Below are 576,716 nucleotides of genomic sequence, written 5' to 3' on the forward strand. Positions count from 1 at the left end.
TAATCACAAGGAAAAGAACAGATCTCGCTTTTCACAGCTTCTGGTTTACTTTCAATACAGTGACACAGTGAGCCTTTTGTTCCTGAAAAGTAGCACCGTATTTAAATACAGTAAATATAACAAAATTGCCTTCTTAAAATTACACAAGAGTTCCTCCAGCCCGGGATGCCCATAATGACCTCAGTGTTGCACGACTAACTTTATGGCTTCAAAAAGGCTCTAAATTAGTTTGGACAGATGGGTTTTATCCCGAGGAAATCAATGAGTTTTTGTGAGTCTGACTTAATTTTTATGCAGCCAGCACTTTGAGATGAAATTAAAATATGTACGAAAAACATATTAAAGTTTCCCTTGGGTCTATAGTTGTTTGTACATTTACAAGGTGTTAAAGAGATGATTTAAAAACTAACTCTATGAGGGATCAAGGCAAGCAGACCATGATTTATGGTCTTTCATGACATTTTTGACACTTTCAGCCTAATGTCTTGTGCCTGTTGAACCACTAATTATCTTTTAATTCATAAGGGCTTCATGGTATTTTATAAGTGTAACATAATATATAGGGTTGGATCACATAGAAAAGCTCAGAGAACATGCTTTACACATTTGGTTGAGTGGGGAACATGTGTAAGCAAATTTGGGCCGAACCTGGTTGAAAAGGCTTCTTCATGATGCTATAAAACTGAATCATTGCTTTTACCTGCCCAGCTCTAGAAAAATCGCAGATTTACTTCCTTAAGTTATATGCAGGGTTAAGGCCGGAGTGGACCAGAAATCATATTTTCTAATACAAACCAAGTGGTTAAGCAGTGCCTGGAATACAGTAGTTGCTCAATAAATATTGATCGAATGAATAAATAATTGAGTGGTAACTGAACCAGGTGTATTTCATTCTAGTTTTTCTCTCTCCTTTCAAATCAGATTATTCAACAAGGTTCATTTAGTGATACAATAAATATTTACCAAGCATCCCCTATGGACCAGGCAATTTCTGGGCACTGGAGGGACAGGAAAGGCATGTCTCCCCAGTGCCCAGCTTACAGGGAGCTCACAGCCTAACAGCACGAAACACCATGTCACAGAAATGCTGCCTCCGAAAGCGTGGCGCGGTCAAAGAAAGTGAAGTTCTGAGACTTGAAGCCAGAGAGACAGGGTGGGTAGAATTATTTTTATTCCCATTTTACAGATGAAGAAACTGAGGCACCAGGACATGATATAGATTTTCTAAAATTATGCAGCTAACTGGTAAGAGCACTATGTTTCAGCTTTGGAAATCTGTCAAGTGAGACAACAATTTGGGAAAAAAATCATAACTGGGAAGACCATGAGCACAAAATGCTTAAGGATTACCCTTGTCTCATGCACAAAGATGAGTTCTTCAAATTATTGCCGGGTCATTGGTCCTGAAATGACTGGGAAATTCATATGTACTTGAGAAATGTAAATGCTAGTCTGCTAAGGAATTCTCCAACTAGCCTCCCCAACTGGGGCACGATGAACAGGAGAGGAGGCCCATCCTATATACATTTTACAGTCATCATCCATTATTCCTTCCATACACTAGCCCTCGGAGGTAAGGATTAATATCTAACCCATATAACAGATGATGAAACTGAGGGACAGAGCTGAGTGGCTGCTACTGGCTGCAAAGCTGGTAAGAGGCTGAGGCTGGCAGGCTGACTGCAAGCCCACATTCTTACCACCACGTGGTACAGTCTTTGATACTCTTCTGAGCGTAGCCGAAGCCGGTGGAGCTTTCGTGGGGCCCAAGAGCTCTCACAAAGAGCAGCAGGGCGTGCTGGCCTCAGGAAGCCACAGCCTAGTGGGCAACGGAAAACATGTGCCTAAGTAGGCACAGGACAGGATGGGTGGTAGACCACGAGACGGGGCAGGTCAAGTGCTGCTGACACTCACAAAAGAGAACATGTCCAGACTGTGGGAGGTGAAAGAGACACAGAGGATATGGATTTATGGAGCTGCGTATCAAGAAGGTGTTTGGATGATAATCATAGGCAGTCAAACTGATAGTGCCTGCTATTTGCCTCATGCACGAGAGTCTGGGGGTGCTACTTCAACTCAAAAGTACCCCAGCCACGCAGGCTTCTCTGACCTCTCTCCTCCGCTTTCCTTGGCATGTAGCTTTTGTGTTGATGGTTGCAGGAGGGCTGCCACACCTCTAGGCCATCACAGTCACATTTCATTCAGGGAGAGGGATGAAGCTGGAAACAAGAGGTACCTGTACCATGAAAGCATCCATTTTACTAACTCATATTTCTTTGGCCCAAACTGTGTCATTTGGCCATGCCCAAGGATGTAGAGGAAAGAAATGAGAAAACTGAAAGTTGATGGACCATTTTAAATCTCCACCCACAGTGTCTGAGGGTTTCAGTTGTCTCCACATTTTTAGCTGGATATACTGAACAAAGCTGAAGTTCCGTTGATAAGGAAGAAGGGAGAAAGAATATGGGATAGGCAATGAGCAATCTTGGCCACATGCCACAAAGGCAAAATAGGAGCAGGACAAGCACACAAAGGAGGAAGTGTATTTCAGGCAGAAACAAAACATGGTAGAAGGGCAGCTGTGTGTAGACAAAAGCTAGAAGTCTAGTTTAGCCAGAGTATAGAGTGTGTGGAACAATTAAATGGGAACTGAGACTGGAAAGGTATATTGAGAAGAAATCACAGACGACCTTGCCTTGATTACCTGCTTGCAAGCTAGATTTTAATCCAAAGGTAACAAGAGTGCACTGACAGTTTTTTGTTATTTTTTTACAACTCTATTGAGATAAAATTGATGTACAACCCACTGACCTATTTAAAATGTACAATTTGCTGAGTGTTTACATATGAATACACCCACGAAATCACCATCACAATCAAGATAACGAATATTTCCATTATCCCTGAACTTTTGTCATGCTCCTTCCTAATCCATCTCTCCTTCCACCCCTGCCTCCCAGCAATCACTGATCAGCTTTCTGTCACTATAGGTGAGTTTGCATCTACTAGAGTTTTTGAGAGTCATCCATATTGCATGAATCAATAGTTTGTTTATGTTTATCACAGGGTATTATTGTTTATCCATTCACCTCTGTTCCTGGACATTTGGATTGATTCCAGTTCCTATTACAAATAAATTTCTGTGAACGTTCATGTGCAAGTCTTTGGGTATACATATACCTTTATGGGTGTGTAGTGGTTTCTTATTGTGGTTTTAATTGGAAATGCCCTAGTAACTAATGATGCGGAGCATCTTTTCATGTGCTCATTGGCCAGTCTTCTATTTTCTTTTATGAAGTATCTGTTTGAACTTTTTGCCCATTTTTAAAAAAATAGCTTGTTTGTCTTCTTATCATTGAGTTGGATGAGTTCTTGATATATTCTGGATACAAGTCCATTGTTTGATATGTGTTGCAAATGTTTTCTGCCAGTTGGTGGCTTGTCTTTTTATTCTTTTAATATCTGTTGAAGAGTGAAAGTTTTTAACTGTTATGAAGTCCATTTTATTAACTTTTTCTTTTATGGTTTGTGTTTCTTGTATTCTAAGACACTCATGTCTACCCCCAAGGTCTCAAAGATTTTTCTCCTGGAAGTTTCACAGTTTTACATTTTGCATTTAGGTCTGTGATCTGCCTTATGTTAATTTTTATATATGGCATGAAATAAGGGTCGATTTTTTTCCCCCAGAGAGATATTCAATGGCTCCAGCATGATTTGTTGAAAACACTTTCCTTTTTCCATTGAATTGCTTTGGAAACTTTGATGAAAATCAATTGGTCATATACGTGTGGTTCTAGCTCTGAAGTCTCTGTTCTGTTTCACTGATCTCTATGTCTATAAATTTGTCAATATCAAACTATCTTGATTACAGTAGATTTGGAGTAACTCTTGAAATCAGATAAAGTCCTCCAAACTGTCTTTAGTTGTTCTAGGTTCTTTGCATTTTCATATAAATTTTAGAATCAGTTTGTCTGTCAATTTCTTTTTTTTTTTTTTAATTTTTTATTTATTTATTTTGGCCACTCCCCATGGCATGTGGGATCTTAATTCCCTGACCAGGGATCAAACCTGGGCCCCCTGCATTGGAAGCATGGAGTCGTAACCACTGGACCGCCATGGACATCCCATGTCAATTTCTATTTTTAAGAGGTCTACTGGAATTTTGATTGAGGTTGTGTTGAATTTACAGATCAATAGAGACTTGTCATCTTAGTAATAGATGTAAAAATCTATGAACTACCTATGAAGGCTCTCTATAATAATAATTATCAATGAATAATAATCTATGAAGTTATCTATGAACATAATCTATTTCTCTATGTAGTTAAGTCTTTACTTCCTCTCAGCAGCATTTTAGTTTTTAGTGTAGAGGTCTTGGACACCTTTCATTAGATTTATTCCTAAGTATGCCATTGTGGACAAATTTTGAGTAATTGAGAATACAGGCTGTATGGGCAGTGGATGATAGAATTAATTAGAGAAAGGTAAGCCCAAAAGCCAGTTAAGAGAATATAGCAATAGTCCAGGTGAAAAGTTTAGCTGAAGGAAAAAATTAGGTGGACATCCAGTGACAATAAACACTGACCTTTATGAAGACTGTGATTTTGGAAGATGGTGGCACATAAGAAATGTCATCTTAGGACTGCCAGGAGGGTGGAGAGCTGACAGTGTACAGAACCCCCAAGTGAAAGACAAAGTTCAGAGTATTGAATATTGTCGACTTCTAAATTTGATCCTGCAGAAATGGGTCTCAATGTGGTCCAAAAAAGTGGTTTCTGGAATGCCTTTACCTCCAAGATGACTTCTAAGCAAAAGGTGGTTCTCTCCCTGTTGAGACTATCGATGACACAACTAGTTCAGGCCATCTGATATTTGAACCGCGAATTTTGGAATTATTGGAAGCCTTGGAGACCACCCAGGCCATGGTTTTCAATTTATGTTTGAGAAATGGAAGCCTTGATCTATGTACATAATCCAATTTTGCATCTAAGAATATGTATATGTACTCATACAGATATTGATATGCATATTCTGAGATGAATATATGTATTAATATGCATATTGATATACATATCCTTAGATGAATATATATATGTACTAACATACAAATTCTTAAATATATTTGTGTATGTCATTTCAGACCATAATCAAGGTTAGCTGAACCAATTCGTGTTTCTAGAAGAAGATGGAAACAGGAAGGTAACCCCTAGTGAGGGAAGAGGAACTAACACTTGTTTAGCTTTTACTGTATGCCAGGCACTGTACTAACTAGTCTTGTGATTATACTAGAGAGTTTAACTGAATAATTATGTGTTTAAAATATTAGGTAGATATTAGTATCCCTTTTTAACAGATGAGGAAACAGGCTTACATAAGTTAAATCACTCCCACAAGGTTCTAGTTAGTGGTAAAGTCAAAGGCAGGTCCTGTGACAGCAAAATCTATGAAAGGCTCCCTCTGCCTTGTTGGAAATGAGAGCTGATGAGAACAGCATGGGAAATCACCACGGCTTTGTATTTTATAACAAAAATCCCAAAGACAAGTTCATCTAGCCAATATCACGCCTAGGGCATTTTTATTTTTATTCACACACATGGAAAAAGATGCAAATGAGTAGCATACCTGCATTTATATTTGATTACTTTCTAGTTAAAGCAAGTTATTAAACTGTTTACTCACATTTATGAGGCCAAGATTTGAATTTTTACGTATTCCAGTTAAACGGAGAACATTTTCCTAACATTGTGAGCTCTGTGACAACGAAGGAGACCTGAGATCACCCGCATTTCTGCAGAGCAGGAGGACAGAGCCTCACACATTCATCTCTGTCAGACTCGGGCAAACTTCTGCTTGGTTCTACGCCACCAGCACAAATACAGGAAGCCTTCCTCCTCTACTTAATACCATAGACAAGCCACGCAGGCTGATGTGTACCACAGGTACAAACTGTCTCTAAAAGGCTGCCATCAAGGTGAAGTGAATTGCCCCCCAAATCAGGAAAGTAACAACATCCTTGGTAGCTATTGTTTATTGAGTCTTTTTATCTATTTGGCACTCTGCTAGGCACTTGACACACAGAATCTATATTTTTTCCTTAAACGAGTCTATTTCCTCTATTGGGAACATTTTTTGCATCCCAGCTGTTTCCCTCAATGCCCCATTCTTCAGGGCTCACTCGCCTCAGGAAGCCTTCCTTGACCTCAGGCTGGGGTAGATCCTTCCTATTTTTCCATAACTGCTCATGAGTTCCCTATTGAAATACTTCCCTGTCCCAACACTCAAATCACTTGCATGTCCACCTGTCTTTAAAGGCCATTCGACTGTAGGCTCTGTGAGATCTGACACCATATCTGTATTACTAAATAATTATTTATAAAAAATACTTTGCCTCCAATGCCTATTTTATGCCCAACCCTGATTATTTGATAGATGCTTAATACTTATTAATTGAAAAGAGTGGGTATGATAAGCATTCCTACTTTATGGATGAAGAAACTGTGTCTCAGCAAAGTTAAATCACCTAAGAAATATTCAGCTGCTAAATGTCAGAGATAGAATTAGAAACAAGTATGTCTAAAAGTTTCTTCAACTATATTGCAGTGCCTCAAGAAATTGTCATGCCTTCTCCTAGGATATAATCTGGCTCCAGCCAAATCTCTCCTTTGATTTTTTTTTTTTTAATTTTTTTCCTGTACTTGTTTCTTTCATGTTTTTCTAGGCAGTATCCAAGAGACTTACCTTTTCTTATCCTCATTCCATTGGAAAACAAACATTGTTCTATTGTTGGCTCCATCTCTCAAAAATCAGAACATTCTGAGCTGGAAGAGATCTTATCCATATGTTCAGTTTCCTGGCTCAGAGGTGAAGGTGTCTTTCCAAAGTTCACCCAGCTCCTTCATAGCAGGGGTAAAACTAGAACCAAGTTTCTTGGTTCTTACATTTTACCATTCTACTTGGTGATCAGCTAGTCTGCTCAGAGCTACAATGAAAGTGTATGTGTGTGTGTGTGTGTGTGTGTGTGTGTGTGTGTGTTACTGCCTGTTGCTCTAAGAAAAGGAACAGTAATGGCAAGTGATGGAGGAGGGGCAGTAAGCTGTCACACAACTGTCTCTTCTCACTCACGTCCATTTCTCACTAGATGGTTCATGGTCGTTGCTTTTATCTCTGTATTTACTCGTTCTATCGCCACCTTGAGGGATGCCTTCCTTTTTCATCTTCTAGTACCTCTTCCAAGCCCTGGTCCAAGTGCACTACACCGTGAAGGCTGTCCTCAGTTGATCCCGTGGGAATGCCTCATTTCCTCACTTGGATTCTGCCTCTACTTGATTTGAAATTCTGTTATCACATGTCTGCCTTATATTGGGGTTACATATCCAAATCTCTCTAACAGCTGTGATCACCTGGAGGACCAGGACTCGTGGTTCACCTCTGGATTGGCCACAGTCCTGTGCACAAAATAGAAGCTGCATCTATGAACGTAATGCAGCTGCCTGCCTGTTGACCGAGGAGACAGTCGCTAGATCTTCCCAACTCTTGTGGGCAGATCTTGAAACAGAATTCAGGACAGATTATGGGAAAGCAAAAGGATGGTTTTTGGAAGATATTTAATTCTAGTTGCTGGAATCACTAGTCCAGGCATTATACTATTGCAAAAGTAATGTATCAAAAGGATAACCAAACCCTAACATGTGAACTTAAAAATGGATTGTGGGAAAAATTCTTTGAAATTCCCTGGTTACTCAGGGTGAGCTTAGCATCTGACCAGCCTCTTCTTCACTCCATCTACTATTTTTGGATGTCAGTCTGTCACTGAGACTTCTAGGTCAGCATTTTCAGTACAAAGACTATGACCTCACTTTTTCTGTATCCACCATGAGGTCTGTGGCAGTCTTGCTGCCAAATCTAGGCTTCTGCAATTCAAAGCAGCAGAACCCAATTGCAGGTTGTACTGCAGTCACTATTCAACTAAATGAAACAGTCCCAGATTCCGAACCAAGATAAAGACATCCAGGGTAGGTACAAATCCTGACAGGAAAGGAAATCTGCTTTTGTGTAGAGGCTATCTTCTCTTAAGAGCCAACAAAATATCTAGAGTTAGTTAATGCTTATTTCTATGGAAATTTTGATAATTTGGTCACTCCACGCACACACCATTCACTCTCAATTCAGTGAGAGATTCTGGGAACACTGAGGCTGGGCAGGATGGAATTATAAAGACTGATCTTATAACCAAGATCAGTGAGCTTCAGAGAGTAAAAATCAAACGAAAAATAATGAGTTTCGGAGAAAGACAAATATTATATGATATCGCTTATATGTGGAATCTTAAAAAAAGGGTACAAATGAACTTATTTACAACACAGAAATAGAGTTACAGATGTAGAAAGCAAACTTACGGTTACCAGGGGGTAAGGGTGGGGGAGGGATAAATTGGGAGATTGGGATTGACATATACATACTACTATATATAAAACAGATAACTAATAAGGACCTACTGTATAGCACAGGGAACTCTACTCAATACTCTGTAATGGCCTATATGGGAAAAGAATCGAAAAAAGAGTAGATATATGTGTATTATAACTGATTCACTTTGCTGTACACCTGAAACTAACACAACATTGTAAATCAACTCTACTCCAATAAAAATTTTTAAAAAAAGAATACGGAAAAAAAAAAGAATGAGTTTGTTTCTGTGTGGGAAGTCAGCCTTCCCACAATCAACAACACTCCATTTTCCCAATCCTCTCTGTTTCCTGCAAAACACATGCACTGGTTTGAAGAACAGTGATTCCTATGCCTTCCTGCCAGCCTTGATGGCACTCAGTCACGCTAGCTTTCTTTCTATTGCTTGAAAATACCATGCTTCTCCCCCTGCCCCAGGGCCTTTGCATGTGCTTCTTTCTCTTCTTGAAATGCTCTTCTTAGCTCGTTCCCTTTCCCAACCTGCATTTCCCTGGTCAATTCTTCCTCATCTATCAGATTTCCCACTCTGTTCACATGTCATATCATTTGTTGGGGGAAATCTTGCCATAACTGTCCCCCACCAATTAGATTCAATCTCCGGGTTGGCCACTCTTGCAGCATCCTCTACTCTTACTGCAGAGCAGTGATCACAGTTATATATTTATTGTTACATATTTACTTAAGTGATTATTTGATTAATGGCTCTCTTCTTCCTGTAGGGTGAGCTCTTTGAGGGCCTGGACTGAGTATGTCTTGCTTAACACTGCTTTGCCCATGCCTAGCACAGTGCCTGGCACACAGTAGGGCCCAACAAATATCTGTTGAATGAAACTTTGAATCATTGCAGAGTGTTGTCATTTATGTGAGGGACCTCTTCAAGAATCAGCTGTGAATCCAGTCCTAAAACCCTACCAGAGAAACACTAATTTACCAGAGCTTGTGCAAATTCACACCCCAAGTCTGGATTTCCCCCAGAATCCCCAAACCCAGCTTGGTGTGCGCTCAGCCTCTCTCATTTCCTTCAGTGAGTTTAAGCCACAGTGTGCTCTGTGGTTTAATTTCCTCTTTTAAAAGCAGGTACTATAACAAAATAGCAAGAGCCATGGCTGGGCTATAGAATACCACACACTCGCCCGCACCATCCTTGGAAGGCTAGCCACAGACATGGTGAGATTATTAACACAATAAGCCATAATTCTGCAAATCTGTACTCAGGGACCTTTTTATTGCCTGGCTGGGGACTATTTAATCTATGGCTTGACTCCTTGATTACTGGATTACTTGTTACTAAGTAACCAGGTAATTGACACATGAACCACAAGGATTTACAAAAGATGGTGTATCCAATATTAATTTTTATGAACTCAGTAAAAATTCTAGTTACATATTTAGAGTTTTAATGAGGTTTATGGCATTTTAATATCCACATTCCATATCATAACTAATTTCCTAACAGGTTTAGATTTTCTCATAATACTGGTTCTAAGAAAGCTTTTTTTTAATTTTTGCATTTATTAATAAGTTTTTTAAAAAACTTCCTGGCACCACATAAGTGATTCTAAAGTTAAAATACCTGAAAATGTTTCTATGAAGCACATGCATATTCTAGGCCTTGCTCTCCTGTGAAATTTTCATTTATGATATGGTGAAAAGAAGAGGTTTAAATGTGGCATTTCAAGACCTGTCTGTAAATTTCTGCTTCACCATCTGCTGTGTGATCTGGCCATACAGTATAATCTCTGAGCCTCCATATCCCTTCAAATGACAAAAATTCCTCAATTTGCAGGGAAATGCTGTAAATTAAATGGAATAATATGTGAAGGAATTTTATAACCTGTAAAATGTCATACAAATGTTTTATTATTAATAATAATATTATGGAAATGTTCTACTATTCTTATTAATACATTCTTACATTTTTTGTCTTTGATCCCCTATATACCATGATTCCAAGAACAGCCTCATAACTACTTTTAATGTAAATGTCAATTTCCTAAAATATGATTTTGTTCAAGTACTGGAGCCCAGTAAGAGGGGAAGTGACAGTCTTAATGGTTCTGACTTCACTATGCTTACACCTAGCCTCGGCAGGTGAATTCTAATCACATTCTCATCACTGGCGCCTCTTCACTTGCCCAGGGTCAGCACAGAGGTGGTGGGCAGCCACTCCAAGGTTGTTCCTTTCCCAATACTGGGAAAAAAACCCTCTGGGGACTCTGCTTAGACCTCCCAGTTCTCCGTAGCCACAAGCCTCCTCTTGCCACTCCATTATTTTTAAAGAGATACAAGGACTCTGTTAGCAGGAATCAAAAAGAAGAAAGCTTGGGGTCTTAAAGGCATCAATTCACCCCAAGCTCATGTTTGTATTGACAAGTTGGATTTTTCACTGGGGTAAGCACCCAACTTCTCATCTTTCCCTCCCTGGAAGGAGGTGGAAGTTTAGCAATGTGACCCTTTGGTATCTACAGTTAATAGCACAATTTTCAGAGGCCTCTTTGCAGGCACTGGCTGACCTGTCTTTCAGCAGGCCGCCTGCTTATGGGATAGCCTACATGGGAAGAGAGACCTATTCATCTTCTGACTCCCCCATGCATTATAAAGAACAAATGAGAGCTAATGTTTGTGTGGCTCATACCTCTTTGTAAGGTAATGTACATTTATTTTATTTAAATCTCTTCTAATAATCCTATAAGAGGATTTTATGATCTAGATGAGAAAACCACGGTCCAGAGAGGTTAAGTGTCTGGCCTGAGTTCACATAGCCAAGTGTGAGAGGAACTAGGGCTTGATAAGGTCCTTAAGGCATTCTTCTTTCCATTCTACATCTTAATCACGCTAACTGCCTGTCCCATTAATTTCAGTTCAGTATCACATTCCTCCCAGACCAAACCCTCTCCATAACCATACACTTAGAATCCTTATTTAACATGAAGCCCTACATAAGAATCATTTAAAATACTTTTTTCTCTTTCCAAATCCAATTGAAAATATCTTGCAAAATCCTGGCTGCTGCTTAAATTTGTTCTGAGCCTTGGCCGTCCTTCCTTTTTCCTCCCTTCTTAGATGACAAAGGAGCTTCGCAGAATAAAGCATTTTTTCTAAATGAGGTAATTCCACCACTGTGATGGCACCTCTACTAAGCAACTCTGCTGCTGAGTTAGATCCTATCGACATTTCACATTCACCTACTCTTTTAGAAGTTTATATAATGCCAGAGTAAAACGTCATCTCTGGAAAAGCTTGGCAGAGAGAAAGGGGTTTTAGGTTAGAAGAGAAAAGTAGAGACAGATTCTTTGAGAGGCATCTCAGTTCTAATAGCGACAATATCATCATGCATCAAGTCAGAGTGGTCTGACTTCGCCACATCGATTCTTAAAAGCTGATTTTAAAAATTACCCAATGAGCAGTGTGTAGGAAGAATACCCTTAAACAGAGCTTTTATGCCAGCGCTTCTCGTTTACTGTGGGGAAAGACATTCTTCCTGGACCTCCCCCTCCAGCTGCTATGCACTATTAATACCATTTGAAGAATGTAGCATATTATGGCATGAAAAGCAGAGGGAAGAGACTGAGGTGCCCCTGATTCACCCTGGCACTTTGCAAAGAATAAGTGTCCACTTCTGAGCAATGCCCTCCTTCCCCAGCGAAGTACTTGGACTTGGAGTCTTCAGTGAAACAGGTTCCCTGGGGGTGGTGGGAGAGAAGATGAACCCCTGAAATATCTTCTGAAGTTCAGGGCCACCGGCGAGCCCAAGTGAGCGTTTCTCATACCATGAGCTGACCTTGCTCTCGAGGGACCCTGCAGGCCCGCCCAGGAGTGTTGGTCCCTACGCCCCTCCAGCGGCCTGAATGACAGATGAGCTAGATAATAGGGAACACGTGTAGGAGTTTTTACAGTTTACAAAGTGCTTTTACATAGTCATTACAAGCAGGGCCTCTCCAGCAGACAGGCCGTCCCCCTCTGATTTTTGAGGCTCCAACTGTATTTTAAAATGTATAAATTCTAAAATAGGTATATAATTATAACATATTTTTACTAGTTACCCTTAATAAATTAGGGCCTTTAACACACACACACACAAACATACACACACCACCACCACCACCATCACCAGTGTAATCATTTCTGATTGTGCTGATGAGAAGATAAATACAGAAATAATAAAAATAATCACTTATAAGGCTTTATAGGCAGTATGGTTCAGTAATGGGGCACACGTTTACAGTCGTAAGCTCACTGGCTTTTTCTTTCCAACTTGTTAGCCTATCTCTGTGACTGTGGGTATAAATTTGAGAATCTTCTAGAATGTGAGGTCACGCACCACCCAATGGTCTCTTTTTCCCACTGTGATAGACCAGTTCCAAGATAGCCATCCTTCAGTGGTACCGGGAGGAACTTCCTGCTCTACTAAACTTCATGGATCCTGTTTCAGGGACACTCTCATGGTCTAATATTCTTAAGTATACAGCCTCATGCTTAGACAGGGAGAAATATTCTCTCAAGCAGCAATCTGATATGAATGGCTTAATAAGCTCTCTGATGGCGTGATAGCCATGAGCAGTGGAAAGACTCAATGTCTAAAGCTGAAAGTCATTTTCAGAGGGATTCTGATACCTTAGCCTTTGGATAACATCTTATATGACTTGATCATAGGATTGTAAGTTGAGAAATCATAGTGGTGACCTCAACTTTCACCTTCTGATAAAATCACCCTTTGGATTTAATCACAATATTGTTGACTGAGGCATCAAATAATCCAAGTAGAGATCAGAGACAATTTTCCCTCTCAAAGACACATACAACTTAATAAATACCCTCTTTAGTGGCTGAGATCAGTTCTCTTTAAAGAGTTAAGAATCCTGGAGACCCCTAGAGAATTCAGACTACTGGTTGTTTTATCAGTTACTATACTTCAGGTGTGAGTCAAAGAAATCTTTTTCTCAAACTACCTTAAGCAAAAAGGAAATTTGTTATCTCATTTAATAGAAAGTCAGGAGGTATAGTGAGCTATAATCAGAGCACAATTAGGGTTCCAGCTCTGTTCTTCAGCTCTTTTCTTGGCACCCCCTTTTCTGTGCCAGCTTTTAATCGGGAGTTAATTCAGCAAGGGTCTTTGGCATTTCTGCACATCTTGCGAGCAGAGGCACTGTCTCTACTCTGGATTATGTTTACAAGGATGTCTGTATAGTAAGTGGCCTTGGGAGACAGAAATAGTGTCCCCCTCTGGAGATGAGGGCAGGCATGTGAATTGTCCATTATAAAAGACATAAGTACCCTAAGCTCAAAATTCCTGGTGTGCACACGTATCCTGTGGCCCTTTCTGCATCACCCTGAAGGAATCCGGCCCAGGGATCAGATCTAAATATGCTGATGCTCGTGCTATTTGCTGTGCCATGAGTATAAAGTCCTTTGTCTCTGAGCCAGGGGACATGCGTTTTCTTCCAGTATCCATGAAGCTATGGCAGTCTAATTTTTTAGCTTGCAAATGTGATAAAATATCAGACCCTTCACAATACACACGTAACCGCATTTTTTTCCAGGTGGATTTTGGCATGGACATAATATGACTGCTATTAGCGCTGGGGCAGCAGACTTTCTTGTGTAAGGTCCATAGGAGAGAGAGGAAATCTTTCCCTTAATTATAGAATATTAGCCCTAGCCTTCATCCTGATTGGGTCAATACAGGTCATGAGCCTGTCCCTGGAACAAAACAGTTACTGGGAGAAATCCGAGTGCTCATTGCTTCAGCCTGGGCTCCTGAGCCAATCACTGGCGAAGTCAGCTTCTCTTGAGTCACCTGGGGTCTGTAGAGACTGAAGAAAATCTGGATTCCATTAGGAAGGAAGAGGGAGTAATAAACGTTGGCAACCAAGAGTCTCCTCTAGAACAGTTGTGTCTGAGCTTCCCATTCTCTCTGTACCTCTGCATTCAAATCGATCTGTTCTTTAGGAAATGTGTCTGTACAACTGTCTCCTACCAACATCACAAAGGGCTCTGCCAGTGGTGCTTTCCAGCTGCTCATATTTCAAGCCAATAGTTATGAGTTTAGGCATTAAGGGATCTGGTTCAGATCATAAATGTTATACAAATCAACCAGTATGGATTAAATGCTGCCACAGTCTATAACTGCTAAACGAGGGTCATGATTTCAGGCTGGTTAATAGACTCTAATACACTAAATGGTTTTATGAAACCCCAGTCCAAAGGCATTCATCATAAGTGTGAAATTTTATTCGGTCTTGTAGAAAAGCAGCAAGTCACAAGTAATTCTGGCTTCTGCGCACAGAAAAGATTGGAACATAGACCGAATGCTGATTTGGGTGATCATGCTTCTGGGGGACAGGGCTACACTGGATTTTGATGGGGCCCAGTTATATCTGAGGGGAGCAGTGCACGTCAGAGATGGGGGTCGTGCTGATGAGTATTACAGTGCTTTACCCACACTGAGGGTCACTGGCCTCTGGACACAGGCCCCGTCTCTGATCCTGAAGCGATGACAAGAATGTACTTCTGGGAGGCTGCTTAGAATCCAGTCCACACATTGGCCTTTGGAGAGAAAATCTGCTCCTACAGGCCCAAGTCCCACTTCAAAGATGGGCCAGTTAACTCGAAAAGACATGCTTTCTGCCACTGGACTGGACTGAAGCTTGAGGATGAACCTCAATGCCTAGAAACACCCCAGCTGTGCCCCCTCGTCTCTACGGAAGCCTGGGAGTGTTACTTCACTTCTCTGAGCTTGTTCTGTCACTGTCCTTAAGAAGATAATTTTATGTATGTCAGAGGCTGCTCTATTCAATATGATAGTGTGTATGAAAACATATCCTAAAATAATGCCTGGCATGTGATAGAGACCCCATAAATGTTAGTTGCTATTTAATTAAACTCAGAAAGTATATTCGTAGGCAAGAGAGTTTTGTAGTCAAAGTCAGTACCCTTTGTTTTCTTAATTTAGATGCTATAAAAACACATACTCTTATCCCTCCCTTCAGAAAGGTTACCTCTTCAAGTTATTTTGTAGCCCTGAAGAATATTTCATCTGTTTTGATATCTGGAAAGTCACTTCATAATTATAATAAATGGATTAAATGTGTCCTACGTGTGGTAGGCAGATTAATGAAACCCCAGAGATATCTATCAATACTTCCTAATCCATGCAATCTGTGAAGATGCCCCTTAATGGCAAAAGGGACTTTACAGATGTGATCAAATTAAAGACCTTGAAATGGGGGGAATAGCCTAGATTATCCAGGTGGACCCAATTCAGTCATATTGGTCTTTAAAATCAGGTATCTCTTCCCAGCTTTGGTCAGAGGGAGACACGATCGTGACAGAATAATCAGAGAGATGCAAGGTTGCTGCTTTGAAGATGGAGGGAGGAGCCACGAGCTAAGGAATGTGGGCAGCCTCTAGAAGCTGGAAAAGGCAAGGAAATGCATTCTCCCCTTGAGGCGACAGAAAAGAATGCAGCTCTGCCAACACCTTCATTTTAGCCCAGTCTCAGACTTCTTACATACAGAACGGTAAGATAATAATTTTATGTTGTTTTAAGCCACTAAACTTGTGGTCATTTGTTACAGCAAAAGAAGGAAACTGATATACTGTGAGACAGGCACAGTTCTAAATGCTTATCACAGTTTGCCTCATGCACTCCTCACAAAAACTCTCTAAGGTTAGTACTATAGAAAATTAATGCTTAGATTAAGCCGCTTGTTCAAGATCTCACAGCTAAAGTCAGGCTTGGACTTAACCCCAAAGCCTGCCAATTTTATTCCACATCGCTGGAGAAAGTTGCAGTCTCTTCCTTATTATCTAAACCCTCACGAACTCAGTAGTTAAAATAATTCAATAAAAAATTACGATTTTCAATAGACTAAATCATGACGTTTCCTCTGGACTGTTGATTGCATTTAACGTGAAAACAACTTATTGGTTCTGCCTGGAGCTATTGGCAATGTTCATCTTCTTTTGGTTCTTACATGAGAGACCTACAGCAGCTCTAGAGAAATTTCTCGAGTCATTGTTGGCCACCTATCTTCACGGGACACTTTCATGGAGAAACTCTCACCTTAAACATAGGGCACAGCTATAAATGGTACTCAGAGCTGTGGTTTCAGCCACCCATCTCAAGACTTGCATATCCAGCGAAGGTTTCTGGGCATATCCACCTCAGCTCCTGTAACTCCTGGGACCATTTAGCAAAACTCCTCCAAGTTCCTAAGGTTCCTAGGCATCCCCAAGCCCTGTAATTTTTTTTTAATATTGTAGTTTTCGTTTTTACTTTTTGTTCCTGACAACTCCATTACTCAGGAAGACTCCCAGCCTTCTCCCTAACCAGACAAAGAGATCCTCTCATCCTATCTCATGTCTCTTCTTTACTGGGAAGCCGTTACCTATGCTCTCATCCATTCAGTTGGAAGTTGACTACTGCTGCCTTTTCCTCTCTTCCCAATTTCTTTTTCTTTCTTTTTTTTTCTTTCGATGCTGAGTTAAAACTCATTTTTAAAAAATCTTGCAACCCTCCCACCTGCTTTTTATTTATTTATTTTCCAAACTAGGCAAGCTTTCTAAGAGTGAGAATGATGGTGAACTGGATAGAACCAAAGACAATGCTGGGCAAACAGTAAAAGATCAGCTCCATACACCTATTCATTATTTTAGGTAGGAACTGACCATGTAGATTAATCATCGTACAATTGCAGAACACTGAAAAAGATCTCAGAGATAATCTAATCCCAAGTCCCTGCTTTAGAGCTGAAGATCTGCTTTAGAGTTGAGGCCCAGCAGCAGATGTGGGATTTGCATGGGAGTCTCCCCTTCCCTCCGCAGGACCCTGCTACTCTATGTGGTTAAAAAATCCCAGTAGCCATGAGGTCAGGCTTGCACACTTCATGCCTTCATCTTCTTAATCACTCTTGAATTTCTGACATCCTCCCTCTCCATCTGCTCGTTCTTCCAGAATTACTGCTTTTTCAGGAGCCCCGGCCCAATTACTCAAGCAAGGCCTGAGTGGGGTTTGGCATATCCTGAGTGAGTTGAGAGTTCCAAAATGTTTGTTTTGTAAAATGGAGACTCCGTTCTACTTCATATCGACTTCCTCACCCATCAATCATGCTTTTTTTCTGGCAACAATGTCACAGGAAGAATGTGATTTGGTCATATGCAGAGGTGATTAAGTCTCTGAACCTCTAGACTTCATTGCGGGGATTTTGCTATGGCAAATGCTTACTCAATGACTAACTCATTTTTTGTTTTTTAACCACTTGAGCCTTGATACCACCAGTGAGCAAAGGCATTGCCCACGTGGGCTGTTGGGCTAAAGTGAAAACATGGAAGAGTGAAAATGGAGGGGAGGAAAGGGAAGGAGAAAGAAAGGGAGAATAAGGGGGAGGACCAAGAGGTGGAGGAAGGTGCAGAAAGATGGAGAAAGAAAAGAATCAGAGAAGGAGAGAGAGGAAAAAAATTGGAAAGGGAGGAGAACAAGAAAGAAGAACGTAAAAGTGATCAGGAAGAAGAGAGCTGTAGAAGAAGGGGGAGAATTGGTGAAGGGAAAAGAGACTGCCATGGTAAGGAAATAAGATTGAAGAAATACAAGGAGAGCCTAAGGGATCCTTCCTCCCAATGCCTACCATCCTTCAGAAGCCATTGAACACAGTCCAGAGTAGTGGAGAAGTAGAGACAGTGCCAGGGAGAACACTGGCCGGATTGGAATTGGGGAATATTGCAAGCAAGTGAGATGACCTGCTATACTGCATCTCTCATAAAAGGAGAGGCCTTGTGACCATTTATAATGACAATAGTTTAAAAAGCAGTCTAAGATTTCTAAAAAATCGAAAAGCAGTTTAAATCACCACAAGTCTCTTGAAAAGATTATAAAAGGGATTAATTGCATTGCATGACATCCACCTAGTAAATCTCCCTCTTCATCCTCCATCTCACCAAATCCCACTTAGAAGGTCTCCTGGTCTCTTTCCTCTGTTCCCTCCAAGTGAGCCTCATTCTCTGACTGTCTGCCTCTCTCTGTACTCTCCTCACCTATCTGGAGCTCCATCTTCTATTATGTAGATCAGTTAACCTCTGGGAGCTTCTTTAAATTATTCCCTGCCCTCCTTCTCCAGGTCCAGATGGGCGCACAAAAAGGTTAGAACCTGAGGAGCTAATGTTGACAACTCCTAGAGGCTGGAGAACAGGGAAGTGGGGAGGTCTGAGAGTTAGTTGAGTGATGGGACAGGACAGCTCAGAGGGTCCGACTGGGGCTTTTTTCTATGGGAACTACAGCGGGAGAGGCCAGTGAACCCTCCACAAACACTGCCAAGGCACCAGGGTCTTTGAGCATTTAGATTTTGGATGCTCACAGCTTTTTTAAAAAGTCTGCAGGACTTCCCTGGTGGCACAATGGTTAAGAATCCGCCTGTCAAGGCAGGGGACACGGGTTCGAGCCCTGGCCCGGGAAGATCCCACATGCCGCGGAGCAACAACTGAGCCTGTGCTCTAGAGCCCGCGTGCCACAACTACTGAAGCCCGCGCGCCTAGAGCCCGTGCTCCACAACAAAAGAAGCCACCACAATGAGAAGCCCACACACCACAACGAAGACCCAACGCAGCCAAAAAAAATAAATAAATTAATGAAAAAAAAAAAAAAAAGTCTGTAATTTGGAGGCTTTTTCTAAATAAACCCAATTCTACTGACTAGACATATATGGAGGGTTTGTCTTTGAACCAAAGTGAGATTTTACCATCCCACCCTCACTCAGCCTCCTCTACCTCACCCTGCCACAAACTCCTTTGGGCTTCATGACTGTAAACAATTTCACTCTGAACGTTAACAGCAAAGCAAAACGCAATAAAGCCTGCAGGAAAGCAGGGGCACGTTAATAAGCCTATCCATTCCCTACTCACCACTAGAGATTTGATATTACCTTTTCACATTCTATGTTGAATGTAACTTCTAGCAAAGATGGACTCCATCGTGTACCAGTCTAGGCCCATAGCACATTTGCTGGCACCCCCAGGACAGTGCTTTTTCCAGCCCACTACGTGATGCATTGGGGCTGCAGGAGAAGGCAGGGGAGGTGAGGGAGTATGTGTCAACTATGGGAGCCAGTAGGAAGCGGTAGGGGCCTGAGAAGTGTCCCCAGGATAGGAAATATTTGCAACCTGTGGGTGACACTAATCTGAACAATATAAGTGCAGTTCCTATATCCTTGGCTGACACCATGAGGTAGACAGCCCATCTAAACTATGTTAAGAACTCCCAAAATATTAACAGGAGTGAGACAGTGAGTGAACGAGTGTGTGTGTGCACGACATACTCACATCGATGGGGGCCAAAAAACTTCAGACCAGGGGGAAGCACAGTTTGTGTGTAGTGGGCGCTTCTCAACTTGAACCTGTCACTTTAAAACCAAACCAACCAAAAGATAGTGAGAAAGCAGACCCACACCTGGATTTGTGTATTTTTTAAGATGCATACGTAAAACCATTTCAGCCAACAATTCCACTTCTAGGAACTCATCCTTCAGATATATTTACAGCTCTAAGCAAAGATTTATGAATAAGACTGTTCATTTTCAGCATTGTATGCCATATGTCCACTTGGTTAAAAACTATCACCTTAAAAAGAGTGAGGAAGTTGCTTGTTCTGATATGGGAACATCACCAAGATCTATTATAAAGTGACAGAACAACATGTACAGTTTGCCTCAATTTATGTACACACACACACACACACACACACACACACACACATTTGCTTGTATATGCAAAGGAAAAAAATTGGAAGGCTGCGAAAGAACCCATGATATGGTACCGAGAAGGGGTGTGGTAGATAAAGGGCCTGGGGAGAGAATGATATAAGCCAGCCTGTGATTGGATGCCCTGCTGTACAGTTCGAATGCACTTTAACCGGGTCCGTATATTACTTATTAGAGAGGCCAAGTTCTCAACACCAGTAGTACTTCAAACGTGCCCCAGACTTACAGACTTAGACAGGAGTCTTCCACTTCTGCCAACCCCCCTGGCTTAAGGAAAGCTCTTTTCACTGGATACATTTTTGGAAACTCTCAAAACTCTTGTTAAAATAATGGCAGAAATGTAGGAGAGGCCGAGGCCAGGGTAGGGGGGCCACTGCCCCAGTTATTTCAGCTGTCCTGCCTGGTTCCGCACGCTCCACTAAGCATGGCGACAATTTGGCCCGGAATAATAGCTGCAGATTCAAGGACGCGTGGGGGGAGGAAGAAAAAGTAAGCTTTGGAGAGCCATTTTCTTCCTACACTGTAAAAACTCAAATGCCAGGGGGCTGAGGGTAGGCAGGGACACAAAACAGCACTTTGTCTTAAATCTTCAGTGCAGTTAAGTTAAGGTTTTCAAGCCTGCACAAACTGTTGATGCCTTTTGAGCCTTTACATTCTGGCACTGAGCGCACGTACTATACAAATGAAAAGAACTGGAGGTTTAATTTAGAATTCGGACAAAAGGCCCAGACACATGTGTCTCTATGAGAATGTTTGGGTTAGGGTGGGGAGGGCAGGGAGTGACAGCAGGTGTCATTAGCCAGCGTGCACAGGCTGCTTTGGGGCTTTGATTGGGGGGACTCGTTCTGACTTTAACAAGTTTGCCAAGAAGACCTTCAGCTGGGCTGCATATGAGGCCCTGCTATCTTTAATATAAATGTAATGTTTTTAAATCCATCGATGGTGTCCTAAACCAGATTTGGTCGTAAGCAGCTGTGCTGAAATTGTAAAATCTCACCCTTGTGTCTGGTTTCACATCTGGTAACTCACAGCTAACAGTTACAACTCTCCAATAGTAATTAAATGTTTTCTTTAAAAGAAAAAACACCCACAATCATATATGGTAGAATGCACTATTAAAGGAGTATTCTGGTTCACGGCAACCACCGCCAGGAAGAATCCAGCGAGAATTTTACAGGTAGTTGGGTACCTTTAGGTACTTTTTCTCAAGGTGTTGATCAAAATAAATACATGTTACAAAAAGCAAAGGCAGTTTGCAAACCGGGTGGAGTTTGCAACTGGGTGGATATTGAGTAACATTAAGGGACCATAATTGCTAGTGAGGAGAATGCCTCCTCTTTGATGTCAACGGTGGCTTTTCTTTTTTGTTTCAGAAAGGAAGAAACTTCAAAAGCCGTAATTTCAGGACAATAAAGTACTCACATTAATATAGCTACCAGCTTTAACTGATCTTGAGCTCAGAAAAAAGTTTCAGGGTGAAAATGCTCTAGGATGAAGGAGAGAGAACTGAAATATTTTTAGATTTCTTTCCATATGCCATTTTAAATATGAATAAATGACACATAGGTCCCTAATATAGTCTTTAGAAGCCCTTGTACATGTCACTGGGTGAAGACAGTTAACTCCTTATATTCTGAAATATATGGTTTTATTTTATCATGTTATTTTAAATTTATGGGTATAGCTTATTGAATGAATGGATTCTCCTAATAGCTTAAAGATTCTATAACTAGCAAGATATAGAAAAGATGCTCTATAAATTAACTATCTTTTCTTTCTCTGCAATTATGTCAGTAAGGTGCGATTTTAATAAGCTATAAAATAGAGACCTGAGTTTTCCAATGCTTTTTGTTTTTAGGATAACATTCTCATTTTACAAGTTTATTTATTTAAGATCTACAAGGATTTCCTATCAATGTTAACACTGTTAATATATTTAAACATTTCTAGTATGTGTGGTTCTATTCATATATCTGGTTCTATTTCTTCCACAATTAGTAATTTTCCTAAACTATAAGATTTTTGAGGGTGAAGTAAAAAGATGCATATAATCCCATTTTATAACAAGAGACAAGCTCAAATGATTCAGAGGGATTGTTACAAAATTGTATTTGAAGGAATAAAATTAAAATTTTTTTTTAGTAATGGAAGATTGTGGTTTTTGTTTGTTTATTGTTTGGATTTTTTTTTTTCTTTTTGGGCACATAGGTTACTTGTATTAGTCTTTAGAAAAGGACTCTATTACTTAAACATCACAAACATAAAGAGAAAAATGCACAAATTGTAATTATCTATGCTTGATGAATTTTTGGAGGTTAACTAACTTTTCCTCACACATTTTAAATAGAGAAGGCAATGTTTTTCAGTGGATTTTTTGAGTTGTGCAATCATCATTCAATGTAGTTTTAGAATCTAATGCTACGCGTTATTAAGAGGAGGAAAGGACAAGAAATGCAAGAACACACCTGAAACAGCGTGAGCTTGCTTCAGTCCTTGGCACTTGCATGGAAGAACTGAGGACCAGACGGGTTCCTTAGAACGGGCTGATATCTCATTAGAAGCCCTGGAATCCTGGCCTGTAGCAGCAGACCTCTGTCTTCACATTCTCTACACTTTCCCTTAGGGATAAGTAATAAGAAGGCCTCCCCTGTAAGCACTCCTGTGATCCCGGAAACCTTGGAAGACAGTAAAGGTAGAATAAGTTTGGAGAGCACAGATCTCAGAAGTCTGCTTTCCGACATGAATGACTGCAGGGAGGTTCATGACTTCAGAATGAAATGAGCAGGGCTGGACAGTCTGAATGAAGCAGGTGACATCTGAATCACCCGGGACTTGGAAAGCCCTGCTCGTAGGGAGCAGCAGGGTGCCAGTCTGCATAGCAGACAAGCAGCTGCCCCTGAGGAGTGGTGCTTCTTCAAGTACCTCCTTTCCTGGGTTCTCTTGCTGCTTCCTCCCACCAAAGTGGGGAGTCGGGGAATGTGCAGCCTCCAGGAGCAATGAGGGGAAGGGGCAATGCAGAGGAGTGAGGGAAAGCAGAAACAATGAAAAGCATTGCTTTTAAAAAAGCTTTTTTTGAGCTATAAAAAAAGCCGGGATACAAAGGCATGCTCACTCAGCCCGCCCCTGGAGAGGGCTTGCTGGGAGAGTCAGGACACTGAATTATGTATCTCCTTCCCCAGCTGCATTTGCTGACATGGTGTGCTGCTGCCCTGCCCTGAAAGCCAAGTACACACTCAGGGTAATTTTGCTCCGATGTATAAACTGCTCTGATCTCCATAATCTTCAGGGTGTGGCACAGACTTAAAAGCCCTAAAAGGTGATTAGAGACAAGGTATTGACCCTTATCCAGGCCACTCAGAGCATCAAGCAGCCCAGCACATCTTCCTCGCTTGTGAGTGATCAGAATAGAAGCCCCCTGCGGGCGCACGGAAGGTAGCGGGGGAGGCGTTGTTGAGAGCTGGCCTGTGATATGAGACTGGCTATTTCCCACTGGGTCAATGACTTTTTCTCTCTCTGAGCCTCCTTCACTCATGTGAAATGGTAGATTTTACCTGGACATTCTATGGCCCCACAGGTCTCAGTGCAAAATGATATGAAAAACCCAGGAATCCAGTCAAAGCTCAGCCACCAAATCAATCCCCTGTCCATTCGGATCCACTGAAATATCACAGACCCATCCGCCCTCCAAAAAGGAAAATACACAGATGGGCCAGGCAACTAGTGGTGTGTGGTTTACAATTCTTTCTGAGATGTTCTGCCTACACCTCCTTTCCGAGAAAGACCAAGAAGAGGAAAGCAGCTCTCCCACTGAGGAGAAGGGACCCCATCCTTTTTTTCACAGATCCTTAACTATGGCTCCATTCAGAACCAGCTGTCCTTTGAACCCTGCGTGGCAAAGACAATTGCCATGGAGTGGTCATTTAATTCTCTCTCCCTCTCTTTCTGATGGCAAACATTAACTGCTGGCTACAGCAGGACCACCTGCAATGTGTTAGTCATTAAAAAGGTCACCATTACTAAACATTTTAAACTGTGAATAGCTTCAGATTAAATTAGGTGTAAAAAAAGTCATTTCCTCTCTGTGATAAACTCAAACACCTGCAGTAGGGCTCATGTTTACCAGGGACATAAAGGGCCTCTCCCGGCTGGCTCACAGACCATTTGGGGGAATAAAAACAAAAGCCCCATTCTATCAGCTATCTCTCTGCCCTTGTAATAGGATTCTCTAAATTCAGTGACTGTGTGCACATCTCCTTGAGATGTGTGAGGATTGCATAGACGGGAATCAAAACCTTCATTTATGTTGGCCTCATGCTAGCTTCTTCAACACGTCCATGTGAATTCCCTTATATGTTTTTCTTTTCATTTCCTCCTGTGTTTTTTACCGCATATTAATCCTTCAGAGTGTTGAGCACCCTTTCCGTCTATCACAATCACCCTGGACTGCTTGATGTTTCCAATCCAGACAAAGGCAGGTAAAGCAGAGTGAGTCTGGATGGCCGGCATTTGGAGAGCATGGACCCTGTGCCGGGCACCGTGCTAGGTGTCAGCGTGCAACCTGCAGATGATCCTCCCAACCTCAGAAAGCCTGTATCACTAGCCCCATTTCACAGGTGAACACACTCGGGCTTTGAGAGGTGAAGTCGCTTGCTTGTGGGAAGCTCATGGCTTCTAAGCGGAAGGTCCAGGAATCATCCTCTCCTGCCACTATGTGGGCTGAGGCCACCATGGTCTCTCGTCTGGTCCATAGCACTACGTTCCCAACTGCTTGCTCTGCTTCCACACTTGCCTGCCCAGTAGCGCTCAGAGTGTGATTTTGAAGGTTTAAATTGGATGACATCACTCCCTGCTGAGAACCCTCCCATGGATTCTCATTGCAGTTAAAATACAATCCAGACTCTTCTATCTGATTTTGCCTCTGACCTCCTCCAGACCGCTTTCCTCTTCTCTCCCCACATTCTGGCCACGCAGGCTTTCTCTCTGTGCCTGTGTACACCACGCCTGTTCCCTCTGCTTGAAAGGCTCTACCCCAAGATGTGTGTATGTCAACGGCTCCTTCTGTTCATGGAGGTAGCGACTGCAATATCACCGCAGCCAGGCCTTCCTCACCATCCAGTCTGGACGATCCTTTATACCCTCTCCGTCACATCACCCTCTTCATCGTCTCTGTAGCTCTCATCGCTGTCTGAGAGCCATGCTTATCGTCCATTCTCCACTAGATTACACATGCCATTGGGGTGGGAACTTTGTCTTGTCCTCTGCTGTGTCCACGAGGCCTGCACAGTACCTGCCTAAGGCTGGTGATTACTGAACAGATGAACCAATGACTCACAGAACTGAACCCTGGAGACTGTGCTCCAAAGCTGGTCTTCCTTCTGCCGTGTAACAGTGATGACTGTTAAGCTAGATGCCTGGTACAGGAGCAGGAACCGCTACTGGCTTCAGAGACCGCCTTCTCACTCTGACCTGTACTTTCATCTCAACATGCTTTCTTTTTCCTTTTCTTTTCTTTCTTTCTTTTTTTTTTTTTTTAATGTATAGGACTCTGTTTTCAGATTTAAAATAACTTTAAACATTGTAATTGGCATTCTGGAGGGGAGCTGGGGGCTAGCTACTTCCATATTCAGTCCTTACACTTGGTGTGTATGTCCCATTTTTATTTCCTCCCTTGTGTCATTTGTATAAAGGTCTATCTTTCCTAATAGACTATAGCTTTCTTTGACAGCATCACCACGTAGCACAGTACTTTGTATCTAGTTAGTATTAAACAGCCTTTGTACAGTAAACTTAAATAGTTTACTATATAATCATTTTGATCTAGAGAGACCAGTTTTCCTATTGTCCCAACATCTCTTTCCCGTGTTTCTTCATAATTCTCTGTTCTTCACCTGTATGTGCTGTAGGGCCATAGTGGACACTCAACAAATGTTTGTTGTAACCAATATGAGGCCTGGCCTGCACACAAATTGTAAAAAAAGCTTGTGAATTGGAGAAGGGGTGTACTGAGTTCTGCATTCTATGACAGTCTTCAGACATGGACGGCACTGTGTCCAGTTAACAAGACACATACACCCCATGAAAATAACTGGGGATTGATAAGATTCGAAGATGAGGAGGAAATGATTCTAGTGATATTTAAAGACAATTTACCTCAATGTTTTTCCTAACAGCTTGGTAGCAATTTTTTTTGTTTGGAAACAACCTGAATTTCCATTAATTCAAAAATAACTGGATAAATGTGTCATATCCCTACTATGGAATATTATTCATTTCTTATAAAGAATGAGCTCTTTACTTATTGACCTAAAAGGATTTCTATGGTATATTGTTAAATGCCAAAAAAAAAAAAAAAAAGTCATCTAGAATACAGTGTGTTATATAGGAGCCTGTTTGTATTTTCAAAAATGTGTTTGTGTGGGCATGGAGAAATGTGTGGAAGGATACACACCAAACTGTAAAAATCTGTCATCATAGTGGGGTGAGAATAGAGGGGTTATGGTAAAAGGGAGTCACTGTCTTTTCCTTTATACATATTTATTCTGCTTCCCTCTTTATAATGAGAATATTGCTTTTGGATAAAAATGTATTAGAAAATAAAGATTAAAATAAAATGCAATGATTTCCTTGGAACAGGGCGTATATAATCCTCAGAGTGTTCAGGGAATAGTGAGTTAAGTTTCTTTCCTTGATCTATGTCCCCTGATGAGCTCATCTCTTGCTCACAAATCCAGTTATCAAGAATAAATGGCAGGCTGCTGGGAATTGACCCTAAGGAAACGGTCCAAGGAGAGAGCTCACAGAAAGCTCTCTCCTTTGGGTTATTCATCACATTGCTATATCGTAGGACCATAATATTAGATACAACATAAGTGCCCTACAATAGGGGAAGAGCTAAATAAATGATGATACGCTCACTTGGAAATATTAGGGACCACTACAACTGAGGCATCAAGCACTTTATAGTTCCCTGGAAAATGCTTATATTACAATGCTAATTGAAAAGCACAGTAAACAAAACTAAATTCTATGAGTACATTTCTATGAAAATGATCAGAAAAAGACAAGGTATAGACACACCCCCCAGACTAAGGTGGCTTACAGTGATACGTAGAAGCAGCCCCCGAAAGCTCAGACACTCAGGTTATTACAGAAATATTAAGCAGTCTCTCTGGGAAAATCACTGGGGGATACCAGTCCTAGAGTTATATGTCTTGCTTAAAATCATTTAAGAGGATGACATTTTGTCCAATATTTTCAAATAGCCTGAGACCATCACCATCTTTTTTTTTTTTTTTCTTTCTACCAAGTACACTACAGGAAAGAGCTGCCTGTATCTCAAGAGATAAGAAAGACAATGGGATGTCTTTTGTTTGTTTTGTAAACTTGGTCAGTGTCTTGTGAGATCTCAGGGAAAATGATTATTAGTCCTAAGCATCACAAGGACATGTTAATTCTAGTTCAATTTGTTGAAAATCCCAAGAGAAAAACCATTTAAGGGCCACAAAAAGAGGTTGGTCTATAGAAAATGGTGAATGTAGCTCTGGGGAGTCAGGAGGTCTTGTATTCATTCATTTGTTCATCCATTTAATCATTCATTCATGTCTGTTACCTGCAAACAGACTTTGGAATGTAAACTTATTAAAGCAACCTGGCCCCTTGCCCTCAGGCAGCTCAAGCTATGGTGGACTTTCCAGGACATAACCAAGTAATTATAGTACAGTGTATTAAGAATGGTGATAAAAAAGAATATTATGGAGTATGAAGGAAGAAAATTTTGGTTCATCTTGAGACAGTAGATTTGCCTTCAAAACCAATATGACCCTTGAATAACTGGGTTCCCGAGTGCTGACTACTAAGAGGCAAGATAGAGCAGTGGTTAAAGCAGGCTCACGTCCCAGCCCCACCAGGAAGTGTGTGACATTGGGCAAGTTATTTAACCTCTACAGAGTGATTCCCTCAACTGTAAAATGAGATAACAACATTACATGCCTCACAAGACAAGTGTTAGAATTCCAGGAGAAGTTGCCCAGGCAGATTAGAGCGTAGCACCTGGCTCATAATTCCAGCTAAAGAAATGATAGCTATATTACTCTGAATAACAACTTCTCGGCCTCAGTTATTTTGGCCAGGACAAGGCAGATGGTATGCTACTGCCGTGGAATATAATTCATTTGCTGCTTCAGGCACTGGATTTTGATCTGCAGGGTGTGGAGCTAGGTTCTTAAGCATTCCAAACTGTTACTATTAATCATTTCCCTTGGAAACATTTCCGGAGCCGGTCTTCCGAGTGAATGCTATCAGTGGCTGTGGCTGTGTGAGCAGAAGGGATCTGACGCATGTGGAAGCCACTCTGCCCTTCCCTGGTGTGGTACAAATTAGAGAGAGCCTGTGAGGCTTCTCTCTGGCTCCCATGGGTCCCCCCAGGGGACAGCATTGTGGTTTGGGTTGTCATCACAACTAACCACTCATTTCTCAACTGACGCCTTGTGTCACTCTGCACATCCCAGCAGGGCTGTGGGAAAGACTCCTGTAGAGCATTAGGAGGCAGGAAGACAGGCTGCACTAGGGGAATGAAGACGGCGGCGCGGCTGGGCTCAGCCGCCGGGCTTGGGAGGATGGAGTAAAGCCAGTCCTGTTGAAACTAGGCACGTAATACACAAAACCAAGATTCCCTCTTTGCTTTCCAGAACGGCATGAAGGTGCTTTGACTTCATTGCATAATCTTGGATGGGACTATATTCCAAAGCAACTACTGAAATCCTATGGTCACCATAGGATCCTATGGCATCGCCCTTGGTAAACAGGGCCATACGTGCACGTAACAGTAACAAAAGCCTATCTTCACTGAGTCCTAAGTTTCTTGTGTGTATTAATGCTTTAATCATATTTCATTATTATGTCCATTTCATAGGTGAGAAAACTGAGATACAGAGAGATGAAGGTATTTATCCCAAGTTTGCACAGCCAGCAAGAGGTAGAACCAGAGTTCAAATCCTGGCAGTGGGAGTTCTGAGCCTGGCGACTTAATCTCCATGCTGCGCTGACTTAAAAAGTGAGCACAGTATCAACGTGATTCCCCAAAGGGCCCCATGAGCCAGCGGAGGTCTTACGTGGAAGACTCTGAAGGCCTGGTTTCAAACAAAAAAGCCTCCCAGAGGGGCCCTATTTAAACTCTTAGCAGTCTTATCTGCAGAGCACGGCCTAGTTTCTTCAGATCAACTCCTTACCAAGCAAAGGGGAGTTAGGATGGTGGGTGGGAAGAGTTTTAACGTTTTTCTCTGAAGAGGGGCATCCCTACAATTCTCGAGAGTGGATGAGAGCCCAGAGAACCAAGACAAAGGCAGTTGGAGTGGAATTAGGGAGAAATAAGGTAGAGAAGAAGGGCAAGAAAGGACTAAAAAGTCTTAATGTGTCTCCACCGCCAATTTGACGAAGGCTGACCCTGCTGATTCAAAAGGTTTGTTCTCAACTCTTCCTGTTCAGAGGAGGTTACTGGCATGTCCTTGATTAGGATATTCTCAAGTTCTACAGTCCAGCAGGTGCCAGAGAGCCCCAGGGGTCATTTGGTTAAAGCCTTGGCGTCAGAGGATTTCAAAGCCAAAAGCCACCCCCAGAAGCATTCGGTCCAGGTCTGCCCAAGCTGATGGGTATTTCCCGGTCACCTAAGTGGCAGCACCGGCCCTGGGTACACGAGTGGCATAAAGACACAGTCTGGGTGGTGCTAGAAGACAAGTAGGAACGGAAGGCTCCAGGGGTCATGGCTACTGGAAGCATTAACATCAGACTCCTCTGGATGGGCCACTCTGGTGAAGAGGTAACCCTTGGGTGGAATGAAGATGGGCCTGGAAAGAAACAAAGAAGAAAATAAGCGAAGATGAATTGAGTGGATGAAGAGGAGACTAGCAAAATAAAGAGAAGAGAGAAGGCCCATGAGTGAGGAGAGAGGAACCTGGCAGGAAGATGGGAATGCAAGAGCCAACCAGAGAAAATCGTCCATGGCTGAGGAACTCGGAGGGGCTGAAACACCTAATAATGACCTTTAGGTTTTTATTGGGTGGTGTTATGGAGATGATCTTCTCCCCCATTTTTCCCCACATATTTTTCTGTCTTGGTAAAATGTGCTATATTCAATGGCATTGTGTAAGTGACGTTTTGGGGAAATCAAGAAAATGGGGCTGAGTCTCTAGGTTGAGTTGGCACAAAATGAAGACTTAGGGAATAGCTATCAGAGAGGAGATGTGAGAGGTTGGGAGGCATCAAGCAGATGCAGAAACTCAGAGTCGGGTCTGACTAGATAAGTTCCCAAGGCAACTCCCTGGAGCAATGAAACCAGCACGACAGAATCCCTCAGAAGGCTTGTTGAGACGCTGCTGGACTCCACGTCCAGGGTCTGACTCAGCTGGTCTGGGGTGGGACCTGAGAGTGTGCCTTTCCAATGCCCTCAGGTGAGCCGATGCTGCGGGCTCACCCTGGAAGAACCTAGAGAGACTTGGAGGGATCCTGAGGTCCTTACTCACTGTGGCTGAGGAAATGAGCCAGTTTTGTCTGAATCTCAAAGGGCAGGATGATTTCTAGGTTATAAAGGAGTAATATACAAAGAGCCACCAGCAAGTTGCCAACAGGTGTCTTGGAAGTTCAAAGAAGGAGAGAATGCACATAACTCCTTTGCATACAGTGCTAAATCAGTATTGCCAGGCTCCCTGTGGGGTTAAGAAGAGTGACAACTTACGGTAAAGGAATCTATTTAGGGGTCAGGAAGCCTAAGTTTGAATCTCGGCTAAGGTTCTTACCATCTGTGTGGCCTTGGGGGGCAATACATTAACCTCTCTGACCCCATTTTCTCTACCTTACCCTGGGGAACTTTTCACTGATTATTGCTGCTGCCACCATGCTGGCTTCCTGGCCCACACATGGACCAAGATTCTTTCCCTGATCCCCTGTAGCTTACCTGACAGGAGAATGGAACACACAGGCAAGCCTTTACCAGAAGGCTTAGTGCCGTAGCTCCCGTTCCCTGGAGCTGGAGTCTGAGATGGAGATCTGCATGCAGGAGGTTGGGAGGCATCTCGTGAACAACACGTGCAAGGGAGTGAGGAAAGCAGAGCTGAGCAGAGGGAGATGTTGAACTGTGATGCAGTCGCAGCAGAGGGTTCAGCCTAACTTCCAGCAAATTCCAGAGCAAGCCTGGCTCTTGCCAGTTGTCTTGGCTGGGGCAAAGGAGCTGCCTCCTTGAACCATGAAGTCTACCCTACATTTCATGACTCTGGGAAGAGGGTTTAACCTTGGGCAAGGTGGTCCTCTTCAGACAAGGGCAATGCCTCAGCTGCAAGCTCTCATGAGAAACCCTCCTGGCAGCTGGGAGAATGAGTGCCTTGGTCCCCAAATGGGAGGCAGGACTGTCCGCGTAATTTGTGGAGGCCCTTGTTCAAAATTATTGAGAATTTCAAGATGGCAACACCATGTACTAAACTGAACTCAGGGCCCTTCTACACGCCGGACCCTGCACAGGTTGTGAACCCAGGAAGCTGGCCTCGATGGAGAATCTGGCAGCACATCACAGTGTCCAGTTGGTGTTGTGGAAAGGAAGTGAACACAGAGAGAAACCTCACACTAGCTCATTGGCTTACAAGATGCACCTCCTCTTCCGATTGGGGTCGTGTACAGGGTGACTCCAACACAGCACTTGTGGCAGAGACTTGTCCTTAAGGCCTCCTCAGGACCCTACAGGCTCTTCAGTGCAGACACAGGAGACCAAGAGGCATTCTCTGGTCTTCTGATTTCCTGGTTGTTGGGCTTTGATTCTCAGTGTCATGACCTTCCTTTCACCTGGGTGAGAGACGATGGGAATGCCCATCCCTTTTTGGAGAAATCAAACCCACCCATGGAGTGGGGCCTCGCCCAACAGGCAGTGACCAAGTAATCATCTTTCTGCCTACATGGAGCAGCTGACACTCCTCCAAGAGGCCCTCAGCAGAGGGGCGGGGTGTCTTTTCTGGACGGCAAGCTCTTCGCTCTTCCCCTGCCCAGGCAAGGCCCAGCCTGCCCAGGCAAGGTTGCCGTGGGCCTCGGTTGCCTGCCTATTTCTCAGCCTCAGAGTCACAGGAGTCCCTTTAAATTAGTGAAAACAAATGTTTCGTTTGATTATTTTTTCATCAGCCAAAGCCCAGGGTTTCTGGACCCTGTCTTTCAGTACTTTCAAATAAAATTTGAGGCAAAGAATAATCCCCTCTACACAGTCTATCGCAGTTTCATTTTCTCTCCCATTTTAAACTGTGTTCTAACCCCAATTCAAGGGCCCCCAGAGCCTATTAAAACTCGTTCAATAAGATGCAGTGTTCGCCACTCACTCTGACACAGGCCTTCTATTCCAGCTCGCAGCCCGTGTTTGCTTTCCTCACTTCTTTCTCCTCTTTATTCTACTTTAGAATGTTGGTGAGTTGGTTGGATTTCTTTTTTATTTTATTTTACCTATTCAATGACTTAAAGTGTTTTATATTTCACTTTAGGCAGTGGATAAAGGCAGCCTTCCTTTGATACCGGTCCTTTTCTGACTCTGGAATGTATCTTTGCTGAGTGTACAAGAGAAGCAAGACTGAGGTTCAGCTCTTTCACACACTCTCACCCCAACCCTCCAAAAGCAAAAGTGAGGGAAATGGGATTGTTCTCTGAATTCTAGCTACCAAAACATTGTATATAATTTGCATTCTGTTGTAGCCACCTATTATATGGTCTATAAGTAACAACCACTTATTGTATAAACTTACAAAATAATTACCCAGGCAACAACCTTCTAAGGGACATGAGTGCGTGCAAATGTATATATATATATATACACACACACACACACACACACACATATATGTATGTATATATGTGTGTATATATATGTGTATGGTGTATATGTATTACATATATAATGTACACTAAGTGATTGTATATGTTGTAATGCATATACATACATTGTATATAACCACTTAGAAGACAGATATATAAGTGAATATATATATTATATATTCATTTACTTTTTAAACAACCTTATGAGGTAGCTATTTTAATTCTATAAATATACAGTAAATAATTATATATATTTTATAATATATGTGCATACATTATATAAAATAACCTTGAAGATATTTATATATATATGGGTTTTCTTGTGTTTGCTTTTCGTTGGTTTTTTTTTTTTTTTTTTTTTTTTGGCTGCGCTGTGTGTCATGCGGGATCTTGGTTCCCCAACCAGGGATCAAACCCACACCCCCTGCAGTGGAAGCACGGAATCTTAACCACCGGACCACCAGGCAAGTCCCTATATATGTATGTATTTTGATGTAATCTTTACAAAAGCCCCGTGAGGTGGCTCTTTTGATTATTCCCATGTTCCAGATGAGAAAACTGAGGCTGTGAGCAAGGTAACCTGCCAAGGTCACTCAGCTGGTAAGAGGCAGAGTGGGATCTGGGCCAGGCAGTCTGGCCCCTAGGTCTGAGCCTTGAAATCCCTCTCAAGGTAAACAGAAAGAGTGGGACCACAGGGACCCTAATCAGCATAAGCTAATCTCTGGGCAGGAAAATATGATTCTGTAAATGCTAATCCAGTTGAGTGCACTGTATCCTGCCTGGAGAGAAACCTAGATCAACAGAAGGAGGTGGCAACTTGGGAAGCAGAAACAAGGAAGCTCAGAAATCTGGAAGCTGCCTGGTGTCTCTAGCTGTCTTCGGGAGAGATGTTGACTCAGAACCCAAACATACAGTCTCTGCTCTCGCTTCCCCATTACAGGGGCTCAGCACGGCTTGGGTGACATCTCCTCACCCTGCCCAGAGTAGCTGCTCGTCGTGCTTCCCAGGAATTCTGATAGTAGGAAGAGGGCTCTAGAAAAGCCTTCTGATTGCTATGGTGCTTAGGATAAGACATTCTCCACTGCGTGCTAAAAAAATTGGCAGGTTAAAAGAAACATATTTTTCATTAGTTTCACTAACATGAGATGGAATCCAAATGTTACATGGGTTGTTGACCCTTTAAGTTGCTGTATCTTCATCGCAACTGCTGAGACTCCCTGGGAGGCACTGGGGACTTAAAGTCTCTCGGCCACTCTTGGTCTATGAACCGTACTCTATTCTAGACCAGGTCACCTCAGTGTGACTATCAGCCTCTTTTTAAATTCCACAAACTTCCAAGTCCTGCAAGCATTCAGGAGACTAGTAGACTTTACGGAATGTGGGAGGACGGAAGAAAATGTATTTATATCACAATAAACCACATTTTGTACTAAACATTAAATATTTTTACTCTTGAAACTTCTAAGCGCCTCCACACTACATTATTTTCACCGGTCACTTCACATCATCTCACCAGCTTCCACATCTCTCTGCTCCCTCCTCAGGAGCACAAGAAGGACCCTCTCCCCAAGTGCAAATTTAAACCCGGCTGCCCTGCTGTTAGCATTGACTCCCGGTAACACACCCATTACCTTTTCTATCCTATTCCAGTTACCAATAATTTTTTCTTTTGCAGATAAATTCAGTTCTCTCCCCCCAAAGAGTTCCAGTTCTACCAAGTTAAGGGCATAAAAGTCTAACTTGTTATAGAGATAATATATTTAAAACAACTCACTGCGGCAGGTTGATATATTTAAAACACTAAGATCTTAAAGACCCTCAAATTATTTTCAGGTGGACTTAGAATGAAATTAAACTTCTTCCCTTGGCCTTCAAGGCTGTGCATGAGCTGACTTCTCCAACCTCACTGGGTTCCACTCTCTTCCCCTCTGGCCCCCATTCTGATCTTCAGGCATCCTGTGCTCTCCCCATCTCAGGGCTCTGCACTTCCTGTTCCCTCTGCCTATACTACTCTTTGCCAGGTCCTCTCCAGCCAGCTCCTTCCATCCTTCAAGACTCAGCTCCATGTCACCTCCTCCGAGACTCCATCCTCTGACTCCATCACTCAAATTAGCTCTGCCCACTCTCACCTGCAGTTATTCTAGCTCCTATCACCTGTTCCTCACATACAGAAAAGATATTATCTATTCGTCCACTTGCCTTATCCCATCTCTCCAACCTTCTGTCTTGTTCACCTCTCTATAACCAGCCTATAAAACAACACCTAGCAGAGTGGGCTCTCCATATTTATTTGCTGGATAAGTGAGTGAATGGAATAAATGGGCAACCAGTAAATGTTTTTTTTCTCCTTTCACATAAGAAATGTGTGAGTGTATGTGTGCATGTGCATGTATGTGTGCACACACCCATAAATAAATACGCACACACATGTATATACGATACAAATATATATACATGTATGTACCTTATTCTTCCACATATATGTATCTCATTATGACTACCTCAGTGATCCCATGAGCAAATATTATTATAATTATCATCATTTTACAGTTAAGAAAACTGAACAAGTAATTGGTTACATTACTAAACCTTCAGGTCACGTAGCTAATTAAGGTATGCGTGCATGTGCACACACGCACACATGCACACACATACACATACACACACACATATCGCTGTGTATCTATGTTCTTGGCACAGAGTAAACTGAAAGATTATTTAGGAAAACCATAATTCCAAAAGATACATGCAACCCAATGTTCACTGCAGCACTATTTACGATAGCCAGGATACGGAAGCAACCTAAATGTCCATCAACAGAGGAATGGATAAAGAAGATGTGGTACATATATACAATGGAATATAACTCAGCCATAAAAAGAAATGAAACTGTGCCATTTGCAGAGATGTAGATGGACCTAGAGACTGTCATACAGAGTGAAGTAGGTCAGAAAGAGAAAAACAAATATTGTGTATTAACGCATACATGTGGAATCTAGAAAAATGGTACAGATGAACCTATTTGCAAAGCAGAAATAGAGACACAGATGTAGACAACAAACGTATGGACACCAAGGGGGGAAAGGGGAGGGTGGGATGAATTGGGAGATTGGGATTGTATACATATATACACTACTATGTATAAAACAGATAACTAATGAGAACCTACTATATAGCACAGGGAACTATACTCAGTGCTCTGTGGTGACCTAAATGAGAAGGAAACACAAAAAAGAGGGGATATATGTATACATACAGCTGATTCACTTTGCTGTACAGCAGAAACTAACACAACATTGTAAAGCAACTGTACTCCAATAAAAATTTAAAGAAAAAACAAAAACAAAACCAAAAAAACCCAGCATATCTTTTTTCAGTTTTCTTTCATTTTTAATTGAAGTATAATGTACATACAGTGAGCGCTCGTATCCTCACGCATTTTACATTCCCACCATCCCCACCCAGATGAAGACAGGGACCATCTCAGCACCCCAGCAGGCTCCCGTCTGCCCCCTCCTTCTCCCCAAAGGTGATGACTATTCTGACCTCTACTAGTTTTGCCTGTTTTCACATTTTATACGAGTAGAATCATACTATGGGTAGTCTTTTTTTGTTTGGCTTATTTCATTTTATATTGTATCTGGAGATTCAGCCAGCAGTAGCTCAATATTTGCATTACTGTGTCGCATTCCATTATGCGAGTAGACCACATTTTATTCATCCAACTGTTGATGGAATTGGTGTCGTTTCTAGCTTGGGACTTTCATACCTACTGTCGCTGTGGATGGTTTTATATGCATCTATTGGTGCTCACACACACTCAATTCTATTGAGAATATACCTAGAAGCGGAACTGCTGAGTCAAAGGTAAAGCATATGTTTGGCTGTAGTACATACTGCTGCAGTGCTTGTATAAAATTACGGTCCAGGCTAGCAGCATATGAGACCCCAGTGTCTCCTTTCACATCTTAATTACATAAGCATTTCAGGGGATTTAAATATTAAGACTAGCTAGCATACGGTGAGATACCCGCTAGAGGGACATCACAGACCTTTCAAATTGAACACACACAAGCCCAAGCCAGCAGATCTGGCTTCGAGTTCAGTGGTGATTTCCCACTGGCTCCCTCCCACTACTGTGACTTTCAGATAGCTAGGGGAGCCCAGAGGAGATGCAAAACAATTGCAGGCTTCATCTGTGTCATGAGGGTGAAACCCATTATTATGAAAAACGTTAACCTTTCCTCTTCTGGGCAAAAATAGCACCAGCTGTTGGGGGATGCCTTGTTTAGAGAACCCTGTGGTTTCAAAAAAAAACTCTTAAAGTTCCAAAGAGAAAAAAAAAACTATTCGTCTGCTCCATAGAACCATTTTTATGTTATATGACCTGCCGATTTGTCAGCTAAATCTGCAAGACAAGACTAGTCATCCTGTAAGAGGTGTCCCATATCAAAGTCAGGTCTCTCTCTTTTTCGTACATAAGAAGAGATGACTTTAAAGCCAGTTGGGAACTCACAGCCTCACGCCCCTCACTATAATTCATGGTTAGGAACATGAGGGACCTGCCTTTTCCTTGCCTCTCTCCAAGAAACTCCACTTTCACACAAGGACAGAGAATAGATCAGCTAAGTAACTTCATTTGGGCAGGTGAGGTGCTCGATTTTCAGCAAAGAAATTCAGGTTAGGGTTGCACGTTTTACCCAATTTGGAGCCTCTTTCTAGCAAGCTGACTTGAAACTTGAACAAGGATAATAACGTTCGATTACCCGCGGTGCTAGTCATTAGTGCTGTCTGTCAAATCTCTCCATCTGTCTCCCTCCAGGCATGTGGGAGGATTGCACTTTCTGGTCCCTCATGTTTGGGTGGGGCGATAGGACTAACTCTGGCCAATGAGTTATGAGTAGAAGTGACATGGGCCCCCATTCATGCTGGAGCTTTAATCTGTGGTCTCAGAGCTTTCAGAGCTCACTCTTAGCCTCTGGATGGTAACAGCAGCTTTCAAAATGGAGGCTGCTCTAACCATGTGGAACAGAGCCTTTGTGGTTTGTGGTCACTGAGACTTTTGTATTATTTGTCACCGCAACATAGCCTCGTCTGTGCTAGTGGATACTCTCTCTCTCTCATTCAGCTTACACCCTTGCTTAAATGTCCTCGCTTACTTCTTTCAATCCCTTTAGAGATTCTAAAATGGGGTTTCTTTCAAACAAGAAGCTCTAACATGGAATGAAAACCATGTCATTCTAAATGTTGTACTTAGTTTGCCATCATTTATTTAATATTTAAACAATAAGTAGTATACATTTGTTAAACAAGCAATCATGTCAGTTAACAGGTAAGGAAATGCAAGAAGGAACTAAAAGGAGATGAAAGGAACACTGCTCATCTGAAGATGCTTGCGGGAAAATGCTGACACAGGGGCTTTCTGGCAAGAGCTGACAAGAGGAAGTGGGGAGCATTTAGAAAGTACAGGATCCGTATTCAGACTCGTCCTACAAGATGATTTCTCACTCACTCACATTAAGGGGGAAAGTAAGAGGGAAGAGGATGAGGAAAGAATGAGTATCCCCCAATGATTCTTTATATACCAGGAAGTCTAGGTACACACAGAACACAGCACAGAACAGAGGTGAAACAACCCATATAGTAGGATTGTTTCATTTCACATCACTTTTGAGGCCAAACAGGGCGGATCTAATTGATTCCTGTTGGGGACGGAAACAGTTTCTATCTTGCTCACTGTTGTAATCTAGGTGCTTAATGTAATACCTGGCATACAGGATGAGTTTGATAAGGGTGGTAAAATGAATGGATACATTAAGGAATTAATGGATGAGCATGGGAAAATGTTGACATTGAAATAGTCCTCATTGCAAGTTGAAAGTCATAATTTTCTCTCTTATTCCAAAACTTTGCGGAACATTCTCCCACGACCATTCTCTCTACTCATCAGCACTGAACAGCAGAGTTGCTCTGAAGTCCTGAGTTTGTGACAGGCCTACCTACCTCAGGGGATGGAGTCAGGTAGCATCCTAACATCTGTTTGCCAAATTTGGAGAAGCACAAACTCAATGGACCGAGTGATGCTGGAGCAGGTGCCCACTGACTGCCGAGAGCCAGGTCCTGCCTTTTCCTTTCCCCCAACACTCGGCATCACAGGAGAGAGGCTGCTTGGGCTCTGCCGCTGCACCTCTCCTTTCTTAGGGTCTTTGTTTCCTCCTCTGTAAAATGAGGTGGCTAGATTAGATCAGGAATTGTGTATGAAGAATCACCAGGAGCTTTTTAAACATGTAGATTCCCAAATGGCACTTCCAGAGTTTCTGATCCTTAAGCTCTGGGGTGGGATCTAGGAACCTATGTCTTAACAAACCTCCCAGACGATCCAGCCATGGTCGATTTCTGAAATTACACTTGGAAATAGAGGATCATTAAGCTGCTTCCAAAGTCCAGCGTTTTTTTAATGGTTCTATCACAGTAATTCCGTAAATATTACATCCTGCCCCAGAAGGTATTTTTAAGTGCTAAATAAATAAGTCGATCTCTGCTGATATGAAATTACTTTGAGTAGCTGAACATCTTCGTCCATAAAAGTAATGCTCCCCACTTCCTCTTAACTCTGCCAGGAAGTTGTGTCAGCCTTTCACCATGAGCATCTTCAGATGAAGCAGTCTTCCTTTCATCTCATTTTAGTTTCTCTTCATGTTCCCTTACCATCAACTTAAAAAGGCTGGCATGGGGATTTTGTTGAGAAAGCCAATTCCTTAAAATTGTTTTGAGGCACAGCCCCAAATTCCTTTGGAGTATTTGCTAAACTCAAAAGCAATATTTTTAGGCTCCTGTCAAGCTCTAAGCTCAAGCACTCAGGGGCTGGGCTTCCAAGAGAGAAAAACCATAGACACAGTTAAGGGGGCTCCCATCTTGCCCAGGAATATATGAGGTCCACGGTATACGTGGCATGGGATAACTCCTTACCCAAACCTGAATAAATCCTAAAGGCTTCCCTAAAAGTTTGTTTTCAGGAAAGGTGGGGGAGGATTTGAGATAGAAGATGTGATTTCGTTCTCTGTCGCAACTTTGCAGGGACCTCCGAAGACTGCAGATTCCTAAAATCCTTTCCAGGGATGCCTTGCTTCCCAGGCGATCTCAAACCATTTTGTCATCCTAGATGTCTTGCTCAGGGAAATCCAGGGTTAACCATGCCAAGAGTCTAGATTTCAATCCTAGAATTCCACTTCCTTGCCTGAGGCTCAAGATGGGAACACTGGGCAGGGTGCCCAGCCCATGGCCCGGAGCAGAAGTGCTGAGCATACAAGATATGCAGCGTGAGGTCAAGCCCCAGCGACATCCGAAATGGACCCTTTTGGAAAGTTTCATGAAATTCATGACCAACTGTCATCAGCCACAAAGTGGGAAGAGGCTGAAATCCTAGAGTCTGCAGCATCCTGTCTTGATAATGGTTCTTTTCTTGGTGACTCACTTAGACTGCCTTCTTCAACCTTCTTTTCCAGCTTGGTTTCATTTTCCTTAATTCAAATATTAGTATTTTGCAGCTGCTTCTACTGTAACAATGACAATAGTTCAATTATGTTCTTGCACATGTCAGGTATAGTATGGTCTAATTTAATCTTCATTACACATCGCCATATTGCAATTATACATGCTATCCAAGTGTTAACACATATTTAAACCTGCTATTCCTTTGTCACTGACTTACAAAGGAGGTACCTGAAAAGAAGCAGATGTCATAATTACACACTTATTCAGCTCATTTTAAAGTAAGTCTCAAAGTAAATTGCAGATGAGCCAGGCATGTCTTGAAATTAATGTAGTAATAGGACACTAATGCTGCGATTCATTATGGTTTGTCAATGTGCCGTACTTCTGGAATGTGCGATAAAATTATATTAATACTCTGTGCTAATGAGATTAATGAATATGAACATGCAGGAGAAGAATGGAGTCCTTTGTTTGGCTATTGAAAAAATAACATATAGGTAATTAAAAAGAATTAATCAAATCATGTACAACCTCATTTATATTAAATTAATTTGTCTGGTTTCATTTCTAATAATTAATCACTTTTTGCAAATTACAAAGCACTTCAGGCGGATGGAAGCACTACTGTAGGAGTTGTGATTCAGAATATTTAGAACGATCAAGGTGGTCCCTGTGGGTTCATATTAATTAAGGTTTAACAGTTTGGAAAATTGTAGCAATATTTTATGATTCATGTAATTAAACTCTGTAACAAAATGTCACAACTGCTAGTTACTTCTGCGCCTGTGATTTATATCTTCCTCCTTTTGGAGAGAAGCAGCAGAAATGAAGTCTTCTGAAACGTGCCGACACAGTCAATGGGAAAACAAGCTGGTGGGTTCAATGCAAACTGAAGCAGTTTGTCTGGGGCACTGGTGCACCCTTGCACTTGCAAATTCCACCCTGGGGTTATGCAAATGAGATTGAGTCATATGATATGACATATGGTGGAAATCTCCGGGGGTCTCTTCTGGCACGTTTGCTTGGATAAAAACTAAAAGGCAAGAGTTGTGTGTGCCTCCTTCCCAAACTGGATTGGGTGCATTACAAACTCCTATTGACTGAGGCAACTCCCAGAAAGAAAGACAGCTGTTACCTTGGACCTAAAAGCATCTGGTTTATATGGCCAGGGTACTTCCTAGAAACCATTTTCCCCAGTCCCCGTTATCCTGGAGAGGGACCGCGATGGGAAGTACCTCCTAGGGACTGTAGTACAGGAAAGCTATCTGTGTGCTTTCTGGCCACGAGTGGCTCTGTTTGCTGGCAGCTGGAGGAGTTGGCGAGAGGGCTGACGAGTATGCCTCACCCAGGACACAGGTCTTACCCCTCACTGTGCACCAGAAGCACCTGGGGATTTTTTTTTTCTCCTAAAATCCATGTGTTGACTTTTTCCCCTTTGTGTCCTCAAACCCACTCCCTGCCCTTCTCATTCTGGCCTGTGTCTAAGGGTGCTGACTTTGATGACTGGGTCTCTCAGCTCCCTTGGCAGCTGGATTATGGCTGGATTTTGCACGGGGGAGGCACCAGCTGGAGACAGAAAGGCAGGAGGGGAAAGAGGTCAGGTGTTTCTTCGCCATGTCTTCCCTGCCTTGGTGCTGTGTCTCTCCTCAAGACTGAGTCCCTTGTGAGTGGCCACGGTCCCCTTGGGCAGCCCATCCTCCAGGGCCCCAGCTCTCACTTGTTCCAGTGACACTAATCCCCGTTCTTCCTTCAGCTCAGCAATGCTAGTGGCTTCTTGCTGTGGCTAGCTTCTGGGTGCTTCACCATCCTTGTCTTTAATCCAGCTCTCTCCTCTATAAGCAACCACTTCATTACAGCGTCTTCATTAAATTATATGATAGTGAATTCATGCCTGGGCCTCACCCCAGAGATTCTGATTCTGTTGGCCTGGGGTGAGGCCCCAGCACCCGTATTTTTTTTTTTTAATCATTCCTGATGATTCCACTGCATAAGGTGGAGAACCCCTGCGTTAGAGAGAAGAGTTGGTATCTCCAAAAGTAGTTTGTACTAACATAATACTTATTATGAGCCAAGTTCTAAGTACTTTAAAAATACTGATGTATTGCATACTCATAACGACTGAAGAGACAAATGTTATTATTATCCCATTTTACAGGTAAAATAGTTGAGGGCTCAGAACAGGAAAGTAACTTGCCAAAGTCATACAGTAAGTAAGTAGTGAAGCTAGAATTTAATCCAGAATCTGTTCTCTGTAACACTACTATATGCTATAATATTGAGTTGTTTCAACTTATTCTAAGGAATGATTTGGAAATGGGGAGAACCTGCTTGTTTATTCACGTTTACCTTCAGTTGTGTATTTGTGCGTTCCTTCCAAAGCATTTTAATGAGCAACTACTTATGTTCCAGGTATTGAGGGGACTACACTCTACTTATCAAGGCTAGGGGAAAAAAAAACAGGTTTATAAATAGGTAAATAAACAAATCTATAAATAGATAAAATTGAAATATGTATGATGAGTTAGGTGTACTGTGTGGAGGGACCTCTGGAGAGTGGAAAATGTATTCCGACCAGGGATATGAAGAAGCCTTCACAGCAAAGGGGACCTTTGAGATGAACCACAAAAGATCGCCATGTAGCTTACTGTCACTTGAGGACAGGAAGGCTCACATGGCAGAGGCTGGGCCTGAAGGGTGACATGATGCTTTAATGGTCACTTATCCCAGTCATTTGGATTTTGAATTTTATCCTTTAAGCACAGAAGAACCAAACTAGTTTTTAAGTGAGGGAAAGGACATGACCACATTGGGGCTTAAGGAGATCCCTTCATCAACACTGTGGAAAGTAGATTGGAACAAGCTTCAAGTAGGCTCCATGACACCCTTTAGGAGACTGTTGAAATTCAGGTGAGAGACGATGAACTCAGAACAAAAGCCTCCACGTTGTGTTGGAAGAGGGTGGCTGTTCCCGAGGAATTCTAAATTCATTGATTTTTGTTCTCTCTGGTCCAGGGCAGAGTCTGGCTACTAAACATAACGTGTGTGGTCTGGTAATGATGCTGACCTGCCCGGTTCTGCCAGGCCCTTCGGGAAGCTCTGGCCCCTCTCAACCCACACTCAAATTGGATTAACTTGGAAATGAGAAAGACCATGCCTTTTTATGCCTGTGAGCGGGTGCTAGGAATTTTGGGACTCCCATGGGAAAGGAACATACACTCCCAATCAGCAGCCATGGTGTTACACGTCTGTAAATAGCACTAATTGGGAACATTTTATTTTGTTTTGTTTTATTTATAGAGTGTACAACCCCATTGTTTCACTCAAGTATAAAATCCATCCAGGGTTCCTTTGTAGGTAATAATTTTATCCAGGCTGTGCCATGGTGGAGGTAATACTAATGGGATGGAGAGTAAAACCCACTCAGAGACAAATGATGATAAAGTGAAATCTTTAAGAAATCGTCAAAAAAAATGAGGCAGGGCCATGTGAGCTGTCTCTCCAAAGTGACAAGGCTAAAGAAGCTGCCAAGCCACCAGCCGGAGGCCCCGAAGCACATTTATGATTTAATTCCCATTTTGACATCAGTCAACACGTATTAATAACTTCAGCCAGAGAAAGTAACGTCCTGGATGTGCTTTCACAGTGACATGCCTGCATCTAGGAGGCAAATTTTTGATTGCCAATTAAATCCCAAATAAGCTCAACCATTTCCACTCATCCCACCCCACAACTTTGCGTTCTATTTCAAACAGCACCGTGGGGTCCACAGTCACAACTTTAGTTTGGTATATTCCCTTAGAAACTGACACCAATTTTATTAACGAAAACCTGGTCTTATGGAATTATAAAATCTGTTAGTCGGAAGTGGAGGGTCTTATAGATTGCAGAGTCTGACCCCCTACCTGAAGCAATGTTCCCTCCTACTCCTCCTGACATGTGGCTGTCCCACTTCAACAATTCAAGTGCTGAGAAGTCCCTTCAACCCAAGAAAGCTTTGTGCTTTGCCAGGGAATCTGTGGGTTTTAAGTCAGAGTTCTAGTTCTATCCCAGATAAATCTATTAAACCTATCTACCTGTCTATGTATCTATTTATCCATCCTAACAGTTTGTGTATGTATATATGTATGTGTGCATATGCATATATACACACACATATATATATATGTTATACTACATATATATATATCCTATACTTACTATCTATCTATCTGTCTATCTATCCATCTATCTATCATCTATATCCTCCCCGGGAACATTTGGCAAAGACTAGAGATATTTTTGGCTGTCACACTGTGGTGCGCTATGGGCATCTAGTGAGTAGAAGTCAGGGATATTGCTAAACATCCTACAGTGCACAGGAGAGCCTCCAATAAAGTCCCCATTACTTGACCCCATATGTCAACAGGGCTGAGGTCGAGAAACCATGACCTATACATACATAGAAAAACATGTGAACACAGACACACACAGTTAGCCCAGGGTCAGCCGCAGTTCCTTTTACCCTGATTGTTAGAAAACTGATGGTTTCCTTAAGCCATTTAGTCTTAGATCTGTCCCTTGGAAAGGTATAGATTAAGCTTAATTCCTCTTCAAATGACAACCCTTCAAATATATGAAGAGAATATATAAGACATCTTCCAAAGTTACAAACTCCCCAAGCCAAGCACCCACAGTTCCTTTCCATATTTCCTGTATGTCAGGGTTTCCAATACACACATTATGATTTTGGTGGAAAATCATAAAATAATAAAAACCACTTAAGCAAATTAAAGGAAAAATGGTGGGGTGGGGGACAGTAGGATGACATGGAATTTGCTGGAAAGACATTGGTGTATCTCAGAATCCAAGGGGACACCAAAACTACCTGGTTTTTGGGAGAGAGAACAAGATAGAGAACTCTAATTTAGAGGAGAGGCTAGGTTTGTCTTTACTAATCATTGAACCCACAAGGTCTAACACAGTGGCTGGAAAGTTGTAGTCACTCAATAACTATGTGGCAGGCTGGCAGGCAGGCAGGAAGGAAGGAAGGAGGGACGGAAGGAAGGAGGGAGGGAGGAAGGGGCCATGAGATGGGAATTTTCATAAAAAGGGAATTGAGGGCAACAGCCAACCTCCAGGAATGTTCTTTGTCCTTTTTAGGAGCCACTGCTCTATGAAAAACAAGGAAACTATAAGCAAAAATAAGCATCCAGCACATGTGTGAAGCACTGACTCCTACTCTTTAGATACATCCTAGCTTCGATTCTTCTGTTTGTGACGCTAAATTTCTTGCTGCCTCTTTAAGCTTACAACATGTTTTGGGGCTTTGCAACATGCAAGTCTGTTATTAGAGATTCTGTTGAATTATTCAGGGCTAAGTCAAGATGCGAAGACACCTTCTTTGAGACAGAAAATTGGCAAACACTCTCTAAGATGCCTTACAGCCAAAAAAAAAAAAAAAAAAAAGCCCACAAATTCTTCTGCAGCTGTTGTATTTACCAAAAATGGATAATGATAAAAAAAATTGTTACCTGCATAAGGATGATATGGCTCTCCAAGAATCTCTTTGGTCTCCAGCGTCAGTATCAGCTTTTGATAGTCACAGCCCCGCAAGAGATGTGCTTACCCTGAGACCCAAGGGGTTAATTCCATCCCGAGAAGCTTCTGAAACACAAATGGGGTAACGCACCGTCAATATCAGAAATCAACATTAAGTGAAAAGATTCCCCTCTCTTTGACTTTCATTATAGGCCCAGGAATATTGAAAACCCGCAATGACTCGGGGGATTGTGTCAAAACACACTTGATACACATCAAAAGGAATTGCATCAGCAGGGCTGAAAGAATCAATTGTCTTCCCTTCCAAAATGCTGACCCAAAAGCTCAGGGCTTCTGCAAAGTGCAGTGAGATTTCCTAGAAAGCTTCTGAATGCAGTCCGGGTGTGGCACTGTGCAACAATTCTCTGCAAAAAGAAAAAGCATCTTGGCAATGCTTAGCAGCCAAGGTGTGTTCTGTACATCAAAAAACTAAGAAAGAAGGTAGGAGAAGGAGATGAAGCGGACTAAAGAAAGCCTAAGGGCTATTGGATACCAAAGGTACGGCCCATGGATGATAAGAGTACATAAAACTTGGGCATTTAAGCCAAGGGTCTGATTTCTAAAAACTGACATAATTTAGTGTCAAGGAATCAAAGTGAGTGTGTCTCTAGCATGTTAACAGTGTAACTTAGCGTCAGTCAAATGTAGGCAGAGTGATACTCTCCTTTCCTGAAGAATTCTGCTTTGGACTAAAGTCCTTCAAGGAATCGTCTATCTAGTCTTCCATTTCACCAGCCCCTATATCAAGTTACCCCACTCCTCCCCCATGATACATGAACTTGAGTTGTGCACTTAAGTTCTGAGAGTTAAGTATCACGCCAACAGTTCATCAACAAGCTGACGTCCACTAGCAACGAGGAGATTTGTAGATTTCCCCTATTGCTACCCCGGCATGGAGGCCTCAGCTAAAGGCTTCAACTGGTGAAGTCTCTATTGAGAATCATTAAATGGTGTTTCTGAAGCTGGTGAAAGATGATCTTTGGCTGTGGTCATGACTACCATTATCCCCCCAAAGCATGCATATGTATACAAATATCTCACACACACAGCACTTTTAATTTACCAATGTCCCTAATTTACCAATGTGCCTGATAGTCAAAAGACACAGCCAATGCAGTGGCCCTGTTGACAATTCAGACTGAGTCCATGAGGAAAGAAATTTTTTGCAAAAAGAAGTTTCTAGAATTGAGTCAGGACTAGCCCCCTACCTCCCATCTAAATTTACTGCACTGGTGCCCCAGATTTAGTAAACAACTCAGTCATCATAAATCAGCTTTAAAACAATGCTGGGGCTGGATTGTCAGTGAGGGGCCACTTTTTCATCTTTTAATCGTGGACAGCATATGAATAAGTGTTGAGATACACAGAATGAGGTGATACCTCAGTAATCTGAGAGTGATTATGCTTATTTTCTTGTTTAGACTCTGAAAACATTTACTGAACACTAAATTTTAACCCATGGCTCTGTTATCTGATACTAATGATAATTTAGTCCATTACAATTTCCTTGGGTTGCATGTAACAGAAAGGCCTATTATATTAGCTTAAACAATACGAAGTTTATGTTTATGTAACAAGAAGCTCAGAGGTAAGCAATCCAGAGCTGGTACCAAGAATCAGTGATGTCATCAGGGATCCACCCAGGCCCTTTCCACCTTCTTGCTTCCATTTTTAGCATATAGCTTTTATCCTCATGCTCACAAAAGAGCTGCTGCATTTCCAGGAATCTTAGCAGCATTCCAGGTGGAAAGAAAAGGAAAGGGCCAAGAGTCAAAGAGGCAAAGGGGCTTGCCTTTTCATTTGGGAAGGGATGCTGTCGCCAAAAACTTCTGCCTGTGTCTCTTTGGCCAGAACGTTTTCACATGACCATCTCTAGCTACAAGGGAAGCAAGAGAAGTCTTTTTTTTTTTTTTTTTTTTTTTTTTTAAATCTGGGACATTGCCATGCTACACAAAATTGGAAGTCTAACAGTGAGAAAGAAATGGAGACGAATTTTTGGTAACCAGCATCAGCTACAGTATTTCATTTTAATGATCTGCTTACTCATTAATACTCCCTATTAGAAGCCCCATGAGGGATAGGACCACATCTGTCTTTTTCATCATTGGATTCCCTGTGTCTTTCACAGTGTATGGCATAGCTCATATTAAAAGAAAGAAGAAAGGACAAAAAAAAAAGGAAGGAAAGGAGAGAGGGAAGAAAAGAGAAAGAGAGGAAGGAGAAAGGGAAGAAAGGAAGTTAGTGGAGGAAGATTAAAGAAAGAGTAAAAGTTAACACAGAAGGGGGAATACATGATTAAATTGAGTGGGCTAACTATAGGCCAAATCCTGCCGACCACCTGATTTTATAAATAAAGTTTTATTGCAACACAGTCACGCCCATTCCTTTAGGTATGGTTTATGGCTGCTTTCCCCCTAACAGCAGAGTGAGCAGTTGTGTGGTCCACCAAACATAAAATTTTTACTATCTGGCCTTTCAGAAAAAGTTTGCAGATCCTTGGACTCAGCGATTGATGATTCCTTAGGCTCCTTAACCGATAAGCCTTACAAAATGTTATTTAAAAATAAATAACACTGCAGCACATGTGATAAGGGACCAGTGGAGTTGAACTCCTGCCCCCGGTGCCCTTTTGCACCCTCCAACCACACTCTCCTTCCACTAGGCTCAGAGGTGCATCTGTCAGGCCCCTTCCTTCATGCTCTAAGGAGCCTCCTACCTCTCCACGCCCCATCTCACAATCTGGCTCCGAAAATAAGATGGCTAAGTATCTCTATGCTTATCATGGCGCTCAGTTAATACTGAGTGAATAAACAGGCCTCGTGGGCACAGTCAGGACAGCAGGAGAAGTGTACGCGGAGGCGCCGGCTGCGGTGCCTGCATTTTCGGCTTGGTTTTGCCTCGGGGAGGGTGAAACGGGTGGCCGACCAGAGCTGGCCCTGCTCCTGGGAGCTTTCCGGTCCCTCTTCTGGGAAGGCTAGAGGGCTCAGCAGCTTACGGGCTGCCAGGGAACTTCTGGGGTGGGGTGGGGGGCGGGGGCAGGCCTTGCTAAGGCTTTCTTCTTCCCACCAAGCTGGGGAAGGCAGGGAGGTGCGCCAAGCAGGCGGTAGGCCCCAAGCCAGGCACCCAGGGCTTTCTAATGACTTTTCCCCTCCTATCAGGGTTCGTAGGACAGTCACCCTGCCCTGGTGGGAACGCTCCCATATGCTCGGCCCCAGCCTCGGCCCCTTCCCTTCCCTTACGTATCCGCCAAACCAAGGCCAGATATTTATTTCCCTTTTCCAGTTTCTTTAAATTTGGACAATTTTTACATCTGAAAACAGATGGTAAGAAGAAACATGGGCGTCACCTCAGAGCAGACCTGAAAGTCTGACTTCCCTGTGGTCCACGTCGCCCTTAACCCCCAACACCTCTCCCCAAAGGGCAAAGGCCGCTCTGAGCAAAATGCCAAACCAGCTCTTTACAAATAAACCTGTGACCAAACTGCAGCCATAAAACTTTGAAAACCACTCAGGTTGAGACATTTGGACTAATTACCAAGAGGCAGCAGCTACGGGGCCCTCTCCTAATGCTGTTTATTACATTCCCTCGTTACAGGGACTCCCTGGGGTTGGTCTCTGAAATAAAGATTTAATTTGAGGGTAAATCAGAACAACAAAAAATGTAGCTCATTGTAAACAATAGTATCCCCAGCCCAGCTGAGCCCATCAATATAAAAACAGAAGTCCTCCTCATCCTCTCCATACTGTAAACACGTTAAATGCTATTTATTGTGACTACATGTGTGTGGCCCGGCATTAGTGAAATTGGGAGCATTTTCGTGACTGAGAGACATAAACATCAAATACTGCTCCCATCATTCTTCCAGTTTCAAAGTTATAAAATCTAAATATTAATTTTAATAGAAAGGTTAGGAAATTGGAAACTGCAGTACCCACTGAAGTCATCAGCTTAACACACAGTTCACAGAGGGAGCGTTCCAAGAAGATTAAGGAGGCAGGTGGGGTCCAGACGTGGTCCATGAAATATGACATGTGTCATAAACAGTGGCTTAGGCCTCACGGCTCCTTACTAACCCCAAGTCCTACCCAGCCAATGTTGTTTGTTTTTTGTGTGTTTTTTTTTTTTAACTCAAGGCAGGATGTACACAGATACAATGAGCAAGAAAGGAGAAACACTTAATCTGCCGCCCACAAGAGAGTCAACTTGACCATCTTTGATCTGGGGTCTGGAGAAGGGGCAGTTTGCTTGTCTGTGACACCCACTATCCCCACACCCATGATGGGCTGGGGCAGGCCTGCTGGGGCAACATTACAATTTTTTGACTCCTCACGTACAAAAAGTCCCAATTCTAGATGAAACCAGGAAGCACGCATCACAGGCTGCTCAACTCCACACTGACTCATGTGGCCCTCTCCATTTACAAGTAAGGACTTTTCGGTCACTTGTCCTCTCCTCTCTGGCTGCAAGGGGCACAGGCTTTGGCAGAAACCACCCATCTGAAGGCCAGTGTCACTGTAGAGAGTTGGTACTTGATAAATATTTCGTTAGTGAATGGATGGATGGATGGAAAACTGAAGTATCGTCTAGTCAAGACGCCTGACTTTTCTCTGGGCCTCCTTTTCCCCACTTATGAAGCGGGGACAATGCTAACAATTGTTCTATAGATCCTCTGGGATTCTTGTGAGGAAGACATTATGTGATTCCTCGAATGGCATTCTGAGAAATGGGTTTAGGGACCACTGGTCCTTGAAATGAAATAGACTCCATTTCTACTACCACTCGGCTGTGGTCTCCCATGGTCAGTTCCACACCAAACCAATGAGCATCCTTCAATAAGTCAGGAAGCAACAACTCTGCCCATCTAAGAAGGATCTCAATCCCAAGTTGCCACAGCATCTCTGGCACTGGGGAGGAGGAGTGGAGTGACGGTTTCTAAGCTCTGAATCCCCACATACCCTACTCTTGCTAGGTGTCTCATCTACAGGATGAAAGAAATGCTGAAACATCCCACGCTGCTTGTAGCCAAATTATTTTCCTCCTGACAAATATCAAACAGAAAAAGAAGATGATTGGCCTCATACTCAATCCCCCACCAATTTGGAATGCGTTATATAAATTTCACACACTCTCAGGTGACGAGGACCTCACTAGCTCCCACCCCTCTTCCCCCCCAAGCACACCACTACCACTCCTAGCATCTCTCTAAGGACTTCCATGGAAGAATAGTTCCATAGGATAATTCTTGCTATAATGACATGAATTCTGTGGTTACATGGTCACATAATACTGAAAATGCTACATTAAACAAAGTTAGACAGATTTTTTTTAACTATAGGACTTTTCAGAGCCTTTGATGTATGTTGGGAATTTCCATTGGTTATGGTATGTGTATTTCCAAATTCATTTGAAGATTGAATCTTTCGTTCTCAGTGTACCTAGAGAAAATTATGTTTCAAAAAACAGCTTGAGAAACTCTGGGGAAAAAATCACTTCCTTTTTTATTTATTTTTTTAAAAGGGTTATTTATTTATTTATTTATTTATTTATGGCTGTGTTGGGTCTTCGTTTCTGTGCGAGGGCTTTCTCTAGTTGTGGCAAACGGGGGCCACTCTTCATCGCGGTGCGCGGGCCTCTCACTATCACGGCCTCTCTTGTTGCGGAGCACAGGCTCCAGACGCGCTGGCTCAGTAATTGTGGCTCACGGGCCCAGTCGCTCCGCGGCATGTGGGATCCTCCCAGACCAGGGCTCGAACCCATGTCCCCTGCATTGGCAGGCGGCGGACTCTCAACCACTGCGCCACCAGGGAAGCCCAAATCACTTCCGTTTTGACAGGTGATTGCCTTAGTTTGCTTTTAAAAGGACTAATCCACATACTTGGAGAAGGGTCCCCCATGCATAGTCTGCTTTTAATCCCAGACCCAGGTTCTTTGGCCTAATGTCTCAGTTTATGGATGTTCATTTGAAGGCTCGAGCGCCCCTGGGGAACTAGTGTAGACAAAGCAAGAGGACACCATTTATTGCCCACACAGAGCACACCTCAACAGCGTCCACCCTGAGGGACTTGCAATTTATATATATGACAAGCTGGCAGCTAACCCCATAAGACAGCGTCTGAACTTGATGAGAGCATTTAACAGAGTATCACTGCCTGAGAATGACTCAGCAGCTCAGAGGAGGGAAGAAAGAGCTAGAACTGGAAAGAGCAGGGATGGTGTTTGGAAGAAAGGGGAAACTAAGGTGGATCTTGACTACCTTGGAGAAGTAGAAAGGACCTGGGCTCATATTTTCAAGGAGAAAAAGAAAAAAGCTACCTTAGCAGTGTCTTAGGTCAGGTTCCCCAAAAGGAGAGGATGAAATACAGATTCTGATGCATAAATTGCATTATGGTATTTCCCCCCTTCAAGGTAAGGGAGCAGGCCTTTCGAACCCCACATCTGTCAATCATTGATTATGGGCTGTCCCTTGAAGTAAGTGGGTAACCTCATGGGCAAGGCAGCTCAGCAGAGGATGGATGCACTGTCCAGATAAAGGGATCTCAGTGGGACCCCCCAACATCTATTATGAATAGCAAAGACAAAAATGTATAAGTGAACATAAGATTTTCATGGAACAATAAGAAAACAGCCTGAGTACAGGAAAAGATTTGAAATGTATCAAATCAGGCATATATAGGGAAGGGAAGGATACATGAATACTGTTCAGAAGCATTTTGTGGGAAGCAACATATGCCCTAAGGTAGAGCCCGCCCCCCCCAATCCTGATATAATATATTTTGAATGTGACCTACTCAGTGATTTGATTGCTTTTTCCCTATATCTGATTTTATTGCTGCCATCCATCTACATTCTACAACAAACACTAACAGAACCTTTCTAGTGTGCTGAGGCTTCAAATAAAAAGCTGCAAGTGCAATTCGTTTTTTCCTTTCTTGCATCTTGTTGGCCTTGGGTAAAATTTTTCCTCTAAAACTCTTCTTTTGGATAAACTAAACGATGGTCCTCAGGGATACAAAAAATAAGACAGATATGGGATATGATAATGTCTAATATTTGCAAGCTGCAAGAGGAAATGAGTCATTTGAATAACATAAACAATGATAATTCAGTTGAATATGACTAAGATGTTAAAAATAAGGTGTGTTTACAAGTGAATAAACTTCCTGATCATACTGCTACACTCCAGAGAGATGGAAAGGGAACAGGCAAAGGTCCTCGGCATCCCATACGTTTCACTCTATTTTCCAGTGGTCAAGTGTGGTCACGGTGGGTTGCTCATGGTGGTCTCTCGTTGCCTTTGATACAAAACTAACGGATATACCCGCTACTGAGGAACGCTCTTGAGAGTCTACGTGATGGCCCCATCTTTGGAGTCCTTTGCCTTTGTTTTCCTGAACATTCCTAAAGTAAAACACTGGAGCTATCCTTTCTCGAGGAACAAAACCTCATTTATATTCATTACCATTTAATTCTCCTTTCCCAGCCCTTCCTCCACTTTTCTTATTGAATCTCAGGACCCTGATAATAACACCCTACTCATCAGATCCTGATAACTGGTTAACGCAAATCTGTAAACGTATTTAAACTCAGATGTTAATGTCCTACAATGGTTAATTTCTCCTACCCAGAAGACACCGATGACTTATCAAGGGTCTTTTTCTCTTGAGCCCCACTGCTGTCTATTATATGAGTAAAGATATTGGAAGAGTATTGGAAAGAGACTTCTGTCCTTCCAGTACTTAGAAAACTTCCTTAATATTGTCTACAGTCCCTTGGTATGCATTCTCAAGAGGCTGGTAAGATTTAAAAACTACTTTTCCAAGACCACCTTACAGTCAGAGCACTCACCGTAATTTGAGTTCTGTCAATGAGATGGATTCTAGGAGATCTGAAAGATAGAAAGTAGACAAAGAAAACTTTCTTTGGCAACATTGGCTGACAACATACAATGGGCATGTGTGTTTGTAGTTGTCCAGTTTTATGATCCATTGTGTGGGAACCATATCTGTGGGTGTGAGACAACTGTAGGGGAAGTGGTGGCAGAAGTAGTTTCCTTTGCTTCCTTTCAAAATACCACTTAAGTAAAAAAAAAAATCAATGGTATTTTCAGTATGTACATATAGTTCAATCAAAGTTAAAATTTTTTAAAAAAATCAATAACAACCCTCTGAGTTCTGAACCACTCAATTTAAAAAATTATTTTGAAGTGCCTAAGTCCCTTTATTAAATATCTCTCTGATTATAATGGCTAGAGTCCTTTCTATTTCCTGCACAGATCTTTCACGGGTACAATAATTTTCTCCTTCACTTCCAAGACCATGCATAGGGGACAGATTTCAGTTTGGTTAAGGGAGTTGCCCAACAATGAAATAGACATACTGATGGCTAGTGAGCTTGCTATCACAGAAGGTGGTTCAAGAAGAGATTGGACAAGCCATAGGAAATGGGTATTGTGAAGAGAATTTGACTACCAGGCAATAGCTTAGGCTCTATAATTTCTACTGTTCTGTATAACTCTGAGATTCTCTGATCTGGGGACAACTGATTCCCTTTGAATGTGGTCCCTGTGAGACTGCTGCAAGAGTAAGACAATCGGCCACTCAAAACAACTCCCAGGCCTCAACAAACATCAAAGGACCCAACAACACACATGTTCAGGTTCCGCAGGCCTTTTGCTGGGACTGAGTTTGAACAAAACATGAGAGAAGGCAAGAATCCCACCAACAACAACCTGTAGACAGAATCTAGAAGAAACTTTCATAGCACAAAGGCAACACAACAGGATTGAAGAACCCAAGGACAGAAAGATTTCTCGTCCCACTTTTGCTGCCTTTCACTGGTTCAGAACTACAAGGACTGTAGTAACCAGAAAACTGCTGTCTCTTTACTTCCGTAAGTATTTCTAGTTGAAACAACTAGGCTTGTGGACTTTTCATCAGCTCTTGTGAATGACTCTCCTTTGATTTCCATTCATAGATTATAACTTCTGGAGAATTCCTGAATATAAAAAGGGATGGAAGACTGGAAATAATACATGAACCCAGGCAGTAGCCATAAGTAAAGAGAAGACAGGACGATCTGTGATGGTAACATCCATGGACCCATCTGCTCAGATCATAGTGCAAGGCATTGAAGGAAGGAAAAGAACCCTGGGAGGCAGAGTCACAACTGATAAAACTCTGCTTGGTAGGGTGCGGGGCGCACATCAACCTACTGTCCAGCTCCAGACCCATAAAAAAACTCAACAAACACTCGTATGAGAAGAAAGCTGGACCAAGGAGAAAGTCCATACACTTTGTTAGATTTCTTTGTATATGAAAAAACATTTTTTTTTTTTGCATTCACTCTGTGCCAGGCACTGTGCTAAGTGCTTTCTACGTATTATCTCATTTAATACTGAAAACAACTCCATTATGTATGTGTATAACTATTCCTGTTGTACAAATGATGAAACTTAAACTAAAGGGTATAATTAACTAGCTCAAAGATACATAGAGAGTAATTGGGAGAGCTAGGATTTGCATGCAGACTGTCAAATATCTGAGTCTGTACTTTTAAGAACTCTGCTCTATTACCTAATTTGTGGTTGACTCCATGGGAAAATTAAAACCTGTGAAATAATGAAGAGAAAATAAAGCTTTGTTATTCTGAAGACCTAAAGGAAAAACAGAATTTTGAAAAGCATTTACTATAAAAACCTTATAACCTTTTAAACCTATTTTCTATTTAGAAGAAAGCCATAAGCCATAGCTTCTTTGAAGGTGAAGTATGAAGTCATAAAGACCAGAACAGGTTAGGATGAAAGGAAAAATTAAAAATAGAGCACCACAAGTTCTCACAAGGGGTAGTGAAGGCAGATCTGGGGCAGCATGAAATACATCAGGGGGGAGAGAATGAAATTGAGAAGCTCTCCTAAAAATGCAAAAGAAAACAACACAGGGATGAAAACGATGTTCAAGATAATAGACGTGGAAAATAAAGAATAGAGATACAAATTTTAAAGTGTTAAAAATCCAAGTCTTCTAAAGGAAGAAATCAAAACAAAACCTACAGACATCCAAGTCTCTGAGCTGATAAAACACAGGCATATTAGAATGGCTCACCAGAGTCCAGCAAAAATCAATGAAAAAGGCCAATAATAAATCTCACCCTAGTGACATTTCCAAATTCTAAGTACAAAGAAAAATACTACAAGTGTCCAAGCAGAAACTTATGAATTCTTCAGAGGAACAAAGTCAGGCTACTCTTAAACTTCTCTGAAACTTTTAAAGTTCAAAAACAACATTACCAAATCTACAGACTTCAGAGAGGAAAAGGTGATAATAACCTGATATTTTTCTACCCACAGAAGTTGTCTTGCTTAGGGGAGGAGGACAAAAAGGTATTCTCAGATATGGAAGAGTTCAGAAAACAAGCCTCTCGTGTGCTCTTCTTGAAAAGACTGTTTGGTGATCTATGACTGGCAGCCACGGAACATATCAAAATGAAGATGGACAAGATGCCCGTAGAGAGATGATAGCAGATGATATTTAGGGAGAGATGACCGGGAGACTTCTCTGTGGAACAGCAACATGAATAGCATCCAAACATCTAGATTTCTGCAGATCATCACCTCCACACACCAGACTCAGTTGAGCTTATCACAATAATGAGCTTCCAAGAACATGGAGGTCTTGGTGCCTCCTCTCACAGTGTTATAGGGATAAAACCTAAAATAAAATTAATTCTCTTTTTAACAGCTTTATTGAGGTATAATTCACATGCCATACAATCTACCTAAAGTGTGCAATTCATTGTCTTTAGTATATTCATAGTTACGTGCAACCATCCCTACAGTCAATTCTAGGATATTTTCATCTCCTTAAAAAGAAACTCTTTACCCGTTAGTTATCAATCTTGTGTTTCCCATCTCTACCCCCAGCCCTAGACAACCACTAATCTACTTTCTTTCCCTATTCTGGACTTCCATATGAATGGAATCGTATAATATGTGGCCTTTTGCGTCTGGCTTCTTTCACTTAGCATAATGTTTTTAAGGTTCAGTCATGCTGTAGCATGTATCAGTACTTCATTCTTTTTTTGTGGCTGAATAATATTCCATTGTATGGATACACCACATTTGTTTATTCACTCTCATCATCAGTTGGTGCGTATTTGGGTTGTTTTCACCTAGAATAAAACAAATTCTTTCTTTTAATTGAAATGTATTTGACATACAATATTATGTTAGTTTCAGGTACACTTCATAGTGGTTGGATATTTGCATGCATTATGAAATGAACACCACCATAAGAAAGTAACCATCTATCCCCATACAAAGTTATTGCAATATTACTGACAATATTCCTTATACTGTATATTACATCCTTGTAACTTGTTTATTTCATAACTGGAGGTTTGTACTGCTTAATCTTCTTCACCTATTTTACCTCTCCCTCTTCCCCTCTCTCCTCTGGCAACCACCCATTTGTTTTCTGTATCTATGGGTTTGTTTGTTTTGTTTTTTATATTCCACATATATGTGAGATCATATGGTATTTGTCTTTCTCTGTGTGACCTACTTAACTTAGCATGATACCCTCTAGATCCATCCATGTTGTCACAAACAGCAAGGTCTCTTTTTTATGGCTGAGTCATATTCCATTCTTTCTTTGTTTGTGTGTGTGTGTGTGTGTGTGTGTGTGTGTGTGTGTGTGTAGATAGATAGGTAGGTAGATAGATAGATACCTCATCTTCTTTATCCATTCATCTATTGATGGACATTTAGGTTGCTTCCATGGGGGTACAGATACCTTTTTGAATTAGTGTTTTTGTTTTCTTCAGGAAAATACCCAAGAGTGAAATTGCTAGCTCATATGGCAGTTCTATTTTTAATTTTTTGAGTAACCTCCATACTGTTTTCCATAGTGGCTGCACGATTTACATTCCCCACAACAGTGTACAAGGGTTCCCTCTTCTCCACATTCTTGCCAACACTTGTTGTTTGTCGTCTTTGGATGATAGCCATTCTGACAGGTGGTATCTTTGTGGTTGTAATTTGCATTTTCCCTGATGAATGGTGATGTTGAGCATCTTTTCATGTGTCTGTTGGCCATTTGTGTGTCTTTGGAAAAATGTCTATTCAGGTCCTCTGCCCATTTTTCATTTGGATTGTTTGTATTTTTGATGTTGAATTGTATGAGTTGCTTGTATATTTGGGATACTAACACCTTATTAGATATATCTTTTACAAATATATTCTCCCATTCAGTAGGTTGCCTTTTTGTTTTGTTGATAGTTTTCTTCACTGTGCAAAATCTTTTTAGTTTGATGTAGTCCTATTTGTTTATTTTTTCTTTCGTTTCCCTTGCCTGAGGAGACAGATCCAAAAAAAAATATTGCTAAGATGGATGCCATAGACCATACTGTCTATGTTTTCTTCTAGGAGTTTTATGGTTTCAGGTCTTACACTTAAAATATGTAGAAATCTGTTGTGTTTCTATACACTAGTAACAAAGTATTAGAAAGGGAAATTAAGAAAGCAATCCTATTCACAGTTGCATCAAAAAGAATAAAATACCTAGGACTGAATCTAAACTAAGAGGTAAAAGATTTACACTCTGAAAACTCTAAGACATTGATGAGAGAAATTGAAGACAACACAAACAAATGGAAAGATATACTGTGCTCATGGATTGGAAGAATTAATATTGTTAAAATGACCATACTACCCAAGGCAATCTAAAGATTCAATGTAATCCCTATCTTCACAGAACTAGAACAAAGAATTCTAAAATTTGTACAGAAACACAAAAGACCCTGGATAGCCAAAGAAATCTTGAGAAAGAACAAAGCTGGAGGTATCAGGCTCCCTGATTTCAAACTATACTATTAATACAAAGCTAGAGTAATCAAAACACTATGGTACTGCCACAAAAACAGACACATAGATCAATGGAACAGAATAGAGAGACCAGAAATAAACTCATGCTTATATGGTCAATTAATCTATGACAAAGGAGGCAAGAATATACAATGGGGGAAAGTCAGCCTCTTCAATAAATGGTGATGGGAAAACTAGACAGCTTCATAGAAAAGGATCAATCTGGACAACTTTCTCAAGCCATATAAGAAATAAACTCAAAATGAATTCAAGAGTTAAATGTGAAACTTGAAACCATAAAATGAATTCTTGAGGAAGTGTTACCATTTATCATGGAAACAACTCTACTTGAATTCGGTATATCCCTTTTGTAGACTCTCTCAGGCAAGGTTAATTATATATGTAAATAAAATATCTTAAAAACAGAGAAAGATACAAAAAATTACTGTGGTTATTTTGGGATTAAAGATAACATATCCTTTCTATGTTTACATATCTTCAACATTTAAAAAAAGGAGATACTCTACGTTAAAGTTTATGTGGAAAGTAAAAGACACATTCTCATGTGTGCAGTCAGTCCTGCTATATTAGTTTTGAAAACATAAGTTTTTTCTAATATGATTGATCTATTAGGCAACAATTTGAACATCATGTGAATTTTGCTTTTGCACAATTTCCTCTGCAAGAAACACTAGGTGAACACAGAAAACTGCACCCTGCTGATGGGAGCCATGTAGGAATACACAAAACACACACTTGCACATACCTCGGACATCTACCAGCTACTTCAATTCATTTTGTGTTATAAGACACAACCATCCACATCAGGTGTTTGAACTTTCCATCAGATTTCAGGTGACCTTCCTTCTACTAATTCACAGAAACTCACAAGCTACAACCCTTCCAACATCCATTTCTACAAGCAAACTCCAGGTCTTTTTCAAGCCAAAGTGCCGTACTTATTGTAGCATTTATGTATTTCTTAGACATTTAACATGTGTAACACTGTGCTACTATTTTTATTAGAGTCCTACATTTTTTACTTTTTAAAAAACATGTTCTCGATGTTTTAGAGCATTGTACCCTTACCCCCATTTCCCCCATAAAGCCTATGGCTTTTATTGTGTGATTTTGCATAGTGTAGTGGTTTTTAGGAACACATATGTTGAATCACAGCAGGACTTACTGTCCATATAATACCTCTGAGAGGCATATAAGAAACTTGTACCTCGGAGAGGCAACTGGAAGTCAGCGATGTGAGGGAAACTTACTTTTCACTGGATTTTCTTTTGCAATGTGTTTTCCAAAAGAAATAGATTTGAGAAATAAAGTAATACTAACCAAATACTGCAACAAAAGAGTCCAGGTTTGAAACTTTCTATTTTCAAGGAAACCTGATTCTGGAATACAGCTAGGCAGGGAATTGGAAGACATATACTGTTCATGATTAAAACTAGAACTCACACAGTCAAGGGTCCTTTCAGTGAGATAAGATTATATGTAAGACTTAGTAAGATACTTGGCACATAGAAAATGCTTAATAAAAGTTAAATGAATGAATAAAAAATGGAATATATGGACAGATGAGCGGGTGGATGATATTTAGGGAAGATGACTCTTTGCAAAGATCCTTAGTGGTCTGAATCCAAATCTTAGATGAACACCAGTATTTCAGTCTGGAACAAGTCAAAGTATCGATGAAAACTAGCCAGGAGTCACTGGGGAAACCTCCCAGTTTTTTTTCTTTCATTGTGCACCAAGGCCTTCTAATTATTGTTGCTATCTCCCGTGCTGTAAAATATTTTATCGGTTGCACCACTTTGCAGCATTTTGTCTAAAGATTTTAACTGTCATAGATGCATCCAACTGTCTGCCAATGTGGAATAATAAATAATTATTATGTGAGTGACTGATTTCCTTTGAAAAAACATGAAAGGCCTCTAAACCTGGAGTTTCCTGCCCCACATAATGTGCGTGAAAGAAATGAGCATCAGTAATCACTGTCAACAGTCTCTTGTAACTAAGAATTGAATCATTTATCTGTCCAGCATGTGTAAATTATCATCATCGTCTATTCCAAGGGAAGGCCTAACGGCAATTTATGTTATAAAAATAATAAGATATGAGGGCTTAATAGAAATCACTTCTTGTTGCTCTACCGGGAAGACCAGTTTCCGGAGCCAGCAAGAATCGCCTTCCCTACAAATTCAGGCATAACTTCCAGCTGTCTATAGTTGACTTTCTTATTTGTATATTTTCCTCTTACCTCCTCAACGAAACTAAGAGCAAAGAGCTTGCTTATCGTATTTATGAGATGACATTTCCCTATCTGTTTCAAGGATATTGCCCTTTATGACCAACAAAGATAATGCCAGGGAGCAAGTGAGTTCTAAGCACTGAATAATTGTAAATGTTCTGACATCCTCTGAAAATATTATCTGGGCTCTAAGTTGCTACATATCCATCATGTCTTCTCCAGGAGAGTTTTTGTTATATGTACTTTGTTTTTTTCCTAAACTAGACTGATTTTAAATTTAAACTTCTACAGCCCTTGGAGTGTGCCAATTTTCTTAGTTACCTTGACCTTGAGGATGTGTAGACACCTTTGGATACCACAAACAAAGGGATCTGGGAAGGGGACACTTATATGTTTGAAAGTGCTTAAGTATGTGGAGTGTATTATTCTTTTTGTTCTTTGGGCTGAGCCTTCAAGGCTTACCACCCTGAGGATATAGTGTCTGTTCTACACAGATGAGAAAACATTCTATTCATTGCTTAATGGAAGAGATTTTTTTACATTCTGTCCTAGGTAAGCTCCCAGTATAAGCTCAGCCATGTCAGCATGTCCAAGGGGGTAGTTGTGTACTGAAACTGGAGGATACAGTCTGGGGGACTGGGGAAGCTCGCGCGCTTCTTGGAAGAATGAAAAGCCATGCTCAAACCATTCTGCTCCTTGTCAGTTCTGAACTGTTTAGGTATTCAAACCAGAAGTATCCTCTTAGCTCAGGAAATTCAAAGACATCTCAGATATGGTCCCTATCCTCAAGAAACTCAGTCTAGTGGGTGACATGGAAATGTGCACAGATAATATTTTCTTCTGGTACAACATTTCTACTTTTAAGATTATTTTCCCACTAATTTGCACATATATGCAGAGTGGTTGCAAAGATAACCCTTGTACCTTTGTTTATTGGCCGTAAAGTGGAAACAACCTAGAAGTCCCCTTATCATGGACTGGCAAATGTATCACATACCATACACTTAGAATACTATGCTGGCCTTAAAAAGAAGGAGGTCATCTGTATATATCAGGTGCAGGACTCCCTCCCCATGAAAAAGGTCATCTTCTCAGTGAGGCCTTTCCTGACCACTCAATTTAACACTGCAACTCCATCTCCCAACATTTCCTATCTCCTGACCCGTCTTTATTTTCTACCATAACACTTAGTACCATCTATCATAATGTATATTATGTTATCTAAGATAATATTTGAAATATATATAAAGTGTACATATAAAAATATATACATTAATACATATGTAATCGTTTTGTTTTGTATTGTTTTGATTCAAAACAATAAGTAGAATAAATCACTGAGGGTAGCAAATATATCTGTTTGTTCAATACTTCATCCCTAGAAGCTAGAACAGTGCCGGCATACTGTAGTCATTCAATAATTTTGGGGTGAGTGGGTGTGCTGAAGTGGAATAATCTTCAAGATATATTTTCAAGATATTATCTTTCAAAATTTCAAGTAACAAGAAAAGCAAAGTGAGGAATTGTGTATAGTATCCTAATTTGTGTACTAGTGTTGTTGATGTTTATGCTTCACAGAGGACCTCTAAAAAGATATGCAAGGGACTGGGAAAAGTGGTCTCCTCTGGGGAGAAGTACCAGGGGATGTGGGGTTAAGAGTGGGAGGAAGACTTAGGTTTTACTGCATATCCTTTAAGAAACTCTGATTTTTTGTTTACTATGTATGCATTTTGCTTTTTAATAAAAGAATGAAATACTGCCATTTGCAGCAATGTGGATGGACCTAGAGAATATTATGCTTAGTGAAATGCTATATGGTATCACTTACATGTGGGACCTAAAAAATAATCCAAATGAATCTATATACAAAACAGAAACAGACTCACAGACATGGAAAATAAACTTGTGGTTACCGAAGGGGAGAGGGAAGGGTGGGGAGGCACAAATTAGGAGTATGGGAGTAACAGATACAAATTACTATATATAAAATAGATAAGCAACAAGGATTTACTATACAGCACAAGGAATAATACCCATTATCTTGGAAGAACCTAAAATTAAATACAATCTACAAAAATACGAAATCACTATGTTGTATACCTGAAACAAATAAAATATTACAAATCAACTGTACTTTAATTAAATTTGTTAAATAAAATTAGTTTCAGAATCATGATTAAAGCTATCAGATGATGACAGTACCATGAGCTTCAAAAGAAGGAAAAACAGGGTAGCAAGACCCAGAGGAGAGCTTGATTAACTCTTCCTTTGAGAGTCAGGAGGGTTGCTCAGAGTGCTGGGGGCGGTTAGTAGATATCGTCAGATATAAAAGAAGTAGAAAAGACACTCCAGCCAGAAGAAGTTACATGAGTGAGATGAAATGGCACAAGAGAGAAAGACTTGTTTGGAGGAGTGGTTTTTATTGTAGACTTAAGGGAATGCTCCAGGGGAATCACTCAATGGGACAAATGCATCATCCCTTCTCTGGAATCAAACATATGGTAAATAAATAGGTCGTTGGATTAAAAATGTAAAAAGTAGGGGAAACAAAAGTTCATCACACTAAGACCTGGGAATCACGGTGATGATCGGTTATAAAAGAAATGAAGTGGGCCTTCATTGTAAGGCATTTGACCAAGTTGCAAATCTTGTAAAGAACTATTTTCTGGTTGTTCCCTTGCAGTAAATCTGGACCCCTTCAGAGGTCTAGCATGGTTGTGTCTTAGACAGATACAGGTAGTGATACCTGGACTATTCACTTAGAGTTTCAAATCTAACTGCCTACAGGGGTTAAGGTGGTGATAACTAAGATGGAAGTAGGCAAGGATAAGAAAGTATCTGGGAATACTGATCACTTCCCTAAAATTATATGTTTTCTTCCATTTTCCATGAAATGCACATATTTTGTCTATATTTTGCTTTCTACTTTTTTGGAGACATGGAGATTTCTCTGCTTTAAAAAAACAAAAACAAAAACAAAAAACCAAGAGTCCACATGCCATGATAAATAAGTTTTCACTCTGACCTCTACTCTGGTTTACTGAGGGCACTGACCAGTCTACTAGAGGATGGCATCTCTTCAACTCTAGCTTGTCACCAGGCAGGATTTCTGACTCAGTGTTGCCAGATTTTCTGAATTTTTAAGAGAAACTAAAAAGTCAAAGTGTTCATTTAAAATCTGCTGCATTAAAAAAATACATTGATGACCAAGTGGAGTTTATCAGGGGATTGCAAAGCTGATTCAATCCTCAAAAATCAATCACTGCAATTTATCACATTATGATTATATCAATAGTGCAGAAAAAGCACCTGACAAAGTTCAGCACCCATTCATAATAAGAACTCTCAGAGAACTAAGAATAGAAGGAAACTTAATAAAGACTATCTACGAAGAAACGTACAGACAACATTATATTGAATGCTTTCTCCATAAGAAATCAGGAACTAGTCAAGAATGTCCACTCCTATTCAGTATCGTTCTAGAAGTCCTAGCAAACTCAATAAGTCTAGAAAAAGATATAAAATGCATTCATATTTGAAAAAAAATCCCTATGTAAAAAATCCCTATGATATTCTACATGGAAAAATCATAGGAATCTACAAAAAAAAAAAGTCCCTAGAACTAATAAGTGAGTTTGTCAAGATGGCAGAGTAAAAGATCAATATACAGAAATCAATTGTATTCCTATATACCAGGAATGAACAAACTATTGTAAATAAAATATTTTAAAACAATACCATTTACAAGAGCTCCCAGAAATGAAATTGTAGATATAAATCTAACAAAAAAAAATGTGCAGGATCTGTATACTGAAACTACATAATGCTGATGCCTGCGATCAGAGAGGACCTAAATAAGCAGAGAGACATACTATGCCCATGGAGTGAAAGAGTCAATATAGTCAACATGTCAATTCTCCCCAAACTGATTAATAAATTTAATGCAATCCCAATCAAAATCCCAGCAGGATTCCCTGTAGATACACGCTAGCTAATTCTAAAATTTATATGAAAAGATAAAGGAACCACAATAGCCAAAACAATTTTGAAAAAGAATAAAGTTGGAGGATGCACACAACCAAATTTTAAGATGTATCAGTAAGCTATAGTAGTCAACACAGTGTGGCATTGGTGAAATGATAGACTCTTAGACCAGTGGAATAGAAGAAAAAAACCCAGAAATTTTCTAGTGCACATAAATATCATCAACTGACTTTTAAATTTTTGACAGCAGTTCAAAAGGAGAAAGGTAGTGGTCTCAACAAACGGCACTGTAAACAAACTGGATCTCCATATGCAAAAGAAAGATAAAATTAACTTGAAATGTATCATAGACCCAAATATAAAACATAATACTATAAAACTCTCAGGAGGAAATACAAAACTAAATCTTCATGACCTAGGGTAAGGCAAAGACTTCTTAGATATGACATCAAAAGCAAAATACAGAAAAGAAAAAATGGTAAATAGAAAAAATGATGGGTCTTTATCAAAATTAAACACTTTTTTCCTTGAAGGACTCAATTAAGAGAATAAAAAGAGAAGCCATAGACTGGGAGAAATTATTTGTAAATCATATATTTAAAGATATTCTTAAAACCCAATAGTAAATAAACAACCAATTAAAAAAAAACCAGACAAAATGTTTGAACAGATACTTCACCAAAGAAGATCTATGATGCCAAGTAAACACAAGATGCTCAAAGTCATTAGTCATTAGGAAAACACACATTAAAATGAGATACTACCACACACCTATTAGAAGGCTTAAAATTTTTAAAATTACTGATAACATCAAGTGTCAATGAGGATGCAGAGAGACAGGAATTCTTATACATTCCTGGAAGGAATACAAAATGGCATAAATACTCTGGAAAACACTCTGGCAGTTCTTTAAAAAGTTAAAAACACACTTACCATAAGACCCAGTGATTTTACTTGTAGATATTTATACTAGAGAAATGGAAACTTATGTTCATACAAAAAACTACACACCGATGTTCATGGGACCATTATTCATAATCATCAAAAATTTGAAAAAGCCGAAATATCCTTCAGTAGATGAACGGATAAACAAATGGTGATACATACATACAATGGAATACTATTCAGAAATAAAAAAGAGCAAATTACCAACACATACAACATGGATGAATCTCAAATGCATTGTGCTAAGTAAAAGAATGTGGTCTCAAAAGGTTATATAACTATATAATTTCATTTATATGACATCCTGGAATAGATAAAACTATAGGAACAGAGGACAGATCAATGGCGGTCAGGGGTTAGGAGCGGGGGCAGGGCTTGATTATGAGGGAGAAACAAGAAGGAATTCTTTGGGATGTTAGGCTTGTTCTGTATCCCATGTGCAGTGGGTACAAGAATTTATGCGTGTGTCAAAACTCATACCAAAAAGAGTGTATAATAGAAAGAGTGAATTGTGCTGTATGTAAATTTAAAATATTAACAAATTATTTTTTAAATAAAGTAGGGAAAAAAGTGAATCAAATTAAACAAACAAAAAATAGATACTTTAGAAGCCAAATGAAACCCCTCTTCAGACCAAATCCTACCCACGAACCCCCAGTTCACAGCTCCTGATTTGGACAAACAGACTGTTCAAGACAGACTGTACTTAAGACTTCATTTGACCCAGCTTCTTAAAATGAGGCTCAGAGAGGGAAAGACAATTGCTAAAGCCACACAGCTAGTCCATGCAGCCCTAGGACTGAAGCCAAGTCGCCTTACTCCTGCCCCTGTCCTTTGATGCAGGTTGTATATAAAGAGTTGCACCTGAATGACCTCGCTCTCAACCACAGATTTTTGAGGAAGAATAGCAGGGGTGAGAAATTAACCTCATGAGAAAAAAGGGCAAACTCCTCAAGGTTCAGCATTTATACGAAGTATATTAAAAATCATGACCTCAACAAATGATTCTAGTGAAAGTCTGGGAACAACAGACCTAGAAGGATTTAACTGTTGAAATAATTCTGTCAAAAAAATTAGCAATATTACAGGGAAAGCTGTGGGCCCTTGACGGGTCCCCAGCAGAGACGTGTCTGCTCAGGGCTGCTATTGATTGTGAAACAATCTTGCACATGATAAATGAGAATGTGCTTAGGAGAGGATTCAGTCACGAGAGCCTCCAGATCAATCAGCTTGTCAACAGGCAGACGAAATTCAATTTTTGTTCTTAGTAAACTCTTATTTGGTGGCAGACCATCGTTTCTGTGGAAACTGCTTCACAAAGGGCGAGGGGCAGGCGTGAGAACATGGAAAAAGATAATCTTTTCACAGCAAGTTAAAAGTGAAGAGTTAGGGGTTTATGACTAAGAGTGAAGAAATGTGATTATGGGGCAGTGGCCACCACAGCCCACCTTCTTTGCCAAAAGGACTAGTTAGAGCCAGCTCTGTGTGTCCTTCTTTATCGTCTGGTGCAACCATCTTGGGAGGAAATTCACTTAGGATGGGACCCCAGGCTTGTACACAAAACCCCATGACCCTATGACACAGCTGAAAGGGGCTTCTATGGAGACCTTCTATTCAATTAGTTTAAACCATATAACACTGCCACTTCAGTAAGTTTTTTTTTTTTTTTAAAAAAAGGTCAAATATTAGTAATTTTTATTCTTATCTTCCTTTGCCATGATACTAGGAATTTTGAGGCACTTTTACTTCTTATACCCTTTTCAAAGTCACCCAAGAAATTAACTTCAGGACAGAGACTAGGGCCTAGGATTCTTGACTTCCAAACCAAAGTAGTCTTGTCCATCATTCTTGGCTGCCTCTTCCCAGAGAGATGTCCCTCCATTTGGCTGTCGGCCCTTGAGTCAACACACGTATACGGAGCACCTACACTGTGCCAGGCAGTGGGCAGTGGTCCCACATTGTTCTTATAGGCTGCTAGGTGACACAGACCTTAAAGAAATGGAAGAATTTATCAAATGATTATGAGTGTACACAGCACTGCAAAGTTGATGTTCAAGAACACTGTGCAAGCTGCACATTACAGGGGACCTCATATAACATGAGGGACAAGCACAGGTCCCTGAGGAAGCTGATCCACCCCTAAAGCTGAGGGATGGAAGAGAGTTAGATGGCAAAGGTGAAATGAGGGAAGGAGGCCAGTGGTGTCTAGAGAGATCATTCCAGAAAAAAAGACCGTGTGCAAAGATGCTGGGGTGGGAGTTGACACAGCTTGTGGGACTCACATGCCGAGAAAGAGGAAACAAGGGGGAAAGGGTTATAAGACAAGATCGGTGAGGAAGGCAGCCCTACATCATGTAGGGTCCTATAGACCTGCTATACCCATAGACTCCTTTTCTGTAAAGCTTAAAGTTTTCGGCACAGATTTTCCTGAGCCTTCTGTTTCATTCAGACACACAAAACCAGAAGAGCAGGGGGGGAGGGAGGGTGAGTAATCTCCTACTATGCTCAGGCCTCCTTCAGAGAGAATCCAGCCCAGATATTCTTTCAAGAGTGTTTCTGAAGTTTTCCTGCTTCAAAACAATTAATACTCAACCACCCAGAGTCTCTATAGACTGGGAGGCCTCAGATTGCTCCCAGGTCCTGCCTCAGTTCTGTCCTGCTGTGTTCCCTGCTCCATCCTCCAAGTGCTCATGATGACCCAGTGGCCCCAGCAGGTCCTCCCAAACTCATGCCATGTTGCCAATGGCCACCCAGTTCAACCCAGGGATTCCAGGCCTACAGAGTCTAAGGGTTCAGGAGGATGTATGTGACTTTGAAAAAATTTATCAAACATTTTCTTCAGCACTCCCATGCAGAGATAGACCATGCTGAGAAAATAAATGCTGAATAAAACGGCTAAATCTTCCTTCAGATCATCAAAAACCCTGATGCCAAAGACTGCGAGCACAGGCTTATACAGTATTCATTATACGTGGGGAAAATAAACGGAACTCTGCCATTACTGAACTTGCAGAAACTAGACATTGACACAAACAATCTTCACTTGTGTGACTTCCTTGAGCCTCACTAAGTGAGAAGGCAGAGAAATGCCATCAAATGAAGAACATGCAACCAACTTACATAATGACGGCCCCTGGATTAAGGCATCTTTTTGATAAGAGTTAAAATTCAAGCTAGCTTTCCCAAAGCCTTTGTAATATTTTCCTCTAGTCAACAGTACAGTACATACATCTTTGGGGCTTCTTTTATTCTTTCCATAAGCTATACTAAAATATCTTCCTTTTTATCTTCCATTCTTTCCAATAAAGTGAACTCTTATATCCTCCCATCCAAAAAGGAATGAACCAGGACTATACTGGTTGGGTCTATTTGAAGAAATGACAGTAAAGAAACAACTTGTCCACTGGATAATTTGAAAAAAGTTAAAGTCATCTGCAATTTTTAATATCACCTATTTTGTGGGGACCTCTCAAGGCTAAAATATGTAGATAAGGAGTTTAGCCATGCAAAGAGACACTCAGTACCACTTACTCCCATCCCTGGGCCTCGTACGTACTTCAGAGTGTCCCCACTCTGGTCTCCTCCAGCCAAAATACCACTGGGCCTAAGGGGATGCACCTGTGCGGAGCTCTGTTTCTTCCCTGGACCACATTCCACAAGCCAGGACCCTGATACCCCAGGATCAATCAGCCCTGGGTCTGCTTCCCAGGCTCTGCTTTTCCGAGGGTGGATGGTATCCTCAGTGTGCATAGCCCCAGGCCTGAGAGGGAGCTATGGGGAGCTTTAAAGAGGGAGAGACAGAAATTAGAGATGAGGCCAGATTGTGCACACTCAAAAGCTGGAGGCTCCCTGCCATGCAGGGAGAAGCTGGAGATGGAGGAGAAGGTGCATAGACTGGGCACCACAGGCAGCGCTAGAGGTTCATTCTCGTGGAAGGGCCACGTTCCACTGCGCAGCTCTGAGGACTCGTGATGTGTATTTGTCAAGGATAGATCATATTGAACAGTTTGTTAGCTTGATTACTAATTTTAAATATTTAAACATATGGCGTATGTGCCTCCTGTGTCTCTTTTCCTGAGCCCCACAAATGTGACAGTTGAGCCTATATCGCTATAATTATAAACTTATATCATCTTCACTTGCCTGCGTTGGGTGGCACAGCTAATCCCAAAGCACTGATAATCCCCAAGCGAGAGTGATTCAAAAGCTTTTCTGTCTGGATTCAGAATTTTGTATTTAAAATTCCATGTATCACTGTGTTTAAATAGAGTATTTAAGTATATAGTATATGTGATATTATATATAGCATATAAATTGTGTGTGTATGTATAAAAGGAAAAACTCTCCGTTTTCCTCTGTTCTCTACTCCCTGAGCACTCACAATACTTCTGGTCACCAAATATGTGGGTCCTTTTCCCCACACCAACCAATTCTCTGACACCAGCAGGGTGTACTGCAATTCAATTCAGTCCTGACACTGTCTACCAGGAGTTAACACAGACCCCACAGGTTAAGGGCTCAGTCCCACAATACTTCCCCCACCTCAGATGCCAATTTCGAGTCCCGGGTTGTCACTTGTATTTCCGACCAATGGACGATGAGTCAGGGATACCCACGACCCACTCTTTGGGTTCAATAATTTGCTAGAATGTTTCACAGAACTCCGGAAAACAGATTATTATAAAGGATATGATAAAGGTAACAGATGAACAGCCAGATGGAGAAGTACATAGAGTGAGGTCTAGAAGGGTCCCAAACACAGTCATTTCTTTCCCCGTGGAGTTGGGATGTGCTACCCTCCTGGCACGTGAATGCATTCACCAGCCCAGAAGTTCTCCAAACTCCACAGCTCAGGGATCTTTATGGAGACTTCATCTCATAGGCATGAGTATTAACTCCATCTCCAGCCCCCTCTCCTCCCCAGAGGCTAGTGGGTGGTGCTAAGAGTTCCGAGCTTCAGACAATTGCTCTGTCTTTCTGGTGAGTAGCCTCCCTCCTGCAGCCATCCAGGAGCCCATTAAGAGTCACCTCACTAGAACCAAAGATTCTCCTGTCGCTCTAGAAATTCCAAGGGATTTAGGAGCTCTGTGTCAGGAACCAAAGTCAGAGACCATGTATCAGAACAAAAGATGCTCCTAACACCTTTATCACACTTAGGAAATTTCGAAGGCTTTAGGAGCTCTGGCTAGAATTGGGATGAACCCCAAAACATATATTTCTTATTATATCATTATATCACAATAGATAAATGATTAAATGGTCTTTGAAAGCCCATCTATGTTCCAAATTATGTTTGCTTCAGAAAAGAGATTACCTTGTGATCACTTGAAGTATGAGAGTCAGGCATGTTAGCAATCAGGAGAAGCAGACACTACACATCACCACCGAAATTCTCTCTGTGGAGGTAATTAGAGCTGGCTCTAATATTATGTATATTTTGGTTTTATTAAGTACCTTGCAGAATGAAATGGCTTGTGTAGGATATCACCAAAAATGTCTAGAGCCACCTGCAGATAAACAAGAAATATCAAACCCCTGAGGTGTCTGGAAAGAAAGATGCCCTGCCTTGTAAGCTGCAGAGCCATGCCTCACACGGAGTTCAGTTCCTCCACTCAAAATCTTCTGGAGCCCTCCCCATTCACTCTCTTCCTCAAAACAAAGGTGGGAGGTACCGAACGGATGGCACAAAGATCAAAAACTACAGGAAACCTTGAACAAACTAAAGACTTCAAGGAAATAGTGCATTCTGCTGCTGTAGTTCTGGAGGAAATAAGAGAAGTATTTCATTTCAGGGCTGTGTTTTAACATGAAAAATGACCCATATTCTTTATCCATTAAACTATTAGTACATCCCAGCATCGTGAGTCTTAATAACATTTCCTTAAATAACTGTGAAGTTCTATTGGTTTTATTTCTTCCAGAAAAAAATTGAAAAGAGGAAAATATAACATATTGGACTCTAAGATCAAGCTAATTAAAATTGTAAATGCCAATAATGATATCTGACATTTCTTTTCAACAATAACCAATTATTGTAAGCACTCCCCCAATAGCTATTAAATCTATCTCTACAAACCTCATTTTTTCACATTTGGAATATCTAACACAGATCATTTGTCCTAGCCCCTTGCATTAGTCTATGTATAAATATATATTCAGGGAATGGTATGGCTTATGTTTTGTCTAATTAGAGTATCACATTCCATGTTGAAAGCAATATTAAGTTACATTTAGGAAAACCAGAATATTATATGTTAAAAACCATAATAAAGCTACACATCTGGTATATTTTAGTTGTGGGATATGTAATATTTCTATCCTTCCCAAATTCTGTCTACTGAAAATCAAAATGAACAACTTTAGGAAGTGTTTCCTTTCTGTTGAAACTTGAAGCCTAAACAGAGAGCTTGGTGAATGGATTAAAATATAGGTGGAAAAATCAAAAGTTATTGGAGCGAGGAGATTAGAGCTTAAGGAAGAAGTGATGTGGTTCTGAAGGGTCAGGGGGCACATCTTGGGATACATGGGGCCTGGAGAAAGTCTACTGAAAACATCCCAGAGGAACAGCCAGCAGCGAGTACAGGATGCTGGAAGGTGAACCGACCTAAAGACATGACCGGGAGGTAGGCTGCAACAGCTCTGCGCTGGAAGTGGGAAGCAGGCTTCCTTCTGGTCCTCGTTGCTTATTCCAGACTCTCACAATCTTGTTGAGTGGGACATACAGTCACCAAGCAAAGGAAGGCTTTCCTTGGTAGAAGGAAGTATGTACCTCTCTACTGGATTGTGTAAAATCTCCAAAATAAATTGGGCAAGGGCCATTCAACAGAACAGGAATATTTCAATATTTCAATATTTGTCACCAAATGGCACTCAAGGAGCAGAGGGACGATGAGGGAGCAACATTTTATGAGTCCAGATTTATTGATAATCTTGAGATGTCTTGTTTATTCATGATGGAAACTTGTGAGAAAGCAACTGTGCTAATTCCCATCTTGCAGATGAGAAAATCGAGGCTTGGGGAGGTCTATGAAATCTTTTCAAGAAAATACATTTAGTAAATGGCAGGAATCCTGCTGCAGGGTCTTTTCACCTAATATTCCCTCTCCCTGGAAGGACAGCTCCTTTTCATGGGTCTGGTTCTGCATCAGAGTCCCTCCCTGTCCATCCCTGCTAAAGTATCTCCCTATGTCCTCTGCCCACAGCCCAGCCGCTCTGCACCACACCCCTGGTCTCCTTCCCTTCTCAGCACTTCTCTCTCTGAATTCTCTTCTGTATGTCCGTGCTTTCTGGTGAATTGTCAGTCAGCTTGACTAGAATGCCAACTCCTTAAGTGTATGTCAGTATCCCCAAGACCTAAATATTGGCTACTCACTCAATATTTATTGAATAAATGAGTGAATGAATGAATGAGAGAAGTTTCTAGCTCAGGTTTATCTAAATCTGAAACCTGAGCTTAATCTACTCCACAAGGCTGGCTCTTTTGACAAGAGCACAGAGGCTTTGAAGTAAGGGATACACTTGGAACAATTGTTGTGACAGCATTCTGGAAGGTTGGTGGGGGGTTATTAGCGCTTTTTCCTTGCCCAGAATTTCTGTTAGTGCCATGTGACCAAAAGAGTCCACTCTGAAAGTCAAGGGAAATTGGGATGATGAAAAAATGTCACCTAGAGTCAAAAATCCCCCAGGAAAGAAGAAAAGGGAAAGAAGAAAAAGAATAAGAACACAAGAAAGCCTCTCTTTGTCCCCATTTAGTTCAGCCAGATAATAGCTAATAATATTTATTTCAATTTTGGGGGCAATTGTTATGTGCCAGTCACAATGCTAAGCCTTTAGGGCATGCATTATCTCATGGACGTGACCATCACAACAACACATCAAAACTGCTACTATTGGAAATGGAAGCTCAAAGACATTAAGCAACTTGGCCAAGGTCATACAGTTACTGAGTAGCTTGCTGAGACTCTAACACAGGTGTGTTGTCTGCAATGCCTATGATGGTCTGAAGTACTGGGAATTCCTCAGATCCATCCTGGTGAGGAGAAGGAGCAGAAAGAGGAGGAGAAGAAGGAGATACTCCAAGTAGAAGACCATGATGGGCAACTTCCCAGGCTAACGAAGATCTTAACAGCACAAGTACTGCTGCATCTAGACGCACTTCTCAGCTGTGCCCAAAACCCATAGTATGGAACTGGTCTACAGAGTCAAAACAGAGAATAGAAGCAGCTGTTAAATATATTTGGCTAGCTCATTCTTAGCTTATTGCTTTCCAAACAGGGGATCCCAACCAAGCTTTTTGTAAATCTTTGGCCATCAACCAAGAATTTTGGTTCTGGCCATTAAAAAGAATTCTTCAGTGACTCCCCCCAGAATAAAGAGGCAGCCCTCAAATTGAATGGATTTCCAGTTCTCTAGTCTGTGTGGAGTGGGACACAATTGAATCTAGGTTTATTGTCTCCCCATGGCTTAGCTGGCCGCACATGTCTCTGGAAATGGTTTTCCCAGAAGCCCAAGGTAAATGGTGCTACGGCCAATCCTTGTGTAATCCCTGTGCCTTCTAGCAGTCCCCCCGAAAATGCACATTTGTCTCATTCATCCTCCACTTCATACCCCTGTGGCCCTACCAGGTGCAGGAACATAACTCATAAGAAATATTAACATTAGCTGTTTATCATGGAGCTTGCAAAACAGAAAAGCAATAAAAGTGCAGGCACACTCACTCAATTACCATTGAAATAGATATCACAAAAATTATTCAGTGTCAGAAATCTAATTTTGTATGATATTTCTATATATTTCCACTGCTAATTTTTCTTCCCTCCAGTATTAGTGAATTAATATGCTTCAAATGCCCCTCTAGCTACCCTGGAAAAAAAAATACTATTTAGTTGAGCTACCCAAATCCATTAGACAAATTTCCTTTACCGCAAAGCATTGATGAATGAAATGTCTCATGCTAATGTAAGAATAATCAATTTAGAATGCTTATGACAATTAACAAAGCTGAAGATACGCCTTGAAGGCTCCATGCTTTGTCAGCCCTGATTTGGATTAAACTTGCACTAATGGGATCATTTTTCTTCCAAAAGGTATTCTTTTTAGGCAGACCTATCAATTAATATGAATTATGCATGTATAAAAGTACTAATGTCATTAATTAGACAAATTAATTTTTATGATGCAGTGGATAGACTAACACTAGATTATATGTGATAACTTCCCCACGGCTCCCGCTGATTTGAAATAAATGAATAGTTTATATTTGTGTGCTTTCCAACGACTCAGTCAGGATTAATCAGTCCAGTCTGTGGGCAGGAGACGGTTGAGATGCTGCATATACTTGATGGTCTTCTCAATCAGAGGGGTCACTCCTGAGACAGCATAGCCCAGATTTCAACAGGGAGAAACTTTGGAATAATCCTACACAGGGTCATGGGGGAAATTAGTAAACTGTAACCATTTGTTCCAGCAAGATTTTATTGATCATCTTTCCCAAATTTACGTGCTGTTGTGCAAGTGGGCTAAGAAACAAATAAAGCTCAGGAGATAAAGAGTAGGGAAAGGGGCATTTTCCAATTGTAGAATTGGCAGGCATAGCTCATTTATGTCAGTCAAATTTGACTGGTACAATATTTACCTTCTAACTCTGGATCTAAGTTACAACTCCTTAATTAGTGTTAGTTACACTCATTCTCAAACCCTTTAAGACTTTGATTTCCTCAAGCCTTGTACGTTATCTGAAGTGTATGACAATGAGGACCATGTGAAGTCCAATATTTGTAAGTGTAAACATCACCTTCTTCATCCATATTGCAAAAGGCTTTTGACTACAACTTAGTGAACACCACTAGGAAAGCAAATCCAAAATTATTTTACTCCTTTTACACTTTTCTACTCTTTTAGTCTTTGTTTTGCAGGAACTTGAAACATGGATCTATTTTAAATTTTGTAACTGGAATGACTGAATTGATGACATATCCTAAAGTCAAACTAGGTCATCCCATCAGGGCAAAGCTAGCAGGAATTAAAGCAAGCTGATGTGACCTAGGTCATGTCTCAAAGTTGGGTACAAGAGGTCAAATGTGCTCTCTTATTCAAGGTTCACATAGTTACTTCTGGGATATGGTAACAGCTCAATAAATGCAGATTGAAAAAAGTGAGTAAAAGTATTCATTTTGCTAAAGACTTGACATGGGTTCTAAAAACAAGGGGCATCACAGACATGCAGAGGACATTTACGCTATATTCTAAGTGTTCTTTGTTACATCAAGGATGGCATGACATGTCCACGGAAAGCAAGCTCTTTAGGACAGAGGGTCCTGGGTTCAAATCATGAATCTACCACATTCGGCTGGGTGACCCTGGGGGTTCAGTGTTGCCTCACTGGGCTGTTGTGAGGCTTCCGTGGTGTGTGATTAGCAATACAATGTAGTACCTGTGAGCCTTCCACAAGAAGAATCAGTGTCTTTACTACTTGGAGCAAGGTACCAAAGGCAATGGCCACTCTTAGGGAAAATGTTGCAATTGCCTATAACTAAATACCTTCTTGGACAAATGCACTGATGAGTAGTAAGATGAACTCAAGCTCCAGGAAGAAGAAGTGGGATGGTATCCTATCCTCTCATTCAATTCTGATCGCATTTTCCTCTTTTTTGGTAAGAGGTAGGTAAGAGAGGAAAGAGTGATTAAGGTAATAGAACCTGGGCCAAACTACCTGCGTTCAAATTTCACTCCCACCATAAAGCAGAAGTGTTAAGCTCGAACAACTTGTTGAACCTCTTGACACTTCCTTTCCTTGTCTGTAAAATGATGATAATGGTAGGGTTAATTCTGAAAAATGGATTAAATGAATTAAAACTTACAAAGTGCTCAAAACAAGGACTGTGACATAATAGATAATAGTACACACACAAGTAATCAATAAATAAAAGAAAATTATTTGGCATCCATTGTGCTCTAGATGCTTTATATGCATTATTTAATTTAAACTTCACTACATCCTTGTGAGGTTTGTATAAATAACCTCATTTTACAGATGAGGAGCTTGAGGCCCAAAGTGTTCATGTTGGTCAGTGTCACTCAACACATAGAAGAGGAAAGATATGAACTCAGAGTCGTCTCAGAAGTTATTGTATAGGACTGGGGAGGGATAGGAAAGTAAAGTCTAGGAGTTACAAGGGGGAAACCTCTTCATATTGGGAATCCTGAACTCAAGGAAAAGGGGAAGGGTACTGGGCAAGAAGGTAAATATTGGGTGGGTAGAATAACAGTAACAGCTACACTTGTCATGAGCTAGGCACACCCCTGTGGGATAGAGAACTATTAATATCTTCATTCTGTAGATTTGTTAACTAATTTATATTAGATCATAGAGCTGACATACAAATACTGGTGTCTCTTACTCCTCAGCTTGTACTATTAACCCCTACACCATAAGGCCTAAAGATTTATAAGTAAATACTGACATACTAACTGGGGACTGCAGATACAGAGCCCTCACCTTCCAGCCATGTGTCTAATCTCCCCACTCTTATTGTTCACTGTGGTCACCAGGACTCTACGATCCTCCCCAATATTTTATGGAGGAGGAGAACCAGCAGTTTGTAGAAGTCAAGCCTGCAACTGTGAAAAGAACCAATCTTGTCTAGACCAGCAAAATGAGGGTAGGTTGTGACCAAGAAGGGCCTCACTTTGTAATATCCATCCAAAAGATTAGCTCCCAGAGGTGAAATGCAATCATCCAAATCATTTTTGAAAACTTCTACACAGTCTATGATGTCAGATACATTTTTCAGAACGTTAAGTTCTTAGAGCAGGTACTTTTATTTTCCTGTCTAGTCATGGTCTTGGTTTAGGGATGGTCATGTTACTCAAAGCAGGCCAATGATACTAAATTCCTGGACTTTGTTGAAATTGGGAACTATAAGGATGATGTAAGCTTGGAGCTGAAGGAGACCACTTCTTTGAGGGGGTCTGCCTGAGAATAAAGCACATAAAAAGGCAGAACTAAAGAGATGGGGGCAAGAGAATAAATTCTCATAACATCATTTAAACCCCAGAACATATCCGTACCTGAAGCCACCTAACCCTGGACTTCTCAGTTATGTGAACAACTGAATTACCATTTTTGTTTACACTAGTTGAAATCAAGTTTCTGTCACTTGCATCTGAGAGAAATGGGAACAATACAGGAAAAAAACCCAGAAACAAACATCAATAATATCAACCAACATCAATGGCTTCTAACAGCAGGGTTTGACATTCACTTGAATTCACTAATTCCCTAAAACATTCCCAGAGGCTCGTTCTTTGGATAAATGTACCTTATAGATTTTATTTTTCCTGAATTCTTGGCTACCAGATCACTTTAGACACAATATTATAAACAATGTTTTAGTAAGATTTGTTAATGTCTCTTTTGGTTGTTCTTGCACAGGAGGTCACATAATTTCTTTATTCAAATGTGGGGTAGGGTTTCCTAGAAGAATAAAATTGCCACTGATCCAGATGGTTTAGTCACAATGGACTAGATCTTCAAAGGAAATGGCTACTTAGGAACCAGTGTCCACTGATGTCTACATTTCTTCCCCCTTCAATAATCAATTAAACTCACGATAGTCTCCACTTTAAAATTAATCTGAATATGAAAATTTTCCTGTGATTCTGAAAAGTGAACAGTAAACATGTTCCATTGACTACTTGAGGGAATCATCAATAAGATCAACAAGGTTTCCTTCAGTCATTCGTTTCATCCTGTCTGAGCAAGTTTTGAGCAATACACTTGTTTCCTTCCTTGTCTCCATGACATCCTGAGGGCATCATCACTTGGCTGTAAGGCAGGCGGACAGCTCTAAAGCCATAAAAGATTTGGATCAACAAGGCCCTTTGGATACAAAGCTCGACCAAGATCCTTTCCATTCTCTGACCATTTTTACTTTCCCTAAAATTTCAAAACAGGGTTGTGGTTAAGACTGTGGTCTTTGGAGTCTTATGACCTGAACAATATCCTTGCTTTATCATTTCTTAGATGCAGGCAAGTCACTTAATCCGCGTATTATCTATACAATGGAGATAGTGATAAGAGAGAGTTAACACATTCATTTGACCAACTTACTGATCATTAACTATCTACTAACAAGCCAGGCACTCTTTTATGTGCCTTGAGACACAAGGAGCAAAAGAGACAAAATTCCTTGCTCTCATGAAGTTGATATTCTAGCCCATCTTGGCATGATATTGAGAGGATTCAATGAAATCATGCCTATAAAATGCTTAGCACTGTGCCTGGCACACAGTAAATGCTCAGGAAGTGTCAGCCTTTGTTGATGTTATTATTGCTAGTTATAGTTAGTTAAGTCCTCATAACTGCTGTGATGAGGATATATTTCTCCCACCTGGCACTGCCTTCTGCTGAAAGCTCAAATTCCCAATTCCCAGGCTGCATCTTTTCAAAAGAGGCTCCAAACCTAAATTTAGTCATTTTTGCCAGAGTCTCTCCAAGCTCCCAGAAGACTTGATGACTCCCTCACTAACTCACTGCAGTGAAAGTTTCCTTCCCCAAAAGCATCCCATTGTGTGTGTGTGTGTGCTCTGCGCAGAAGAAATAGCACAGCATGGGGCGTATCCAAAGGAAAAGGAAGAGTGACATTAACTCAACAAGTGCAAGCACTCCTTGTAGACTAAAGGGAATCACAGGGTTAGAGGAAGCCACATGAGGCTCAGCTCTCACTGCCTTTCTGTCCAAGAGTGTGCTTCCCAGCTAAACACTCACTATGCAAAATCCAGGGATCTCCATGCTGCTCAAGTTGGTGACACGGTGTAGCAACTAGGGTTCTTTGGTTGCAAGCATCAGAAACTAACTCCAGCTGATATAAAGCAAAAAGGGAAATAATTGGTTGACCATGTGGTAGTTCCCACAAACCACAGAAAAGCTGAAGTACTAGGGTAAATATTATACAATGATCCCAGCAGGGATCTGACTAACAAAAGCTAATGAATTGTCTCTTCCAGGAATTCCCTCAAATGGAAATTTTTCTTTTGTTAGTGGTTAGTTTCTTCAATGTCAATTATGGTTGATTCATCCCCCATAACTACTCCAAGTGCAAATGTATAATCTATTGCCCTCAGCACCATCTTCTAGTGTTCACCATTGGGTTTCTCAATGACTGGAAAGAAAGTACGAATGGTTACATCTTTGACTTAGCTTACTCTCATTTCAAGGGAAAAATATGGGCAAAGTTGTTTTGTTTTTGTTTTTGTTTTAAACTGCAACCTGTATCATCCTGGTCAAAACATTAACATGAAAGAGATGTTTCTGGAGGTAAGACTTAGATGGCCCTGATAGTGGAAGGCGGTCTCTAAGCTTTGTGCTCCTTCTGTCTGCTCTTCCAACAGCAACTGGTTCTCAGTGCTCCCCATAAGGAAGAAATGCCATTTTTCCATCAAGCCCTATGGAAATCTGAACCATGGGGACTTAAATTGTTAACCTTTATCCATACTCAACATTTTTTTCTTTTTAATAAACTTTTTATTGAAGTATAACAGAGAAAATAATAAATAAATCATACATGTACAGCTCAATAACCTTTCTCAAAAGGAGCACACCTGTGTGACCACTATTCAGATCAATAAATGAATCATGGTCAGAACCCCAGAAGTCCCCTGTATACCCCTCCAAGTCAAAACTCACCAAAAGCAACCATTTTCTTGACTTCTTACAACACAGATTTATATAATCTGTTTTTAACATGTATAAAGGGAATCACATAACAGGTATTTGTGTGTGCATGTGTGTCTGGCTTTTTTTCATTCAAAATTATGTTTCATCCATAGTTTTCGTCCATGTTTTTGAATGTAGCAAGAATTAGTTCACTTTTCATTGATGTAAAATATCTCATTGTATGAATATACTACAATTTATTTTTCCATTTTACTGTTGGTGGGCATTAAGGTTGTTTCCAATTTCTAACTACTAAGGATGCTGTTATGGACATTCCTATACATGCCTTGTGCACATGTGTATGTGTCTCTGTTAGGTATATACCCAACAGAGGAATTTCTAAATCCTCAGTTAAATGTGTATTCAACTTTAGTAGAGGTCACCAGTTTTCAAAAGTGGTTGCATCAATATACACACCCACCCCAGTGTAGGAAAATATCCATTACTCCACATTTTCATCAACATTTAGCATTTTTAGGCTTCTTAATTTTAGCCATTCTGGTGTATGTAGATATATCTCATTGTGGTTTTAATTTGCATTTCTCTAATGACTAAGGAGGCTGATAGTTTTTAATATGCTTATTGGCCATTTTAATTTCCTCTTTCATAAGGTGCCTATTCAACTTTTTTGCATGTTATATTAAATTCGGTGTATTTTAAATTGTCAGAATAACTTCTTGTTATCCTTTTATTCCTGATATCAGTGATTTGTGATGTGTGTGTGTGTGTTTTGTGGCTCCTCAAGACTACCCTTTTCCATTTATAGATCACAGGCAGAGTAGATTCAGTATAATTCTTAAGGGTCCTAGGATTTTAGGAGTCGTAAATGAGCACTGGCTTCAACTTAAAGTCACCAGCTGCATTAGCCCCTCACAAGAGAGTCAGCCTGTCCTTTAAAGCTTTGAAGCCAGACAATGACTTGTCCTCTCTAGCTATGAAAGTCCTAGATGGCATCTTCTTCTGATATAAGGCTGTTTCATCTACATCAGAAATCTGTTGTCTCGTGTAGCCACCTTCAATAATGATCTTAGCTAAATCTTCTGGATAACTTGCTGCAGCTTCTAACATCAGTACTTGCTGCTTCACCTTGTCCTTTTATGTTATGGAGTTAACTTCTTTCCTTAAACCTCATGAACCAACATCTGCTAGCTTTAAACTTTTCTTCTGCAGCTTCCTCAACTCTCTCAGCCTTCACAGAATTGAAGAGAGTTAGGGTCTTGCACTGGATTAGGCTTTGGCTTAAGAGAATGTTGTGGCTGGTTTGATCTATCCAAATCACTACAACTTTCTTCATAGCAGCAATGAGTCTGTTTTGCTTTCTTATCACTTATGTGTTCACTGGAGTAACACTTTCAATTTCCTTCACGAACTTTTCCTTTGAATTCATGATGTGGCTAACTGTTAGGTAGAAGGGGACTAGCTTCAGGCCTATCTCTGCTTTCAACATGCTTTACTCACTAAGCTTAATCAGTTCTAGCTTTTGATTTAAAGTCAGAGATGTGCAATTCTTTCACTTGAATACTTAGAGGTCATTGTAGGGTTATTAGTTGGCATGATTTCAATATTATTGTGTCTCAGGGAGTAGGGAAGCTTGAGGAGAGGGAGAGAGACCAGGGGAACAGACAGTTGGTTGAGCAGTCAGAACATACACACGGTATTTATCTACACATTATCTTTGATACATGTATTATTTATAAGTGTGCTGCTTAATAGCCAAACATTTGAGAATTTTCTATAATTAAAAAATTAATATCTAGGTTAATTTCACTGTGGTAAAAGAACATACTATAGATACTATCAATCCTTTGAAATTTATTGATATTCACTTTATGGTGTAATATGGGTAAATATTCCATGTCCACCTTAAAAAGAATATGTATTTTTACAGTTCTACAGCTGTGGGTGCAATGTTCTATAACGTCAATTAGGAGAAATAAGTTAATCGTGTAGCTCAGGTCTCCCATGTTATAATTTTTAAGGCTCATTTTCTCAGTGATTGAGAGAGGTATATTAATATCTCCAACTATGCTTCTGGGTTTTTTTTTTAATTTCTACTTTTAGTTATGTTGATATTTGCTTTATATATTCAGAGGCTATGTCTTAGGTACATACAAATTTAGAATTATTCTATCTTCCTGATGTATTTCTCATCTAATATTATGAACTACCCCTCTTTATTATTCATCTTTACTTAAAATCTACTTTTCTGATATTAGTCTATCTACACCACACCAGCTTTTTTTTTTTTTTTTTGTTTGTGTGTTTTTTTGTTGTTTTTTTTTTTTTTTGGGGGGGGGGGTTTTTTTTTTTTTAATTCAAACAGAAAGTCACAAAAATTATAATCATCCTCATCAGTTCACTCAGTCCCATGTAATTAATTTTTTTTTCATCTTGATCTTTTGTTAGCACTTTTATGAATTCATCAGTTTTTCATTAGAGTTCTGAAAATGCTTATTCATTCAGTTCAGCAGTACAGTTACCAGAAACCTGTACTTGTCAGAGTCTTTTCTATGAATTCCTTGAAGATGAACCCCTTTTATAGGAACATATTTGCAAAAGCATCAGAGTACACCCAGAACTGTCTGTAAATGACAAAAGACTTAAAAATGACCACAGTTAAAGATTTGATGAAAGTTCATAATAGTGCAATTGACAAGGAAATTTAGTTATTTCTGAGATATACATTTTAAAGTAATAACTAGAATTATGACTTATAACATTATACCAGAACATACATAAGATTTTTAGAAATTTCACGTAATGTCTGAAACATTTATGTTAACATATTTCCATACAAATAACCCAATGAAAGTTTAGTATTAGTTGTTTTGTTTGTTTTTTTATACTGCAGGTTCTTATTAGTCATCAATTTTATACACATCAGTGTATACATGTCAATCCCAATCGCCCAATTCAGCACACCACCATCCCCACCCCACTGCAGTTTTCCCCCCTTGGTGTCCATATTGTTTAGTGTTTGAATGGTATGTCTTTAATGGTATATTGTTTCACTCTATCTATAAACTTACATTTAAGTTTTGTCTTGAAGCTGCATATAATGAGGTTTTAAATTTTTATTCAATCTTACAATGTTTGTTTTCTAACTGGGACATTTAGTCTGAATAAATTTAATGTAATTACTGACATATGTGTTTATAACTACCATCTTAGTTTTTGTTTTCTATATGTTCCACAGATTTTATGTTCCTTTTTATCTTCTTTCTTGTTTCATTTGGATAAATAAAGTAGTTTGGACTATTCCATTTTCACTCCATTAATTGTTGGTTATATATAATTTCATAGTTCTTTCATTAGTTAAACTAGGTATTATAAAATGGATTCTTGATTTGATAGAGAACAATAAAATTTAGTATTGATACCAACTTCTGATTAACACACAGATCTTAGAAAATTTTAACTGTGTCTTCCATCTCATGACTTTTATATAATCACTATGCATTTTTAATTCTACCTACATTTTTAACCCCACAAGATATTGATACTATTAATTTAGACTACCCACATATTTGTGGGGTTTTTTGTTTGTTTTTCATGCTTTTCTACATTTTTATGTTTCTATCTGACTGAAAATATAACTCCTTCTGTCAACCATTACCATCTTACTATTTCTTTTATTAGAAGTCTGCTGCTGGCTAATTATTTTAGATTTTGTTTGTCTGGAATGTCTTTATTCCACTCTCACTTTGGGAGGATATTTTCACTTAATATAGAATTCTAACTTGACAATTTTTTCTTTTAGCACTTTGGAAATGTCTTCTTTTGTGTTCTGACTTCCATTATTTTTGCTGAAAATTTGCTGTCAGTCTTGTTGTTGCTTCTTTGCAGAATTCTGCCCCTCTCCCAGCTGCTTTTATATTTCTCTTTGTTTTTGGCTTTCAGCAGTTTTGCTACTATGAGCCTAGACTTGTGTTCTGTTTTTATTTATTTTTAATTTTATACTTATCCTGTCTGGGTTTAAATAATCTGTAGCATGATGTTTTCTTCAGTTTGGGAAAATTCTTGGTCATTATCTTTTTAAATATTGCTTTTGTTCCATTCTTTCTCTCCTATTCACTAAAGCTCTGATAACACGTATATTAGATTTTGTATGTGTTACCCATTTTTATTGCTCTCCATGCTTCAGTCTGAATATTTTCTATTGACTTGTTTTCTGTTTCACTAATTCTCTTTTCAGCATGTTTTATCTGCCATTCAACCAATCTATTGGTTCTTAATTTCAATAATTTTTCAGTAACAGAAGTTCCTTTTGATTCTTCTTTTTTATAGATTCCAATTCTGTGATATTCTTCATTTTGTGTAATTTATCAAACATATTAATCACCATAATTTTAAAGTCTGTGTCTTAATACACCAATATCTGGATTGTCTATGGATCTGTGTTATTGTAAGCTTTTTTTTTCTTTTGAATTTTCGTATGTAGTACGGTGTCCTTGCAGCCTGTTAATATTTTATTAAGTGCCACTTACTGTGTATGAAATCTGTTGAGGCTCTGGATGATGTAATCTACATCCAAAGAGGTTCTACTTTGCTTTATCAGGTAGTTAGAACAGAGGTATATCACCTTAGTCCAGTGTAGAATGAAGCACATTTAAACTGAGACATTTCTGAATTGCCCTTATTCCCAGGATGTGGCCATTCAGTGGTACCCATTGAAATCCAGAGATGTTTGCCCAAAGTCCTTCTCTCCCTGGAGGATTCCAAACTCTAATTTTGTCTCCCTGGCACCAGGAGACTGTCAAAAGCTCTGCCCAGTATCTTAGCCTCTGGGCTGCTGATTACAAATTGTCAAATGCCTCAACTGAAAAAGTCATGTGGAATTCTCAATTGATTTCTCTACACTTTCCTCTCTAGGATTCTGCCCTCTTATGAGCTTCCGTGAAAATTCTAAATTCCAATTTTTATCTCCCTAAGCAAAAAATTTTGCTCAGATTCTTCTCGTAGCTGATATTTTCTTAGTTTATATTCTCTTACCTCTTGCTGCTCATGAATCAGCAAGTGCCTCAAGTAGAAAAGTGCTGAAGACCTTGAAGTTTAACTTAATGCATTCCCCTTTTCTCCAGGACCACTCTTATTTACCCTGGTTGCCTCATTAGCTTTCCAATGCCTTCAAATGGAGTTCTAAAACATTTATCCAGCTTTTCTAATTGTTCTCCATGGGTGGCTGGATGTGATACAAGCTAGTCTGAAGGGAAGTTGGTAATAATAATAATCATATATCATAAAAACCTCTAATCTTATTGCAAGTATTACATACTCAAATTTCTACAGAGATTGGGCAGGTAAAATAAATGGGGAAAGTGTGCCAGGGAAGGATGTCAAAGTGCAAACCACATACATACCCTGTCTAACTAGGGAAGTTCTGTGTATTATCCATCATTGGACTTAAGAGTTGAAGCTGGAAATGTAGACATTTATGTATAATCTTCTGTATTTTAAATATTGTCAACTTTAAAAAAGTTTTTCAACCTGGACCTAGCAATTTCTCTCCAGATTACATCTAACCATAAATAGATAGTTTACAAGCTCTTTCAATTTTTATTTTTTTGAAAATCTGTTATTTACTAGACTACATCCACATTTGAATTTATTCAAAGACTATTTTTAAGCACTTATTATTCATAAAAATCTGAGCTGGGTTTAACAGGAAATACATAATTAACAGTTTGTTACTTTTTGGAATTCACCAATAAGTAATGACTTAAAATAATATAATTCAAGAAAAAAATAAGCACTCAGTAGACGATCACAGGTATGAAGTTCAATGGAAATTTGGAGAATAAAAAGATCTCTTCTGGCTGGAGAGCTAGGAAGAGATTGGAAGTGAGTAACACTGTGATAGAACATCAAAAAGGAATGAACTAGGCGAAGGTAGGGAGTCCAAGAGAGAGCAGGTTGCTTTGGGAAATGAGGAATAAAAGAAACTAAAGATGCACTTCTTCACTTCAGGAGGATGACAAACAAATCTGAGTTTGGCCTTGTACTCCAGAGCAAATCAACCTAAGCTTAATTCCTATAAAGAATCATCAGTGTCTTTATCAAAGTATGCGAGAGAACCACCAAAGCACTGCTGCTGGGTCAGTTCCTCAGTCTCATAAACAAGCTCCTGTGTACGTAATTATAACTAATATATGGGAGGAACGGACAGGGATGAACAGATGTTGGAACCAAATGAGGATACACAGAACACACCAGTGTGGTATAAAAACCTGAGTTTATATGGTGCAGCTGGCTGCATTGAATGCTTTTTAAAAATTTATTTACAAAGTGTGGCATCTGGCCTTCTATTGTCAAACCTCAATTTTCTTGCAGATCATTTTCTCCTGATACAAAGGGGCTCTAGCAATGCCGGGTAAGAGACTTCACTAAAACTCTCTGAAAAAGAAAGCCTAGGAATTAGAAAGAAGGGTGACCCAGAGTTCCCATCAGAGCTAAACGGGCTGAGTTTTATTTGTCTACATTTCAAATTTGGGCTCTGTGAGTCTCCTAAAGCTATTGAGAAAGCCAAGGTCTATTTTGCCTGTGTCAGCATGATGCTAGTCAAGCGGGTTAATGGATTTTCCCCCCACTGAGGTGTCCACAGAGGTGGTACTATATAGAGCTAAGCAGGAAGTTACAAGATGTAAGAAAATATATGCCATTAACAAGAGTGAGATCTGACCCAAATATACCTTCAACTCATTCTAAATGAGCCCCTTGGAACCATCCTTCCTCGATCAGTAGTTTTCAAACTGCCTTTGTGAATCCAGGGATTATAGAACCTGCCAGAGAATCACAGAGCTTCTACATCAACACGGCAGCTTTATGGAGGTCATCACCAAGAGTCACAGACTTCCTGTTCTCCAGTGTTTATTTTGCTTTTATGATACCTCGTTTTTAAAAACTTTTTCAGTTTGGAAACCCATGAAACTTCCTTTATCCCCAGCCTCATGATGCTTTGGTGATTGGCTTGAGAAGCAGTAAAGTATCTGGGTTAAAACATAAAACTCTACATATAGGGAGCCTGAGTTCAAATTTTCTACCAAGCTGTGTTGATTAGGGGAATTGTTTAGATTCCCTAAACCTCAGTTTTTTCACCAACACCAGGGACTAACTGAAACAATGTGTAGGAAGCATCTGGCATAGTGCCTGGCACACAGTGTTGACAAAATAATATCTACTATTTTTAATCCTATCTCCTTCTGTGCATCAGCTATGATAGAGTTGTAGCTGTATGCTTGCTTCCATAGCTTATTTATCAAGTTCACTGTTTTATAAAACAATTTTCTTTTAGCAAATTCCTACTCCTGCTCGCAAACTCAAAGTGTTGCCCTTTCTGAGAAGCTCTCCTTGCATTCCCCTACCTTCCTGAGTTCATCAGTTCCTCTGGGTCTCCACGACAGAGCAGGCATATTATGCATATGCGCTTCCCCATCCCAACACCCTCTAAGGGGAGCTTTTCACCCTCCTGCAATTATTAGTGTATATGCACATCTTCCCTCCTTGACACTGAGCTCATCCATCCATCCATCTCTTGCTTTTGAATATCCTGCCCCCTGAGCTGTTTCCAGGGCAAAGTCAGGTTCTAGAAATGCTATAATGTAGACATGGATGGGAACAGTAAGCTCTCAATGAAGTGGAAAGGTCTCTTGCTGCTGCAGACTCACACACTGGACAGAGTTTTATCTTCTCATAGCCCATTCACATATGTTCTCTTAGCTGTGCCTCCTATATAGCTCTCAAAAACAAGACGTGGATTGGAGCAGGCCAATTCCCTATTCCATCCCCTCACCCCACTGGTGCGTGGCATCTGGGGGCCTCCTCAGCTGCCCACAGCATTAAGGAGCTGGACCTCCTGACTGGAAATATTACTTCTCCATAAAGAAAATATTTTTCAAATCAATTAGAAGCTTCTGTGACCTGCAGCAATTTAGGAAATTAGCAAATGCTCCTTGTTCCTCCCACAGGCTATATTTTATTATTGGATTAATGTGCAAAAAGCCCCTATTTTGTAGCACCAAATATTTACTTTGGAGAAGTTATCTGGTTTTATCGTGGATTTGCCTTGTACTGTCAACAAATTACTGCAGTGTGCATAATGAACTATGGAAGTAAAGAAAATATAGACAGGGCTAGAGTCACTTGCAAGCAAATTTTTGCTACTCAGGAGGGGATCAGTGAAGAGTTAACATCCGGTCACCCACTGACTACGTCTTGTGACCTTATCTCATAAAGCATGCAGAAATTTTTATTTTTATTTTAAGCATATGGTCTGCTTTAAGAGTATGGGCCAGATGTCTATTGCCAGAGTTCCATCTGGGGGCTTCGTTCTATATCATAGAGAGCAATCATAACTTCTCCACTAAGCCAGGGAGAACAGTCAAATAACAACAGTGGTGAGGCCATGGGGTGCGGGACCATGGTCGGGACGCTCCTGTGTCTCTACTCAGAAAGCACCTTTCAGGAGCTGCCTACACAGTGCAATCAATTCTCCATTATTGGAAAAAATATTTAGAAGACCAAAGCGTGGTATTGACTCAGTTCTCTTATTGATACCTCCAAGAATATTTGGACAAAAGGAAGAAGCAATCTTCCCTAATAGATGGATACTTGATACCGCGGATACTTGATACTTCTGTACCCACTGCTACCCCATGGTTCTACCCCTGAAATGGGAATCAATGTGAAAACTGTCCATTTGTCCATTCAACATGGCAGCCTTCTTCCTGTGACACAGTGGCTGGTACGGAGACATTCTCTATATTATGTTCTTAGCTTTCTTTTCACGTGTAGAGTAAGGTTTTTGAGAAGTCTGTTGAGTATCTCTCCCAACCCCTACTGCCCCTGACTGCTTTTCTGCTCTGTCATCACATCCTTGTCTAAGCTCATGTTTTACAAAGTGATTGTCCTTTTATTGCCCTCAGCGTGCATCCTTGCGGCTTTCCGTTTTCTACACTGCTTCCAGAGCACTGGTTTTGAAATGCAAGTCTAGTTTTCCTGCTCTGCAGACGAAGACAGTCATCCTTAACCAGGCCTACCAGACCCTGTATGCCAACTACACTGTTCTCTGTTCACCCAACAAGGTCTTCTTCCAGACTCGAGAATGCCTCCTTTTCTTCTGCCACTGAGCCTTTGCCCGTGCTGTGCCTTCTGCCAACCATGCCCTTCCTACTCACACCATGGGACCTAATTAACATCTACTCCCCACCAAGACCAGGTCAAAGTCCCCTCTGCAGCATTTTACCACAGTTGGAATTTTACATTCATGTGGTCATTATTTCCTTAGTGTGTGTCTCTTCTAACACACGAGCTCTGTAAGGACAAGGACTTCATCTTTTCTCTTCCTTCTCATCACTGCATCACCAGGGCAGAGCACAGTGCTTGCCGCATAGTAAGTGCTTAATATGTATGTGTTGGAAAGAATGTATGATCCCCAAATGTGAAGCTGTGAAATAAAAGCAGGTTGCCTTAACTCAAAAAAAAAAACAGAACAAAACAACTTGTATACAGAAGAAAAACAAACAACCATGGTCAATATTATTCCAAGGTAATTCTATTAAAAAGTAATAGATTCTGGTCAAGACACTGCTTATTGCCTTCGGCAGATCTGAGTTGAAGGCTTAATAAAGAAAAATGAGCAGACAGGCCCTGTTTTCTAGTACTTTCCAGTGTGACAATCACACTGACAAGGGTTTAGGACTCATGGAAGCAGTACTCAAATGAGGTACACCTCTTGCCCATAACTGAAGGAAGCTTGGCTGTGTGGTAGAAACTCCCTGGAGGGCATGCAGTACTCACATTGCCCAGTGAAGATGCCATTAGGAGTTTTACAGACATCCCAGTTCTCTTCTCTTGGGCACATGAAACTAGATGTGACCATGTAACTTCCTTTGGGTGATAAAATGTAAGCTGAAGATATTCTTGTCGTGTCCGGTGGAGGCTTAAGGAATCAGAGCATGATTCTTACTTTGACTGTCATAGAAGCATATGAAACCCCTGTCTGCCTAAGCCCCTGAGTCACTACGACAAGCAGAGTCCTACCGCTAATCTGTGGTGGACTCGTACTGATAAAAAAAATGAGCCTTTATTGCGTTAAACCACTGAGATTTGGGGCCCTAGACTATGCTAGGTGATGCACCCCATTAGTCCTGCCAACATGACTGCTCAAATCAGAAGGACATGCTGAGGGAAGAAGCAGAATGAGAATGTGAGAACGGGCATAATAGTAGGAGGATGGAAAACCTACTGAAAGGAGACATGCAGAATGGATCTGGGAATTCATTCATACTCATAACTGAATACAGTGGGTTAGTTCTAGAATTCTGCCTCAGTGTACAGGCTGTGGAGTAGTGCAAGGGCAGGGCTGGCCAAAGGCTTATGGTTGGCTAGAAAATGAAAGACAAGAGAACCAACACACACACACACACACACACACACACACACACACACACACACACACGTTTTACAATTTGCTTCCATCCCTCTACTCCTTCACTTTGGCCACAGCAACCATACAAATATCTACCCCAATCCCTGTCCCCACAAAGTGAGAATCCAAAAATACTTCTCTAACCTCAAACCCTTAATGCCCTTCCTCCCTGCTTCTGCCGTTTCATCTCACATCCTTAATTATGAAATCCACAGATTTTGAAAAAAATAAACTAATTTATTAAGAGTTACTGGTATTCAATAAACTCTTCTTTGTGACTTTCTACATTTTCCAAAATTTCTGTAATTAACACTTTTATAATCCCAGACCAAAACCAAACAAATATCACCCATTTAAAATATGTATCTAAACCGACTTGCCCATATTCAGTTGACAAGGCCAACCTCAGGCTATAAAATCAACTACAGCAATAGCACACAAACCACATCATAGTGAGGAATAGCCAAATTCTTGCCCATAATACTCCCAATTAAGATCGTGTCACAACAGGATACCAGAGGACAAGTTTGCAATATTTTTTAACTGTGTTGAGCTACTGTCAACATTCTGTTAATTTCCCTCAACTCTCTCCAGCAAGTCTGCTTCATGAGGTTGTTTCCAAGGGGGAAGATAAAGAGCTGAAAATATTAGATGAGTCTGACCCCAACTAGAGCACAAATTATTTTTACTTATTTCTTCAGGTGACAAGGCTTGGGATTAAACTGATATAATAATAATTGTCTGTGGTATCTTTCATATTCAGTGAATGCTATAGGACGCACTGGATCCAGCTGTATATTCGGAAGAATACCATCCCTCAGTTTGAAACCAAAGTAGCTGGCATCTCAAATTTGGGACATTGATAAGAAATAATGATTCATATTTGTACGGCACTCTTTATGGTCTGTTGCTTTTTTTCCCCTTAAGTGCCTTTACATCCATTGTCTTGATCATTATTTTCATCAGCACCATTTCATAAGCAAGGCAAGTATAATTCCTGATTTATAGGTGAGGAGGCTGGAGCCCAGAGGGATTAGATGGCTCATCTAAGTGAGAATAACAAGTCAACAGCAAAGGAGACTCAGGAACTCAGGTTACTGATCCCACTGCTTTTATAATATTCTCAGCTACTCCTACTGGGTCCCTATGATATGCCCTATGATGTTAACTCCTTCAATGCCCACAGCGACCACATGAGAGAAATTTTATTATCCTCAAAGTAAGCGTGAGTAAACTAAGGCTGAACTGAATGGAAGGAGGAATGTAGACACAGCCACCCAGCAAATGAATCTCACACCCAGACCAGTCTAACCCCAAAGTCCATACTCTTTACACGACACTGGCTCCCACAGGAGAGCACACTAGTATCGATTTGAGAAGCTGACATGGCAAAGATGAGCACTAGATGCTTTCACACAGTCCATACTGGTACTGCAAATTAAACCACAAGGACCGAAGACTAAATGTCACCTAGAAAGGTAACACAGAAAAAAAAAAAAGGCGTAGGACTTCTACTTAGCAATGATTTTGCTTAAGTTTATTTATTTCCAGACAATCTCCTGGTTTTGTGTACTAGAAAGGGCTGGAAAAGAGAAACTTTGGGTTAAACTGGAAGGAAAAAGGTAAATGGATACTGTCGGGCTGGTATGGTGAATGTTGGTTGGTTTTTGCCCTGCAGGCTGGGGAAAGATAAGGAAAGTTGATGTAAAAAACCTGGAGATTATATTCCTGTGGAGAGTGGGAGAGGAGAGTCCAAGTGAGGGGGAAAAAAGGGCTACCAAATTGAGGCCCAGACTTGGAAATTTTCTACAACCCTATGCACTAGGGTGGGGGATGGCCCATGGGTACACAGGCCAGAAGTTTTGTGTGTGGCAGGGGCAGGGTGCTGGCTGTGATGGAGAATGCTGGAAGCCATCCAATCTGCCGCCTTCTCCCTTCACAGATTAGAATTGCAACAAGGCTCCCCTCTGCTCAGCCAGACCACATTTTCCAGACCCCTTAGAGTCTCACCTGCGGAACGTGACAGGAAGACATGTGTCTGGTTCTGGTGATATTAGATCTGCTTCCTCTACACTTTCTTCTTCCTACTGGTTGGAACCTGAATATGGTAGCAACCCAGCTTCACCCATGAGATGATGACAATGCCCCGGGGTGAAAGGAACAGTGATTTGGCAGGAACCAGGGTCCATGCATGAATATGTGGAACAGGGCTGTCCTACCAAACCAGACCACTCACATGGGGCCTGGTACGTGAGGGAGAAATAAACTCCTTTGTTCTTTATGCCTCTTGTGTCGTGGGTGTCTTGATTACAGTAGCAAAAGCTGACCCTAATTAATACAGAAAATGATGTAGGGCACTCAAAAATAGTCCTCTATTACACATCTTAAGCATCCAAGTTACTTCCCACAAATGGACCAGAAATTCATAAACAATACTATAAAGCACAGACTTTGCTCAAAGAGAATGTAACTCTCATGAATCAAATCACAGGAACCTAAGATCACCTCTTTTTTTTTTTTTTTTTTTTTTTTTTAAATTTTATTTATTTATTTATTTATGGCTGTGTTGGGTCTTCGTCTCTGTGCAAGGGCTTTCTCTACTTGCGGCGAGCGGGGGCCACTCTTCATCGCCGTGCGCGGGCCTCTCACTATCGCGGCCTCTCTCGTTGCGGAGCACAGGCTCCAGACGCGCAGGCTCAGCAGTTGTGGCTCACGGGTCTAGCCGCTCCGCGGCATGTGGGATCCTCCCAGACCAGGGCTCGAACCCGTGTCCCCTGCATTGGCAGGCAGACTCTCAACCACTGCGCCACCAGGGAAGCCCCTAAGATCACCTCTTGATCAAGAATTCCATTCTGGGTTTGACCTAACAAGCATGCAATAGGCAGTATGTCCTACTTGTTTAAGAAGTATGTTTTGTCCTGATAATCTCCTCTTTTAATCACTGTTTTCATGCCACCTTGTAGTAAAGGCCATTAGGCAACTTGAAGCCATCTTGTGGGCAGGCTGACTTGAGAATTTCATCAGTCGTAATTTTTTCTCAAAATAGCAGTCTGAACCACAAACTGAACCCAAGTTTTATTTAACCTAATGTTACTCTGTAATAAATCTATTTTGTCAATCCATTTTTAAAATATTATTTATTAAAAATAAAAGCATAAAATCAATTTCTTAAAAATATATGAAGACATAACAGTCACAAAATTCCAAGAAGTCAAAATTATGCGTCCATTTTCATGTCCATACCCCTGTGTTCTATCACAGGCATGTGCCCTCTCTCCCCCTCCTCATCTTTTCACGGTCTCTTTCGGGTTCTGGAAAGAAGGCTACCGACTGGTTTAAAGTTCCTGGGACACAAGATGATTGAAACAGTGAGCATTTAAAATTCACATTTGCAAGGTGAACATCTGGAACGCATTCAAAAGAGGGAAAAATTATGAAATGAGAGTATTATTAATAGCTAACATATTGCAAGACATGAATCAATGGACAACCTGTTTCCTAGATTCTTTTGGGGGAAAAAATATTTGAAAGGAAAACGTACAAGACTGAAGAATATACTACTACCATGGAAGGAAATATGATTTACGGCATCACCTTTCAGAGGTAAACTTGTCATTTGTTTAAAATGCTGATAATGTCTGCACTCTATTCTTTCCTCCTGCTTTATGTGATGCTGAGGGAAGATCTGTGTAGTTAACGAGGAGTTTTTTCTTCACCAGGGAAGTGGGATTTTCACACTTGCACTTTGTGGTAGCGAGTCTCAGCCCCGCAGTTTATTTTTGTAATAATTAATAAAATATCACACTTCCTGGCTTCCTTGCCCCTGCCCAGAGAAGGGCTTGCTGCCACCTTTCCGGGTGCTGTCGTAGGAAATGAAGTGATGTTACATGAGGATCCAGCTTAGGAAGGAAAGCATAAGAAGGTCCTTGTGTTCAATTGAGTGCTTTCTCAGTGACAGCTTCATCAAAGGGTGACTCCAGTGGATCCCCAAATGTGTAGTACGGTAGAGACGGAGACTGGTATTTATAGCTCCAGGTGTTGACATGCTCAAACAAACTCTGTCTATTTTATTAAGAGAAAAATAGTCCTCTATTACTCTTATTTTAGGTGTAAGGAAAAGGAACTCAGTTGCAATGAATCTGGCAAATGTGTCTCAAACTAAATACAAAAAGCAAAGGATTCCCTTTCAGGAGCAGAAGAGTCATTCATCCATTTAACAAATATTTATTGAGTGCCGACCAGACTCCAGGCACTATTCTTGGCATGGGTGATATGGCTGTGAACCAGACAGACAAGTCCTACAAAAAAAAAAAAAAAAAAGAAAGAGGCAAACATAGCTTGGGGAAAAAGATATTTAAGCATCCCAGGTATGAGTCACTGTGAGGACCCAATCACTTTGTTAACACTCAGGGAAATCTCAGAATGGTGCTCAAGACTTTTCACATCCTATCTGGACGGTGGCCAAATCCACCTCCCACTAATCCTGCACCATCTCCATCACCATCACGATCATCATCATCTTTAGCAATAAACACGATAGTAAGGTTTCTTGACTACAGGCCAGACATTAAACTCAATGCTGTATGCGCTTCACACCTTTACTCTTCACAGCAATCCCATGAGTTAGGTGGTATTGTTATCCCCATTTCACAAATGAGGAAACTGAGGCAGAGATATGTTAACAATAACTTTGCCCCAAGTCACACAACTTATAAGTGAGAAGCCCAAGATGAGAACACAGGCAGTTGAGTTCCTGAGCCAACTTCATAGCCATTCTTTCTCTACGATATGCAGAACAGATCAATCCACAGTGAGTCATGCATTTTCCTCTCCCTGCATGGTGGTCCATGCTGTTTGCGAAGCCCTGGAAAACTTTTCCTATCAGGACAATAGAGAAAGCCTCCCCCTATAGCCAAGATCAAAGAACGTATATGCGACTGAGGACCCACACAAGTCCTCTGGTCCTCCTACTTCTGATAGAACACAAAGCTCAAAAGCAATCCATGCGCTATCCAGTATGTAGTCTATGAAGGAAAAGAACGGGTCTGAAGGTCACATTAAAAGTGAGAGAAGGTTCTGCCCCAAAACTGAAATGAGAAAATGAAATATGCAGCTTTTCATTTGAGTTAAATCAAATAAATATTTGTTCACTTCATGCTGCCTGGGAACCCACTGCACAGGTCTTCAAGCAGCTTTCAATTTTAAAGAGAGAAGACATACTACAATAAAAACAGGACCTCTGCCATCTTGCATTTAGTAAGCCCTTCCTTAATGTCTTCATGAGCATCATTTTGTTTGAAATTCAAACACTCTGGGAGGTAGGAAGGGCGGCAATTATTTTCACCGCTGGACACGTGGTGAAACTGAGGAAAGAGAAGAGAACGTGAATCACTAAACACATGCTAGATGTTAGGCTCCTGACTCAGGTTTCATCAGAATCCTTGCTCAATAAGGAATCTCCCAAGGGAATACTCCCCTTCATTAGCCATATTTCTGAAGCACCTAGCACCTCAGCTTAGGTCAGACCGGAGCAAAGGCACCCACAATAGCACTTCTCTTGCCCCCATCCTATGTGCTGCTCTAAACCCCAGAATAAAACAAATCCCAGCAATAGAGACTCTGCAACATGCCACCACACTGCAGCGCGGCCTGAAGATGTTGCACAAGTTCTGGCAGCTCAGGCAGCTAGACTTTTATCATTTGTTCACATTAATGTACTTGGCAATCACACAGAAGAGCTTTTAAATCTAATGGGTCAGACAATAACAAAGCAGAGTTACATGAGCATTTTCAAAATGACGGGGCTGTGACCCTTTTAGGTACGTCATGCTGCCTTATCCCAGGGACGTGCTGGAGTTGTAGTACATCACATACACTTCAACTCTGTTCCCCTTTGTGGAAGCACCACACAGAAGTCAGTAAATGGAGAGTATGTGCAGCATGAGGTTTCTCCAAGGAGCATATAAATCCGCACCTGTGTGGGTGCGTGTTCGTGCATGCGTGTGTGTGCCCGTGTGTGTGTGTGTTTGGGTGCACATGCATGTAAATTTCTCTGGCCTCCATAAACATCTCTGGCCAAAATTGGGATGACAGGCTACCTGGAACATAGGTATTCAGGCTAAACAGGACTAAACTTCAGGCTGTGAATCACAGCTTCTAAGGGCTTTCATTGTGCTCTGTTTTCTTCTTGAAGGTTCTAAAACCTCTGTTATTCTCCATCAGCAGTGGTCAGGAAGTTACCTTCCTAGACTAAAAGTGTATTTAGATTTTAGGCAACGAAGTTTATAAAGTAAATCAAGACATTTTTTCCATCAAGTTTGAGTGTTAGAAAATTGTCTTTATTTTTTAAATAGAAGTATAGGATGTCTGCAATATGAAGAATTGATGAAATACTTTCAGAACTCTCCATATTTACTGAGGCATTTTTTCTTGAATTACTTGCACACCCCATTTCCAGGTGATACCATCATCGGTCCTCTTATCAGTGTCAATAATTCCATTTGGCAGGCAGCAGCTAATTCTTTTCATGTGCTAATGATTAATCAGACAAGCCTATTTACTAATGTATCAGAATGCATTAGAAACATAAGGTAATGGCGGACAGAACATCAATTCAGATATAAATGAACTACATTTACATTGGATACCTATTGACTTATGTCACAGAATGAAGTAGAAAATGCAATTTACTTGTAAACCATTAAAATGAATGAAAACAGAATTTCAAACTCCATCTTCAAACATAACTTTATTGACTTGGCTGTGAGCCTTAAGGGAGTGTCTAACTAAGTTTAAAATATATAAATAACACACTAATTCATTTTGCCATAAAAGAGTTAGTGTCTCACCAACTAAATGCCATGGAATTTACTTAAGTTGGAACTAGTACAAAATAAAGAGAGGTCACAGACTGTAGTGTGAGGACATATTAGGGTTCTCTTGTTGGGGTTTTCTGATTTTAGCTCTCTTCTAATCTGGCTTTGTCCAAAATCCTGCATCTGTGCATGTCCCAAGGGCACTGGTCCCTATCTAACAAACCAAAAATTCAAGAGTAAAACCGTTATGACAGAGAGAGAGGGAGAGAAAGAGAGAGAAAGAGAGAGAGAGAGGAAGGTGGGGCTTTGGGGAGTTAGGTCAAGTAATGTTCTACTAGTAAACATACTATGGACTAAAACATTAAAACACTGGAAAGCAAAGTTAGGAGTCTACACTGGACTTTCATTGGCTAAAAGGGGCTATCAGAAGATATTTAGAGAAAGATGAGAGTAAGTTTTAAGATCACTAAAAAGGGGGAGTGGATTTGAACTATTTAGTATAAAAAATAGCTGAGCCTCTGAGATGATATTTTTGCTTTTCATCTAGATGTTGAGCATGAAATAGACAAGACTTCTTGTCTCGGAGCTTCTCAAGTGTATAGGAACAGACAAACATGAGGAAATTGAAGCTACTCAAAGAAACATAATTAAATTCCAAGCTCTTGTTTGTATCTATGACAGCTCAGATCCAGCCAAATGACCAACAACTGCTTTTGAATTAGAGACTTAGGCGATTGTTGCAGTTTTGAAAACCCAGTCTTGGGAGAGCTCATAGGTGATGCGGGGGGTGTATTTTTAAGGGAAACCTAACCAGCTTGACTGTCCCTTTCTTTTGAACCTCTCCATCTTAGACTACACTGTAAGGTGCTAATGAAATGTAATGTGTACCCGGAGCAGCAAGCATTTCCCAAAGCATATTCCCAAAAAGTTGTCAAGAGAGAGGTTTGTTGATAAAGAATTTCATGATCAAATACGTTTAGGAAATTCAATATTAGCTTCCCTTTCTAACCCTTTGAAAATTCACAGGGCACCTTGGCATATTAAAGGCTCTGAAAAGTCCTGCAGTAAAGAAAACTTTTAAAATTTGTTCCACCAGCATTTTTCAAGCTTAATTAAGTGCAGGGATATTTGCTTTCCATATGCACGGATTTAGTGTTCCATAAAGCACAGCTTTAGAAATATTAACAATAATAAAAATACTGAAAATTTTAAATAAAATATGCCAAGCCAAGTAAATCTATTTCTTATCCTAAAGAAAAATGGAAAGCATCCCTCAATGCTATTATTTGTCAAGAAAGAAGAAGTTAAAGGAACCCCCTCCAGACTCAGCAAAAGGAAGCTCTCCACATATTTGAATCAAATGCTCTCTTTTCTATGCTTGGGTCCCATCTGCTAACAAATACCAGATACACACACCTTGCACTGAGGGGCACATGTCAGACTGGGTAAGGGTCTAGGTGCTCCTCCCACTAAAAAAAATACCACTTCAACACTCATTAATCCACTCAGAAGGACCTCGTGCAGCTATTACTGCAGGTACCAAGAGAAGAATTTCTAGCAGCTTTGGTCTGTGCCCAAAAAGGAACACAAAAGCTCCTCCCGTTTATTCCCAACACCTAATCCATCAAGAAACTGTCCAAAAGATAAATTGGAGCTAAGCTGACTTTTGTTAATAATGTAACAATTTTGAAAGTGCAGCTTTAATCAAGGGGAAAATTTTCTAGAATTTGACAACCTTTTCCATTCCCTTTGGTATAGGCTCCATTCTTTTTCAAAACTGTCTAATGCTGTTTCTTAGGTGGTGTTCAATAGAAACCAGTCTATAATGCAATGCACTCTCTTTATGTGATATTTAGATATGAGATTGATCTCGTGGGCACCCTGGAGTTCTGAAAGTAGGATTATTGGATTTTGTGGCTTTCTCAGATGTCGAAGATCTTTAAACAGTGTCTTGCAAAGTTGCTACATCCCGCCTGTCTGTAAAACACTTATGAACTCATCAAAGAAGGCAGACTCCATTTTAATTAGACATGGTGGGCCAAGGTGGGGGCTGGAAGCCAACCTCCTCCCACCATCTAGTTAAGTGCCAGGACCACGTCCACTTCCATACCTTGAAAAGAAAAATGAGTTCATCCGTCTCTAGATCAATAGGGCCTTAACAGGAAGATTGCTGACACAGGGTGGAATTCAGAATTCACAATAGCAGCGGGGACAAAAGACTTGGTTGTTAAAGCAGAAGTTTGGCAGCCATGTTATCTCAAGACTCCTCAAGAAGATTTTAATAGCTTTGGACTTGGGCTGAATCAGAGGGAGCAGCAAAATGATAGTTTAGCCTCATGGAGTGGCTCCCATTTAAGAAAAACAAGGTAATTAAGATACGGTATATTTCCTCTGAAATAGAGTCACATACTGGGGAGAAAGGTGGGGAGGGATAAATTGGGAGATTGGGATTGACATATACACACTACTATATATAAAATAGATAACTAATAAGGACCCACTGTATAGCACAGGGAACTCTACTCAATACTCTGTAATGGCCTATATGGAAAAAGAATCTGAAAAAGAGTGGATATATGTATAACTGATTCACTTTGTTGTACACCTGAAACTAACACAACATTGTAAATCAACTATACCCCAATAAAAGTTAAAAAAAGAAAAAAAAAGTAAGGTAGCTATTGTGGAAAAGACACTACACTGTTGTGGCCCACAGACCCTCTGAAGCCCCGGTGTCAGGCATCAGGAATGTCTGGAAGCAAACTGGCTGTTACTCCAGAGGGGAAGTGCAGGGGTTCTTAGAGCACAACCACCTGGAAACTCATGCTACACAAGTTGGGTCACGCATCTTGTCACTGCAATCAAATAGTGATTTTCCTTTTCAGATTTGCAGCCAATGGACCAACCAACAACCAATCCATAAATGCATACATGAACAAGAATCAATAGGTATTCTCATATCAAGTGTTTCCTTCCATCATTGCTTTTAAACTAGCAGCACTTGTATTCACATTTATATTCAAATATAATATAAAATTCTATCCGATGTAGCACAAAATTCCATGGGGTCTGATTTCCCGTGTATATATATATGTGCAGCACAGGTACACTAACCACTGTCTTGGCTCTGAGGATAGAAGAGATGTTTGAGATGGCCCACTGGTCCCACTCCAGTACTGATGCTGAGGGCTTTCTTTAAAATACCACCGTCACTACAAGATACCATTACACACCTATAGGAAAGACGGAAGTCCAGAACCCTGACAACGTCAAACGCTGGCTTAGATGTAGAACAGTAGAAATACTCATTCACTAGCACTCACTGCTGGTGGGAATGGAAAACGGTACAGCCACTTTGGAAGACAGTTTGGCAGTTTCTTATAAAACTAAACATACTCTTATGGTATGATCCAGCAATCATGCTCCTTGGCATTTACCCAAAGGAGCTGAAAACTTATGTCCACACAAAAATCTGCACAGGAATATTTACAGCAGCTTGATTCATAACTGCCAAAACTTGGAAGCAACTAAGATGTCCTTTGGTAGATGAATGGATAAATCAACTGTGGTAAATCCAGATAATGGAATATTTTTCAGTGCTAAAAAGAAATGAGTTATCAAGCTATGCAGGGAAAGACATGCAGGAATCTTGAATGCATACTATGAAGTGTAAAAAGCCAATCTGAAATGGCTCCACACTGTATTATCCCAACTTCTTTGCCTTCTGGAAAAGGCAAAACTATGGAGACAGTAAAAAAGTCAGTTGTTACCAGGCATAGGGGTGGGGAGGGATGAATAGGCAGAGCACAGAGGATTTTTATGGCGGAAATACTCTGTATGATACTATAACGGTGGATACATGCCATTATACATTTGCCTAAACCCACAGAATGTACAACATCAACAGTAAACCACAGTGTAAGCTATAAACTCTGGCTGATAAGGATGTGGTCAGTGTATCAGTAGGTTCATCAATGTAACAAATGTCCCCCTCTGGTGGGGGTGTTGATACTGGGGAGGCCACGCCTACGTGGGGCAGGGGGCACATGGGAAATCTCTGCACTTTCTTAATGCTGCTGTGAACCTAAACCTGCTCTAACAAAATTAAGTTAAAAAATAAAAATAAAAAATACATAAATCTTAAAAAAACTAAAACTTAAAAAAAAACACACCACCACACCCTCTGGGTGCTCAGGACACATGCCCTCGGCCTCAGGTATATATATGTGTCCCATGGTTTTGAAATGAGGGTGGCCACAGTGGGTGGGTTGGATGAGGACCGAGATCAGTCTTAGGGTAGTTGAGCCCAACGTGCTGGGTGGGTGAAAGGGGCTCGACCAATGGGAGAGGCAAGCCACTGTAGGTCCCCAGGGGCAGGCTCTATGCTATATTCAACCGAGGGATGGCTGGGCCCTCTGAAGATACAGAAGAGGTCCCCCTTCATCTTCTAAGTGTAAACCACTGACAAGACCTTTTTGAGAGGATGCTGAGGCAGAGGTGGAGGAGCCTCTGGATGCTGGATGCTGGCTCTGCTCTGCCCACTTGCTCCCTCCATTCACAGCCAGCTTCATAAGCCCACTACCCTCTCTCCCTCTTGACCTCTGCCATCCTTTCCCTTCCCAAAGTCCAGGACTTTTGTTTATTCCTTGCTTATTAGGCTTTCCCCAGATCTATGCTCAAGGTATGCTCGTGGGTCTTCCCCTCCCCCTACAGCCTGGGCTTTGGAAATGCAAGAACCCATCAAGGACTCCTCCTTTCATTGTGGTTGGGTCATCCTTCCCTTGAGCAGTGAACACAGAATGCCTAGGTGACTGAATGGGAGAAGGGGCAAAGGGGAGAAGGAAATGCCCATGTGTCCTCAAACACATAATTCTTTCAACTTTTAAAATGTCACAGCATTCTATAAAACGCTCCAAGACTTCTAGGGACGATGGCTACTGAACTTGCTTAAAATGTCAGGAACAGAGTTTCAACACAGTGTTTCTTTAGTTAAAACATGGAAACTTAACTGGGACCCTGAGGTTGGGGGTGGGTGGGATAGTACTGGGGAATCAGAAGATGCTGGAACAAGGGGACAGGAGCTATGATAGGTGGCTCCACACCCACATCTCCAGCACACACAAACACAGACACACTGACACAGACACACTCAAAATATAATCACTGCCTATACATGGCTGTCATACGCCACAATTATTTGTTTCTAAGAAAGGGAAATGACCAAAGGCTCTATGTCACAGTGAGAAAAACTTAGATTAGGATTAAAAATCCTGGAATCAAGACTCACTTATCCCTTAAGAACTGCATGACCTCAGAAAAATTCTCTTTCTTTCTGAACCTCAGTTTTCTCAACTGTTAAATAGAGATAATCATTTCTCTTCCTGCTGGTCTCACAGGATTGGGAATTTTACTGAGATCATGAACAGATAAATGTTTTATAAACTGTAACATATTATCCCCTCCCTAAGGTTTTAGGTTGGGAGAAACTATGAATAATTACCAAATTTGGGAAAGAGAAAGGGGACCAGGGAGGGAAGAAAGAAGATCTAAGCCGTGTGAACAGAAAGGATTTATTGTGGCTCATCTTCTCCACCCTTATCTCCAGATGCAGCCTCATCTCCCAGCCATCCTCTGCGCTTAGGAATCTAGCTCTGTGTTAGGGAAATAGGGAAGGTATGGTACCCCCAGCAAAGCCCACCCACAGTCCACTTCCTAGAAGGAAATATAAATATAGTTTAAATATCTGCTCCTGGATGTTTTCTGGCACTGTCTTATCCCTAGCAGGTAGAATTGGAGGGTTTAAACTAGGTATTCAGCAAATGCCTCAATTTTCCATGCATGCCATAAAGCAGTGCTTTCCAAATGTAATTCACCAGACTGGCCAATACCAGAAGCATCAATAAGGTTGTTAAAATGCAGAGGTCCTGGGCTCTCCCCCAGATTGTGGAATCAGACTGCGGGGCCTGTCACCCAGAAATCAGCATTTTAAGTGATTATGCACGCTAAAATGGAGAGACACGAAATTTGAGGCTGGGGATAATAATAATGATAATCACAGTTATAAGAGCTTAATTGAATTAAACTTCTATTTACATGTCAGACACTACCCTAAGTTCCTTGCATGCATTAATGCATTAATGCCCACAATCATGCTATGAAGTAAAGTACCATTATTATAACCAATGTGCAATGTAAAAACAGAGCTCATGGAAGCAAGTGACTTTCCAAAGGTCATGCAGGGAATAAGTTCCAAGGCTGAGGTTACCACCCAGATCCTGGTCTCTCCAGGGTACAGACACCAAACTCATACCTACAGGCAACATAAGACAGAAAGTACATGAACGTTCAGTGTCCCTAACCATGGGCAGGATACACTCCTCAGGTTATGCTGGGGCAAAATCAGCAGCTTCCAGAGCGAAGACCCCTCTCAGTGCCCACAGTCCCCAGAGTCAGACAACCCCTCTCTCTTATTCCATTATGTTTTGCTGCTTGAGATGCATTTGTGATGCTTCATTTATACCCCCTGATCATAAAGTGATTGTATCACTAAAAAGGCTGTGATGTTGATTTATACTATAGTTGCCTGTGTCTGTTAATTAGAGAAATATCATTTGGCTTCCTACGGAGGAAAAACAATAAATTATAGAGGAGGAAGGAGGAGCCATCGTCCCCCAAACCTCTGCTGGTTACTCCTCTTGAATCTTATTTATGATCCCAAGCAATTTTATTCCATTTACACCGAGAACCTTTGGAAAAAGCTGTAACTTAGACTGAGAAGGAAGGAACAGTAGAAAAAATAAGGTGGGAAAATAAATGTAGAAGTCACCTCTCTATGTACACTGGGGCACAGGAACACTCACACACAGAAGTAGAGGTCAGGCCACTTCGAGTGTCCTTCCTCAGACACCCTTCCCACCCCACCCTCACCATGAACATCGCTGTCTACAAGGCTGGACGCTTTCTAGTAAAACCAATGAATAAGCAACGTGCAAGAAGAAGGGAGTTGCCTCTTAGGAACAGTGACCCCGTGTTTTCCGTGCAGTGGACTGTGTGCCTGGCCAGGACTGCCTTTTCTCCAGCAACTATTTCTTGTTTACGCCTGAAGGGGAGTACAAAGGAAGAGATTTTTATTGATTGATTCGATTGTTTACTCATTCAACAAATATTAGCAAGTACTTCCTACACTGCAGGCCCTAGGTTAAGGCTGGGCAGGCAGTGGTCAGCAGAAATGGTCACAATCCACAGAGCTTACTCTCTAATGGGGGAGATGACATGAATCAATCAAACAGATTGACGTGAAATCATAACCCTGCCGCATGCTATAAAGTGATCATGAGAGGCTTCCTCAAAGAAATAATGTTTGAGTTAAATATTAAGAATGAGTTAACTTGGTTAAGACAGAGCGAAAAGCATTCTAGAAAGAAGGAATGGCATGTGCTAAAGCTGGGAGGAAGCAGGGTGAATCCAAAGGATTCGAAGTTCCCCAGTGTGACCACAGGGGACAGTGAGGGGGGTGGTGACCGCAGATTGGGCTGGAGAGGCTAGAGACACCATACAAGGTCCCCGAGCCAGAAGTAGCTTTTGTCCCAAGGGCAGAGCAGTGGGCCTCCGCTGCAAGGTTTTAAGCTAGGGCAGGGGAGTGGTGTGACCAGATTTGCATTTTGAAAAGATCACTGTTGTATATCTTGAAAAGACTTTGAGTTTCTTGAGATCAAAAAGGCCAGAAAATTAGGCTTAGGTAGGGTGGGGTGAAACATTAAGAAATGTCATGGCACTTGACTCAACCAGGGCTTCGACGCTGTCAATGGAGATGAGCTTGTCTTCTTCCCAGCCACCTCCCAACCCCGTCCCTGGATCACCTATTTGTACCCATCCATATTCACGCACGGAAGCGGCTTGTAACTGGCAGAAGGCGAAAGTAGGAAAGGGAGGGAGACAGACTGATGGAGGGGATGACACAGTGTGTGCTCCCTGCCCGGCTCCTGGGCCTGGATTTGAGCCCCCGGCATGAGAGGGGCGAGAGCTAGAAAGTGACGGAGCAGAGGCTGGTGCAAGCTGCTCCTACTGACGCTTTCCTCACAAGGCCGTCCTTGGCCACTCAAGTTCAGGTAGCCCCTAACAGGCCTCCATGTTCCCATCGTAAAATGACCAAATGCATTTATTCACTCCTTTGCTAGTTGTGTCTTTTGCTCTTCTCTTTATCTCTATGACTTAGCATGGTCCCCTCCACAGAGTAGGTGCTCAAAAAGCCTTGGCGCAATGAATGAATGGAGGATCAGCGAGTTATGACTTCAGCAGCATCAGGGGACATTAACTTTTAGGGAACCTGCTAGAGCAGGCTAAAGAAAAATATGAAGAAGTTAGGGTAAGGAAGATAAACAGGGAGGGATCCTTTTATTCTAGGGTGGCCAGGGAAGCCCTCTCTGATGATATTTGAGTAGAGACCTGAAGGAAGTGAGGGAAGGAGCCATAAAGATATCTGGGGAAGGAGCTTCCCAGGCAGAAGAAAGGGCAAGTACAAATATGACAAAGAATTGTTAGAATTCATGACTGAGTTACAGTTGATGCCACATTTTCTTGCCTGAGGAGTTGAAGGATGGCATGTCATTCCCTGAGGTTAAGACCCTTGGCACAGACAAAAGTGGGACCTCCCTGGGTATTATCAGCAGGAACCACTCTAGGACACCTTCAGGTAGCCTCACAGGTAAGATTTCTGGAAAGTGGAGCCAGAGGGAAAAAAATAGCAGTTATCAAGTGGAACTGTAGCTTCAGACTGGGTGTTATCAGAGGACATGGGAGGCACCCCTCATGGGAGCACCGGGGGAGGTCCCAGAAAATGTATAAGAGGAAGTTAGGGTACGACATGGTAGTCCAGGAAAAAATTCTTTTTCTAACCATCTACTAGCAAGTTTCAGTACTATGGGGACCAGAGGTTAAGGGGAAAAGACTCGGCTCTTGATGACTTCTGACACATGCGAGTACCACCCACTTAAGCTGAATCCTTCTTGGAAAGGTCTGACGCAGGGTGGTAGGCATGAAAAACAATGCAGTGTATGAAAACACTTTACTCCACTTAGAAAGCCTTCCAATACGGAGAAGAAAGCTTCCACGACGCTACTCATCCTCAAATGACACACCCTTAAAGTCCCAGACCACACCTCTCATTGCATGATCCCCTCACTGGCCACTGAGATCAAACTGGGCACCTTTCAATCCTTTGAATTCATCCTGTTCCCTCCCAGATTTTGCATATGCTATTCATTCTTTCTGGAATGCTTTGCCCTGTCTTAACTGAATTAATGCATCCTTAATATTATACTACATCCTCCAGTGTTTTCATTTTGTTTAATTTAAAAAACAATGGAGGGACTCTCCTGGTGGCGCAGTGGTTAAGAATCCACCTGCCAATGCAGAGGACATGGGTTCGAGCCCTGGTCCGGGAAGATCTCACATGCCGCGGAGCAACTAAGCCCATATGCCACAACTACTGAGCCCATGTGCCACAACTACTGAAGCCTGCACACCTAGAGCCTGTGCTCCGCAACAAGAGAAGCCACCACAATGAGAAGCCCGCACACCGCAATGAAGAGTAGCCCCCGCTCGCCGCAACTAGAGAAAGCCCGCGTGCAGCAATGAGGACCCAACACAGCCAAAAATATAAATAAATAAATTTATTAAAAAAGAAAACACAACTGAATGTAACTTTGTAAAATGACCTGATACCAAAAGTTCTATAAAAAGTCAAAGAAAAAACTTCCAGCTTTAGTACATGATAGGGTATAGTACTTCAGGTGTTTTAGCAGTGACTACACAACAAATATTCATCATCTATTGTATGCAAAACACCAGGCACCAAAACAGAGAACTAAAGAGTTCTCCTGTGGTTGTGACTTGAACCCAGACTTCACTGGCTGTGTGATCTGGGACTCGGGTCTACAGCCCAGTGCCATCATGGGTTCTCAGAGAAGGTTATTCTGTCCGAAGACCCAGGGTTATATTTTTGTTTTACTAAGGCCCTGCTTCTGACCCAAGCAAGGGGAAAGAGAAGCTTCAAAAAGTGCCCTCCAAATGATGTGTGTGTATGTACCAACAGCAAATACCTGAAACTCTTAGTTTTACTCTTTTTGATTTTGCAACTATGTTTTTTGGTCTCATTTCACCATGGAAAGATGGCCTCAGAAAGTAAGAAATAGACAACTTTGTAATGCATCTGAAATATTATATCTATTTCTGTTTTTCAAACAAATTTTTATGCTTTTGAACATAGAAACCATTCTGTCAGAGAGAGTGCCCATCTTAGAAATCATCTGTTGTTGGTTGAATGCTATTCCTCAAAAACGTATGTCAAAATCCTAAGCCCCAGAACCTCAAAATGTGATTAGATTTAGAGATAGGGTCTTTGAAGAGGTGATTAAGTTAAAATGAGGGTGTTAGGGTTAGCCCTGATCCAATCTGACTGGTGTCCTTACATGAGGAGGAGATGAGGACACAGACACAATGGAGGGAAGGCCATGTGAAGACACAGGGAGAAGATAGCATCTACAAGCCAGGGAGAGAGGCCTCAGAAGAAAGCAACCCTCCCAACACCTTGATCTTGGACTTCCAGCCTCCAGAACTGTGAGAATATGAACTTCTGTCATTTAAGCTACCAAGTCTGTGGAACTTTGTTATGGCAGCCCTAGCAAACTACTGCAGCCATGTTCCATCCCCGTGTGAACACCATACCAGCCAAGTCCCTGGTACTGAGAGCAAAAATTTGAAATTCACCTCACTGCACCCCCCATGCCCAAGATGCCCGAGGGTGAAGCAATCTCAAAACTGTTGTCTGCTGATTTATGTAATACTGTGGAAGTTTTAGCATCTTCTGAACTCTTATCAGGGGCTGAAACCCATCCCACATCTAAGGACCCCTTATTCCAGAAACACCCTAGACTCCATTCCTCTTCTATCTCCATGTCCCATGAACACCCATGAAACATGCCCTCCTATGGTTCTCAACCAGAGATGCACATAAAAGCTATCTAATTAAATTATACTTGTCAAACATTCCTATGTTGGTTCTACCTCTGATCTCATGAAACAGAATCTCAGGAACCCAGATGAGGAAAAGACACATCCGAAAAAAAAAAGACTACATAATTGGAGATACCAAGGATAAGCAAGTAGCCCATGTGGCACTTATTCTCTAACATGCAACTAGGTCTTAGTATGGCAGAGTTTTATATTGTTCATTCTTCCATTCCAGAAATTAATTTTAAATTTCTCAAGTCTTAAGTCACATGAGAGCCTTTAACTCCTCTGCTTCAGTACCTGGAGCTTTGCATATGATAGTTGGCTAATATTTGTATAACCACTGCTGAAATACCTAAAATACTGTATCTTATTAAGTACTGAAGTTGGAAGTTTTTTCTCTGGAAACACTTTTTATAGAGCTTTTTGCATTTTACAAAATTGCATTATAATGTTTTTTTAAATTGACAAAATGAAAACCTTGGAAGTTGTGGTAGATCGTTACTTGGGTGGTCACACCTTTGTGTAGCTTCTTCCCAGCATGACTCCAGCTTGGTCATGTGATTAGCTTTGGTTCCTGGTAAGTGACAAGTGTGATACAAGCAGAGGCCTGATAAACTCTGGGAACAGCACAATAGAAACAGAATTCGAGCCACAGACATTTTCAAATTTCTAGCAGCCATATTTTAAAAAGGAATGAAGTTAATTTTAATATAGTATCTTATTTTGCCCATGTGTAACATATTATCATTCCAAAATGGGATCAATATTTTTAAAAGGTACTAGTGATATTTTACCTTTTGTTTTTCAGATGCAGCTTTCAAACTCTGGTGTGTATTTCGTACTCAAGGCATATCTCAATTCAGACTAAACATATTTCAAGTGCTCTATAGCCACATGCAGCTAGTGGCTACTGTACTGGGCAGTGCAGTCTTGGATGTTGGGACTTGTCCTCGGAAGGCACTTGCTCTTGGGGTGCTCCCTCTGGGATCCCATCCTTCATGTTATGAGAAGCCCAGCCAAGCCAGGAAGAGGGCCCATGGAGGAGAAACAAGACATGGCCCACAGTCCCAGGTGAGCTCCTAGCTGGCAGCCAGCATTCCAACTTGCCATCTCAGAAGTGGATCCTCCAGCCACATGGGAGCCATCCCCACTGAGGCCGCATGGAGCAGAGGTGAGCTCTCCTCTTTGAGCACTACCTGAGTTGCAGAATCTTGAGCAAGGGCATAGCTGTTGCTGTTTTAAGCCAGTGAATCACGTGGTGATTTGTTAAGTAGCAACAGACAACCCAAACAGAAGATATCAAGGATACCAGCTGATGGAACATTAATGATTTTCTTCTCTCCCTCAGGCATCCATTCATTCTCTTTTTTTTCTTTCTTCTTCCTTCCTTCCTTTCTTTTCGTTTCTCTTTTTCTTTTTCTTTCTTTTTTTCTTTCTTTCTTTTTCTTTTCTTTTCTTTCTCTTTCTTTTCTTTCTTTCTTCTTTCTTTCTTTTTTTTCTTTCTTTCTTCTTTCTTCCTTCTTTCCCTTTTTCTCTTTCTCTTTCTTTCCTTTTCTTTCTTTTCTTTTCTTCCTCCCCCTCCTCCCCCTTTCTTCCTCCCTCCTCCCTCTCTCTTTCTCTCTTTCTATCTTTCCTGACTGTGCTCCACAACTTGTAGGATCTTAGTTCCCTGACCAGGGATTGAACCCAGGTCCACAGCAGTGAAAGCACAGAGTCCTAACCACTGGACCGCCAGGGGATTCCCTCCATTCCTTTTCATTTTGACTCTTCTGCATATGCTCAGCTGGAGTCAATGGATGATGCAAAAGAACTAAAAGTCTGGGTGACCATATGCAAGGAATTTATAGGCTAGCTCAGAAGCCACTGCTCAGTGGTGAAGGAGCATTAGCTTAGGAGCACACAGATGCGGGGTTCCAAACCTGACTTTGCCACTGTATCAGCCTGCTCAGGATGCTATAACAAAACATCACAAACTAGGTAGCTTAAACAACAAAAAGTTTATTTTCTCACAGTTCTGGAGGCTAGAAGTCCAGGATCAGGGTGTGGCAAATTTGGTTTCTGATGACAGCGCTCTTCCTGGTTTGCAGACGGGGCTTTCTTGCTGTGTTCTCACAGGGCCTTTCCTCTGTGCATGCATGGTGAGAGACAGATATGTCTGGTGTCTCTCCCTCTTATTATAAAGACACCAATCCTATTGGATTAGGGCCCTATCCTTGTGATTTCATTTAATGTTAACTGCTTCCCTAAAGGCCATATTTCCAAGTATAGTCACATTGGGGTTCGGGCTTCAGTGTATGAATTTGGTGGGGGCAGGAAGATACAGTTCAGTCCTTAATAGCCACTAACCTTCCATGTAATCTTAGCCAATTCAGTTCACCTCCCTGAGCAATCTTATTGCTATACCCTTTATCATAAGTATGATATGAGGATTAAAGGAGATTATAGACATGAAAGAGAGAACAGAAAAAGAATCAAAAATATTTTAAAAAAATAATAGAGGATATCCTGTCTTTTTTTTCCATCTTTGTGCATTCTGGGAACCAATAAATGATTCTGAATAAACAAATGACAGAATGACCAAACGAAAAAACAAAACTAATGAATGGGGGAGAAAAATTATCATGACACATGAAAAAACAACATAAAAATTTTGCCTAGACCCAAGGATTCCTGCTGGGTAGATGATGGAGTCAATTATAACAATGACGAGGAGAAGATTGAAGAGGAAGAGGAGGATGGCGGATATTCTGAGCACTTACCATGTTCCAAGGAACATGCAAAATGATGCCTGTATTTCTATTCATTTGGATTATTATTGAAGCAACAAGGCAACCCTCTAAAGTAAGCACAATTAGGTTAGGTCTCTTGAAAGAGGAACCAAAAACCTGACTGAGACATTTCAAGTCAATCAGAACAGAAGTCAGAGGTAGGAAAGAAAAATGATGAGACCACCTTTAAAGGAGATGCCATTCTGTATCTGAGTGAAAAAATGAGGGCAAACGGAAAGATGAAGACCGGAAGCAGGTAAGAGATTTTTGCATAATGTCTTGAGGAGGAGGAGGAGGAAGAAGACAGAAGAGGAGGAAGACGAAGGAGAAAAGGGGGAAAGAGATCGAGAAGGAGCAATACAATTAGTCGTGGTGGACCGAGCACCAGTGGATGTGGCAGCTGCAGCACCAACAGGGCCAGCTTCGTGGGCATGTGGCCTGTGCAGGTGCACAAGGCCTCACGCTTAGAAGGGCTCTGTGCTTGGTTAATGCTCTCGTGTCGCCATCTTGAAATTCTTAATTTTGGATCATTTTGCACTGGGCCTCACACAGTATTACGTGCGGTCCTGATTGTGTAGTATGAAAGCTCTTATGAGCTGAGCTTTTACTATGAAACGTGATGGAGATCATTGCACACACCTGAGCCCATTTCCAAAGACGATGAATAAGCACAGACAGTAAGGACCCAGGAGGGGATGGGAAGAAAGTCAGTAGACTCCAGTGGCTAAGAGGCTGTGGAACAAAGAAGAGGAAGAGTCAGCATAGCCTGTGAACACAACCCCATGGTGGTCCCTCTTCTCCAGGGAGCTGCCCAGTGGTCACAAAGAGGAAGATATGCTCATGCTGCCTACACTGGTCAGGTTAGAGGAGACGTCCTTAGTAGCAGAAAGCTGGTGTCCCAGTGGCCATATCACGGAATGCCAGAATTCTGTAATTCCTAGATTTTGCACTTGCTGCTGCTAAGCCTATTATTTAACATACAGAAAACCCTGAAGACATCATTCATTCATCCATTCATTGATGCATCCAACATTTTATGAACTCTCAGGAATGCCAAGTGCCATGCTGATCCTAAGAAAGAAGTAAAAATAAATAAGTTCATCTCTTCTTTCAGGAAGCTCTTAGTTAATGCCCTCAGAAGTATAACACATGCCCAAAGTATAAAGCAAGAAAGAGTTAAGTGCTGGGATCGTGGAGTTAGCCTAGAGACCACGAGGCCCTCTGAATTGGCCCTGAGTGGCAAGTGAATGGTGGAAAATTGGGGCTCAACTTCTACTCTCAGTCTCTTCATTTACCCTGCCAGCATCTCTGCTTCCAGGGGCATCTCAAAAAATAGCCTCTCCTCATAGCCAGCGTGAGTCCTCCTGTTCCCGACCATCTGCAAGTACTAAGTCGCGGCAACTCTTCCCCAAAGCTGTAGATGCACCGAGCTGGAACCCTCAGCTGAGCAAACAGGAGCATGCAGACTCTCTGGCTGAGTGGATGCGGCGAGAGGACATGGCGTGAAATGAGAACAAAATGGAAAGTCCCACACGGCTGGGCGGCATCCCACACCGTAAAACCCCAGCCCAACCGAATGGATGTGGTGGCCCTCCACCTCACCAGTCTAGAACCAACTGAACCAGGAACAAGTTAAGCCTCTGTTGAAAAAGCAAAAAAATACTAATCAATTCAAGACAAAACACTGCATTCTTAAAGCCGCCTTCCTAGAAGTTCCTCGGGCCACTGTACTTTCTACCCCCCCAACTCCCTAAGCTTTCATAAACACTTACCATTTCATAAAAGTTACAGTTTTGCACATGATTTCTAAGCTGCCAAAAATGTACAGTGTGCACGTCCTCGCCTGTTCCAACATGTTTTATAAACATAACAAGCTGTAGCAGCCACCCCAGATGTGTTCACAACTTATTTTTTTTCATAATTTAAAATCTGTTCGACCTGATGTTTTTTGCTCCGTGCGCATTTCAGCTGTAAAAAAGGAACCTGAAATATTATTCGTGTGGTGCTATGTTGTTACACCTAATTTCTTCTCAAGTTCACACTAAACTGCCATGTCTCTAGGAACCTTAAAAAAGGCAACAGCCGAGAAAGTGAGGAAATATGTCAAGGACTTGTAAATAAACAGCTGGCTCCCAACATATGGATTTTCTTCTATATTTTTCAGGTGCCACAATCTCCCATCCGTATCTGCCAGCCCTGCAGCACACGGCATAATTCAACTGTAATTGATAATGTAAGGGCAGATGGAGAGGACTGTCAGCTCCTCCCCTGGATCTCTGGGGACGCTGCAGAAATCAAAGCAGATGGCCCAATTGCGTCTTCTTTATGTGTTGCTGCAAGCTCCTCTGTCTGCAGGATAATGGATCATTACGGCCTGCTGTGTACAAACACCAATATGCTTTTAAATCTGGTTCTCAAGCTTATGAAAAAGCACTATATTTCATATTAATTTGTGAAGCTGCACTTAACAAGGTCCCCTGTTGTTAATTTACGATTTGGAAGGGGAGTGGGGGGGAAGTTCACATGGAGAGCTCACCCCCGCCTCCTCCCTTCCCCCACTCCAGCTCTCTCTTAGCCTGACCACCCCCCCTCCCCCAGCCCTGCCTCCCATGCAGCCAGTGGTGGTCAGCTGAAGGGAACACAGTATACAGATCTGCTGCTCTGATACTCAGTTTACAAACTGGATTCCAGCAGTCGGGGGCTTGCTGAACATGCCGCTGTAGAGAAGGTTGGGTTTTAATGCCCCGTCAATAGCATGGATAATGTAAAGGAGAAAAGTCTCAGAGCCACACTATCTCTTGCCTCCATCCTTCCGCTTCTCCAATGAGAAAAAAGAAGACAAGGGGAGTAGGGTACCCACAGCCTTATTACAGTGTGCAGTGGGGAAGGCCCACGGCAACATTGCAAAATCAGACTTTCAACGGAACCCATGCATCCACTTTGAAGACAATCTGAATCTTTGCCATTTCCTAATCGGCAAATCTTTTTAACCCCCTACTGTGTGCCAGAAAATATCCTAGATCCAGAGGAGACCAAGGAGAATACAAACGACCTCAAGCCCTAGCAGCTCTCGGCTGTAGCTATCTCAACTGAAAACTTTCGAAGAATGTGATCAAGGCGTTGAGCTAGTCCAAGGCTACTATAGGAACATGACAGTGGAACAAATAAATCCTGCTCAGAGACCCAGAATTTGTGGCCTAAGGCGTAAGTAGGACTTGACGAGGTGACAGAATGTGTAGAAGATGTTGGGGTCTGTGGGATGGAGAACCTTTGCAGAATCCTGAGCTGGAAAGTAAAAGAATTACAGTCCTCCATTCTGGCTCAGGGCCTACCTTACTCTTTGTCCAAGACCAAAGAAGTCTTAAAGACAACTGCACGTGTTCTTTTTCCCGAGATGCTCGTAGCTAGCGGCTTCCAGGAGGGTTTGCAACTCAAATGCCTCTAAGGATCCAGCAGCTAACACCACAGTGTGCAGCTGGCCAGCTGTACGATACAAGGGATGAGCAAGCAGAAGGCAAGGGAATGGACGGGCACACCTTGTAGACCAAAAGAGACCCTGGCCAGGGAGAGTGGAGGCCTCCAGTTTGTAGTACTTGCCTTCAGGTATTAAAACCTGTTACTTCGCTTCTTCGCATCATGCCTCGATTTTTTTTTCTCACACAGCACCTCAAAGCCCTCCAAAGACCACAAAACAGCAAATTTCTGTAGAAGAGCTGTGGGCTTGGCTTGCCTGGCTCCCTGTAGATCTGCCACCTTTAGGGCAACTGTGAGTAAGGGGAGCAACAGACAAGAGAGCGCTCCCTGAGCCAAGATCAGGCCAATGCCATCCTTCACCTAGATGCCAGAAACCAGCCTATGTTCATGTTTTGTTTGGATCTCACAATTTAAAACAATAATTTTCATGTAGCGACAACTGACAAAATTTAAATATATGAATGTGTTACCTACAGAGCCAGATTCCTAGGTTCTCCTAAAAATTTGGAAGATCTGACAACCCCAGGCTGCATGACGACGTGGCAATCATTAATCATTGCTGGGAACTGAATACCACCAAGGCCCACCCACCTCACTGTGGCCATGACCTCTGTGGACATAGTCTAAAGCCATCAGTTAGGGGAGCTTGTCAGCTGGGAACAAATGATTCTTGATCTCACCTTCTTTCCAGGTGGAACTAGAAATCCCTGAAAAACAAGGCAGCTTTAATCACACAAGGCAAATACTTTTTCATTGGCCTTCAGATGATAAATAATACAAAGACCATTATTCTCACAGACAAATGAAGAATAAAACAGTCACATATGGCAGCCCCTAAATGTGGTTTTTCTTACTAACAAGAATTAATTACACAGTAATCCTAAGAGAAACAAGATGTTCATGTCCATTACCCCATTTGCTAAATTTTTTTGGTGAAAGTATAAAATAGTTCATGGTTTATCACTAAACAAGCTTGAGCCGGGATTGTATTCAGTTGTCTAGAGCCAGGCAGGGACTGGGTTGCATCTCCCAGAATCACAGCCTACAAAAAGACATGAGGAAAGCAAATCTCCTCAGATGAACTGGACAACGGTAGGTAGAAGAAGTCTTAATAGTTAAGATTCCCAGGCTTTCCCCTCTAATCTTTTTTTCAAAGCTTTAAAATTTTTCCTCCCTCCCTCCCTCTTTTCCGTCCTTTCAAGTAGCTGTGAGAGGAAATATCCTTGTCTTGCTCCTGATCTTAGTGGCAAAATTCTGAGTTTCTCATCACTGAGTATGTTAGCAACTGTAGGCTTTTGGAGATATTATTTATGAAATTGAGGAAATTCCCTTCTATTAGGACTTCAGTGGGGTTTTTTGTTTGTTTTTGCTTTCAGTTTTTAAAACTTTTTTGAGAGTAATTTCAAGTTCACAGCAAAATTGAGGGGAAGGTACCGAGATTCCCTATATACCCCCTGCCTCCAGGTATGCGTACCTTCCCCACTATCAACATCCTGTCACCAGAGTGGTACCTTTGTTACCATCGATGGACCTACACTGACACATCATTAGCTCCCAAAGTCCACAGTTTACATTAGGGTTCACTCATGGTGTTGTACATTCTCTGGGTTTGGGCAAATGTAAAAGCTTGTATCCATCATTATAGTATCAAACAGAAAACTTTACTGCCCTAAAAGTCCCCTGTGTTCTGCCTATTCATCCCTTCCCACCTCCTTATCCCTGGCAACCACTGATCTTTTTACTGTCTCCATAGTTTTACCTTTTCCAGAATATCATAGCTGGAATCATACAATATGCAGCCTTTTCAAATTGGCTCTTTGCAGTTAGTGATTTGCATTTAAGTTTCCTGCATGTATTTTCATGGCTTGATAATGCGTTTTTTTTTTAGCGCTAAATAATATTCCATTGTCTGGATGTACCACAGTTTATTTATCCATTCGCCTACTAAAGGACATCTTAGTTGCTTCCAAGTTTTGGTAATTATGAATCAAGCTGCTGTAAATATTCTTGTGCAGGTTTTTGTGTGGACATAAATTTGCAGTTCCTTTGGGTAAATACCAAGGAATGTGACTGCTGGATCATATGGTAAGAGTATGGTAAGTTTTGTAAGAAACCATCAAACTGTCTTCCAAAGTGGCTGTACATTTTACATTCCCAACAGTTATGAATGGGAATTCCTGTTGCTCCACATCTAAGCCAGCATTGTTAGTCTTCCGGATTTTGGCCATTCTGACAGGTGTGTAGTGATTAAATTTTCTCTTTTCTTCTAAACAGTCTTCCGTAATAAGCAAAAAGACAATTCCATGTGTACATGTTGGTACTAACTCATTCCGTGTCCTTTGACATAAGGGAGATGCCGATTTCAGGATAACGCTGTACACCTCATCTTCCACATTTATGCAAAAAGGGACACAACTAGAGCCAACTCACCAGGCCCATATTGTGGAAAAGGCATTCATTCTATTAACCGCTTTGGGCCTCAAAATTTATTCATTCACCCATTAATTCATTCAACTCCCATATATCGAATGCCCACTGTGAGCCAGATTCCTTACTGTTCAACTATTTTTTTAATGATGAATTGACTTTATCTGTTTTAACACATGTTCGTTGCTAGGCAGATATTTTATTCCTTCCCTTCTCCATTCTCTCCATTCTAGCTTTGCAAAATAAGAAACCGGAGGACCTTCAAGATGGTGGAGGAGTAAGACGTGGAGATCACCTTCCTCCCCACAAATACATCAAAAATACAACTATGTGTGGAACAGCTACTACAGAACACCTACTGAACGCTGGCAGAAGTCCTCAGACTTCCCAAAAGGCAAGAAACTCCCCATGTACGTGGGTAGGGCAGAAGAAAAAAGAAAAAACAGACTCAAACAATAGGGATGCGACCTGCACCTCTGGGAGGGAGCTGTGAAGGAGGAAAGGTTTCCACACACTAGGAAGCCCCTTCGCGGGAAGAGACTGCGGGTGGCGGAGGGGGGAGCTTCGGAGCCACGGAGGAGAGCGCAGCCACAGGGGTGCGGCGGGCAAAGCCGGAGAGACTCCCGCACGGAGGATCGGCGCCCGAGCAGCACTTCACCAGCCCGAGAGGCTTGTCTGCTCAACCCGCCGGGCGGGCGGGGGCTGGGAGCTGAAGGTTCGGGGCTTCAGTGACTAGCCGGGAGGGCCCGGGAAAAAGTCTGCAGCTGCCGAAGAGGCAAGAGACTTTTTCTTGCCTCTTTGTTTCCTGGTGCGCGAGGAGAGGGAATTCAGAGCACCACCTAAACGAGCTCCAGAGACAGGCGTGAGCCGCGGCGATCAGCGCGGACCCCCGAGACGGGCGTGAGACGGTAAGGCTGCTGCTGCCGCCACCAAGAAGCCTGTGTGCGAGCACAGGTCACTCTCCACACCGCCCCTCCCGGGAGCCTGTGCAGCCCGCCACTGCCAGGGTCACGTGATCCAGGGACAACATCCCCAGGAGAACACACGACACACCTCAGGCTGTTGCAATATCACGCTGGCCTGTGCTGCCCACAGACTTGCCCTGTATTCCGTACCCCTCCCGCCCCCACCTCCCCCCACCGGCCTGAGTGAGCCAGAGCCCACTAATCAGCCGCCCATTTAACCCGCTCTTGTCTGGGCAAAGAACAGACTCCTGAGGGCGACCTACACGCAGAGGCGGGGCCAAATCCAAAGCTGAACCCCAGGAGCTGTGCGAACAAAGAAGAGAAAGGGAAATTTCTCCCAGCAGCCTCAGGAGCAGCGGATTAAAGCTCCATAATCAACTTGATGTACCCTGCATCTGTGGAATACCTGAATAGACAACGAATCATCCCAAATTTGAGGCAGTGGACTTTGGGAGCAACTATGGACTTGGGGTTTGCTGTATGCGACTGACTAGTCTCTGATTTTAATGTTTATCTTAGTTTAGTTTTTAGGGCTTGTTATCATTGGTGGATTTATTTACTGGTTTGCTTGCTCTCTCCTCCTTTTTGTTAGCACTTTTTTTATTTTAATAATATTTTTTTAAACTTTTTATTTTAATAACTTTATTTTATTTTATTTTTTCTCTCTTTTTTTTCTCCCTTTTCTTCTGAGCTGTGTGGCTGACAGGGTCTTGGTGCTCCAGCTGGGTGTCAGACCTGAACCTCTGAGGTGGGAAAGCCAAGTTCAGGACATTGGACCACCAGAGACCTCCCACCTCACGTAATATCAATTGGCAAGAGCTCTCCCAGAGATCTCCATCTCAATGCTGAGATCCAGCTCCACTCAACGACCAGCAAGCTACAGTGCTGGACTGCCCAGGCCAAAGAACTAGCAAGACAGGAACACAACCCCATCCATTAGCAGAGAGGCTGCCTAAAATCGTAATAAGGTGACAGACACCCCAAAACACACCACCAGACGTGGACGTGCCCACCAGAAAGAAAAGATCCAGCCTCATCCACCGGAACACAGGCACCAGTCCCCTCCACCAGGAAGCCTACACAACCCACTGAACCAACCTTACCCACGGGGGACAGACACCAAAAACAACGGGAACTACGAACCTGCAGCCTGCGAAAAGGAGACCCCAAACACAGTAAGATAAGCAAAATGAGAAGACACAAAAACATACAGCAGATGAAGGAGCAAGGTAAAAACCCACCAGACCAAACAAATGAAGAGGAAATAGGCAGTCTACCTGAAAAAGAATTCAGAATAATGATAGTAAAGATGATCCAAAATATTGGAAATAGAATGGAGAAAATACAAGAAACGTTTAACAAGGACCTAGAAGAACGAAAGAGCAAACAAACTGATGAACAACACAATAAATAAAATTAAAATTTCTCTAGAAGGAATCAATAGCAGAATGACTGAGGCAGAAGAAAGGATATGTGACGTGGAAGAGAAAATAATGGAAATAACTACTGTAGAGCAGAATAAAGAAAAAAGAATGAAAAGAACTGAGGACACTCTCAGAGGCCTCTGGGACAACATTAAACACACCAACATTCGAACTATAGGGGTCCCAGAAGAAGAAGGGAAAAAGAAAGGGTCTGAGAAAATATTTGAAGAGATTATAGTTGAAAACTTCCCTAACATGAGAAAGGAAATAGTCAATAAAGTCCAGGAAGTGCAGAGAGTCCCATACAGGATAAATCCAAGCAGAAACACACCAAGACACATATTAATCAAACTATCAGAAATTAAATACAGAGAAAAAATATTAAAAGCAGCAAGGGAAAAGCAACAAATAACACACAAGGGAATCCTCACAAGGTTAACGGCTGATCCATCAGCAGAATCTCTGCAAGCCAGAAGGGAGTGGCAGGACATATTTAAAGTGATGAAAGGGAAAAACCTACAAACAAGATTACTCTATCCAGCAAGGATCTCATTCAGATTCGAAGAGGAAATTAAAACCTTTACAGACAAGCAAAAGCTAAGAGAATTCAGCACCACCAAACCAGTTTTACAACAAATGCTAAAGGAACTTCTCTAGGCAGGAAACACAAGAGAAGGAAAAGACCTACAATAACAAACCCAAAACAATTAAGAAAATGGGAATAGGAACATACATATCCATAATTACCTTAAATGTAAATGGATTAAATGCTCCAACCAAAACACATAGACTGGCTGAATGCATACAAAAACAAGACCCATACATATGCTGTCTACAACAGACCCACTTCCGACCTAGGGACACATACAGACTGAAAGTGAGGGGACGGAATAAGATATTCCATACAAATGGAAATCAAAAGAAAGCTGGAGTAGCAATTCTCATATCAGACAAAATAGACTTTAAAGTAAAGACTAGTACAAGAGACAAAGAAGGACACTACATAATGATCAAGGGATTGATCCAAGAAGAAGATATAACAATTGTAAATATTTATGCACCCAACAAAGGAGCACCTCAATACATAAGGCAAATGATAACAGCTATAAAAGGGGAAATTGACAGTAACACAATCATAGTAGGGGACTTTAACACCCCACTTTCACCAATGGACAGATCATCCAAAATGAAAATAAATAAGGAAACACAAGTTTTAAATGATACATTAAACAAGATGGACTTAATTGATATTTATAGGACATTCCATCCAAAAACAACAGAATACACTTTCTTCTCAAGTGCTCATGGAACATTATCCAGGATAGATCAAACCTTGGGTCACGAATCAAGCCTTGCTAAATTCAAGAAAATTGAATCGTATCCAGTATCTTTTCCGACCACAACACTGAGACTACATATCAATTACAGGAAAAAACTAAAAATTACAACACATGGTGCCTAAACAATATGCTACGAATAACCAAGTGATCACTGAAGAAATCAAAGAGGAACTCAAAAATACCTAGAAACAAATGACGATGAAAACACCACGACCCAAAACCTATGGGATGCAGCAACAGCAGTTCTAAGAGGGAAGTTTATAGCAATTCAATCCTACCTCAAGAAACAAGAAACACCTCAAATAAACAACCTAATCTTACACCTAAAGCAATTAGAGAAGAAGAACAAAAAATCCCCCAAAGTTATCAGAAAGAAAGAAATCATAAAGATCAGATCAGAAATAAAGGAAAGAGAAATGAAGGAAACGATAGCAAAGATCAATAAAACTAAAAGCTGGTTCTTTGAGAAGATAAACAAAATTGATAAACCATTAGCCAGACTCATCAAGAAGAAAAGGGAGAAGACTCAGATCAACAGAATTAGAAATGAAAAAGGAGAAGTAACAACTGACATTGCAGAAATACAAAGGATCATGAGAGATAACTACATGCAACTATATGCCAATGAAATGGACAACCTGGAAAAAGTGGACAAATTCTTAGAAAAGTACAACCTTCCAAGACTGAACCAGGAAGAAAGAGAAAATATAAACAGAACAAACACAAGCACTAAAATTGAAAATGTGATTAAAAATCTTCCAACAAACAAAAGCCCAGGACCAGATGGCTTCACAGGCGAATTCTATCAAACATTTAGAGAAGAGCAAACACCTATCCTTCTCAAACTCTTCCAAAATATAGCAGAGGGAGGAACACTCCCAAACTCATTCTACGAGGCCACCACCAGCTTGATACCAAAACCAGACAAAGATGTCACAAAAAAGGAAACTACAGGCCAATATCACTGATGAACATAGATGCAAAAATCCTCAACAAAATCCTAGCAAACAAAATCCAACAGCACGTTAAAAGGATCATACCCCATGATCAAGTGGGGTTCATCCCAGGAATGCAAGGATTCTTCAATATATGCAAATCAATCCATGTGGTACACCATATTAACAAATTGGAGGATGAAAACCATATGATTATCTCAATAGATGCAGAGAAAGCTTTCGACAAAATTCAACACCGATTTATGATAAAAACCCTGCAGAAAGTAGGCATAGAGGGAACTTTCCTCAACATAATAAAGGCCATATATGACAAACCCACAGCCAACATCGTTTTCAATGGTGAAAAACTGAAACCATTTCCACTAAGATCAGGAACATGACAAGGTTGCCCACTCTCACCACTATTATTCAACATAGTTTTGGAAGTTTTAGCACAGCAATCAGAGAAGAAAAAGAAATAAAAGGAATCCAAATCAGAAAAGAAGAAGTAAAGCTGTCACTGTTTGCAGATGACATGATACTATACATAGAGAATCCTAAAGATGCTACCAGAAAACTACCAGAGCTAATCAGTGAATCTGGTAAAGTAGCAGGATACAAAATTAATGCACAGAAATTTCTAGCATTCCTATACACTAATGATGAAAAATCTGAAAGAGAAATTAAGGAAACACTCCCATTTACCATTGCAACAAAGAAAATAAAATACCTAGGAATAAACCTACCTAATGAGATAAAAGACCTGTGTGCAGAAAACTATAAGACACTGATGAAAGAAATTAGAGATGATGCAAAGAGATGGGGAGATATACCATGTTCTTGGATTGGAAGAATCAACATTGTGAAAATGACTCTACTACCCAAAGCAATCTACAGATTCAATGCAATCCCTATCAAACTACCACTGGCATTTTTCACAGAACTAGAACAAAAAAATTTTACAATTTGTATGGAAACACAAAAGACCCTGAATAGCCAAAGCAATCTTGAGAAAGAAAAATGGAGCTGGAGGAATCAGGCTCCCAGACTTCAGACTATACTACAAAGCTACAGTAATGAAGACAGTATGGTACTGGCACAAAAACAGAAATATAGATCAATGCAACTGGATAGAAAGCCCAGAGATAAACTCATGCACATATGGTCACCTCATCTTTGATAAAGGAGGCAAGAGTATACAATGGAGAACAGATAGCCTCTTCAATAAGTGGTACTGGGAAAACTGGACAGGTACATGTAAAAGAATGAAATTAGAACACTCCCTAACACCATGAACAAAAATAAACTCAAAATGGATTAAAGACCTAAGTGTAAGGCCAAACACTATCAAACTCTTAGAGGAAAACATAGGCAGAACACTCTATGACATAAATCACAGCAAGATTCTTTTTGACCCAGCTCCTAGAGAAATGGAAATAAAAACACAAATAAACAAATAGGACCTAATGAAACTTAAAAGCTTTTGCACAGCAAAGGAAACCATAAACAAGACGAAAAGACAACCCTCAGAATGGGAGAAAATATTTGCAAATGAAGCAACTGACAGAGGATCAACCTCCAAAATATACAAGCAGCTCAATATCAAGAGAACAAACAACCCAATCCAAAAATGGGCAGAAGACCTAAATAGACATTTCTCCAAAGAAGATATACAGATTCCAGCAAACACATGAAAGGATGCTCAACATCACTAATCATTAGAGAAATGCAAATCAAAACTACAATGAGATATCATCTCACACCGGTCGGAATGGCCATCATCAAAAAATCTACAAACAATAAATGCTGGAGAGGGTGTAGAGAAAAGGGAACCCTCTTGCACTGTTGGTGGGAATGTAAATTGATACAGCCACTATGGAGAACAGTATGGAGGTTCCTTAAACAACTAAAAATAGAACTACCATATGACCCAGCAATCCCACTACTGGGCATATACCCTGAGAAAACCATAATTCAAAAAGGGTCATGTACCACAATGTTCATTGCAGCACTATTTACAATAGCCAGGACATGGAATCAACCTAAGCATCCATCGACAGATGAATGGATAAAGAAGATATGGCACATATATACAAAGGAATATTACTCAGCCATAAAAAGAAACGAAATTGAGTTATTTGTAGTGAGGTGGATGGAGCTAGAGTCTGTCATACAGAGTGAAGTAAGTCAGAAAGAGAAAAACAAATACCGTATGCTAACACATATATATGGAATCTAAAAAAAAAAAAAAAGGTTATGAAGAACCTAGGGGCAGGACAGGAATAAAGACGCAGACGTAGAGAATGGACTTGAGGATGGGGGAGGGGGAAGGGTAAGCTGGGAAGTAAGCTGGGATGAAGTGAGAGTGGCATGGAAATATATACATTACGAAATGTAAAATAGATAGCTAGTTGGAAGCAGCCACATAGCACAGGGAGACCAGCTCGTTGCTTTGTGACCATCTAGTGGAGTGGGATAGGGAGGGTGGGAGGGAAACGCAAGAGGGAGGGGATATGGGGATATATGTATATGTATAGCTGATTCACTTTGTTATACAGTGGAAACTAACACAACAATGTAAAGCAATTATACTCCAGTAAAGATGTTAAAAATATATATTAAAAAATATATGAAACCATGTGTATATACACCCACCTCAAGCAATGGAGACGAGGGACGGGGTCTACATGGAGCTTGGGAAGACCCCTGGAAGCATATCCTAAAACAGATTTGGGAACCTTCCTATGGTGTTTTCTCACAGGATTACAAGGGGAAACCCAATTGGTAGCTCAACTACCACATCACAAGGATAAAATTGCTTGTGTGTCTTGCATGCTGGTCTGTGTGTTCTCTAAGGGCCATGTGGCTATATATAATGAGCAGAGCCTTTGAGATCAGTAGGACCTGAGTTCAAATTTTGGGTCAGTACTTACTTGCTGTGTAATCTTTGGTTGCTTATTCAATCTCTCTGGATCTCCATAAAATAAAATAAATAATTATTACATTATAGAGTTATTTATGAAGAAATAAAATAAGGCTGAAAACACACATATCACCTAGCACATAGTCAGTGTCATCTGTGCTCATTCCCATAATCCAGGGACCAAGTCTCATTTGTCCATGGTCCCCAGTATTCACAGGGCTCAGAGAATATGTTTTAAACTAGAAGGATGTTTGCCTTACCTAACCTACCATTTGGGTTGGTCCCCTTTCAAGGAGAATTAAAGATGTCAGTGCTTACTTTAATATTATCTTAGTGTCTCTAGTGCCTTTCCCCAAACATTAGAATCATGCATGGCCAATGTTTGGTCCTTAAATGCAAGGATTTTCAAGCCAAAAAATCCAAACAAAGCCACAAGGAATCTGGTCTTTGTGGTTTTGGTCTCGGTTTCTAATTTGGGGGAATATCTTCTCTGGGAGAGAAGACAAATCCTAAATTACAGCATCGTTTGGCAAACTCGGGATGATTTTAAGTTATCTTAGCCAAAGATCTCCTGGGGTTTAGGGAGAAGCTAGAGGTCCTGACACTAAGCTGGCCATGGAGTCTTTGCAACGCACCCCCTGGAGGCATCCTCTGTACGGGATGGGTTGGAGGCCTCACAGTGATAACCACACAAGACAACTCGAAATGCTTTGTGAAAGTTAGTGCATGTTTATCAAGAGCTTGGAAGGGCCTTGTTGAGATTCTAATAGCATCTTGTCAGAAAGAACGTGTACATGGATGAGAAGAAGTATCTCACTTCCTTCTAAAACTGTCCCTCACTTTCCCTGCCCATCAAATGAGATGTCATTGTCCCAACTCCCAAAGAATGTTTTGAAGATAAATTGAGACCCATAAATGAGAAAGAGCTCTAAAAGGCCACATACATGAAATCACTCCATTATTATGGGTGAAGCAACAGGGCAACATTTCAAGGAACGTGGGCTCTAGAGTGGAGAAAAATAGGTCTGAAGGTATTTACGTGCCTCAGGTTCTTACCTCGAAAATGCAAATAACAACTATCTACAGGAGAGCTGCGAGAACAAAGTGAGATATGTTGGCAAAGTGCTTGGCACAGTATCTGGCAAATAGTATGTACATGGTGATGAATAATAATATTAATAATAGAATAGTAATAGTAATTAATGTATATTGAACATTTTCCATGTTCAGGTTTGGCATCGAATATTCTGCATGTTTTATTCCCTTTATTCCTCATAAATACCCTGAGATTTGTGCTGTTATCCCCACATTACAGCGTAGGAAACTGAGGCCCAGAAAAATGAAATTATTTGCCCAGATTCAAGTCAGAATGCTACAGTGAGAGCCATCGTTTCTCATCCTCACTGTTAGAGCTAGAGTGTAGCTTCCACGTCATCTAGCCCCTTTCCTGTGTCTACACATATTTTGTAACATCTGTTATAGAGCCAAATCATTTCAAGTTTCCTTGAATGATCCTGATGATGGGAACCTCATTACTGAGAATGTCCATCCAGCAGCAAAACTCTGTAACCCTTAAATGGCTCTAGGGGCTTTCTGCTCTTCGGGATCATCATGAACAAGGAAAGACTAAGGAATAGTCACAGATTGGAAGAGACTAAAGAAAAATAACAACAAAATGTAATGTGGGATCCTGGACTGGATCCTGGAAGAGAAAAAGAACACTGGGGATAGACTGGTGAGATTCATGTAGGGCCTGCCATTTAGTTAATAGTATTGTACCCAAGTTAATGTCTTGGTTTTGATCATTTAAGTACGATTATGTAAGATGTTAACATTAAGGGAAGCTGCGTGACGGGTATACAGAACCTCTCTATTTTTGCAACTTTTCTGTAAATTTAAAATTAGTTCAAACTGAAAAATTAAAAAAAAAAACTGTCCAGGATACAAAGGAAATTTGAATAAATACTGAGAAAAGAGATAAATGTTTCTCTAGACGGAGATGGGACACATAGTGCGTTCCTGGGGTCTGCTCGACACAGAGTTTACATCGGAAGGAAGCACAGACAGCAGCAGCAAGCTGGCCCGTGGGGGCCCTCCTGGCTTGGAGATGCAATTGTTCGGACAACAGAAGTTCCTCTCCTTGAACCCAGCCACTCTTTATCTGCACTAGGCCGGCTAAGCTTCCCCACCCCTGACTCAGATAGTCCCAGCCTCAGCAAACCAGAAAAGCATAAGGAATTCAGAGCTGGTTACAAAGCCCTCCCACCACAGAAAACCTGAGATTGCCTTCTGGAGCTCACTAACCCTGAGAGAACTGATGGCTTTAGCCACCACGAGAGCAGGGCCGTATCTTGGTCAACATGGGGGCTCAGCACAATATCCACAGAAATCTGTAAAAGTCCGTTAATAAATATACAGATGGGTGGGTAGGTGGGAGGATAGTCAGTCAGTAACTTGCCATTAACTAGCCCTCTGGACCTAACAAATTCAAGGTTTAAGATGAACTTTGAAAATAGCTTCATAATGAAGTTATTATATAAATTATATGCCTAAAGAGTGTTTTAAACTGAATATAGAATCGCATCTGAAATTGCTGTGAATTGATACTTATCTGAAATTTTACGGGTTAAATCCTTTTGAAAGAGGCCATGTCTATACATTATGGTGCATTGAAAAAGACATTATTAAAGAGGGCTCCTGAGTTAGCCACTTCAAATAAAACTAGGAAGCAAGTATTTGATTATTCTTCAATTTTCTATCCTTTTGAAACTCAGATCAGATGCTACCACTTCCCTGTTCAAATCTCCCCATTCTCATTTTTTTTTTTAACATCTTTATTGGAGTATAATTGCTTTACAATGGTGTGTTAGTTTCTGCTTTATAACAAAGTGAATCAGTTATACATATACATATGTTCCCATATCTCTTCCCTCTTGCGTTTCCCTCCCTCCCACCCTCCCTAGCCCACCCCTCTAGGTGGTCACAAAGCACCGAGCTGATCTCCCTGTGCTATGCGGCTGCTTCCCACTGGCTATCTATTTTACGTTTGGTAGTGTATATATGTCCATGCCACTCTCTCACTTTGTCACAGCTTACCCTTCCCCCTCCCCATATCCTCAAGTCCATTCTCTAGTAGGTCTGTGTCTTTTTTACCGTCTGGCCCCTAGGTTCTTCATGACCTTTTTTTTTTCTTTTTCTTAGATTCCATATTTATGTGTTAGCATACTGCATTTGTTTTTCTCTTTCTCACTTATTTCATTCTGTATGACAGAAGGTCATACAGTGAAGGTCCATCCACTTCACCACAAATAACTCAATTTCGTTTCCTATTATGGCTGAGTAATATTCCATTGTATATATGTGCCACATCTTCTTTATCCATTCATCTGTTGATGGACACTTAGGTTGCTTCCATGTCCTGGTTATTGTAAATAGAGCTGCAATGAACATTCTGGTTCATGACTCTTCTTGAATTATGGTTTTCTCAGGGTATATGCCCAGTAGTAGGATTGCTGGGTCATATGGTAGTTCTATTTTTAGTTGTTTAAGGAACCTCCATACTGTTCTCCATAGTAGCTGTATCAATTTACATTCCCACCAACAGTGCAAGAGGGTTCCATTTTCTCCACTCCCTCTCCAGCATTTATTGTTTGTAGATTTTTTGGTGATGGCCACTCTGACAGGTGTGAGATGATATCTCATTGTAGTTTTGATTTGCATTTCTCTAATGATTAATGATGTTGAGCATTCTTTCATGTGTTTGTTGGCAATCTGTGTATCTTCTTTGGAGAAATGTCTATTTAGGTCTTCTGCCCATTTTTGGATTGTGTTGTTTGTTTTTTTGATATTGAGCTGCATGAGCTGCTTGTGAATTTTGGAGATTAATCCTTTGTCAGTTGTTTCATTTGCAAATATTTTCTCCCATTCTGAGGGTTGTTTTTTCGTCTTGTTTATGGTTTCCTTTGCTGTGCAAAAGCTTTTAAGTTTCATTAGGTCCCATTTGTTTATTTTTGGTTTTATTTCCATTCCTCTAGGAGGTGGGTCAAAAAGGATCTTGCTGTGATTTATGTCATAGAGTGTTCTGCCTATGTTTTCCTCTAAGAGTTTGATAGTATCTGGCCTTACATTTAGGTTTTTAATCCATTTTGAGTTTATTTTTGTGCATGGTGTCAGGGAGTGTTCTAATTTCAAACTTTTACATGTTCCTGTCCAGTTTTCCCAGCATCACTTATTGAAGAGGCTGTCTTTTCTCCACTGTATATTCTTGCCTCCTTTATCAAAGATAAGGTGACCATATGTGCGTGGGTTTATCTCTGGGCTTTCTATCCAGTTGCATTGATCTATATTTCTGTTTTTGTGCCAGTACCATACTGTCTTGATTACTGTAGCTTTGTAGTATAGTCTGAAGTCAGGGAGCCTCATTCCTCCAGCTCCATTTTTCTTTCTCAAGAGTGCTTTGGCTATTCAGGGTCTATTGCGTTTCCATACAAATCATTTTCACAATGTTGATTCTTCCAATCCAAGAACATGGTATATCTCTCCATCTATTTGTATCATCTTTAATTTCTTTCCTCAGTGTCTTATAATTTTCTGCATACAGGTCTTTTGTCTCCTTAGGTAGGTTTATTCCTAGATATTTTATTTTTTTGTTGCAGTGGTAAATGGGAGTGTTTTCTTAATTTCACTTTCAGATTTTTCATCATTAGTGTATAGGAATGCTAGAGATTTCTGTGCATTAATTTTGTATCCTGCTACTTTACCAAATTCACTGATTAGCTCTAGTAGTTTCCTGGTAGCATCTTTAGGATTCTCTATGTACAGTATCATGTCATCTGCAAACAGTGACAGCTTTACTTCCTCTTTTCCGATTTGGATTCCTTTAATTTCTTTTTCTTCTCTGATTGCTCTGCTAAAACCTCCAAAAGTATGTTGAATAATAGTGGTGAGAGTGGGCAACCTTGTCTTGTTCCTGATCTTAGTGGAAATGGTTTCAGATTTTCACCATTGAGGACGATGTTGGCTGTGGGTTTGTCATACATGGCCTTTATTATGTTGAGGAAAGTTCCCTCTATGCCTACTTTCTGCAGGGTTTTTATCATAAATCGGTGTTGAATTTTGTTGAAAGCTTTCTCTGCATCTATTGAGATGATCACATGGTTTTTATCCTCCAATTTGTTAATATGGTGTACCACACGGATTGATTTGCATATATTGAAGAATCCTTGCATTCCTGGGATAAACCCCACTTGATCATGAGGTATGATCCTTTTAATGTGCTGTTGGATTCTGTTTGCTAGTATTTTGTTGCGGATTTTTGCATCTATGTTCATCAGTGATATTGGCCTGTAGTTTCTTTTTTTGTGACATCTTTGTCTGGTTTTGGTATCAGGCTGGTGGTGGCCTCGTAGAATGAGTTTGGGAGTGTTCCTCCCTCTGCTATATTTTGGAAGAGTTTGAGAAGGATAGGTGTTTGCTCTTCTCTAAATGTTTGATAGAATTCGCCTGTGAAGCCATCTGGTCCTGGGCTTTTGTTTGTTGGAAGATTTTTAATCACATTTTCAATTTTAGTGCTTGTGTTTGTTCTGTTTATATTTTCTATTTCTTCCTGGTTCAGTCTCAGAAGGTTGTGCTTTTCTAAGAATTTGTCCACTTTTTCCAGGTTGTCCATTTTATTGGCACAGAGTTGCATGTAGTTTTCTCTCATGATCCTTTGTATTTCTGCAGTGTCAGTTGCTACTTCTCCTTTTTCATTTCTAATTTTCTTGATTTGAGTCTTCTCCCTTTTTTTCTTGATGAGTCTGGCTAATGGTTTATCAATTTTGTTTATCTTCTCAAAGAACCAGCTTTTAGTTTTACTGATCTTTGATATCGTTTCCTTCATTTCTTTTTCATTTATTTCTGATCTGATCTTTATGATTTCTTTCCTTCTGCTAACTTTGGGGTTTTTTTGTTCTTCTTTCTCTAACTGCTTTAGGTGTAAGGTTAGGTTGTTTATTTGAGATGTTACTTGTTTCTTAAGGTAGGATTGTATTGCTATAAACTTCCCTCTTAGAACTGCTTTTGCTGCATCCCATAGGTTTTGGGTCGTGGTGTTTTCATCGTCATTTGTTTCTAGGTATTTTTTGAGTTCCTCTTTGATTTCTTCAGTGATCTCTTGGTTATTAAGTAGTGTATTGTTTAGCCTCCATGTGCCTGTATTTTGTACAGATTTTTTTCCTGTAATTGATATCTAGTCTCATAGCATTGTGGTCAGAAGAGATATTTGATACGATTTCCATTTTCTTAAATTTATCAAGGCTTGATTTGTGACCCAGGATATGATCTATCCTGGAGAATGTTCCATGAGCACTTGAGAAGAATGTGTATTCTGTTTTTTTTTGGATGGAATGTCCTATAAATATCAATTAAGTCCATCTTGTCTAATGTATAATTTAAAGCTTGTGTTTCCTTATTTATTTTCATTTTGGATGATCTGTCCATTGGTGAAAGTGGGGTGTTAAAGTCCCCTACTATGATTGTGTTACTGTCAATTTCCCCTTTTATGGCTGTTAGTATTTGCCTTATGTATTGAGGTGCTCCTATGTTGGGTGCATAAATATTTACAATTGTTATATCTTCTTCTTGGATCAATCCCTTGATCATTATATAGTGTCCTTCTTTGTCTCTTGTAATAGTCTTTATTTTAAAGTCTATTTTGTCTGATATGAGAATTGCTACTCCAGCTTTCTTTTGATTTCCATTTGCATGGAATATCTTTTTCCATCCCCTCACTTTCAGTCTGTAAGTGTCCCTAGGTCTGAAGTGGGTCTGTTGTAGACAGCATATGTATGGGTCTTGTTTTTGTATCCATTCAGCCAGTCTGTGTCTTTTGGTTGGAGCATTTAATCCATTTACATTTAAGGTAATTATGGATATGTATGTTCCTATTCCCATTTTCTTAATTGTTTTGGGTTTGTTATTGTAGGTCTTTTCCTTCTCTTGTGTTTCCTGCCTAGAGAAGTTCCTTTAGCATTTGTTGTAAAACTGGTTTGGTGGTGCTGAATTCTCTTAGCTTTTGCTTGTCTGTAAAGTTTTTAATTTCTCCATCAAATCTGAATGAGAACCTTGCAGGGTAGAGTAATCTCGGTTGTAGGTTTTTCTCCTTCATCACTTTAAATATGTCCTGCCACTCCCTTCTGGCTTGCAGAGTTTCTGCTGAAAGATCAGCTGTTAACTTTATGGGGATTCCCTTGTGTGTTATTTGTTGCTTTTCCCTTGCTGCTTTTAATACTTTTTCTTTGTATTTAATTTTTGATAGTTTGATAAATATGTGTCTTGGCGTGTTTCTCCTTGGATTTATCCTGTATGGGACTCTCTGTGCTTCCAGGACTTGATTAACTATTTCCCTTCCTATATTAGGGAAGTTTTCAACTATAATCTCTTCAAGTATTTTCTCAGTCCCTTTCTTTTTCTCTTCTTCTTCTGGGACCCCTATAATTCGAATGTTGGTGCGTTTAATGTTGTCCCAGAGGTCTCTGAGAGTGTCCTCAGTTCTTTTCATTCTTTTTTCTGTATTCTGCTCTGCAGTAGTTATTTCCACTATTTTATCTTCCAGGTCACGTATCCGTTCTTCTGCCTCAGTTATTCTGCTATTGATCCCTTCCAGAGAATGTTTAATGTCATTTATTGTGTTGTTCATCATTGTTTGTTTGCTCTTTAGTTCTTCTAGGTCCTTTTTAAACATTTCTTGAATTTTCTCTGTTCCATTTCCAAGATTTTGGATCATCTTTACTATCATTATTCTGAATTCTTTTTCAGGTAGACTGCCTATTTCCTCTTCATTTGTTTGGTCTGGTGGGTTTTGACCCTGCTCCTTCATCTGCTGTGTGTTTTTCTGTCTTCTCATTTTGCTTATCTTACTGTGTTTGGGGTCTCCTTTTCGCAGGCTGCAGGTTCGTAGTTCCTGTTGTTTTTGGTTTCTGTCCCCAGTGGGTAAGGTTGGTTCAGTGGGTTGTGTATGCTTCCTGGTGGAGGGGGCTAGTGCCTGTGTTCTGGTGGATGAGGCTGGATCTTTTCTTTCTGGTGGGCACTTCCACGTCTGGTGGTGTGTTTTGGGGTGTCTGTCGCCTTATTACGATTTTAGGCAGCCTCTCTGCTAATGGATGGGGTTGTGTTCCTGTCTTGCTAGTTGTTTTGCATAGGGTGTCCAGCACTGTAGCTTCCTGGTCATTGAGTGAAGCTGGGTCTTGGTGTTGAGATGGAGATCTCTGGGAGATTTTTGCCGTTTGATATTACGTGGAGCTGGGAGGTCTCTTGTGGACAAGTATCCTGAAGTTGGCTCTCCCATCTCAGAGGCACAGCCCTGACGCCTGGCTGGAGCACCAAGAGCCTTTCATCCACACGGCTCAGAATAAAAGGGAGAAAAAATAGAAAGAAAAAAAGAAAGAGGATAAAATAAAATATAGTAGGATAAAATAAAATAAAGTTATAAAAATAAAAAATTATTATTAAGAAAAAAATTTTTTAAAGTAAAAAAAAAAAAGGACGGACAGAACCCTATGACAAATGGCGAAAGCAAAGCTATACAGACAAAATCTCACAGAGAAGCATACACATACACACTCACAAAAAGAGAAAAAGGGAAAAAATATATATCTTTGCTCCCAAAGTCCACGCCCTCAGTTTGGGATGATTCGTTGTCTATTCAGGTATTCCACAGATGCAGGTATATCAGGTTGATTGTGGAGATTTAATCTGCTGCTTCTGAGGCTGCTGGGAGAAATTTCCCTTTCTCTTCTTTGTTCACACAGCTCCCGGGGCTCAGCTTTGGATTTGGACCCGCCTCTGCGTGTAGGTCACCTGAGGGCATCTGTTCTTCGCTCAGACAGGACTGGGTTAAAGGAGCAGCTGATTCGGGGGCTCTGGCTCACTCGGGCGGTGGGGGAGGGAAGGGTACGGATGCGGGGCGAGCCTGCAGCGGCAGAGGCTGGCGTGACGTTGCACCAGCCTGAGGCACGCCGTGCGTTCTCCTGGGGACGTTGTCCCTGGATCACGGGACTCTGGCAGTGGCGGGCTGCACCGGCTCCCGGGAGGGGTGGTGTGGAGAGTGACCTGTGCTCGCACACAGACTTCTTGGTGGCGGCAGCAGCAGCCTTAGCGTCTCATGCCCGTTTCTGGGGTCCGCGCTGATAGCCGCGGCTCGCGCCCGTCTCTGGAGCTCCTTTAAGCGGCACTCTGAATCCCCTCTCCTTGCGCACCAGGAAACAAAGAGGCAAGAAAAAGTCTCTTGCCTGTTCGGCAGCTCCAGACCTTTTCCCAGACTCCCTCCTGGCTAGCTGTAGCGCACTAGACCCCTTCAGGCTGTGTTCACGCCGCCACCCCCAGTCCTCTCCCTGGGATCCGACCGAAGCCCGAGCCTCAGCTCCCAGCCCCCGCCCGCCCCGGCGGGTCAGCAGACAAGCCTCTCGGGCTGGTGAGTGCTGGTCGGCACCAATCCTCCGTGCGGGAATCTCTCCGCTTTGCCCTCCGCACCCCTGTGGCTGCGCTCTCCTCTGCAGCCCCGAAGCTTTCCCCCTCCGCCACCCACAGTCTCCACCCGCGAAGGGGCTTCCTAGTGTGTGGAAACCTTTCCTCCTTCACGGCTCCCTCCCACTGGTGCAGGTCCCGTCCCTATTCTTTTGTCTCTGTTGTTTCTTTTTTCTTTTGCCCTACCCAGGTACGTGGGGAGTTTCTTGCCTTTTGGGAGGTCTGAGGTCTTCTGCCAGCGTTCAGTAGGTGTTCTGTAGGCGTTGTTCTGCATGTAGATGTATTTCTGATGTATTTGTGGAGAGGAAGGTGATCTCCACGTCCTACTCTTCCGCCATCTTGAAGCTCCTCCCCCATTCTCATATTATACATTTATTTGGTATTGTTTGTCTCCACCACCTGGAATCAAATTCCGTGGTAAAAGAACTGTATGGCTTTGGTCAGTGCCATCCCGCAAGAGTAAAGGACAGTTTCTCGCACAGAATCAGTGCTTGATAAACACTGATCAAATAGAGGACTGTTTTTCACTTGTGAGCAGTTCCTAACAGTTAATAAGGTCCCATCACAAATCTGATCTGTGTCCCCAGCAGCCCAATGAAGTGCTTGGAAATTGAGGCACTACGAGATTAAGTCAAAGTCACACAGCCAACAAGGAGGAGTCTGGACCCCCACTCAGAGCTTTGGACCCCCCAACGCTGGTGGCTTCCCTCAAACATCATCATTTAAGGCCACCATAATTAAGTCCTACTCAACTTCCAGCACCCCCTCCCACATACCTCATTAGGTGGGTGTTAATCACAGCCAGACCCCAGGGCCCCCTCCTTGCCCCTTACATGTGCATCAAAATGTGCCTTTGAGGAATGAACAAGCTGAGCTTGTTGGTCACCACGTGACCAACACATAGAAAAGTGCCCTGCCTTCTTTCACAGGCTTTCCAGCATCAGCGTCATTTCAATAAGTGCATTAGAACAATCCCAGGACACTGTATATCGTATTGTCTCATCTCCCTGGAGAAGAATGCCCCCTATTCTTAACCCTGCTTCATTCTCATAGTTCCTCTGCTCAATGGGATGTATTAAGGCAATTTATCACAGATGAATCGGTATCTAAGCAATCAGTCTAATAAGCAGAGACTCACTTTTTTTTTAAGCCAACAGATTCAGCGGTCATTTCCTTAATCGGTACTGATTCAGCCCTTTCTGAAGAGTAGGTCGGGGCATTCCTTGAAAACTTCTCAGATTAGAAGAAAAGTCAGAACCACCCCTGACTGAAAAAGGAATTCCAGGATTAGAGAGATGTGTCCATTCTACTCTACTTCCCCTTCCCCCATCAGCCTACAGCTTCTGATGAAGGGCCAGTGCCAGAGCTTAGGGAACAAGAAGGTATCGACGGGTCTCCTTGACCAGCTGTCACTGGGGCAGCACTAGAAGGCTGTGGTCCAACTACCCACCCCATCTTTGTTTTTAAATTAGCAACACCCTATAAACTTCTATCACTGTAAAGTTGCACAGCGATTCCCCCTCACATTGTTTCATGGCCTTTTTTTGCACAAGGTCCCCACTCAGAAATCGTTGTCCTGAGCTCATAGTTGAGGAAAGTGAGATCTGGAGAGATAAAACGGCTTTCCCAAGGATGTAGGGGAGGGGCCAAGGGTGAAAGACGGAGTGTCTTAGTCTGTTCGGGCTGCTATAACAAAATCCCACAGACTGAGTGGCTTATAAACAACAGCAATTTATTTCTCACAGTTCTGGAGGCTGGAAGTCTGAGATGAAGGTGTCAGCATGGTCCAAATGTGGTCGCGTTCTGGTGAGGGCCCTCTTTCTCATTCATAGAGTGCACTTTCTTGCTGTGTCCTAACATGATACAAGGGGCTAAGGAACTCTGTGGGGTCTCTTTTATACAGGCACTAATCCCATTAATGAGGGTTCCACTCACATGACCTAATCACTTCTCAAAGGCCCTACCTACTAATACCATCACCTTTGCAGGGTTAGGATTTCAACATATGAATTTTGAGCAGACACAAACATTCAGACCACAGCAGAGAGCATGAGCTCTGGAATCAGATTGCTAGCATTATTATCCTGGGTGCTATGTTCCCTAGTTCTGCGACCATGGGCTTTTAAGTCATTGGTACTTAAAACCTCCATGCCTTATTTTTTTTTGTCAGCAAAATGGGAATAGTAAGAGTATCTAGCTCAAACAAAACAGCAAATATAAAGGGCTCAGTATAGAACCTGGAACACAGAAAGCAGTCAGTACACATTGGCTTTTGCTGCTGTTATTGTCAGTACTGGGAGTACAGTATTCTCTCTGGGTCACTGGCCCTGAGTAAATGCGGTTGTAGATTTAAAGATCTACATGAATCTAGTCATGAGACAGTCACTTGTCTGAGGGTGTATTGGATGTGATCCAGTTGAGAGTATTTTTATTCTTACCCTATTTATAATAAAATGTGGCCAGAGTTTTGCTTGGTGTTGGCTTCTCCATTATTTCTGTGGGACCGCCTTATAGGTGATCTCCCCTTCTTATGTGATAGTTGAGAAACTAAACTCTCTGAATCTTAAAACGCAGTTTCTTTTCACAGAATTTCTTTCACAGAAAAGCAAAAGAATCCAGTTCTGACAGAGAGAAGCAGAATCAAGCATGTATTTAACATCTAAACCCCAACTACATGTGCTCTCTCTTTATATTCAGTCATTCAAAAGCTTGCTCTGTTATATTCTATAGGTTATGGTAGTGTGTATACATTTTACATTGACACATCCATATTACTACAGGGTTGTATCACAACACCTTGATTTCTGTGCTTCCTTATTGGGAAATTTACAGCAGTTCTGGGGGTAATTTTGACCATTCACAATTCTCACCCATCTTTGGCACCAAGCTAACCTCTACCTAAAGGTATATCCTATATCCCACTGTTTTTGAAGTGCCATTGTGTTTAGGAAAAGCCATTGCTTCTGAATTCCTGACAAGAGCAAGACAGTGTAGGACGGTTGATGGTTAGTCATCTTATTTCACAGACGGAAAAAGAGGCCCAGAGGAAAGTCCCCCTCTCCTCCAGCCAGGATGACATAATGAGTAAAACGAAGAGAGTGTCTGGTGAGCCGACATGAGAAGAGGCCCAGTGACTCCAACGCTCACAAACGGGACACACCGGCTGTTCATTTTCTAATGTAAATTCTAGAAGGGAACTGGGCAAGGAGGGGGGGTGAGAGAACAAAAATTGGATGTAATCAGAATCAGATTTAAGATAAACTGTTAATGGTTAATAGGGTCAGCTACCCAAGCAGCAGCCAGACCTGGAATTTTCCACCCTTGCTCCTTGCCCAGCATTCACTGGAGACCACATGTGCATTTGTCCAAGGAACAGTAGTTCAAGGAACCAGTTCCTGGTGCTGCTGAAAGGCAAGGGAAGTAACAGGAACCACTTTCCACTCTAAAACGGGCATGCCTTTAAATGAAACACGCCAGAGTAAGGGAGGGACTCAGCTTTAAGAGAGAGATGATAATAATTACAGCAATAAATAATAGCCCCCTGTCCCCTCATCAGCATTGCCAACAAGTATGGAGGGTTAATGGCCAGCACTAAGTAAACGTCTTTGAATATTACACCTCATTAAATATTCAAAACAATCTTTGAGATAAACATGGTAGTAAGTCTTATTTCAGAGATGAGGAAACTGACAATCCAAGGGGTCAAGATACTGATCTAAGATCACCCAGCTAAGAGGAGAGAGGGTTGTGCACGCAGTGCCTTAGCGCCAAAGCACTGTCATGCACTATACCGATACTCCCTTAGAATGTTTACAAATATTTTAAAATTTAATTTGATTTTTATTTATTTTGTATGCGCCTCATAGGTTATAAATCACTTTCAGAGGTGAGCATTCCCATGTCAAAGAGAGGAAAAAAATAAAGAAGATTCAGATCAGTATGTAGAAGAACAGTTCCAAAGGAGTGGGGTAAAAGGGCCGAGAAGTGCATGACTTCACCTCCAAACCCCACATCCTTCTCCCCCCAAAACACACCCACCTCAAGAGGCAGGAAAGGAAGGGTTAGTCTGTAAAGCGGCCTCAGCTGAGGTTTCTTCAGTTAATGTCCGTCTGATATGGAGTGACTACCCCCCTGAGCTGGAGGAAAGACAGACAGAAAAGGAGGGAGCGGACAAGGTCAGTGGGTCGGGGCTCCCAGACCCAGGTTCTCTGCCCAGGCTCAGCCCCTGACAAGCACCCAGCAGCCAGCCAGCTCCCTGCATGAACTGCCACAAGACAGTGAGCACACTCACATTCTCTGATTCTGCCTCCTATCCCAAAGTTAATACAAAACCGCCTCACTTGGACATATTGTACTTCTCCATGGAAATGAGGGATTCCACGTGAACACAGTCACGGCTGCAAAAGCTTTCTTTTTTTAAGCATCATTGACTATCAGGATATTCGAGCCCTGGAGTGGCAGTGGAATCCTTGTGGGGAAAACTCAATTAAATCCGCTGCAGAATGCACACAGAACAAGAAGGAGGGAAAAGAAGAAGAGAAGGGGGGGGCGGGGGGAAGGACATTTCTTTTGAATAATAAAGCTCCAGATTTAAAATTAGACTGTACAATAACAGCCGTAATTCCTGGAAACCCAGATGGGGAGCTAAATACATAATATATCGAGAGGAATTTATTTGCACAGACTTTGAGGATGTAATACAGTTTTTGGCACTTTCACACAGCCTTGGCCAGTGTTCCTGACAAGTGGAAGAGGCTGTTAACCACCTTTTCATGGAAAACATACCTCCATCTCGAGTCAGAGGTTAAGTTATTCTCTGGCCAAAAGAAGCAATCCATCATGCTTCATTACGGGGCAGATCTCACAATGAATAGCATTTGGCAGAGATGGATAACTTAATATGACTCCATTTGGCAGCTCTGTAAACGGATCTGTCATCTCCAAGACTGGTCGAGGTGGTCAGGCGCCACTTGAGGTCCTGAACAAAATTCTGGCTGCTGCAGGGGAGGGAGGAGCGTGGCTACTGATTCACACCTGAGTAACAACCGCACCACGAAAAACCGCCGAGTGTCTATTTAAGCACCTACTAAGTGTCAGACTGCTGAGTAGAAAGTGTGCAGGTCTTTCAAGACCTTGGTTAAATTTATTTATTTATTCTTGGCTCTACCACTTACAAATTCCTGATTGTGGGTGGGTAACAAACTCTGGCTCAGTTTCCCTGTCTATCAAAATAAGGATAACAATAACACCTACCGTAGGGCTGTAATGCACACAGAGCCCTTGAGACAGTGACAGGTGTGCAGTAAATGCTTAACAAGTGCCAGCAGGGCTCCGACCAAGGTGAGCCAGTCTTCTGGGGTGCGGTGTTTAAGGGGCACTCACTTTCAGGGTCACAAATTAGTGCCTCTGTAAATGTTTTACCCTGGATATCTTTCTTGCTTCAACCTAGTCCCTGCCCAGATCTCAGGTTCACAGATGTAGAAACGAAGCTCAGGGAAGTGAAGTAACTTGCTGGACCCCACCCAGCCCGGTACATACAGAACCTGGACTCACAATCTGTCTGTCCCACTATATATTGTTGTTGTACCACATCACACTGCCTGAAAAGCAGTATGCAAATGAACTGTCAAGTTCCACAGTTTGGCCAGTGTCACGAGCAAAGAAACAATCAGATCAGATGGAAATGCTGGTCTGAATAGGTGGGCTATTCCTGGGGACCCAGACAACAGTAAGAGAGGCCTCTGCTGAGTCTCTTTCAAGACCCAATTTAGGTGCTAAATAATGCAAAACTGCTTCCCCTTGAAAAGTGGCCAGAGTAATGAGAACTGCATCTCACTGGTCAGAGGAAAGAAAAAGAAGACATACATGATTCTCTAGCAAAACCTTCCTTATCAGCTCTGTTGGGGGAAGGAAAAAAACAAGGCAAATAAATGACAAAAGCAGAGGAACCATTAATCACGCCGTTTGTTGTTGGTCTGCCGGGCCCGGCTGCGGGCGTGCAACTCACAGGCCACTCTTTGGCTCGAAGGAGCTACACTCAGCCCAGCTCCAGGCAGGAGACACAGGTGTGAGTGTGCCTGCAAACCTCGGATCTTCCTTGCAGCTCTGCCACTCTTTCTCTGTGACTTTGGTTAACTGGCTAAACTCCGCTGAGTTTCCTAATCTCTAGCACAGGGCATTTCATGCATAGTCTCTGAATTCCTTTCCAGCTCCAAACTCTCCAACCCCCATGAGCACTGAATTACATGAGCCAAAAGAATGCTCTGAAATAGAACCTCCTCTTAAAATGTCCCTCTATTGTCTGGAAAACTTTCTAGATTCTTTGTATCTGACATCTTGTCACCACTATTTTTTGTGGTTGATCAGTAAAATAAATAAATAGACACATTTTAAATTGCTGCAGTGAGAAATTTTATACTTTCAACGTAATTTTCTGAGTGTCTGGAGTAGTGTTGGCAAGCCTTACCTGTGTAGGATGTTCCCATACTCTAAAGCTTTGTCACAGACATCACTTCTCTTGCCCTTACAACCTCCATTTGGCAATTGAAGAACTGAGATTAGTCATGTAATGGCTTCATTTGTTCATTCATTCACGCATTCCTTCATTCATCCAGCCACTCAGCAAACATTATTGTGGGTCTTCTAGGCATCAGACTCTGTACAAGGGGCCAGAAACTCAGAAATAGATCAAATAGAGTCTATACTCTGATGGAGACAGTGTAGTGAGGACGCTGAGCACACAAATTTTTGGTCTTAGTCCAAATCCCGCGATAGCTGGTCAGGAGCTCTTTGACCCTGGGCAGCTTATTTTAACCTCTCTGAACCTCAAGTTACTTTTTCTATAAAATGGGGATATTATCTACCAGTTGAGAGCAAATGTGGATTAGATGAGCTAATAATGTAAAGCACCTACCACAAGATCTGGGATACAAGCAACATAAATAGCCGCTTCGAGAACATTTTGAGTTGATGGCTGGGCCCAGCATGGAGAATTGCTATTTTTGTCTGACTATTTGTTTCTTTTTGCAGAGGACACATCTCCCATGTGCTGATGGTCTTGTGGCAGCCAAGAGATGGGGAGCAGACCGCCTGCACAGTTCCCCAACTTCACACTCCACGGTTCTCTGTGGAACTGTGCAGACCGGCTTCCAGTTCCAGGCTTGGCAATGAACCTCGGGAATGCTCACCAAGTCATATTTTAAAAAGGTCCCCTTCCTCCCCGAGTCAAAGGAAATGCTATATCCCTTGGCCACACAACCCAAATAATCTCAGCAACTCCCAGTGTGATTCAGATACCCTGCCCAACAAACGGATGCTCCTTCTTCCCCTCCTCGTACCAAGCCCCAGGGTTAGCTCAACCCGGCCAGGAATCCCCAGCCCAACCCAGGACAAGCTGCTCGGCCCCGAGAGCCAGGCCTTGAGGCAGCTCAGGGCACCAGCCGAGGGCAGTCTGGAAAAGTCATTGTGGAGGAAATCCCAGACACAAGGCGCCCTGTCACCATAGTGAGGGGGACGCTCACCAGAAGGGACGGCGGGCAATCCCCTCCTGCAATCTGAGCACCGTCGGCATGCAGCTCGGCACAGAAGGTTTTGTCATCTAGACTGTAATAAACCCCACTTCCGGAACTCCATGCCCCTCTGGGCTCTACATCAACCATGCCACCCGGCCCTCCATGTCCCCTGGCCCCGTCAGAGCCCAGCGCACCTGCAGCCGCCATTTGGAGGGCTCAGGCGCCACCCACATGTACTAATGAAAAGTGGCCCCTGGTCACCTTGGAGGACATGGGGGGATGGGTTACAGCTAAGGCAGTGGGTCTCAACCTTGGCTGCCCTCCAGAATCCCCTGGGAGCGTTCACAGTCCTGATGACCAGGCTGCAGACCAGACCAATTAAACTAGAATCCCTGCAGGTGGAACCCAGGCATCAGTATTTCTTTTTTTTTTTTAAGTTGGCCAAATGATTCCAGTGTGCAGTGAAGTTTAAGAAATAGTACTTATGCTGGGCTGGGACTCCAGAGAGCATCCCTTCCTTCCTCTTTTCCTCTCTCTCTCCCTCCCTCCCTTGCTTTGTTTTTTCTTCCTCCCTCCCTCCCTCCCCACCGCCTTCCTTCACTACTTCCTAAAGCAGCATACTCTGTGGTTAAAGCCCAAGGTTTACAGTCAAACCATTCTCTCTTTGAATTCTGGTTTTGCTGCCACTGACTGTGTGAGTCAAAGGCAAAGTACTTCACCCCTCTGAAGTTCAGCGTTCTCATTCTATAAAACGGGAAAAATAAAAGGACTTACCCCAGAGAATCCTCGTGAGGATTACACATCACAGATAAACTGTTTAATATAGCACCTAGCAATTAGTATGTGCTCAATAAATGTGTGCTATTTTTCTTCTGGTTATTATTGTAATTTTCCAAGAGCTATGCCAGATGCTGAGAATACAAAAGAAACAATCCAGGTGTGATGCTCACTCTCACACAACTACCTCTCTTCCCATTCAATCCCTAGGTGGACAGTGCCTCCACATCATTGACCAGGGCAGGGAGGATAGATCTTTTTCTTTTTCTTCATTATTTAATACATTTTCTATTCTGGCAAAATTTTTTAAAGATATAATGTCCAAGTATCCATAGGTTGCAAAGAAGTGGATATTCCAAGACCTGTGACAACAGGAAATATTAATGGCTACAGCCGTCACGTCCTGAGCATCTCAGCGTGCCAGGCGCAGTCCCATCACGTCACTAGCATGCGGGGGCACCTGCTAGAGGAGTACGGTACTGAACAAGGTTCCATCGCAGGCTCACCAGCCGAGATGAGATGGTGTTACTGATCCTTACACTTCGCAGATGAGGACGCCGAGGCTCACAGTGGTTAACTGTTTCACCCAGGGTCACAGGGGTGGATGCAAACCCAAGTTTGTAAGCGCCACGTTGCTCCGCTTTCTGAATGGATGTGGGGTGTGCTGACGAGGGGATTCTGAGTTTTGACCCGAACAAGGAGGACAAAGCAGCTCCTCCCACCTGGAGGTCTTTAGGGGAAGGACAGTGCCAAACTGGGGTGAGGGCAGGGTGTTGAGGGACCAGGAGCAGAGGAGGATAAGCATGACAAGTGGCCTGGAAGAGGGAGGGGTTTGGATGAACTCCCCTTCCCCCAGGAGCTGGGAACCGGTGGAAGCCACCCAGTAGTGAGTGGGCAGTGAGTCCCTTTAAAGTGTCCAGGGCAGATGGAATGTTTCCAATCCACAGAAATCGTGGCCAAGTCCAGTGATCTTGGTGTGTGTCGGTTTCTATATCTGCACCCTAAAGTTATATCACCAAGTATAGCTTGCTAAAACTGAATAGCAAGATACAAGTGGTGAGCAAACACTTTCAAGCATTCTTTAAATGGTTTATGGCTATCGAAGAGGACTTAATGTTACAAAAGCTTCTACTACCCAAAGTCTGAACAGCAATCGGTTTGGGGGAGAAAAGTCCTTAGGAAGCATCACTGAGGCTCCAGCCCAGGCAAGCTGGATACCCTAGGTGTCGGCACACAGACTGTAAGTTTAACTTAAATTCTGCTTTAACTCAAGGCTCTGCCACCTATGATGGTGTAATCTCTCTGGGCCTCAGCTTCCTCATTTGTAAAATGGAGCTAATAATGTACATCCCTCGGTGGGTTGCTCTGAGGATGAAATGCTACCATACCTGTTAAACTCTTAGAATGCTACTTCCCACATACTAAACACGAGAATCAGCTGCTATTGGTAAAGGATGGCATCCTGTACTCAGGAACTGCTGTCTCTCAGCCCAGGCCTGACTGTTGGTGGATTTCCCACTGTAGCCAAGTTCACTTTTGCTCTTCTGCCAGAGCTAGTTACATGTTATTTGTTTTGCAGGGTATTTGTTTTCCAATATTTTTACTAAGTAGGACAGCTATATCAATGAGGTCTGCTGCTTTATTGGTTGCTAATTGCTGGGGCATAATTGTTGCAATGTTATTTGGTGTTCCCATAATTCTCTGCAGCCAATCAAGGTGGCCAGTTCTCTAATTACAGCCCAGTGGATTCTCAGTCACCAGCATCCAAACACTTAGAGTGCTCAGTTTACAAGAACTCTTTTCAGCACTTTTACAAGAAAGAGCTTAACTGACCAAGGCAAGAAAGTCATGTCAGGAAATAATTTTAAAGATAATTTTGTAAGTATATACGAATATATAAAATAATAAATATTTTATAATTTTAGCAGTGTGTGTATTTTTTGAAAGCAGTTTTTAAGATCTGTCTCAAGACCTTTGCACATTCAACTCAGTCTCTAGCTGGACAAGAGTTGGGGTTTGTAATGATCATAATTCTGAGGCCCAGACAGATCTCAATAGGCCTTTGCAAACATCAGACGTTAACTGTACTCAGCCTGGTTTTGGCACTGCAAGCATTTGACTGTATTTGAAAGTTTTCTGGAACTTGTAACCCATTATGTCCTTTCTGCAAGACAGGGAATCAAAATATTCAATCCACTAAAATCACTGAAGATAATGATAGCCTTAGAAGCACTTTGTGTGCTGCAACATAAAGAGTTAAGTTATTATCAGTAGTAAATCCATGATCTTAATCAGATGACATCACTTCTTTCCTTCCATTTTCCTTAAAGTAAATCCACACCTCTTCTTTGACCTCTAAGGCCCTACATGTTCCAGCCCTAGCCACCAACCTCCAGCTTCCTCTCTCTCACCTGCCCCCGCTCCTTCACCCTGCCATAGCCTCCCGGCCTCCTTTCGGGTCCTCAAACACACATCATGGTTCCCAGCTCAGGGCCCTGGCCCTTGCTGTTCTTTCTGCCCACTGCTCTTCCCTCAGCCGTGCTGGTTCCTTCTCAACTGTAGGTCTCACCTCTGGCGTTGTCTCCGTAGAGAACACTTCCTGAACAGCTAGATGCCCTTCTCAAACTAAGTATCACATTAATTTTGCTTTTACCTTAAATAGCCATTATTACCACCTCGTTTCATCTTGTTAGTTAATTCAATTGTCACTCTGTCCAGCGTGTAAGGTTCTGTGAGGACCACCATGGTATCCCCAATACTGGTGACAAAGATGGTCCATAATAGGTACACAATGAACAGCTGTTTGACAAAGTACATGAAAGAATGAATGAACATCATTTTCTGCTCCTTTACTTCAATCGTTTTCAATCTACTTTTCCTTTATCCAATATACGTAATTATACTTATCTATAGCTGCCCTATTTTGTCTCACCGCAATGTTTTCTGTTATCATCACCACCACTGGTGCTCAATCAACTACACTTATCGAACATCCACAGAAGTATGTGCAGCAGTGCACCAAGTGCTATAGAGGAAAATGAAGACCAAAGTCATCACCTCTGCTGTCAGGGAGCCTTCGATCTAACTGGTAACAGGAACAAGCAGACTTGACCTACATGTGGGCAGAGATGTAGCAGCTTACGGCAGAGATTCTTGCTTCCTCTCTGTTGTGGACTGAACTGTGAACCCCCAGACTCATATGTTGGAGTCCTAATCCCTAGGATCTCAGAATGTGACTTTTAAAGTGACCATGAAGGTTAAATGAGGTCATATGGGTGGGCCCTAATCCAATATGACTGGCATCCTCAGAAGAAGAGGTGTTTAGGACACAGAGGAAAGACCATGTGAAGGACAGGGAGAACACAGACATCTATAAGCGAAGGAGAGAGGTCTCAGAAAAAATCGACTTTACTTAACACCTTGATCTTGGACTTCCAGCCTCTAGAACCGTGAGAAAATAAACGTCTGTTGTTTAAGTCACCAGGACTGTGGTACTTTGTTGTGGCAGCCTGAGCAAACTGACACACTCTCCAATATTCATTTTCCCATCCTTATGTAAGTAAGTGGCTGAGTGCCTGGCCACCTAGGGGACTGCATTTCCCAGCCTCCCCTGCAGATACATGTCACCATGTGACTAATGAGCTACGAGCAGAAGTGCCATGTGACCTTGGCTCTACCCCAACTCCCTCACCCTTTAGAGCCCACTGCTCACTCAAGTTCAAGGAGGCAGCTGGTTGAGAAGTAAGGAAAGAGAAGAAGACACAAAGAGGTAGGGGTGAGCGCAGACTTCTCTGGATGGCAGTCTACACAAAGGCCTCTCCGACCAAAGCTCGTCTCTTCACAATTCCCACCTGAATTGTGTTGCGTTGCTATGCTGGCCTGCATGGAAATCCACCAAATAGTAGTTTCAGAAATATCCTGTAAGCATCTGTGGCAGGACCACGAGACATCAGCCATTTATGCTTTAGCGCTTTTAAGTTCTAGATGAGGAAGATGCCTGAGGAAAGGGAGGCTTTATTGTGGAGCAGGCAAGTGGGGTTGAGGTCCTCTACTGAGTTTCTGACAGTGAGCGGGTCCTCAAAAGTGGGAGAAGAACTCAGTAAGAAAGGCAGAAGAACAGTCAAAAGCAAACTCACCTTATTTAAAAGTTCCATTCGGGGCTAGACTCGTACTAGGATGGAGAGCAAAGACTCCCTCCTGCCTCGTTCCCAGAAGGGAAACGTCATAATTGTACACTTGATGCTACCTTTGGCTACATCACACGATAAACCGGTTTTGAGGAGTCTCCATGAAAACCTACCCACTATTTTTCACATGATACTTATGGATCCCCCCCACCAAAATGCATTCTGAATTCCCAAGAATCAAACCAGATATTAGATTTTGGAACAACTTACTAGAACGTACAGGATACTAAGCAATTTTGCCAACTAAACGGCAGAGAATGAGCCCAAGCTCAAAGAACATATAGAGCACCAATAGTGAAGTTCACTGAAAAAACACATTATTTCATGGATGTGGATTTCAACACATCCTTTGTTGTGGCACCAAACACACCCCAAGGTACGTCCTGTTTTCACGCTGTAAAGGCTGGCATTTTCTAAACGCAGACCCCTTCATTTACTCCTGCGAGCCTGCCCCAGTCACGTGTCTGGGACCCATGGGACGCTCTGGAGTTTGGGGAAAGCTTCAGGTAGAGATTCTGTCACAGATAAATGGCCAGGCCCGGCGAGCAGCACTGAGCTGGAAGGAAACCCGGGATGCAGCGCCACGAATCAGCGAGTTCCCTCAGGAGGAGAGCCAGTCTGCTCATTACACTCACCTTGTCATCGATCGCAACCATACAGACATCAGGCCTCGCCCCACAGGCGGTCAACGCAGCAGTTTCCAATTTATCTGCAGCAAGTTAAGTCCTGGAAAATCCAAAGTACAGGGGCTCAAAGAACAGGGGCCATGAGCCACCCTTGCCTACAGCACCTTGGGTGGGAAACGGGAGGCACCTGAGTGTCTGTGTGATTCCCAACCTGGACAAGAGAGAAGTGGGTGCCCTGAGGGGCATCTCTCCTTACCACTGTGTGTAAATAGCTTACTCTGTACTGTTTAGGCAAAAATATAACACCATAATGTGTATTTAGTATGATTACAATTTTATTATATCTTATATATAACTTTGATAGTACATATACCAACATGTTAATAAAAGTTACCTTTTGTTTTGCCATTATGGGCAATTTTTAGTTGCTTTGTACATAGGTTTTTAATCCTTTAATTTTTCTGTGTTGTGTGCTTACTATTTTTATAACAAGTAAAAAATAAAACCTAAAAGTCAAACACGACCCTTCCTTCTGCTGTGCCCCCATGGTACTTGGCTGCCTTACTGTAAAGAGTCCTCAAGATCTGTCAATATAATGCCCTTGAAATGCAGTACTCCCAAGTGTAAGGGCCACTCAAAGAGGAGAAGCCAGCCCACTGTCACCACTACTCATTTGGAATCCTTCCTTCCTAACAGGAGCAAAACGTGACACTACCAGGTCTGCAGTTCAGTTCATGGCATTTTGCCTTCCACCTCCTACAATAAAGTAAAAATCTCAGTCACTCTCGGTACCGTCATGCTCCATTTCACAAAACCTGCCCTTCTTCTCCACCTTTGCACAGGGGATCCCTGCCAGCCCTCCTATCTGGAACCCAGAAGTTAGCTTCCCAGCTAGACTTTCCCCTGAAAGGTTTTGGTCTACACATTGGGCCAGATAATAAGATTCTTGCTTTGGCTGAGGCAATGCCTGGTGTGGCCAGTTGAGCTCAGAGAGGTTTTCTTTGCTGCCTGTGGATAAATACATGACAGCACCGTGGAGCATCCCGCGTCTGTACCTAAGGTAGGCTTAATGTGCAGTTCAGGTAACCAAGTGTGGTGACACATGCACAGGAATGCAGTGTCACGAATGAAGTGTAACACCATAGCCAAAGCTGGCCATGCACACACCAAAAGGGTCTTCACCCAGGAGACACGAGAGCTTCATGTAAAAATAATAATCGCTCCCTGACGCTTGTACCATTAGAACTTTTTCCCATTGAGATAAGCATCACTTTCCCCTTTTAAAGTACAATTATAATTACATGTCAATGAGTGTGGAAGAATTAAGCTGGAAAGTCTCAGCAAGGCAGTTAACCATGAACCTTGACCATTGCATCTGAGCTGAAGCATGTGATGGTGAAAAAGAGAAAACAACCAGAGAATAACTTCTGAGTAATGGGAGAGAAGCCTTCAGGCCCCATTCAGGTTGGAAGAGATCTTTTCCTTCACCTAAAATCAGTCAGGGTTATAAAAATCCCACCCCTTAAACCAGGGCAGAGCAGAACATGCCTTGTCTTTTCTTTTAAAAACATTCCTAGATTCCATGCAGACTGATGGAGAGCCAGAGCCCTAGTACTTCCAGGCTTTCAAGGATTCATAAAACAGCAAATAAGCCACAGAAAGGGAAGTGAAGGAGCATCTAGGCCAGTGGATCTGAAACTTGAATGTGCATTAGAATCACCGGGAGGTTTGTTAACACAGATTCCTGGACCCAACTCCCAGAGTTTCTGATTCAGGGGGAGGAGTGGGCCTCACCTTGGTTTTGCTTGGCTTTCTAAGGTGGGACAAAGGGAGATGGAGGAAGATACTTCCTAGGCAGGAAAGAACACCAGGACCATTTCTGCCCATCAGCCATGGGAGAGCAGTTTCTCCCAGAGCAGAAGTAATCTTAGCAAGGCCATGCCACGAGGAAGAGTGGCCAGCAACCTCTCTTCTTCTCCCAAGATGGCACCATGCCGTAGCACTGCACCAGTCAGGAAAGGCTAGGTTAGGTGGCCGTGACACCAAAATATCAGTGGCTTAACACAACGAAGTTTATTTCTCAATCTAGGCAGGTCTATTGCTGGTTGAGTTATGCTCTTGGGTTGGCTTATCTTTCATGCACTTGTTCAGCATTCCAGGTGGCTCTGGTCTCGTGACACCTTCACGTAGACCTCCACGATCTCTGTGACACAGAGGGAGGAACCTGGGGAAGGCTTCCACTCTCATGACACTGGCCAAAGCACGTCACATGGCCATGGCTAACCTCAAGAGGGAGGGAGGTATAACCTTCCATGTGCCCAAACATGGAGGAGAACAAGATTCACTGGTTATTACCACTTACAATATCTACCATAGTGGCTCAATTGTATATTTCTTCTTGATCACATTTCATCTACTCCTGGGGAGTGAAGAGTGGCAGAGAAGCCTCAAGCACTCATGATATCAGAGTACAGGCACACCCCAAAGACAGAGTGGTTGAAAGGAAGGGATAAAAGATGCAAAATATTTTGTATTTTATTATTACAATTATCCAAAAGCTAGAAACAATATTGTGGTAGTTGCTATTATTTAATGATTGAAAACATAGCAGGTAATTTGTTTATGTGATAACATTTTACAGAATCATACACACACACACACACACACACAGATCACAGAATAAGTGCATATAAAAACTGGTGATTCCCAGTAAATCCAGTATTGTAGTCATCAGTATTGTACCAATAACAGTGTCCAGGTTTTAACAAGGTATTATAGTTATGTAAGATGTTAACACTGGGGGGAGCTGGATGAATGGTACACGGGGATTTTGTGCACTGTTTTTGCACCTTCTAGTAGGTCTACAATCATTTCAGAAAAAAAGTTAAAAGAAAATAGCAGATTTTTCTACCCAGGTCCTTTGCCTCACATCTTCTCTACAAATGTCCCACACATGAGCTGCGAGAGAAGTTGTCTAAGTAAAGTGATCTTTTGCTGGGAAAGCAGGAAATCTGATTAATGTGCTGGTGAGGCGGCTGCAGACATTCACCTGCCTGTCTGCACCTTCGGTCTCTGCAGAAACATAGATGAAATCTCTTCTTTGAAAGTTAAAATAAAAGCCAGTCAATCCCCACGTGTGCCGTGCCCTGCCCCCCCACTGCTCCCCGCCTTTACTGCAGGTAATAAGTGGGAGCCCAGGTGAATTGCTATGTATTTCCCTTTAGATTCTCGGGATTTCAGTGACAGACCAAGGCTCTTATCTGTCAGCAAACTGTTCCAGGCAGACCCATTACTTTCCACTACAATAAAACGAAGGACATCGGGATAATCCGTCAAACACAAGCAGCTGGGAGCATCATCTTGTACCAGAGGCTGTATTCATTTGCCCAGAACATTTAAAAACCTATGCCCCAGCTCTTCTCCCCAAAGTCCTTATTTCACCCCATAAAACAAATTTAAAGTGCATAAATGTATATTAAAAATATCTAAGCAAACACTTGCAGCTAAATAATGTTCACCCAGATGCGCCTACAATTTTTTTTTTATCGTTAAGACATGTTTCCCGTTCTCGCAAGTAAATATTTCACTGAAAATGCTCCCCAAGCAGTTGTTATCTCAATATTTTCACAATAGAATATTCTGTGCTCTACACATATAAATACTGTGAATAACCAGACATTTTCCCAAAGAGACCTCTGATTTCCCTTCATTTTGCGAAATGATTCTCTCATAATGCTAGCTCTGAGAGCAGACGCCAGGCTCAGCAGGGTGTGAGCTCCAAAAATCCAAGTCACTAGCTCCCAGTAATTTCTTGAAGCCTGAAACGAGATGAGTCCTTATAGAATGTGTCAGGATGTTTCGTTCAAGGGTATCATGGGATAGCGGAAGGAACTCAGATGTTGAGGCCACACAGACCCATACCTGAAGGCTGTTTCTTCCACTTGTGTGGCTTTGGGCAAGTTATCTACTGCCCCATCTATCCAAAGCGTAACAGCAACAGTACCCACTGCTTCTGTGTGGAGTGGCCAGCTTCCCAACAATATTTGGTCCTCTCGCTTTACTTAAGCAGAGTCCTTAAGGGGCAGGCCAGCCACGTGGCAGCCCAGGATACCCACTGTGGCTGTAAATGTCCCTGCAGAGGACTCCTCACATTCATAAAGACCCTATGGCAACTCTTGAAAGGACTGAATATCCAGTGTCCCGTTAGGCTCTAGCTGCGGAGTTACTCTGCAGAACTGGTTCTCAAACTTGAGGGTGCATCAGAATTACCTTCGGAGGGGGAGGCTTATTAAAACATAGATTTCTGGGTCCCACCCCTAGAGTTTCTGATTCAACAGACCTGAGTATTACCTGCATTTCTAGCAGGTTCCCGGGTGATACTAAGGCTGCTGCCCTGGGGACCCCACTTTGAGAACCACTGCTCTAGAATAGGGGTGTCCAAACTTTTTCTGAAATATGTTAGGCTTTGCAAGCCATACAGTTTCTGCTGCAACTACTCAACTTTATCCTTGTCACATAAAGAAACCATAGATCATACATTCTACATTCCAATGAAACTTTATTTATGGACCCTGAAGTTTGAATCTCCTATAATTTCACATGTCACAAAATAGTATTCTTTTTCGTTCGCTTGTTTGTTCAACTGCTTGAAAATGCAAACACTGTTTTTAGCCCTTGGGCTATAGGAAAACAGGTGGTTGGTTGGATTTTTGGCACTCGGGCTTATAGTTTGCCAAGCCCTATATCTGGAGCACCAGGAAAATGCGATGCTTCCAGCCCCTGTTGGATAAAAATGTCTGCAGTTTTCTTTCTCCATCTGTTTCTGTGTCGAATGAGCCGCTGCGCTGGACAGCGTTCTCCCCACCAGCGCTCCCGGGGCAGCGGCAGCCTCCGCTGAATCAGCACTGCCTCGGCCACTGAGGTCTTGGGAGTTTTCCCTGCTGCCCCTCACCGCCCTCCCCAGCCTTCTTTCAGCCTCACTTTTGCTCTTTTTATAGCTTTGCACACATTTGTCTCTGTGGCAAATTTACAGCACACACTGCTTGTCTGAACTATTTAAAGGCAAAATATTCTCGACTGTGCCATAAAGCTTTCCCATTCTGTGTGTTTTATTTCTCTGTTTGAGGACCTTTTATGAAATCAGCAGCTAGGCGGAAGGAAATCATTTGCATACTTGGCTCCACACACCTGGAATTCCTTAATTTTAGGGATTAGCAAAATGAGTCTAATAAAAAGTGGAGGCCCTCGTTAATCATCTCTGTAAAGTCCCTTCATTACCTGTTACTTGCGCCCAATCTGAGTGCCCATTTCAGGAAATGCACATTGTGCAGGTCAGTTATTACAGTTTTATGAACTGATTTGGAATTTTATGTGACTCAGTTTGAGTTTTTAGTGCTCCTCAAAGTTAAAATGGCTTTCCTCCCCCATCCCACTCTTGAGAGGACACCTCTCAGGGTTATCACGGAGATGGTCCAAAGGTGACGACTGTGAGAGCCGCTATCATTGCACTGAGAGTGGAATCAGCATCAACTGTGTTGCTGTTATTTGAGATGAGCTGGGTGCAGGCCCTGCTAAACTCGCTTCCCAAGTGGAGAACAAGTATATCCTCCTCTTCTATTCTGTTCTACGCTCGCTCCCCAGAGAAATCTGGATGCTTCCAAGAAGTTCTCAATCCTACTCACCCCCTCCTTATAGAATTGAGGAAAACTGCTTCAGTTGCCCCTGCTCTTAAGGAGACTCTGATTAAGGTCGGGTCTGCAATGCAGTTGCCATCGCTAGCTTTCTGCAAGTGGCAGGAAAGCACCATGTATACTGATTGCCAACATGTTTCCAGTTAATTCAGGGTTCCACATGCAATTCCTTACAGAACTGGTGAAACATAAATTGGTCCCACAAAAGTAGACAGTTCCCATAATTGGAGCTTAAAACAAAATAAAACAAAACAAACGAAAATCCTCTCTCTGAAAATTTCCCTGATTTTTTTTCAAAACATAACTACTATGTCACCCACCCCAAGAGCAGAGAGACCATAGCTGCCTGCAGTCAGTAGCTGTAATCAGGATAATTCTGAAACTGAATAATGCATACTGGAATGCTGTTTACAGGAAATGAGCAATTTATTTTATTATCCAAATTTTAAACCCTTTTAATATGCCTCCCAAGAAGACGTCTGATTTGGAAAATTGCAAAAGAGACTTTAGGAGACGACAAGGGTTACTAAAAAATGTCACCACTGTAAAGGCCAGATAAAGAAACTTCAGAGATGGCTTGAACAAAACAGTGTATCTGCCTAAACTACCTCTATGCTGGTGACTATAAGGGACCAACATTTACACTGCTTTGAGTAATAGAAAAATTGTGAGATGAAAAGTTGAAATGGAAGATTATATTCAATGGAAGTAATGCATTTATTAAATTCCTTTTCTGCAATTAATGTGTGTGTGCACGGCTCACTCAGGCACATATGTACTGACAAATATGTAAAATGTTTCTGTAAGAACCACAGAAAACACAGTAGTGAAAAGGGACTGGAGAAGGAATTTCCCTGCATCATCTTCCTTTCCAACCTGTTTACATATTCTAATTGTAGGCACATACTTTTATTTTGGGGGATCATCAGAATTTCTGTGGGTGGTAAGTTTTGAATAATTTTTGTGTTTTTCTTTATATTTATCTGTATTTCTAATGAACAAATATTTTAAAGAAACACCTTTTTTCAGGGCCTTAATAAGCCTCTCATTTGAACGTAAAGGCAGAGGTATATGGATTTTGTACTTGTAATTAATTTTCATTCTTAGATATATTAAGTTCTCCCATATGCCCTGCACATACAAGCATGTCAGGAACATGTTTAAAGAGGCACCAAATTAGCAGCTTGCCCAAGGCATCCATGGTTCTTAGTTCCACACTGCCCTTCAGGACTGACTTTGTGATTCAGAGGATTTCTGTTCTCATCCAATCGACCAGACCAGCTCCCCATGAAGTCGGAGAAAACAGTCAAATACCTAAGTAGGTGGGTAACCAAGACCCACTCCCACCTCTAGGAGAGATGCATGGTCTCCTGGCCTCTCTTGCTGCCCATAGTAGCCACCTTTGCACTCATAAAGAGCATAGACAAAGGGCAGGAGGGACCAGTGGAGATGATTTCGTGCACTCTTTATGGGGTAGATGAGGAGCTGACGCTGAGGGATGAGTCCTGGCTTGTCCCAGATAATCCAGCTGGCCAGAAAGGACTTACATTCAGGTTATCCTTCCACCACCACTAACTGCCTTAGGGAACCAGCTGGCTAGCCTCCCCCTCACTGTGTTTAGTTCATCCAACTAACTCATCACAAGTAGAAGAGAAGACAGGGTCTTGAGTAAAAGGGAGCAGGGAAGGTTGGTTTTGACAGAAGGCAAGTGTCCTGAGGATGCCACCCCTCCCCCATGGTCAGGGCATTAGGGAAGAGCCATGGTGAAAAGTGCAATGCAGGGGTGAACTGGGGGCTAAATAGGTATTTTTTGAATAAGGGGAAGGGAAATAGCATGGATAGGATGCCTACATACGTTGGGCAATTTGCATTCATTCCCTCAAATAACTGAAGGATGATCATCCCTATTTTACAAATGGTAGTAAATAACATGTTCTCAATCACACAGCTCTTGGCTGGGCTGGGTTTTAAGCCCAAGCCTGTCTGAGTCCAGAGCCCAGACTGGAAGTCTCTACATCCAACAGCCTTTCATATAAACATAAAGATTGCTGCCCAGTGACCATGCTGATGAGGAAAGAAATAGAGGGAAATACTCACTGCCTATTTGAGAAAAAAGGGAAATTGCATTAATTGAGCATTTAATGTGCATTAAGCAATACTGTGTGTACTTAACATACGCCGTCTCATTAGATGTAAATTAGATTGGAGGTTGATACTGTGTCAGGGAGCAACCAAAGAATGGCCAACAATTCCCACTCCAAAGGCACACGGACTCGCAGGGGTAAAGGAGAGGGGAGTTTTCCAGATTACTTCATCCAACACAACTACAGTTTTGACTTGTGATGTTCTTGGCTTGGGATAAATGATAAGCAACTATGTATGAGCTTCTCAGATTGGATGCCAAGCTGATTCTCTGCTTCAGCACCATCTAGAGGATTTCTCTGGATACTCCAAGCTGATGACTCATAATTCTTGAATAATAATCATTCTTTGGGATAAATACCCAGAAGTGGGTTGCTGGATCATATGGTAGTTCAATTTTTAATTTTTTGAAGAACCTCCATTCTGTTTCCCATGGTGACTGCACCACTTTGCATTCCCGCCAACAATACTCAAGGGTGCCAATTTCTCCACATTCACCGATACTTATTGTGTTATGTTTTGGTTTGTTTTGTTTTGATAATAGCCATCCTGACAAGTGTGAGGTAATATACTTCCCTGTGGTTTTAATTTGTATTCCCCTGATGATTAGTGACTTTGAAGATTTTTTCATATGTTTGTTGGCCCTTTGTATGTCTTCTTTAGAGAAATGTCTATTCCAATCTTTAGCTCATTTTTCAACCTAGGTCTTAGTTTTTGGGCCTTTTTCTTTGATTTTGAGTTGAGGAGTTCTTTATATTTTTTGGAGATTAATTATCAGACATATGGTTTGCAAATATTTTCTCCCATTCTGTAGGTTGTTTTTTCACTCTGTTGATGGTTTCCTCTGCTGTGCAGAAGCTTTTTAATTGCAACCCCAATTCTGGGTATTTATTCAAAAGAGTTGAAATCAAGATCTCAAAGAGATATTAGCACTCTCATGTTCATTGCAGCACTGTTCACAATAGTCACTATGAGGACGCAGCCTAATGTTCATCAACAGATGAATGAATAAAGGAAATACAGTATATCCATATAATGGAATACTATGCAACCTTAAAAAAGAAGGAAATTCTGCAATATGTAACAACATATTGCTCATATCATGCTGAGTGAAATAAGCAATCATAGAAAGACAAATACTGCATGATTTGTCTTACATGAGGTATCTAAAATAGTCAAGTTCATAGAATCAAAAAGTGGGATGATGGTCACCAAGGGCTGGGGGGAGGGATAAATGGGGAGTTACTAACCGATGGGCATAAAGTTTCAGTCAAGCAGGATGAACCAGCTCTAGAGATTTGCTGTACACATTGTACCTATAATTAACAATAATATACACACAGAAAATAGTTAAGAGGGTAGATCACATGGTAAGTGTTCTTACCACAATAAAATAAAATTTTAAAAAAGAAAGTGCTAAGTTGACTTTTGGCACTTAAGTTCTTCTTGAACTAAATAGTCTTATTCAAAATCTTCATCATCATCATCATCATCATTATCATCATAATCATCTAACATTTATTGAATGCCCACTATAGGTCAGACCCTATACTGAGGGCTTTATATTTTTCATCTCATTCAATGCTCTCAACATTCCTATTAGGCAACCCTTTTTATTATCTCCTTTTTATAGATAAGGAAACCAAGACTTAGAGCGACTAAGGAATTTGCCCCAAATCACAGGACTAAGTGGTAGAGCCAGGATTCAAAGCCCAGGTGTGAGTTTCTAACCAATACACCCCATTCCTTTCCAGCAACAAGGTTAGTAAAGAACCTTGGCCAAACAAATCCTTGCTATTTATATCCTATTTGTAATTTTATGAGATATAGTTTGTGGTTTTGAAGGTTCAGAAATTTAACTTTTTATTCCTCTCTTGCCCCATATCCTGCTCACCTCAAGTCAAACAAGGAAATTAATATCTACATCCAGACCCTGCCACCCTCCCCTACTTTTTCATCTTCTTCATCAGTCACTGAGGAAGCAACCACAGACCTGGTTGCTTATCTATACTCATATCCCATCATCCAAATTACAGAAAAAGAATGGCATGACAGTAAAATGAGGTGCCAACTCATCCCTCAGGACCCTAAGGCAACAGCCCAAGGATGAAGCAATGACACACTACGGATGGTTTTGGTGGTTGCCACAGATGCCTGCTAGCTTTTCACAAAAGTCATCTTCTCTTCCTCCTCAGCACACAGCTAGACTGCATTATCAGCCTCACATGCAGTTGGCTCTGACTGAAGGCCGATTCTGGTCAATCGAAAGAGGGGAGAAGTGACATGTACCACTTCTGGAACTGGTACATACCCTCCCAGTGTCCCCCCCTCACCCCACAATATTCTCTCTCTTCCCACTCTACCAGCTGGAAGTCCACACACAGGGTGACTTTGAAAACCATGTGTTGAAGATGGCAGAGATACCAAATAGAAAAAAACAGCACTCCTGAATCACTGTTTATAGAGAAGAGTTCTCAGCTGATCAAGAATATCACTTTGGTACTTTATGTAAGAAATAAATTTTTACTATAAACTGTGCTGATTTTGGCGGTCATTGTTTAAAGCAACTATTCTTACCCACACCAGTGCAGTTATTGCTTGATATTATCAATTATCTCAGTTAGAACTATTAATATGTTTAGTTCAAATAACAAAACAATGCTCCTCAGAGTTAGGAGTATGAGGGCCGTAGGTTAGGACTGGGATGTGGCTTAGGATGGTGACCCAGGAGCCTTCCTTTTAGATACTCTGCTCCCTCTTAGTAGTCATTTGCCCATATGCATATCACCTCATGGTCACAAGATGGCTGCTGTATCTCCACACCTCTACCTCCATACTATCCTAGGCAGGAAGAAGAAGAAGAAAGGGGAAACTAGAATGATGGTATTGATATCAGGAAAGAAAAAGCTTTCCCCAAACTTCTTGGTTTACATTTCATTGGTCATGACTGAGTCATGTGCCCCCCTCAAGTGGCCAGGAGTCTGATATAGTAAATAATTGTAATGGGGCAAACTGAGGGCCTGGAAAAAGTGCCACGGTATTTTTTTTATAAGGAATATGGGAGCTAGGTAACAAACAATGTCTGTTTCAGTAATATGCAGAACTAGTATACAGGATTTTAGCAAAGAAAAATCACTAAGAGCCCTCTGCCTAGCCATTGCCTTGTCTAAAAGCCCTCATTCCTCCTCTGACCCAACATACACATTTTGATCAACTACTCCACCTTTCTCCTGCCCGAATGCTATGCCCCTCCAACATGATGCCCCCTAATACATACATACATTTTTAGAATTTCATTTCCAACTCGTAATAAATTAGGATCCGTTTGATTGAAATGTGCCATGACTTAGAGTTGGAAAAGCATGTCTATGGGGATAAAAAGTCATCTCCCAAGGTCAAACTTGATTTTTTCCTCTCATCATCCCACTTCCCTACTGCCTTCCACCAGTTCAGCTCCTCTCTCTCCTCACTGGCCTCGGCTCCTGAGTGTGCTACTCCATAAACAAAAGGACAGATTCACATCTCCTGGATAGAGAGTGGTTTTGAAGGTTTGGAAGAGGACTTACTACCAAGAGTCAACAGGAAAGCATCGCTATGTTGAAGACCCACGTGCAATAAGAGGACAAAACATACCAAACTGTGTAGTGCATTTGGGAACAGAACCAGTAGTCTGTTTTTGCAGATTGTTCCGATTTTGCAAAAGAAAAGTACCTGTGTTTGAATTAGGGACAAATATTCCTAAGAATAGTCACCAACCTAACCCCACAACAAACCATCATTTTCACCAAGGATCTGAAATTTTAATCACCATACTCTCACGGACAGATTTACCACATAAGCCATTCTAGCTGAGAGGAACCTGCACCAGGCTACAGACATGAAGTGGGTAAAAATGTTGCCTCTGGTCTGTTGAGGGCTGCACATTAGGGTGATTGTTCAAAATGAACCAAAGCAGACGAAGGTGATCTTGTGGGATGGTGGAGGCCAGTGTCCTGAAACTGGTTTTGAATCTTACAGCCAGTATCAATAGTCGTGGGACAGGGATGCTTTATTAAATTCAGATGCTCAGTGTCTTTCTTATTTCTATTACAAATCTAAAAAAATACTGTGTTGTGTTCGAGCCCAAAAATGCCTTGATCATTTAAGCCTCACTAGCCCAATCAAGCACAGGAGGCTCATGGCTAGTGCTGTTGTGCGGGGTCAGGTCCTCTCTGGCTTTCTGCAACTGGAAGCTTGAACCTGGCAGATGTCTTCCCCTCTCTGTTCTTACTGTCCCTAAAATGGGAATAAAAATATCTCAACTAATGGTATGAAAGATACAGTATAAAAAAATAATGTACTAATAGGGATTATTATTCAAGCCTACTGTGTGCCTCGTTTGGTGTCACCTGCCTTATACGCAATTGCAATTAATCTACACCATAACAGACACTTAAAATAGAAGATAAGTTTCTTATTCCTACAAATGAGTACACCTGAGGCTCAGAGGGTGACTTGCCTGTCACATTTCTGGTATGTGACTGAGTTTGGACTGGACTTAACATCTCTTCTTTGACTACAATGCCTAGACTAGTTCAAAGCCTTATACCAATTAAAGATGCCAGTTGATTTTTAAAGATGAACTTATTAAAGGGTTTAGGAGGAAGTGTGGTATACTCTTGACTGTGGTTTGTTTTGAACTTTGCCTACCAGTGAGGAAACAATGTATTCAATTCTACGAGAAACACATAAAAGATGTTGAGCTCAAAATATAGCTTAGAATATATGCCTTGGGAAGCAATCATCCAGAAACCAAACAAACACATCCCTGTCTCCCAAACTTTACTATCATACCTGCCAGTGGGGTGAAAAGATTGTTCAGGATAGTTTTCGGAACTTGTATCAAAAGATTTGGATTTCAGAATCCTTTTTAGAGGTTTGACTTTTTTTATTCCTCTTCTGACTGATAAGTGATATCGAATGTAACCACTTAATATTTAGCCTATGTCTTTCTGTCTCTCTTGAAAGATAATGTTGGGAGAAGTTGGCCATCTGGCGAGGATACCCAGAGTCGCCGTGTAACTCTATCGACTTTGTGTTTGTCCTTCCCCTTTAAGTGTCTGTACTACAAGCATATAGGCATGGTTATTTATGAAGCACTTAGATGTTAAAAAAACGTTGTCTCTGAAGCTTGCTACTCTGGCACCACACTGACTTTGACCCAATCTGGCACATTAATGGAAAATACCTACATAGATATTAAGGTTGAATAATATTCTGGTAGAGCTCTTAAAACAAAATGGCAGTCAAGTTTTTAAATAAGCATGCCTCTACTGGATTTTAAATAAATAAGGGTTCCATTTATATTTGAGACATACATAGAAGTTACAGAAGTGTGTGGTTTTCCTGAACAAAGGAAACTGTAGACAAGTTGTTTGGTTTAATAGTACAATGATTTAATTAAAGTAAAAATGCTCATCCCTTTCCCTTCTCCAGCTAGAAAAATTAGGATATGGTTAATAATAGGGAATGAAACCCACTTAACAAATCTGTAGCCCACTTTCTCCTCAGGGATGTATGTACTGAATTACATTTCCACTTGCACTACTTAATTTAGGAGTTAATTGAATGCAGTCAGGTAGAGAGTGTGGCTTTTTTTCCCCTACATATGAATGTGAGCTATAGAAAACACTGACAACAGGAAAATTACTATACAGATAAGACTCAGTCATAGTATCTGTTAAAAGAACATGCATTTTTGGTAAGACCCAGGTAAAGCCTTGAAACTCTACATGCCCTTTGACCTACCAATTTCACTTCTGGGAAACCATCTTAAGGAAATCATTAAGAATGTGGATACAGCTCTTGGAACCCTACAGTTGGATACAAAGAAGCCCAGGCTAAGTAACCTCCTTCAGGATGGAAAGTCATATGGTCATCCAGCTGTCCCAGCCAGCCTAGCTGTCCCAGCCAATACCAACCACCAGATTTATGAGTGAAGTCATCTTAGATGTGCCAGCTGAAGTTGAGCTACTGTGACTAAAGTTATATGAGTTACCCTAGACAAGACTGACAGAAAAACACTCAACTGAGCCCAACCCAAATTGTTGATCCACAGAATCACCATTACAAACCATACTATGTAGTCTATTTCATTTGTCTTTGGAGGTGACCCTGATATCACCACATAGCTAAAGACAGTATTAACTAATTAATGGATATATATTGGAAGGAGTCAATGGAACAACCCAAGATGTAATAAATTCCATAGGTAACTACATTAGTTTGCTAGGGCTGCCATTACAAAGTACCACAAACTGGGTGGCTTAAACAACAGAAATGTATTTTCTCATAGTTCTGGAGGCTAGAAGTCCAAAATCAAGGTGTTGGCAGGATTGGTTCCTTGTGAGGGCCAAGAGGGCCTAATCTGTTCTAGGTCTCTCTCCTTGGCTTGTAGATGGTCATCTTCTCTCTGTGTCTCTTTACGTTGCCTTCCCTTTGTGTTTGTCTATCTCTGTGTCCAAATTTCCTCTTTTTATAAGGATGCCAGTCATATTGGATTAGGGCAACCCTAATGTCCTCATTTTAACTTGATTACCTTTGTAAAGACCCTATCTCCAGAAAGCTCACATTCTGAGGTACTGGGGCTTAAGACTTCAATATATCATTTTGAAGGGATATAATTCAATCCATAACAGTAACTGCAACTGTAAAGGTGACTGTAAAGACATTTGTGAGCTGAATACCTTTTAGGTATAAAGGTGTAAAAGGCTCCAGCTCCAGAGAAAACAGACTTTCTGTCTCATCTGCTTGATCCTTTATCTCTACTCCAGAAAAAATTGGGCATTTGATGCTCTTGCATCACAATTTTAGAGGGAGATTTCTCCATCAGCAAAGGAGACTGGCTTTTTTGGATCTCCCTCCCTCTCCCTCTCAGGCAACAGTTACCAGGCTCAAACTGCAAGGACCCTGTGGACCAGACAGTCTCCAACATCTCAGGAAAGCTGCCTCCTGAGCCTCCCAATTCCCTCAGCAAGTGAAGGCCCTAGTGTTGCTTTGGCTCATGAAGCTGGTTAGGACTCTCTTCCTCGTTCACAAACACCACTTGGACCAAATGTTGGGTATAAAGGGCTCCTGGCAGTCGGTGATGAGGAGCCAACCCTGACAAACAAAGAAGTGAAACACAAGGAGAGTGTGTGTGTTTGTTTCCTCCACTATGCCCCTTAAAGTGAGAGAAGCACACCAGGGCCAATGATACATCTATTTTTTTAAAAATAATTGAACAATGAAATCATGACTTAAAAAGGAACTCGAATCTTTCTTCTTTCTCAGTAGGTACCACCGGTTCTGATCACTATATCCATTCAGCTGCCACATCTTCTTTGCAATGAGAGTACACAGAGGAGGTGACACAGATTTTCTTTGGTTTGTAAAATATTCAAGTATCTCCCAAAGCACCAAACTTCTAACCATCCCATCTGCCACCCAACAGTCACTGAATATGGGTGCCCGAAGTGCTAAAAACAAACAAACAAAAAGGGCTGATTGCACTTAACTGCAGCTTATTGCTTCTCTTCTTTAAGGTTTCAGCACCCTGAGGCCAACGTTTTTACTAGGAAAACTACGCCAGGACTGTTCCATCTCTTACACACCTCGACTAGACAAAGAAGGCAACAAGGATGCCATAGCATTCCACGCAACATCTTCTAAGTGTGAGAACAAGAGAGACCTGCTGTTCTGCAGGCAAAAGGGCACAAAGGAGAACTTTAAGATCCGAAGGTCCCACCCTGTAAAAGCAAGACAAATGCTTTCTCCCATGCTGGTCCACCCTCCTAGTTAGATTTGTCCAGTTAGCGTAAGAAGATGAGTCGGATTCGGGCTATCATGGCTGCCCCAGCCAGACAGTTAGGAAGTGTTACCTGAGTGACTCCTGTGTGTCAAAGAATCAGAGAGGATCCCGCTATCAAAGAACTTACGGTTGCATGAATGAAGGCATAACACATGCACAAAAATAATTAGACAATAATTACATACAGATGTCCTCCCGGGTCGAGCAGAATCCAGCCCAGTGTGCAGCCGAGTATTTGTCAAAGGCTTTGAATCTGTTCTTATATTTGTTTTCTCTTAGCCTTTCTCTCTCCTGCATCTTTTCTTGAATTATTTGCTCTCTGCCAGTCAACTTCACTCCATCCCCAACAGCACTTGTTTCCTCTTTCAACTGGTACAGAGTTTACACTTCACATTTTTTTTAATAAATATTTTCCCCGCATCAAAAAATGACAACGTCATCCTTCCATTTGCTCAGGCCGAAGCCTTAGCATCATCCTTCTCTCCTCTTTGTGTTTCTGTCACACCCACATCAATTCCCATGCTTTAAAAATATATCAGAATCTGACGACTTCTCTCCTTCCCCCCTTCCTTGGCGTCAAATTCTTCCCCCAACCCTGCTCATCTTGGGGTAAGTGGTCTACCTCCTTCCCCTATGGCTCCACTATGACTTTCAGTTCTCTACACCAGGGAGTAGCCAGAGAGATTCAGAGTCCTTCCAGAGCTCCCACTGTTCTATGACTGGACCCCCAGTACCTCTCTGACTTTTTGTCCTAACTCTTACGGTACAAAAGGATTTCATTCATTCAAGCAAGCAATTGAGCAGCAAGTGGAGAGATCCGGGACAGACTGCATTATTTCAGGAGGCTGGCCAGTGGCAAAGCTAACAAACAGGAGCAGGACTCCCATTTGTAGAAGAGAGCAAAGATCAAAGTGGCATCTAAGCCCCGGTCTCCTTCCCCTCGCTCCTCCACTCCTCCGTATGAAAATTAAATCCTGCAGTAATCATATTCATTGTATCAATTTACATATACAGCATGTTGTATAAGATCCCCCGAGTAAGGTAATTAACATACTCTGTTCTTCAGTTGTGTCTCCCTTTTTCCTTCCTGCTGGCGCTGAAGCAAGCAGCATCTTTCCTGTGGCTGGGAGCATGTCTCCACTCTTTTCGAGGTGTGTAATGGATGGTTCTTGGGCCCTTGACTGATGTCACCAATAGCTTGCCTGATACACGCATAGGTCCCTCCTCCAGCCCCCATCCCCTCTATTCTAATGGAAAACCCTCTACTATTAGAACTCTCCTGTTCTTCTCAGTATTCTCAGCAGGAGAGGATGTATGTCTTTTCAAGAACAGGCGAATAAACTGTTGGTTCTTGTCCACACACTTCTATAAGGCAAATCATCCAAGCCGAAGGGATGGGTGAGAGTGTAAGGGGGTGATGCGAACAGGTGAGAGTGAGGCTCTTGTGTGAAAATTAAACTGAGTCCCAAAAAACCCTAAAGAAAACATAACACATATCCAATGAAATACAATAACAAAAACCAACAAAGCACTTTACAGTTTACAGAGCACTTCCACAGACACACACCATTTTTATTCCTACATCCCCATGTATTAGAACAAGAATTGCTCTCCCACTTAGGAGTTAAGACATGTAAACTTGACAATGGCTACACAGGTACTCAGATGGTGAGCTGTATTCTGGGACATATTTTGAAAGCTGATTTTGCCTTAAATATATCTATCAAAATTATACATACTAAATTTCCAAGATTTTAAAATCAGCCTTTGTTTTCCCACTTCTAGCATTTCTGAAATTGGAATGTACCCACAATTGATGTGTATATTTAATCTGTCAGTGTTTCTTTCTTCCTTTTTTTTCTTGAAAGGCTAGTGTTGAATCAGTGGTGTGTCTTACAGTCAGGGGCATTTTGGCACCAAGGGAATAGGGTGTACACACTCACGTAAATGTGAGGATGGAGAGTATACTCGCCTCTCTGGGTTTATCCATTCTTTAGCTCCTCTTTGCTATTAAATGCACACCGCTGCAGCCCTGAAGTCCTGGGACAGCCTCACCCAGACTCCACTAGGCAGCCTGCAGTCTTCAAGGAGAGCTACATGCCTCCACGATCAATTACTTATTCCTAAGGAAAAAGTCCCTACAAGCTCTAAGCATTGCCAAGAAGTCAAGGAACGGTACTATTACTGCTGTTGCTAGATCCCCAGAGGCACAGCAGAGACCCTGTGGGGAGTTCAAACCCTCGGTGGTCCCTACCCATCTCGGAGGACCTGAGTGAGCACCTGCCCCACCTTCTTTTGTACCGCAGTTCCTGTTAGTGACAACAAGGCCAGGAACTAAATGTATGCAAGACAGGGCCACACTCTGCAAGTGAAGAAAATGCCTCATGGTTCAAGCAGTATTTCTTTACAAATTCCTTCATTTCACCTCCCTGAATTTTACGCTGAATTTTGTCAGTTTATAAATTTGCACTACAGCTTGGCACTGGGAAGAGGGGGGTGGATAATCAAACCTACAGGCGTTTTACACACAGACACTGAAAAATAAAGACCATTAGCAAAAAGTATAATTAAATTAAAATGCCAACTTGCCATAGAAGCTCAGTAAATGGGAAATATATCAAACTGTGATAATACAAATGGGCTATTTCTCAAGGTGTGAGAATGTCAATGGAATAAACTCTGATAATTTGCTGACTTTTTATGCTGAAAGTAGAGTGATAGCTTAAAAATAAATTACCACAATAACACACATAACTGAGTAGTATGTGTACAACTGTTTAACCATGTTAGCACCACAAATCTGGGAGCACCAAGGGCTGGGAGACATACAAAAATCACTTAAAACAAAATTTCTCCTTATGGGTGAGTTGGCCAGCCCCCAAATCCCAATAGAAGTTTTTATTAGTCACCGGATCTACTTTTTTAGATCCATTCAGCCTGATTTATTTTGAATGTGTGTTTCCCAGTTAAGTTTAACACATCCAGTTAACGATAGCTGAATATTCTCTAAAAGCTATCTCATAATGAGGCCACAGTTCTTTGTAGAATATTGAAAATTACTTTTGGCATGCAAGTTCGTTTTGTTAATTCCCCTTTTAGTGCACAAATAACCTCTGAAAACCTGCTTCTAGGTGTTTATGTGTCAGGACAGTATCAAAAATTATTCAATTGCCAAGTCACATGTCAACACTTCAGCGTACAAAGCCTCTGAGAACCCCGATTCTCACTACTCTGCTGCCCTCTAGTGGACAGCTGGTAAATCCTCGCGCTCATTTTGATGTATTTATTTCAACCGAAGCATGCAATGTCAGGCACTTCTACTTGCATCTCACCATGAAGGTAAGTGGCACTTTAGAAGTGGTAAAATATAAACAGGAAAACAGGGACCCGACTGAAACCCCTTGGAGGAACACTTAACAAAGGTGAGGCTGTCAAATATTTTCTAAGAACCTATCCATTTAAAAACAGTCACCTGTGGCTACAGCCATGCCTTAGGAACAAAAGATGGCAGCTTCTCCCATGCTCAAGTGATGGGTTGAATAGACTATCTGCCCTCAGGAAGTTTAGAAGTGGCTCAGTCTCTCTCCTAGAGTCACAGGGCACAGACCAGAACGTCAGAGAGAGAAAAGACATTAAAGTTCACCAACCCTTAGGTCAGACAGAGAAAGACAAGTACCGTATGATATCACTTTTATGTGGAATCTAAAAAACACAACAAACTAGTGAATATAACAAAAAAAGAAGCAGACTCACAGATATACAGAACGAACTAATGTTTACCAGTGCAGAGGGGAGGGGCAATATCAGGATGGGGGAGTGGGAAGTACAAACTATTGGGTGTAGGACAGGCTCAAGGATGTACTGTACAACACGGGGAACATAGTCAATATTTTGTAATAACTGTAAATGGAAAGTAATGCTTAAAATTGTGTAAAAAAATTTTTTTAAATACAATAAAAACTAAAAAAAAAAAGTTCACCCACCCTAATGCTTCTCACACTGGATGACCTCAAGCAACATAAAAGCAATATTCATATTCTTAGCTGAATTAAAGAAAAATCACTACATAAATAAAAGCGCACTTGGTAGGCAGTTATGACAAATCACATATAACTGACAAGCCATTTTATTCACATAATCACCTGATGAGAAGGCAGAAGCCCAGAGAGGACAGAGAACTTGCCAGGAGGAGTCCACAGCTAATAGTTGGCAAAGCTGTAACCAGAACCCAGGTCTCTGTGATCCACAGCCCAGGGCTCTCCCTGGCACTTTTTTTTCCCACTATAATAGCAGCAGGTCTTGAACACATTTTCATAATCAGTTGCAATGGACATAATGAGTAACCTGACAACTGAGAGCCAAATTATGGAAATGTGTGAATTCATTACTTTTTAGAAGTAAATTAGAGTGGATCTACATTTATTCCTATAACAAAATCACTCTTACTTGCAATCCAGGAGTGGTAGAAAAAGTGGTGGAGATACAGCTGTGAAGAATTGTCTGTGTTTAGGAATAAAAATCTCAGTCCATAAACCCAAATGAGCGAGAAATATAAGTTTATTTTTTTAACTGTTTCTGTATAGACCCTATTTCACCAAGTGGCGTAAACTTCATGTCAGTTGACACTGGGCTGCCGTGCCCTCTCAACTTACCTGGACAGAAGGTGGCCGCAGGAAGGCTGGGGAGGGCTGGGGCACAGCCCTGCTCCTCAGTGTTGTCCTTCATTCAAGCCCGCACCCAGTGAGGCTTCCTCACCCCAGTCTGGGGCTCCGTTCACAGTCCCAAGGCCTGCCAGTTCCGCCAGCTCCCTGAGCTTAACCCCAGAGGACTCTGCGTGCCCGGGAAGCATTCTCCTGCTTCCCTACCACAGACTGATGTGTGTGCCCAGACATTTCATGCAGTTACGCCCACTCTGGACACTTCAGCCTCCCCAGTCTGTACCTGCAAAGGAGCACAGCTCTCTTTTGCTCTCAGATCTCCTAATCCATGTGGCGTTTCCATTGTCACCACCCCTACCCTACACCCCACTTATCCCAGGACCTGCTTTATGTGACAAAGAACAGGGTTGTTGATCAAAGACCCACGAGCAGCCAATTTACCTCATTCATTAATTCAATCAGTCTCTGTTGAACTGAGGATACCCCAGTGAACAAGGCTGACCAGGTGTCTGCCCATGGGGCTCACAACCGAGAGACAATGACGCCTTTAAACAAGTAAAACGCACACAAAATGATCTCGGGGATGAGTGGGGAGAGGGATGAGGGACCACGAGGAGGGACGTGATCACAGATTCGGGGGTGAGCAAAAGTCTTCACAAGGGAGGGTGTGTTGAGCAGAGGTTTGCATAAATGTCCAAGCAGGGACGCACTTCCTAATCCTGGAGTCTAGAATCTCTGCTAGAGCTGACCACCTATTCTTCCAAATAGCAAAAACAAAACACCATCCATTTGTGTGTTGGCCATTTTAGGAGCCATGAAAGCAAAATTCTTAAATGACAGGTTACAGGGGCTCATATGAGGTACAGCAGAAAAACAGCTAATATTCCAAAATATTATGATGGTACACATACATCCTGGGTGGGCTTTGGGAGGGATGTCCCTTGTGAGCAAGTCATCTGTCATGTGTGCTGAGGAGGGGAAAGGAAGGCTGAGACCGTGGTCCTAGAGCCCTCCTTGATGTTTATTCCCAGCCTCTGGAGAGCAGAGACCCCCGTCCCAGTCACTGCAGACCCCTCGCCCTCTCACCAGCCCAGCCCTCTGGCTTGGCATCTTTTGCCCTCAGCAAGCACCCACCATGAGGCTGAAGGAAGTGACTGCACCACACCAATGTAGGTGATCATCTGTATAGCACTCCTGGCTCAGAAAAGAACTCTTGTCTTGACTCATCAATGGCCTTGGGGAAAGAGATGTCATTTCCCCACATTAATCCCTAGTCCAGGTATATAATGCAAATACTGATAGGGGCTCAGATAACATAAACAGGTGAAGTGAGCTGGGGTAAGCATGGTTCTTCACTTCCCCAAAGAAATATATTCTCTCCAATATTTTTTTTTCTTCTCTCTTGTTGCTTCATTATTATTCTGCCTTTTATAGGAACAAGGGAAAAATAAAAATGTACTTTCCTCTTTACTATTAGCCTGAATAAGCATCACAATAAATGGCAACTTGTTCTATGTCTCAGAGGCAGGAAAACAATAGGGTGCGGAGGGGACCTGATGAATTGGAGAGCACATGCCCCATCTAAAGAGAGAGGAGCTAAAGCCAATTTTCCCTTCATGGGAATATAGACATAGCGATGCCAAACCTTATGATTTTTCAAGAGAAGTTGGAACCTAACTCTTCTTGTGAAATATCCTGATATTTAAATATTTGCAATTAATTCATAGTATTTTAAAACTTTATGCAGGAAATATGGGACACATCTTTGGACCAGATTCAGGGCATAAACCAGCAATTTGGAACCAGAATTTTAATCATATGTTCCCTCACTTCTGGGTAGAGCCCAGAAACCCTGGCCTGTAAGTCCAGAGATCTGCATTGAAGGCTTCATCCTAAAATAACTCTGTGTAAATGTGGGCAGGTTGCCATCCCTCCCTGATCTTTTGCTTTCTTCTCAGAATAAGGAGAGAATTAGATGAGACCAAATTTGTTCTTATACACACAATCTTTAGAGTTTAAACAGCTATAACAAATAGACCCTAAAATGTACATGGCTAAAAAAAAAATAGAAGCTTCTTTCTCACTCACCCTACAATCCAGGGTGGGACAGCTGGCAGCTTTCTTCCATACTGTGATTCAGAGACTGTCCCTCTTGTGTGTGGGCCATTTCCTAGCTTTGCTATTGTCTGCATCTTGCTGTATTAAGGGAAGAGGTATTATGGAGAAAGGGTATAGCTGCTTCTTAAAATTTATGGCCTGAAATCAGTACATATCATTTGTACATATATTCTGTTGGTGAGAACTAGTCACAGAGCCACACGTGGATGCAAAGTGAGTGGTGACTACACTGTGAAAGTGGATAACTGTTTTAGTGGACATCTAGTATTATTCTTTGCCAGCTTCAAGCAAAATGTTGCATACGAGTCCAATATGTAAAACAGTTAGACATGGAGTTGCACTAGTTGAAGCCAGAATAAAGAATTCCTAAACTCCATGATGAAGATTGTATCACTACTCAAAACATTTCCCCCTGTTCCTGGAGAAAGAATATCCTTCCCTGTTGCGCTGATGTCAGGCTTGGCCATATTACTTGCTTTTGGCCAGTGAGTGTAGGCAGAAGTGACAGGTACTATTGCCAAGCAAAAGCTATAAAAGCCATGGTCCACCTCTCTTTTCCCTCTGAAATGGGCCAAGCATGTCTTAAATAAGAGCTTCTCCTTCAGCAGGTTCTAGAATGAAGAAAATATGAAGTAAAACCAGAGTTGATCCATGATGATCATGTCACATGAGTGAAAAATATGCCTTTACTGTTGTAAGCCATTAAGATTTGGGGGTCATTTGTTACTGCAGCACAACTTGGCCTAAGCTGACAAATACACTCACATCTTCTTGCCTCACTAGGAGCCTAGAAGCATAACTCCTAGAATTCAGCAACACAGAATCTGAAGAAGCACTGGAATAAATCATTGCTGAGATCCCTCAAAGTCCTAGCATTCTGTGATTCTAAGTCTCCAGATGGCAGGGCTTCTATATGACTGAGTTTTGTACCCCCAGTGCCTGACAGTGTGCCAGGTACACTTGTAGATGCTCAGTACGTTTGCTGAGTGTGTAACAAATTATTTTGACAACCTTTTGTAACATGAATTAGTATAACTGATGGCTCTTCCCACAAGTTATTTCCTCTGCTTTGAATACCCTTCCCTTCCTCCTCCACCTGGTGGAATCCATGCTTCAAATCTCACTCAGCTGTTCCCTTCCCTATGACAGCTTCACACTTGACCTAGAATAAGTGTGTCCCATCTTGGATTCCACTAACTCAGAAATTTCTCTAGGCCCTTTCATGTTATATTCCTTTGGAAGCGATGTTTGGTTTAGTGATCTTCATACTTTCAGTTCCTAGAACATTGCCTGGTTAAGTGCTCAAAATGTGCTTATTAAGTAAATGAATGAATGCAATAGTTCCAATTAATCATAACATAAAAACAAAGAACAATTTGCTGTCTGATGTGCACCTTAAAATGTAACCTTCAAAAACAAAACAAAACAAACAAAAATGTAACCTTCATGTGATTTGAAGACTGTAATTTAGGAGAGGTAACATCTTTTGCCTGAGACAAATGATCTTTCTCAGTAACCTGACACTGCATCATACTACCGAGAATATATATATGTATGTATATACATATACTGTATATTATTATTTTATAATAATATAATTATATTTATTATGAAATTACAGCATTTGCTATGCATTCCCTCAGGCTAAACACTGCCCTTCTAGTCATCTTTAAACAAGTGTGCTTGAAGAAACTTCTCTGGGAGGAAAAGTATTCCCAGTCATTTATACTTCAGTATAAATTAGTTACTTAGTTCAGGATTATGCTTCCCTTACTATATACATCTATATGAATATACACACACATATACATGCACGCACACACGTGGAGATATATATACACACTATATATCACATATATGCTATGTATTTATTTAAATCTTCAGTTCCTAAAACTTCTGCTTTTTTAAGAATGATGTATTCCTGAGACTTTTCTCCTAAAATTATGTTTCGATTTGGACTTGTATGCCATGTAGAACACTTAGCTGTGGGATTTGGGTCTGTCTTTACCATCTACTGACAGAGAATGCTGGCCAAGTCAGTCAAACTCCCTTAGCCCCCAGTTCCTCAAAATGAAATAATGGATGTTTCACAAATGGTACTTCAGTCCACACATATTAGTTATTATTAAGAAGGAGGAGAATGGATGATGACAGATGGATAAAAAGTATAGCATGAAACAGAGTGTTTGGAGCCTTCTCCTTAAATTACACCCACCTACATGAACTAAAAGAATATACCCTGCGAGGCAGGTCAGAAACTAAGGTAATGAAAGGTTCCAGACTCCCATTTATAAGCCAAAGCACCGTTTCTCCTATATCTAGATCACCAGGAATCTTCTTGTCTTCTTCTTAGTCAGCTTTACCAGCTTAAATGTGGAGGCTCAGTGAAACTCTTTCAGGGCCTCAGGTTGATACCTGAAACTCCAGCTCCCTCCATAATTTAACGTGTTAAACGGCAACGACTGTAATGCCAGGACAACAAAAACAGATGGGAACAAAGAAAAGCTGGCATTCCAAAATAAACCAACCCTGCATATCAGGAGCAAGAACGTTCTCTTCTAACTAAAGAGATTGAGGGATCCTTTCTCCCCATCCAGCAGGAACGGAAATGATGACTCTCCCCCCAAACATAGCGACTATACTCGACTTGAAAGGATAAAACAAAGAACCTTGTTGCCTCCCCTAAATTACCAGCATTACAAATGGGACTGACACCTTTCATCTTCTCACTCACAACAGCTGGCTTCTGAGGAATGGCCTCTGGGGATGACAGGATGGCTGGGGTGTGCTGGGGGCCATTCACTGAGAAACAGCTGTTTCTCAGGTTTGCTGGAAGGAAATTTTAATCAGAGTCAGAATGAAATTAGTTTGTATAGGCTTAGGCCTAGGCTTGTCCTGTTGGACAACAGAAAGGCAGAGGAGGTAAAATAGAATACAGAATATGGTAATGTAAAACCACCTTTTGGCACAATTTATATGAAAATTTTAAACTCAGCTGGTGCCAGATTTCTCAATGTACTTGCCATTTCCACTATTTAAAAAATAATAGAAAAACCAAAGCCTTATCCAAATCTCTAATATCATCATCCTAGGGGAAGATTTTTGGTGACAATCAGAAGGAGAGAGCAACAGGAATGATTATTAAGTCAGGCATCACAGCCTGGGCTGTGGCAGGCTCTGGAACTCACGTGGAGGCTCTAGAAGGATGCCTGGCCCAGGGCGTTATTTGGAGAGATGCCCCACATTGAGCAGATGAGAAGGACCACTAACGAGCCGTCAGATCTAGTATCTGGGACGCATGATCCCAGCCCACCTGCATGCCAAGAACATTAGCTCATTACTGAGCTTCTCTGAGCGCCACAGGAACACGTGGTCCAGGCCATGGGAAACCCTCAATGACAGATGCAACTGTACTTGGCACAAAGCCATGGCATTATTCACATGCCATTTCTCTGGGCCTCCACCAAGCCTCCATGTAGAACAGGGGTCACTGAACAGAAATTGTTGGCCCTGCCCAAGAAAAATCACAGAAGGCCCCATGGAGCAGGTAGGAAAAGAAATGGAAGCATAGGATGGGAAGGAAAACGGAAAGGGAGAGGGAAAAGTTACTTCTACACCCAGACTTCTCCCCCACAATCAGCATTACTATCAATTCCCAATAGGAATTCCAAATAACTCCCCATTCTCAGTAAGAATTTTCAGTCTTCACTCACTGGTTCATCTTAGCTTCCCCTGACACCCAAAGACAAACTTTGAAGCATTAAACTTTCAGCACCAGAAGAAATCACAGGACAAAGGTTATAAACTGACAGACAACCGATAAGACAAATTCAGCCCTTCAGAGGTAGTTTCCTTGGTCTGTGCTTTCATCCCTTCTTTCTTTTTTTATTTCTAATTTGAAATTCTTTAAGCACTTCTTACCCCCCTCCCCCCAGTTTGCCCCCATTCCTACCTGGCCCACTCTGCTCCTTTATATTACTCACCCAAAGGCATTTGAGAGGGCCACCCTGCCTTAGAGAGGGCCCTCACAGACCTTCTTCCCCTGCAATCTTCCCTTCACCAGATAAATAAACCAAACTACTCAGGAAAAAACGAATCACAGAGTATAACCCTGGCAATCTCTGCTCGCTGAGGAGAGCTGGTGCTTGCTTTGACATCTTGAAAAGGAGGTCATAAGTCCCCATGGCCTTTAGAGGAAATGCTCTGAGTTTATGAGTTTATGATTTTATAGATACATGAAGAATCCTTTTGTTGGAATGATTTCAATAAAAGTGAGGCTGATGTTAGCTAAAGAGAGTGGGGTGATGCAGAATGTCTCAGAGCTTGCCATCTGGAGTCTCATTTTTGCAGGGCTATACACTCACCTGTCTTACTCACCTGTCACCATCCTATCCCAAGAAAAAGACCCTCCAAGTTAATCATCCCTGAGTGGCTCATTTTAGTTTATTGAGTAACACTGAGCCAAGTTCCTTGAGAGACAAATCCCAATGCCAAAGGAATGGTTCTCTAATGCTGTGATTTACAGCAGGATGGCATGCCACAAGAGGAGAGAATTTGGACCTAGAGATCCCCCTCCCTCCTTAAACCATATGCTGAAGACTGGCAATGACTCTAGGACGCAAACCAGTGGGGTTAACTTTTCCCCTATGACATCAAATTTTACAACCCAGTCTGAAGGATCACTTTATTTCTAGAAACAGATACTCACTCAAGCTGGCTTTGGCAATAAGGAACTTATTAGAAGGATGCAGGAAAATTTTGTGAAACCTATCTGTGGAAATACAGCTGGTCCTTATGGGAACTGGAAACTTACCAGCCAGCTCTTCTTTTTGCCTCCTTATTTTGGGAACAACTTGACCTCTCATTTCTGCTTCTCTCTGCAAGCCCATTCCTTTCTCCCTGTAGACTCTTCCTTTTTGAGACCCTTTTTTCTGCTTCCCCAAACCTCTGCAAGTTTTATTCAGATGTTGCTCCTTGTGACCCTAACTCCACAGACCCTTATCATTCCAAGGGCAGTATCACCCAGCTGTGTTTCCCCTGCCACTCAGATTTTTGAGGGAGGCTGATTGGCTCAGCTTAGGTCAGGTGACCATCCAGTCACTCAGCTTTGGTAAAGGTCAAATGGAACAAAGAAAGCTGCTCAGACCTAATCTAGGACTATGAGGAACATTCTGAAGAGAGGGACAGCACGAGCCCTTGTCCCTGTCCTCCTGGTCTCACAAGGCTGGAGCTAGAACGTGTCACTCTGGCACAGGAGCTGGACAGGAGTCTGGGGACAAGCTTCAGCAATTGTCCAGGGGGAGCTCCGCAGAGGCATTCCTCCAGAGGGGACGTCTTCCGTCATTCCCCATCCTGCTGGGGAAAACCGCTCTGGGATGAATTACTTCCAATTCCCAAGGGCATAAAAGGGTCTCCTATGCTTCCATTTCTTAAGCTACAAGAGGCATATCTCAGCTCAACTGAAGGAAATGCAAGGTAGCAGTGGAGGGTGCCTGTGAGAGAGGCCCATCCCTGAACCTCCAAGATGGGGTTAGATGGAAAGGAGGTGCCCTCCTACCTCTCTCCTTCCCTCCTTCCCTTTCTCCTTCATGTGTCTATCATGTCACACACCTCTTTAGCGTGTCATCCGAGCTACAGAAGGATTTTACATCTCAGCATACTTGCATCACCTGGCCCAGCCTGGTTCCATGCCTTGCTGGATGAGGCAGCTGCCTAGAGGGTACAAGCCAATAGAGCCCCTTCCCCTAAACGCCTTCCCACCTGCCCTGCTGAGGTGCCAGAGCTCCACTCTCCAGCCACACGTCATGACCGATGTCCAAGCTGCCCAGAGTGGGGTAAATATAAGGTAAATGTAATGTGACAGGACATGAAACACAATTTCACAAGAAATCAGCTACATAAATTATGAAACATAAGTCAAAATTCTATTTGCTCCCTGCAAACTTTATATCAAAATAGAAATGAAAATTAATTTCTAGAGTAGGTAATTCCATTTACTGAAGGTAAGATCGGTTTCAGTTTTCACATTTGCTATTTTGGGGCTAACATACCTTATTCCCACGTCAACATTCTATTTTATTCCTCTCTCAGGATGATGGTGATCTCAGCTGTGAGTCCAAAACCACTCTGCTGGGAGTGCTGCACAAAACAAACAGTCAGGGTTGAGATTTTAGGGAGCTCTGGGAGATGCTAATGCAATTCCTTGGCACCTGTTGCCTTCACCTTACCATCAACCGAGAACTCAGTCATGGACTGCCATCAGGGGATTTTATTAGTTTGAGTTGTGACCCACCTGGCAGCCTTGCTGCAGCCCAGCTTACCCAGGGCCAAAGACACTCAGCAAAGAGGCTTTTGAAATGCAAATACCATGAGAGAAAGAGAAAGAGACTGTGGCTGATCTGGTTCCTGGCTACCTCACTAGCTCCATCCCTCACTGAGCCCTCATCCCCAGGCTCCAGTTTATGGCCTCCTAATTCTCAAACCACCAGACTCCCTCCTGTGACCATCACCTCCGTCTATCTGAAATGCTCCTTCCCTTTCCTTCCACCCTTCAGTTCACAACTACTTCTCTTTCAGATTTCAACTCAATAGTGACTTCCTCATTGAAGGCTTCCCTAACTTTTAAAAATAAAATGTTGGGGGGACTCTTTTATTTCCTTTTTTTAGCTTTACTGAGCTATAATTGACAAAATTGTTAAGATATTTAAAGTGTACATCATGGCGATTTGATACACATATACATTGTGAAAGGAGTCCCACCATCTAGTTAATTAACACATCCATCACCTTACATAGTTAACATTTTTTTGTTGGTGAGAACATTTAAGTTCTACTCTCTTAGCTTATTTCAATTACACAATACAGTGTTATCAACTATAGGCACCACGTTATATATTAGATATGTAGATAATGTTAAGTATAGACCTTATTCACCTTATAGCTGAAAGTTTGTATCCTTTTACCAAACTCTCCCTACTTTCCCCACCGGCCGCCCCAGACCCTGGGAACCACTTTCTATTCTCTGTTTCTATGGGTTTGGCTTTTTATGTAGATTCCACATATAAGTGTTACCATGCAGTATTTGTCTTTGTCTGGCTTATTTCATTTAGCATAATGCCCTCAAAGTCCATCCACATTGTCACAAATGGCAATATTTCCTTCTTTCTTATGGTTAAATGATACTCCATTGTATATGTGTGTATGTAAGTATGTGTGTATGTATATATATATATATATATATATATATATATATATATATATATATATATATATATATACATACACACACACACACACACCACATCTTGTTTATCCATTCATCTGCTGACAGACATTTAGGTTATTTACGTTGTCATATCTTGGCTACTGTGACTAATGCTGCAATGAACATGGGAGTGCAAATAATCTCTTCAATGTCCTGTTTTCATTTCCTTTGGACATATACCCAGAAGTGGGATTGCTGGATCATATGGTAGTCCTATTTTTAATTTTTTGAGGAACCTCCATACTGTTCTCCACAGTGGCTGACTTTACATTCCCACCAACAGTGCACAAGAGTTTCCTTTTCTCCATGTCCTCCCCAACACTTGTTCTATTGTCTTTTTGGGGAAAGCCATATTCTAACAGGTGTGAGACGATATCTCATTGTGGTATTGATTTGCATTTTCCTGATGACTGGTGACATTGATCACCTTTTCATGTACCTGTTGGCCATTTGTTTGTCTTCTTTGGGAATATGTTTATTCAGTTCCTCTGCCCATTTTTTAATCAGATTGTTTTTCTTTACTATTAAGTTGTGTCAGCTCTTTATGTATTTTGAATGTTAACCCCTTATCAGACATATGATTTACAAATATTTTCTCCCATTATGTAGGTTGCCTTTTCATTTTCTTGAAGTGCAGAAGCTTTTTAATTTGATATACTCCCACTTGATTATTTTTGTTTGCTTTTGGTGTCAGATCAAAAACATCACTGCCAAGACAGATGTCAAGGAGCTTACCCCTTACATTTTCTTCTAGAAGTTTTACAATTTCAGATCTTAAATTTAAGTATTTAATCCAGTGTAAATTCATTTTTGTGTATGGTATAAGAAAGGAGTATAGTTTCATTTTTTTGCATATGGTTATCCAGTTTTCCCAACACCATTTAACAGCTTCTTTGTCATAATTAGTTGATCATGTATGTATGGGTTTTTTTGGGGGGGGGGCTCTCTATCCTGTTTTATTGATCCATGTGTCCGTTTTTAATGACAAAACCATACTGTTTTGATCACTATAGCTTTGTAGTATAGTTTGAAATCAGGAAGTGTGATGCTTCCAGCTTTATTCTTCTTTCTCAATATTGCTTTGGCTTTTTAGGGTCTTTTGTGTTTACAAAATACAAATTTTAGGATTGTTTTTTCTATTTATGTAAAAAATGCCATTGGAATTTTGATAGAAATTTCATTAAATCTGTAGATCACTTTGGGTAGTATGGACATTTTAACAGTATTAATTCTTCCAATCCATGAACATGGAAAATCTATTTTTCTATTTTTTTAATCTAATAAAAAAATTTATTTGTGCCTTCTCCAATTTCTCTCATCAACATATTTTAATTTCAATCTACAGATCTTTCTCCCCCTTATTTAAATTTATTCCTACTTATTTTATTCTTTTTGATGCAATTACAACTGAGATTATCCTTAATTTCTCATTCTGTTAGTTTTTTGTTAGTGTATAGAAATGCAAGAATTTTGTACATTGAGTTCGTATCCTAAAACTTTACAGAAATTTTTTATTAGTTCCAACAGTTTTTTGGTGGAGTCTTTAGGCTTTTCTACACATAATATCATGTCTCTGCAAATAGAGATACTTTTACTTCTTCCTTTCCAATCTGGATGCATTTTATTTCTTTTCCTTGCCTAACTGCCCTGGTTAGAACTCCCAGTACTATGTTGAATAAAAGTGGCAAGAGTGGGCATCTTAGTCTAGTTTCTGATCTTAGAGAAAAATTTTTCAGCTTTTTACCATTGAATATGAAATTAACTGTGGCTTGTCATATATGGCGTTTATTATATCGAGGTACGTTTCCTCTATACCCAGTTTGTTGAGAGTTTTTATCATGAATGGATGTTGAATTTTGTCAAATGCTTTTTAAAAATCCATTGTGATGATTTTCATCCTTCACTTTGTTAATGTTGTACATCACATTTATTGATTTGTGGAAGTTGAGTCATCCCTGCATCCCTGAAATAAATCCTTCATAGTGTATAATCTTTTTAATGTACTGTTGAATTTGATTTGCTAATATTTTGTTGAGCAATTTTGTGTGTGTGTGTGTGTCTATGTCCATCAAGGATATTGGCAAGTAATTTTCTTTTTTTTTTTTTTTTTGTAGTGTCTTTGTCTGACTTAGGTGTCAGGATAATTCTGGCCTTAAATATGAGTTTGGAAATGTTCCCTCCTCCTCTATTTTTTAGTAGAGTTTGAGAAGAATTGGTATTAGTTCTTCTTTAAATGTTTGGTAGAATTTACCAGCAAAGCCATCTGGTCCAGGATTTTTCTTTGTTGAGGGATTTTTGATTACTGATTCAATCCCTTTACTAGTAAATGGTCTGTTCAGATTTTCTATTTCTCCATTTAAATACTGTTTTGTTCTCATACTGTCTTTTTTTTTTAATTGAGGTATAATTAAATTAAATATTATATTAGTTTCAGGTGTACAGCATAGTGATTCAGTACTTTTATAGATTATATTCCATTAAAAGTTACCACAAAATAATGACTATATTTCTCTGTGCTGTGCAATATACCCTTGTTGCTTATCTATTTTATACATAGTAGTTTGTATCTCTTAGTCTTATACCCCTATCTTGCCCCTTGTCCCTTCTTTCTCCCCACTGGTAACCACTAGTTTGCTTTCTATATCTGTGACCCTATGTCTGTTTTGCTGTATACATTCTTTTTATTTTTTAGATTCCATATATAATTAAAATCATGTAGTATTTGTCTTTCTCTGTGTGACTTATTTCACTAAGCATAATATTCTCTAGGTCCATCCACATTGCTGAAAATGGCAGAACTTCATTCTTTTTTATAGTTGAGCAATATTCCATTATAGATAGATAAATGATAGATAGATAGACAGATAGATAGACAGACAGACATAGATATAGAGCTCACATCTCACATCTTATCCATTTGTCTGTTAATGGACACTTGAGTTGCTTCCATAGCTTGGCTATTGTAAATAATGCTGCTATGAATATTAGGGTGCATATATCTTTTCAAAATACTGTTTTCATGTTTTCTGGATATACACCCAAGAGTGGAATTGCTGAATCATATTGTAGTTTTTAGTTTTTTTGAGGAAACTCCATACGATTTTCCATAATGGCTGCACCTTTACATAGCCACCAACAGTGTGCAAAGGTTCCCCTTTCTCCACATCCTTGCTGACATTTCTTATTTGTAGACTTCTTGATGATAGCCATTCTGACAGGTGTGAGGTGATATCTCGTTGTTTTGATTTGCAATTCTATAATAATTAGTGATGTTGAGCATTTTTTCATGTGCCCATTAGCCATCTGTATGTCTTCTTTAGATAAATGTCTATTCAGGTCTCCTGCCCATTTTTAATTGGGTTTTTTTTTTTTAATATATATTGAGTTGTATGAGCTGTTTATCTATTTTGGACATTAACCCTTTTCAGTCATTTCACTTGCAAATATTTTCTCCCATTCAGTAGGTTGTTTTTTAATTTTGTCAGTGATTTCCTTTTCTGTGCAAATGCTTTTAAGTTTTGTTAGGTCCCATTTGCTTATTTTTGCTTTTATTTCTTTTGCCTTAGGAGACAGATCCAAAAACATATTGCTACTATTTATGTCAAAGAGTGTTTTGCCTATGTGCCCTTTTAGCAGTTTTATAGTTTCAGGTCTTGCATTTAGGTCTTCAATCCATTTTGAGCAACCTTACCCATGAAGTCAGTGATAACTCCAAAAACTTAGATGGTGGCTGCAATGGACCAAATATTTGTGTCCCCCCAATATTCATTATACTGAAACCCTAATCCCAATGTGATGGTATTTGGAGGTGGGGTCTTTGGGAGGTAATTAGGTCATGAGAATGGAGCCCTCATGAATGTGATTTGTCTCTTTGTAAGAAGAGGCCAGAGAGCTAGTTAGCTGCCCTCTTTCCATCATGTGAGGACACAGCAAGAAGATGACCAACTGCAAACTGGGAAGAGAGCTCTTTCAGAACCTGACCAAGCTGGCACTTGTGATCTTAGGTTTCCAGCCTCCAGAATAGTAAGAGATAAATATCTGCTGTTAATAAGCCACCCAGTCTATGGTACTTTGTTATAGCGGCCCAAACTAAGACAGTAGCTTCATCTTTAAGGGTTTTACAGGGGGTGGTAAATTAGGCTCGTAGGCCAAATCTGGCCTGCTGAGAGTTTTTGTACAGCCTGCAAGGCCAAAGTGGCTTTTACATTTTTAAGCCATTGAGAAAAAATCAAAAGGATAATAATATTTCATGACACATGAACATTTGACGAAATTTAGATTTTAGTGTCCATAAATACAATTTTATTGAAACACAGCCATGCCCATTCATTTACACAATTATTTTCTGTGGCTGTGAGAGTTCTAAGTAGTTATCATGGCCCGCAAAGCCTAAAATATTTACTAACTGGCCCTTTATAGAAGAAGTTTGCCAACCCTTGGGTTTAGGGTAGCCAGATAAAATATAGGATGCCCAGTTAAATTTTTATGTCAGACAAATGACAAACGATTTTTACTATGTCTCAAATATTGCTTGGAACATGCATACTAAAACATATTCTTTGTTCATCTGAGATTCAACATTAACTGGGAATTCTGTATTTTTATTTGCAAACATGATAATCCTACCTGGGCTAGAATATGGTTATTTGCTCATAGTAAAGACCTATCAAGATCTCACTGATGGAGAACAGCAAGAGATACTGATGAAAAATCTACCATGGAGAATTCCAGCCTCTTCAAATCAAATATTTTGTGAATATTTTGGACACCATGACTTTGAATTTGAACTCAGTGTGAAACGACCAGTTTAAATAATTACCGGAAAAAAGGTTTAAATTTTATTGTACTAATGTTTAAGAAGATGCCTATGTTGAAAAATCCCCCAATACGAAGCATTCTTGCTTTTAGATTAAAATATTAGGGATACGTTCTCAGTACATGTTTTTAAGTATGTAATCTTGTAAACTTATTATTCGTTTTCAATACTTTTCCAAGTCAATTTTGTACTTTTAAAATAGGAATCAGCATCCAGGAACAGAAATCCAATTTATGACATTTACATAGGGAATAACGGGGTATACTTAAAAGAGTTTGACTCTCAAGTAGCCTCCAGGAATATATTAAACCACAGTTAAGGGTCTGAAAAACCAACTTGGGCTTCCTCTCCATTTTCCTGAAAGCCAGCCCTACACTTGCTTGGAGAGGCTGAAAAGAAATGTTCCCTTCAGCCGAACATGAGTAGGCCTATGTAAGATACAGGTAAGTTCTCCATTACCGTCTGGGCCCTGGGCCGTTAATATTTGATGCACTCCTCATCATCTCTGTTTGTGTAATTTGTCAATGTCCAACAGGTCCTCTGCCAGCCATGCATTATAACTATTTTCAAAATATGTCCTTGTCAGCCCTTGGCACACTCATTACTTATTAAGATAAGAGGCCGAATGAGGCAAGCAGGAGGTGGCTTGCTTACTTAAACACACTTGACTTAACTGCAGGGGAATCAAGCAATCTAGAGGGTCACGGATGGAAGGGCTTGGAGGGCCCTATCCCCTCTTCACTAAGCAGATGAAGAAACTGAGGCCCAGAGAGGGGAAGGGACTTTGCCAACATCACACAGACATTTTATGCCAGAGTTAGAAATACAGCTCAAGTTTCTTAAGCTCTTGGTCCTTCCCGCCCCGACCATCACTAGCACATTCTCCTATGTGCACAAACTTGAAAAAAGGACAGATATCATCTCTCTGAATAGCAGAATCATCCACAGGGACAACTGAAACAGTGTTTTCTAGGTATGGAATGTATACCCGTAATGCCACTCAAGATGATTTAAGATGTCAGATAAATACACTTTTTAAAGTTTAAATGATACACTTATTTTTAATGCATTACAAAACACGCATCAAAGTTATGATCTGGAGGCAATGTGCACCAAACCCATGAATTTGTAGATATTATTGCTTAGGTCAAAGCTAAGTCATAAATAGGGATTTGATTTAAAACCACTTTGAATATAGTTATTACCCAACCCATGTTTTCAATTACATAAATGTGTATCTTTTTTTATTATTATTTTTCATAATCAAATTTGGTATTTTAAAGATAGGAATTAGCATTCAGGAAGCAAAACTAAAAGACTCACACTCACAATAACACAGGGGTTTACAGACATAGCAAGAATAATAAAGATGATATTTGAAGGACCAATGTCTAGGGGAACCCTAAGTTATAATAGCTAATGAAAACATACTCATATAAGTTTTAGTCATAGTTTAAAATACATAATCTAATAGTTATAATATAATACCTAAGCAATCTATCATACATACAAAAATGGAAAGATTTAGAATATGTATTACTAAAATGGTCCATGTTTGGCTCCAATGCCTCAGTTTCTGGTTTAATTCTCCATCTGATGTCCCAGCACCTACATTCTCTCACTCATTCCCTGTGACATAGCTTATTCTTAAAAAATGCAAACGAAAGTGTTCCATCTCTTGTCTGGCGTCACTTGAGAATAACCTGGAAGGGCATGACTTTGCCACATCCATCTGAAGCAAAAGAAGACATGGGAGGAGGAGGAGGAGATAGGTGTGGCTACCCCGATACTTAACGGGAAGCCTGTGGAAGGGATGGGGTGACCAACTTGGGTGTCAGGCTTCGGGCTGCCACCTCCAGGGGCTATGGACCCGAGGGGGCACTGCTGTGGGAACGTGGATAGTAGAGAATGTGTACATGGCCTACATGTGTGTCTAAGCCCACAGGTCTGCCGTGGACTGCTGGTAGCCCAGAAGCTGTCATATACCTGATGTGAGAGCCATTCAAAATCAGGATGTCAGCACCATTCTGGATGCAGGATCTCACACGATCCTATGAAAACAAATACTGTGCCAGCAGTGGGAGCAATCAGCTTCCAGGCCACCTTCCTAGAAGCAAGGACATCTGATGGACCCCACATGTGGAGCTCAGCAAACAGAGGGTCAGACAGTGCCCCGAAATAGAGGAACCCGGACTGGGCCCATGTAAAGCCCCACCTGGGTCTGCTACCCTGCCAGAACAGTCCCAGGCACAGGTGGGGTACTTGGAAAATTTCCAACATGGCGTCCCAAAGCAATTGGGCCCCTAAAGGCAAGGCTAGGGCAGAGGCCTGCTTGCCCATCTCTAAGGATTTTAGGGCTGTGGGAACAGGTCACAGAGGGCTTCCTCTGAGCCTCTCGTGGCATCTTAGAGCAGCGCTGGCACTCCGGGGAAAGAAGTTCACTGCGTGTCCTGGGTATGGACAGGAGGCCGAAAGACTCCCACCTACTCCTAACGTCTCCTCTCTGATAACAGCAAAACAGCACTCAGAGGCCAAAAGGGGAGCACTGGCCCTGCTCTGGCTGCCTGCTGGGGTCAGGGGCAAGGCAGGGCTCTGAGCAGGGATGGACAGGAGTCTGCCGGGAGCCAGGGTATCTGCTGGCAGGCATTGGATCGTGGTAATATGACTATACGTGGCAGGGCTGGTCAGGAAGGGACATTAACCCCTGGCCAGTCTGGGGGACCAATGATTTCCTGCAAAGGCAGGCTGATGGCAGGTCCTGCTGTGCCAGAGGCTAGCCCTGGGTGGTGAGGGAGAGCACCGAGGCCACACAAAGCAGACTCTGCCCTCGAGCAGGGTGGACTGCCTGTCCTTTAAGTTACCAGTCTGATGAAGAAGGAGCAGATTCTCATCCTTTAGGAAGTCCAAGTCAGATGGGACTGGTGGGAAGAGGAGGGAGGGACAAAGTTAACAGCAGCAACAACAACAATAATAGACCAACGGGGTAGTGGGGGAGGGGAAGACGGTGCACCCACGCTTAACTGTATTTATTGAGCGCTTATTACGTGACAGCTGCTGTGATAAGCACCTTTACATGACTCCCTTCATTTAATTCCCCTAACACCCCAAGAGGTGCTATAATTAGCCCCATTTTACAGAGGAGGAAACTGAGCTCAGAGAATTTCAGTAACTTCCTCAAGTCAGACAGCTAATAAATGATGCAGTCAGAACTGTAATGCAGCTTTGTCTGTTTCTTCTTTTTGCTTTTGCTTTCTTAAAATTGAGGTATAGGGGCTTCCCTGGTGGTGCAATGGTTGAGAATCTGCCTGCCAATGCAGGGGACACCTGTTCGAGCCCTGGTCTGGGAAGATCCCACATGCCACGGAGCAACTGGGCCCGTGAGCCACAACTACTGAGCCTGCGTGTCTGGAGCCTGTGCTCCACAACGAAAGGCCGCGATAGTGAGAGGCCCGCGCACCGCGATGAAGAGTGGCCCCCGCTCACCGCAACTGGAGAAAGCCCTCGCACAGCAACGAAGACCCAACACAGCCAAAAATAAATAAATAAATTTAAAATTGAGGTATAATTGACGTAACGTTATATTCATTTCAGGTGTTCAATGTAATGATTCTATATTTGTATATATTGCAAAATGATCACGACAGTAAGTCCAGTTAACATTTATCACTGTACAAATTTTTTTTCTCTTGATGAGAACTTTCAAGATCCACTCTGCTAGCTACTTTCAAATATGCAATACAGTATTATTAACTATAGTCAAGATGATGTACACTACATCCCATGACTTATTCATGTTATAACTGGAAATTTGTACCTTTGACCCCCTTCACCCATTTCGCCCATTCTCCACACTAGGCAACCACCAATCTGTTCTTTACATCCATGAGCTCAGTTTTGTGTGTGTGTATGTGTGTGTGTAATTCCACATATAAGTGAGATCATCAGGTACTTACCTTTTTCTGTTTGACTTATTTCACTTAGCATAATGCCCTCGAACTCCATCCATGTTGTCACAAATGGCAAGATTTCCAGCCTTTTTATGGCTGAATAATATTCCATTATATACATATACACCACATCTTCTTTATCCATTCAAGTTAAGTTGCCTCATGGTCAGTCTGAGTATGATATCAGGTTTTTTTAAAGTATCAGTCTAACAGCATAAATATACTGAAAGGGAACTTCATTCTTTACTGAAGTCTCATTAAGAGATAACAAAGAATTACATTCATATATCTATAAAACTTACAAAGTTCTTTCGCAATCTCTCTCACGTTCTCTCTCACAAAAGAGCAGCTGCCCTCAATCTCATCTTTCTCCCTCCAAAATCCCAATTATCTCAAAACTCACCTCTGTCTCCTCCCTTTTCCTCCCCCCTTCTCTCCTCTCCACTTCTCTCATTCCCCTTCTTCCTTCCCTCCCTCTATTTTTCTCTCCCTCCCTTCCTCTTATACTTCTCTCTTCCCACCCCATACACAGTATCTAGTAAAAGAACCCAGACTGGCTTATTTCTTCAGTTCTCTGCCTTACCTATAACCACAAACATCACAAGAAGGGTCAGGCACTGGGCAAGCTAATAGAGACCTCTTCTCAGAAGGCCAAGGAGCGGGGGCAGGGGGGAGGGGGCAGTGAATATATACATATTACTACATGTGATCCCTGCCTCCCTAACTAGGGAATTTGCCCTAGCTGTTGCGAATGTCATTGAGATTATGCTACCAAACACTCTATAGCTAGAGGGGTATTTATTATCCTTTTCCCCCATATGATGACTTTCCAGCACACTGTTTGCCGAAGAATCATGTGTTTTATTTTAATTGTTACATACTTCAATTCGCATTTAGGGAAAAAAAAGAAAAAAAAACTATCAGGGAGGAAAATTACTATGTTGGGGAGGAGAAACAACTTTTCCTCTACCCTCTTAGTTTCTTATTCTAGAGGCCTGTGAATTAAACTGATAAAAGACAGACTAATAGGAGAAAAAAATCACAGAACTAGAACAAAAAATTTCACAATTTGTATGGAAACACAAAAGATCCTGAATAGCTTGAGAAAGAAAAACAGAGCTGGAGGAATCAGGCTCCCTGACTTCAGACTATGCTACAAAGCTACAGTAATCAAGACAGTATGCTACTGGCACAAAAACAGAAATATAGATCAATGGAACAAGACAGATAAACCCACACACCTATGGTCACCTTATCTTTGATAAAGGAGGCAAGAATATACAATGGAGAAAAGACAGCCTCTTCAATAAGTGGTGCTGGGAAAACTGGACAGCTACATGTAAAAGAAGGAAATTAGAATGCTCCCTAACACCATACACAAAAATAAACTCAAAATGGATTAAAGACCTAAATGTAAGGCCAGACACTATCAAACTCTTAGAGGAAAACATAGGCAGAACACTCTATGACATAAATCACAGCAAGATCCTTTTTGACCCACCTCCTAGAGAAATGGAAATAAAAACAAAAATAAACAAATGGGACCTAATGAAACTTAAAAGCCTTTGCACAGCAAAGGAAACCATAAACAAGATGAAAAGACAACCCTCAGAATGGGAGAAAATATTTGCAAACAAAGAAACTGACAAAGGATTAATCTCCAAAATATACAAGCAGTTCATGCAGCTCAATATCAAGAAAACAAACAACCCAATCCAAAAATGGGCAGAAGACCTAAATAGACATTTTTCCAAAGAAGATATACAGATTGCCAACAAACACATGAAAGAATGCTCAACATCATTAATCATTAGAGAAATGCAAATCGAAACTACAATGAGATATCATCTCACACAGGTCAGAATGGCCATCATCAAAAAATCTACAAACAATAAATGCTGGAGAGGGTGTGGAGAAAAGGGAACCCTCTTGCACTGTTGGTGGGAATGTAAATTGATACAGCCACTATGGAGAACAGTATGGAGGTTCCTTAAAAAACTAAAAATAGAACTACCATACGACCCAGCAATCCCACTACTGGGCATATACCCTGAGAAAACCATAATTCAAGAAGAGTCATGTACCAAAATGTTCATTGCAGCTCTATTTACAATAGCCAGGACATGGAAGCAACCTAAGTATCCATCAACAGATGAATGGATAAAGAAGATGTGGCACATATATACAATGGAATATTACTCAGCCATAAAAAGAAATGAAATTGAGTTATTTGTAGTGAGGTGGATGGACCTAGAGTCTGTCATACAGAGTGAAGTAAGCCAGAAAGAGAAAAACAAATACCGTATGCTAACACATACATATGGAATCTAAAAAAAAAAAAAAAAAAAAAAAAACAGGTCATGAAGAACCTAGGGGCAAGACAGGAATAAAGACACAGACCTACTAGAGAATGGACTTGAGGATACAGGGAGGGGGAAGGGTAACTGGTACAAAGTGAGAGAGTGGCATGGACATATATACACTACCAAACGTAAAACAGATAGCTAGTGGGAAGCAGCCGCATAGCACAGGGAGATCAAGTTCTTTGTGACCACCTACAGGGGTGGGATAGGGAGGGTGGGAGATGCAAGAGGGAAGAGATATGGGGACATATGTGTACGTATAACTGATTCACTTTGTTATAAAGCAGAAACTAACACACCATTGTAAAGCAATTATACTCCAATAAAGATGTTTAAAAAAAAATAAAATAGACTTCAGAAATGTGGAAATCCAAACAAAAAAAAAATAGGAGAAAAAAGTTAATTTACACATGCAACATGTATACACACAGGAGTGCTCAGTGATGAATAACTCAGAGGTGGTTAAAATTTGGAGATTTATACCTAACTTAGTAGGGGAAAGGAAGCAGAGAGAAAAGGCTCCTATGGGAAGAACAGACAGTTTTCTTTAGGAAAGAAATGGGTTTTTAGGAGAACAAACAAGATATAAGAAAGTTTCTATGGGCTTAAAATAGTACTACCATATGATCCAGGAATTCCATTCCTGGGTATTTATCCAAAGAAAACAAAAACACTAACTCGTAAAGATATATGCACCCCCATGTTTACTGTGGCATTACTTACAATAGCTAAGATATGGAAGCAACCTAAGTGTTCATCAATGGATGAATGGATAAAGAAAATGTGATATATATACATATACACCACACATGATATATATAATGAAATATTGTTCAGCCATAACTTTTGCCATTTGTGACAACAGGGATGGACCCAGAGGGCATTATGTTAAGTAAAATAAGTCAGACAGAGAAAGACAAATATCGTATGATCTCATTTACATATGGAATCTAAAATAAAGACAAAAACCAAACAAACAAAAAATGAGCTGATTCATACAGAGAACAGATCGGTGGTTGTCAGAGGCGGGGACAGCGGGGTGGAGGTGGGGGGTGGTGAACATGGGGGAAGAGGATTAAAGAGTACAAACTTCCAGCTATAAAATAAATGTCATGGGGATGTGATGTACAGCATGGGGACTACAGTTAACAACACTGTATCTTTGAAAGCTGCTAAGAGAGTAGGTATTGAAAATTCTCATCACAAGAAAAAAATTTGTAACTATATATGGTGATGGATGTTAACTAGACTTACTGTGGAGATCATCTTGCAATATATGTACGCGTATACATACATATACACATACATACATATCATCCTTATGTTATACACTTGAAAGCAATATAACGTTAAGCACCGTTATATCTCGATAAAAAGGAAGAAAGTTTCTGACAATGTTTGTCTTTATAGGTATGAGCGGTCTGTCTCCTTTAGGGCCATAGAACTCCCCCAGAGAAGAGATTTGGGGTAGGTTTTATGTGTATTCTCCGTTTCGGGAGTACATCCACCCCAAAGATGGTTTTTATGGCAGATTTATGTCCCAGAAGTTGCTGCTTTTAGTCAGATAAGGGAAGCTCCAAGAAGGCTTCTTTCTGCATCTGTTGAATCTCAAATGTCATCACTTTAAAATAATCTTCATATTAACTCTGGGGTTTCTAGTGGGTACCCAAAACTACATCAAGAGATAAAGTGTCAACTTATCCATTTTAAAAGAGATGTTAAGTAAACTATAGAACAAGGTTACAGGAATGCCAAAATCATGATAACTGGTTCATAAGTTACCAAATGAGGGATGTCATTCTCAGCCTGTGACAATCTGAATTAAAGTCTTGATTCACAGCTAGGGCTGCACCTGAGAGAGAGAGAGAGATCTGAGCTGTTCCTCCCTTGCTTTAAGAGGGGGGAAAGGCAAGCACGTGGCTTCTCCCTGGCCAAGAGACTATCTAGAGCTCCTCTTTTCAGATCCTACCCATCTTGCAGGCCTTCCGTGCCCCCCACTCCCCGAACTACTATAGCACTTATTTGCTTGTACAGATTATCTGGCACCTAACCTCAGATTATTTAATTTCCCACAGGTACAGATCTATTTTCCACTTAGATAGCAAGCTCCTGGGACAATATCCAGGCTATATTTTTTTGTGCCATCTCCCACTGCACCTAATCTAATACACATTCTCCATACAAATTTATCGATAGAATAGTTTTAGAAGGCCTGTCAAACAGAAGCTGGGCTGGATGTTTTGGGGATAGAATCTGCTATGTCTAAGCCAATCACAACTGGATGATTGTAAGTGGAAAAGCCAGAATTCACAAGATTCTTTGGCGAGATCTCAGTGGTAATAGAACTTAAAACATCTTCCTTTTCTTTCCAGGTAATTACTGAAGTGTTATCTCCTCTTTGATAAAATACAGATAGTGATCTTGGCTGTGGGCTTAATTAGGAAGCTCTCCAAATATTTCATGTTATCCAGGGCTGCCATGTTATGCTTCTACACTGTGTCACCACTGCTGGGTATAAGAGACAATGCTGTGGACTTCAACCTCCCTCTTGATGGTAACATCTTGGTTTTATCATCAAAAGAATATAGAGATTGTTCATTCATTAATTCTTAAGATCACAACTTCTTTTTAAATATAACTATGATGCCACTGCCCAAGATTTCTAAGTTTCTTCTTTTCTTTTTTCTTTCACCACTTCTGGAGATTTTGCTGACAAGTTCACAATTTCTTAAACACAAAGGCCATAGCAATAGCACTTCAAAGTCATCATAAAACAAATTTAAAAACCACAGATACTGAAAGTTTTTATCTTACTCTGGTTTATCTGGAAAATTGATTGTTTTCCAGGCAATAGGAAAAATCTTCATCTTTGATTTAAGACACTGTCTTTATTTACCCTGTACATTTTTGGAAAAAGTGGCAAGGCTTTATAATTAACCTAATTCTTCATAAATACCTTTCAGGCAAAACTCAGGAGTACTAATCAAATACCAAGCACCCTATTATTTGAAATTTAGAGAAAAAGGTAAAATTACATATATTGATGAGAGATATCATTGGAAAAGCCACCCTCTGTGACTGGATTTTAATCATCTGTTTTCAGATTTGAATTTTCCCATTCTGCTCCAGCACATCTAGAAGGCATTCCTAGCAAGCTGCACTACCTCCTATTTTTGGAGGTCTTTGTATTTTCTAAAGGACTTCCACATGTGTTACAGTGTTCATGCCTTATGTAAGGTGACCAAGGTCCTGGTTTGCCAAGGACTGTCCCAGTTTTGGCACTGAACATCTTGTGTCCCAGGAAACCCTTTAGTCCTGTGAAAAATAGGACAGTTGGTCACTGTAGCATAGCAACTCAATAGTTAGGGAGGAAAGGGCTTATGCCCATTTAACAGACAAAGAAAATGAAGTAAAGTTGTATAACTCCCCCAAGGTCACAGACCGTCTTCTTATTTTACTCCAGTTCTCTCTCCGTTGAAATCTACACCATTAATCTTCTTTATGGGCTCCAAGCTTCTCATGGGCAGGGATCTTACCTTGCCCATCTCTGAGTCTCTGCCCCTACAACAGTTCCTGGCTCTGAGGAGTTTCCCCACAATTAAAATATTGGATATAATGGTGTTTCCTGCCTTTCTAAGGCCTATAGTACAATTGACTCAGATCAACACCAAACACTCCAGGAACAATCCAGATGAAGGGAAAAGTTGTCAACCCAGTCAGGACATCATTTTATCTCTCCTACCAGAGGGCTCCATTGCCCAGCTGCTGCACTTCCACAAGATTTATCATCAGTCTCTTCCAGATTTTTAACTCTCCATGTTAAATGTGTCAAATCCAGTCATCTCTGTCTTCTGAATTTCTCTCATTTCACATCCACATCTCCATCCTTAGTGCTGAAGTTCTGATCCAGTTCCCCATTGCTCATACTTCATTTCTCCCTGTTGTTTTTTTTTCTTTTTTTAATCCCATATACAGTCCTAGACTCATCTTCCTAAATTGTCCCTCCCTTGTGTCACTTTCCTACTCAGGGATTTACAATGGCTCCCAATTGGTTAGCAAGTTGAAATTCCCTTCTTGTCATGCAAGTTCCCTAAACCCCACCCCTCCAATCTACTTGATATTATTTCCCACTCTTTCGGAAATAAGCCCTCCATTTAAACGAAGACACTCTCTCTCTCAATATTCTGAGCTTCAAATGTCTGTGAAGCATTTGGCAGACACTGGGAAATATAGATACAAGACAAGAGAGAGTAGGAAACTGATCCCACATACTTGGGGAGACTGGTTTCTGAGTAATAGGTGCTTGATGTCAATGGAGTAGAAAAGGTCACCCAAGCAGAGTCTCTAAACCATAGCTCACACAGAGGTGGCCCTTGTCCTGAATTCTATTTTTTTCAGTCCCCATAATAATTTATTTTACATTGAAGTAGTTTTCAATATTTCAAAATATAGTCTTAATAGAAAAACCAGATTTCCAGCTTCTCTTGAAAAGCTTTTCGATCCGGCCATCTGTGGCTGCTCTTTCCACCTGGCAACAATTAAGTGGACTTGGGATGTTCTTTAAATGAGACAGTTACTAATTCCCCCCCTTTACCCCATTATCTTATTTACATGCCCGTACAGGCTTCTTACTTTGTGATTCTTTGTGTAAAGAAAATGGAAGGGAGAAAAAGAGCAGAGAGAGAAAAGAAAGAAAAAGAGAAGGGAAGAGAGAGGAAAAGAGAGAATGGGAAAAGGAAAAGCAAAAGGAAGTGAAGACCCAAGAAAAGTAAGGAACATGGGCTTTACAGCAGCATGAGGGCCAGTCCCTCTGCAGCTGTACAGACGATGGGCCCCATCACAGTCCCACTCACACCACAAAGAAATACTGCAGAAAGTCCAGAACATGGAATGAATCAGATTCTTTAGTTGGGGCTGCAGTGAAACTCCACTGAAGAAGAAAAAGAAAGACTGCATCCATGATGACATTGAAACACATGGTCAAAGACTGAGTAGCTATGAAATGTCCCCACTGGCCCTGTCATCAGAGCCCATCTGAAATGCACACCTCACCTTACCTTTGTCTGTCCCCACCAGGTGAACACTTACACCTGTCAGGCACTGATCTGCATATCATCCTGTGCCACCAACAGTGCTCTCTGTCCTTTATTCCAGTCAGCTCCCTCAGTGTCAAAACTGAGACTTTGGGCTTCCCTGGTGGCGCAGTGGTTGAGAGTCTGCCTGCCAATGCAGGGGACACGGGTTCGAGCCCTGGTCTGGGAAGATCCCACATGCCGCGGAGCAACTAGGCCCGTGAGCCACAATTACTGAGCCTGCGCGTCTGGAGCCTGTGCTCCGCAACGGGAGAGGCCGCGATAATGAGAGGCCCACGCACCGCGATGAAGAGTGGCCCCCTCTTGCCTCAACTAGAGAAAGCCCTCGCGCAGAAGCGAAGACCCGGCACAGCCATAAATAAATAAATAAATAAAAACCCAAAAGTTAAAAAAAAAAAAAAAAAAAACTGAGACTTTCACATGGGCCTGTCCCTTTGCCATATGCTGGTCTGCTGTGACCACAGACAGAAAATCAGATCTTCTCAGACAAGGGTAAAAATCAGATCTGCAATGAGAAATACTGCACCCTCCAGTGGCCACTGAGATGCCTCCCCTGATTATATTGCTAATGTCTCTGAGGCGGCCTTCAGAGCATGATGGCTGCTATAGTTACATCCACATATCGACGGAATATTTTAAGAAGCTCATACCCTTCATACCTAGGCTTTCTGCGATGTCTCAGGCTGATTGGAAGTTTTAGAAGAGAAGCAAGAGGGCAAGAGATTTTGACTACAGAATGTACAGGTGCAACTATGTTATCAACTAAGGCTATGATATCAGACAAGCCAAGAGTTAAGACATAAAATAAATCCTGCTTCAAGATAAAGTGGAAGGGTGCCTGGGCTCCCTAACTCGTGTTCTCAGCACTAGGCCTTCATTAAATAAATCTCTACGAAATGATGGATTGGAGGGGTAGAACTGCAAACTAAATATGCTACCTACTGTTTAAGAGATAAACAGAGTTTTCAGCACCTTTTTTTATCCTCTAGGTTTTATAGTTTCTCATTTCCGACAGTCTCTGACAAGCTTTCTCATTAGCCTAAGAGGGATAATTTTGATAAACAAGTAAATATTATTTGATACTTTTGGGCTGTTTGCCTAAAATCTGGATTCACTGATCGGCTCCCGTGCTTAGATGGGAAACACTGACTGTTGTAATCTACATGTAATAGGCATTATGAGATTTAAGAAAAATAGCTCAGGCTGCAGTTGAGTCAGTTTAGGACAGATCATTATAAAATTCCATTATCACCACTACAAGTTGGACTATTTGTCATCACAGAAGAGATGACAAGCTCAGAAATACTACATTTGTTATTATCAGATGATAAATGATATTCCATTAAAGCTGCAATACATCATTGGCAAAGCTGCAAAGAAGATATCAAACCTATCAGGACTTGACTTATAATTTAATTTTCAAAAGCTGTCAACTAAAATTCCAAAGGCTAAGCATTTTCATTTTTAAAGTTCATCTTATTTATTTTCCTCATCTGTTAGTCTAATTTCAGTGATATGGCAAAAATAACTGATTATATGCAACGTATGATTCTCCTCTTTTGATTAGGTAATATATCAGGTGTCACTTAGGTATTAAAAATTAAATGACACATAATAAAACAAGAGAATCCCATAAAACACACCTTATTTTGATTTACTCATGTTCTGAAATATAACAGTAAAGCACAGGTCAATATTTGTTAAAGACACACACATGCCACAAAAAAGCATATTTACCCGTTATTGAGCATTCTTTCATGCCATCTATAGGAAAGCTGAACATGCTTTTACATTTGGTGTTTATAAAATCTTTCCACAGTTGAACAACTATTCTTTAGCTCAGTTCTATAAATCATAATCACATATTCCTTCTATACGTGCAAATGCTCATACTTTCCCTGTTATTATCATCGTTACCAACATTAAGCACTCAAGTGCTGACTGGCATAATAACAACAGCTCTTACCAGTTTCTATCGGTGCAAGCATAAAGACACATCCTTTCAATTTATGTATGTCTTGCTCACAATCAGGCTAGCAAACGTATCAGAAAATGTTTGTGGACAGCCTGATACTAACTACATGAGCAGAATCAGCGAATTTGAGAACTGAAGGGCAAATTCTAAATCATTTGAAGGCTCAGAAAAGAGAAGAAATTTGCCCAACGTCACGCAGCAAGTGAGTAAAAATGATAGAAGAAGCCATGATCCTCAATGCCTATTTTCATTTCTTTGATATAACACTATGCTGATTGACAGTGTATTATGAGAAATGTGATTCTTAATACTCAGGATTTGGCCAAGGGTCTAGCTTAAAGTTCTGTTAGCAGAATGGGCTTACAATGGATGCACAGATGGTGCAGTGGGTGAATGGATGGATGGATAGATGAGTAATTGCCTAGTTCTCTAATCCTCCATTCGGAAGCCTAGTTCATGAAAATAAAACCTCTGAAGTCCAACCCAATCTCATCTTTTGCAAATGCAGAATGTAAGATGCTTCCCATTACTGTGCTGGGTCTCTCTCAGATCTTATAGAGCATTTCCAGGTACCCTAACAAGGCAAAGGGATCTCTCTGCCTGACACTGAGCTGATCACAGTTATATATCTTCAGGCAGCACAGGAAAGCAAAAGAGCTGGTGCTTGTAGGCACTTTCCCCAACTCACAGATAGTGATGCAAACACCTGTCCAACTAGTAAGGCTGCAGTTATATCTCACTGTGAGCCACTGGGGGATACCACACCTCTGCGAGACACAATACAGTACAGGCAAAATGAGAAAAATAAGGGTAATAGAGTGAGTTTTCCAAAAATCAAATGACTTATATTCAAAGGACTCTTTTTCTTCTTTTTTTTTAAATTGTGGTGAAATACACATAACATAAAATTTACCATTTTAACCATTTTTAAGTGTACAATTCAGTGGCATTAATTATATTTGCAATGCTGTACAACCACCACTACTATCTATATCCAAAAGTTTGCATCACCTCCAAACAGAAACTCTGTACCCATTAAGCAATAACTCTCTATTTCTCCCTCTCTCTAGTCTCTGGTAATCTCTAATCTACTCTCTGGCTCTATGAATTTACCTATTCTAGATATTTTATATAAGTGAAATCATACAATGTTTGTCCTTTTGTGCAAAAAAACATCTTTTTAACTATAAAAGCGATATATATTTGTTGCAATATATGAATTTATAATAAAATGTAAATGTCCCAAACTTGCCTTGCCCCCTCCACATTTTCACTCCCCATATGTAATCACTGACGACAGTCTAGTTTATCCCTCCAGTCTAGCTTTTCTAGTCATGAACACTTAAATTTCATAATGACTTCTAGAACAGACTCTGGAATCAGACCACTTGGATGTGTCCACTGGGAAAGTTATTTCACCTCCCTAAGCCTCAATTTCTGCATTAGTAAAATGGCATTGATAACAATACCACTCTTCCACAATTGTGAGCTTGAAAGGAGATAAGAGTTTTAAAAGCACTTAGCACAGTGCTAGATAAACAGTAATAACTCATTAAATGGGAGCTATGTATAATATGGGGCTTCGGTTTTTAAAAGCAAAACTGTGATCACATTATTCATGTTGTTCTACAACTTGCTTTTTAAAATTCATTTCTCATTAGTGCACACACACCTACCTCATCCTTTCTTAACTGCTGCATATTAAAGGACTACAGTTTGTTCTCAAATTACATCATTCTGATATTTTATTTTGTATTATGAAATTAATGGAGGTTGTCATTCTGGAGCCAGCACTGTTCTCAGGTGGGTCAACACAATTTCCAGGATTCTAATAATAATAATAGCAAGAAGAAGATGAATCATTTAATGAACTCCAACTGTATTCTAGGCATTGTGTCGGTGGTTTTGTATACCTTATTTCTGGTCCTCATTCCACTCTTCTGACTATGCTGAAAATAATCTCAAGTGTAGATGGTCCTGTGTGGGTGGATGGTGACTACAAACTGGCAGGTGATTCTTGGCATTCTGGAGAGCTCACCCATGCAACAGTGATTCACTGGGCCGTGGATCAGTCTTTGATTATACCTGCCAATCTTGGTTTGCTCATTCTCTCTTGTCAAATTTTGGTCCAAGGAGCAGAGAAGAGAGGATGGAGGGAGGACACCTAGTGAATGGGGACTTGGAGATAATTCATTTCTTTCTCTAACACTAACCTTAACCCTCTAGTTTCAGGGGTGAAGTTGAGAAGCAGAATTTTTTTCTTTTTAAATGAGCAGGATTTTACCTAGACACAAGCAAACAGAAATATAGGTGAACTGTGAACACATTTTAAAACCATCTGCTTTTAAGTTTAATTAGGTCCCATGTGTTTATTTTTTCTTTTATTTCCTTTACTTTAGGAGAGGGATCCAAAAAAAAATATTGCTGTGATTTATGTCAGAGTGTTCTGCCTATGTTTTCCTTTAGGAGTTTTATAGTATTTGGTCTTACATTTAGGTCTGTAATCCATTTTGAGTTTATTTTTGTATATGGTGTTAGAGAATGTTCTAATTTCATTCTTTTACATGTAGCTGTCTGGTTTTTCCAGCACCACTTATCGAAGAGACTGTCTTTTCTCCATTGTATATTCTTGCTTCTTTAGTCGTAGATTAATTGACCATAAGTGTGTGGGTTTCTTTCTGGGCTCTCTATCCTGTTCCATTGATCTATGTGTCTGTTTTTGTGCCAGTACCATACTGTTTTGATTACTGTAGCTTTATCATATAGTCTGAAGTCAGGGAGCATGATTCCTTCCATTCTGTTCTTCTTTCTCAACATTGTTTTGGCTATTCGGGGTCTTTTGTATTTCCATACAAATTTTAAAATTATTTTTTCTAGTGCTGTGAAAAATGCCATTGGTATTTTGATAGGGATTTCATTGAATCTGTAGATTGCCTTGGGTAGTATGGTCATTTTGACAATATTGATTCTTCCAATCTAAGAACATGGTATATCTCTCCATCTATTTGTGTCATGCTCAATTTCTTTCATCAGTATCTTATAGTTTTCTGAGTACAGGTCTTTTGCCTCCTTAGGTAGCACAGCAAAGGAAACCATCAACAAAATGAAAAGAAACTAAGTGGGAGAAAATATTTGCAAATGATATGACTGATAAAGGATTACTATCCAACATATATAAATAGCTCATAAAACTCAACATCAAAAAAACAAACAACCCAATTAAAAGCTGAGCAGAAGAACTGAGTAGACATTTTTCCCAAAAGGAAATGCAGATGGCCAACAGGCATATGAAAAGATGATCAACACACTAATCACCAGGGAAATGCAAATCAAAACCACAATGAGATATCACCTTATACCCGTCAGAATGGCTATCATTAAAAAGACCACAAATAACAAATGTTGGCAAGTATGTGGAGAAAAGGGAACCCTCCTACACTGTTGGTGGGAATGTAAATTGGTGCAGCTACTGTGGAAAAGGGTATGGAAGTTTCTCAAAAAACTAAAAATAGAACTACCATATGACCCAGCAATTCCACTCCTGGGTATATATCTGAAAAAAACAAAAACACTAATTTGAAAAGATACATGCACCCCAATGTTCATAGCAGCATTATTTACAACTGCCAAGCACCAAGATACAGAAGCAACCTAAGTGTCCATCAACAGATGAATGGATAACGAAGATGTGATATATGTATATGTGTGTGTATGTGTGTATATATATATGTATATATATATATACACACACACGCACACACATACATACACAATGCGATACTACTCAGCCATAAAAAAGAATGAAATTTTGCCATTTGCCATTTGGAGGACATTATGCTAAGTGAAATAAGTCAGACAGAGAAAGACAAATACTGTATGATATCACTTATATGTGGAGTCTAAAAAATACAACAATCTAGTGAACATAAAAAAAAGAAGCAGACTCATAAGTGTAGAGAACAAACTAGTGGCTACCAGTGGTGGAGGGCAATATAGAGATGGGGGAGTGGGTAGTACAAATTCTTGGGTGTAAGACAGGCTATAAGGATGCATTTTACAACACTGGGATATAGTCAATATATTGTAATAACTATAAATGGAGTGTAACCTTTAAAAATTGTATAAAAATTTAAAAAATAAATTAAAAAAACCAATTATCACACCCCACCCCACCCCCACCGCCCAACAACAATCTGCTAGCTTCCCAATCTCTAGTGTGGAAGGAGGGGCATGTCCCTGATCAGAGGAAAGTTCATGTTATAGTTCTCCAGCACTTTAAACAAGAAGCTGCTCATGTTGATTATAAAGAAATTGGAACAGGGACGGCCCAATAGCCCACAGGGTCCCAAGGAGACTGGGGCCTGCTTTTCTGTTTAGGCAGGGGTAGGAAAAGCACATCTACCTTAAAATCTTGTCAATTAGGAATGACCCCCTGCCCTGTTGTCCTACTGCCCCAGAGAGCAGGCTATCAGATTATTAAGTAAGCTGAGCGTTGTCCCGACTACTGTTAAAAATAGTTACACATTCCGGGACTGGGCTGTCCCTATTTAAGTAACTCAGCAGTCTTTGTAAAAAATACAGAAGAATAAAAGCCAATTACCTTCTTACTTTTCAAACAGTAAATACTGAATTTACATGTTGCTATCTAAATTGAAACTCCTGACATATAATCCGGTTGCATCAACCAGCTTTATATTTAAAGCTTATAGGTCTCAACTACTTTCAACGAACAAAGACACTCTCATTACACAGTGACATTTTCCCGGAGTAGCCCAGGCCCTAGGAAAAGGAATTTTCCCAGAGGCCTCTTGTCAAGAGTTGATTGTTTTATTGCCTGGAATTCCATTTATCTTCTTATCTTTTAAAAATTCTTCCCAGTCTTCCCAGCCATATTTAAGTCCCACTAACTCCATGAAATCTTCCCTACGTCTACGCCAACCCACTGATTTCTTCTTTTGCTTGATTCCTGCAAGTGCCGTATTCTGAGCAACATCGTTTGGGGCATTTACCCTTTCCTTCATCGGTATTGTTTTGTTGGACTGTTAAGTGCCTTGGAAATAATGACGGTTTATCATTTTCCTTCCATATCCATTACAAGTCCTAGAATAATCCTGAGTGCATAGACTGAGCTCAGCAAATACTTGGGGCTGTCATCCAGAGTCAATAATAACAGAAAAATCTCCACTTGGAAGAAGAAAAACAAGGTCCACTTTCCTTTTCTTATTAATCCAATAATAAAATCCTTGGGCAAATGCTTTGTTTCTACATAGGAAACAGTCAGGTGCTGGAATCTCAAGAAAAGATATCCTTTATTTGGCATTTCACTGGGTTGGTCTCAATTCTTACAACCCATGACTTGAAATGGGCCAGGTTAGTAATATTAAATATTTGCAAGGTTAGTAAATATTTGCAAGTTTAAATGTGACCTCCAAGTAGAGCCTCCTGTAAAAAGCAAACTCAGAAGCTGATAAACTTCGCATGAGAAAACTGAAGCAGAGAGAGACATGGTCTGTATAAAGCAGTCTTTACTAAATGTAGTTGCAGTTTTTTGTAAAAGAAAAGGTTTTGGTGGTCAAATAAGGCTTGGGAAACCATGAGTAACTGAAGTTGTTTGTGTTTCTCCATTGCAAGATTTCTCAATACCTTTAATACGCTTATACCCTCCAAGAGAGGAAGTTAACATGCAGCATTTCAGGTTCTCCACCTGAACCCTCTCTCCATGGAGTATCTCTGGGTCTAGAATTCCCCATGTCATATTTTTGGACCTCTGCTCAACAGTCACTTATCTGGTATGAAGCCCTCCATTGAGACCTTTTAACCAAGCACATGGCTACCTGATTTCCATCAAGACAGTAGAAATACTGGTTCTCATTCACTCCATCCCCATCACCTGTCTATGCAGAATCCTCTATTACAATAAAAATAGTGTGTTCAGGAGAACTCTCTTCGGCTAAAGTAACTCTCCTACTAAGCCTGTTTATTTCACAGATTGATTATATAATGTCATAACAAAGCTATTCCTCAATCATCATTACAACATCTACACATAGTAAATATGTTTTTATACAATAATCCAGCCAGCAAATAACACAGGTGGTTAGGCTTGCCAAAAATGAAACTCTTGTTCTCAGAGCCCAGATACAGATTACCCAAGTACAGAATGGAGGAGGGGGTGGTTAGTAATTGACAGCAAAACAAATAGAAAAAGCCGAAAGTTTCCCATTGAGTTTAAGGTAAAATGTGTTACTATGATATTGCTAAAAACAAACACAAAACTATGACTTTAGGCTGAATTAACACAAGTACATGTGCAGAAGTTAAATAACTTTCCCAGTTATTATATATATTATATATATAATATATTATATTGTTATATATTAAATATTATGAAAGTTAAATAACTTTTTTCTACCCTTTCCAGAGGGTCTGGTAAAAGTTTTACACTGGATCCTAAACACATTCCTGAAAAGGCCGATGTGCTGAAAATGTGCACTCAGACCCTGTTCTGTCAGCTTTCCCCCACCTCCTGTGTTCCCCAGATCACAGCTGATTTCTCCCAGGTTCTATCCCAGCTCTGAGATCTTTGAAGGATATATGACATACTGCTTTTACCAGCCTGTCACAATGTCATACAGTCATGATCTCAAGGAAGTCTCTTCCCATCTCTGAGCCCTGGTTTGGAACTCTGTGAACTGAGGACATTGAATTAGACGGGCCTGAGGTCCTCCCTGATCTGACATGTCACAATTTTATCAATGCATATGAATCAGAGCTGGAGGAGAGCTTAGAAATACTTTGGCTAAAACATTTTAACTCAAGGAATCCCTCATTGAAAAACAGACATTTTTAAAATTCAATCTCAGTTATTAACATTGGAGTACAGATGAGTTCTTTTGGTAGAAAACAGGGATTCAAAGAAATAAAACATATTCAGGGGAGTTTTTAAAAGGCAGAATGGAAGGGACAGATCTGAGAGGGATGGCTCAAAGGGAGGGCATTGGCCAGTCGGTCCCAGCAAGGGTCAGATCCCTCCAAATGTGCCTGAGAGCAATGGGATAGAAAAAGTGGCATTGCCAAGGGCTTTTCTGGGCTGCCTCGCAACAGCCATGGGCAGCTTCTCCAATGATCATTTCTCCTCTGGCTGAGTTCCATCACGAGGTGCCACTGTGGCTTGTGTTCACTCCGGTTGTTCTTTCTGGGCCTCAGTTTCCCTAGCTGGACTCTCTTTATTAGTTGTCCCTTCTACCTCAGCAAACACTGGGCTCCACTCCCAGCCATTGCAGCTGAGCTGTCAGGGTCCTGCCCATTCCCAGGGACCTACCCGGGAGCTGACACACAGACAGTTTCCAAACACACCTGCCACCTACAGATCCCAAAGGGCCTTCTTGGGAACAACACTCTAATCAATGAGGAGAAAGAGCTGGTGGGGGATGCATTCAGCTTCCTGGCCCCTGAGGGGCCCCTCAAAGAGGTTTCTCAGGGGTCCCCACTGGGATTGAGCCTATTGATCCACAGAAAACTCCACCTTTAACATGATTTTGATTGGCCTTTTCCCCTTCCCTGTCATGTGTCCTCACTCTCTTACCATGATTCTTCCTGGAATCATCCTCCCAAAATGTAACTTGTACCTAAATCCTTGTCTAGGGGGAGACTTTTAGAAGGACCAAAGGCTCAATCACCCATTAAATTTGATGTCTGCCATTTTGGACCCTGCTGGGTGCAGCCCATGTCTAAGTCCCCTTCCATAGGTCTTGGAAGGGAAAACAATGGCAGGGCCAGAGTGGAAGTTCCTGTGAAAACCATAGCCCTGAGCACCATGCTCATCCCCCCACCCCATCCCATGCATTCATCTCTGTCTTCTTTTTCAAATTTGATTTTAAATATTTACAGCATCATACATCTTCCCCACTAGATATTACTAATGAACTGTTATTGTCTGCAAAATCTACCAGATGAGTGATGGCCAACTTAAAAAGAGCATCAATGTTTTATTCGTAAAATAGAAGCTGGGAACAGAAAATGCTTATGCGTTTTTAGGCCTTTCATCATTATTATTATTGATCCTCTAGTAGAGAGGAGGCACTCTGGCAATCAGCAGACAGAATTGGAGATTCCACACGGCACCAGTAAAAAATTTTATAAATATGTAAATGTTTGTATCTGTTTAAATCCGTATGTAGCGCAAATTTCAAGAAAATGTAAATTTTCAACCTGTAAATTTCAAGAAAGAAGTGGAATGTGAAATGTCTCATTGACAAAGACGGAACTCTATATATTGGCCTGTCCTGCCAGAGAGAAGACTGTGCCTCTCTCCCAGGTATTACTTTGTATTTCTGGGTTACGGTGAAAAAAAATCAGAGACCCTGGTAGGCACTGACTACCTAGAGTTGGCCTGAATTCCATCCCACGTCTGCCCTGCCTTTCCTCTCTTCCTGCTTGCTCGCTATTGTGACCCCCATTTCGAGGCTCCTGTTCTGACTCTGGCAAGCAGTCCGGCTGAGGGTGCCTAATGGGGACTGGATCCTGGGAGCCACACAGATCGGAGTTCAAAGCTCAGCTGGCCTTATCAGCTGTGTGACCTGCGGCATACTAGTTGCCCTCTCTGAATCTCAGTTTCTTTAACTTTTAGGTGGAGATAAGAATACCTACCTATCTACTTTGCAAGTCCTCAGTATTTGTGGCTCTTCCTGTCCAGTATGCAGGAAAGGAACCCACCAGTCTCTACTAGCTAACTCTCTCTAGTTATGGATGAACCTACGCTTTTAAGTGTTACCTTTGCCAAATGAATCTCCTTATTCCAGGTATTCCAATCTAGATGAGCTCAGGGCATTCAAGGCATTCAAATGAATTATAAAGCTCTTACCCCATGGATTTAAGGCTTTTGCCAGCAACAGTTCCTTTCTAGGGTGACAAGGGGTGACCGGGAGTCCATGCCCACCACACAGCCCCCTTGGAGCAGTAGCCAGCACATCTTCTCTAGATTCCAGTCTGCTAAGCTGGAATTCAAGTGGGTGGAGACCTTACTGGAAAATTGAAGCACTGGAAAAATACTAGACTGGGTGTCAAGCACCTGGGCTCCCCTCCCAGGCCCACCACTGGTGGCTGTGTGCCCTTAAGATAATATATAGCTCAGGGTCTTTAAGAGTATAAACCTGAGGTCTAGAAGTCTTGGGTTTGAAACTTGGCTGTACCATTCTCTTACCTGTGACTTGGGGAAAATGGCTTATCCTCTCTGGGCCTTATTTTACTTACCTTTAAACTAGCAGCTTGAGGCTGTTTTAGGTGTCCAGTGAGGCTGGTGCATGGGAAGTGTTTAGCATAGGACCAGACTCACAGGAAGTGTTCAGATATTATTCTTCCTCAAGTGTTGGTTCCTCATCTGCAAAATAAGATGATGGCCTCTTGCCCTGCCTATCTCACAGGCCTATAGAGAAACTCTTCATAGGATGGCTACGAAATCATTTTGCAGTCTCAAAGCATGTTGTACTCCCAGTTCTGTGCCAGATTCTGGATGACCTAACTGAAAGATTAGACTTCCAATTGGCATTGTCCAATCACAACAAAGAAAGAACATGTGTATGTGGTTCCATTTAACCATGTCCTAGCTGAAGTTGTTGCTTGAGTCATAGAAACTGATCACTCAACCCCTGCCCTCATAGGGAGGTGGTATCTCTCTATTCTCCTATTCTGCTATAATTTCCTGAAACAAGAGGCCCAGCTCTTTCCAGAGGGGAATGTCTTCAGCTAAAACTTGGGCACAGCAAAGCAGAAATGAGGCCCAGAGGCATTCTGGGAAAGGGGCATTCCTCTGCTGGGATGGGGGTAGGAGAGGGAGGTGGGTGATTTTCCTAGGGTCACTGTGTCCTTCCTTCCAGGTTAGGCTGATTATAAGGCAGCTCAGACTCAGTCATCAAGCTTGGCAGTATGGGTGACAGAATAAGAATAATTTAATGCCTTCTCCATGAGGGATGAATAAGCTCTTACACAGACCTTTCACAATCACTATGCAGACAGACCCTGAATCCATCTGGTTGAGTCACTTCTCTCTGTGTCCCCTAAAACATAGAGCACAGTATCTGACACACAGGCATAAAACAAGTGTTAATTGATTAAAGGAATGAATGTGGAAGGGGAGGATGGGAGGATGGATGCTAAGTTGATAAATACTAGGCAGAGAGCAATGAAGATGAAAACAGAATACACGTCCTAGAGTGTATGTCCAGAGACAATGGCCCCGGATTCCAGATCAGGTACGAGGTTAACTGCAACAAAGCCTGCAATATTTTGCTTCAGAAGAGGCACCACATCTATTAATGATCCAGCAACCAGGATATAGATGCTGCCTCACCCTCTCTAACCTATGGGTCTTTTTTCTTGCTGGTGAATGACGGCTGGGGGGTGCAGTATGAGTTGGAGACTACTCTCCAGCCCCAAACCACACATCCCTTCTCCCACTCCCTCTTGTCCTTATTACTGCAGAAATGACCCATCTCCTTTGGATTTCCAGGCTGCGTGGGGGGTCAGAGAAGCCTGTATTCTTACAAAGATAGAAAATTGAAGGAACAAAGGGCACCTTGGAAGGATAACATCAAGAGGATGAGGCTTAAGAGAGGGAGCCTAGCCTCCCTACGACTTCCCTGTTCTAGCTGGATCTCCAAGAGGCCTCGGGACCCACTTCTGCTTTTCACTCATCTTACCAAGCTCTGGTTCAGTCACTTCCCATTTGGGCAAAGGATGCTCAGTTACCACAAGGCACAATTCTCCCTCATCTGTGTAATTCTCAGGGCTCAAAGGGCCTCTAATGAACTACCTACCAGTGCCCTTTCCTCCTTGGGGAAAAAATGAGTAAACCTCATGTTCAAAGGTATTCTCCTTCCACACACCACACCTACCTGATCCAGCCCTTTGTCCAGAGCATTTCTGCTTGGCCAAAACCTATTATACAGCTGGTCCTCCATATCTGCAGGTTCCAAATCCTAGGGTTCAACCAACTGCAGATAAAACTATTCCAAAAAAATTCCAGAAAGTTCCAAAAAGCAAAACTTGAATTTGCACACACCCAGCAACTATTTATATAGCATTTACATTGTATTTACAACTAATTACAAAGCACTTACATTGTATTAGGTATTGTAAGTAATCTAGAGATGATTTAAAGTATACAAAAGGATGCTCACAGGCTATATGGAAATACTATGCCATTGCACATAAGGGACTTGAGCAACTGTGGATTTAATACCTGCGGGGGTCCTGGAACAAATCCCCAGTGGGACGAGGAACACCTGTACACCTTCATTCTTCTCAGGGAGCTGGGGAAATTGGGTTTGCATTCTAAGGACCTGGATTCCAGTAGAGAGAATTATGGAGGTGGTGGTTGGCACATTTCCCTGCCCATGGGGCATACTGTGCCTCTGGGAAATGGGTAACAGGCATCTAGACTCAATGGGGTGGGTGGGTGGAGCATAGTATTTGACCCAGTCAGGGAAGGTTTTCCAAAGTTTGAACTTAGAGCTGAAGGATAAACAGGAATTACTCCAAAAAATGGATGAAAAGGTGTTCCAGGCAGAGGGACAAGTATGTTCAAAGGTCTGTGGAGGAAGGAAGCAAGTAGAATGCCCTGATGCTGATTTGGGTTGTCATCCTGGGAACATGCTGGGATTGGGCTCCCCTGCCTCTCTGAAGGTAGGCGTGGACACATGACTTGCTCTTGCCAATGGAATGTGAGCATACACGTGTGTGTCATTCCTGGGTGGAAGCCTCAAGGGCTGGTATGTAATTTGCCATGCCTTCTTTTCCCAATCAGTGCACCACCACCCATGCGCCCACAACCCCACCATTGCTGATACATGTTGAATGCATAGTATGAACAATAAATTAGCCTTTGCACTTTTAAGATGCTGAGATTTAGGGGTTGTTTGTTGCAGCAGCTTAACCTATCATATCCTGACTGATAAAGAAGGTCAGTGTAACTGACAATGAGAGAGTAAGGGAAAGCATCGTGTGAAGCAAGACGGAGAGATATTTAGGGGTCAGATAGTTAAGAGTTTTGTAACTCATGTTAAGGAGATTTGATGTCATCCTAAGAGCAAAGGGAAATCACTGAAGGATCTGAAACAAACAAACAAAACTGACTTTACATGGAGAAAAGATGGGAAAGAAGCCAAATCACAGAGGAGTAGAAATGGCAGACCAGTTGTGAGTCTGTTGCATAGTCCGGGCAAGAGATCATCATAGTTTTGCTAGGGTGGTGGTGGTGACAGAGATGGGAAGTAGTGTATATGGCTGAGATCTCTTTAGAAGGTTAAAATTGATGAGACGTTGGTAATGACTGACTATGGGTGTTGAGAGACGGGGAGGCCCCCAGATTGCTGGCTTATCCAACTGGATGAAGGATGGAGTCACTTACTAAAATGGGTCCTAATAAAAGAGGAGCCAAAAGCAGGGTTTCAGCAAAAAATTTATAGTGTCCAGGAATGGTTTTCAGCAAAGGACTTATTCTGACATTCATTCACCAGCAAGAAAAAAGTTTAACCCCGTCTGAGAGAGCAGGCATTTTTTAAACAATTCCAAGTATTTCATCATTGAAGCAAAGAAAGAATTTGCTTCAAAAAAAGAACTGCCTTGCCCCTGCCCAAGGAAAAACATCTAGAAAAAAAGTTTCCATGTCATTTTTGTACAGTTGGGGGAGTTTTCTTCCCCATGATATTTTATGACAAAAGTATCAGATAGCTTATTAAGAAACCAAACAGGAAAGTAAAATCTGCTTTTTCTACTTGGCTTTGAGGGAAGTAGTAGAAACAACACAAAACTCAGAGACAGAGGAGCCTGTGTTTGAATCCCACTTTGCCACGTACTTGCTGGGTAATCTTCAGCAAGCTATTGAAGCTGTATAAACCCTAATTCTGTCATCTGTACAATCAGTGTATTGATAGCCATATCTCAGATGATTATGAGAATTAGATGAGATAATATATGTGGAGAACTTAGTGCAGTCCTTGGGACATAGTAAGTGCTCATTAAATGTTAATATCTTACTAGAGGGATTATCTAACAGGGATATTGATGGGGCGATGTAGAAGTTCGAGACCTAGATAAGACACTCCACTCCTCTTGCCCTATGGAGTTCCAACCAAAGCACTCTAAATACAAGGAACTGTAGCTAGTTGGAATTATAGGCTCTGCTTCAACTCTTCCACATAGAGTTCAAAGCGAGATGGGGCAATGTTGCTCAAGACAGAAAACTAAATGAGAGCTCTTGCTTCATGTTTTCTCCTTGAAACTGAGGTGGCCTGTAGTCAGAGATAGAGGAAGGAAACAAAAAGAGAGATAGGGAGGCCAGTCCTGACTCAGAAGCTGGCTCTTCCCAGCTGTTCTTGCTTTGTGCAGACAGGATGTGCAAGAGGAAGATTGCATTTCCTTTCCACCTCTTACCAGAGTGAGCCTGCCCACTCATAACATGTGGGCCAATGACATTAACAAACAAGATCTACTGGCAGATCTAATAACTACTATAATTTTGAAGCACTGTTGTGCATAAACACTATTTCAAGATCCCTGTGACAACTGTAATATAATATGAAAATACAAGGGATTTCTGTTAGTGACAAAATTACAGGTGCCATTAATATTATTGTGGTTTGTTATGCACATTCATGATTGAAGATTTCAGGTAGAAGTTAGCAGAGATGTTATTTTTTCCCATCCAAGTTCATTCACCTCCCCTGCTGAGCTTCTATCCACATAACCCCTCCCCCACAGGGATAAAAATCCCTGATTGTATAGACACAGCCTCAGCTTAATGGAACCCAGCAACTCACAGGGTTTCACTGTAATAGATATCATTTATTAGGCGCTTTCCGTGTGTACAACACAGTGCTAAGTGCCATAGAAGTCATTTTTATCCCCACAACAAACCTGTTAGGTAAGAACCATTATTGTTCTCATTTTTTCAGACAAGAACTCTAGATCAGACAGGGTATGTGATCTATCCCAGGACAAGCAGCTGGAAAGAGATGCAGTTGGGATTAGAACCCCCACATGTGTCACTCCAGAGCCTTGTGCCAGCTGAGACTCAGCAATAGCATTGATTCTGGCCACTCACCCAATCAACACACCCAGGCTTGACTGATTTTGGAACAGATCACTCCATATGATATGGAGGTAGGAGCTCATCATATCAATTTTTTGCTTATCAATTTTTCAAGGTACTTAATGTCCTACAAGTAGTCAGTTGCTGAGACCTTTTAAAGTATTTAAGAATATTTCAGGAGAAACTAAAACCTCATGAGAGCATTGCTTTCTCATTGTCAACCCCAGAGTTAGCCCTTGACTGCTTTTAGCTATTCAATGCCAACAGAAATAAAAGCCAAAAGAACTTCAGTAGCAAAGAGCGTTCCCTGAAGGTGCCTACCCCCAGGTTAATGGCAGGAAAATCTTTAAACCAGAACTTTTGAGGACTTCTCGTCTTGATTCACTATTTGAAAAATCAAAATATTGTAAACTTTCAAAGGGTGCTTTTCTGATGACAAGTAAACAGATTAATGGGCTTAAAAAAATTTTTTTTATTGTCTGTTTTGTTTTGGTTGAAATCTAAGGGTTATTTTATATCCCCAAGTAATTCCAAGTTGCCCTCCAAGCTCTTATCTGACATCTAACCAATCTTTGAGTCTGACTGGGCTTTTCCAGGATATAACTACAGATTGTTCATTGTCAGAGAGAAGATTTTTGCCCCTAGAATTATATATGTATTTCTCTCAAAGGACACTCAGAGGAGAAATGATCAATGAGAGAGGGCTGTGTGCTCATTCACAAACATCAGTGCATTCTTTCTCTTCAGCTGGCTGCCAGGTTCTCTGAAAGTTAGAAAAGGAAGGAAACTTATAAATAAGTTTTCATTATGCTTGGAGTGGGGTTAAACACGGATCATCAAAAATATACTGATGAATCAATACTGAATTGCCAAAGCTCTGTTGGTATTCCTGCTTCTGTTCTTGGGTTATTTTTAATGGTATGCATGGCTTAACTCCTACAAAGTATAGAAGCCTAACTGTTTTCATCATTGGATCATAACTACCCATTGTCACACTGCCTTAGTTTACCAGATCAGCTCTTATCACTCCTAGGAGATAATGTTTTGAATGAAAGCTAACAGAACTGTCAAAATGTTGTTTGTTTAAAATGAAAGGGAGATAATGTTCACTACATTGGGTAATTTCCAAGTGGACCCACGAAGATGGGGCACAGAATTGGGAGACACTGGACAGTCAGATGTGTTGAGGAGATTAAGGGATATAATATAGGTAAATCCTGTAGCACAGTGTTTGACCCATGGTAAGTGGTGGTAATTAATTGTTTCTTTTTGGCTACAGATAGGAAATATTTTGGGTTACAGATAGGTGAACCAGTTTGATCTGGTTATCCCAGGGAAGGTTAATGTCAAGTTGGTTCTAATAACTCCCCTCGGATACCTCTGCGGTGCATCCCTCCCAGGAGTAGTTCAGACACATTTAGGACTATGTGATCTTTTCCTATAATGGAACCTATAAAGGTTACACTGATGAGCCCTTCTTGAACCTTCTAAACTCCAAAAAGGCAAGGACCAAGTGTCTTTTTGCTCTTCCTTGTGGCTTCCAAAGCACCTGGCACATAGTAAGTGCTCAAAAATATTTACTCAATGTAAGAACATGGGCATGGAGAAAAACATTTTTAACCTGGAATGATGGATCAGATGTCATAAGATAAACACTATATGCCTCATCATCATGTATAGGGCAAATTTGTGTTTGGGTTCTGGGAAATCTCATCCATTTTCAATTAAATGGAATAGAATAAACATACCATACATTCTCATTCTTGTAGACCAAGAGGGTACCCTAAAAAGGAGCTCTACCTGGTGCTGTTTACCCAGAATTCCACTGGCCTCATGTTGATAAGACCTTTCAAGTGCACAGCTTCAAGAGATCTGATCATGAATTAACCAAGACATGCAAATATCAAGTCCCTGTCCCATTAAGGTAGTAGGAATGTAATCTCAAACAACTTGGCTCTTCCTCTTCCCCCAGGTAAAGTTCTGGGATTGGGTGTAAGTAAGTAGTTTCACCGTATTGATAGCAAGATCCTCTGAGTTTTCTGTTGGAGCTGATAACCTTCTGGGACACCACCTCCCTTCTCATCTTTGGCCACTGTTTCACATAAGTCTCCATTTTCCTTTTGATCCATGGCTCCTTCAGGTTGGGTGGCTCTCCAGTTACTTCTGAGACATGCTGGACACTGCGGGATTTATTTTGTTTCTCCCATGACATTGGGGCATAACCATCTATGCAAGCCTGTTTCAGGTCCCTCTCATAGTTATCAGAATCCTCCTCTCCACATCCTCCCTGACCCTGACCCCCAAGCCTAGCCCAATGAAATCCTATCTAGTCTCTGAAGAAACTGACTCAAGATGTTTCTTCCCAACATCTTGTCTATGCCTTGCCTCCCCCTTACCTGGTGCCTAGTCCTTTAGAACATGAAAACCTGGAAAGACTCATTTTTTCCCTTGCTTTCCACTCTTTCATCCCTTCTCTGCTGCAGCGCTTTGAGCAGAGAAAACCTCTTGAATGAGGTGATGTGCATTTGGGCGGTTGTGGGGCAGGGGCAGATAGAGGGAAATTGTGGTAGATATTTTTTGTGAAAATGGCTTCAGTAATCCTTTCCATCCTTTTACTATGACCCTTTGCAGTATGACTTTGCTGCTCCATCCATAAAGATGTGGAGTCTATTTCCCCTCCTTTTGAATCTGGGCTGACCCTGAGTCTTACCTTTGACCAACAGAATATAAAGGAAGTGATATTGTGTGACTCCCAAGGCTAGGCCTCAAAAGTCCTTGCAGCTTTCACTTTCATCCTCTTGGAATGCAGTACCATGATGCAAAGAAGTCAAGGCAACCTTTCCTAAAGAGAGAAGCTCAGCTGATGGCCAGCACCAACTGCCTGACATGGTGTGAGGCTGTCCTGGACCATTCAGCCCCAGTTGAGCTCCCAAATCACTGAAGACACATGAGTGACCTCAGGCAAGACCAGCAGAAAAGCCCAATGCTGAGCCCAACCCAAATTGCTGACCCACAAAATCATAAGTAAATAAAACAGTAGTTATTTTAAGCCACTAAGTTGTGGACCCGTTTGTTACAAGGCGGTAAGTGATACAGACTTAAAACACCAGGAAGAGAAAAGTTGGGTAATGTCTTGATGTATTACTGCAGTATGGCTATGCCTTAGGTTTTTTCCAGGTATTTCAGCATCTCCTGTCCACATTTCTAGACTATTTGTCAGGAAATCTCACAACATTTAAAATTGGAACTTCCCCAAGGAGTCTAGGGAAAATATCAGAAGGCAGAAATGTAGAAATGACAGGGATGACTTCCTGGTATTAGCACTAGGTCCTGGATAGGTAGAGAGAATGATGATTGACTCAGCAAAAATGTACTGACATGCCTGTTCTATGACCATGCTCATGGTACTGAGATACCAAAATAATCCCATCCCTTCAAAAATTTATAATACACTTGGTGGAAAAAATTAGGATGTCAAATATTTAAACCAATTTTTCCTTCAAAACCAGAGTCACATCTCCTAAGCTAATGTCCCGTGTTGAGACCGTATTTTTAAGAGTCTAACAACATATACACTGTCTCTTCTCTCACTTTTGGTATATTACTGTGGCTCCCAGAGAAAGAGCTATCTGCAAGAAGCACTTATGTTATGTTCGTTGAAATATCGCCAATAATTTATTTTGCGTGTAACTTCTATTGATCATGAAAATGCTTATGTGATCTGTTGTGAGGTCTGGGTTTGCTTGGTGATATTGATCGAGTAGATTCCTTTGTGAAAAGCTGCATTGATTAGTTTCCTGACAAGCTGTTAAGGCCACTTGCAAAGCTGTCACGAGGGATACTTGCAGTTAGAAGAGTGGAGCTCAACTCTAATGTCTCTCTGAAGGGACACTGAATGGAAGATAGATGAATGCTGACTACATCTCTGTGCTAGGTAAACACCCAGTGATCCATCTCCCGGCTCTCTTTTTTTCCCATGGGAAGAAAATTCATATACAAGCAGTGAACAGTCTCTCCTCTATCCTTAATTAGCATGGGCACTGGAAAATCCACCCGAAACACAGAAGACTAAGAAGAGACAGAGCTGGTCACGTTTAGCAGCCTCATTCGAGTGCACTGTCAGCAGGACCATTCTGCTCTGCTCCTCTTCTGAAAGGCAACCTCCAAAAAGCCCACACACAGAGTCCAAAATCTGGATGGAAGACAATAAATAAGCTCTGTCATGAGAAATACAATGTGAACACAAGAGGGACTAGAACAATGGGCCTCAGCGCTTTCTGACAAAAGAACACCAGATCACAAGCACAAAGGACACTTGGCAATTCCCATTTCTTTACAACGAAAATTCATCAATAGCTTGGGCACCCAAAGGAGAACAACAAGCAATATTTAAGTCCCGCCTCCTACAAGAGCTAAGCAAGAGCCTCTAGAGTTGGGGGTGGGAGAGAGAAAGAGTCTGACACTGGCTGCAGCAGCTTTTCCTGAGGCATATGTTTTAGAAACCCATTCCTCTGAATGGCCTTCAACAGAGTTCCATGATTGACTGTTTGACTCACTAACAGATGAATACCTGTTAGTTTATCTGAGAAGTCCCAGAAAAAAGAAGTCTCAGGGTTACATGAAACATGTTTCATGTTACATGAAACATCCCAGGGCCTCTGGGATGAAATTTCTCAATTTCATTTTGATTTATTCTCAGGCAAGTCCCTCTTTATTGCTATAAATCAGCCAAAGATCTCCTGGTGTGGTGATCTAGGCTGGTACTCCCAAGGGGTGTGTTTGAGGAACAATCAGTGGCTTTGTTTGGTTATCTAGAGGGGCTTCATTATTTTTAGTGATATTTCCAAAGTGAGGGGAAAACCTAGCTTGTTGTAGTTGATAGAGAAAAGGCTAAGAGGCTATGTGAGGGAGGAGAAAGGAGAAAAATGGGAATCAGGCACTAGGAAAGAACTGAAAAAAAAGTTTAATGAAAAATATGCATTAAGTTTTTGGTACGGAGTAAGCAATGTGACTTCCTGATCTCCTCACAAAACCTTCAGAATGATCTACTTTATTTATGATACTTTATAGAGTTTGACTGTTATTTGGGGGAGGGGAGGAGATGGTTATGAGTAATGCAAAGAAGTGTCAAGTCTGGCCTCTGGGTGGGCCTCGAGCTTCCCAAGGGAGACCCTGTCACATTTGACCAGTTTAAGTGCTGCTCAAAAGTTGGATTAAAAATGAAATCACATCCCAGTCTTAAACCCCCAAACCTCTTGATCAATCATGGTTTACAAAGCATCTAAAGAAAGGAAATTTTTGACCAACTGATCAAAGCAGCACTCAGAATGGAACCACTGATTGAATATTGACCTCAGCAGGCACTGTAATGCATCTTATTGGCAAATCATTACTAGTTTATCTTAGTGATAGAAGGCACAGATTGAAATTACAGAGGCACTTACTTCTCTGGATCAAGTGACTAACTAGCAGGCAAAAAAATCTCTCTGGACTTTCAAAATGTGGCGGAGGTGTGCAGGAGAGGGGGCAGGAGTCTTGCTAGGAAGATTCGAGGTTGGCTTAGCCAACCTCCCCGTAACTGAGTATCCCCACGACCACTCCAGTCCTCATCTTCTCTTCAAAAATACAACTCCTGTTACACCTCTTACAACAAGCCTTCCTTTACTTTCCCAACCCTCATCTAGTTCACTCTCCTCTATTTTGTTCTAGTGCAAGCAGTGTATTGGTTAGGAGTTCAGATTCAAGTTGTGTGCACTGTTTCACACGCATCATCACTTGTAACCCTCACCACAACCCAGTGAAGTGGGTTTTACTAATATCCTCACTCTAGGGATGAGGAACCTAGACTTAGTAATTAAAGTCAAAAGTTAAAATAAGATAAAATATATACAGAAGTTCTAACATACCTTATATATCTCAATAGGTAAGGATGCACTCTCTGAGAAGCATGTGCTGAACTCGCAGTCTACTGCTTATGGAGACTGGTACACTTTTTCCTGTAAAGGGCCCAAATAGTAAATAATTTTAGGCTTTGTAGGCCAAACGGTCCTCTGTAGTAACTAATCGACAATGCTGTTGTAGTACAAAAGCAACCACAGAAAAATAAATAAGGAATGGGCATGGCTGTATTCTAATAAAAAAGTATTTGCAAAATCAGGTGATAGGCCAGATTTGGTCTGTGGCCATAGTTTGCTCACCCCTGTCTTAGAATAAACTCCTTGAAGTTTGGGCATTATTCTCAATAGGTATTATAGAGACATATATCAATAGTAAGTCTCCAGTATATGCGATCTGATTCCAGAATCCAAGTTGGAAAAGGACCATCAGTAGGAAACAAGACCATTTTCTGCTCCCTCCAAAAATACTGGCCTGAAACTACCCCTAAGAGATGGTCATTCAGCCACAGCTCAACCACCTCCACTGACAGGAAGTTCACACCTGCACAGGTTACCCATCTTCATCAAGGGGCATGTGGCGGGTTTAGGATATTTTAAAATTAGATTTCTGTTTCTTTGACGAATAGAACACTAAGTTGGTAAATTTCCAAATACTGAAATCTCGACACGGTGAACACATTCTGTCCAAGAAGATGAGAAAATTTTTCTAGTGAGCAACATTATACAGGGCATTCTAAATACACTAGTGAATATATGAACCTTGACTTTAAAATAGCCTCTCACCCAGCTGGAAATATCAATGAGACTGAGTTCATGTGCATTGCTCCTGTATAAAACCATCTATGAAATGTGTATGCACTGCATATTATATGTATGCCTACTCACAAACTATTTTTCCTATTGTTTCCTTAGAAGAGAAGTAATTAGAGAGAACTGAAAACTCATCCTGGATTTCCATAGAAGGTGAAGTTTCCTAGAACATCCATCCATCTTTCCTTTTAGTCAGATACTCACTCATCACATATTCACAAGCATCTACATTGTGCTTGGTCCTAAGGAAGAAACAAATACCCATAAACTTAAAATCTAGTTGGAGAGATAAGGCACAAGGTCACAAAAATTTAGAAAACTACATGTGATCTCTTGGTTCCATTCCCGTCAGAGCATTTTTGAGAACTTTGACCCAAATTCAAGTGTCTGATGAGCTCTCAGAAGTTTTACAGTGTAAAAAGTTACAAGATGAACATAATTTTATTTTGGCCAAATGTAATAATCTTTATTTGCATTTATATATTGCTTTGTAACCTTTTAAAATGCTTTGAACATTTATGGCTTTCATGTATCCTCCTTCTATGAAATTGACATGGCAAGCAATGTTATCCTTATTTTATAGATCAGGAAACTGTGGTCTAGAAAGGGTAATACTTTGCCCAAGGTCACACAAGTTAATGGCAGTACTGGAACTAGAATACATCCCCTGATCCCTAGCTCTTGGCCATTCCCATCAGACAAAGCAATCTTTCTCCTCATAATGTATATGAACCATTTATGAATGCAGCTGGAGTTCCAATAATATGGGCTTGGGCTCTAATCAAGGCTGGAAAGAAAGAAACCCTCTCAGGCTACCACAAATAAAAGAAAAATGGAACATATGCAAGGAAACCACCTGGAACACACAGGCTGTAAGTGCTGTCAGGTTTCGTGGAAATGTGAAAATTCTCAGTAAAAGATGCATCTCCTTCCATCTCTCATGTTGGTCTCTCTCATCTCTGCTTTCTGTTCTCCTCTCTCTCACCCACCAGCCCCTATTTATAAATGACCCAACCTGGCTACCAGCCACTAGCCCTGAAACTACGTGCCCTGCTGCGCCAGACCCTCCCATCAACGGTTACCTCTAATCCTCCTAGCTCAATTACCAGCAGAGATAACCTTGTCAGTGGTCAAATCTTTCACAGTTAGGGGTTGGGCATGAGGTTAATACTGCGTGTCCTTACAGAGGCTGCACCAGCTCGGCAAATAGACCTTTCTCATGGTTTGACTGTAAAAAGTAAATGAAATATTCCAAGTAAAGCACATAGAACAATGCCTGGCACAGAGTAAAATGTTGAGAAATAATAGTTATTCCAGTGGAGTTGCACCAAATATTCATTTTACTTGCATGAATTCAACTATACATATCCAAGAAAGGGAAACAGAGAATAAGAAAACATCTCAATGCTCCAACCACTCAGCCCAGAATTATACTCAAAGAATGTTGCCTGGAGTGAGTATGAGATGAAAGACAAAGCTCTCTCATTCCCTCACTGGGTCTCAGTCCCTGCAGGTCTCTCACAGTGTGAGCATCTCACCATGCTGCCTGGGATTCTGATGTTTGAAGATAATGCTTTTGGTACAACATGGCCAGTTACTTCACCTGTGCTCAACAGCCTGGCCTGACACCAGAGGAGAAACAGCTGCAATGGAAGTCTCCGGTGAGACACCTTCTACAGCAGCGGTCCCCAACCTTTTTGACACCAGGGACCGGTTTCGTGGAAGACAATTTTTCCACGGACTGTGGCGGGGGTGCAGGGGGGATGGTTCAGGCGGTAATGCGAGCGATGGGGAGCGGCAGATAGAGCTTCGCTTGCCTCCCCGCTGCTCACCTCCTGCTGTGTGGCTTGCTTCCTAACAGGCCGAGGAGCAGTGCCAGTCCACGGCCCAGGGGTTGGGGACCCCTCTTCTACAGGGTTGAAAAAATAATATCAGGTGGTTCAAGACATTCTGGCTTTAAACAGTTTCTAAAATTTGACTTTAATCAATTCTCACCTTATGAACCATCTTTTTTATGTGGTAAAGTATACATAACATAAAATTTACCACCTTCATTTTTAGGTGAACAGTTCAGTGGCATTAAGTACTTTTACATGGTTGTGCAACCATCACTACTATCTATCTCCAGAATGCTTTCATCTTTTCAAAGTGAACTTCTGTTCACATTAAACACTAACTTCGCATTTTCATGCATCTGATGAGACCCATGGATCATCATCACTTTGTCTCTATGAATTTCATTATTTTACTTATATAAGTGGCCTCATACAGTATTTGTCCTTTTGTGTCTGAATTATTTCACTTAGAATAATGTCCTCAAGGATCATCCATGTTGTAGCACGTGACAGAATTCCACTCCTTTTTAAAGGCTGAATAATATTCCGTTGTATGGGGCTTCCCTGATGGCGCAGTGGTTGAGAGTCTGCCTGCCAATGCAGGGCACACGGGTTCGAGCCCTGGTCTGGGAGGATCCCACATGCCGCGGAGCAACTGGGCCCGTGAGCCACAACTACTGAGTCTGCGCGTCTGGAGCCTGAGCGTCTGGAGCCATGCTCCGTAACGAGAGGCCGCAAGAGTGAGAAGCTTGCGCACCACGATGAAGAGTGGCCCCCACTCGCCACAACTGGGGAAAGCCCACGCACAGAAACGAAGACCCAACACAGCCAAAAAATAAATAAATAAATAGATTTATTAAAAAAAAAAATTCCATTGTATGCATATATCACATTTTATCCATCTGTCAATGAACATTTGGGTTGTTTCTATCTTTCTATTTTGAATAATTCTGCTATAAACAATGGTGTACAAATATCTGTTTGAGTCCCTGCTTTCAGTTCTTTGGGGCATATACCCAGAAATGGAATTGTTAGATCTTATGGTAGTTCTGTTTAATTTTTTGAGGAACGTCCATACTTTTTTCCACAGCGGCTGTACCATTTCACAGTCCCATCAGCAATGCACAAGGTTTCCAGCATCTCCACATCCTCACAACACTTGTTATTTTCTGCTTTTTTAAAAATAGTAGCCATCCTATTGGGTGTGAAGCTGCATTGTTTTTGAACCTAATCCTTGGTAAGATATGATTTCACTACATTATGAATATGAGGCTGATAAAGGGGAGGACATGTCCAGTGTAACTTACATCATCAATCCAAGCAAAATACAACTCAAGCTAAGGGAGAAAGCACACCAGACCACACAGTGCTCACTATTTCTCAGTGTCACAGATTCGTCTGGCCTGTGCTGCCTGGAGAGAATCACATTCATCTGAGAGAATAACAAACCATGCCATGCTTCTCACATCCCAAGGCATAGACGTCTTAGTCTGTTCAGGCTTCTATAACAAAATATCACAGCTTGGGTGGCTTACAAATGACAGAAATTTATTTCTCACAGTTCTAGAGGCTTTTGAAAAGTCCAAGATCAAGGAGCTGGCAGATTCTGTGCCTGATGAGGCAAGCTTACTGATTCATGGATAGCTGTCTTCTTGTTGTGTCCTCACAGGGCAGAAGGAGTGAGAGAGCTCTCTGGGTCTAATCCCATTCATTAGGACTCTACCTTCCTTACCTATACCTCCCAAAGACCCCACTTCCAAATACCGTCACATTGGGGATTATGTTTCAACATATGAATTTTGGGGGACACAAATATTCAGTCTATAGCACATAGAATATTCATTGTTTGGTTGCACTGTTCCTGCAGTCCAAAAACACAGTCACTCTATTTTCCCATCAGTGATGAGATAGGGGTAAACAAGGTATGTGCCAATCTTGAAGAGCAGCTACTGCTAAGGTGTAAAACTGCCAGATAAATACAGGATGCCCAGTTAATTTAATTTCAGAAAAACAACTAGTAATTCTTTAGTATAAGTATGTTTCAAATATCACCTGTATTTTAATTTGCTAAATCTGGCAACCCAACTCAGGTACCCAATGGCTGGCCTATTTCTGGAGGACAAAGCAGCAATACTATCAGCACTTAGAGCTTTGCAGCAGTTTGGTTGAGGTGCTGAGCAGGAAATGAGTTACCACAGTCTCACACAAGGATGCCTATGGTCCCTGAAATTGTTACAATCACCCCTGGGCTAGAATTGAGATATCCAGAGACAGACCTTCAAAGATGATATGAAGAGAAATAATCAAGCCTTAGAGGCAGATTATAACAAAGATGATAGAAAGATAAACTTCCCCTCTAAGGTGCATTCTTCTGAGCAACCCGGGCCCAGATGCCCAAGGTAGCAAACAGATTGATAACCACCTATAATCAGCTTTTCCTCCTTTCCTCCTACTCTAACAGTGCCTTGCTCCTGTTCCCTGAGAATACTTCCCAAAATAAATTAAATGCATGGAAACCACAGTCCCAAACTCTGTTCGGGAGAGGAACATTGTACAAGACAGCCATCAAATTACTTGCTTGGATTTCACCTTTTAGTAAATATTCTCCCTGGGTATTTCATTCACTCCCATGGACTTACTACCACCTACACTCTGATGATTTCTAATCTATACCTGTAGGGGAGACCTCCTTGTTAAGCCTTAGACAGCTCAATTTAGGTTTTACATAACATCTTTGACTTCTATAGGTAGAAAAGTCAATCTGTCTCACTACCTACTGTCTTCTTTCTGCACTACAAATCTATATTCAAGCTGTCATAATAAGATTACTATTCAGATAAAAAATGCAAACTCCTTTGAATCTTCCTTCTCCCAGTCTGTTGACCACATCGTTCCAGCAGTGAGCTCTTCAGAGAGAAACGAGGCTGTAACTGCAATGTGCAAGGTAAGTCTAAGGCTCCAGTTATAGGGATGGAGAGAAGAGGTATATTTGAGATAGATTTCAGAAATAAGTAACCCTTCAATGTGGCAGGACAAGACTAAGGGTCAAAGTAATTACATGATTTTTTTCTTACATACCAAGATCATGGTGGATTGCTGACTACTGTCTAGCCTGATATTCTCTCCATTTTAAGTTTTTAGAGAGATCTTTCTTGAAACTAGAAGAATCTGCAGGTAGTTAGGAAGATACCCTTTGGAGTGGCAATTGTTTCAGAATAATCTAGTTAAAACCCATCATATTGAAAGATAGCTGATCAGGGTAGAAAAGAGAGAACAGGGACCATCAAACCTGTAGAAATTGAGCTACTAATTAAGAAATTCCATTTGCAGATCCTCATAAAAATCAACTGTAATTCTTGCCCTTGGGTCCCATGAGATGCCATCGTACCCTACCAATATAATAGTAATCAAAGCTGAATATCCAAGAAATCTCCTAAATCTTGGTCTAGTACATTATTTCAAAATGCCACATAACTTCTTTTTGTGACATTCAAATAGACTCCAAATTGAAAGTTTGTAAGATGCTAATTACAGCTGAATGTTTATTATTTTTGTGGTGATTTTATATCCGGCTGGTGGCCTCTAAAATTACTCTGCGAATGAACAGAATTAGGACAAGTATTAACCTCTGAGCAAATATAAAAATGATGGGTATACAATAGATACTTATATATAATATATAGGAATGTATGAAGTATGCAATTTACATACCTTTTAGCAATTTTTGAATTATTTTATGGAAAGCTTAAAAACAGGAGAATTGAATTCTCTGAGTTGGGATGTTTTCCCACTAGAAATATCCATTTTCTTTAGGATTAGGCACACACCTGCTGACCAGTCTAATGACTATGAAAATCACCCAAAACCATACTGGGGTACCTCCTTTCTCATTTCACCTTTGGACAACTTTCAATCTGGACTGTTTTGGCCAAATACGCTTTAGTTATGTTAATAATGTAGGAGTGACTTGCCATTAGAGCAGTCCACTATTATTCAATTTGTCATAATTTGGATAATTGGGAAAGTGTTTAACATATTTAAGGGAAAATAAATTTTAAGCAAGTTATTAGCATAATGAATACGTAAGTAAATATGCTGACTGTAAAGAATGCCAACCTGTTCATTAGGTAAATTTTTGTCTTTTTGTATTTACTACCTCCAAGTTACCATTTATGGAATTTCAAAACAATATTAATAGTCAATATTTAAATTGCCATGACTGGCACTTTGCAATGTATAACATTGTGTCATCTAACAGTAGTAATAATTGATGGTAAAATTTGTTTAATGCCAAGTGTTTTACACTTGTACATCATTTAATACTCACGAACCACTCCATGAGGCATGTTTTTTTTAATTTATTTTTTTAACATCTTTATTGGAGTATAATTGCTTTACAATGGTGTGTTAGTTTCTGCTTTATAACAAAGTGAACCAGCTATACGTATACACATATCCCCATATCTCCTCCCCATCCCACCCCTCTAGGTGGTCACAAAGCACTGAGCTGATCTCCCTGTACTATGCGGATTCTTCCCACTAGCCATCTATTTTACATTTGGTAGTGTGTATATGTCCATGACACTCTTACTTCATCCCAGCTTACACTTCGCCCTCCCCGTGTCCTAAAGTCCATTCTCTACATCTGCGTCTTTATTCCTGTCCTGCCCCTAGGTTCTTCAGAACCACTGGTGTTTTTTTTTAGACTCCATATATATGTGTTAGCATACAGTATTTGTTTTTCTATTTCTGACTTACTTCACTCTGTATGACAGTCTCTAGGTCCATCCACCTCACTACAAATAAATCAATTTCATTTCTTTTTAAGGCTGAGTAATATTCCATTGTATATATGTGCCACATCTTCCTTATCCATTCATCTGTTGATGGACACTTAGGTTGCTTCCATGTCCTGGCTATTGTAAATAGCGCTGTAATGAACATTTTGGTACATGACTCTTTTTGAATTATGGTTTTCTCAGGATATATACCCAGTAGTGGGGTTGCTGGGTCATATGGTAGTTCTATTTTTAGTTTTTTAAGGAACCTCCATACTGTTCTCCATAGTGGCTGTATCAATTTACATTCCCACCAACAGTGCAAGAGGGTTCCCTTTTCTCCACACCCTCTCCAGCATTTATTGTTTGTAGATTTTTTGGTGATGGCCATTCTGACTGGTGTGAGATGATATCTCATTGTAGTTTTGATTTGCATTTCTGTAATGATTAATGATGTTGAGCATTCTTTCATGTGTTTGTTGGCAATCTGTATATCTTCTTTGGAGAAATGTCTATTTAGGCCTTCTGCCCATTTTTGGATTGGGTTGTTTGTTTTTTTTCATATTGAGCTGCATGAGCTGCCTGTAAATTTTGGAGATTAATCCTTTGTCAGTTGCTTCATTTGCAAATACTTTCTCCCATTCTGAGGATTGTCTTTTGGTCTTGTTTATGGTCTCCTTTGCTGTGCAAAAGCTTTTAAGTTTCATTAGGTCCCATTTGTTTATTTTTGGTTTTATTTCCATTTCTCTAGGAGGTGAGTCAAAAAGGATCTTGCTGTGATTTATGTCATAGAGTGTTCTGCCTATGTTTTCCTCTAAGAGTTTGATAGTGTCTGGCCTTACATTTAGGTCTTTAATCCATTTTGAGTTTATTTTTGTGTATGTTGTTAGGGAGTGTTCTAATTTCATACTTTTACATGTACCTGTCCAGTTTTCTCAGCACCACTTACTGAAGAGGCTGTCTTTTCTCCACTGTATATTCTTGCCTCCTTTATCAAAGGTAAGGTGACCATATATGCGTGGGTTTATCTCTGGACTTTCTATCCTGTTCCATTGATCTATATTCCTGTTTTTGTGCCAGTACCATACTGTCTCGATTACTGTAGCATTGTAGTATAGTCTGTAGCATTGTAGTATAGTCTGAAGTCAGGGAGCCTCATTCCTCCAGCTCCGTTTTTCTTTCTCAAGATTGCTTTGGCTATTCGGGGTCTTTTGCGTTTCCATACAAATTGTGAAATTTTTTGTTCTAGTTCTGTGAAAACTGCCAGTGGCAGTTTGATAGGAATTGCATTGAATCTGTAGATTGCTCTGGGTAGTAGAGTCATTTTCACAATGTTGATTCTTCCAATCCAAGAACATGGTATATCTCTCCATCTATTTGTATCATCTTTAATTTCTTTCATCAGTGTCTTATAATTTTCTGCATACACGTCTTTTGTCTCCTTAGGTAGGTTTATTCCTATATATATTATTCCTTTTGTTGCAATGGTAAATGGGAGTGTTTTCTTAATTTCACTTTCAGATTTTTCACCATTAGTGTATAGGAATGCTAGAGATTTCTGTGCATTAATTTTGTATCCTGCTACTTTACCAAATTCATTGATTAGCTCTAGTAGTTTTCTGGTAGCATCTTTAGGATTCTCTATGTATAGTATCATGTCATCTGCAAACAGTGACAGCTTTACTTCTTCTTTTCTGATTTGGATTCCTTCTATTTCTTTTTCTTCTCTGATTGCTGTGGCTAAAACTTCCAAAACTATGTTGAATAATAGTGGTGAGAGTGGGCAACCTTGTCTTGTTCCTGATCTTAGTGGAAATGGTTTCAGTTTTTCACCATTGAGGATGATGTTGGCTGTGGGTTGTCATATATGGCCTTTATTATGTTGAGGAAAGTTCCCTCTATGCCTACTTTCTTCAGGGTTTTTATCATAAATGGGTGTTGAATTTTGTTGAAAGCTTTCTCTGCATCGATTGAGATGATTATATGGTTTTTCTCCTTCAATTTGTTAATATGGTGTATCACACTGGTTGATTTGCGTATATTGAAGAATCCTTGCATTCGTGGGATAAACCCCACTTCATCATGCTATATGATCCTTTTAATGTGCTGTTGGATTCTGTTTGCTAGTATTTTGTTGAGGATTTTTGCATCTATGTTCATCAGTGATATTGGTCTGTAGTTTCCTTTCTTTGTGACATCTTTGTCTGGTTTTGGTATCAGGGTGATGGTGGCCTCATAGAATGAGTTTGGGAGTGTTCCTCCCTCTGCTATATTTTGGAAGAGTTTGAGAAGGATAGGTGTTAGCTCTTCTCTAAATGTTTGATAAAATTTGCCTGTGAAGCCATCTGGTCCTGGGCTTTTGTTTGTTGGAAGATTTTTAATCACAGTTTCAATTTCAGTGCTTGTGATTGGTCTGTTCACATTTTCTATTTTTCCTGGTTCAGTCTCGGAAGGTTGCACGTTTCTAAGAATTTGTCCATTTCTTCCAGGTTGTCCATTTTATTGGCATAGAGTTGCCTGTAGTAATCTCTCATGATCCTTTGTATTTCTGCAGTGTCAGTTGTTACTTCTCCTTTTTCATTTCTAATTCTATTGATTTGAGTCTTCTCCCTTTTTTTCTTGATGAGTCTGGCTAATGGTTTATCAATTTTGTTTATCTTCTCAAAGAACCAGCTTTTAGTTTTACTGATCTTTGTTATCATTTCCTTCATTTTTTTTTCATTTATTTCTGATCTGATCTTTATGATTTCTTTCCTTCTGATAACTTTTGGGTTTTTTTTTTTTTTTTTTTTTTTTTCTAATTGCTTTAGGTGTAAGGTTAGGTTGTTTATTTGAGATGTTTCTTGTTTCTTGATGTGGGATTGTACTGCTATAACCTTCCCTCTTAGAACTGCTTTTGCTGCATCCCATAGGTTTTGGGTCGTCGTGGTTTCCTTCTCATTTGTTTCTAGGTATTTTTTGATTTCCTCTTTGACTTCTTCAGTGATCTCTTGGTTATTTAGTAGTGTATTGTTTAACCTCCATGTTTTTGTATTTTTTACAGATTTTTTCCTGTAATTGATATGTAGTCTCATAGCATTGTGGTCGGAAAAGATACTTGATACGATTTCAATTTTCTTAAATTTACCAAGGCTTGATCTGTGACCCAAGATATGATCTATCCTGTAGAATGTCCCATGAGCACTTGAGAAGAAAGTGTATTCTGTTGTTTTTGGATGGAATGTCCTATAAATATCAATTAAGTCCATCTTGTCTAATGTATAATTTAAAGCTTGTGTTTCCTTATTTATTTTCATTTTGGATGATCTGTCCATTGGTGAAAGTGGGGTGTTAAAGTCCCCTACTATGACTGCATCACTGTCGATTTCCCATTTTATGGCTGGTAGCATTTGCCTTATGTATTGAGGTGCTCCTATGTTGGGTGCATAAATATCTACAATTGTTTATATCTTCTTCTTGGATTGATCCCTTGATCATTAGTTAGTGTCCTTGTTGTCTCTTGTACTAGTCTTTATTTTAAAGCCTATTTTGTCTGATATGAGAGTTGCTACTCCAGATTCCTCTTGATTTCCATTTACATGTGAATATCTTATTCCATCCCCTCACTTCAGTCTGTATGTGTCCCTAGTCTGAAGTGGGTCTCTTGTACGACAGCATATGTATGGGTCTTGTTTTGTATCCATTTAGCCAGTCTATGTGTTTTGGTTGGAGCATTTAATCCATTTACATTTAAGGTAATTATCGATATGTATGTTCCTCTTAACATTTTCATAATTGTTTTGGGTTGTTATTGTAGGTCTTTTCCTTCTCTTGTGTTTTCCTGCTTAGAAAAGTTCCTTTAGCATTTGTTGTAAAGCTGGTTTGGTGGTGCTGAATTCTCTTAGCTTTTGTTTGTCTGTAAGGTTTTAATTTCTCCATGGAATCTGAATGAAGATCCTTGCTGGATAGAGTAATCTTGTTTGTAGGTTTTTCCTTTCATCACTTTAATTATGTCCTGCCACACCCTTCTAGCTTGCAAAGTTTCTGCTGAGAACCAGCTGTTAACCTTATGAGGTTCCCCTTGTATGTTATTTGTTGTTTTTCCCTTGCTTTTAATACTTTTTCTTTGTATTTAATTTTTGATAGTTTGATTAATATGTGTCTTGGCATGTTTCTGTTTGGACTTATCCTGTATGGGACTCTCTGCACTTCCTGGACTTGATTATTTCCTTTCCCATATTAGGGAAGTTTTCAACTATAATGTCTTCAAATATTTTCTCAGTCCCTTTCTTTTTCTCTTCTTCTTCTGGGACCCCTATAATTCGAATGTTGGTACGTTTAATGTTGTCCCAGAGGTCTCTGAGACTGTCCTCAATTCTTTTCATTCTTTTTACTTTATTCTGCTCTTAGGTAGTTATTTCCACTATTTTCTCTTCCAGGTCACTTATCCGTTCTTCTGTCTCAGTTATTCTGCTATTGATTCCTTCTAGAGAATTTTTAATTTCGTTTATTGTGTTGGTCATTACTGTTTGTTTGCTCTTTAGTTTTTCTAGGTCCTTGTTAAACGTTTCTTGTATTTTCTCCATTCTATTTCCAAGATTTTGGATCATCTTTACTATCATTATTCTGAATTCTTTTCCAGGTAGACTGCCTATTTCCTCTTCATTTGTTTGGTCTGGGTTTGTTTTTACCTTGCTCCTTCATCTGCTGTGTCTTTCTCTGTCTTCTCATTTTGCTTAACTTTACTGTGTTTGGGGTCTCCTTTTTGGCAGGCTGAAGGTTTGTAGTTCCTGTTGTTTTTGGTGTCTGCCCCCACTGGGTAAGGTTGGTTCAGTGGTTGTGTAGGCTTCCTGGTGGAGGGGACCTGGTGCCTGTGTGTTGGTGGATGAGGCTGGATCTTGTTTTTCTGCTGGGCAGGACCGCGTCCGGATGATGTGTTTTTGGGGTGTCTGTGACCTTATTATTATTTAGGCATCCTCTCTGCTAATGGATGGGGTTGTGTTCCTTGTTTTGCTAATTGTTTGGCATAGGGTGTCCAGCACTGTAGCTTGCTAGTCATTGAGTGGAGCTGGGCCTTAGCCATTGAGATGGAGATCTCTGGGAGAGCTCTCGCTGTTTGATATTACGTTGGGCTGGGAGGTCTCTGGTGGACCAATGTCCTGACTCAGCTCTCTTACCTAAGAGGCTCAGGCCTGACACCCGGCTAGAGCAGTAAGACCCTGTCAGCCACACAGCTTGGAAGAAAAGCGAGAAAAAAAAAAGAAAGAAAGAAAAAATAAATAAATAAAATAAAGTTATTAAAATAAAAAAATTAAAAAACTTATTAAAAAATTTTTTTAAGTAATAAAAAAAGAAGAGAGAGCAACCAACAATAAACAAATCCACCAATGCATCAATGTTAACAAGCAATAAAAACTATACTATAAAAACCAAACAAAAAAAACCCAGCCAGACAGAACCCTAGGACAAATGGTAAAAGCAAAGCTATACAGCCAAAATCACACAAAGAAGCATACACATACACACTCACAAAATAGAAAAAGGAAAATAAAAAACATATATATATATATATATATATAAAGGAAGAGCACAACCAAATCAATAAACAAATCTACCAATGATAATAAGCTCTAACTACTAAACTAAGATAACATAAGCCAGAAACAAATTAGATGCAGAAAGCAAACCCAAGTCTGCAGTTGCTCCCAAAGTCCACCTCCTCAATGTTGGATGATTCCTTGTCTATTCAGTATCCACAGATGCAGGGTACATCAAGTTGATTGTGGGAGATTTAATCCACTGCTCCTGAGGCTGCTGGGAGAGATTTCCTTTCTCTTCTTTGTTTGCACAGCTCCTGGGGTTAAGCTTTGGATTTGGCCCCGCCTCTGCATGTAGGTCGCCTGAGGGCGTCTGTTCCTGCCCAGACAGGACAGGGTTAAAGGAGCAGCTGATTAGCAGGCTCTGGCTCACTTAGGCTTGGGGGAGGGAAGGGTATGGAATGTGGGGTGAGCCTGCGGTGGCAGAAGCCAGCATGACGTTGCAACAGCCTGAGGCGCGCCGTGCGTTCTCCCGGGGAAGTTGTCCCTGGATCACATGACCCTGGCAGTGGCAGGCTGCACAGGCTCCCGGGAGGGGCGGTGTGGATAGTGACCTGTGCTCACACACAGGCTTCTGGGTGGCTGCAGCAGCATCCTTAGCGTTTCATGCCGGTCTCTGGTGTCCACGCTGATAGCCGCGGCTCGCGCCCATCTCTGGAGCTCATTTAGGCAGTGCTCTGAATCCCCTCTCTTCACACATCCCGAAACAATGGTCTCTTGCCTCTTAGGCAGGTCCAGACTTTTCCCCAGACTCCTCCTGGCTAGCTGTGGTGCACTAGCCCCCTTCAGGCTGTGTTCACGCCGCCAACCCCAGTCCTCTCCCTGGGATCTGAACTCCGAAGCCCGAGCCTCATCTCCCAGCCCCCACCTGCCCCAGCGGGTGAGCAGACAAGCCTCTCAGGCTGGTGAGTGCTGGTCAGCACCCATCCACTGTGCAGGAATCTCTCTGCTTTGCCCTCTGCACCCGTTGTGGCGCTCTCCTTGGTGGCTCCGAGCTTCTCCCCCGCTACCCCCCCATCTCCACCGGTGAAGGGCCTTCCTAGCGTGTGGAAACTTTTCCTCCTTCACAGCTCCCTCCCAGAGGTGCAGGTCCTGTCCTATTCTTTGTGTCTGTTTTTTCTTTTTTCTTTGCCCTACCCAGGTACATGGGGAGTTCTTGCCTTTTGGGAAGTCTGAGGTCTTCTGCCAGCGTTCAGTAGGTGTTCTGTAGGAGTTGTTCCACATGTAGATGTATTTTTGATGTATTTGTGGGGAGGGTGGTGATCTCCATGTCTTGAAGGTCCGCCATCTTGAAGGTCCCCCTCCATGGGGCATGTTTATCATTATCCCTACTTTATAGACGAGGAAACTGCAGCTACGGGAAGGTCAGAAACTTGCTCATATCAATTACAAGTGTTTAAACCCTTTGACTCAACAATGCCACTTCGGGGATTTTTTCCCTACTGATACGTTTCCAAATGTGTAAAAGTATTTATCTACAAGACCATTCACCTCAGTACTGTTTGTAATAGAAGAGACTGAAAACAGTCTTGTGTTCGTAAGTAGGTTAAATAAATTATAGTTCACCCATATAGGAATACTATACAGCTGGGAAAAATAAAGGAGTCTTCTGTGTGCAGATGGGGAAAGGTATTCAAGATAAAAATCCTTGAGGACTTCCCTGGTGGCGCAGTAGTTAAGAATCCATCTGCCAGTGCAGGGGACACAGGTTCAAGCCCTGGTCCAGAAAGATCTCACATGCTGCAGAGCAACTAAGCCTGTGTGCCACAACTACTAAGCCTATGCTCTAGAGCCTGTGAGCCACAACTACTGAAGCCCACATGCCACAACTACTGAGCCCAGGTGCCTAGAGCCCATGCTCCACAACAGGGAAGCCACTGCAATGAGAAGCTCGCGCACCACAACGAAGAGTAGCCCCTGCTCACCGCAGCTAGAGAAAGCCCAGTGCAGCAATGAAGACCTAATGCAGCCAAAAAATAAATAAATACATTTATTAAAAAAATAAAAAATAAAAATGCAGTACAATATATATAAAATTCCACCTTTAAGTAAAATGGGAAAATACCAATCTATATTGTCTCAAATTTCATAGAATAGGTCTGGAAAATATATAGGAACTAAGAACAGTTGTTATGAATGGGTGCATGGAGGGTTGTGGCAGGGGAACTGGGCAGATGTAGGACAAGGTTAAGAGAAGACATTTCACTACTGGAGATTTTATAATGTATTTATTGGAGTCTGACACATACCAGTTGTGTTAGCTGTGCAAAGTTTGCATGAAAAAGGAAGGGAAGAAAGAATGGAGAGAGTAGGGAAGGCAGGCAGGGTAAGCAGGAGGGAAATTCAAGATAACAGCAGGCACAAGGACCACAGCCAGGCTTCAAACCCACCAGATTACTCTATAGCCCTGCTTTCAAGTTCTTTGCAACACTGAAGCTTATTAAGTCTTCACAATAGCTTCCATGATATAATTATGGAAGTGCAATAGAGCCTGAAAAAGTTTTCCCAAATCACACAAGCATTAAAACTACAAAATACTGTTTTCTTTCTACTATACCACAACCACAGGAAAAAAAAAAACAAACATTACAAATATACCTTAAAATATTCTAAAATTTTGACTCTGTACTATTCCAACTCACTTCCCTTCACTATGGTTATTTCATAGGATCAACTGTAAATTAATAAAGACCAAAATAAGTATTGGGGTCTTAAAAGAGGTGTTAAGACAGTCTCTATATTAGTTTCCTATTTCTGCTGTAACAAATTACTATAAATTTGGTGGCTAAAGCAACACAAATTTAGTATTTTACAACTCTGAAGTCCAACACAGGTCTCACTGGGCTAAAATCAAGGTGTCAGCAAGGTTGCTTTCCTTTCTGGAGGTTCCAGGGAAGAATCCATTTCCTTGTATTTTCCATCTTCTAGAGTTTGCCCACATTCATTGGCTCACAGCCTCTTCCTCTATCTGCAAAGCTAGCAAGGGCAGGTCAACTGCTTCTCACATCATAGCACTCTGACGTGCTTCCATCTTGACACCTCTTTCTCTGATTCTCTCTTCCTCCTTTTCCATTTGTAAGATCCCTCGTGATTACATTTCACCCTTCCAGATAATCCAGGATAATTGTCTTATCTGAAAGTCAGTGATTAGCAATCTTAATTCCACCTGCAACTTTAACTACCCTTTGCTGTGGAAGGTAACATATTGTATTTACAGATTGCAGGGATTAGGACATGGGCATCTTGGGACCATTAATCTATCTACCACAGTCCTTATGCAAGTTGAAGGAGAGAGGTATCTCTGTGTTGAGCGGTGTGGTGTGTTCTGTGGTATGCCATTACTATGGATGTTAATGGGTGATACACACGAGTAACAGAGTGTCCTTTTATCAAATATTTTGAAAAAAAAGTGTTTTAAACCAAAAACAGTTTTCTTTTCTGTAGGATTTCAGAATTTTTGATGTGTGAGTGTGCATGGTGAATTGCAAAGAGGGTATTTCCTAAACAGATTTGACACGGAATTCTCCTCAGTATGGTCCCTAAATATTGATCCTTTGTGGAACTTTTAGAATAAAATCTACAACACTATAATTTTTTTATTTTACTACATGACTGTATTCTCTTTGCTAATATTGCGTTAGATGTTTGCCTCATCATTTATGTGACTGGGTTACAGTTTTTCAGTATAAATTTTATTTGATTTTGGTAATTTTTCAGAAGAATTAGGAAGATATGCCTTTTTTTCCAAATTCTAGCATTACTTGGATAATTTAAATGTTAGCTGTCCCCCAAAATTTAAGAAGAGTGCCCTATAAAATCATTCACCCCTGGTATCCTTTATTTTTATTTATTTTTTATCCTATAACTTTAAAAAATTAATTTTGTTAGAGCAGTTTTACGTTTCTAGAAAAACTGAGCAGAAAGTACATAGGCACCCTCACTCCCAACCCCACCCGCCCAGAGTTTCCCCTATAATGAACATAAGGCATTAGTGTAGTACATCTGTTATAATTTCTAAGCCAATGTTGATACATTATTATTAACTAAAGTCCATAGTCTGTATTAGGGTTCACTATTTGTGTTGTACATTGGATGGTTTTTGTAAAGGAATAATGATATGTATCCACCATTTCAGTGTCATACAGAATAATTTCACTGTGCTAAAAATTCCCTGTGCTTCACCTATTCATCCTCCCTCCCTTCCCCTAAGCCCCCGGCAAACATTGATCTTTTAACTGTCTCCATAGTTTTGCCTTTTCCAGAATGTCATATAGTTGGAATCATACAGTATATAACCTTTGCAGACCGACCTCTTTCATTTAGCAACATGTACTTAAGGTTCCTGCATGTCTCTGTGTGGCTTGATAGCTCATCTCTTTTTACTGCTGAATAATACTGCACTGTATATGCTTGCCACCATTTGTTTATTCATTCACATATTGAAGGACATCTTGGTTGCTTCCAAGTTTTGACAATTATGAATAAAGCTGTATAAACATTTGTGTGGACATAAATTTTCAATTCATTTGAGTAAATTCCAAGTAGTGCAATCATATGGCAAGAGTATTTTTAGTTCTATAAGAAACTACCAAACTAACTTCTAAAGTGGCTGTACCATTTTGCACCCACCTATGAATGAATGAGAATTCCTGTTGCTCCACATCCTTGCCAGTATTTGGTATTGTCAGCGTTTTGGATTTTAGCCATTCTAATAGGTGTGAAGTGGTATCTCGTTTTAATTTGCAGTTATGTGGTGAAATGTGATGTTGAGCATCTTCTTCTATGCATATTTGCCATTTGTACATCTTCTTTGGTGAGGTGTCTGTTCAGATCTTTTGCCCATTTTTTAACTGGGATGTTTTCTTATTGTTGAGTTTTAAGAGCTGTTTGTATATTTTGGATACCAGTCCCTTATCAGATATGTTTCGCAAATATCTTCTCCCTTCTGTGGTTTATCTTTTACTTTCTTAACCATGTCTTTCGTAGAGCAGAACTTTTTAATTTTAATGAAGTCTAACTTGCCTTTTTCTTTCTCTTTCATGGAATGTGATTTTTGTGTTGTAACTAAAAAAAAGTCATTGCCAAACCCAAGATTACCTAGATTCTCTCCTATGTTATCCTCCAGATGTCTAATAGTTTTGCAGTTTATATTCAGGTCTATGATCTATTTTGAACTAACTTTTTTGTGAAAGGTGTAAGGTCTGTGTCTAGATTCATGTTTTTGCATGTGGATGCCTTTCTTGAAAATACTATCCTTTCTCCATTAAGTTGCCTTTGCTCCTTTGTCAAAGATCAGCTGAATATAGTTGTGTGGGTCTATTTCTGGGCAGTCTAATCTGTTCTATTGATGTATTTGTCTATTTTTTCACCAGTATCTCACTGTCTTGATTACTGTAGCTTTAGAATAAGTCTTGAAGTCAAGTAGTGAAGTCTTCCAATTTTGTTCTTCTCCTTCAATACTGTGTTGGGTATTCTGAGTCTTTGCCTTTCCATATTTATTTTAGAATCTGTTTGTTGATATCCACAAAATAACCTGCTGGAATTTTGATTGAGATTGCACTGAATCTTAGATCAATTTTGGAAGAACTGACATCTTTGACAATATTGAGCCTTCCTGTCTGTGTACATGAAATATCTCTCCATTTATTTAGATCTTTGTTAATTACTTTCAGCAGAGTTTTGTTGTTTTCCTTATGTGTATCTTGTACATTCTCTCTCCCTCTCCATCTCTCTCCCTCTCTGTCTCTCTCGCTCTGTCCCATTAATATAAATGGTTTTGTGTTTTTATTTTCAAAGCCCAAATGTGCACTGCTGGTATATAAGAAAGCAATTGACTTTTGTAGAGTAACTTTGTATCTTGCAGCCTTGCTGTATTTGCTTAATAGTTCCAGGAGGTTTTCTTCTGTTCATTCTTTGGAATTTTCTACATAGACAATCATACCACCTGTGAACAAAGACAGTTTTAATTCTTCCTTCTCAATCTGTATACATTTTTATTTCCTTTTCTTGTCTCATTGCATTATCTAGGACTTCCAGTACTATATTGAATAAGAGCGTTGAGAGTGGACACCATTGCCTTGTTCCTGATCTTAGCAGGAAACATGTAGTTTCTCACCATTAAATATGATGTTAGCTGTCAGGTTTTTGTAGATGTTCTTTCTCAGGTTGAAGAAGTTTCCCTCTATTCCTAGTTTGCTGAGAGTTTCTGTTTGTTTGTTTGTTTTGTTTTTTAATCATGAGTGGACAGATCTGTCAATTTCTTTTTCTGCATCTACTGGTATGATCATATGATTTTTATTCTTTAGATTGTTGACATGATGGATTATATTCATTGATTTTTTAATGTTGAATCAATCTTGAATAACTGAAATAAATCCCACTTGGTTGTATGTACATTTTATACAATGTTGGATTTGATTTGCTAATATTTTGTTAAGGATTTTTATATCTATGTTCATGAAACATACTGATCTATAGTTTTCTTTTCTTGTAATGTCTATGTCTGGTTTTGGTATTAGGGTAATGCTGGTTTCATAGAATGCATTAGGAAGTATTCCCTCTGTTTCTATTTTCTGGAAAAGATTTTTTAAATCATTTTTCTTAAATATTTGTTTGAATTCACCAGTGAGCCCTTCTGAGCCCGGTGCTCTCTTTTCTGGAAGGTTATTACTTATTGATTCAATTCCTTTAGTAGATATAGGCCTATTCATTTTATCTACTTCTCCTTGTATGAGTTTTGGTAGTGTGTTTTTCAAGGAATTGGTCCATTTCACCAAGGTTATCCTAAGAGTTGTTCACAATTCCGATATCTTCTTTTAAAATGGTGGCTCTTAGACAAATCTTTATATTTCTTTTATGATTATTGAAGTAGTATGGCTATTTACCTTTGTTGAGCCACTTTGAATAATTCATGTTCTTAGGAAGCTATCCACTTGATCTAGGACTTGAAATTTATTGGCATAAGGTTCAGAGAATATTCCTTCTAGTTCTTTTAAACTCTTAACATCTATAGTTACATTTCTGTTTTAGCTAAAACAAAGTTTTTTCTCTCTCTTCTAGTGCCTTCTCCACTAGACTTTCAGGGAAAAGGGGGTCACTATGACTCTCTAAAGAAGAGGCTTTTGGTTTATTAATTGCATTTTGTTTTCTACTCCATTAAATTCAGTTTTCATCATCATTAATTATCTCATACATTTATTTGGATTCTTTTTATGTTATCTTTAGTTTCTTAAGTTAATTATTTAATTCATTTCAATGTTTTAAATCTTTCTTGTTTAATAACTGAAATATCCACAATGAGCTACATACTTTTCTAAATTATTTGTAAACCTGATTTTGAATTTCCCTAAGACCCCTATATTTTGGAATTTGTTTTCTTTATCGTCACATAATCAATATTGACCAATGTTTCTGTCATAAGAAAAGCATGTGTATTTGTTATAGGTCATAAAATTTTACATATATTTACTAAATGAGTTAATAGTGTCCATCTCTTAGTTAGCATTCTCTTTACTTTTACTTCATTAAAGACCCAATTCTCTTCACTTTCTAGAAGCATCTTTTAGAGACTCTCTTGGGAGGTCTAAATCCAGAGCATTCAGACATAAGACCAGCCATATCAGATTTGCAATGTCCCTCTTGGTTCCATCTCTCAGAAAGAAAAATGTCTGAAAGTTCTGGTGGCCACAGGCAGTACTCTGACAGGGAACTTTCTGATTAAGTGCTCACTGCATAAATAAGTTGCTGGGATACACTGAATTTTCTGGAGGAGAATTTGATCTCCACAAAACACAAACAGCAAATCAGTAAAAGAAACAGACTGTTCTCTTCTGTATTTCCAAGGAATGGGATTACAATAGGTGACAATGCAGCTCTCCTACAAAAAGGCCAATAAACAATGAACAGACATCTCACCGACATTCATCCTTTACGATATTTTTCATCTACCTCCTCCTTTACATTCCCACCATTACCTCTGGTGTGCTTCAAGGTCCAATTAATTCAGACCAGGCCCTTTAGAAAAGCTTCATACCTAATGGTTCTGCTTCCCATCTCTGACCCTTTTCATCATTCAACCCCATAACCTCTATTCCAAAAGCATTACTCTGAGAACAGAATTTCCTTCAAATCTCCCTATAGAATGAAGTGAAAACTCATAGACACTAAAATTCCTTGACAACAAGGCCGGGCCTTTTTCTCACCTTTCAACCTACTCATTTCCATTAATCCTTATATCTTCCCAGACTGATAAACTCATGAACTGCATACCTATTTTTTGTTTTCCATCATTTTTTTAACTTTCCCATTGCTGAAAATCTTGTTTCCTAAACTGAAAATTGCAATAAAATAATTATTTTATATGGTTCTTTGGTAACTTGTACTAAACACTGTGGTAAATGTTTTACATTTACATTTTTTCTTTACTCTTCACAACATTTCAATAAGCTAGGCACTGCTATTATCACTGGCCATTTAACACACAAGCACTCAGATGTTTAGAGCAGCTAAGTCTGAATCCAAAGCATACTGGGTTAAGAACTACACTATCCTCTCTCTTAATTGCCCTGCCAGGACCAAGAGAATTCTCGCAGCTTACACCAATCACTCACATAGAGTAAACACTCAATAAATAGTTCATAGATGAATGAATAAATGGCTGAATGATTGAGGGAATGTGGAAATATATGCTAAAATGCTTTAGAGCTTATAAATTATTATGCAAATATTATTTATCATCCAGAAAATCACCATTATTAAATTGTTTTTATGAGACTGACTTTTTCACTTAATTCTATGCTTTGTATTAAGAGATGCTGAGTAAACACTGATTTACTTTTTTGTCGGTTGTTTTTCTCCCAAACCCAGGTAGAACCTCACCTTCCATCATATGAGCCACATGTACAAATTGGCAAATATTAACAATAAGAAAATGCCATATTGAAGTTAGCCTTCTATCATGCGTATTATTGGAAAGTCAGAAGAAGTTCAAAACAAAAGACTGTAGAGAGGCTGTGTGTGTGTGTGCGCGCACGTGCGCGCGTTTGCACATACACACCTGCCCACCTTTTTAAACATGTAAGTCTTGCTCCATTTGCATTTGCTACATTTGCAGTGCGGACTAGTCTCGGGAGCCTCCTTCTGACCTTGTACAATCTCAAACCGTACACAAGCACCAGATGTCAGTGTTGTGCAACTTTCAGGTTGAGTGTTTCAGGAGGCAAGCTGGTCTCTGTCACTTAGAGACAGAATAACAGTCATTTATATGCATGCACACAAACACCCTTAGGTACTGGATAAATCTTAGAGGTCTACTGCAAACTGTAACTTGAGAAATTCCACAGCACCTTCTAACAACCCAGCTGCGTGGAAAGGGCTGGAGTGAATGAGCACAGGATGGATGGTGGAACCCACAGCACTCTTCCGGCCCAGAACCAGATAGAGACATCCAGGAAGTACTGGTCTGACTCCTTTGCCACAGCGTTGTGAGTGATTGCAGAGGAAGGTGAGACCAAGTCAGTCTGTTTGATTAATGGACAGTGCTTCATGTTTGCAAGCCACATGGTCAGACGGTCAAACTCCTAGTGTGTCCTCAAGGCCTGACATAATCTGGCCCCTGCCGGGTTCTGCAGCCTCATCAGGAACCTCTCTCCTCTTTTCTCTTTATTCCAGCCACTGATCTCTCTCTATTCCAAGCACTATGTTCCCTCAGGACTCAAAGGCTCTGCTTAGAATGTTCTTGTCACTCCCTTAGCTCCCATTTCTTCAGATCTCAGCTCAAATGTCCCTTCATCAGGAAATGTCAAGTCCCACGGGTCAGGTCTCTTCTTTTATGGTCTCCGAGTACCTTTTAACTTCCTTTCATAGGCTTATCAGAATTTGCAAATATATATTTGTCTGATTATATAATTAATGTCTATATAGTCAACTTCAACTAAGGTGTAAACTCCATCAGAGTAGAGATGGGCTGTTTTGCCCATTAGTGTTTCCTAGTACCCAGAATAGTGCTTGATATATAGAAGGTCCTCAATAAAAAAATGTTAAATGGGTGAATGAGTGAATAAATAAGTGAAGTGGTGAACAAACAAATAAATGAATTGATTTCATCCATTCTTCCTCTGAACAGACTTCCACGAACAAACGAATGCATAAAAGGTAGGATGGAAGTAGGGGAGAATATCTCAGGTAGCTGGAAAGGTGATGGTCACTACGTTCCCAGGAGCATGAGAAGAATTCAGCAAGCTAAGAGACCTGCAGAAATGCAGTCTGACTTGGGCCTAAATTCTGGTAGCAGGTCTTAAATCCTCCAAGCAGCAACAGACTTCTGTCTAGCACTTTGGAGTATAATCAACATGCACTGGTCCTATCAGTAAGGAAAGAAGGTCAGGTTGCAAATATATGAGGAATACTGGCCTTTCTTCAGAATAAATTGTTTGAAATATATTATGTGCAAAAGAAGAGATGACAGACAGAGATAGAGAGAAACAGATGGGCTGAATTTGTTCCTCTAGGGCTTATGCCCAAAGGTGGAAAAAAAAATCTGGCTATTTTTCTTTCTTCCACAAGATGGGGCAATAGAAATGAATTCAACTACAGAGCAGGAAGCACTAGTGAATGCTTTTTCCATGTTTATAAGTTTGATTCGGGGAGACCAGGAAAATGGAGTCCGTTTTGAACTTGTTTATGCAACTGTATAACATTTCCTGAAAAGATCAGGCCTGAGGCAGACAACAGTTAGGCAAGAGGGGAGAGTCTAGGGCACATGCTCACTCCTTAGTGAGGTCGAAGGGACACTGCCCAGCTTCCAGAACTCCTAGCATTCCAGCCACAGGGAGCTGCATGTGTCTCGGCAGCAAATTTACCATTTCTTCACATTAGGAGAAATTTCCAAATCAAATATAATGATGCTTACTTTGAACTAAATTATTTTAATATGATCCATCACAATGTACAAATTCTGTCTCTTAATAGCTTGCTGCTTAAAGTCTGCAATGATTTCATTCAGTGAAATATTCCATAATGCATTAAGCCAGGGCCTACATAAAATAATTATGACACTAAAAACTAGAGTTTTACTTTTCTACCTATGACTTATTTGCACATAATCCTTCTTGCTTCTACCTGGTTGTAGATCTGTTACCATATCATTATATATCTATCCCTGGAAAGAACCTGGGAGAAATGGGCTCAAAAACAAGTTTTAGATGAAATTAGCACTGTTCAGAAAGATAATTAATATTTGTGTGGTGTTTTGATCTTCATTACCTCATTTGACCCTCCCGATAATCCCGTAGGTTAAATATTGTTTTTATCATCACTGTTTCACCAATATACAATATGGATTATTGTCTTATTCAATATGCACAGTAGGTAAGTACTAAAGGTAAGCATGAAATCAGGTCTTTGGAATCCAGTTCTCATTCTCCATGGATGGGAGTGGTGGAAAGAGAGAAAGGGGAGAAAAGACTTAGAAAGGAGCTAGCATGCCCTTGTTTGAGGGCCAAATACACATTGTATAAGCTAGGAAACCCAGCCACACTGGCTTAAATAATAAGAAAAATTATTGGCTCACACACTAGAAAAGTCCAGAAGTCCTAGTTGCTCAAAGGATGTGCTCATGGGCCCAGTCCTTGAGGTCTTAGGTTCATCTGCCAGCTTCATCCCATAACTTCAGTGGTTCTAGGCTACCTTCTTGTGGTAACAAAATTATCTAAGCAGGTCCAGATCTCCTACGGTCCCATTGAACCACATTTTCGGAAGAAACCAGTGTCAGTTTTTAAAGTTCCTCACCTGTGATTGACCCTCTTATTGGTTCAGACTGGGTCATGGGTCCATCTCTGAACCAGTCTCAGCTAGGAAGATCTGTGTGGCTTATTGACTTAATCCAATCAGAATCACTACACTGAAGCTGGGAATAGCATCAATCTCACCTAAACTCTCATTGCTAAGAATGAGTGAGTGGTACATTGTCCAAAAGGAAAGCCAAAAGGAAGAAACAGATTATGCCAAATCATAGAATTTATCTACTTTTTCTGGAATTTAATAAATTATAAAGCATTGCCTCTTTGAACAAATAAACTTTGTGAGAGTTCTAGGTCTATCTTGATTGCTGCATAATTACAAGAAAATCTATTATAAAATGTCCTGAAGAAAGCTTTAGGTATTAGCTTCAGAAAACTTAAAAAAAAAATTCATAGACATCATATGAGAGATACCTGGTGCCTAAAAAGCAGAATATTGCTCAGTAACCCTGGAACATTCAGAATTCTAGAGCAGGTAAGTATTAAGAGGCTACAGGTAGGAAAAAATGAAAGAACGGAAAATCTACATGAGTAGAAAACTTGCTGTGTCCCTTATATAAACATCTACAAGGAGCAGGGCTATCTAATTCAACTTCAGAACAGAGTCTGTCTACCAAACCACTTATTTCTCCAAGCCACAGTCTCCTCATTAGTACATGTGTTTGGGGTGGTGAGAGTTACCTATCTCACAGTGTTTTACAAGAATTAAAGGCAAAAATGAGCATAAAAGGCTTTGTTAACATGAATGCTACACAAATGTAAGAATTATACTGCTGGAAATTGTATTTATAGTTATTTAAGTTGCTATGAAAAAATGTCTGCCACAGGTTCTAAAAGAGGTTCTAAAACCTACAGCCAGTTCTATATTGAACTTCCCAAAATGAGTGAAGGTTAACTACATGTTTCTCATTTGTACCAACATCCCATTAGCTCCAGTCCATCAATCTCCAATCTCTCAGAAGTTCACCTAATACACTCCACATAGTACACAGTGAACTTCTGGTACACACTAAACAGTATATATGGGTCTATATGTCTGTTTTCATGACTGGCTAATTAGCCCCACTTGCATAGACATCTATTAATAATTAACAAATAAATAATTTAAATGTTGCTACACTTTGTAAAAAAAAAAAGCTAAAAGTTCTGAAATGCAATTCCTGCCATTGCTTAATGGAGCTAAATTTGAAAGTATACCCTTATAACAGAATATTCTTGAATTTCCCCTGGGATGTCATTTGTAGATATCGATAGATATTGTCAAGTAGTTCTGCCTTAGGGATAGTGACTGCACAAGAGTTAGAAACATTTTCTTGGATGTGGCTAGTTGAGTATCAGCTCATGGCCCAAGCATTCATTGTTTTTCCTGTATAAAGCATACAGTTTTATAGAAATTACAATGAACTATTCATTATAAGAGTAGGACATACTTCCTCTAAGATCAGGAACAAGACAAGGTTGTCCACACTCACCACTATTATTCAACATAGTTTTGGAAGTTTTAGCCACAGCAATCAGAGAAGAAAAAGAAATAAAAGGAATCCAAATCTGAAAAGAAGAAGTAAAACTGTCACTGTTTGCAGATGAGATGATACTATACATAGAGAATCCTAAAGATGCTACCAGAAAACTACTAGAGCTAATCAGTTTGGTAAAGCAGCAGGATACAAAATTAATGCACAGAAATCTCTGGCATTCCTATACACTAATGACGAAAAATCTGAAAGAGAAATTAAGGAAACACTCCCATTTACCATTGCAACAAAAAGAATAAAATACCTAGGAATAAACGTACCTAAGGAGACAGACCTGTATGCAGAAAACTATAAGACACTGATGAAAGAAATTAAAGATGATACAAACAGATGGAGAGATATACCATGTTCTTGGATTGGAAGAACCAACATTGTGAAAATGACTATATTACCCAAAGCAATCTCCAGATTCAATGCAATCCCTATCAAACTACCACTGGCATTTTTCACAGAACTAGAACAAAAAATTTCACAATTTGTATGGAAACACAAAGGACCCCGAATAGCCAAAGCAATCTTGAGAAAGAAAAACGGAGCTGGAGGAATCAGGCTCCCAGACTTCAGACTATACTACAAAGCTACAGTAATCAAGACAGTATGGTACTGGCACAAAAACAGAAATATAGATCAATGGAACAGGATAGAAAGTCCAGAGATAAACCCACGCATATATGGTCACCTTACCTTTGATAAAGGAGGCAAGAATATACAGTGGAGAAAAGACAGCCTCTTCAGTAAGTGGTGCTGGGAAAACTGGACAGCTACATGTAGAAGTATGAAATTAGAACACTCCCTAACACCATACACAAAAATAAACTCAAAATGGATTAAAGACCTAAATGTAAGGCCAGATACTATCAAACTCTTAGAGGAAAACATAGGCAGGACACTCTATGACATAAATCACAGCAAGATCCTTTTTGACCCACCTCCTAGAGAAATGGAAATCAAAACAAAAATAAACAAATGGGACCTAATGAAATTTAAAAGCTTTTGCACAGCAAAGGAAACCATAAACAAGACGAAAAGACAACTCTCAGAATGGGAGAAAATATTTGCCAATGAAGCAACTGACAAATGATTAATCTCCAAAATTTACAAGCAGCTCATGCAGCTCAATATCAAAAAAACAAACAACCCAATCCAAAAATGGGCAAAAGACCTAAATAGACATTTCTCCAAAGAAGATATACAGATTGCCAACAAACACATGAAAGGATGCTCAACATCACTAATCATTAGAGAAATGCAAATCAAAACTACAGTGAGGTATCACCTCACACCAGTCAGAATGGCCATCACCAAAAAATCTACAAACAATAAATGCTGGAGAGGGTGTGGAGAAAAGGGAATCCTCTTGCACTGTTGGTGGGAATGTAAATTGATACAGCCACTATAAGGAACAGTATGGACGTTCCTTAAAAAACTAAAAATAGAACCACCATATGATCCAGCAATCCCACTACTGGGCATATACCCTGAGAAAACCATAATTCAAAGAGTCATGTACCACAATGTTCACTGCAGCTCTATTTACAATAGCCAGGACATGGAAGCAACCTAAGTATCCATCGACAGATGAATGGATAAAGAAGATGTGGCACATATATACAATGGAATATTACTCAGCCATAAAAAGAAACGAAATGGAGTTATTTGTAGTGAGGTGGATGGACCTAGAGTCTGTCATACAGAGTGAAGTAAGTCAGAAATAGAAAAACAAATACTGTATGCTAACATATATATATGGAATCTAAAAAAAAAAAAAAATTGGTTCTAAAGAACCTAGGGGCAGAACAGGAATAAAGACGCAGATGTAGAGAAGGGACTTGAGGACATGGGGAGGGGGAAGGGTAAGCTGGGACGAAGTGAGAGAGTGGCATGGACATAGATACACTACCAAATGTAAAACAGATAGCTAGTGGGAAGCAGCCACATAGCACAGGGAGATCAGCTCCGTGCTTTGTGACCACCTAGAGGGGTGGGATAGGGAGGGTGGGAGGGAGACGCAAGAGGGAGGAGATATGGGGATATATGTATATGTATAGCTGATTCACTTTGTTATAAAGCAGAAACTAACACACCATTGTAAAGCAATTATACTCCAATAAAGATGTTAAAAAAAAACAGTTAAGCTCCCCTAAAGACAAAAAAAAGAAAAAGAGTTGGACATCAACTAAAGAATTATGCAAGGAGCAAGAGTTAAAAGATATAGAATTCCTAGTACACAGGCACATTTTCTCTCACTTTATCTCTCTATAGTAATCGCTAACTTAGTCTTTCATTTTTGTCTGATGTAAAAATAATCCACTTTGGTTCTTTTCTTAATATCTGAAGTTCTATAAGAAATAACTTGTGTACTCACAATGCTTCTGGGTTTTAAAAAGGGAACAATATGAAAAATTTCCCCTTTCTTTTTTTCAGGCATGAAAATCTTTAGTTAGCTGCCTGAGAGTTAGGATGTCATTCTTATCATTTCAGTTCCTCTAATGAACTCTGCCACTAGTATTCTGTGACAGCAGTGTATAATCAAAAGAGAAGAGTTTTCATATTTAATATGAAGTAGAACTGCTCTTCTTCTACAGACATTTTGCTTGGTTTTTAGTCCCCATCTCCAAGTAGTTAGTCCTTGTTCTCAACATAGCTCATACTAAAAAGAAATTGCCTCCAAATTTGTGATCATATACTTAATTCCTAGCCCTCTAAAATATCCTTATCTTAAATATGGAATTTTCAGGTATTCCTCATCTAAATTTCTCTTCCTCTAACATTCCTTTTTTATTCAGTAGCATCATAAATGTTTTTTACAGGACTTCCTTGGTGGCGCAGAGGTTAAGAATCTGCCTGACAATCCAGGGGACATGGGTTCGAGCCGTGGTCTGGGAAGATCCCACATGCCGTGGAGCAACTAAGCCCATGCGCCACAGCTACTGTGCCTGCACTCCAAAGCCTGCGAGCCACAACTACTGAGCCCACGTGCCACAACTACTGAAGCCCGTGTGCCTACAGCCTGTGCTCCGCAACCAGAAAAGCCACCACAGTGAGAAGCCCATGCACCGCAACAAAGAATAGCCCCTGCTCACCACAACTAGAGAAAGCTCGCATGCAGCAACGAAGACCCAATGCAGCCAAAAATAAAAATAAATAAGCTTATTTTAAAAAATATTTTAAATAAATAAATTAATTAAATTAAATAAATGTTTACACAGAATCACTTCAAATTATCCACTAACTATGTTTTTCCATATCTTTTATTTAACTCCTGAGAAGTATGTTGAAATGTCCTTCTATTTACAGGTTATGCTTTTACTCTTGACATTTGAAGCACAATTTTAACTTCATTTATAATAATTACGGTGAGTTCTTCACATATGAAAAGTACTAAAAAGAAACGTTCATTGAATAATAATAAGTAGCTTATATTTATGTAGCATTTATTATGCACAAAGCACTATTCTAAGCACTTTTTAGAATTGACTTCTTTAGCCTCTATATAACCATAGGAAGCAGCTCTACTATTACCTCCCATTTTACAGATGATATAACTGAGGCATAAAGAAACTTGCCAAGGTTACCTAGAGAAAATATGCCAGAGGTGACATTTTTAACCTAGCAATCTGGCTCCACATTCTGGGTTCTAAACCAATCAAAACTACTGCTATGACATTAAGGATCTGGAACCTTGATTTCAAAAACAGAGAAACGAGATCTCACTAAAATCTGTTCAGGAATGTAATTATCTTGCTTATGCCAGGTTAGAACTAATGATTCTCATGGTTTTGAATGATAATGATTTGGTAGGGGTGGAGGGAACACTTATCTGCATGTGATCCAATTTCTACAGTGAGACCTTAAATATATATCATCTGCTTCCAATGCAGAGGATGCAGGTTCGATCCCTGGTCAGGGAACTAAGATCTCACATGCTGCAGGGCAATTAAGCCCACACGCCACAACTACTGAGACCACACACCACAACTAGAGAGCCCACGCACTCTGGAGCCCGTGCACCACAACTAGAGAGAAGCCCACACCGCAATGAAAGATCCTGCATGACACAACTAAGACCTGACACAGCCAAAATTAATTAATTTATTTATTAAATAAATATATATATACGATCTGCTTAATTAGCAACCTTATTCAATTCTCTGTATCACATTTAATAATGCCCACAACTGTGTGGATGAGTCAGATAAGCAGCTACTGAGCAAAGACAAACATGAAAACTTGAGTCACTTTTTTGACACTTTATTCATTTAGAAATATAAGGGTTTTTTCAACAGAAGAAACTTAGGGAAAAAAGAGAGAATTTCTTGAAATACCATTTTCCCAAGGTATGCAGTCTTAGGAACAGTTAGAACTAGTGACTTCACTACTGCCAAGATTCTCTCACTTACCCCTGCTTAAAACTAGAAATTCATTGAATAATAATAAATAGTTTATACTTATGTAGCATACACTATGCCCAAAGCATCATTCTAAGCACTTTTTCAATACTAACTTCTTTACTCTCTACATAACCACAGGAAGCAGCTCTATTATTATCCCCCAATTTACAGATGACATAACTGAGACATAAAGAAACTTGCTTCTCTGTCAGCTTCATTCTTTCCCCTCAACCCAGCTTTCTCAACATAGTAAAAAATCATGCCTGTCCAAGTTTCCTTTATTGGAAACGTCTTGCCTCTACTTCCCATTTCTAATTTGAAAAACTGTCAGGAAAGATTGGCCTAATTTGGGTCAGATGCCCAACCCTATATCGGTCAAGTATGGCCAGGAGGATGAGGTTTGATAACAACATAGTAGCTGCAAACAAATGTTTGGAGTTGGGAACACAGGAGTTCCCAAAATAAAAGGGGGCCTATTGCCAGAAAGGCAGTCCTGGGAAGGCAAAACATGAGTGCCCACACAAAGAGACCAGGTTAGTCAAGACATCAGCCTGCCCATTACCAGCTGTAGGAGAGGACAGGTAAAAAAATTCCCAAGTCTCAGGTTTGCTCAGTGTATAATAAGAATAAGAATCCTGTCTATCTCACCAAATTGTAAGAATTGCCTGACACATGTGTGAATGTGCATAGTAACTTGAAAAATATTACAAAATTTCAAGGTATGACTGTTGCTATTACTATCTATGTAGGTAACTAAATTTCCCATTTTTCACACTGATGCCTGGAGTCAGATTGACACAGCAAGTGGTCTGAACAAATTGAAGCTCATCTAGCATCAGAGGCTGTGAGTGTACTTCTTCTCAAGCCATATTGCAGTCCAGCTGTGCATGGTTATTATGCCAAGTTCATCAAGAGGTGGTTGAGCTTCTCAGGGAGCAGGTGGAGAGGAAGGCAGAATGAGACTCAGAGGGAAGGGAAGAACTCAACCAAGAAACACTGGCTAGTCTGCTTTCCAGAGATCTTCCTTCTACTTCCTGAGCTTTAATTCACTGTTATATGCTGGAGACAATTACCAGTTAATTAATTTCCATGTGGACAAAGATGACTGTTTAATAGGTCAGCTATGTGTCACCCTGAAGTGAAAACCAACAAAGGAAAGCAGGGTAAATGATCAAAGGAATCAATAGTGTGATGCCTCTCCTAAGTCAACACTAGATAGAGGGATGCAGTTACTGTTTTGGAACCAACTTCACTGCTAATGAGTGATAAGTGACTGACTCCTGTAACTAAAGCTTGTTGTTTCTGTCTACCTTTCTCTTTATATAACATCAAAGGGAGAATCTCTAAATAATAATACAATATACCATTTACATGACACACTTTAATTTCCTAAGCATGTTCCCCTATATCGTTTATCTAGAACAATGCACTTAAGGTCTATTAGAAATACTGCTAAACTTGGGAGCCTTAAGTACTTGCCACTTAACCCATTTGGTGGCCTTGGGAAATTCTTGGCCTCTATTTCATTATTTGTAAATTGGGGAAGATAATATCTATCTCAACGTGTTAGCGTGAGGCTTAAATGTAACGATTTATGAGACATGCTCTGTAAATAAGTGCTATATAAACATGAAAACTGTTTTAGGATCTAATGAGAATCCTATTAAAGAATACAAGGAAAATAGAGAATTTCCATGTTTGCATTTAATAAAACTATGACCCAATAAGTTCCAAAGACTTGACCAAGGCTACTCATAGGAAGCTGAAAGGTACAGTTCTTCCAGTCCCAAATCCACTTTACTACATTGTTTTGGCAATGGTCCACCAAAGATGGATGTCTATATTTTTTTTCTGAAAACATACCCTTTTTTGTCCTATTATTTAAGCTAGGAAAAGAAAATGTAATTGAATGAACCATCCCAACAATTATGACCACTCCCCAACTCATCACTCTCCTTTTCCAGGAGAAATCACACAGATTCAAGTTTCACAGCACACAAGGTAGACACATCAGCCCACATTCATCTTAAAACTCTAGTTTGACAGAACTCGTTCTGTAAGACCTTTTGGCTCTTAACTCAGAGTTATGTATACTCCCAAGCAAGTAGGCTGTGGAGACTTACGGGTTTGCAATATTTTGAAGGGTGATATTGACTATGTGCGATCTTCACCTACCAGCTACTGTTAAACCTACTTCCTAAGGAAGTTGCAATTTTTCTGTCAAAATTAGAAATTAGGTTCTCTGGGCCTTTATAGTGAGTTTAGTCTTCTGCCTGGCTGAGGAGAGGCTCTTGTTTAATTGGGCAGTAGCAAGACATTTCAGAGATGCACGAAGCGTCTCGGTCACTCCTTTTGGAAGCAAATGCAAGGCCGATAAGCAACACCAGCACTCCACTGAGTGGGTGCTTTGGTGGCCCTGCCTTCTGGGGAACAAGACCTAAGAGGCTTCTGAAGCTTCCTGGCCAGGCCAAACAACACATTCCTAAGACTGTGTGTGTGAGTGTCCCGGCCCCAGGTTCTTACTTGTCAAAGGGGAAACATGAGGGTCTCACCCTCTCCTGCTCTACACTTGCTGTTGCTGCTGCAGTGCCTTAAAGATGGCCCTTGCTGCTTTGTTGCAAGGGGCCCTTCATAAATCCCAGTTGTCAACATACAATCAATTTTGCTATGGGCAAAAGGATGTTTCATTGTCCCGATATGTGCACTTGGCTAACCCACATCCACAGGCTGAATGAGCACTTTTTATTTATTTATTTATCTTTCCAGAAATGAACACAGAGTGTCTGCTCTGACAGTCTGAGGCAAAAATTTCATAAAAGCTATAAAGTACAAATAGTCGTCTTTTAAAAGAAGGAGGTGGGGCTCAGCCTGCAGAACAAAGCCCCCCCCCCCCTTTGAAGACTAGCGATTTTCATTTGGAGCCATTTCCCACTCCCAATTCCAAATCTGCATCATTAAACCATAAACAAGTGAAGAGTAATAATTGTGAACGAGCTGAGTATTTTTTAATGATTTTCTGTCTTATACCCAAAGCAAATAAGCCAAATGCTTACTCAAAGCCGAGGGGGGAGTGAGGGTGGGACTTGGTTTTGCAATTTCTTTTTTTTTTCTATAGTCTTTCTTCTTCCACTGAAAGTGTCTATAAAATTTTTAAAGGAAAGTAGGTTGCTAAAACGTACTTAATTTGCCATGATAGATTGAGTCCATGCTTCAGTGACTGTAATTGAATCTGTGACCTATTTCTTTAGTAAAGTAGAAATAGTCTCTGGGGTTTTTGTCACTACCATCTTTTAATGAAATTCAAAAAGACTGTCAAAATGTCTGCACTTTTTCTACTGGTTGTTAATATTATTACTTTAGAATTTGTTACTTTTTAATTAATCTTAATAAATGTGTACACACTCTACACCTGGCTGTTGGAAATGCTAGACATTGATTCTTCACTGTCATAAGGCAAAGCAAAATCAACAGGACAGAAAGGGCAGAGTGGCCAGGAAAGGTCTGGACACATTTTGGTTCCACTTTAAAAAAATACTTTAATGCATCCGTACAGAGAACCTGCCCTGAGAAGAAGGGTGCACAGAGCATCAGCAGGAAAACGCTGAGGAGCTGCCCCCATGGCCCCCTTCTTGCTGGTGCCACCACTAACCGCTCCATCTTTGCTTTATGGGCTGCAAACCTGACAAGCCGACAGCCTCAGGAGCAATATTTTATTGACAAAACGTAAGAGAAAATATGTTCGGCTGCTTTTAAGCAGTGGTGTAGGAGGGTGTTACAGAACCAGATGGCTCAAATTAGTCTTTCATTTGCCAGGATGATGGGAAAACACTGCCTGGTTCAACGACTTAAATGATGGTGGCTGCCTTGCCAGTAGGTGGTTGGCTGTGATTTCAAGGGGCAGTTGTTCCTTCAGAGTCCAAAAGGACCCAAGGCTCCAGTTCTGAGGTCCATCTCCTACTGTGTCAGGGGTGGGAGGGAGGAGCAATGTCTTCAGGTCTTTGCCATGGTGGTGTCCACAGGAAAGTTTTGCAGTGGTTTTCAAACATGGCCCCAGACCACAGCATCAGTATCACCTGACCTACTGAATCAGAAATTCAGTTGCAATGGGGTCCAACAATCTGTGTTTTATAAGCCAGCCAGACAATTCTGATGCTCACTTGAGTCTGTGAATCACTGGGCTAGAGAAAGGAGTTGGGGTGGCTGGAGCACGCAGACGGGGTAAGTGGTGGAAAATGAGTCACATTAGGTTCAAATTGAGAACCATCAGGTATACTCTCGTTTCCCAAATATACTCAGGGCTTTTCCATCTCTTTGCCACTGATGTTTCTTCTGGCAAAAAGCATCATCTTTCCCCCTCCCGCTTCAACCTCTTCCTAATCTCTAACTTTGGAAAATCTTAGCCATTTCCAAGGCTATTTCATGTGTCCCGACCCTATGAAGTCTGACTCTCCGAGGAGCATGCAGTCTGTCTCTTCGTTGAAAAAGCAAGGCTGTGACTTTTCTTGCAGCACTTATATTTAGCTTTGTGCCCCTAGGAAACAAACCGTGGGGGGCAGGTGCTCTGCCATGATGTCTATTATGATTCAAGGAACAGAGGAGATGTTAAAATGACTTTTGAAACACAGGGATATTGATTCAGTGAAAAATGTAGACAACAGCCAGCTTATCCATATCTGCTGGGTAAGTACTTCAGTTCTCCTCTTTGTCCAGTAATCAAGGTAGATCTCCATTCACAGGCCAACAGATGGACCTCACTGAAGGAATGTTCTAAAGATACAACTAATGATTCAATTTGACACACACTGTGTAGACTGCCAGGTCTCTTGCTAAGTGCTTGCGCCTTAGTGATAAACAAAATACAGTCCTTGTTTTTGAAAAAGCTCATATTCTATTGGGGAAACAGCACATAAACAGATATTTCAACGTACCACCATAAGTAGAGAGGCATGCACAAAGTTTGATGTAAGCACAGAGCACAACCCTCCTTGTACCCATCTCTTGGAGTTATAAGGAAGGCTGTTAGAAAAGATGTTTGTGTTAAGTTTTAAAGGCGAGAAAGAATAACCAGGTAAGAAGAGTATAGAAGAGTGTTCCAATAAAGACCAGTGCAAAGGCATGGAGGTATAAAATAGTAGCATGGTAAGGGTCAAGGGGTACATGGATTTCACGTACTCCGGCATTATTAGAGCATAAATTTCTAGTTGGAGACTGGCAGAAGGTAAAGTTGTGTCACTGGCCAGGGGACCAGACCACACAGGGCTTTACTGTCCATGCTAAGGAATTTAGGATTTATTCTAGAGGGCTTAGAGAACAAAAGAAGAGGAGTAGTGGTTAGATTTGCATTTTAAATAGATTGTTCTGGCTCCAGTGGTAAGGAGGGGTTCAACGGGATGAGGCTAGATGGTGATGAGAGAGGACAAGATGAGCCCTGGGCATTTGCAGATTTCCCCAGGGGACACGGAGTGGGATTCACTCTCAAACCAATTAGAACAATGAGCTCTTTCTCATTAGGAGCAAAACCCGGGCAGAGTACAGTTCTGAGTGAGACACAGCAGGCCTTGCTCTGGGTAAACGGACTGGTAGGCAAGCTGGTTTGGATGGGAATGGCTTGTCGTGTAAGTGGCCACACCACCCCCCTCATTTGATTGATAAGGATTTCCAGCCTGTGCACTTGAACCTAACAGGCCATAATGGCTCGAATGGGCAGTCATCAGTCATTATCATCCTCTCCACAAGCCTCCAGACAGACTGACTTGGAGTCATTACTATTCCCTCTCAGTCCTGCCATCTACATTTTTATAATTTCCTAGCACATTTCACTCGATCCACCAAATAATACCCATTTTCAGATACTTTCTTAGAGCAAATGCTGGAAAGAAGGTTTTTCAAGTACTTGCTCTTCGTGCTGAGATTTAAACCATTGCTACTGAGTTATTTAAAGTCCTAAAGATCAGTCTGTTCCCATAATCAGGCCCCCGAGGCCCTAGATTTGTGAAGAGAAAATAGGAATCCCAAAGAATCGTATCACTCAATGTTTTAACATTTAAAACATTTCTCATAGAATTTTGATGTTTGGAAAAACACTCATCACCTGTGTTGTCCTGCTGACTCATCACTGTGATTTTGTGAGTACTGGTGTCATCTCTAGGAGCTCAGGTACAACATCTTGCTCAAGATAGTAAGACCCCCGCTAGTAAGACTCTAGAATTTGAACCTAGGACATGGCTCCTACCGCCTTGCTCTGCTTTCCCTTCCCTCTGGAACAGAATACCTTAACTGAAGGTGACTGGAGGAAGGAAGACAGTCAGAGAGACGGAAGGAGGCACTAAGAAAATGGTGAAGATGAAGATTTTGCTTTGGTACCACTACCTGCTCCTTTTAGAATCTCTACCCCCAAGTGGCCCATCTCCTTGGACTACTTTCCAGAGAGAAAGTGGGAATAAAAAGATTTTTAAAACTTGATTTCATACCGAATGATATTGCTTATATGTGGAATCTAAAAAGAATCATACAAATGAACTTATTTACAAAACAGAAACAGACTCGCAGACATAGAGAACGAACCTATGGTTACCAGAGGGGGAAGGGTGGGGAGGGATAGTTATAGGGAGTTTGGGATTGACATGTACACACTGCTAGTATTCTGTAACAACCTAATTGGGAAAATAATTTGAAAAAGAATAGATACATGTATATGTATAACTGAATCACTTTGCTGTACACCTGAAACTATCACAACATTGTTAATCAACTGTACTCCAAAATAAAAAGTTAAAAAAAATTGATTTCACATTTAATCAGTGCGAAACCACACCATCTATCCAAATTCTAGTCCAAATTCAAGGCCTAGCACAATCTTAACCATTCTTTCACTATTAAAGCTTACATTCAGTTACTTTCCCTTGGTATCTATCAAAAGAAATGGCAGACGACCCAGTATTTAATAACATCCTGTCACTTGCTGTTTACTATTAGTCCAGCCTCATCAGCAATGCTAAAATCTCAGCTATCCAGGAAATAAATCCAACACAGTAGCGGTTTTCCTGATAATTGACGGCATTCTTCTGTAGGCCCAAGCTTTTTTGAAAAAAAAGTGTAAAAATTTTGACAAGAAGTGCCTTTATGGTATATCTTGTATACCTGTCTTTTTAAACATCTTTGCCATACATTACATTAGTACGTGTAATACATACAAACTAGATGTAGTACACACAAAGACGCCTTACATCTTTGCATTATTGCATTGTGCCTTATTACTAGGTGTCCCTGTACTTAATGCCCTCATACTCTAGAGTCTTCTGACTTTTATCAAATCTCTCCTCTCTTACTTACAGAGGCTTTCAGCCATCCACACACCTGCTGGAGAAATCTACCACCTTCCAATTCACTGCTCCCAAAGTGCTACAAGCTTGGAAATCAGAGAATCATGTTTGTTAGATCTGTAAGCAAAATATGAGTAAATAGGGCTCCAGTTAGGGATAAAGGTACTATCTCATGATCTGGGCTGATCAAAGATTTAATTTCTGTCTCCTGACTGTTTTCTAGATAAATTTTCTGGATAAGGGAAATGTTCCTATCTACTGCTTTCCTAGGAAATGGTCCTAGGTATTGTTTTCTATAACCATTAGGTAATGTTTTCTTCATCTTCCACAGTGTCCAACACAATGCTGAGCCCACAGAAGACAATGAACAAATTGCTTATTGATTACAGCCTTCATCTACAAAGAGTATCCAATAACGACCAAAAGATTCTTCACACTAGCTGCTATTTTGACCGCCCTAGGCATTGCATAGTGCAGTAAAACATGAACACGGCATAATTTTAATTTTGCATCTCTATAAGCCAACTTAAACTCTTTCTGGAACATGGTTAGATGTAAGCAAAGTGGTGTGGTCTAGTTACCTTGAGTAAAAAGTGCTGCATCTTCCAAAGAGACCATGGGTTGAGTAACCTCTGGATTAAACATCCACGAATGAAAACTAAGTAATTGTTAATTTTTTTTAAATCTCATTTAAGATTGTTGTGGTCAATCCCACAGAACTGCTGAGCAGAAAGAAGGGGAGAGAGAAAGAAATGAAAATGGCATCCAAAACTTGGTCCACATAGATGACAGGATGTGTTAGTTTTCTTAATGTTTTATTTCAACCCTTTGTGGAGAGGATATTAGGGGAATAGCAAGGAATTGCCATAGAGAAGGAAAATAAACTGAAGATATCACATGATTTTATCAAGTGTAAAGTATCAGTGAGTTTTGGAAATTACAAAACCTATACAACCCACTGCAGCGATGACAGTGGGGACTTCTGCCTCCTGAAGTTTTTGCCCATCCTTCTCTGAAACTGCTTTTTAGCATTTTAGAATTGAGAAGAGCCCTAGAAACTATAGGTCTGACCATCCAAAGGCTATAACCTGGGAAGTCTTAATGACTACATGGTTAGACTATCATATTTTTGCCCCAAGGTACTGACTGAGTCTCAAAGGTGGCATTCAGCATCTTTGCCTACTGAGATCTCATCATGCGTGTGTAATTTGAGTAAACAATGAGACTCTATTGAATTAAATTCCTCCCTTTGAATTAGCCTTGATACAGAAAAGGAGGAGACAGGATGGCTATTATTACAGAGATCAAGTAATTAATTTTGTAAGTTCTATGAAATATTGACGGAAACAATGCAAAGGAATTTGCAAACAATTAGAACAGCAGACACTCAAATATGTTTATTTATGGAAAAAAAGAGATAAAGTGAGTCTGGATCAGTTTATTAGTCTCATGGAATTTCTCCATCCTGATTAAGAGCAATGCACACATGTATTTGAAGTGTTAAATGAAAATTTCAGATGTTGAATAACCAACTGGAACTCCATATGGCTAGATCTAAACTTTTTTAAAAATCACTTTTAGAATATATATTGTGTTCAGTATCATTTTAGTCTAATCTTATATCTAGGAGAAATTATCTTAATAATCAGAATTCTCTCCTCCTAAATTTATATGGGATTTCAGAGTTTTTATATGGAATTTCTGGGTTTTCCTCTTGCTTGATAAGTTCAACTGCAAGAATCTCAGGCAGAAAATCCCATCTTTTTTGAAAAACAAAGGTTTAAACAAAAGTATTTTGAGCCATTAACTAGGAAATGTAATCCATACAAATAGTACAATCCCTTAGCATGTTAAATAACTAAGGTTTAATCAAGGTTTATTATAGTATCTATTATTTAAAATTATGAGCTAGATGTAAAGGACATCTCTCTGGTTTTGTGCTTCAAATATTCATATACATGCTCCCAAATGCTCCCAACGTTAGCATTACTATCAAAAATATTATCTAGAGGAGAAAATTTACATATTGCTTCTGTGTAAGTTCTGGGTTTTTTCCACGATCATTTGAATTGATTTGAAACTACAGACCTATCAGGATCCAGCCTTGACCCTCGTGGGGCATTTCTCAACCTCACTATTGAAATTTTGGACCGGGTAATTCTTAGTTGTGACAGCGGCTGTCCTGTGCAGTGCAGAATGTTTAGCAGCATCCCTGGCCTCTACCCATTAGATGCCAGTAGCTTGTCTCTAGCATTTGACAATTGCCAAATGTTCTCTGGGGGACAAAAATCCCTGACACAAAATAAAAAGTGATTACAGACATGGTATAATAAAAAAGAGATCCATGGCACAATAACAAAGAGATCTAACATATAAGTAACTGGTAGCCTCTAGAGTAGGGAGGATAGAAAAAGAGAAATTAGGCATAATAAAAGAAAAACATTGCTGAATTAAAGGAAAGAAAGGCCTAACTGAGGCTAGAAAGGACTGTCCATATCCTGGGAAAACACTAAGACGGTCTGGTAATGAACTTCAAGGATTAAAAAAAATTCTAGGCAGGAAAGGCACAAAGGAAAATTTTAACCAAATAAACACTGGAATACTGTTAAAGAACTCCCCATATTTGAGGTGCGTCACCAAAATGTGTCATTCTTTGTTTGAACTTAGTTTAGAGGTGGGGCCCATGACACAGGGGAGCCTTCACCTTCCTCGGCCCCTGCTCAGACTGTGGACCACAAACTCAGGCACTGCTTAAGCTGACACTGCTGTTTACTATTCTTACTGGATGCCCACCCCCCTCCTCCTGGATGCCCACGGGAGGCTACCTAATGACCCACTTCCTTGCCAACAATATTTTTATCTATGGCAGAAGTGTCATTTTAATTTTCAATAAATTTTAATCTTAACTAAGCTTTCATCTTCACTATTAAGATGGAACAGACTTTTGCTGGTTGATTGGGCACTCCTATTTCTTCTTGTATAGTTGCCTCTTAGTGTACACTGCCCATTTTCCTATCATTTTGTTCATTTTTCAAGTTGGGCAACAGTTGCTCTTTGTGAACTGTCAGATGTGTGGAGAGAATGGGCTTCTCCGGTGTGTATTTTATCTTTTGAATTTGTTTCTGGTGTTTTGCTGAACTGAGGCTTTTCATTTTAATGTGGTCAAATCCTTCAGAATTCTCCTTTACAGCCTCTGGGTATCTCATCTTCCTTGGAAAGGTCTTTATATCACTCTGGGATTATGATATTCTTATACTTCTAGTGCCAGCATGGCTGAAGGACAACTGATGACAAGAACTCAGATCCTTCTGACCCAATGATCAGAAGAACCCTGGGAAAAGAATGACATTTTTTAAAGGGCTATAAATGTAAAACACAAAGATCATACAGGCCAAACAGCAGAAAACCTGAAACTCCCTAGGTTTATAAAGAAGCCGTTGTTGAGCTCAGCTATAATTGGGACAGACAGCAAGGACGGAGGAACATACATTAAGGTCCTATGGTCAGCTACGCTGCCTCTATTGAATGATATATTGTGCACATATATGCGCACATGCACATGTATATATATACAAAACTGACAACTTAATGATTTAATTAAATTCTTCTGAGGGCCCAGAAATAGAAAAACTGACAGGAACCATACTGATTCGGCATACTATTTAGGTACCCAGAACTCATACCCCAGTATCTTCATAATCAACTGCGACTCCCAGATTACACACGACTTTGATTCAGAAATTTTATAACCATCCACTCAATTCTCTTTCCTACCATCAGTCAACAAAAAGCCCAAAATGGAGATTTTTCTCAACTACCCCCCACCCCGATCTCAACCCTGTACTCTACCTTTCTGGATTAAGCTTCTCTTCACTGATGGAGCTTGGCTGTCTGCTTTCAGCAAGCTCAGGTCCCCCAGTTTAGACTCTGGCTCCCAATCCCCACCCACTCCTGAATGATCAGGAGCCACTGTGATGTTTGATCTAAGAGTCTCTGTTGTGACACAGGCAGGTGGCACGAAGGATTTTTCCTTCACCACTTAAAGTCCTGCAAATTGCTGGGCACATAATAGATTTTAAAAGTAACTATAATAATAATGGCTAACATTTATTAAGCATGTGCTATGTGCCTTATGGTACTAAGAACTTCTCATGTAACTTCTCATTTAATCTTCACAAAATTCTTATGAAGTAAGTAAAATTATCATATTATTATTATTCCAAATGAGGGAGGGGATCCATTTTATTCATTGCAAAGAAATGCTATGATAAATAGTTATTTGTGGTGAATTTGCCTGCCATGAGCAATGGCATATTGAGAACATAGACTCTTGTCTGGAACTTTTCAAAATGTAACTGATTAATAATGTTTGTTTCCTACCAAACATCTTGAGGACAGCAGCCTCCCTTCATGAGGGGGATGAGGTATCCATACAGAAAAAGGTACAGGGATTAAAATGAAAGGAAGGGTAAATAGTTTTAAGGTGTGCAAATAGTAGAATTTTTGAAGGTGGGCTTGATAAGTATTAAGGTAAGTATTGAGGTTTCTTCTAAGCTAGGCCTCACCAGACATTATTACTGGATGTTTCCTAAGGCAGGGACACTGCCCATTTCATTGTACAGATACAGGGTCTGACAATGGAAGTGAGGAAGTGAGCAAAGGCTAATTCTGCCTCTTTATGTTTTTATATGGACTAGAAATAACTACTGTGACATATAAGGTTTTAAAATTTCTTGAATTCTCCTGATATCACCACTGTTTTATTGTCACTGTTGTTATACTACACTCGTTTTCAAACAAAATGAAGTCTGCTGATTTTAGAAGGCAGCAGAAAGGGTCAAGTGGATAATCCTGTACCCTGATTTACATCTGGCCTGGTAGATTAGTTCTCTCTTACTGTGTAACGAATTAGTACAACTTTAGCAGCTTAACACAGTTAAATTTATTATCTCACAGGTTCCATGGGTCAGGAGGCCAACATGTTTCAGCTGGGTCCTCCCAAGGCTGAAAACAAGATGTTGGCCGTCTACTTCCTCATCTGAAGGTTCAATCAGAGAAATGTCCATTTCCAAGCCCCTTAGGTGTTTGGAAGAACGTGCTTTCTTGATGCTGTATGGGGGGGTCCCCACGTTCTCGTCGGCTACTGGCCGAGGGGCGCTCTTAGCAGCTGGAGGCTGCTCCCAGGGTCTTGCCACGCGGCCTGCTCCACACGCAGTTTACAACATGGCTGTGTAACTCCTCAAGACCAACAGGAGATTTTCTGTTTCTTCCTTCACAGAGAGCTCACCTTTTAAGAACTCACCTGATTAGATCAGACCCACCCGAGATGATCTCCCTTTAGACTAACTCAAAATCAACTGATTTGAGATCTTTATTACATTTGCTAAATCGCTTCACCTTTGTCATGCCATGTAACCTAATCATGAGAGTAAAGGGTGTGAACACCAGGGACCAGAAATCTTGGCGGCTGTCTCAGAATTCTGCCTGCCATACCTGTGGGTGGAACCAGGACTCAGTCTGAAGTTAGACGATGCACCATGAGAAAACATGCCAAATCCCTGATGAATGTAGGGAGAAGGCACAAAGACATAGGGACGAGGTGGCCTGGAATGAGGACAAAGAAGGAACTACATCTGCTTACCAAAAGAGCCCCTCCTGTACTCACAAGGCTTCACCAGAGGCAGAGGGAGGAGGGAGTTGTAGGAAGAGTTGAATATTCATAGTTTCCAGATGAAGGTTATCTGCTATATCTGGCCACTCACCCTAAGAAGAGAAATCACATCACTGGCTGAGCGCAGACCAGGGAGGGTAGGTCAGTTTCATCTTGCATTGCAATTCTGATCAACTCTGATCTCTATGGTAGAGTCGGCTTGTAGTGTTGTACTGGGAAGGACTCTGAAACGATTTTTCTTGGTTCAGCAGGAAAGAGTTCTGCGCTTGATTAGTGATGTTTGTCATGAACTCTGGATTAATGTTGACCAGGTTTTGGCCATCCCTGCCTTAAACTGTATACTTTACCCTAAGAAGTCTCAACAAAAGGGCAAGTGCTTAGGAACATCTGGTGTAGAGGGAAGAGACAACCCTTTAAAGACAGTTTCTTAGGTTTCCCATCCCTAAAACTTTCATTTTCCTATTTATAAACCTCCAATGAAGAAGTTGTTTAGTTTTAGACTCAATCCATAAATGGGTCCTTAGGGAGTACCAGGTAGACGTAAGAATTTACAGACCTCAAGGAGTGATGGATTCATAAAATAGAAGCCCCTCAAGGTCTGAAAATAGTTTCATAAGAGTGAACAGCCTACCAACTCACCACTATGTCCACAAAGCAGTACGTGTCTGATTTCCAAGTACTGTTCCAAATCCACATAAAGAAGGATGTGTCCCCATTAAAGAAAGGATTGAGTGACTTCCTGAAGAGTCAGACGAGCCACATCCCATTTATCAGAGAGAAGTGCAGGTCATGTCTGAGTGTATAGGCCTTTGCCAAAACTTCTCATTTTGATTAGATCAAAGCTTCTGAACATTTTAATACTGGGAACATTTGCAGTTCTTTGTCAGAGCCATCTCTGCTTTAACATTCCTTGGGGCTTGGCAAGGAGAAGTCACCTCATTTTCACAACTTCACGGCATTTTTTCACATCATGAAAATGCCCTCATGTTTGTCACTCATACAATAAACAAAAGCAAGAAAGCAAATCCATCTGCAGAAGAGTGCCATATGAAGCTAAATTAAAATGCTAATGGGTGAGCACAACACAGAGAAAACAGCGCACTGCCGAGAGTGAAGGGAACACGGATTTCATGCAGAAAGGTCCTTCGAACTGCAGTCTGTTCAATCCTGCTCCATTTGAGGGGCTAGAGACAGCAAAAGTAGGACAGAAGCAGAAGCAGGAACCTAACTTTTCACGCCTCCTAATCCCAGTTATTGCTTCTTTTGACTCCTTGGCTTGGGTTTTCTTGGAATAAAGTTATGTGAAGTCTGAAGAAACAGCCCCTAGCAATGCTTTTTCACAGAAAATATCCTTTTTCTTTTCTTCCCCCTCCAACCATTTATGTGATGGAGCTGCTTTGATATAGACAAGATGCAATTACCCTCCAGGGCTGAGAAAGGAGAGAATAAACCACCAAGATGAACACTAGACCAAAACTAAGTCACTTATCCTTACAATACTAGACAGAATGCATGCCTCTGATATTCTCATCACTATTGAGTCAAATTATTTAGTCTATAGATGTCAGATGCATTAGTACAGTTCTTCTAATTGTGGTACTATCCCTTAGGTGTTAAACTTGTGAAGAATATATTGGTGAATCAATTTCAAAGATCTTTGGGAGAAAACTGAATTGGATCCAATGCATTCAGGGATGAAATTTGGCAATGACATGTGTTTCCATTAAGAAGCTGCTGCAGAAATGAAGTAGAACAAGGTATGTGGGAAATTCCAAGCACCTCTGTCCACAGAGAGATGTGAGAGGTATGTTTGAAGAAAAAGTCTTAATTCCCTGCTGCTTTTCCAAATGCGAGAGAGAGAGAGAGAGAGAGAGAGAGAGAGAGAAAGGAAGAAAGAGAGGGAGGGAGGAAGAAAAGAAAAGAGAAGAGAGGAAAAGAAGAAACCCTCCTAGATGTTGTGCATTTATTCAGTAAGTCCAAGCCCTAAGTGTGCATCGATTCTTCGGTTGCCATGGCAGAGGGAATGGTTTCTACGTTGTGATAGCAGTTGCCATATGTTCAGCTTCAAGTCAACTGATTCCATTACAAAAGGACAAATGAGCAGAGGGGGGTCATGCAGTCTCACCTATCCCAAGATTTCAGGCAGCACTGAGTTGTCTTATGAGCCTCTGTTCTGACCCTAAATATATGCCATTGCCATGGTCTCTAAGCAAACACATTTGCAAGGGATTCTTACACACAAACCACTACCCTAGCAGTCTGATCAGCACCCACCCAAATAAAGTACTTACACGTTGAAAAAAGGCCTATGAGGTGATCTAGAAAGATTTATAGTTGACAAGGGGACACATTCTTGGGGGGGGGCAACTGGAGTGACCAATGCCCTCTCTTAGGGAGCTGAACCTCAAGACATGCAGAAGGAATGTGTGAATTCTGGGACCACAGGTAGAATTGAGAAGTGTTTAATATAGGTGATAAGTCCTAAGTGAGTCTTAAGAGCTAGAAGGTGTCTGGAGCCTTTGAAGCAACATCTCGGAGGGTAAGTTGGTCACATTCTTGCCCAAACGCTTTCTCCTTAAAGAACTTCATGTTTCATTGTCTGACTCAATGTAACAATCATGTATGTGATTATGTTGCCAATTAGGACTGACTATGTCCACTGTCCGGACACTAATGAGTGTTTTGAATGTCCAAGAGATCACTTTTTGGTACTCTTCCAGGGTTCCGTGAGTGGATTTGGCTATTCACTGAGAGAGGAACTTACTTCTTCCTGGAACTGTGTGGTACACAGTATTAAATCCCTGCTGCAACCATCAGAGTGACTCTTGAAGCAGCCAGAGCCCCTCCAAAACAGCCCAACTATAAAAAAAAAAAGGACTTTGGACACTAAGAGATATGGCCCCAACCTAGGCAACCTACACTAATTTGTTGTCTTTATAATGATTAAATTATGTCAAAGCACCAGATCATGGTGCTGGGTACTTTCTAAATAGACACCATGATGGGGCTTTCATTTATCATGGCATCAAATCAATCAGGAAAAGACAGACAATCCACTAAACAAACGGGCAAAGGACTTGAAAAGATGCTTCACAAAAGAATTCCAAACAGCCAACTAAAAAGTCAAAAGCATGCTTAATCTCATTCATAATCAGAGAAATACAAATTAAAACTATAGTAAAATACCACCACACACCCACCAGATTAGCTCAAATTTAAGTCTGGCATTATCAAGTATTGATGAAGATGTGGGGCATCCAGAGCTCTCTTATGTTGCTGGTAGGAATGTAAACTGTGTAAAATGGTAACACCACTTTGGAAAACAGCTAGGCATTCCCCAGTAAAATTGAAGAATTTCAAATATTATGACTCCACAATCATACTCTACAGTATGTGTTTCAGAGATACAACTGTATATGTATCTTTCTCCAATGAGAATGCTCATAGCAACATCCCTCGGAATAGTACTAAATGGGAATTTCCCAAATGCCTGTCAGTACTAGAATGGATAAGTAAATCCATTTACCCTCAGAATGCTATATAGCATTGAAAATGAACAAACTCAGGCTAAACTTGAAGACACAGTTAACTGTATGGGGTAGGGAGTGTTGTTGTCAGGAAAGCACATAATGTGTGTTAACTGGGATGGTGGCCACATAGAATTTTATTGTTTTATGTATACACACACACACACACACATTTCACTCCTTGGTAAGTTATATTTCACAACAGAAAAACATTTAAAGAAAAATCAGTATCCAACAAGTGCCTCAAGTAGAAAGTAACAATAGTTTGCTTTTATGAAGACTTTATCCAAACGTTTGGAGTGTGATTCAAACAAACCTCAGTAACCATCTAGGAATGCATTTTCCATTCATCTGTTTCAGCCTTTCTTGGAGCTGCTTATATTGTCTACCTAACAACTCTTTGGGATAATGAGTTTCACAGAGACACATGTAAAGAAAAATTGTACAGGGGCCAGAAGAAGAGTTCAGAGAGCTAGGGTTCTTTAGGAAGGAAAAAAAAAAGGATTACATCCTCCCTCTGCAAGGGGGCAGGGACTCAGGAACAGAGTATCCTCATCAAACTGTGTGTTTCCTCTGATGAGCTCTTGTTATGATAATTATTATCACTCCAAAGATGTTGATAATTATATTTAGACAGCTTTTAAAGCAATATTGTATATTTTCTTCCATTTAACACTAGCGTCAGAGCTGATGAATACTCAGTCAGATGAAATGCAGGCCTGCTGGTTTGTCCACAAAGTGTTCCCATCAACCGTGTAAGTGAGTTTTATAATGTATACATTATAGCAGGGGGAAAAACACACTCTTTTGGAAAGGACCGATTCTTGGCGCATAATCAGTTCCCACTGAATTTAAATGACTTTTGGTCCTACACTGATGCTGATAAAATACTTTCAAATGTACAGAATATTAACCAAATGTTTATATTAAACATCTCCTTTCAGGTGAAAATGCGCTCAGTGAAGCATAGCTCCCTGGAGCAAGTTAGTGAATATTAATGTTCAGCAGATCATAAGGAGCTACAAGTCCTCTGATGTAAGAGGCCGAGGGGGAGATAAAAGAGCAAGGTTGGTGGATGGGCCCTGCCAGGGGAAGGTACAATCACATTGGACATAAACTCATTGAGATGGAAATGGAGTTTGAAATACATGCAATTGGGGCTGCCAGGAACTAGGAAGCAGATGTGGCTGAAGAGGAAGAGCATTAGGCTCTGGCCTGTGTTTCCAAACTCAACCATGCTGCAGACCTAGGCTGTCCTCAGACCTGCCTGGGGTCCCATCAGCAGAGAGATTACAGGACGTGCCTCACAATTAATACTAGCCAACTGCCAGTTAATCATGGGCCTCGATTTCGGGTAAGTGAAGGTTGCTTGTCACAGGAAGCATTTGGACTTATATTAAGTATTACAGTATTTCAAATCTGCCAAAGCACACTGTCCATCTCCAATTACCATTGTTTATCTGCAGGTTTCAGGAAATCACATTTCTTGTATGGGACACATAAATACACAGCAATCCAGTAAATATACACACATTTCAGAGGGAAGACAGCTTTTGCCAACCAGGCTGGAGATCAAAATGAACATTCTGCGTATCTGTTGGTGGGGAAAAGGCCATACTGGGGAGCGTGAGGTTGAGCTGCAATGCCCAGCTCTGACCAGGATATTGGGATTTTGGTCAGCTAGCCCCACTCTGGACTTCTGTTCCCCTAACCATAAAATGATGATATTAACATTTCCAGTAATCAACCTGAAATGCTTTGAGCAGCTTAGAAGAACCATACTCTTAAGCATAAAGTACTATTTATTAACCTAGTATTAGTAATGCTTTTGAGTCTGACGCATGTTTAAATTCTTTTGTTGTTATGGTTATTGTCTAATTATATTTCTAGCAGCTACTTTTAAAATTACTAAGGCTACATCTCAGATTTATCCAAGTTCAGAATGAACAATGGTAGAGGGAAACATGTTACTATTACCATTTTACAGATCACAGAATATCAGACCTGAAACTCTCTCTCAAGAAGACTTTGTGCCTCTCACAGATACTCTGTGGGAACACCTGCCATCTGTGTGGACCCTCATCGAACAGACATTTGAAAAAGTATTACTGTAGGTATCAGATGCCTTTTTAAATATTTACTCGGGTTCTAGGACATTTCTTGACTACTAAAGGAGAAAATTTTTGTTCTTCTAACCAGAAAGGGATTATAATAAAAAGCTTTGATAACATTAACAACGGAAAGAGCAGAAGCCATAATATTATTTATCAGTTATAACTAATATAGGAGACTAGAGGAAAATCATTAAATAATTCTCTCTTTAAACAAACTCAAAAAAAAAAAAAAAGGAGACTTTGTGTAATGACCTTGGGGGCAACTCTCCTCTAAATTATTCCAAAATATTGACTTTAATTTTCAAACACTATTTCCAGGAAAGCAGAGCACAGAATTTTCCCTAAAATTAAATTCAAATCTCTCTTCATCTACTTGAAGGATCATAAGCTTGCAGATCCAGACTCCATGGGAGACTGTCACCCAGTGACTATGCTTGGCAGATGAAGTGAATGCTGGGGCTCAGAGAGGGTAAGTGACCGGCTCAGAATCAACACAGCTAACGGCTGAGCCAAGATTACAATCCCCATTCAAATGCCTTCCCCTTTGGGATTTTTGCTAAATCCCCTTTGGGCCTATTGTCAATCAGATATTTATCAAGCACCCACCAAGCCTCTGCTTGCTTGCAAGGCACACACTGGACAATCATCAATACTTATTAAGTGCCAACGTGAAAGTGAGAGTAGAAAAACAAATAAGCACAAGATTCTTCCTTCTGCTCTGAGAGTTTACAATCCAGTTGAGAAGAATAGTTAGCAAGATGTTCAATAGTTAAATTGCCAGATAAAACAATACAAACACAGTCAAGAGACCAGACAAAATGAATTCTAAACTTATGGGACAGGCTCACTACGCCATGTTCTCTGTCCTCTAGGCCACCATTCTCAAACATTAATGTTTATATGAATCCACCTCAGGATACTGTTAAAATGAGTTTCTGATAGAGTATATCTGGGACAGAGTCTGATATCCTGATTGTCTAACAAGCTTCCAGGTGAAACCAATGCTGGTCCCAGGATCACACTTTAAGGCCACAAGGAGGTAGAGCTCACTCAAGGATGTGATACTTTTCACCACAGATCAAGAACAAAGTGCTGTAGGAACAGCAGGGAGGACATGATTCATTCTGCCTGGATGGGAATGGAAGAGGTTGTTTGAGATGATCTTTGAAGAGTGAGTGGCATTTTTCCAGGTAGAGGAAGGAAGGATGCATGGGTTGAGCGAACAGCATGAACTACGCAGCAGAGCAAGCACGGTGCACTGCATGTTCAGGGAGCAGCGAGGGAGAAGCACACGGTACTAAGGGGTACAGGAAGGAATGGAGCAGAAAGCAGGAGCCGAGTCTAGAAAAGATATTGGACTGGACTGTGAAAGTCACTGCACTTGAAAAGTCCAAACGTTTAATGGTGGGATCCCAGAAATGATACACTGATGGGAGAGAAATCGTGGTGGGTAGGTGGAGGCCTTCACGTTGCCCTTTCAACTAAACCATGTGGCCAACGTGGACCCTGTCTGCTCCTGGATTCAGCTCTGTTTTCAAATTTTAATGGGATGTCAGAGAGGTCTTCAAAATCCCATGACTGATAAGGCATAACCAGTCCCTTTCACTGGTTGGGAATTATGCTGTTTTCAAAAAACACTGAGCATTTCAAGGGTTCTTTTATAGGCGTCTCCACAAATCTATAAAGCTACAAACTTTATTTAGCAGTTACAGACACACTACGACTGCCTACAGGGTTGTATTCTGCCATTCTGCTTCAGATTTCAGTCCAGCTGTTCTGGGATCTTTCATTTTAGAAACTGGAAAACCAGGGCTATTAATAGTCAGGCAGCTAATTTAAATCTGATAATGTGCTGACACTTGGCTGCGTACTTCAGCACAGATGCCCATGTGTACAATGTGTATTTATTTCTGTACAAATGTGTACATGCATATGTATAAATAACAGCAAATACTATGAAGTCAACACTTAATATTTCACAGAGCCACCTGGGAGTTACACTCTGCCTCATAAAGAGGACACTCTTTGACACGTAAAAATCATCTAGAAGGTAATTTAAACCTGCAGGTTCAAGGGTCAGAATTACTAGACTGTTGGAGGATTATACACAACCCTTTTCTGGGTGGAAAAGAGATCCATCAAAAACCACAGAATTCTAGCTATACTTCCCTATTCTTTCCCTCATACAACTTAAACCACAGTCAAACTGTCACTATTGACCGTACATATCCTACAGTTGCCCTCTTCTTGCTCATGTTATTCCCTCTGTATACTGGATAAGAGTTTGGGCTTTGGAATTATCCTTGGGTTCAAGTTCTAGCTGTGTCATTTTCTAGCTGTGCGATTTGGAGCAAATTACTTAATAAACTGAGCGGTTCCCTCATGTGTACAGTGGTGACAGTCTCTTACATCAAAAGACTTTTGTGAGGATCAACTGAGATAATGCAAGTGCGCACTTAGCACAATGTGCAAACCTAACTTCTGGTGAGAGAAATCAGGTCAGAGGTTGCCTGCAGTGAAGAGTCATAGGTCGTTGCTTGGATAGAGGCACTAGGAAACTTTCTAAGGTAATAAACACATTGTGTATGTTGATGGGAGCAGTGGTTGCATGGGTATATCTTCTTTGTCTAATAAATGGGAGTAATTATTATTGTAATTCCGTCCTCTCCATATCTAAATTCTATCCATTTCTCAAAGTTTACCTTAGACACCTTCGCTTCCATGAGGCCTGCGATAGTTTCCCTAATCAGATCAGATCCTGTTTTACTTTGAACTAACATTCTTATGTTTGCACTTTTAAGACACTTAGATTCTCCCTGGTGCTAAGGTCTAGCTCTTTGTACATATCTCACATCTTTATGACTAGATTGTCAGCCCCTGGATGAGGCACGTCTGAGTGATTTTGAGATCCTGCACAGTACAGAGATCCATTCATTCTTCATGCCTCCATTAAATTATTGTAGAAAGAGTGAATTCCTATAACCTTACTTGTGGGACACATGATATTACCTTGAACCCCATTTTAGAACCTTAGTATGTTCAAAGTCCTCTCCAAGATTTCCATAATCACAGTTTCCTTCTGGCTTTCGCTATGTATGTTGTCTCTGTTACCTTGATCCAATCATAAAATTCCATGCTATTATTTTATAATTGACATCTGTACACATATTTGCCCTAGACACACATGTGTGAAAGAGACTCTCCTGAAGACTTGGGAAACAGGTCTGCAAAAAGGTGGGGCTCATATCACAGCAATGTGAAGAGCTGCAAACAAAGCCAGCCTGTTCTGAAACATCCTTGCAGGCTCCCTGTCACCAGAGGCTTCACACTGGCCCTTCACCTCATACAGCTGCCCAGCCTTTCACCATCACCTTGTCTGTTCTCTGCTCCTTCCTGTCTCTCTTCTTCCCTCTCAGGAACAGAAACAAATATCTTGCTTTGTCTCAGGTAGAGAAGTTCAGCCATTATCTTATTTTGCATAAGTCCCAGCCAACTCCTGTATTCTCAGTCTCATCTTGAATTCTAGCACTGATTGACATTATTTTTCCACATCAAGCAGCTTCCTCCCCCCAAAAAATTTTGGTGACAGTAGTGAAGATCATTTTTATCCCCGTTACAGAATGCCCAAACAAAAGCACGGAGGGTGGGAAGAATGAAATAAACAAAACCAAAGACTGATGGCTCCTTAAAATAGATCACAATGAGGAAATGGTAGCTGAGAAGCCCACCTCATAAGTCATCCACCTTACTTGCTACCAGCAGTAACATCACACTGGAAGTACCAACTTGAAGGGAAGAGATGGAAATCCTGGAGTTGAAAACAACTGAGTTGTTTTAACAGCCACTGAGGCTGTGAGAGTAAAATAAAAGCCAAAAAGAATTACTTTTATCTCATGATAAGACTTTTTCCAATGACTGAAAGAAAAAAAAAATACGGATTTGATAAGAAGGATTTGCCTAGAACAGGTAGGAACAAGGAGATAGTTTAGTTACATCCAAGAGACCTGTTAATTGGGTACAGCTATGTGAACAGTGCACCAGACATGAAGGAATGTTAACTGGAGAATTCTTTGCTGTCTTCCTGAACTGAGAATGGAGTGGCCATCCCTTGGGGACGCTTCCATCTCTACTGATGGCTGGCCAGATACCCATGCCCATTCCAACACCAGCCATTCCAAATTGGTCTGTGCTCGTTTAATTTATTAACTTTATAACTAAATACATAATATTGAACACATACCATGTTCTTGACACTGCATAAAATGTAGAATGTCGTCAGGAAATGAGGGAAACTTTTAAGATCAGTGGTTCTCAACCTTGACTGAACAGCTATTTGGCCTTTCTAATTCTGTTTGAACTTATCCTGCTGGTTCTCTCATTAATGAATCAAATAAATTTTGGGCAAGTACTCACTCTATATTTACATGACAGTCAAGTTTTCAACTTTTAAAAATTATACTTTGACACCGGGTGGTAACAGTGTGCATCCAAGATTGGGATTCACTGCTATAGACAGAAGCCAACATCCTGGGAGGCATCCAAAGAGAAACCACTGTTTTCTCTACACCAAGCATAATGAGCCACTATTTCTGTAAGTCTTTGATGAATCACACCTCATAATAATAAAAATTATATTTATTGAGTGTTTACTATTGCCAAGCACTATGCTAAGAGCTTTACATGCATTAACTCTATCATTACACAACCCTAAAAGATAGGTACTGTCATCTTCATCCCAGTTTTACAGATGAGAGAACTGAGGCACAGAAAGTTTAAGTAACTTGTCCATAGTCACACGGTTGATAAATGATAGAGCATGGATTCACACCTAGGGAATGTGAACAACATACTTGGTACTGCCTATGCCCTTCATGGCTAAGTCATGCCACTCTTCTCGAGGGAATTGGACAGATCCATCTTGAGGGTCATTTATCCAGATTCATGGAAGCCCTCAGCTGGACACCTGAATTATTTTTTAAAAATCAAGGCAAGCCAAAAATTCGTAGCCTTATAGCTGCTTTCTTTGGCAAGGCTATAACATATCCCCTCATTTTTCCCCAACCCCTATATTAGGAATCATCTTCATAAGGGCAGGTGTCCAACATCTCAACACAAGTGTCTTGTAAACAAATTCGATTGTAAGCCGAATAGAAACCTTGATTGGTATCCAAGAGGAGACACAACATTGTATGGAAATTTGAAACCCTTGTCATGTAATTCTGTGGACTCCCAATGTGCAATAATAAAAATATAAAAATAAAAGGGAGAAATGTTTTAAATTTCCTCCTAATTTAAACTCATACCCAAATCGACATTTGGGCAGGTCCATCTAAAAGCACTCGTTGAGAAATCATCTGTGCACTAAGTGTTTTTATACCATGAGCAAAGGTCTGAATTGTAAGTAATATTGGCAAGAACAAGCTATAAGTTAAGATGCAAATCCAAATCGAGTGTGCGGTATTCTGGCTTCAAGCCTGGTAATTGAATTTCCAGTTTATTATCCTTAATGTTTTTTAATGTGAGTTTGCAATTCAAGTCAAAATGGAAAGCTGCTCCTCCAAATCTTTCCCCTGAAGCACTTCCAGGAACAATTTCTTTTCAGAATCAAGAAATGGTTTTGGGTCAGCAATATACTTTGTAACTTTTTCAAATTCTAGAAAAGTCTGTTCCAGGGATGCCCTAAACCATGGATCCACTGAAGGACACTAAGCCAGAGACCAGGGATTCTAGATTCTGAACCTGAAACTGGAGCTTCTTATGAAAATGGGAAAGCTAAATACTGTGAGCTGGTTAAGAAGCCATGTCTCAGCTGGGAATTCCAAGGGCCACACATGAGCTTGTTTCAAATGAAATCTGCTGCTCCAACATACTTGGTTTAACCACCCCCCAGCAGTCTAAGCCTTTTGGTTATAACAGCTAGACCTTATCGGAAGCCCAGTCTTGCATTTCTTTTTCCTGAAACTAGCCCTGAATCAAGGTTGAGGACTCCACTGCCTTGAACTAGTCTTCTTAATGGAGAAAGAGGTTTAAAGGTGTTAGCTATCTTATAGTGATAATAATAATAGCAAAAACAATAACTATAAACCTAACTTAATGAGGGTTTACCATTTCGCAAATTATATTCAGCTTTATGCATTATTTATTATAAAATGTAACTCTTAATAGGCTTGAAAGGTAGGTCGTTGTCCCCCAGTTTCAAAGGTACTTTATTCCCCCCAAAAGGTAGTAAAACTGAGGTTTAGAGACTTCAAGTAATTTTCCCAAGGTAACATAACTAGAATGGGGGCTGAGCTAGGATTCACACGCAAATCTGTCTGCTCTGAAGATTGTGCTCGGCTAAGGGACTGTATACTTCTGTTTTTCTTTAAAAATTACTTAAATATTCTTGTGTGTGTGAATGTGTATATGTCTGTGTGTGTGTGTGTGTGTGTGTGTGTGTGTGTGTACAAAAGAGCATGAAGAAGAAAGCAAAAATGTACCACAAGCCCATTGCCTACACATGTACATGGCATGAAAATACAAGTGTAGTAGTAGCCTAAGATGAAAATTAAAAGATTTCCCCAACGGTAACTACTTGTAAATTTTCTTATATATCCTACCAATAAAAAGTATTCTCTACTGACTGTGAAATACATATATTTCCTCCTCCAATTTTTTGTTTTGTTTGTTTCCTCCTTCATATTGTTCTTCATTCATGAGACAATCCAATACACACTGGCGTACCTTAGCTTTTATTTTCATGTTTTATATCTTGGTGCTCTTCCCATATATGTATGTTTATATATATAAATATATTTTTTAAATTATCACTTAGTATTCCATTAACTTATTTAACTAGCTCCCAAAAAGTTAATTTAGATTATATAATTTTTTCTAATGAAAAACTTTAGTACAATGAATATTCTTAAGCATATATTTTGACATAGTTCTGTGAGTATATCCATAGGGTATACCCACAGCAGTCAAATATATTTAGTCAAGGATCCTCTGCACTGCTTAAAATTCCTATAGACATTGCAAACATCCCTCTAAAAATGCTGCATCAATTCATCCTCCCACTAACAGACTACGAGTAGTGCTTTTTACTGTGTCTACTTTACTTTCACGTTCATGTCACTCGATGCTCCCACCAGTGTTATGAAGCAGGTAGAATATGGATGTCACCCCTGAATCTAGCATGAGTCAAGGCTAGAACCCAGATGTTCTAAGTACAGAACGCTTTCCTCAGACAAATTAACTTTAAAGATGCAAAGATAAATAAAAAGTCAGTATCCTCTGTTTCTACCTCTGACAGTTGAAGAGAGCAAATACAACTGGGAATTTGTGGTTCAGGGCTCTGGGATAAGGGCTATAACGAAGTTTGGAACCTACTAAAATATCATTTACTTAGAGTTTGGGACTGAGCCATAACCTTCTATTGTTCAAAGGCATTTTCCTTTGTAATAATTCCATGGAAAGAAAAATGACTTGAAAGTTGTATTTATTAAAAAGCCCCAAAGGCGTTTGAACATCGATTTACATTTTTCTTTTTTATAGAAAAAAATAACATAGTTAAGTGTAAATGAATGTCAAACATGTGGTTTACATTTCCTTTAAGAAGCATGTGGACTTTAAAAACTAATGGAAATACCTTAGGAGAAACACACTCCACAATACGGTGAATCTAAAATATGTAGAACATTTGGAGCAGGTTGGTTCTTGTAGAGGAGATCTTTTGACCTCTCACATGAGATTTCAAAGAGGGAGTCAGCTCTCTGAACCCAGGGTCCACCCTTGTTTGGGTTCATGACTTAGAGAGATGTGAACTATTCAAAGTTAAGAAGGCTTTTACCATTACTCCCCATCCATTTTAATGAACACTTCTTCTGTTCTGGGAATCAGAGAAACAAAGACAAATTAGAGACAGACTTGTCCTCAAGGAGTTGAAGTCCTAGTAAGAAAAAACTACATATGGAAAGAGATAACAACAATGCAATGTGATCAGTGTAGTATAACATACTGTCAGGACAGTACAAAGAGGGACTTTCACCCTGCCTGGGGTGAAGGAAGGGTGAGGGAAGACATCCCAGTATCTTCTAATGTCATCCTAATGACATCTACTCAGAAACCTGGAGGATGAACAGGAGTAGCTGGGCAGAGAGCTTACTGACAGCATCACAGCACTGAGAGTAGCATGTATAAGGGCAGAGACATGGGAAGCTTGGCTTTACAGGGAGTCCTGGTAGTTCTATTTGACTGGAATGTAGAATAGATTGTGGAGGGACTAGTTAGCAAGAAGGCTAGAGTAGCAAGCAGGTGTCAGACCATGCTAAGGTGAACTTTATTGGGAAGAGCCAGTAAAGGGTTTAAAGAAGAAGAGTTTTGAGTTTTAGAAAGATTATTCTGCACCGTGAATGGAAAACAGATTGGAGAAGAGGAGTACTGGGGGCCAGGAGGATTTGCTCCTGAAATTCCATAAGAAGTGATGAAGACCCAGACTAAGGGACTAGCAGTGAGGATAAAGAGAAGAGAATGAATTCAAAAGGTTTAAGGTTGGGATGCCTAGGTGTGGTCAAGGGTAAAGGAAGAGTTCATGGTAACCCCTGGATGTTTTATTTGAACTTGGAAATTCAATCTCAATAATGGATATTTAGTTGGCAGTTGGATTAAGAGTCAATATAGCCTATTAAAAAAGGCACTTACATTAATTCATTTACTTTTCTTCTAAACATAAACAGAAGGCAATAGAAATGGGACATATTAATGACTGTCCACATAAAATGTTAAAGAAATCTGAAAATCCTTTAACATTAAGTATTAAGGACTCCCAGCAGACTTTACAATGTAAAAGAAGGAATATCTCACAAAAATTACAGTTGACGATATCACACTCCGGAGAAGATGTGAGGAAATGGAACCTCATCTTCACTGTTTCTGGAAATGCATATTGATACAATCTAGAAATTTGACTTCTCTGTATAAACCTTAGAGGAACTCTGCTGTACAGGTACATGTACAAGGATATTAATTGAATCACTGTATTTAAAATAATATTCAAAGGTGAATGGATAAATTGTGGTATATTCGTATAACAGAACACTATTCTGCTGTTTAAATTAATAAACTATGTTTAAATTTATTTTTAAAGTGGATAAATCAAAAGATAGTTTTAAGTGAAAAACATCAAATTGCTGAGTGATATTAAAACAATCCACTGCATTACTTACAGACACTTACATTAGTAGTAAACATTATAGTAGATATATAAAAGAATGCCTAGGGACATATACTTCTAAAGAAAGGAGTAATCAAGGATGGATATTAAAGGGCTTCAAAAATGTCTGGTTTATTAAACCATTTATTTATTTTTTCAACCATTGCACCATTGACATTTTGGAACAGATAATTTTTTGTTGTGGAGGATTTTCCTATGCATAGCCGGATGTTTAGCATCCCTGGCCTCTACATACTGGATGCCAGTGCCACCGCACCCCATCGTGACCACCAAAAATGTCTCTAGACATTGCCAAATTGTTCCCTGGGGGCAAAATCACACTTGTTTGAGAACTACTATTTTTTAGATTGGTATTCCTTACATTATTCCTTATACTTTTCTTTTTTAAAATGTCTTACAATAAACGGGGTGGGGGAAGAAGGGCACTCCTTCAGCTATTATTTTAATCAACTATAGCATGTGCTGGTGTTTAGCCATCAAGATGCATAAAATAGAACCCCATGAGAATTCTTTATCTGTCAGGTAAGGTAGTGTGGAGGTGAAGAGGCCTTGGAGTGGGACAGATCAAGATCTAAGGATGGATCTAGGACAGATCTAAGGACAGCTCCTGACTCTGCCACAAATTAGCTATGAGAACCTCAGCTTCCTCATGTCGACAATAAGTATTTTTCTTAAAGTGAGGTTTTATCTGCTGGAACTCTGAAAAATAGTAAGCATGCAATAAAGGGCCATCATTATATTACTCTTTGTTGTTTTCATTATTATTTGTATGCACATAATGAATCATATAAGATTCAGAGCTCCTCAGCAGGTCTGCCTTTGTGTTGGTAGTAACAGGAATAGGAGAGCAGCTTGTTCACAGCGATTGCCTGTCAGATCCTACAAGCTCAGCCAGCTCACAAGCACTCCCATTTTGCAGTCACATAAGTATAAATCACAGTGAGGCAAAGGAAGAGAGAGGGTGTGGGCCAAGCAACATGAAACAGCTCACATGGCTCATGACACAAAAGTAGGTACCCAAGAAGTTCTTATATACTCATTTAAATTTTCATACTCATTATAAAATCAAAACCCCTCCTTGTTTTTTCTCTCTTTTAATACTACTTAGATTCTCAACTCATTTGCAGGCCCTACAGGGAAATATCTGACTACACCGCCCCTAAGTGCTGCCTATTTGCATACTCAAATAAAAAATAACACATTCTCATGTTATGGGAAATGTTCTGGAGTCTTGGGAAAACTTGTCTGGCACTTGAGCGGCCTTCCTTAGTAATAGTCCTAATACTAGTTGATTTTCTTCCAAACATGTGCAGGTTGTTTTATTTTTTTATAACAGAATATTTGCAAGAACCAGAAATTTAGTTTCCATTACATATTGTTTACTATTCTTCACAAGCCATTGTTGAATTCAGTACTGAAAATATTGACATATGCTATGATCAGCTATATGCCAGAACATTACATATGACAAACAGCCAGAAAGTTGCTACAAGGGTTGAGAAAGGAAAAACTTCTTCCCTCTGGAGCAACCAAAAAGCCTAGAATAGAAAGGAAGCCTCTGAGCTGAACCACAAGGAATGGTTGTGATTTGGTTAAGTAGGAATGCAAGACAGGTGGTCCATGTCTGTACAAGAACAAACATGAATTAAGGCAAAGCAATAGGAAGTAAGTCATTGTAGAGGAGAACTATGATTCTGGTTTTACCTAGAACATCATAATCATAGCACCACAGAATTACTTAATTAACTTAACAATTCATTCAACAATTGTGTAGCACCTAAAATGAATCCAGCACCTCACTAGGTACTATGATATATATAACCTGGATCCTTCTATAACACCAGGGAACAAATCAATAATTATGGAGTTGTTAGGATCAATTGGTGGGAGGATGGGGTAAATGTCTGTATTCTACAAATGGAGTAAGGACTCTAGAGTGTCCTTTGTATTACTCTAGTGCCATATAGTGTCACTAGTATGACTCAAATACGTCATCTCAAATTTGGCTCTGCCCACTAACGTATGAATTTATACATCATCATTGCTTTGTATCCTCCTGGATAGAACATGACCCAAGATGTACCTTCACTAACCTCCCTTTCCATCACAATTCATGGTTCCCAAGGACTGTCTCTGTCCTAATGGATGAATTCAATTCACAGAATTTAATTGTCTTCAGAGTTCTTTTCATCTCTTGAAATACAGAGTATCACAGTGGGCTGAGGAGAAGCTATAAGAACAATCTGCACTGCTGCTAAATAATCATATTCACTGGGCTTTATCTGGGCTGCACATGCCTTTAATGTGCTTTTAAAAACATCAAAACTCATTTAATTTACTTCTAAAAATGAATAAGGAAATAGAAAAGGAATACATTAATGACTAGCCACATAACTTGTTAAAATTTTAACCCAGTTTATTATTTAGTGTACTGTAAATCAAATTAATTACAAATATTGGTATTATGATGTATACAAAATTAGTTTCTAATCTTTACCACTTTAACACAGTTAAGGTGCAAAAAAAAGACTTCTAAGTGCTATCTGAGCATATTATAGACTACTTAGGAGGAAACTATTATAATTCATATGCATTCTATTCACATACAACTCTCTGACAGATCTACTGTGATACTTAATAATCCAATGCCAACATGGATTGAAATGGTTTAGCAAGCACTTACCAGAAATGAAAATTAGTATCTGCCAAGAGATGACATGCTTTTAAAGAAACACAACTTTCCAAGTCACTGTACTACAGCATATGGTTTTCAAAGATTAATCCAAACGTTCAAAATCAGTGTTCTATTTGTATGACTGGAATTCTGTAATCATAAATCTAAATTAGTGTACTGTTAGATAATATGGCATCCCAAATCTACCTTGCTGCTGGAGGGCACCTTCAAGATTGAAACGAACCTCTTCCTTCTACAGATGAGAATATAGGGTACTATCAGGGAAGTTGTGTCTTATCCAGGTCCTACTCATAGGAAAGTTTGTCAATTCTAGTCCAGTATTTGCTCCTCCATGCCTCATGGACACTCCAGGGATCCCTAGAGGGCTTCCTATTGTGCTACTGTGAGACAAAAAAAGGAGTGAGGTAGCATCCTCCAAGATGTGATTGATGGGTAAGGAAGAGGATCCTCTTTAGAAGCCAGAGCTTGGAATTTCATCATCATTAATTATCCTTTGGGGATCTTACAAGATTTAATAAACTATTTTTTCTAAAGTTTCCTGTTGATAGAATAGTCCTTACAGAAGAAAAGCTTAAATCATCAGTTAGCACCTTGGTAGAAATCCTAGCAAAATAAGGAGAGAATTGCCATAAGGCCAGTGAACAGAGAGGTAGGCTGTTTGAACACACAGAAAGGGAAAATGATTTGAGCCAAGTGTCAGAAAAATCATTCTCACAATCAGGGCAAAGTTAAATGGATGGAGGCAGGTGATACAGGCAGTGGATTTTCCATTATTGGGTGTGTCTGAGTACCAAATGGCCTTTTACTTGTCAAGGATGCTATAGAGATTATTTAAGAATCAGTTAAGGGTTACCAACAATAACTCTAAGTTCCTCTCTAACTCTGCAATCCCATGAATCAATGAAAGAAAACTGAACAAAGTAGATGTTAGAGAGTTGAGGGGTCCTTGAGATGAGAAGTAGGATAACACTGAAGACAAGTTCTACTCGTTTTGTATTTTTTATAAAGTAAAATTACCTTGAGAACAACTGAATAGAAAGAGAGAAGACATGCTTGAAACTGTGGAGTTCCTTACCATATCCTATCAAGTGGCACCCACAAGTGAGGGCTGTGGTACATCTAGATCCCTAAGATGTCAGAGAGATCTCTAAGCCTTGAACGCCTTACAAAGGTCATAGATCCTAAGACTGTTTTCAATTCCCATCACCTCTGTAAGGAGGAGTTCAAGTACAGGATTTATTATTTTAATTAGGGGTAGAAAGCAGCAGACTTATTCAGTGGGCACTGAAAATTAATGCATTATTATTATTATTACACAAATTGTATATATGATTATTCTATTGTATATATGATTGTATATATGATTATTCTATTTCTCTAACCCTTGATCCAAAGGGATTATTATTTTTATGTTTTAGAATTATATATAGGTATGCTTAGTGCTCAGTTATACATACACAAATTAGTTAATTTAAGTATGTATGCATTTATTTATTTTAAATGACAAAGGGCCAAACTTTTATGTATAGAGAAGCTCATCACCTTTAATCCATGACACCCCTAGTGGCTACCGAGTGAGCTTCTAATACAGAGCCCAGTATGAACAAACTATAGGTTGGAACTTCCCAAAAGTGTGCTATGCATGAGTCATGAGCAGGGATAGAAGTCAGTGTTGTGGGGTCTAAAGTTTATACAATTTGGAAAATCTTTTAAAAGAAAATGAATTAAAAACTATGGATTCAAGACTTCCCTAGTGATCCAGTGGTTAAGATTCCATGCTTCCAAAGCAAGGGGTGTGGGTTAGATCCCTGGTCAGGGAACTAAGATCCCACATGCCACACAGCATGGCCAAGAAAATTTTAAAAAAACAAACAAACTATGGATTCAAAATTTGGTGCAGGACTTTGGATGGAGCCCGTGAAAGTGAGAATTCCTGAAGTATAAGTTTCATAAGTATTCCAAACTATTCCAAAAAACTGCAGAGAAAGGAACACTTCTGAACTCATTCTATGAGGCCAGCATCACCCTGATACCAAAACCAGACACACACACATACACACACACACACAAATTACAGGCCAATATCACTGATAAACATAGATGCAAAAATCCTCAACAAAATATTAGCAAGCCTAATTCAATAATACATTAAAAAAAACATACACCATGACTAAATGAGATTTATATCAGGAATGCAAGGATGGTTCAATATATGCAAATCAATCAATGTGATATACCATGCTGACAATTTGAAAAATAAAAATGTATGATTATCACAACAGATGCAGAAAAATCTTCTGACAAAATTCAACACCCATTTACGATAAAAATTTTCAACAAAGTGTGTATAGAGGCAACATACATCAACATAATAAAAGCCATATATGACAAGCCCACAGCTAACATCATGCGCAATGGTAAAAAGCTGAAAGCATTTCTTCTAAGACCAGGAACAAATTAAGGATGTCCATTCTCAGCACTTTTATTCAACATGGTATTGGCAGTCCTAGCCACAGCAATCAGACAAGAAAAAGAGATAAAAGGAATCCAGTTTGGAAAGGAAGCAGTAAGTAAAACTGTCACTGTTTGCAGATGAGATGATATTATTCATAGAAAATACTAAAGACACCACCAAAAAACTACTAGAACTTATCAGTGTATTTGGTAAAGTTCAGGATACAAAATTAATACACAGAAATATGTTGCACTTCTATACACTGAAAATAACCCATCAGAAAGAGAATTTTTTTAAAAATACCATTTCTAATCACACCAAACAATAAAATACCTAGAAAGAAATCTAACTAAGGAGGTAAAAGACCTGTATTTGGAAAACTGTAAGACAATGATCAAAGAAATTGAAGATGACACAGATGGAAATTGTTCATGAACTGGAAGAATTAACATTGTTAAAATGATCATGCTACCCAAGGCAATCTACAGATTTAATGCAATCCCTATCAAAATACAAATGGCATTTTTCACAGAACTACAACAAATTATTCTAAAATTTGTATGGAAAACACAAATGACCCTGAATAGCTAAAACAATCTTGAGGAAGAAGAACAAAGCTGGAGGTATCACACTCCCTGATTTCAAACTATACTGCAAAGCGACAGTAATCAAAATAGTCTGGTACTGGCACAAAAAAAGACAATAGATCAATGGTACAGAATAGAAAGCCCAGAATGAATCCATACTTATATGAGCAATTAATCTATGACAAAGGAGGCCAGAATATACAATGGGGGAAAGACAGCCTCTTCAATAAACGGTGTTAGGAAAACTGGACAGCTGCATACAAAAGAATCAAACTGGACTGCACAAAAATAAATTCAAAATAGACAAAAGACTAAATGTAAGACCTGAAAGCATAAAACTGCTCGAAGAAAACATAGGCAGTAAGCTCTTTGACATCAGTCTTAGTAATATTTTTTTGGATATGTTTCCTCAGGCAAGGGAAACAAAAGCAAAAATAAACAAATAGAACTACATCAAACTAAAAAGCTTTGGCACAGCTAAGGAAACTACCAAAAAAGTGAAAAGACCATCTACAGAATGGGAGAAGACATTTGCAAATGATGTATCAGATAAGGGGCTAACATCCAAAATATTCAAAGGACTCATACAATTCAACATCAGAATTAACAAACAACCCAATTAAAAAATAGGCAGAGGATCTGAATAAACATTTTCCCAAAGAACACATATAGGTGGTCAACAGACACATGAAAAGATGCTCAACATCACTAATCATAAAAGAAATGCAAATCAAAACCACAATGAGCTACCACCAGAATGGCTATTCTTAAAAACACAACAAATATCAAGTATTGGTGACGATGTGGAGAAAAGGGAACCCTTGTGCACTGCTGGTGGGAATGTAAATTGGTGCGGTCACTATGGAAAACAGCATGGAGATTCCTCAAAAAATTAAAAATAGAACTACCATATGATCCACTAATTCCACTCCTGGATATTTATCCAAAAAAAAAAAAAAAGAAACCACTAATTAGAAAAGATACATGCACCCTTATGTTCATAGCAACATTATTCATAATAGCCAAAATATGGAAGCAACCTAAGTGTCCATCAATAGATGAATGGATAAAGATGTGATATATATTATCATATATATCATATATATATGATATATATTATCATATATGTGTGTGTGTGTGTGTGTGTGTGTGTGTGTGTGTGTATATATATATATAATGGGGTATTACTCATTTTGAATTCATTATGAAATGTACAGAAACACCGAATTACTATGTCATGTAACAGGAAGTAACATGGTGCTGTAGGTCAATTATACTTAAAAAAAAAAAAAAAAGGAAAAAGAGGTAAGATTTGTGGTTACCAGTGGCAGGGGCTTGAGGGAGGGAAATTTGGATGAAGGTAGTCAAAAGGTACAAACTTCCAGTTATAAGATAAATAATTACTAGGGATGTAATGTACAACATGATAAATATAATTATCACTGCTGTATGTTTTATATGAAAGTTGTTAAAAGTAAATCCTCAGGGTTCTCATCACAAGGAAAACTTTTTTAGTCCTTTAATTTTGCAGCTATATGAGATGTATAGATGCTCACTAAACTTACTGTGATAATCATTTCATGATAAATTTAAGTCAAATTACTATGCTGTACACCTTAAACTTATACAGTGCTGTATGTCAATTATATCTCAATAAAACTGAAGAAAAAATAATAAATAAATACTTTTTTGGAAAAACTCCTATGGATTCAAAATTAGGTGCAGGATCTTGCATGGAGCCCACAGAAGTGAAGTTTCATAAGCAACCCAACAGAGAAACCTCTGGTTGACAGGTGTGGCAAGAATCTGACGCACTCATCTCTCAAAGTGGCCTGGTAGACTTGAGGTGGGCAGTATCCCCGGACTAACTGCCTCCATCCAGCCATGGATCTATTTACCCCTTTTGGCTAACATGTGCTACATCCACTGAGCACTGTTCCTGGTAACTTGAAGACAACTGCGCTTTCTGTGACTACAAACACATTATCTTCTTTACTTTAAGCTAGAACTGGAAGGGAAGACAGAACACACCTCATGTTTTCTAACTCTCCAAGGAATTATAATCTCTTCCCCAATTTATACCTCAAAACAATTCTGTAAGGCAAAACAGGTTGTATTATCCTTGTTTGATAAGAGAGTAAACAGAATTTTTTGTCATTTTTAAATGAATGTCCTTTTCATGTGCTTTTTTCTCCCTCCTTTTCTTAATCTCCTGTCTCTCATCTCCACTTCCACCAGAAAATATCAAATGATATCTTCATCATTTCACAGGAGTGTTTTTAATGTGATTGCCATTTGTGTTGTGAGAGCTAACTATGTGAGCATGTTCACCTATGCAGAAGGAATCCCAGTACCGTTTTGAGTCTTTCAGTAAAGACTCCATAAGCACACAAGGCATCTTTTAAAAATACTTAATATATTTGCTATATCCTGTGGTTCTGAATGTGTCATTTCCAAAATGCTCATTTACCAAGAAATCTGCATAATTAGCAGGTGCCAAAAAATGCTACAGAGGAGTATTTCCAATCTGCTGAATGACAATTCTTTTTCCCCATGAAGGCTGCAATGGTTTAACAAAGAGGTGCTGAATTTTCTGTGCTGAAAAGTCACATATGCCCCATCTGGGCATCAAACACTATGGTATTTCCAGCTTCTTCTGTTCTTTCTAGGAAGATCTGTGAGGCAGGTGAGCTTAGGCCTGTAAAAATCTGGGTTAGCATGGAGAGCTTTTTGTCCCACTTATTGAAATTAAATGCTAATTGGTCCCAGAGCTGCAGACAATTCTGAGATACAAAACAGTGTGCATCGTGGGCATTTCTCCTCGGACTAGTGTGAAGTGTCCTCAAAAAGCACAGATGCTGGTCTACAGTAGGTATGCTCCTTGTTGAATTGTTGAAGGAAATAAATAAAAAATGAATGAATGAATGAATGAATGAACAAATAAAGAGGAAATCCCCCGTTGGTTTCAAAACTAACTTCTGGCCTACCAGAAGCTGTTAGTGATCACAGTATTATTCACAACCAATAATATTAATATTATTTAACTCGTATGTATAAATCTCACCCCGCCACTTAAAGGGTAACATCTCCACCATTGGCCTTTCCACACCTCAGAACTTTTACCTATACTATTTGACTAGCTCCTTTGAGGGTAGATATTTTTATTCTCATTTTTCAGGTAAATAAATAAGCTCACTTGATTGACTGGATTACTCATTATTATAAACTGAATATTTGTGTCCCCCAAAATTCATATTCTGAAACCCCAAGCTCCAATGGGATGGTATTAGCAGGTGGGGGCTTTAGGAGGTAGTTAGGTCATGAGGGTGGAGCCCACATAATGGGATTAATGTCTGTTGGGAAAGGCAATCTCTTGCACGCAGTCTTTTGACCCCCACTTAGCCACAGAAGAATGGACCTTGGTCCTGTAACACTTCCTTACCACGAGATAAAGAGCCCTCACAGCCTGTGTTGGACTTGTCACCTTATGTGGGAATATCTTTCCCGGTTTCAGACTCAATGTGTACTCCTTTGTTCTGTTTAAGCATGTGTGTCATGCGGCACCTGACCAACCCCACTACCATATCTGTCCTCTTCGGGAAAGAAACAAGGTCTGTCTGCTACAGCACAAGAGGGGTGTGTGCAGACTGAATGCTGCTGAGAGGGACCTGCTGACCACGGAAGACCGATGCCCACAACTGAAGCAGATCTTGCTCTGTCTCTTCCCTGTGTGAGTAAAGCATTGTTCTATCCAGTGCTTGCCTGGTCTGTCTTCTCCTTGGTGACTCCAGTACCAAGATGCAGTGGGCAGAAGTCCTTGAACTTCTACCGCTGATAGTGGATAACAGATGCTAGACAGTATCCTCTGCCATGTGAGGATACAAGAAGAAGTGAGTGCTCTCCAGACACTGAATCTGCTGGCACCTTGATCTTGGACTTTCCAGCCTCCAGAACCATGAGAAATAAGTGTTTGTTGTTTAAGCCACCCAGTCTATGGTATTTTTGTTACAGCAGCTCAAACTGATTAAGACACCTGTATAAGTTTGAGAACAAGGAGAGCAAATAAGTTTTACTGAAAATGTCATCTTCAATCCATTGGTAGTGGCTTCTTGGAGTGTGATGCTGAGAGGAGAAGCTACATCCAAGTTCAAAAGAAAGGAGAGGCCTGAGTGATTAGCAATGTCTGCCATGAACACTGAAGAGGGAAGTAGTAAGTAGGTGTGCCACATTTTGCTGATCCTAACTGAGAATTACACTTTACTCACTCTACGTTTCTAACGCTCTAGTTTTTTTATGGAAAAGAACCATCACTCTTCTTTAATCCTCCAGAACTGAACTTAAGCACACCTTAGGTGCTCAATGTGGATTCATTCATTAAATCAACTAAATTAAAATGGCCTTCCATCACACTAGATAGCAAAGATCATGATGCTATGATGGTAACAAGAGCAACAATAACAGCAAAAACCACAAAATGTTTTGACTTTTACGAGCACGATTTGAATCTAAGACATGCAAATTCTCCATAATGTGCAACCTTATTTCCCCGATGAAACCACAGGAATTTAATAAAATAGCATTCTTTCCCATGGAATGATCTCTCTCCCCCACCCTCTCACTTTTAGTTGAAAATCAAATTTGAATGCTGTGTCTTCTCGTGCATCTTCAAGATTTATTCATGAGTCACAGCTGAATGCTGTACGTGTTGTATTTATGTGAACAAACACACATGAAAAAAAAAAAAAGAATCAGTTCTATTATCTAGATAGATGTGTGTTTGTCAGCATCTGAGAGAATATCCATCCTGGATGGTATAAGTATTCAGCCACTCTTTTAAAAACATCAGTCTGGCATTGTAAGACATATAACTACAACATAAGCAATGACCTTTATATGTGTCTTCCCTCCTATTATCTACACACTGTGAAATAGAAACAAGTTGATATTGGCAATCTCTGTAATATCGGTTTAGAAGTTATTTATTTCAAATGTATTCTGCTTGGCTCACCAACCATAATTTTATTAACAGTGGCAATATATCGAGACATTATTCAAGGGAATTCTATTCATTCACTCTACCCCACTACCCTCAACACACACACATATCCTTTTGAGAAGAATCAGAGGACTCTGTTTTTCTCTCTTCTAACAAAGGATCCTATGGGCACTTAAAATCTTTATAACATTTTTTCAATTAAATTTCTAAAACCTTATCAGGAGTGTGGCATCTTCAAGGGACATAGCTTTCACAGGAACTATACTCTACAAGCTTTGTAATATTTCAAACGACTTAGCCACAGTGATTAATTTACCCTTCCATTCTCTGAAAGGTAAATGGCACTTAGAACAAACAAAAAAAAAAAAGAGGTTTATTTTCGGCAGAAATTTTTCTAGGATTTTTCTTTAGATGTAGGTCATATTATATTGGGGCTCCAGCCAAACTAAATTCCTGCTACCACTCCTAGCAACACTGAATGACTCCCAACATTAGAAAAACTGGTGGCAGAAACATTGTTAATTACACTTCACAAAAAAGAAAATCATAAGATAATTTGGATACAAAATTCTGCAATTAATCAATTTTGTGCCAAATGGCCATTTCATATCATCCACCTTAAAAAAAATCCATTGACCATAAAAGTGCTCTGCCTTCTTCACAAGAGAGATCATGACACAATTTTCCCACTAACTACCTGAACACTTTACAATGCACGTGTGTGAGCTGCCATTGATCTTCCCCAGGCCGAAAACATAATAGAGTCAAAATGTGCTGTTTTCTAAACCAAGCATAAGCCTACAAAATGATCTCATTTCTTCAACACCTAGTTTCCTATTACCACTGTAACAAATTACTAGAAGCTTAGTGGTTTAAAAAACTCCAAATTTATTTTCTTGTAGTTATGGAGGTCAGAAGTCTGATAAGAGTCTTACAGTGATAAAACCAAAGTGTTGACAGGATTGGTTCCTTCTGGAGACTCTGAGGGGAGAATCTGTTCCTTTGCCTTTTCAGATTCTAGTGGATACCTGGGTTCTTTGGTTTGTGGCCCCTTCCTCTTTCTTTAAAGCACCACTCTAATCTGTTTCTGTCATCACATCACCTTTTCCTCTTCCGAAGTCAAATCTCCCTCTACCTCTTTCTTATAAGGACACTTATAACTATATGTAGGGCCCACCCAAATAAACCAGGATAATCTCCCCATCTCAAGACCCTTAAATGAGTCACATATGCAAAGTCCTTTTTGCCATATAAATTAACATTCACAAGTTTCAGGGATTAAGACCTAAATATCTTAGAGCGTTATTATTACACCAACCACATCAACTAATTAAGTTCCTTGCCAAAATAAGAGGGAAATAAAATTGACTTCTCTTTTAAAATTAGGCACCACTCACAAAGAGAGTATACAGAATAGATGTAATAACTTGCATGTAACTTGCAGGTTAGAATGTAAATCTAACCTGTAATATCAAGCTCAGTCTTTAATGTGGTATTTTAAGCAGTTTCTTGGAAGTGAATAAGGATCAGTGTTATACAATTAAGAACTTGGAAGGAGACCCTATGAACAAACAGGGTTTTTAGTTCTAAGCAACTATATCTAACTTCAGCTAACTTAAGGAGAAAAAATATTCATTAAAGGATCGATAAATCAATGGGAAGCTAGAGGGCTCAGCTCTGACTCTGAGGAAAAAACCAAGAGAGACTGGACATAAGGAAACACGACTTAGGTTACATAATAGGAACAGATTGATTCATATGATGTTTCTGGACTTTTGCTAAACATGCTTGGGTTTTTAAAGCTAAGATGCCTAGGGTTTCATCTAGAAACATGCCTTACTAGTAAACTGAGACAAGTTAATTAAAATCTCAGCCTCAGCCTCTTCATATGTAAAATGAATAACATAAGAGTACTCAATACATAAAGTTATCATGAGGATCAAATGAGATATTACATATAAATTACTTACAATGAACAATACCTGCCACATACTGTGGAAAATAAATTGGAAAAATCACTGACCCTTATTATTCTTGCAAACCCAACCATGATTGATTTCTCAACTGTCCCTGAGCCTTTGCCTCGCTTTCCCAAGATTCAAACTCCTGAATGGGATCACCTGAATCCCCTAGCTCTTCAAGGACAGAAACAAGAAAAATCTTTCCCTTTATTTCCATAGGAAAGCAAAGCCCTATCTCACCCTTTGAGCAGTATCCCTCTAAATAAGAAGACGATTTGGACCTTGAAGATAAAGGAAAAACAAATGGCACCATAGCAAAATCCAATTTAGAATAGGAGCAGCCAACTGGAAGTAACCCAGGGCCAGGAGCCACATCCAGCAGGACAACCCAACAGCCACTTGACCATTCCCCCACCTTTGCCAGTTACCTTGGTGGCCTTAGTTCATTATCTCAATCCTTATTTAGTTGGTTACCCCTTGATAGAATTTAATCCTAAATTTGATTTTTGATATACATTTAAAAAAATAAAATACAAAAAACTACTAATATAATTTATGAAACTCTTTATTGTACATGTCCATTAGATATTTTTAATTTGGATAAACATTGTTAAAATCAAGGCATTTCTTTTTTTTCTTTTAAATGGATGAATTTCAAATTTGGAGATGGAACACATGATAGGGAGTTGGAGAATAGACTTTCGGTAGTGATCAAAGGAAATTTTACATTCATCAGAAATGATTTTATTATTTTATTAAAAGTTTTAGGGCTTCCCTGGTGGCACAGTGGTTAAGAATCTGCCTGCCAATGCAGGGGACATGGGTTCGAGCCCTGGTCTGGGAAGATCCCACATGCCGCGGAGCAACTAAGCCCGTGAGCCACAACTACTGAGCTTGCGCGTCTGGAGCCTGTGCTCCGCAACAAGAGAGGCTGCGACAGTAATAGGCCTGCGCACCGTGATGAAGAGTGGCCCCCGCTCTCCACAACTGGAGAAAGCCCTCACACAGAAACAAAGACCCAACACAGCCAAAAATAAATAAATAAATAAATTTATTTTTAAAAAAAAGTTTTAAATTCACAGAGGCCAGACAGTAGAAGCAAGAAGAACTACACCCTGCAGCCTGTGGAACAAAAACCACATTCACAGAAAGATAGACAAGATGAAAAGGCAGAGGGCTATGTGCCAGATGAAAGAACAAGATAAAAACCCAGAAAAACAACTAAATGAAGTGGTGATAGGCAGCGTTCCAGAAAAAGAATTCAGAATAATGATAGTGAAGATGATCCAGGACCTCGGAAAAAGAATGGAGGCAAAGATGGAGAAGATGCAAGAAACGTTTAACAAAGACCTAGAAGAATTATAGAACAAACAAACAGAGAAGAACAATACAATAACTGAAATGAAAAATACACTAGAAGGAATCAATAGCAGAATAACTGAGGCAGAAGAACGGATAAGTGACCTGGAAGACAAAATGGTGGAATTCACTGCTGCGAAACAGATTAAAGAAAAAAGAATGAAAAGAAATGAAGACAGACTAAGAGACCTTTAGGACAACATTCAATGCAACAACATTTGTATTATAGGGGTCCCAAGAGGAGAAGAGAGAGAGAAAGGACCCAAGAAAATATATGAAGAGATTATAGTCGAAAACTTCCCTAACATGGGAAAGGAAATAGCCACCCAATTCCAGGAAGCACAGAGAGTCCCATACAGGATGAACCCAAGGAGAAACATGCCGAGACACATAGTAATCAAACTGGCAAAAATTAAAGACAAAGAAGAATCACTGAAAGCAGCAAGGGAAAAACAACAAATAACATACAAGGGAACTTCCATAAGGTTAACAGCTGATTTCTCAGCAGAAACTCTACAAGCCAGAAGGGAGTGCCATGACATATTTAAACTGATGAAAGGGAAGAACCTACAACCAAGCAAGGATCTCATTCAGACTCGATGGAGAAATCAAAACCTTTACAGACAAGCAAAAGCTAAGAGAATTCAGCACCACCAGACCAGCTCTACAACAAATGCTAAAGGAACTTCTCTAAGTGGGAAACACAAGAGAAGAAAAGGACCTACAAAAACAAACCCAAAACAATTAAGAAAATGGTAATAGGAACATACATATCGATAATTACCTTAAGCGTGAATGGATTAAATGTTCCAACCAAAAGACACAGGCTCGCTGAATGGATACAAAAACAAGACCCATATATATGCTGTCTACAAGAGACCCACTTCAGACCTAGGGACACATACAGACTGAAAGTGAGGGGATGGAAAAAGATATTCCATGCAAATGGATATCAAAAGAAAGCTGGAGTAGCAATACTCATATCAGATAAAATTGACATTAAAATAAAGAATGTTACAAGAGACAAGGAAGGACACTACATAACGATCAAGGGATCAATCCAAGAAGAAGATATAACAATTATAAATATATATGCACCCAACATAGGAGCAGCTCAATATATAAGGCAACTGCTAACAGCTATAAAAGAGGAAATCGACAGTAACACAATAGTGGGGGACTTTAACACCTCACTTACATCAATGGACAGATCATCCAGGCAGAAAATTAATAAGGAAACACAAGCTTTAAATGACACAATAGACCAGATAGATTTAATTGATATTTATAGGACAGTCCATCCAAAAACAGCAGATTACACATTCTTCTCAAGTGCGCACGGAACATTCTCCAGGATAGATCACATCTTGGGTCACAAATCAAGCCTCAGTAAATTTAAGAAAATTGAAATCATAGCAAGCATCTTTTCTGACAACAACGCTATGAGATTAGAAATCAATTACAGGGGAAAAAATGTAAAAAACACAAACACATGGAGGCTAAACAATACATTACTAAATAACCAAGAGGTCACTGAAGAAATCAAAGAGGAAATCAAAAAATACCTAGAGACAGATGACAATGAAAACACGACGATACAAAACCTATGGGATGCAGCAAAAGCAGTTCTAAGAGGGAAGTTTATAGCAATATAATCCTACATCAAGAAACAACAAACATCTCAAATAAACAATCTAACCTTACACCTAAAGGAACTAGAGAAAGAGGAACAAACAAAACCCAAAGTTAGTAGAAGGAAGGAAATCATAAAGATCAGAGCAGAAATAAATGAAACAGAAACAAAGAAAACAATAGCAAAGATCAATAAAACTAAAAGCTGGTTCTTTGAGAAGATAAACAAAATTGATAAACCATTAGCCAGACTCATCAAGAAAAAAGAGGGAGAGGACTCAAATCAATAAAATCAGAAATGAAAAAGGAGAAGTTACAACAGACACCGCAGAAATACAAAGCATCCTAAGAGACTACTACAAGCAACTCTATGCCAATAAAATGGACAACCTGGAAGAAATGGACAAATTCTTAGAAAGGTATAACCTTCCAAGACTGAACCAGGAAGAAACAGAAAAAATGAACAGACCAATCACAAGTAATTGAAACGGTGATTAAAAATCTTCCAACAAACAAAAGTCCAGGACCAGATGGCTCCACAGGTGAATTCTATCAAACATTTAGAGAAGAGCTAACACCCATCCTTCTCAAACTCTTCCAAAAAATTGCAGAGGAAGGAACACTCCCAAACTCATTCTATGAGGCCACCATCACCCTGATACCAAAACCAGACAAAGACACTACAAAAAAAGAAAATTACAGATCAATATCACTGATGAATATAGATGCAAAAATCCTCAACAAAATACTAGCAAACAGAATCCAACAACACATTAAAAGGATCATACACCACGATCAAGTGGGATTTATCCCAGGGATGCAAGGATTCTTCAATATATGCAAATCAATCAATGTGATACACCATATTAACAAATTGAAGAATAAAAACCATATGATCATCTCAATAGATGCAGAAAAAGCTTTTGACAAACTTCAACACCCATTTATGATAAAAACTCTCCAGAAACTGGGCATAGAGGGAACCTACCTCAACATAATAAAGGCCATATATGACAAACCCACAGCAAACATCATTCTCAATGGTGAAAAACTGAAAGCATTTCCTCTAAGAGCAGGAATGAGACAAGGATGTCCACTCCCACCACTATTATTCAACATAGTTCTGGAAGTCCTAGCCACGGCAATCAGAGAAGAAAAAGAAACAAAAGGAATACAAATTGGAAAAGAAGAAGTAAAACTGTCACTGTTTGCAGATATGATACTATACATAGAGAATCCTAAAACTGCCACCAGAAAACTGCTAGAGCTAATTAATGAATTTGGTAAAGTTGCAGGATACAAAATTAATGCACAGAAATCTCTTGCATTCCTATACACTAATGATGAAAAATCTGAAAGAAAAATTAAGGAAACACTCCCATTTACCATTGCAACAAAAAGAATAAAATACCTAGGAATAAACCTACCTAGGGAGACAAAAGACCTGTATGCAGAAAACTATAAGACACTGATGAAAGAAATTAAAGATGATACAAACAGATGGAGAGATATACCATGTTCTTGGATTGGAAGAATCAATATTGTGAAAATGACTATACCACCCAAAGCAATCTACAGATTCAGTGCAATCCCTATCAAATTACCAGTGGCATTTTTTACAGAACTAGAACAAAAAATCTTAAAATTTGTACGGAGACACAAAAGACCCCGAGTAGCCAAAGTGGTCTTGAGGGGAAAAAACAGAGCTGGAGGAATCAGACTCCCTGACTTCAGACTATACTACAAAGCTACAGTAATCAAGACAATATGGTACTGGCACAAAAACAGAAATTTAGATCAATGGAACAAGATAGAAAGCCCAGAGATAAACCCACACACCTATGGTCAACTAATCTATGACAAAGGAGGAAAGGATATACACTGGAGAAAAGACAGTCTCTTCAATAAGTGGTGCTGGGAAAACTGGACAGCTACATGTAAAAGAATGAAATTAGAACACTCCCTAACACCATACACAAAAATAAACTCCAAATGGATTAGAGACCTAAATGTAAGACCAGACATTATAAAACTCTTAGAGGAAAACATAGGAAGAACACTCTTTGACATAAATCACAGCAAGATCTTTTTTGATCCACCTCCTAGAATAATGGAAATAAAAACAAAAATAAACAAATGGGACCTAGTGAAACTTAAAAGCTTTTGCACAGCAAAGGAAACTACAAACAAGACAAAAAGACAACCCTCAGAATGGGAGAAAATATTTGCAAACGAATCAACGGACAAAGGATTAATCTCCAAAATATATAAACAGCTCATGCAGCTCAATATTAAAGAAACAAACAACCCAATCCAAAAATGGGAAGAAGACCTAAATAGACATTCTCCAAAGAAGACATACAGATGGCCAAGAAGCACATGAAAAGCTGCTCAACATCACTAATTATTAGAGAAATGCAAATCAAAACTACAGTGAGGTATCACCTCACACCAGTTAGAATGGCCATCATCAGAAAATCTACGAACAACAAATGCTGGAGAGGGTGTGGGGAAAAGGGAACCCTCTTGCACTGTTGGTGGGAATGTAAATTGATACAGCCACTATGGACAACAGTATGGAGGTTCCTTAAAAAACTAAAAATAGAATTACCATATGACCCAGCAATCCCACTATGGGCATATACCCTGAGAAAACCATAATTCAAAAACAGTCATGTACCACATTGCTCATGGCAGCTCTATTTACAATAACCGGGACATGGAAGCAACGTAAGTGTCCACTGACAGATGAAAAGATAAAGATGATGTGGCACATATATACAATGGAATATTACTCAGCCATAAAAAGAAACGAAATTGGGTCATTTGTAGAGATGTGGATGGATGTAGAGACTGTCATACAGAGTGAAATTACGTCAGAAAGAGAAAAACAAGTACCGTATATTAACGCATATGTGTGGAACCTAGAAAAATTGTACAGATGAACCGGTTTGCAGGGCAGAAATTGAGACACAGGTGTAGAGAACAAAAGTATGGACACCAAGGGGGGAAAGTGGCGGGGGGTGGTGGTGGTGGTATGATGAATTGAGAGATTGGGATTGACACATATACACTAATATGTATAAAATGGATAATTAATAAGAACCTGCTGTATAAAAAAAATAAATTTAAAAAAAAGAAAAAAAAAATTTTAATTCAACCTGAAGCCAATATGGAAAAATTTTTATAGCAGTTAATTCTGGATGGCGAAAACACATGTCAATTACATTTTTCTACTTTCTCAACTTTTTAATTTCTCAAAAATATTCATACCAAGTTAAGGTATAATAAAACAGCAAACAGCCACAAAATGTGTTTTAAAAGCACAAGTATTTAGTAATATGTACAAACCCATAAAGTGAAGAGGAGAGAGAATTCTTTCCAGTTGTATGAAATGGAATTTAATAAAGAGTTCATTAAATTCATCGTATTTTGTCCAATGAAAACAGAAAAGTCATACGAATATGAAAAAGACCACACAGCATGGAAGAGGAAAAAGGTCTGAATACTAATCACCGTAGTTTGACATTGCAACAGCTCTTTGTTCTACTCTAACACAAAGGTCAAGGGCTCTAGGGAACAGTGGACTCTTCCTAATATGATGAATTGGGAAAACTCCCCTCCATGAATGCAGTGTCAACCAACCCTGATCAATGAAGGGCATTCTGACAAAAGCAGACCAGGAAGAAGAGTGAGGCGAGAAGGGCCATAATTTATTAAACACTCTGCCACAAAGATCATAGACAGCTTAAAACTAGAAGATATCTTAGAGGCTAATCCTCTCTGCATACAGATGAGAAACCTGAGGCCCAAAGAGAGGTGACCAGTGTTACATAAGCAGCACCTGGCAGCACAGAATTGGACCCTGGCACTTCTGCCCCCCTGACCAATGAATGTTAGCTCCCTTAACACATCATACAAAGGGCTTTAGCACTTGGCTCCTGCCCACCTTCCAGTTCCAATCTCCTACCACGATCCCATGTTCTAATTTGGATCCCCTAGCAAGGCAACAATTCTCATTCCTCTCTTCCTCTGCACAGATGTTCCCTGTGCAAAGAAGGCCAATAGAGCTTTCCTCATCCTTCAAGACTGAGCCCCTCCTTTCTTTTTTGAGGCCCTAACTCCCAGCTTGAGCTTCGTTCCCTCATCTGTACTCCCATAATATCCGTTACCTCTCCTTTTCATAGCTCTTCACATTTGCTGTGTTCCCTCTCCCACTACACCATGACCATTGGAGAGAAGAGAGAACAGATCTCTATGCCCCTTTTAAATGGAAGGATTTATTGTCAAGATGTTTTTGCACTGTGCGTCTAGGCACCCTCCTAGAAAGGGAGAGTGGAAAAGCCATCACCACAATGATGATTATGGAAGCTTACCAGCTCTGACATTCTGTCATTATGAATCCCATCCTCATTGCTAGCTTTGGTTGAGGTACCACGTCCATTTGAAAGCCTTTTTTTCCTCATTAGCTCAGTCTGCAGCACCTGATTGGATACTAAACATCCCAACAAATGACTGTCACTTCCTTTTCAGTCTGTCTCTTCAACTAGACTGTTAATTGCTTTAGGGCAGGAACTTACTCGTGCCTTTCAGGACTTTTATACAAAAGTATGATGTAATAAACACTTGTAGATGATAATTCTGTTACTAGAATACTGTTATAGTGGCTCTGTTATTGTTAGTACCAGGTTAAAAGATGATAAGGAATAAAAAGTGTGTGTGTATGTAATCAAGCTTAGAAGTAAGTTGATCTAAGCGAGTCCCTGCTAGTAGCCTAATGTGGCACTATTTAGGATGGCACTGTTGATGGACCAAAAGAGGTACTGGGCAAGAAGCTGGATAGAGTAGAGGAAGGGAACAAAGCAAGGAAAGTTCTTGCTTTTTCTAAATTGGTATCTTATATGTGTGATAACTTCTCATGTACTACAAATTCGTTGCCTTTCCTGTTGTCTCTGACTGGGTCATTATTGATAATAAATCATGTAGTTACATATCCACATTGCTTTGCCTCTTCAACTGGTAGCATGGGACATAGAAGAAGCCATGGGCTGGGAAATATTAGATTCTTGCTCTCCTAGTGCCCTGTGTCAGCTGTCTTGGCATCAGAGCCACCATGCTGCCTACTGCCTGTCTGTGTCAATGTTCAATAGTGTTGACCCTCCTATAGAGGGAGAGTGGAAAAGGCATTACCATGAATGGCATAAAATTATTCTGTGATAAGTAAATTAGGAAAAATCTGGGCCAGTTAAACAAGTTTCTTTACTGCAAGACTTCTCAGAGCCTTTAGTATCCAGATAATGCCTCCAAGAAGGGTCTATAAAAATTCATAGAGCTTCCCACACTATGATTTTCCATTTGGCAGGAGTAGTATTCTATGAAACATACTTAGAGGAATAATGTGCTAAATCAAATAAAAATCAGGTTAAGGAAAATTAGCATGATATGGAGGGACAAGAGAAAGGCTCTCACCCACCATTAAAGTTTTTGTTTGTTTGTTTTTTTAACACATTTGTTTTACATGATCTACCAGCCGGAAAATAATGTTGTAGACAAGGAAAAGTTATCCCCTGTGGAATCATTTTACCTAACATCTCTGTTGATTTCTTGTTCCAGTGTTTCCCCCTTTGGGAGGATCCACATGCTCTAGTCTAATTGAGAATTTGATTGCTAGCTAATTTAGGATTCTGGGACTCTACTAGAGATGGCTCAGTTCTTGAAACAAACTAAGCCCTCATTGTGTGTCATTTTGAGTGACTAAATGATTGGATAAATGGTGAAATAGCTTTCCATATGTACATCCTGATCAGATTTTTTTTTATTGATAACCCTGTTCATTTGGCCCATCAGGTCCTCCCTCCTCCCATTAAAAAAAAAACAAAAAAAAAACATGTGTTTTCTTACACAGATAGTACATTAAGAAATTATATTAACAAGAAAACAGAAAGACTCAGGAAACTGAACTTTGATCATCGATTTTGTCCCTGAAAACTAAACTGCAATTGGTCAGCTAAACTTAATGCTCAGATCTTCAGCCCAAGTCCTCCCAAGGTCAACAGCACCTTTGTGGGGCACCCAGAGCTGAAATGCTCTAATGTACTGCAGACAGAGGTGTTTTTATGCAACATCTGTGGTGGCAAGTACTTACAAACCACGCTGGTTCCCCCCAAAACCAATGATGTACAGTGGAAAGAAATAGTATGTTTTGAAATAAAACACAAAGTACAAGATATTCCTTATTACTAATATAACCTGAAAATGTAAATAGTACATAGTCTTTTAGCTTGGAATTTCACGTGAACCATGTACCATCCATTATCTGCCCATAGTTTGTATTTACCAAGGACAATAGTGTTCATACCTACTGAGGTTTAGTTCCTTACATAGAGTTACTTGAATTTTTTAAAACTATACTTACTATGGAAATTTCCAGATAAAGCTTAGAGTGATTTTCTTATCTGATTAAAGAATAATACACAAACCGTACAGAGAGGTTGGCTGCAAATCTTGCATAATGGCAAAAACAAACACCATTCTGAAGAAACAGCGATAAAGAAAAAATGGAAAACAAACTTCAAAATATGTCACAGGGAATAAATTCCTACCAAGAAATATGCTCTCTTCTAAACTTCTTATTTATAACTTTGAAAACAAATTTTATTTCAAGCAGAGGTAATATAGCAAATGCATTTTACAAGGAAACATATAAACTTATACATACCAACTTTTAAACTTTATGAGAGCAGTTCTAGAAGCCTGGTATAAAGATGATATCTGGCAAAATAAAGGCTTGGGGAGGTATTAATTGGCCCTAATGGGTCTTCCTTCTGGGGAAAAGAGAAACTGAAAACTAAGATGAGAGTCTTCCCAAGGCTCATTATATGATTTCTGACTCTGAGTTTTAGTGGCCAGTATCATTCTTCGTTTTTATAAAACGTTTAATAATTCTTTCCCTATTATCAAGCAAGGGCACTGATGTCTGTCCACAAATATCTGCCTCAGTCTAGCATTCGGTATCACCTCAACAAGCCAATGTCAGACCCTTGTCATCCCCTCCTTCCAGAATCTCAAACCTCCCCTCCAAGGGGAGCTAGTGACTCATTATTTCCCATCATAGACCAGCATACTTCAATCAGCTCTCTCAGTTAATATGTTTCAGTATAAGGCACAGAAAGCCCAATTGAAAGATGCATTTATTATATCATGTAACTGAGAATTTTGGAGTCGAAGTAGGCTTTAGCATGGTTTGATTCAGAGATCTCTTCCACTATTTTTCTCTGATTCCCTTGACCATGTCCTACTCTATGTTGGCATATTTCTAGAGATGGCTTCTCTCATACAGCAGTTCTGCGCCTCACATCTGCACACTGTACTGATCAGAGAAAGAGAGACTAATCACCAAGGCCTGGGGTTGAGGGGTTAGGGGGGATGGAATGATGATTGATATAGGTCATATGATCCGCTCCTAGAAGTAGGAGTGGAGTAAACTTCCCCAGAACCACGTGGGTCCGTAAACAAAAGTCAGGGGCTGCTGAGAAGATAGAACTGGAGATGAATGTTAAAAGAGGCAATTACCAAGCACCTGCCATAGCATACTTCCCCCTCCACTTTGTACTTTCCCTTCACTCCTCTTGTCAATCAAATTTCTTATCATCCATCCTTTGAGGCTCGACTCATATAAAATCTCCCCAGAAAATCTTCCCCAAGTCACTAGCTCTTTCTTCCAACCACCACTATAATACTTAACAGTCCATACTGTATTACCCAGAGTACTGGTTTACACACATACTTAACTGAATTTCCATTATTTATGGATAAAATATTTCGTTTCCTGAAGTCTTTTTTTTAAATAGATCTTTATTGGAGTATAATTGCTTCACAATACTGTGTTAGTTTATGTTGCACAACAAAGTGAATCAGCCATATGCACACACATGTCCCCACATCCCCTCCCTCTTGCGCCTCCCTCCCATCCTCCCTATCCCACCCCTCTAGGTCATAGCAAAGCACCGAGCTGACCTCCCTGTGATATGTTGCTGCTTCCCACTAGCTAACTATTTTACATTCGGTAGTGTATATATGTCGATGCTACTCTCACTTTGCCCCAGCTTCCCCTTCCCACCCCATGTCCTCAAGTCCATTCTCTATGTTTTTAAAGCACTTTGAAGAATGAGTGGTGCCTTTTACTTCATGTACCCCCCATAAATCCTAGTACAATACTGGAAACAGGGTAGACACACAAAAAGTATGAATTAACAAAAAAAAGCCTTCCAAAGAGATATGCCATTCATAAAGGTCAACTTTGATCATATTGCTCCATTGCTCAAAACTCTATGGCTTCCCATCACCTATAAGGTGAACTCTAGGATTCACAGCATAACAGATTTGGTAAGATGGTATTTTTCAAACTGTAACTACATTTTTGTCCTACCAGTTTTTCACATTTGGCCATCACCTAGCCCCATTCCCATTTAGTCAGCTAGGCCATTTCCATGTATGTTGCCTCAGGAAAGGTGAAACCAGGAAGAAAACAGAGGCAGAAAACACAGAATTCCTTTTCTGTTTTCCCAAGGCATAATCCTTACATAATTTCTCCAACAACAAAAGAGTCCCCTGTGTTGAAGAGAGAGACAAAAGAGAAAGAGATGAGAGAAGAGAGATTAGTGGGGTTCCAAAGGAAGAGGGTTAGCACATCAGGGCCACAGAAACATAGATGATTTCAGGGGAGGACCCACCAGGGACATTCACTGTGGGAGCTGAGTGGGTAGCCCATAAGGTTCCCAGTCTCATCCCAGTCAGTGCCCTCCAGAAGCACTGCTTCAGAGGCTCTGCCATCTTGCTTACCTCTAGCTTCTGGGAATGACCTCCTTTGCCACAGCTGGTTAGCTCTGCCTGAGGACTGACTAGACCTGGGAAAAGAGATTTTGTTCATTCTTCTTCCACATGTATACAACTCCATGTGGACAAGCCTCCTTGCAGTGTCAAGGGTAAAGAGGGTGAAGCATGGGCATCTCTGCGGTGATATTGGTAGTAAAAGTAAAGCCTCCCACCATAACCTTTACCCTGGGAAAGAATGGGATAAGTGAGGAGTGGGAACTGTTTCTCACCAGGACCATGGTTAAAATAAAACCTCCATCTCCCACCATCCCCTCCCCAGTGGCAAAGCTGAGTCAAAGAGCTGGAACATGGATGGGTCTTTTTTTTCCCAAGAACCTTTCCCTATTTAGCCAAACTTTTTCCTATGTTGAGGGTATGTAAATGTGATCAAGAAAAAGATGGGCCACACTTTTGACTGCATCAGGGGCCATATTCATTCATTCAATTTTCATTCAACACAGTATTATGTTTGCCCCCCAACAAAATACTTGCCCATTATGCTAAGTGTCAGGAATAAAAAGATGAATGAGACCTGATATTTGTCATCAGAAAATCCACAAACAACACATACTGATAATTACAGATAAACAGATAATTACAGTGAAATGTCTTCAGTGGTGTTAAGGGATTATAATAGAGGAAGGAGATGGTCTTTGCTCCACGGTAAGAGGTATAAGAAATGCGTAGAGACAAGAGATACGGAATTTGCCAACCTAAAACGTGAATCTTGTGGCACCTCATTGAGCCACAGGCTTGGAAGAGACTGAGAGATCATTGACTTCAACCTTCCAGGGACCTGTAAGATCTAACCTTAGCATCTAGCCTGGGAAAGACTGAGAGCAACTGAACAGCCCAATCCCTTCTCAACATCCTGGAAAAACAAAAGAACTAGAGCAAATCCAACCCCCATGTACCTATGAAAATAAAACCATGAAAATTTGACTTCTTTATGGAGTCTTTCTATTATACTTTTAAAAAAAGACAGGAAGTTAGCATTGATTCTAGAAACTTCGATCCTACCTCCCAATCTCCTCAGTAATGGCTGACAGCTTTACTTTTTAAATCCAAATTATATTGAATACAGGCTGAACTACCTGTAGAAGGGCCAGGTAGTTGTTCTGACACCAAAGGAAGTATCACATACACCATACATAGATTATCTACTTTCCATAATGTATATTTAAGATAAACCAAACCAAACACAATCTGGTCTTTCTCCCGTGTTTCAAAAGATTCCCCAGGACATGTTCCCAGTTGAAGGTATTCCTAATTTCATGCAAAAGTTTCCCACTTTCCAGTAAATAAAATTCTGAAGGAAAAAATCATATTTTATCTTGTTTCAACAGCAAGATTTCTCTGTAATGATTAAAATAATAGTAACAACTGAGTGAAGAAGTAAAGCAAAGCTCTTCTCTGAAAGGTACAGTCTTCCTAGTGCTTACTTCCTAGGGCACTTCCTAGTGCTTAATATGCGAAACGCTGGATAAGAAAAGAAAAAAAGATGAAGGGGAGGAGGGCCATGTGGAGATGGCCAGGGAAGTTACATGCACTGTTTCACTGCATCCAGGCCAGCTCTATGAAAGAAATTATTTGGAGACTGAGGCTTAGGCCTGAAGTTGTTTATGCCAGAACACACAACCAGCAAGTGGAGGTGCTAAATCTAGAACCTCAGTCTCTGCCTCTCTCCCCTATAACAGCCTTCCTCTCCTTAACCTTGTACTACCTCTACTTAACTGGGCAGAGCCACTCAGAAGTCTTATAAACAAAAGGCACTTTTTGGAGAAGAATAAAATGTCACAGTTGTGAGCTGCATTCTTCCGATTCCTTTTAACACCATTCTGTTTTTTGCATCCCTGTGTTTTGCCCTCGGGTAGGCTGGGAATTGATAGAGAGATCCTCGAGTGAAGATGGTGATTTGCAAACCATCCTACTGGGTGCCTAATAAAATGCAAATCGAAACATGGGGAGAAGAGAAGTTCTCTGTCCTTCTCTTTACAAATAAAGTGTTACATGCCACTTGCGGGGATCAGGAGCACCATGCTGGGGCTGCAGCTGCTCTTTCTGACAGCTCCCCAAAGAGCCCTGCTTCTTCTTTTTTGCAAGCCAGCAAGCTGTTCTTGGAGAGTACAAAAAGAAACCTGCTGCAGAAAAAACCAAAGTTTCTCTGAAAAGCGAGAAGAAATTCAAAATCACCTAAAAAAAAAATCAAAAGCTAAAATCTATGATAGTTGTCGACTGAAGAAAAGCACATAACCTAAAAGTTTCGAGTTAAGTTTTACTTGGGGACCTTACTGAGGACTATAGCCCTGGAGACAGCCTCTCGGATAACTCTGAGGAACTGCTGCGAAGAGCTATGGGAGGAACCAGGATATATATATTTTTTTGCTGAAACAAAACATGTAGTCCAATATCAAAAGATTACTGCTAATCATAAAAAACAAACGTCTCAAGTTAATGAGTTTAGTCGTTCTCTATGTATGGGTAGATGCAAGAGCCTGGGCTCACTGAAATTATTCTTTAGATACACATCTTAACTATCTAGAGCCAGTATCCAAAGCACAGAATTCTTCCTGTTTTTCTCCATCCTGAATTCCCCTTAGGGAGCTGGGGAGGCAGTCACAGTGGCTGATGACTTGATCCTTGTAGAAATGGAATGGATGGCAACATTCTTTGTTTACTGGAATAGCAGGCAATATTCCCTTTCCATATAGCAAAACCCAAGCTCATGTTCTCAATAAAGGAAGCCCTTTTCAGTTAGCAAGAGGAAAGTTTGCAAACTCATTGAGTACAGGGACCGAATGTGTGGATATGAGAGAAGTGACCAGGCTGGAGATGGTGGGGAACTGGAGAAAGCATGCTCTGTGTCACAAAAGCCATTGTTCAGCTCTAGCCAATGATGCCTTGAGGATGCACAGTCCCAGAGCTGGTGGAGAGTATAGTTTTTAAAGAGACACTAGAATTTGTAGATTTTTATGTGAAGTCTCCCAGTTTTCAAGTTTTCCAAATTATTATTATTATTTTGCCAGGCAAACTGAATAGGGTTCTTAGGAGTCAATGTTCCCCTTTCAATTTCCAGGATGGAGGAATGCTGGGACCACCTCAAATATCTGAGTGTGGTCTGCAAGGGGGGACGTCCTCAAGAAGAAAGAGAAAGCCCCAAGAATACGCAAGAAGACACCTAGTGCTGTGGAACTGTAGACCCCTGGGCTGTGAAATCCTTGAACATAGTGGGGAAATTATAGCAAAGCTAACTTTGCATTCATTGAAAGTTTACCACGTGCCAGGCCCACGCTAAGCTCTTCACAAATATCATCACATCCCAGCCCGACTACCACCCCACAAAGTAGGTACAATTCTCATCACCAATTTACAGATGAGAAACCAAGGAGCAGAACAACAGCTAGTAAGTGGTGAAGAAAGAGCCTGGGTATCCCTCCCCATGGGATTTAATTGAAACTCATCAGAGTTCCAAAAATGTCAATTCATACATGATGAATAAATTCTGGGCAGATCCCTGTCCCAGAGGAAAGGAGGGGCCCACTATTTTTAAATGCTGACATAAGAGATCTCTTGCCCATCATGTTCTTAATATTGATGTTTAGATTATGTTAATACCTTTCATGCATTCTAAGGGGCAAGTCTTACTTTGTAAAAATCAAAGCTACATTCAGTTGTAATTGTGTACTTCTCTTTAGTTTGCAGGCTTATTATTCAACGTACAAAGTCAGATTAAAATTTTAAACTGTGACACAACTAATCAAATAATAAAATGCTTTATCCTTTCTTCAAGCAAAACTGAGTATTCTGCTGAGAATCATCTTCTAAATTCTTTTACTATGTTTTGTCTGTTCACAGACTTTGACAGTTAAATTCATTTCCTGTGTTCAGCTCACTTCTCCCAAATAGACAATGAGCTTTTTGAGAAGCAACCAGGAGGCTTTGGAAAAAAAGAGCCAGGATAAAAATGGCTCCAGCCATATCTTATTTGGTCTGGATTTCAAGAAATTGAGCATGCTTACCAAGGAAATTTGGTAAGGAAGGCTTCAGTGTCAAAAGAAAAACACATGTAGATATTTTTGAATAATTAGGGGGTAGGTCTAATTAAATGAGAGATTAGAAAGTTGTACATGACTTATTTGAGTAGCACTACTACTGGTAGCAAAAGTCACTAGGAGAGAGTTTTCAGTTCAACATATTGAGGACTTGAGAAGAGTCAGCCTTTTAAGAAATGTAAAACTGGCTCCCACAATGGTGGGTCTAGACACCATTTCTGTTGCTAGAAGTTTCCAACTAAGATCTGGAATATCTATGGAATAAAAGATTCCAGCTCAGTAGGAAGTTAGACAATAAGTCCTTAGACATTTCAAAAGTTTTATTATCTATTTCAGAAAATTGTTAATTTTTATTAAGTCATGTGAGTGTATAAAAATGGTTCAAATAAAGATAATATAGAAATGTGTAATATATGTATGGGTTAAAAAAATAATAAAAGAATGATCTATGTACCAACTACCCTGATAAGAAATAATATGTTACCAGAGCCTTACAAACCTCCTGTACATTCCTTTTTATCATATCCCTTTTCTCTCTTCCAAAGGCAACCAATATCCTGGATTTTGCATTCATCCTGTGCTTCTCTTACAGCTTTTCTATGTATGTATTTACTCCTAAATAAATACTGTTTAATTGTGCCTCACGTGGAACTTTCTATAAATGAACTTTATAAAAACAGCATGGGGGTTTCCCTGGTGGCACAGTGGTTGAGAATCTGCCTGCCAATGCAGGGAACACAGGTTCGAGCCCTGGTCTGGGAAGATCCCACATGCCGCGGAGTGGCTGGGCCCGTGAGCCACAATTACTGAGCCTGCGCGTCTGGAGCCTGTGCTCCGCAACAAGAGAGGCCGCGATAGTGAGAGGCCCGCGCACCGTGATGAAGAGTGGCCCCCGCTTGCCACAACTAGAGAAAGCCCTCGCACAGAAACGAAGACCCAACACAGCCAAAAATAAAATAAATAAATAAAATTAAAAAAAAAAAAACAGCATGTATTCTACTGTCTTGCTTTTTCACCAAATGTATAATATTTTAATGTGTGTATCTACAGTTCATTCATTTTCATTCTCATTGAATGACTGTAGCAAAATTTATTCATCCTTTCTACTGTTGATGAACATAAGTTTCATTCTTATTTTTTAATACTATGGATTATGCTGCTCTGAACATTCTTGATGTGCACTCATGCAAGCTTTTCTCTAGGATTCATACTTTGGAGGACACAAACAGCTGGTTTATTGAGAAAGTGCAGGTTCAACTTTACTACATGTGGTAGGCTACTTCTAAATGACTTTGGGATAGGCAATATTTTATTCAATATGACATGAAAAGCACAAGCTACAAAATAAAAACAGATAAATTGGACTTCACCTAAAAATTTGTGTGCATAAAAGGACACAATCAATCTTCTTTACGGCAGAATAATATTTCGTTGTATATGTACACCACATCTTCTTTAATCATTCATTTATTGATGGACACAGGTTGCTTTCATATCTTGGCTATTGTAAGTAATGCTGCTATAAACATTAGGGAACATGTATCATTTTGAATTAGTGGGGTTTTTTTTCCAAATATAATACCCAGGAGTGGAACTGCTGGATCATATGGTAGTTCTATTTATTTTTCTTGAGGAAACTCCATACTGTTTTCCATAGTGGCCGCACCAATTTACATTCTCACCAACAGTGTACAAGGGTTCCCTTTTCTCCACATACTCAGCAACATTTGTTATTTGTAGACTTTTTGATGATAGCCATTCCGAAAGGTGTGAGGTGATATCTAATCTAATGATTAGTGATGTTGAGCATCTTTTCATATGCCTGTCAGCTATCTGTATGTCTTCTTTGGAAAAACACCTATTAGGTCTTCTGCCCATTTTTTTTTTAACATGTTTATTGGAGTATAATTGCTTTACAGTGTTGTGTTAGTTTCTGCTGTATAACAAAGTGAATCTGCTATATGCATACGTATATCTCCATATCCCCTCCCTCTTGCGTCTCCCTCCCACCCTCCTTATCCCAACCCTCTAGTCGGTCACAAAGCACCAAGGTGATCTCCCTGTGCTATGCGGCTGCTTCCCACTAGCTATCTATTTTACATTTGGTAGTGTATATATGTCCATGCCACTCTCTCACTTCATCCCAGCTTACCCTTCCCCCTCTCCGTGTCCTCAAGTCCATTCTTTATGTCTGCATTTTTATTCCTGTCCTGCCCCTAGGTTCTTCAGAAGTTTGTTTTTTTTTTAAGATTCCATATATATGTGTTAGCACACGATATTTGTTTTTCTCTTTCTGACTTACTTCACTCTGTATGATAGACTCTAGGTCCATCCACCTCACTACAAATAACTCAATTTTGTTTCTTTTCATGGCTGAGTAATATTCCATTGTATATATGTGCCACATCTTCTTTATCCATTCATCTGTCGATGGACACTTAGGTTGCTTCCATGTCCTGGCTATTGTAAATAGTGCTGCAATGAACATTGTGGTACATGACTCTTTTTGAATTATGGTTTCCTCAGGGTATATGCCCAGTAGTGGGATTGCTGGGTCATCTGGTAGTTCTATTTTTAGTTTTTTAAGGAACCTCCTTACTGTTCTCCATAGTGGCTGTATCAATTTACATTCCCACCAACAGTGCAGGAGGGTTCCCTTTCCTCCACACCCTCTCCAGCATTTACTGTTTGTAGATTTTTTGATGATGGCCATTCTGACAGGTGTGAGGTGACACCTCATTGTGGTTTTGATTTGCATTTCTCTAATGATTAGTGATGTTGAGCATCCTTTCATGTGTTTGTTGGCAATCTGTATATCTTCTTTGGAAAAATGTCTATTTAGGTATTCTGCCCATTTTTGGATTGGGTTGTTTGTTTTTTTGATATTGAGCTGCATGAGCTGCTTGTATATTTTGGAGATTAATCCTTTGTCAGTTGCTTCATTTGCAAATATTTTCTCCCATTCTGAGGGTTGTCTTTTCGTCTTGTTTATGGTTTCCTTTGCTGTGCAAAAGCTTTTAAGTTTCATTAGGTCCCATTTGTTTATTTTTGGTTTTATTTCCATTTCTCTAGGAGGTGGGTCAAAAAGGATCTTGCTGTGATTTATGTCATAGAGTGTTCTGCCTATGTTTTCCTCTAAGAGTTTGACAGTGTCTGGCCTTACATTTAGGTCTTTAATCCATTTTGAGTTTATTTTTGTGTATGGTGTTAGGGAGTGTTCTAATTTCATTCTTTTACATGTAGCTGTCCAGTTTTCCCAGCACCACTTATTGAAGAGGCTGTCTTTTCTCCATTGTATATTCTTGCCTCCTTTATCAAAGATAAGGTGACCATATGTGCATGGGTTTATCTCTGAGGTTTTCTATCCTGTTCCATTGATTTATATTTGTTTTTGTGCCAGTACCATACTGTCTTGATTACTGTAGCTTTGTAGTATAGTCTGAAGTCAGGGAGTCTGATTCCTCCAGCTCCGTTTTTCTTTCTCAAGATTGCTTTGGCTATCCGGGGTCTTTTGGGTTTCCATACAAATTATGAAATTTTTTGTTCTAGTTCTGTGGAAAATGCCATTGGTAGTTTGATAGGGATTGCATTGAATCTGTAGATTGCTTTGGGTACTATAGTCATTTTTACAATGTTGATTCTTCCAATCCAAGAACATGGCATATCTCTCCATCTGTTTGCATCAGCTTTAATTTCTTTCATCAGTGTCTTATACTTTTCTGTATACAGGTCTTTTGTCTCCTTAGGTAGGTTTATTCCTAGGTATTTTATTCTTTTTGTTGCAATGGTAAATGGGAGTGTTTCCTTAATTTCTCTTTCAGATTTTTCATCATTAGTGTATAGGAATGCAAGAGATTTCTGTGCATTAATTTTGTATCCTGCTACTTTACCAAATTCATTGATTAGCTCTAGTAGTTTTCTGGTAACATCTTTAGCATTCTCTATGTATAGTATCATATCATCTGCAAACATTTCTGCCCATTTTTAAATCAAGTTTTTTTGATATTAAGTTGTATGAGCTGTTCATGTTTTTTGAATATTAACCCTTTATTGCTCATATCATTTACAAATATTTTCTCCCATTCAGTAGGTTGTCTTTTCATTTTGTTGGTGGCTTCCTTTGCTGTGTAAAAACTTTTAAGTTTTATTACATCCCATTTGTTTATTTTTGTTTGTATTTCTTTTGCCTTAGGATACAGATCCAAATATATATATATATAGTTATGTCAAAGTGTACTGCCTATCTTCTCTTTTAGGAGTTTTATGCTTTCAAGTCTTACATTTAGGACTTTAATCCATTTTTAGTTTGCTTTTTGTATATCGTGTGAGGAAATGTTCTAACCTCATTCTTTTACATGTAGCTGTCCAGTTTTCCCAGCACCACTTATTGAATAGACTGTCTCCATTGTATATTCTTGCTTCCTTTGTTGTAGATGAATTGACCATCAGTGTGTGGGTTTATTTCTGGGCTCTCTAGTCTGTTCCATTGATCTGTGTGTCTGTTTTTGTGACAGTATCATACTGTTTTGATTACTGTAGCTTTGTAGTTTAGTCTGAAGTCAAGGAGCATTGATACCTCCAGCTTTGTTCTTTTTTCTCAAGATTGCTTTGGAAATTGGGGATCTTTTGTGATACTATATAAATTTTAGGATTACTTGAAGTAGTTAAGTGAAAATATCATGGGTATTTTGATAGAGATTGCATTAAATCTGTAGATTGCTTTGGGTAGTACAGCCATTTTAACAACATTAATTCTTCCAACCCAAGAACATGGGATATCTTTCCATTTTTTTGTATCATCTTCAATTTCCTTCATCAGTGTTTCATAGTTTTCAAAGTATAGGTCATTCACCTCCTTGGTTAAGTTTATTCATAGGTATTTTATTCTTTTTGATGAGACTTTAAACAGGATTTTTTTTTTGCTTTTTCTTTCTGATAGTTCATTATCTGTGTATAGGAAAGCAACAGATTTCTATATATTAATCTTGTATCCTGCAAATTTACCGAATTCATTTATTAGTTCTAATAGTTTTATGATGGAGACTTTAGAGTTTTCTATATAAAGTACCATGTCATCTGAAATTCTGCCATTTGCAACAATGTGGTTGGACTTGGAAAGTATCATGCTTAGTGAAGTTAAGTCAGACAAAGACAAATACTGTATATTATCACTTACATGTGGAATCTAAAAAATAAAACAAATGAACATATATAACAAAACAGAAACAGACTCACAGATATAGAAAACAAACTAGTGGTTGCCAGCGGAGAGAGGGAACAGGGGAGGGGCAAAATAAGGGTATGGGATTAATAGATACAAAGTACTATGTATAAAATAGATAAGCAACAGGGACATATTGTAAAGCACAGGGAACTATAGCCATTATTTTGTAAGAACTTTAAATGGATTATAATCTGTAAAAATACTGAAGCACTATGTTGCACACCTGAAACTAATGTAATACTTTAAATGACTATACTTCAATTAAAAAAACATAAAATTTTTAAGAAAGGACACCATCAGAAAAGTGAAAGACAACCCATGAAATGGGAGAAAATATTTGCAAATAACATATCTGACAAGAAATATATATCTATAACATATAAAAAACTATTATAATGCAACAATTAAAAGACAAATAACATAATTTTTAAATGGCCAACATATCTAAACAGATATTTTTTCCAAATAAGATTACAAATGGCCAATAAGGACTAATATTGTTAGTTATTAGGGAATTGCAAATCAAAACCACTATGAGATACCATTTCATACCCACTAGGATAGCTATAATCAAAACGACAGGTAATAACATAATAATAACAGGTAATAATAAGTTTTGATAAAGACACGGAGAAATTGGAACTTTCATACATTGCTGGTAAGAATGTAAAAATGGTACAGCTGCTATGGAAAACAGTTTTGAGTTCCTTAAAAAGTTAAACGTGTTACCATACAAGCCAGAAATTCCACTCCTAATACACATAAGGGAAATAAAAACTATGTCCACACAGAAACTTGTATACACATGTGCATAACAGTATCATTCATAATAGTGAAAAACTGGAAACAACCTAAGTGTCCAACTGATGAATAGAAAAAAAATTGGAGTATATCCATACAATGGAATATTACTAAGCAGTAAAAAAAATCAAGTACTGATACATGCTACAACATGAGTGAACCCTAAAAATTATCAAGTGAAATAAGCCAGTCACAAAGACCATGTACTGTGTGATTCCATTTATGTGAAATATCCAGAATAGGCAAATCCACAGAAACAGAAAGCATGTTAATGTTGTTACCTATGGCTGGGGGTGGTAGAGGGCAGGAAGGGGTAGTGACTGTTAATGAGTATGGGATTCCTTTTTTTTAAGACTTTATTTTTTTAGCATAGTTTTAGGTTTAAGAAGGTGCAGAAATTTCCCATATATCCCCTGTCTTCACACATGCACATCTTCCTCCATTATCACCAACCCCTACCAGAGTGGTACCTTTGATGTACACTTATTACAATTGATGAACCTACATTAACAGATCATTAACACCCAGAGTCCATAGTTTATATTATGGTTTACTCTTGGTGTTGTACATTCTATGGTTTGGATAAATGTATAATGACATATACCCATCATTATAGTATCGTACAGAGTATTATCACCACCTTAAAAGTCCTGTGCTCCATGCCTCCCTCCCTGTCCTCCGTCCAGCCCCTGAAGCCATTGATCTTTTTACTGCCTCCATAGTTTTGCCTTTTCCAGAATGTCATCTGGTTGGAATCACAGAGTGTGCAGCCTTTTCAGACTGAATTCTTTCACTTGACAACATGCACTTAAGGTTCCTCCATGTCTTTTTATGGCTTGATAGCTCATTACTTTTTAGTACTGAATAATATTCCATTGTCTGGATGTGCCAGAGTTAATTTATCCATTCACCTACTGAAGGACATCTTTGTTGCTTCCAAGTTTTGGCAATCATAAATAAAGTGAGAATAAATATCCATGTGCAGGTTTCTGTGTGGATGTGTTTTCAGTTCCTTTGGGTAAATACCAAGGAACAAAATCACTGGGTCGTATGGTAAGAATATGTTTAATTTTGTAAGAAATCACCAAATGTGTATTCCTACCAGCAATGAGTGAGAGTTCTTGTTGGTCCTTATTCTCACCAGCATTTGGCTTTGTCAATGCTCTGGATCTTGACCTTTTTAAAAGGTGCAGTGTTATCTCGTTGTTTTAATTTGCATTTCCCTGATGCATATGATGTGGAGCATCTTTTCAGATGTTTATTTGCCATCTGTATATCTTCTTTGGTGAGGTATCTGTTAAGATCTTTGGCCTATATTTTTAAATCAGGTTGTTTGTTTTCTTATTGTTGAGCTTTAACAGTTCATTATAAATTTTGGATAACAGTTTTTTATCAGATTTTTTTTGCAAATATTTTCTCCCAGCCTGTGGTTTGTCTTCTCTTTCTCTTGACATTATCTTTCATAGAGAAGTTTTTAATTTTAATGAAGTCCAGCTTATCAATTATTTCTTTCATGGATTGTGCCTTGGGTGTTGAATCTACAAAGTCATCACTGTACCCAAGGCTACCTAGGTTTTCTCCTATGTTATCTTCTAGGAGTTTTATAGTTTCACATTTTACATCTAGCTCTATGATCCATTTTGAGTTAATTTTTTGAAGTGTGTAAAGTCTGTCTAGATTTATTTTTTTGCATGTGAATGTCCAGTTGTTCCAGCACCATTAGTTGAAAAGGCTTTCTTTGCTCTATTGTATTATCTTTGCCCCTTTGTCAAAGATCAATTGACTGTACTTATGATGAAATTCCTTTTAGGTCACAAAACCATTTTTAAATTAGATGGTAGTGTTGGCTGCACAAATGTGTGAATATAAAAACCACTAAACTGAATACTTTAAATGGGCAAATATTAGGTGAATTACTCAATAAAGCTCTTTAAAAAAAAACTGTGGCTTCTGTCACTCTTTCTCACTTGTTCACTCTGATGAAACCAGCTGCCATGTTGTGACCTGCCTTGTGGAGAGATCCATGTAGCAAGGACCAGATAGAGGCCTCTAACCAGAGGACAGCAAGGAGCCAAGGCCCCCTAGTCCAACAATACACAAGGAACTGAATCTTGCTAACAACTATCAATACATGAGTGAGCTTCGAAGTGAATCTTTCCCTAGTCAAGCCTTGAGATGAGACCAGAGCCTGGGCCAAAACCTTGATTACAGCCTTGTGTGAAACCCTGAGACAAAGAACCCAGCAAGGCCATTCCAGGATTTCTGACCCAGAGAAACTGTGAATAATAAATGTTATTTTAAGCTGTTAAATTTTACGGTAATGTGTTATGCAGTATAGTACAATGAACACACCATCAAACCCTTTTCCATGGTTGTGGTAATAATTTATACTTCAACTAGCGGTGAATGAAATTTCCCAGTCTCCCATGTCCTCGCTGTCACCTGGTTGTTTGAATTTTAAATGTTTACCAATTGGGCAAGTCTGCAAAATAGTGATATTTTATTTTGCATTTCCTAGCTTACTAATGAGATTATCTTTTCATATGTCTATAAGCTATTCAAATATGCAGTCTACGAAACATCTGTTTTTTATCTTTTGTGCATTATTCTACTTTTTCTTTGCTTCTTTTTATGATTAGAGCAGTTTTCTAATATATTTTAGATACTAATCCTTTGTCAGTTATAGGTGATGCAAATTCTTCTCCCAATTTGTGGCTTATTCTTCATTCCTTATGGTGTCTTTTAGTGAGAAGAACTGTAAACAAATTTAATAAAATCATCTATCCTTTCCTTTATTTATAGCACTTTTTGAGTCTTAAGAAATCTTTTCCTCCTCTGAAATCATAAGAATATCCTCCTATATTTTCTTCCAGATACAATTTGGCTTTTCATATTCTAATTTATTTCATCTTTAAGAAAGTTATGGCTTCTATCATAGGTGTGGAATTTTTCACTGACTTTCCCTCGTATTTTTCTTCTTTTCCCCTCCCAGAAGAACAGCTCTTCTTAACTTCTCCCTATTCCCAGTGTTTCCAGTCCTCTCTTACTACTCTCCACCTTTCTAACCCCCCGTTTAAAAAGCCCAATAGCCCATCTACAAGAGGTTGAATAAATAAATTTGGGGTACGTCTATACAATGAGGATGTCATGTGTCATGGCTTTTAAAAAACAAAATAGAACTCTATGCTGAGCTAGAAGAATATGTGATAAAAGCAAGTAGCAGAATAGTACAGCTGTGAGTGTGTGAGAGTAGGTGTGCATGTGAAGAATTACAGAATAAACATCAAACTTACCAGGGGCTACTCAAGGATAAGACACAAATTATATTACAGGCTTTCCCTGTTTAAATCCATAATGCTTGATGGTTTTGCAATGAGCATGTATCACTCTTATAATTTGCAAAAAATAAATATAATAAAGTATGAGGCACAAAAGAAAACCTCCTACATATCATGTATTTGATAAATACCTGCTCACGCAAGGGCCATATCCCACAGTGGGGACACAACAGAGACAAGGAGGTCCCAACCTTCATGGAGATCATTGTAATAGACTTGCCTCCCAGTATCCGTCCCTTCTGTTGTGCCTTTCCTAATTGTCCTGCCCTATCACATGAGTCTTCCTTTCTCTGTGCTCCTAAAACACCCATCCTCTTGTCCACTTTAGCTCACAGTAACAGATTATCTGATTATCACTGTTTCTTCTTATACAAACCTCATTTCCCTGAACAAATTAAGTAAGGCTTCCAAAGGACAAACACTATTTTTCACATGCCAAACTCTTCCCCCAGCAAGCATCAAAGAGTAGAGAAAAAGAGAGTGGGCACTCGATGGACAGTTGCTGATTGACTTGGATGAGGTGGAAGCTGGGATAGGCCTTTTGGGGAAAATCAAATTTTATATTTTCACTTTAAGGAATGGGGATGATCCTGACTTATACTGCACTCTGAGAATAAAAACTCAATATCCTGCAGGAGCAAAATAGGGCAACTGTCAACGTAACTATTAGAATATTGTAGGCATCAACTGACTGTCTGCATGCTTGTTATCCACTTCGTGGATTATCTGTGGCCACACTGATGTCCTCAGTTGGTTGTCCCCTCTCTGACCTGCAGCCTTCTGCTTGGTTGCAACACTGGTGTGTGCCCAGGGAACACTGACTCATTTAAACATCAGCTCAGAGCAAATGTAATTAGGAAGATAAATCTGCTGCAAAGATACCACACATTGTGTATTCAAACCAAACAACAATAACGTTATCATCTATTGTTTTAGGTGATTCATGACTCTGCTCACCTCAATAACCATGAATAGTCATAATTTTCTCAGGGGAAATATTTTTTCTTATAAGAATATATATTTTTTCTTATAAAAATACATATAACCTAAAGATACCATATGACCCAACAATCCCACTCCAAATTGACTTGGCATTCACCCAAGTGAAATAAAAACTTATATTCACGCAAAGACCTGCACACAAATGTTTATAGTGGTTTTATTCATAATCCCCCAAAACTAAAAACACATGTCCTTCAGTTGGTCAAAAATAAACTATGGTATAACTATACAATGCCATACTACTCAGCAATAGAAAGTACCAACTACCAATACCTCCTTCAACATAGATGAACCTAAAAGCATTGTGCTAGGTGACAGAAGCTAGACACAAAAATCTGTGCACTGTATGATCTCATCTATATGACACTCTGGAAAAGACAAATTTATAGAGACAAAAAAATGGATAAGTGTGCACGCAGGGTTGGGGTGGAGAAGAGGTTAAGTACAAAGGAGGAAGAGAGAGCATTTGGAGGGAATGGCAGCGCTGCTCTGTTTCTTGAATGTGGTGGTGACACAACTATAAGTGTTTGTCAAAACTCATAGAACTGTACCCTGAAAAGAACGACTTTTACTGTATGTAAATTTTAACTCAATAAACCTGACTAAAAACAAGTTTACCACTCCCTGAATCACAGATTCTTCCTTCTTCTACAGAGTCCCTGGTATAACATCTCAGAGCGAGAAGTTCTCCTTAAAGGGGCATTTGATAAATGCTCTTCAGAGTCATGGTGGAACAAGCCCTGTCACCTCCATTTTCCAACTATACTACTGTAGGTTTGCAAGTTATTCACTGAGGCGCATCACCTAGCCTTTAGGAGGAGTAGTCTAGATAGAGTTTTATTTTTCATGCACTTTTATTTTAGTAACTTGAAAAAATTTAATCCAGAGTTTTTCATTTGCATGAATCACACACCTGTACCAAATTTTCATATCAACCATCTCAAAGACTTTGTCAGGGAAGAATTCATATCCAAAAATGATCTCTCATTTCATCATGCACATTGGTATGAAGGAAATAAAACATGTTAAAGGAAACAGAAAAATAAAAATAAACTCAAAGAGGTGGCATTTACATTTCTCCACTTACATCTGATTATGAAGCAACTCTCAGAAGACTAAAAATATGTCAAGTTAGTGGTGAATATGTATCAAAACCAATCCTAACTGTCCTCTGTTATGTCTAGCCAATGAAAGGATAGATCGTTTCAGGCATTCAGTAGTATGCCTCATGCTCTGTCTATCAGAACATTTTGTGGGTGAAATTCCACCCAACCGACAGTTGTGAACATCCATGAGATGCCCATGACCTGTGCCAGAAACAATCTAATACATAAAGATGAAGAAAACTGTGGGCCCCAACCTTAATGAAATTGAAATTTAGCAAGAGAAACAGGCATGGACACAACTCTATGTAACACACAGCAAGGTGCAGTCAACGTTACAATAATGTGAGGTCACAGAAGACCGATTAATTTTGATGGAAGAACTGGGAAAGCTTCATGAAGGAGGTGGTACATGGTCCTGGTGGGGTTTCAGCAGGCAGTGATGGAGGCGCGTGCTGCTCTGTGATTGGGGAACAATGGGAACAGCAAGGGGTAGCGTGTAACTAGAGAATGAATGAGTTGGGTGTAGCTAAAGCTAAAGGGTAGAAGCTGGAGAAATGTCCTACAGAGATAGTGGAGGGCATGAATTCCATGAAAGGGGTGGGGAGGAACTGAAGAACAGCAGGATCAGACTAGCTTTACAGGCTGGGCATTAACAATATTTCCTGGGAGGCAGATAAAAAAAAAAGAGTGATTAAAAGCCAATGTTAAGGAGCCGGGCAACCCTGTAGTCGAGTCCCAGGCCTGCTGCCTCAGAACTCAGACTTGTCTTGCATGCAGTGGTGTCTATACAACAGGCATTCTTCTCTCTTCACTGCTAATAAAACCTTTATTTTGTTTGGTCAGCTATCTGTCCAACTTCAGGAGATGAATTATTAATGGTCTAAAACAGCAGTTTTCAAAGTGTGGTCCACAGACCCTTGGGGTCCCTGAGACCCTTTCAGGGAGTCTGCAAGAAATACACTATTTTCAGACTTCCCTGGCAGTCCAGTAGTTAAGACTCCGCGCTTCCAATGCAAGGGGCACGGGTTCGATCCCTGGTCAGGGAGCTAAGATCCCACATGCCGTGTGGCACGGCCAAGAAAATATTTTAAAAAATGAAATAAACTATTTTCATAAGAATACTAAAACATTATTTACCTTTTTCACTGTGGTGAAAGCAATGGTGGGTAAAACTGCTGGTATTCTAGAATGAATTAAGGCAGGGGCACCAAACTGCATCAGTAGCCATGTACTACCATAAAAAAAAAGCCAGTTTCACTTAAAAGAATCCTTGATGGAACAGTAAAATTACTAACGAATTAGTAATTCAATTAAATCCTGACCTTTGAATACACATCTTTTAATTGTGTGTGATGAAATGAGAAGCACACATGAAGCATTTCGGGGCATACTGAAGGACTATGTCTCAAGGAAAGGCAACCTGTGCACAGCTCTGAGTTATAGGCCGAACTAACCACTTTTTATCATGGAACATCATTTTTACTTAAAATAACGACTAAAAAACCATGGTTATCCAGACTTAGGTATTTGGCAGACAATATAAACCTCACACTTCAAGGAAAACAACTGATAGTATTTGCTGCCAAAAACAAAAAATGAGCTTTCAAGTGAAAATTAGAATTTTGGAAAATTTGTATATGCCACGGAAAGCTTGACAACTTCCCAATATGTAAAGATTTGTGATGAGATCAATGGTGATATTGATTAATATGATTTTTTACATTGTTTAATAAAATATAACATTTGGAAAATCTGCATAACTCAATGAACCAATATTTTCCAAATGACCAATGCATGAGGTTACAAAGTCATAAAAGGTGGGTAAAAGGTCCCTTCAAATTACAAAAGAGACCAGTGAATTTTAATGAAACAGAATTCAAAATGTTTATTGATATGGTTTCAGATTTCACATTGCAACGAACCTTAAAAAACTACCACTTGGTGAGTTTGGGTAGTGTCAATAAAGAATATCCACGCTTATCCAAAAAGGGCTTTTAAAAATATCCTAACTTTTCCAACTAAATATCTGTGTGAGACTGGATTTCCCTCATATACTTCAACTAAAGCAACTTATCACAACAGATTGAATAGAAGGAGCTATGAGAATCCAGGTGTCTTCTGTTAAGCCAGACATTAAAGATATTTACAAAAACATAAAGCAATACCACGCTTCTTGCTAATTTTTTTGGAAAACATTTTTAAGTAAAAATATTTTAATATTAATATGCATTTTGTTTCTTGTTATTGTTAACACCTTAATCTTTTTCATTTATCAGTTTTAATTTCTAATATGGTAAATATCAATAGATATAACTCATATAAAAAAAGCTCTCTATTTTTAATAGTGAAAACAGGTCCTGAGACCAAAATGTTTGAGAACCACTGTTCTAAGCCAATCAAGGCAACTTCATTCTTCTTTGCCTCAAATTCACTTTGCCAGCTTCCCTGGAAGGTGAGCATGATGGTATGACCTAATTCTAAGCAATGAGTTGAAAAAGGGAATCTTCTGCGGTCATCTAGGAAGGATTTTCCTCCCTGAGAATTAAAGAACAGTATAGAGAAGAGGCCCTTTGCCACTTCCTCTCTTGTTTCCTGCTTTGGGTGTTTTTCTATGAAGATGTGATGCTTGGGGCTGTTGCAGCCATCTTTCAATACATTGACGACTCACTGAAGTTGTCAGAAAGAAAGTATCAAAGGAGACTGAGTCCTTTGGGACATTACTGAGCACTGGTAAGGCCTGCTTTGAGATTTCCTGTAGAGCAAACAATAAATAATTTCACCAGTTTAAGCCACCTTTGGCCAGGTTTAGAAAGTATTCCCAACTTTTCCTCCTAGGGATATTGCCATCATTAAATGAGATAATACAAGTTAGGTACTAAAAACAGTGCTTGACTCATAGTAAGCACTCAGTAAATGTTAACGATCACTATAGGTTTGTTGTGAAGATCAAATAAGGCAACATATGTAAAGTGTTTAACTGAATTCTTACCTACATAAAACACTATTTGTGAGAAATCTTTCTCAGTGATACTCACGTGTGTATACTTGAGCTCATATTGTCCTGTTATTCTTTTTCTGGTTGAAATAGGTTAGATAACCAGATAGTTTAACCGCTATTACTGTAGCAAGAAAGAAATCAATGTTTCCTGATGGCAAAATAGAACTTATAAGGTATTCACATTGTTTTATTTGCAGTTGTCATATTCCAAAAGGCAAGAAGCTTCCAAACCATGCAATTATCTATAGTTTCAGTGAAAATGCAATTGTTTTCTATCTGCAACAATGTTATTTTTGAGGCATCACTAGGCACTTAGCTTACATGCATAGACAGATGTTAACCACAGGAAAATCTAGAATACAAACTAACATTCAGAAATCTGAAATAATTATAAGAGTATTGTCAGGCACCCAAAAATAATAGAGGGAGAAAAAAATACAAATGGCAGGAACCCAGATTAATGTTAGTTCAAGTGAGAAAACTTGGGTGTTAAATGAAATCTAGAGTCAGGAATGATGTCTCTGCCTCCCCAAAGCTATGACTATATCTTAAGGCTATACTGATACAGTACCTAGAAGAACAGATTTAGAAGTCTTAGTTTACATTATTCAGACTATGCCTGAAATGCTACATTCTGGGAATCTCTTCTTACATACAAATTTTAGTAACTCAGGGATATTTAGGCCCATGCCACTTGCACTTTTCTAGGAGAATTCACCCTAGGGCCAGTGTTTGGTAAGGGCACAACTATGTCTAACTTGGACTTAGCCTGGCATGGGTTTGAAAGCTGTCTCTGCCATTTACTGGCGGCATGACTGTGGCTCTCTAATCAATACAAAATTTTGTGTTCAATTTTAGGAGGTTCATTTACACTCCCCTCCTGTCCCAAGCCCATCCAAAGACCCTTTATGCTTAGAGCTTGTCCATTTACCCTCCCAGTTAAGGTGACTAAAAATATCCTGGTTGGGCTTCCCTGGTGGCACAGTGGTTGAGAATCTGCCTGCCAATGCAGGGGATACGGGTTCGAGCCCTGGTCTGGGAAGATCCCACATGCTGCGGAGGAACTGGGCCCGTGAGCCACAATTACTGAGCCTGAGCGTCTGGAGCCTGTGCTCCGCAACAAGAGAGGCCGCGATAGTGAGAGGCCCGCGCACCGCGATGAAGAGTGGCCCCCGCTTGCCGCAACTGGAGAAAGCCCTCGCACAGAAACGAAGACCCAACACAGCCATAAATAAATAAATAAATAAATTTTTTTTTAAAAAAAACATCCTGGTTTGCCCAGGACTGAAGAGGTCCTGGGATATGGGTCTTTCAGTGCTAAAACTGGAAAAGTCCCAGGCAAACTGGGATGAGTTGGTCACCATATTCCCAGATGAAAGACTGGCTATAAGCTACCCACATAGGATATTTTTGCATCATTTTGATTTTCCATTGGAACCCCTGTAAGAAATGATAAAGAAAAGGAATAGGGGCTAGGCGACTGGAATTAATTCTGCAGCCACTTTGACAGAAGCCCCCACAAAAGAACGAGTAAATATGGGTAGTTATCCAGGTGAGAAGTGAGGTGACTGGGGCTTTGGGACCAATAATCAGGAAGGAAAAGGAGATCACAGGGTGGCTACCTGGTCCTATGCCTAACAATGGATTCTGGAGCTCAACAATAGAAAAGCCTTAGAAGGGTTGCCACCAAGAGCATCATGGTAGGAGCAAAGGCTTTGGAGTTCGATGGACTCAGGTTTGAAATTCATCTGCCATCTACAAGGCCTGAATATGTAACCTAATTGATTTGAGCTTCAGTTGTTGCATCTATAAAATGGAAAAATATTACAGGGTTCCCAGGAGGACTCAGTAGATTCATACTTATCTAAGTGCTTGGCACATGCCTCCGGATTATAATTATGATCATTATTATTTTCTATGAAAGATACTTGTAGCGACTGATGATGTTCAGCCTGAAAAAGTGGTGGATGGGGCTGAAGGGTCATAATAGTTGCCTTTAAATACATGCAGGGCTACCACACAGAAGCGGGATTCACCTTTCATATAGTAATAATTAAAATAAAAACACTCAATGCCCGAGCAAGACTCTCCAGTTCCTAAAGGGCTTTGATATATACCAGGGATAAAACCAGAAGCAGTGGATAAAAAAGCTACAAGAATTGAGATTTTTAGATAATAAAGGAAAATGATTTTTTATAACAAAGGACTATCTTGAGATTCAGAGAGTTCCCATTCTGGTGTGTTAAAGCTGGCCTACATCTGGAATATTAGAAGAGGTTAGACTAGACCACAGTAGCACTTTACATTATTTGGCAGGCAGTTTAGAGGACAGGCAGCCTGCCTTGGTTCAAATCCTAGCCCCATCACTGAAAAGCTGTGAAACCTTGGGCAAAACACTTAACCTCCCTGAGCCTCAATTATCAACTCATTAAATTGAAGCCAATATGCACGCCTACCTCAGAGAAAAACGAAGAACAATCAGTGAGCTAATGCACCTAAAGCAGTTAATAGGGTGAATAGCACATACTGGGCACTCAATAAATATTAGCTACCTTTAGCTAAAAATGAAAATTTTAGCTGGTGAAAATTTGGCATATTTTAAAAGTGTGAATATTTCATTGTTCTTTAATCTTTGAAAATTGCTAAAATATTAGCAAATATATTAGTAAATATATACTTACAGTTAACCAAATATCTAACTGCATGGTACATCCCATTTCCTGATCACTCTTGGTTAAAAAAAAAAAAAATGAGGAGCAGCAAAGTGTACTGAACAGCTTCAATCCACAAAGTACTGTCTGTCTTATGCACTGTGTCACTGTTTCTCCAAAGATAGTCACCTATGATGTATAGTAACATACAGTACTTAATGGATCAAGAGATTTGATATGGGCTTTTAGTAATAAATCCATGGTCCAAGAAGGCGGAATTTTCTTACAACCTTTTCTCCCTAAAGAGCTATTAAAAAAAAATATCTCAGAGGATATATTTCTACTAAACCAAGATTCCTGGGATGTAAACCCTTACTAGTCCTGCTGAGCTGTTTATCCCTACTGAAAAAAAGTCTGGAATGATTGATGAATCCTGCCAGGAGACTGTCACACATTTTGCCTTGCGCCATTATGTACATTTCATACGTAGTAAACTTTAATGTGGATATCTTTCAAGCTCTACCTGGAAATGGGCAAGTGTAAAGGAGGCCTTTCAGTTTAACAGCCCTGCAATTTGAGTCCCCATTCTGTACCAACCATGAGATCACTTAGTGGGAATGGTGAGAGCCCTCCACCTCTCATCACATCTGATCTACCTACCCAAACTGAAGCCAAAGGAGACCTGTAAATTTGGGCTCCAGGGCAGAAAGTCCAGAATGCTGGCCTCAACAGAAATTTCCCCTGATGGATGGTTAATTTGGAAGCACAGCCCTACATAACGAAGGGGCTATTCAAAGGAAAAGTTGAACTCTCCTGAACCAAGGTTATAGCTAGTAATTATTTCACAGCTTGCAGTAAATATGATTGAACAAGTGAGGTTTAATATATCAAAGGGTGACTAGCAATTCCAATAGCAATGGCATCTCATTCTGTATCTGGAGAGGAACTTTTGAGTTTATGTCAAATGACTCATCCAGGCAAAAGAATTTTTTAAAAAAGGACACTACAGTGAATTTCGGAGCTTTCAGATCTCAATCAATCTGGGTCAACAGCTTTCTGGTATTTTGAACAATTTTCTTTTATTTTGGAGGGACACCGACATACACACATATTTAAAGTTTATTCCAAGTATCTATAAAGCTTGTGACGGTTATTGACAAATCAATCAGGTACCTTAGTAGAAACCAGAAATAAAACCTCCCTGCTCCCTTTTCCTAGTTCACCTTGCCACATTTTTGAAATGTAGCTAAATGCTGCCCCTAAATTGTCCATCTTGTTCAGGATTCTATGACGGGTATTGGTGTTGTTAATTGAGTTCATGTTGAATAATTCACTTGCTGCCTGATTTCGGAGTCGGGGAGGAGCTGGATTTACCTTTCCTCTGGCCAGTCCACTGGGATGCAGTCTCAGCCGACAAAGAGGATGCTAATAATCTGAGTCTCCAGAAGAAAGAGGCAGCCACCAGAGGTGGCCTCTCTTTTTCCCGGATCCGAATGTACAATTTTCCTGTAGGCCAAAAGAAATTGCTCCCTAGTCAGACTGGACACTCTGGAGAATCCCATCGGAAATTATTTTTGCTCTTTCAGAATCTACACATTACCAAGGGAAAGACCTCCTTCACAGGCCTGAGACCTAGAATGACTAGGAAAAGGGTGTGTGTTATATTTTGCCACTTTTTAAAAATATCACTCAATAAACCAACTCAAGAACTTGCCCAGGGTTAAAATTATCCTTCTTATGCGCATAAACTGCTCTCTTCACACCTATTACTTAACCAAGGGAAACTCATTTTTTCTTCTTTCCATGGAAAACAATCCTTAAAAGCAATAAAAAAGCCCGCCCCCTGTGAATTCAGGAGAAGAGGGAGCCTTTGGGGAGGAGGGAAGCAGCTGTGGAAGTCAGAAATGTCATTTGAAGAACATGTCATTCGTTCTGCCCAGCTCAGTAATCTTGACAGTTAAAGGGGCGAGGCATGCTTTGCCCCATGATAAAACGTGAAATGAATTTGTACATTTATAAATAAATGATCTGACTCTAATTGGCATTTCTAAGCCCTCTCTGGGTAGTAGCTTTCTTGTTAACAAGCTAGAGCATTTGACACTGGTGATATAGGAGCCTCAGAAGAGAAACTGCAAGTCTATTTCTAAACTCCTATTTAGTAATGGAATCTGAAAATTTTCTTCTAATACCTGCACCTCTGCACTGACATACGGAGAAGTTAACAATAAAAGTTTCTGAGCACAGCTAAAACTGAAAATAAGAACCAAAATATTCTCAAGGAAGAAAAAGTAGATTTTTAAAGGTTGCACATCTTTGGAGAAGTAACTGATTTATTGGACTGGGGTAAGAGATATACAAAATGAGCCTGGAGCATCTTGTAATAGCAGAAAGTAAGGATGTGCTAAAAAACTAAAAAGCATAACAAAACAAAAGACCCACATTGATGTGGGTATATCAAAGGGACAAAGGAGTCAACTGAAAGAGCTCCCAATGGACAATGGTGGAACAACTTGGGCAGCAATATAAATAAAATAGTATTGGATTATAACTCAAAGTATAATATAAATATCCATGAGTTCATATGGATATAAATAGTTGAGCAAATAAATTAGGGGAGAAGCAACAAATTTCTCAAATTCAGAAGAACTGCAAGTAATTTATATAATTACTCTGTCCTCAAGGAGGTGGAGCATGACTTCTCACTCCTTAAGTGTGGGCTGTGCATAGTAACTTCCTTCCCAAGCGTACCGTAAAGAAGTGGGGTGGGGTGGAGACACCTGACAAACAATTCCCTAGGCCAAAAGGAACTGCTCCCTAGTCAGACTGGACACTCTGGAGAATCCCATCGGCAATTAGTTTTGCTCTTTCGGAATCTACACATTACCATAGACAGATATGTGAATGATAAGATTTAGGACTTATTTAGGTGAGCAACCTCAAAATGAAGAGTAGAACCAATCTAGTATTTCCAGTCTTTTTAGTACCTGAACTGTATCCCTGAAAGTCAATCCAGTTGCCACCCAATCAATTAAGAAAATAGCTCTAGATTTCACATAGACCCACCTCCACCTCAATCCTTGGGCATGAGGCAATTAAAAGGTGAGGATACTTTGCCGAGAATGTCTTTCCTCTTTGTGAATAGTAATTGCATGGACCTGCATCTCATATTACAAATTTCTACTACTGAGCAAACCTATTCATTATTCAGCCCCTTAAAAAATACTTACTGACACCTTTGTGTTACAGGAACTATTCTAGGCAATAAAGACAGCTAGCTGAAAATGAGACAGGTGATCTCTCAGGGACCTCACATTCTGGGGGGAAAAAGTAAGCAACAAGCAAGTCACTTAATTTCCAGTCACTCCCACTAGTCAAGGACCACCAGACCTTTTCAGATGCACCCTCCACCAGCTTCCAAGCTTTCTTAATTTCCTATGCTGTGATTCTGTTTCTTGGATTTAACGTATAAGATCTTTTGCTCTTTCTGTAGGCAGCTTGAGGAGAGAAAATTTCTTCTGACAGCAAACTAAAGCAAGGAGAAGCTGTTGAATTCGTAATTCAACTTCCTTATTTTTACAGATGAAGAAAGTGAAGCTTGGTGGCATTAGACAACCAACATAGCCAGGAAATGGGACCCTAAAACTAACAGTCTCCAATTCAGGGTTTCTTCTATGATCCACAGAGCACCCACTGTGATATTGTAAAATCTATAGACTCGTGAAAATGTTTTCTCACTCTGATATTCCATATAAATATCCAGATAGATATTCCATCCCTAAAGACCTCCAGGGAAACCTATCAACTTCTACTCTACCTACGCATTCAAGTATTGTGCAGTTGACACCCCAGAGAAATCTGACTCTTTTCTGCCTGTTAGCAAAGCGGCAAGGAGTTAGAGAGTGAACAAAGGATAAGAATGAGACAGAAAATTTGCAGGCTGTGAAAGAGGTATCTTGAATTTTTTCTTTTAAAATATTGTGACATCATATCCATGACAGACGTTATTTTCCCTATGATTGCCAGTAATCTAATTATTTCAGCATGTTTTACATCAGCAAGACAATGTAGCACCTAACGAGAAGAGATGCTGTGACACACTTAGCAAAATATTACCCTGTAATGCTTTAATCAATTATAGCATGGATGGCTGGTAAAGTTGGCAGGGCCCTGGAACTTCTGACCTCTTGGTCCCTGTTAGTACCTGATGCTATTTTATCTGAGAATCTAATTTGGGTTTGTCAGTAATTAAAATGCATGAAACTCAGTCCACTATTAACCCCAGGTCTACCATTCTGGATCCTGAATCTCTTATGAAAAGCTCTTTACCTCAACATAATGTCAATGGCTGTCTTGGATATTTATATGTGTATGGATTTAGCAACAGAAAGAAGAGGTGTATCTCAGAATCCCATTTTAGAGATGGAGAGATGGAGATGCAGAAAATGTTAGTCAGCTAATAACTATTTGAGGAGTACCCACAGAACTATCATTACCACTTTGTCAAAAAATGGGAATTGTGAATAAAATAAATAATCATTTTAAGCAATATCAAAACAATATGGTTTGTAGGCATTAAAGTGATATTTCTGAAGACTGTGAAGTGAAATTGAAGATATAAATATATGTAAGATAGTCAACCATATTAAAAAAAAGAAGAAGACTGGAAGGAAATATATACCACAACAGTGACTACACCAGGGTGTTAGGATTTTTTTCTACACTTTAAACTATTTTCTAATTGTTAAATTTCCCACAATAATAAAAAACAGAGACTTTCCTGGTGGCCCAGTGGTTAAGACTCTGTGTTTCCACTGCAGAGGGTGTGGGTTCAATCCCTGGTCCAGGAACTAAGATCCCACGTGTGCGACCAAAAAAGAAAAAAAAAAAAAAAAAACTTAAAAAGTGTTTTTAAAACGTCAAAAAAGATAATAACAAAATCTTAGGAGATGATCCCAGTCTCCTGTGTTCTTTTTTTTTTCCCCCCCTCAATGCACCAGAAGAATTTGGTCTCACTGCCACCTCTCTTCCTTCATTCTGTTGGTTAAGAGGAGAACCTGTCATAAATCTGGTAACCCTTGAGATGATCTATGTCTATTCTTTCTGTTCCACCCTGGGACCTTATATTGAAAATAAAGCTGTTGCCTCCCTTCCTATTTGCCACCAGATCGCTGAGAGGCTTTTGCTTAGCACTCTTTTCCCAAGGCACTTATTGCATGAGTGATATCCATGATGGAACCTATAAATTTATACGACAAATCAAAGAAACGTTTCCTCACAAAGCTTTAAGAGGCAATATTAATTAAATGTCTTTTCACATGGGATCATATAATATCTATTGCTGAAGTAATTAAGAATGAAGACATAAACTCATTAGATGTGTATTGTAAAGATGAAAATGCTCAGAAATTATTGACTGTTCATATATTACCACCTCAAGCCATTTAGAGACAATGCAATCAGCTAAGATGTAATGTGCCAGAGGTTTGAGCGAGAATAAAAATAAGTATTAATACATATTCCTTTATTCTTCGTGCAAATTCATTAACTAGCCGACTCAGGAAGTCCTCTAAGAAAGCCATTTAATTTTTTAAAATTAAGTGAATATGTCTGACTTTTCTGTTTCTCATCCAGTTTTCACAAATCTTAAAACCCACTTATTCTTCATGGTAATTTTTTTTTGTTTCAAGGACTAAGGAAATAAGCTATCGAGACACTAACATTTTAGGCAGATCTACAATGTTACAATGTACAGCACAGTGCCTACTTAATAAATTCACCTTTGGTGACTCACTTTAAAAGATATTCAGAAACCAAGATAGAGCCTGTACTGGGCCATCCAACTGAGAAGATTTCCCTTCCTGCCATGCATTTCCTTATCACATCTGAGGAATGCAAACATTCTCTTCAGATCACAGTGCTAAGTTTACCTTTAAGACTTAGTCTCCAGAGAGTTATGGTTTCACCTTCACTGTCTCAGAGGCCCAAATATTTTGGGGTGATGAGAGTAAAGTGTCTGAAGGCTCTCACCTACTATGTTTTTAATTTTCCTTTTCATAGAATGAAAGGGCATTATTGTTTCTTTTTGACTAGCAATAATAATTTTGTATTATTAGAAGAGTCTATGGAGTGTCCAAAACAATGAATTTAACATTTTTAAAAGACTATATCAAAAGTGTTACTTTTCATTATAAGCCTTGTAAATCTATTTAACTTTTGAAACTATGTCATTGAATTATCTGACTAAGTAAAACCTAAGAGGAGAGAAAGGAAGAGAGAGAGAGCAGAAAGAAAGTTAGGCATCTAAGTATTGTCTTATAAGTTTAAGAATAATCACCAAAGACCTGAGATACAAACCATAAATCAAAGCTTCCAAACTAAGGGAGGAAATCAAAGGGAATAAACAAAATCCTATCCAATCTACAAGAAGTATGAAAAGAAAAAAAAAAAAAAAGCTAAGAAAAAGCATGGCCAACTGAAAACCAAAGACAGACAGTAGAAATAAGTTTTTTTTTTTTAAGTGCAATGATACTAATTCAAGGAAATGTCAGATTGGATAAATAATGAAAACCCAACTGTTTTCTGCTTAGAGACATCGAACTAAGAGAAAATGATTAGGAAGTTTAAGAAGAAAGAGATGGTGAAAGAAAAACAATTATAAACAACATCAAAACCTGGTATAGTGACATTATTATTATAATAAAATAGCATTTAAAGCAAGAGATACTAATAAAGCTAAAGAAGGATATTGCCTAATAAGATAACCATAAAGAAGTAACTATTGCATAAAGAGAAATAACCAAGAAGATATTAAAATCATATGCATCTAACAAATACAGCTTAAAAACATAAAGCAAAAAAGGGTTTAACTTCATACAGTGGGAGATTTCAACACACTTTGTTTATAAACTAATAGATCAAAATTACCAAAATCAAAGATAAAGGAGATATGAATAACATAGTAAGATTTATTATTAGTGACATAGTTCCCACTTCAAGTGATTCTCTTTAGAAGGTCACCTCTGTTTATTTATAAACAGATCTGTCTATATATCTAGAGAGGAAAAAGAAAAATCTTTCAAGTATACTTGGAACAAGGAATAAACATATTCTATAGTTAAAATGCATTTCCCTTAACCCATGGTTTATTTAGGGTGAGCATTTTAGTTTCATGTATGTGTAATATATATTATGAACATTACATATGCATATTATTATGCATATTATACATACATGTAACTAAATGCCCACCTAAATAAACCATGGGTTAAGGAAATTAGATTGTAATTCTAGAATATTTAGAACAAATGACAATTATAAACAATATATATTAAAAACTTACAGGAGGGGCTTCCCTGGTGATGCAGTGGTTGAGAATCTGCCTGCCAATGCAGGGGACACAGGTTCGAGCCCTGGTCTGGGAAGATCCCAAATGCCACAGAGCAATTAGGCCCGTGAGCCACAATTACTGAGCCTGCGCGTCTGGAGCCTGTGCTCCGCAACAAGAGAGGCCGCAATAGTGAGAGGCCCGCGCACCGCGATGAAGAGTGGCCCCCGCTTGCCGCAACTAGAGAAAGCCCTCGCACAGAAACGAAGACCCAACACAGCCATAAATAAATAAATAAATAAATAAATAAATAAATAAATAAAATTTTTTAAAAAACAAAAAAAAACTTACCGGGAATTCCCCAGCGGTCCAGTGATTAGGACTCACCGCTTTCAATGCTGGGGCCCCGGTTCAATCCCTGGTCGGGGAACTAAGATACCGCAAGCCACGTGGTACAGCCAAAAAAAAACAAAAAAAAACCAGTCACTTATGGGAGATATATAACACATATATCCAGCAATGGACTTACAAAAAGAATATATAAAGAACTATAAATCAGAAAGAAAACAACAGAATAGACAAAAGGGCAAAACACTTCAACAGACACTTCGCAAAATATATTTAAATGGTCATTACAATTATGAAAACACGTTTGATTTCATCATAAAAATACAATTAAAACCAAAATTACATAACACCACACACCCAGAATTCCTAAAAGGGAAAAGACAGAAAATAACAACTGTTGGCAAGAATTGACTTAAATTCTTTTACACTGCTGGTAAGAAAGTTAATTGATACAACTTTGGAAACTATGACACTACTGACTAAAATTAATATTTGCCAACTCTGTAACCAAGTAATTCTCCTCCCAGGTAATACAAAACAGAAATGCATACACATGTTCATTAAAAGAGATATACAGAATATTTACGGCAACTATTAACCAAAAACTGGAAACTAACCAAATGCCTGTCAACAGGAGAATGGATAAAAAATGGAATCCTAGGGCTTCCCTGGTGGTGCAGTGGTTGAGAGTCTGCCTGTCAGTGCAGGGGACACGGGTTCAAGCCCTGGTCTGGGAGGGTCCCACGTGCCGCGGAGCAGCTGGGCCCGTGAGCCACACCTACTGAGCCTGCGCGTCTGGAGACTGTGCTCCACAACAAGAGAGGCCACGATAGTGGGAGGCCCGCGCACCGCGATGAAGAGTGGCCCCCGCTTGCCACAACTAGAGAAAGCCCTCGCGCAGAAACGAAGACCCAACACAGCCATAAATAAAAAAATAAATAAATTTTTAAAAAAAATGGAATCCTAGACAACAATAGGAGTGAATAATTTTCAACACCATGTAAAACATGAATGAATCTCACTAGCAAAATGTTTAACAGAAGAAGCCAGTTGCATAAGACAACATGACCTATGATCCCATTTACCTAAAGTTAAATAACAAGCCAAACTAATCAATGCTTTTAGAAATCAGGATACTAACTATTCTTGAGTGGGCAGTGACTAGAAAGGTGTTAAAGGGGACTTCCAGAGTGTAAGAAATACACTCATGTGCATTCTGGGTACTTGTTACCCAGGTATGTTGAATTACTGAATATTCATAGAGCATTGTACTTATTATTTGTACATTTTTGTCTTTATTCATATTGCACATCTGCTAAAGTTTATTTTTAAAATTGTGGGATACAGCTAAAACACTACTTAGAGACAAAAGTATGGTTTTTAAATGCATATATCAAAAAATAAGAAAAAAATGTAATTAAATTGTACCCCCTCCCCAAGGAAATATGTTCAAGTCCTAATCCCTGGTACCTGTAAATGTGGCCTTATTTGGAAATAAGGTCTTTGCAAGATGTAATCAAGTTAAGATGTGGTCTTACTGGAGTAGGGTAGGCCCTAAATCCATTATGACTGGTGTCCTTACCAGAGAATAAGAGACAGATATAGGAAGAAGGCCATATGAAGGCAGAGACAGAGATTGGAGTGATGCTATCACAGACCAAGGAACAGCCAGGGCTACCAGAAGCTGGAAGAAGCTGGAAAAATGAGTCTTTTCCTAGAGGTTTCATAGAGAACATGATCCTTGATCTTAAACTTCTAGCCTCAAGAACAGGGAGATAATAAATTTCTGTGCTTTTAAGCCAGCCAGTTTGTGGTACTTTATTACAGCAGTCCTACGTAACTAATACAGTAATAAATTCACTAAATGAAGCTAGAAAGGTAACTAAAAATAAATTCAAAGGACATATGAGTTAAAAATAATACAATAATAAAGTTAATAAATAACAAAAAAATAATAATAAAATTAATAGTAAGTAATAAATGAGAGAAGAACAATCAAACAAAAGAAATCGAAACCAATAACAAAAATGCTGAATCTGTTGGGGAGGGGTTACAAATTTTAAAACAACTTATAAACTAATTAAGAAAAGAGAAAAGCCACTCACAACAATATTAGGGATAAAAAACTACCAAGCAACAGATAAAATAGATTTTTAAATACTTTAAAATATTTTTAATTTTTATTTTATAATAATTTCAGAATTTTTTAAAATTTGAAAAATTATGCAGGGTTCTGGTGTAACCCTCATCCAAGTTTCCTTAAATGTTAATATCTTTTCCAATGTTAACACAGTGTTTATCTTTTATCTAGACCTTTATCTAGACCACAATCTAATTCAAACTCATAAGGCTGCACTTAGTTGTCATTATCTCTTTAGTACTTCCATTCTCAGTTCCACAGTGTCCTCTTTTAAGACTGTGATACTTTAAAGAGTTATTTTGTAGAATATTCCTTAATTAGTGTTTACCTTATGCATTCTCACAATTAAACTCAGGTTATGCATTTTTTGGCAACAAAACTACAGAAGTGATGTTGTGTCCTTAACAGTGCAACATAACAGCAATACATAATATCAGTATGTCTCATACTGGAGATGTTAACTATAATCACAGGGTTAAGAGAGTTAAGATAGTTTCTCCACTGTAAAGTTACCTTTTTCCCTTTGTAATTAATGAATATCTTATGGGGAAATACATGGAGGCGATATAGATACACTGCTTAGCATAATAATTTCTCCCACTAATTTCAACATCTATTGATGACTCTTGTCTGCAACAATTGTTACTATGATGTTTGTAAAACGATGATTCTCTGTATCATAATTCATTCTACCTTTATTAATTGAAATCCTCCTTAAGGAAAAGCTATCCTTTCTCCACTTATTTATTTAAACAATTATTCAATTATTTGTTCCCATCAGTATGGACTCATGGGTATTTGCTTTAGTCTATGGATTGTCACCCAATACTATCTATTATTGTTTACATTGTTCATCTAATTATCCAAGATAATATGGCCATTTGGAGCTCTTGGATGAGTTTCCATGTATTTTCAACATGACATTATGTTTCAGAACTTTCTTTCTTTAGGACATCACAAGATGTTTTAGGTTCATCTTATATTTTGCTGACCTTAACTTGGGAATCAGCATTTCTCCAAGAAGGCCCAACTACTTTTATTGGAAAATAGATTTAGTAACAAAGATGCTAAAACTAATAAATACCATGATCCACTTTATAACAGTATTTTTTAACTTAGATGAAATCTATAATATTTTGGGGGGGAAGGTAATCAAAAATAACTTGAGAAGATATCTAAACAAACTAGTCGTAATTAAATATCAATAATTTTAATCTAATAGGAAAAAGAGATCTCTCCCTTATAAAGACACCATGCCCAGACATTTTACACCAATTTTTTCATGAACAACAAAAAGATAATTCTTGCATTTTACCGTTTTATAGTTTCAGAGACTAGCAATAAGAAGGTAAAGCTTCCCTAATCATTCTTTTTCTTTCCATTAATTTATTATTAACACCTTTATCAAAATATAATTCATATACCATATAATTCACTCATTTAAAGCATATGATTCAACAGCATTTCATTTATTCACAGTTGTGCAGCCATCACCACAATCAATTTTAGGATACTTTCACCACCCCCCAAAAAACTCCATACTCTTTAGCAATATCTATTTTCTGTCTCTATGGATCTGCCTATTCTGGACATTTCATATAAATGGAATCATAAAATATGTGCTCCTCTGTAACTGGCTACTTTCACTTAGCATAATATTTTTAAGATTCATCCATGTTGTAGCATGCATAAGCATTTTATTACTTTTTATTGTCAAATAATACTGCATTGTATGGATATACCATTAGTTAATGGACATTTGGGCTGTCTTTACTTTGGGGTTATTATAAATAATGTTCTTATAAGCATTTCTGTATAAGTGTACATTTTGTGTTAACATATGTTTTCATTTATCTTGAATATAAACAGGAGTTTAATTGCTGGTCACATGGTGCTCATTGTTTAACTTTTTGAGGAACTTCCAGATGGTTTTCCAGTGTGGCTGCACCATTTTGCATTCCTACCAACAGTGTATGATGGTTTCAATTTCTCCACATTCTTGCCAGCAATTATTATTATCTGTCTTTTTTATTATGTCCATCCTAGTAAGTGTGAAGTGGTATCTCACTGTGGCTTTAATTTGCATCTCCGGACAGCTAATAATGTCAAAGCTTATTTTCATGTGCTTACTGGCAATTTTTATACCTTTTATGGAAAAATGTCTACCCAGATCCTTTGCCCATTTTTCAATTGGGTTATGTGTCTTTTTACTATTGAGTTGTAGGAGTCTGTATATAGTCTAAATAGAAGTCCTTTATCACATATGGGATTTGCAAGTATTTTCTCCCATTTTGTGGGTTGTCTTCCATATCCTTGTGGATCTTCAGCATGGGTGTTTTACCTATTCTTTAAAGTGGGATATGGATGCTTCCACATCCATATTTCACATTACTGTTGAAATGTCTATTTCTGACTTTCATTCTGTTAGCTTTTAGGGGGCTCTATTTTTAGGGCATGTATGTTTATAATTGTTACATTTTCCCAAAGGATGGGAATTATAAGATGTCCCCTGTTTTCTCTAGTAACATTGTTTTAAAAATATTTTATCTTAACTATTGTAGTCACTCTAGCTTTCTTATGGTTGCTATTTGCATGATACATTTTTTTTTCCATTCTTTTTCTTTCAATCTATTTGTATCACTGAATCTAAAGTGTGTCTCCTGTAGACAGCATAAAATAGGATATTATTTTTCTTTCTCCACTCTAACAATCTTTGCTTCATGATTGGATTGTTTAATCCACTCGTATTTAATGTATTTATACAGTCTGCCATTTTACTTTTTGTTTCTGTATGTCTCATGTCTCTTTCTCCCTTCTCTTTCGCTTTTACTGCTTTCTTTTGCATGAAGTGAATATTTTCCAATGTAACAATTTAATTGCTTTAATGATTTTTTTTCCCTATTTTTTTGAGATATTTTCATACTCATTTCTCTAGGGCTTTATTTCTGAAAATAGTTTTGCTGGATATAAAATTCATCATTGATAGTTTGTTTTTTTTTTTAATCACAGCTTGTTGAATATGTCATCCCACTGACTTCTGGCCTTCATGCTCTCTGATGAGGAGTCAACTTTAGTCTTATTGGAGTCCCCTTGTACATGATGAGTCATTATTCTCTGCTGATTTCAATATTATCTCTTGATATTTGACTTTCAGCATTTATACTATGATGTGTCTGTGTGTGGATCTCTTTGCATTTACTCTACTTACAGTGTGTTGTGCTTCTTAGATGTGTAATTTTTCATCAGACTGGGAAAACTTTCAGCCATTATTTCTTCGAGTATTTTTCCAACCCTTTGTCTCCTTTCCTCTGGTACCCCTATGTACATGCTGGTTGCTTAATGGTATCCCACATTCGATGCTCTGCTCATTTTTCTTCATTGTTTCCCCTCTATGTTCTTCAGATTGAATAATCTCTATTGATCTATGTTCACGTTCACTTTCTTCTTCACGTTTCACGATCCTTTCTTCTGCCAGTTCAAGTCTACTATTGAGCCCATCAGTGAGTTTTTCATTTCAGTTATTGTACTGTTAAACTATAATTAATCCTTGAACAATGAGGGTATTAGGGACACTGACCCTCCATGCAGTCAAAAATCGGTGTATAACTTTACAGTTGGCCCCCCCATATCTGTGGTTATACAGCCACAGATTCAACCAACCACATATCGTGTAGTACTATAGTATGTATTTATTGAAAAAAATGTGCATATAAGTGTACCCATGTTGTGCAAGGGTCAACTGTACAGAATATTTTGTTCTTTTTTATAATTTCTATCAATATTCTCTATTTTATGCTACATTGTCATCATACTTTACTTCTTTAACCATGGTTTCCTTTAGTTCTTTGAATATGTTTAGAATGGCTACTTTGAAGGGTTTGTGTTAAATCCAATGTCTGGTTCCTTTCACACAGTTTCTGTTGTTTGGATTTTTTTTCCAGTTTATGTATCATATTTCCCCGTATCTTTGCATGTCTCATCTTTTGTGCTGTGGGGTGACAGGACGTTTTAGATATATATTGTAACAACTCTGGATACTGGTGCCCTACCTCTGAGGACTCTTGTTGTTGTTTGTTCATTTTGTCAGTGAATGCCTGGACTATTCTAAGTCTATTCCCCACCGCTGTCCCTATGGTATGTAGCCTTTGGTGTTGTTCCTCTGGAGGCACAGCTTTGGGTATGCCCACAATCACCCTGGGATGACAGTGGTTTGAGCAGGACTCCCTTTGATTGTATCTTTCCATGATCACACCCAGCTGTTAGGCTCCATTAATCAACAGATAGTTGCTGTATATTGTTTTTGACAATGGCCTGGAGCATAAATGGTTCCACAGTCTGCTCCAATTAAATTTGGATCCCTCTGCATGGGTAGTTTTTGAGGCCAGTGTTTGAGGTTTGTTCTGACCAAGGGAGAGCTCTTAGATATCTCTTTCCCTGAATCTCTTTGGTAAACTAACTGGCTTAGTATTTAGCTTGTTGCTTTTACCTCCAAGACCTTCACTGTCTTTGAGAGCACTTTTAGGTTTGAACTTCCCCCACACTGTTTCAAATAAAGTCATTTCCTTTGGGTAGAGCTTTAAAGTTCTCAGTCATTAAGGCCTACCTCTCCTCTTGGACAAAATTTCTGAGTCACCAGCTCCAGAAGTGGAAACAAGGACAGAGGCCTGCTTCTCTCTGAATAACAACTCTCTTTGCTTTAAGAGCAGGATACTAGGTAGGGCAGTATCCTACATTCTTATTTGCTTGTTCTTCCTGGTACAGAACCTCCACTCTACGGATTAGCTAGAGTAAGGATGATAGTGGACCCAGGATTTTCAGCATTCCACGACTGAAGTAGAGCCTCCACCCTATTAGTAGTGACTGGGTGGAAGAAGGGAGCCCCCAACCTTCAACCACATTCACCTGGAGTTTAGCCTCTGAAACTGTAGCTGGGAAAGACAGGAAATGCTAGTAGCCTGCCCTTCCCAGGAAGATAACTTAGATCTCAATTTACAACTTATGGGATAAGGAATCCTATGTTCTTGGCTGTATCTGCCTTGAGTGTGGTTTCAATCACACTGAGCTGAGAAGGGTAGAGAGGAAACAGGTCATGATTCAAATGTCACAGATTCCCAATGCTCTTACCAAGTTTTAGTAGATTTTCTTGAATATTTCTTTATTTACTATATGCCCTTAGGAAAATTTCTGGAGACTTTAAATGGTTGTTTTTTTAAAATAAATTTCCACAGTTATGTTTGTCTTGCTGAAGAGCAGGTTCATGGAACTAATCACATTGCCATTCCAACAGTGGAACTCCAATAACTCATTTTTATAAGCTACTAAAACCATATGCATAAGCAAGCAAGGTCAATCAGGAAAAGTAAATTATATACCAATCTTAAGTAAAAGTTCCAATAAATTATTAATAAAATGAAATTGGCAGTTTATTTGTTAAAAATAATAATCTTACTTGGACGTGATACATTATGCTAGGAATTCAAGGATGGTCCAAGATCATACCTATTCATCTTAAAAGATAAAAGCAAGTTGCAGAATAATACATGCCATACAGTCCCTTTCATATACATTTGAAAAGTATAAAAAATTCTATGCGTTTTAGTGAATGTGGCATACATGTAGCAATGTAGTAGAAGAAATGGACTGGGAAGGAAGAAAAGAGAATGTGATAGTAGAAGTGGACACAGGAGATTTAAAGTTGATCTGATGGATGTCTATTAAAGTATAAAGAATATTTTTCTCTATTTTTATATGTTAAAATATAGATAGATAGGTAGGTAGATAGATAGATAGATAGAAGGAACAACTAACCCAAAATGCAACTCAACATGCTCCTATATTTGCAGCATCTAGTCACAATATCAAATATAGGGCATACATGTTGAAAAATCCAGGAAGGTTTATATTATGCATTTTACAAACTTTTAAGACAAAAAGTTATTTTTCTGTCTGCTTACACACCATATGACTTTGAGCAAGATTTTTTTCTTTCTGGACCTCAATTCCCACATATGTAAAACATGGCTAAGAAACCTACCTCCCAAAATTTTTATGATAACTAAAGGATTTCACATATGTGCAGTGCTTCATCCAACTTCCCAATTTATAGTAGATGTTCAGTAAATCCAAACCTTGCCTTTGGGCTCTTCCCCTGCACATGTGCAGAAAGCACTACTGATGAGTCCTCCTGGGTGGACAAGGTTAGAGCCAAAAAGTCAGACTTACACCACAGTTCCTAGTACAAGTAGAATATCACCTCTGGCATTTTGAATGCCCTACCCCCTGGACCATTTTCTCCTTGAACCATTTGCCTCCTCAATGGAAGGCAGGTTTGGAGCCCCATAGTCTTGAGTTAAGTTCTCAGCTCTGCCACTTACAAGCTATGTGACCTTGAGCAAATCATTTAACTTCTCTGTGCCTCAGTCTCCTAATCTATAAAATGAAGTTAATAATCCCTACCTTTACGAGTTATTGTAAGAATCGCAGATCACGTATACTAGTAGCTGGCACATAGGAGATACTCAACATATTAGAATCACTATTATTATTATCATGGTTATTGTTCCTATTACTATCATTATTACAAAAGCACCTTCCATATACATATTAAAAGATCAACACTGATGTATATATTCTAATCAGCACTATATCATCCCCACTAAAAGACCATTTATAAAATGTGGCCACAACATTGGTTACCATCACAAAGATACAAACTGAGTTTTCAAATGGGCATACAACATTAATCTCTCCTTAATGGATACTTCCTCCTTCCAGCTTCAGTTCCACTCTACAATAGTGAAGAATTTAATGTCCTATGGCTAGTGGATCTTAACAAACACAGAGATTTACTGGGTCCTGCTGCCTAAACTCAACTCCAAAGATGGAATGTTACTCAAGTCAGAGTTATCGACAGAAGAGAGATTTATTTCAGATTGTCTCACAAAACAGCAACAAGGCTTGGCTCTAAAACTGTCTCAACTTTGCTCCAATTGCCCTCTGAATTACTGACGGAACTAATTAACTCAGCAATTTCTTAGTGATAATTCCTATCTTTTCTTAGGCAACAGACCTGATCCCCAAGCCCAGATTTGCTAAGAAACCTAAAAGAGATAGCAAAATAGTCACATCGAAGCCAAAAACTCTACCTAAACATCCTGTCAATTAAAATCTTTTATCCCACAAAAGGGACACATGTCAATTTTAAACAAGAATTAACCTTTTCATTCTTATTTTCCTTTTGAAGCTTAAGGTTAGAACATACAGAAACTGATAAAGGAGACACTCGGGAACCATTGCTTTTGGGTCATGGAAAGCTTTAAAACACCCCCAGAAACACACAGATAAATCTTTCGATTAAATACTTCCAATTCTTTAGAGGCATTTTTAGCAAACACAAATGTTTATCCCAATGTGCTTTCAGTGCTGTCAGTACAAGCCTGGCATGATTATAATGCAGTCTGCATCAAGCTCAAGTCCAAAATCTGGGCAGTTTTCAGAGAAGGCACCCAGAAACCGTATTGTCTGCATTACGCACAATCCTGGAAGCAAGATCAATAGCTGCAGTTCACCAACGAAGCTCCAAAGCCCAGCAAGGAGTCTTGTTTGACACAGTTTAGCGAGAATGATGTGCTCCTTTGACGAACCCAAAGGGCGGTGTTCTCAGGTTAACAAAGATGATAATGAAGTAGAAGCCTTCGGGCCAGAGAATACCACCTGGGAACCATTCTTACTGGGAAGGAGTTGTGTGCAAATACAATATTCAAGACGAGAAAAATCACAATGGAGTTACTGAATACACCAAAGTATATACCATAGAGGAAAAGTGTTCACAACAGAGCATCAGCCTAGGGAGGGGCCCATCTACCCCCTCCATTCCCATCTGCCAGCCCATCTGGAGACCACCAGGTCTTATACAGACTGAGGTCCTGGGGGCTTTTGGTTCTACCACCAGGAAGGCAAGACCTGTGGGGTTCTTCTTGAAAAAAAAAACCAGATAAGGACCATGATGAATTTATCAGACACAACGAGGGGGATTATGTACAAGGGGTCACTTGTTAACCACTCTGACAACAACATCACTGTAACCAGAGGACGAGTTAAATCCTTCTGAGAGGTGCCAGCACAAATTTAACCACAGTTGGAAGTGATCTTTAAGTAGGAAGACACTTTAAGTAGGAAGATGTTAAGCTGGAATACCCTAACCAATATTATGGGTAAACTAACTAATGATTAAATAGGCACCTAACTTAAACAAAGACATAATACTACTATTAGTAATAATAGAAGGAAACCACCATTTCTTGATTGTCTACTACATGCCAAACATCACTAGGTGTATTATTTCATTGATTCTCCAATGGACCAAAAGATGGGTAATATTTATACCCATTTTACTGATGAGAACTTAAGCTCTTAGGACAGGACCAGCAGCATCAGATTCACCTAGGGACTTGTTATAAATGCAAATTATCAGGCCCAATACCAGACCTAGTGAATCAGAAACTGTGGGGCTAGGACCCAGAAATCAGTGAAACTCTGGGGCTGGGACCCAGAAATCAGTTTTAACAAGCCCTCCAGGTGATACTGATGCATGCCAAAATTTGAGAATCTCCGCCCTGGAGCAAAGGTTCTCAGCCTTGGCTGCACACTGAAATCTGAACAGTTTCTAAAACTACTGATGCTTGCATCTCATCCCTATATATCTGATTTAACTGATTTGGGTGCAACCTGGGTACAGGACTTTTTTTTCCTTAATAGATCTTTATTGGAGTATAATTGCTTCACAATACCGTGTTAGTTTCTGTTGCACAACAAAGCGAATTAGCCATATGCATACACATGTCCCCATATCCCCTCCCTCTTGAGCCTCCCTCCCATCCTCCCTATCCCACCCCTCTAGGTCATAGCAAAGCACCGAGCCGATCTCCCTGTGCTATGCTGCTGCTTCCCACCAGCCAACTATTTTACATTCAGTAGTGTATATGAATAGATAAAGAGGATGTGGCACATATATACAATGGAATATTACTCAGCCATAAAAGGAAACGATATTGAGTTATTCGTAGTGAGGTGGATGGACCTAGAGTCTGTCATACAGAGTGGGTATAGGACTTTTAACTAAGGGTACTTATATATAATGTGCAGCCAAGAATAAAATCTGCAGCACTGGAAACTAATTTTCCCAAGTTCCCCCAAGATAATGAAAACAAGGGAGCCAAGCTTCGAACTCAGGTCTAAGACAAATGTGTGCCCCATCCATACACCCTTGCTACTCAAAGCCTGGCCCAGAACCAGCAGCACCTGCATCACCTGGGAGCTTGCTAGGAATGCAGAATCTCAGCTCACACCCCAGACCTGTGGTATCAGAATCTACATGTTAACAAGATCCCTAGATGACAGGCATATGCAATAGAGTTTGACAGATGGGACATTATTATTCAATGCAAATGAGTATCATTAGCTAGTCATATAGTCATCAGTGCCAACTTACTTGTCCCTATCAGTATGGCAGATATTATTTTAAGATATTGACTGAGATTTCGTCTCCCATCCAATCCCTTTTTCCCATTTCCTTGTATCCACTACTCTTCTGATTCCATTCATCAACAGAAATAGCTGGTTAGTGGGAGAAAGAGGAAGCTTACACAGCCTGGAACAAAAAGTGAATTGAACTTCTGAGCACATGTTTTAAATGTATATTAGAGGGGCTTCCCTGGTGGCGCAGTGGTTGAGAATCTGCCTGCCAATGCAGGGGACACGGGTTCGAGCCCTGGTCTGGGAAGATCCCACATGCCGCGGAGCAACTAGGCCCATGAGCCACAATTACTGAGCCTGCGCGTCTGGAGCCTGTGCTCCGCAACAAGAGAGGCCGCGATAATGAGAGGCCCGCGCACTGCGATGAAGAGTGGCCCCCACTCGCCACAACTAGAGAAAGCCCTCGCACAGAAACGAAGACCCAACACAGCCATAAATTACTTACTTACTTAATTAATTAATTAAAACTTTAAAAAAATGTATATTAGAGGAAGAAAAAGAATTATGTATTGCAGAAGTATATATACTATAAACATTTTAAACACACAAAAGAATACTTTACATTATTTAGGAATACATATGTTTATAGTTAAAGAACAACCCAAATATGTGAACATGATAAATACTAAATTCTGAATAGTGGTTGCCTCTTCTGAAAAAGAGGGACGACAACCAGGGGGAGGGTCATAGGGAGATTTTATTTATTTATTTTTTAAGTAACTACTAATATTCTATTCCTTAAGCTGGGAGGTAGGCTTATGGGTCCTTGTTATAGTATTTATAAATATTTCTGTATGTCGAAAGTATTTAGTAATTTTTTAAGAAGAAGAGAAAAAACAATTCTCTCTTCTTCCACTGTTTGGGGTTGGGGATTGAAATTTCCAAGCTTAATATGAAACCACAATGGCTTATATTCAAATTACTGTGTTCCTAGAAGAAAAGTCCTCTTCCACATTTTGAATGCTTTATTAATTTCTACCTGCACAAAGTAATATGAGGCAGATCCAACTGCATAGACCTATAGCAATACCCACCACCAGGGTGTGAAGGTTGGAAAGGTTAGTGAAATGTTAGAAAGAGTAAACTCTAACTTTTGTCTGAGCAGTACTTTATAGGTTTCTACCTGGTCTATTAATGCCTCTGACTGGGAAATGAAATAGGATTGATGTGAAACTGATTCTGCTTGAAGTGCAGCTGCACCAGTAAGAAAATGCTTATAAGTGCTTACTCCATGCCAAGCATTGTTCTAATCTTACTGGATCAGACAATGGATTAATGCTATTATGAATTTACAGTAATCCTATGAGGTAGGTACTATTATTACCCTATCTTATAGATTCAAGAAGGCCATGTATTTAATCAAAATCACAAAGCTAGCAAAAGTCAGAGCCAAGATCCAAATCAGGTCATCTATCTCCAGAGCTCATACTTAACCACTGCACTACAGTACCTTCTAGAAGTTATCAACGTAGAGATTTCGACTCAATAAAAAAAGAAAGATCTTGCTAATAATTGAAACTTCTGTCAATGGTAGGAACTGCCTTGTGGCTGAGAGCTCCATATCTCTAGAAGGATTCAAATAGGGCTGAAAAAGAATCTCACTGGTTGTAAGGTTACTGTAAGTCCTTGCAACTAAAGGACGATCCCTGGACCAGCAGCATCACTAGGGTACTTAATAGAAATGCAGAATCTTGGGCCTTATCCCAGATCTACTGAAGGAGAACCTTCATTTTAACAAGCTCCCCCAGTGGAGAAGCACTAATCTAGATCCAGGCTTTGAATCATCAGCTCGAAGGTTCTTGTGTCCCATCCCAAACCCACTAAATCAGTATCCCTAAATTTTTTTTAATCTGTTTTTAACAAATGCTCTCAATTGCTTTGGATGAGCAGTCAGATTTGGAAGTCAATGGTCAGGTGACCTTTAAGAGGGCCCTCCATATCTGAGACTGGGTGATTCTGGGTCACCCCTTTTCATCTTCCAGGTAGGGTCTAAGTCTGAGTGGGCAGAGGAGTGATTTCCAATCATCTACTGCTAACATGAGCATTAGACACGGAGGAGGTCCTGACAAAGTCTGTATATCCCATCACTTGCAGGGCTTAGATCACGAAGCCAAGGCCTTTACTTTATCAAACACCACATCTGACAATGGAACACACATGCTTAAGATGCTCACTCTTCTGACGAGGCAGGGAAACGGAGTCCTGATATAAGGGACTCTCTATGACTTCATCTGGGTTCAGAGGTGGACTCTTCCACCTGCTCCCTGAGGTGGAGAGATGCTACCCACAAACCACAGACACAAATGGACCTGCTGTTTCTCCTTCAGAATGTGAAGGGATGCGTCAGTGTTTCACATGCTCACCCCACTAGGCTGAAACTAAAGGCTCTCTGTGGCCTGCCTCGTATTCCCAGACTAGAGAGTCAATCCGCATATCTTACTCCATGTCAGGTTAGACCCTCGCGCTGGAAACTCCACTCCACTTTCAAGAAACAATAAGTAAGTCTGAAATGCTCTACTCCACATTTTTCCTATTCCCTTCTTTTTATAAATGAAATATTAAAATTTACTCAGAATTGTCGGTTGTTAGCATCTAGTCATATTTGCTTCAAGTATTCTTGAATGGAAAAAACTCATGCCATGTCTCCGAACCCAGACGCCCCTCTTGCCTTGCCCCTCTCACCCAGACTCCTGCAACAGCCTCCCCTTCCTTCTTCCTGCCTAGTTCTTGCCCCTTTTCATACTCTCCATGAATCTGTTCACATCCTTCCACTGTTTCAATCAGTAGATATTAAATGCAATGGTATTAGATGCAACTAGAAATTTTAAACAGCCAGTTAATCCTGTAATTACTCGCTCGTCTGGCTCCCCTGCTAGACTGTACACTCCCAAGCAGGCCTGTGGCCCTCCTGTTCAGAGCCTCAGTCTCAGGATCTAGCATAGAGTGAGACACACTCAGTGCTACGTAAGTATTTTTTAAATGGATGAATGTGTGAGTAATTGAATGAATTGGATAAAAAATGGATGAGTGACCCAAGCGGAATTAGGAAGAGAAACCCATTGGGAAGCGAACCACCAAATATTTTCAAGAGCCAAGCAGGAATACTGAAAATACAATAGGACCATATTCTGAAGCCAAACTTCCTAGGTTTGAATTTGGGCTCTTCCCCTCACCAGCTCTGTGATTTGGGGCAAGTTTCTTAAATTCATTTTGCCCCAATTTCCTCTTATAAAAAAGTGATAATAATAGTACTTTCCTCAGAGGGCTGCTATGAAAATTAAATGAGTTTATATATGTACCTTGTACATGGTTATCATTGTATATATATCTACTATGTTATTTTATTATCTGTGCATCTATTCTGCTCTTATTTGTGGAGATAATGAGCACTGAGCCCATATCAAACTCTCCCAGATCAGTACTGCATTTGAGGGATCACAGAGTTATGTTGACTGTCAAACTCGATCTGGGTCTTAAGGACAGAGCAACCTGGCGAATGCACACAATGCTGGTGCTCTGGCAGTTGGGAAAGAGAGAAGAAATGTTAGAGAAAAATGGCAAGCCACATTAATAATTATGTGAAATCATATATGTGGATGAAAAGAAAATCTGCTCAGGGGCAATGACAAGACAAATGACCAAAAAGTCACATGAGTTTTGTTTGGTTTTCAGCTTTGTTAATGTTCTTTTAAGGCAATTCTGAGCTCCCCAAGATTCCAGGAATCTTACACAGCCCTGAGCCAGGCCTCCTGAGGTTTGCGCTGGGCAGGATTCTGACACTAGGGGTCGTGGCCGCCTCTTCACCTATGGCACTCCTTTATCTCTACAGGAAAGGTTGAGCAACTGGGCCTCACATCACTCAATCCTGACTTCATAGATTTCAGTTTCTGCCTAATGTGTTTTTCTGGGTCTAGATACCACAATAAATGTGAAGAAAGAGTGAGTGAAAAAGAGGTGCTTATTGGGAAAACTTAACTAGAGAATAAGCAGTTGTCAAGGGTCAGCCATCCCCTAACTAAAATGAATTAGAATCAATTCTCTAACTGGACTCAAATAAATTAGCAAAAATATCTCCACAGACACAGTGTCTCCCATCAGGAAATCATCTTAAGCAATGAAAAAAAGATTAATTTTATTGCCAAGGGAAATATCCTGAAATTCCAGCACGACGACTCTATTTTCAGCAGGGGACACATTTTTTTTCCATTAGCTGAAGCTCTTCCAATACAGTATTCTGCTGTTGCCTTTGAAGGGAAATGAATATATTCTCATTAAATTTCTGTTTACTTGGAATGTAAGATGTGGGCAGAGAGAAAGGATTTTTAGTCAGGTGTTCACCATAAGAAAGTCTCAGTCTTATTCCCCAACGGCCATTCCAGGCTCCTGTGGCCAATAATGCCTTTAGTTAAATCCATTCTTAGAAATTGGCTATGGAAACACATTAGCAGAGCAAGTTGTTGGCTGCCTGTCCACCATTTTGAAGGAACAACATAGAATCACGTTTGCCTCCCTAAATTGTTCCTACCTCTTTCATTCATGCAATGATATCTAGTAAATTTCTACTAGGTATTTCAAACAATAAAAGATTTATCTACAAATAAAAGTTGCCTCTACTGGATGGTATAAAAGTCTTAGTGCCACTACTGGGTCAGGGAACTCTGCTATCTTATTTTGTTTTGTTCCTGTTTAAGTCATTTTAGGCTGTTTCCTTTGGTAAGGGCAGCACAGCCAGCCTTTGCCCCTACCACAGAGGACTGGAGCAGGGTCATATCTGAACAGAAGAAAATTCAACTGATTCTGAAGTGGTTGAAGGGAATTTGTCCAGTAAAAGCTCCCCATTACTTATGGCAGGGAAACTACCCACTGTGGAAAAGTGGGAATGCAGAGTAAACAAAGAAAATGGTAGGATACTCAGCTCAGGTTCCTAGTCTTAAAGAAGATACAGACTCTGGGGTACTTCTGAAGGCCTCCATGTGGGGAGAAACAGAGTCTAGAGTGTTAGTGTGACTAATGCTTATCTGTGGGACAAATTCTAGCTCTCCCTGTTATCTTCACGGATCCTTGCAATAAACTTCCATCACTCTCAAGCATCTGACACAGGTTTGGTCCTTACGCCCAAGGAACCTGCTTGGCTGACACCATATGGCTACCCCCAGTAGGGTGCTGAGATCTCAACATCAAGAAAACCCTAGCAAATGTATGTGCCAGGCACTGAGGTCCATGCTTTACATGCATATTTCACAGGATCCCCAGCATAATTCTATGAGACAGGATGACAATATCCTCATTTCTGAAGTGAAGAGCTTGAGGGCCTAGAAGGGTAAGTACTTGGCCTGAAGTCATCCAAAGAGCAAGTGATAGAGCTGGGATACAAACCCAGACTGTCTGATTCAAGAGTTCACGGTCTTAATATCCTGATCTAATACACCCCAACATGTGTACTTCATTTAATCCAACAATAACGCTGTAAGGTGGGTATGATCACCTCTCCTTGAGACAGGAAGAAAAGTTGATATATTTGTCTTGATGACATTGCTGATCCCAGGTTTACCTGTCTTGGGAGCCCAAACAGTTAACCACTACACTTAAAGAATAGAGAAGAGGTTCTCCTACACAGCACACAGCTCAATTCTGTTAGGACACGTCTTTACCAAGAATACTGGTGATGGAGGGCAGTCTGCGTCTTTTCTTTTAAGCGGCACAGAGGTGTCTGTAGCACACAGTATTTGTATTTCCTACCCATCATAACTGGACGTTTTCCACAGGATCCTACTGGTCTGTCTTCTGAATTCATTCCATACAAAACACACCCAGCCAGGGGGTAACTTAGCTGGCAAAAGCTCAACCCTCCTGATATTTTAAGGTTTGTTTCTTTTTATTATTATTTTGACTAATAATCTGCCTTGGCTCTTCCTCATTTAACAGCGGTTCAGCTGATGGAGAAAGGCACTTAGGAGAAGGGATGACCCAGCTAGCAAGCAGACCATTGTATCTGAAATAAAAATCAATTGCCCACCACGCAGATTGCAGAAGAAGCTGCAAACAGAATTACTGTAAATTTAATTAAAACATTCCAGCCAAGTCCATACATTTGGTATTGATTACCTGGCCTGCAATTTCAGGGAGTTAATTAACATAGCCTGTGTCCGGACAACAAGCAAAAGCCAGAGCAGGCACTGGTTGTCCTAGCAACAGGTAGGCGAAAGCAGATCACAGATTAAATTGAAGGAAATAAAGAATCTTATTGAATTAGACTTAAATGCAATGATTTAAAAATATGAAGAGGCAACGTGAAGTTCAAAACAGACTTCCTGAACATCAGTCACTGTGCGTTTCTAATTGGGCCAGAATGCAGTGTTTGGACTGAAGGATGGAAAGACAGAGTAGGAAGGGTGGAGGTGGAGGTCGTTTCAGATAAACCATTATTAGTAAGAGCATTTCCTCAGCACTGCTGGCTCAGGGTACTGACTCTTGCAAGAATTCATTTGGAAAAAAAGAAAAAGAAAAAAGGCCATTATGAATAATCTCCTAGATCCATAAGTAGAATGAGTCAATTTATCTTCCCTTCTCCACGACGAGGCATCCTACGGGAAGAAAGCACATTCTAGGGGACTGGTTAATAGGATGACCACCATGGAAACTACTTCTGTACCCTGTGTTAATACACATGCCCCAGACCACTGCCTGGGTGTGCACCCACGGCTCTCCCCGACTCCCCCACCCACCCTAGCACGCACACAGCCTACTCATGGATGCCTGAAACTTCCTTATTGAGTCTAGTATTCTAGCTTAGAGTTTTGCACCCTCTTAAAATACAAATAACTTTGGGAGAGGTGACATAATTATTATTACGATGATGATGATGATTAATAAACATTCCTAATTATCTATTGTCTACCACATGCCAAGAATGATGCTAGGTGCTTTCCTATATGTTGTTTCGTTTGATATTTATAATAAACTCTAAGAAACAGGGGGGTTTAACTTTATTTATTGTTTTTAACAACTTTCTTGGAGTATAATTGCTTTACAATGCTGTGTTACTTTCTGCTGTATAACAAAGTGAATCAGCTATACATATACATATATCCCCATATCCCTTCCCTCTCGCGTCTCCCTCCCACCCTCCCTATCCCACCCCTCTAGGTGGACACAAAGCACCGAGCTGATCTCCCTGTGCTATACGGCTGCTTCCCACTAACTATCTATTTTACGTTTGGTAGTGTATATATGTCCATGCCACTTTCTCACTTCGTCCCAGCTTACCCTTCCCCCTCCCGGTGTCCTGTCCTCAAGTCCATTCTCTATGTCTGTGTCTTTATTCCTGTCCTGCCCCTAGGTTCTTTAGAACTGTTTTGTTTTGTTTTGTTTTTCTAGATTCCATATATATGTGTTAGCATACGGTATTTGTTTTTCTCTTTCTGACTTACTTCACTCTGTATGACAGACTCTAGGTCCATCCACCTCACTACAAATAACTCAATTTCGTATCTTTTTATGGCTGAGTAATTTTCCATTGTATATATGTGTCACTTCTGCTTTATCCATTCATCTGTTGATGGACACTTAGGTTGCTTCCATGTCCTAGCTATTGTAAATAGAGCTGCAATGAACATTTTGGTACATGACTCTTTGAATTATGGTTTTCTCAGGGTATATGCCCAGTAGTGGGATTGCTGGGTCATATGGTAGTTCTTAGTTTTTCAAGGAACCTCCATACTGTTCTCCACAGTGGCTGTATCAATTTACATTCCCACCAACAGTGCAAGAGGATTCCCTTTTCTCCACACCCTCTCCAGCATTTATTGTTTGTAGATTTTTTGATGATGGCCATCCTGACCAGTGTGAAGTGATACCTCATTGTAGTTTTGATTTGCATTTCTCTAATGATTAGTGATGTTGAGCATCCTTTCATGTGTTTGTTGGCAATCTGTATATCTTCTTTGGAGAAATGTCTATTTAGGTCTTCTGCCCATTTTCGGATTAGGTTGTTTGTGTTTTTGATACTGAGCTGCATGAGCTGCTTGTAAATTTTGGAGATTAATCCTTTGTCAGCTGCTTCATTTGCAAATATTTTCTCCCATTCTGAGGGTTGTCTTTCCGTCTTGTTTATGGTTTCCTTTGCTGTGCAAAAGCTTTTAAGTTTCATTAGGTCCCATTTGTTTATTTTTGTTTTTATTTCCCTTTCTCTAGGAGGTGGGTCAAAAAGGAGGGGTGTTAAACTTTAACACTGAAGAAACTGTGGTTCACAAAGGTCGGTTAACTTACCACAGATCACATTTCTGGTGTATGACAAAGCTAGGATTTGTCAGACTCATCTTTCTCCAAAGTCTATGCTCTTTCCACTATACCAGCAATTTTCCAGCTTTTGCTAAGGAACCCCTCACCAATCCCCTTTTTAAAAAATTGAAATGGAATCCTATGTGGCACTCTGATTTGTGAACTATGTAAATGCAGAGAGGGCATGGGGACAGAGCCCACCTAACTCAGCTGCCCGTACACAGACCCCAGCCTCGCAGAGGCCCCTAGGACTCCTCTACAGCAGCCTTGGGCTTTGAAGACATGGTGGGGATGGCCCTGAACAGCATCCTGACCTCCCGACTCAGCAGAGAGGAGCCTAGATGGCTGAATTCACTGCCTGCCTCTCCCTGCCTCATACCACTGCTGCGGAATCCCAGCTCATGCCACAGGTCTTGGCTTTTTCCTCACTAGGGATCACCAATAAATAAACACATAATCAAAAGAAGAAGACAGAGATTTTACTCCAAAATGTATTTTAGCTGACCTTAGAGAGGATTTTTTTAAGGATTTGGTTTACTTTCCTAATCTCATTTAACTTAAGTCGGCACTAACTGGGATGAGCGGAGCCTCTCCCTCCACACGTCATTGTAACAACGTTTGTGTGTAACTCCTATACTATTATATTTGTTAACAAACATATTTAAAAGGAAATTTTGTATCCTTACCATAAATTTAAAGAGTTACAGTTCTTTTGTAATATGCATTCAAATAACTACAGCATCACTATAATGAAAAATAGAATATTTGTCCATTACCACACTTAACAAATTGCAGTACCACCAGTGGTTTGTGTACTAGGCTTTGAGAAATGCTGGAAACATTAGAAACTTTCATCTCTAGATTATTTCAAGAGCTTCCTCCAGCTCTGCCTTTCTGGGATCTAAACTTCTACGACAAGATGGTAAGGGAGATGGCTGAGCAGCATGCAAGGGGACGCAGGATGTCCAAGGCAGGTGAAGGGGAGCAGGTAGTCCACAGCTACACATGGTGGAGGTGGCCAGAGGCAAAGGAAGTCTGCTAGGTGGTAACACAACCACCTAAGTTCTATCAACTACCCATCAACCACCTGAAGTCCCCGTCTGCCCTTGGGGTTCCTTCCACCCCAGAAAGCTGAATGACAAGCAAACACATGAATCGCGAGATTCACCCCTACACACGGGCTCCCAGGGTAGACACAGGATCTATACAAATTCCACACAAGGTCCTCCTCTGCTCCAACGCCCACTGCTAACTTCTACACGAAGCTGTTCTTCTGTTCACAAAGTATATCTCACATATGTTGTCACTTCTGTGAGATAAGTAGGTGTCTGATGCTCATTTTGCAGATGAAGAAACTAAGGCTTGTAAAAGGAAATGAACCACACTGGACACATCGACCTTCAAACTCAGTCCTGTTTTCCTCCAAACCGCAGCTGCCTCTACATGTACAATGCTACATGCAACACAAAATTCTGGCCCCAGAACTCAACAACAACCTTTCACAAATGTTATAGTGCACAAAGTTTCTCTAAGGAGCTTAACCGAGAAGTAGGAATTGTTCCAATTCAGGGGGCCTGGGGACAGGGACGCACAGAATGCAGTTTCTCCCATTTCTGAGGGGGGTTTTGATACATACAGCCAGCGAGCCACACTCTGAATATCACTGTTCTACAAGGTCCTCGAGTAAGGAAGGAGCGTGGGGTCCTGGGAGTCAAGACACCAGATCTGCCACATTCTTCTCTCAGCCTGTTTCTTCCTCCGTAATCGAGCCCATCGTGCCAGGACCTGAAAGAGTCTTCCAGCCTCACATTTCAGGACGCGGCAGCCTTCCTGCACCCGGAGTGTACTGTCAAGTACACTAATTGGCATAGTATAAATGCCTCCTCTCTTTTCACTTCACAGGCAAATAGGAGTGTGTACTTACTTGGCACGAGGGTGGGGTGGGTGGGGTGTGGGAGAAGGTCCTCTGGAATCAAACTGCCCTCACTCAAATCTGGACCCGATCTTTACTATGTGAATATAGGCAAGTTACTTAACATTAACTTTTCTGATCCTGTTTCTTCAACTATGAAATAGGAAAAATAACATTCAAATGGCTGAAGATTGAATGAGCTATTAACTATAAAGGAACTAATACAATACCTGGCATGTAATGAATGCTCAAACAATCACCTATTATGAGGATGACTGAGATATTTTTGTTCTCTGCTCTGACCCTGCCTAATCCTCTCTGCAGTTTAGAAAAGAAGCAAAGGACAGGCAGAACAGTCTCTGTGCTAGAGGCATAGGCCATATGTTTAGACAGCCCCCTACATACAGGCGTTCAGTCCCATTTTTCCTAATAAGACAGCCGTTAGAATTGAGATTGTGTAATAATAATAATGCAGGTGGTGGGCATTGGGTGGTGATATTGATAGAATATAGAATGATGATAATTGTTGAAACTGGATGATGAATACATAGAGATTCATTATATTGTTCTGTTTACTTTGTATATGCTTGAAATTTTCCATGAATTAAAAGTTACAGATGGACTTCCTTGGTAGCGCAGTGGTTAAGAATCTGCCTGCCAATGCAGAAGACACGGGTTCAAGCCCTGGTCTGGGAAGATCCCACATGCCGCAGAGCAACTAAGCCCGTGCACCACAACTACTGAGCCTGCTCTCTAGAGTCCATGAGCCACAACTGCTGAGCCCGAGTGCCACAACTACTGAAGCCCTCATGCCTAGAGCCCATGCTCCGCAACAAGAGAAGCCACCGCAATGAGAAGCCCGCGCACCGCAATGAAGAGTAGCCCCCGCTCGCTGCAACTAGAGAAAGCCCGCACACAGCAACGAAGACCCAACACAGCCAAAAATAAATAAATAAATTTATTTTTTTTTAAAGTTACATAAATTACTGCAGCCTCAATTTTTATAACACGTTGTCTTAAATTTAGAGACTTCTTTTAAGAATGATTAGCTTCTGTGTCATAGAAATATTTTTATTAAAGTATATTAATTCCTTTCAGTTTTTCTTTGATAGTTAAGTCCAAGTAAAATGAAATGTAAAACTTGTATTAAAATGTCTTTCTAAAATTATTTCTGTGAACCTTTTTGTATTGGGTTGACCAAAAAGTTCATTCAGGTTTTTTAGATGTTACAGGAAAAACCCAAACGAACTTTTTGGCCAACCCAATACATATGCATAGAGATTGGTCTGAAATGATGTTTGTCATATGTTCATTGTGGTTAGTGGGATTTGAGGTAATCTTACCCCGAATTTAATTTTAATTTTTTTTTTCCACCAATGAAGAAACAGCTTTACTAGGAGTCTAGGCGTATTTGGGAAACCCAGTTCAGTCCCAAAGAAGTGAGGCTAATATGGGCACAGAGCAGGAATCTAGCACCGCAGAATCTTCTCTTGAAGACCAAGTGTGAAACTAAACCTCCATCTTAATATCCTAACAATCAGAAATGCTGCTGAGTTTAGCTGTGGTGAAACTTCTGGAAGCTCCTAGTGAAATAATGAGACTCATGCATAAAAGGAGAACTTCCAGCACTGCTGAGTCTGAGCTCTACATGAGGTTATAGGTCTGGGGTGGGAGAAATAAAGGAAAAGGTAGGGGGATGGTCTCATCCCCACACAAGGCCATCTCAGTGTGCAGGTGAGGGAGGAACCAGGGGTTTGGAGACAGAGGGCAGCAGAGGGACACTGGCTGAAGAAGCACAGTCCCTGTCATAACACACAGGGCCTGTGCTGTCTGGTGTGAGGGCACCTCCAGCAGGTCCCAGCAACACCTGGTGGCACCCCCTCCTGAGGCCCCTGGGAGAGAGCCTTCCTGGTTCTGTTCTGAGTGCATTCAGAGCAGAACCGCCCATGCCTGGCAGCAAGTCCAGTGTCATGGTTAGCTGCGCAGGACAGAGCGGCCCCCCTGTGACACCTATACCTGTTAGTCCAGGAGACTTTTCTGGAGGAGTCACTTTCTCAGACCAAGAGGGAGTTTGCCCAACACAGGCCCAATCTAGAGATCACTCCCACCTTCCTTAATGCTTTTCTGTATTGCTGAAAATTTATAAAAATGTATTGTTTTTACAAACAAAATAATTCTTAAAAATTGTGAAAGATGTATAGTATAAAAAGTTTTCTAGGGCTTCCCTGGTGGCGCAGTGGTTGGGAATCCGCCTGCCAATGCAGGGGACACGGGTTCGAGCCCTGGTCTGGGAGGATCCCACATGCCGCGGAGCGACTGGGCCCGTGAGCCACAATTACTGAGCCTGCGCGTCTGGAGCCTGTGCTCCGCAACAAGAGAGGCCGCCATAGTGAGAGGCCCACGCACCGCGATGAAGAGTGGCCCCCGCTTGCCGCAACTAGAGAAAGCCCTCGCACAGAAACGAAGACCCAACACAGCCAAAAATTAATTAATTAATTAATTTAAAAAAAAATCTACTCTCTTAGCAAATTTCAATACAATGTAATTACAATACAGTGTGATTAACCTGCTATTCATAGATCCTCAGAATTAAAAAAAAAAAAAAGTTTTCTAGTAATGAGAGTTGTCTATAACAGCTAATTCAGATTTTGTCCGTGGACATGGACAAAAATATTAATAAATAATACCCCTGCTTTGAAAAAAAAAAAAAAAAGAATTGAGATTGTGTGGAGCTGTATTTCAGGAGACAGGGAGAGAGAGGAGGAGTCCAGAGACCCTCAGCTCTAATTCTCCAGCCCAAGGTCACTGTTCAGCCACCAATGGGCCTTCCCCACCCATGTGTTTCATCAGCCTATAAAATGGCATGAGGTTTCTTGAGCTGCAATTACGAGAGTGCATACAGACCAGTATCTCTGTGTGGAACCTCATTAAAGTGAGTGATAAAGTGAAGGTCGACTGTCTTTATAAGGACAAGAAGTGACGAACTTAATACCCAGAAAAACAGGAGGCTAATGAGAAACAGAAAGCATTTTCAGCACTAGGGATGAAAAAAGGGAACCTATTTGGGGACAGGTACTTGTCAGAAGCTCACCAAACTTCACTAAAAAGAATTCATAAAATACAAATGTTTATAAAGATCTTAAGTTCAGAGGCTTCCAAAGAAAATGAAACATACAACAAAACTTTATATCATACTAAACCAAAACAAAGACCCTACCTCTCATTATACAGATTTTTGCTAAGCATCTACTATATTCCAAGACTGTGTTAGAAAAGGAGAAACATATTCTTTAATTACAAATAATCCCACTTCCTGCTACTATTCACTGTTCCACGTCTAGTGTTCCATTTACCTAGCAACAATTCACTAAGTGCCTCCAAGCTTCTCAATGCTCCCAGAGGTGTGAAACTGATGGGGGTGTTGTTTCAACTGCCCACTGTGTATTTCCCTTCTGATGAAACAGCACGTGCCCATGGCCACAGAGCTGGGGAGTGGATCATCCCAGTATATCCCATGGTCACAGGAATGGTCTGTGATGGGCACATAAACACAGCCTGATCAGAGCCCTGCTCTGGGGCTTTTTCACTGGAGATGATGACCACTTTTAGATGCTTAGCAAAAATTTGTATAATGAGAGGTAGGGTCTTTGTTTTGGTTTAGTATGATATAAAGTTATGTTGTATGTTTCATTTTCTTTGGAAGCCTCTGAACTTAAGATCTTTATAAACATTTGTATTTTATGAATTCTTTTTAGTGAAGTTTGGTGAGCTTCTGACAAGTACCTGTCCCCAAATAGATTCTCTTTATTCTGTGGTCCAGGAGATGTAGGACTCTGTCTCTGTGGCTGTCACAGGGCTACATCCCCCAGCTGGCAGAGGAGATGACTACAGAAGAGGAAATGAAGTGACACACAAAGAGAGGCAAAAGTGTGTGCATGCGCGTGCACACATGTGTGCACACGTGTTTATACGTGTACGCACATGTGTATGTGTACGAGAGAAAGAGAGAGATGAAGGTAGAGTGTCTTCGGGGTATTTGACTCCCAGGATCTGTAATACCCAAAGCCAACTTTACTTTTGCTCTGTCCTTGTTTGATTATAAAAGCCAAGAAATTATCTAAAGTTGGGTTCCTGTCACTTGCAAATAGAGAAGGGGAAATAAAATAGAAAATAGGCCATGATCTCAACTTTCAAGGAGCTTAACACCTAGTTAAAGAGGCAAGTATAGCTATTTGAGCCCCTAACCAGCACAAATGTACACTTATAAAATCGTACAAGAATATGAAGGACCATAAAACAGAGGGCTCTTCTCTCTAATGGTTGTGTTCTGTGGCACTAAACAATATCTGCCATTCCCTCTTTCAAACTGCTTCATTGCAGTCCATAAACCAGTTCTTGAGAGCAAGAAGATTAGGACACAAACCCCATAGAAACCTATTATTCCAAGGCAAATACAGTGGGCCAGGGTCACATTTCCCAGAAGGTTCCTTGGAACATTAATCTTGGGAGATGTGGAACTGAGTCTGCTCTTCTCAAAATGGCACATGCTGTGCCTAGCAGAGAGCCCTGTGTGTGGTGGGAGGGGCGGGGGGGGGGGGCGGTAAGCACCAAATATACATTTAACTGAGTGAATAAAGCTGCCATGAAAACCTAGTCTCTCATCAAATAAGTTGGAGAAACGTTCCATGTTTTATCCTCTCTTTTGAGATCCCCAGCACAAAAGAGCAAAAATCAAGGCTCTGAGAAGTTCTGCAGAAAAGAAATACGTCTCACTTTATTTAGTACACTGTTTCCCCAAACTGTTTATCGCTAAGGAACCCGTTTTGCTTCAAAACATCCATTAGCACCCCCGCCTCCTGGATCTGATGTGTGGACCATGCATGGGGGAAGGACTGGACAAGGGCCACCGGTCGGCGAGTAACCCTTTCCCACGGCCTGGCCCAGGCACAGCTAGAGCGTGATAAGCAGAAAGCCTAGAGCTTCTCAGCAGCACCTGCTCCATATTCCCAGCCCACTTCCATTTCAGCATGTCCTCTTTCCAAAGGGGTAGAAGCAAGGGTGTAGACTCTTTTTTTTTTTTTTTTAAATTATTTATTTATTTATTTATTTATTTATTTATGGCTATGTTGGGTCTTCGTTTCTGTGCGAGGGCTTTCTCTAGTTGCGGCAAGCGGGGGCCACTCTTCATCGCGGTGCGCGGGCCTCTCACTGTCGCGGCCTCTCTTGTTGCGGAGCACAGGCTCCAGTCGCGCAGGCTCAGCAATTGTGGCTCACGGGCCTAGTCGCTCCGCGGCATGTGGGATCTTCCCAGACCAGGGCTCGAACCCGTGTCCCCTGCATTAGCAGGCAGATTCTCAACCACTGCGCCACCAGGGAAGCCCAAGGGTGTAGACTCTTAACCTAACCCCCCACCTCACACACACATCCACAGCAGCTCAAACACAAACACTGGAGGGTGAACTTAACCAGGAGCATTTAAACATCAAGGCAAGGAGAAAAGCTTTGAATCTGAATGTAACAGGCTGGCACAAATTAGGAAAGATTAATAGAGTCAGACACACTCTTCGAGTCATTTTCAGATAATCAGCAGGTTCTCACTGGCATTATCCTAATCCAGCACCACAGTGGAAGAAAATTCACTTGATGGCTCTCATGGTCAACTCCGCAGGAACCAAATAAGCTATATTAATGTGCAGAAAAGATCAGGGCCAGGGCAAAAGGGGCAGAGAGCTAATTCTAGGTATGAAATGCTGCCAGAACTCAGGAGTGCTGCTTCTTTAGGAAAGACTGACATTCTCCATAAGAAAATTAAATGGTTACGATGATTAATTACATCCATCTGAGTTAGTCTTTGCAAAGAGGGCCCCCAGAGCTATGCTCAGGAGTTGATCCTTGGAAGTTCTTAGCCCAAAATATAACAGGGTGAATGGCAAAATGGAGAGCCAAGATAGCTCTGACCTTTTCAGCAGTAGGTTTTTTTAGTAGAAACTGAAACTGGGGATACAGCCACTCTTTAAATAAAAAAATAAAAAAAAAAAGGAAGGGGGGATGATCGTGATCATGCAATCCTGATTTAGGTGGGTCCCTTTAGCCAGTCACTTAAAACTTTTGTTATAATCAACTTTACACAATCTTCCCCAACTTTAATAGTCATCTCAGGAGTTGATCTGTCCAACATGCTTTTTCCGTCTTCTGAAAAGAAGTCCTCCACTTCATCTGAAAAATTACTCATCCTGTACTCCATGTGATTCTGATGGGCATCCAATTACCTTGACCTGCCCCCAGTCACCAGGTGTTCATACGTGCCCTAGGATTAACAAATCATACTACGTGATTCCCATGGTCCCAAAGATTGGTCCAGGGATTAGCACGTGACCCAAACCTGCCAATCAGAATACTTCTCATGGTTGTCCTGTAAATTCTGGAAGAAGAACATTTTCCCTACTCAATGAGTTGGACTTATTTTTTTCTAGAGTTGCTGGCAGCCATCTTCCCATATGAAGTAAGAGAGCAAGACTAACAGGGGGAAACTCTGTACAAAGAGATGGAAGTGGTAAGGCAAGAGTAACAGCGAGACTGAGAGAGAGAGATCTGGTGACACTGTTAGAGTTCATTTTAAGCATGCCTGAAGCCATTAAATTCTTTTTTTTTTTTTTTGACTGAAGATAGTTTTTGCTGGATTTTCTGTCACAATTGAAAAGAATCTGACCTATATAGTGATCCCCCTCAAAACTGGATTAGTTTATCTTCTCTGAAAATGGCACTAATTGCAATAGTTTTTTAATTGTCCATTTTGATGAACACACAGTGAGCTCAATGAGCACTTCCAGGGCAGGGGAATCATTAATTTCCCCCCAGCTCCTCAACCTGTAAATGACAATTGGCTGGTGTATCAGTTTCCTATCACTGCTGTAACAAATTGCCACAAACTAAGTGCTTAAAGCAAAACAAGTGTATTGTCTTACAGGTCTGGAAGTCAGCAATTTAAAATAAGCCTCCCTGAGCTAAAGTCAAGGTGTTAGCAGGGCTGTTCCTTCAGAAGGCCACGAGACTAGAATGTGTTGCCTTGCTTTTTTCAGCTCCTAGGACTACTTGTGTTCCTTGGCTCGTGGCGCTTCCTCAGAGCACTCCAACCTTTTGCTTTTGTTGTCACATCTCCTGCTACTCATTCTGTTCCTTCTGCCTTCCTCCTCTAGGAACTCTTGTGATTAGGTCCATCTGTATAACCCAGAATTATCTCCCCATCTCAAGATCTTTAACTTAATTACATCTGCAAAGTCCCCTTTACCACGGAAGGTAACATATTCACAGGTTCTAGGGATTAGGATGTGGGCATTTTTGAGGCGCCATTATTCAGCTTAGCATAGCTGTGTCCAAAAAGCATTTATAGAAAAAAAAAGGTATGTGAAGTATTTGCAGTCTTTCCAAAGCCCAGTGTTGTAAACATCTTCAGTATCAGGGAAGGCAGAGGATTATAGGCAAGGACAAAGAAGAACAGAGCCGCCAGGTCCTCCCTGTGGGCTTGAGGGGTCTCACTGTCATTTTACCAGTGTGAACTCCTATTTTAAGTTTTTCCTTTGTCCAATGTACATTATTTGTAGTTCTCTACAGCAATATGAACTTCTAGCATTTGACACAAAAGGAATTTGAGGACCCAAAGGGCCTTCCCCTTAAATCAGGCTCTTTACTTGGATCTCAGCATAGATGTGGGCTTGCCCTCAAGGGAGGGCATCACAGATTTTACTTACGGATGGGAAAGATCCATGCTCTGGGAGAGCCAAGCAGCTAGTTTTTGAGATGCTGACAAGACTGTTCTTGAATGTCTGACATAAGCTGATGCTGACTCATCCATCAAATTTCATGGCTTAAAGAGAAACACATTGTGACATATGTCAATCAGCTCAGTTCCCATTTCTTCCCCTAGCTGATCTCCAATTGTCTGTCAGGTTAAGAAAACCAAGATAGGATTCACTAATTATTAATAATAAGAGTATTATCTCACATCTATTGATGATTGCTATATGCCAAAAGTACTGTTATGCACATGTAGCAGTTAGTATCATGCTAGCTGCTGTAACAGATAAACTCCCACGTTTCAGTGGCTTAACATAATGAAAGCTTAATTTTTTCACTCACGAAAAGTGCAGTCAGTAGTGGCAACACAGAGAGTTTGGTTAGCTCCATGCAGCCAAATAGAGACATAAGTTGATTCCATCAGATGGATCCCTCATTCCAAACAGCCTCAGAGACCTTACAAACAGGGAAAGATCACCTCTAGGAGGCTTTTATGGACCTGGCACAGATAACTTTCGCTCATATTCCATTAGCTAGAACTTAGTCATCCGATCTCAGCTAACTGCAGCGGAGGCTGGGAAACGTAGGCTGGCTTTGTGTCCAGGAAGAGGATGGACAAGCTTTCAGGGAACGCATAGGAATCTCTACCAACACACATTTTTCACATGATCTCAGCTAATCCCACCAACAAGTATATGAGGTGGGCACCATCTTCATTTCCACATACAACTGAGTTACAAAGAAGTCAGGTACCTCCCCAAGTTCACAAAGCCCAAACTGTACTCAGAATGCAGGTCGTTTTGACTCCTAAACCTATGCCCTTAACCACTGGTTCTCAAGTAGGGATGATTTTGCCTGCCTGCACCCACCCCCCGCAGAGATACTTGGCAATGTCTCTAGACATTTTGATTGTCACAGCTGGGAGGAGGGAGGGGAGGTGGCAGTACTGGCATTAATGCGAAGAGGCCAAAGATGCTGTTACACAACTTACAATGCACAGAAAAGTCCCCACAGCAAACAATCACCTAGCCAAAATGTCAATAGTGCCCCAAATGAGAAACACTGTTCTTAACATTATATGATTCTACGAAAAGATGAGGGGCCAGCCTCCAGAGGTTGCCGCAATAGAAAAGCTCCTGAGACTGACATGAAACTGTTAAATTTAAGTAATAGAGGGATTTTCTTTCCTTTAATGCAAAAATCAAAGTGCCAATTATTTAACTTATGATGGAAATTATTGCTCCAATAAAAATATATCCTTTGGAAATATGACTGCAAATAATCAGAGACATGAGCCAAACCAGGAGTCTGCTCCAACCAGAATAGCAAGGGGAAGTAGAGGGGTGGTGCCAAAGAAAAGCAGGCAGATGATTTGTATTATGAATTTCTGTTTGTTTATTTTTAGTATCACCTAATCTTGGCTCATGTGCTGGAATGAACACTTACCCAAAGTGGCTTTGCCAAAATGGTTATTCTTCACCACAATTCTGAACCTATTTTGTGACAATACAGGTAAAACCATGAGATGCTTCTTGCATTCAGAAACATATTTTTCTTTGCCAATCCCCAAAGCTTTTCCTCCAAGTATGAGGGAAAGACAGAGGTTCACTACAGTCAAGTGGAATTTTGTATAGCTTTGGATCAGGAAAACTGGCTTAAACCCTGACTCTCCATTTCCTAGCTGTGTGGTCTTGGGGAAATTACTCTTGGAGTCATTTTTCTCACCTGTAAGATGGGAAAAATAACTGTATATATTTCACAGGGCAGTGAAGATTAAATGAGATAACCACGTAAAGTGATTAGCTCAGAGCCCAGTTCATAGTCAGTCCTCGAATGCCAGCCCTCAGCCACATCATCACCATCATTACTAGGAGCACGATGGGGAAGAGTGGCGGTAATGTCATATGCTAAGCCCTGGAGGCACAACGCTACCCTGAAAAGACTTAACTGTGACTCTACACACCGGTGGCAGGGCTCCAGCTTTGCTCCGTGCCGTTACTGTGAGCCTGGCCACATCAGCTCAGAGCCTCTGAGCCTCAATTTACCATCAGTGAAATGGAGACAAGACCAGGCTGTGTCACCCTCTCTCAAAGCAGCCATGAGGAAGCAGAAATGTGGCAGGGTGATGGCATGGGCTCTGGAGCCAGACTGCCAGGTTTCAAGGACAGGTCACGCTAGTCACTGGCCAAATGACCTTGAGTGAGTGACTCATCTGTGCCTCTAGTCCCTCTCTCTGTAAAATGGGGATAATAATAGTTACCATTAGGAAGTAAGAAACATAGGGCAGGGATCCTTGTCTATTTTGTTCACAGCTGCACCCCCCCCTACCTAGGACTGTGCCTGCTACATTGTTGGCATTTAAGAAGTATTTGTTGAATGAATGAATGAATGAATAATGGTTCCTAGCACACAGGATTGCAGTGTGACTTAAATGAGATTATACCCGTGAAGGCTGTAGACTGGTACCTGGCCCATGGTATGCGTACAAGAAACACTGGATATTATAACACTGGCAATAAGCTTTGTCCAAATGAGGGATTACTAACCCTAAATACACACAGCCACAGTCTCAGGTTTGATTCACCAGAGCCGAAACAGCCCTGGGTGTACAGTCAAGGCGGTCATCAGGACTGCTGCTTCCTCCCCAGCCCACTCTCTGCTCTGGTTTGCTGCTGCTCCCCTGGCAAAACATTACGTGAACTTGATGGTCTCTGCATGCTTATATCTCTGGGTTTCTTCTCCCAGCTAGGTGTGCACAGTTAGACCTTTTGCTGAGCATCCATGGTAGTTCATGAGTGACTCTCTCTGATGCGGTGTGTCTGTCCTTCCATGGGTCTCTGCAGCTTTGTCTCAGCAAGATGGATCTACCTGGGGGAAGCTTTCAGCATGGAAACTGCCCATGAGGGGACTTAGGTACTGTTCAAGTCTTAACTGCAGTGGACATTCCTAACTGGCCCTCCATGTAGTGATGGAGATGGCCGTTCAACTTCCATTTTACCCTCTCTCTAGTGGCTGCAGATGTTGTAAAGCTACTTCTCAGACTTCTCAAGGTTCAGGATGTCATTTGGGTTTGGCCACTCAAGATGCACAAGACCTGGAAGGCAGCAGTGAGGCAGAAACCATGCTTCTGCTGCTGCTTCTGGCGAGAGCTGCCATAACAATATTTGATTTTTCTACAGCAAGGTTAGCAGAAGTCCAGGGAAGGGACTGACTAGCTTTGTGGATGTCAAGAGGCAGGATGCAGGGCACCATTTTGCTGATGTGGATACAGAAGTAGCACAGCTCTGAAGCCAATGGTTCTGATGGCAAAATTCCCAATCCTTGGATCACAGGAAAGTGGTAAGACTAGGAGCTAGCACTTGGCAGGGCAGCTCAATTCTCCACTTCCTGAGCATAACAGGAGCCATTCCTTATGTGAACCAATTCTCTATTGCTCTTCTGCAAGTCATTCCTAGCTCCTCCCATTTTCTAAGTGCTGAATATTCTACAAATTGCTTTCTTCATAAAACAGCAACTTGTGTGTTCTGCCACTGAGCTGTGACTAACGGATCCTCCTTTTCCACTATCAGTCCCAATTTTTAGCTGAAGGCCCATCTTGTCCTACTTCAGTCCTCCTAGACCCCCATGAGTAGGACATACAACCCAGGCCTAAGCCAACGAAAGGCCCAAGCCCTCTTCACGCAGTCACTGCTTCAGGGGTGAGAGCATGTGACGCAAGCCTCCCCAGTCAGAGTGAATCTCAGGAAAGTTTTCTGGGAATGCTAAGAATAAAGACTCTAACTCTCTTATGCCAGATTTGAAGCTAGCAGGATGTGACCCTGAAAACCAGAAGCAGGCATCTTGCATCCGTGAGAAGAAACCCATCTGAGGATGAGTTCTCCAAAAAGAAAGCTGAGCCAAGAAATGGAGAATAAATTACATCTGTGGTGGCTTGAGTTCTTCTAACCAGCTGCACCTAAAGTAAGATTAACTCCTAGGTGGTTAAGGTATACGAGCCAAGGGGGTTTCATTTATTTCTTTTTTTTTTTTTTCTATAAGCCAGTCTAGGTTACATTCTCCAACATTTGCAATCAAAAACCCTTTCTCATCATACTACCCAATATAGTAGTTTATGTTGTGGGCCTATCTCATTTTCTAGAAGTAAAGGTTATGTGCACAGAATGTGCAGAACGGGCAACCAGAGACCACCACGTTACTCTTCTCTCTCCTCTGGGCTGCCCAGGGCCCTTTCCTCCCAACATCTGTAAATGTGCATCCTGAGAACTACTCCTCAGAAACCACAAGTCCAGAAAGCCCTTGTCTGTGTAACTCACCCTACTACCTTAGGCTTCTAATAGAAAGGAGAGTTTGCTTGTTTGTCACTTACTGTAATTGATTTGTTTCTCCCTAACTGTGCACTCAATCTCTATTCCCTTGGCTGTAGATAGCAAATCTGGGGCCCAGAGCTCCAGGAAGTCTATTATTAGCTACACATAATTTGTCATGTGAGGAAACATGGATTTTGGTGACCATGGAGATGATGAATGGTTTGGGAAGAGTGAGTGCAGGAACTGGGGTGGTTTTGCCTGGAGAAGAGAAGTGTGAAGGAGTCTTAGAGGGGCCAAGAAGGATGTAAGAGGATATGCAGAACTCAGTGGACTTGTCACAATGCTGGACACAGGGTCCCCCTGGCAAAAGTCACAGCCACCCAAACTTGCCACCACAGCATTTCTTCAGTGACCACTGTTTCTAGGCGTAGTTTGGGATTCGAAGGCTGTCAGATATAAGATGATTCTGTCTTTGCGAAGGACTAGATGAAAGCAAAATTGTGTAAGAGGCAATATTAGGCCTTGAGGGCCTGCTACTTCCCCCAGATACCCAGGGGAGTCTTCTCCTGCCTAGTGTCCTCCCTACCTTCTCTTCAAGGGCAGCTTCTGGGTTCCAGGGCTCAACTATTCCTGCATCAGATCAATCCCTGTGTCCAGTGACGCTCATACAAGAAAACAATATGGTACACACAAGCACACGAACCTTTGCCAACACACTTTATATGTGGTCCCTTCTCCTTTGCATGCCAGACTCCAAAGACCACCTAAGAGCGAGTTTTCAGGCTATACAGAAGGTCAACACAGGAGAGATTTGGGGCGAGTTCTCAAATTACATCACCACTCTGCCACTGGCTTACACCACAGAGGGGAATCTAGTACCTCCCTGAAGATAGCTAAAATGAAATCAGCATTTCTGAAACAACATCCAATGCAGCCTTACATTTACCTAACATTGGACAATCACTCTAAACTTAGACTTATACATTCATCTCCTTTGATCTTCCTTAGAGCTCAGAAGGTCTGCAAGGCAAGGAGTTATATCAGCTCCACTGTACAGGCAAGGAGAGTCGGGGGACAGAGATGTCCCATGACTTGGTCAAGGTCAAACAGCTATTATAAGGTGGGATCGGAACTCAAACTCAGATCCCCCAGCTTTTAACCAGGCGCATCCTTTATTCTTGTCTACAGTACAAGTTGTCCAATCTCCTACACGATACAATGGCACCTGCGAATCCTCCGTAAGGGTAGCCACCATAATGGGACTTGGTGGCGTCAATTTATAACCAACTTGATTTGAAGTAAATAAGAAAACACAGCAATTTAACACGTCAGAGATTATCAGGAAACTCGACCTTCTTGTCGTGGCGTCACCAAGAATTCAGGAATAAGCTAGGCAGAAAACAGACATCTCAAGTTTGAGATTACCCACCGCTGAATCTTCTTGAGCAGAAATACCCAGATGCCCTTACAGCATCTCTGGAAAACTGCAGTGACCATACCTTACTTTAATGGTGTGATAAGTGAAGTGGAGATACACTGAAATCTGAAGACACTGCAATGTACATGCCATCCTCCTGAATTTACAAGGAGGGAAAATCGTGAATGGTGATGCTTTTGTAAAAGCCACGAGGACCAGCCACAGTGAGAAGTCTCAGAGGTAAGAACAGAAAGGTTATGATTAGCAGATGAGAAGCCAAACTGGAAAACACGAACAGCACTGTATAATTTCACCAACTGTAATATCCTTATCGTCACTGTGGCTTGCATTACTCAGGGAAGACTTCAGACGAGCTGGATTTATTTAAAATGCACAGCGACATCCGATAGATGTGCTAAATGAACAGGCTCGACACCACTTTTACTTTGCCTCTTCACTTACTTTCAATATTAAGATTGAGGCATTGACTTGGGTATTCTTCCTGAAGGATGGACAGAATATTACAAAACGCATTTGCAAGCAGACTAAATCATGACTGACAAAACAAAATTTGTTAATACAGTGGTTTGAGGCACTTGACAGAAATTTTTGTTAACAGTGTAGATTAAGGGATTCAAAAAAGTGAAATTTGCAGATGAAATGGCTTTGATGTTTCTCATGAAAAGCATTTTGTTGACAGACTGGATCACAGTGAAAAAAAACTGCATCTTCTCAATGCACAGGTTTTAAGTGCATTGACAAAACAGGTTTGACAAAACACATATTCGTCCTGCTGTTTTTGCTCATTTGTCATATACTCCATTGGCCTTGCCTTTAGCCATACAAAAGGCTCAGGCATAAGTCAAAACAGTGTGAAAACCACCTTCAGAAAATTTCAAATTGGTCCTCTGCAGTCATGAGGTATGGCCGTGTCATTTTTCAAGTGCTTATTGGTAACTTCCCAAACACATTATTTTATCTTATTCTACTAATTCTTCTAAGAATAAGATTCTTTCCCATTTAGAAAAGATCTTCTGGTATCAATCAGGACAGTTTGGGTCATAAGCAGCAGGAAACAAAAACGGCTTATCAGCCAACGGTCCTCAGAGTAGGGTCCCTGTACCAGCAGCACCAGCAACTCCTGGAAAATTATTTGTAGTGTAAGTTTCTGGTCCCTACCCTAGACCTACTTTCAGGTGGGGCACAGCAATCTGTATCTTAACAAGTTCCTCAAGTGATTTGATACACACCAAAGTCTGAGGACCACTGACTTGAGCAAGAGCCAAAAAGCAAGAGATTGGTTCATATAACTGAAAAGTTCATGGATATATGAGGCTTCAAACATGATTGTATCCAGGTGTTCAAACAATGTCATTAAGACCCTGGCACCAATTTCTCTTCTTTCCTCTAGAATGGCTGACCTCTTAGATAACTTCTCCCTTCATGGTGGCAAGATGTCAGCAGTTCCAGGCTTATATCCCATCCTCTTGACTACCACACAAGAGAAAGAATGCTTTCCCTCAATAGCTTCAACAAAAGTCCCGGGATGGAGTCCCATTTGCCCTAATTGGTCCAGCCCAAGCCTTGTGCCCTTCCTTGAACTTATTATAGTAGACTGAGGATGTCAAACACTGAGTGGCCAGTCATGGTTTACATGCAGGAGAGGTTTGAACTCTAAAGCCATGGAGAAAGAGAGTGAGGAGGGGTGGTTGCCCATATAAAATCCAATATGAATGGAGGAAAACAGGGGAATGGATACTAGCCAGACAGAAACAAAATATCCATGAGAGATATAGTCCTTGGTCTTCCAATAAATTCCAGATTAAGGTAAGGGGAGCTTCCCTAAATCCACACATCTTACATTATTGTTACTCTAAATACTAAAGGTGAAACCCTACCCCTTTAATCTCACCCTCTTCCTTGGGCCCTCTTTGGCTTCTTAGTTAATGCAAAGAATGGAAATTAGTTCTTAATAAATACAATCCAAAAGCTCTAGCAAAGGACCTGGGAGAGATGTCTTGTCAAAGGTTTCTGCTCCTGGTCTAACTTGCTGCTTGTTTGTACCCGCCCTCTACACTGGGACAGGGGTGATGTTTAATTCCTCCTGTATCTTCAATGTTACACACAAAATCTAGCACTTAGCAAGGCCTACATGTCTCTAAATAAAGAGAGTTCCTAAAGACTGATGATGGGGAAGAGGCTAGAAAAGATTCCCTAAGGAGCGTTAAGTGCAGCTCTGCACAGATGGGAGGCGGTGGCCTTCTTTGACTCTACTGCCTCCCTCAGTAGAGTCCTTTATTTCCCGTAGTTCAGAGCGGAATTTATTTAGCAAAGGAATAAAGAGCTCATGTACACAGTTTGGCTTTCATCTTCAAACCAAGACTGAAACTTTGAGCTGTCATAGTTGTGCCACCTCAGCAGTCCAAATTCAGTGTTTTACAAAAGAAAGAGAAGAAAGAAAACTTTATCCCTTTCCTGTAGCATCATCTCTATACGGAACAAGAAAATGTTTTCCCTTTTTGGAACAAATGAAAATGCTCAGTGAGTAATCTCATTCTAACTTGAGAATTACTATCAAGAAAAAATGTCTTGTCAAATGCCTCTTATAACACTGTTCCTGGTCTAACTTGCTGTGTGTATGTGCCCTGCCCTCTATACTGGGATCTCCCCAAGGACAGGGGTGATGTTTAATTCCTCCCTATATCTTCAAAGCTGCACACAAAATCTGGCACAGAGTCAATGCTGTATATATACAAGTCACACTGAATTAAGTGTAGAGTGTCCTGTTTCCCATATTTCCTTTCTACTATTAAGTAGCCCCATTGCAGTATAGACTTGGCTGTTCTCTGGTTTCTGTCCCGGAACACTTGTTCCCTCATCACTAGTCAGGATGTTGGCAAGATGGGTAGTTTTAAGGACTATCTAATGCCACCTTTCTCTCTTCTACAATCTAGTTATGTAAGGATGACCTTGAGACATTTTTACGCCCAACTCCCTCACATGACCACTAGAGGGCAGCAGAGAACACAATGACACGATGGCCATTTTGTCCAGCCTTTGTCTTCAGCTCTCCAATTCCCTCAATTGTCTTAGCCTTCATCCTTTTGTTAACTCTGTCTTGATGGGTGCAAGTTTCAGTATGGGACAGACTGGTTTGTTTCAGAGCAAGGAAAACCATACGTTTCTTTCTGACTTTTAATGTGATTCCTCGGAAAAAATAATTTCACTGGAGAGCCAAATTACTCAAAGTTTACAAAATGCATTTTTTTTTAATATGGCCTTTCCCTTCCAAAAGATAAAAATAAAATCTTATCTACCTACATTAGGCTACAGCCTCCCCTTCTGAGTGCCTTTTCTGTAAGATCTTTAACTGAGCTGTTGTATCACTCCCTCCAGCCTCCATTCTTCTCCTGATCCAAAATCCAGTCTGGGAAAAAGCTCCCATTGGAAGGATAATTAAAGTAGATGAACAACTCCTTCAGTCTCAGTTAATCCCAGTAAGCCTAATTCAGCTTCTATAGATGGAGGGATAAGTATGTTCTCCCATCAGAGTCATTCATAGCTGGACTGCAGCCTACACCAGTAAATCACTCCCCAGATAAACGCAAGGTCATGGAGACCAAGTTTCTACATAAGTAAGATTTAACTTGGTCTAGGTTTGATCCAATTGCACAGATCAAGGAATCACTACCCAAAAAAGGGGGCTGGGGGTGGTGGCTACGTACAGCTAAAGTTCAGAAAGAACCAACACCTTGAATCCTGGCCTCCATGCAAAATTTCTCTTCAAGCTCCAGGAAAGTGCCTTTAATTTGACACGCAAATCAGAAGAGTCTTTTAAAATAAAAATTTAGCAGCAACTATTAAAACAAATGATTCCATTTCTAGAAATCAGGGTACTCACTGCAGCATTATTTATTACAGCAGATAATTGGAAACAACCTAAATGTCTATCAATAATGTATTCTTTAGATATATTTTAGTACATTCATACTATGAAATGCCATACAGCTAAAAAAAAAAAAAAAGAAAGAATGAGGTAGATCTATAATTAATGAAAGGGGAGTGGCTGAGAAATATTAGCAATGTGCTAATAAAACTAAAAATATATTTTTTGAGTTTTAAAAATTATATGGGTATGTACACAAATGAATATGAATACAGCCTATATTTGTAAGGTCTGGAAGGATTTACAACTGGTTTGAGGGAGTACTGTGAATCTGAGAGAGGAGTGAGAAAGTGGATATTTCACCATACTCCGCTATCACTTGTGCGATTACCTTTTTTTTAAGTTGCTTATACAATTGGGCCCAAATTAGCCAATGTCACTTGTGATTGTTTGTTAACTAACACTACATTTATTTCAGGCTCTATTGCCCACGTGGTCTTCATATCCCAAGGACAAAATAATAGCTTTAAGGTTTCACCCTTCAAAGATTTTTGGAAACTAATATAACTCTGCTAGTCTGAACAAACACAACACACAGAGAATTGGAATACACATCGTTCTCAAACTGAGGGTGAACAAACATCCTCTTACTGTTTGCTTTGCCCAAAGACGTACTTTAAAAATAGAGTTTGGAAGCTAGGAAGAGAGCTTAAGAGTTTTGCTCAATGCCCCCTCATTCACAATGAAGAAAGGGAGGCCCAACGAGGCCATGGCACTACCCCAGCCCACACACATGCGGCCGAATTCTCTGGATTCCCTGGCCATCTCATGGAATGACCATGTTTGTTTGTTTTATTTCATGTTCAGAGGATGTTTATTAACTGCAAAATTCAAACTGTTTCTTTTTTTTTTCTTTTAAACATCTTTATTGGAGTATAACTGCTTTACAATGGTGTGTTAGTTTCTGCTTTATAACAAAGTGAATCAGTTATACGTATACGTATGTCCCCATATCTCTTCCCTCTTGCGTCTGGAGGGAGGGAGACCATGTTTTTTATCATCTAAAACCAGGATACTTCTGACGGTGAAAGGTGGCGCTATTCTATTTACACTATTGATAGCCATAAATCAGGACTGTCTTGGGCAAAGGGGACACATGGTCACTACACCAATCCCCCTTCAACAGCACTAAATTCCAAAGGGGGGGGTCTATACAGTCTGTTCCCCACCCCCCAACCATCTCCCCGCGCAGGACCTTGATGAGGGCCTTCCCTTCCAATTCCCCCTTGCAGAAGTCATCTTCAGTGTAGTGATTCCTTGTTATTTTAGTTGAATATTCATGAACAAACATCTCCCTGGCTTCTCGGAAGGAAGAAACTATGCAGCAAATAATTTAATCAGTCCTGGGAGAAATAAAACCAAAATAGAACAAGGGTTCTTCTCTAACGTTCTCTCAGAGCCCTTGCAAGATGGCACGGACATCCAGTTCTGGCTTTCCAGCCAGGTTTAGCAGTGAAAATACAGAACGTCCCATTAAATCTGACTTACAGTTTACACATGCAATATTTGGGACGTATTTATAATAAAAAAACAAAAAAACAAAAAAAACCACTGCATGTTTATCTGAGAAATTTAACTGGGCGTCCCGTATTTTATCTAACCACCCTGTGACTTATCTCACTCTGCCTCGCTTTTCTGAAGGTCCAAAACATGCCAAAGACTGGCTGGGCTTTTGGAGCTACTGACTGGCGCCAGGGGGAAAGGAGCCACAGTGGAACATACAGAAAAACTACATTTAATATTTCCTCATCATACCATTCCGGGAGGCACCCTGGGCTAGTAATCAAACCAAATTTCTCTTTGTCCTCCAACTGCTCTGTGGGAAATAGAGGAGAGAAGATAGGAGCCGACCTTGCCGGTCAGTCTGTCAGCTACGGAGGGCTTCTTTACACATCCTTCACAGCCTGGCCTTCCCACCTCAGTCTCTCACTGCTGCCCCCTTCTTTTGATCCTCACCCCTGCCCCACCCCAGCCGGGCCCTCCACCGCTCTCTGGACCACACCAGCCACCTGTGGCTTGGTTCAGGCTCCTACACCTTCCCAGATGCTTTTCTCATCTCAACCTGGCAAAACCCTACTTACCTTTTCAGTCAGCTGCAAGAGCACCTCACCTTACACAGCCCCCCCTACCCCTCACTTGTCTAATTTTCTTCACATCACTGTCACTACCTGACCTGGCAGGCTGGTTTCTTTATTTCCTTGTTTGTTGCGGGTCCACCACACACCCCGCCCCAGCCCCTTAAAATGGCAGCTCCATAAGGTCAAAGGCTCTGCTGGCCTCGACCACCACCATGTCTCCAGTACCTAGAAGAGGGCCCCGTGCTTATACACAGCTGAAGAATGAATGGATGCCAAGTCACCTCCCCTTGGAAGCCTCTCCTCCCCACCCTCAGGAAAAATTAACGACTTTCTCCTTTGCGATTCCACAGCCTCATCTGGGCAACCGTCTAAAAAAGAAATTATTGGGTACCACCCATATGCAAAGAACTTAGCACATCCATAACTTAGTTATATACTTATCTATCTACACTCTAATGAATGAATTCTTGAGGCTAGAGAATGACTTATTCATCTATTTAATGGCCCCAACAATTAGGACAGTGTTAGAGGTGCTCATTAAATGGGTTCATTTAAATGACTGGATATTTGGGGACATGTAGGAAGAGAGACATAATCTGTTCCCTTATTTTATTTATAATTGAGAAAGCATATTTTAATTGCTTTTATAATAGATTTTTTAATTTAAATATCTAGTTTGGGTAAGTCTGTAGATAAAGGGGCAGTTTCATACTTTGCAGGTGGAGGTGCACATCGGTGGAGCCTTTCCGAAGGCTGGCCTGGCTTGTTGTAAGGAGAATCTGACAGTGTGGTGTCCTTTGACATCACAATTCCTCCCCTAGGAATCTGTCCTAAGGGAGGAAAAAAGTACACAGAGGAGGTTCACGCCATCAGTGTTTATAATAATTTGTGGTTAGAAAAAACATGATCAAACATTCGATGTGGAACTATGCAGTCATGAAAAATCATTTGTTAGACTATTTAAGAACGTCAAAAGGTTTTCAAGGTCTAGTGTTAGTTGAAAAGAGTGGCAAAATGGTATTCTCAGTATGATTTTGATAAGGAAAAAAGAACATATACATAAACACACTCACACATGCACACACACACACACACACACACACACACACAGATGAGTAGATTATATAGCCAAAATGTTACCAATAGTTAAATTTAGATGTAGGATTATAGGTCCTTTTAATTTTCTTCAGTTTTCTTAGTGTTTTTTAAAATGTTTCCAAGTTTTTACAATAAAAATAAATTACATCCAACACGAAGTGTGAACCCTAATGTAAACTATGGACTTTGGGTGGTAATGTGTCACTGTTGGTCCATCAATTGTAACAAATGTACTTCTGGTGCTGGGTATTGATAATGGGGGAGACTGTGCTTTGTTGGGGGGTGAGGGTACAGAGGTATCTGGCAACTCTGTATTTTCTGCTCAATTTTGCTGTGAACTTAAAAAATAAAGTTTATGTTGAATGTATTCCTTTGATAATAAGAAAAAATATAACTAACTAAAAGGGAAAAAAAACTGTCTTGAGAATTGGAGAAGATCAAACAAAACTTGAATGAGTTACTTGAGGACATCAGAGAGAAGTCAGCCATGCGAAGAGAAGGTAGCCTAACCCCCAAAGCTTTAAACTCCTGGGTGGACCTGCTTGCTTCCTCCCCTGCCCCTGCCAGTAAAACAGCCTCGTATGTTCCTGAGAGAAGGGATAATATTCACTCAGTTGGCAGGCGCACACACAGGCACACATAAAGGCAACACGTGTTCTCTCTTCCCCCCTCACACACATACTTCCTTACTCACACTCACAAAGGAAGAACTATCCTAAAACCTTTCTCCAGATTCCCTGTTAAGAAAATCTAGCTCAGGGAATCCTGTGCCTCCCAGAAGCCTGATCAGGACGCTGGGGAGTCTCAGGCTTCATTTTTATGAGCCCATAACACATCTATTAAGTGTTGAGACTTTGAGAGATTTTTTTCTTGGGGGGAGTGCTGTTTTGATTGGACTTGTAAATCATTTTACCACTGAGAATTTGCCCCCTTGAGAGTAAGCAAGAAAGTTTCCAGCTTCTGATTAAAACAAAGTAGCGATGATCAATTCTGGGAGCCCCAGAACAAAGCAGAAGACTTATGAACAACCATTAGCTTTAGCTCCTTTAAAGATGCCTTTCTCCCTCCCATGTACATCTGTAATCTCCTTGCTCCAAATCATGGGCACTGAAACCCTCCAGAGTCAGTTTCCCAGTGGAAATTACTAACAGCCTCCTGACTCAGTCATTCACACTATCATTGGGAAACACTTACAAATGTCATTAAAGGCACTTGGTTCTATAAGAAGGTACTGTTGAGGCGTGATTATTCTGGGAAGCAGAGAAGGCATATCCCAAAAGTGTTCTTAGGAGGATGAGAGAAAATGAGGCCTCGGGGCAGTACAATCGGAGTACACAGTAGGTGTACCTATTGTAGACAGAGCTGTAGACAGACTTGTTACTGTTATAGTCTCATATCATAATTAAAGAATGGTGATGAAATCAGGATGAAAGAGACTGAGAATATATGTGTTGAGTCACTAGCTAGCTGTGTGTCTATGTATGTTTCCTCTGTCTTTTGTGGATCTCAGTTAACTGTCTATAAAATCAGGGTGTTACGCTAGAGGCAATCTGTTCCCAAATCCAACTTAGCATCAGATTTTTAAAAATACAGATTCCAAGATCAGACCCCAAACCTTCTAAATAAGAATCTCTGGGGGTTGGAGTCCTAGGATCAGTATGTTTTTAAAGATCACCAGGTGCTTTAACTTGGACACAGTCAGTCAACAAAAACAAGTTTGGGCACTGCTGGTTTATATGTATCACTGGGTTTTTCCACTTCTATCATCTCCTAATTCAAAAGAATCAAAGGGATGCCCAAAGGACCACTATGTGTAGAGATGTGATCATCCAAACCTTTATGGATTTTAAGTGAGGAAATACTGAATATGGCCTGAGGTGACAGAAAAGGTAGATATTGTGAGTGTACCATTACAAAGCTTAGATCTAGGGTTTACAGAAAATAAATAGGAGTACAGCTGGACTAGAATATTGCCCTTTCTGTAGTATTTACAACACACTCAAGTCTTGGGGTTGGTGAAAAATACCTACTTGCACTGGAACTTTGTTTTGTGCGTTTAAAAATGCAACCATCAGAATTTCAAAATTATCCAGCTATGTTAATGTCAAATACATGAGAAAAAGGGCTTACCTGAAATTAACATAAAAATACAAAACTTCAGTCCATAATCATCACCTCTGAACAAAGTTATTCAGATTAGTCATTCTCATTCAAGATGGTATCACAGTAAGGATTCAGAGAGTCTCTGAATGTTACCCTGAATAATTCTATTCAAGAGAGAATTCTGCATGAATATAGACGGTTACCACCATAACCAACCGCAAACTGAGAATTAACTTAATAGTACTGAACACAGCACAAATCTTCAAAAAAGACTTGATTGGTTCCAAGGGCATGCCATGTAGGCAGTGGGGAGAGTGAAGGTGATGATCTTGCCTGAGGGGCCCTTAACCTGGTGGTGTTTAGTCACTGCATATTCCAGCTCATGGCCCTTAAAACTTTGGTGGCAGAGAACTTAACCAGCTTCGTGCAGTTTGTCCTCAAAGAGGAAACAAAGTTAACTCTCTTTCAGAAGCCATTACACTGTAGAGGGGATATGCTCTACTGAAAAGAAAACCAGCAACTTAAGGTTGCTATAACTGACCACATCCCAAAGGAGGACATAGGCTGAATCTGTTTTCATGTCTTCAGGATTGGGAACATTATCTTGGGTCTCTGGAATTGCTCTCCTGGCTGGGTTTCTTATATATGAATGAGACTCACTGACACTAAATCTCTGCCATGCTGGTCGACTCTCCTCAGCCAGATCAACATGGAATGCTCAAGCGTATCTACCCTTGGGTATAGGGGAAGTCACCTTTGGAATAAAGGAAGAACTGGACAATTGAATTTTTTTTTTAGTTGTCTAGCTCAATGGCTGCATTCAGTTATTAATTAATTCATAATATTTCTTGGTCACCTCCATGTATTAGAAATTATTCTAGGTTACAGAGATAGAGAAATGAATAAAGGTCCATTCCCATCAACCTTACATTGCGTAAGAATGTAAGAGAAATAGACAAATAAACAAATAAGGTAATTTTAAATAGCTGTAAGTCCCATAAAGGAAATGACCAGGATGACATTGCAGAGGGTGGCTGAGAGAGGGACACTTTAGATAGATGGTCAAAAAAACCCTCTCTGAAAATACTGCAAAACCCTCAGCTTTCTCATCTATTTGCTGTCACCAATTCTGGAAATCAATGTTTCCCTCAAGACCCAGGGCTGAAAAATACCTAGAATCCATTGGTCCCCACCTTTATATACAAATCAGATGTTCTCACCAAACAAACAAACAAAACTGTTTGAGAATTGGGACTTTGGCAGAAACGTGGAAAATATTCATTTGGAGACTAGCTGAAGACTGATCGACAATTATGCTCACTGAATCATCTAATCGGATACCATATGGAAGATGTAATCAAAACCAAAAAAATTAAATATTGTAGATTCTGCCTTTGAGGAATTTTCCATATCTTAGGAAGCATACAGTCTATTGCTTGGAATATTTCAATAGCAAATAGGCCATTCAGACAACCAAAACAGTGTCATAGCTTTTTGGATTGTGCTTTATATTTCACAGTGTAACACTGAGCACAATCCTATGAGGCAGGTAGTATATCTCCATTCTACATAGAAGAAAAATGAGGTTTAGAGGGGTTATACAACTTGTCCAAGATCTCACAGCTAGTAAGTAGCAGAATCTAGACATGGACTTAACTTTTCTGACCTAAGTTATGATGGTTTGCTCTCCCACACTGTACTTAGGAAAAGGAAGAATGGAGCACTTATCTCTCAGTCCCATTTTGCTTAAGGTATAAAGCATAAGAATATAGACCAGACCTATTATCTCGGGGTGAATTGTATTGATCTGGAAGAGAGCAGTAATCTTAACACTTCACAATAGTGGAGCTCATTATATCACTGTAAGGATTTCATACAATTTATACCATCTTATTCTCACAATCACCTAGTGAGGTTCTTCCAAAGTCAATTTAAGCCTTTCTTCCAGAACATTCTAAGCCATCACAACTTCCAGTGACAAACAGCGTCCAGTTCTGAACTCAGATTGTTCTACTCTGACCTCATGTAGTTGACAAAGTCTTGTGTTGTTCTTGGCAATATCTGTCCACAGTATATCTCCTGAACTAGATCATATGCAACACGTGGGCAGAACAGTGCCTGCCATCTTGATGCAAAGCAGGTGATAAACTGGAATCTCCATTTTATAGATCAGAAAACAGAAGTCAACAGACATAACATGGCTTCCTCAGAGCTCAAAGAGGCAGAACCACATCTGAAGAACATCTCCAGAAAGCCAGCCTATATTCACTTCTCAAAATGTTCCACCCCATTTCCTCCAACCCATCCCTCAGACATGCTTGGCATTGAGAATTACCAAAGATGTAAGGTCCCAAATTAGGAATCAGGTGATCTAGGTTGAAGATATGGCTCTGCAATGTATAATTCGGGGAACTTATTTTGTTCAATCAATATGTATTTATTCAGCACCTACTACATGTGCTTCTAAGCACACACATATACACACAGAGTGTTTCAAGCCCTTTAGGAAAAAATAATCTAATTATTAAACACATTCTATGAACCTGGCACTGTGCTAAGCATTTTATATACATTTCATTCATCTTCATAACAAGTAGATTTTGTAACCTAATGTAACATAATGAAAATAGACCGACTTGCCCAAGGTCACACAGGTGACAGCTGGGAGAGCCAAGATTGCTTCATTTCTTCAGTGAACATTTGCCAGGGACTGGCTCAGCCCTGAGGATAGAGCAATGAATGAGCCAGGGTGTGATCCCTGTTCTCTTGCAGCTCATGTGTCATGGAAGAAAACAGACGATAAGCCAGTAAATTCGTAGATTAACAAGACAATGACCATTGGTTCTACCTGTTATACAATCACATAAAGTAGGGCAGTCAGGAACGCCTCTATGTGACCACACAGATCTGAGATCTGAATGACAAGGAGACAGTCATGCCAAGATTTGGTAGAAGAACTTTCCAGACAGAGGGAACTGCAAGTGTAAAGGTCCTAAAGAGAGAACAAAGCTGGCATACTGAAGGGACAGAAAGAAGACAAATACGTCTGGAGAGGAGTGAATGAGGAGATGAGTTCATAGCGGTGGGCTGTGACCAGCTCAAGAGGAACATAGCAGCATGGTAAGAAATGTAAGAAATTTAGATTTTATTCCAAGTGTGACAGGAAAGCACTGGCAACTTCAGCTTTATATATATTGATTTTTAAGAAAACTGCCCTTGTCTTACTTTCCCTTTTCAATAAACAAGTTATCCAAAGCTAGAGACGGTATTCAAAAAAATAACATAGAAGAAACATTTCTAAGAGACCAAGATGCTATATGCTACAATTAGGCAAGTTTAGTCTAGGCTTGCCTTGGAATGAGGAATCTATTTAAAGGAAAATATGCCTTACCCTTTGCATCTTTTAACCTACAATACTGATGTGCCTAATTACTTCTGTGAACGTAAGTCTAGCACTACAGTTAAAATCATAAACACAATTAAGATTTCTAGTATTGTTTAGTAAATTAATATTTAGTCTTCCTTTGTAGATAGGTCTGGAACCTGATTAGAGGATTTTAAGCAGTGGGGTGATGCAACCTGAATGCCATTTAGAGGGGTCCCCGGATGCTTGTGGTGAATGGTCTGTAGGGCCACTGGTGGTTGCAGGACTGTTGTCTCTGACTCCTGTTCTTACCTCAAAGAGACCCCAGTTCAGTAGGGAAAAGCTTGATATGAAATCTACAGAGTGGAAAGTGGCAAGCAACAGAAGACAGAGGATGCCTTATCACACCTGTTTTTCTATCTCTAAAGTCAAAGAATTAGACTTGGTGCATTCCTGCTCTCAAATGCCTATGTTTTATCCTTGATGCCTGTGAGCACCTGGGCCCTCCCTGAGCACTGCAGCCAACCCCACCACTGTGTTATATGTTCCATTTTATGTCCTATCATTCCCACCCTGTGGTCACCCCCATCCTCACAGGTACAGGGTACAATGGCCTGCCCTGTTCTCCCTCTCTCCTCATGCTCATATGTGTCTGGAGAAGTATTTACTCCCACTTCCCTTCTAGTCACCTGCTCTCAGGTAGCCAGACACCCTTGACAAAGCCCCACTGGGGAGCCTGGATAGGCCTTCCAATCCTTCCCAAAGAGAGGAGGCCAAGAGACCCACTGGCGGCCCAGACTCTGAGCAAGACTCTCTGGAAGACAGTCTCCCTACTGTGCCATACAAAGTCAATGGTTTCCCACACTTAGAGGGGCCAGGGCAAAGGACGATCAAAACAAAACCAAAACAAAACAACAAACAAACAAAAACACTTCCTGTACAGACTCTCAAGAACCCTAGCAGAAGCCCCTGAATTTTCATATCAAAGAATTTTACCTTCTTAGTGCCACTGAGACTAAGTCACAGAGGCAAGACTGCTGATAATTACCTACTGGACTTAAAAAAGGACTAAAAGAACTCCAGATAATTCCCTTCAACTTGACCCAGCCAGAGCTATCCAGCTATACAAATGACCTCACTGCTGCTTCCGCTGGGTTACCTGAGTGTTACTGTTGCCAGGTATGGAAGGATAAGCTGAGGTTAAATCACTCAAGAGGTTCCACCCTTCTCAAATGGAGGCAACCAGCAGTCATGGAAAGGACCCGGGATTGGAATCATATAGAAGTGGATTCAATTCTCCCTGCTGGTGTTTATTAGCCATGTGACCTGGGACCCGCATTTTTGGTGGGGATCTTGGATAGTGGATGGGCTGAGATTAGTAAAAGGGAGAAAAGGAAAGTTCAGAGGAATAATTGTATGTAATGGTATGACATATGTGGAGACCTGAGCACATATAATAAGTACTCAAAAAATATCAGTCTCCTTCTTCCCTTGCAGACAAGCCTAACACAGGTGTCTCATCTTCCGATGAAATGTTCTTGTCTGTAAGATTTAACATGGTATGTTCTGTAGAACTTGCCCAGATTACAAAGAAAATCTTTTCTCTCTTTACTTACACCTGTATAAGAGAAAACAGAGTTAGATAATCTTGCTACAGAAGGGTCACAGAAATTATCTGGCATAACGCCTTCATTTCACAGACAGAGAACTAAGACTCAGAAAAGAAGTAACTTGTTTGTTGTTAAACAGAATGTTGGTAGGACAAGGATCCACGTCAGTTTATCCAACATAAGGCAAAATAGCCTATGAACAGGTGAAATGTTATCAATACCACAATGATAAGACCTACAATTTGTGTATCACTTCCCACATTCTCAACATTCATCAACTCATTCAATCTTCACAACAGGGTCATGAGATATGTTCTAATATTGTTCCCTGTGTAATAGATCAAGATGGTGGAATAGAAGGACGTGGAGCTCACCTCCTTCCACAAATACATCAAAAAGACACCTACATGTGGAACAGTTCTCACAGAATACTTGCTGTGTAAGAGATTTCCCAAGCTTTTACAATGGTGGAGCCAGAATTTGAACCTAAGACCCCTTGGCTCCTTTGAACCAAAGCCCTGCTCTCACCCACCACACTCAACAGCCTCTTGTGCTTATTCATTGTGCACCATCTATTTGCCTAAATGGAACAGCTTCTAGAGAAGACAAAGTTATAAGACACACCCTTATCTTAAAACACCTAACATGTGATTGAGGAGAAAAAAATACACACGTAAAATAACGATTCATAGCAGTCAAAGACAACATGCTCAAAGTGATGAGATGCTGCTACCTAGATGTGAGAGAAAGAAGAAGAATGTGGGTCCAAGAAGTGAAGGAGGTCTTTTCAGACAAGGTGCTACTTGAGCAAGCCTGGAAAACAAGTCTGTCCTGGGAGCCGATGCTAGTGTGTCTTGTTTAGGCGATATGGTAGTTTTAAAAATATTGGGGTGGCCAAAAAGTTTGTTCGGGTTTTTCCATAACATACAGAAAAAACAAACTTTTTGGCCAATGCAATACATTCACAAATTCTTTGATGTGCCTCCCTTCAAGAGGTAGAATTTAGTTCTAACCTTCAATGTGAGTAGGACTCGGTGACTCACTTCTAGTAAACAGAATATGGCAGCAGTGACAGGTCATAAAAGGCACCTCAGCTTCCTTCCTCTTTCTCTTGGATCAATTGCTCTTGGGGAAACCAGCTGCCATGCTGTAGGATACTCAAACTGCTCCATGGAAAGATTCACGTGGCAATGAATGGAAGCCTCCTGCCAACTGAGGAACTGAGATCTCTTGTCAAGAGCTATCCTTCTGGAAGAGGATCCTCCATCCCCCAGCTTGACATCAAGTCTTTAGTTGACTGCAGCCCTGGCTGACATCTTGAGCGTTAACTTCATGCGAAATCCCAAGCCAGAACCAACCATCTAAGCTGCTCCCAAATTCCTGACCCACAGAAATTGTGAGATAATAAACATTTGTTGCTTTAAGCTGCTAAGTTGGGAGGTAACTGGTTACACAGCAATAAATAAGTAATCTAGGTGGTAATGCTGCATATGTGTTGAAGGGATGTGAAAAATAAAGAGGATGAGGATAATAAAGTAAATGGCAAACTCCACATCTTCAAACCCTAGTCCTAATGCTCTGAGACCTAGAAAATGCAGGTTAAGCTGGAGTTAAGTGCAGAAAAGACATTCATTCAGGTTAATAGCCAGGAGCCAATTTCCTGAAAGCTCAGTTAGTAAATTTACCAAGCAACTATCCAGGGTCACTATGTGCCATCAAGAGTGATGAATACTAATTAATCTTTCTCCTGAGGGGAGTCAATTGGCCCCCGAACAGAAATATTACTCTCCAGTGTACCCAAGGGCAGTGGAAAAAACCCCGTCTTCTCACGTGCAATCTGACTTTGTAATTACAATTTCAGGTAGCAATCATTAAGCACACACCCCACCCCTCAATTTACAGATAAGCATCTACCTGTACATGCACACAACAGCCAGCAGAACACGATTCATTCCCAGTGCTGTGTCCTTCATCTGGGTCACCCGCCACAGAAACCTCCACCACACCATGATCTTAAAGCAATGATTACCATTTGTGGTTCTAAATAGGCCCACATTATTTTCTACAAGTGTCAATTTTCCCCTGCAATATTACATTTTCCAACATTTAGTTTTCCAGCATTTTGCCACGACTATCTGTGTAGATTAGAAAGGTTCTTAACTGTTATCTGTAATAGATTTTGCCTGTAGCAAAATTCATGCAGGCATAATAGAAGAACAAAGTGTACTCTGATGAAATTGCAACCATAATTTCCAGATGCCTGACATTTATTGCTTATTGCTATTAGAATTCAAGTGCCTATTTGTTTTGTACTTTGCTTTTATTCTTGCATCACAACATATAATGGAAAAAAAGATATTTTAAATGTTGGGTTAAGTATCACAGATCAACACGAGGTACCAACATAATCAATACTACTTAAACATACTCCTAGGCAATTAATTTTTAAAGAATCAAATTTTTGTACCACATCAAAATTTATAATGATACCAGAAAGGGCGTTACATTCTTTATTGTTTAATTAAAAGCAACATTTTGCACTCATGCAGCTAACTGTTAAGACATCACAACATAAAAGGCTTTGCTTATCATTACAGTGAGGGAGGTACAACTGACTTTTTACATTTTTTATTATTAAATGTTAATTGCGCCTTATTAGCTAGTACGCATTTATCGAATTACTAGAAACAATCATAAGGAGGGCTGTAAGAAGCACAGCTTAATATAGCCATCCTACAGTGACCAGTGCATTGCTGATACTTGATATCCAAATAACTGCCAGCATTTTAAAAGAAGAAAACAAGTGGGTTTTATGGCTACCAAGTTGATGAAGTTGAGTCCAGAAAACGGCAGAGAGCAAAGCATGCATAGCTTCAGGGAAAGACACAAGAAGATGCATACACAGAACAGAGAAGAGACCTACGAAATATAAACAAACAAAAAATTATGCTGAAAGATCCAAGCTGAAAGAAATAAAGAGAAAGAGGGAGGGAGGGGAGAAGGAAGAGCACTTACCAGCCTCTGGGTTCAGACACATAGGACTAAAGATTCAAGACAGGTGGGTGATGCTGTTAAAAATCAGGTCAAGTATTTGCCCAATACTGAGGCACTGCCCAAATGCTAAGACTGCATTTAGGTTCTTAAGAGAAAAAATGGCAGGTGGAATGAGAGTATCCTGCCGACTCTCAAGTTCATGGACCACCTGAGCTGAATTAAAGAATGTTAAAGGGGCCTGGAAAGGACATTGAGACAAACTAGGCCCCACCATGGACCCTTATTAATTTTCCTCTACAAACTCCACATTTGAAAATTTTTTTCTAACAAACTGCATTTACTCTGCATTGCTATACTAAGCAATGTGGGCTAATGAAGGTAAATATGCAACTTCTACTGGGCTTTTTGCAATACTGAAAGCAACTTTTGGACCCCATTGCTGCTGTTCAGACCCCAACCTAATCCTTTTATTTTATGGTTGAGAAAATGATGCCTTCCCTAATACTGACGACGACTGAGATTGGCTCCACAGATGGTGAATACACCCAGGAGGCAGCAATCATGGGCCTGGTCTGAAAAGGCAGCTCCACAAGCCTGTACTTTCTATGGGGAAAGGACCGTGGCCTCATAAGGTACCAATAACTCTACCCTCTGGCCCAAGACTCTGCAAATTAGCACATCCTCCTTGGGGTAAGCTGTATGACTATGAAAGTACCTGTCAGAGCCTCTAAGGCCTGGGTTCTGAAACTGGATGTCCAGGCAACTGTTCTCACAAGTACATATGATACTTGGTGATTCCAAAGAAACAAGGCATAGCCACTCCCCTCCAGAAACCTATCAAGAGCAGGTCTGTGTAACAAGAACATTTACACAGAATTCTACAATTAGGTAAAGAAATTGAAACTACTCTAATTTCTGTAGCTGACCTCATTTTCTAGATGACATCTTAACCGTAGTCATAAAGGGGAGGGAAAGGATTTAAATATACCATCTATTGGTATTTCAGTCTCTTCTGATTCAAATAGTCTATTTTGGGCAACTGAGTCTCTTTTTGGTAAATAAATCTTGAGTATGTCTTTGTGTACTCTGTGTGCACATGTGTTCATGTAAATTTACATCACGCCATTTAGATAATCATTAAAAACATCTTATCACTGAGTTCACGATACCATGAAATTCAGTTCACTAGTGAGAATTGGACCCAATAGGAACAATCTATAAGCGTGAATGTGCATGTCTGTCTGTCTGTGTGTGTGTGTGTGTGTGTGTGTATGCAGGAGGTGGGAGTTCTAGGTTCAATCAAGAAAGACTTCCTGGATCTAGAATGAGTTTGAATACAGACTAAGAAATGTGGGCTCAACCTCATGGGCAGCCTCTGTTGATGCAGAATCAGAGGCAATAGGATAAAATTGCATTTTAGGGAAGAGATAACTAGCAGGTTTTGCAAGACAGATTAGTAGGAAAGAGTAAAACGTCTTGTTCTCTAATCCAGGCACAGGTTCATACAGGGCCAGGGTGGTAGTATAGAAAGGAAACATGGGTACAGCGAACACTGATGAGAAAAGGTCAAGGGGTAGGAAGGAAAAGGGCTGGGGGGAGAGAGGCAGGGAGGAGAGCAAGGCTGGCATTAGAGATGAACAGATTGGTTGGTGTGTTTTTTGAAATACTACCTGTCAAGAGTCAACCAGACATTCATGTAATGATCTGTTGTTGTTGTTGTTTTCTCTAGATATCTGAATATTTGTGATACAGCTTGCAATTAAAACAATGAGAATGACACGAATGCTAAACCACTCTATTTGATATTTTCCCTATAAGTTACGATATACCAAGGGCAGGAGAACAAAGGATAGGAGAGAAAATCTGTTCACCAATCCAGCTTCCTTTCCAAATCACTAAATGGTTTGACACAATAGGACGGCAACTTTTTTCCGAGGAAATGTTTTAGATGTACCAGCAAAAAGAATGCAGAAAAATAGAACCAATTCTTGTACAACCACTAGATGGTCACTTTTGAAACATATGCTTCCAAGAACAATTAGCTCAGGGGCAATGCTGTGCCAGATGACTTAACATTAAACGTGGAGGAGATTAACCAAGATGGCGGAGTAGAAGGACGTGCTCTCACTCCCTCTTGGCAGAGCACCAGAATCACACCTGGCTGCTGGACAATCATCGACAGGAAGACACTGGAACTCACCAAGGAGGATACCCCACGTCCAAGGACAGAGGAGAAGCCACAGTGAGACGGTAGGAGGGGCGCAATCAGAGTACAATCAAATCCCATAACTGCTGGGTGGGTGACTCACAGACTGGCGAACACTTATACCACAGAAGTCCACCCACTGGAGTGAAGCTTCTGAGCCCCACGTAAGGCTTCCCAACCTGGGGGTCTGGCAACGGGAGGAGGAATTCCTAGAGAATCAGACTTTGAAGCCTAGTGGGAATTGACTGCAGGACTTTGACAGGATTGGGGGAAACAGAGACCCCACTCTTGGAGGGCACACACAAAGTAGTGTGCACATCGGGACCCAGGGGAAGGAGCAGTGACCCTGGGGGAGACTGAACCAGACCTACCTGCTGGTGTTGGGGGGTCTCCTGCAGAGGCGGGAGGTGGCTCTGTTTCACCGTGGGGACAAGGACACTGGCAGCGGAGGTTCTCGGAAGTGCTCCTTGGCATGAGCCCTCCCAGAGTCTGCCATTAACCCCATCAAAGAGCCCAGGTAGGCTCCAGTGTTGAGTTGCCTCAGGCAAAACAACCAACAGGGAGGGAACCAAGCCCCACCCATTAACAGTCAAGTGGATTAAAGTGTTACGGAGCTCTGTCCGCCACAGCAACAGTCAGCTCTACCCACCAACAGAGCCTCCCATCAAGCCTCTTAGATAGCCTCAACCACCAGAGGGCAGACAGCAGAAGCAAGAAAAACTACAATCCTGCAGCCTGTGGACCAAAACCCACAGTTACAGAAAGATAGACAAGATGAAAAGGCAGAGGGCTATATATCAGATGAAGGAACAAGAAAAAACCCCAGAAAAACAACTAAATGAAGTGGAGATAGGCAACCTTCCAGAAAAAGAATTCAGAATAATGATAGTGAAGATGATCCAGGACCTCGGAATAAGAATGGAGGCAAAGATTGAGAAGATGCAAGAAATGATTAACAAAGACCTAGAAGAATTAAAGAACAAACAAACAGAGATGACCAATACAATAACTGAAATGAAAACTACACTAGAAGGAATCAATAGCAGAATAACTGAGGCAGAAGAACAGATAAGTGACCTGGAAGACAGAATGGTGGAATTCACTGCTGCGGAACAGACTAAAGAAAAAAGAATGAAAAGAAATGAAGACAGCCTAAGAGACCTCTGGGACAACATTAAACGCAACAACATTAGCATTATAGGGGTCCCAGAAGGAGAAGAGAGAGAGAAAGGGCCAGAGAAAATATTTGAAGAGATTATAGTCGAAAACTTCCCTAACATGGGAAAGGAAATAGCCACCCAAGTCCAGGAAGTGCAGAGAGTCCCATACAGGATAAACCCAAGGAGAAACACGCTGAGACACATAGTAATCAAAATGGCAAAAATTAAAGACAAAGAAAAATTATTGAAAGCAGCAAGAGAAAAACGACAAATAACATACAAGGGACCTCCCATAAGGTTAACAGCTGATTTCTCAGCAGAAACTCTACAAGCCAGAAGGGAGTGGCATGATATACTTAAAGTGATGAAACGGAAGAACCTACAACCAAGATTACTCTACCCGGCAAGGATCTCATTTAGATTTGATGGAGAAATCAAAAGCTTTACAGACAAGCAAAAGCTAAGAGAATTCAGCACCACCAAACCAGCTCTACAACAAATGCTAAAGGAACTTCTCTAAGTGGGAAACACAAGAGAAGAAAAGGACCTACAAAAACAAACCCAAAACAATTAAGAAAATGGTCATAGGAACATACATATCGATAATTACCTTAAACGTGAATGGATTAAATGCTCCAACCAAAAGACACAGGCTTGCTGAATGGATACAAAAACAAGACCCATATATATGCTGTCTACAAGAGACCCACTTTAGACCTAGGGACACATACAGACTGAAAGTGAGGGGATGGAAAAAGATATTCCATGCAAATGGAAATCAAAAGAAAGCTGGAGTAGCTATACTCATATCAGATAATATAGACTTTAAAGTAAAGAATGTTACAAGAGACAAAGAAGGACACTACATAATGATCAAGGGATCAATCCAAGAAGAAGATATAACAATTATAAATATATATGCACCCAACATAGGAGCACCTCAATACATAAGGCAACTGCTAACAGCCATAAAAGAGGAAACTGACAGTAACACAATAATAGTGGGGGACTTTAACACCTCACTTACACCAATGGACAGATCATCCAAAATGAAAATAAATAAGGAAACACGGGCTTCCCTGGTGGTGCAGTGGTTGAGAACCTGCCTGCTAATGCAGGGGACACGGGTTCGAGCCCTGGTCTGGGAAGATCCCACATGCCGCGGAGCAACTGGGCCCGTGAGCCACAACTGCTGAGCCTGTGCGTCTGGAGCCTGTGCTCTGCAACAAGAGAGGCCGCGATAGTGAGAGGCCCGTGCACCGCGATGAAGAGTGACCCCTACTCGCCACAACTAGAGAGAGCCCTCACACAGAAACGAAGACCCAACATAGCAATCAATCAATCAATCAATAAAAAAATAAATAAATCTTTAAAAAAAAAAAATTAAGGAAACAGAAGCTTTAAATGACACAATAGACCAGATAGATTTAATTGATATTTATAGGACATTCCATCCAAAAACAGCAGATTACACGTTCTTCTCAAGTGCGCACGGAACATTCTCCAGGATAGATCACATCTTGGGTCACAAATCAAGCCTCAGTAAATTTAAGAAAATTGAAATCATATCAAGCATCTTTTCTGACCACAATGCTATGAGATTAGAAATGAATTACAGGGAAAAAAACGTAAAAAAGACAAACACATGGAGGCTAAACAATACGTTACTAAATAACCAAGAGATCACTGAAGAAATCAAAGAAGAAATCAAAAAATACCTAGAGACAAATGACAATGAAAACACAACAACCCAAAACCTATGGGATGCATCAAAAGCAGTTCTAAGAGGGAAGTTTATAGCTATACAAGCCGACCTAAAGAAACAAGAAAAATCTCAAGTAAACAATCTAACCTTACACCTAAAGAAACTAGAGAAAGAAGAACAAACAAAACCCAAAGTTAGCAGAAGGAAAGAAATCATAAAGATCAGAGCAGAAATAAATGAAAGAGAAACAAAGAAAACAATAGCAAAGATCAATAAAACTAAAAGCTGGTTCTTTGAGAAGATAAACAAAATCGATAAGCCATTAGCCAGACTCATCAAGAAAAAGAGGGAGAGGACTCAAATCAATAAAATCAGAAATGAAAAAGGAGAAGTTACAACAGACACTGCAGAAATACAAAGCATCCTAAGAGACTACTACAAGCAACTTTATGCCAATAAAATGGACAACCTGGAAGAAATGGACAAATTCTTAGAAAGGTATAACCTTCCAAGACTGAACCAGGAAGAAACAGAAAATATGAACAGACCAATCACAAGCAATGAAATTGAAACTGTGATTAAAAATCTTCCAACAAACAAAAGTCCAGGACCAGATGGCTTCACAGGTGAATTCTATCAAACATTTAGAGAAGAGCTAACACCTATCCTTCTCAAACTCTTCCAAAATATTGCAGAGGGAGGAACACTCCCAAACTCATTCTACGAGGCCACCATCACCCTGATACCAAAACCAGACAAAGACACTACAAAGAAAGAAAATTACAGACCGATATCACTGATGAATATAGATGCAAAAATCCTCAACAAAATACTAGCAAACAGAATCCAACAACACATTAAAAGGATCATACACCACGATCAAGTGGGATTTATCCCAGGGATGCAAGGATTCTTCAATATACGCAAATCAATCAATGTGATACACCATATTAACAAACTGAAGAAGAAAAACCATATGATCATCTCAATAGATGCAGAAAAAGCTTTTGACAAAATTCAACACCCATTTATAATAAAAACTCTCCAGAAAGTGGGCATAGAGGGAACCTACCTCAACATAATAAAGGCCATATATGACAAACCCACAGCAAACATCATTCTCAATGGTGAAAAACTGAAAGCATTTCCTCTAAGATCAGGAATGAGACAAGGATGTCCACTCTCACCACTATTATTCAACATAGTTCTGGAAGTCTTAGCCACGGCAATCAGAGAAGAAAAAGAAATAAAAGGAATACAAATTGGAAAAGAAGAAGTAAAACTGTCACTGTTTGCGGATGACATGATATTATACATAGAGAATCCTAAAACTGCCACCAGAAAACTGCTAGAGCTAATTAATGAATATGGTAAAGTTGCAGGATACAAAATTAATGCACAGAAATCTCTTGCATTCCTATACACTAATGATGAAAAATCTGAAAGAGAAATTATGGAAACACTCCCATTTACCATTGCAACAAAAAGAATAAAATACCTAGGAATAAACCTACCTAGGGAGACAAAAGACCTGTATGCAGAAAACTATAAGACACTGATGAAAGAAATTAAAGATGATACCAACAGATGGAGAGATATACCATGTTCTTGGATTGGAAGAATCAACATTGTGAAAATGACTATACTACCCAAAGCAATCTACAGATTCAATGCAATCCCTATCAAATTACCAATGGCATTTTTTACAGAACTAGAACAAATCATCTTAAAATTTGTATGGAGACACAAAAGACCCCGAATAGCCAAAGCAGTCTTGAGGGAAAAAAACGGAGCTGGAGGAATCAGACTCCCTGACTTCAGACTATACTACAAAGCTACAGTAATCAAGACAATATGGTACTGGCACAAAAACAGAAACATAGATCAATGGAACAAGATAGAAAGCCCAGAGGTAAACCCACACACCTATGGTCAACTAATCTATGACAAAGGAGGCAAAGATATACAATGGAGAAAAGACAGTCTCTTCAATAAGTGGTGCTGGGAAAACTGGACAGCTACATGTAAAAGAATGAAATTAGAATACTCCCTAACACCATACACAAAAACAAACTCAAAATGGATTCGAGACCTAAATGTAAGACTGGACACTATAAAACTCTTAGAGGAAAACATAGGAAGAACACTCTTTGACATAAATCACAGCAAGATCTTTTTTGATCCACCTCCTAGAGTAATGGAAATAAAAACAAAAATAAACAAATGGGACCTAATGAAACTTAAAAGCTTTTGCACAGCAAAGGAAACCATAAACAAGACAAAAAGACAACCCTCAGAATGGGAGAAAATATTTGCAAACGAATCAACGGACAAAGGATTAATCTCCAAAATATATAAACAGCTCATTCAGCTCAATATTAAAGAAACAAACACCCCAATCCAAAAATGTGCAGAAGACCTAAATAGACATTTCTCCAAAGAAGACATACAGACAGCCACGAAGCACATGAAAAGATGCTCAACATCACTAATTATTAGAGAAATGCAAATCAAAACTACAATGAGGTATCACCTCACACCAGTTAGAATGGGCATCATCAGAAAATCTACAAACAACAAATGCTGGAGAGGGTGTGGAGAAAAGGGAACCCTCTTGCACTGTTGGTGGGAATGTAAATTGATACAGCCACTATGGAGAACAATATGGAGGTTCCTTAGAAAACTAAAAATAGAATTACCATATGACCCAGCAATCCCACTACTGGGCATATACCCAGAGAAAACCGTAATTCAAAAAGACACATGCACCCGAATGTTCATTGCAGCACTATTTACAATAGCCAGGTCATGGAAGCAACCTAAATGCCCATCAACAGACGAATGGATAAAGAAGATGTGGTACATATATACAATGGAATATTACTCAGCCATAAAAAGGAAAGAAATTGAGTCATTTGTTGAGACGTGGATGGATCTAGAGACTGTCATACAGAGTGAAGTAAGTCAGAAAGAGAAAAACAAATATCGTATATTAACGCATGTATGTGGAACCTAGAAAAATGGTACAGATGAGCCAGTTTGCAGGGCAGAGGTTGAGACACAGATGTAGAGAACGGACATATGGACACCAAGGGGGGAAAACTGTGGTGGGGTGGGTATGGTGTTGTGCTGAATTGGGCGATTTGGATTGACATGTATACACTGATGTGTATAAAATTGATGCCTAATAAGAACCTGCAGTATAAAAAAACAAACAAACAAAACAACTAATACTAAACTTTCATTGGGTTATTTGTATGGAAATATGTTAATATAAATGTTTCAGACATTACATGAAATTTCTAAAAATCTTATATGTTCTGGTATAATGTTATAAGTCATAATCTTAGTTATTACCTTAAAATGTGTATCTCAGAAATAACTAATTTTCTTGTCAACTGCATTATTATGAACTTTCATCAAATTTTTAACTGTGGTCATTTTTAAGTCTTTTGTCATTTACAGACAGTTCTGTGTGTACTCTGACGCTTTTGCAAATATGTTCCTATAAAAGGGTTTCATCTTTAAGAAATTCATGGAAAAGACTCTGACAAGTACAGGTTTCTGGTAACTGACTGTACTGCTGAACTGAATGAATAAGCATTTTCAGAACTCTAATGAAAAACTGATGAACTCATAAAAGTGCTAACAAAAGATCAAGATGAAAAAAAAAATTTAATTACATGGGACTGAGTGAACTGATGAGGATGAGTATAATTTTTGTGACTTCCTGTCTGAATTAAAAAAAAAAAAATCCAACAAGGACTCAGAGGCAAAGAATATACAAATCAATTTTCACTGCAAAGTAAAGGAGCTGTTACGGTGGAGGATTACTGGACTGAATGTCAATATTATGACATAGTATGAGTGTGTTTCATGTTTGGTAATTGCAATCATTGTTGCTTTTGTTGTGGTCATCCATGTACAATGCTTGGTGTCAGTCTATTTATCTCTTGTAAAAATAAAATACAGTGTGTGTGTGTGAAAAAAAAACAAAAAACAAAAAACATTAAACGTGATGTTCTTCCTCATTAACCCCTCAAAAATCTTTGTAAAGCATTTTCTGTGACTGTTTTACCCCCCACTTCTTTCAAATTGCAGAGTGATTCAGCAGATCCAACAACTGTCATAATTTTTTTACCTAATTTTTGAAAGAGAAATAACACATAAAAGTGGTTTAAAAATCCAAAAAGTATATAATGGTATAAAATTAAAATGTATAAGTCTCTCTTCTTCCCCAACCCCTTGCATATCAAAGATAGCTATTGTTAACAGTTTCTCACTTATCTTAAAAGGACATAAAACCACATTTATGATTTTATTTTTAAATTTACACAAAGGTGATCCTACAGACCATTCTATAGCTTGCTTATTTTGCTCAATTTTGCATCATGGGAGTATTTCCCTGTCTATACATACCACTCTGACGCATATTTTTAACAGCTAGATGGATGTGCCATATTTATATAGCTGGTCCCCTGCTGATGAACATGTAGGTTGTTACCAATGTTTTGGTATTACACTCGATGCTCAAATGAATAATCTCATATATACATCTATAAGAATAACCATTTAAAGAAGATGTGGTTCATATATATATACAATGGAATATTACTAAGCCATAAAAAGGAACGAAATTGGGTCATTTGCAGAGAAGTGGATGGATCTAGAGACTGTCATACAGAGTGAAGTAAGTCAGAAAGAGAAAAACAAACATCATATATTAACGCATATATGTGGAACCTAGAAAAATGGTACAGATGAACCGGTTTGCAGGGCAGAAATAGAGACACAGGGGGCCTCCCTGGTGGCGTAGTGGTTGAGAATCTGCCTGCCAATGCAGGGGACACAGGTTCGAGCCCTGGTCTGGGAAGATCCCACATGCCGCGGAGCAACTAGGCCCGTGAGCCACAACTACTGAGCCTGCGTTTCTGGAGCTTGTGCTCCGCAACAAGAGAGGCCGCGACAGTGAGAGGCCCGCGCACCGCGATGAAGAGTGGCCCCCGCTTGCCGCAACTAGAGAAAGCCCTCACACAGAAACGAAGACCCAACACAGCCAAAAATAAATAAATAAATAAATAAATAAATAATTTTTTTTAAAAACCTTTTAAAAAAAAGAAATAGAGACACAGATGTAGAGAAGAAACGTATGGACACCAAGGGGGGAAAGTGGCGGGGTGGTGGTGGTGGTGGGATGAATTGGGAGATTGGGATTGACATGTATACACTAATATGTATAAAATGGATAACTAATAAGAACCTGCTGTATAAAAAAATAAATAAAATTAAATTTAAAAAAAAGAATATATATAAAGTAATTTCCTAGATATGGAACTTCTGGGTCAAAGGAGATATTCTTTTTTAATTTTAGTAAATTTTGCCACATCACTTTTCAAAATGGTTTTCCTAATGTACATTTTCACCAAAAGTTGTAAGAGTACATATTTCCTTACACCCTTACTAAGCTGACTTATAAAGCTGACTTATTAATGAGTTGTTAATGACTATATGCCACCGCCAATTTCATTTGTTTCTTTAGTCACAGAGTATAATTAAATATCTTTTTGTAGGGAGATTAGATCTTTGTATTTCTTTCTGAATGAACTTGTGAAAACTCGAGAACATGCTATTGCAAAGCATTTTTATCAAATGCCTTTCCTAGTTTTACACTGAGAATCATTACCTAAGAGGTTTCCCACAGCTTGTAAAATTCCAAGAGTCAAGTGTCTGGTTCAGCGAACCTCATCAAGAATTCACATTTCTAACAAACATGACCAGGGCTGAGGTTGTCTTATAAAAACAACAAAACAGAACCAATGACATTTACATCACACTCAACTTATGAAGCACAATAGTAGGTGAAATCACCTGAAAAGAGTCTTGAAGGAGAGATCCTATCAAAGACAGAGGATTGATGGCTTAGCAGTAAGATTAAGGTTAGGATGGTATCTACAACATAACCAAAGGAGAAAAGTGAGTATCAAGAGTATATTTTACCTGAATTTCTATATACTTCCAATTTTTTTAAATAGATCATTTTATATTCACAAAGAAAGAAGGGAATGACTGAATGGTGGCACCAAGATGACACCTACAGCAAGTGTAAAGAAACAGATGTGATGAATTCAGGTGATCTTGCCTGTAATTAATGAAACTGAATCCATAATGTCTTCAACCCAAACTGCACAATAGAATCATCTGGAGAGCTTTTTAAATCATTCAATGCCTGGGTCCTACACCAGACCCACTAAGTCTAGGCTTAAGCACTGGAATTTTTTAAGTTTCCCCAGGAGAGTCTAATGTGCAGCTAAATTTGAGAACCTCTTCATTAAGAGCATCTTGTAGGATTTAGCTATATTTTCAAGAACTTCCTAAAGTCTTTAGCTAATCTAGGAATCTTTCCTGAAACCTCACGACTACTAAGCCTTGCTATGACAATGTGAAATCAGTATTTGGCATGATGTCTATTAGAAAGTCATGTATGCAGAAAAGTTAGCCACATCAGACACAATGGAATACAGTGAATGTAAAGTTCCTGTGGGTCCTTGAAGGAATTAATGTTTAAAAAAAAAAACTGACTCACTCTACTAATGGAAGTATAATCTGGAGATCATTTTAGCAATTTAAATCAAGAGTCTTAAAATGTGCATATCTGTTGACCCATAAATCCCATTTCTAGAAACCAGGGATATATACAAAGATGTAGGCATGGACCGGGATGTTAACTGCTGTGTTGTTTGTATCACAAAATTGGAAACAAGTCATCTAATAAAAATTAATAAATTCAATATTTACAGTGGAATATTATACAATCATTTAAAACAATATGCTTAAAGTATGCTATCAGATTAGTCATTCATTGACATAAAATGAACGACATGAAAAATGTTCAAATATATTTTAAGTGAAAAAGCAAGTTTTAAAATTCCACATGTAGCATGATCTCATTTCTTTATAAATGATATAACAGTAGCACATTTATCAAGGGCTTTCTTCTTTCTAGGTATGGTTCTAAACACCTTATAAATATTAATTCATTCATCCTTACAATCCCAGTGGTGTTACTATTTTTACCTCATTTTAAAGATGAAATTGCTGGGACACAGAGAGGTTACTAATATGCCTGAGGTCACACAGCCAATAAGTGGCAGAGCTTGGCTCTCAAATTCACATACTCTGGCCTATAGCCCATGCTTAACTGCTGCACTATACTGGTTATGTGTTTATACGCATAAAGTGTCTGGAAGGATAAAAGGGAAGTTTTATTGCCTACCCTTTGCTAATAAATAATGTTTTTTCTATAATGAGCATACATGACACAAGTTTTTAAAGTTAGTATGTTTTTAAGAATGGAAAATCCACTGACCATACCAAATAAAAATCAGAGGAAAAAAAGATGTACAAGGGATGCAATTAACAGAGGGCAGCTGGGCATCTGCCCAGTAAGGAAAGCTGGAGAGGAGAGCCAGAGTCTCTAAAAATCTGTAAATTCTGTGGGGCAAGAGTTCTTTCAGGGTAGGAGAGAAATTGTGAGGAGAGCTGAACAGGGAGAAGGAGCCAATGAGGGGATACTGAAAATGAATGACAGTAAAGAGACTAGGTAAGTGGGTGGGTTAGTTAGCTGGAGGTGAAAGAAAAGAGAGACAAGACCCCGCTTATATAAGACCTTAAGGAAGGAGATCTACAAGGGAACGATCCTTTACACCTCTCCTGTCCTCTGTGAGATTAATGAGCATATGGAGCTCAGCAAAGGCCAAACATTAAAAGTTTGGAGCAGTCAACTGATTGATGAAGAAATGGAGCTCATCAAGGACAAGTGGAATAACTTCAGAGCAGTGATCTGGAGCTGAGCAGAGGCTAGACACCAATGATCTGTGATGGTGCTGTGCAGCCAGTTACCCTACTCCAAGAGACACCGGTAGAACTAAAATGCAGCGCCCAGGCCTTTGGCACAATGCTCTTCCTACTGACCCAGAGGCCCGGGCTTCTGGCTCACTGCAGTCATTAGTGTTTGCCAGCCAATGATGCTAGGTTGGAATTCTCCTACTTCAACCAAAGTTTCAGTGGGTAGAACTGCTTTGGAAAGTAGGACACTCATTCTGAATTAGGGAAAAATTCTAGAATATATTTAAAGAAATGCAGCTGGCTGTGTTACTTTTAGGAACATACAGTCATTCAAACTATGATAACAAGTTCAAACTATTGCCTAATAAAAACACTTCTGGAATAAGCGACTGATTTATAACTGATAAGTAAATCTGTGCTTCTAAAGTACTTGAAGGTGCTAGAAAACAAAAATTAAAACAGATTCTATTCAATATTTTAAGTACATCACTCCATTTTATTCCCACTTTCAGCTTCTATTTTAAGAAAGACTCTTCCCTTTTTCATAGATTTCCCATCCTTATTACTGACAAGATAAGGTTAAATAAAGTTTCACTCTACAGTTTTGCTTCACTTAGCAGATGTACTCAATATTTTCACGCGTTCACACTTAGAATTACAGCAAAAGACCACATTCAAGCCAAGAAATAATTGTCTTTCACAATCGTTCTACAACTAGAACTCTCAAATTAATGAGTTTAATAGCAGATTTTTCCTCCTTTGGACACTAACCTCTTTCTGTCCTTAGATATAACATATGTTACCTGGGAAGCATGTGGAAATTATGCACACATGCACTCAGACTGTAAAAACCTCACTGTAGAAATAGCTATCCCTATTGTAAGCACTCATATAACTTTTTTTGCCTCCTTATTATTGCAGTACATAATTCACTCCCCTGAAAGTTCAAATTGCATATTATAGCACACTAATGTTGGTCTTCCTTTATAGCAACCTATCATATGGTTAGCATTCTCATTTATAACTTAAATTACTTTTATTTCTCCAGCCATTTCACCTAACTACTTTGAATCAAATGGGAAAATGCTCGTATATCCCAAGTTGCAGAAATATGCAGTAGTAAGAGTTGGCTGGAGTACAACATTACCTGTACGTGTGGGTGCACCCATCTCAGAGGTCAGTGGCCCTTCTGAATCCACAAAGACAAAAGGGATGTGTGTTGGGGCTTCCTGACTCTACTTAGAAGCAGCCTCAGCAGTGGGCAGAACTGAGGACCAGCTATGCCTTTAATAAAGACTATAGCCAAATACATTTTTTACATGGAGGAGTTTGGAACCTTCCAATGGCTTCCCACTTACCCTAAGATAAGGATGGAAATACTAGCCTTTCCAGGTCTGGACCCTGCCTGCCACTCTGGTCTCATTATGTATCCCTCTGCTTTGCTCACTGGATAGCAGCTCCCCACCCCACCTTACACAGTTAATTCCACCTCTTTGAAAAATCTAATTCAATCATTATTTCCTCACAGAAACTCTTTCCTGGCCTCCCAACCAAATCACTTTGCTCTAGCATATAATCTTGAGCAGGATAATTTATTGAAAAGTTTTGTTACATATACATATGTGATTTTTCTTTCTCACGTTTCAAGCTTGCAGTTTGGCCTTTTTGTTCTTCCTTGCGTTATCAAGTTTTGCAAACCAGGGAGCAAAAGCATCTTGTCTTTGCCAGCAGTTTAAGCCAATTGAAGAGGTAATGCTAGGACTTCAGAGAGGAGACAGGAATAGAGAGCAAGAGAGAATGAGAGATCCTATAAGCAGTGGAGACCTCCTTACTCCCAAACGGCCCTCCGAAGAGATGGCAAGACTTCCAAAGGATGGCTGCATGGTGTTTCTAGAGAACTTATGAGTCCAATAGAAGCACGCCTCTGACCCTCAAGGATGCTTATGCATTGGACAAAAAATGATATCAGCAATAACCATGAAAGCCTGGAACCTGGAGGCCTTTACTACACTATCCAGGTGCCACCAGAGTTCCCTGGGTTTGGAGTGACCAAGAGGAAGAGGCAGTCCCAAGGCAGACAGAGTTGGAACGTCCCACCTACCCAGATGGAAGAAACCTAAGACGATTTTAAAAGAAAAGAATGCGATGCTTGTTGCATATCTGAGTTTAGAGACTGTTGGTCATACCTGCTATACTCTCACCTTCCTGCTCAAACATTTCACTCATCTATAGTTTTCAAATTTTTGCGCATGATTTTTTTCATTGATGTCTTATTCCTCCTCACCTTCTAAGCTCCATGAGGACAGGGGCTATGTCTGTGTTTGCTCACTATCCTACCCTCAGGGTCTAGCACAACACTTAATACACAGTGGGTGATACACTCCTTTCTTAGACTTAATTGCATACAGTAAAATGCACAGATCCTAAGTGTACATTTCAGTGAATTTTGGCAAATGTATATACTCATTTAAGAAACACTTCAATCAAGGTACAGAGCATTACCATCACCCTAGAAAGTTCCCTTTTGTCTCTTTACAGTTTTACTCCTCTTTCTACCAGAGGTGACCACTATTCTGACTTCTATCCCCATAGATTAGTTCTGCCTGTCCTTTCACTTGATATAAATGGAAGCATACTGTATGAACTATCTTGCATCTTGATTGATTGACCCATCATAATGTTTTTGACATTTACCCATGTGTTGTATGAATGTGTAATTTGTTCCTTTTTTGGCACATACTATTCCATTGCATGGAGTTACCACAATTTGTTTGTCCATCAACAAGAAAATGTAAACAAACATGTTTTGGATATTTTACTATTATGAATAAAGCTGCAATGAACGTTCTTGCACAAGTCATTTTGTAGAAATATGCTTCCACTTCTCTTGGGTACATAGGTAGAAGCTGAATGGTTGGACCATACAGTAGGTGTATGTTTAAATAAGAAACTGCCCGTTTTTCAAAGTAGGTGTGTAATTTCCTACCTCCACCAACAATACATGAGCAGTCCAGTTGCTCTGCATCCTTTCCAGCATTAGATATTGCTAGTCTTTTCAAATTTTATAGGTTTTAGTTAACATATAGTAGTATCTCTATGTGTTCCTTCTGTTGTTGTTGTTTGTTTTTGTTTTTTTTTTTTTTTGGTTTGCAGGATCTTAGTTCCCTGACCAGGGATCAAACTCAGCCCCGGCAGTGAAAGTGCCAAGTCCTAACCACTGGACCACCAGGGAATTCCCGTCTTATTATGATTTTAATATGCATTTCCCAGCAGGCTTAGAGTTCAATTTTTAATGAATATTTAGAGCTATTCTGGTCATCTATCTATCCTCTAATCAGTTTTGATTAAGTTGCGTTTTTTAACAGTGTTGTAAAATTTGGTGGCATAAAGAATCTATTTTGATACCCTGTTTAATACTTAACATTGATTTTTATGTTTTCTCTCTTCTTTCTTGATCAGTCTTGCTAGTAGTTTATCAATTTCGTTAATATTTGTTCAGTAATCAACTATTGGACTTGATATATCTATTGTTTTCCATTTTTATGTTTATTTTTTACTTACTTTGGCTTTAGTTGCTGTTTTTCCTAGCTTCTTCAGGTAGAAGCTTATATAATTTATTTTAGATCGTTCTTCTTTTCTAATATAAGCATTTAAAAATATGATTTTCTGTCTTAGCACCACATTAGCTGTGCCCTACAGATTTTGGTATGTGTTTTTATCGTCATTTAGTTCAAAATTGTTTCTAATTTCCCTTATGAATTCTTCTTTGAATCATGGGTTATTTAGTAGTATGTTTTTAATTTCCAAATATTTGGGGAATTTGTAGATATATTTTTATTATTGATTTCTAATTTAATTTTACCATGGCCAGAGAACATATTTTGTGTTATTTCAACTTTTGAAATTTTGGAGGACTTGTTTTATGGTCCAGAATCTGTCTATCTTGCTTAGTCTTTAATGTATCCTTGATAAGAATGTATATTCTACATATGTTGATTATAAGAATTTTATAAATGTCTATTAAGTCATATTGGTTGAGAGTATTGGTCACGTCATCTATACCCTTTCTGATTTTTTTGTCTCCTTTTCTATCAGTTACTGAGAAAGGAATGTTGAGGTCTCCAACTCTGATTGTGGATTGATCCATTTCTCCCTTTAGTTCTGTCAATGTTTATTGCATGTAGTTTGATGCACTATTAGACACACATACATTTAGGATTATGTCCTCAATGAATCAGCCCTATTCTCATGAAATATCTCTCTCTTATGTCTGGTAATACTTCCTGTTTTGAAGTCTTTTTCTGCTGATTAACAGAGGCATACCAGTTTTCTCATGAGTAGTGTCTGCATGGTATATCTTTTTCCTCTTTTGACTTTTAGTCTATCTGCAATTTTATATTTAAGGTGCATCAACTGTAGACAGCACTTAGTTGTTTATCCATTCTGATAATCTTGGCTTTGTAATGGGAGTATTTGTTCCCATTTAAATGTAAATAGTTATTGATAAAGACTGGGTTTAAATATACTATTTTGGGGGACTTCCCTGTTGGTCCAGTGGCTAAGACTTCGAGCTTCCAATGCCGGGGATTTTGGGTTCGATCCCTGGTCGGGGAACTAAGATCTCACATGCCGCATGGCGTGGCCAAAATAAATAAATATACTATTTGGGGGGGGGTTTTCCCCTATTTTTCTTCTTCTAGTCTCTGATCCTTGGGGTTTTGAGGGTGTTTTTTTTTCTATTTTTCTTCTTCTATTCTCTGATCCTTGATCTTCCTTTCCTGCCGTCTTTTGTATTCATTGAGTACTTTTCAGAATTTCATTTTTTTTCCTCTGTGTGTTTTTAATCTGTGTATGTGTTTTCTATGGCTGCTCAAGAGAATCACAATACATATTTATTAAATGAGTAAATGAGTGGTGCAATGTGTACCCACCCCTACTAATCCCTCATCAAGCCTAGGAGGAGAACACCATGAGCCCTAGCACAGCCAAAATTGATAACAATTTCAGGTTCACGTTGTGATATTAAAGAGTTCTAGTCTTAACTCTAACACAATTGCTTCTTGGTCTAGTTGTAGTTTTACTCCTTCCTTAATTCAATTATCTTTCCATATATTAAATACACATTTCCTCCCCTGGCTGTACGTCAGAATTACCTTTGAAGATTTTAAAAACTATGGATGCCTAGATCCTATCCAAGACCTACTGTATCAAGATCTTCAGAAAGCTTCCCTTACACAGATACAGCTGAGAAGCACTACATTACCGAATACCTACCTGTTAAATTCCAGACACTGGCTATAAGCACTAAGCCTGTAATGCCTCCCACCTACATGCCACAAAGCAGGTTCCCTAACAGCAACATACACAAGTTCCTTCTCTCTTTTCCTGATTACGTACAAGGCCAGAAGGGGAAAAAAAAGAAAAAGAAACTAAAGAGGCTCATTAGGTTTCTAACAGGTTTTTTTTTTTCCTTTTCTTTTTCTTTTTTGGAGATTGGACCCCTTGAGGCACATTGTAACTCAAAATAATCCCATGGGAGAAGGCAGGAGTGTTAGAACTACAATGGCAGCAAAAGAAAATTACAAAAAACAAAACCAAAAAAAAAAAGAAAGAAAGAAAAAATAAAAGAAAATAGCCTTATCAATGATGTACTAGAAAAGGTTTCTTTAAAATAGGAGCATTACCCCTTTACATTTCTTCTCTGTGTTCTCTGTATATGCAGCAGATTTTGTGTGGATTGTGCATTCTTGTAATGTCTGAATTATTTCTAAGCCATTGGCCCCATCTCTACTCAGGGGGTGCTCTACTTGGTCTATCATGACCAGCTAGCAGAAGCCAGTGGACACTCACTGCTTCAAATAGAGTCTTGGGGCCCTACAAGGTCACGAAGCAAATCTGCAACCATAATCACACCCTTCAGTCCAGTGAATTCCTTCGTCTTTTCCGTGGGTCAGAGCCTGCTTTGGGATATACCATTCACCCCTAAAGCCTGTTGTAATGGTATCTCTCAGAGGCCCAGAGGCCCAGCAAGGAGAATGGAAGCCTGCTGTTCTGGTGGGAAAACCCAAAACACCTTTCCACCAACTTTTATTGCCCTGGAAACTGTATAGTCCAAAAAAAAGAAAGAAAAACAGAAAACTACAGCAAGGTGTGGTTCATGGAATTCCTACTATAATACTAGGGAAATATACTATTGCCTCTAACGATAGCTAAGACACTTCCTCCTTTCCAAATTACTAGTGTTATGTGTGCTGTACAGCGAGTGTTCATGCGTAATTTTACCCTGCTTTTGTTTTTAGTCCATCTTTGGGTAGACAAGAACCATGTGATTATATTTTGCATGGCTGCCTAGAAAATAAGGTTATGCTGTCATTCATGAAAACAGGCACCAGGTAAAGGTGCCCAGCAGCCAAATTCAAAATGTCCACTAATACCTCCCTCACCTTGTGGGCCTGAATGCCAGCCAGAGGGGAACTGGGTCTTCACACACAGGTGAGAGAGCTGATTGCCTTGAACTGGGTGTGCCTTGTAGGCTATTCACACTAACTTACAGAAAGGCCTGCTGGGACCAGAGAAAGCAAGCTTCTCCCAAATCAGAGGCCTCAAATTGGAGGCGTGCAGCCTGTATATAACCTCATCAGGGCTTATGCAGCCCTATATGCACCAGTGTATGAGTTAGAAAAAGGCATTCCTTCATCTGTGTGGACCTACTCTAGGACCCCCAGCTAAAACACAACCTACCCAATTGTACATGGTGGCCCTCGTGGCCATACATGCTTTGTCCCTTTTTAAAAATATCAGAATATTTTACCAAAAAAACAAAAAACCCCACCAGATTTACATTTTCTCTTGAAAAATTGGAAGAGTGGCACACTGAATTCACATTCCCCCACGGCAGCTGTCCATGAAGATAAATAGCAGCTGCCCATTTGAGCTGGGCCACATGCTCTCCAATTCACTGCAGTCCACTCCACTCCCCACTGTCCTTCACTTGGCTTACTTCACTCACTAACCTGCCAGGCACTAAGGGCATTAGAGTTTGAAACCACTCAAGGATTTCAGAGCCTTGTTCAACACATAGTGTCAGGGTTAGGTTTCCTTCTTGCCTCCCTGAAACAGTGAAAAGAAATTCCATGGGGGCCAATACTGTCTTACATAGAGGTTTAAATGGTGGGATCTGGAGTAAGCTTGCCCTGAGTTTAAGGACATCATCCGCTACTTCCTGCCTTTACGACCTCCATCTAAAATCTGATTCCCACTCTCTTCTGCCTTTCCTTTCAGGTTCAGCCTGAAAGGCACCTCCTCCAAGAGGCTCTCTCAGACTGCCTCCACCTGCAGGGAGCAACCTGAACCTTATTACCAAAGGTTCACGTGCTAAACAATGAGCCCACAACCCCACATGGCAGCAGTCAGTGAAGATGACTAGCAGCTGCCCACGTGAGATGGGCCATGTGATCTAGACAGGCTTCAGGGAGTCTATGCACCTGGCTGAAATGGAATGTAAAATACTGTGTATATGTGACTTCATGTATTTTGGGAAGAAGATAGCAGATAGCTTTCATCAGATCTCCAAATGGATTTGTGAACACAAATAGCTTTAAGAACCGCTATTCAGAGCATTTATCTATACCACTAATTTCCCCCATAGGATGTGGAGTTTACTTTTTAATATCTTATCATTCTTAATTATTACGTTTATTTATGTATCAGATAAGATCATAGCCATGCAGCAGTAACAAACAACTCCAAAATCTCAGGGGCTTACAATAATAAATGTTTTTTTCTCATGCAAAATCCACTCTGGTTCTAGATGATTCTCCCAGGCTGCTGCCTTCCGTGTAATGAATCAGCTCATACTTTTATAGCAACTTATGCTTCCACAACTGCCAAGACAGGGGAAGGGAGGGATGGAGAATCTCACACCAAGCAATCAAATCCTTCTTCCTGGGAACAAAACATGTCACCTTCTCTTACATTTCATTGGGCAAAACAAGTAACATGTTCTTACCTAACCTAGTGAGGGCAAGAAAGTTCTAACCTCCCAAAAGAAGAGAACTGAAAATATTAGCAAACTGCACTAATGCACCTGCTTCCAGTATGACCTAAAAGAGCAGACTGTTGACCTAAGTAACTGTGGAAAATGGTATTTTGACTAGGAACTGTAAAGCTAAAGAAAAAAAGAACTGTATATAATCACTGCACTTTATTTGTTTCTCTCAGGGATATGGGCTAATAATTCTGGAGCTACATGTATACTAGACTTGAACAAATATGTAAATAACTGGTAGATAATGGGAGCCAGGTTTCTCACTGTCAGAGAAAGAAATTTGCAAATAAACAGGGAGAAAAGCTAAAGTTAAATCTGTAGTGGGTGCTGAATTGGAGTCAGAAACAAAGGTATAAACTCATATAAATTTAATTTATATATAGGCAGATACAGAAATAATTATAGATATGTGCGTATATATTGGTTAGTATACATACGTGTATTTTCTAGTTCTGTCCATTGAGAGAACCTATAAGCAGTGACATACCAGTGAACAATGAGCACATCCAGTGACCAGAACTTGGTTTCTAAATACCATTCTTCATTGGAAGGAATCAGGGCTTCTCAAAGAAATGTTTGTTTCTAGGGATATAGCACAGAAGATACAGGATGATCTCTGCAGGCCTCAGTTTCCTCGTCTGTAAAATGGGGGAAATGATAAATCTCTTCCCAAAGTATTACTGTGAGTAAATGTGATAGTGGAGATCTTAGAACAGGGCCCGGCACAAAGTTAACACTCAGTACATATTGAATATTATTATACTTCTTTATCTTTTCCAGTTCCTTACACAGAGAAGACTCTGAACACATTTCTTGGTCCTGACAGCATGATTATTACTGCCTCTTAAGCCAATCATTTCCGAGGTTAAACGTTACATTTGGCAGCTCCCAATGCAGGATTTCTGGGTCATCTCATCCCTTATTGGGTGAATAGGAGTATTTATTCTGGCATCTAAATGTGAGGGTCAGCCTCTGGGACACAGGAATAGCATGATTACAGGGTGGTTAGAAGCACTAGCTCTGGTGTTCAGATCCCAACTCAACGTATATAAAATAATTCAATAATTAACCTCCTAGCAAACTGTCTGGCACAGAGTAAATACTCAATAAATATCTGTTATTATTACACAAGATAATAAAAAGAGGAATCTAGCTGCTAGTATGGACATATTCCCCATGATATACATTCAGAAATCTCTCATCCTAGCTGAAAGGTTTTCTGGGGATCCTTATAGGCCCTAGAGGTGAAGGAAGATACAAAGCTTCCTCCTTCCTCAATCCTGCTGTCTGGGAAGGGGGTGGGGGACTGAGGCCTGAGGTCCCAACCTTGGCATCTGGGCCCACTGTCTCTCAGAAACAGCTGCTCCTCTATCCCTTGCCACTCACAGGCCAGAAGGGTTAAGGGAGGTGGATCTGAGCAGATGACCCCTGGGACCCACAGGTCAAACATAGGCTGGGGTAGGGGAGGGCCCCAAGGAGTAGCAGCTGCTGTTTGCTGGGCTGGGTCTCCTGGGGATTATTTGTTTAAGTTTCAATGAAATTACTTTTAATTTAGTGGATCTATGTTTTATGTTTAGTTTTTCAAAAACAGATTTTCAATCTAGCCTCAGACCTCCCTAGAGGTTGTTGATAGTAATTTAAGTACTCAATTATTTGGTCTGATAGGAGAACAACTGTTATTGGTCACAGGCTTGACCAGGGGATCCCTACGTCAGCCACCAAGACACTTCCTTCTGCTTGTGTTATTATTTTATTCTTCAAAACAAATAATATAGTTAGACATGATTTGAAATCTTAAATCTACCAAAGAATTGTCTCCTACTCATCCCATCCTCTAGTTCATTCCTTAAAGGCAATGACTTTATTAGTTCTCAGGTTTGCTTTTTGGATCCTTCCAAAGACTTTTTTGCCCAAGCAGGCAAATATGTGAATATACATACTTGGTTTCGATTTTGTTTTCTGTTATTTCTTTTTAACAGGAAATATTTCTCAGATCCCCATGATATCTGCTATGTCTGTTTCCATATGCTAAAATACATTCTGAGTTTAGTGACATTTTAAACGAACTAGTGTTTTATTAATAACATCTGCATTCATTTGAAAAATAGTTCCTATGGGTGTTTAAGAATACCTATACTGCGTTGTATCACACAGCAGCTAAAAGGAATGAAGTTGATCTATCTGTTATTAGTTCTAAAAGACCTACTAAGAAGAAATGTTTTGGAATAGCTATATTCATGCTTTGATAAAAAACTTCCCCAAAATATTCCAAATTCACTGAGCGCGTACATAAAAGCCTACAACACTCTCCAGAAAGTTACATGCCAAACTAAGAACGATAGGAAAGGGAACAAAATGGATGAGAGTTAAGGGGTGGGTGGTCAAAGGGGCCATTAGCAGAGTACACACTGCGCTGGGGCAGACCATTAGGCGGCACTTCTTGCTTCATGGCTGGCATCAACCCAACTGGTCAGGTCCCGTACCAAACTGTTATCAGGCATTTTGAATCTCACCTTTACTGTTCAAATATTTTTAGCAAATGAATTTTCTTTTGAAATTAAAAATGTATCTATAAGAAAAGATTCTATGTGCAAGGTTTATGCATTTTATCCACAAAAAGAGCTTAGTGCCTATGGCTGTGTAGTCCACAGCCTGTGATCCACTGATTTATAAACCATAATTTTCCAAAAGCTAAAGGATGTTTCCTCAACACTTCCAGCTGGACTCAAAATGTATCAGGGACTCCACCTCCAGCCTGGGAATGGCCTCTCAGTGCGCTGAGGTGGATTAACTCCCTATTGCTCAAATCCCAAATGCAACTTTCCTCCTCAGCCTAAGCCACTTGGATACTGAGAAATAGGGGAGGAGGATCCCTCTAGGATCATTCCCACCTAACAGGCTGCAAAGGCAAGGACTGCTCATCAGAAATCATCTCCGACCACTTTCAGTGGTCAGCGAACTTTTCCACAAAGGGCCAAGTAAGTATTTTTGGCTTTGTGGGCCAGATGGTCTCTGCGGCAATCACTCAGTTCTGTCACTGCAGTACAATATGGAAATGAATGGGGGTGGCTGTGTTCCAATAAAACATTCTTCACAAAAAACAGGCCTGTGGCAAGCCACGGCTTACAAACCACTGAGGCTGACAACTACCATCGCCAATACCTTGTCTCTCTCTAACTCATCACTGGCCTGAGGCATCAAAACCCAATGCCGGATACGGACCCCGAGTCCTAGATGAGACTTCATAGATCAGGAGATCTGCACATACTAAAAGGCCCCAAAGCGATTCCACTCAGCGTTGCCCAGCGACCCCAAAGATAAAGGACTCTCTGATGGTGTGTGATGTTCAATCTCCCATACTCAAGGAAATCCTGGTCCTCGGAGAGCACAAGTTCACCCCAGACCCCCGATGGAGGAAGTGCACAGGATCTTGATGAAGAAGGGAAGTTTCAATTTTTGTTCTCCAATCTGTGTTTCTCTCTCTGCACTGAACACTTGTCTCCATAATTTAAGTAGAAGTATACAGAACTGAAATGTAGAAGTCAATCACAAATCCTACCTGGGTTAGGCAGACTTTCCCTGATAAGACCCTATCTATTGTAAAGCTCCCATATCACACAAGAAATCTATCTTTATCTTAAGTAATAAGCATTATGCCAGTCAATCTTTCTGTGGCAGGTTGACACATCATTAAACCAAGCATGAGGATTAAAAAAAAAAAAAAAAGGCCCCATCAAACCATCACAACTCTCATTTCTTCTATATGTAAGAATACAATAAAGGCAACTCTTAAAATTACAGGGTGTCCTGCATTCAGCCTGACCAGGTGGAGTTATTCCAGGTTTTCTCCAAAGATGCCACACCAACTGGAATGCCAACCTCAAAAATGGTACTGAGGAGTTCAAGGAACAGAGGAAAAAAACATAACAGAGACAATCATTTTCAAGTTCTCCAAGAAATGGCTGAAAGTTATTATTTTTTGTGTGCGTACCCAATTAGAGGTAAGGGGAAGTGGGGAAAGATCTAAAAATTGTGATTAGCGTATTATTTTTTCCCTTTTGCTCCCAATTAAAGAGGGGTTTCTTCTTTCACTAGAGATGCACAGTTATTAAATCATGATGCCTTTCTTTAAAAAACCAATTTAGAGCAGAGGGCTCCATACTGCTGCCGCCTCTGCAAGGTTGCTTATAATTGCTCCATGCAATGCTTTGACTAATTAAATCACACAAGAGATTGTTTCTTAGTAACACACCTGGTCCACGCTTTGTTGTTGGCTTTCATTAAAGCACTGTGTCTCATGCTGCCTTGTAGCATGAAAGGATATTAATCAGGTAAATGGCCATTAAAAGTCATATCAATGTTTGCTGTGCAGTGATTATTTTCTTAAATCTTGAACAAAGGAGTTTTCTTTGAAATCTCAGGGCTGGCCTCCAACCACAGGAGAGAATAGCCACATTGAAATGTATTTTTCAACCTTACCAAGAAAGAAGAAAAAAGGGAACAAAATGCAAGGTGTGGCAAGAAGTTAAGATTATATTCTCTTTGTTCTACTGGGCTATTTGGGGCAAGGAGGGACAAGCTGAACACACTGAAATCAGTGTACAGCAAGTGGGGACGACAGGCAAGAAGTGCTCTCTGAAGGCCCCCCATTCCCTAGAAGAGAAAAGCTCCACTTTCGAGGCAATGCTGCTAATTAGGCTGCATTTCAGAACTCTGGTTAGAAATAAAAATGTCCAGGGAATCAAATGCTACTTGCATACTAAACTGAAAAGGGAAAATGTTGCTAAACACCTCCTTCTGTCAACAAAGCACACTTTATGGTCTCACTGATCAGGTTTTGTATCTGGACCTGGAACATGGTCACAGCGGTCTGATTCCCCAGTTACTCTGTCCCTCAGCCTTGGAGCAGCCTCTCCAAATCAATATGTATTTATATAACCATGCCCACTCCCAGCAGAGCAAACGTTCCATTCAGGAGAGGAAGGAGGATGGCTGCACACACACTGGAAAGAAATGACCGGCTTGCCAAAGGCACCTACCCTGCATCTTGCAACCTCTTCTTTTTTTCTGCCATAAATGACTATTTTTTTTTCTGGATTGAGCAAGTAGCCTTGATGAGGCTGGGATAAAGCATTCTGCTTCAGAACCCAGGCTCTGGAATACAAATCCTGGGGTTTGGAATCCCAGGTCTGCAACTTTGTGGCTGTGTGACTGTGAGCAAATTACTTAAACCCTCTGTGCCTTGGTTTTCTCATACACAAAATAACAGTAACAAACTCTTATAATTGTTATGAAAATAAAATGAATCTTTTATATAATAAATATATAGTCTGAGATACATACATGATATGTATCCTATATATGATGTCTGATACATAGTAAGTCCTCAATAAATATTAGCTATAAAGCTCTTGATAGCTGCCAAAGGCTTACAAAATATATGCTTTTATTCAAAACTGAGAATCAAACGGAGGACTCGGTAACTAAATACTCTTCTGCAGGTCGCCTTGGTGACACTGTACCATGAGAGAGGGGTGTAAGCTTGGATTGGTTCCCACCGAATCCATGGGGAAACTAAATCAAGGGGCTTACGATTCTCCCAGCAGAGTCCCCAGTGAGAGGCTTCTGCCCAAGGCCAAGTGCGCCATGCCTGGGCTGCCCTTGAGGCCACTGTCCATGTTGTCCCCTGCACCAGATCACCCAGAGGAAGGAGGGGTCTGAAATCGAGCCAGCGCCCCGCTCTCCACGCGTGTGGCAGTGTCAGCCCAGAACAAGTGCCATTTTCTGCTCTCACTGAGCCTGTGGGCTGGCTTCGCCTGACAGGGCCCGCTGACAGAGAAGGCCTCTGGGCATCTTCTCCCTCCGGCCAAAGAGGGGACTTAAAGGACACTTCCCAGGGGCGAGAATGGGTAAGTCAGTCAGGTCACCAACCAGCAATGTGACAGAAGGGCCAATACAAATTAGCTCAGCAAGAAAGGGAGCGGAGGGCTGCCACAGCTTGGAAGTCCAGGGGTGGATCCAACTTTGCACATGGCCCACTCCAGATGCCTGACTACTCCAGGTTTCCTTCTCTCTCCTGCTGACACATCAGCATTTCTCAGGGCTGGCTCCATTTTCGGCCGGCCGCACCCACGGTGACAGGACAGCAGACAGCATCTCCTACGCCTAAATGCAAGGACGCCTGTCTCAGCACTGAGAACTCGCCCTTCATTGGCCGGGATCCAGTTACGTGCCCAGCCCTGACCCAATCACTCTAGGGTAAGGCAAGTTCATATTCTGATTGGTCAGGATGGAGTCACAAGGTACTTCTGGAGCTGTGAGTGGAGTCAAGGGTGAGAGTTAGGGGCTAAGGGGTTTTGCAGAACTGAGATGCTATTTCTAGAAGCAGCGTGAATGGGTACTGGCCCAGTAAAACGGCAGATGTTCACAAAAGTGGAGAAAGAAGGGGGAGGAGGTGGAGGATTGGGATGGCAGGCAGGAGGAAAGCAAGAGGGAAGGCGATCTATCCTCAGGTGACCATTTACTGGTCTACCGACCCATCTGAAGAGGGTTGCTGACCATTGAACTGACATGGACACCTCTGGAAGGCCCTGCAATGGCTGCAGAAACTGACCTGCATCTCGAAGGCTGTGGTTCTCACATACACTGCACATTAAAAATCACGTAAGGAGCGTTTTAAACATCCCAGTGCCTGAACTCCACCTCCAGAGATTGTTTTAATTGATGGCGTGGGGCGGGGCGGCGGGAGGGAGTGAAGCTGGGGATGGGTATTTTTTTAAAGCTTCCCCAAGTGATTCTGTTGGCATCCATGTTTGACAACCACTGTTGTCTTGGAGCATCTGCCTTCCATTCTTTGATAGCTTGCTTGCAGAAGGGAGGAAAACCACCCAACTCCCAAGACTCTCCTCCTGGCTAACCAAACAAAATTTCCCCACTCAGGGCCAGATCCTAAGGTTAGGGGAATTTAGCCAGGGGTGCTTGGGAGGAGGCTGGGGGACTGCTCTGTTGGCTGATGAGAGAATAAGTATGTTACGGAAAAACCCAAATGAACTTTTTGGCCAACCCAATATATTAAAGGGCGCCACACTTATCTTATCACTGGTTTGCCTTTGCATTGCTCCTTCTAATACGTTTTATCTTTGTCTCAACAGACATAATGTCATCATATCAGCTCACAGTACAAACTGGCGAAAAGGCGGAACTTCTGGAAAATGTGTTCAGAGAAATTATTCTCCTGCCCACTAGCTTCATTTCTTTCCCTTTTATCCAGAGAAAGGAGAGGAAATCTTTATCGCTTACAGTGAGACCCCGTTAGAGGTTTATTATTTGTATGAGTTCTACTTTTACTAAACATAAGAAGAAAGTTGCCATTTAAGGAGCCAAGTTTCTGATGAGGGAGAGAAAATACCCAGCAAGCATATTAACTGTAAACCATCTCCACTTGCTGGATTAAATACCAAGGAATGATACATCCACTGCAAGGTTTCTAATCTACTTTGATTCACTGTACTGCTTGTGCCTAATAGCTTTCCTGTTTTGTTTTTTTTTTAATCTGTAATTTTCTTGAACCATTTAACAGGCTCAAGAAAGGCTTAAATTCATGAAGAGTGGGTCTGTAATAGATTTGTAAGCAGGAGGTTAAGACATGTGTCTTGGGGTCATCAACAATGTGGGCATATTATATTCATCCACAATAGCCATTCCTTGATTCTGAAAGTAGAACTAGAATACTACCAGGATGCCTCCCCCGTCTACCCAATACAAAAATTTTATGTTATTTGTTAAAATTCAGAGGATTCCTTCAGATGCCACTCTCTTCCCCTGCTTTCACATGCTCAAATTTATTCTGTCATCATGAAAGTTTTACTGTATCTTTTGTTTTGTTCTTTATATCCTCTCTTGTATTTGTAAACCACAGCCATTTTACAGAACACTTTTATATTCGCTATCCTATTCTGATCCTCACAGCCACCCTGGAATAATGAAATATGTTAAGGACATGAATGATGCTAGTGATTCCATTCTTTAAGGTTATGTCTTAATCAATGAGTGTACAACCCATAGCAGATTTGTGAAATGCTTTTAACATATGACCATGTGTTAATGGCCTTCCTTGATGTGTATGTAACATCTTGATATAACCCAAAAGTACAGATTTTTATTACCCAGTATTATGTGCTACAGACACTCTCAGATGGTCTTTGACCCCACCATCGCATTAAATAGGGATCAAGTTCAAATCCACACAGGGGCCAGGGAGAAGAGCAGCTGCATGAGCAGAGCTGGGTGGGGACCATGGCAAACCAGAGAGCACAACCCACTTGTTGCCAAATCGTCCACTGTCTCAAGGGAAACTGTTAATCCAGATCTTTTTGTAATCTCCCTACTTTGCAATTATGATAACTAATCTTTTACTCTCCCTTTTAACTCTGTAGGCCAAATAGGCCATTGTTTTCTGGCTGGATTTAACCCTTGAGCTGTTGACTATGGTTCCTGCTTATCCCTCGTTTTTTCTCTTTTCATTAGCTCGGGATTGGCAATGACAACATCACTTATTCAAAACAACCAGATGACTATGTCCCAGGAGTTCCAAATGGACATGTCAAATTATCTGTCCTTGTCCCTGAAAGCACCCTGCACCAGTTTTGATTACTGTCTCCATCTATTCCTGTTGTACTTTAAATATAATTCTGACACCGTACATATCACACCAAATAGTCATTATTTGTGTTGCTATTTCTGCCCTACTAGACAGTGAACTCCTTAAAAGCCAAAACTGTCTCTTTCATCTTTCTGCCCCCAGTCCTTAGCTCACAATGGACATTCAATTATTATTTAATGGATGTAGAAAGATTTGTACCACTGCTTGTAAAAGGAACAAATTTAGTGAATTAGGGAAGTGAATAAATACTATTATGACACTGCAAGCATTGGCGCACATGTGCACACCTCCCCTACCAGGATCATCATCGCCACAAGCAAATCCTGTGGTTTTAATCAACAATAATAATGAATGTGATTCTGGGAATAGAAGAGGAAGGCAATGAGCTGGAGCTGGATGCCGCCCCAGGTGCTTGAACATTTATGTTGGGCTCTTGAAACACATGTCCTCCTACTTCTCCGGAGCTTCCACAATCGATCCCAATGCTGTCTGGTTGCCCTGGATCCCAGCCAGAGGGAAATGGACACAGGCCCCTCCTTCATGTTTCAATGTTGCCTCTCTCACTCGAAGGCCCTGTCCCTTCTCCTATCCTAGTCATTATTCACAGAAACTCAAGGCCCATCTTCTTCCAGAAATTTCTCTGGCTGCTTTCACCCCAGAGAATCGCTTCCTCCTTCAACTTTTGTGATGATTATAATCTAGCCCATCCACTTCATCTCTTTATCACATTCAGTCTTTTCTTCTTAAATGCATAGTTGTGTTCCTAAGAAACTGAAATTATTAAAAATACTGTTTAGAAATAGTTGTTTTGATGGGAAATATAGAAATTAGGCGATAGTGAGCTTCAGATTCACAGTAACAAGTCGTATTTTCTACACTAATTTTAAGAATAACAGATGCTTGTAGGTAGCTATAAAGTAGGAATATCACTGAACAAACCCAATACTGGAGTAAGTTTAACTTCTGATCAAGCAAAGGCCTTTGTCTTTTTTACGCATACTCTTACCACCTTTTTCTCCTTCACTCAGCAAATATTAATTGAGCTCCTACTATGTGCCAGGCACTGATCTGGGTGCAAAGGATACAGCAGTGAACAAAAGACAAGATCCCTGCTTGTACTGTCCTACATTACAGTATGACAAGTAAACAATTTCAAACAGCAGTTAGTACTGTGAAGAAAAATAGGCTGACAGGCTAGAGAATACCTGGGCGTGTGAGGGAGGGAACAAGCTTGGTGAGCTGATGAAACATACAAAAGGCATCATGCTGAACCACTCCAACAACAACATTTCATCTGGGCACAAGTACAACGGTGTTTTGTTTCTAAGTAAAAGTTGCTAGTTCCTAGACTCTGCCGATTGGCTAACTTCATTTTTAACATTTTAACTGAAGTGTAACATATCTATAGCAAAGTGCAGAGTCGTCAGTGTGCAGCTCAATGAATTTTCTCCAAGTGAACACATCCATGTGTCCACCCGGATCAAGAAACTGAACATCACTGCCCCCCTCAGAAGTCCCCCTTGTGCCCATTTTCAGTGACTAACCCTCCTCCTTTTATTAGTTTTGCCTGGTTTTTAAAAGTGTATAAATGAAATCATAAAGTATTAACTTGTTCATCTTTTATTGAGTGTACTACAATTTATTTCTCCATTCTACTGTTAAGTGGGCATTTGATCATTACCAGCTTTTGACTGTTAAAAATACTACTACTATGAACATTCTTGTTCTGGCCACTTGGTGCATGTATGTATACATTTGTGTTTACTACATAGGGTGTGTATGTGTAGCTTTAGTAGATACTGCCCAAGTATTTGTACTAACTTATCTTTCCAGACAAGCAGTTTATGAAAGTTCAATCCTTCCATGTCTTCACCAACTCTTGGGTGTTTTCTACCGTCTGTACTTTAGCCGTCCTGGTTAAGACTGAAGTGATATCCACTAGGGTTTCAATTCACATTTCATTTATGACTAATAACATGTAGCTTTGTGTGTACTTATTGGACATCTAGATATCTTCTTTTGTGAGAGGCCTAAGTCTTTTGCCCATTTTCTATTGGGTTAACCTTTTCCTTCTATGTGATTTGTAATTTCCTTATATATGCTGAACATCTATCAGCATATTTTTTAACAACTTTATTGGAGTATAATTGCTTTACAGTGTTGTGTTAGTTTCTGCTGTATAACAAAGTGAATCAGGTATATGCATACGTATATCCCCATATCCCCTCCCTCTTGTCTCCCTCCCACCCTCCTTATCCCAACCCTCTAGGTGGTTGCAAAGGACTAAGCTGATCTCCCTGTGCTATGCAGCTGCTTCCCACTAGCTATCTATTTTATATTTGGTAGTGTATATATGTCCATGCCACTCTCTCACTTCGTCCCAGATTACCCTTCCCCCTCTCCATGTCCTCAAGTCCATTCTCTACATCTGTGTCTTTATTCCTGTACTGCCCCTAGATTCATCAGAACCATTTTTTTTTTTTAGATTCCATATATATGTGTTAGCATACGATATTTGTTTTTCTTTTTCTGACTTACTTCACTCTGTATGACAGTCTCTGGGTCCATCCACCTCACCACAAATAACTCAATTTCGTTTCTTTTTATGGCTGAGTAATATTCCATTGTATATATGTGCCACATCTTCTTTACCCATTCATCTATCGATGGACACTTAGGTTGCTTCCATGTCCTGGCTATTGTAAATAGAGCTGCAATGATCATTGTGGTACATGACTCTTTCTGAATTATGGTTTTCTCAGGGCATATGCCCAGTAGTGGGATTGCTATCAGCATATTTTTGTATCTTAAAAATCAGTTATCTCACTCTGTGGATTTTGTTTTGTTTTTCACTTATATGTATACATTTATCTATTCTTTTTCAAATTCTTTCTCCATTTTAGGTTATTACTGAATGTTGAGCATAGTTTGTGAATTTTTTTTCCCTCCTTTAAAGTTTTTTGATCTAAAAAAAATTCTTGATTTTATGTAATAAGTATCTTTTTTTCTCTTAGAGTGAATGTTTTATATGCCCTATGAAGGCATCTTTGTCTACCCAAATCTCATGAAGAACTAGAACTATGGTCACATAATGATGGCAGGGAGGAATATGTTTGGTACCCAGGGATCCCCTTGAGTGCTTGTTGGTCTCCCTTGACCAATGATACCTGTAAATACACAAGTAAAGCATGGTAACTCAAGACTGCTCAGGAGCTCAGACTGCTCAGAAATAAGGATCTGTATCACACCACCAGGTAAGTCACTCAGCCCAGCAGAGGTGCTAAGGGTGAGGAGAGTCTAGAATGGCAGTAGAAGAGGGAAATGGTGAGTATCAATTACAGCTCTGAGACCAGATGCAAGTGGCAGGTGCTGCAGACTCTCCCACTAACCTTCTCCTTTGTAAGTGTCCTTTGGGGAAAGAGACTAGTGGGAATCCTGGGGGAGTTACTCCCAGAAATTATGTGAAGAAATGAATCTAAGAGGTACATGGAGTAGACTGTAGTTGATGTTGTCATCTGTCAGGCCCTGCCTCAGGGCCGAAGACATCTGACGGTTTTTCTGACCTTACAACATGTTATCTACCCAACATACCTAGTTCTCTGAGCCTTTTATTCCTTTCTGTTGTCTGGCATAATAATTCTTTACTATGGCATTTCTGGCTTCACCAGCTTTTCTGTGCGCTCTTACTATTTCCATGTCACAGAAGCCACTCTAACAGTGTGTTTGTGCTATCTGGTAGGGTCCTTGCCAGGATGTTAAACTCTGTATCTTGACAGAGTGTTCCAAAATCAATAAACTGTGTTTTATCAAATCTTATGTTCTCCTCCTCGATCCAGCACCCTCAGAATACAGTCCCAAGCATATTTTCTGGCTCCTGCTGGCCATATTGGCTACATCCTGTATCTCCTTTCAAGTCTAACCCCTTTTCTCCCTTACCAGCTTAGCATAACCCTTCCCAAGCTATCTCGTATTTGACCCTTGTTATTTATGGGCTTATTGGCCAGGAGGAAACCGGGGGCAGATCCTGAAGAGGGGTTGGCATGTGTCTTACAAGGGAGAAATGTCTGCAACTGTCAAAGAAGGCGGAAGCAGCAATGCATTAATAGAAGTATGCACCATTTCTATAGGTTCAGAAGTTTGGGGAACCTTGAGATTCAAGGTTTTAGTCTGTTTTGATTTTATTCTTTCCTGATCTAGACCCAGGTATAATCGACATGCTGTCTTAGTTTGTTCAGGCTGCTATAACAAAATACCACAGACTGGGCGGCTCATAAACAACAAACATTTATTTCTCACAGTTCTGGAGGCTGGGGAGTTGAAAATAATCATACCAGCAGATTCAGTATCTGGTGGGAAACTGCTTCCTTTTAGAGGGTACTTCCATCCTGTGTCCTCACATAGTAAAAGGGGATAGAAAGCTCTGTGGAGCCTCTTTTATAAGGGCACTAATTATGACAGTTCCACTCTCATGACTTAATCATCTAAAGGCCCACCTCCAAATACTCTCACCTTAATGGTTAGGTTTCAACATATGAATTTGGGGGGTGGGGTGAGAACACATTCAGACCTAGCACATGCCTAGGTTTAGAGTTCTGTTGTTCATGATGAAGTCCAGGGCCTGGTCTTCAGCTTTCTCTGCTTTTAGGCTATGGGAGATGAAGGTCTCTTTATAGGCTACCAAGGAAGCCCTCTGGATTTCCTTCTTACCTTTTAATTGCCAATTTATCACTTTCAGCCTTTTGTTACCTTTTTCCAAGGCATGAGTGAAGCTTAGCAACAGCTACCTAAGTCCACTCTCCTTTTTGTTATGGTTACCACATGTTTCTGAAATGCCTGCTATTGCACCAGTTTGTGAATTCCATTCTGCCAGTGTATCATCCCAGTCTGCCACCAGTAAAAACTCTTAATTTAAACTGCATAGCTGCCTCATGCCAAAGGCTGTCTGTGTTCCACTTACCACTAATGATGAGTCTTCATTGCCACTCAGCCAGCAGGTAATCCAACTTCAAAATCTCATCTTAGCATCTGCTGTCTCCAACCACTACTAGTACCGTCTGTTGCAGGTCTGGTTCCCCAGAAAGCAGAATCTAACATAGAGACTAGCCTGCAATAGGTTTATTAGGCAGCTTTTGAAATCAACTCTCATGGAAGGAATGTAAATAAAATAGGACTGAGCAGCAGGAGAAGTTAGATTGTGATGCAGTCTCAACAAAGGCCTTGGCCAACTCCATATGGTACTCTGAAGCTAGGATGCTCAAGTTGGGATGAAGGAGCCACGACTTTATATACCCACATACCCCAGTCACTAGAAAAAGCTGCCCCAGAGAAGGGGCTGTGACCTTGAGCAAGGGGACTATCTTTACCTGAGGCAACTGAAAAATGCTGGGAGTGCTGCCCGCAAAGAGCCCTCAGTTGTTAGCCTACTTTAAAATGTAATGTAACTTACCATGTGAACAGAAGGAAAGAAAACAAGTTGACATTTTTATTTCTACTACAATCCAAATCCATTTCTTTCTCTTCCCTTATTGCACTGAACCTCTGATGTAGTGATTAATACAGTGATGCTACTAGTCAACATTTTTAAGGGAGAAAACTTCTAACATTTTGCTCTTAAATATATTTAGTGCAGGTGTTTTTATACATACTTTTTATCAGCTATGAATTTCCCTTCTTTTCCTAGTTAAGAATTTTTTCTGGGAAACAGATGTTGAATTTAACCAAATGCATTTTCTGTATCTATTGAGATTATTCTTCTATTCCATTCACATGGCAAATTTTCGTGACTTTAAAATGTTAAACCAAACAGATTCCTTTTTACACATCTGTTGATTTTATTTGCTAGAATTTTGGAAGTCTATTTTTACATCTATGTTTTCGAGAGACTGCTCTGCAAATTACCTTTACTGTAATGCTTTGACAGATTTTGCTATCAAGGTCATGCTGCCTTCATAAAATGAATCAGAAAGTATTCTCTCTGTTTGCATAAGACTGGTATTATTTATTTCTTTACTGTTTAGTCCAATTCACTAGTATACCCATCTGAGGTCAGAGTTTCTTTGTGGGAAGGTTTTTCTTGAGAAATTCTTTTCTTTACTAGATATAGGACTATTCAGATTTTTGCTTTCTTTTTAAGTCAGTTTTGATAAGTTGTATTTTTATGAATTTAGTCATCTCATTTAAATTTTAAGAGTTTCCACTTAGATTCTCATCCTTTTATAAGCTTCCTTCTACTACTCTCTACTTATCTTTTCTCATCTTTGCCTTGAACTATTTTTGAATTAGCAATTGCTCTGAGTGGAAAAGTGGCTTAGACTATTAGGCTCACTTCTCTTCACTTCCTTGCCCTCCAGGATCTCGACCTCTCAAATCTTCCTACCTTGGTGTCTCTCTAATGCATTCAAAAAGATATCTTTTTAAACTCTGTTCAATGTTTCTATTTGTTCTTAGCAAGTGGATTGTCCTGCTCACCCATGATAGATGGAAATACTTCCATATTGTTACAGTAAATATGACTAGTAAATGTAAATTGTATTCCATAATTAATCTCTCTCATATCCAGATACTGTTAGGAATATTTGTGCCATAGGAAAACCGCTGGCATTCTTATATTGCATTCTATTTTTCCTCTACTATGTAACAGTCTTTTCAAAGACAAAGACAATGTATCTTTGAATAGAGGAGCAAATTTGGATCCAGGTACTGAAGCTTAATTCACGCAATTTGAAAATCACTAAAATTATCATCATTTTAAGCATATTAGAGGTTCTCAATTAATATAGTCTGTTACTATTACTATTATTGTAAGCACAGTAAGACAACCCTCAGCAAAACAATGAAGAAAATTGTCACAGTAATATAATTGGCTTAGAATGGCTTAGCTATTTACAAAATTCAACAAGCTTAGTTTAATGGACAAAGCAATCATGACGTAAAACTAAATGCTTGATTCTTTCTTACCTAAAAAACTTATGATCATCACCACTTATCCAAATCTCCGTAATCAAGACTCAGGAATGATCTAGCTTTAGACCAGACACACACATAAAAACAGTGTTGACACAGTCATAAAATACATGTGCTAAGCAAAGGAAAGTTTATGAGCTAAGGCAAAGAAATGAAAGATTATCTAATAAATTCAAAATTCAACCCAATTGTCCATCTTCTCTGCTTACATATTTTAGAGAATGGTAAATTTCTCATATTCTTCCCATATGTCTGAATATAAGCCAAGCTCATTAGATGGTTTCCTGCCTTTCTGCTTTGTTGCAGGAACCTGCAGTGTCACATAATTTCAAGTAGATAGTATTAGCCAAAATGGTCCATGATATTAAGAGAAAAATGAAGTCAACTGAATTAAACTTCTTAGGAACAACCTTACTTTGAGGAATTAAGATAGATTCTGGCTGCAGGTGAAAATGATAGTGGTAGGAAAACTTCAACGGCTGGTTAGCTTGGTTACACTGTGCTCTGAAATGTCTTTGTTAACATGATCTCTCTATTTAGAACTCCATTACCCTGTGTTTAAAACAAAGGCACCCCATTCAAAGCAGGGTATAATTGCAGTCTTTCAGCAAAACAGCATTTACCAAAACATGACTTTCAGAATGTGGTACAATTTATCACCCCCATGGTACATGACACACAATTACATTTGTCACTGATTTAATTGGATATTACATGTCAGTAATGACTCATCAGCTCCAGAAGTTATGAAAGATGAATTTTTTACTACTATACTTCAGAATTTGCTCCAAAAATAAAACTAAAAAAATCGTTTATTTTCTAGTAAGGGTAGAAGCTACATTTGGGAGAAACATTAATCCCTGTTTTAGAAAAATAACGATGTATTTCATGTATTGACAGCAAGATGATTGCCTACAGTGTTTCTCATTACCTCTAGATCGCAAATGAGTAAATCACTGTCAGACAAACCAAGGTTAAAATTGAGTGTGTACATTTTAACAAGGTGCAGCAATAAATAAATAATGTAAACAATGACAACACAAAAACTCCATCACCAAGAGAGGACTGTTAATTCAGGGAATTTTTAGGATTCTGTGATCTGATAAGCTCTGCAACCTAGTCACTGCTGAAATTAAATTAGGTTTCAGAAAATGAATATTTCATTTTTAAGATTCTGTTGCTTGGAGACCTGAGAAGAGAAGGCTAGTTTAGCCTAAGATGGGAGAGATGTTATGAGGGCCAGCATTTTCTACTCCTAGAAACTAGGAAAAATTACATAAGAGAGGCAAAACAATGATGATTGTACAAACGGCTTCATTACAAATGCCACAATAAATGCATATCATTTCTTCCAAGCTAAGGAAGTCTCTCTCCACCCTTCACCCTTATTAATAAGACTTAAACTGGGAAAAATATGATACCATAGACCCAAACTACCTTTTAACAGACACAATTTTTAAAAGGCAAAACAAATGTAGCCTCAGTGGCAAAACAAAGGATGTTTTTCTTAACAAGGAGGCTCAACAAGTAATAGGGATATATAAGCTCATTATCTACATGTTGGATGGATCTACACTCACCAGGCTACATTTTAATCAGCCTCATGAACATTGAATACACTTTCCTTTCACCACCATTGAAGCTAGAGCAGTTTTAAGTGATCTTCCACTTTTAGGTATGGTAGAATGCTAATTGTTTCCCAGAATCTATAGTAACAGAACCTCTTGAGCTTTACCTGGACATGTGGCTACCCATCTAAAGATTGTTTTTCCCCGCCTTCCTGTTAGGTAGGTGTGACCATATGAATATGTTTTGACCCATGAGATGCAGGCAGAAGACATGTATGCAACTTGCCGATGATAATTTTTTGGAAGGAAGCTCTTGGCCTCTATTCCTTCTTTTCCCTTCCTGGGGGCTGGTGTGCAGAGGTAATGATGTGAGCCAGATTAACCAGTGGAGCTGTATTTAGGAGTATAGCAGAGCAGCAAGATTGAAGTAACCTAGACCCCTGGATGAGCTCATGGAACGAAGTAGCTTAACCAACCTGTATCGCCTGCCCAATTCTGGGCTGTATCATGAAAGAGAAATAAGTGTCTGTCTATTAAGTCTGTATTTGAGGAGCTCTTTTTTACAACGTCGCCTGTACCCTAAATCAAAGAGTAGATTTTGGTAGACATGGTCTCAAGAGATAGTTTTTCCTCCTCTCATTTGTTCAACTTGATCATCATTCTACCCTACTCTTGATTCTCATCTTCCTCTCTCAGTTCTTAATAGTAGATACAAATCAGGATGAAAGCCTAGCTCTCCAAGGCTGTTTGAGCCACCTCCTTCTTTCTGGTTGCTGCCAGCCCCTACAGAATCCCCATCCAAAATTCTAACACGTGTTCCAACTGTGAAATACATCTATATATATGACTCTGCCTCCATGACCACAGTGACATTCCAAGAAATAAGCACATGACACAAGCTGGGAGAGTCAGAGTTCTTTCCTGGGATCTTCCTGGAGAATGGGCACTTTCTCTCTTGTGAAACAGAAATTCACTGATTTGTGAGGCCCTTTTGCAATGACAAAGAATAAATAGAGAATGAGCTCAATGTACAGAAAGGAAGAAGACAAACCCTAGTGCTTGTCTCCAGTTATCCCAAGCCAGGAACCTAAACTTCACAGGCCATATAAGCCAAAAACAAAACAAAACAAAAAAAAAACCAAAAGTTATTTTGTCCTAGGCTAGTTTGAACTGGGTTCTTCCATTAGCAAATAAAAGATCCCTGATTAATGCTCTCTGCAAATTAACCTCATTATTGCAACACTGACCTTGTATGCTTAAAATGGGCCTTTGGGGTTTTTGTTTGTTCCCTAGAAGCACCAAGAATCAAACTGTAAAACAGTAAGAAAACCTAATGCCACACATTATCTGGTTATGGATCCATATCCTATATATAATCAAATTTCTCTCCTCAAATCATGATTGTATTCTTCCAGGTTAAACATGAGTTACTGGAATCCGTAAATGCTATCCTGATTTTGTGACTCCAAATGGTTAGTTCAAAGCAGCAGCAAGGTCATAAGAGTAAAGTATTTTTCTGTTATAATTTCTGCTCAGTACACAACATGGAGATTAGCCACCTGGAAAAAAGAAACAAAAATTACAGTGCTGTACCTAAAGGCATGTACACCACCATAAGAATGACTGATTTTTTCTGTACATCTGAATGCTGGAAAATGAAAAGGTTGACAAGAGGGCCATCTTGCAGGCCAGGACTGATTAAAGAAACATTCTCAGTGTTCTATTGTACATCATTTTAAAGCAAAATGGAAGGGGGGAGAGGTGGCCACTTCTAATTTGGAGTGGGGCACTCTGGGAATCCTGCAGAGATGGGGGGACTGGTGGCATTAAAGGGAAGTGGGTTGTTTCCATATTGCCAATGCTGTGATCTGATCATGGAAGATCAGGAACTCTCTTGGAATAACTGATGAACAGTCATTCTTCCTGACAGATGGAGACTTACTTTTAAGCAAATGAAACTCCTTGCTGAAGAGGGTGCAGGAGCCATTTCTGAGGTGTGCGAGTGCATGGGCAATACACATTTAACGAAGAATTTCATGTTCTTTAGCACCAGAACTACTCCCAAGAATCAAAATGGAGAATAATTCCTATGACAAATAGGGGCTGACAAGGGCCACCACATCAAAATTCTCCTCTCTCCAGCTGTCACTCATCACTGATTGACACAGTAGACAGTCCCTGTTGGTAGAGGCTCAAAGATGAACTTATTTTAAATCTAATAGCTAGTAGGAATGTGTTCTAGCCTTTTCTATGGTTGCTGGGCTCATACTAATATTCTGCACCCAGCAAAAACTGAGAAGCCTTTAAGGAAGAAAAGTAACAGTAGGTGAGTCACAGTTTTAATTGTTATTATAATTCTTAATTGTATATTAATTATATACATTCTTAATTATGTACATAATCTTAATTATATGTAAATTTTTCATGTTCACAGCATAACTATTTTTCTTTGCATTATATTCCTGTGAGTGTCTGCCAGTTTACAAGCCTGGGTCGAAAATGAACCTATAGGCCTATTAGACAGGATAGCAAATTGCAAAAGAGTGCCATACATTCTTTTCCAAGAGGTTAACAGTCTATTTGAGAGGAAGACAGGACTCAAAGAGTAGGATGCAATATAAAAACTTAAATGACAGCAGCCCACTTGAATGTACTTCTATGTAAGTGGAACAGACTGATATTTCTTAAATTTCAATCACATTCATGCTAATCCGATGTGGTTTTTCTTTTGCCATATTCACGTGCTGTGGAATTATTATTATTTACTCACTATTTTTATATAAATGAAATCATTTATTTTCTCCTTAATTAACCCCGTAGTCAAAGGAAACTTTAGACCACTACCATAAATGGAAACCTCATTTTCTAAAATTTAGTAAATATAAAAGGGAATATACTAAAAATAAAACCATGTTATAAAATTTCAGCTAGATATTTTCGCCTGCTGAAAGCTGAGACCTGCTATGCATCTGTATAATCTCAGATCATTTTTCTTTTATTTAAAGTCATCATGGCACCATCAGTAGTATGTGCCCTATAATTAGGGATCTACTAGTTAGGAAGTAAATAACAGCGAAAGGGATTCAGGAGAGGAAGTGATCTGTGGGCCAGATGATCGTAAGGCTTCATGAAGGACGCAGCATTTGAGTGGAGCTTGAATTGACAGGGTTGTCCAACTAGTGGACCCAGGGGCAGAAATGATTTGGGCAAATTCGGAGAAGACTTGAGACATGGGAGTAATATAACTGATGCTAAGTTTGCTTTCTTAATCAGCCATCATATGTGACCTAGGACTTCAATAACAGTAGACAATTAACATTTACTAATCATTTACTATGTACCAAGCACTAAGCTAGGCATTTTCACATGTTTCCTCTTTTGATCCTAATAACTTAAGGAAACAGCTATTATCCCCATTTTATAGATAAGGAAACCAAGGCACAGAACTAATTCAAGGTTACATAGCTTTGAAAGTAGTGGAACTGGGGATTACAATCCAGGTCCTTCTGTATCCAAAGCCCTTGTTTTCTACTTCACACTGTATTTCCAGTGAAATCATGAAATGAAAGCCATGGGCCACCTTGTAAAATTTTCATTAAAGGACTCTGTAGTGGGAGCTAGGAAGGCAGAGGAGGTGAGGGGAGCTTCTCCTTTACTGAGGCCCTGAGCAATGGAGACTAATAAGCACCCAGGTAGATGTGTGGGTTGCTCCAGCATTTCCTTCTTTTCTGGAATGTTCTAGTTTGGCCTTCAGTAACAAAAACAAGAGCTTCAAGTTAGGCCTCCCAGCTCTGAAACTGGAAAATATCAGCTGAGTGTATCAGCAGCATCAGTGACCAAAAGTTGACCTTGCTGAGTTAATCAGTAGAGAAACTAATCAGTTGGAAAAATGCAAATTTGTTTTCTGCACAGAGTTGGAAACTCATTACACTGAGCCACTCCTTAAATTAAGTTCTAAGTAGTGACTCAAAATCTGGGTCAGATAAGGAACAATGTAAGGCTGTAATAAGCAGGTTGGAGAGCAGCAGCACTCAGAATCCTATCATTTAAGTACTAATTTCTCCTTAGGCCCCCTAACAGTGTCTACAGAACAGAAACTGGCCAACTCAGTTTGGATTAGATTGTTTTTTCTAGATGTCACATATTTATATGGATGAACGTTTCCTTATAAGACAGTTTGGTTCAGAGTTTGAACAGTGCACCTGCTCCTTTACCCCAACTGTCAAACCTTAAGCTACTTTATCTCCCTAAGTAAACAGTGGATTGCTATATGTATTACCCGGGCGATGAGATTCCAGAGGTGAACATTATCTCATGGACTAACCTCATCCCTTGCTCCCTGGAACCTCTGCTCACTAAGTCTGAGAAACCACAACTAAGTGTGTGTGTGTGTGTGTGTATTTTTTTTTTTTTTCAAAATGCCAATTATGGCTTAAAACCAATGGCTGTCATTCAGTACCCCAGTGGAACAAATCAATAATGGGGCTTCATTTCCTCCCCGCAAATGATCAAGCAACTCCAAGAAAACTGACATTGTACCTCTGCATTTTTGCTAAATTCCAGTGTGCCTTGGAAAACCCTCTGTGACTGATTCTCCCATGCACATCAACTTGGAAGACACCTGCCACAAAAGAGCCACTAAAGGAGAGGGCACTTTGTTAAGTCTTAATGCACAATACATGCAGCAAGAAGTTTTCAAATTTACCACTTCTGCCTTGTGCTTAAATAATCACCAACAGGATGGAATTGTTGAGAATTTAAAAATAAAACACCTTATGATTCAAAGAAAAGATTATTTTGACTAACATCCATTTCTTTATGCACCTACTATGTTCCTGGCATGGAACCAAATCATTTCAAAAGGTAACTGGACACAATACCTCAAAAAGCTTATGATCTAGCATGCAAGGCAGATAAATTTTTACCAAACAGTGAGGCGTGCAATTATAGAAGTACCTACAAGGTGCAAGAGTAGAGTAATTTTTTTTTTCTTTCTCCCTCAAAAATCTTAACGTTAACAATAATTTAGGCAAGACTCTTTAACCTGGAGAAAAGATGATGAGTAGGCTGTGGATATTAACTGCTGTCTTCAGATAGTTGAAGAGCTGCCATAAAGTAGAAGAATATTTCTCTGAGTTGCTCAGGAAAGCATATCTGGTTAAATATTTATGAGTTACATTTTAATTTGACATCAGAAAGGACTTTCTCCTAAGTAGGGTGTTCCCATAAGAGGTTAGCTCCATTGAGAATCACTGAGCTACCCTATTTCTACGCTATGACTGGCCAGTCATACAGCCTTTCTCCTTACTGGGCACGTTTCCTCGTCTTTGCCATCAGCTCACTTCTTATTTGCCAGCATCCTTTATCTTTATGCCCTATGAAGAGGCAGGCCCACTAAGCCATGTAATACCTCATGACCCCACCGCACCCCAGCCTAGCTAATTGGTCCTGAATGAGACACATAACCTGAGGCCAGGCTTTCATTGGCTGCCTAGCAACCAGTTGTACTTGCCTTCCTGAGAACTGAATTAAGAGTCACAGAGATGGTGGCTGTTTAGTCCTGAATGGGTCCAGTTTGTAGACATGACTTGTGGCACTGTGGGCTGTGTGCTCATAGACACAGACAGCTCACAGAGAAGCTACCAAGAAGAGAGATCTGTCATACCATGTGGCCACTCAGAGAAAGAGGCAGAACCAAGCAGCTCCTGAAACTGAGGGCAGGCTTTGGTTTGTACTCGCTTCTAATTTCTGGTTCCTATGAGCCTGGCTGTGACCCTGAGTTTCCCTGTTAAATAAGCCACGTTTCCTTGAACTAGCGTCAGTACCCTTCTGTTCTGTGCCACCAATGATTCCTCACTAAAACATTAACAAACATGAACAAGCTTATAGTTCTCTATCAAGAATTAAGCAGCATCTATTCACACTCCTGCCTGCAACCTAAAACAAAATTATATTTTAAGTAAATGTTTATTCCTGGACTTTGCTATTACAATCATTATTATATTATTTTTATTACACGGGGAGAATAGTTTGAGAGGATCCAAGAATGTTGAAATCAAAATCATTCCCCACCCCCTGCCAGAATTTTGGAATTTCTTTTCTATTCCTGTTAGCATTTTCATACTGCAGGTGAGACACTAGATGCCAGACTGATTCTCCTTCCTTAACAGTCACCCTGTTCTTTCTTTATTCTAAAACTGTGTGCTTTTTTCTCTAAGTATCCCAATAATTCAGAAAGAGCACATGTCTATATGCATCCCTTTTCCAAGCACCTGCCTAGCATTTAGCGTGCCTTTTGATCTGAACACTCAAGAATTTCTTTGTCTGAGGGAATTTTATTCGCCTGTTCTATTATCACTTCTTTAAACTTCTTCCCATCTATGTTTTCTCTTTCTATAACACACATTAGATCTCTCATCTCTTACACTTATTCTGTGCTTCTTCCCTTTTTATCCATAATCTAAATTTTGTCCTCTGGCTCTGTACTTTAAAGAATGTCCTCTGCTGGTTTATCAGTTCATTATTTCACCATTCGGCGATTTGGTGTCTGTATTTTATTTTCAATTTTGGTAAGCATTTATCTTCTGTGAATTCTTTCTTGTCCACCAATTACTTCTTTTCTTTTTAAGCACATGACACTCAATCATAGTAAGATTAATAATTTAAACCTTTAGTTTTACTCCATTATATCTATTTCAGTAGAGACCAAGCGTGGTGTAGATAGTCCAGTCCATGAAAACCCCTTTGACTCCTATGTGTAGCAATAGAGCATGAAAATAATAATAATAATAATAATAATAATAATAATAATAAAAGATGTGGTCAAAGACAAGATTAACATCTCTTTGGCAGGAATAGGAGACAAATACAAAGCACTGAATGAGGTGACATCAAAAGCCTACAGTGGCTAAGATTTGGTTCCCACTGAGTATGTGAGTCTAAATGTAACCCATCCCGAGTGGCAGACCAGAGCAAGGCAGCAGACGCCAAAAGGGAGCAAAGTGCAGATTCAAGTTGAAAAGGAAAAAATAAACAAACAACATACAAACAATTCCTGTCAACCTAGAATGCTATACTTTGCTAAATTTTCATTCAAATAGGAGGCCAAAATAAATACATTTTCAGACATACAAAGACTTACAGAGTTTGACAAGAGAAGTTCTCTGTAAAAGAATTATTAGCAGACATACTGCACTGAGGTTTTAAGGTTTCAAATATATAAATAGAGCCTCACATCCCCCAAACAGTATGCTTGTTAATAATGACTTTAGTGAGTATCATCTCTAGCCAGTTATATATGCACAAATATAAAGCTACATATGTGTATATATGTACCTATAAGTGTAGACATACATGTCTACATATATATGTGGACATATGTGGACATATATGTGTGTGTATATATGGGTAATGTGTATATCAACGTATATACGTGTATCTACAGACATGTGTATATATGTATGTGTATATATGTATATGTATATGTGTGTGTATATGTATATATGTATGTGTGTGTATGTATATATACATACAAAATTGTGTTTATATAAGAAATGGAAGATCTGAAGATAATATGGTAAGATGTTCACATTGGTTAGATCTGTCTGGATGATGGTGTCAAGTAGAGTGCTCTCTGTCTTTTGTATGTTTTAAATAGTCCTTATTAAATATTTTTAAATAATTTCAAAGCATAAAATCAATGAACTTGGCTTGTACATGAGCACAGATTCCAGGCATTTAAGAACAGCAGTAGCTGTTCTCTCACAAGTTCATAAGATCATGGATGTTGAAGCTGTTTCTTAAGCTCATCAGTAATGCTGCCTACTGTGGATCGTTTAAAAAAAATAAAGACAATTTTACAATCAGCCATGGATCTTTGAAAAATGTTTTCTCCCTATCTGAATTTAGCTTTACTTGAGTTGTCTTTTTATTTGGGGGAAGAGACTGGGTTTGGCAGGAGGACTGTCACAAGAGAATGGTGAGAGAAGCATGTGCTGTCTCCCCTGGTGAAAGGGGACTATCTTTAACAGTCTCTTTCCTTAGATTCATAAATGGATCTCTGCCTCATCTTGCAGTAAATCTGAGACCAAAAGAATTCACAGGGCCTCCTAATGCTTGTAATGCAGCATGACTGATGAAACGTGGCAGGCACAACCCAATATCTAGTTTTCTGAAAACCACACTGAAATGAACCACCCTGGCCAGAAAGTTAAAACAATACACAGACTTGAACAACCACCAAAGTTATTTTCCTTGATTTGGTCGTATTCTCAGGCACTTTGCAATCTGGATTACAAAGCACTATCTGTGTATTTTCTAATGGCGGGTGACAGCTACTGTTTATTCCCAGAAACTCAAATTAATGGTTTTGTTAAATCGACTTTCACCACCGCACACATAAGTCATCCCCTGGGGATCTGTCTAAGGGTCTAAGCCAGTTTCATGTACTTCAGAATGAGTGCTCTTAAGCAAACAGCAAGATAATTGGTTACCTGAATCTTGAACGTCAATTGAGGTGCTGCCTGCAAGGACACAGGAGGGTCAGAAGAAATAGGTGTAAAATAAGGACCAACTTCATTGGCCCTTCCCTAGTATAACAATCACCATCAGTAAAATGGACCAGGGACTCCAAGACGATGAGAAAGGCTAGAATTGAGAAGACTTTGGTTCCAGTCTCATTCTTTTCCCCGGTCTCTCTCAGGCTCAGCCGTCCCATCTATAACACGTGATTCCAGCTCCCTGCTTAGTGATTCTATACATGAGGATAAAATGAAATTACAGATGTGAAAATATGATGTAGATGGTAAAACACCTTGTATGTATAAGAGATTAAATTAACTTCTGGAATCGTTAAATTTTTTATCTTTCAAGCTGGTGGCTTGGACTCAGTGATAACAACAGACTGAACCACATCTGACTTCTCAGCGTCTGAGAGTGTCCTGTAAAATGAGTGCAACCATCCTAAACTGAGCACCTTCAAAAGCTGTTGTGAGGGGCTTCCCTGGTGGCGCAGTGGTTGGGAGTCTGCCTGCCAATGCAGGGGACACGGGTTCGAGCCCTGGTCTGGGAGGATCCCACATGCCGCGGAGCGACTGGGCCCGTGAGCCACAATTGCTGAGCCTGCGCGTCTGGAGCCTGTGCTCCGCAACAGGAGAGGCCGCGATAATGAGAGGCCCGCGCACCGCGATGAAGAGTGGCCCCCGCTTGCCGCAACTGGAGAAAGCCCTCGCACAGAAACGAAGACCCAACACAGCCATAAATAAATAAATAAATAAATAAATAAATAAATAAATTGTATAACTTTAAAAAAAAAAGCTGTTGTGAGAAGCACGTGAGAAAATAAGATGCAAGATCACACTGCAATGTTAAAGAGATGGGATAAATATCAAGTGTGGTTATTTTTGATGAGCATTCCGACTGCCTTTCTAAACAAGCAAGCTTCTGGAATATGTTGATGAAAGAGGCAGGGAAACGTCAGTTCTGAGCAGCAGTGCCCCAAGAAGGGACTAGAGGTCTCATCGTGTGGGTCAGATTTGTCTCAATTATTTGGATATTTCAAGTAGCAGTTGTGATTTTTTTTTTTTCTTGCATTGAGTCTAGCCACCTGAAAAACTGCCACTGTTCTCAGTTTCATTTTCTAGTGGGCATTCTGAAATGAAACCGTTAACCCATGCAGGAACTACATGCTTACGATTTAGGGATTCTAAAGAGTACATGTAAAGGAAACCATAGAAGCTAAATTAAGTAATTGCAAATGTCTTATTTAGGGTGAAAGCAATGTGTTTTCTTTGGCTATAGAAATTCTCCAAATACTAATCTAAAACATCCAAAATCAATAGCATCTACTCAAAGCTCATAGTAAAGAACACAGGTAAACTATATCAAAACCATACTACTTTAAGTGCATGAAAACAAAAAAAGAAAAGTCAAGTTTGGCAAGGATTTGATCCAGATTCAAATAAAGCCCTTGTCAGAGCAATGTAGCAGCAGGAGTACAGGTTAGGGATCACTGGTCTGGGGCAGGCACTTCACTCCCACATTTGTTTATTCTCCTGTCAAACGAAGATAATACTACAGCACCTGCTCTGTGCTGAACAAGCCTGTAGATGGGAATGTGGTTTCCAAAGTATAAACCCAGGGGAAATGCAAATTATCTTGGTTAGACCAATGTACAATTCAAGGAGTTGGTTCTTCCACTCTGTGCTGGCCATCAAGGTAATGAGATTGTCACAGGCAAAAGCAGAATTTAATGTCATCCACCTCCCCAAGAAAATATATATTGTCGATACTGTATATGCTCTAACACAGGGTTCTCAACCAGGTGCCCACAGTCTCTGGGAAGGTGTGTGGATTCACTTCAAGTGGGTCTCTGTTTCCCCTCAAGTTTTATCATATGTGTTTACTTATATGTATATATAGTAAATATGTTTGTGCACGTACGCAAAGAGGGCATATATTTCATCAAATTACCAGAGGGATTCATGTCCTAACCTATTCCTCTTAGTGAGAGGCACTACCTCCTTTCCGTAGTTATCCATCACCTACATAATCTGTATCTCATTGTAACTGTTTTCACTTTTTAAATGGAAGGAAGGCCTGCAGTATATTTAAACTGAACAGTCTTATCTCAGACAATATATCCCCTAAAGGTGTTTATTCCTACAAAGGTTGCCATTTCTTTAAGTTCCTATTCTGTTTACTCTCATCCTCTGGCAGGCACTGAAATACTGATATTTTGATAAAGGTTGGGAGGGTGATTCTGATGGCCAAGGTCCAGAGATAGCAACCAGGAGGCTTTACTGTTTTGATAAATCTTGAGCCATTCTTTGACAAAAAAACAATCATAATATGTTCAGTAGGAAAAGTAGCACGCTACACATTTGAAAGCCGTTGCAGTCTTGTTACAGACTGGCCGGTGGACAATTCCTTTCCCTTCACTGATTTACTACCTAGTTGGTTGAGAGTTGTCTGATAAAATTCAGCACATAACAACCCTCCTAGTGATGGCAACAGGTCTTCCACCATTCTGCTGCTGGATCAACAGGCAGTCATCTCTAGCTTTAACAGAGGACTCTACCCCATCATAAACAAGCCAACCAAATCTGATGAAGTGCTGCATTTGGCTCATGGATTCTCAATTCAGTTTTAATAAAGTTCATTTTCTCCCAGTGCCACATAAATGATATCTAAGTTTCCTTTAGTTCTTAAAATTCTAGGATTGCCAGTCAGTAAATGACACATTTTTTGTAAACCAAGGTTGACTGCCATGGAAGCAGCTGAGCCGAAACCACTAGACCGAGAGCTTGAAATTTAATGATATTGAAGATCTAACCAACAACAGAGTGAGGACTCTTGTTCTTGATCGCGATAATCAAAATGGACCTTGCCAAGGAGTCTTAAGGTGGAAAAGGCTGAATAAAATGTTATTGTCTAGTACTTTTTTGTGTGTGGTGGGAAAGGGGTATTATATGCAAAATATTCAACTTTTTCTAAACAGTGTATAAATGCTGTCAAAACTTTACCCCTTAGTGCAGTGAAATATTTTAATGATTTTACAGTGTTTTTATGCATTCAGTATTATTTACAATACCTATGCTTCATTTTTTACACACACACAAAAATAAGCTTTAAAAAAAATCTTCCACAGAACTCTTTTTGTCTCCAACTCACAAGTAGAATTACTTTAAAAAAGAAATAGAAGGGTGGTGGTTAATAATTTGCGTCCATTAAAACTTATAATAAAATTAACTTCCCATCAAGTATCTCTAAATAGATGACTAATCAAACTTTTTAAAAAAGAAAATAAGTCCCCTAGAAACAGAACTTGTACATACACATGGTAATCAATAAAGAGGAAACAATATAAAAAATGTGCTTAATCATTTATTTCTTAAGTTCCATCATGTGTGTTGGTGTTTGGCATGTAAATAGGCTGGTTTGTTGTGGAAATACAACAAACGTGGACTGAATTCATGGCCAAAATAGCAAACAAATGGTCATTTTTACATGTTTTAATGTTTTATCATAGTATTATTTTTCTTTGAATGCAAATATATATGTGTGTGTATAAATGCATACATACATACATATTTACTTGTGTATTCACAGACACATAGAGATATTTTAATCTTGAATCTCATTTTGCTTTCATTTAAAACCAAAAAGTAAACAACAAGTTTCTATTGTATAGAACAGGGAACTATATTCAATATCTTGTGATAAACCATAATGGAAAATAATATTAAACACAACATTGTAAATCAACTATACTTCAATAAAATGTAAAAAAAAATACTAATCAAAAGAAAGCTGGACTTGGATGGTGCTGGAACACTAGATTGCTATATGCAAAAAAAATCAACCTGTATCTTACATCATATACATGTAACTCAAAATGTATTACAGATGTAAACATAATGGATACATTTTTTACACTTACAAAATAAAATATAGAAAACAAAACAAACCACCAAAATAAAATATAGAAAACAAAACAAAACACCAAAGAAGTTAACATATCGGATTAAATATCAGATTTTCATGAGTTTAAATATCAGATTTTTACAGCCAGAATGCAAACAGCAAGAGGGTTAAAAAGCAGTTGCTACTTGCATGCATTAGCCTGAAAAGCATCTTATCTAGAGCTGACCCCATTGGCTAATACCGTCTTCTCTTATTCACTGTACTTGATTCGGTGTGTCACCTGTCTCTTGTTTGTCTATAGATTAGCACAAAAATGTCATTGCAAACTAAGTGAATAGGGCACAGCCCCAGCACCTGCCACTTTTAAAACTCTTTAGAAGAGTCCCTTGTTTATTTTGTAGGCACCCAGGGGGGCACTTAAATAACTGCATTGAAACAAACAATGCTGGTGATGATTAAGGAAGCTTTCACATGAAAATTCTCTTCAGAAAAATGTTTTGCAGATGTACTGAAGAAAACTGTATCACTAAGAACCACTCAAAATACTTTGGTGGACCAAAACACCTTTATATTTCTTCTGGCAGCCTGCCAAGTTCACTGCCAGCTTGAAAAGAATTCTATAGCTGGAGGCTAGAGCAGAAACTGCAATGATTTAAAAGAGAATTGGCTACAGTAAGAACGATAATGCCCTATATCGTTAAAATGCAACTGGCATCTTAGCCTCCCTACAGCTCTTTGAAAATGTGCTTACTCTTCAACTATTTACAAGGAAAAATGCAGAGACAATTGAAATCACAAGAAATAAAAATTATTTTAAAGGACTGAGAAGGCCTTTGCCAAATGATTTATCAGTAGTGCTTATAAAATAATGACATGTTCTCAGCTGTTAAATGAGTAAGAAATCCATGCAGAAATTCTGCTCATTATGAAACTCAACCATCAAACATAAACCGTTTTCATGATGTCCTAAATTAATTAATGCAGACTGTAAACACAAAAACAGTTGGCTTAAAATTAAGATGTAAACACAAACGGACAACATCCTGATGTCATCAGCTTAAGCATTTGATAGAAACAATATCTTTGGTTACTTTTCTGGATGATTTTAGAGAGCTAAGATTTGGTCTGGCAAGCTAAGGGAAATCACAGAAAGTCCAGGGACCAAATTAAAACGGATTTCCTGGGTGTCTGTACAGAAAGCCAAGAGAAGCATCAGTCCAGTGGTTCAGATGTACAGTAAGCATCAAGGACATGTCTTTAAATGTAGGACTCAACAATGCATTATACAATCACTTATTTCTTCCTTATGTTAACAATGAGTAAAATTCTCCTTTCAGTTGGAAACACAGACCACCCCATTTAAATTTGCTCTCATGAATACATAAATGTCAAGGGGAAAGTCAAGAGTAATTTGCCAGAAAACTCAACATGGGAACTGTGGAGATGAAGCACTCAGTTTAGCACACCCATCCTTGACTGCATGTCAAAATAAGTCATGGTACCTGACCTCAAGGGGCTTAATGAACAAGGGGAAACAGATGCATAAATGCATAAAAGGGGCCAAAGTTAAAAAGTACTCTCATGGAGGTGTATACCAAGTTCAGTGGGACCATCAATGAGGGAATATTTTCTAAAAATAAGTAAGTGTATAATCAGATAAAAACCGAAGGATTGAGGACCTTGGCTATAATTCTAATCCAAACTCCACATTTCTATCCCCAAAGCCACGCCCTTCCCTATAGTCAAAAAACAATGGATTCTCAATTATACCTGCCACTAATTAGGGACTTCTTTCTCCATTGTGTAAACAAAGATTGGCCTGTGAAACATAAAAAGTAAATGACTAAAATAAACACACACAGAGAATTTAATTCAACATGCATTTACTATTTCATTCTCTCCTGATGATTTCATGTACCATCAATATACTAAATCTCTGTCTATAGGCTGGCTTCACCTCCTGAGTTTCAGATCCTTACATCTGTCTGACTTCCATCTTGACCTTTCTAGATGCGTCTCTGGCACCTCCAACTCAGCATGTCCCCAACTGAACTCATCCAATGCATCTGTTGAATCTAGTTGTGTTGATTCCACCTTTGCCATATGTTATTTATGGACTGCATGTTTGTGCCCCCAAATCCATGTGTTGAAACCCTAACCCCCAATGTGATCGTATTGGGAGACAGGGCATTTGGGAGGTAATTAGGTCTTGAGGGTGGAGCCTCACAAATGGGAGCAGGGCCCTTATAAGAAGAAACATGAGGAGGGATGACTTCTCTCTCGGCCCTGTGAGGATACAATGAGAAGAGGGTCATGTGCAAACCAGGAAGCAGGCCCTCTCCAGATACTGAATCTGCCATCACCTTGACCTTGGACTTCTCAATCTCCAGAACCGTGAGAAATAAATGTTGTTTAAGCCACGTGGTCTATGGTATTGTTACAGCAACTCTAACTGACTAAGACACTACCTTTCAAATATATCCACTTGCCTCCATCCCCTTTCTCGCACCCTGGTTCCAGGCACCATTATCTTTTACTATATTGCCACAGTGGTCTTTTAACTTCATTCCCAACTGCTACTTTGTCCACACAACCTATAGTAGCCAAAATGATCCTTCTTCACAGCCAAGAATTCTTTATCAAATGTAAATACTCTTAGGAAACAATCCACATTAAGTTTCCAGATGCCTTAGAGCCAATTAGCTTATAGAATCCCCTTCTCCTGTCATAGGAACCCTGGGCATAGAGGCTGAGTCTAGAGAGGACAGGAGAAGCAGATTTACCTCCTTCACTACTGTATCCAGAAATGTTGCGACAGGGCCCTACGCTTCCCACGCTTCGGTTTTCCACAGATAGTTTAAACCAAAAAAAAATAAAAATAAAAATTGAAGGCCAGCAAAAGGCTGCTATTTTGTTTCAACTTTACTGACGCATAACTGAAGTACATTAAATTACACATATTTAAAATTTAACATTTGATCCATTTAAAAATATACATGTACTTGTGAAACCATCACCACAATCAAGAAAAGAAATATTTTTATCACCCCCAAAAGTTTCCTCATGACCCTTTTTAATCCATCCCTCTCTCCTCCCCACCTCCAGTAACCACTGGTCTGATGTCTGTCATTACAGATTAGTCTGCACTTCCTAGAATTTTATGTAAGTGGAATCAAACAGTATGTACTCTTTTCCTGCAAGGGTTATATCACTTAGCATAAGGACTTTAAGATTCATCCATATTGTTGCATGTATTAACAAACTTTTACTTTACCAAGTGATGACATCTTTTAAACCATTCCTTCTACTATCATAATCATTTCATAAAAGAAAAGGCATTTTAACCATCAGAAAGGAAAAAGGATATGTACTCCAAATAAGGACAGTCATTCTCCAAAATGAAAAATTGGCAATCTTGTGCTGACAAAGAGTGGGGTCCTCAGGCAAACTGTGTAAGACCCATCACCCAAAGCCAGTGCTTCTCCTGGCCACGAAGGGGGAAGCAACGCCCCTCACAAAGCCCTATACTCCGCCTCATTCAAGAAGGGAGAAAAGCAGATCTCTCTTGAGACCTGTTTCCATGGTAACCAGCTAGCAATTGACAATGTGGCAGCAGTTGGGCCTCCTGAAGGGGAAAATCAACTGAGACCAGGCCACTGAGAGGCCCAAGAAGGGACAGCTCAGATCTGGGCCTCTTGAGGAGGCCCCAGTAATCACTGGGCTGCCCCTTTATTGGGAAAGGCCCTGGTGGGTTTCCAAAGAAGTAGATGGAGAAGGGAAGAAGGGCCTCTCTGAATCAGGCTGGTCCATAAACTGCCAACAGGCAAGGCAGTAGTGATCACAGAAAGAGCATGGGCCTTACAAACACCACCCTTAGAATCAGCACAACTTTAAATAAGTTCATTAATCTCCCTAAGGCTCAGTTTCTTACAAAAGATTAGGTAACATTGGGTTTCTGCATTGGATAATTACAGAGGGCATCACTGAGGTTATAGTCTGTTTCCCTACCTTCATTCCACTGAGCATGTGCTTGCATCCCACTTTGACCTGGGAACTGAAAGGGTAGAGGCAGGTGTCTGTATGTGGCATTTTAGGTCTGGAAGGGTTGGAAGTCAACAACACTTAAATATTGCAGGTGAATGAGGGGCTTAAATCCAGATGCACCCCCCCGCCAATTCCTCTCCAAGACAGCCATCAAGAGGGCCCACATTCCCAGAATCTGTGGCTTTATATGAGAGCAAGAGTATCCATCAATATACTTAACAAACTGTTCCCTATCCACTCCCAAGATGGTCTATCAGATCTATCTCCAGCTATTGGTGGTTCTGTTCAATGACAACCTGGCAGCAAAGCACATTGGTTAAGAATTAGGTTCTGGCAGCAGACACATCCAGGTTCAAGTCCCAGCCATACTTTTGACAACCAGGTAAACTTGGATGGATTATTTAACACTCTTATGCCTCAGTTGCCTCATGATAATAATTTATTTAATAGATTTGCTGCAAGAATCATTGTGAAAATGTATATAAAGTGTTCAGCAAATACAGTAGTGCTTTATTGTAACTTTTCAGATTTTTCCTGGGCAAGGTTGAAATATTCTTGAGAACCTTCTCTTACTCAGTCCTTCCCCTGACATACCTTCTGCTGAAAGAGAGGCTGAAATTAACCCAATGTAGACCCAGTGCTCTGCTTAGTGGTAGGCTGAGTGCAAGACCAGCCATCAGGCAAGTCTGAAAAGTGAAAAGGTCTACATCATTGTCATCATTGGTAACCCTCAGAACTACCTGTAATAGTTTATAAAAATGCAAACAAGAGTTTGGAGAGCCTAATTCAGCAGGTTTGTTTAGGGCAGAATTATCTATTTATTTGTGTTGTTTTGTTTTTAAAAGATTCCCCAGGTGACCTTGGTGTATAGTCAAGATTGAGTACCACTGGTCTAGAGCAAGGTCAGCAAACCTTTCCTATGAAGGACCACACAGTAAATATTTCAGGCTTTGCAGGCCACATGCTACAGTCTCCATCACACAGTCTTTGTTTTTTACAACCCTTTAAAAAAGTAAAAACCATTTGTCTAAATATATGCTCTGTATTTGGTGTGGGCTGCACAAAAATAGAGTGGATATATGTATAACTGAGTCACTTTGCCATACACCTGAAACTAACACAACATTGTAAATCAACTATACTCCAATAAAAAATTAAAAATAAATAAATAAAACCATCAGCTGCAGAAAAAAATAAATAAATAAACTAAAATGGCAAAAAAAAAAAAAAAAAAAAAAAAGCCATGGCCAAATTTGGCCCACAGGCCATAGCTTATTGACTCCTGGTCTAGAGATCTTAGCTCTAGAAGTTCCATGACCTAAAATAGTCTTTAGTTTGACTCAGAATCCAAAGACCACAGTGACCCCACATTCCCTTCAGCCAACTTGGTGACCCTCCACCTTTTCCTTGCCTGCCTCACTCTGCACCTCTAGCAAGCTACCACAGGGCTGCACAGCAGCTGAGAGCAAGCTCTCCCTAAAGGCTGCAGAGTGAGGAGTGTTGGCAGAGCAGCTGGGTTCCCACTGGAAGAGACGAGTCAGCACCACGCTGAGTTCAAGCATGGATATATGCCACTGCTGCCAAAGCATCATCATTTACAAGCATTTATCGAGTACCCTTCATCTAACTCATCCTGCGGAAACTAGAAACTGCTACACTTGCACGCAATAAACTTTTGGCAGTTAGCCTTCTGAACTGGGACTCGGTACTATTCCTGACTGAAAAGCCCTTTCTGATGGGTGAAGATAGGTCCTCCAGTTATTGCATTTGTTTTAACATCGCCTACTCCACAGAGCCATTGTTGGAGACCCATCATACAACCTTTCACGGCAAACCTTTCATGGCAAGATATGGGAGACCCATTTTCTGTGTCATAAGTTGGAGATGTTTTTATTTTACCAGAACTCGTAGTTTGGAGCAGTGCTGTTTCTCTGTTTGGAGAAGTGCTTTGGGTTAATGGGGCATGAATATGGGTGGGAGAGTTTGGGGTGAGACAAGGTGAAGAATTAAGTGGTTTCTCCACTGAGGGAGGGAGGGGGAAGAGAAAATGGAAGGAGGTGGGGTGTGCGCATACTCCCCACGTGGCTTCTCTCCCAACTCTTTAATCATGTTATTAAATTCATAAAATGCTTGAGCGTAAATGAACTTTTGCTGGGAACAGGGAAGAGACTGAGCTTTGTGCTGAGAGTGGAACAGAGTTAGAGCAGCAGAGATGAATGAAGAAATGGGGAAACAGAGAAAAACAGAGTTAAGCCCTAAAACCTTTTCAAAATTATGGAGAGCGCTTGTGACTTTCTCCAGATAGTGTTGACTAGCTGTTGTTTGAAGTTAATTAAATCCCTATTTTATGTTATTCTTTTACTTTTATTATTATTAATTTATAGGGATTTCATCTGACATCTGAGTCACATCTGGTTGCCGTAGCTCACATTTTAGTGCAAGAGTAAGTATCAAGTGGTAGATTTGTTTCTCTTTTTAAAAAAAAATCAATAACTAGTTTGCAATGCCTTTGATAGAAATTCAATGACTAACATCAGGTTTTACTTTATCAAGAAGCTGGGATATTGTCAACAGCTATCCAAGAAAGTAACTGATTCAAAATCCAATTGTCAAAACATTCACTGGGCCCTCACTGCATGCAAAACAGTGTGCAGGGTGCTGGGAAGATTAAGAGAAATAAGACGCACTCTCCCTCCTGGGGAGAAATGTCACCAAACAGCATGAGCATGGGATCAGAGGAGTGATTCCAACACGCATTATACAGAGATAGACATGGCACAGGCCGTGTGACTTAGCAGGTTAAAACTAAAGTAGGGCGACTTGGGGTTATACAAACTACACTGTTAATACCAGAGACCCAAAAGCTTCAGACTACCAAAGTCATGCCAATTTGGGATTGAGTGGAAGCTTACGTCCCTTCAGTGGACACTCCAAAGGCTTTCAGTCTGAATAAAGCTAATACCATGGGCAGAATGATCAGGAAGGGTTCATGAGGGATTTGCCACACGCTCAAGGTCCAAATTGCTTCTTGAAGAATCACGCTAGAGGACTCCAATCATCTTTCAAAACAGCTTTTAGGAAAAAACAAGAGATATGTTTTTCCAAGAGCCTGATGCCCTAGTGGCCCGGCAAGGCATCCTGGGAACTGCCTTAGCAGGGAGTGACTGGAGATGAAACCATGGGCAGGACACAGGCCTGAGGAGTGGTGACTTAAGCATGCACAGTACAAGGAATGGACAGAACATAGCACGGTGAGCGTAAGAAAGCGGTTGCCGCAAATCAAATTTAATTCTCCACTACTCCTGCCAGAAGCACTGGATCAATTGGATGTGCCAGGCATCCACTGGCACATAGTATTTGTTCAATAAATATTTGTTAAAAGAATAAATATGGCGTAAGATTGGGGGCAGAATCAAGATGGTGTACTAGGAGGATGCAGAATTTGCGTCTCCTCACAACTAGGGCACCTACCAGGCACCCGTGGGGGACCACAGACACCTAAGGGGATGGGAGGAAACCCCAGTGACCCTGTAGGACATGGGGCATGGGGGGAGTGAAGGGAGAGGAGAAGTGGAGGTGGGATGGGACTGGCGCCCCTGAGAGGCAGCTGTGGGAGGGGAAGGGATCCCACACCCGAAGGGGGAAATTGGGGAACCACTGGGAGGGCAGAGGATCAAAAGGGAGCGTGGCCAGGTTTCCCCTGCCCACTTGGACCCCCAGGAACCTGTTGAGATCCCGGGCCTGATCCTCTGCCCACCTAGGCCCCTTCCAGCTGCACGGGTCCTGAGGGAGTGGGAGGGAGGGAAGGGGGAGCAAAAGTAAAGGCCGGACCTCCGGGACAGCACCCCTGAGGGGTGGCTGGGAGAGGGAAGGAGTTCCTACACCCAGCAGGACCCACCCACAGTTTAGGGTCCAGCAACAACGGGGGAGACCCTGGGGGAGATGGTGGGGGAGGGGCACAAAGGAACAGAAGGGAACAGGGACCAGTGCCTTCCCTGTCCACTGAGGAACCAGGAGGCCTGTTGGGCTCCCGGGCCTAATCCTCTGCCCTCGGAGCCTCCCTCCTGCCGCACAGAGCCCAAGCCCCGCCCCTACACCCCCACCCAGGGCCCCACCTCTACCCTCGGAGACCCCCTCTGAGACCACCTCCAATGCGCTGGGCCTAAACCCCACCCACACACCCTCATCAGGGCCCCACCTCCAAACTCCAGAACTCTACACTCCAGATGCCCTGCTTTCCACGTGCTGCCTCTCCCGCTCTGCGCAGGTCCTAAGCAGAGGTCCAGCCCCACCCTAAACCCTGCCCCTGCCTAAGTTCCACCCACCCCCCCATGTAAACTCTGCCCCCATAGCCAAGGCTTATTTTCTTTTTTTTCTTTATTTTTTCCTTCTTCCTCTTTTAGATTGTGGTTCTGTTTTACCTTATTGATTCATTGTTACTGATTCTTTTATATTTTTATTTTTCCTAATAAATCTTTTATTTTTCTAATTTTATTTTATTCTTTATACGTTGTTAGTGATCTCTCGTTTTGGCTTGTTGCCCCCCCCCTTTTTTTTCTCTTTTTTCTGCTGTGGTTTTTTTTTTTTACCTTGTTGCAGTTGTTTCAATTATACTTTTATTTTTCCTAATATATTTTTAATCTTTCTAATTTTATTTTGTTTTTTTTATTCTTTGATATTGTACTGCTCCTTTTTTTTATTTCTTCCTTTTTTTTTTCCCCACACCACAAAGCTTACGGGATCGTGGTTCCCAGGCCAGATGTCAGGCCCAAGTTCCTGTGGTGGGAGCTCCGAGTCCAAACCACTGGGGAACCTCAGACCCCAAGGAATATCAATCGGAGTGAGGCCTCCTGGAGGTCCTCATCTCAGCACCAAGATCTGGCTCTGTCTAACTGCCTGCAAACTCCAGGGCTGGATGTCTGAGGCCAAACAACCAGTGAGACAGGAATACAGCACCACCCATCAAAAAAAAAAAAAAAATGAAACAACAAAAACATATGTTACAGACAAAGGAACACGGTAAAAACCTACAAGACCAAATAATGAAGACGAAATAGGCAACATACCTGAAAAAGAATCCAGAGTAATGATAATAAAGATGATCCAAAATCTCAGAAACAGAATGCAGAAAATACAAGAAACATTTAACAAGGATCTAGAAGAACTAAAGAGAAAACAAACAGTGATGAACAACACAAGTACTGAAATTAAAAATATTCTAGAAGGAATCAATAACAGAATAACTGAGGCAGAAGCACGGATAAGTAAGCTGGAATATAAAATGGTGGAAATAACTGCCAAGGAGCAGAAAAAAGAAAAAAGAATGAAAAGAATTGAAGACAGTCTCAGAGACCCTCTGGGACAACATTAAATGCGCCAACATTCGAATTAGAGGGGTCCCAGAAGAAGAAGAGAAAAAGAAACGGTCTCAGCAAATATTTGAAGAGGTGATAGTCAAAAACTTCACTAACATGGTAAAGGAAACAGTCAATCAAGTCCAGGAAGCACTGAGAGCACCATACAGGATAAACCCAAAGAGAAACACACCAAGACACATATTAATTAACTATCAAAAATTAAATACAAAGAAAAAATATTAAAAGCAGCAAGGGAAAAGCAACAAATAACATACAAGGGAATCCCCATAACGTTATTAACAGCTGATTTTTCAGCAGAAACTCTGCAAGCCAAAAGGGAGTGGCAGGACATATTTAAAGTGATGAAAAGGAAAAACCTACAACCAAGATTACTCTACCCAGCAAGGATCTCATTCAGATTCGATGGAGAAATCAAAATCTTTACAGATAAGCAAAAGTTAACAGAATTCAGCACCACCAAACCAGCTTAACAGCAAATGCTAAAGGAACTTCTCTAGGTAGGAAACACAAGAGAAGGAAAACACTTACAAAAACAAACCCAAAAAAATTAAGAACATGGTAATAGGAACATACATATCAATAATTACCTTACATGTGAATGGATTAAATACTCCAACCAAAAGACAGACTGGCTGAATGGATACAGCAACAAGACCCGTATATACGCTGTCTACAAGAGACCCACTTCATACCTACGGACACATACAGAATGAAAGTGAGGGAATGGAAAAAGATATTCCATGCAAACGGAAATCAAAAGAAAGCTGGAGTAGCAATTCTCATATCAGATAAAATAGACTTTAAAATAAAGACTACTACAAGAGACAAAGACAGATACTACATAATGATCAAGGGATCAATCCAAGAAGAAGATATAACAATTTTAAATATTGATGCACCCAACATAGGAGCACCTCAACACATAAAGCAAATGCTAACAGCCATTAAAGGGGAAATTGACAGTAACACAATAATAGTAGGGGACTTTAACACCCCAATATCACCAATGGACAGATCATCCAAAATGAAAATAAATAAGGAAACACAAGCTTTAAATGACACATTAAACAAGATAGACTTAATTGGTATCTACAGGACATTACATCCAAAAACAACAGAAAACACTGTCTTCTCAAGTGCTCATGGAACATTCTCCAGGATAGATCATATCTTAGGTCACAAATCAAGCCTTGGTAAACTTACGTGAAATCATATCAAGTATCTTTTCCGACCACAACGCTATGAGACTAGATATCAATTACAGGAAAAACTCTGTAAAAAATACAGACACATGGAGGCTAAACAATACACTACTAAATAACTAAGAGATCACTGAAGAAATCAAAGAGGAAATCAAAAAATACCTAGAAACAAATGACAATGAAAACATGATGACCCAAAACCTGTGGGATGCAGCAAAAGCAGTTCTAAGAGGGAAGTTTATAGCAATACAATCCTACCTCAAGAAACAAGAAACACCTCAAATAAACAACCTAACCTTATACCTAAAGCACTTAGAGAAAGAAAAACAAAAAAAACCCAAAGTTAGCAGAAGGACAGAAATCATAAAGATCAGATCAGAAATAAACGAAAAAGAAATGAAGGAAACAATAGCAAAGATCAATAAAACTAAAAGCTGGTTCTTTGAGAAGATAAACAAAATTGATAAACCATTAACCAGACTCACCAAGAAAAAAAGGAGAAGACTCAAATCAACAGAATTAGAAATGAAAAAGAAGTAACAACTGACACTGCAGAAATACAAAGGATCATGAGAGATTATTACTACAAGCAACTATGTCAATAAAATGGACAACCTGAAAGAAATGGACAAATTCTTAGAAAGGCACAACCTTCCGAGACTGAACCAGGAAGAAATAGAAAATATAAACAGATCAATCACAATCATTGAAATTGAGACTGTGACTAAAAATCTTCCAACAAACAAAAGCCCAGGACCAGATAGCTTCACAGTAGAATTCTATCAAATATTTAGAGAAGAGCTAACACCTATCCTTCTCAAACTCTTCCAAAATATAGCAGAGGGAGGAACACTCCCAAACTCATTCTACGAGGCCACCATCACCCTGATACCAAAACCAGACAAAGATGTCACAAAGAAAGAAAACTACAGGCCAGTATCACTGATGAACATAGATGCAAGAATCCTCAACAAAATACTAGCAAACAGAATCCAACAGCACATTAAAAGGATCATATACCATGATCAAGTGGGGTTTATCCCAGGAATGCAAAGATTCTTCAATATATGCAAATCAATCAATGTGATAAACCATATTAGCAAATTGAAGGATAAAAACCATATGATAATCTCAATAGATGAAGAAAAAGCTTTTGACAAAATTCAACACCCATTTATAAGAACTCTCCAGAAAGTAGGCATAGAGGGAACCTACTCAACATAATAAAGGCCATATATGACAAACCCACAGCCAACATCATTCTCAATGGTGAAAAATTGAAACCATTTCCTCTAAGATCAGTAACAAGACATGGTTGGTTGTCCACTCTCACCACTATTATTCAACATATAGTTTTGGAAGTTTTAGCCACAGCAATCAAAGAAGAAAAAGAAATAAAAGGAATCAAAATCAGAAAAGAAGAAGTAAAACTGTCACTGTTTGCAGATGACATGATACTATACATAGAGAATCCTAAAGATGCTACCAGAAAACTACTAGAGCTAATCAATGAATTTGGTAGAGTAGCAGGGTACAAAATTAATGCACAGAAATCTCTTGCATTCCTATACTCTAATGATGAAAAATCTGATAGAGAAATAAGGAAACATTCCCATTTACCACTGCAACGAAAAGAATAAAATACCTAGGAATAAACCTACCTAAGGAAACAAAAAACCTGTATGCAGAAAACTATAAGACACTGATGAAGGATATTAAAGATGATACAAATCGATGGAGAGATATACTATATTCTTGGACTGGAAGAACCAACATTGTGAAAATGACTATACTACCCAAAGCAATCTACAGATTCAATGCAATCCTTATCAAAATACCAATGGCATTTTTCACAGAACTAGAACAAAAATTGCACAATTTGTACGGAAACACAAAGGACCCCAAATAGCCAAAACAATCTTGAGAAAGAAAAACGGAGCTGGAGGAATCGGGCTCCCAGACGTGACTATACTACAAAGCTACAGTAATCAAGACAGTATGGTACTGGCACAAAAACAGAAATACAGATCAATGGAACAGGATAGAAAGCCCAGAGATAAACCCACGCACATATGGTCACCTTATCTTTGATAAAAGAGGCAAGAGTATACAATGGAGAAAAGACAGCCTCTTCAGTAAGTGGTGCTGAGAAAACTGGACAGCTACATGTAAAAGAATGAAATTAGAACACTTCCTAACACCATACACAAAAATAAACTCAAAACGGATTACAGACCTAAATGTAAGGCCAGACACTATAAAACTCTTAGAGGAAAACATAGGCAGAACACTCTATGAGATAAATCACAGCAAGATCCTTTTTGACCCACCTCCTAGAGAAGTGGAAATAAAAATAAAAATAAACAAATGGGACCTAACGAAACTTAAAAAGCTTTTGCACAGCAAAGGAAACCATAAACAAGACGAAAAGACAACCCTCAGAATGGGAGAAAATATTTGCCAATGAAGTAACTGGCAAAGGATTAATCTCCAAAATATACAAGCAGCTCATGCAGCTCAATATCAAAAAAACAAACAACCCAATCCAAAAATGGGCAGAAGACCTAAATAGACATTTCTCCAGAGAAGATATACAGATTGCCAACAAACACATGAAAGGATGCTCAACATCACTAATCATTAGAGAAATGCAAATCAAAACTACAATGAGATATCACCTCACACTGGTCAGAATGGCCATCATGAAAAAATCTACAAACAATAAATGCTAGAGATGGTGTGCAGAAAAGGGAACCCTCTTGCACTGTTGGTGGGAATGGAGAACAGTATGGAGGTTCTTTAAAAAACTAAAAATAGAACTACCATATGACCCAGCAATCCCACTACTGGGCATATACCCTGAGAAAACCATAATTCAAAGAGTCATGTACCACAATGTTCATTGCAGCTCTGTTTACAATAACCAGGACGTGGAAACAACCTAAGTGTCCATCAACAGATGAATGGATAAAGAAGATGTGGCACATATATACAATGGAATATTACTCAGCCATAAAAAGAAACGAAATTGAGTTATATGCAGTGAGGTGGATGAACCCAGAGGCTGTCATACAGGTGAAGTAAGTCAGAAAGAGAAAAACAAATACCGTATGCTAACACACATATATGGAATCTAAAAAAAAAATGGTTCTGATGAATCTAGGGGCAGGACAGGAATAAAGACACAGATGTAGAGAATGGACTTGAGGACACGGGGAAGGGGAAGGGTAAGCTGGGACGAAGTGAGAGAGTAGCACTGACATACATACACTGCCAAATGTAAAACAGATAGCTAGTGGGAAGCAGCTGCATGGCACAGGGAGATCAGCTCAGTGCTTTGCGACCACCTAGAGTGGTGGGATAAGGAGGGTTGGAGGGTGATGCAATAGGGAGGGGATATTGGGATATATGTATGCATATAGCTGATTCACTTTGTTATACAGCAGAAACTAACACAACACTGTAAAGCAATTATACTCCAAAAGTGAACAGTGATATCATTACTGAGACCATTTCCATTGGGAGAGAAGTTCTGAGGATTCTGAAAACTTGTAGGAAGAGGCAGGCAAGACCAGAGATCATAATAAGTAAAGTGATTAACTGAGGAGCTGTGTGGGGGAAGAAGAAGTCTCGACTTAGTCAAGGTTCAGGGATAACAAACTTTTGACTAAATGAAAGGCGACTGAACAGACCGTGTGTCATTGATTTCAGGGAAAGCTCATGGACAGAACAGGTATACTCAGATAGTGCTTTCAGGTGAAGACCTCAAGGGAATTCAGTAAGTTTAGGCAGTTCCCAAATTCCATGGGAATCTAGCTTATGTCTGGGAAACCTGAACAGGAAAGAATTCATAGCTCTCAAAACTATGCATAGGGCTTCCCTGGTGGCGCAGTGGTTAAGAATCCACCTGCCAATGCGGGGGACACGGGTTCGAGCCCTGGTCTGGGAAGGTCCCACATGCCACGGAGCAGCTGGGCCCGTGAGCCACAATTACTGAGCCTGCGCGTCTGGAGCCTCTGTTCCACAACAAGAGGGGCCGCGATGGTGAGAGGCCTGCGCACTGCGATGAAGAGTGGCCCCCACTTGCCACAACTGGAGAAAGCCCTCGCACAGAAACGAAGACCCAACACAGCCATAAATAAAATAAATAAATAAAAAAATTTAAAAGAGATAAGCAAAAACATTCTCTCTATAAATTTAAAAAAAAACAAAAAACAAAAAAACAAACTATGCATAGAAAAGTGTACCAATAAACACAGAAAAACAAAATTTCCTGGAAATGTAAACTACCAACAGACATATTTTCAGGTGTGCTCCAGAGTTCAGGCTCATGAAAGTGCATCATGAAATGGAAATATCGTTGTTGTTGGTGTGGTGGTCGTTCTGGAAAAGGAAAAATCAGAGGAAGCGGTGCAACTCTCTCTTTTCACATATGAGGAAAAGGAAACTCGGAAAGATAAAGTGGCTCTCTCAAGGTCCCACACCTAATTAGTAGGAAGTCTTTCTTCACAGCTGCATATAATATATCACCACCTGACATATTATATATTCTACTGGAATACCATTTCTGTCAAAATGGGGACTTTATTTGTTCACTGCTGTATTCTCAGCACTAAAATAGCACCTGGCACAAAGCAGGTGCTCAGTAAAAATGTGTGAGATGAAAGAATGATTGAAGTCTTCAGACTCCTGTCCCAATGCCCTACCTCACCCTGTTTCATAAATCTAGGGGGACCTTTGACCACTCAAATCAACAAGTATTTACCATGTACAAGTCACATGCCTGGCACTGTGCGAGATTGCTAAGTGGGAAGAAGGGATGCATTAGTGAGGGCTCTTTCAGAAGCAAGACGCAAACACCAAATTGAAACTAGCTTAAACATAAAAAGGGGTGTGGGAGGTGGAGGAGATTCACTGGTCCATATAGCTGGAAAGTCCAAGGGTAATGCCTGCAGATGGAACTAGGGGCACAGGAAGGGTTACCTGGATTTTATTACTTTCTCCATCACTCAAGGCTCTACTTTTTCTCTGCATTGGCTTCCCTCTTGGCCAGGATTTCTCTAGACTTTAGCCCTGGTAGTTCTGGGCTCACATCCTACGTACTTAACAGTAGAAAGAAAATTCTTTTATCCTAACAGTTCAAGCAAAACCCTAGGTAGGGTTCCTATTGGTCCAGCCTGGACTATGTAACCATTCACAATGAGTTACACTGACCAATGGGATGTAGTAATTTGATTAACCGTGTTTGGGTCATGTGTCCACCCATGGAGGCGGGGATGAAGTCGGTCCCATCTAAACTACATGGACTGGACCAAGGGTAAGTTCCTAAAAGAAAATTGGGGTGCCCCATCCAAAAGAAGAGATGGATGCTGTGAAGATAAAGAGCATACATACTCCCACCCCAAATCAGGGCTGGGGGTCAAAACAGTAAGTCCCTAAGCTTCAGGAACTTAATTTTTCTTGGAAGCAAAACACCTACCAATTCATAAATAACATAAAACAGCATTTGATTAAGATCAAATCTGAACTTGTAACACAAGCATACCATAGTCTATAAAACCATATGGCAAATTTCTGAAGGTCCAATGTCCTTTTAATGTACAACTTTGTCCTCTGACCAATGACACCCCTCAACCACCTGTGTCTTGACATTTGTCTATCTGTTCTTCATGCCAGCTTCTAAGCTATCAACAGGGCACTGCCAGGCAGTAAACAGCTCAGGTTTGACCTTGTTGCCCCTTTATTTACATTAGTGTTCAAGCAACTGGCAGCCATTTTATTGTGCTCTGCCTTTGGAGATAAAAATGAAAAAAAGAAAGCACAAGAAATAGTTATAAAAGTATAGTTCTCATAAACTGAATGAAGTTCAAGCACGAACATTGTTAGGTGTGGCAGAAGCAGCACATCTTGTTCCTCAGTTAAATGTTCACTGGACCACATTTGACTGGGAGTTCAAAGGTCAAAGAAGAAAATGAAGGAACAGGCACCAAACTCTGAAAAAATCATTTTTTGGTTCTCATAATAACTCTGCTTACTGCACAGATTTCTTTTACATACCGTTCAGGACTCTATTATAGATGAAAGCACTGCCTATCTGTGCATCAGAGCACAGGTGTTATAACTATACCTCTTAAAGCAGGGGTCCCCAACCCCCATCCTCAGACCACCTGTTAGGAGCCGGGCTGCACGGCAGGAGGTGAGCGGCAGGCGGGCAAGCCAGCGAAGCTTCATGTGCCGTTCCCCATCGCTTGCATTACCACCTGAACCATCCCATTCCCCACCCCACCTGCCCCCGTCCGTGGAAAAATTGTCTTCCAAGAAACAGGTCCCTGGTGCCAAAAAGGTTGGGGACCGCTGTCTTAAGTTATTCACAATGTTTGCTGTATTTGCATAGCTTCTTTACTATTTCTCAGTATTTCACATCAACTTCCTTTTTCCCTTAAATATTTTTATTTTTAAAGGACAATCCATAACACAAACATAAATGGAACGCTGGTATCCCTGGCCATAAATAGAAAGTATCTGAAAAATAAAGCAATGTTATTAAATTCTAGCTAGACCCTGTATACTGGCAAGGCCTTAAGCCCAAGGCGGGCTCTCTGTTTATTAAAAAACAACCCCCCCAAAAAAGTGACTAAAAAAACAAGTATCAGAGAGTTATTAAAGATATATTAGCCTTAAGCTTGAACTTTTTCCTTTGATTTCAATGCAAGGATTGAAGGAAAAAGGAAACGGCAAGAACTTCCCCCCATGAAATATTATTTAGGCACCTAAAATTATCACATACCACCCATAACTGAGGGAAGCAGCGGGACAGAGGAATCAAAGAGAGAGGTGAACCAGGCAAGTAACATTGGTGCAGACTTTCTCTTTGTATCATTATCCTCAACTAATTCATTTCCCAAATGGCAGCAAGAAGAATCTTCTAATCCTGTCACTCCCACTCTTAAATCCCTGAGAGGCTCTCCACTGATCTCAGGAGGAAGTCCTATTTCCTTCTAGAAGCTTCCAAGGCACTGAATTTTTTGCACCGGTTTACCTCTCCAGCGTCATCTTCCAGTACACACCTTCTCTCTCATACCCGGCTGACCTGGAGCTCTGGCCTGGAGACATGTATTCTAGTGTGGTGGTTAGAAGCATGAACTCTGAGGCCAAACTCCCCAACTGATAGCTGCATGATCCTGAACAAGTTACATAACCTCCTCACTTCCCTCATCAGTAAGACAAGGGCAATCATGGTCCCCACCTCAGGGCTGTCATCAAGATTACGGGAGTTAATATAACTCAGATCTGAGTTGAGCTAGCCAGAGGCCATAGGGCCTTTTAAGATTTCATTTACTCTAAGTAAGTGACCCTCTTCCTCCATCTCCCTCCCACTTGGCAAATCCTAGTTATCATTGAATCCTATCTGTTATGGGTTGAACTGTTTGTTATATGTCCCCCCAAAACTCATATATTGAAGCCCTAATTCCGAATACCTCAAAATGTGACTATATTTGTAGACAGGGTCTTTAAAGAGGTGATAAAGTTAAAATGAGGCCATAAGGGTGGGCCCTAATGCAATCTGACCGGTGTCTTTATAACTAGAGAAAATTTGGACAAAGAGACACCGGGGATGCAGGCACACAGAGCAAAGACCATGTGAGGATGCAAGAGAGGGAGCATCTGCAAGCCAAGCAGAGGCCTCAGAAGAAGCCAAACCAGCTGATACCTTGATCCTGGACTTCTGGCCTCCAGAACTGCGGGAAAATGAACTTCTGTTGTTTAAGCCACATAGTCTGTGGTATTTTGTTATGGTAGTGCTAGCAAATTAATACACATTTGCAGATTTTGGATTTACCAAGCCTCCACAATTTCATGAGCCAATTTTTTAAAGTCTCTCTAGACAGATAGATAGATTGATATATAGATAGGTAAACAGATCAATCTATATAGAAGGATATATATATCTATAAATATACATAGATCTTTCTTCTCTCTCTTCTCTCTCTGTATCTCTATCCCTGTCTATTTATCTGTCTATCAAGAGTCCTCCTGGTGTGTGCTCTCAGGACACCTGCATGCTTTCTTTCAGCGCATAGCACCCCTGGGACTGAACTGTTACATCTATGATTATGTGGTCACCTTCCATCTCTCCAGTCAGAGAGTGACATCCTGAAGTGAAGGAGCAGCTCTGTTGTTCACTACTGCACCCCAAGAACCAATCAGGGTAAACTTGGAAGACCCACAGTGAAGTCATAAGTTCTTATCATCCCTTTGCTCTTATAATGCACAAGAAAATTGAAAGAACAACATCTTTTTGTAGAGATGATTAATACGTCCATCGATATGAACAATATATTCATCAATCCTCAGTCTATTTTAAGCCAATATTTTACTGAGCTTATATGTTCGATGGGAGATAATTTTGACTCCAAACCCCCTATTATTATGGCTCCTTGTACCTTAAAGTCATACAGGTATATTCAATATAAGTTGAGTGGGCGAGAGATGGAGCAGCTGTGATTGACAACAGTGACAACAGACTTTGGAGCAAGAAGCAGGCTTGGGGGTTGGGGGAGTTTGCAGACTGGATTCTATATTTAGTATTTCCAGGCAAATAAATTCTATCACTTCTGTGAGTCTTAGTTATGGTGTGCTTTGGGGCATGACATTTTAGCCATGATTTTTTTCAGTATTTTTAAATTTTGGATTGCAAACTTCTGATTCTTGAATAATTTTATTCTTTTAATTTCTGTGGTAATCACATGGCACAGGGCAAATGCACCAATGTGGCAATTAATAAAAATAGTCCAGCCGGCACTAACTGTACACCTTTCCTGGATATCTTACTTCTCACCACCTCTGTTTCCCAAACTCTAAAATGTCTGTTACAATGAGGTAACTTAGATATTTCTAAAGACCTCCTCCCGTAATGGTAACTTTTGACTGAGCAATCAACTCACCTGGCAGGTTAGGTGTCCAAAAAGACCAGTGTCTTCCATGCTGTGTCTTCCAGGATTTTTCAGAAAGTATCTCCAACAATTCTCTCTCTCATTTAAGTATTTCTGGCGGGGGGGGGGGGAACCACAATTATTAGGAAACTACTATGTCCTGGTACTGTGATAGATGCTGGGAAAAATGATAATGAGCAAAAAGCTTCTGTCCTCCTGGACACAGGGGAGCCAATGTGAGCTTCCATTATTGTGTGATGAGTGCTCTGGTAACAGAAGCCCTGGGTATCACCAAATTCACATCCAGGAGCCTCTCCTAATACTGTGTGGAGAGGAATCAAGGAAATATTATTGGAGGGAGTGAAGTCTACTGAGACCTAGAGGATGAATAAGACATGTCCAGGTAAAAGGATAGGAGTTGGGGATGGTCAAGTGTGAGGACATATTCCAGGCAAGAGTCCAGCCACACTGAGCTCGTCACTGCTCCCTGACCTGTGCTGTCTCAGTCCATCTAGAAGCTCTGCCTCTTGTCTCTGTTGATCCACATCTCACCCATCTTCCAAGGCCTGAGTAAAATACCATCCCTTTTAGAAGCCTTCTCTGATACCCCAGATAAGAAGTCAGCTCTCTAATTACTTGAATATCCAGAGACAGCCTGAAAGACCATCCCTCCCATCCCCAGTGATGGGTCACTTTATGCAAACCACATAAAACTGAGCCCTGAGACATAAACGTGCATTCAATAAAATAACAGTACTGGAAAAAATGACTGAAAATAATTTATATCAGTAGTACATGCTCTCTGGAAAGTACAAAATAAAGGAAACCACACAAGTACACAGCAATTTCTTTTTTTTAGATCCTCTTTTCTTATATTTCTCATGTTTAATACTCTTCATATCAACCAGTTTCTACCAAAAACATATCCAACTTGGCTCTTTATTCTTTGTGGCCACTTTTCCCTGCTTCAGTAAGTCATTCTCTATCTTTTTCAGCATAATAATGGGGGATAAAGGAAAAGAGGTGCTTATACCCATGTGTTTCCCCATCACACTTATATGAGAGTTTGTGCTATTAATGTTATCTTCCTCACCAGGTCTGTGATTAATGTTTAAGGCGGACAGGTTCCCAGTCTGATCTTTAAAACTTCTACCAACGAAGATCCCCCCAAAACATAAGAGTATTCTCTGCCAGTAAAAAGAATATATCCTTTTCTAACCTCTGATTTTTTCTCATTAGTATTCAATCAATTATTTAGCACTTATTGAATATGCACTGTGACAAAGTATATAGAGGGGTCTTCTTACTCAAGCTCAAAGGCTCTGTGGTTTCCTCCATGTGATGTTGAAATATATAGTAAGAAATACATATCTGGTCTTTGACCCATTCCTGGCAAAGAACTCCAAAAAGCCTTGGAATTTCCTAAGTGATGAGATCTAAGAAAGTGTCTTTTGTTACGTTAATGGGTGACTTTTGGAGAGCCCCTAGGTCACCTCAGAAAGGAAGCTGGTTGCCCACCAGGTGATCAGAGGGTAGGAAACTTCAGTCCCAAGCCCTCCCCTCAACACACCTCTAGGGAGGGGAGGGGGCAGCAGATTGAGCTCAGTCCCCAGTGGGCAATGATTTAATCAGTCATGCCTGCGTAATGAAGCCTCCATAAAACCCAGAAGGTCAAGGTTCAGAGATCTTCCAGGTTGGTGAACACGTGGTGATTTAGGGAGCGTGGCGCACTTGGAAAGGGCACGGAGGCTCCTTGCCCTTCCCTACATCTTGCTGTACGCATCTCTTCCATCTGGCTGCTGCTGAGTTACAACCTTTTATTATACCAGTAATCTAGTAAGTAAAATGTCTCTCTGAGTTCTGTGAGCCACTCTTGCAAATTACTCAAACCCAAAGAAAAAGTGGTTGGAACCTCCAGTCTACAGCCAGTCAGTCAGAAGCTCAGGTGACCACCTGGACTTGCGAGCTGCATCTGAAATGGGGGAAGGGGGCAGTCTTGTAGAACCGAACCCTTAATGTGTGGGATCTGATGCAACATCCAGGCAGATAGTGTCCGAGTTGAGCTGAGCTGTAGGACACCCAGCCGGTGTCAGAGAACTGCTTAGTGGCGTGGGGAAGCCCTCCACATGTTGGTACTCAGAATCTGAATCATTAGTCTCCAAATACAAAAGTAAATTTTCAAAGGACGTATCTTAGGAAAGACCTTCATCCATGCTTCTTAACCTTGCTACTGTTAAAAAAGAAACAGCAGACCCAAAATGGAGTCACTTGTGCTAAGCACCACATCAGTAACCCAAGACTTAATATCTAACCTGATGGCAGCTTCAGCCTCTCCCAGGAATGTGACCTTTAACCAGTTAATCTGAATTACCTGGTCAGCACTAGGGAGGTAATCTGCCTGACAGACCCCTTCTGTCTGCCACAGAAAGGTGACCTTGCTTGAAACTTGCTAATTCACTCTTTGCTAGAGACTTGCTTTTCCCACCCCCTTCTGCCTATAAAAGCCTTTCATTTTGCACAGCTCCTCGGAGCTACGTTCTATTTGCTAGATGGGATACTGCTCGATTCATGAATCACTGAATAAAGCCAATTAGATCTTTGAATTTTCTCAGTTGAATTTTGCTTTTTAACAGTAGTGTGCTACAGAATTGCTTAGAAAAATGAGCTAATGAGGTCAAAGTCTATATAAAGTTTAGTCAGGTTTGCACAAGGGGAAAGTCTTCTCTTCAGCATCGGTCTGTGTCTTTGGATACTGCTAGATGTCTTACAAATTCAGGCCACTAATCAGAAGAAAAATCAGAGAAGAATTAGTAAATGCCTTAGAAAAAAATCAAAAATCCCCACCTCTGGAGAAACAGCCCAGCAGGAGGCCTCATAGCCAGCAGGTCAATAGATCATCTTTGTACACAAAGCAGGGCTTTTTTCTGATTCAGGATCTCAGAACTCCCCAGAAGGGACCAAATATCAGGCCCATGAATAAAGCTACTACATAAACACAGAAAAACTGTGACCCATAGTTTAAGAAGGAGTTAAAGGTATTTCCTTGAAAATTAAGCAAGCAATAAATCTTCTCATTCACAAGAATGACCCATGTTCTCTCACCCTTGCCATCTATGCAATTTTTCTCATCCAGTATAAAAACAATTATCCAAACTTATGGTAGAAATATTAAGAGCTGGCCTGCCTGTTTCAAAATTGCTCCCATGAGAAATCTACACAGCAATTCAGGATAGGCTATGAACGTGATTGGATTAATTTGAATGCATCAGAAAAATTTCAAGTCGGGAAACATAAAAATTCTGATGGAAATTATTCCCAGGAATGCTCTTAACATATCAGAGTTACCATATGAGTATTGAGATACTGTGATAATTCACTAAATGGCCTGAAAGTGTTCATAGTAAATTAGTACATAACTAATACATAAACACATATAACGTATTTATTATTTAATTCTCAAATCCCTATTAAGGGCCTAATATGAGTTGGCAGGGTTTAGGTGCAAGGAACCTGGGGGTGAACAAGCAGACAAAATCCTATTATCATGAGCATGCATTCTAGAGAGAGAGGATACACTTTTATACCGTCAAGATGGTAATAAGAGGTATGAAGAAAAAGAGGGAGAAGGTGGGAAGGGAGGGGGGAGGGCTGGGGCAGGGTGGTCATCTTAGATAGGGTAGCCCAAAAAGCCTCTCCAGGAAGTTTCATTTTAACAGAGACCTGTGAAACTGAGAGGACAACCCATGAGAGACCTGGAGAAAATGTCCCAGATAAATGTGAAAGTCCTGGAATTGGGGTGAGCTTAGAGGTCTAGGATGATGTCATGGAAAAAGGATAACTACAAAAGGCAGTGTGGAGAAAAAAAGACTTTTGGAAGGGAGGGGGGCAAGAGCTTAAGATGCCAACAGGCTGGATGGATCATCCTTGTAGAGGCTGGAGTCACCAAGAATGATAAAGATGTGACAATGGGAGAGAACTATTAAACTGTTTAAATTGTCAATGAATGGGATGTGGAGTGGCTCGGACGTTAATAGATGACTGTATCTAACAGGAGTGGTAGTAAACAGTCCGATAGCATACATCTCAAAGGAACTGGTGTTTAGGGAAGAGGAGAGGAAAATTATCTAGAAAGAGCAATGAGGAAAAGGAGGAAATGGTCTATCTCCAAGCTCTGGTCCAAGATTATGGGAAGCAATGTCCTCAAAGGGTAGCCAGGTCTCAGAGCATGACACTGAAGAGAATATTCAAAGAGGATACAGGAGATTTTGTTGATGATCATGAGTCTCATATGACACAGGTAGAAAGGTTTGAGGATTGAAGGAGCTGTGGAAAATCAAAATAAATTTGGGAATTTACTGAGTCATACATACCATTTGGGGGCATAATAACCACAAATGTGTCAGAATTCCATAACCTTCTTTCTCATGATAATGGAAAATATTAGAATGGATAACAATAAATAGCCATTTAGATAGTATGCTTAAAAGATGAAGGATTCCAATTTCTTGCATTTTTCTCTTTACCCCTAAGCACAGAATTTAATTGATATCCAGCTTTATTAGCTGTTCTAATATAAATTTTAGAGTTTGACATGTTATCTCAATGGACATTGAGATTTCAGATTTCAGATAGCAGCCGCATTTCCAATTGATAGAAATTTTAGGAGCTGAAAGATAAAACTGACTCCTCACACCCCAACAGCGCGTGTCAACTTAGCCAGAAGAACTTCTCCAAGATGCCTTATATTGCAATGCCAAGGGCACATCACCCAAATGCACTGACTTTTCTATTTTGGTGAACAGAAGGGGGAAACATCACTATCAGATAAGATAACATGATGAATATTCCTGAACTACACACGTACTTTGTGAGTCCTGGAACTCTAAAAGTTTCTTGACTTAGCTAAATCCTCAGAAATTGGTTGGAACTCAAGTTGGGTATGTAACGTGAAATGGGTCAAGCCTCCCCCTCCCTCAGTGCCTCAAATATACTGTTCAAACCTATCAGCTTTAATTGCAAAGTGAGTTCACTCCGCCAAGATCACAAGGTTCATGCTTCTCCTTTAAACTTCAAAGATAGTTATTGACAGTGTGTGAGGAGCCCAGGTCCTTATCTCCAATTGTTTCATTAAGGGATTTCATCCTTTGCAGTGGAGTGCGCTGAGCTTCTGCCACAGTTAGGAAAATAAAGACAAAGAGTAGAACAAACAGAAGGAAAAGAAAATAGAAATAAAAACTAATCAATACAGCCATGAAGTAATGAGGAAAGAGGGAGAAAAGCATAATAAGAAGAAACCAGGGGTAGTTTTACAGGGCAGGTGGTGCCTTTCAAGTAATGCAAGTAATGATTTACTTCATGTTGCATATTACTCTGCTTATAGTGAATTATGAGGCTTGTTTCTGAGCATCACTACAAAGGATTCATTAGCAAAGAACTTCATACACACACAGCCTGAACCAGATAGGAGGCCTACGCAGCTTTTTCCTTATGCTTACTGAAATCTGTTAATTCACTATCAGGAAGAAAGGATAGAAAAAATCCATTTAACTTCGCAGTTAACATAAGGATAGTTTTGTGGGCTAACTATAATTATTTTGTACACAGATATGTGCCATGATATCCTCATTTCTGTCTCTCCTGAAACAATATAAACACATCTAGGTAGAACGCCTTTTTGTATGATAAATAGTGTTTTCTCTACCATTACCTTTGCCCATTCAGAATCCTTGCCACCAGTAGAGGTTTTGCCAAGGATTTCTGGAAAGGACCATGTTAACACCGACTATGGACATCTCAGCAGTAACCAATATGGAGAGAAGCCCCAAGGAGCCTTCATGACGATGTCTCATAAGATCCTAGGATCTAGGCACAGTACTTGGGAGCTGGGGAAACCTTAATTTGAGGATGAATTTCCTGCCACCTTGAAAGCACAGAAATTCAGAGTCATAATATGTTGATTTATTGATAACAAAGAATCTTTTGAGTTTGTGTCCTAATATCCATAACTAATATACATGTCAGTTTCTCTGTAAATGTATATAATAAGCGCACACACACACACACACCTATATTTGTGTTTTATCATAGAAGAGTGTCCTGGAACTGTAGACACCAAACTGCTAACAAGGCTACTTTTGAGGACAGAGATAAGAGTGCAAGGGCAAGAATAGGAAAGGAAATTTTCATTTTGTTGCACTTCTTATTTTTTTGATCAAAAAAACTATAATAGGCAGTTATTACTATCACAATTTCTAAAAGAGAGAAAAAGACCCATGAACAGTTCATACTCGTTTTCATTTATAATCCAACAGGTTCTCCAACTGGCTTGAATTTCTTGGTGGTTACTAGGACAAGGTGTTGGACTTCTCAGGAAGTAAGTGTGGTCCTGAACCACAGCAAACAAGCAAGAGTCACTCTCAGCTCAACTACTTAGACTGGGGCCCTGTTCCTTCCCCCTCTCATTTTTTCCTCCCTCCATCTCTCCTCCCTTCCATTCTTTTTTTTACAGCTTTATTGAGGTATAATTGATATACAAAGGACTGTACACATTTAATGTGTACAATCTGATGAGTTTGAATTTATGCAAACCCTCATGATACCATCACCACAATCAATATAACAAGACATATCCAACACCTCCCAGCGTTTCCTTGCGTCCCGTTGGTTTCTTTTGTTGTCACTGCTATTGTTTTGTGGTAAGAACACTTAACAGGAGATCTATCCTCTTAATAAATTCTGAGGTGCATGATACCATATTGGCTGAAGGCACTATGTTATACAGCAGACTTTTAGACTTACTCGTCTAGCATAACTGGAACTTTCCTTAAAAGAATTCAGTAAAATTATAGTGATCACTCCAATATTTTAATTTAAAACGTAAGTCATTTCAAAGGAAACAACAAATCTTCTCATTTAATAGTGAATGAGGGCCCCTCATGGGCTTGGACAACTTGAAAGACACTAGGCATACAGAGCCATCCAAGACTGACTCAGTGTTGTGTCCCTGCTCTGATGGAAATCATATTCTACTAACAAATCTGGGTTAAAAATTTCTGAGTTCGAAATAGGAAACTTCTAGAACAAAAAGATGTGGTTATCAGAACTTGCTAAATTTTGCTTCCATGAATGGAAAAAGTAGGCCTAGGATGTCTGCATCGTACATGTCAATCTACTCACTGCCAGAGCAAATTTTGCCTTTTATGCTCCAATCAATGTAGCCATGGCCTCTGTTCATACCCTAACCACAAAGGCAGCACTATGCTGTTACATGAGGGTGGCTGTGGATTGGTGTGGGGCTGCCTGGTGGCCTAAGAAGTAGCCTGGCTGAAAGAAAAGTATACTGACATTCAGATTCCTTCCGTTAGACATTAAAATCCAAAAACAACTTTTCCAGAAGGTAACAGAATAGAGAGAAGCAACCCTTTGCAGTGGCACCGAGTCACACTTACAGCAGAGCCCTGGAGTGAAGAGCCTTGAAACTTGCAGTTAAGAGCTCTAACTCTGGTGCCAGGCAAACTTTCTTTAAATTGCAGTATCCAAGTTGCCTAGGCCAGAAGTCCTTATAAGTTCCATCTTTCCTGATGCAGCAAGAAGCACAAACATGAAGTCAATCAAAAAGAAAGCTAAATATGCATACTGCATTTATAGACAGAGCAGCCTGCACATCAACCCAGAAAATTCTCATCTCCATTTATCAGAACTTAGGAAAAACATGTAAGTATATCTTCAGAGATAAATATGCTGATGGAAAAACAATCCAGGTGATTATACTGGTTCATTGCTTTTCCTTTGAAACTGAAGGAAGCAATGGACATATGACACAATAAAGGACTCCAACTCAGTTTATACTATTTATAAGAACTTGAATTAATGAGAACAGTTGTTACTTTTGTTTTATTTAAAAGGCATTTACAAAACACCTACCAGGTTCCAGGCACTTACTATGTGTTAGGGTTTAACAAATATTCACATTTAGTACTCATAACTATACCATTAAATAGACACAATTATTTTCTCCTCTTTATAGATGAGAAAACAAGGCACAGAGAGATTACAAAATTAGCCCAGGGTCACACAGCTAATAAATTCCAGAGTTGCAGAGCTGGGATTCAAATCTGGGGCTGGAACCATACTTTTAACCCCTATACTATGCATCCCCTTTGCTATATAAGGGCCAGGGTCATCTTTCTCCATATCTTCTAAGGGCAAAAATAAGTAATATCAACAAAAATCTGTAGCATTTTTTCTGGGGAAGTGGGGCACTGAACAGTTACTGTAGGTTAGGGAACCTGTTCTTCGAAGAAATCTTCTGGGATCACCACCAGTGTATTATCTGGCCAGGATGCTAGATACTCCTCTTGCAATAGACAAGATAATATCCCAAGATCCATCTCTGCTCTCAGAGTCTGCTGTTCTATTCATATTCCAAAGCCAGCATTAGCAGATGCAGGAAGGGGTATGTTGTTCAGTTTTTAAAAAGATTTCAAACTTCTACGTAAATCTTTCAGCTTTAAATCATTTTTCTTTTATTCATTCTTCTGAGGTTTCTGAGGGATTGCCAATACTTGACTTTGCTTTGACAAAGCTATCCTTGGATATCAGATTAGATAAGACAATGAATTCGACTTAAGACTCCACGTAAGTTAAAAGCCCAGGAGTTTTAGCGGAAAACTTTCTCAAACACAGTTAAATCTCAAAGCCTGCAAAGAATGGAGGGGGCTGGGTTACCTATAAAATAATCCAATTCATTAATGTTGTTGCTGGGATTACTGAAACCCTGCAACAGAAAGATTTTCTACATTTTTTTCCCCCAATAAGCCATACAGACAGCAGAAATCCCCTAGGTCATGGGAGAAAAACATTTTATTCTAAATGGAAAAAGAACATCTAAATTATGACCAGAGATAAAATTTCCATACTTCATAGATTCTAAAATGTGTATTTCTCACCTTTTTACTACATCTCTAAAATTGGATGCGTATCATAATCACTGTTGGCCAGGGGTCAGTCAGTCACAATGTAGTTGTCATTGTTCATGGGCATCAACATGTGCATAATGGGTGTCAATGGCTTGCAAGAAAATAGTGGAGACAATAATAGATTCTCTTTTAAGCAAAGTATTCATCGCCCAAGACTCTTAGTGGTATAGAATGTGCAGGCATTGACAACCCAGATGAAATGTTAACTCAAAACATCTTCAAGACATTAAAAGTGAAGGTATTTTAAAAATTGGCTAACAAATATATTTCAACTATATTTTCTTTTCTACGTATAATAATGGTGTGTCTAAATGAGTTTAAAAGAAAACTTTCAATAGGTATAAAGTGAAAGTTCTGAGTGATAAAGCACATCAATTTAATCGTCACTGGTTTTCTTTAATGTCTTAATCACACGTAAAAGAACGGTTTGACTTCAATCAGTGGTGCCTTAGACTGGATGAAATTCTGATAAAGTTCAAATAGTGTGACACAATGCTTATGAACTCTGGTTTTGGCAGCAGATAATCTGGGCACAGATTTTGAGCTTGACAACGTATTCCTTTGATTGATTTTTCTCAACTTATTCATCTTTTAGAAGCCTCCGTAGCTCATCTACAAAATGCAGGTGTTAATTTCATAATAATCATGACTGAAAGGGAAAATGCATGTAAGACACTTAGCAGAGAGCACACAAGCATTTAATATGTGAACAGCTTCAGCAGAGGCCTCACAGCATCCTGTCCTTTTGCCTTTTCCCTTGGAAGCAGGAGACTCTGAGAGAACTGTAGTTGGATTTTATTTTATTTTATTTTTTTACTATTTCTGCAAGACCATTTTAGAGGCCAGAAAGGAGAAAAATTCACTAATAAAAACTTATTAAGTTGGGCATACATGAACAGTGCAACCTTCTTTCATCCCCCTGGGATATATATTTACTGCCACAGAGGGCCAAATGAGGTCACCTGGAAGTGGATGAAAGGGTAGTCGTGTCATCATGGGATGAATATTAACCAATGGGAAGCAAGAGACAGAGGGAAGGCAAACAGATAACTTCCCCCTCTTTTCACCATTTTCTGTGGTTCTTCCCTGGGCCCTTCTGGAAAAGTCCAGTGTGCCAAACAGATTTACTCACTGAGGGACCTGCTGTGTTACACTGTGGCCTGTCGAGGGAACAGTGCTCCTGATGGGTGGCCAGTCCAGGAACCCATCTCCTCAGATGCTTTGCATCCTTTCCTTTTGCCTCACCTTCACCACTGTAAGTTTGCAACTCTCAAGCAAAACATCAGCACTTAAATTCTTGCCTTGCCTCTGCTTTCCAGAGTACTCAGCACATTCCCATAACCCACATATTGGTTATGCTGTAGAGTTCATGTGGAGCCTTGGAAATGTTGGTCTGAAGTGCTTCTAGAACCAGGCAATGCGGTTTAGTCAAATACAGATGAAATTGTGCAGCCAGGTGTCCTAGATTCAAGCCTTGGCTCTAGTTCTTATTAACTGTGTGATCTTTAATCTCTTTCATCAGCCTAATGGAAATGATATTACCTGCCTTCCTTATCTTGAAATGCCATCATCAGGATCAGATGAGATAAAGCTGGAGAAAGCAAAGCGTAAGCCATAATGTATCAATAGCATACAAATGATAGTTATTGCTGTACAACATGGATTTAGTCTAACAGTCTCTGTTGCCATTTTCAGTCAGTACAAGATCAGTGTTAAAAATTTATAAAATTGTGAAAACTTCAGGTAGGTTATGTGTGGTTTTTTGGCTTCTATAGAAATAATACCCTACTAGAACAGGGGTCATTCAACTATGGTCAAATTCTGAGGGCTATTATCATTTCTATCTTTTACCTCATTCTTTTTCACTTCCATTTTAGTATATATACTTTGGAAACAAAATGCATTAGTACGGTTGAACATGTACATAATGTATAAATAAATATGTATATACAGAAGCATATTCAGGGTGAATAGCTGAAAGTATTTATAAAAACAAGTCTCTGAGATCTAGCCATGTTACTGCATATAGTTATTCTGCCTGAACCCCTATTCGGTGCTACATTATTTGAATATACCACAGCATATGTATCGATTCCCCTTTATTAAATTTGGGCTGCTCCCAGTTTTTACAGCTACAAACAATGAGGCAGTAAACATGTTACGATTTGTTTTCTTCCAGACCCATGACTACTTGGCAAAACCCATGATGGGAACTTATTCTGACCTGTCCAGCATTGTGTACTGCATAGAGCTAGTACTCAAAACCCAGACCCAGACACAACTGGGCCATTGCTAAATTATCCTTGGCTGACTGCAAATGTGCTTTATCTGTCTTGATGACAAATGGAATACACTGAAAATTTTCGTGAGTTTCAGAAGACAAAGGGGATAGAAATGTCTCAAAGACTCTACTAACCTAGGAATCTATAGGAAGAAAAAAAAGCTAATTTGAGGTGCCTCAGCCTCCCCTACTTCTTACTGTCCCCACTTGTTCTTGACATCGGCCAGGACTCTCTCCCTGGTGCTTTGGAAGGTGACCCCACCTCACCCTCCCACCCCGACTCATGCTGGCTGGCTTCTACACCCTCTAATTAGACTGCAGCTTTCCCTGCCTTCTGTATCTTTGATTTTATGCAGGATTCTGGAAGCTCTGTGAACCTGTACTCTGATTTGAATTATTAAAGCAGGTCAGTATTTGTGCATTTAGGAGCAAGATTCTCTTTTCAACCATCCCCTATGATATGAAAACAGAAAATTTTCAACCATCAGTTACCCACATGAATAGTCTTTTTATCCCCCCTATTTATTTTTTATTTTTTGGCAGTTTCTCCATTCCTTAGCTTTTCTCTTTTTCCTGCATCTCCTTCTATCTTAATATAATTTACTGGGCTGTGAGCCAAGGAGCATTCTATGGCATGTGGGAACTGATTCACATCAGGTGTGTGCATGTTGCTTTTTTTCCCTTTTTTCTCCTTTTGTTTGAGTTTTAGGTTGATTTGACCCATATCATTTTCAACCTTTACCAAAAGTGAAACACTGGTTTGACCTATAGACCCGGTGTTTTAGTTACCATAAAACTGTAAGTTTTCTGAGGGCTTCTTTTAGTCACCATTGGAACTCCACACCTAGAATACAGTCGATGTCCAATAATATTCATAGACTGGATGAATGAATAAGCAAACAAGCACTGAGGTAAGAGGTAGCTATAACCCAGCAACTGGCCCATTCAGACTTAGTATATAGGAGAAGAATCCTAAGTGAGAGATTCCTCAACCATAAAACTTGGACACTAAAGTATAAAGAGACTGGGGGACCATCCTTTACTATTCAGATATTTTTAATGTTGTTTAGTTGCTAAAGAGATGGGACTGTTATTGCACACAGTGTTTACAGAATTAAATTGAGAATAAGAAAAGTCATCGTGAGATTTTGATTCAGAACAGTAGAGTTGGAGTCTCGTATTCCCCCATTATACTGAGTCTTTAGACACGACACTACTCTTTTGAGATTCAGTTTGTTTATCTATAAAACAAACAAAAACGTGGCATTTCCCTTACAGGTTGGTTACAATGATTAAATGAAAGAATTACTGTAACACTGAGTAATGATAAGTGTTCAATAAATTTGAGTTTCTTTCTCCATTTTTCCTTCTTTTCCCTTGCGAAGATGATTCAGTTATAGGAATGCTGAAAGGACCTCTTTAAAGGATGGGTTCATGGCACAGAATTAAATGACCCTTACATGGCTAAGTTATGATATATTGGGGGCAGAGTATTTGGAATTAAGGAATGGCAATTTGAAGATGGATCTTGGGGAAAGATTCCTAAGAGCTAGATTATTTTGCTTATTAATAAGAACTGTGCTTCTCTTCACGTTGTTAGCTTCATAGATCTATAATATTATATATAGGTATATATACACCTACACATGCACATATACATACACACATATATTTTTAAGAGCTTTCACAACTCTTGTAGGTTGAACTGTATCTCCCCAAAAAAGATATGTTCAAATCCTAACCCCAGGTACTTGTGAATGTCACTTTATTTAGAAACAGGATCTTTGCAGATGTAATCAAGTTAAGATGAGATTGTACAGGATTAGGGTAGACCATAAATCCAATGACAGGTTTCCTTATAAGGAGAAAAGGATTTGGAGACACAGAGACACACAAGGAGAAGACAGGCAGGTAAAGGTGGAGGATTGGAGTTATGCTGCCACAGCCAAGAAACACCTAGAGTCACCAGAAGCTGGAAGAAGAAAGGAAGGATTCTAGCCTTTGGAGGGAGCATGGCCCTGCTGGCACCTTGATTTCAGACTTCTAGCCTACAGAACTGTCTGAGAATAAATTTCTGTTGTTTTAAGCCAGTTCTTTATGGCAGCTCCAGGGAACTAACACAATGAACTACCTGAAGTTTTCACAATTTTACAAATTTTTAACACTGCTCTTGTACTGACTAAAAAGACAACAGAATTCATTGGACCAAATTCATATTTGATAGTGATAATTATCAATTTGTATGGTACTTTATGGCTTACACTTTGCTTTCTCAAATCTTATCTCATCTGATCCTGATGATGGCATTTCAAGATAAGGAAGGCAGGTAATATCATTTCCATTAGGCTGATGAAAGAGATTAAAGATCACACAGTTAATAAGAACTAGAGCCAAGGCTTGAATCTAGGACACCTGGCTGCACAATTTCATCTGTATTTGACTAAACCGCATTGCCTGGTTCTAGAAGCACTTCAGACCAACATTTCCAAGGCTCCACATGAACTCTACAGCATAACCAATATGTGGGTCATGGGAATGTGCTGAGTACTCTGGAAAGCAGAGGCAAGGCAAGAATTTAAGTGCTGATGTTTTGCTTGAGAGTTGCAAACTTACAGTGGTGAAGGTGAGGCAAAAGGAAAGGATGCAAAGCATCTGAGGAGATGGGTTCCTGGACTGGCCACCCATCAGGAGCACTGTTCCTCGACAGGCCACAGTGTAACACAGCAGGTCCCTCAGTGAGTAAATGTTTGGCACACTGGACTTTTCCAGAAGGGCCCAGGGAAGAACCACAGAAAATGGTGAAAAGAGGGGGAAGTTATCTGTTTGCCTTCCCTCTGTCTCTTGCTTCCCATTGGTCTGATTTAAAATAAACTAGAAACTTACAAGCTCTCCTTTAATCCTGGGGTTGATTTTGAGAAGAATATCAGAGGGACTTCTCTTGTGATCTCATGGACAGTTTCTTCAACTGTATCCCTACAGGATATAAAATGATACATATTATAGGATGAAACTGTCAACTTGCTTTGCATGTGTTTTTTTAAAATAAAACTGTAGAATTGAAGGATACAGAAAATCACAGCAGATAATGTAATAGCTATCAATGTATCTACCTTGTTTGCTATGTATCTTTTTTTAAAGAAATAAAACATTACAGATAAACATGAAATAGCTTGTGCTTCCCCTGTTCCTTACGACAATTGTTCACCTAACTTCTGAAATCCATGTTTAAGTTAATCCATTAACTTCTTTAATCCATGTTTCATACTTTTTCTACCATATTTATTATATATGTAAATATACATATATGTATATAGTAGATATATAGTATATACACTACATACCTGGGTGTGTATATATGTGTGTGTGTGTATAGAAATGAAGAAAACTCGAATACTCAAATGCTAAATAATAGAGTACTGGTTAATAAATTACAGCCATGAAATACTATGCAGCAATTTTTTAAAAATTGAGACGCTATACAGTCATGGAAAGTTGTTTGAGATTTACTATCAAGTGAATCAAAGCAAGTTCCTGAACAGTGTGAGTTGCCTGATGGCCTCTGTATACTACACTTCTTACACACATTGAGTATGTCTGGAAAGATACATAAGAAACCATTAGCAGTCTGGGATTGGGAAAGTCAACGAGAGAGGAGATTTTATTTTTCTCATTATATCTTGCAATCCTTAGAAAAAACTAGAATGCATTACTTTTCTAATTAAAAAATACTAATAAAAAGCAAGGTCTGCAGAAGTTCTCCCAGTAGGGGCAGCAAAAAAGAGGACTGAGGTGAGGGAAGAAGCATGGTAGAGTAATACAGGTGGATGGTGCAGTTTGGGGACTCAAGAGAAGTGAATCTGAGTTTTGCTTCTGTCATTGAACATGAGACATCCCTGGGCAAAGCAAGCTCCTTCACTTTGCAAGTTCCTCCCTGATCCATCTTACCTGCCTCTCCTGATCTTGCCCCATCTCCCACCATGGCTTATCAACTCATTGCCCACTCCATGCTGTTTCTTCTCTTTGTGCCCATACTCACACCTCTTCTCCTGCCTGGATGCCTTTCACCACGTCATTTGCCTGACTAGCCATAGATATCATTGCCCTGAAGCAGCTGGAAGACCCTCCTCTGTGCGCCCAGCACACCTGCTGCATTCCGCTCCCTTCCAGAGGCATCATCTGTGTATTACCTGCTCCCCCACTGAACTCTCAGCTCCTAGAGGGTAGCAGCTATGGCTGGTTGATCTTTGTGCCTGGCCTAGGGTACATGTTAGTAAAGTACTTTTTAACTAAATATTTAACCATGTCCCAGCCACCTTCTCTATAAAACAAGGAAGCTGCATTATATGTAGTTCAATTCAGCAAATTTATACCAACATCTTCACTATCCTAGGCACCTTGCTTGGCTCTATAAAGAACACGAAAATGGATGCAGCCCTCTGGTGGGAAAGACGAGCTAAGGTCCCTAAAAATCCAGTTTTCTCACAATCAAAATTTAAAAGGTATAAGTTCAATTTTTGGCTCTGTCCTGATTGCTGAATGATCCTGGAAATATCATTTTACCCACGTTGGGAAATGGTGGGAAACACTGAATGAGGTAGCCTGACATATCCAAGGCGTGGAAGAGGGGCGTGCTATTTTTCCTGATATTACAACGTACTGTTATAGGGTTTACTGCTCTCTAATCATGAAATCTACATAATTTATCCTTTTAAAATGAGCCATAATCCCCAAAGAGTGCTTCTCGATTGATATCAAATATAAGAGGATATTTTTAAGGACACGGCAGCACCACTGCTATACATTAACCTACACAAAATCAATCCATTTCCAAGTTAAGCACAGCCCTCAAAAATCACTAATGGAGCTCTGTGTAGTTTGTTCATGCGATGTGCAGTCAGGAATCATGCATAATGTAATAGTGCAAATGCTAAAAGCAGCTCCCACAACCTAATTTAATCTTGGTTTAATGGACATAGGGAACTGATCTTCAAAAGAGACTGCCAATGAGATTCTTGGGGACCTCCCAGCAGCCTGAAAGCAATCTCCAATATTAGCTTTTGGTTAGTTCCCCCTTTCAACTAGTGCATATTAAAGGCAATCCAATATTGTCATTGAAATTATGAATAACTTGTGTCAACTTTCATGGCCTATGTAATATAGATGTCTCCATGCATTTGCATAGATCTCTGGGATTGAAATTTTGCTCTCCGTGCCTTTTAGACCATGGGCTTCTACCTCAGTCAAGGAAATCTTTTACACTCTGGAAGATCAGAAAGCTCAGCAGTATCCACAGCCCCCAGGCCATGCCAGAGAGACAGTGTATGAACAAAGATCTAGGATGTGAAGCCTGTATACAATCAAAGGGATCAGAATCACATTGCTGTAGCTTGTCTGTGAGGGACCTCTGAAGCCCCTAAACATGCACCTCCTACCTGACATGATTAGAGAAAGAAGAGCACTCGCCTATGCAAACATGAGCGTGCACGCGCACACACACATGCACACACACAAACAGGTGTGAACCTGAGTTTCTATCAGATGATCTAACAACAAATCTAGCTAAGTAGATAGTAGAAGACCCAAATTTAGGGAACTTTGGAGTGTTTTTAGTTCAAGCCACATACTTTGTTTCAAATGAATGCCACTAACCAGCTTCAGACTTTTAGGCTAAACTGTGAAGTCAGCATAGAGAACACAGCTTTGGTGGGCAGACAGAATATACAACGTGTGGGTAGAAGAGTGGCAGCAGAGGGTGGGACTTGGAAATGGGAGGAAGAGATAGAGGGGAGGGTTGAGGCGTTGATTTTGCAAGTCCAGGGAGAGTTGATGAAATAAGAAATGGAGGTTAAACAATGTTATTTAGAGTTAGAGAGGCAATTAATAGAGTGTAATAATATAAATTTCAAACACTAGAGGATATAAAGGGGAGAGGTTGATGTGGGTGAGCTAATCCTCATCTTCCATATTGAGGAGTTAATAGATATTGACTGAGTAATAAATCAAGAAATGGAGTTGTGGAAGCAGTCACCAAAAGAGCAAAAACTAGAAACATTAAATAGATTTTGTCTCTATAATATAGCACTAGAGATGGTCAGGGGTGCTTGTCTTGTGCTTCTGCATTATTTTGTTACAATGCATAAACTATAATTTGATTTAAAACATGATAAGTAGGTGCTTCTGGGAAGCTGAGCTGGGGATAGGAAGGGATGGAAAAAGGCAATGTGGCTTTTCCTTAAAAGCAGCTGGACTATTTGTGTAAAACCATGAGTACGTGTCTATGACACATTATTATTTCTATGTGCAACTGAAAAAATGTTGAAAAGTTATACGATAAACTGTTAACAGTGAATACCTCTAGAGCAATAGTGCCCAGTAGACTTCCTATGATAACAGAAATGACCTATTTCTGCACTGTTCAATACAGTAGCCACTGGCCACCTGTGACTACTGAACACTTGAAATGTGGCTACTCAAACTGAGGAACTGGATTTTTTAGTTTATTTTAATTAATTTAAATTTAAATATCAACATGTAGCTAGTGGATACCATATTGGGTAGCACCGCTAGAGAATCATATGGAGGTGTGAAAGACTTTTTATTACTCTCTACATTTCTGTGTTGTTTGAAATTCTTGCAACATGAATATGATACTTGCATAATTTTAAATCCTCAAAACTTTCTAATTTGAAAAAGAAGAAAAAGCAAGAAAAACGAAACAATCATAAAGTAATTCATTGGAAAGTAAGAATTCTACAAAATGGATTAAAATATTTTAAGAGTAGAGTTCCCTGTGCTATATAGTAGGTCACTGTTGGTTATCCATCTTCTGTAGTGTGTGTACTCTACTCATTATTCTATGATAACCTATATAAGAATCTGAAAAAGAATGACTATATGTATATGTATAACTGAATCACTTTGCTGTACACCTGAAACTAGCACAATATTGTAAATCAACTATACTCCAGTAGAATTTTTAAAAATAAAATATTTTAAGAAAAATAACTAGGTAGGTAAATAAATAAGTGTTGTTCAGAATGCCTTCATCTTTGAAATTTTACATGACTCTCCAGAGCAAATATCCTGGCATTATCTCCTTACACCACAAGGGCTTCGGTTACAGTCCTCTCTACTCTGCTAAGGTAACTACTGCTCTACGTTCTGCTTTCAATCTTTCCGAAATGCCTTGACACCTCTCATTTGTGGCCTCTCCTTTCTGTCTTTATTGGCATAGATGTAGGTCTACATACAGGTAGATAATTTTTATTCCTGTACCCTCATGTGAATTAGAGTGTAAATACATGTGCATTCAGTTTGCCATATTTACTCCGACCCAAGGGGAAAAAATTGCCAAGAAGTAGCAGCAATATGATCCAGATCATCTAATCCCAAACCTGGTCCCTTTTCATTCATCAAGATTCTACCATTTGGAATCCGATCATCTCTCAATTATCAGACAACACAATGAATTCCCCTTTTTAGCTGTGGAATCCTAAATTACTTAATCAATAAGTAACAAACTCAGTTTCCTCATCTATAAAATTAAAATAATAACTGAACTGACCTCAGAGGATTGTGGGGAAGATGAAATAAAGATACTGCACAGAAGCACAGACTTGTCAAATAGAAAGCACTGATGCGTGGTAGCTCTTATTTTATATATAACAAAACTAAGAATTCACTGCCCTGGCTGTACAAGGCAAGAGATTTCCGGTCCTCTAGCTCTTAAAGGATCAATCCATCTTTTTCTCTTTTCTTGTGTGGACTGTCAAATCACTTCAGTCTTATTATAAAATTAAAGGTAGACTTGCTTTTAGAGAAACGGCAAATAATACTAAAAAGATAACTTGTTGATAAGCAGTATTTTTCAATGCAAAATGATGTACATAAGTAGGAAATGGCCTGTTTCACACGTAGCACATCTCCTTACACACAGAGTAGACACAATCAGGCTGTAAGAAAGTGTATCCATCACATAAGGAATTAGGCCATTAGAAGAGTCCCTTATCCACATCCAAACGTGAAGGCCATTCCCAAACATTTTCTCCCTCTTTTTTTGGAACTAGCTTTCTTTTACTATTAAAGTAACACCTAAACGTGAGAAGTAATTCAGAAAATAAGGGTCAAAATGAATTTCATTTATAATCCTGCCACCTAAAACCACCCAAGTATAAACTGTTAAAATTTTGATATATAAAAATTTGGAAAGGATGTGTATGTATATATGAATCTAAATCTAATTAAAGTCCAAATAAATATATACAAAATATATACGTATGAAAATATAATTAGACATTTTATAATCTACAAATTATAATTTTAAACTCTAAAAATGTTAGTATATATCTTCACAAATAAAGACACAAATAGGATATATAGTCCATAATGATCTAAAACATCCCTCTATTTAACTATATAGTACAGATCTTTCTATGTCAATAGGTTTATATATGTATCATTTAAAATTAATATAATGTTCTCATATATGCCATGATTTTTTTATCCATCCCTTACTGATGGACATTTAGATTGTTTCCTGCTGTGGGTTGTTTTGTTTGTTTTAATTATTTAACCTTTTTACTGTGATGAATATATTCATACAATCATCTTTGTGAAATCACTGGGTGAAAAATAAGCACATTTTTAAGGCTTTTGATGTTTATTGCCAAAAACCTCACAGATATAGCCAGTTACCTTTCCACTGGAGGTCAGCGAAAGCGCCATTTCCCCACTCTCTCACCTACATTTGATATCATCAGTCTTCATATTGTGGCCAAACTGATGGGTAAAAAAATAACATCTGCTTTTTGTTTCAATGCTGATTCATTTTGATTTGATTATTTTGCTTACTTGTGGGAGTGAATATCTTTTCTTTTTTTTATAAAGTTATTTATTTTTGGGCGTGTTGGGTCTTCACTGCTGCGCGTGGGCTTTCTCTAGTTGCAGCGAGTGGGGGCTACTCTTCGTTCCGGTGCGAGGCCTTCTCATCGCGGTGGTTTCTCTTGATGCGGAGCACGGGTTCCAGGCGTGGGATTCAGTAGTTGCGGCATACAGGCTCAGTAGTTGTGGCTCGCAGGCTCTAGAGCGCAGGCTCAGTAGTTGTGGCCCATGGGCTTAGTTAATGCGTGGCATGTGGGATCTTCCTGGACCAGGGCTCAAACCCGTGTCCCCTGCATTGGCAGGTGGATTCTTAACCACTGTGCCACCAGGGAAGTCTGTGAATATCTTTTCATTTATATGTTGGTCATTCCTATTTAAAGACTTATGCCTTGTTCTCTATCTTGGGCAGGTGAAACACGGTATGCCTCGCACACTCCTAGACCTGCTTATCTCAATACTGCCCATCCTCTAAGGCTAGCTAAAGGGACTCTACATCCATAAAGTTTCTTCCAGAACTTCTCAGCTATAAGTCATCTCTTCTAATTTCTGAGGTCCTTTTGTGAAACTACCCTTGCAGCTTTAACATTTTGCCTTGTTCTACAGTTATTTGTATCATCCTCTTTCTTCCCCGCCCCCCGCACTTTTTTTCCTGTTCAGTTAGAAATACTGAAGAAGAGAATGGAATAGTCAGAAGACCCCATGCCATTTAAGTACATATTTATTGTGTATCTATTGGTAGCAAAGTAAATATATATAATTACAAAGACCAACACTTACTGATTTATGTATTAGGCCTAGCTCTGCTATGTGCAGTAACAAATTAAGAATGACTGCCAGCAGCTAAACCCAACAAAGTTGTATTTCTTTCTCATGGGAAGCCCAACGTGGGACCAGTGGCCCTTCTTTATCTTGTAACTATTCTGTCTGGAACACATCGACTCCAAGGTCACCTTAGCAGAGAATGAGAAAGATGGAGGAGGCAGACAGGCAGTTAAATATCTTGGCTCAGAAATGACATGCAGCCCTTCTATTAACAGTCCATTGGCCAGAGCTAGTGACATGGCCCCAGCCCAAGTGCAAAGGACTAGGAAACCAAGAGGAACACAGGGATATGAATATTCAGTGAGCATTACCTGTCATAATTAGCTTTAATGTTTCAGGAATTTTATAAGCATAAACTCATGTCCATCTATGATCTAGGTAATAACAAATATCTCAGACTTCCAGATGATGACAGTAAGTCCAGGGAAGTTAAGAAACTTGCCTAAGATCTCTCAGCCAGTAAGTAGTCGAGCTGGAATTTAAACCCCATCAGAATGATTCTGAACTCTGTACTCTTAATGAGTAGATTATGAAAATGTGAAGAATAAATAGCTAACATGAGAGAAGCTCCAATTTAAGAAAAAAAAAATGTGGGGAATCTTAGGTCATGGAAATCTAGCCATACGTGGGTAAGAGATCTCTTACCTACAAAAATGCACTGTTTAGCTCCTCTGCGCGTACTCTGTACATACTCATGCGCTGAGTGGTAAGGTCCAAATCAGTATGTGCATTTTAAAAAATAAATCAATCAATAGCAGAATAACTGAGGCAGAAGAAAGGATAAGTGACCTGGAAGATAAAATGGTGGAAATAACTACTGCAGAGCAGGATAAAGAAAAAAGAATGAAAAGAACTGAGGACAGTCTCAGAGACCTCTGGGACAACATTAAACGCACCAACATTCGAATTATAGGGGTCCCAGAAGAAGAAGAGAAAAAGAAAGGGACTGAGAAAATATTTGAAGAGATTATAGTTGAAAACTTCCCTAATATGGGAAAGGAAATAGTTAATCAAGTCCAGGAAGCACAGAGAGTCCCATACAGGATAAACCCAAGGAGAAACACGCCAAGACACATATTAATCAAACTGTCAAAAATTAAATATAAAGAAAACATATTAAAAGCAGCAAGGGAAAAACAACAAATAACACACAAGGGAATCCCCATAAGGTTAACATCTGATCTTTCAGCAGAAACTCTGCAAGCCAGAAGGGAGTGGCAGGATATACTTAAAGTGATGAAGGAGAAAAACCTACAACCAAGATTACTCTACCCAGCAAGGATCTCATTCAGATGTGATGGAGAAATTAAAACCTTTACAGACAAGCAAAAGCTGAGAGAGTTCAGCACCACCAAACCAGCTTTACAACAAATGCTAAAGGAACTTCTCTAGGCAAGAAACACAAGAGAAGGAAAACACCTAAAATAACAAACCCAAAACATTTAAGAAAATGGGAATAGGAACATACATATCGATAATTACCTTGAATGTAAATGGATTAAATGCTCCCACCAAAAGACACAGACTGGCTGAATGGATACAAAAACAAGACCCATATATATGCTGTCTACAAGAGACCCACTTCAGACCTAGAGACACATACAGACTGAAAGTGAGGGGATGGAAAAAGATACTCCATGCAAATGGAAATCAAAAGAAAGCTGGAGTAGCAATTCTCATATCAGACAAAATAGACTTTAAAATAAAGAATATTATAAGAGACAAAGAAGGACACTATATAATGATCAAGGGATCGATCCAAGAGGAAGGTATAACAATTGTAAATATTTATGCACCCAACATAGGAGCACCTCAATACATAAGGCAAATACTAACAGCCATAAAAGGGGAAATTGACAGTAACACAATCATAGTAGGGGACTTTAACACCCCACTTTCACCAATGGACAGATCATCCAAAATGAAAATAAATAAGGAAACACAAGCTTTAAATGATACATTAAACAAGATGGACTTAATTGATATTTATAGGACATTCCACCCAAAAACAACAGAATACACATTTTTCTCAAGTGCGCATGGAACATTCTCCAGGATAGATCATATCTTGGGTCACAAATCAAGCCTTGGTAAATTTAAGAAAATTGAAATCGTATCAAGTATCTTTTCCGACCACAACGCTATGAGACTAGATATCAATTACAGGAAAAGATGTGTAAAAAATACAAACACATGGAGGCTACACAATACACTACTTAATAACGAAGTGATCACTGAAGAAATCAAAGGGGAAATCAAAAAATACCTAGAAACAAATGACAATGGAGATACGACGACCCAAAACCTATGGGACGCAGCAAAAGCAGTGCTAAGAGGGAAGTTTATAGCAATACAAGCCTACCTCAAGAAACAGGAAACATCTCGAATAAACAACCTAACCTTGCACCTAAAGCAATTAGAGAAAGAAGAACAAAAAAACCCCAAAGCTAGCAGAAGGAAAGAAATCATAAAGATCAGGTCAGAAATAAATGAAAAAGAAATGAAGGAAACAATAGCAAAAATCAATAAAACTAAAAGCTGGTTCTTTGAGAAGATAAACAAAATTGATAAACCATTAGCCAGACTCATCAAGAGAAAAAGGGAGAAGACTCAAATCAATAGAATTAGAAATGAAAAAGGAGAAGTAACCACTGACACTGCAGAAATACAAAAGATCATGAGAGATTACTACAAGCAACTCTACGCCAATAAAATGGACAACCTGGAAGAAATGGACAGATTCTTAGAAATGCACAAACTGCCGAGACTGAACCAGGAAGAAATAGAAAATATGAACAGACCAATCACAAGCACTGAAATTGAAACTGTGATTAAAAACCTTCCAACAAACAAAAGCCCAGGACCAGATGGCTTCACAGGTGAATTCTATCAAACATTTAGAGAAGAGCTAACACCTATCCTTCTCAAACTCTTCCAAAATATTGCAGAGGGAGGAACACTCCCAAACTCATTCTACGAGGCCACCATCACCCTGATACCAAAACCAGACAAAGATGTCACAAAGAAAGAAAACTACAGGCCAATATCACTGATGAACATAGATGCAAAAATCCTCAACAAAATACTCGCAAACAGAATCCAACAGCACATTAAAAGGATCATACACCATGATCAAGTGGGGTTTATCCCAGGAATGCAAGGATTCTTCAATATACGTAAATCAATCAATGTGATACACCATATTAACAAATTGAAGGAGAAAAACCATATGATCATCTCAATAGATACAGAGAAAGCTTTCGACAAAATTCAACACCCATTTATGATAAAAGCCCTGCAGAAAGTAGGCATAGAGGGAACTTTCCTCAACATAATAAAGGCCATATATGACAAACCCACAGCCAACATTGTCCTCAATGGTGAAAAACTGAAACCATTTCCACTAAGATCAGGAACAAGACAAGGTTGCCCACTCTCACCACTATTATTCAACATAGTTTTGGAAGTGTTAGCCACAGCAATCAGAGAAGAAAAAGAAATAAAAGGAATCCAAATCGGAAAAGAAGAAGTAAAGCTGTCACTGTTTGCAGATGACATGATACTATACATAGAGAATCCTAAAGATGCTACCAGAAAACTCCTAGAGCTAATCAATGAATTTGGTAAAGTAGCAGGATACAAATTAATGCACAGAAATCGCTTGCATTTCTATACACTAATGACGAAAAATCTGAAAGTGAAATTAAGAAAACACTCCCGTTTACCATTGCAACAAAAAGAATAAGATATCTAGGAATAAACCTACCTAAGGAGACAAAAGACCTGTATGCAGAAAATTATAAGACACTGATGAAAGAAATTAAAGATGATACAAATAGATGGAGAGATATACCATGTTCCTGGATTGGAAGAATCAACATTGTGAAAATGACTCTACTACCCAAAGCAATCTACAGGTTCAATGCAATCCCTATGAAACTACCACTGGCATTTTTCACAGAACTAGAACAAAAAATTTCACAATTTGTATGGAAACACAAAAGACCCCGAATAGCCAAAGCAATCTTGAGAACGAAAAATGGAGCTGGGGGAATCAGGCTCCCTGACTTCAGACTATATTACAAAGCTACAGTAATCAAGACAGTTTGGTACTGGCACAAAAACAGAAATATAGATCAATGGAACAGGATAGAAAGCCCAGAGATAAACCCACGCACATATGGTCACCTTATCTTTGATAAAGGAGGCAAGCATATACAGTGGAGAAAAGACAGCCTCTTCAATAAGTGGTGCTGGGAAAATTGGACAGGTACATGTAGAAGTATGAAATTAGAACACTCCCTGACACCATGCACAAAAATAAACTCAAAATGGATTAAAGACCTAAGTGTAAGACCAGACACTATCAAACTCTTAGAGGAAAACATAGGCAGAACACTCTATGACATACATCACAGCAAGATTCTTTTTGACCCAGCTCCCAGAGAAATGGAAATAAGAACACAAATAAACAAATGGGACCTAATGAAACTTAAAAGCTTTTGCACAGCAAAGGAAACCATAAACAAGACCAAAAGACAACCATCAGAATGGGAGAAAATATTTGCAAATGAAGCAACTGATAAAGGATTAATCTCCAAGATTTACAAGCAGCTCATGCAGCTCAATAACAAAAAAACGAACAACCCAATCCAAAAATGGGCAGAAGACCTAAATAGACATTTCTCCAAAGAAGATATACAGATGGCCTACAGACACATGAAAGAATGCTCAACATCCTTAATCATTAGAGAAATGCAAATCAAAACTACAATGAGATATCATCTCACACCGGTCAGAATGGCCATCATCAAAAACTCTAGAAACAATAAATGCTGGAGAGGGTGTGGAGGAAAGGGAACTCTCTTGCACTGTTGGTGGGAATGTAAATTGATACAGCCACTATGGAGAACAGTATGGAGGTTCCTTAAAAAACTACAAATAGAACTACCATACGATCCAGCAATCCCACTACTGGGCATATACCCTGAGAAAACCATAGTTCAAAAAGAGTCATGTACCAAAATGTTCATTGCAGCTCTATTTACAATAGCCAGGACATGGAAGCAACCTAAATGTCCATCGACAGATGAATGGATAAAGAAGATGTGGCACATATATACAATGGAATATTACTCAGCCATAAAAAGAAATGAAATGGAGGTATTTGTAATGAGGTGGATGGAGTTAGAGTCTGTCATACAGAGTGAAGTAAGTCAGAAAGAGAAAAACAAATACAGTATGCTAACACATATATACGGAATCTAAGGGAAAAAAAAGCCATGAAGAACCTAGTGGCAAGACGGGAATAAAGACACAGACCTACTAGAGAATGGACTTGAGGATATGGGGAGGGGGTGGGGTGAGATGTGACAGGGTGAGAGAGTGTCATGGACATATATACACTACCAAATGTAAAATAGATAGCTAGTGGGAAGCAGCCGCATAGCACAGGGAGATCAGCTCGGTGCTTTGTGACCACCTAGAGGGATGGGATGGGGAGGGTGGGAGGGAGGGAGATGCAAGAGGGAAGAGATATGGGAACATATTGTATATGTATAACTGATTAACTTTGTTATAAAGCAGAAGCTAACACACCATTGTAAGGCAATTATACTTCAATAAAGATGTTTAAAAAATAAATAAATAAATAAATAAATCATGATTCTGATTCTATTAGGAAACTGTGTATTCATCTCCTGATAGCAACTAAAGTGAAAATGGCTGAGAGCAATAAAAATCCATTTTGCTATTTAGTACAGTTTGTCAGACTAGAGAAATGGGATTGAATTTCAAAGCCACAGGCAAGCTGGCTACAATCTGCAGCTACACAGTTGATGGGTTTTTTCCTTCTTTATTTACAACTCTTTTGATAAGCCTTCAGCAAGTTACATAGGTTCTTCTAGTTGTATCTCGTTTGACTGGATTAGAATACTTGATGACAGTCTGGATAAGTTTGAGGCAGATGGTTCTTGACATTTTTCATGGCATCAGTTACAAACCATGCAAGAAACTCTTTCATCCTTTGTTTATCCTTCACTTAGAAGCCACTATAGTAGATCGTTAAACTTTCATTTTTCACAGTGCTGATTAAGGCATACTACAAGGCAGATGTTATTCCGTACCATTTTTAACAATTTACATTTAGCACCAAAGCTGCCTTTGTACTTGTTCCAGTGGATCAATTCACTTTTTCAAAACTTCAAGGTCAATCTCTGAAATACTGTGACTCCCTTAACAATTAAATGTTTTGCAAACTTCTCTTGGTTACAGGAGCCCAGCTACTATTCCATTTATGTGTGTTTGCTAGTCAACGCACACATGACAATTCAATAGTTCTCTCCTCAACAGAGTAAGAGCATTATTTAAGAGACAGTTCATTAAACAAAGAAAAGAGTCTCAAAAAAAAAAAATAGAATCTGAATATAACCCATCAGAATATCTTAATTTTTACTAAAGCAGTTCTAGAATCAGAAATGAATGACAGCCCTGAAGCACAAGATTCCTTGCACTTCACAGCTAAGATGCAGAACAAAGAGTAAGAAATATTTCTCTTTTCTTTTCCATGTTTTGGTGATACAGTAAATTACATACTATTTAGTTCAACCTAAGACAAATGAGTGGATAAAAGCATCTTTAGATACAATGTGATGCTGACAAATAGACTCATTGAACCAAAATTTTGACAAAATTTGATCGGGCCTTAGGAAAGCACAGCCTTTCACTTTTTCTCTTCTAGAGTAATTGCAAAGTACATCCCCTTCAGAGACAAAAGACGACATCCTGCTCGGGAAAACAAGTGTATGGGGAATTCAGAAGACAAGTCTACATGAAGTCACTCGAAAATAAGGACTTGAGACAGGATTATGGGTCAGGCAAGCTGGAATGCTATTTTCTTCAAAAACAAAGGAAACAAAAATACAAGCAACGTAATGAGTAAACAACAGTGTCCATGATCTTCATTCTACCATTCTCAGAACCAATCCACAAACAAGCCAAGCAATTTTAAGGGCTATGTGGGACCTTGAAAGATCATCTGACCTAGCCCTTTGACTAAAATAACTGGAAACCAAACCTCTTTCTTTCCCTCCTCTCTACTTGCAGGGGCAAGAGGTAAGAAGGGTGTAAACAACGAATAATCTAACTTTTAAAAGTAGTACTTCCAGAGCTTCAGATCAGTCTTTGTATAGCTCAGGGTAACCTGAGTTATATGGGGTAGCCTGTTCTCTAATGAGCCCCATTTCTTAAATACTGGTGAGTCAAACATAGAATCAGAAAGTTGTAATAAACAAAGGAGAACCGATGCTGATTTGCATATTAATATTCAAGGGAATCTGCACAGATCAAGTGCACTTACAAAACTGTTTCTCTTTCTTACTGTGCGTTTAGCTAATATGGGTCTCTGAGAAATAAAATTTTCTTTTGGTTATGTGCAGTCATAGCCTTTCATTTAAAAATATTGAGGGGAGGTATTACAGGAAGGCAAGCAAGAAAAAAGGGAGTTGTTTTAATAGAGGTTTTGTTATTACTCAGGTGTGGTAAGGCCAACAGGTTATAAGACAATTGCCATTGAAAAGATAATTAGTTATGTTCAAGATTCAAACTCCAAGAGGAGGGGGCACACCCTGCGGTGGGGAACACATGGGGAAGCACCAGTGTCAGTCACGAGGCAGAGGAAGAGGGAGACTCTGTACAAGAGCCTTTAATGTGGTTTCTTTGGGAAGAAATGGGCAAGGCAGGGCAGGCAGGCTTAGGATTGGCTGGTTTGAATAATTTCAGTGGGCTCTGGAGTACAGAGGCCATCCTAATTGTCTGGTACCTGGCCCTGGGGTATTAAGACAGGAGGTTAGTACCCAGAGTATAAGAGCCCAATAAAGGAGGTAGTTGGGGGTGTGGCTCTGGGTGGGTTGGTTTGCATTTGAAAAGGACACACTCCCCTGACAGCTGTCTACTACCTCTAGAAATCCACTAACCCCGAGATGAGCAGTCCCTCCAGGGTCAGCAAGGCCCCAGACAACAAAGCATTAGAATACAGAAAATAAAAGATGTGGTTAATACAGGAGTGTAGCTTTCCTTGACCTGTCTGCTAAGATAGACCAAGTACACTGAGACAAAGAATTCCAAGTTCCCCGTGGTGACCAGTGATGACACAGGGGTGGTGGATGGCTGAGCCAGGAGCAGGAGGCAGAGCACATCACCAACTCCAAGAGGATAACTCAGGAATTGTATTAGGTATTATTGCTGTGTAACAAATTATTCCACAACCTAGCAGCTTGAAACAACAAACACTTATTTTCTCACAGTTTCTGAGGGTCATGAACTTGGGTACAACTTGCTTGGGTGCCTCTGACCTGGAGTCTCTCACAGTCTGCAATCAAGTGTCACAGCTGGGGGTGCCGTCATCTCTAGGCTGGACCTGCGCAGGGTATGCTTCCCAGCTCACTCAAGTGGCAGGCAGCAGGCCCCAGGTCCTTGCTGGTTGTTGGCCAGAGACATCAGTTTCTTGCTCCACTGACCTCTCCGTAGAGCTACTCATGACATGGCAGCCTGCTTCCCCCCGTGCTAAGGCTCCGAGAGAGAGAGAGAGAGAGAGAGAGAGAGAGAGAGAGAGAGAGAGAGACACAGTGACGGAGGGTTAGAGATGTGGAGCAAGATAGAAGCCAGAGTCTTTGGTAATCTAGTCTTAGAAGTGGATCCCATCACTTCTGCTGTATTCTATTAGTTGGAAGTAAGTCACTAAGTCCAGCTGACACTCGAGGGGAGATTATACAAAGATGTGAATACTAGGAAGTTTGGGATCCTTGAGGGGCCTTTTATAGGCTGCCTACCACAGGAGTGAACAGAAATGTAAAAAGCAAACAAAAAAAACACAAAACCAGAACAAACAAACAAACACAAAACCTCCTCTTTCCAATTACTGTACATAACAGAAGGAAGAAGTCCTTATGGCTGGGCTGGGTTATAATTGCTCCCATTTTACAGATCCATCTAGGGAGAAGTAGTAACTAATCCCTTTAGGGACTAAATGCCAGGCCCGCTAACTTCCAGGTTATATAATCTCTTTAAAATACAATGAAAATGCAAACACAGTGAATGGAAGCACATAGTTTGAACATTCATAATGTTCTGTGCAAAGGGCTAATTAACGTGTTAACAAGATGTGCAAACTCAATAATAATCTTAAATATACAAATAAGAACAACAAATGTTAATGCTGTGGTAGTTCTAGCCTTTCAGCTTGGCAAAGATTAATTGGGTTGATATTACTCAGTGTTAGGGAGCATATGGAGGAAAGACACTCTCGTACCCTGTCGAAGGGAATATAAGGGGTTTGAAATTTTGGCAGGCAATTTGGCAATACCTACCAAAAGTTAAACTTGTGCAGAACCGTTGATCCAGCAATTCTGCTTCTGGGAATTCAACCCAAGGAAATAATCAGACAAGCACACAGAAAAGTATGTGGATTGAAAAGATAGCTAGCTAGCTAGCTAGATAGCTAGATAGCTAGATAGATAGATAGATAGATAAAAACAATCATGGTGTCTACAAATGGTGGATAGCTTAGATAAACTATAGATTAGTTAAAATATAGGCATCTATTAAACTTGACATTTTATATCTGTATTTATTGACAAGGAACAATGTCTGTAACATACTGCTGGAAGAAAACAATAGGAATATGAAAAATACCTATGTAACTGGAAAGTTATAAAATGCTATAAATGTTATAAAATGTTAACTTTGATCGTTTTCTGATAGAAGGATTTCTGGTGATTTAAATTTTTTCTTTTTGTCTGTATTTTCTTACATTTTCTCCAATGGGTATGCATAAATTTTATAACAAGAACTAAACAACAGAAGTTAATTATTTTTCATGGCTTCTCCTTTAGCAATATGGTCCTTAAACTGAGTACAGCAGCTGATATTATTTTTTTCACTTTTAAAGGAAAGTTCAACATAGTAAACATTCACTCCCAGTTTATTAAACATAGTAGAGACAATGTTTGTAATGAACAAAGGGCTTAGGGCCCCAAAGGGTAAGCCTTCTCTTGGCCAGAGCAATAGCAATGCTACTGTAAGTGGAAGATCTAAGGACACTTAGCATAACTCAACCACCACTGAAAAGCTTTACCCACTCAAAACGCATATTTAAATCAGTTTAAAAAGCACGCTCCCAGACAATAACTTGTTGCTTAAATGTTGTGATAATTACTTTGATAACAACAATTCATTAAACCTGTGTATTTGGTTTTTCAGCCCTCCATGTATCTGGATCTTTCCTATCCCAGACTCAGCTACAAAATGGGCTTCTTTCACTCTGAACCCAAGCCAAGAAGACATCTGTGCCCTCAGCCCTTCCAATATATTCCATCTGCTTATTTCCCTAAGTCCAGAGCAATATGGAATTTATAATGCTGGCTTTTGTATATACCCTTAAGTTGTATTGTTTTCTTAAATGTGACTTTTCTAGGGTTACTCGTTTTGTAAGGAAATCCCAGCATTTGAATGTTCCCATTTGGACAATAATAATTGGAAATCAGGTTGGAACTATTGCTTTAACTAGCACTGATATCAAAATTTACCTTCTCTACAGAGCTCTGTGAAATAAGCTTGCCGTCAGAAGGTACTCCAGTCAAACAACTTCCTGCTGCTAAGGTAAGCATCATCTTCTACCTAAATAGAATAGAATGGTGTCTGGAATGAAGGAGACATCTGTTTGGCATTCAGCTTGCCATGCAGAGAAGACACAGGTCAGGCTGTCCTTTTGACAAATCAGCCTCAAAAAACAAATCTTAGAAACAATAAATATATAATGTGTTCCATAATGGAACAGAAAAATGGCCCTACTCTTCTGCTTTGTAAATCAAAAAAACCAAAAAACAAAAACCACCTCTTATTTATAGAAAAGGAAGAATTTAACTTATTTTCATGATTAGATAACATTCTCATAATTTTTCAAGTTATCATGAGACAATTTTATGTGGATTAATGTATGTCTGGCTTTTATCACCTAGATGAAAAGAGTATCAGCAGTAAGATGGGTATAGGAGACATCCCATGATTTAATTATTCTAAACAACCTTGTGCTTTAGTACACAAAAGATAACAGTTAACATACTGCTAAACATTTACTGATATACAAGTCAAGACAAAGATAAAAAATTTAATTGCAAAGGAAAAATACTCAAGGAAAAAATGCTGTTATGGGGTTTGGAAACAGAAGTTAAGGAAACAAAATTAATAATGGAGATGTGAAGGGCTTATAAAGGAAGATGATTGGGGACATAGTTTCTGCTTCAAAATTCCATCTTCTTCCTCCTTCTTTATCCTCACAATCTAAGTTCCTGCTTTTCCTTCCCCTAATGGATTCATAAGAGCAACTTATGTTCATATCCCATGCTAATCCTATTTTTACCTTTAGAATGGGCCCTATTTCCCTCATTTAATACACCCTCAGAGAATCTGCTCTCCCTAAAAGTGTGTCTTGCTGCAGTGAAAATGTGTGAGACCTCACCATGGCCAAAGTCCATTTGGGTGCACAGCCCTTTTCTTTTTCCCCATGCTTGATACATCCTGGGTTTGGGGGAGCTACACTGAGTCCATTCAAATCACGCTGAACTTATGCTCTAAGGTTCACTCTGGTTAGATGAAGTAAGAGACAGAAAAGAGGTGCCAGCAGGTTCCAGCTTGTCCTAGCTTTCCCCGGCACACAGCTCTTCTTCCTGACCACAGGCCCAACTGACTATCAGTAACCCTGGTTCACCACCAGACACAGAGGCAACAACCTTCCAGAAACTTCTTTTCCAGATCCTTTTTGTGGCCCTGCTCTGGCAGCTGGACATGCCTGACTTTCCAGATTTTCCTACAAGTTATGACTTGTTCCCTGTGCTTGTGCCTTGGGAGAGCTGGTTAGTGATTTTCTCTGATCCGACAACTTCCCTTTCTGGACCTTACTTCTCCAGCTCCTCTTACATTTTGTAAAATCTAATCCCACAGTAACTCCCACAGTTCATAATACTCATAGTGGTTCTGCTCCCTGATTGAGCCCCACTGGGTACAGCCATCACCTAGTGCTGACCATGATTAACCCAACCAAGGAGACTAAAGGAGCAAAGGGTATGCAAATCAAGTCATTTTCAAAGATGCTGAGAGCACAGGGAGTGATAAGCCCGGAGAAGGGACGATTTGGGGGAGACATGAGAGGTGCTTCAGGAGCAGCTGTGGTTAGTTGGCTAATGCATAGCCATCCCCACCCCCTTCCCTCTTGCCTGTATCACTTCCCCAGCTCACCTTGCAGTGAGTATGGCCCTTTCACTCAGTCTGGCCAATGAAAGACAAGAAAAGTCTGCAGAGAGGCTTCAGGAAACACTATTTGCCTTCCTGAGAAAAGGAAAGGGAATGGAAAGGAGTTACAGATGCCACTCCTTCCACTTTCTTTCTGCCTTGAATTCATCCATGGTGCCAAGAGCTACGGCAGCTATCTTACATCTAGAGTGCAGAAAGCATGAAGAAAAAAGCCAGTAATGCTAAGAATGGTGGAGAAGTGAGGTAGAGCCTGGGTCCTTCATAAGATCAATAAGTTACCATACCTAGCCTAAGGCTGCCAATCTTTGAGCTTCTTAATAAATAAATAATAAATGTCCTTATGATGAAGTCAATTAATATTTGGGTTCTCTGTTACTTGTAGACAAATGCATTCCTTACCTATAGTTGTCCTCAGACTCTTCCAGTAAACATGAGAAAGAAGATGGGACAAAAAACGTTATTAACCACCTACTATATGTTGGGCATATGTTAGTCGTTTTCACACACATTTTCCTATTTAATCCTCACAATGATTCAGTGAGATAGGTGACTATCTACATTTTACAGAGGAGGAAATTGAGTCATAGAAGTTAAAAATTTGCCCAGCTTCCCTGGTGGCGCAGTGGTTGAGAATCTGCCTGCCAATGCAGGGGACACGGGTTCGAGCCCTGGTCTGGGAGGATCCCACATGCCACAGAGCAACTAGGCCCGTGAGCCACAACTACTGAGCCTGCGCGTCCGGAGCCTGTGCTCCGCAACAAGAGAGGCCGCGATAGTGAGAGGTCCGCGCACCGCGATGAAGAGTGGCCCCCGCTTGCCACAACTAGAGAAAGCCCTCGCACAGAAACGAAGACCCAACACAGCCAAAAATAAATAAATTTTAAAAAAATAAAATAAAAAATAACTTAAAAAAAAAATTGCCCAGGATCAACTAATTTGTGAAGCCATAATTTGAATCTTCTGATTCAAAGCCTGATTTAGTTTTAATTAAGCCATAGATAAGACATGTTCTTAGGATTACTGGAAAGATGTTAGAACTGTAGGTTTTGTCTCATTGAAGGTTATGGGATAAAACTGGTATGAATAAGTAATGTCTAATAACCAGAGATAACTAAAAAGCAGAATGGTCTGTCTTAGAAGGTACTATGTTTCTCATCAAGGGAAATATTTATGTGCAAGTGAGATATATAATCATTTTTCAGTGCTATTATAAACAAATTTCAGCCCTGGGTAGAGGAGTGACCTAAATAATTTCCAAGGTACCTTCTAACTCTTAAGATCCTATGACCTTCCAGAGATAGCAAGACGTTTTCCACTTTATTCTGACTACCATATGTTCCTGAAATTGGACTTGTTCTCTCTACTGCCTTAGTCTGGAAGATGCTATCCCCAAGGGAGAGAGCAAAGATATTTTCTGGTATCTGGTTTAGAAAATAAAAACCTCTCCATGCCTTAAGGCCAGACCTTTGGGAAAAATCAAGATGACTAACAACTCTTTAAGTTGGTAAAATAGCACTAACTCAGTTCAGAGTCATGGAGAGGTGATTATACGTTGGATATAGTCTACAGTCCATATATTTCACTAAAGAAAATTTCTGGTCTATCAAAACTATACTCTTCTTCCCATTAAAAAAAAAAAAACAACCCACAGGCCTGAGGGAACACAAAGGGAAGAAAGTACTTCCTCTTTAACAGAACTTTAAATGATTTTAAATAAAGTTTGGCCTAAGGATGGATTCCACCCAACCAGAATTGGATTAGTAGATAATGGAAATCTTTCTTTCTTGGTACAGAGTAAAGATCTAGCAGAGAGGCAACTTGGAAAAGTAAAACCATTTTAATATTCACTCCTAAAGATCATTTTGGAAATAATTTCTGTGTTTTTAGAAACTCTCCAGAGAGGGTATCAATGAAATTTAAGATGTCTTTGAGACAATATAAGGAATTCCTTCTTCCTGCTTTGGAGTCCACAGATGCTTGATTCAGTGTGTTGGTTCCTACTACGTGATAGGAAACTGAAAGCTGCCCCAAAACCTGAAAATCAAGAATATGAACATAGACATCATATATACAATGAACAATGTGATAAGCAAATATAGAAGGCTTTCAGAAGCAAAAGAGATCATATATATTATATTTCCCCTGTGAAAACATCCTTATACTTACCCTCCCTCATCCTTTGACATGTTTCTCATTTTTTCCACTTTTATATCTTAAGATAAATGCCATCTCTGATCACCCTATTCAATTTGGGTGTCATTTCTTTATTCTCTTTCAGGATATCATGTTTATTTTTTTCTAGCATTCAATACAATTTTAAATTTTATATTCATTCAATTGCTTGATTATTTATTTTCCATCTTCTCTTTATAATGTTATCTTCAAGACAGCAAGAATAATATCTATACTACCTTAAGTTCCACACAGTGTTTGGCATTTAGTAACCATTCACTGAATGATGAATGGATAGATGGATGGATAAGATGAATGCTGAACAAATGAGAAAAAGTGTCATGGAGGTGATTTAATCAAGATAGGTCTTAAAGGATGAGCAAAATTGGTAATTGAAGACACTAAGAGCTGGGAAAGGAAGAATTCTAGGTGTAACAGACAGCATGAAAAAATGGCATAGATATGTAGGAAAGTAGGTCAGTGGCATTAGAGAAACAATGATTCCTACATGATGTGATTAGATTCCCCTCCCCAATCCACTACTATTGTGGTTATTTGGAACCAGCAGGAAATAGAATAGAGCAGAAAAGGGAACATCAGTCAATTTGTCATTGGTTAGTGATTTCATTTGTCAACTACAATCTTTTTGCAATTTTTCTAAACTACACAAATAATGCATGGATACATTTTGGTTGGAAAAAGATGCCAAATTTTTAGAATTGTGTAAGGCTAAAAATGAAACAATTTATTTAACCTTGCTTCATTCTTTCTTTTCTTCCCAGAGTTGAAAACTTAAACCATTGGGAGGGTACATACTCGCAAACTTCTCCTATGCATTTACACACACTCACGTCTACACACATACATTCACACATACACAAAATCCACAGATGCTCAAGTCCCTTATATGTATAAAATGGCATAGTGCAGTCGGCCCTCCATATCTGTAGGTTCTACATCTGCAGAGATGGAGGGTTGACAGCTAAATCAATGACAAAGCTGTAGCAGGGAAGAAAGAAGCTCAATATTCATAGCTGAGAATGCGGAGGCTCCCATTCCATTCACTATGGGAATTCACCACAGGATTTGGGCTTTATCATTCCCCACTCAGAAACTAGGGCTTCCCTCCTGAACCTCAGAGGCCCTCAGCTTTCCTAGATAAAGATGGAAAGTGTGATTTAAGAGCAACACACTTAGGGGATGCTGTGGAACTGTATTCAGAACATCTGTACACATGAAGAGCTTTTCTTTCAAGTCCCATAAAAGTTCTCACTGGCTCTTCCTGAACCTCCAGTCCCATCTTCATTTAATGCACTTGCCCCCGTCAGAAATTCTATAGACTGCAGCCATTCAGAATTCCCTGAGTTCCTCTGCACGCAGTGTGCTACATGAGGCTGCTCCCCTCCACAGTCCTTTTCCTTTACCAACAGTAACCTCGTCTTTCCTCAGTGCTTTGTCCCAATAAAGAGATTGCTGGTCTTGGAGGAGAAATGAGAGGGGCCCCTGAAAACAGACCCCAAATGATGGGCGAGGTTCCCATGAGTTCTCTAAACATTGTGCACTCTCTGCTATGTATCAGCTGCCCAGAACAGACACGATTTAAAGCCTCAGAAACAAACCCAAGCTCTTCTAATAAAACAAATATTTCACAGTTCATTTAATCCAAGATATTGAAAAGACCTGCAGAGCCTCAGGGTTACCCTCTCCCTGGGGATGCTGCTGTGTGTGAGTAATACAGACGCTGCCCCTTCCCAACTCAGCAGCTGCTACGCCAACCCCAGCCTCCCTGCTCTTCTGCTTGTTTTCTGGAATCATCACTGGCTTCAATCCAAAGGAGGCCCAGGTGGGACTCTCTACCTGGGGGTGCCTAATCATGGAAAGTCATAGGAAAGTATTGCTGTGGGATAACTACGGCTGTCCAAGAAAATATACATGAACTTGACTGGTCATTCGGTATTTGCTGAGTGCCTACCATGTGTCAGGCATTGCTCCAGGTGCTGAGGATACAGCAGTGAACAAGACAGACAAAAAAAATCCCTGGCTTTGTAAAGCTGTTGTTGTAGTGAATGAAAAAGACAACAAATACATAAGACAGAGTATGTCATGTGGTAATGTGTGCTATGGATAAAATTATTGGGAACTATTGGGCACTCTGGGGTAGGAGAAGTACAATTTTAAATAAGGTGGACAGAGGGGGATTCACTGAGAAAACAATATTTCAGCAAAGACTAAAAGGAGGTGAGGGAGTGAGCTTTGTAGATTTCTGGGGCAGGACTTTTCCAGGCAGTAGTAACAGCAAGTTCAAAGGCCTTGCTTGGGGAGACCAGTGTGACTAGAGGGGCATGAACGTAGAAATGATGTGCAGTGATGAAGTTGTAGTGCAGTAATAGGGAATTAGGTCTAGGAGGGCCATTTATCTAATTTTAAGGACTTTGGTTTTGGTTCTAAATCTAAATTACCCTGGCTCTATATCAATATCAAAAGAAAAGTTTCAAGGCAAGTCTCAGCTCTGGAGTTAACATTATTCATATGCACTTCACCCCATCCTTCTCCTAGGAACTGTCACCTGTCCTCATCGATGGCTGCTAGACGAGCTGCCGTGTACTTACCTGACCCTGGCCATACTGGATTCACTCAACAGGAGACACCTGACCAGGAACAGACCACGGAGCCTCCTCACTGGGAACTTCTTAGATGTGTGATTCAGAGAATAGAAGTCAAACCCTCTCATGGCAGAAGCTCTCAGGCTGACATTCAAGAGTTGTGAGAGTCCCTGTTTTCTACATTGTGGGAATGATGGAACACAAGACCAACAGGCAGAGAGCAGGAAAAACAAGAAAAGACTATTTCAAGTTGTATTCAAGTTCCTGGTGAATCCTATTTATATCCCTACCCCTACAGTTGGCTTATTTAATCCTTCCTTGGCTACAGTGAGACATGGAATAGAGCAACTAGAACCTGCTGAAGACAGAGGCCAGTTCTCATGGAAAGAAAGCAAAGCACAGCACAAATCTATAGTGCAATTGGAAACTGTGTTGCAATTCCTGAGCATAGGACACAAAAAAACATTAGCCTGTCATCACCAGGCCTTCTCCCTGCAGATAAAATAACTGAATCCAACACTAATCATATCCGCCTCAGTGTTTCACTGCCCTGAAAAGGGGATCCATAGATGCTGTAGCCAAAATGAAGCTGGAGCTCATGATGAACTGGATCTAGGTAGCTGATTCCAAGACCTACAGATCATCTAAACTACCTGGGAAGCTGTCTATAAAGACAGGTACCTACCTGGCTATCACCCCAGACCCACTCAACTGGAATAGCTTGGGCAGGGATTCGAGCATCTGTATTTTCCAAATGCTCCCAAGGGTTAATGATAATTCAGCCGGTACAAGGAAATGCTAATATGCACTATGTTAGGTCAGATCTTAGGCCTTCACTGTGCAGAGAAAAGGTGAAAAACAACTTGGACAAACAGTTCATTCCAGCACCCTGGCCTGCTGTCCCCTGAACATGTCAGCTCAGGGCTTTTGCATTTGCTCTGCCGTTTGCCTGGGACATCCCTCCACTAGACAAGGCTTGGTCTCATTCTAGGAAATACCCAAAGGAAGCAGCAACCTTACTGTGAGGCCTTCCCTGGCTTCTCTATTTACTATTTCAAATTCCCTCACCCTCATCATTTTCTTTCTCCCCAGATTTTTTCCTTCATTAGCACTTATTTTATTTATCAATACTATACTGTTCATCATCTCTCTCTCTCTCTCTCTCTCTCTCTCTCTTTCTCTGCCTCAGTAGAATGTAGGCTCCACAGGGACAGGAATTTTTGTCTGTTTTGCTCACTGCTGTATCTCCAGGACTTTGTTGAAATAACAAACACCTTCTTGGCTGTGTTTTTGCAATGGTTAATGATCCCATTCTCATAGATGAATACTGAAAATTCATTTTGATTCCTACAATTAGGAACCAGATTTCCAACAAGTTAGTTAACTTTCTACACAGCGCCCAGACACCTACCCTCTTGCATCCAAACTGACTTCTACATGCTTGAAAAAGCACAGGAAAATGTTATCTGGCTGAGAAGGGACAGACACTGGCCAAAGCAGAGCTCAAGGCCAGATGGTTGTAAACTGGCAGGAAGATGGAGTGAAACTACACACCTGTGTCAGAGAGATTCAGTGCAGGACCTAGACCCCCGCCTCAGAGCCTCCACAAGCCCTGTGTCTTAGAAAAAGAGAAAGTGCTTCCTCTCTGTCAGCTCCCCAGAAAGTTGCCATTTCATTTCAGAGTCTCTCTAACAGGATGAAAAGCACCAGGGAAAATGCGTGCTGAAGGGTGGGGGGGGTGGAATTTAAAAAGAGGTGTCACACATATGTCTTTTACATAAAGTGCCCCACATGTGTGTAGAGAACTTAGTGCTATCCAAATGTTTTTCAGACACCACGATAAAAACATAGCCTTTGCACGAGGGAGTTGGGAGGAAAAGGTGATTTTTCTGGCTTGGAAATGAGAAAAAGAAATTACTTCTGTGAGTGCTTGGCCCCCATGTTTAAATTTTTTTCCGGTCACCTCCTCTTCAAGGGAAGACCCTAACACACATGAAGAAATCTATCTTTTCTCAAGTTTCCAATGAGAAACCAAAGGTGGGAAGTGAATCCAAAATGGGGTTGAGCCTTCAAGACTAATAATTCACTTCTTTTCATTTTCCAAAATGTAGATGGGATACAGAATCTTGGTGATTTATCCTCAACAGCAACGTGGTGCACACCTACAAGGCTCATCTCCAAACTGGCAGAGCTACAAGACCTAAGGGTTGCTTTCTTATTACTTCCATCCCAGGGGCATTTGGATTAGCCAATAAACCATGCCACCAAGTGACCCAAGGACAAGAAATCCTGCCCCCTGTCCATTCACCTCTCAAGGAATTTGATGCTGCAATATTAGATTCTAATATTGACTCCTGTCCATGCCTTCCTCTGCATTTCCTCAACCCCTGCCCTGCTCCTGGCTGCTGTTCTAAACTACTTATTACCAGAAACCTCAATGTAGTCTTCTCTATTCTTCTCTTTCACCCACTGTGTAATCTGAAGTGTCACCAAAATGATCCCTAAAATTTAGCACTGATTCTCTAAACTCTCCAAATCTTCCATGACTCTCAATTACCTCCCAAAGTCAAAACACCTTACCTGACATTTCATCTTCCTATTCTTCTCCTTTAGGTAGGGTGACCATATAATTTATTGTCCAAACTGAGACACTTTTATCTGGGACAAGTATTACCTTGAGTGGGATTCCTGAACAATAGGCATAAGTCAGGAATTTCCCAGGAAAACTGAGGTGTGAGGATTACCTTCCCTGTAGATATATCTTAACTCCCAGAAACCTGGGCACTCATCATTCACTAAATATGCCCTGAACTTGACTGCCTCCATCTTCACACATGCCTTCCCATCTGCAGAGAGTATTCTCCACCATACTGCCAGCATTTCCAACTCTGCCATCCTTCCAGATCCAGCAGAGGACCTACTGACTCAAAAAGTCTTTACTGACACCTTTCCAATGCCAGGGTGGAAAGTTATAACTCCCTTCTCCCTCCCACTGAACACTATCTATAACCGTTTTATGGAATTTAACTATAACACACATACAAAAATATAGGGATTGGAGAGAGCTTCCATGACCAATTCATAGGTGTAGCCACCTATTTTTATGAATGCAAAAAAAGAATTGGTGTTCAAAACTGAGATACATGCTTTAAAAAGAATCAAGTGATGAGTGACTTAAAATGGCTATCAAATTAGGCTGCAAAAATATAAATGGGGTCTGCTCTGCACTCAATTGCCTCGAGCTCCATTAAGTTCTCACTCCTCTTTAAAGAAACTGAAAGAGAAATCGTAGTCAATATATACCACAGTTACAGTTTAATGCAATAAAGGCAATGTGAAACTGCAATTATGGAACCCATACCTAAAGAAAAGGCCTTGGGAGAGAACTTCAAGATGGTGGAGAAGACGTGGAGATCACCTTCCTCCCCACAAATACATCAAAAATACATCTACATGTGGAACAACTCCTACAGAACACCTACTGAATGCTGGCAGACCTCAGACTTCCCAGAAGGCAAGAATATCCCCACGGACCTGAATAGGGCAAAAGATAAAAGAAAAAACAGAGACAAAAGAATAGGGACGGGACCTGCACCTCTGGGAGGGAGCTTTGAAGGAGGAAAAGTTTCCACATGCTAGGAAGCCCCTTCACTGGCGGGGACAGGGGGTGGGCAGGGGGGAAGCTTAGGAGCCATGGAGGAGAGCTCAGCAATAGGGGTGCAGAGGGCAAAGCGGAGAGATTCCCGCACAGAGGATCGGTGCCGACCAGCACTCACCAGCCTGAGAGGCTTGTCTGCTCACCCGCAGGGGCAGGTGGGGGCTGGGAGCTGAGGCTCATGCTTCGGAGGTCAGATCCCAGGGAGAGGACTGGGGTTGGCTGCGTGAACCCAGCCTGAAGAGGCCTAGTGCACCACAGCTAGCCGGGAGGGAGTCTGGGAAAAAATCTGGACCTGCCGAAGAGGCAAGAGACCATTGTTTCAGGGTGTGTGAGGAGAGGGGATTCCTTCTCCGTGTGCCCACAGAAGGCAGAGCACCGCCTAAGCAAGCTCCAGAGACAGGCGTGAGCCGCGGCTATCAGCTCGGACCACAGAGACGAGCATGAAACACTAACGCTGCCGCCGCTGCCACCAAGAATCCTGTGTGCAAGCACAGGTCACTACCCACACACCCCCAGAAGCCTGTGCAGCACACCTCCGCCAGGGTCCTGAGATCCAGGGACAACTTCCCCGGGAGAACACAGAGCACGCCTCAGACTGTGGCAACATCACACCAGCCTCTGCCACCGCAGGCTCGCCCTGCATTCCAATTATCAGTACCGTACCCCTCCCTCTCCCTGGCCTGAGTGAGCAAGAGGGCCCTAATCAGCCGCTGCTTTAACCCCCTCCTGTCTGGGTGGGGAACAGATGCCTGAGGGAGACCTACACACAGAGACGGGGCCAAAACCAAAGCTGAACCCCAGGAGTTGTGCAAACAAAGAAGGGAAAGGGAAATCTCTCCCAGCAGCCTCAGGAGCAGCAGATTAAATCTCCACAATCAACTTGATGAATGGAATAGACAACGAATGTTCACAAAATTGAGGCAGTGGACTTTGGGAACAACTGTAGACTTGGGGTTTACTTTCTGCATCTGATTTGTTTCTGGTTTTTATGTTTATCTTAGTTTAGATTTTAGTGCTTCTTATCATTGGTGGATTTCTTTACTGGATTGGATGCTCTTTTTTTTTTTTTCTTTTTTCTCTTTTTGTGAGTGTGTATGTGTATGTTTCTTTCTGTGATTTTGTCTGTTTAGTTTTACTTTTACCATTTGGTTTGGGGTTCTGTCTGTTTGGTTTTGGGGTTTTTTTTTCTTCCATTTCTTCCAAGCCGTGTGGCTGGCAGGGTCTTGGTGCTCCGGCCGGGTGTCAGGCCTGAGTCTCTGAGGTGGGAGAGCCAAGTCCAGGACATTGGACCACCAGAGACCTCTCGGCTCCATGTAATAACAATCGGTGAGAGCTCTCCCAGAGATCTCTGTCTCAACACTAAGACCCAGCTCCACTCAAAGACCAGCAAGCTCCAGCACTGGATGCCACATGCCAAACAACCAAGAAAGGAACACAACCCCACCCATTAGCAGAGAGGCTGCCTAAAGTCATACAAAGTTCACAGGCACCCCAAAACACACCACTGGACGTGGCCCTGCCCACCAGAAGGACAAGATCCAGCCCCACCCACCAGAACACAGGCACCAGTCCCCTCCACCAGGAAGCCTACACAACCCACTGAACCAACCTTACCCACTGGGGGCAGACACCAAAAACAATGAGAACTACGAACCTATACCCTGCAAAAAGGAGACCCCAAACACAGTAAGTTAAACAAAATGAGAAGACAAAGAAATATGCAGCAAATGAAGGAGCAAGGTAAAAACCCACCACACCAAACAAATGAAGAGGAAATAGGCAGTCTACCTGAAAAAGAATTCAGAGTAATGATACTAAAGATGATCCAAAATCTTGGAAATAGAACAGAGAAAATATAAGAAACTTTTAACAAGGACCTAGAAGAATTAAAGAGCAAACAAACAATGACAAACAACACAATAAATGAAATTAAAACTTCTCTAGAAGGAATCAATAGCAATATAACTGAGGCAGAAAAACAGATAAGTGAGCTGGAAGAGAAAATAGTGGAAATAACAGCCACAGAGCAGAATAAAGAAAAAAGAATGAAAAGAATTGAGGACAGTCTCAGAGACCTCTGGGACAACATAAACGCACCAACATTCGAATTATACGGGCGCCAGAAGAAGAAGAGAAAAAGAAAGGGTCTGAGAAAATAGTTAAAGAGATTATAGTTGAAAAGTTCCCTAATATGGGAAAGGAAATAGTCAATCACCTCCAGGAAGTGCAGATGGTCCCATACAGGATAAAACCAAGCAGAAACACGCCAAGACACATATTAATCAAACTATCAAAAGTTAAGTACAAAGAAAAAATATTAAAAGCAGCAAGGGAAAAGCAACAAATAACATACAAGGGAATCCCCATAAGGTTAACAGCTGATCTTTCAGCAGAAACTCTGCAAGACAGAAGGGAGTGGTAGGACATATTTAACGTGATGAAAGGGAAAAACCTACAACCAAGATTACTCGACTCAGCAAGGATCTCATTCAGATTTGACGGAGAAATTAAAACCTTTATAGACAAGCAAAAGTTAAGAGAATTCAGCACCACCAAACCAGATTTACAACAAATGCTAAAGGAACTTCTCTAGGCAGGAAACCCGAGAGAAGGAAAAGACCTACAAAAACAAACCCAAAACAATTAAGAAAATGGTAACAGGAACATACATATGGATAATGACCTTAAATGTAAACGGATTAAATGTTCCAACCAAAACACACAGACTGGCTGAATGGATACAAAAACAAGACTCACATATATGCTGTCTGTAAAAGACCCACTTCAGACCTAGGGACACATACAGACTGAAAGTGAGGGGATGGAGAAAGATATTCCATGCAAATGGAAATCAAAAGAAAGCTGGAGTAGTAATACTCATATCAGACAAAATAGGCTTTAAAGCAAAGACTATTACAAGAGACAAAGAAGGACACTACATAATGATCAAGGGATCAATCCAAGAAGAAGATATAACGATTGTAAACATTTATGCATCCAACATAGGAGCACTTCAATACATAAGGCAAACGCTAACAGCCATAAAAGGGGAAATCAACAGTAACACAATCATAGTAGGGGACTTTAACACCCCACTTTCACCAATAGACAGGTCATCCAAAATGAAAATAAATAAGGAAACACAAGCTTTAAATGACACAGTAGACCAGATGGACTTAACTGATAATTATACGACATTCCATCCAAAATCAAGAGAATATACTTTCTTCTCAAGTGTTCATGGAACATTCTCCAGGACAGATCTATCTTGGGTCACAAATCAAGCCACAGTAAATTTAAGAAAATTGAAATCATATCAAGCATCTTTTCCGACCACAATGCCATGAGACTAGGTATCAATTACAGGAAAAAAAAACTGTAAAAAATACAAACACATGGAGGCTAAACAATATGCTACTAAATAACCAAGAGATCACTGAAGAAATCAAAGAGGAAATCAAAAAATACCTAGAGACAGATGACAATGAAAACACCATGACCCAAAACCTATGGGATGCAGCAAAAGCAGTTCTAAGAGGGAAGTTTATAGCAATACAATCACACCTCAAGAAATAAGAAAAATCTCAAATAAACAACCTAAACTTACACCTAAAGCAATTATAGAAAGAAGAACAAAAAAACCCCAAAGTTAGCAAAAGGAAAGAAACCATAAAGATCAGATCAGAAATAAATGAAAAAGAAACGAAGGAAACAATAGCAAAGATCAATAAAACTAAAAGCTGGTTCTTTGAGAAGATAAACAAAATTGATAAACAATTAGCCAGACTCATCAAGAAAAAAAGGAGAAGCTCAAATCAACAGAATTAGAAATGAAAAAGGAGAAGTAACAACTGACACTGCAGAAATACAAAGGATCATGAGAGATTACTACAAGCAAGTATATACCAATAAAATGGACAACCTGGAAGAAATGGACAAATTTTTAAAAAGCACAACCTTCTGAGACTGAACCAGGAAGAAATAGAAAATACAAACAGACCAATCACAAGCACTGAAATTGCAACTGTGATTAAAAATCTTCCAACAAACAAAAGCCCAGGACCAGATGGCTTCACAGGCAAATTCTATCAAACATTTAGAGAAGAGCTAACACCTATCCTTCTCAAACTCTTCCAAAATATAGCAGAGGGAGGAACACTCCCAAACTCATTCTACGAGGCCACCATCACCCTGATACCAAAACCAGACAAAGATGTCACAAAGAAAGAAAACTACAGGCCAATATCACTGATGAACATAGATGCAAGAATCCTCAACAAAATACTAGCAAACAGAATCCAACAGCACATTAAAAGGATCATACACCATGACCAAGTGCAGTTTATCCCAGTAATGCAAGGATTCTTCAATATACTCAAATCAATCAATGTAATATATACACCATATTAACAAATAGAAGGATAAAAACCATGATAAACTCAATAGATGCAGAAAAAGCTTTCAACAAAATTCAACACTCATTTTATGAAAAAAACTCTCCAGAAAGTAGGCATAGAGGGAACCTACCTCAACATAATAAAGGCCATATATGACAAGCCCACAGCCAACATTGTTCTCATTGGTGAAAAACTGAAACCATTTCCACTAAGATCAGGAACAAGACAAGGTTGCCCACTCTCACCACTATTATTCAACATAGTTTTGGAAGTTTTAGCCATGGCAATCAGAGAAGAAAAAGAAATAAAAGGAATCCAAATCCGAAAAGAAGAAGTAAAACTGTCACTGTTTGCAGATGACATGATAACATACATAGAGAATCCTAAAGATGCTACCAGAAAACTACTAGAACTAATCAATGAATTTGGTAAAGTAGCAGGATACAAAATTAACACACAGAAATCTCTTGCATTCCTACAAACTAATGATGAAAAATCTGAAAGAGAAGTTAAGGAAACACTCCCATTTACCATTGCAACAAAAAGAATAAAATACCTAGGATAAACCTAGCTAAGGAGACAAAAGACCTGTATCCAGAAAACTATAAGACACTGATGAAAGAAATTAAAGAGGATACAAAGAGATGGAGAGATATACCATGTTCTTGGATTGGAAAAATCAACACTGTGAAAATGACTATACTACCCAAAGCAATCTACAGATTCAATGTAATCCCTATGAAACTACCTACAGCATCTTTCTCAGAACTAGAACAAAAAACTTTACAATTTGTATGGAAACACAAAAGACCCCGAATAGCCAAAGCAATCTTGAGAAAGAAAAACAGAGCTGGAGGAATCAGGCTCCTGGACTTCAGACTATACTACAAAGCTACAGTAATCAAGACAGTGTGGTACTGGCACAAAAACAGAAATATAGATCAATGGAACAGGATAGAAAGCCCAGAGATAAACCCACGCACATATGGTCACCTTATCTTTGATAAAGGAGGAAAACATATACAGTGGTGAAAAGACAGCCTCTTCACTAAATGGTGCTGGGATAAGTGGACAGCTACATGGAAAAGAATGAAATTAGAACACTCCCTAACACCATACATAAAAATACACTCAAAATGGATTAAAGACCTAAATGTAAGGCCAGACACTATAAAACTCTTAGAGGAAAACATAGGCAGAACACTCCATGACATAAATCACAGCAAGATCCTTTTTGACCCACCTCTTAGAGAAATGGAAATAAAAACAAAATCAAATGGAAACTTTTAATGAAACTTAAAAGCTTTCACACAGCAATGGAAACCATAAACAAGATGAAAAAACAATGCTCAGAATGGGAGAAAATATTTGCAAATGAAGCAACTGACAAAGGATTAATCTCCAAAATATACAAGCAGCTAATGCAGCTCAATATCAAAAAAAAAAAAAACAACCCAATCCAAAAATGGGCAGAAGAGCTAAACAGAAATTTCTCCAAAGAAGATATACAGATTGCCAACAAACGCATGAAAGGATGCTCAACATCACTAATCATTAGAGAAATGCAAATCAAAACTACAGTGAGGTATCACCTTACACCAGTCAGAATGGCCATCATCAAAAAATCTAGAAATAATAAACGCTGGAGAGGGTATGGAGAAAAGGGAACCCTCTTGCACTGTTGGTGGGAATGTAAATTGATACATCCACTATGGACAACAGTATGGAGGTTCCTTAAAAAACTAAAAATAGAACTATCATATGACCCAGCAATCCCACTACTGGGCATATACCCTGAGAAAACTATAATTCAAAAAGAGTCATGGGCTTCCCTGGTGGCGCAGTGGTTGAGAGTCTGCCTGCCAATGCAGGGGACACGGGTTTGAGCCCTGGTCTGGGAAGATCCCACATGCCGCGGAGCAACAGGGCCCGTGAGCCACAACTACTGAGCCTGCGCGTCTGGAGCCTGTGCTCCGCAACAAGAGAGGCCACGATAGTGAGAGACCCGCGCACCGCGATGAAGAGTGGCCCCCGCTTCCCACAACTACAGAAAGCCCTCACACAGAAACGAAGACCCAACACAGCCATAAATAATTAAAAAAAAAAAAAAAAAAGAGTCATGTACCACAACGTTCACTGCTGCTCTATTTACAATAGGCAGGACATGGAAGCAACATAAGTGTCCTTCGACAGATGAATGGATAAAGAAGATGTGGCACATATATACAATGGAATATTACTCAGCCATAAAAAGAAATGAAATTGAGTTATTTGTAGTGAGGTGGATGGACCTAGAGTCTGTCATACTGAGTGAAGTCAGAAAGAGAAAAACAAATACCGTATGCTAACACATATATATGGAATCAAAAAGAAAAAGTTCTGATGAACCTAGGGGCAGGACAGGAATAAAGACGCAGACGTAGAGAATGGACTTGAGGACACGGGGAAGGGGAAGGGGAAGCTGGGACGAAGTGAGAGAGTAGCACTGACATATATACACTACCAAATGTAAAATAGCTAGCTAGTGGGAAGCAGCTACATTGAACAGGGAGATCAGCTTGGTGCTCTGTGACCACCTGGAGGGGTGGGATAGGGAGGGTGGGAGGGAAGCTCAAGAGGGAGGGGATATGGGGATATATGTATACATATAGCTGATTCACTTTGTTATAAAGCAGAAACTAACACAACATTGTAAAGCAATTATACTCCAATAAAGATGTTTAAAAAAAAAAAAAAAGAAAAGGCCTTGGCCCTAGAGATAAAGACTATAAATGTAGATTACTGTGTAAGGTAGAGTGGATGTGTTTAGTTAAAATAAAGAGTTTAAGGTATTTAAGGTATCAAATGTTTATGATTATTCGAATTAACTGACTTTCCTAATTACCTGAAAAACCTAGAAGTCCCATTTACAGCTGATTAAAGGGTAAAAAGTCATGTTTTCTTTTTTCACCAGGTACCTAGAACACTGCCTTTGTGTAGTGTGCCTTCCATTTAACCAAATTTTTCACTCAGAATCCAAATAATTTCTTCCGCAATAGTTCCATTTGTAATGAGGGATTAGGATTTGGGTGAGGGGAAATACCAACAGAAATCATTTTAGTATTAGTGTCCCTTCTATATTTCTATTGTTGAACTAGTGTTACATAGTGATAAATTACTCTTGTTTTAATTTTTTTTAATTTTTATTTATTTATATTTATTTTTGGCTGTGTTGGGTCTTGATTTCTGTGCAAGGGCTTTCTCTACTTGTGGCAAGCAGGGGCCACTCTTCATCGCGGTGCGCGGGCCTCTCACTGTCGCGGCCTCTCTTGTTGCGGAGCACAAGCTCCAGACGCGCAGGCTCAGTAGTTGTGGCTCACGGGCCTAGTTGCTCCGCGGCATGTGGGATCTTCCCAGACCAGGGCTCAAACCCGTGTCCCCTGCATTGGCAGGCAGATTCTCAACCGCTGCACCACCAGGGAAGCCCTTTAATTATTTTTAAAAGCAAGAACCTACCACATGCAGGCACTGAAATTGGTACATTACACACTTTCACGCTTTCATTCCCTTAGTCTTATAGAAACTATCATCCCCATTTTACAGATAGGGAGGTTCAGATCAGTGTATGTGTTCTTTAGTGTAGAATTCCTTCAAATAAGTTTTGAAATAGTTATGTCCCAGTTACTACTGCTGTGTGAAAAGCTACCCCATAATTTAGCACGTAAAAACAACCATTTTTTTTTCACATTTACACATTCCATGAAATAAAATCTAGACAAGGCCTAGAGGGAAGAGTTTGTCTGTACTCAACAGTGTCTGAGTCCTCAGCTAGGAGTTCTTGATGGCTAAGGATGACTTTATGGCTGAAATCTGAAATCACCTGGAGCATCTTCACTCAGGTCTGACAGTTCATGATGGCTATTGGCTGGGTCCTTAGGTGGAACTGTAGGTTACAGCCCCTACTCCATGTGGCCTGGGCTTCCCCATAATATGACAACCTCAGGGTGGTCAAACTGCATAATTGGCAATTCTAGTCTCCAAAAGCAGGTATCTAGCAAACAAAAGAAAAGCTGCATTACCTTTTAACCTACACTAGGAAATCACAGTGTTACTTTTGCCACATGCTACTGGTTCAAACTAGAGTCACAAGCCTGTATAGATTCAAGGGGAAAAAAAAGAGAAAAGACATAGATCGCTTCTTTCAATGTGAGTAGTGTCAAAGGCTTTGTGGCTGTTATTTTATTTTATTTTTTAATAATTTTTATTGGCGTATAGTTGATTTACAATGTTGTGTTAAGTTTCAGGTAGACAAACATCATATGATATCACTTATCTAAAAACAGTGGCCATTATTTTAAACCATAAGATAGAAATAATAAGTTTAAAGTGCCTTTTAGAGCAATCCTGCTTTGATGATGTATTTTTACTACTCACAATATTGTAGGCATTATCTTTATTACGAAGATATTTCAATGAAAAAAAATGGGAAGGATGAAGTATTGAGGAAGAGGTTGCAAATTCAGATGAATACACAGGCCATGCAGCTAATATAAATGAACAAAAGGGGTCAAGTTTATTAATAGGGAGATTCCCTCATCAAAGAGAAACTGAAAATCTGGATGAATCAGTGAAATCTCCTGATTTTTAAAACATGTGGACAGGAAGAATACTTCACACAAGCCACCAGTTTGCTATTCTTGCAATTGATAGAGAATACAATTTTTTATTTGATGAATATCTATGAAAGTGATTACCATTTACCTGGGAGTTTTCTCAGCCCTCTAAGTCAATGGCAAGCTAACTCCTGTTCATTATGAGGAATGAGTTTTCCCATATCATAAACAAAATTCCCTTGTTAGAGAAAATGAATTTACTCTTATCTTGAGCATCGACTGCATAGAAACAGAAATAACTGCCCACTAAAACTTTACAGAATCATTATTTGTTCCATTAGCATCACAGATGGGCTGTCATTAGTAATTGGCCTGTATAGTGAGAATACTTTCACTGATATTGTGTCAAATTTAACTGCCAGAGTTCTAAAATATTAGTCAATCAGTATTTAAATACTCTACTGCTATACTCACATACCTTGCACCTTAATATCAGAATATTTTGAAAGTAAAATGTTCATTATGTTTTGTAATGAATACGTAATGGATATGCCCTCACCTACTGTGCTAAGTCATCCCAAGAGACATATAAAAGCCAAAGGGATCACATATTATTAGTAACCTTTTCTGTTATTGTAAGTCATTTATTTAAAAAATGATCTTCAGGGCTTTCACTTTCATCCATGATGTAGTAACAGGGACCTCTGCTCCTGAAATCACTAAAACACAGACAAAATACATGAAACAATGGTTTTCAAGACACTGGGCATCAGTCAACAAAGGACAATCATACCTGAGATACAGGAAACAAATGAGGGGAGCCCTGCAGTTTCCCAAGCTTACTCTACTGAAAGAGTTTCCAGTCCATGGCACAGGCAGGGGAAACTCAGGTGGTGCTAGGCAAATTCCCCGATTGAGGATATGAACATCAGTGTCCAAAGAGAGCATGACAGCTAGCATTCACAGGCAGAGTACCAACAGGAAAGAGTTACACAGAAAAAGACTACAGATCTGCAGAGAGTGCTCCTGGAGAATTCAGCATATTACTGGCAAATATTCAGTATCCAATCAAAAATTACCAGGCATGGAAAGAAATGGGAAAAATAGAATCCATTATGAGGAGAAAACTCAATCCACTGAAACCAATCCAGAATTTACCCAAATATTAGAATGAACAGAAAAGAACATTAAAATTATTATAATGCATTCTAGATATTTTAAAAAACCACAGAGGAAACACTGTACTTGTTAAGTACAAACATGGACAATATAAAAAACACCCAAATTGAACTTGGATAAATGAGAACTACAATGTGTAAGAGGAAAAGCACTGTACGGGATTAATGACAGATTAGATACTGCAGAAGAAAAGATTAGAGAATTTAATGACACAAAAATGAAACTCTCTAAAATGAAAAAGAGAAAGAAAAAATTTTCTAAAAATGGAACAGAGCATCAGTGAGTGCACTGTGGCACAACTTCAAGCAGTGTAACCTATGTGTCATGACAGTGTTTGAAAAAGTACAGGGACAGAAAAGAATATTTGAAGAAATAATGACTAATTTTTTTCCAATTTAACATAACCTATAAGCCCAAGAATCCAAGAAGTTCTATAAACTTCAAGCACAAGAAAGATGAAAAAAAAATGTTTACCAAGTAACAGCATAATCAAATTACTTAAAAATAGAGAAAATCTTTTTTCAAACCATTTTTTTAAAATTGAAGTATAGTTAATTTACAGGATAGTGATTCATATTTTTTTTCAGATTTTTTTCCATTATAGGTTATTACAAGATATTGAGTGTAGTTCCCTGTGCTATGCAGTAGGTCCTTGTTGGTTATTTATTTTATATATAGTAGTATGTATATGTTAATCCCAAACTCCTAATTTATCTCCCCCCAACCCTGCTATCCCCTTTGGTAACCATAAGCTTGTTTTCTCTGTCTGTGAGTCTATTTCTGTTTTGTAAATAAGTTCATTTGTATCGTTTTTTTAGATTCCACATGTAAGTGATATCATATGATATTTGTCTCTCCCTGTCTGACTTACTTAAGATGATAACCTTTAGGTCCATCCAGGTTGCTGCAAATGGCATTATTTCATTCTTTTTTATGGCTTAGTAATAGTCCATTGTATATATACAAAGTTGCCGTTATATAGGATGAATATAAGTCTAGAGATTGAATCTTCAGCATGATGACTATAGTTAATTATACTGTATTAAACAGTGAAAACTTGCTAAGAGTAGACTGGTGTAAGTAGTGCAAGATAAAGGTCCAATTTCATTCTTTTGTATATGGATATCCAGTTTTCCCAACATCATTTACTGAAGAGACTATGCTTTCCCTATTTTGTATTCTTCGCATCCTCGTCAAAAATCACTTAACCGTCTATGCTTGGGTTTATTTTTGGGCTTTTTATTCTGTTCCATTTGTCTATGTGTCTGTTTTTAAGCCAGTACCATACTGTTTTGATGACTATAGCTTTGCAATATAATTTGAAATTAGGTAGTGTGATGCCTCCAACTCTGTCCTTCTGGCTCAATATTGCATTGGTTATTCAGGGTCTACTGTGGTTCCATGGGAATTTCAGAATTTTTTCTATTTCTATGAAAAGTTCCATTGGAATTTTCATAGTGATTTTATTGGAACAGAATAAACCCAAGAAAGCCCAGAAATAAACCCAAGCACAGATGGCCTTAGCTCAAATGTCCCCCTCCTCAAAGAAATGTTCCCAGATGCCTTAGTCTAACCAGTCTCTATCTAACCCATCACACTGCTTTACTCTCTGCACAGCACCAATTTATCACTACCTGAAATCAACACAGTTGTTTGCTTGTTTCTGTCTATCTATCCCCACTAAAACATAAGCCTCAGGGGAGAAGGCTCAAGCTATCATGCTACACTCCCAATACTTAGCCCATAGCCAGGGCCTGGTTCATGGTTGCATGATGTTGGTTATATGAGAGAGTTACAAATTCCCTCTACAGTGAAGAGTCACCAAGCCTTTTAATTTCCTTTGAACATCCAAACTCTGGACATTTCCATGTCTCTGTGCTTTGCTTTTCTACACTGCATACCAAATCTCTGGCTTTTCTGTTCCTTAAAACACTTATTTAGTGTTAGGATGACAGAAGCAGTCTCTAAACTTCCAGTTTTGCTCCAAAGATACCTCTCAGGGAATCTGAACTCCTTAAGTCTACCTGGCATCAGAGTATCATGAGCCTAAATCATCCAAAGAAGACTGATGTTTACAGGAAAACACAAAACAAAGAAGAAAAACTCTCTTTGTTTTTCCTTGCATAGATATGAGTTTTTTCATTAACAACTGTACTATATCCATCAAGGGTCAAGACCACTTTCCCGATATATCCAGGACATGCATGAATACAGTATGTGATTCAGCATACAGAGTGGAGGTAGTTTGGGTTCAAATTCCGGCTCCAGTACAAATTTGCTGGGTTTAAATGGCTAACCTCTCTGTCTCTGTTTATAAGATAGAGAGAAAGATCAAATCTAATTCATAGGATTGTTGGGAGGATTCAATGAGACATTCCATTTGAAGGTCTTTGCATAGTACCTAGTGTGCAATTAAGTGCTCCATAAATAGTAATGGTGTCAACAATGAATGATTGTTGATTAATGTTATTTGTGACACCTGACATCTTTTCACTTTTTGTAATGCCTTCAAATTTTTTTAGGATCTGGTGTGTGGAATGTATAGACTAGGGATTGTATGGCATGAAAAAATAATGCATAACACTTGCATTTTACAGTTTATAGATTACAAGGAAGAAGGAAAGGTGAAGGGTGCGTTTACAGTCTTATTCTATCTCCTACAGGCAATCTTCCTGGCTGTAGTTAGGAAAGTCCAGTAGACCACTGACATTAGTAAGGCCACGTGTTTGTGCCTCAGAAGGCACCCCTCACTGCTCTGCCCTTCCTGCATTCCCTTCTCCTGTGTTTGAGAAGAAAGCTATACCTGAGACGAAAGGTCATCCACCAATATCAGTGTTGCCTGGAACAAGGTACATAAGCAGACAGCAGAGGGACAGCAGTGCCAAGGCCAGCTACTGCGGGGTCAAGAGCTGAGCAATCCTATACCCCTGGGGCTGACCTGAGCTGGAGCACTGTTCCACCTCCATGCCAGAGAGAGGGAGCACGCCTGAGCCCCAGAAAGCTTTCTCATGGCAGGAGAAGAAAGGGAAGCTGTCAGCTCAAAAAGCTGAACACAGGAGGTTCAATCGACAGAGAGCCTCCTCATTCAAGTAACATGAGATCTGGGAGAAAACAGCAAAAGAAGAGCTGGAACCCAGTCAGGTTTTTTTCTTTCTTTCTTTTGCCAAAGCTCCTATTGGGCATGGGGGGAGGGAGGAAAGAGGAAGGGTTACATGACACAAAAGAGACTGCTCAGAGCTGATGCCAACTTGGTACCTTAGAATTAGTGAGTTGCAGGGGTGAGGGGAGTGGGTTGGGGCCTCTTCCCTGGTCCCAGGAGATGAGGGAAAATGATCCTTTCAAAGCCATTTGCTCAGTGAGCACAAAGCACACTATTAAGAATCAACACCAAGAGTTTTTTTGTTTGTTTTTTGCTGCATTTAAGGGGAGGAGGTAAAAATAACAATAGAAAGTAAAGGAGATGTTAAAGAGGCAAACCAGAGAGTGTAGACAGTGAAGTAGGGTGAAAGAAACCTTCATTTAACAGCTAGTAGGGGGTTTTCTCAAGATGGGGGACTGTCTTTGTAAGCAGGCTGCTCTAGGTGGGAGGTTCTATATGGAGACAGTGAAATCAAACGATAAAAAACTTGCCTACGTAGGAATTTCAAAGGATTTAGGACTGGACAACACAGCAAGGGGTAAGCATGGCAGGAGGCAGAAGCGTACAGTGAAGAGTGATCATAGAGATATTCTGGCATATTTTAAGAAGATCTGACGTCTAAATTTAAGTTGTTTGCAATTTTGAAATGTCAACATTTCTGCCACCCTGACTTGGACCAAGATGTACAACACACCTATGCCTGCTGACAATGATCTGGGGTAACTGAGGTAACAGGGCAATGTTCCTGATTTGGAAGGCAGAGAAAGAGAAGAGTTGCCAGATGTGAGAACTGAATATGGTTGAGAGTTCACTGAGGGCAGAGCCAGATGCCAGAGAACTTTCACATACTCCCTTCGTCCCACTCCCCTATTTCCTGCCCCCACCTACACACACACACACACACACACACACACGAATCCCAAGGAAAAACACTGCCTTTTCCTTCTGCATGTGGGATGGAGGTTTATGCCAAAGGACACAGTGACCCCAGCTAATTCTTGAGTTAAATTAATTAGCACACAAAGCAAAACTTGGTCCCTGAGAACTTCTTCAAAGAATGACAGGACTCTTTTGGTGGCAAGCTGGCTTAAGCACAAAAAATTCGCTGGCCCAGGAAACACAAACCATAGAAAAAGTAGGAGTGGAAACAGTTTCAGGATTGACTGGATCCAGAAACTCAGATATCCTGGGAGCTGTCTTCTCCCATCTATACCTCTCTTGGTGGGTCTGTTTCATTCTTTCCCACCACAAAGAGAACTCATTCCTACAGTTCCTGATGTCAGCTTCCAGAGGAAGATTATTTGCCTAAACCAACAAAATACATCCCAAAGGTGTGGGAAGACCATTAGACAGCGGATGTCATCTTCAACCATATCTTTAAATGCCAAGCTTTTTGACTTTCACTGTGGAGAGACTGGTGGTGCTCCTTAAGAACCCAGAGGAAATAACCATGGAGGACATTGATTCTAAGCAAACCTAGACTTGGAGCAATGACTGTAAGCCTCAAACCATCCACATGGAGGTGGTCATGGGTGTCATCTTCCAAAGTAAATGTGGGCCTATCATTGTCCCCTCCTATCCCACCCTGTATCCCATTTAAAAATCTTCAATTCCCTCATCTTGTTCTTATAATACAGTCTTTCACAAAGCTCAAGAGGCCTTCTCCAACCTAATTCCATCTTGTTTCACCCTCTTTGGGTGCCATTCGCCTCTGAACTCCCTCATTAGCCACCTCATCAACCATACTGGCTCCTGAACATGCTATTCTCATCACACTACAGGGCCACTGAAAGCGCTGCCCTCTCTACCCCTTACCTACCAGTTGGCCAATTTAGTTCCCACTCATTATTCAGACTCAACTCAAGCCATTATTTACCACCTTCTTCCCTCACCTCCCCCGGTTAGGTTAGATCCCTCTGTTACGTGTTCAGAAAATACTATGTACTTTTTCTTCAGTGTATCCATCGTAATTTGTAACTGTATGTTTAGATGATTCTTTGATTAATGTAACCTCCATGATGGCAGGAATCATGTCTATTTTGCTCACGAGTATTTCCCTGGCACTTAGCACATGTCCTGGAACAAAGTGGGTATTTAATACATTTTTAATTAATTAATTAATCAATAAATCAAGAAGTGGATTGATGGATGAATGCATGAGGAAGCAGCACTAGGACAATAATCAAGAATAGTGAACTTCGGACATTGTCCATTTTCTTTTAAATTAAGGGGGAAGGAACATTTACGTTGCTCCCCACATGTGACTGATATTGGGCTAGATATTTCATACTGGATTTAAATTCAGATCATCCTAATTCTAATGCCTATGGTATTTTTACTCTCTCTATAGCCTTCTACAAAAAAATGATAAGTTAAACACCAAGGGAATTAGGAAATGCAGAAATGAAACTCATTTCTTATAATCTATGGGGCCAACAGACATTAGTTTATATAAAGAACACTTAGATATCACTTACTATGAGTCAGGCAAAGTTCTAATGCTTTATAAACTCATATTAACCCTGTGAAGTATTTTCTGTTATTATCAAAGATGGCTCTTTGAATCACAGAAATCAAGTAACTTGGTAAATGCCGTGTATCTAGAATGTGACGGAATCAAGATTTGAACCCAAGCAGATGGATCTACAGTCCACGTGCTTTATGTAATTTTCATGATTTAAAAAAGGACCAGAGCTTAGCTATTGCCTCAAAAGATCGTGTTTCCTTTGTCAAAAATAAAGGAGCATTCAGGTTCTGTTCAAAATGGAGGAGGCACTCAATGAAACTAAAAACTCTGGACAAAATGCATGGAGCGGCTGAAAAATAAATAGCGGCAGGCAGATTAGGGATGGAAACCAGAATTCTAAGTACTACTACACCAGTAGTAAGCTTCCCACTTTCCCCCTTCCAAAATCTCCTGACCTAGATTCAAAGGCATCTTGGAACCCAGAACTGCATATGGAGAGCAGACAGGGAGACCTCCAAAAGAGCTCTGTTTCTGGTCCAAAGAATGGAAAGGGGGCCCTCTGGATAATAGAGAGTTGGAAAAAAAAACATTTTTTCCCATTTTCTCTCACTCTAGTTGCAGGCAATCACACAGTGCTGGAGCTAGTAATGGCACCAGAAGCTGAGCAGGTGCCTGAAACTCAGAGAGGAGGTTTTTTTTTCTTTTTTTCTGACCAGAGAGACTGGTCCCAAAAGCAAGAGGAAAATGCTCATTGTTCTTTTTCTCTGTATATCCTCCCACCACTAAGCCCCAGAAGCAGACAAACTGTGGGAAGGGCATGACAGAGAGAAGAAATTAAGTCACAGCTTTCTAGTCAAAAGACCAGGAAAGGAAATTCTTCAAGCCAGGTAGTGTCTGGGAAGTCAAAGAGAGTAGAGAGCTTGAGAAAGTGAGGCCAAAATGTTCTGTATGAACTCCTATAGTTACCCTGAGCTATGCACACATGGATCTGATCCCAAATAACATGCCAAAAGCTTTAAGAACTAAATTATAGAGTAGACCACTGTCCCATTCCCAAGCAGACACCTAGATGGCACTCACATGAGGTAGATCAAAATATCACTGCAAAGCCTTTGAAACTGAGCTGACATTGGAACAATAGCTCAGAGGAGGCAGGTAGAAACTGGCAGTCTGAACAAAATCTGCCTGGTAAAACAAACAAACAAATAAATAACATTCTCTATATGATTTAATAAAAGCAAGAGTGTCCTAACATGACATTCAAAAAGTCCAGGATACAATTGAAAATTAATCTACACACAAATAACCCGAAAAATCTCAACATCTGGAAAAGGAAAAGACAATCAACACACACCTACCTGAGGATGACATGGATACTGGACTTATCAGACATAAAAAGTATCTATTTTAATTTTAACCATGATCCAAAAAGGAAGAGTGAATAATCTTTTAAAAAAAAAAAAAAAAGGAAGAAAGCTGTAAAACTTTATGAATATGCAAAAAAACACACTGAAAGTGTGAATTTTATGGTATGTGGATTATTTCTCAATTTTAAAAAAACTGGGCAGATGTGAACAGGTATTTTACTAAAGAGGCTATACACATCAAAAATAAGCACACACACACACACAAAAAAAATAAGCACACAAACAGATGCTCAATGTCATTAACCAATAAAGAAATGCAAGTTAAAACCTCAACTATTAGAGAAGCTAAAGCTAAAATATAACTTGACAATACCAAGTACTGGTGAGGATGTGAAGCAACTGGAACTCTCATACATCACTGGCGGCAATGCAACATGATACAGTCACTCTGGAAAACATACTGGCGGTTTTCTTGTAAAGTTAAACAGACCCAGCCATTCTACTCCAAGTATTCATCCAAGAAAAAGAAAGCATATATCCAAGTAAGGATTGATCATGTGAATATTCGTAGCCAATTCATTTGTAATAGCTGAAAGCTGAAAATGACATAAATGTCCTTCAGTGGGCAAATGGATAAACTGTGGTATATTCATACAGTGGAATACTTGTCAGCCAAAAAAAAAAGAATGTTTTTATAAAACAGATAAAGTATTAAGAAAGCACTAGTTGTTTAAAGAGCTCCTGTAAATCAATATTACAAAAGACAAAGAAAAACCAGCTAAGTCTCTGAACAGGCAAATCACTGAAGAAGAAGTAAAAATATCAACAAAGATATTTAAAAATGCTCAACCTCACCAATGACCAGGAAGTGCAATTCTTTTTTTAAAAAGTCACCTTTCTACCTAACAAATCAGCAAAAATTAAAAAGTTTAAAATAACCAGAGTTGTAGTGTATATGAGGGATGCAGACACTTTCATAGTCTTACTGGTGAAAGTATATAAATTGGTAAGATCTTTAGGAGGGCAATTTGGCAGTAAATTTTAAAAATATTCATCCCCTCTGAATATTCTCCGAATTCTGCTTCGGAGGATATATTCTTAGAAATACTACACTCGTGCCCAGAGATGTATGCAAAAAGGTTCTAACTGTTTATTACAGTAAAAAGTGAAGGAAAAGATACTCACATATTTTAGAGAATGCTAACAGAAGTGCACACAAATTTATGTATGCATAGAATTGTCACTGTAGTTTTGAAAGGACTTGGAAATATCTCAGATGTCCAATAAAAGCAGATTATGTAAATTTAAAAAAAGGATGCTTTATTGATAAACATGACAGCATGCATTAAACAAAGACATTAATGCTGACTGAAAAACAAATTTCAAAACATTACATTTACATGTTTCCACTGATGTGACATTCTGAAAAAGGCAAAAGTATCATGATGGCGAGCAGAACAGTGGTTGCCAAGGGTGGAGGAACGATTTGGCTCCCAAAGGGTATTGGAAGGGGGTTTTGGGAGGGTGATGGAATCCTGACCATGGTGGTGGTTATGTGAATCCATGAATGTGTGAAAAACTCATCAAACAACATACCCACGTGTACACACATACACACAACATTTAAAGAGCACACAAAAGAGAAGAAACAAAGTAAATGGTACAGGATCGATAATCCAAGACTTCAGAAGATGACAACACGGTGTCCTCCCTTCTTAATGAGATTTGTGATCTAACTAAAAAGACAAAATTAGCAAATTCTGGGGCGCTATCATTAAGCATAATACTAATTCCTGTCATTTGTCAAGCATTTTCCCTGTGCCAGGTCCTTTACTGATGCCGTCTACCATCTAATCCTTGCAACAATATTACGAGGCACAGAAATGGTGTCAAAGCCAGGAATGACTCCAATAGCCAGGCTACCTGGCACATAAAAGCCACAAGAAGAGTAGAACTGTTCCTGTCTCTTTAGGGTCTCTGTCAGAAATCAGAGCTCCAGGAACACACTGGCATGCCATCTTTCACAACTGGTTTGTTTCTTAAGAAGATGTAAGGGTATTTTTTAATGTGTATTCCTCATCATGACAACAAGACCGTCTCAGCAAGAACTTAAGTGATGGTTTGTATGAGCTCCTCATTTCTTGCTGCCATGTGGTACCCGACACCAAATGGCTCCTGATCTAAACAAAAATTGTTGGCAGCTTCTCCCCATAAGGAAATGAGAGGTAATTGTCTAGTCTGAAGAACTAGACTGGATCAATCAGAAAGGTAGTTAAGGCACAGCCAGGACTGCAGAAACTTCCCTATAAAGGAAAAATATTGTCAACACTCTAGAAGCTGGAGAGTACTAATGTTACTAAACCCTGAAGACACACTTTGTGCAGCACCTATAGTGATCAATAACTTTCAGCATCATTAAAAAGCAGGCATTTCTAGGAAACAGACTCCCCAGGTCTGAAGGAGGAGATCTAGCCTACCCCAAACTACTCATTTTCGGGTTTCACGCCCCTCTTCAGAAACTCCTCCCAATGCCTGCTGTTTGTCAAATGAAGAACCAACAACCTTAGCTGGGCCTCAAAGCCTTCCCTATCCTTCCTTCTCTGGTCCATATAGCAGGAAACTCAGCCATCGTCGCACCCAGTTTTACTTCTTACAGTCTCAACCACCAGGGGGATGATGGCTTTCCCAGTTCTACATTTTCTGCAGAAGAACTCTTACTGGCTCCTCCTTGGTAAGATGACCATGCTTAGACCAACCAGCTGTGACCAATGAGGCAGACACAGCTATGAAATGGGGTGAAAGTGGAGCGAAAAGACAAAGCAGTATTTCCAATCCAAAGAAAGCCCTTTTTGACCACCCCCAGGGCTCTGTCCCTCCTGAACTCTTTACCATAAAAGCTAACATTTACTGAATACTTATTATGTGCTGAGCACTTTACACCACCTTCATGTAATACTTAATGAGGTAAGCATTATTATGCCTATTTTGTAATTCAGAAAAGTAAAGCACATGGAGGTTATGTAACTTGCCCAAGATCACAGAGTCAGCAAGTGACAGAACCAGGGCCTGGGCTGCAACCACACTGCATATTATAATTTTTGGAACATGTACTATCTGATCAACTCTTTCGGTACTAACATGCCTCTAAGGGTATTTATCATTTCACTCTTATTTCCATCTCCCCAGCTAGACTAGGGGTGGAAGCTAGGTCCTCTCACTCTCTATATACCCACATCTTAGCCTCAGACTTACCCTGCAATCAGAGCCCAGGAGTGCTAGGGCCCCAGGTGACATGTGATCAGAGTGCCTGCCAAGGAAGGAACAGATGGGTCTGCTAAATGGTGAAATCAAGTCCCTGCCACTGTAATGGCAATAAGCATTCCACATAAAATAATTACTTCCAGTTTGCTTGGCAGGTTGGACGAAGTCCGAGGGAAGGTTAATTTATCTTTCACAGCTTTGAGCCTTCAAGCTGTGGTTTCCCAAGTGAAAAGGGCCTCTCTTCAATGATTCTTTGCAAGATCTGTTTACTCATGACAGAATTACCTCCTCATCACTGAGTGGCAAAGTCTATTTGGAGTCTACTTGCCAGTGAGGAACCAGAATGGAGGGGATCATTTAAATCACATAGAGATTTAAGTCTATAGCAAAAGTCTGTGGTACAGTAGGTAGGATACTTAAATAGCTTCAAGTTCTAGATACCATGTAAAATCTGTGCAATGATTTTCTCATCTAAGGAATGGGTACAATCATACATGGCCAATAAATATATTTACGGAATATGAAGAATATTAAATGAGATAAAGGTCACTAAATACAACTTGGAATGGTTAAAAGTGCTTAGATACTTCCAGGAACAGAAATCCAGGCACTGATGGAGGCTTTTAATCTAAGCTGAAATGGCAGAGCTTCCAGTCATTCCTTGTTAATTAATGCTCCTACCCTTCTTCTTCACCTCTGTTTTCTGAGGCTCTGTCTTCCTCCCTTTAGACCTGTCTGTTAAGGTTCTTGCATTGACGGGGTCAGAGAAGCCAGCTTTTTTGTGTGTCTTCAATAAACAAATACCTACTCCCACTGAATGGCAAAGGTCTAATCTTGATAAGAATTTGGTGTCATCATTATGAATATCTGACCCAATTCAATCCAATCTCTTTTTCAGAGAAACCTGGTTTGCTAATGCAATCCCTGGTGGCCAAAACAAAGGCAGAACAAGGATTTCATCCAAAAATGCCTTATATGCTGCCCCAAAGGGACACTAACTGCTAATTCAGTCTTGCCTACTCAGCCTGGTCAGAAACTACTCCCTAGTAGTAGCAAAGAAGATAATTTCACACACTGGGAAGTGAAACACATAGTGGTAAATGTTTTGAGATTTGTCAGTAGTGGAAGACATCCAATATTCTTTCTAAAAGAATACAGAAACAGCCATAATCACAAAAGTAAAAAAAAGAGCAAAAATATTTTAGTTAACTTGGAAAATGGCTTCAATTACCCATTATATTTTGAGGCAACATGTATTTCTCTTAGTCTCCCCAGTACCCATACTCCCTCCTACTGTTAGAGGCTTTTGGGTGTAACTTCCCCTTCTGCTCTCTAAGTTCATGTCGTTTTCTGGATTTAGAATTCACGGCTGACAGTTCTTTTATCTCAGTACTTGAAAAATGTCACACCATTTTTCTTACCTCCATGTTTCGTTTGAATTTTGTGTTCACTATCATTTGAATTTTGTGTTCTCTTGTAAGCTATGCCTTGTTTCTCTGTGACCACCTTCAAGACGTTTACTTTGTCTTTAGTTTTCAGAACTTCAATTATAGTGTGTCTTGGCATGGACTTCTTTGTATTTATGTCATTTGGGATTGATTCAGCTTCATAAATATGTAGGTTCATGATTTTTGCCATATTTAGAAAGTTTTCAGTCATTATTTCTTCAAATATTTCAATTCTACTCTATCTTTCCTCTCCTTATGGGACTCCAATGATACAAATGTCAGCTCTTTTGTTGTCCCACAGGTTCCTGAGACTCTCTTCATTTTTCTTTCAGTTTATTTTCTCTCTGTTGTTTAAGCTGAGTAAACGCTATTATTCTGTCCTCAAGTTTACCAATTCTATCCTCTGTCATCTCCACTCTACTATTGAGCCTATCCAGTGAATTTTTTATTTGTTATTTCATTTTTCAGTTCTATAATTTCCATTTTGTTCTTTTTTTATAACTTCTCTTTTTTTGCTGAGACTTTATATTTTCTCATTTGTGTCAAGGGAATTCATAATTGCTGTAAGACAGCTGCTTTAAAATCCTCATCAGATAATTCTGGCTTATTGTACTGTTGGCATCTATTGATTGTCTCTTCTCACTCAAGATGTGATTTTCCTCATTCTTGGTATGAGCAGTGATTTTTTTATTGTGTTCTGGGAAGTTTGGATATTATATTATGAAGCTCTAGATTCTATTTAATCTACTTTTTTAAGCATGAAGTCCTCCTATTGCAATGTAGTATGAGGGCTAAGTAAAATGGAAGTAATGAAAGTATATCCCTCATAGGATTATTTCAAGCATTTAATGAAGTAATGTATGTAAAGCAGTTCAACCAATGCTTAGATGTGAGTTCTCACTAAATGGAGACAAGAATTGATATAATTGATATAACTGAATAATTGATAATGGCTGCTAATGGAAGGACAATGTCTTCCACTTTTCTTTTATCTTTCATAGGACTGAGCTCATGGTAAGTGCCTAATAAATATAGTAGCACCAACCTATGTATCAGGAAGGAGCAGATTAAACCTGCTAACTCAATTTCTTATCCCACAACAATACTTGTTTTAATGTAAAGATTAGAGCTGGCTGACCAATTGCATTCTCACCATCTGCTGTCACACAGCATAACATTACTGTCTCTTCCGTGCCTGTCTCTCTAGGGATTCCTGTATCAAAAGCAATTTCCTGTGGGACTGACATCCTTATAGCTGCACAGAATAAAAACTCTTTATCCACAATGATGTGGAGACTCTTCCCTCTCTCCTCTAGTCCACTAGTTTCTATTGCCACTTTTAAAAAATACCCCTAATAGAACCTGGATTCAAGAAATAAAAGTATGAGGAATGGAGTGCAGAAAATTGTCAGATGACACTGATAGCAATATTGTACTTATGAACTAATATTAGGTTTTTAAAGACAGCTAAGTGGAGAGAAATGCAGACAGATTAATGGTACTCTGCACTCATACATATATAGTAAGAACCATCCCTGCCAAGTTGACAGAACCTCAAGCAAAGAGGGGGCTCTGAAGTGAGTTTATCTGAGGACAACCATGTTGAAAGAATTTCTCTTATTCTAAACCCTAATTGTCAACATTATTGGGAAAAAATGGCCTAGCATTTACCTTTATCTCATCTACCACTATCGAGGTGGACCTTTCATTCCAGTTTGATATTAGTATATCTAAATAGGTATTAATATATCTAAAATGACATTTTTGTGTCACTGATCCTTGAGATATCAAGGAATTTCTTTTTCTTCTATACTAACCTCCCATTAATCTATTTTGTGGAGTATGGCAGTTTATTTAGTTCCATTCCCACTCCATTCTACCATGCCTTTATTATCCTAGAGTAGCACTTCTCAACAGGAGGCAATTTCTCCCCCAGGGGATATCTGTCAATGACTGGAAGCATTTTTGGTTGTCACAACCTGGAGGAGAGAGGAGAGGCGCAGGCCAGTGCTATTGGCATCTACCAGATAGAGGCCAGGGATGTTACTAAATATATTACAATGTGCAAGATTCTCCCCACCCACCCCCCAACAAAGTATCTAGTCTAAAATGTCAATAGAATCAAAGTTGTGAAACCTGCCTAGAGGCTGGAAAACAAGGTTATTTTCCAAGACAGAAATATCCTGTAGCTAGAGTTCCACATGTGCTCAACTGTAAAGCAGAAGTCAGATCCACGTGGTCACAGTTGTAAAGTCCTCCCACAGGTTCACTGGAACAGGTATTTAGTTTTTCTACCAAAGCAGTGGTTCTAGTCCTACTTTCTGAGTGTCAAGTGTTAGAAGCATCAAGGTTTTCACTGGAAGTATGCTACATGTGATTGGATTTTCTCTTGGCTCCTCTGCTCCTGGCTGTGCAGCATTTAATTTTCTTCCTCTGGCTCTCCTAGAAATTCTTGTGACTTAATGACCTATCATAAATCCTTCCCTGCTTAAACTAGTTAGAGTGCATTATTTTGTCTGCAATTAAAGAACCTAAGTAATACAGTAGATGATTATAGGCAATCAATCTTCAAGAAAATGGGAAATATGAGATCAGTTAGGAGCTGGTTGAGTTTGAAATCAATGCAGATTCAGTCAGCATTAGAAGATGGAACTCTTGTAAGGTTTTGAAGGTATAAGTGGCTGATGCTATAGACTATTACAAGGCACAAGGAATGAAAAAATGGTAAGTGGATTAATACGGTGGATTAAAGATGGTCACAAATGCTATGACTTATCCATCTGCTCCCTCCTCCCCCCGAACCTCAATGGTCTCTTAATTCAGTGAATAGAAATCTAACAAAATTAGTCCTGTGTAACTTCAGAGGCTGGGCCTTAGATTGGCAGCATCCGCCTCTGCCTCTTAGAACATTCCCTTTTGGAATCCAGCCACCATGCTGTGGGGAAGCACAAGCAACCAGGAAGAAAGGCTACAGGTAGTAGAACCAAGGTATTCTTAGCTGACAACCCCAACTGAATCTTCAACCAACATCCAGCATCTACTACCCGCCATTTTTCTCATCTATCTTGAATGTCCCAGCCCATGGTGACCCTCTGGTTGTTGTCCCAGCAGTCACCACTAAATCCAGTCAGTCCACAAAATTGTGAGAGATCATAACTGGTTACCGTTGTAAGCCACTAAACTTTGGAGTGCTTTGTTACATAGCAATAGATTACCAAAATGCTTGGCTAATTCTAACTGCACTGGCAAGTTTAAAAAATAAAATGACAAATTCAAGATTTAAATTCTCTATTTAAGGCATAATTAGAGAATCACAATTTCCATGACTAACCTAAAAGAAGGTGGCTACAAAAATAAGGTGCCAAGCCTAATCCTGTGGGTCGCTCAAAATTCAACATAGATTGATTAAACAGCCTCACTGGATTTCTTGTGTACAAATTAGAAAGATGATTTGGAAAGAACAGGATGTTGAGGATAAGAATGAGTTGAGAGGATCTGAATGCTTCTGAGGACCTCTAACTTTCCAAATCTGACCTTCCATTGCCAACAGAAGCAGCCCCTCTTTCTCTGTCTGATGAAGCTGGCCCTGCTTGCTAAAACAATCAATAAAGGCATCATCTAAGGTAGTACATATCACAGAAATCCAACTATTCCCTTGACTCAATATACTACTTCTCAGAGGCTCCAGGCTTAAAACCAGTGTCAGACCTCAACCTGCCCTGGGACATCAGTTACAGACTAAAACCAGAAAAGAAGGGACACACTAAAAGAACCGCAAACTTCTGCTAATTATGTCAGCACAATCCAGGAAACATACGTGAGATTAAACAGGGAGTAACATAAGTCTGAATAAGGCTGAATTTAGTGATATGGGTTTATTTACCAGAGATTCTAAAATCAATGGGCTCATTCAAGCAGCTGGGAGTGGTTCCAAATGACTGATAGAAATCTTGACTCTGTGGTGTCCTACTGTAAATAAAGTCAATATTCATGGTATAATGTAGAAGGAAAATAACAAAGATGCAGGGAGAAAGGACGCTGGAGTAAATTCATTATATTCCATTCACTCACCCACCTTTGAGAGAGTTCAAAAACACTCCCTTATCAAAGCACTGAGAAATACATTGATAGAAGCAGGAGAATCTTTGAAAAGCACTGTTAGTGGCTGTACTCCAAGCACTGTAGTGGCCAGAAGATGCAAGATGTTGCCACTGAAAAGTGCCTTCTGACTTCAGTGGCGTTGATAGAGTGGCACAATCACCAGAGGCAAACAGCATGATTACTATAAAGAGCAGCATGGCTGGAAGGATGATCAGAATAGTTTGATCCACAGGGATCTCTGTCATGGGGTCCTTTTTAAGTTTTATTTTTTTATTGAAGTATAGTTGATTTACAATGTTTTACAGTGTTGTATTAGTTTCAGGTGTACAGCAAGGTGATTCAGTTATATATATGTATATATACAATACATATACATACATATATATGTATACAATATATATACATATATATTCTTTTTGGGATTATTTTTCCCTTAGAGGTTATTACACAATATTGAGTATAGGTCCCTGTGCTATATAGTAGGTCCTTGTTGGTTATCCATTTTATATATAGTAGTGTGTATATGTTAATCCCAAACTCCTAATTTATCCCTTCCCCCGCTTTCTCCTTTGGTAAACATAAGTTTGTTTCTATGTCTGTGGGTCTGTTTTAATCCACAGACCCACAGACAACTTGTGTGGAAGTTCATTTGTAACATTTTTTTTTAGATTCCACATATAAGTAGTATCATATGATATTTGCTTTCTCTGTCTGGCTTACTTCACTTAGTATGATAATCCCCAGGTCCATTCATGTTGCTGCAAATGGCATCATTTCATTCTTTTCTATCACTGAGTAATATTCTATTATGTATAAATATAAATATACACACACCACCATTTTCTTTATCCATTCCTCTGTCAATGGACATTTGGGTTGCTTCCATGTCTTGGCTATTGTAAATAGTGCTGCAATGAATATTGGAGTGCATATATCTTTTCAAATTATGATTTTCTCCACATATATACCCACGAGTGGGATCGCAGGATCATATGGTAGCTCTATTTTTAGTATTTTAAGGAACCTCCATACTGTTCTCCATAGTGGCTGTACCAATTTACATTCCCACCAACAGCGTAGGAGGGTTCCCTTTTCTCCACACCCTCTTCAGCATTTATTATTTGGAGACTTTTTGATGATGGTCACTCTGACCCGTGTGAGGTGACACTTCATTATAGTTTTGATTTGCATTTCTCTACTAATTAGGATGTTGAGCATTTTTTCATGGGCCTTTTGACCATCTGTATGTCTTCTTAGGAGAAATGTCTACTTAGATCTTCTACCCATTTTTTGACTGGGTTGTTTGGTTTTTTTGATATTGAGCTGGATGAGTTGTTTGTATATTTTGGAGATTAATACCTTGTCGGTCATATTGTTTGCAAATATTTTCTCCCATTCTGTAGGTTGTCTTTTCATTTTGTTTATGATTTCCTTTGCTGTGAAAAAGTTTTTAAGTTTAATTAGGTCCCATTTATTTTTTATTTTATTTCCATTACTCTAGGACACGGACCCAAAAAAGATTTCTGCAATTTATGTCAAAGAGTGTGCTATGCTTTCCTCTAGGAGTTTTATAGAATCTGGTCTTACGTTTAGGTCTTTAATCCATTTTGAGTTTATTTTTGTGTATGGTGTTAGAGAATGTTCTAATTTCATTCTTTTACATGTAGCTGTCCAGTTTTTCCAGCACCACTTATTGAAGAGTCTCTCTTCTCCAGTGTATATTCTTGCCTCCTTTGTCATGTATTAATTGACCATAAGTGCATGGGTTTATTTCTGGGCTTTCTATCCTGTTCCATTGATCTATATTTCTGTTTTTATGCCAGTACCATACTGTTTTGATTACTGTAGCTTTGTAGTACAGTCTGAAGCCAGGGAGTCTGATTCCTCCAGCTCCGTTTTTCTTTCTCAAGGTTGGTTTGGCTATTCAAGGTCTTTTGTGTTTCCATACAAATTTAAAAATTTTTTGTTCTAGTTCTGTGAAAAATGCCATTGGTAATATGATAGGGATGGCAATGAACCTGTAGATTGCCTTGCGTAGCATAGTCACTTTGACAATATTGACTCCTCCAATCCGAGAATATGGTATATCTTTCCATCTGTTTGTATCATCTTCAATTTCTTTCATCAGTGTCTTATAGTTTTCAGAGTACAGGTTTTTTTGCCCCCTTCGGTAGGTTTATTCCTAGATATTTTATTCTTTTTGCTGCGATGGTAAATGGGATTGTTTCCTTCTCTTTCTGATCTTTCATTGTTAGTGTACAGAAATGCAACACATTTCTGTGTATTAATTTTGTATACTGCAACTTCACTGAATTCATTGATGAGCTCTAGTAGTTTTCTGGTAGCATCTTTAGGATTTTTTTATGTATAGTATCATGTCATCTGCAAACAATGACAGTTTTACTTCTTTTCCAATTTGGATTCCTTTTATTTCTTTTTCTTCTCTGATTGCTGTGGCTGTCATGGGGTCCTTGAGACAGCTAGCTAAGGTACAACTTGATCTATATAATTGAAAAACTCTAAACCTGGTGAATAAAAACTTGACTTGTGTCAGCATGATAGAGGATCATGGTTCTGACCCAACTGAATTGACCTAGAATACCTTGGAAAAAAAAGAATCTTAGTACCCCTAAGGAAAGAGCCTGCAATAATATCACAAGTATATTATTTCCTTCCCCAAAGGTAACTGTGACCCTTTGCCATTATAACAGTGGGAATGGGGAGATACACAGACATTTGTAGCACCACTGGACTGCATTATTCAGAATTATCACTAATTCCTGAGACCTCACAACACAATTGTGGACCAAGGGTTGGAGTGGGGTTGATAGTAGAGTTTAGACCTGAGCAATATAACAGTGGGTTCAATGGATACATAAAATCATATTGGCTATTTCACTAGTTCCTGAGTTCATAGTATGAATAGATATTCTCAGAACACCAGTGGAGTGAGAGGTTTATGGGAAAAGGATTGAAGGGAAGCTCCTACAGCTCTCTTCCATACAAAAATAATAAACCAAAAACAATACTAATCCCTACAGGAATAGAAAGATTAGTGTCACCAACCAATTCTTGGAAGATCAACCCTATCACAATTCCATTTAGTTTGCCTATTTAATCTGTGCAGAAGATGGATGGATCTTGGAGAATTACAGTGGCTTATTCTAAGCTTACTTTGGTGTTGACTTCAATTGGAGCTACTATTCCAGATGTAGTCTTCTTAGTGGAGTGAATCAATACAGTCTCTGGCACCTAGTGTGCAGATATTGATCTGTCTAATGCATTTTTCTCTATCACCATTAGCAGAAAATATCAAAAGTAATTATTAAGTAACCCATAAGGCTGCCAATTCAGAGAGAGAGTCAGAGCAAGAAAAGGCTCTCCAGGTGGCCCAGCTCAGCCAGTTGGCCTTTATGATACCTCAGATCCAATGATGTTTGATTTGTGATTGATTGATCCAGGTACTGTAAGAGGCTTGAGGCAATGTTACGAGAATCATAGTTGCAGCCCTTAGGTTTGGTAGCAAAGCCATGCTCTTTTCTCCTTTGAAAAAACAGCTCTTTCTCAAAGCACCTAAATGCCAAGAAGCCATGAAAACTGAGTTTGCTATCATGAAGTCGACATTGTCTGATTTACCAAACCATAAAGTCAGACAGGCCCCACAGCAGTCCATCATCAAGGAGATGTGACATATATAGAATTGGGCTTGAGCATATCTTTAAGGTGTAAGTTATTTGCACTCCAAGCATAATTATTCCCGCCACATTGCAGTCCCAGGACTCCTCATGAGTCCTTATGATCAGTTGACGAAGGACGAAAATCAGGCCTGATCTATGGTGGCAGTGAGAAAAGGATTTCTGTGCCATTTCAGACCCACTCAAGAATGGCCTTAAAGGACAATGAAGAAAGGGAGAGTTTTCTAGTAGGTAGAATTTTAAGCAGTCAGTCTCATGATGCAAGGTCTAGGCATTTGGAAATAATAAGATTAGAGGAATGGTAACAAGGAGGTTTTAATGAAGGTTGGGTGATTCTAAATGCGCTCAGAATATGAGAGTTCTTTTGTCCCATGTGAGTGCTCAGAAAAGAACCCCATTGTGTAGAAAGTTCTCAATAATCATGTTGCAAATCATATCCTCGTGGATGTCTGTCAACCTTTTTCCAGACACTCTAATGAATGGGTTCATGGACAATGTGGTCACAGAGGCAAGGAAAGAGGTAATGCACAGGTTCAATAACAAGATTAATTCTGGCTATCACCACCAATCAGTGCACCAGAGTTTCAAATACTGCATCATTTTCTGAGGACCAGACTGCTATCTGGTGGCAACTGATTTCATTGGAACCCTTTCTTCATGAAGGGACAGAAATTTGTTCTTACTGGAATAGACACTTATTCTCTGTATGGTTTTGTATTCCTTGTTCACCATGTCTCCCACAATCCCACCAGGCATAGAATCACTAAATGCTTTGTTTACAATCGTGGTATCTCACACAACATTGTCTCATTATTTTACAACAAAAGTAGTAAGGCAGTGTCTAATGTTCATGAGGGTTTATTTACTTGTCTTTCCATGTACATTACCCATAGAAGCTGGTCTTACAGAATGATGGAGTGACCTACTAAACTATCACCTGTTGGAGATAATATCTTGAGAGACCAGATAACTGTCCTATAGCATGTAACGTATGCTCTGAACAAACAAGAGACCAACATTATGGTGCCATTTCTTTCATAGCCAGAAGAGAAGGGAGACAGAAACATGGATGGGAGGGTGAGTGGCTCCTCTCAGCACAACTAATAACCCGAAAAACAGTATTTCCTTTTTATTTCCACAATGCTGACGTAGGGGTCTTGATACTTCAGGGGGAAATATTTTCTTCCACAAAGGACACACCTATCCCACTGAATATGAAGTTGAGACTTCCTGTTGGCCACTTCATGTTCCTCAGAAGAAAGTGTTGGCTAAGATGATCAAACCCTACTATGAAGGAGAAAGAGAATCCAAGAGGGGAACACAAAGGTTCGTAGTACTACCATTTCCAGTGATAAAACTTAATGAGAGATGACAGAAACACCAAATTGGTAATACCAAGGTTCAAACCCCTAGAAATGAATGACCCAGCAGACAAACTCCAACAAGGGAATGGGAACTGGGATGCAGAGGAAAGAATTTTTAAATTCTAACTATGCCAAACTCCTTATATGTCTTCTTCACAGTAGGAGCTACAAAGCTAAAGATAGCATTTCCCAGACTCTCTTGCACCTATGGTTCTGCAAGTAGCCTCCCTTCATCAAGCTGACCTATCTGTTTGAAATTAGAAAGATGAAGCAAATATCACAAGGCTGAGGCCACCTGACTCTTCTGGCACACATACTGCAAGCGTTTCTTTCTTCTGTGGTTGTTGTGTCCATGTTTCCTATGTTCATTCCCTAGCTTCATGGGTGTGGAGCCTAGGCCAGTGGCAGAAAGCATGGTTCCAGCTTGATAGGGTAGAGCATTTCTCCCAGTATGTAGCATCCAAGCTTGATTCCCCAACTCTCCTAGACCTTAAATAAACTACTCTGTACCATATATCAGAGTTGATCAGTTGTGTGCAACTAAATCTCTGATCAATATATGGAGAAAGATAAACATTCAAATAGAAGATTTTAGCTTAACTGTCTCTTTCTCTGGAAAAGCTTACCTCCTCTCCTTTGCACTTAGCCAAATTTTAGGTGGTCCTGTTATAATCTCTAACAGTTATTTATTTTCCTCACCCTTGTACTTGATACTGTTGTTCAACTCTTTCCCCCTCCCCCTTTAGAATGGACATATTCTGATAATAACTCCCTGTAATTTACCCATATTCTGGTAAGAGTACATAGAGTTTCCTTTAGGAAACTGCCTTCTCCCACTCTCAGTCCAGGATATTTTGGCATGTAACCCAAAACTGGCCAATCAACATTGGTCCTGGGAACAGTGATTGGTTCAGGAGTAGATTGTGATGCAAAGCAGGACCAATGATAGTATGAACTTTTTGTTGGAACTATTACATACCAGATGCTCTTGCACTGGTCTCCCTGACATGACAGAATATATTCTGGACTTCTTGCCATATTAGTATCACTTGAAAAGAAACAGAACAAAACCAATAGAAGGCAGCATTCAGAGATGGAGAAAGACAGATCAATTCTGATGACATTATTTGACCACATCATGGAAAAAAAAAAATCAAGAAGCACAAAGAAAATGTAAACATCACCTGAAATCCCACCACAAATGATCTCAGTTAACATTTTTATGACCATGCTTTCATACATCACTAAGCAAGAAAAAACACATAGTTTTTCATAAACGAGATCATATTAAATATACCATTTTAATATAAACATTTTTTTATCCTGCAATTTAATTTTGTTTACATCCCCCTTTCCCTGTTTCTTCTCTCCCCACTTTTTATTCCTCTGTCCCACCTCGCAGCAACTAACGTTAAAGGCCTAGTGTTTTTGCTTCCATACGTTGCTTCTTGATCAAATACATATATGCATTAATATATGTATTTAGAATTATATTGTTATTGTTTCTTGCTATTATAAAAATGGTATCATACTGTATACCTACCTCTGCATCTAGCTTTTCTCACTTAACAATACATTAAGGAAATCCATCCAAGTTAAATGATACAGATTTAAGTCATTATTTTTATTGATTACAATCCACAAACTGTGGATGAATAAGCCACATTTCATTCAGCCATTCCTTCGTTACTTGATATTTAGTTTATTTCATTTTCTTTTTCTCTTCTTCTTCACCCCACTACAAATTATGCTGGAATAAAGACAATATTGTATACTGGTCTTTTCTTTTCTTTTTTTTTTTTTTTTAGCAGCCAGATTCCCAGGAATGGTACTGCAGGGTCAAAATATCTACGTGTTTCACTTTTAAGGGATGTTGCCAGACTGCCTTCCAACAGGCTGCAACAATTTCCATCTCCATCAGCAATGTGGGAGTGCCTCCTTCTCCTTGGCACATCACCAGCACAAGGTGATAATGCACTTGAAATGTCTGCATTATATCTTTAATTAGAAACACTGTTGATTAGCAGTGAGGTTAAGCATCTTTTCATATGCTTCTTATCCATTTGGATTCTCTCTTCTCTAAAGAACTCTGAGTTATTTGTCTTTTTATTATCAATTTGATGATGTACAAGATGCAATCTACAAAATCACAAGATACTTTTAAAGAACATCTGCAAAACATATATATAACATATATGTGATATATATATGACACGAATATACACATGACAAACAAATGGTTAAGAAGATCTTTATGATTCCAAACTTTCACCCTCAGACAATGAAACATGGCATGGAGAACAATGAAAAAGATGGTTGATTTGCTCAGAGGTCTGTAACTCCCCTCACAGCATACCTGAGAAGAATTTGGAACGCCCAAAATGCCCGGTGGAGAAGAGAAAGTTTTGTCAATCCAAATAGGACAACATAATGCAAAGTGTGAACTGAAAATGATGAAGAGGAAAGAAGAGGCTGTAGCTTTAAATAATTATAAGTCAAGGCACGGCTGTGCTGCCCAGGCTTAGAGTCAAGGGTGGGAATGAATCAGAGCCTGATAAAGGTCACCCTTCACCCACCTTTTCTGTGCCTCCCATGCTGTTCACCACTTTTAACCAGAGCAGGGGTGTCTCATCACCCACACCATGCAGAGGCCCAGATCTTCACTCATAGCAGACCTAAAACGTAGAGTGCCTTTGTGGTCCGCACAGCTGGCAAGAAAACCAGAGTCACAGGAGAAAAGGGTTTGCAGTGAGAGCCTGGCCCACTCCTTCCCACGGCTGCCAAGCCTTGCATTGCTCTTGAATTGTTCAAACTGCCATAACAACGTGCTACTCTTAAATATAAAGGTGACCCTACTGATCCACCCCAAAAGGGCAGTTTATATTGGTTTCCTGCATGTATGATGAGTTGTTTAGACATAATCAGAAAACATTAACTACGGCAGAAACATAGAAACCAACCAGGTCAATACATAGCATGTTCATGTACACACTCTTCCTACATCCTTGGCAGACATCACCAATCAATCACAAAACTCTTTTACTTTGAGAATATAGCTGCAAAATTCTCCTTCATTCAGTGCTCCTTAAAAATGGATCCACGACCAGAGGGCAAACAGCAGAAGCAGGAAGAACTAAAATCCTGCAGCCTGTGAAACAAACACCACATTCACAGAAAGATAGACAATATGAAAAGGCAGAGGGCTATGTACCAGATGAAGGAACAAGATAAAACCCCAGAAAAACAACTAAATGAAGTGGAGATATGAAACCTTCCAGAAAAAGAATTCAGAATAATGATAGTGAAGATGATCCAGGACCTCAGGGTAAGAATGGAGGTAAAGATCAAGAAGATGCAAGAAATGTTTAACAAAGACCTAGAAGAATTATAGAACAAACAGAGATGAACAATACAATAACTGAAATGAAAAATACACTAGAAGGAATCAATAGCAGAATAACTGAGGCAGAAGAACGGATAAGTGACCTGGAAGACAGAATGGTAGAATTCACTGCCACAGAACAGAAGAAAAAAGAATGAAAAGAAATGAAGACAGCCTAAGAGACTTCTGGGACAACATTAAACGCAACACCATTCGCATTACAGGGGTCCCAGAAGGAAAAGAGAGAGAGAAAGGACCCGAGAAAATATTTGAAGAGATTATAGTCAAAAACTTCCCGAACGTGGGAAAGGAAATAGCCACCCAAGTCGAGGCAGCACAGCGAGTCCCATACAGGATAAACCCAAGGAGAAACACGCCGAGACACATAGTAATCAAAGTGGCAAAAATTAAAGACAAAGAAAAATTATTGAAAGCAGCAAGGGAAAAATGACAAATAACATACAAGGGAACTCCCAAAAGGTTAACAGCTGATTTCTCAGCAGAAACTCTACAAGTCAGAAGGGAGTGGCATGATATATTTAAAGTGATGAAAGGGAAGAACCTACAACCAAGATTACTCTACCTGGCAAGGATCTCACTCAGATTAGATGGAGAAATCAAAAGCTTTACAGATAAGCAAAAGCTAGGAGAATTCAGCACCACCACACCAGCTCTAAAACAAATGCTAAAGGAACTTCTCTAAGTGGGAAACACAAGGGAAGAAAAGGACATAGAAAAACAAACCCATAACAATTAAGAAAATGGTAACAGAAATATACATATCGATAATTACCTTAAACGTGAATGGATTAAATGCTCCAACCAAAAGACACAGGTTCGCTGAATGGATACAAAAACAAGACCCATATGTATGCTGTCTACAAGAGACCCACTTCAGACCTAGGAACACATACAGACTGAAAGTGAGGGGATGGTAAAAGATATTCCATGCAAGTGGAAATCTAAAGAAAGCTGGAGTAGCAATACTCATATCAGATAAAATAGACTTTAAAATAAAGTATGTTACAAGAGACAAGGAAGGACACTACATAATGATCAATGGATCAATCCAAGAAGAAGATATAACAATTATAAATATATATGCACCCAACACAGGAGCACCTCAATACATAAGGCAACTGCTAACAGCTATAAAAGAGGAAATTGACAGTAACACAATAATAGTGGGTGACTTTAACACCTCACTTACAACAAAGGACAGATCATCCAAACAGAAAATTAATAAGGAAACACAACCTTTAAATGACACAATGGACCAGATAGATTTAATTGATATTTATAGGACATTCCATCCAAAAACAGCAGATTACACTTTCTTCTCAAGTGCACATGGAACATTCTCCAGGATAGACCACATCTTGGGTCACAAATCAAGCCTCAGTAAATTTAAGAAAATTGAAATCATATCAAGCATCTTTTCTGACCACAATGCTATGAGATCAGAAATCAATTACAGGGGAAAAAAATGTAAAAAACACAAACACATGGAGGCTAAACAATACGTTACTAAATAACCAAGAGATCACTGAAGAAATCAAAGAGGAAATCAAAAAATACCTAGAGACAGATGACAATGAAAACACGACAATACAAAACCTATGGGATACAGCAAAAGCAGTTCTAAGAGGGAAGTTTAGAGCAATACAAGCCTACCTCAAGAAACAAGAAAAATCTCAATTAAACAATCTAACCTTAAACCTAAAGGAACTAGAGAAAGAAGAACAAACAAAACCCAAAGTTAGCAGAAGGAAAGAAATCGTAAAGATTAGAGCAGAAATAAATGAAATAGAAACAAAGAAAACAATAGCAAAGATCAATAAAACTAAGAGCTGGTTCTTTGAGAAGACAAACAAAATTGATAAACCATTAGCCAGATTCATCAAGAAAAAGAGGGAGAGGACTCAAATCAATAAAATTAGAAATGAAAAAGGAGAAGTTACAACAGACACCACAGAAATACAAAGCATCGTAAGAGACTACTACAGCAACTCTATGCCAATAAAATGAACAACCTGGAAGAAATGGACAAATTCTTAGAAAGGTATAACCTTCCAAGACTGAACCAGGAAGAAATAGAAAATAGGAACAGACCAATCACAAGTAAAGAAATTGACACTGTGACTAAAAATCTTCCAACAAACAAAAGTCCAGGACTAGATGGCTTCACAGGTGAATTCTATCAAACATTTAGAGAAGAGCTAACACTTATCCTTCTCAAACTCTTCCAAAAAACTGCAGAGGAAGGAACACTCCCAACCTCATTCTATGAGGCCACCATCACCCTGATACCAAAACCAGACAAAGATAATACAAAAAGGAAATTACAGACCAGTATCACTGGTGAACACAAATGCAAAAATCCTCAACAAAATACGAGCAAACAATCCAACAACACATTAAAAGGATCATACACCATGATCAAGTGGGATTTATCCCAGGGATGCAAGGATTCTTCAATATATGCAAATCAATGCCATACACCATATTAACAAATTGAAGAATAAAAACCATATGATCATCTCAATAGATGCAGAAAAAGCTTTTGATAAAATTCAACACCCATTTATGATAAAAACACTCCAGAAAGTGGGCACAGAGGGAACCTACCTCAACATAATACAGGCCATATATGACAAACGCACAGCAAACATCATTCTTAATGGTGAAAAACTGAAAGCATTTCCTCTAAGATCAGGAATAAGACAAGGTTGTCCACTCTCGCCACTATTATTCAACATAGTTTTAGCAGTCCTAGCCATGGCAATCAGAGAAGAAAAAGAAAGAAGAGGAATACAAATTGGAAAAGAAAAAGTAAAACTGTCACTATTTGCAGATGACATGATACTATACATAGAGAATCCTAAAGATGCCACCAGAAAACTACTAGAGCTAATCAATGAATATGGTAAAGTTGCAGGATACAAAATTAATGCACAGAAATCTCTTGCATTCCTATACACTAATGATGAAAAATCTGAAAGAGAAATTAAGGAAACACTCCCATTTACCATTGCAACAAAAAGAACAAAATACCTAGGAATAAACCTACCTAGGGAGACAAAAGACCTGTATGCAGAAAACTGGAAGACACTGATGAAAGAAACTAAAGAGGATACAAACAGATGGAGTGATATACTGTGTTCTTAGATTGGAAGAATCAATATTGTGAAAATGACTATACTACCCAAAGCAATCTACAGATTCAACACAATCCCTATCAAATTACCAATGACATTTTTTACAGAACTAGAACAAAACTCTTAAAATTTGTATGGAGACACAAAAGACCCCAAATAGCCAAAGGAGTCCTGAGGGAAAAAAACGGAGCTGGAGGAATCAGACTCCCTGACTTCAGACTATACTACAAAGCTACAGTAATCAAGACAATATAGTACTGGCACAAAAACAGAAATACAGATCAACGGAACAGGACAGAAATCCCATTAGTGGGAATGTAAATTGATACAGCTGCTATGGAGAACAGTATGGAGGTTCCTTAAAAAACTAAAAATAGAATTACCATATGACCCAGCAATCCCACTACTGGGCATATACCCAGAGAAAATCATAATTCAAAAAGACACATGCACCCCAATGTTCATTGCAGCACTATTTACAATAGCCAGGTCATGGAAGCAACCTAAATGCCCACTGACAGACAAATGGATAAAGAAGATGTGGTACATATATACAATGGAGTATTACTCAGCCATAAAAAGGAACAAAACTGGGTCATTTGTAGAGACGTGGATGGATCTAGAGACTGTCATACGGAATCAAGTAAGTCAGAAAGAGAAAAACAAATATCGTATATTAACGCATATACGTGGAACCTAGAAAAATGGTACAGATGAACCAGTTTGCAGGGCAGAAGTTGAGACACAGGTGTAGAGAACAAACGTATGGACACCAAGGGGGAAAGCGGCAGGGGGGTGATGGAGTGGTGGTGTGATGAATTGGGAGACTGGGATTGACATATATACACTAACATGTATAAAATGGATAACTAATAAGAACCTGCTGTATAAAAAAATAAAATATCAAAAATTCAAATAAAAAAAAAGGATCCACATTGATACATGAGATTAACACGATTTGCCATCCCTGACCAACCTTTATCTAGAGATAATAAAGGAGAAGTTCAGAGGGGGAAATGAGTTTTCCGGTAGCACAAAAGAAATAAGCATCAGAGCCAAAGAGAATGAGGCAGAGAGGATTGGAAAAGGAAAAGAAATTCAATTTATTGAGTGTGTTTGTGCCATGTTAATTGAGGCATTGCGCTTGCTGCTCTGCACATATCATCTTAGAACACAACTCAGGCCTTGTGAGTGTACTGTATCAGTTACTCTCTTGATCGATGTCCTTTATGGACAACAGCACAGGTATATAAGACAGAGTACTAAGATGACAGCTCCAACTGTGGCAGTGGGCTGAGCAATGTTAACTAGGTCATGGGTGCAGTGTGATGAAAGCCACGACCTTGCTATCATTACCCCTATGCTCTAATCAAACATTTTCACCTTAGCATTATGACTTTGGACCTATGCCCAGAAAGCATGGCACTCTTAAAGGCAGCTGCCGTGCCTTATCAGGCGACAATCTCAGCTGTGTCCTTAATATGTACAAGAACCAGTTTGCTTGGCACAGAAAAATACTTGCTCCAGAACCACATGCCGTATTCCCACATGGGAAGCACTGTGCTTTCCCACCACAGCCAAGTGTTACCCTTTTTCACGAAATGAGCCAAGTTAAAATATGAAAAACTCAGGGCCTCCCCAACACACACACTACCACCATCACCACTGCTGCCACTGGGCAAGATTATGGTAAAGACATAGGATGACATCTTTGCCAGTGAGGATGATGTTAAAGTTATCTAACTATTAAGACACTACTTCACTGTTCCATAGAATTTAGTTAGCATTTGTCAAATCCTCTGGGATTTCAGAGAAAAAGATTTGGGGAAACACATTCAACAGCACATATTCAAAAACTGTATTTTCATATAATGCGGCGCCAACTTTGCAGTCTGACAGACATGGGTTTGTGCCCTGCCTCTGTCACTCAATTATGCGACTTTGGGCAAGTTACTTAACTTCTCTGAGCCTCAGTTTCTTCAACTGTAAAACTGAATGTGAATAATAATGAAATAGAAGATAAAATATCACCATCCTTGGCACATAGTAAACTTTTAATAAATATTTAATGTTATTAAGTATTTTAATAATGTGAGTAATAATAATAATGATAATGATACCAACTAGGGTTCTTGGCCTTCCCCAATCAATAGAAATTGACTATAGGCCAGACAAGGCTTTACTGAGGCCCCTGCTGCAGCAGGGGGGAGGGAGAACAACAGGTTCCCCTGCTCGTTCCCTGAGGCGTGGGGTGGGGGGGTAGGAAGGAGCTGGTTCCTTATATGGGGTGAGCGTAGGGCTGAGTCCAGGGGTCAGGCCGGAGGGGTGGCTTAGGTGTTTTGCCCACCCTTTGGCTGAGTGCAAGAGGCATGCACAGTATCCCTGCTTTTGCTCCTGGCCCCCTGCTGTTGCTCCTAGCTCTTCAGAAGTTGCAGTTGGGTTTTTTGGTCTTTTTTTGTATCTTTTGTCCAGAATTTGCCCCAACTGCACACGCACGCAGTGATCTTTAGTCCCTTATAGTTTTTGTATTTTGTTGCTCGGGGAGATGTTTGTCCAGGTGCAAGCACTGCAGCACAAGGTCCCAGATCCCAGCCTATCTCATTAATAGAGGATTACTATCTCTGCAGTCCCCACAATCAACCTCACCCCTCTTTTAACCCATTCTCACACTCTCCCAAATGAGACCCCTTACAGAGGGCTTTTGTTCTTTCCATTTCCCAGGGAAAGGCCATCCCTTGTCCATCTATAAAAAATTTTCATCTTCAGAGTCAAGTTACGTATCTCCTTCTTCTGGGAAGCTCACTCTCACTACCTAAAGACCATCCTTTGTCTCTGACCTTCTGAACACCTACACTGTACTAAGATCTTTTAATCACACTGTCTCATATTACACAGGATTGCATTTGGGTCTTTGCATTGGCTAGTCCCTCCATCTGCCATGTTTTCTTATTTCCCCAACAATGTCACATGATTAGATCCTCCCCATTTTACAAGTGTCAAATCAAATACTGTCTCTGCAGAACAGGTTTCATTGTTTTCTAGTCGCATCCTACCCCCACCAGTTACTCTTCAATTTGTTTTCTTCATTCGTTTACACAATTTCCATATTCCTCCCCTGTTGGAAGATAAAATCCATTAGAACAGGAATTCTGTCTCTTTGTGTTCATCGCTGAACCCCCAACACAAAGACAATTACCTAGCACATAGTATGTACTCAATAAATATTTACTAGATGAATCAATTTTTCCTTTTTTCTCCAGTAACATTAGAAGCGTCACGGAAATATCTTCTAGAGCAGATATTCCTTTCGTAATCACTTTACTGTGTCTGGGACAGTATTACTCAAGAGTTGAGTAAAATAACTGGCAATACACAAATTCAACAGGAAATAGTATTAGAGTGTGTGTCCTTGTCACATCCTCACTAGATTATAAGCTCCTTGGAGGTAAAAGTCATCTCTTTTTCATCCTGTGCTTCACATAGTGCCTAGCAAGCACCACGAAATGCACATATATAATAAGAGCTTAGCTATGTCAAATGGAATTGAATAGAATAGCACAAGCGTCTGCAGAAATGTTCAAACACACGCAAGAGGCAACAATAAAACTGCAAACTCATACCCGGTTCCTCTGCAGCATTGGCTCAGATCTTAGAAAAGCACTATCTATAATTAGGCATTTTGTTCTTTTTATATCAGAGGGATGAGAAAGGAGCTCTTACTTTCTGGGTGGCTGGGGAAGCAGAAAATAAACTACTGTCTGAAACAGAAATGAGGATGCTTCGATTCTTTCTGTTTTATCACCAGAACCCTGATTAAATGTGCCAGTCGGCATTTCCTCATTCTTAAATGGACCCTCTTTCCAGTCTAAGCCCTGTAATACCTGACCAAATATATCTCTTCCCACTGGAAGTCTGGGCTGATAAAAGATTAGACACATTTTGTGTCTAGGAAACATCATGTAGCTGCTGTGGCTAATGACCTTCTCATTAACTCATATATTAATGAGGAGGAAGGTAGGGGGCTACCTTTCATTGAGTGCATATTACGTGGTCAATTATACGTTAAGTGAGTCACATGTGTTATGCTGTGTAGTCTTTATAAAAACCCTATGGCTAGGTGTTACTATTATTGTTGCTGTCATTTCCCTTTTTTTTACTTTTTTAGCCACACTGTGCAGCTTGTGGGATCTTAGTTCCCCACCCAGGGACCGAACCTGTGCCCTCGTCAACGAAAGTGCGGAGACCTAACCACTGAACCGCCAGGGAATTCCCAATGTTTCCCTTTTTTTTTTTAAGCCAAACTTGGGAATGGTGAAATCTGAATGGCCCATAGTTTGGTCGATAGTATTGTATCAATGTCAACTTCCTGGTATTGATCATGTTGTTTCGAAGCTAAGATACTGTCACTGGGGGAAGCTGGGTGAACAGTGCAAGTGAACTCTCTGAACTATTCTTACAACTTCTTATGGGTCTAAAATTATTTCAAAATAAAAAGTTTTTTTTAAAATAAAGAAGAATCCTGGGACACAGGGAGATTAAATAGCTTGCCCAAATCACAAAGTTTATATATGAAGAGATGAGTGGAACCCATTTTCTTCCAGTTCTAAAGCCCACGTCTTAACCACCAATTCCATGGCGTATAGTCCATGCTCCTGGTTTCTCACCTGTTTTCCTCTCAGATAACATGAGCCCTTTAGCACCATGTTGTCCTCCTTACCTCAGCTACTGGGAAGCTCAGAGCTAGATGGTGCCAAATTGCAACATCTACTGTTATAATTGGAATATCTACTTCATTCCTCTCAGGTCTATTTCCTTCCAGCATTTATCCACCGTGGTCTTTCATAGACTCTTTTTTTCACTTTTTTTGTCTTTAGGTAAATTACTTAAATCTTTTTGGAAAAGATTCCAGGTTACAAATAAAGTTAAGGCTCTTTCTCCTCAAAATTCAAGAATCCTCTTACCCTCAATTTCCTGAACCTAGAGATCATTTGCTACCACTCAGCCAGCATCCCACAGCAGAGATCCTAAAACTAGGGAGGCACTCAGGCAAGAGATGAGATATAAAACAATGGCTTCAGGTTGCAAAAGGTGAGAGACCTTTCTTATCTGCATTTTATTTTCTGAAAATTAAATACTTGGCAGGGTTTTCCTTCAGCTAATTAGCATCCTTTCTTAACATTTTAAGTAACTGCTCATTTAGAGTAGTGAATGATTGCTCTGAGATTAGAGTATAGGGAAAATCTTTCTGTTGGGAATAATCCACTTATGCGGCTGTTTGTTTGAAGCAGAGATAAATAGAGATTTTTTTTTTTTTCCTTCTTGACATGCCAGGCATAAGAGAGAACAGAGTGATTAATGAAACTCTGCTTTTTGCCAATAAATTTCTGACTTCAGATACAAACTCATAGCTGTTGAGTTTTCTGGGGATGTTTTTTCTTTTTTTTTTTTTTTCTTCTTTCTTTTTAAACCAGAGGAAAAAGAAAATGGCACCACCCAGATTCTAGAGCCTGTTTAAATCTGTCACACTGTGAACTATTTTTGGTTTTTAAAATGGTTTAGGTAATTTTTCATTGGCTCTACTGGGAATGCCACTTTGTGCTCTGTTATTTATAATCTGCAGAAATTAATTATGCTGCTAATCAACAGCTTGCAAACAAATTATTGGTCAAGGAGTTACTTATTCAGTTATGAAAGCACAACTTCAGGGTTCTATGTAGACTCTTTCTGACAGCTCTTTTATTTCTTGCTTTTGTTTCTGAATTTTTCTGCTTCTAAGGTTCAGTGAAGGTCTGCTTGCAAGGGATGACAATTAGTCAAGATCTCGGTAGCCTGGAACTGCATCAGCTGCTCTACTTGGGGGAGGAAAAAGGCAGGAGGGTTGCACAGCTTGTTTGGTGTGCACCCAGAAATTGATAGAAACATTCCTTACTGGAGTGGTGGCTCTTGTAACAACCACCACAAAGTTTCACATGCCCATTTTTGCATATCCAAGACTCTTAACGAGAGCCCTGGAGACAATGCTGACATCAGACAAGGAGGAAGGCAGGAACGTAAACACATGCCATGTATGCTACCATTCTCCATCTCCATGCTCATGGCAGACAACAATAATGGATCACATATCTACTTCAGTCTCTGAAAAATTTTCAGCACAGTCTTCCAAGTAGGCATTGCTAACTGTTGGTATCCCTGGTAGGAGGAAAGGGCTGGCCAAAGTGAGTGCTTTGATATTCCTAACTCATGTAAACAACTCTCCATTGCTAACCAGGCTGTGGGACTGGACAATGGGATGGAAGAAACTGTAGCTAAGAAACCTCTTTCTCCCTTGGCAAGACCTCAGAGGGGCATTCAGGACACAATCTGACTCTAACTGACCCCACCCTGCCCAGGAAGACACCAAAGAACTGCTCACAGGCAAAGCCACAAATAGCCAGCTCTGCATGAAGGGCCATGTTGGACAGTTCCTACACGGCAAGGAGTCCATCACAAAAAGAAAAAAGAACACGGGCAGGGTTTGGTGTACCTGGTTCTGATTCTTTGTATTCCATTCAGTGGCTGTGAGATCCTTAGTGAGTCTCTTTCTCTCTCCCTAGTCCTTAGACTTTCATCTGCTAAATGAAGATAGTGCGCTCAGGGTCTCTGAGATCCTTCCAGCTCTGGCTGTCTAATGTTCCAATGCTGCTGTCAGTGTTAGATGCACATGGAGCCTCCCAAAGTCAGGTCTACTCCAATTAGAAAAATGAAGATGCCAAGGGACTCACTAAACCATTCTCACACCCAGCTAAGAGGGCAGAGCTGGGCTTCAGGATCAAACTGAAGAATGTTGAAGAAAATAATAGGAGAAAAACAAGTGTGAAAGTCACCATGTTGGCATTTGATGGCTGGCACACACCAAACAACATTTATCCCTAAGTTCAAAGGAATCGAAACCACCTTGAGGCTCTGGAGACATTCAGGCCCCCAAGCTCCCCGCAGCATTTCAGCACTCCTAGAAGCCCATCTCCCCCTGTCTTAACTCACCACCCCACCTCTCTCACATTCCAGACCCCAAGGCCTAGTCCATTTTCAGCAAATGCAATCACTTTCTTTAAGCCCCTCTTCTTAAGACTAAGAAACAAGGACCCACATTTATCTCATCAGAAAAGCCAAGCCACAGGCCCTAAGTTCTACAGCCCAGAAGTGGCAAAGCTTCGCCCTGACCCCATGACTTGTAATTTATGGTCGTCAATCCTGTACCACCTCCACACCACTGGGTTCCATGTCATGTCTTTGCTTAGTGATCAGCATCAGGAAACTGAAAAGTAAATCTCAGGCCAATCCAATGAGGCACCCATGAAGCTCCCTTCCTCAGATCCCCCTCCCTTTGGCCTTCGGGGGAGGCTAAATGCAGCAAAGGACAGAACATAGGCTGAATCTGAATTCTGGCCCTAACCTGACTAACTCTCTGACATCAGGTAAGTTCCCTAGAGTGCTCTGAGCATCAGTCTCCTCAGCTGAAAAAGGGCAACAATAAACTCTTACCATGCACAGAGACATGTGCAAATATGTTCATCACAGCCTGGTTTACCATAGTAAACATAGGAAAGAACCGATTATCCATCAGTAAGAAAGTGAACAAAGAGACCGATGTTTAGTCATAAAATGGAATACTTCACCACAGTCAAAATGAACAAACTAGATACACCTATATTAAGGTGAATAAATTTCAAAAACTAAGAGTAAAGTAAAATGCAAATGGATGGGAGGTATGTAATACACAATACGGTGTGTATTCTATATTTTTATGTTTGTGTACCTATGTACTAAAAAATAAAAATATACTTGGGAGTGACACTCAGCAACCTCAGAATATTGTTTCCTCTGCGGAGGGATGAAAGAGAAGGCCTGTGAGTACAAACTTCCGTGTTTCTGATATGAGTACTACGTGACTGCCTTTAGGTCCAGTTCCTGTTTCTAGAAAAATTTCAGTAACTTGGGGTTTTCCACGATGAATCCTAGTTTAGGTGTACTATGTAGGCTCAATATTTAAGGGAACCTTTGATAATCTCTGCTTTAGCAAAAGATCCTTCTGTTATGTAACTAGTCAATCCCTAATTCCGTTTATAAAGTAGACTAGAGTTTTGAAGCTGTTTTCTAAAAGATGTTCATTCATTCAACAAAAATTTAGTTTAGGTGCCAGTCACTGTGCTACATGGAGGTATACAGAGGCAGGCAAAATAAATATGGATCCTCCACTCTGAGAGTTCACAGCATGGGAGAAAACTAAAGAAATAAACAAACTGTGCTAAATTCTGTGTAAGAAATGAACAGCATGTTCTGATAAAAAGTAAGAAAAAAGAGGCAGAGTGTTTCAGTCACCTGTGGGGTGTAACAATCAACCCACAATTCAGTGTCTTAAAATACCAATAACTTACTATTTCTCACAATTCTGTTGACTGACTAGAAGGTTCTTCTGCTTCCCATGGTGTTGCCTGGGGTGCGGCGATGGCTGGAAGGTCCGAAGCGGCCTCACCCAGGTGGCCATAGTGGGTGCTGGCGGGGAGCTCGACTGGGGCTATCAGCCTGGGGCTTCGGTTCTCACCCACATAGGCCTTTCCACGAACCTTCTAGAGCTTCATCCACATGGTGGCCGGGTTTCAAGGAGTGTTCCGAGTAGAAAAGACGGTAACTTCAGAGCAGGGTCACTTCTGCCTCATTCTGTTGGTCGAAACACGTCATGGGGTGATTCCAGATTCAAGAATAGGGAAATTTGACTCCACTTTTTTTTTTTTAATTTATTTTTCTTAGAAAATTTTCAAAATATGAGCATTGGCGGTCAGGGCGAGGGCAAAGCCTGGGCTGCCTTCAGGCTCATCGGTCTGCCTCTCGAGGGGTCTCGTCTGAAGTGTGGCGGCCCCCTCCCACCGCCTGGCCCGCCACCATCGCTCCCTTGCCTCCCGCCCCTCCGCCGCGCCACCCTAGCCAAGGGGGAACGCACCGCGCGCGCCCCCGTCACGCTCGCAGTGATGACGACCGCGACGAGCAGGCACCCGGCCCCACGAGGGGGACAGGCGTGCCTCCCTTACCGTCTCGACCCCAACCCCACCACAGCTGCTCACCGGAAGCACAGCCGCAGTGGGACCCGAGGAGGTCGCTGGGAACCGAAAACGACATCACTGCTGGGCCCCCAGCGCTCCGTGGCCACCGCCCAGGGCCTGCGAGGCGTGCTCACGCGACGACGGGCAAGCAGCGCTGAGGCAGGAAGCCCCGAGCACGCCGCGCGTGAGGGGGCGGGACGCCCCGAGCACGCCGCGCGTGAGGGGGCGGGACGCCCCGAGCACGCCGCGCGTGAGGGGGCGGGACGCCCCGAGCACGCCGCGCGTGAGGGGGCGGGACGCCCCGAGCACGCCGCGCGTGAGGGGGCGGGACGCCCCGAGCACGCCGCGCGTGAGGGGGCGGGACGCCCCGAGCACGCCGCGCGTGAGGGGGCGGGACGCCCCGAGCACGCCGCGCGTGAGGGGGCGGGACGCCCCGAGCACGCCGCGCGTGAGGGGGCGGGACGCCCCGAGCTCGCCGCGCGTGTGGGGGCGGGACGCCCCGAGCACGCCGCGCGTGAGGGGGCGGGACGCCCCGACCAGGCCGCGCGTGAGGGGGCGGGACGCCCGGGGTCTGGCTGGTTGCAGCACCCCTACCTTCCCCACAGTACACACAACCCACGGGCCGGGAGGAGAGTCTGGGGGCCCGGACAGAACGGGAAGAGCGGCCCGGTTGGCCATGCACGTCGGTCTCTGGTCTGACGCGGCTTAGGCCCAGCCCAGGAAAGTGTGAAATCACCACGTCAGTCTGACCTCACTTCTTTTTTTTTTTTTAGTTTCTTTAAATCTTTTACTTTTTTTTTAAATTGACGTACAGTTGATTTACAGTGTTGTGTTAGTTTCAGGTGTACAGCAAAGTGATTCACTTATACGTACGTTTATATCTATTTTTTTCAGATTCTTTCCTTTTATATGTTGTTATAGAATATTGAGTATAGTTCCCTGTGTTATACAGTAGATCCTTGTGGTTGTTTCTTTTCTATATAGGAGTGTGTATGTTAATCCCAAACTTCTAATTTATCCATGTCCCCCTGGCTCTACTTCTTGATGGGAGGATTGGTGAAGAATTGACTGCTGTCTTTAGTCCACCACGCAGAGGCAGGGACTGACTGCAATTAAGGAACTGCTGTCTACCATGTTTTTTTCATAAACATTCACTGTGCCCATCATCAAAGCAAAGTCTCTAAGAAGTCCTGCAGTAAAGAACATGATTTCACTTACCTCTTAAAAAAATGTATCTTTATTTATGTCTGTGCATATTTTTCATTTATATTAACCCATGTTTCTTGCAAGTAAGTTGACCACAGGTACTCTTTTTTCAGAGAACTCCTGGAGTTCTCTGAACATCTTTGTGTTCAGTTTGGGAAGTAAGTGTTCTAAAACGAAGTTTTTTTTATAGATTGGAGTTGCTTAAAGCAGAGTCCAAAATGACAGGTATCTTGTGTTCTTTGGAGAAGAAGTTTTTCGTGTAAATCAGAAAAATTAATAAACACTCTGACACAGTCTTTGAGACACAGCCCAGGCCTGAGTGAGGAAGGGGGTCCAGGAGAGAGGGGAGGAAAGGGATCTGGATTCTGTCACCTGCTCAGGCCTCCCCAGACCTTCAGCATTTCCCTGTTAATTCCTCCACTCTAGGAATGGCAAACTCTGAAATTTTAGTTTGCGTCTAGAATAAAAATCTACAAGTAAAATGCCATCAACTTGTAATACTACAACCACCTGGACAGATATTAGAAATGAACTGCTGTGAATTACATGAAAGACCAAAGTACCCCTCTTGAACACAGTCCAGCATCCAGCAGACAGGCTGTGATGTTCAGCAGCCTTGGCGGTCGTGTTACGATTGAATTACAAGGGGAAAACAGCTCTGTGCTGATTTCATAATTATCATGATCTACTATTATGATCCATCACCAACAGAGCAGTTGGTGAAACCACAATAAATCACCATTATTTATATTGTAACAAATCACAGGGAAGTATCATTGAGAATCATAATTGACATTCACTTCAGATCGTAATTACCTGTATATGACTGTCTAGGTATGTCATGAAGGTAGCATGGAAAAAAATTATAAACTGCACTGCCTTGAAGCCTTGGCTTCTCTAAACAAACTTTTAAGCTTTGTAAGGAATGAGAAGACATCTTGCTATTTTTTCCCCCCACAATTATCTGTCCTGGGCCTTCTCAGATAATACCAAAAGTGGGCTAAGTTCTAGGGTCCACCTTTAGGGTGAACATTAGCCAACTTTACAACCTTTTGGCTTGACACATGTCCTGTGACATGTTTTAGACAAGATTAAGGATCCAGACAAAAGTTGGATTTAGATAAGCCATACCCATATTTTTGCCATCCATCAAATTCTTAGGATCAGTAAGAGTAATAGACTGTTCTTTTTGGGACCTGAGGCTTTGCTCATCATGGATTGTTTGATTTCATTCTTATTTTTTAAAATATTCCATTAAGGGACTTCCCTGGTGGTGCAATGGTTAAGAATCCATCTGCCAATGCAGGGGACACGGGTTTGAGCCCTGGCCCGGGAAGATCCCACATGCCACGGAGCAGCTAAGCCCGTGCGCCACAACTACTGAGCCTGTGCTCTAGAGCCTGCGAGCCACAACTACTGAAGCCCGTGCACCTAGATCCCGTGCTCCACAAGAGAAGCCACCACGAGTAGCCCACGCAGCGCAACGAAGAGTAGCCCCCGCTCGCCGCAACTAGAGAAAGCCCTCACGCAGCAACTAAGACCCAGCGCAGCCATAAACAAACAAATAAATAAATAAATTTTAAAAAAATATTCCATTAAAATATTATTTATCTCAGTGGCTGAGTATTCTGTATTCTAAGTGCGCTCTTAAATTCTGTGCCCTAGAAGAATGCCTCAACTCCTCATCCTAATCCCACCCTGTGTAATTTTCTCAATTATCCTATGAGGTAGGTACAATTATTTCTGTTTTAGGGATGAAAAAGTAAAGCTCAGTGACTTGGGCAAGTCATGTTCTGGACAGGCTTGAAAGCTCACTGAGAGGAGAATAAGTTACTTCTTTTATCTTCCCCTTCACTCATCCTACACCATAGCATTGAATAAGGAAGCTGAATTAGATTGAGTTCTAGTCCAAAGGCAGAGACCTGCAGTAACAACTTTGTGTAACAGAAAGGAGAGTGGCCTTATTGTTAGGGAACCATTGACCGAAACCACCCGGCTTGACCAGTCACGATAATAACCACTTGCATGAGTTGTCTCACAACAGGAGGTCCCGATAAGGAACATGGTGCTGCTGCTGAAAAACTAACCGGGAGAATTCAGGAGGGGCCGAGAGGAGGGAGACGCCAACCCATGATATGTCCCGCCAACCTCCCAGAAACGCTCATGCTAGAATCGGTCTTGGCTGAGAGATGCACATGCCACCAGGAAGGACCCTGAGTCAGACCAAATATGGGCACAAGCAAGCTGATTGGCCAGAGACAACTAGAAAGCTAACCCCATTACTATAAAACCTGAGACTGCGAGCCACATGGCAGAGCAGTTCTGGGTTCCCTTACCCTGCTGCTCTCCACCCGGGCACCCCTTTGCAATAAAGTCTTTCTCTTTTGTCAGCACGTGTGTCTCCTCGGACAATTCATTTCCGAGTATTAGACAAGAGCCCACTCTTGGACCCTGGAAGGGGTCCCCCTTCCAGTAACATTATGTGCAGCCCACTTTTTTATTCACCTGAGAGCAAGAACTCTTAACAAAGGGACTACAGGGGTCAGCAGGCTTTACAGGGGCCACAAACTCCCTCAAAGTTATGTGAAAAGTTGTGGGTGTGTGTATATACATGTGTGTTCTGGACAGAGGATCTATAGGTGTTATCAGATTCTCAAAAAGATCTCTGATTCCCCCCAAAATTCAGAACTGCTGCCTTATGACAGCTCAAGAAACTTTTAATGTGAAGTCTTACAGTAAGTGATCCAGACACAATATATTAATTATATTTTTATCACAATCAAAGAGGCTCCATGAAAACAGCATGCAGTTATTGGTACCAAAGGTCCAACAGAAGCCTTACATCACATTGTCCCTCTCCAGAAGCTTGGTTGGGCATAATTTTTTAACAGTCCCCAGTGAAAGAATTTTATAGGTCACCCAGTCCCAAATCCCAAGCTGAACCCCATTTTATTTATATGCTGACAGCAGTGAAGCTCAGAGAAATTGTATGACCTGTCCTTTGTCCCCCTGACCCACAGCTGGGTCACCACAGGCCAGGGGTTAAAGCCAAAGCTTGTCTCCTGAGCCCCTTTCTCCACTGAGCAGTTGGCTTTTGTTGGACGAGCACACCTAGGACCGTCACTTGGCTGGCTGCCAGCACCGGCACACTCTGCTGAGGTCCAAGTTCCTGATACACAGAAGTTAATGCTACACGTATCCTGGCTCCAGCTCATCTGGAACGCAAATCCCAAACGCCCACTTTTTTGCATCTACTTTGAAATACGAACAAAAGAGAATATTTTGTGGTGAACTTCTGTACTAAGCCAGGGACACTCTCTAGTCTGGGATTCAGAATTAACCGGCACCACTCCCCAGAATCTTATGACCTCTCTCTCAGGGCCTAATTTCTAAAAGAATTTCTCTCTAAAGACAAACATATTTAATGGTGATCATTCTTTAAAAATAAAGAGAATCTGGCTTTGGAGAAGTCACGTGACACCTGGCCTCAGAGATGGTAAATGATCCCATTTGGAAATAAAATGGCTTTATAGCATGGTTTTCCAATAATTAAATTAGGGGAAGCAAAGAGAAATGGTGCTAAGGATGGCGGGGCTGGATAGATAAGCTCTATGGGGTGTCAGGCCTCAAGAAAGAGAAAAGACTCAACAAGGTAGAAAGAAGGTATCAAGCTAAATCACTAATGAGTTTCCACCAACAATTTTAAAGTAGTGAAGGTCCCTTACACAACAGCCTGCTGTGTGTTCATGCTCACTGAGAGCCATAAACTGGGCTGGGAACCCTGTGGGACCCAGGGAGAGGGAAAAAATAGCCACTGTCTTCAAGGAGTTTACAGTCTAATTGGGGAGCTAAGCATAAAACATAGCAACCAATCAATGAGTAATGCAAGATAGGGTGTAAACAGGGTGCCATTATTTTGATTTTGGAGAAGAGAGCTGCCAGTGTGAGTTGAAATAGCAAGGGGAGACTTCCCTGGCGGTACAGTGGTTAAGACTCTGCGCTTCCAATGCAGTGGGCAAGGGTTCGACCCCTGGTCGGGGAACTAAGATCCCACATGCCACATAGCGCAGCCAAAACATAAAAAGAAAAAGAAATAGCAAGGGGAGGGAAGGCCTCCAATTAAGTGAGCACCAACTACAATCTGTAGGAAGTATTTACCCCCTCCCCTCTAGCACATGCATCTCGACATTCTAGTGCAGTCAAAAGATGTCTTCTAGCATCAGGTTAATTCAAAGTGACTTTGTTGTATATCCGAAGGACAAATAGGTTATAAGGCTAAGGATACCCTAATAGGTGAGGCTACATAGAGACTCAAGTAGGGCATCAAGCACTCAGAAGTATGTTGAATTTCTTTTTCAGATGCTTCAAGATGATGAAGGAAAAAGAAAGTCAATGGCACATCAGGAATAGGAAATGCCCCCCAACATCCATCTGCCTCTTCTACAGCAGTCGCGGCTTAAAATGTGTCCCCCACCCCACCTAGAAGTAGAAATGTGTAAATGAGTTATAGATACCAGAGGAGGGTTGGGGCTTATGACATCTGGGGGGAAAGGCAGCAAACCAGGAAGGAGGAGATGTTGGAGAAAGTGGAGCATTCTAGAGAGTGAGAGTTAAAAGGCCAGAGGCATTAAGAGGGCAGAGCACGAGTAGTGGGAGGACTCTGAAAGGGGACGCATTAGTCTGAGTTCCTGGTGGTAAGGCCCCTGTGCACTTGGGGAATGCAAACTGATGGCATAGAGAGCTGGTGCACCGCCATGGGCAGTTTTATCTCTTCTCTCCCCTCCCCTCCACCATCCCACCTTGACTCTGTATGATTTGGATTTGTATCCCCAGAAATGCCAAGTGAAGAGCTGGCTGGACCTCTGTTGGTTTTTGTGCCTACTAGCTGAAATCTTTATTGAGTAAGGTAAGTGCTTTCAGTGAAATAACTCATTTAATCCTCACAGGGATCAACAAAGGGAAGAGGCAACTCCCTCCCTCTTCCTCCACCAGTGAAAGGGAATTGAGACCACTTTGGGGGGAAAAGGGTCCACTCCTATAGGAACCTCATCTGGAAAGGAAGAAACAGTAAGGTGATTGCCCTCTCTTCGTTATTCCTTCCTTATCACCTCCCCTAAGCATCCCCACCAATAAAGAAGGACTGCAGAAACCATGGCCCAAACATAAGGAGGCTGGCACCAAGTTAGACTCACAATTCAACCCATCTGCTCCACCTTGAGCCTGAGTAAGTATTTTCCTAGTTTATGGAACAAAGAAACCAGCAAATACCCTTGATCAGGACAAAAATAACTTGTAAAGTGGAAAGAAGCAGGACCCTATGAGGCCTTCCCAGACAGACCCCACCCCCATATCCTCTCCTTTAAACCTCTCTGAAGCACCTAGATAATAGTATCTGATGCTCATTTCCTGAGTTTTTCAGATGCTAAAGCTACCACCAAATGGAAGAAATTTACTACATGATGATCTTGAGCATTAGCCCCCAGACCTTCTGGCACCTATGGATTGATGATGTTAACCCCTGTGACAACACCTTGTTACCTCACCATCAACCAATCAGAATTGTGCACAAGCTGATCACATACCCAGGGACGCCCCTCCCTCACTTTGCCTTTAAAAATGCTTTGCTGAAACCCTTCCCAGAGTACCAAACCACCTGTTCTCCTCTTATTGGTGCCTTACAATAAAGCTGCACTTTCCTTCACCACAACCCGGTGTTAGTAGATTTGCTTCACTGCTCATGCGGAAGTGAACCCAAGTTTGGTTCAGTAACAAAAGTTTCCTTGACACAAACTCAGGTTTGCCTTCCCCATGGGTATAAGAGCTGCTTGTGCATGTACACACACACACACACACACACTCACCTCCCTTATTGGATAGGAGCATCCTTCAGCCCCTAGAAATTCACTCCCACTATAGCTCATCTTTTCTAGTATCTGAACCCTCCCAAAGTGGTCCTTCTCGTTACCTTGCAGATAATTCCAAGACCTTACCAGCCCACTCAAAAGGTAGCATCTCAGTCCCCCATCTCTTTTATACATCCCAAGACTCCCAGCTAACACTGGGCACTGCACAGTCACAAATGAGTCCAGTTCATGTTCCTGACCATTGATCCACCATCAATTTTTTCCAAGCCCTAGGCATGCGATTATCTCGACTTACAAGATAAAATCCCCAGGCCTCTCCCCTCCCCCTCCTCCTCCAACAAGCAGACATTGATTTTACACATGTGCATGGCTTTGATGGTGTTATTGCAATCAACATGAAAAATACCACCACAGTGCTTATCCGGATGTCTCAGTTGTTTTGCCTCACAGCACAAGTGATTGTTTAAAGAGGCTTGACACTGTTGGAGTCTTTAGTTTTATGGATTTTGCAAAGCATTGCTCTTTGTCTCCTGGGCTGGCAGGGGAGAAAGCTCTTTTTTCAAGGGAATGGGCAGTGCTTTTAGAAAATAGGATCCAAGGTGAGGGCTGATTCTGGAAGTCCCTTAAGCTCCCGCATTTAGGTGGCCATGGTTCCACAGGAAAGGCCGCACCTAACTGGTCCCCTGCTTTTAACTTGCTTCCTCTGGCCAAGTTACCCCTGATCCGTATCACCATCTCTTTTCCATGGTGTTCTGCCATTCTTATTCCACGCTGATCCTAAGTAACTAAATGGGTTTGCTCCTTCTCTTACCTGCCTGCCTCTCTCTTTCCCCCACATGGCAGCCGAGCAATTATCCAGCTCATCTGATGCCCAGCAAAAGTCAACAAAGAAACTTGAAACACACACCATTTCCTCGCTACTCCTCCCACACAAGCCAAAGATCCAGACACCACCCCCCACCAACCCCGCTCGCTGCAATCTCTTCTCTCCCTCTGCCTGTAACAACACAGTCATTTGTACCCAGTATGCCCACCTCTCCCATCAAAATGAGACACCCCCCCCCCAAAAGGCTGGAACTCTTCAAGATGTTTGCTGTACCTACCTATGGCTTATTGTCCAATTTAATGCTAAGTTTTCATTATATTGCGAATTAAAGTGCAGATAAGGATTTAGTTGGATAATAATGAAACCATGTATTTGAGAGTGATTGCTAAATTCTCAAGCAGGTTACCTCAACCTGGGCACTATTGACATTTTGGGCCAGATAATTCTTTGTTTGGGGGGAATGTCCTATGCTTTGTAGGATGTTTAGCAGCATCAAAAGTCTGCAGATGTTGCCGAATTGCCCGTGGGCGGCAAAATCATCCCAGTTGAGAACAACTATCCTAGGGCATCACAGGATGCTATGAGACTAACCTTAACACAAGTTCATGAAGAGGTGATGAACTGTAGGGCAAAGTGAACTGCAGAATTTAAATTTAGGCTCATTTACTCATCATGCCTTTTCCTACCTCTAGTCTCCTTGGCACCCCCTACCAAACCTACACAATGATATTGTCTGGCAAAATCACTGACCTGTGTCTTCTGAGGGTCAACATGAAACTGTACATTTCTATTGGCCCATCAAATCTCCTGGCTTTAAATCTAATTGCTGAATTTATTAGACAATGTTTATGCCCAAGCTGGGATTCTCAGCTTATTAGAGTACATAGAACAAAACTGAGCAATCCTTGATGACACCCTTAAAGAAAGGGATCTAAGCTTAGAGTTGGGATGAGTGGGTTTGGGGTCCAGGTCAGCTGGGGGCCATTGGGTGACTCCCCTGCCCTCATTGGCTTCCTTGTTTGACTTTCTTTCAGTAGAAGAGCACAAAAAGAAGAAGATGGACCCAATTAAGGATCTTCAAACTGTTGTGTGGATTTCTAAAGTTTAATAAAGGTATTGCAGGAACCACCTTGGGAGACGAGAGAAAATGAGATGAGGGGTGCCAGCCTGCTGCTCAAGTGCTGAGTCAATAAGATCCGTTTTCCTCTTATCTGTTCTTCATACTGGGCTTCTGGGTTAAATTTCCTTCCTGAAAGAATGTTTCAACATCCTGCACACGCATATGTGTGTTTAATGAAAAAAATTCAATGGCACTTGTTAAAGCACGGTAAAGAAGAATTCACTCAAAGGGGGAGAGGCTATCTCAATAGTTATAACCACACTAGTGGGATTTTGCAAGAGGGAGAAAGATTGCGCTCAACTCTGAATATGGCATGGACAAGAGGGAATTTATGGGCAAGTGCATGGGGTCAGTGGATGGAAAATTACTAAGAGAAAACATTAAGGGTAAAGGGGGTTCTGTCTAAACCAAGCTAACATGATTCTTGCTGAAAACTGGCCAGTGGGGTCAGACATCACCTGGAGGGGAGGTGTGGTAGAGAATGAGGAACCTGATCAGATGTCAAAGGTGATCAGATATTGAGGATGGGGGATTCTGATTAAACTGAATCAGTAGTATTCTTGCTAAGACTGGATTTTACCCCCAAAATGCACAGATAGGCCTAGGAGAAGTTTCAGGAGCCTGACTAAAGTTTGATCAAGCAAAGAATCTTCATCAGTGTGTATAATTGTTATTAAAGTTTTAAAATCTCTAGGCTACATAATATCAATGAACCATTCTCGTTCTAACATTCTAGAAAAACCCTTAACATAGACATAATTTTGTGTACAAAAATACTTGAATGGCCACTAGAAGCCAGACTTAAGGAGAGCTAGAATTTGACCCTGTAGGGGTTTCCTCTACCCTTCTAAGTTCTCGGCTGGGGCCCCTGGAACAAAAGACAGATTAATAAGAGAGAAACGTACAGATTTACTGAATATAAGTTTTATGTGACTCAGGAATTGTCCTAAGGAAATGATCACCTGAAGAAACAGTCAGAGGAGTATTTTTATATTAGGTTTGATGAAGAATGGAAAAGTTGTGGCGAAAAGTGATAGGACAAAATAGGGTATGAGGTCATCCTGGTAAACTGGGGGAAACTTAGCAAGGCCTGTTTGTTCAGATTCCTGTTGGTGTCCTTCCACCTCAAGAGATAAGGATGCTTCTGTAGGAGGGCACCTCTCAACTGAGGGTCTTACGATCTGTTTGGGGGGAAGGCCAGGAAGTCCTTCCTGCACCTGCTGTTTCTCAAATTCCTTCAGCTTAAAATATTCGCTATGCCACAGTGCCATATCTTGGGGTAGCATGTTCTGAACCCTGTCAATCCATTCCTCCTTCACTTCGCCGGTACCACATAACCGCCATGGGAAAGGACTAAAACATAGAGTACATTTAGGAGAGCCTGAATTTAAAGGATATGTGAGATGGTAGCAAAGGAAAGGGGGGAAGTTGGGGTTTAATCATCTCTTCTCTCCTCAACCATCGCCTTCTCCTGCCCAACCCCTTGCCTCTTTGCTCAGTGCTTGCTTGCAGCCGAGATCTACCAGTGCAGGCAAACGTCTCAGCCTCTCCCAGCCCTTCTGAGCCTCTGAGGAGGACTGGAGCCCTCTGACTTATTTCTGAAGGCTGAGCCTTTGACAGCAGGCCAGCCTGGCAGCCCAGCTCTGCAAAGTTTGCCCTGAGCCCGCAGTGCTCCTGTTTCATTAATACTGCACAGAACCAGAAGAACCAGCCTGAGTGGGAGCTACAAAGACACTCGTCTCCTAAAATGTGATATTTGATCACAGGAGGATTTTGCGGTGGGATAGTTTATAATCCTAAATTTAAATCCTTCCTGAATTTCAGACGTTCCAGTACCAAAATCCTTTTAGGATTTTTCAAAGTGTGTAATCTGTTTATAATTTTTAAAAAACTCTCTGGTCCATTCTTTCTCCAAAAATAGGCTTGCTACATTTTTAACTTCCTTTAAAAGAAAGAAAGAAATGCCTTTTAAAAAAATTAAATTTGCTGTTTATTTGACTTCAGGGGCAACTGTTTCTAAGACATCCAATGAAATATCCTTACTAAAATAAAGTGGGATTTGTTTTTTCAGTGACTGCAAATCAACCCAGAAGAAACATTTATTTTAAAAGGGATTAAGGAGGGAAAGAAACAAGCTGTGTTAAGGGAAAGAAACTAGAAATACACAAGAAAAAAACACAAAACTCTATTCTCTTTCCTCCATACCTCCAGCAACCTAGGAGAAAACAGGCTGGTTGCTTATGCTTATTATAATTTAAATGAGAGGGTGGAGAATAAGTATTCCCTTGAGTGCTGGAGGTGGTGAATGAAAGGGAGGGAAGAGGAAGTGGGGAGGGCAGAGAAGGAAGCTGAAAGGAGGGGGAATGAAAAAGACACTGAAGGTATGTGCCGTGCTCCGCTTCTGAACAAGCCTTACTCTCTGGGTAGACCTGGGACCTTTCTGAGGGTTGAATAAAGGTTGAAGTTAGGAAAGGGTCCCTAAAGACAGTCCACAGGTAGAGATTGACTCAGAATGGCTGAACCTCCTGGACAAATTTTTCCATGTGATTTTCATTCCATTTTCATCATCTGTTATAACATAAAATTTCATCAACTGTAAATGTCAGTTCTTCCCTTTATTATTTGCTAATGTCATAAAAATCTGAATTGTTTGCTTTGTTAAAGGGCTTGCTGGGCATTGACTTTTCCTTATTTGTACTTTACTACCCCAAATGTGTGGGGTTTATTTATTTTTTAAAGAAAATAACGTCCCTTTTGAAATGGGATTTAAATAACAGAGCAGGGTTTGCCATTATCATAAATGTATAAAGTGCTTTGTGAGTAATAAAATGGATCATGGATTCAGGATAATTCAAACTGAAATGTTATGTTCAGTATCAAGATTAGATTACGTTAATGCAGTTCCTTTTAAATGGTTTAAAGGCCATCAGATGCATGTGAAAAGAATCTGTATCATAACTTAGAATAAATAGACTGAGACATTTGTTTATAATGTCAGTGCTAAACAAATCTATTACTACATTTCTGCATGTAGCGTTATATTACCACTGCTATTAAACAAACAGAGCATGAAGATAAATTATAGCTTTAATTATAAACATTACCTTTGCGTATTTATTAATTTAAAATGGAACAATGTTCAATAACCTTAGGTTATTTATATCAGCTAACATTTTAGTTAACTTTGTTGTATTTATGCGTCTTGGTAATTGTTGCTACCAGGCACATGGAGCTCCTTGAATAATGGAAGCAATCTAACCTATCCCTGTGCATATTACCCATTAATGGAATGGTAACATTGTAACTCCTGCCAGAGAGTCAGACTTTGCTGCACGAACTTCTGGGGTGAGAGCCTAAGGCTCCAAAATTTGCCTTTCTCCTTGGAAACCACCACTGAGGGGCACCTGGAATTCCTGGACAGGCTGTGGGAAAGGCTGAGCAGCCAGGAATTATCTTGTGAAGTAAATAATCAACATCTTTCAAGAAGGTTGAGCTAGAGAATCAGCATAGTAGAGCATATGGCCAGAGGCCATGGCCCTTCCTCAATAGTGCTCCAACTGAATAGCCCAGCACAGACATGAATCTCGGTTGTTAAGATTCAGACAGGCAATAACACAATTCTTTATTTTTCATTAATCAACTTAATTTTTTTTTTTTTTAAGTCTCAGTTGCAAGAGGTTGATGGGAAATCCTTTCTCAGTCTTTATTGGAGTTGTACTAAAATTCAGAATGCAGGACAAAAAGAGGGGGAGACCTCTAGATCCCCCTCCCACCACATTTTTTTTTCTTTTTATTTATTTATTTATTTATTTATTTTTGGCTGTGTTGGGTCTTCGTTTCTGTGCGAGGGTTTTCTCTAGTTGTGGCAAGCGGGGGCCACTCTTCATCGCGGTGCGCGGGCCTCTCACTATCGCGGCCTCTCTTGTTGCGGAGCACAGGCTCCAGTCGCGCAGGCTCAGTAGCTGTGGCTCACGGGTCTAGTTGCTCCGCGGCATGTGGGATCTTCCCAGACCAGGGCTCGAACCCGTGTGCCCTGCATTGGCAGGCAGATTCTCAACCACTGTGCCACCAGGGAAGCCCAACTTATGACTTTCTTAAGGGGAGAGATTGTGTCTCATTCACTTTTGCAGCACAACACCTGACCCATTTTTTTTTCTAGACACTGAGTAAATATTGTGGAACTGAACTCAGCCTTTGTTTCAAGATCTTCTTTTCTTTAATTAAATAAGTAATACATGTTGCTTACAGAAAATTTAAGTGATGTAGATTTTTTGGATTGTCTGGAAGGGTGCTTTCGAACAAAATGTAGACCATATGATATGTTTGTCCCTCTCAACAGTATATCTTGCATAATAAATAGCTTTCTTCATTGTCATGTTTAATGGCCATACCATGTCCAACTGAATGGATGTCATAATTTATTTAACCTAAAAGCTCAACACTAAGGAAGTGTTTATTTTCAAGTTTTCAGTGTTGGAGATGCAAGTAGAAATAGATAGAAACCTATAATATATGACTTTAACAGTGTCCAGTTGGACCTAAAATAAGTAACAATATAAAAGGCTTGAAAAGCATAAGTGTAAGGAAGATCAGATCTTGAGGGTAAACACTGAACTGTTCCCCCCAGCCACAGAGAATTTTTCTTCCCCCTCAAGCACACAATGAATAATTTATGAACATTGAAGATACATTATTTCACAGGAAAAAAAAAATAGTTTCCATAAGATAAAAGGAATACAGATAACATCCTCAGAACTTCTTTCAATAAAACAAGAAATTGACAATAAAAATAAAAAACAAGTCCTCCTCTCTCAAATTAAAAAACACTCCATTTAATATTCTCAGGTGAAAGTTGAAATATAAACCAAAAGGGCATAAGTCTTCATTTTTTTTTTTTTTGGCCGTACTGCACTGCATGTGGGATCTTAGTTTGCCGACCAGGGATCGAACCCATGCCCCCCTGCATTGGAAGGTGGAGTCTTAACCGTTGGACCACTGGGGAAGTCCCAAAAGGGCATAACTCTTTAAAAATTAAATTACAGAAAATACTACCTGTCAGAATCTCTGGGGTACAATTAAAGTGGTGATCAGAGAAAAATTTGTAGCCTTAAATATTTATATCAATTAAAATGATGCCATGAATAAATTCCCATCTCAAAAAAGCAAAAAGCAAAATGAAAAGAAAGCAGAATAGCATAATAAATGAGATAAAACCCAGAAAAACAATAAGTAAATCAAGTATGATTTCCTTTTTAAAAAAACAGATACACAAACCACTAGATAAGCAAATCATGATGAAAAGGCTGGTGGGAGGATGTGGGTTGGATCCAAATACATAAAATAAGAAATGACATGTGGGAAATAATGAATTAGTCCTGGGCATGTTAACTTTGAAATACTTGGGGGACATCCAAGTGGAGATGTCTACAAACTGTGGGTATGTGTGTCTGAAGCTCAGGAAAGAGGTCCAGGCTGAAAATAGGAACTTATCAGCCCACATAGGTGAGTGAGTGAGGTAGACTATTGTCTGGCTATTTCCTGTTCACTCTTAGGTCCATTCTTCGCCCCTTACCCTCTAGTTGTAGGACATTTCCTGAGTGTTGTTGACTACCAGCTTCTGCCTGGCTTCACCCAGTGGGATACCCTGGAGGAGACAAGGAGGGCAGAGATGGGAAAAGTCAGGGTATTGGTGCCTCTGCTTATAGTCACTTCTTCCACAGTGGTTGCCTCTCCCTCTGTGGCTCTAGCTCCCAGCTGGGCAGCCTCTGCTGTGGCTCCAGCTTCCACGGGCAGCCCTGGCTCTGGGACGTAGGTATTGCCACCTGCTCCCATGATGCCTCTGGCCCTAGGAGTGATGGAGGTTTTCAACTGTTGCAACTCTCTGGGTTGCCTCAGCTCCCCCATTCAGCTTTGCTGTTCTCCCAACCCTTTTATAACCAGTTGCCCTTATTAACTTTTCTTCTGTTGGACTATCTGGTATTGCTTCTATTTTCTCAGTAGAGCTTCAGTGTCAACTTCCCACTGCTGAGCAAAAAGGGAAGAATTAAGAATCCAAATTGAGGAGCCCCAGCATTCAAGGGTCAGACAATTGTTCTTGTGATTCTTCCTCTTTCCCCCATAACAAAGTTGTATTTTAATTGGTGTCTCCAAGAAACAAAATGTTGAGTGCCAAAGGAGAAATGGCAGGGAGATACTGGGGGGCTGCCTCTCAAACTCCTTCACAGCATCCAGGGCACTAGCTGTCACTTGGAAAAGGGACCCTCAGCCAGACAAAATATTCCACTCAGTGGCTGGACTGGGTTGTGTTTATAATCTTAATAACACATCAGCTAAATCAAGTCAGCCCTACTACCTTAGTTATCATTTAATTGCCTGCGGTTTATATCTTGCATATTCAGTGGTTATGTGACTGAAAACTTAACCATTAAGCCACTTAAGTAAGAAAGAAGACAAATATTAATACACACTGCATGAGAAACTCGGATTAAATAGAGTGATTTTACATCTCATCAGATTTTTTTCCACAAACTACTGAATAAAGCTTGAGCACACACGCTGAGGGCGAATTCTCTTCAACCTGAGCTTAACTATGATTTTTTTCCCATCGATAGATCTGCTTACAAAATCATCTATCTAAATGTGCCTCATTAACCTGTATTTAACTGTGTTGAGTACCTGGGGATCCCTGATGTTTCTGGAATTGATTATCTCCCTCCAGGTGAGTCTCAAAGAGCTCTGGGCCAAGGAAACTTTAATGGATCTGTTGACGTTTCCAAAGATTTTAAATTCCAGTCCCTCTTCCCTGACCACTAGTGCCCAACCATTTTACTTTTCCTGAGGGAGTTACAAATCACTTTATCTTTGCCTCCAAGCAGAAACTATGACCTAACAGGGAACTTTGACCTCCCCAGAGCTGCCCCAGAGCTCCTGCAGCCCATCAAAGGGGTCTGGTGGTCTCAATGACAGATGACACTTACTGCAGTCAGGAAGTGAGTAAAAATTAATTGTGCTTTCAGGAACTGTGCAATGTGGTCCCTGAAGGATGAGGAGCAGGCCCTTAAAAGGCAGAGACTGTAGGACACCCACTGGCTCTGTTCACAGCTGCCCAAGCTTCCTGGGCAGTGCCCACAGGTGCCTTGGTGGTGGACGCTCCATGAGGGCAGCGGCCCATTCTGCTTCAGTGCTTCCAAAGCCTGGCCCATAGCAAGTGCTCAAAAACTATTTATTGAATGGCTGAATGAATGAATCTTGAGCGACACTAATGTTACTTATTTATAATGGCACATAGAGACACAAACTTTCAAATCTGAAGACACTTAGAAATCGTCTCGTTTCCTGCCTTCCCTTTGGAGGCAAATACGGCATCATAACCAGCCTCTGGAATCAGATGACCACTCCACATGTAAAAATGTTGACTCTGAGTGAGTGACAAAACTTCTCTAAGACTCAGTTTCCTCATCTGTGAAATGGGATAATACATATAAGTACATTACAGGGCTGTTGTAAGAATTAGATGATACACCACACATTATTAACTAAGAAGAGTGGCCAGTCCTCAATATATATTAGCTCTCATTACTTAGGTCAGAGAATTTGGTTTAAGTTTAGTTTATATTTTTTTGGAAAAATGGGAACTTTTTTTCCAGACAAAACATTGATAGAAACCTCACTAATATATAGCAGATTGGATCCTGGTAGACTCTGATGGGACTGGGGAGTCACAGATCTCTAGTCAGTTTTCTTCTTGTCCCCGGAGGTGGCCCCAGAGTCATTTCCAGTAAAACCTAAGTTTCTGGAGAAAATCTTATACTGTATTTATCTGGATCGCTCTTCTCATTCCATAGACAAGGACAGTACCCTCAGAGAGGGGAAGTGACTGACCCAAGATCACACAGCAAGTCTCTGACCCAAGTTTCCTGGATTTTCCTCTCTGCTCTTCCACTGCCTCCAGACTCCAGACCAGCAGGACCCTTGAGAGTAAAGCAACTTAATCCTTTCCCTCTATAAATATCCCTTGTTGGTGTTAGACCAGCTCATTTAGGTTTCTCCGTGATTAGGAGTCCTAATGCTATTTGCCTGCCTGCAATGTCCACTCATAGTTAGTTATTAGTTCAGTGTATTATACCAAATAACCTCCTGAGATGCATAAAGACAAGGTAATACCTCACATTTGGCATTGAGGACACATCCAGTTTCAGTGTGGTCACCTGCCCTTTTCTGGACTTTGTAGTTTTGAAAATAAGTCAGAAATGTAAGAAATCTTTAGGAAACCTCGCAGTAATGGTGACTTACAGAATGCTTTCCTCTAAGATCACAAATAAAATAAGGATGCCTGATATCACTACTTCTACTCAAAATTGTAATGAAGTGCCTGGGTACTGTAATAAGGCAAGAAAAAAAAGGATAGGAATTTAAAAGGAAGAACTAAAATAGTCACTATTTATAGATGACTTAATTTCACATAAGGGAGATTTTTTTTTTAATTGACAAAGCATTAGAATTAATTAGTGAATTTAGCAAGATCTCCGTTCGCAAGGTTGATACACAAAATTCAACTGTATTATTAACTACCAGCAACAAAGAAAAAGAAAATAAATTATAAAAAATTGACTGAAAACTTCAGGACTTAAGAATAAATCTAATAAAAGATATGTAAGACTCCTGTGGTGACAACTACATGACATTGAGAAATAGTAAAGATAATCTAAAAACAATGACTTAATGAGTACTTTGATATTGTATGCCAGCCACTCTGGTAGACTGAGGATACAGTGGTGAGTGAAAATTAGACAAGTCCATATGCTCTTGAGCTTGCACTCTGGTGGGATAACCAATAACCATTAGATAACCATGCAAATAAATTTGTCATATTGCAAATGTGGGAAGGGCTACAGAGGAAGGTACATGGTGTTTATGAGAGCTTCAGAGATCTGCCCCAATCAAAGAACTAGGGAAGAATTCTCAAGCTGAGCTCTAAAGGAAGAAAATAAGTTAAATAAGTGAAGAGAAAAGAACATTCCAAACAAAAGGAGCAGCATGTGCAAAAACTTTGTGCAAAGTGCAAATATGAACCATAATTGAATCAACCATTCTTGGTATTGATGGTTATTTAGGTCATGTGGTAGACTGCCAAAGAGATTGCAAAGATTCCCCTCCCTTGGGTAGTACTCTATTATATGGACTCTGGGCTACGCCATGCAACTTGCTTTGGTCAATGGGATGATAGCAAACGCTGATGCAAGTGGAGACTTAAAAAATGTGGTACGTTGGGGCTTTGTCTCTCTTGTTGCACTTAGAACCCTGAGACCACCATACGAACAAGCTCAGGCTAGCCTACTGGAGGTTAAGAGACTGCATGGAGGAAAGAGTAGCTATCTCAGCTGACCATCCAGCCTGCCAACCTCCAGACATATGAGGGAGGCCATTCTAGGCCATCCAGCTGCAAAATGCCAGCTGACCTCAGACATAAGAAAGTCAAAAAAGAGTCAAAAGCCAAGTCAGCTGAGACCAGAAGAACAACCCAGCTAACTCACAGAATCATGAGCTAAATAAAATGGTTATTATTTTAAGCCATTATATTTTAGAGTAGTTGTTAGGCAGTAAAAGCTAACTGATGCAGGTTGCCTGCAGTTTTCTGTTCTGACCAGCAGTGCTTTAGGAAATGTCTTTGCATATACATCTTGGTACACCTGGCACATAGCAAGCCCCTAGTAATTGGTACTATTATTGTTATTTAGATAAATTAGGGAGTTGCACAGATGAAGAAACTGAGATAGAGCTAAAGTAAACTGAAATACCAAACTCATACATGGGGAAGGAGATATTTGAGATTAGTAGCCAGGTCTTCAAATCCAATTCAACATTCATTTAAATCCATCATCGTCTTATCTTGCTAAGTGGAGAAAAAGCAACACAAATTTCAAAGTCAAAGATCAAAAAAGTTTGAATTCAGTTTGCTGGGTTTCAACCAGTCTACATTTTTTAAAACGTGTGCTGTTTAATCCTGACAGCAAACCTTTCTTGTCCGGAAGAGCGTTCCAACAAGAAAGACCATTGGGAAGGTTGGGTTCAGTTTCAACAGAGAAATATTGCTGTGTCCCGGGAAGGAAATGTAGACAAGCATTTTCCCCAACCTGATTGGTCTAATAGTAGCCACAAATCATGAAGGGTTAAACAAAGATAATGAATTCTCTTCTGCAGGGAACGGTAAAGTTTATTTTTTGTCCAGCCTGGGGAATTACAAAAATATTATTTTCCTGGAACTTGGAAGGAGAGTTCGGCAGACAATATGAACTTCAGGAAAATATTTTTGCCATTAATTATGTCATAAACAAAAGAGTAAAATAAACTGTTTATTATCACATATAAAATGCTTTTGATCAGTCAACTGAAAAACTAATTTCATTTTCTCATTACACTGCCTCAGGCATCCTTTAACATCAATTTTTATTATAGCAAAAGCAAGGAAATTAAAATGATCAGTTAGGGTGCTGAGAGAAACATTTGCTTCAGAATTTTTAAAAGTAAGAATAATAAAGCAATGAACCTCTTTATCATTCATAATAATCACAACTCATCTGGTGAGGGAGGAATTCTGCTCCAAGGGTCTAGAATACCATCCCACTATAACCCTCTCCTTGAGTCCTTGGAACCCTCAGTGTTGCTCAGCACTGAAAGAGATGGCAGGGGCCCTGTTCATGTATCTTGGAGAGACTGTGTTGAACTTCCAGCCCAACTGGCTTGATGTTTCACAGATGGAACCAGGTGGGAGGGTGCCCTATTTTCACCCAGAGAAGCTATGCCGAGGACTGGGGAAGCACGAGCTTGGTCTCAATCTTTTGGCCCAGAAGCTGATATTATGGAAGAAAAATAACTTGATAAAAAATAAGTTAGGAGACATATTTTCTGAATGTGGCCTTGCCCCTTACAAACTATGTGATCAGGGGCACCATTCACGAGCTGAGTGTCCTGACTCACCAAGGTGTTAGAAAGCATTAACAAGGTATGTATGTGAAAGCACTTTGTAAGTAATAATCGAAGCCCATTTTACAATGGTTGTTGAGATAACAAGGCCTTGGCTGGGGTGGACCTGGGACTTGGCTGCTTCTAGTGGAGGATCATTGAATATGTACAGAGCTCTTGCTTTTTGGCTATAGAGGAGGAAGTTATTCTGGTGTAGCAGTGGGGTGAGAAGGGAAGAAAGAAGGCCTTGGCAATGGGGTGATAACAGAACCTCTGGCCCCTCGTCAGCTGAACAATCTGATTGAGGGCCCCACGGAAAGACAGACAGGGAGAAACTAAAAGAGCCATGGCTCCATGAGACTTGTGTGAACGTCCTGATCCAGGGTCTGGATAACAAAGCTGTTGAGGGGTCTCGTCTCTGACCCACTTCTGCACACACACAGTGCAGCGTCAGCAGTCAGATGCCGTTACATTTCAGGAAACACAGGTGGTAATGCAAGCCTTGACAAGATGGCAAAGGCAGAAGGAAATGAGGAGACTGGCCCTTCAGTACACATAGCCTTCTCTGCCACCCAACCCCCCCAAACCTAATATTTCCCTTATTATAACTGCTGTGGCTGGTAAGAATCTTAGCTAAGGCAAAGCACTCTGGGTACACACAGGCCCAGTGGAGAAGCACTGTCCTCTGAGAGCTGAACAAACATCCCCATTTTCCCAATAGTCAAGGCAGAGATAAATTTTGAGCCTGTACAGCCTAAGCAGCTCTGTATGCCAGGTAGGAGCCAAAAACAGGACAAAACCCTGCCCTCGAGGATAAGTCAGTCTACTAGGGAGTCAAAACTGGGGCATGACATGACTTCAAGAGCAAATAGCAAATATATAACTGTGTGTTTCCTGTTAGGAAGGATAGACAATGCAGAGTAGGGGACGGTATCTTCTCAGAGGAGGACAAAGCACGCTCCAATACATGAGACCTTATTATTGATGTCTCCTTTATTTTACTTTTGTCCCACTCACCTCTGAGAAATGTGTGTTGGTTGTACTCCCATTATAAACTCCAAGGAAGGACTTGCTGATGGATCACTATGTTCAGATGCTCAAACAATATGGCCAGTGAGGTGTCCTTACCTCTCAGCTTTGCTTTCCTCAGCACTGGCTCCATTCTCAGACACACGCTCCCATGTGATTGGCTAACCAGGAGTTCCAAAGTTACATCCTTCTAGCATCATTCCAAATTTACATCCTTCTAGCATCAAAGAAGACTTCAAAGCAACCCAAGTGCCCATCAACAGAAGATTGGTTTAAGATGTGAGATATATATATATACACACACACATATACATAATGTGGTATATATATATTTTATATATATATATATGTATAATGTGGTATATATAATGTGGTATATATAATGGAATGTTACTCAGCTATAAAAAAAGAATGAAATATTGCTATTTGCAGCAACCTGGATGGACCTAGAGAATATTATGCTTAGTGAAATGTCAGACAGAGAAAGACAAATACTATATGATATCACTTATATGTGGAATCTAAAAAATAATACACATTAATCTATATACAAAACAGAAAGAGACTCACAGATATAGAAAACAAACTTATGGTTACCAAAGGGGAAAGGGAGGTAGGGAAGGACAAATGAGGAGTATGGGAGTAACATATACAAACTGCTATACATAAAATAGAGAAGCAACAAAGATTTACTGTATAGCACAGGGAATTATACCCAATATCTTGTAATGGAATTTCTATAATGAAGTATAATCTGCAAAAAAGCAAAACAAACAAACAAACAAGCAAGAATCACTATGCTGTACACCTGAAATTAGCATTAACACAGTGTTGTAAATCAACTATGCTTCAATAAAAAAAAAAGAAAAGAAAAAGAAAAAAGAGAAAGAAGGCTTCCTTTTTCTCATAGTTTAAACTCAAGTTCTAGAATTGAGTCTCTTTGGCCCTGGATGGCCTGGCTTGGGTCAGGTGCCCATAAGAACCAGGACAATACAGTATTCTGATTGGCCAGGTTTGGGTCATATAACCTTTCCTGGGGCTGAGAGAAGGGTGGTTTCTCAAGGTAAATAAGGTGCCCTTACTGGTAGAGGATATCATGAAGGCAAAAATCAGCAGATGGCTCTGTAAGCACCAACAATTATGCTTCACCCTTTCCAAGTTTTCATTAGGGCTCGGTTTAGAGCCTGAAGTTCATTCAACAGGCACAAGCAGGTACGGGGCAAGGACAAAACAATCCTGTTTTTCTCCAGCCAAGATCGCCCAACCTGATGAAAAGGATGATTAATCCAGCTGCCTCCCAGTAATCCACCAGCCCATTTGGTAACCATCTGTCCACAAGGCAGCCCCAATTAAAGAGGCTTGTATTTGTTTTTTTGGAAAATGTTATGATTTTTCAAGTAAACAGTAGAAACTTCATAAAGCCATGAGATTTATTGAAACTGCCAAACTGTCTGGACTTGATCAAACTGGTTTATGCTGGTTTCAATGTGTGCTCCATTCTCTCCATTTTATTATCATAAACAACAATTTCTATTTATTTACATAGGACCAGAACTTCTCTTTATGTTTTTCACATATTATTTCATTTGATCCGCACCAAATCCATGTGTGGGTAAGTACCATTGTCAGGCCTGCTTGACCAAGGGAGGCACTGGCAACCTAAGTGATGAAGGGTTTCCAGAACTCAACTTGGTGCCAGGCATGTGCTGTTTGGAGCCCAGTTCGCCCCACTGAAAACCATGTTTGTTCTGGTGTAGTCTGCTGTGCCTTGTAACACCACTCACGTACCCTCTGGCCTCATTCGTCACCAGTACAATATTAAAAAGAAGAAATAAGTGAAAGAAACACTTGCTCACTTTCCACACTTGGGATTTGTGCTACTTCAGACGTAGACAGCCAAGGTCATCATTATATTTCATTTTAATCAATCAGCAATTTATTGTTTTTATGGAAAAAAAAAAAACACTGTCCTAAACACTCTGGTAGGATACACAGATGAATAAGAAATATTACTTATCCTCAGAAAGCTTGATGCCTAGTTGTGGACACAAGACAAACTTGAGAAACGTTTATATATGCTTTTGTAAATTTTATAAAAATTTAGATAGATGATAGATAAATAAATAGATACATATGGACAGGTAAAAAAGTTTGAGAAAAAATAAGTGAAAAGATGGCCCTACACAACTCACAATAAAAATTCTACACAAACTGTACAGAGGACAAATGAAAAACAGGTTCAAAGAAAAAATGGCATCCAAAAACTTCACCCTTTAAAGACCCTTCTTGCCAAGTCAAACCTGTTAAATGACAGCAAATTGCTTGAAGTTCAGGGTTTCCCCCAAGACCAGGTCAAGACTTGGGTCCTCCTAAAAGTATCGCAAACCCTATCCCTTAGGCTGTTTATGAACAATTAGACATTGTATTTTAAGCAACGAGTTAATGATGAACTGAAACTGTTCTCAAATTTGGAAGTGCACGGGCTTGTCTTTATTAGTTAGTCATAAGCCTCGGGAAGACATAAACCTTGTTTTCTACCTTTTTCTTCCCTCCTCACCATGCCCAGAAAGAGTCTGTATCCACAGCAAAAGCTAAATTCTATAAGACTGGTATTGAAATAAATCTAATTCAGCTAATGAGCTCTAAGTACACGGCTGCTTTAACCATGCAGTGTTTAGGGAAAACATTTCCTGAGAGGCTGGCAGAGCTCAGAGCTCAATGGGAAGCACACCATCAATTCAGCTACTTCCAGTAGCCTGACTCTCATTTGGTCTCACCTTGAATTTTCCACCTAGCATACCATGGATTACCTTAAAAGAAAGGGATAGATGAGTAGCTTGGTTGAAGAGAGGCTTACTCTAGACCCTTGGGGTGGGGAGATATCTTTAATCTCGGTGGTCCCCACTCTACCCTTAGACACCTCTCCTTCATGGTCATTTGAATCAAAAAGGGACCTATTTCCCATGGACAGCAAATTCAAACAGATTCGAGCACCAAGGACTATGGGAAGATGCACCTGAATAGTGCACAGAATAAATAAAATAATTGGACTCTTTTTATTAAATTCAACGCTTCAAAAACTTCCATTTTTTTCTCCTCCTCTACCCTGTTAAATGCTTCCACTTGTGCTTGTAAGATCTGTGCTGAAACTGCCTTAATAAATTATATCTCTTCCGAGCAATGAGTTGATCCAGCCTTGTTTGGTACATCTGTTATAACACATCACAGCCTCCCATAATTACTCTTTTATTTAATTCTACACATTCTGATTAGCTGTGTCGGTTCCAGGCGAGCACTAGGAGTGTGGTAAGTGCCCTTCATTCAAAAAGAGTTCTTCAGAACAGTGTGAAGTGAAATTAAAGTAATTATTAAGTCATAGAAACTAAATGCAATTCCACAATCGGCAGCAGGGCTGGCAAATAGCTAGCACGCCACAGTAAGAAGTGTTCAAGGCCTCTTTCTGCAATAACTCCTAGTATCTGGTTCTCGACAATGACATGCAGTGAATGAAGAGGCAGGAAAACATAGAGTTGAGGACTGCTTGAAGATTTAAAAGGAGCCTTCTCCGAAACACTGATGGAAACCAGAAAAGCAGCCGTCTCAGAGACAGAGCTGAAGTGATGTGTGTGATTCTGTGGCTGGACAAGCCTGCCTTCTTTAGCCCTTCTCTTTAGTTTCATGAATATTCTGTGCGCCAAGAAGCTTTTAGTATAGAAGAGACAATTAAATTCAAGCTTTTCACCATTGTATCTCTTGCACCAGAGCTAGTAATAGGGCACAGGGCAATAGACTGAAATTAGATTGTAGCAGAACATGTGTACTGACCTTTTCTCAGAGCAGATCTATTTACTTTGTGCTGCAGCTCCACTTGTAGGAACTGATGTACTCCTAGCTGGAGTAAAGGTTAAGAAATATGTGCATCTTAATTCATCTGGATTTCAACTCTGCTCTAGTCCTCTGCTTACCTTGTAGACCAGCATGGATTGGCTTCAGTGAAACTGAGCACGCAAAATTGTTTTGAACTTAGTCCTCCTCTGATTCTTCTGTTATTGTGTGCAGTGGTTCTCAAAGAGGGGTCTTCAGAGGCAGCGTTAGGGTTACCTGGGATCTTGTCAGAAACGCAAATTTTGAGGCCTTAGGCCAAACCTATTGAGTCAGAAACTCTTAATTCCACAGGCACTGCCGGTGATTTTTTTTTTTTTAATTAATTTATATATATATTTATTTATTTATGTATTTATTTTTGGCTGCGTTGGGTCTTCATTGCTGCGCCCGGGCTCTCTCTAGTTGCAGCGAGCAGGGGCTACTCTTTGTTGCGGTGCGCGGGCTTCTCATTGCGGTGGATCTCTTGTTGCGGAGCACGGGCTTTAGGCGCGCGGGCTTCAGTAGCTGCGGCATACGGGCTTAGTTGCTTCGCGGCATGTGGGAAATTCCCGGACCGGGGACTGAAACCGTGTCCTCTGCATTGGCAGGTGGATTCTTAACCACTGCGCCACCAGGGAAGTCCCGCTGCCAGTGATTTTGATGCACACTATTGTTTGAGGACTCTGTGTGTGTGTGTTTTAACCCTTCAAGTGCTTTTAATGTGCAGCCACTGACGTAGTTCACTGTTTTCTAAAATGTGGAATGCAGCAGGTACCACTGGTGACACACAAATATTAAAGATAAGACGCTTTGGGTGGTCTGGAATATGTGATTTCAAATGACACTGGAATGCAATTTTAAATAATATTGAATCTCTTAGCAAAAAGTTAATCCTTTTCAAGCCTTCTCACTACTCAAGAAGACTCAGTTTAGTACTAATAGGCTCTCTAATATCTCTCTAACACTTGATAATCTCTCTTTTAAATAAAGACGTACCAGGACTCAGGCTCAGAACGTTTAGCATTCAATAGTATCAAGAGAGAATATGATTAATATCATTATATTTTATTTGGGTTATCTGTATAGGTTGCTTTCTATTTATCTCAAATGATACCAGTTTTTATTGTGATATAAATTTCCCTTTCAATTATTTTATCTGAAAGGAGAGTAAACGAATTTAAAAAGAAATACTAAGTAAATCATTTAAATAATAGAGTACGAATGACTCTCAAGAACTCACTTATAGGACAGGGAGGGCAGGCAATTTCCGGGGCTGTACTCCATCAGTAGAGATTAAGCCTAATTTCCAATACCAGCTCAGCCTGTATCTCCAGGCCTTGACCTTCAGAAAGATGACCTAAAGCCTGAGGCATTTGTCATCAGTAAAGAAAAATTCCATTCTGGTTACTACACAAATTACTAAAGTAGAAAAGTGACTCACATATTTCAGAACAACTTCTAATCACAACATTTGAAATCAAAAGGGTTCTGGATTACCCAAAAAATTAAAATATCAGCAACAGTCAATTTCTCCAAATTCAGATTAATTGAATTTGGGTTGGTCTTGAAGAGAAAACTTATGTTTTCTAATTTTTATAAAAGCTACAAGTTTTTCAATATACACCTTGGAAAAAAACAGAAAGAAGAAAAGTATCACATCATCTATATAAATACAGATGTCCCTAAAAGGGACTATTAAGATTTTGGTCAATTTCCTTCTAGTCTTTTTTCCTCCATGAGATTATAGTACCAATATACATATAATTCTGTGCATGATAGTGTAACTTTTTCTTTTATATTTTAATGAGGATTGTATTGTGTGAATAATAAAAGAATAAATAAATGACTTTATAATAAGGGTTTCTATGTCTACATTTTCTGTATATAAAGTATATCTCTCAGCTTTGCTTTGGGCTACAAATAACAGAAAACCTATCTCAAATTGGCTAAAACAATAAAGACATTTATCAGGTCACATAACAGAAAGCCCAAAGTAGAGCAGACTGCAGGACTTTGACATCAAGTATCCAGGTTCTTATGTCTTCCTAGCATGGGCTCCATCCTCAGACTCGTAGTAAAAAGTTTCAACAGTTCTAGGTATCAAGGCCAGCTTTCCACGGAAGAAGAAAACAATCTCTCCCTTTAGACCTTTCTTAGGAAAAAGAAAACTTTCGGCAGAAATTCCTCCAATAGACTTCTCACTTCTCATGAAATGGAGTTGGATTTCATGCCCACTTTTGACCCAGTCACTCCCTGGTCAAGGAAAAGGGCATACCCTGATTGGCTCACGCCAAGCTTCTTGGGCAGAATGTATTTTGGTGAATCAACTGCCATTCCCTTCAAAAAAGGAAAACAGGTAGGGAGGTCTTTTTAGTATATTGACATAGCAAATAGTGTGGTGCAATGTTTAAAGAAGATATTTAACCTTTCAATGGCTAATTGCTTTTGCAAAGGGCATAAAATTTAACTAGCCTCTAGATAACTTTGAATCCCTCTCTGCTTTGGTCCACTCTGTTTCTCTAGCTTTATTTACTCACCATTTCCAAGATATTTTTACATTCTAATCAATGTTTATTCTCTCTTGTTCCGTGAACACAGCATTTTCTTCCCCGATGATGTCCTAATCAAGTTTTACTTCAACTGCCACTCCATAACCAACCGCTTATACTTACTCATATTTATAGAGCACCTCTTAGTTAAACAGCAACCCCCCCGTCCTGTACATTTGTTGATTTACCTCCTACAGCCATGTCTTACATTTTTCTATCTAATATCTACTCTCCTGCGTGTCTTGCTGATGACACCCTAAATTTCCATGGAGAAATACCCCTACCCAACTGTCAATCCATGTGACTCTAATCTCTGCTCAACAGAGAATAAGGACCAGGCAGCCCCAAAGACTACTTTAAAGAGGGACACATGACCCAATCAGAGTCCATTGGGCTGAATCCCAGAAATTTTAGAACTGTTTAGAAGAGAGAATTTGCTTTTTGTTGGGATTGCTGATGAGATTTAAATCTGGAAATCCTGGCAGATATCTTGCTACCAAAGAGACAGCCTGTCTGGGAATGAAGGCAAAGCAGATGTAAATCAAGAGATGGAGAAGATGAGGGACTTCCCTGGCAGTCCAGTGGTTAAGACTCTGTGTTTTCCACTGGAGGGGGCATGGGTTTGATCCCTGGTTGGGGAACTAAGATCCTGCATGCTGCGCGGCAGGGCCAAAAAAAAAAAAAGAATAACACTGAACATCCAGGATCCAGCTATGCCTAACACAGTACTGCCTCTGGGCTTTCAGCTGTGAATCAAAGCATTCCCTTTTTCACTTACCCCAGTTTGAATTTGATTCCACCACTTGCAAACAAGACAACCATGGCTAATATGGCCCCTTCTTCATCATTCTAATTCTGTTCATCCTTAAAGCCTTAGTTCAAGTACAGTGCCATCTCCTCCAAGAATTCTCCTCCATCTGTTCTAAGCTTCACTTTTCTCTCTTCTGAACGCATAGCACCCAACCCAGAAACAGTTTCAGCTACTTATGGCTTATTGTGCCTTTTATTAAAAAATGAGTTTTAACCCTAAGTAAAATATTGCAGGCAAAAGCCATGTTTCAGTGAGCTTTTGTATGCATATCAAGACTTGAAATAGAGCTTAGCACATAGTAGAGGCTCCCTAATTTACTGTATGACATTTTTTTTAATAAGCTAAAGATGCTTGCTATGCATAGGGTACTTGAGAAGGGACCAAGATGTTATTGGACTTTTCAAATATAATGTGAGTTTCCTGCTATGACCCAAGAGGACACACCTGTTTCAATCTCAGAGGGAGGTCCTTGAAAATAGAGGCCCCAACCACAGCTGGCATCTACGTAAGTTGAAGAAACAAAGAAAAAAGATGAAGGCCAAAACATCCCTCTTATGAAATTAATGGAGACCAAGGTGGAAGACGAGCCATCAGGAATGGCAGTCCCATGAGTTCACTAATCCTAAAGCCCATATCAGAAAGAGTTAACTATCTAGTCTTGGCAGCACTGGGCTGGAGACGCTTCCCTTGGAGTGAAAGGAGAAGCAGAGAAATCATGCTCCCTGCGGACAGCTCACTCCCAAAAGGAATAAAGTCAGATTTGAGCCTACCGTAGCCAGTTATTGCCTTCATATTTACAATCAAATATGTCACTCTCCCTCCCCAAGGAAGGGATGGAGAGGAGAAAACCAGAGGTGCCACATCTGAAGCGTTCCCTCCACTTTGAAGGAAACATCAAGGGCAGGGAAGAAGCATTTCCAGCCCCAAAATGTGCTCATAGCCACTTACCTTGCTCAGACCTTAGGGGCACGTGACTGATGGTTGCTAATCTCTCCTCTTATATTCCTAGTGGGTGAAAAAGGTTCTCCAAGTGATTTTGTGGAACTAGTCTAAGAGACCGGGTGATACCAATGAGGAGAAGTAGACACAGTGTCACTTCATATGAAAAATTTCTCCTCTTTCATTATTTCCTGGCTTTTTCTCCTTCAGGGTTTGCTTTCTAAATCTTTCTTTTCCATGTTTTTGGGACTATGCTGAAGTGGAATTTTATGCTTCAAGAAGAGACTTGATGAATCATGGAAAGTGTAATTGACAAAGAATTGGCATGTTTTTCACTCTTCTTTTTTCTGCATCAGCTGAATAAGATTAGTGTCTTACATGGATTATTTTTTCAATAATAGGGAAGGCTATGTTGGCAACAAAAATTGCAAAACAGCAACATCATAAGCTTGCCTAACCATCCAGTGGAAGAGAATTTCAACTTGAAAAGCACTCTTGGTCCAGCAAACCAAGGACCTGAGTAACAATTACAACTGACATCATTAAACATTCACTTTTTTTCCTATGGAAAAATCAGATCCTCTAGGATTCTTAGAGGGAAAAGCAGAAACATTAGGGGAAGACCTTACATAAAAACCTTTCTGTAAAGCTTGGATGGCACACATGATTTTGTGAGACATCCGAGTCACATGTCATTAATCAGAAATGACAGTCTTTATTCACATATATTTGACTGAAGCTGCATAATTTTAGACTCCAATAGGTCCAGATAAATGACCCTAAGTATTGTACTTTTTCAAATTGACAGTGATTGATGATAGAGGAAAAAAATAAATGCTGAAAAGGAACCCTGAAGTAAACATTGAAAATCAGTTACACTACCTTGGGGGAAAAAGTTTGGGGATTTTCTTCACGACTTTTCCTCTTTCTTAGCATCTCTACCTCTTTAATTTTCAATTTCATCATTTGTGCATTGCCAAATGATCCATATTACAACTCAGATCTCAATGAAATACTGTGACTGATTTAGATATGCTTGTTGAAATAGGAAGGAAAGATAATGACTAATAAAAATTCATCCACTCAACAAATATTTCCTGGGACTATTCTATATACTAGGGATTCAGGAGTAACTGAGAAGGATACAGTTTTAGTTCTTTGGGAGCTCACATTTTAGTGGAGAGAGACAGGCAATATCCAAGTAAACAAATAAATAAATGAGATCATTTCAGAGTGCTAAGTTGCATAAAGAAAATAAAATAGAGTGATTTAACAGAAAGTGATGTGAAATTTTGGCTGAATAGAAGCCAGGTTTTTCAAAGAGCATATTATGCAGAGGGAGTAGCAAGTGCAAAGGCCCTGAGGCACAGACAAGCTTAGTACTTGGGAAGACTAGAAAGGAAGCCAGCATGGCTCCTTTAGTGAGTAAGATGAGAATGGTAGTAACTCAGGATGGAGAGGTGGTCAGGGTTCAGATTATATAAAGCCTTTTAGGTCATTATAAGGATTTTGGGTGTTAGGCTATGTGAGTTTTTAATAAAGTGGAAGGAAGACTCAATCCTATTAAAATAATATCTATAAACCATTGGACCTTTATGTGCAAGGCATTGTGCCAGATAACACTACATTTCCATTATTGTATTACCTCCTTGCAAAGAAAGGGTTATCATTGCCTTTTAAAGATAAGGAAATAAGCTCTGAGTAAGATCACGGAGCCAGTAAGTAATGAAGGCAAGATTCATATTCAAACTTCAATCCATCTAGTTCCAGAGTCAAACACTGCCCACTACCCCACACTGAGTCCCATCATCTCTATTTTCTTATTTTCACAGAAATATTAAGGAACTAATAACACACATGTACCATATTGTTGCCCTTAATTAATATATAAGAATGTTTATGGACGTGGATAGAGTTCTCTTTATCCCCTGAAACTAGTTAATAATTATTTACATTAAACCTTCCCAGTTCAAATTACTCTATGGCTTCTGTCTCCTGACTGTACCCCGACTAATACCCATACCATTCATAGCCACATCCCCCATCCTGCCTGCAATGTCATATTGTTCACTGGTGTAATAAAGGCTCTAAAAAGTACCAGTTCAATTTTGTTTAACTATCAATAACTTTCCCAGGTTTATTTGACCATGAGACCTTTTTAATAGCTGAATACTTGTTACTCAAGTACCTTAAAGTGCACAGTATTCCACAATTCAGTTTCAGAAATGCTGCTTTGGGGACTCATCACTAATCTAATTAATGTTTCCTAAGAAGGTAAAAGTGCTCACAGCCTCCAAAGGTATTAATTTCAATTTAATACATTACTGAATATCTAAAATGTTCAGGATACAGAAAGCTTAACAATAAATGGAGATGGAAATGTGAAAGGTGAATGTGAAAAATGCCATAGAGAATTTTTGATGGAAAAAGAGAGGAGTGAGCAATTCATCTTGACTAGAGGAAATATCAGAAAAACATGCTTTTTGGAAGCAGGGATATGTGAATTCAATAATAGAGAATGAGCAGATTTTGACAGAGATGCATACAATGGATTGGGAAAGGGAAGGAAAAGCTGACATATGAAACAGGATGAAAAGAGGTGTAAGCATTAGTCAGGACTCTTACGCTACAAATGACAAAACCCAACTCAGTGGCTTCAGGAGAAAAGGGAATTTATTGGCATGAAGACTTGAGAAGTCCAATCTATGATGCAGGCACCTGGATCCAGAGACCTACATCATGTCACCAGACTCAGGTTGACTCCCCCATCTCTTGGCTTTACTTTCCTTGGCTGGACATCATTTTCACCCCTGGAGTGTCTCTCCTAGAGTTAGCTGCAATAAACTTATGCTTGTTCCTGAGCAACCTGAGTTAACAAAGAGATTTTTCCAACCCTAGAGATCTAGACTGTGACTGAGTCACATGCCCATCTCTAAATCTAACCCTGTGACCAGTAACGTGTGATGCTCTGTTTGGCCAGGGCTGCTTCACATGTCCATCTTTGGGGCAAGAATGGAGTCACTAACACCCATACCACATAGAAAAGGGAGAACCAGGATTCAGTTACCAAAAGAAGAGGAATAGCTACTAAGCAAGCAAAAAACCTTACAGAGTCTACTTCACTACAAATATAGGAAAGAATAGATGAAATGATGCTAAATTTGATACTGAGGCTGATGACCCAAAAATTAAGGCGAGTCTTGTCCATACGTGAAATCATGATTTAACACGTGAAAAATAGAAAAGTCATAATTCACTCTAAGGCACACATCAACTTTCTCAAACTACCAACAAAACTGGGGGTGGGAGGTGGGGGAATCCATAAACGTAGATTAAAGACAGTTTCACGACAGCAGAAGAGACATCGAGATTTGAAGCTTTTCAGAAGTCATGGGGTTAATTCCACTCTGGTATTTTTTTGAGCAACTTTGACTGATGACACTTTTATGGGGAGGATGATAGGGACTTAAAAGTAGGACAAGATGATACTGCTTCCTGACACTAGGTTCATAAAGCTGATATTACATATGCAGGTGTAATACAAAAATAAGGACAGCAAATATTGCCCCATTTGAATGTTCTTTCTCAATTCCTCATTACCCAGGAGCCTTAATATTAGATTAACAAACTAAAGCTGCCACAATGCTGATGGGCCCTGGTGAGGAACTGCTAACAAGATGTGAACACGCTTAATAAAATGACCAACTCTTGCTGATATAGAGCCAACTAATTACCTGCCACATAGCCAGGCTGTGTTCTCCTGGCTGGAATTGATAGCAGGCTGTCAGTGTGAGAGGGGACAAAAAAGCAGTTCAGGGCTGAGGAATAAGAAGAAAGGGTTGATATATTACAGTGGACACTGTTACTTTATATCAAATTATCTTGGTTTGCCAAGAGCCACACTGTCAGGCAAGTCCAAACTAGTATTTTTAGGGAAATCTAGAGTGACTTAGAATCCCAGCCACATACCAGATATTCGAGAGGGGGTGATGAAAGCTACTTTAAAGTTTGGCTTTCAGGAACAGAGAAGAGAAAGTATACTAGTGCTGTAGAACTCAATTCAAGAAACATATCTTTTTGCAGATATTCTGTACTCTGGGATCCTAAAATATGCATACATTACATTCCTGGTATAAAGAGATTCCTTCTTGCAAAAATAATGTCCATTTGGGAAACCTCTGCTTGTTGCATTGCTATTAATTTGAAGATCACTGAGTTGCAAATCTTCTAGTGTTTAAGACTGAAGTTTAGCTAGAGATTTCTGGTTAAGTAAAAAAAACACTAGCCAAGTAACATGACCGCTAGAGTTTGCCCTTTGGCAAGAAAATCCATGTGCATTTAGTAGACTCACCTCACTTAAGTAGGCAGAAGCTACCTCCCAGTGCCTGGGAATTAAGAAACTTTGAATGAAAACAGAACAACCCACTGACTATGTGCTCAAGTCAAGGCATTTGGTCTGCTGGCCTTTCTTGACCCAGCTGTCAAACAGGGGACCATGGTGCTTTTTTTCAGCCACATGTTTACCTCATACATCAATGTTACATCCAAAGATGAACATTCATTCTCACACAAAGGGGATATTGACCAAGAGAGCCTGGGGCATTGGCAACTTTCTGAAAATAAAATGATAGGAAGCAAAATAAGGCAGCAGACACATAATAATAGTTCACATAGGTCTGCAAAACAATAGCTACAGTTTGTTCATTTGCTTAAAGGGTCAAAGTCCCTCATTTATCATGTTTTTCTCCTTTCCAGGGCAAATGAATGGAGGGCATACTATAGAACGGAATCTTCTTTAACCAGCTAGTGGGTTTATTCCATTAGCCCATCTACTTCATATTCATCGGTAACGTCTTTCCTCCTCCAACTTCAGCATGTAATACCCTTCGGCTGGTCCCTCAAGACACGGTATATTTCCATTATTAGCAGCTTTTCATTGTAAGTAGTAAAAACTAACTCTGATCAATTAAAAGACAAAGGAGAATGCATTAGGCTTATTTATGGAATGAAGTGTTGAACATTCACAAGAATTTGGCAAGGAAGAACCAAGCCTACTATGGAGATCCCATAGAGGAAGTTCCAAGACCTTCTCTTAACAAGTGTTTTCTAAATCAACGTGATGATAGGAATCACCTAAGATTCCTTGTTAAAACTATGATTCTTAGGTCCAATCTGGACCTCCTATATCAGAATTTTTCAGGGAGTAGCCTGAAATCTGCATACTTAACAGAAAAGACTAAGAAACACTGAAAAGTGGTAATATGAATTTCACTCCATTGGCCCTCTGGCTCTGTTCCAATTGGCAGTTCCAGGAAGGGATAATCTGATTGGCTCACCTGGGGACAGGTGTCCCTGATCCATCAGCTGTAACCAGAAGGGCTGTGTCAGAGGACTCTGTCCTATGCATCAAGAGGCAGTTCCAAAGAAGGAGAAATCGCGAACAGCAGGGAAACCACCACTAAGTCATTCTACCACCAATAAAATAAGCCGAAGTGTGTAGAAATTCATTATCAGTTCTTTACAATGCATCCAGAGTTCTGAAATATTATATCAACAATTTTTAAAAATTATGAAACAGAACTGTGCTGGAAAGTTGGAGGAAATGTCCCATTTGCAAATCCAATCTGGATTAGGAGTTTGGATAGAGCAAGTGGAAAGAAATCAAAACGTAGAGACTTACAGTGACAAATGCAACATCGGGGGCATCATTTATGTTATGTAGGGCCAACCCCTCTCCCCAGTCCCCAGGCCCACACCCTGAAATGTTCCCAAATAGGAATGCCTCCCTACTGCGCTGTATGGAAAGCATCAAGTCAGTGGACAAGCCTGGGACAGACCCAACACCCCACTCTCAGCTGGCTTTAGGGATGTTACCTTCCATGTCTTCTGCTCTTCCCCCAGGAGGCCCCACAAAGACTGATTTTGCCAATAATGGCAGCTTTACAGTCTTCTTTGTCCACAAGGTCTTAGTCACAGTGAACGTTCAATAGATGGCTTTGCTGCAGGCGTACTTTCAAATGCCAGAAAAGCATCTGACGATGTTGGATGTTTGGAGAGCTATTGTTTGGAAGATTACGTGCTGTCCCATGTTCAATCATTTATTCGACAGCCAAACAGGGAACCAAATGGGAGGAGGCAAGTGAGGCCTGGGTGTTTCAGTGGATGTTGCAGGGAAGAATTTCTCTCCTTATTTTATACGAAAAACCAAGGACAGGGAACCTGAACAATCTGCAGGTTATATGGCCTCACTTTGAGGGACAGGCTACTGTAATAGACTTTAGGCAAAGTCCTCCCTTAAAAGGCAGGCTGAGGGCAAGAGGTTGAGGGCACATTCCCGAAGCCAGAAAACTAATTTTGGCACACAGCAAAAGCAAGTGTACCCTTTCTCTGGACTCCTGCTGGATGCATTGTATCAGCCAACTCTCTGAAAAGAATTTCCTTTGCAGAAAGTATTTCACGTGCACTGTTCATGCCATCCAGTGTGCACTCTCTCCTTCTGGCAACAGTACTCTGGTTTTCATAGGGGAACCACCTCTCCCTGTTCTCAGTCCATGTATTGATACTTCTAGGGGAGTTGAATCTATCCTCTCCAGGGATGAACAGGTGACTTGAGCTTAACCATTCAGAGCAGGACATTGCGGTAGTCCACAGTGATTGGTTTATGCTCGGGCACAAGACCCAATCAGAACCAAATTAACGCAGTGAGATTCTCCTGGGATGGTGAGAGGATACATTTCTTCCATTGAGAATGCCAGCAGTAAGGATATCGTGAGCTGGTACTTCCAAGAGTCAGTGAGTGGAACCTGAGGATGCAGATGGCACAGTAGACGGCAGAGCAAAGGCACAGAGAAAATGAGCCCTGACTTGTCTATGACTTGTTTGTGCTCTTGGCACCAGCTGAGCCTGAAGCCAGTCCTGTCCCTGGACTTTTCATTTACTCAAGCAAATAAATTCCCTTATTTTCCCTTGGCCAATTTGATTTTGGGTTTTTATCTCTTGCAACTGAGAGTCCTAATTAAAACAGGAATGAAGAGAATAATGCACTTTGTTAATCCTGTTTCTTTAAAAACTATCTATTAAGCACCTGTTCTGGGCTTCTAAAGAAGTAGAAGGCATCGTCCTTCCACCAAAATTTGCTTCATCCCTGAAGGAAAAGACAATGTTCATGTGTGCACAAGGTATGGGGTCATTTCTACTTAAAACAATGAAGAGGGTCACTATACCAAATGATATACCAAGGGGTTGAGGTGCTACAAAGAGAAAGATCAACATGGAAGGTAAAAGGAGGTTGTCTTGGAAGTGAGATAAGCTGGGTTTCTTCCCCCTTATGGGCCTGGCGGAAAGGGCCTAAGTTTGACATAGCATTAAGTGCTTTGCTCAACTCTGTAATCCTCTTTGGTGCCACTGAGAAATCTAACGAATTCAGCTTCCCCTTCTCATGTGCTCTTTGGTAAGTTGGATTTGGGGAACCATTCCAATGCTCCAGAGGCTAGTTCAGATCAGCTGAAGTCATCTTGTCATCCCTCTGCAATAACTGTTAGGGAATGAACTATTCTTAAATGTCTTACTATTGATTTCTCATGAAATTATCTAGAAATCAGTCAATCAACATCTTTAAATATTTTTTGTGGACCTAGCACTTTCCTTGGTGGTGAGGGTATACAAATGGTCATGTGTAAGACATGACCCGTGTATTCCCTGAGATGTAAAATCACTAGTGACCTACACAACAAATTAAAAGAATCTTTAGGTGCTTATTTCGTATTAACTAAAGAGCAGAGGTTGGTTCAAGGAGAGGGAGGTCAAAATGTAAGCTCCCTAAAGACAGGGTTTGCATCTTAGGCAACTTATTCCCACTCAGTACAATTCATGGCCTTACAGAAGGCACACTCAGTGGATGGATGTGGATTGAACAAGGTTTATTGAAGGTTTGCTGAGAGTAATATTTGGAAGATACAAGCCAGGACGATGGGAAATGCTCCACTTCTACTTGTGAGATTCCGTCACACGGGAAAATATGCTAGACTGTCATTGAAAGACTGATTGGCTTGGCTGAACTTCCAAACCATTCTGTACATTCACAAGTGAGTGAAAGATGGTTTATGAGATGCTAGGTTTCTCCATATTGGACTCCAAAAGCATTTCTTCTTTCTAACCTTTAACTTTGCCCTTCTCATTAAAGATCAGAAATAGGGCAAAGATTGGAAAAGTAACTGGGACATAATTGCCTCAGGTAAAGGAAGTCAGAAATCTTAAAGGACAAGTGACTTTCTCCTGCTGTGGGATTTTCCCTGGGTCGTCTTACACTCACGTACTGTATTCTAGCCAATACCTGAATTACCATTACCCTTTCACAGTAAATCATCCTAGCATATTTTGGAATGTCCCTCGTTGTCCAGGAGTGGTTGGGTAGAGTGAGAATATGTGCGTTCAGCCTACCTTTCTATGTGTCCAACATTCTATTACAGCCCTCACCAAACTGTTTCATAATTGCTTTTGTCTTTAATTGCCTAGATCTCCTTGCTTCTGCCCTTGCTGCCCTATAGTTTATTCTCAACCCAGAATGATCTGTTTCAAACATAAGTCAGACTGTGTCATTCTACTGCTCAAAATTCTCACTCCCTTTTTCACTCAGAGGAAAAACCCAAGTCCTAA

Source organism: Balaenoptera musculus, chromosome 19 (assembly GCF_009873245.2).
Source record: "Balaenoptera musculus isolate JJ_BM4_2016_0621 chromosome 19, mBalMus1.pri.v3, whole genome shotgun sequence".
NCBI lineage: Eukaryota > Metazoa > Chordata > Mammalia > Artiodactyla > Balaenopteridae > Balaenoptera > Balaenoptera musculus.